Source organism: Meriones unguiculatus (genome assembly GCF_030254825.1).
Source record: "Meriones unguiculatus strain TT.TT164.6M chromosome X unlocalized genomic scaffold, Bangor_MerUng_6.1 ChrX_unordered_Scaffold_30, whole genome shotgun sequence".
NCBI lineage: Eukaryota > Metazoa > Chordata > Mammalia > Rodentia > Muridae > Meriones > Meriones unguiculatus.
Window position 1 is genome coordinate 11,150,803 of NW_026843706.1, and position 576,716 is coordinate 11,727,518.

Genomic DNA, 576,716 nt, shown 5'->3' on the forward strand with positions numbered 1-576,716 from the left:
AGGCTCCTCTCCTGTTTCCTCTCTTCTACACTTCAGGTGTATATCCTGTTTTCCCTTCTGAATGAGAATTAAACAGCTTTCCTAGGATCCTCCTTGTCATTTAGCTTCTTTCGATCTGTAATTTTAGTAGTTTACCCTATATAATAGGGCTACTATTCACTTATATGTGAGTATATACTCTGCTTCTGGGATACCTCACTCAGGATGATCTTTTCAAGTTCCACCCTTGTTTTTTAAAAGCTGAAAAGTATTCCATTGTGTAAATGTACCACGATTTCTGTATCCATTCCTTGGTTAAAGGACATCTACGTTGTTTCCAGATTCCAGCATTACAAATAAAGCTGCTATGAACATAGTTGAGCAAATATCCTTGTATGGCTGAGCATTTTTTTAAAAAACAATCTGTCAGTCTGTGTCTTTTGATTGGGAAGTTGAGTCTTATGATTGTTGAAACTGTTATTGAAAGGTGTATTTCCATTCTTGTCATTTTATTGGTATTGTATTGTATGGTGTTTTTTTAGTCTTCATTGCTTAATAAATAAATATATTAGCATATTCTATTATTTTTCTCTAACTTTTGAATGTATTCATCATTCCCTTGTACTTGAATTATTCCTTCTAGTATCCTTTGTTGACCTAGCCAAGTGTACACAAATTGCTTTAAGCTGCTTTTGTCATGGTAAAATATTTCTCCTTTTATTATGGTATATTTTCTGGTAAAAAAAATTTAAATTTAAAAGAGCGATGTGAAGATTCTTGCTATTTAACACAAATATATAATTATATATGCATATATTGTGTAATTTATTTATGCAAGCCTGCCAAAATAAAAATTCTCTTAAAACAAGGAACTTTATCTATTACATTCACTGTTGTAGCCCTAGAAACTAAAAATATAGATTTTTATATAAGAGGTGTTAAACAATCAAAACACATTTGTTGAATCCATAAAATTAATGTATCTAGTATAAAGATTTGATAAATCATAACAACATTGAGTGTCACAAAATTATACAATTGTTAACCAATATAATTTAAATAAATACATTTATCTATACCCTTCTATTAGTATGGTCAATTAATTGGGAATTTAGTTATTTTACTGCAGTTGCTTGCCTTTTATTGTTTTCTCTTTTAGCATGATGTTATGGTAATTTTCCATCGTCTTGTATGCTGAGTGGAACGTCCATAAAATGAACTTGTTAGAGAAAACTTAGCTTTAAAGGGCATCAAAATTGGCCTAGTGGTATATCTCATTGGTAAAATACTTGCCTTTTATGTATAGAGCCCTTCACTTGACCTAATGTATTATATACTCAAAGAGGAAAGAAACAAAAAGTAATAAAAAGGAAAAAGAAATGAAAGATTCTGAATAGATGGACCAGTGGATAAGAGCATCTTGTAGAGGAGCTACATAAAGACAGGTCACAAATGTCCGTAACCCCTACTCCAGGAGGATCAAATGTTTCTGGCCTCCACAGGTACATGCAATCACTTTTATGTAGGCACACACAGGTTTACCCACATACATATAGTTAAAAATGATAAAATTAAATTATTTAAAAATAAAATAACAGCCATACATGGTAGCACATGCTTTTAATCCCAGAACTTCAGATGCAGAAGCAGGTAGATCTCTGTAAATTCAAGGCTAGCCTGCTCTACACAGCAATGCCAGGACAGCCAGGGAGTGTTACACAGAAGAACTTTCTCTCAAAAAACTAACTAAATAAATAAATAACATGGGTCACAATCATTCCCACATCCATTTTGAATGAAGACAGAGTACAAATGAAGTATATGTGTTAAATTAAGTGTTAGATAACAATTTAAAGATAAAGATTCCCATGCTCAGTTTCAGTCAACATATATTTTGCCCTCATGTAAATGTTTTTATTTCCTCAAAAGAAGGATTGAGATGAAAACTGTTCCCAAGCCTTTCTAGATTTTCTAACCTCTTGTTGGCTGCTTCAACTCAGCTCTTTTGTCTTAACCTCTTCTCCAAGATGACTTACTCAAACTTGCTTCTCTTGACTTGTGACTGAATTGCTCTGCTTGGCCTCAAACTAACACTAGCAATTCTCTTCTAATATCTGGTTCATTCTCTTACTTGTTCTGTCTTCACCTGTTTCTAGTTTGTTTTCCCTGAAACCTGTGTATGTAAAACTGTCTTGGTAATCAACTCTAAATTTAAAAAAAAAAAACCCTCTCCCTCTCTCCCTACACTGTTCTTTCCAATATTTGTCTCCATTTCCTGTCCTATTCTCATGTGTGTTGGATGTATTCTATCTCTGACTCTTTCTATCAGATCTTAGACAGTCATTTAGATATGACTTTCAAATACGGCTTCTTCCTTCTATAAACTAACTTTGCCTTTATTCTTTGGGATTAAAGATGTATATTAAGGGCATATCTGTATTCCAGACAGACCCTACTCTAATCCAGAGTATGTCTACATTCCAGCTGGATCACATAGACCTAGAAGGTCTTTGGATGTGATCCCTTGTCAAAGCAGCCCTGTTGCTTGATTAAAAATCCTCTATACTTGTTTAAAATATTTGAACTTAAAATGGATTTTTTAAAAGCAACAACATAATTCCTGTGCTAATCGTTTCATATATGACATTAGGCTATGGATCTCCAATGTGTAAATCTACATAAAGTGTAAAGTTTTTATATTAATTACAGTTTATTCACTTTGTATCCCAGTTGTGGCCTTCTCCCTCAATTGCCTCCCAATCCCACCCTCCCTCCCTCATCTCCTCCTATGCCCTTCTCCATGTCCACTCCTAGGGGAGGTCCTCCTCCCCTTCCATCTGAACTTTGCTTTTCAGTTCTCATCAGGACAGGCTGCAATGTCTTCCTCTGTGGCCTGGTAAGGCTGCTCTCCCATCAGGGAGAAGTAATCAAAGAGCCAACCACTGAGTGCATGTCAGAGACATCCACGTTCCCCTTACTAGGGAACCCTGATGTCTCTGTTTCTCAGGTGAGAAGATAATCAACAGTGATACTGGAAGGTCCATCTTCAGGCCCGCTAATACCTGGAAAAATTCACAGGTTCCCACTCAACACTGCCATAGCCCTAACCCCCGCCCCACACCCACCCAAGACCAGTGGCTGGAGGCTTGGCCGTTGGATGCTCACTCTCACTGCCTGTGTAGTGATTACCTACCTGTACTGAGGGTGGGGCTCCAAACTCTGGCGCCCACTCTCACTGCCCTGTGGAAACCTTCCTGGTTGAAGTAGCTAGTGATACTCACTCTCAAAGTCCTGTGGAGGGGATACCTTCCAGTACTGTGGGGGAGGTGCAGCTCCATTCTGCCTGCTCCTCAGTTGCCTGATCACCCGGGTCATAATCAGCCAGCATAGCACAGAGAGTGAACACAGTGGAGCTGAGGTAAGTGCTGGATCCAAGTCCCATTGTTTGCCATCTTCAGGAAGTAGCTCTAGGCTCAGAGATCTTTCTGCCTGTGCACCAGCTGCCTAGCTCTCTGGGCCAGACACAGCAAACCAGCAGAGAAAACCCGGTGGAGCTGAGCTGGGCAAGGGACCCAAGTTTCATTGTCCTCCTCAAGCCCAGCACAGCCAATGAACCCTGAATTGCTGAGCCAGGCACTGAACCCAAATCCAATATTCTGCCATCTCAAGGAAGTCTGTGGGATATTGAAGCAACTGTAGGCTCAGAGATATTTCCCATGGACCCCAACTACCTGCATTACATAGGTTACTAACAGTGAGCCAGCAGAGTCAGTGAATCCAGCAAAGACTACTTCAGACTCCAGAGACAGGTGGAACCAGTCTGCAGTACAAACTCCAGGAACAGTCAGTCAAGGCTACAAACAACCAGATGGATAGAGGTCAGTGTAAGAATACAGGCAACATAAAAGAGGACATCATGGCTTCACCAGAATCTCCAAAAATCAGCAGATAGTCTAATGCAACTGAAACACAAGAAAATGATCTTAAACCTATAGTTATGTAATTATTCGAAGCACATAAAGAGGAAATGAACAAAAAAGTAGATTCCATAATAGACAAACAGGAATCCACATTCAAACAAGTAAAGGAAATGGTGCAAGACATAAAAACGGAGTTAGAATCAATAAAGAAAACACAAACACGGTGTGGGGGCAAGATGGCGGTGCTGGGAGGACTCTCATTCTGACCAGCAGCACAGCAGGATCGGCACAGTGACCAGCAATCAGAACTTTCAGGGATAAAACACAGGCGATTGTGTTGCCCAGGTGAGAGGATACCCCACAGTGGGGGATTCAATCAGCTTTTAACTCACCCCGCTAAACCACAGAAGAGAACGCAGTTCTGCCAGATGGCCAGCCCCAGCCCAGAGCCACACATCAGCATGCTCTGGTCACGGTCCCAGACTGAACCGTGCACACTGCACTATCAGACACTGGAATTTTCAGTCGAGAGATAACCCCACGGTGTAGGAAACGATTGGGACCGACCTTAGGTCACCCAGACATCCCCTGGAAAAGACTCGGGTTCCGTGGGCACCCTAGGAGCCAGCCCAGAGCCAGAGCCAGGGAACTCAGGCTCCAGCACAGAGCCCTGCCTGCGCGCCTGATTCGCTGCCTCAGATAGAACTGTGGGCCCCAGGGCACCAGAGACTGAGTCTCACTGTCAGGTGCAAACCCACAGGGAGGGAAATGGCTGGTCTGATCTCAGAGCACTCAGCCAACACCCCCACCCCGAAAAGGTCTCGGGAAAATTACCCAGTTTAGAGAGACGCCCAGGGTCCCAAAGCCAGAAAGGCAGACACAGGCAGTTTCTGCGCGCCAGCTAGCTGGCAGAAACAAAGTGGTGCATCCCAGGGCAAAAAAGAGACTGGGAGTCCCTGTCTCCAGAGAATCCACAAGGAAGGAAGGAAACTGTACTGACTTAAATCACCCAATCCTTCCCTGGAAAAAGCCTAGCAGACCTGCGGGGCCCAGCTGCCATCACTAAGCTGTGCTCCAGACACAGGCACAAACAATTGCTGCGTGCCAGATGTCCAACTGTGTCACAGCAGCTGATCATTAAATTTACAGCAAGAAACCCAGAAACAGGGCAGCTGACTTCAGGACTTCCCTGGGTGAGAGGAGAACCCTCTCGATTAACAAAGACCACAGTTACCACTCAGGTCTATATCCCTGAGGTGAGAAGCAGCAACTCCTGAAAAAACACCAGCCATTCACGGACTATACCCAAAAAGCTGAGCCCTCTGCCAAGGGGATTCTCTCCACCACAGGATCCCCAGGAACCACCAGAAACTAACCCCAAACACCTAAGATAGGTAGAGGCCAGCGTAAAAGCTCAAGTAACAAAAGACAGGGCAATATAAAATCTCCAGAACCCAGTTACCCAGGGGCAAGTAGCCCTGGACACCCCAGCATAACTAAAATCCAAGAAGATGACATAACAACTATGCTCATAAAGATGAAAACAGAGGAAACATATAAGATACGTAAAGACATAGAGGAAGATAAACTCAAACAGAATATTGCCATCCGTAAGGAAATAGAGGAAGTTGCAGCCAAACAGTTTGTGGCTTTAGAAAGGAAATGCTTAAAGCACTGAATTAAATAAGAAAAACAGAGGTTTGTTCAAACAAAAAGCTGAAAGAAGTGATGGAAAAACAGGAAAATACAGTCAGATAGGTGAAGGAAATCAACAAAATGACTCAAGATCTGAAGATAGAATTGGAAAAATTAAAGAAAACACAAATGGAAGAAATTGCAGAGAGAAAGAACTTAGGGAAGAAAACAGGATCTACAAAGGTTAGCATAACCAATAGACTACAAGAGATGGAAGAAAGAATCTCAGGTGTGGAAGAAACAATGGAAGAAATTGATGTATCTGTCAAAGAAAATGTTAAATCCAAAAAAATCTTGACACAGATCATCCAAGAAATCCAAGACAATATGAAAAGACAAAACCTAAGAATAATAGGTATAGAGGAAAAAGAAGACTCCCTTCTCCAAAGCCCAAAAAAATATTTTCAACAAAATCATTGAAGAAAATTTCCCCAAGTTAAAGGAGAGGCCAATAAGAATATATGAGGCCTACAGAAGCCCAAACATTTTTGACATGAAAAGAAAATCCTCCCACCACATAATAATCAAAACAGAAAGTATAGAGAACAAAGAAAAAATACTAAAAGCTGCAAGGGAAAAAGGCTAAGTAACACAAAATGGCAAACGCATTAGAATCACACCTGACTTTTCAAACGAGATTATGAAAGCCAGAAGGGACTGGATGGATATCATGCATACCATAAGAGAACACAGATGTCAGCCCAGGATACTATACCTTGCAAAACTGTCAGTCCTCATAGACGGAGAAAACAAGATATTCAATGAAAAAACAAATTTCAAAAATACCTACACACAAATCCAGTGTTACAGAACACACTGGAAGGAAAAATGCAACCGAAGAAATCTAGCTTCTTTCAAGAAAACATAGGAAATAATTAACCCTACTATAGTAAAACAAAAAGCAGCAAAGCACACAACCTTATGACCACAGCCAACAACAAAATCAAAGGATCTAACAGCCACTGGGTATTAATCTCTCTCAACATCAGTGGACTCAACTCTCCAGTAAAAAAAACAGATTTACAGAATGGAAACGTAAACAAAACCCAGCAATCTGTTGTATACAAGAAACACACCTAAGGCACAAAGAAAGACATTACCTGAGAGAAAAGGGTTGGAAGACGACCTTCCAAGCAAACAGACCCAAGAAGCAAGCAGGAGTAGCCATTCTAATATCTGACAAAATAGACTTTCAACCAAAATTAATAAAAAGAGATGGGAAAGGACACTTCATACTCATCAAGGGAAAATTCCACCAGGAAGACATCACAATCCTGAACATCTATGCCCCAAATACAAAGAGCACCCACATTTGTTAAAGAAACATTGATAAAATTTAAAGCGCATATAGATCCCCACACATTAATAGTGGGAGACTTCAACACCCCACTCTCAACAAAGGACAGGTCAACAAAACAGAAATTAAACAAAGAAACAATGTCTCTGATAGAGGTCATGAATCAAATGGACCTAACAGACATTTACAGAACTTTACACCCAAACACAAAAGAATTTACCTTCTTCTCAGCACCTCATGGAACCTTCTCCAAAATAGACCGTATAGTGGGTCACAAAGCAAGCCTCAACAGATACAAAAAGATTGAAATAATCCCTTGTATCTTGTCTGATCACCATGGAATAAAGCTGGACCTCAACAATAACAGAAATAGCAAAAAGACTACACACACATGGAAACTGAACAACTTGTTACTAAATGACAGCTGGATCAGGGAAGAAATAAAGAAAGAAATTAAAGTCTTTCTAGAAATCAATGAAAATGAAGACACAACATACCCAAACTTGTGGGACACAATGAAAGCAGTACTAAGAGGAAAGTTCACAGCACTAAGTGCCTTCAAGAAGAAATTTGAGACAGCTCATTCAAGCACCTTAATGGCTCACTTAAAAACCCTAGAAAAAGAAGAAGCAGACACACCAAGAAGGAGTAGACGGTTGGAAATAATCAAACTCAGGGCGGAAATCAATCAATTAGAAACAAATAAAACAATTCAAAGAATCAATGAAACCAAGAGCTGGTTCTTTGAGAAAATCAACAAGATCGACAAACCCTTAGCCAAGCTAACTAAAAGGCAGAGAGACACCACCCAAATCAAAAAAATCAGAAATGAAAAGGGGGACATAACTACAGACACTGAGGAAATCCAAACAATCTTTAGGACTTACTTCAAAAGTCTATATGCCAGAAAATTTGAAAATCTAAATGAAATGAACAATTTTCTTGATCGACTTGACTTACCAAAGCTGAATCGAGACCAGGTAAATCAATTAAATAGTCCTATCTCCCCCAAAGAAATAGAAGCAGTCATCAAAAGTCTCCCATCCAAAAACAGCCCAGGACCAGATGGCTTCAGCGCAAAATTCTACCAGACCTTCAAAGAAGAGCTAACACCAATTCTCTTCAAACTATTCCACAAAATAGAAACAGAAGGAACATTACCAAACTCATTCTATGAAGCCACAGTCACCTTGGTACCTAAACCTCACAAAGACTCAACAAAGAAAGAGAATTTCAGGCCAATCTCCCTTATGAACATTGATGCAAAAATACTTAATAAAATACTTGCAAACCGAATCCAAGAACACATCAAAGATATTATCCACTATGACCAAGTAGGCTTCATCCCAGGTATGCAGGGGTGGTTCAATATATGGAAATCCATCAATGTGATCCACCATATTAACAAACTGAAAGAAAAAAAAACACATGATAATCTCCCTAGATGCTGTAAAAGCATTTGACAAAATCCAACATCCATTCATGTTTAAAGTATTGGAGAGATCAGGGATACAAGGCACATATCCAAACATAGTAAAGGCGATATACAGCAAGACTATAGCCAACATCAAACTGAACGGAGAGAAACATAAAGGAATCCCACTGAAATCAGAGACAAGACAAGGCTGCCAACTCTCTCCATATCTCTTCAACATAGTGCTGGAAGTCCTTGCTAGAGCAATAAGACAGTTGAAGGAGATCAAGGGGATACAGATGGAAAAGGAAGAAGTCAAATTATCACTATTTGCAGATGGCATGATATTATATATATGAGTGACCCCAAAAACTCTACCAGGGAACTCCTACAGCTGATAAACACTTTCAGCAAAGTGGCCTGATACAAAATTAACTCAAAAAATCATTAGCACTCCTATACACAAAATACAAATGGGCTGAGAAAAAAATTAAGGAAACAACACCCTTCACAATAGCCACAAAGGACATAAATTACCTTGGTGTAACCCTAACCAAGCAAGTCAAAGACTTGTATGAAAAAAATTTCAAGTCTCTGAAGAAAGAATTAGTAGAAGATATGAGAAGATGGAAAGATCTCCCATGCTCAAGACTTGGCAAGATTAACATAGTAAAAATGGTCATCTTACCAAAAGCAATCTACAGATTCAATGCAATTCCCATCAAATTGCCAACACAATTCTTTACAGATCTGGAAAGAAATATTCTCGACTTCGTATGGAATAACAAGAAACCCAGAATTGCTGAAACAATCCTCTACAGTAAAAGATCTTCTGGAGGTATCTCCATCCCTGATATCAAGCTGTACTATAGAGCAACAGTAATAAAAACTGCATGGTACTGGCATAGAAACAGAATGGTGGATCAATGGAACCGAACAGAAGATCCAGAAATAAACCCACACACTTATGGACACCTGATCTTTGACAAAGTTGCCAAAACCAAACAATGGAAAAAAGATAGCACATTCAACAAATGGTGCTGGTCCAACTGGATGTCTACATGTAGAAAAATGAAAATAGAACCATATTTATCACCCTGCACAAAACTGAAGTCCAAGTGGATCAAAGACCTCAACATAAAACCAGACACATTAAATTGGCTAGAAAAAAAAGTGGAGAATACCCTAGAACTCATTGGTACAGGAGAAAAACTTCTTGAACAGAACACCAACAGTACAGGCTCTAAGAGCAACAATCAATAAATGAGACCTTATGAAACTGAAAAGCTTCTGTAAAGCAAAGGACACCATCATCAAAACAAAGCAACTGTCTACAGATTGGGAAAAAATCTTCACCAACACTTTATCTGAGAGAGGACTCATATCCAGTATATATAAAGAACTAATGAAGCTGAAAAGCAGCAAACCAAGTATTCCACTTAAAAAATAAGGAACAGAGCTAAACAGAGATCTCTCTGTAGAGGAATATAGAATGGCAGAGAAGCATTTAAAGAAATGCTCAACCTCATTAGCCATTAGGGAAATGCAAATCAAAACAACCCTGAGATTTCACCTTACGCCTATCAGAATGGCCAAGATCAAAAACTCAAGTGACAACACATGCTGGAGAGGTTGTGGAGGAAGGGGAACACTTCTCCACTGCTGGGGGCAATGTAAACTTGTACAACCACTCTGGAAATCAATCTGGCGCTTTCTCAGACAACTAGGAATAGCGATTCCTCAAGATCCAGCCATACCACTCCTAGGCATATATCCAAAAGAGGCTCAAGTACACAAAAAGGACATTTGCTCAACCATGTTTGTAGCAGCTTTATTTGTAATAGCCAGAAGCTGGAAACAGTCCAGATGCCCCGCAACTGAAGAATTGATGCAGAAATTGTGGTACATCTATACAATGGAGTATTACTCTGCAATGACAAATAAGGAAATCATGAAATAAAAAAAAAACTTACAGAGTCCCTAAATCAAATGGACCTAATAGACGTCTACAGATCTTTTCATCCAAACTCAAAAGAGTATACCTTCTTTTCAGCACCGCCTGGAACCTTCTCCAAAATAGACCATATAGTGGGTCATAAAGCAAGCCTCAACGGATACAAAAAGATTGAAATATTCCCTTGTATTCTATCTGACCACCATGGACTAAAGCTGGACCTCAACAACAACAAAAATAACAAAAAGCCGACATTCACATGGAAACTGAACAACTTGCTTCTCAGTAACAGCAGGGCTAAGGAAGAAATAAAGAAATTAAAAATTCAATTAAAATGAAGGCACAACATACCCAAATTTATGGGACACATTGAAAGCAGTGCTCAGGGGAAAATTTATAGCACTAAGTGCCTGCAAGAAGAAATTCATAACATCACATACAAACAACTTAATGGCCCAACTGAAAACCCTAGAAAAAAAAGAAGCAGATACACCCAAGAGGAGCAGACAGCTGGAAATAATCAAACTAAGGGCTGAAATCAATCAATTAGAAACAAATAAAACTATTCAAAGGATCAATGAAACAAAAAGCTGGTTCTTTGAGAAAATCAACAAGATCAACAAACCCTTAGCCAAACTAACTAAAAAGCAGAGAGAATCTATCCAAATCAGCAAAATCAGAAAGGAAAAGAGTGACATAACTACAGACATTGAGGAAATTCAAACAATCATTAGGTCATACTACAAAAGCCTATATGCCACAAAATTTGAAAACCTAAATGAAATGGACAATTTTTTTGATAGATTCCATCTTCCAACATTAAGTCAAGATCAGGTAGAAAGACTGAATAGCCCTATATCCCCCAAGGAAGTTGAAGCAGTCATTCACAATCTCCCCTCCAAAAAAAGCCCCGGGCCAGATGGTTTCAGCGCGGAATTCTACCAGACCTTCAAAGAAGTGCTAACACCAATTCTCCTCAAACTATTCCACAAAATAGAAACAGAAGGTACATTACCAAACTCATTCTATGAAGCGACAGTCACCCTGATACCTAAACCACACAAAGACCCAACAAAAAAAGAAAACTTCAGACCTATCTCTCTTATGAACATTGACGCAAAAATACTTAATAAAATACTTGCCAACCGAATCCAAGAACACATCAAAGATATCATCCACCATGACCAAATAGGCTTCATCCCAGGCATGCAAGGGTGGTTCAACATATGAAAATCCATCAATGTAATACACCACATAAACAAACTGAAGGAGGAAAACCACATGATCATCTCCTTAGATGCTGAAAAAGCATTTGACAAAGTCCAACACCCATTCATGTTTAAAATATTGGAGAGATCAGGGATACAAGGCACAGTATATATGAAGAACTAAAGAAGTTAAACAGCAAAAAATCAAGTAATCCAATTAAAAAATGGGGTACAGAGCTACTAGCCAGAAGCTGGAAACAACCCAGATGCCCCTCAGTGGAGAAATGGATGCACAAATTGTGATATATCTACACAATATTACTCAGCAATAAAAAACAAGGAAATCATGAAATTTTCAGATAAATGGTGGGATCTGGAAAAGATCATCCTGAGTGAGCTATCCCAGAAGCAGAAAGATTCACATGGTATATACTCACTCATATAGACATATAATATAGGATAAATCTACTAAAATCTGTACACCTAAAGAAACTAATCAAGAGGGAGGACTCTTGCTAAAATGCTCAATTCCTATCTAGAAAGGCAAAGAGGCTGGACATCAGAAGAAGGAGAAAAGATGGAACAAGTCAGGAGCCTGACACAGAGGACCTCTGAAAAGCTCTGCCCTGCAGACTATCAATGTAGATGTTGAGACTTATGGGCAACCTTTGGGCAGAGTGTGCAGAATCTTAGGAAAGAACTGGGAAACAGTAAGATCTGGAGAGGACAGGAACTCCACAGGGAGAGCAACAGAACCAAAAAATCTGAGCACAGGGGTCTTTCTTGAGACTGCTATTCCAACCAAGGACTATGCATGGAGATAACCTAAGACCCCTGCACAGATGTAGCCCATGGCAGTTCAGTATCCAAGTGGGTTCCATTGTAATAGGAACAGGGACTGTCTCTGACATGAACTGATTGGCCTGCTCTTTAATTTCCTCCCCCTGTGGGGGAAGCAGCATTACCAGGCCACAGAAGAAGACAATGCAGCCACTCCTGATGAGACCCAATTGACTAGGATCAGACTGAAGGAAAAGAAGTCCTCCCTTATCTGTGGACTTGGGGAGGGGCATGCATGCAGAGGGTGGAGGAAGGGAGGGATTGGGACGGGAGGAGGGAGAGAACCACAGGGGGGATACAAAGTGAATAAAGTGTAATTAATAAAGGTAAAAAAAGAAAAAAGTCTCCTATAAATAAATAAATAACCTAGGGCCAAATGGTTTCAGTACACAATTCTACCAGTCCTTCGAGGAAGACCTAATACCAATAATCTTTAAATTATTCCCAAAATAGAAACAGAAGGAATATTACCAACCTCATTCTATGGGGCCACAGTTATCTTGATACCTATACCACTCAAAGATCCAACAAAAAAAGAAAACTTCAGGCCAGTTTTGCTTATGGATATTGATGCAAAAATATGTAAAACAAATACTTGCAAACCAAATCCAAGAACACATCAAAGATATCACCCACCATGACCAAGTAGACTTCATCCCAGGCATGTAGGGGTGCTTCAATGAATGAAAATTCATCAATGTAATCCACCATATAAACAAACTGAAGGAAAAAAAATATGATCATTTCCTTAGATGCCAAAAAAAAAAACAAAAAAAAAAAAACATTTGACAAAATCCAACACCTGTTCATGTTTAAAGTTTTGGAGAAATCTGGGATATAATGCACATACATAAACATACTAAAGACAATATTCAGCAAGCCTATAGTCAACATCAAAACAAAAGGAAGGAAATTTAAATCTATCCTATTGAAATAATGTACAAGACAAAGCTACCCACTCTCTCTGTATCTCTTCAACATAATACTTGAAGTCCCAGCTAGAGTGATAAGACAACTAAAGGAGATCAAGGGGATACAAATCAGAAAGAAAGAAGTCAAAGTATCACTATTTGCAGATGATATGATAGCATACCTGAGTGACCCCAAAATTTTTACCAGGAAACTTCTTCAGCAGATAAAAACTTTCAGCAAAGTGGATGAATACAAAATTATATTTTGAAAAAACCTGAAGCCATCTTTTATACAAAAGACAAGTAGACTGAGAAAAAATTAGGGAAACTAAACCCTTCACAATAGCCACAAAGAACATAAAATACCTTGGTGTGACTCTAACCAAGCAAGTGAAAGGCCCATGTGAAAAAAAAAAAAAAAAAAAAAAAAAAAAAAAAAAAAAAAAAAAAAAAAAAAAAACTTCAAGTGTCTCAAGAAAGAAATTGAAGAAGATATCAGAAGTTGGAAAGATCTCCCACGCTCATAGGTCAGAAGGATTAACAGAGAAAATGGCCATCCTACCAAAAGCAATCTACAGATTCAATGCAATTCCCATCAAAACACAAACACAATTCCTTACAGACCTTGAAAGAACAATTCTCAATTTCATATTAAGATCAAAAATTGTACAACAACAGATCATCTGGAGGTATCTCCATCCTTGATCTCAAGCTATACTCTAGAGCAACAGTAATAAAAACAGCATGGGACTGGCATAGAAACAGAATGGTAGATTGATGGAATCTAATCAAAGATTCAGAAATAAACCCACACACCTACAAATACTTTATTCTTGAAAAAGAAACCAAAACCATACAATGGAAAAAAGATAGCATCTCCAACAAATGATCCTGATGAGACCTGATAGGATAGGATCAGATAGTAGGGAAGGAGGACCTCCCATATCAGTGGACCAAAGGAGAGCTATGGGGATGATCAGGAGAGAGAGAGGGTAGAACTGGGAGGATATGAGGGAGGGGACTACAGCTAGGATACAAAGTAAATGGATTATAATTAATAATAATAATAATTATTATTATTATTGTAATACAATAAATTATGGTTTTGCCTTATAAAAGATTTATTACATAGAGTACTTACAAACCTACTAACTGATTGTCTTACATTTGTCACCTTCAGACTAATTCATTTAATATTTATTTAATAACTTTGATCAATTTGAGAGCCAACTTCAACTTAATAATTGCATACCTATGAGCACTAGTGTGTCCTTCAGCTTCCTTATCTATAAAATGAGTATCTGCTTTATAGACTTGTGTACAAAGCAAATAAATAGACATAAAATCAGACTCTTCCCTTCCTTTCTTTCATATGTATATGTGTCTGTGACTATGTCTGTGTGTGTGTGGTAGGTATGTGTGTATATATGAGTATGTCCATGGTAAATATGTTGGTACATAAAGAGGCCCAAAGAGTATGTCATATGTCTTCTTCTGTCATGCCCTCCCTAATCTTTTGAGATAGTATCTCTCAGTACAGCTTGCCATTTTTTTTGCTTGAGCTTGGCTGGCCAGCATTTCACAGTGATTCTATATTCCCTCTCCCCCTGCAGATCTGGTATTTCAGTCACTTGCAATCATATTGGTGTTTTACACTGGTTTTGGCGGATCCAAACTAAGGTCTTCGTACTTGAGCATCAAGTGCTCTTACTCACTGAGCCATTTCCCCAGACCCCTTCTCTCTCTGTGTCTGGCTTTTGCTGAGAATGCTCTTAACCTCCCGAGTTTAAATGTCAAGTGAAGTAAGTTTTGACCTAGGCTTTCTGAACAATTGGACTAAAGGAATCAATTAATCCCAAAACAAAACAAAACCCACTGTACCTAGGTTTAGAATGGATACCAGTAAACAAAGAGTTCTGAACAGATGGTAGTTATCTTTATATTATCTTGCAATCAATAAATTTTATTTCAATTGTGTAATTTTATATTCAATTACCATCATTTATGAGCAAGAATTATGATTCAAGGAAACCACAGCCAAAGGGTTGATATAATCTGCCTTCAATTATACAGCCAAATGGATAGCTGGAAGTTTCAACAACCTGAATGACTGATGTCATTTGTTTTTTTTCTCCTGAATAGATTTGTAATACTCCAAGCTTTTTCTTATAGCCATCATGCACCATTCCTGCTGGTGAGAGCAATACCACTGGATGTGAATGCTATCAGCACCAAAGAGTGCTGATCTCAACTCTGGCTGATGCTCCTTCACACTACTCCAAGTTTGAGGTTTCAAGGTCCCTAGAGCTATTAACACTGTTTACAGTATATTTCCCACCACTAGTATTACAAAGTATCTGCTCAAAACAAAAAACAAAACAAAAAAAAAAAAAAACACCTTTAGGCAGGGTAAGTAATAACCCTTTTATTTCTCTAAAAATTTAAGAATGCACACACAGAGGAATATGAATGTACTGAGGTATTGACCTGCCAATCATCTTGGGGGATGCTGTGAGGATTGCTCTGGAATAACTTGAATGTGATACAAAAGTCTTCTGTTCCTGTGAAAGGCTTCCCTGGTAATTTAAACCATGTGATTTAATGATATATAAGTATTTTGTGCTTATAACTGCAGACAAACTTATGGATAAAATGTTATTAGTGTTTTCTACTTATTTTTAAATTTTACATTATTATTTATTTTGTGTGATGGATATGTACTTTCATCTTTAAAAAGAAAAAAATTTACATTTTTTGACATACATATAGAGGTCAAAGGACAGCTTATAGGAATTGGTTCTCACTTTGCATCATATGAATTTCAGGAATTTAACTCAGGTTATCAGTGTTTGTGGCAAATGTTTTACTCACTGAGCCATCTGGCCTGCACAAAGATATACATATTTTAAAGTGTTCATTTTATCACTTTAGTCTACTACAGACTACTAACTTGTAAATAATAAATATATAGATATGTATTTACATTGTATTTATATTGGGATGATATATATGTACTTGTAATGTGCATGTATATGTATTTTTGTATCCAAGTTTTGTTCACATGAATACTAGATTTTGAGATTCAAAATTTTATACATATTTTATTTAAACAGCAACATGTGATCAGATCTAATTTATTTCTTGACATATTGTCCTAATTTATTCTTTTCAGGTATCAAGGATTTCATATTGAGCATATAATATTTGGGAATTACTAAAATAGCTGAAACACGTTTGTTATTTCTCAGGGGAAAATTAATCTACAGTTACATGCTTAAGGAATTTATGGTGTTTCTTTGAATACAGCTTCTAATTGTCATACACATATTATTTCATGTAGTTATCATAGGCCAATACCATCATCTTTAGCTTTCACAGAATAAGGGTTCATCAGTGTGACTTACTCAAGGACATATTATTTTAAGTAAATAGTATAATATCATAGCCCTTTAACCATACAGCATCAGACAAAATAAAGAAAAGAAATAAAGTGGCAAAACTTAGATTCATTTTTGACAAATCTTTGAATGAAGGTTTGATTATATTTGTAAAAATTGTGGCTCTACTAATAAATTTTATGAATTTAATTATCTCTATTCCCTGAAAGCAAAAAGGATAATAATAATCACATTTGAAGTGGAAGAGTCATGGCTGACAGGACACATAAACTATTCAGAAAATAATTTAAGTGAAGTTGAAACCAGTCAGGGCACACAGCTATTATTCTATTCACTGTAGACTTCTTCAGTCATGATTAATTGTAGAGAAAAATGTTTAAAGAATATATCCTTTGAAAAAGTGACAGAGGTGAATGAACTCAGAAGAGAGCTTAAGATGATTCATATTATTGGAATATAAAATTCTTAAGATCCTTTAAAGACAGAATCTGATTCATTTCGAATAGGTCATGTGCTACTGAAGCTGCCTTTTACTTGCTTACTTCATGAATAGTGCAGGCTCATACTTCACACTTACTGTTTTGTTCACGTATTTTTGTAGTTCCAGAGGTAATTTCTTATCTGATTAAAATTATTCATACTGAATGTTTAGCTGCTTGGGTAAGCAAAAATTAGATTGTAAATTCAAAATTAGTGAAATGAAACACTCTCTTTTCCTCTTTACTATAGCTGTAGCCATGACTCATGTTTAGGGCTCAAATGATTCACATAAATGTTACTTACAAGAAATTTTGTTTAAAATTCAAATTGGATTTTATAATGTTATTAGAAACAGAGAAAAAGTAAAAACAGTTAATTTATACAGCTAATTTAGAGTCTTTCATATAAAATAAAATTTTTAAAAAAAAGACATCAAAGTAGAAGTGGTTAATTTGTCCAAAAGTGAATATACACATGATAGTCTTGGGGTATTTAATATAGAAGTCTAAATACCATCAGCATCTTAGAATCTGAAGTATCTAACAACATCAAATATGATTGTATTATTATTTTGCTACTAATAAAGTGTAGATAAGAAAATTCCAATGTGGCACACACATGCCTATATACACACAATAAATTAATATAATAAAAATGGGAGGAGGGGATCCAAGATGGTGGTGACCACTGTGCACCATATCTGAGAAGCAGATGATCTGAAACTCTGAAATTGGTACAGCTGAAACACCAAAGCACAATCTCAAATGAGTGGACCTCTCTCATCTTCCTGAAAAATACTCCAGACACCTGAAAAAGAGAGACCCAGTCTGAAGTACAGACTCCAGGAACAAACAGTGAAGGTTACAGGTAAGCAGATGGCCAGACAGCTTAAGATCACATCCAACAAACAACATGACATTATGGCTTCACCAGCAACCCCCAAAATTAATGGATACTCCAATTCTTCAGAAACTCAGGAAAATTATTTTAAAACTATGCTTATCCAGTTATTAGAGACAAATAAAGAGGAAACAAACAAAGCTCTCAAAGAAATACAGGCAAATACAGCCAAAAAAGTAGAGGCATAAGTAGAGGCACAAGTAGAGGCACAATTAGTGAAATATGGAAAGGAAAAGAACAGCAACAACAACAAAACGGCCATCATAGAAAAACAGGAACCTACATTCAAACAGATGAAGGAAATGGTGCAAAGCATGAAAACAGAATTAGAATAAACAAACAAAACACAAACAGAGAAAACCCTGGAGCTGGAGAACTTGGAGAAAAGATCAGGTAAGCACCAATGATAGACTATAAGAGATGGAAGAGATAATCTCAGGTGCTGAAGATACACTTGCAAAAATTGATACTTCTCTCAAAGAAAAAGTCAAATTGGAAAAGTTTCAAACACAAAATATCCAAGAAATCAAGAACGCCATGAAAAGATGAAATCTAAGAATAATAAGAAAAGATGAAAAAGAAGATTCCAAGCTCCAAGGTCCAGAAAATATTTTCAAGAAACTCATAGAAGAAAATTTTTCCAACTTAAAGAAAGAGATGTCCATAAACATACAAAAGGCCTGCAGAACACCAAATAGACTAGACCAGAAAAGAAACTCCTCACTTCACATCATAGTCAAAACACTAAATCTGCAGAACAAAGAAAAGATATTAAAAGCAGCATGGGAAAAAGGCCAAGTAACATATAAAGGTAGATCTATCAGAATCACACCAGACTTCTCAACAGAAACTATGAAAGCAAGAAGGGCCTGGGCAGATGTCGGAAGGGCCTGGGCAGATGTCATGCAACCTCAGATGCCAACCCAGACTACTCTACCCAACAAAGCTTATAATCAACATAGATGAAGGAAACAAAATATTCCATGACAAAACTGCATATGAGCAATATCTACACAGCAAACCAGCCCTACAAAAGATACTAGAAGGAAAACTCTAATCCAACAAAAACATCTACACCCAAGAAAACATAGGATACAGATAATTTCCCAACAAAAAGTAAAAAGAAAACAAGCAATGAATCACTGCAAGACCACCAACTCCACAATAGAAGGAACTAACATTCATTGTTCACTATTATGTATAAACATCAATGGACTCAACTCTCCAATAAAAATCACAGACTAACGGAATAGATGTGGAAACAGGATCCAACATTCTGCTGCATCCAATAAACACACCTCTGCAACAAAGATAAATACTACCTCAGAGTAAAGGGCTGGAAAAATTTTTTTTCAAGCAAATGGACCCAGAAAACAAGGTGGGGTAGCTATCCTAATATCTAATAAAATAGATTTTCTTTTTTTGTTTTTTTTTTGTTTTTTTTTTTTTCAATGCAGTTTATTCAGGAACATTGAACAATCCTCGGACCCCGGGGAAAGCCAGCCCACAGCTTAAATAGCCTCTGGGTAGCCAACCCAGGCGTGCCACGGGGGCAATGCAGATAGGTCCACATACATGGAAGCAAGCCAGATCCTCGGCCTTAGCCAAATGTGGAGTTGTTCGTGACAGAGAGCACTCACCATCGGGAAGGTGGAAGGCGGAAACCAGCTCCATCTTTAAGGCATAGCATTCCGCAGCTCTCTACAGTTCCCCCTTTTTGTTTTAGACACATTTCTAATATCAGAGATCAGACCTCTACTCTTGCCTGATGCATCTATAAAATAGATTTTCAACCAAAATTAATTCAAAAAAGATGAGGAGGGGCACTTCATTCTCATCAAAGGAAAAATCCACAGAAGGACATCACAATTCTGAACATCTATGCTCCAAATACAAGACCACCTACATTTGTAAATGAAACATTATTAAAGCTTAAATCACACATCAATCCCAACACCTTAAAAGTGGGAGACTTCAACACTCCACTATCACCAAGGGACAGATCATCTAGACAGAATCTAAATAGGGAGGAGACTACAGCTCGTATAAAAAGCGAACAAACTGTAATTAATATAAAAAATAAAAATTTAATTAAAAAAATTCAATGGTCACAAACAAAATGTTCAGAGTGAGAGAGCTGTTGATAGTAACTAGCATAAACAAACATTTCCTGCTTATTTTGGAAAAGGAAATCAAATAATAATGTTCAGGACAGAAGAATGGCTATATGAATTAATATTCAACATGTAAAAATGTCTTTAATAGTAAAGATAATGTATCTGCTTCAGTCCCCTGCTTGGTGGAGCCTTTCAGAGGACATCTGTGATAGGCTTCCTTCTTGTTTCCTCTCTTCAATCACTTCTGGTCCCTATCCTGTTTGCCTTCTGACTGAGAATTAAGCATCATCCATAGGGTCCTCCTTGTTGTTTAGCTTCTTTAGGTCTGTAGATTTTGGTATGTTTATCCTATAAATTATGCCTAATATACCTGGGTTTACCTCACTCAGGATGATCCTTTCGAGTTCTATCAATTTGCCTGTAAATTTCATGATGTCCTTGTTTTTAATTGCTAAGTAGTATTCCATTGTGTAAATTTACCACAATTTCTGTATCCATTTTTCAGTTGAGGAACATTTAGTTTGTTTCCAGATTCTGGCTTTTACGAATAAAGCTGCTATGAACATAGTTGAGAAATGTCCTTGTTGTATGGTGGAGCGTCTTTCAGGTGTATGCCCAGGAGTGGCATAGCTGGATCTTGAGATAGTGCTCCCCCCAATTTTCTGAGAAAACACCAGATTTCCAAAGTGGTTGTACAAGTTTGCACTCCCACCTCCAATGAAGGAAGTGCAATGCACTCCCACTTCCACATCCTCTCCAGCATGTGCTGTCACTTGAGTTTTTCATCTTAACCATTCTGATGGGTGTAAGGTCAAATCTCAGGGTCGTTTTAATTTGCATTTCCCTGATGACTAAGGATGTTGAGCATTTCCTAAAGTGTTTTGGGCAAAGCTCAGGGAGACTTATGGAAGAAGGGAGGAGTAGAAGAACCTGGAAGGGACAGAAGCTCCACAACGAGACCAACAGAACCAACAAATCTGGGCCCATAAAGCCAGTAGAGACTGATGAATCAACCAAGGACCATGCACAGAGAGAATCTACACCCCTTGCTCAAATGCATCCCATGGCAATTCAGTCTCCATGTGAGTGCCCTAACAAGGGGGGCAGGTCCTGTCTCTGACATGCACTCGGTTACCTGCTCTTTGATTACTTCCCCTTTGCTGGGTGACCTTGCAAGTCCACAGAGGAAGAGGATCCAGCAGTCTTGATGAGACTTGCTAGACTAGGGTCAGATAATAAGGGAGAGGGAATTTGGGAGAGGGAGAAAATCACAAGAGTAGGAGGTAGACATGGAAGGACTGAAAATGAGTATAATCAGGTGCATGATGTAAAATTCCCAGAGGAATCAAAATTTTAAAAAAATATGCTATGTTGAAAAAATATTTAATTATATCAACCTCTTCTTTCTTTTCTTCCTCCCACTGTTCACAAGTTCCTCAGTCCCAACCCTGGTCCCTCCCAAATTCATGGGACGACCTCCTCTTGGAAATGTTTGTTATATAGGCATATAAATAAATACATACATAAGTTTAATTCACTGAGAACACTCAGTGGTGCCTTTGTGCATATGTTTGTAGGTGTGACCATTGGATACTGGATAACGAATCAAGGTGTTCATCCCTGAGGAATAATAATTTTCCCTCTCTTGCCACTGTTAATTGCTTGTAGCTCTTCATTTAGGGGTATGTCATTGTGAGATTTGACCTACGTATGTTAAGCTGTCAACCATTGAATTTACAAAAGATGTTTTTACCATATTGCTCTATGATTACAGGATTTGGTTTAAGTTTGGGTGTTAAGTCACTGTTTATTATTTGTATTCTTTGAAGGTCTCATAGAAGCATATAATGAGCTTTACTCTTTTTACCCCTATTCTCTTCTTCATCTCCCCTTCTTTCACAGAAACCTTTCTTCTTCTTATCTTCTCCTTTCCCCCTCTGTTTCTTCCATTTTTGCAACCCTTCTTTCATGATGTTCCCTGAGCCTTGAAGGGAGTTATATAAATAACCCACTTAAGACTGCATAGTACATTATACATTATTCTAAGTATTTAGGTTAGTTATAAGTCTTTGCATTAAGCACTACATTTGGCAACACGAATCTTCTCTAATGAAGGCTGATAGCAGCAATAATCTATGGACATAAACACGAGCAGTTAGAAGGCAGTTTAACCACATAAACTTCTAACAAAATGTTAGTAGTGCACTTCTCTCTGAAGGTCCATGATCTCTACAACCATTGGATTTAGATGATCTTTTTAGCATCAAGTATGAGTTTCCTACTGTAGAGTGGGTTTTAAATTATATCAGTAAGTAGCTGATTACTCTTCATGACATCCATACCACTATTGCAGCCATGGGCAAGTCTGGCCAGACGAGTCATTACTGTTGATCAAAATGTTCATGCTGGATAAGGCAACTGATGTCTTTTTTTCCCCCATCAGCCTGTGTAGCACCTTTCAGCATTTTAAAACCTTGTTGACAGGGTCAGGGGTGGCACATACTTTTAAGCCCAGTACTTGGGAAGCAAAAGCAGGTAGATCTCTGTGAGCTTGAGGTTATATAGTGCATCTCATATATAGCCAAGGATATGTAGCTAAACCATGTCTCAAAAAATTTCCTGGCTGAGAGAAATCAGCTTTAGCTCTGTTCTTGCTTACAAATCACCAGTTTTCACTCTGTTGTCTTAGACTGTTTTCTTCTCCTATACCAGAATAGCACAGTCTGACTACTTTAAAAATAATACTTTATGTTGTGGCTGGTTTTTTGATCACTCCCCCCACCTTGGAAGTGCAGCCTTACCAGGCCACAGAGGAAGATGATGCAGCCAGCCTTGAGGAGACCTGAAAAGCTAGTGTCAGAAAGAAGGGGAGATGATTCTCCCTTATCAGGGGACTAGGGAAAGGGCATAGGGGGAGAAGATGGAGGGTGGGTGGGACTTGGAGGAGACAATGGGGATACAAAGTGAATAAATTGTAATTAATAAATATATAAATAAAATTAAATTCAAAAAGGATAATACTTTATTTGGCTAACAATTAGAGAAGCTGAGACGACAAATAACATGATACTAGAATCTGACAAAACTCTTTGTGCTGCCTCATGGCAGGGAAAGATCAAATACTTGCTGAAATTAAGAGAAATAAATTTAGCCAAACACAACCTTACTCAGGATCCCACTAACAGGATATAAGCATTATTCCATTAATGAGTACAGAACCTTTATGATTTACTGATTTGGATTATATATTTTTGGTTTTCAATTACTTCTATTTTTTTAAATTCTAATATAATTACATCATTTTTCACTTCTCTTTCTTCCATACAAACCCTCTAATGGACCATTCATTACACTATTTTCAATCTAGCTTCCGTGATTCCAGAAAACACAGTGCAAGCTGCTAAGGTATGTATTTTGGGGAGGGTGATTAAACAGTTATCTAATCATTTTATAAAGGTCACAGATATTAGTACCATCACAATTGGAGTTCGGTTTTCATATGAGTTTGGAAAGAGCTATTCAACCCATAACATGTACCAAACACTGATAATGGTATTAAAATATCAAACATTAAACAGTTTACTTTCATATCTTTTTATTTTAATTCACCCTATCAAAATAAACTTGAACACAGCACTTTTATTTTGTTAAAAATGTTAGAAGTCTACCATTAATGATTTAATATAGTCATATATTTATATATTATACATATAAACAGAACCAGTTTACTTATACAGATACATATGTATCTGTATAATTGATTAATTGATGTTCACTTACTTGGTCCTTTACTGAGTACTTGACAAAGATTCTAACTATAAAGAACATAGGTCATTACTTATACTGATATCTATCAAAAGCTTCTGACACAGCTAGGAAAGTAAAATTGCTAAAAATAAAAATAAAGTTATTGCCTCTCTCCCTCCTCAAATATTGTGTTCTTTAGTATGTTAAAAACAGTATCTACTTATATGTAACTGACAGTTTTAATGACAAGAGTTTTCTGTAGGCAAGAATGTGATGTTAGTATTATTCATGTGGCTTATTGAATTGGTTTCTTATGATTGATGATTTCTCATGAATATCTTATTTCAACATAGCAATAAGATACTAAATATTATTAAAATACAGAATGTAGAATATGTATCTCTTTAAATAGATGAAAATATAATAGTTTATATATACATATGTATAGTGTGTATGTTTTCAAAGTGCAAAATTTGAACCTACAAATGTAATGATTTCTTCAGTTTTATCAACTTAAAACAATCGAATTTTTACTTTTTTCTTAAAACAAGGTAGTATATTTCATAATGATAGAAGTCAAAGGAAATATTCATTTCTTTGTAAAATTCAAAGCTTGCAAATTTGGTTTTGCAGAGAGTATAACTAAAATGAAGCAAGATTTGGAAGTTTCTGGTGTGATTATGAAACTCATATGAGTTGAGAAAGCTCAGGAAAATGAGCAACTAGGTGCCAGATTCAAAAGATTAAAAAAAAAAGCAAATTAAAGGATTTACTCTATATTATGTACTCCAGTTCCCAATTGAAGTATAGTGTGCCAAATAACATGGGACCCTGCCTGGAGTTCAACCCTGTGCCTGAGGACTGCGTGCAGGTGAAAATCAATGTCCAACCAAATCAAAGGCTTAAAATAGAAGTTGGCAAGTGCAAAAGTAGCCTGGTATCCCCACGATATCATCAGCACCACAATTTCCTTCTAGCTTTGCCATCTTTAGACTAAGAGCCTTATTCTTATGATATACAAGAGACTGCCAGATCCTTTGTCCCTTCAAATATCAGGAAGAAAAAATAAAATGGGAAGGGTAAAACAGTATATCAAGTGTGAGTCAGTTCTCTTTAAAAAGCTTTCCTAGAAAGTCTATATCCATGTCAATAAAATGTTCATATTGTTCACTACAATCATGTTAGTATCCCTAAGGAGGATCTGTAATGTATTTTACATAACCTTTGGATAAAAAGCCTAAGTTTTATAATCTAAGCAAGTAATTGTGCTGGGCTTACAGAAAGTACCCAAATGAAATCAACAAAACCAAAATGGTACATTAGTTTTTGAATCTGTCTTAATTTAGTGATATTCACTGGATACAAGCTCTGAAAATCAAAGCACTGGTATTTTTCTACTCTTTAAACATCATTATTCTTAAAGTGAACACCATGTATAGCACAAAGTAAAATCCAATAGGAGCACAACTCAATTACATGTTTGCTCTCTGCTATTTCTCTCTCCCATTTTCATGTCTGTCTCTGCCCATGCCTTTCAACTTCTCTAAGATCCAAATAGTGATCAACTTGATAGGAATTTAGCACATGCAAGAGTTCAAAATATCACTGCCATGGTTCAGACATGTAACACCTAATGTTTACAACTTCATGAATATTTTTATATTATCCTTGTAATTGAATTAAAATTGGCTAGTGCTTTTGCAATGGACTGTGAATTCAATGGACTGTGAAGAGGTGTGGTTATTTATAGGACAAGGCAGTAAGCTGCCATGAGACTCTAAACATTCTCACTTTCTGTTATGACAACCCTGGACAGTAAGATGACAGCACTCTAGATGCTTGTGTTTTCTAAAAGAGCGCTATAATGATGAATCACATACTGCAGCTGGACGTTTTGTTTGAGTGACTGAAATTTTACTATAAAATTGTTGTCTATACATCTAAAAAGGAATTTAACAACATATTTACAAATGATTGAATTAAAATGTTTTGACTTTTTTAGAAACTTTAAAAATCAAGATATTTCACTGGAAATGCATCCATATTTTCATCTTTTTTGAAAAAAGGTAAGTCCTGGCAACACAGAACTGGTATTTTTACATGGTACTGAGTAGGTGGAAATAAGCAGCCAAAAGTCTCCATTAACCAAGATATCAGCTCCTACATTACCACTACTCTTAAGTCCCTGTGTTGAACCCCTCAAAAAGCTCTTTTCCAAGCAAAACAGATACCATCTTTATGCTAGATGAGTTTTGTATGCTTCATGATCCTGTCTCCTTCACTCATTTTTTTGTCTCCTGTATTCTCCACAAATAATATAATGGCTTAGCCTTATATTACTAGCTATTCAACCAAGCTAGTTCCTTAGGTCTTTTGCTTCATTTTTTTTTCTTATTTCTTAAATAGGAGCGATAACAGAACCCATTATATTGGGTTACCATGAGGACTAGAAGGGTCATTGTTTCATGTTTAACAATGAAAACAATGCCAAAAATGTAGAAAGAACTGTATGGCATTTGCAATCACCACTACTCAGTGGTAGGTTCTTCCCACAGGCTTAATCAAAACTCAGAAAACTGTATTTGAAGATACCTTCCTTAGTTCAATGGCAATGTCTCTGCATTGCCATAAGAATCTGTCTTTGCATCATTGTAAGAAATGTATATGTTTAATTAAATGCTGGCCAGGAGATACTATTTTCTGATTTAGCAATGGTTTGATACAGCAAATGTTTATGAAATGCTTTAAAAGTTTTTGGTTCCTCACACAAAGGCTCAAAGGCTCAAATAATTACTTTTAATTTCCCAAGCATACAAGCTTTTATCACTCTGTCTCTTTATCTCTGTTTCCTGTTTATGACATCCTCCATCCTTTTCCACCTAGAAATAACTGCTACTTATACTTTTCAAATTCAGTTAAGGCATTACCTCCTCCGAGAAGTCTTTTATAATAGACTGCTATCCACTATATTAATCTAAAAATAAGCCTAGCATTTAACTGAGTGAATGAGTTGTCACTGTCCTTCTAAGTCTCTATGTACCCCCTTGTCATTATATATATCCACTCTCTTGTCATATTATTTTCTTATCTCCTTCCTTCATCAGCCATATTGATTCTTTCATATTAAGAGCTATAACTTTCCTCTTTATCCGGGGAAATAGTGTCATAGAGCAAGGTAGAAGTTCAAGAAACATTTGCGAATAAATAAACAAGCATAAACATATCTACAAGCACAGCATCCTTTCATCATTTGGAATGTGTGCTGTAGAACAAACCAAAGAAGATAAAAATATGATCAATAAGCTAAAGAATAAGTGATCTAATTAAAACAACAGAACACAAATGCATAAAAATGTGAGAAAGGCAGTGTATCAGCAATTGTTGTAATAAACTATGCCATAAACAACTTCATAATCTTAATGATCTGAAATAACAAATTGTTTTCCACTCTGAGTTTTTTTTTCTCTTACTCAACTTTGGGCTTGGTTCCAGGCTGCAAGCTGGCTTCATGTTTCGTTTCCTAGCAGTTTGCTAAGACAAATTTCTCATGGTTTATCACTGCAACAAAATAGGCAAGCCAACCATGAATTCACATTTAGCTTTCTGCTCACTTTCCACTGGTTAAGGCAAGCCAATTGTGATAAAGAACTACAACAAAGGAAAAGAAGCATGGTACCCCACTGTGGGAAGTGGATATGTGTTAATGCTTAGTACAGCTGATTTAAAAAAAAGTGCTAGGTGACACTACTAAGTTCCTTGAACAGAACAAAAACTTCAATGAATAAGAGTAGTTTGAGAAAAGTTTTCAAATAAAACAGCTTTCTAGCCATTCCATAGAAAATAAAAGATGCAGTTTGGCTTAAAGGAAAAAGCAGTAGCACTCTACAGAGGAGAAACTAAAATAGGTGGTGACATGCTAGGATGCAGAATGCAGTCTACAATATGCTTAAGAAGAGATGAATGTGGCTAAAAAAGGTCAGAAGTTAGCTCTTTGTCTTTCAACATTTGTTTATCTATTGAAGTACTTGAAGCAATTGGGTAGCATGACTCTTGACTCAACTCTTTTTCTCATTTTCCTACACAGCTTCTCTGACCCTAAATAACAATTGTGATTTTCATTTGTAAGCATAAGAGTCTAGCTCTGAACAGCTTAAACATAACATAGTGACAAGAAAAGTTGCTAAAATAGGGCAAAGAAATGGAAAGTATCCGGGACCCATGGATGGAGTCACATCTCTTATTGTAGATTTAACAAGAGAATCTGGGTTATCTAACAAAAATGGAATTCAGAGCTCATTCAGTTCCAAGACCAGTGGTGCAACTCAATGGTGAGGCAATGAATGACATAGTGTTCCATGCCTCTGGCTCTAAGTTCAATCCCAAGACAGAGAGAGATAAAGCCATGCCATCAGTACCAATGTGCTGGATCATATGCATTACTTCCTCTGTGTTCTCTCAAAGGTGATGCAACAGTTGCTGCAGCTTCAACTGTTGTTTAACTGTAAAACATAGTGTAAGCAGTGTCTGCTCTCTATGAATCTGCTTTGGATCTATCTAAATATTGAGATGTGAGAACCTAACTGTTTGATCTTAAATCACTATCCATATCCTGGCTGCTGAGGCTGGTAGGAAAATATGTATAAGCAACTGTTGTTGTGTTTAATGATTAGTTACACTAAGAAATAGTCTCCATTTCCACTAATAAGGCTAAATAGGATCCAAGAATTGACAATAGATCAGAAGCTGGCAATTAAAACACAACCAGTGTCTTTATTATATGTCACTAGTGATAGGCATTAAGAGTTGAAAGATATGATAAACATAATGAAATCTATACACCTAAAAAAGATAATCAATTGAGCGGACATGGGGTGAGATGATCAATCCTCATTTAGAAAGACAGATGGGATGTGCATTGAACGTATGACAGGAGTCTACTGAGTGAATCTGAAAGATTCTAACTAGCAGTGTTTTCAAAGCAAAGACTCATGACCAAACCTTTGGCAGAGTACAGGGAATCATAAGAAAGAAGGGGAGTTAGTCTGATGGGGAAAGGATAGGAGCTCCACAAGGACCAAATATATCTGGGCACAGGGTCTTTTCTGAGACTGACATTCAACCAAGGACCATGTATGGTCCTAGAAAATAGAACCTCCACTCAGATGTAGCCTGTGGTAGCTCAGTAACCAATTGGTTTCCCAAAGTGAGGGGAACAGGGACTATTTCTAACAGGAACTCAATGACTGGCTCTTTGGTCTCCCCACCCCTGAAGGGAGGAGCAGTCCTGTTAGGCCACAGAGGAGGGCTTTGCAGCCAGTCCTGAAGATACCTGATAAAACAGGATCAGATGAATGGGGAGGAGGTCCCTCCTATCAGTGGACTTGGAAAGGGGCACGGTGGAGATGAGGGAGGGAGGGAGGGACTGGGAGGGAATGAGGGATCGGGACACGGCTGGGATACAGAGTTAATAAAATGTAACTGATAAAAAAAAATAAGAGTTGAAAGAGTTCCTTTCTGGTCTCTCAGCTCCATACTTACATATAAAGATGTGATCTCTCAGCTTCCTGCTCTTGTACCATGCCTGCTACTTGATGCCATGCTTTCTTACCTTGCATGATTCTCAACCTTCTGGAACCATAAGCCCAAATAAACATTTTCTTCCATAAGTTGCATTCGCCATCCAGTTTTAATCACAGTAAAAGAAAAGGAGCTAATACAGTACATGTGTGAAATAATGGGTTTCTTTATGACATTTTCTTTCTTTTTTTTTTTTTCTTTATGACATTTTCATACATGTGTCATAGGACTTTGCTCATATTTGTCCTTCAGCATGCCTATCTCACCCCACAATAGGTCTTCTGCTATTCCTGGAAAGTATTCTTTCAATGTTATTTTTTTATTATCTAACTAATAAAAAGAAGGACTGAGCACTGGAGAAAAAGTTACAAGAAAGGTATGTCATTCTAATATATTTTTTTATGCAGGAAGAAATAAATGCCTAAAGTAAGTGTTGAAATGAGAGAGGAAAAACAGACACCGAGCACTGTCTACTCTCTGTCAGGGGCACCTACTATGTACATATCTTCCCAAGACCTGGCCTTTAGTGATATTTCATCTACACCTTAAATTAAGTTGGCTGTGATAAGAATTTTACTAACGCTATGAATCTTGACTCTCTCCTGGTCCAGAGAAACAGCTGTTAAATATTTTATTCATTTATCACTAATTGAAGGAAAAAGAAATACTCTCTATATTCCTTTCATTCTTTCAAATTAATATATAGCAATTAAAATGTTACTGCATATATGTCATCTACATTTTCCATGACTCTTTCCTTTGTGGATTCTCAAATCAGAACAATGTAACTATGAGGAAATGGCATAATGTATGAAAGAATAGAGAAATTAATATGCATATATTTTAGCTTAATTTTTTAAGGTATAGCATATGTTAAAATATCAATCAAATGGCAATTTAACAAAGTATAATTTAGTCTTAGGAGATGAGAAAATTATAAAGGAGATAAACAAATAAACAACTAAGAGAATATTCCCCACTCCATCAACTTTCAGCCTCCCATCCCATTCCACCTGACAACTTCCCCTTGTTAATGCATATATTCTCACCTCAGAAGACTGAAAAAATACTGAGGGCAAAGAACAACAGTGGCAGTGTACCTTCAAATGAACACTGGCATGGCACAATGGAAAACACTCCCTTCAAGTAGAAAACAATGTATGCATCTCCTTTGAAACTGTATGATTATATTACACCTTCATTAACCTCCTTGTTCAAATGTTAATGAAATGCTTTCCAGTATGGTTTCATTGTCAGGATCCACTCAATAAAAGTTTTACTGTTAAATGGTTGCTCAGTATCAGCTGTGTTATTCTCCCATGGTTGTGTGGACTCTGCTGCAATGTGTCCATCAAAGGGAACAATGCAGTTAGGTCTCCAGAGGTCCAGAGGACTGCTTTGGCCAGTGTTAAGTGGCAGAATGATGGCGTTTTCCTTTGTAAGATGAAGGACATTTGCACTTAAAGGTCTTTAAGAACAGAAATACTGAGAGCAATGTCTTTAAAACCTTAAAATTAAATCCATGCTTTTTCTTTATTATAAAGCATCTGGTTTCTGTAGAATGAATCTTGTTGATGCCAGTTTCAAGGTTACTGGTCTTTCTGCTTTTAAACCAAGGTTGAATGAGAGGCTGCTCAGAGTCCTTGAGATTGTCATTGACAAGGAAAATAGAAGCTTTATAGCTGTAGCACTAATTAATCACTTTAAGAAAAAAAGAAATAAGAAAATATATGTAATTATGCATAAACAGATGTATACACATTCAGTTAACCCTGTTGACAGCTAACTGAAAATTTACTTTGTGATCTTTTACTTACATATATAGTCAAACACAAGACATGTTTAAATATATGTTCTGGGGATTATAGGAACTTAGAGTAGAAACATAATTTCTTTTATAACATTGTTCTAAAATACTGTTGTGGTCATGGTTGTTCTTCGAGAAATCTGAGGTGTAGCTTAGTGGTAGAGAACTTGCTTCACATGTGTAAAACATTGGGTTCATTCTTTAATACAACAAAAATAATTTCAATTTATCTTGTCAATGTGTTCTTAAAATCATTTTGCCAGGGTGTTTCACTGGACCACTACATCTAATATGAAAGTTAAGAAACATAAATGCTACATTGGCTAAATGATTATTCAGGGTCTGAGCAGTCTGCCCAGTATGACTCATGGCTAATGCCCTGGTGGTAGCTCCAACAGCCGTCAATGAGATGGTAGTAACAATGGTGGCTGTAGTTCCAAGATCCCTTTTCTGTCTGAAGAGAGTCATAGCGTGAGGGGCATCAATGGGCATAGGCACCCAGTGAGGCATGCGAGTAACCAGGGCATACCTAACTTTACTAGCATTGGGGTTTAAAAAAAAGCGAGTATCATTACCACAATTACTTGGCTCTATCTGGCTAATAATGGATAAAAATGGGGGATATAGACAAACAGGTGTGGGCTTATAGGAAATATTATGAGAAGCCTTAACCCCTCGTTGGAACATCCTGCGTCAGTTCTAGAACTAGCAGTGGTGGTGTCCGAGGTCTGAGTAGGTTCAGGAGACCATTGCCCCCAGGGGCGAGACGTGCTCCATGCCAATTGACTAACTCCATGTTTTCCTCCAATTTTGAAAGTCATTTAAGGTTCTTAAATTATTTTTTTCCCTTTTTTTCTTAAATTTTTCATCAATTACACTTTATTCATTCTGCATCCCCCTATAAGCCCCTCCCTCCTCCCATCCCAATCCCACCCTCCCTCCTCCCTCTGCTTGCATGCCACTCCCCAAGTCCACTAATAGGGGAGGTTCTCCTCTCCTTTCTGATCTTAGTCTGTCAGTTCACATCAAAAGTGGCTGTATTGTCCTGTACTGTGGCCTGGTAAGGCTGCACCCCCCCCCCCCCCAGAGGGAGGTGATCAAAGAGCAGGCCAATCAGATTATGTCAGAGGCAGTCCCTCTTCACATTACTATGTAACCCAATTGAACTCTGAACTGCCCTGGGCTACATCTGTGCAGGGGTTCTAGGTTATCTCCATGAATAGTCCTTGGTTGGAGCAGCCATGAATCATCTGAAGGAATGGGCGGGCATGGGAGTGTTAGCAGGCCTTCTGGTGTTGGTCTCCTTGGTTTGCCTGTGGTATATATGCAAGATTAGAGTCTCACAACAGTGTGATGCAGCCATGATCATTCAGGCCTTTACAGCCATTGAAGCAAGTCATTCTCCCCAAGCATGGTTGGATACCATAAAAAGCTAAAATAATACGCTCAGGATGCGAGGCTAAGCACTGCACTCAGGGTCAGCCGCTTTGGACCCAGAGAAGAGCATGTCTGATTGCATGCGGGTTGATGCCCCAGGTCCCGCCTCTGAGAAAAAGGTATCGGACGGGTCGGATGCTCTTTGGGTGGATGACACCTAAATGAACATCTGTACAAAGTCCCAATTTATTTCTAATATCAGAGATCAGACCTCTACTCTTGCCTGATGCGTCTAAAACAAAAAGGGGGAACTGTAGAGAGCTGCAGAATGCTATGCCTTAAAGATGGAGCTGGTTTCCGCCTTCCACCTTCCCGATGGTGAGTGCTCTCTGTCAGGAACAACTCCACATTTGGCTAAGGCCGAGGATCTGGCTTGCTTCCATGTATGTGGACCTATCTGCATTGCCCCCGTGGCATGCCTGGGTTGGCTACCCAGAGGCTATTTAAGCTGTGGGCTGGCTTTCCCCGGGGTCCGAGGATTGTTCAATGTTCCTGAATAAACTGCATTGAAAAAAAAATAAAAAAAAATAAAAAAAAAAAACAACACAGAGATGTTCTTTCACACAGTGTGGAGAAATTTATCTCAACACTAGAGAGCATTTTCTTAATTAGTTATTGATATGGGATGTCCATTTCCATTGTGGGTTTCACCAAACTTAGGCTGGTGGCCCTGGGTTCTAAAAGAAAGCTGAGGAGCAAGCCATGATGAGCAAGCCAGTAAACAGAGTCCTTCGGGCCCTCTGCATCAGGCCTTGTCTCTAGGTTTCTGCCCAGTTTAAGTTCCTGCCTTGGCTTCACTCATTGGATTGTACCTAGGGATATGTATGACAAATAAAGCCTTTGCCTCAAGTTAAAAAAAAAAAAAAGAAAAAAAAAAAAAAAAGAAACATAAATGCTTTTTCACAACATGTTTATCTTTTATATATTTAATTTTTAAATTTACATGCCATATTTTTATTATAGCTGTCTCCCCTCCTCAGCTCCTTCTAGATCTTTTCCACATCCCTAACCTTCACATTCTTTCGCTCTCTTCTTCAAAAATATACATAAAACAAAAAGAAAAGAAGGGTCAAAACTAAAAGCACACCAAATATGAAGTCTGTTTTACATTGGTTAACTATTCATGGGCATGGGGCCTAACCTGGATCATAGTTGATATACCTAGTGACATGCCTTAGCAGTAAAATGACTTTCCTTTTCTCATACCAACTGTCATTATCTTCTTGAATAGGGGGTAGGACTTAGTATCCACTTCTCCAGATCTGTGCTAGGATTTTGTCTGACTTGACCTTGTGGAGGTCTTGTGCATGCTGTGCATCACCATTCAACCCTCATCAGAGAAGCTTGTTTTTACAGTAAATGGTAATCAACACAACTGGACAATGTGCCCACAACTATACAATGTGCCCACAACTGGACAATGAGCAGAATGACGAACTTTGGAGCACTCTGCCTTAAAAGGAATGTCTTTATCAAATTCTTCCTCTCACTGCTTAGGTATCTATGCAGAAGAGGATTCAGAACGACTCTAAGAGCGAGAAGTGATAAATAACTCCAAGAAAACACCACATCTACCTGATACAAAAGACTGATACACATATGAACATATTTACCTTGAAGTGCAAAGTATAGCTTCAGGATGACAAACATAGGAAACAACGCTCAAGTATTTAAATTAATATCTCGTGTATGAAAATGAAGTTGTTTCAAAGTCACAGGATACTCTGAGTTTTCTACAGCAAGCATTTCATGAGCACTTAATACCCACCTGTTGTGGAACAATTTTACTACAGACAATAATATAGGTTTAGATATTTTTAGAAGCAACCATAATGGTTCCGAGCTTATTTAAAATAATCTCACAATGAATTCTTTGGTTTAACATCTCATTTAAGTATTTCACAATCACCATTTTAGTTTAGGTTACTAACACGACACACAGTAGGTTTAATTAGCCTCCTTTCAGTCTATGAGATGCTCATTACATTTTTTGGTAAGTGGTCCAAGTGGTGATTTCAAACCCCAAATATTTTCCTGATTCATTACTGAAGCTGAGCAGTGATTTATAGCTGCCATGTGGTTTTTAGAGCTTTAAATAAAACTCACAGAAAAGCTGAGGGCCTTTGCATTTGTTCCAGCTCACCTTTCGACCCATCTCTCTCAGTTTTTATTCAGATGTTAAACCCTAGACAAAACAATTCTCCTTCCAAGGTTATTTGGTTTTCTCTAACAATTGCTCTGCCTGCTATTTGTAATTCCATTCATTTTCTTTAGCTTGGTTAATCCTTTCGTTTCATTCCTATATTGGTTTAGAAACTACCCCCTCTAGTAACCTTTCTAAATTCAAGTTCTGTGTTGCATAACCTTTCATTATTATCTTTTGCCAGAAAACCAATTATGCTCCCTTACTTTGATAGCCACAATTCCATGAGGGGAGGAACAATGGACATTTTGGTGATTTCATTAACTTTAGAACCTTACATGTGGGCCAGCAGGCAAGATGGCTCAGTATGTAAAGATGTTTGTTGACAAGATTAATGTCCTGAATTCAGTCACTTGGACCTACATGGTGGAAGGACAAAAAAGTTTTGAAACCAGTCATCTGACTTCTACATGTGTGCACCCATGTAGATACACACACACACACACACACAGAGAGAGAGAGAGAGAGAGAGAGAGAGAGAGAGTAAATTAAGTGATTAAGTGTAATAATAATAATAATATAAAGAACAATAATGATAAAAAGTAATAAAAAGAACAATAACAATTTCTGCATTGAGCTTGGGTTCCGTAAAATATTTGTGTAAAGAAAGATTTTATGTGTGTGTGTGTGTGTGTCTGTGTATGTGTGTGTATCACAATTGTGAGCTACTTCATCCAGCACTTTCTTTTTTTTTTTTTTTCAATGCAGTTTATTCAGGAACCTTGAATAATCATCTGACCCTGGGGAAAGCCAACCCACAGCTTAAATAGCCTCTGGGTAGCCAACCCCAGCATGCCACATGGGCAATGCAGATAGGTCCACATACATGGAAGCAAGCCAGATCCTCAGCCTTAGCCAAATGTGGAATTGTTCGTGACAGAGAGCACTCACCATTGGGAAGGTGGAAGGCGGAAACCAGCTCCATCTTTAAGGCATAGCATTCTGCAGCTCTCTACAGTTCCCCATTTTTGTTTTAGAAGCATCAGGCAAGAGTAAAGGTCTGATCTCTGATATTAGAAATAAATTGGGACTTTTTACTGATGTTCATTTAGGTGTCATCCACCCAAAGAGCATCAGACCCGACTGATACCTTTTTCTCAGAGGCGGGACCTGGGGCATCAACCCGCATGCAATCAGACATGCTCTTCTCTGGGTCTAAAGCCACTGACCCTGAGTGCAGTGCTTAACCTCGCATCCTGAGCATAACATTTTAGCTTTTTATGGTAGCCAACCATGCTTGGGGAGACTGTCCTGCTTCAATGGCTGTAAAGGCCTGAATGATCATGGCTGCATTACGCTGTTGTGAGAATCTAATCTTGCATATATACCACAGGCAAACCAAGGAGACCAACACCAGAAGGCCTGCTAACGCTCCCATGCCCGCCCATTCCTTCAGATGATTCATGGCTGCAGCAATCCATGATGATAATCCTGTGGCTAGTCCTGCGTCCACTCTGGTAGAATTTACTGTGACAATAGCCACTGGGTGTCTACATGTAGAAAAATGAAAATAGATCCATACTTGTCACCCTGCACAAAACTGAAGTCCAAGTGGATCAAAGACCTCAATATAAAACCAGACACATTAAATCAGCACTTTCTTTTAGAAGTGGTGATTGTGGTAGTGGAAATACTGTGATCTGGTGTCAGAGGAGATTACTTAATGAGATCAGCAAGACTGGTGGTTGGTCATATATGGAAAACAAGGGTGAGGTATATGGTAGAATTATTTTCATGGTGACACTATTGTCATTTTGGTCCACATCATTCTTTATTTTGAGGGCTGGCCTGAGTGTTCAGGATGTTTAGCAGCACCCCTGGATTCCACTCACTAATTAACAGAAACTTTCTCCTCTTGATGACAACCAAAGCTGTCTGCAAACATTGTCAAGTGTCCTCTAAAAGAATATGATCATTCTTCTTTGAGAGCTACTGCTAATTCAAATAAGAGTGTTGTGCCTGATTCAAGAGACCCCAAAAGACCACTAGGAGTCGAGTCCATTGCAAATCACACAAGGGTCTTTATTCAAGCTTAAGCTTGGGCCACCAATCTTCCCTGATTTAGCAGGTTAGAAAGTGAGGTCCTGAGTCTCAGGAAGGAAGAGTTTTTAAAGTGAAAAACGGCAAGAGGGGAATTCCAAGCCTTGACATTACAGGGAATGGTAAGTTCTGGGTGGGGAATTCAGCAATCAAGATGACCTTTAGGCTAATTGTTCCAAGCCACCTGGCCAAACCAACAGATATCTAAGATATCTGTACGATAGCGTGTTGGTTTTGTGGAGGACCCATTAACACATTCTGTGTTCATTTATGACAACCTGACAAGCTGTGGCATGGAGGCCTCATTATAGTTATCGATTTACACATTCTATGGCATCTACAACAACCTGCAGGGTAGAGCGCCATGTGGCCCTTCTTGGAACCCAAAGGTGGGAGTCAAGTCACTCCAAGGTCAGTCAACTTAAGATAAAGTCTAAAAAACAAAATGGAGCCACCGCTGCTATCCTTAGTTCCTTCAAGAGCATTTTCTGCCTTTATTTCTGTACTAGAATCACCTGAGAAACATTTTGATGTTCTATATTCATCAACTGATCATGAGGTCAAAATCTCATAAAATAAAATCACATTTTTGTAAAATAATTTTATGCTGCACTTAAACTTGAGAGAACTCTGGATATAGATTGTATTTGGGGTGGTGTATGCTTTTAATCCAAGCATAGGCAAGTAGATCTCTGGGTTGTAGGCCAGACTGGTCTACAGAACAAGTTCCAGGACAGCCAGAGAAAACCTGTTTTGAAAAACAAAACAAACAAACAAAAAAAAAACCTTCAATAGACTAATATAGTTCCACAAATATCACAACTTTTGTATTATTTTAAACATTTTGAACTAAACTTTAAGCATTGTTTTATCTTATACTGAAAATAATGATAATGTTCTTTTATTACTTAGAACCATAACTATGAGCATTTGACAATGTTGATATATAATGTGTACAACTGTTGTTAGGGGTTGTTTTAATGTGTAGAGGCATGCATCTGTGTACCAAAAGACCTCAAACTATGATTTATTGCTTATTTGACATTTAGTTTTCAGATACTTGTGATAAGTTTAACAGATTGTGGCATTTAGGCTCATTTCATATTCACTTCTGCTTTATTTTGTATTTTTATTTTATTTTCTTAATATTTATTTCTTTATTATTCATTACACTTTATTCACTTTGCATCCCAGCTGTAGCCCCCGCCCTCATCCCCTCTCAATCTCACCCTCCTTCCCTCTCCTCCACCTATGCCCCTCCCCTAGTCCACTGTTAGGGGAGGTCCTCCTCCCCTTCCATCTGACCCTAGCTTATCAGGTCTCATCAGGACTGGCTGCATCATCTTCCTCTGTGGCCTAGCAAGGCTGTACCCCACAGAGGGATGTTATCAAAGAGCCTGCCACTGAGTTCATGACGAAGACAGCCCCAGCTCCCCTTACTAGGGTCTCTCTTAGAGACTGAGTAGCCTATGGGCTTCCTCTGAGCAGGGGTCTAGGTCCTCTCCATGCATGGTCCTTGATTACTTCATCAATTTCTGCAGCCCCATATGGGCCCAGATATTTTGACTCTGTTGGTGTCCTTGTGGAGCTCCTGTACCCTCCAGGTCTTTTATCTCCTCCTTCTTTCATAAGATTTCCTGCACTCTGCCCAAAGTTGGGCAATGAGTCTCATCATCTGTTTAGATACCCTCCTGAGTAGAGTCTTTCAGAGGACTTCTGTGAAAGGCTCCTGTTTTCTCCCACTTCTGATGTCTATCCTGTTTGCCCTTCTGAATGAGGATTAAGTATTTTCCCTAGGGTCCTCCTTGTTGTTTAAAACTATAGATTTTCATACATTTATCCCATATTATATGTCTAATATCCACTTATAAGTGAGGATATACCATGTGTGTCTTTCTGCTTCTGGGTTACCTCACTCAGGATGATCTCTTCTAGTTCCATTCCTGAAACTGAAAAGCTTCTCTAAAGCAGAGGACACTGTCATCAGAACAACACAACAGCCTACAGACTGGGAAAGAATCTTCGCCAACCCCTACATCTGACAGATGACTAATATCCACAATATAAAGAACTCAATAAGTTAAACACCAACAAACCAAGTAATCCAATTAAAATGGGGTACATCGCTAAGCAGAATTCTCAATAGAGGAACATCAAATGGCAGAGAAACACTTAAAGAAATGTTCAACATCCTTAGTTATCAGGGAAAGGTAAATCAAAATGACCCTGAGATTTCACCTCACATCCATCAGAATGGCTGAGATCAAAAACACTATGACAACACATGCTGGAGAGGATGTGGAAAAAGGGGAACTCTCCTCTATTGCTGGTGGAAATGTAAACTTATACAACCACTTTGGAAATCAATCTGGCTCTACCTCAAGATCTAGCTATAGTACTCCTAGGCATATATCCTAAATGTGCTCAACTATACAACAAGGACTTTTGCTCAACCATGTTCATAACAGCTTTATTTGTAATAGCCAGAATCTGGAAACAACCTAGATGCCCCTTAACCAAGGAATGGATACAGAAATTGTGGTACATTTACACAATGGAATGCTATTCAGCAATTAAAAACAAGGAAATCATGAAAAATTTTGGATTTTTGAGACAAGATTGTAGCCTAAAACTCACTGCCTCCTGAATGCTGGGATTAAAGATGTGTGCCACCTTGCCACCTTGCCAGGCTCATTTCATGTTATTTTCTGTCCTCTTTTTTTTTCTTGTTTTGTTTTTTAATATATCATCTCTCCCCTACTCCTCAGATAAGGGGAGCTCCCCCAAATCACACCAGCACATCAAATCGCATCAGGACTGAGTGTATCTTCTTCCCCTATGGCCTGGCGAGTCAGCCCTGCCAGGGGGAAATGATCAAATGTAAGCATCAGAGTCCATCTCAGAGAGAGCCCCTGCTCCTCTTACTAAGGAACCCACATGAAGATCAAGCTGCCCACAAGCTATGTATGGGGGCACAGGTCTCATTCATGCATGCTCCTTGATTGGTGCTCCAGTCTCTCTGCAAGCCGTCCTGGGCCCTGGTTAGTTTGCTCTGTTGGTCTTCTTGTGGAACTCCCATCCCCTCCAGGTCCTTCTACCCTTCTCCCCACACACACACTTTTCCATAAGACTTCCTATGCTGCGCTGGCTATTTGACTCTGAGTCTCAGCATCTGTTTCAATCAGAATCTGTTTTGATTAGCTGCTGGTGCCTCTCAGAGAACAGTTATGCTAGACTCTCATCTGCAAGCACAGCAAAGTATCATTAATAGTGTTAGAGACTGACCATTCAATGATGTGGGTTTATCTGTCCTCTTATATATATTTCTTCATCTCTTTTTGATGGCCTCACCCTACCTTCAGCAATCTTTTTATTCCTTCCTAGTCCATGCAACTTTGGGCTTTAATCAGCTATAGATTAAGAAACTTCCTAAGCCAGATAATATTAAATGAGAAAATGATAATAGGCATTTTTCAAAGAATTAAATTAGAATGATAAAGTAAATTATAAAAGTGAAAATGAGGTTAATAAAAATATAATAATAACTAGTACATGGAAAATTTCTCAATTCAACACATTCTAAAGGCCTAGGATAAGAGAAACATCAAACTCAGATATGAGGTGTAAGACTGTTAGAGATAATAAAACTCAGTATCTAGTCTTGTTTTTAGAAAGAGAAAAATTATCTAGAAATATTCAACTTTCTAAAATATTTTAAAGTATTTAAAACTTAAGAGAACTCAGCGACAGTCCTACTGAAGTCTGTACACCTAAAGAAGCTAATCAAGAAGGAGGACCCTGGCTAAGATTCTCAATCATCATTCAGAAAGGCAAACGAAAGGGACATCGGAAGGGGGAGAAAACAGGGAACAGGACAGGAGCCTGCCACATAGGGCCTCTGAAAGACTCTACCCTGCAGGGTATCAAAACATATTCTGAGACTCATAACAAAACTTTGGGCAATGTTCAGGGAATGATATGAAAGAAGGAGGAGACAGAAAGATCTGGAGGGAACAGGAGCTCCACAGGAAGAGCAGCAGAACCAAAAAATCTGGGCACAGGGTTTTTTTCCTAAGACTTGTAATTCAAACAAGGACCAAGCATGGAGATAACCTAGAACCCCTGCACAGAAGTAGCACAAGGCAGCTGAGTGTCCAAGAGGGTTCCCCAATAATAGGAACAGGGACCATCTCTGTCAAGAACTCTTGGGCTGGCTCTTTGATCACCTCCACCTGAGGGGGTGAGCAGCCTTACCAGCCCACAGAGGAAGACACTGAAGCCAGTCCTGATGAAACCTGATAGACTAGGGTCAGATGGAAGGGGAAGAGAACCTCCCCTATCATTGGATTGGGGCAGGGGCATAGGAGAAAAAGAAGAAGGGAAGGTTGGATTGGGAGAGGGTGGGGGAGGGAGCTACAGCCTGGAAACAAAGTGAATAAACTTTAATTAAAATTAAAAAAAAATTTAAAAACTTAAGAGAATATATAGTAAATTCTGGTTAGTTAAGACGTAAAGAGTAGCTTGGCATGGTGATACATACCTCTCATCCAAGCTGAGGCAAGGGAATCAAGACTTCAAGGACAACCTGGGCTACATAGAGACACCGTATCTCTTTTTCTAAGAGACAAAAGATACCTTCAAAAAGCACTGCTATTCAGCAGAAAAACAGCTGTTAGAATTTTGAGAAAAATGGAAGAATTACATGAGCTATAAATTCTAGAAAGAAGAAAGAGTAGTAGCAATAATTTTTTAATTATACTTTATTTACTTTGTATCCTCCCTCTAGTTCCCTCCCTCCTCCCCTCCCAATCCCTCCCTTCCTCCCCCTTTTCCACACACTCCCCTCCCAAGTCCACTGGTAGGGGAGGGTTTCTTTTTCTTCCCTCTGATCCTAGTCTGTTAGGTTTCATCAGGAGTGGCTGCATTGTCTTCCTCTGTGGCCTGGTAAGGCTGCTCCCCCCTGGGGGGGGGGGGCGGTGATCAAAGAGCAGGCCAATCAGTTCATATTGGAAGCAGTCCCTGTTCCCATTATTTTTCTTCTTAAAAATTAAGTGGCTGACTCTTTGATCACCTCCCCCTGAGGCAGGGGACCAGTAGCCTTACCAGGCCACAGTGGAAGACAATGTAGCCATTCCTGATGAGACCTGATAGGGTAGGGTAAGGTGGAAAGGGAAGAGGACCTCCCTTATCAGTGGACTGGGGAAGGGGCATGGGAGAAAAGGGAGGGAGGGTAGGATTGACAGGGAATGATGGAAGGGGTTACAGCTGGGATACAAAGTGAATAAATTGTAATAAATATTAAAATGAAAAAAAAAAACAAAAAACAAAAAAAATCAAGAATTTACTACTGCCACTTTATCTGTAGATGTAACAAATAACATTCTGCAAGTTTGTCAAAAATAGCAAAGTCAATGTGCTGTGCACAAAATCCAGAGAGATGTGGCTAGAGGAAAGAATCACAATAAGAGTATTCCAGTGAGGTAGTTGCTATGGGTTGGAGACCAGCTTTGTCAACATATTGAGTTCCAGGTCAACAGCTGTTACAGAGTGAGACCCTGTCTCAAAAAATAAATCCATTGGATGCACATGATACATTATACATGCAAGTAAATGCTCATACACATAAAATTAAAAAAGTAAATCTTTAAAAAATAGGCAATCCAAAATAAATAACAGAAAAATAAGAATATGCTGAAGTATGAACATGGGAGTGACTCAGAAGCCTACCACCATTGACTGAGGAACTATGGATGACTGAAGGCTTCTGGGAGAGAAAGAGACCGGTTTTTCTTTAAAGGTGTGGTCACTGGTCAGTCAACCCCTCCAACAGATAACTTCCTACCCATTCTTATATGGGTAGCACTAATTAGACTCTGGATTATTTGAAAAGGATGGATTATAGATGAATTTTAGAGGAGTCAGAAGGAATAGAGAGTATGATCAAAATATATGCAACCATACAATTCTCAATTAAATAGTAAAATATTATATTTTTAAAACATGCTAAAGTGGACCATCCAGTCACAGTGTATAGGGATATATGCAGACAATTCTATGGCCTTGACCAGCTGTTTGGGGTGGGTGGCAATGTTGAAAATGACCTCTTTCATGGGAGATTTAGTGAGTTCTGATTTCTACAGAACTGAAAAGTTCCTCTTTGGGTTGAAGCATAAAGGTGCCTATCCTCACCCCATCACCCTGATTCAGGGCATCTATTAGAGTCAACACATCACTCAGTTATCCATCTCCTATGGTTGTGCTAGTGCAAATATGTAATGTGTGGCACTACTGCATTCAGATCTTAAATTACCTAAGCCTGTTGAACTGGATCCAGAATAGTGACAAAAAGCAGTATGTGTCCTAAGAGTAACACCATTGAAAGACAAAACAGGCTGGGACATGAACCACAGCAGAAGTCAGCTATCTATTTAGCACTGACATGGCAGCCTTGTTCAAATCAACTGATGATGTTGACATGATCTGCTGAGCCTACCGATTGGGATCAGAAGGTTACAAGTGCCAGTTCTACTAGACCCTGTTCAGTGTGTGCTCTGCACCCAACTACTGTTAACAGCTATAGGAATGTGACAGTCAACTTTGAGCTAGACCAGCATCTCTAAAAAGGTTTTATATGTGCATAGGGTCACATGTATGCCTGCATTCTCTCTCTCTCTCTCTCTCTCTCTCTCTCTCTCTCTCTCATGTCTCTCTGCCTTAGAACTAAAATAGAACTATGATTATTATATATTGAACTTTAGATCACAGTGTATCAATACTAAATTCTTTACTGTGATAGTTAAGCTGTGATTACATAAGGAATTATCTTTGTCCTTAGGAAATACATATGGTAGTTTTGTGTGGCCAAAGGACACAGTCATAATAATTTTGTATCGAAGGATTCAGAGGCATTCATATAGAATTTTTTAAAAGTGTGTTTAAATGTATTTAGAAAATAATTAATGAATTATTATAATATATGCATATATATGAATTCTTGGTATTATTATCACATTTTTTAAGTGTTAAATGATATCAAAAAATAAAATTTAAATTTAAAGCTTGAAAAAAAAGGGTTTTATAACCTTTGAGTCCTTGCCCCAGGAGACACCCTGCAAAAACACCCTCCAAAAGTCTGTAACTCACTACTTTCTGTAACAATGCAACCCCATCTCCTCCAGCTTCTTCTCTCTCTCTCTTTCTGTCTCTGACTCTGTCTCTCTCTCTCTGCATTTTTACTCCATGTAGAGGCTATGTAGAGAGAGACTGTGTTGTTGAATATTAATATTTACTATTGCTTTATCTTTTAGTTAAGCAGCAGTTATTCCTAAACCAGCTGTGAACCCAAATCACCACACAGAGACTGGGATTTATTTAATTAAAGCACAATGCTGGGCAATAGTTGGTCCATCTTAAACCTCCACACCCGCATAGTTTCATACCATTCAGATTTTACCCATTATACTTGCTTTTAGTCACTTCTTAGGTCTGGTTCATCTCTCCTCGTGGTTTGGAGTCCTCTCTTGTCTATATCTGCTCTCCTCTCTTTCCACTCACTTTCTTCTCCTCCCCTCCAGATGAGCGTGTCCCACCCTATTCTCTCCATTTCTCAGAATTGTGGCAGGTTGTTTTATTGACAATACAGAGAGCAAATGGTGGCATGTTTACACAAAACTGAGACAGGTGATACTTAGAAAAAACATCACAATACAATATTCTGATTGAAACCAGATAGTGGGGTAGAGAAATCAGCATTTGAATCAACAAGGGTAAATTGTGTACCTTCAAGATGATCACTATACTAACAGGACTGCCACCAGGGTTACTACCTGCCTACCTACTTATTTGCTTACTTACTTACTCACAATGGATAGAGCCTTTGCTACAACCCTGTTCCTCCCCCCTTCCTTGTTAGATCCATGACATTTTTATCCTTTTTAATTTTTAGATAAAATTTTAAGGAAAAAAAATCTAATAAAATTTAAAATGGTCCAAAAGGGTGAAAAAATGAAATCTCTCTATTTAGTAATATCAATAAAGATTGACCATGATACATCTTTAACATGGAAAGCTGTAAATCTATAATTAGAGTTATTTAGACATTAGAAAGAGAAACACATGAATTATGGTGGCGATAGATTCCAAAGATATACTTTACAAACACAGAAAACCATATTTTGTTTAGTTTGTTACCATTTTTTCCTGCTTCCTTCAAATTTCCCATCAGAATAGTTCCTTAATACATATGAGTCTTCATCTCAAGGTCTATCACTGGGTGAGTCAACCTAAGAGAGACTCCAGCTGTGGCATGGTATGGAAAAAGGAAATCTCCACACTGTACCAATAAGGGCTGCTGAACAGGACCTGTTCATTTCCTCTATTAAATGAAACACTCTCCTGTGCAAAAAGAAAAATGATCAAAATTGTCTGTGGGATTATACTGCAACCAGCCATAATGGGAAACCCTGGGAATTAGGGTAAAAAGGTGAGGCAAAGGTTTTACTTATTTTAAAATATTTTTATTAATTATTTGATAATTTAATGCACTATGACTTCATTTTTATTTTTTGTATTTTTAATTAATTTTTTATTAATTACAGTTCATTCACTTTGTATCCCAGCTGTAGCCCCCTCCTTCATCCCCTCCCAATCCCACCCTCCCTCTCTCATGCACCTCCCCAAGTCCACTGATAGGGGAGGACCTCTTCCCCTTTCCTCTGACCCTAGCCTATCAGGTCTCATCAGGATTGACTGCATTGTCTTCCTTTGTGGCCTGAGAAGGCTGTTCCCTGATCAGGGGGAGGTGATCAAAGAGCCAGCCACTGAGTTCATGTCAAAGACAGCCCCTGTTCCCATTACTAGGGAACCCATTTGGACACTGAGCTGCCATGGGCTACATTTGTGCAGGGACTCTAGATTATCTCCATGCATGGTCCTTGGTTGGAATATCACTCTCAAAAAAGACACCTGGGTCCATATTTTTAGTTCTGTTGCTCTCCTTGTGGAGCTCCTGTCCCCTCCAGGTCTTTCTATCTTCCCCTTCTTTCCTAAGATTCCATGCACTCTGCCCAAAGTTTGAGTCTCAGCATCTGCTTTGATACCCTGCTAGGTAGAGTCTTTCAGAGGCCCTCTGTGGTAGGCTCCTATCTTGTTCCCTTTTTTTTTTTCCTTCTTCCAATGTCCATCCCATTTGCCTTTCTGAATGAGAATTGATCATCTTACCCAGGGTCCTCCTTCTTGATTAGCTTCTTTAGGCGTACAGATTTTAGTATTTTTATCCTATATTAAATGTCTAGTATCCACTTATAAGTGAGTATACACCGTGTGTGTCTTTCTGCTTCTGGGATACCTCACTCAGGATGATCTTTTCTCATTCCCACCATTTGCCTGCAAATTTCATGATTTCCTTGTTTTTAATTGCTGAGTAATAGTCCATTGTGTAAATGTACCACAATTTCTATATCCATTTCTCAACTGAGGGACATCTGGGTTGTTTCCTACTCCCACTCCTCTCCTTTTTTTTTTTCCTTTCAGATTCACTCCTACTTCTCTACCATCCCAAACTACATGTCTTTTTTTAAAAAGTTAACCCATCAACTCAAATTTGTGTTTTCCATGTACCTCTAGGAGCATTAAAATCCTAAGCGATCTATTGGGACTCATAGCTGTTCTGCATCAGAGTGATGGGTCAGGATAAGCACCTTCATGTTTCAACCTGAGAAGAAACTTTTAGAAGCTGTAAAACCAGAGTCCACTAAATCACTGATAAAAAAAAAATAATAATAATAAAGTAACTGTTCTCAAGGGCTTTGTCATCTACCTAAACAGCTGGTTGCAGTCAAAGAATTGTCTCTGTATGTCACCACATCCTATGACTAGATCCTCTGCCTCAGCACTTTTAATATAATATTTTTATTACTTCTTTAAGGATTTTATAATTATATACATTGTAGTTTGATCATCTTCATCTTCCATTTCTCCCCTTAACTACATCAAGATCTACTTCCCATCCCCCAACTTCATGTCCTCTGGGGTTTTTGTTTTTGTTCTGAAGCCTACCAAATCCAGTTAGTACTGACTATGTATGTATGTGTATGGGGCCATTCACTGTAAAGAATTTGGTTTGTCAAGAGACACACCTTTGGAGTTAATGAACCACCACCACCCAAGAAACCATCAGCTGTTCATAGCTACTCATTTAAGAGGAGGGGGTCAGGAAATCCTCATTTCATACTAGGGTGTTGACTGGTTTGGAATCATGTTAATCTTCTGCATGCAACCATAGCTGCTGTGTGTTCATAATTGCAGTGATCCTGTCATATTCAGAAGACATTGTTTCACTCAAGTCAACTCTAACATCTTGTTCTTTCTGCCCTCTCTTCCAAAATGATTCCTGAGCCTTGGGAAAGGGGGGTGTGTGATATAGATGTCCAATTTGTGGCTAACCATTCCACAGACAAGCATTTTATGAACTTTGAATAGTTAACCAGCATCTACAGAACATACACACACAGACACACTTATCTGGTGAGATCTGATTACCATACTAATCTAGAAGTAGTGAAATACAAATATTAGAGAACAGTTTGATGCTTTGTCTATTTGGTAAAATATTTGTCCTAGATTCACCTCTGGGGCCTGTGAGATATATACATACACACACACACACACACACACACACACACACACACACACACACACACACACATATATATATATGCACATATGTGTGATATACATATGCATATATATGTACATACATGCATATGCATTTGCATATGCATTTGCATATACCATATTGATTTGGAACCATGGAATGTGGGATTCTGGCCAGGCTCATAGTTGTCCTTTAGTTAGTTCTTTGACAACATGAGATGAATACAGCTCCTACCCACATCTTAGCACAGGAGCTGCATAAGGAAAGATAAAGTGCCTTTTTTGTCTAGATAGTCCTCAGCAAGTCATGAACCTAAGGACCCAACTGGCTACCTCTTAGGTCCCTCATCCAGGCCACTGTGGTGGCAATAAATAAATAAATAAGTAAATAAATAAATAAAGCCATTCCAGGGTAATGGTCTACCAGGGTCTAGGGTGAAAGAAAGGTGAGTTGTGGTGGGATGTACAGCCAGCCATTGTCAAGATGCTGTATCCTGCAGTGTCTGATCTGGTTCCAATGTGCAGGGTGGCTGAGGTGTATGGAAAAAGGAATAGCAGTCTGGGGAGGAAAGGATCCAGGACTGAGTCTAAGGTCTTGCCAGAGACACTGCCATGTCCAGATTGGAAGAAGAGAAAAATAGTAATGGCCACAGCCTAGTCTTCAGGGGGATGTTGGGATCAGTAGCTAGACAAAGACTGTTGGTTGTAATAAGTTGGATTCTACGGTCCTCAGGATGAGTGAAGTATGAGTTATCATTAAATATTGGTTGTATGGACAAAGACTCAGGTAACAAAAATGTTAGAATATGAAAATTCATCAAGTAGATGTCAGCCTGGCCTTAGAGAAAGCCACCTTGGATACTGTTTGGCAATACTAGTTAAGTTATACCTTCAAACACAGTAGTTCCATCTCACACATGGGAAAAACACACTAAGCAGTGCATTTTATAAATACCACACTCACAGCCTCTTTGAGCTTAATTGCACTATTGTTAAGCACTTTATTAAGTGCTGGGAATATAGCTTATTGGTAAAACATTGGTCTTTAATGTTTGTGATTAAATGGTTTGTGCACAAACCATAGGTTCAGCCTCACTACCTCACATATAAAGTATAGCAATGCCTTACAGAATGAAATGATAATTATGTAGCAGAGAGTAATGGTTGTCTACTGCTGTAATTCTAGCACTTGGGAGGTAGAAGCAGGAGAATAAAGAGTTCAAGGCCCTAGTTGGTTACATGCTGAGTTTGAGGTAATCTTGAACTGTATGAGACCATCCAAAAAAAGAATAGGTGAAGGAATGAGTAGCAACAAGTCACAGAGCATACATGAAGCATGATTCTATTTATAGTTCAAAAACAGCCAAAAGCATTGCACCAGGACACTTGAACAGCAAATTTATGAAGAGAAGCAGTTGTCCAAGGTGAACCTGGTCTGCATACCAAGTTCTAGGACAGGCAGGGCTACATACTGTTACTCTGTCTATAAAATAAAATAAAAAAATAAAATAAAATAAATCTTCAGCCAATCTTCAGGAAATATTGCATTCTTCCAGTTCCAAGGCATGTATTTTATAATGCTGGCTGCCTGGGTTTTAGTCTTACATGGAAGCACATTTTGTAGTACCCCTGCACTACCAGTGCCTACCAGCTGTGTTGCTAAGCTACACCATCTGGCCACAGAGGTCTTTTTTGCCTTCACTATGTGAACAGAGTTAATGATTGTCTAGTCACAGCAGCTGCTGAAAATTCAGGTGGTAAAATGTTGGCAGCAATCACCCAGTGATTATTACCTGCACTCTGGCCCTATGTCCCTGTTGTTCCATCTAGACAAAACATTCAGCCTGCATAATGCACATCTTTCTTCTAAAGAAGGAAGCTTCCTGGGGAATGGTTCTGATTTATCCTCCTGCAATCTTCCCATCTTCATAGACAGCCTTTATCCATCCATCAGCTACCCCAAACTCTGGAGTCATTGACTGCTTCTACATGTGCTGTCTCAATTTGGATCTGAAATGCCTTCCCAAAGCCCCTGAAGGCACAACTCCAATGCAGCAGTGATAGAGGTGGAGCCTTTAAAAAGTGATGGGATCAGGAAGGCTCTGGCTTTTCCCAGCAAGCTGTTCTTTTCGCTGACTGCTACAAAACAAGAATTTTTTTTTTCACCACATTCTTTCACCAAAAGGCAAATTACCTTGCCACAGGCCTTAAAGCAATTGGGCCAGGTGACTATTAGCAGAAACCTCTGAAACCATGAGCCAAGATAAATCTTATCCTCTTTGAGCACTATTATTTTGCCACAGTAACAGAAAACCTGTCAGAAAGCCCTACTGGCCACCTTCAAAGCACACCTGGAATTTGACCACCTCTCAACCAGAGCATGTGACTACTTCTCACATGGCTTCCCACCTCTAGCTTGTCACCTGCAGCAATAGAGGGGACAAATCTTGTCACTCCTCTTTGTCGCTCTCCCTGTCATATTTACAATCAAAGCCCTCACCTTTGAAATGCTTTTCAGATTCTCAGTTCTTTTTTTCTGCTCCAAGCTCACTGCTCTAAGCTTCCTCAAGGCCTCTGCACTTGTACACTTACCCCATTGACATACTCTCAATTCTCTTTATGCTTTCTGAAGGAGTCAGCTTATGGAATTTTACTTCTTTGCCTTATTTTTAGCATATAGTCTGGAGGTTAGCCTCACAGAGACCTGACAGAAACAGATGCTCTTACCTCTGTCTGTTCTTAAATAGGGATGTCATCTACAAGTAAACTTTTGAGCAAATTTTTACTGACTGATGTAGTTTTTACTTTAAGGAAGTTGCTTGTGGCTTTTTGCTTTAAAAATGTTATCCAAGTGTTGAATAAATGAGTCTTGAGTCTTGATCAGAATCCTGTCTTAACTCCATTCCTCACATCTCTGTCCCTATCATTCCCACTATCTCCTTCAGGTAACCTTGCCAAACTTGCCCCGCGGGTTGGGACAGCTTTCCTTGTGGTACTTAATATGATGCACACTTTCTTTTTTTCATTAATTTCTTTATTTATTCACTTCATGTCCTGATCACATCTCCCTCCTTCCTCTCCTCTCCTCACCCTCACATCTCTCTCTCTCTCTCTCTCTCTCTCTCTCTCTCTCTCTCTCTCTCTCTCTCTCAATCTCTCTCTCTCTCTCTCCCCTATCTCTTTCTCCTCATGGAAGGGAAGGTACCCCATGGGTACGAACCCACCCTGGACCATCAAGTCCCAGCAAGTCTAGGCACATCCTCTTCCACTGAGGCCTGACAAGGCAGCCCAGCTAGAGGAAAGGGAACCAAAGGCTGGCAACAGAGTCAGAGACAGCTATAGCTCCAATTGTTAGGGGACCCACATGAAGATCAAGCTGCACATCTGTTACCTATGTGTATGGCATCTAGCTCCTCCATGCATGTTCTTTGATTGGTGGTTCAGTCTCTGTGAGCCCCTATAGGCCCAGGTTGGTTTACTCTGTAGGTCTCCTTATGGTGTACTTGAACCCTCTGGCTCCCTCAAGTCTTCTCTCTACCCTTCCCCAAGACTCCCCAAGCTCAGCCTATTGCTTGGCTGCAGATTTCTGGATCTGTTTCCATCAGCAGCTGGATAAAGCCACTCAGAAGACAGATATGCTAGGTTCCTATTTGCAGTCATAAAAGAGTATCATTAATACTGTCAGAGGTTGGCTCTCTCCCATGGAATGGGACTTAAGTTAGGCTAATCATTGGTTGGCCAGTCCCTCAATCTCTGCTCCATCTTTATCCCTGCACATGTAGTCAGGACAAATTCTGGGTTGAAGGTTTTGTAGGGTGGGTTGGTATCCCCATTCTTCCACTGTAAGTTCTGCCTAGTCATAAGAAGTGTCCACTTCAGGCACCATATAAACCACCACTAGGAGTCTCAGCTATGATCAAACCCATAGACTCCCCAAACTCTCAGCTGTCCCAGGTCTATGGGTCTTCCCAGAAATATTATTTGTGGGTATTGTGAAGGGGTGTTGCTTCCTTAATTCCTTTCTCATCCTGTTTATCACTTCTATAAAGAATAATTACTGATTTTTTAGTTAATTTTGTATCCAGCCACTTTGCTGAAGGTGTATATCAGCTGAAGGAGTTCTCTGGTAGAACTTTTGGGGTCACTCATATATATTATCATATCATCTGCAAATAGTGACACTTTGACCTCTTCCTTTCTAATTTGTATCCCCTTGATCTCCTTTAGTTGTCTTACTGCACTAGCTAGAACTTCAAGTACTCTGTTGAAGAGATACAAAGAGAGTGATCAGCCTTGTCTAGTCCCTGACTTTAGTAGAATTGCTCTAAGTTTCTCCTATTTAATTTTATGCTGGCAATAGACTTACTGCATATTACCTTTACTTTTTTTGGTACGTGCCTTGATTTACTGATCTCTCCAAGACATTTAACATGAAGGGGTGTTGGATTTTTATCTAAGGTGTTTTCAGCATCTAATGAGATGATCATGTGGGGGTTTTTATCCTTCATTTTCTTTATATGGTGGATTAAATTGATGGATTTTCATATATTGAAACATCTCTGCATTCCTGAGATGAAGTCTACTTAATCATGGTGGATGATGTTTTTGATATGGTTTTGGATACAATTTTTTAGTATTTTATTGCATATATTTACATCAGCATTCATAAGAAAAATTGGTCTGAATTTCTCTTCCTTTGTTGGGTCTTTGTGTGGTTTAGGCATCAGGGTAACTGTTGTCACATAGAATGAGATTGGCAATGTTCTTTCTGTTTTTATTTTATAGAATAATTTGAGGAGTATTGGTATTAGCTCTTTTTTGAAAGCCAGGTAGAATTCTGTGCTAAAATCATCTGGGCCAGGGCTTTTTTTTGGGGGGGGGGGCTGAGCTTTTAATGACTGCTTCTATTTCCTTGGGGGGTTATATGTCTCTTTAAATTTTTTGCCTGATCTTGATTTAACTTTGGTAAGTGGTATCTATCAGGAAAACTGTTCATTTCATTTAGATTTTCCAGTGTTGTGGAAAACAGGTTTATGAAGTAAAATCTAATGATTGTTTGTATTTCCTCAGTGTCTGTTGTAAATCCTCCTTTTCATTTCTGATTTTTAAAATTTGGATAGTGTCTCTCTGACTTCTATTTAGTTTGGCTAAGTGTTTGTCTATCTTGTTGATTTTTCTCAAAGAACCAGCTCTTGATTTTGTTGATTCTTTGTATTGTTCTCTTTGTTTCTAATTTATTGATTTCAGCCCTGAGTTTGATTATTCCCTGTTGATTACTCCTCTTGGGTGTTTTTGCTTCTTTTTGTTCTAAAGATTTCAGGTGTGTTTTTAGGTTGCTAGTATGGGATCTCTCAAAGTTCTTTATGCAGGCACTTAGTGCTATGAACTTTTCTCTTAACACTGCTTTCATTGTATCCCATAAGTTTTGGTATGCTGTAACTTCATTTTCATTGAATTCTGGAAAGTCTTCAATTCCTTTATTTATTTCTTCCTTGACCCAGTAGTCATTGAGTACAGCTGTTCAGTTTCCACGAGTTTGTAAGCTTTTAGTTTTGTTGTTGTTGAAGCCCAGCTTTAATTTATGGTGGTTTGATAAGATACAAGGTGTTATTTCAGTTTTCTTGAATCTGTTAGGTTTCCTTTGTGACTGAGTATATAGTCAGTTTTATAGAATGTTTCATCAGGTGCTGAGGTGCATGAGGTGCTCTTTGGGTGAAAAGTTCTGTAGATATCTCCTAGGTTCTTTTGAGTTATAACACCTGTTAGCTCCATTATTTCTCTGTTTGGTTTCTGTTTGAATAACCTGTCTACTGGTGCAAGAAAGATATTGAAGTCTCCCACTATCAATGTGTGAGTGTCGATGTGTGATGTAAGCTTTAGTAATGTTTCTTTTAGAAATATTGATATTCTTGTATTTGGTGTGTAGATGTTCAAATTAAGATGTCATCTTGGATTTTTCCTTTGATGAGTATGAAGTGTCCTTCTCCATCTTTTTTGATGAAATTTGGTTGAAAGTCTATTTTGATAGATATTCGAATAGCTATTCTTGCTTGTTTCTTGGGTCCAGTTGCTTAAAAAATATTTTTCTAGCCCATTACTCTGAAGTAATGTGCATGTTTGTTACTGAGGTGTGTTTTCTGTGTGAAGCAAAATGATGGATCTTGTTTTCCATCTACTCCCTTAATCTGTGTCTTTTTATTGGGGAATTCAGTCTGTTAATGTTGATAGATATTAAACCAATAATTGTTGATTCCTGTAATTTTTATGTTGGTGGCAGTAGTGTATGTGTGCGTGTGTGTGAGTGTGTGTGTATACATGTGCTTGCATGTGCTTTCCTTCTTTTGGTTTTGCTGGTGTGGGTTTATTTATTTCTATCCTTTTCTTAAGTGTAGTTAGCCTCCTTGGGTTGGAGTTTCCTTATGTAGGGCTGGATTTGTGGATATATATTGTTTAAATTTGGCTTTGTCATGGAATATCTTATTTTTTCCATCTATGGTGATTGAATGTTTTGCTGGGTATAGTAGTCTTGGCTGACATCTGTCATCTCTTAGAGTCTGTAAGACATCTGCCTAGGCCCTTCTGGATTGTAGAGTCTCTGTTGAGAAGTCTGAAGTAATTCTAATAGGTCAGCCTTTATATGTTATTTGGCCTTTTTCCTTTTCAGCTCTTAATATTCTTTCTCTGTTCTGTAGATTTAGTGTTATGGTTATTATGTGACAAGAGGAATTTCTTTTTTGGTTTAATCTATTTGCTGTTCTGTAAGCTTCTTGTATATTTATAGGCATCTCTATGGCATTTCTTCTATGATTTTATTGAAATAGGCATTTCTTCTATGATTTTGTTGAAAATATTTTCTGAGCTTGGCACTGGCACATGCCTGTGATCCCAGCTCTCAGGGAGACAAAGTCAAACGGATCACTGTGAGTTTGGGGGAGTTTGGTCTACAAAGTGAGACCAAGACAGCCAAGGCTACACAGAGAAACCCTGTCTTGAAAAACCAAAATCCAAAAAACAAAAACCAAAATCATAATCATAATCATTCTGGGCCTTAAAGCTGAGAGTCTTCTACTATTCCTATTATTCTTAGGAGGCTTGGTCTTTTCATAGTGTCCCAGACTTCTTGGATGTTTCGTGTCAGAAACTTTTTTGTATTTAACATTTTCTTGGACTGATGTATTGATTTCTTCAATTGTATCTTCTATGCCTGAAAGTCTCTGGTCCATCTCTTGTATTGTGTTGGTGATGCTTGCATCTGTGTTTTCTCTTCTCTTCCCTAAGTTTTCCATCTCAGTTTGTGTTTTCTTTATTGCTTCTATTTCCATTTTCAGGTCTTGAACAGTTTTATTTGTTTTCTTCACCTGTTTCATTGTATTTTCCTGTATTTCTTTAAGGGATTTATTCATTTCCTCTTTAAAGACTTCTATTATCTTTATAAGATTGCATTTAGGGTCATCTTTTTGTGTTAGGACATCCAGGACTTGTAGTAGTAAGAGGTGGGCTCTGGTGATGCCATGTCTCCCTGGATGTTATTGATTGTGTTCTTACACTGGTCTTTAGCCATCTGGTTGTCCCTGGTGCCAGCTGGCCACTGGGGATACAGGCAGAGATACAGTCCAAAAAATTGAACACTGAGAAGTATGTGTGGTTTACCACTGTTGGATTTGTTTTGGTGGGAATTGGCAGGAAGGGATTAGTGGGGAAGGTTCTAATCTGGATGTTCCTGGTGCCAGCAGGATTCCTCAGAATGGCAGACACAGCCATGGGCTCAAAATGGAGTTCAGTGGACAGAAAACAGTTCATTGCTACTGGCTGTGCTTCAGGGGATTCTGATAAGCAGAGTATTGGTGGGGAGGAGTCTAACCTGGATGTTCCTGAGGCCCAGCAGGCCTCCTGTGAGACAATGGAGCTCAGGGGACAGAGCACAGCTCACTGCTGCCTGTCTGTGCCCCAGGGGGACACTTTCTTAGTTATTTGTTCACTGTTCACTTTTCCAATGAGACTGTGACTGGCATCTTGCTTCTTATACCAGGAATCTTAAGTATCCTATTGGTTGGTTGGTTGTTTTTTTTGTTTTGTTTTGATTTGTTTTCATAGAGCCACACTAAGTAGTAGATCTGGCCTTGAACTGTGATCCTCCTGCTTTAGCTTCCTAGTGCTGGGATTATAGTGAGATGCTTGAAGTCTTAATAATTAATGTTAATTATCCCTTCTCCAACTCCATCCTGTGAACTACTCTTGTTCTCCCAACTTAAGCCTCCTGCCCCTTTCCTCCGTTATTTTAAAAGTTCTATATTGTCTCGATGTTTTTCATGATAATCATGATTTCAAATATTGCAATTATGTTTTTAAAAACTTACAAACTTATTGCATGGCTTTGTCAGTGCATTTTATCTACATAGCAATCATTTAAAAGGGTTTGAATATAAAAACATGCAATATGTTTTCCGCAGAACTTTAACAAAAATCAATGTTCAGAGTTTCAACCTTTATTTATGTACTATTCGTTAAATTGATTATGCTGACCTTTACTCTACCTGCCTTTGCAAAATCTAACATTTGTTGTTTTATTTTTCAATTCTAAATATTCCTATAGTATATTTCCCCAGAGCATTAGAACCTCTGTGATGACCAAAATGGAATAATTGGATATATTAGTTTTGCTCTTGAGGAAATAAGTTTAGTGAGTATGTGACAAATCCATTATTGTGACAGATAACTTGCAGTTTTACATTCAACAAAATGGTTAAATATTGAATCCTCACTTTTTAATACCATCTCAATAAATAATTTATTCAAAAATATTAAAAACAAATCAGAAATCATAATTTAGTAGCGGTTACAATCAGTTGAATTTTTGGATGAGAATGTTGCTCGGTTGTGGAGTATTGCCTAGAATGCTCAAGGCCATTACTTGCATCCTCAGCATAAAAACAGATAAACTTTTAATTAATTATATTTTATATTTATTGTGTGCATTTGAGTATCTATGGGTACAAGAGTGACATGTTGTATATGTGGAGGCCAGAAGATAGTTTTTCAGACTGAGCTCTTTCTATCATGTTGGTTCTGAGGATTGAATTAATGTCATGAGGGTTTGCAATAGACATCTTTTATCTGCTGAGCCATCTTACTGACCCCATTCTTAACCAATTCTTTACTTCTAATGTTTAATATTTACTTATGTGATCTATCTTTATTTTTGTTATCCATGTCATAATAATAATTCTAAAGATACCCCAGTGGAGATATAAAAAATTATTTTCCTGATAAAAGTTCTTCTCTATGTAGCCCAGGATGTCATGGATCTCATTATATATACCAGTGTGGCCTCAAAATCCTGATACTGCTGCTTCAGCCTTCCAAATTTTAGAATTAAAGTTACATATCACTACATCTGACTTAGAAGAAAAATATTTAAACCTAAAGACAATGAAAAATGTTAAAACATTTTATTTTAATATACATGTTTTTTATATACATGTTTTATAGTAGAGAAAAATAGTGCAAAACCATACCACTGAATTTGAGCACGTCTGATAAATATGTGAGATAAGTCAATGCCTATGTTATTTTGATTGGCTGAAAAGTTCACAACTTGTACATATTTCAATGAATATGTATATGATAAATTTTATAATATTATATCAATTAAAGAAAAATAAGGATGTTTTAAAAATGTTTTTCGATGTGACTCAGGAGGGGGAAAGATGGCCCAGGTATTAAAGGCATCTGCCACAAAGCTTGAAGAAATGAGTTCAAACTCCTGGATACACACAGTGGAAGGAAAGAACCACCTCTTACAAGTTGTCCTCTTTTCTCAAGTTGTTCTTTACTCTCTTGCTCTCCATACCCTAACACAGACATACACAGAGAGAAGTACAGAGACAGAGATAGAGGGAGAGAGGGAGGGAGGGGAAGAGAAAGGGAGAGAGGGATTGAGGAAGAAAGGAAGGAAAAAAAGAAAGAAGGAAGGGGAAAGGGAGGAAGAAAATATATGAAAATACATTAAAGAATTACAGACATAGTAAACTGTCCCAATTAAAAAGTCATGCACTCAATTTTAAATCAACAGTGGCTGTCTATGAAACTGTCCATACACCACTGTGGTGGTCCATGCACTATTTTGTTTATAGTAACAATGGAACTGTTGTACCTCTACTAAATACCTAGTGATAGCCAGCATATTTTCATTACATTAAATGTGGTTCTGTGTTCAAAGAGAGCGGTGTTCTACATGGTGTGTGGGCCCTTTAGAGCTCCATCCACTACAAAATTGAAGCTTTAAGGCAAGATTCATCTAATTATTTTAGTCAGAATCAAGTAAGGAACAGTCTCTTCCAGGTTGGGGACTGTTTCAACTGACAGGTTGTGGTACCAAGGTGACCCTGCATAGTTAGGTTTGAAGTAGCAGATTGTAGCAGCAAAGGGGCAGGAAATAGCTGAACAGGTTAGGAAGAAACATTTTCATAGAACATTGTGCTCTGGAAACAAGCAAGGGAGTCTGCTTTGTCTGACCAATTACCCATGACCTTTACAATTTACTTCTTAGAATTCCACTGTCTTCCATTGTGTGCAATGAACCTACTATTGTGTTAACTTCTGAGAAGACTGTTACTAATACTTAATATAGTCCTGAAATTCAGCTTTATATTAAAATGCTTTCATATCTATTAAAAATACGTATATCAAGAAATCCAAATAGAAATTTCAATGTGAGTCAAGAAAAAAAAATACTCTGGTTCACTTGGTACACAACCAGACAAGGCAAAACATTAGGAAATTAAACATAAAAACTTATATATGCTAAATAGGTTTATTCACTCTTATAATCATTAATAGTGAATAAGGCTAATCACTTTGCATAAAATATATTCATTTCATAACAAGAAGCTGGAAACAGCATGGTTCCCTCAAATTTTAAACTAGCCAATGCTACATAGTAAGACCTTATCTTAAAGCAGCAATAAAAATTAAACTCCTTATAACAACCTGATGTGGTAGGTGCTATTTTATCACCACTTTGCTAATGAGGAAATAAAGCCAAAGCAGTTAAGTAACTTGCTCTGAATCACGCATGCAGCATTAGTCATCAGGACCTTAATTTCTTTCTATATGGTGGATGTGGAATTTGTTTTTTTAATTACTTTATTTTTATTAATTGCAGTTTATTCTCTTTGTATCCCAGCTGTAGCCCCCTCCTTCATTCCCTCCCAATCCTACCCTCCCTCCCTCATTTCCTCCCATGCCCCTCTCTAAGTCCAGTGATAGGGGAGGTCCTCCTTCCCTTCCATCTGACCCTAGCCTATCAGGTCTCATCAGGACTGGCTGCCATGTCCTCCTCCATGGCCTGGTAAGCCTTTTCCCCTTCAGGGGAAGGTGATCAAAAAGCCAGCCACTGAGTTCATGTCAGAGACAGTCCCTGTTTCCCTTCCTATGGAACCCAGTTGGACACTGAGCTGCCATGGGCTACATCTATCCAGGTATATTTGAATGAAGGTATTTGCCATGCTTTCAGTGGTCAAAAACAAAAAGTTTACATTACAAAATCTTTACTAGCACATCCAAGATAATTGGTTTTATAAATCTGGGCTTTAAATTTCATAATGTAGACTTATATTTTAGTATTCTTGTAGTGTTTGCACATGGAAAATGGTAAGCCGAACCTTGTGTTGTACAATGTTTACTTTCACACATGTATCAATAGCCTGGCTCTCAGGCTTTTTTATTGTGTGTGTTTTCATGTGTGTGCACATGTGCCACAGAGCACATGTGGAAGTTGTAGAACAACTATCTTAGTGCAGTCAGTTATCTCCCTTCAACATTATGTGCATTCTAAGAATCCAAAACTTAGGTGTCATCAGTTTGCGTAGCAAATGGTATACCACTACTCTGTCTTACTGGTCTTTTCTTTTCCTCATTTTTCCTTAAGTGTTAAGGTCTGTTGCTTGGTCCTATTATATCCTTGTTGTTATTATATAATTGGTTTTATTTAAACGTCTTCAAACAGATGTATTATTTTACTTTGTTCATATTTTCCTTGTTGTTCCTACTGGTCCTAATCTCCATTTCAACAAATAGCCCCCTTTCTGCTTTCACATCTAAGCATTTTCATAAAAAATGAAGTAATTGAACAGAGATGCCTCCACATTATCATTATAACTTTAAATTTTTAGGAATTTATTCTGAAAGGGTAAATGAGGACTGAGCCAAACTTATACCCTTGGGGCAGGAAATAAACACAAATCTTCTAAATTGTCATGAAAGAAGGACGCCAAGAATTAATTATGATAACATTAATGAGGTTTATCGAACATTTGTCCTAACAGCAGTAGAGAAAACATGCAGAGTTCATTCAAAACCCACATATTTTGTGGACTTGCTATTTTCAATATTTGTTCAGGCTAATGTTTCTCTCTTCTACACAGGGGTGTATACCTAAGCTCTCAGGACAATATACTGTACATTGGTGCACATTCAATGTGGCAGGGTGTGGGTGGCAGTGTAACTGATATCCCTTAAGAATGATTACTTCATGCTTCCCAATTCTGGTTTGTAGAGAACAAGGTAGATATAAAATTGGGGTGGTGATAAAAGACACTCAATCTCTAGCATCACTCCCTGATAATATATCTCACTTGCTCATGGTTTAGTCTCTAGGCTGGTTATGGTATGTGAAGTTCGTTAATCTGTTTGTCTGTTTGGTTTTGGTAGTCTGTGACAGGATTATTCACAGAATTGGAAGGACACACAAATGAAAACATTTATAGAACTTTTACAATACAGCAACAGCTTGGAATTAATTTCATTGTGATTTTCAAAACCATCAGACCTCAATGAATTAAAATTTTGAAGTGAAAAGGATCTTACTATTTCTTTGGAAACATCAGGGTCAATATTAAAAATAGGGAGTGTTGGTTCAACTTTTTTTATGACTTGCATAGAAAGAAAGTTGTCCATGGCAAAACACAAACTTACACCATAAACTGAAACCATTTTGTCTCCTAACTCCTTTCACCATTGAAGGCTTGTCTTGACTAAGGCACCCTATTAATTACAAGTCTATCTAATTGAAATATTGTCTACATCACTAACATCTAACATTTTTAAGATTCTAATTACCAGTTCTATTTCCTTGGGGAATATAGGACTATTTAATTGATTTACCTGGTCCTGATTCAGCTTTGGTAAGTTGAATCAATCAAGAAAATTGTCCATTTCATTTAGATCTTCAAATTTTGTGGCATATAGACTTTTGAGTAAGTAAGTCCTAATGATTGTTTGGATTTCCTCAGTGTTTGTAGTTATGTCCCCCTTTTCATTTCTGATTTTGTTGATTTGGATGGTGTCTTTCTGCCTTTTAGTTAGTTTGGCTAAGGGTTTGTCAATCTTGTTGATTTTTTCAAAGAACCAGCTCTTGGTTTCATTGATTCTTTGGATTGTTTTATTTGAATGTAAACTTGTACAACCACTCTGGAAATCAATCTGGCGCTTTCTCAAACAATTGGAATAACGCTTCCTCAAGATCCAGCCATACCACTTCTAGGCATATATCCAAAAGAAGCTCAAGTACACAATAAGGACGTTTGCTAAACCGTGTTTGTAGCAGTTTATCTGTAATAGCCAGAAGCCAGAAACAGCCCAGATGCTCCTCAAATGAAGAATGGATGCAGAAATTGTGGTACATCTATACAATGGAGTATTACTCTGCAATGAAAATTAAAGAAATCATGAAATTTGCAGGTAAATGGTGGGACCTGGAAAGGATCGTCCTGAGTAAGCTGTCCCAGAAGCAGAAAGACACACATGATATGTACTCACTCATATAGACATATAACATAGGATAAGCCTACTAAAATTTGTACATCTAAAGAAACTAATCAAGAGAGAGAACCCTGATTAAAATGCTCAATCCCCATCCCAAAAGGCAAAGAGAATGGACATCAGAAGAAGAAGAAAACAGGAAACAACCAAGAAACCAGCCACAGAGGGCCTCTGAAATGCTCTGCCCTGCAGACTATCAAAGCAGATGCTGAGACTTATGGCCAACTGTTAGGCTGAGTGCATGGAATCTTATGTAAGAAATGGGAAATAGTAAGATCTGGAGAGGATGGGAACCACACAAGGACAGCAACAGAACAAGAAAATTTGAACACAGGGAACTTCCCAGAGACTCATACTCCAACCAAGGACTATTCATGGAGATAACCTAGAACCCCTGCTCAGCTGTATCCCATGGCAGTTCAGTGTCCAAGTGGGTTACATAATAATGGGAAGAGGGACTGCCTCTGACATAATCTGATTGGCCTGCTCTTTGATCACCTCCCCCTGAGGGGGGAGCAGCCTTACCAGGCCACAGAAGATAACAATGCAGTCACTCCTGATGTGATCTGATAGACTAAGATCAGAAGGAAGGAGAGGAGGACCTCCCTTATCAGTGGACTTGGGGAGGGGCATTCGTGAAGAAGGGGGAGAGAAGGTGGGATTGGGAGGGGAGGAGGGAGGAGCTTATAAGGGGATACAAAGTGAATAAAGTGTAATTAATAAAATGAAATTAAATTAAAAATATTCTAATTACCATGTATCCAAATGTTTCAATGATCAATAATTTCTGTCTGAATAGTACTTGTTTTGCTTCATTTTGCTTTGTGAGGTGGTACAGATTAAAGCCAGGAACATCAGTCTGTGAGCATAGATGCTACTACAATTTGAATGTAAAATATTCCCACAGATTCATGTTTTTGAACAACTGGTTCTGTGATAGTAATATTGTTTTGTGGAGTTATGAGTCCTCAATAGAATTGGTGGGCCATTCGGGACAGGCATTTGAAAATAGAGCCCAGGTCTAGTTCCATTCTATCTCTACGTTTCATGACCCAGCAAGATGTGAGAAACATAAGCCACAAGGTCTGAATACTTCGGTGTAAGCCAACAGTTACCATATTTTTCCCACCATGATAAACTGTGCTCCATCAAACCATGAGCCAAAGTAAACTCCTCCTCTCTTAATTTTCTCAATAAGGTATTTTATCAAAGCAGTGAGAGAACTAGTTTGCACCACTAACTTATAATGCTTTTCTCTTTGTCATTTTTGGCATAATGAAAAAGTAAGAGGATGACAGAATTGGTTCCAAAGATGCCTGAGAACAGCTTTGAGTAACAGTTATAGTACCATTGGTGGTTTCCAGTGTTGGTAGCTAGAAATATGAGAATGGGAAAATTAAAAATCTTTGATCATTGAATTCACATACATTGCTACGGGCCATGATTTCTTACTGTCTAAATTACACTTGTTTTGTCTTGGGTAGCACTGGAGATTGAAGCTGGCACTTGTTTATCCTATGCACACACTCTACGACTAAAACCCTTTATCTAAGTAATACTTGAGTATCTGGTATTTTAGCTTGTCTCCATATAAAACTTGATTAGTACATCAAATTCAAATAGTTATTTACTGTGATGCATGGCTTTGTTATTTTTAAAAAATACTGCTATATCATTAGCTTTAAACATTTCCATTTTATCATCTAGTTAGCACCAAAAAAATGTAACACAGCATATTCGGTGCCATAGAGCAAAAGTGATTTCTCCCTGCTCACACATTTGCCATTTGACTGAACACTCAATCATCTGTAATAGGTTTTGACAGGTTTGGTTCCCAGCTGAAGATTTTGACCAAGGTAGTTATGTGCACTTTAATCTCCTAATACCAATCAGGTGTGACGAGGCATGCCTATATTCCCATCACTTGGGAGGTAGAGTCAAGACGGTTGTCAGAAGTTCATGTCCAGTCTAGAAAATATAGCAAATACAGGGTTCCATGGCAGGTTAATGTCTCCCAAAAGAAATTTTTAAAATGAAACAGAAACAAATGAAGGTAGAAAGATGTAGATGGTGCTTCCTAAAGTTTCAGCAGAAAACTGCCACTGGTGCTTCTGCCCACATTTTCAAGGCTAAAGCACACATCATGACCAAGTCTAATACATCTACTAGGAGTAACTTTAAAGTTTCAAATAAAAGGGAATGGATATGAGAAGTAAGAAAAAAAATTTTTAAATGTGTATCTATGAAGGAAATGAATATAAAACTTTTTCAGGAGGGCAAAGACTATGGCTGATAAGCTTTCTATTTAAGTTCTCCAAGCAAACAGACTCCCTAAACTTAGTGAAGTAAAGCAGTGATCACTCACTAGTTTATGATGACTGGTTTGAATTTTAGGCTTGGCTGAGCAGGTTTTTATGCTGGTATCATCAGAACCCATTCATGAGGTTGTAGTTAGCTGATAGACTTGCTAGAGATTGGATGAAGCAGCAGAGCCTCACTCAAATGCCTGACAGCTGATGCTAACTGCTGGCTGGACTACATATATGTGCATGTAGTCATTATTGTGGAATCTCATAGCACTAGCACTAGTTAAGGCACACCTCTGCCCTTTCCTGCACTTACAGATAACTATTCAGTAACAGATGCTGTAGTGTGGATCTAAAATAATACTCCAAAGCCAATATGTTAAATATTTAACCCTAAGCCTGCTCTATCTGAGACTGGTAGAAGCCTTAAAATGTGAAGCCAAGTGAAAGGAGTATAGGTAACTAGGACATGCCCTTAAAAGACACCATGAGCCTAGTTAATTTTCCTTCCTCCCTAGTCAGGAAGAAAGCTTGTTCCACTGCACATTTCTGCCTCATTATGGACCCAAAGAGATAGATTCAATTGATCATAGACTGAATCCTCTAAAATAAACTTTACTGTAGGGAGAAAAAGTAAACCTTTTCCCTTTTTAAGTTATTTATATTTTATGATAATTAAAAGATAATAATAGAAAGCCTTAAAGTAACAAACAGGTAAAATGGAATACTCAGCAAGGAGGGGGTAGCCCTCACATATATAATGTGCAATAAGGCTTATCTAGCATTTTGTATGTTATTTATCTGATTCAAGGTTATATCTGGTGCTTTGAATGTATGTGGAGGTGAAGACACAGATTTGGGGAGGGGAAGTTACTTAGACTACAAGAAGGTACTCTATTTTCACTAACACTTGAATTAATTAGAAAAAAAAATGTGAAGAGTACCAAACTAAATAGAAAACTAAACCAAGGTTATTTTTTATTAGAAAATGAATCACTGACAAGTATAGCTAGCGAGAGTCACAAACTGTTTTCAAATAAAGAAAATGAAACTAGAAATTTTTTATTTTAATTATTTTTCTGTACAAATGTTATTGTTCACACATTCATGAGCATATCCTATCATCCAAGGAAATGCATGATTTTTTGTCTTTTTTCAATACAGTGATTTTTATCCTTTTATTACTGATAGAAGCAAACATTTATTTTCAGTTTCTAAAACCATTATTATCTTTCCATCAGTTAATTCTATTTCTGTAGCTATGGTTTGTAAAATATAGCTTTTTATATCTTGAAGTACAAACAAAGCTGTCTCTCTTTTTTTCAACATTCCCTGTGATGTTAAAACAATAAATGAAACAAATAAATTCTGTTCACTGTCAAGATTTATCTGTTTCAAATTTTTCTAAAGCACATTATTAATGAAGCACTTAACATTAAATTTCCATTGTCCTGGTATAAAAACAACAAAAATTAACTAGACAAAGAGAAACAAGGGAAACACTTTTAGTAGAAGCCAGGAAGAGATTTATGTACTTTTAATGAAACTTTATAGGTTCTGAGTTCCATTATTAGAGATATAAAGAAAGTAAAATTGAGGAATATTTTTAATTGATTCCATAGAGTTTACAAAGCTATTGGGTAGATCAGGAGATGACTAAGAGTTAGAGTGAAAGAAAATTTTCTTATTAAATTTATAAGCTCAACCCTAGAGATCCAAATGAGTACAACAATTGAGATTTCACCTTACACCCATCAGAATGGCCAAGATGAATAACTCAAGTGACAACACATGCTGGAGAGGATGCGGAGAAAAGAACCCTCCTCCATTGCTGGTGGGAATGTAAACTTGTACAACCACTCTGGAAAGTAATCTGGTGCTTTCTCAGACAACTAGGAATAGTGCTTCCTCAAGATCCAGCTATACCACTGCTAGGCATATATCCAAAAGACACTCAAGTATAGAACAAGGACATCTGCTCAACCATGTTTTCAGCAGCTTTATTTGTAATAGCCAGAAGTTGGAAACAGCTCAGATGTCCCTCATTGAGGAATGTATACACAAATTGTGGTACTTTTACACAATGGAATACTACTCAGCAATTCAAAACAAGGAAATCATGAAATTTGCAGGCAAATGGTGGGGCCTAGAAACGATCATCTTGAGTGAGGTATCCCAAACGCAGAAAGACACACAGGGTATATACTCACTCATAAGTGGATACTAGACATATAATAAAGGATAAAATACTAAAATTTGTACACCTAAGGAAGCTAATCAAGAAGGAGAACTCTGGCTAAGATGCTCAATCCCCATTCAGAAAAGCAAAGAGGATGGACATCGGAGGAGAGAGAAAACAGGAAACAGGACAGGAACCTACCACAGAGGGCCTCTGAAAGGCACTACCCTGCAGGGTATCGAGGCAGATGTTGAGACTCATAGCCAAACTTTGGGCAGAGTACAGGGAATCTTATGAAAGAAGTGGGAAATAGTAAAATCTGGAGAGAACAGGAACTCCACAAAGAGAACAACAGAACCAAAGAATCTGAGCAAAGAGGTCTTTCCTGAGACTGATACTCCAACCAAGGACCATGCATAGAGATTACCTAAGATTCCTGCACAGATGTAGCCCATGGCAGTTCAGTATCCAAGTCGGTTCCATTGTAATAGGAACAGGAACTGTCCCTGACATAAACTGATTGGCCTGCTCTTTAATTTCCTCCCCCTGAGGGGGAAGCAGCATTACCAGGCCACAGAAGAAGACAATGCAGCCACTCCTGATGAGACCTGATAGACTAGGATCAAAAGAAAGGAGAGGAGGACCTCCCTTTTAGTGGACTGGGAGAGGGACACTGGTGGGGAAGAGGGAGGGGAGGATTGGGAGGGGAGGAGGGAAGGAGGTACAGGGGGGATACAAAGCGAATAGAATGTAATTAATAAAAATAAAAAATAGGAAAAAATAAAAATATAAAGACACCATCATGCTACTTCTTGGTATAATTGCAGAAGAAGAACAGGAGGAGGAGGAGGAAGAAGAAGCTAAGCTGGGGAAATAAGACTGTCAGACTGAAGTTCCCATTGGGTGATAACTGTTAGTAGAAGAGAAGAAGAAAAGTGTCAAGGCTATTCCAGTGGGAACTGAGTTTGTGCCAAAACCTACTTGAAGAGAAGAGGAAGCTGAATTTCAAGATGATAATCAAGGGTTTTCCATTCTATTTATAAGAGATACTAAGAGGGCCGTCTTTGTGAACAAGAAGCCCCAGAATAAATAGCAGGAATTTTTTGATATATGTAACATTAGAAACATTTTCAGTTTCTCAAAGATCAAATTTGATGTTGATAGCTTTGTTCATAGCTTGGGTTGTTATACAGATTATGCAACAAATTCACCTACTTGTGGAACACTTATATATAGCTGTAAGTCTTTAGAGGTAGAACGATCCAAGCATTACCAAATTTCCAAGCCTTAGAGCCAAGAGCTGTTACTGATTAAATAATTGGCTGTAGGTTAAAATAATATTTTCACATAAACACTGATTTTTCCACTTGATACACTATTAGCTTCTCTAAGCATCACAAAGTTAATATACATTACACACATATAGAGCTCCTTGAAATATGATCAACCACTTCAATTATCATTGACACATTCAAAAGACTTTTCTTTCCACATAGATTAAATATCTTTATTTTTAATTATTATTAAATTAAATTATTATTTTAAAAAGTTGCAAACAAATAAAAACACTACACACTAAAATTAACCAGACCTAGAACACATTAAAATTAACTAGACCTAGCATCTGTGCAAATCAATGGATTTCTAGTCAGTTATAATAGGAATTCTGAAGAAAAGCTGTGGAGCTTCCCATTACATTTTACACTTTCAGTATGAAATACATTTATGTACTTATCTGCTACCAATTGTTCTTGGTGGTAGAGAAGCAGATATGCTTATTGATAATGAATAATGATAGTTTTCTGAAACTGTAATTTTTTTTCTGATCACATATTGACATGATTAATGCTCTTGGCATCTTCCACCTGTCCCCAAGCTCTCACTTACCATCAGTAGACAGACTACTTTATACCTTACTTTCCTCTAATTCAGGAAGCACAAGCAATAGACAGGTTGGAGGAAGGTGGAGTTAGAGTATTATGTCCTCTCCGCACACATGGTCATCTGATTTGATATGATATCTTCCAACAAAAGCTACCACAGAGATGGCTTAAAGGTTAAGAAGCTTGCTGTTTTTTTTCAGGTGGCATGATTTTCTTTCCTACCACCTATGATGGGTAGCTTCAAGGGAACAGAAACCTCTTCTGGCCTCCAAGGGTACCCACACACAGGTCTACATGTACACACCCAGACATACACATAAAAACAAATAAAATTAATTTTAAAAAGCTAACACTTCTACCCTAATCCCACTGTCTTCTCTGATTCCAGATCCTACTATCAGATCCCCTTGTCACCACCTGAAGACCTAGAAATAGTAACAGCATTCAGTAATTATTACTGCTGACACATCACAGCCTGTTATGATTTTCCTACATCCTAATCACTTACTTGAAAATCTCAAATGTCCCAGTTTGGTAGTATTATCTTGGCATGAAATGATTCACACACACAGTACATTTTTCTAATATCCAAAAATCTGAGAACACACCAGTACTGTTCAGGTTGCTATAAAAAAATTACTATTGACTGGGTAACTAAGGAAGCATAGATTTATTGTGAATACTCCATAATACTCTGATGACTGAAATTAACATGCTAGCTGACCTAATATCTGGGGGAGTTTGGGTTCCTGATTTAAAAAAATAGCCATCCTCTTATCACATTCTTACATGTCAGACACCAATCCAATTCATAGGGGTTATCTTCTCAAGGACTAATCCAAATACCTCACCTCTTCATGACATCACTTTGGAGATTCAAACCCTAACATGAGTTTTAAAGGAACACAAGCATTCTATTCATTACACAGTACACAAAAGAAAAACTTTTAGGGTTTTTTTTTTGTTAGTTATCATAAAAATAAAAAGCTAATGTTTACTGAAAGCTTACTCTATACTAGAACTATTCAGAATATTTTAAATGTTTATTCCTATTAGCTGAAATTTAATCCGATGAAAATGAAGTAGTAATTATGCAGAACTGCAGAGAAAGGTTAAATGACTTGATCAAAGTCACATAGAAAATAAGTGGCAGGGCTGAGGATGTAAACCAAAGCAGTCTGACTTCTGAACCCCAATTGGTTGCACAGATTAATAGTGTCTTCATACACAAGAATAGTAAGAGAATATTTTATGAAAAAATTATGTAGTTAAAATGAAAATATTAAATGAAACTTCCAGAATACACAGAGTTGCTAAAAATAAAGAACTAAACATACTTGTTTTACTATGAACAGAAAAAAAAATTGTTATAGGAAATAATGATATGCATGGAAAGGCAGATCAAGAAATACCACTTTAGAAAAGGTAGATTCGAAAAGAAATTAGTTTTTTTTTTTTTTTGGGGGGGGGGAAGACAAGATTTCTCTGTGTAGGCTTTTCTAGACTCATAGAGATCTGCCTGCCTCTGCCTCCCAGAGTGCTGGGATTACAGGTGTGTGCCCCTATGCCCGGCTGAAATTAGCATTTATTAAATACTGGTTATGCTTTCTGTTCCCTCAGAACCAAGACCCCAGTCTCCTCCCTAGCATTACAACAGAACGTAGACTGTAGCCTCTCCTTACCACTCTGCGCATCTCCTGTGTATCCCACAGAACACCCCCTCCTATTCTTCCTCCTTGCACTCATCACTGTATCCCAGCCCCCAATTCCAGGAGGAACGTTATGTTGAACCACAGGCCTCATCTGCCAGAAAACTAGTATCTCTTTATTTCTTTCAATACAGCAGTTTCAACTCTTGCACTGCAACAGAACTCCAGTTGTAGCCTTCCCTTACTCCTTCCCACATCTCCTGTTGATCCCCCAAAGGAACCCCTCCTAATCTCCCTCTCCCAATTTATTGCTTTGTCCCAGACCATACTCCAGCAGGTAACTCCTGCTAATGCAAGGGCAACTCTACGAGGAGCAACAAGTAGGCTTGTTCAGTCAGACCCATACCTCTCCTAAAGCTTCAGAGATTCAGTTCTTCCCAGGTCTCATTCCCAACACAGTAGTTAGAAACCTGCGGTGGTCTCACTTTTCTTTCTGACCCCATCCCTAACAGTAAGAAAAACCTTTTCCAAATTTCCTTTCCCCAACTCACCCCAGTAACCCAGCTTCCAACACCAGCAGGTGTTCCCTATGAGCACACTTGCTGAACAGGCTGGAAAAATGGACATCATACTCTCTGAAACAGAAACCAAGCAACAAAACACCCACCCAACACAGACAAATTCAAAAATCGCTACCTAGATCTTTACTCATCCCAAACCCAGATACCTAGACACCAGCATAAAAATACAATAAAAAACAGCCAGAGTAATATGTCTCCACTAGAGTCTAGCTATCCTGAATATCCTGAATACCTCAGCAGGCCCTGAATATTTTAACACAGCAGGAGCACATGGAAAAGACCTTAATACCAGCTGTATGAAGATGAAAGGGGTTCTTAAGGAGTAAATGAATGAATCCTTTTAAAAAATGCAAGAAAATACAAACAATTGCAGAAAATTATTACCTTAAACAAATCCAAGAAGAAAAAAAAATGGGAAGAAACAAGTAAAACCGTTCAAGACAGAAGAATACAAATAGAATCAATAAAGAAAACTCAACCCGAGGAAATTCTGAAAATAAAAATATTAGGAATTTGAACAGGAACTACAGACACAAGCTTCTCCGGCAGAAAACAGGAGATGGAAAAGAGAATCTCAGGCACTGAAGGTACTATAGAAAAAATGATACACTAGTCAAAAAATGTCAAATCTAAAAAAAATTCATGACACGAAACATGCAGGAAGTCTTTGACACCATGAAAAAAAAAAAAAAAAAACCTAAGAATAATAGGTATAGAGGAAGCAGAAGAAACACAGTTCAAAAGCCCAGAAAATGTATTTAACAAAATCAGAAAAAAATCATCCTAACCTAAAAAAAGAAAATGCCTATAAAGATACAAAAAACAAACACAACACCAAATAGATTGGTCCAGAAAAGAAAGTCCCCTCACTGCATATTAATCAAAACACTGAACATATGAAACAAAGAAAAACTATTAAAAGCTATAAGGGAAAAAGAGCAAGTAAGATATAAATTTTCATGTATAAGAATTATACTTGACTTCTCAATGGAGACTCTAAAGGCCAGAAGAGCCTGGAAAAATGTACTGCAGACCATAAGAAACCACAGACTACTATACCCAGAAACATTTTCAGTCCCCATATATGTATAAAATACTATATTGGACTAAAAGAACAAATTAAAGCAATATTTATCTGTTAATACATCCTTACAGAGGGCGCTAGAAGGAAAACTCCAATCTAAATACATCAAAATACAGAGAATAAAAAAACAGTGCCCGAAAGCTCACCCTGATGGTATGGATAAGGGAGAGTCTGACCAGCTCAGCTACCACCAAAAACTAGATCCAGGCATCTGAATTGTCCCACTCCAAAATCCATATCATCTGTGAATGGTTGGGACATGTGAAAAAGGGTCAGTCCTGTTGTTCCAAAACTGCAGGATCTCCATGATACAGGGCAACAACATGATAAGTGGGACGAGTCCTAACGAAGATCCAACATTGATGATATCACAGAAGCCAGAGATCTCAAACCAGACCAATTACCCATTGCAATAAACATTTGCAAGTGTACACATGTGGACAGAGGGATCATACTGTGAACACACTGTGGGACACACTGTGATGATAATTTTATGTTTTGTTGTTGTTTACGTACATTTTCTTTATGGGGGATGTTGCAAGTGTGAAGGGTGGAAATCTGGGGGAGATGAGTGGCACTGAAGTGCATGATGTGAAACTCACAAAGATTCAAGAAAATGTTTTTATTTTAATTATTATTCTTTATTCCAGTTTATTCACTTTGTATGCCAGCTGTGGTCCCCTCCCTCATCTCCTCCCAATCCCACCCTCCTGCCAAATCCTGCCAAAAAAGAAAGAAAGAACGAAAGAAATGATAACCTGAATATTAAGTAGGAAACAATCTCAAGATCAATAAGAAGTCCTAAATTCTCAAATAACATAAAGTTATAAGTCATAGTACAAATAATGAGCACGTGATGATGACCACTACAAAAATATAAGCCAGATGTTGCCATATTTCTACTTGGTTGAGTAGCATTTTGCCACATCTTTAGTTACTCTAAAATGACTTTCTGTCTAAAGAATAAATCATGTAGGGTTCCTTCATTTGTTCAACAAATATTAGCTTTGATAATACAGCTTATAACTTCAATCACCAATTTTACACAGTCTTTATAAATTCCAATTTAAATTTACAAGTACCTGTTACATCTGGTAACTAAAAACCTCTGACTAAGAAACCTGTTACTGATGTGTTAAATTTCTTTAGCTCTTCTAAACTCTGTTTTTAATAGCAAGTTTGCTTTGGAATTCCATAACTCAGTGTGGTGATAGACCTGATATCTGGGGAAGTTCTTTCTAGCACTGGCTAAAATGAAACAGTAGGGTTTCTAGTCAGAAATTGCTATCAATTTCAAGATGGCTAGAGCAGAGCAATAAAGGAAGTCCTTTTAAACACAGGGTACCATGAAGCTACACAGGCTCTATATATGTGAAGCCAGTCCTGCTAGCCATTTCCTAGATATATTTCTCGAAATTATATCCTCAAACTACAGGTGGCCAAGAAAGGAGAGTCATGAGTTTGAGGTCAGCTTGAGCTACACAGTAAAATCATGTCGCAAAAACATATATTGTGCTGCAATTGGGGAGGGTATACATTTATAGACATTTTTCTGTCAGAAAGACATGACTCTCAAGACTTCATCTAAATATAAACATTTATCTAGGTTTCATCATTGGGTTATCTAATGTTTTCATTATGAAGATTTCTGAAAGAATGTGATTGAGCCTGAAGTACCATTGCTAAAAGCCTGGTCTATCAACTTTGTACTTACACAATGAAGAAGGGAACCTCATTAATAAAACACTTACTTTATTCCGAAACTGGGACAAGAGCTTCAGAAAATTATCTTATTTAATATAATGTATCTTATTTGGAAGCTCAGAGAAATAAAAATAATTTACTCTAAATCATGAAACTAGTAAAGCTTTGCTGAGCTTCAAAGACTATCATCCCATTTGACTCTTACTATAGTCTCTCTGAGACTCATAGAGCCTTTCTAATATTTACTAGTGAGTTTATTTAAGAGTGATTAAGAGAAAAAAAAGAGTGATTAAGAACACACAAAGATTCCATTCACTCTTTTGATAGTCTGCAGGGCAGAGGCTTTCAGAGGCCCTCTGTGGCAGGTTCCTAGGTTGTTTCCTGTTTTCTTCCTCTTCTGATGTCCATACTCTTTGCCTTTCAGAATGGGGATTGAGCATTTTAGTTGGGGTCCTCTCTTTTGCTTAGTTTGTTTAGATGTACCGATTTTAGTGGGTTTATCTTATGTTGTATGTTTATATGAGTGAATATATACCGTGTGTGTCTTTTTGCTTCTGGGACAACTCACTCAGGATGATCTTTTTCAGGTCCCACCATTTACCTGCAAATTTCATGATCTCCTTATTTTTCATTACTGAGTAATACTCCATTGTATAGATTTACCACGAGGAGAGCAACAGAACAAGAAAATTTGAACACAGGGAACTTCCCAGAGACTCATACTCCAACCAAGGACTATTCATGGAGATAACCTAGAACCAATGCACAGATATAGCCAATGGCAGTTCAGTGTCCAAGTGGGTTACATAGTAATGGGAAGAGGGACTGCCTCTGACATAATTTGATTGGTCTGCTCATTGATCACCCCCCCCAGGGGGGAGCAGCCTTACCAGGCCACAGAAGATGACAATGCAGCCACTTCTGATGAGAACTGATAGTCTAAGATCAGAAAGAAGGAGAGGAAGACCTCCCCTATCAGTGGACTTCGGGAGGGGCATGCATGCAGAAGGGGAGGAAGGGTGGGATCGAAAGGGGAGGACGGAGGGGCTTAAGGGGGGATACAAAATGAATAAAGTGTAATTAATAATAATAATAATAAAAAGAAAAAAAAAGAACACACAAAGACAATAAATATTTCCAAGGTCACAGGAAAGCACTTTCAATCTTGAAGTCAATATATTTTTTCTTTATTACTATTTCATAGAAGCAGTTATCATTAGGTAAATAGAACACATTTACATTTGTTTTTTAATCTATTAAAAATTCTAGAAATTGAATTTTTTAAAAATGCTTAGTTCACATGAATTCAGGGAAAAGGAAACTGAAGTGATCAGTAAAGATATTTTTTAAAATTGAATTTTTTAAAAATGCTTAGTTCACATGAATTCAGGGAAAAGGAAACTGAATTGATCAGTAAAGATATTTTTTAATTTTTTTTTAATTTTTCATCAATTACACATTATTCATTCTGCATCCCCCCATAAGCCCCTCCCTCCTCCCCTCCCTATCCCACCCTCCCTCCTCCCTCTGCATGCATGCCATTCCGCAAGTCCACTGATAGGGGAGGTTCTCCTCTCCTTTCTGATCTTAGTCTATCAGTTCACATCAAAAGTGGCTGCATTGTCCTCTACTATGGCCTGGTAAGGCTTCTCCCCCCCAGGGGGAGGTGATCAAAGAGCAGGCCAATCAGATTATGTCAGAGGCAGTCCCTCTTCACATTACTATGTAACCCAATTGGACTCTGAACTGCCCTGGGCTACATCTGTGCAGGGGTTCTGGGTTATCTCTATGAATAGTCCTCGGTGGGAGTATGAGTCTCTGGGAAGTTCCTTGTGTTCAAATTTTCTTGTTCTGTTGCTCTCCTTGTGGAGACCCTGACCTCTCCAGCTCTTACTATTTCCCACTTCTTACCTAAAATTCCATTCACTCTGCCCAACAGTTGCCCATCAGGGTCAGCATCTGCTTTGATAGTCTGTAGGGCAGAGGCTTTCAGAGGCCCTCTGTGGTAGGTTCCTAGGTTGTTTCCTGTTTTCTTCTTCTTCTGATGTCCATCCTCTTTGCCTTTCTGGATGGGGATTGGACATTTTAGTTAGGGTCCTCTCTCTTGCTTAGTTTCTTTAGATGCACAGGTTACAGTGGGTTTGTCCTATGTTGTACGTCTATATGAGTGAGTATATACCATGTGTGTCTTTTTGCTTCTGGGACAACTCACTCAGGATGATCCTTTCCAGATCCCACCATTTACCTGCAAATTTCATGATTTCCTTATTTTTCGTTGCTGAGTAATATTCCATTGTATAGATGTACCACAATTTCTGCGTCCATTCTTCAGTTGAGGGGCATCTGAGTTGTTTCCAGCTTCTGGCTATTACAAATAAAGCTGCTACAAACATGGTTGAGCAAATGTCCTTTTTGTGTACTTGAGCCTCTTTTGGATATATGCCCAGGAGTGGTATGGCTGGATCTTGAGGAAATGCTATTCCTAGTTGTCTGAGAAAGCACCAGATTGATTTCCAGAGTAGTTGTACAAGTTTACATTTCCACCAGCAGTGGAGGAGGGTTCCCCTTTCTCCACAACCTCTCCAGCATTTGTTGTCACTTGAGTTTTTGATCTTGGCAATTCTCATGGGCGTAAGGTGAAATCTCAGGGTTGTTTTGATTTGCATTTCCCTAATGGCTAGTGAGGTTGAGCATTTCTTTAAGTGCTTCTCTGCCATTCGGTATTCCTCTACAGAGAATTCTCTGTTTAGCTCTGTTCCCCATTTTTTAAGTGGATTACTTGGTTTGCTGCTTTTCAGCTTCTTTAGTTCTTTATATATACTGGATATTAGCCCTCTGTCAGATAAAGGGTTGGTGAAGATTCTTTCCCAATCTGTAGGCGGTCGCTTTGTTTTGATGATGGTGTCCTTTGCTTTATAGAAGCTTTTCAGTTTCATGAGGTCCCATTTATTGATTGTTGCTCTTAGAGCCTGTGCTGTTGGTGTTCTCTTCAGGAAGTTTTCTCCTGTACCAATGAGTTCTAGGGTATTTCCAACTTTTTTTTCAAGCCGATTTAATGTGTCTGGTTTTATGTTGAGGTCTTTGATCCACTTGGAAGTTTTGTGCAGGGTGATAAGTATGGATCTATTTTCATTTTTCTACATGTAGACATCCAGTTGGACCAGCACCATTTGTTGAAGATGCTATCTTTTTTTCCATTGAATGGTTTTGGCAGGTGTCCATTAAATGTGTGGGTTTATTTCTGGGTCCTCTCTTCGGTTCCATTGATCCACCATTCTGTTTCTATGCCAGTACCATGCAGTTTTTAAAACTGTTGCTCTATAGTACAACTTAAGATCAGGGATGGAGATACCTCCAGAAGATCTTTTATTGTAGAGGATTGTTTTAGCAATTCTGGGTTTCTTGTTATTCCATATGAAGTTGAGAATTTTTCTTTCCAGGTCTGTAAAGAATTGTGTTGGTAATTTGATGGACATTGCATTGAATCTGTAGATTGCTTTTGGTAAGATGGCCATTTTTACTATGTTAATCTTTCCAAGCCGAAGTCAAATTATCACTATTTGCAGATGATATGATAGTAAACGTGAGTGACCCCAAAAACTCTACCAGGGAACTCCTACAGCTGATAAACACCTTCAGCAAAGTGGCCGGATACAAAATTAACTCAAAAAAATCAGTAGCCCTCCTGTATACAAAAGACAAAAGGGCTGAGAAAGAAATTAGGGAAACAACACCCAGTAAAGATATTTTAATACTGACCCTCATTAAGCATTTTTATGCTGTTGGCTGTGTAATTTTTCATGTCTCTAATATCAATATCATCTAGAACAGGTGGTAAGTACTATTTCAGTTTAAATTAGCATACACAGAGTAGAAAAAGTGGCTGAATAACTAAGAATTACCTAAAAGTAGCATTTGGTACATTTTCAAAACTTTGCTACTCAGACAGAATGTGCAAACGTCCTCTCCTGCGGTTGGAACAGAGAGGATTATGGCTGGAGCACAGAGGATGAAGCCCTCCAGAGTTTCATGCTTCTCTCACCTTGACCAGGTATTGGGTACTACATTTAAGTTTTCTTTATCAAAAACATCTCAATTTAGCAGAAACGTGAGAGAATTTAATTTTCTGTAAAGGAAAAACTAGTAAAGACTTGTAACTGTTCAAACTCTGTGGTTTCTACCGCCACTACTCAATTAAAAACTCAAAAGTTCCCACTGAATTTCTCAGTTCTTAACTCTAAAGTATATTTGTGTTCACCAGTCCTTCTAGGTCTCTTTTCTCTTTTTGTTTTCACCAGAAGTCTTTTAAAAAATATCTAAGGTCTGCAGAGATGGCTCAGTGGTTAAGAGCACTGTCTGCTCTTCCAGAGACCTAACTGGGTTCAATTCCCAGAACCCACATGGCAGCTCACAACTGTCTCTAACTCTGATTCCAAGGGATCAGACACATTCACAATAATATATATATATATATATATATACAATAAAATTAAATGAATTATTAAAAAATATCCAATATTCTTGAGTATAGTCCGTTCTTTGCAAAGATCACAGGCTCCATTAAATGGTTAACAATATCAGTAACCCCTTAAAAGTTGCATAAATAAGTACTATTCCTACTAGAATGTATCTTGTTTACCAGGGTTCTTTTTTTATTTTTTTTTATTTTTTTTTAATATTAGTTACAGATTGTTAACTTTGTGTCCCAGCTGTATTCCGCTCCCTCATTCCCTCCCAGTCCCACCCTCCCTCCCTCATCTCCTCCCTGCCCCTTTCCAAGTCCACTGATTAGGGAGGACCTCCTCCCCTTTCATCTGAACCTGTTGTATCAGGTATCTTCAGGACTAGCTGCAAAGTCCTCCTCTGTGGCCTAGCAGGGCTGCTCCTCCCTCGGGAGGTGGGGAGAGGCCATTCAGTTAGTGTCAGAAATTGTCACTGTTCCCCTTACTAGGGTACCCACTTGGATACTGAGCTACCATGGGCTACATCCGAGCAGAGGTTCTAGGATATATCCATACATGGTCCTTGGTTGGAGATACAGTCTCATAAAAGACCCCTGTGCCCAAATATATTTGGTCCTTGTGGAGCTCCTGTCCTCTCCAGGTCATAATAACCACCCCTTCTTTCTTATGATTCCCTGCACTCTGCAGAAGGTTTGGTTATGAGTCTCAGCATCTGCTTTGATACACTGCTAGGTAGAGTCTTTCTGAGGCCCTCTGTGGTATGCTCCTGTCCTGTTACTTGTTTTCTCCTACATGCAATGTCCATCCCATTTGTCTTTCTAAGTGAAGATTGATCATCTTACCCTGGGTCCTCTTTCTTGTTTCTCTTCTTTAGGTGTATATGTTTATCCTATCTTATAGGTCTATATAAGTGAGTATATACCATGTGTGTCTTTCTACTTTTGAGATACCTCGCTCAAGATGATTGTTTCTAAGTCCCACCATTTCCATGCAAATTTCATGATTTCCTTGTTTTTACCAGGGTTCTTGAGAAAAACACAAGCTATAGGCAAGAACTGTTAATTGATAGAAGATCAATTCATTTCTGTTGCTGTTATAGAATACCCTAACAAAACCAGAGAAAAAGGTCTGATTCAGCTTACAAGTCCAGGCTCAAGTTTATCATTTTGAAGAAGTCAAACCAGGAACTTGAAGCAGATAGTTATAACCAGGCAACAGCAGAGACAATGAATGGATACATGCCCACTTGTGGTACAGGCCCCTCTCTACACTTGCACTGCTCAGGACTCAAACTTAGGTAAGATGATTTTTCACAATTGGCAGGTCTTCCCACCTCAATGAATATTATCAAGGCAATCCCTACAAACAAACCTGATATAAAACTGATATTGGGCTGGACAGATGGCTCAGAAGTTAAGAGTACTGGCTGCTCTCCCAGAGGTTCTGAGTTCAATTCCCAGCAACCACATGGGGGTTTACAACCATCTATAATGAGTTCTGGTGCTCTTGTCTGTAGCTCAGGTGTACATGCAGACAGAACATTGTACACGTAATATATAAATCTTAAAAAAAAGGACATTTGTTCAATCATGTTTGTAGCAACTTTATTAGTAATAGTCAGAACCTGGAAACAACTCAGATGTCCATCAGTGGTGGAATGGATACAGTGGATACAGAAATTGTGGTATTTTTACACAATGGAATACTACTCAGAAATCAAAAAGGAGGAAATCATGAAATTTGCAGGCAAATGGTGGGATCTAGAAAACATCATTCTGAGTGAAGTATCCCAGAAGGAGAAAGACAAACATGGTATATACTCGCTTATATAGACCTATAAGATATGATAAACATAATGAAATATACACACCTAAAGAAGATAATCAAGAAAGTGGGCACGGGCAAAGATGTTCAATCCTCATTTAGAAAGACAAATGGGATGTGCATTGAACATATGACAGGAGTCTACCGCAGAAGGCATCTGAAAGACTCTACCTAGCAGTGTTTCAAAGCAGACACTAAGACTTATAACCAAACCCTCGGCAGAGTGCAGGGAATCATATGAAAGAAGGGGACTTAGTATGATATGGAAAGGATAGGAGCTCTACAAGGACAAAATATATCCGGGCACAGGGTCTTTTCTGAGACTGACACTCAACCAAGGACCATCTATGGATATAACCTAGAACTTCTGCTCCGATGTGCCCCATGGTAGCTCAGTAACCAAGTAGTTTCCCAAAGTAAGGGGAACAAGGACTATTTCTAACAGGATCTCAAGGGCAGGCTGTTTAACCTCCCCACCCCCCAAGGGAAGAGCAGTCCTGCTAGGCCACAGAGGAGGACTTTGCAGCCAGTCCTGAAGATACCTGATAAAACAGGGTCAGATGAAAGGGGAGGAGGTGCTCCCCTATCAGTGGACTTGGAAAGGGGCAGGAAGGAGATGAGGGAGGAAAGGAGGGTTTGGGAGGGAATGAGGGAGCGGGATACAGAATTAATAAAATGTAACTAATAAAAAAAATAAAATAACATAAAAGAATTTTTTTCTCTGTCAAAAATTAAGTTTCCATAGGTGTGTGGGTTTATTTCTGGTTCTTTGATTTGATTCCAATGATCCACGAGTATGTTTCTATGCCAGGACCATTCAGTTTTTATTACTATTGCTCTATAGTACAGCTTGATATCAGGGATAGAGATACCTTTAGAAGATCTTCTATTGTACAGAATTGTTTTAGCTATTCTGAGTTTTTTTGGTTTTCCATATGAAACTGAAAATTGTTCTTTCAGTGTCTGTAAAGAATTGAGTTGGTATTTTGATGGGAATTGCATTGAATCTGTAGATTGCTTTTGGCAGAATGGCCATTTTCACTATGTTAATCCTACCAATCCATGAGCATGGGAGATCTTTCCATCTTCTGATATCTTCTTCAATGTCTTTCTTCAGAGACTTGAATTTTTGTTGTTGTTTGTTTTTTTTTTCCATACAAGTTTTTCACTTGATTGGTTAGAGTCACACCAATGTACTTTATGTTATTAGTGGCTATTGTGAAGGGTGTTGTTTCCCTAATTTCTTTCTTGGCCCGTTTGTGTTTTGTATATAGGTGGGCTTCAGATTTTTTTTTTTGAGTTGATTTTGTATCCAGCCACTTTGTTGAAGGTGTTTATCAGGTGAAAGAGTTCTCTGGTAGAATTTTTGGGGTCACTCATGTATACTATCATATCATCTCCAAATAGTCATACTTTGACTTCTTCCTTTCTGATTTGTATCCCTTGATCTCCTTTAGTTGTCTTATTGTTCTAGCTAGGACTTCAAGAACTATGTTGAGAAGATACAGAGAGAGTGGGCAGGCTAGCCTGGTCCCTGATATCAGTGAGATTGATTTAAGTTTCTCTCCATTGAGTTTGATGTTAGCTATAGGCTTGCCGTATCTTGTTTTTAATATGTTTAGGTACACGTCTTGTTTCCCTGATCTCTCCAAGACTTTAAACATGAACAAGTGTTGAATTTTGTCAAATACTTTTTTGGTATCTAAGGAGATGAACATGTGGACGTTTTTTTTTTTGTTTTGTTTTGTTTTGTTTTTCCTTTTAATTTGTTTATATGGTGGATCACATTGATGGATTTTTGCATATTGAACCACCCCTGCATGCTTATAATGAAGTCTACTTGATAGGAGCCAAAACCATACAGTGGAAAAAAAAAGATAGCATCTTCAACAAATGGTGCTGCTCTAATTGGATGTCTACAAGTAAAAAAATGTAAATAAATCCATACTTATCACCTCACACAAAACTAAAGTCCAAGTGGATCAAAACCTCAACATAAAACCAGACACATGAAGTCTGTTAAAAGAAAAAGTGGGGAAGAGCCTTGAACTCATTGGCACAGGAGACAACTTCCTGAACAGAACACCAACAGCACAGTCTCTAAGAGCAACAATCAGTAAATGGGACCTCATGAAACTGATAAGCTTCTGTAAAACAAAGGACACCATCATCAAAACAAAATGACTGCCTACAGATTGGGAAAGAATCTTCACCAACCCTTCATCTGACAGAGGGCTAATATCCAGTATATATAAAGAACTAAAGAAGCTGAAAAGCAACAAACCAAGTAATCCAAATAAAAAATGGGGAACAGAGCTAAACAGAAAATTCTCTGTAGAAGAATATCTAATGGCAGAGAAACAAAGAAATGCTCAACGTCAATTGCCATTAGGGAAATGCAAATAAAAACGACCGTGAGATTTCACCTTACATCCATCAGAATGGCCAAGATAAAAAACTCAAGTGACAACACATGCTGGAGAGGTTGTGGAGAAAGGGGAACCCTCCTCCACTGCTGGTAGGAATGTAAACTTGTACAACCACTCTGGAAATCAATCTGGCGCTTTCTCAGACAACTAGGAATAGCACTTCCTCAAGACCCAGCCACACCGCTCCTAGGCATATATCCAAAAGAGGCTCAAGTACACAAAAAGGACATTTGCTCAACCATGTTTATAGCAGTTTTATTTGTGATAGCCAGAAGCTGGAAACAACCCAGATGCCACTCAAATGAAGAATGGATGCAGAAATTGTGGTACATCTATACAATGGAGTATTACTCAGCAATGAAAAATAAGGAAATCATGAAATTTGCAGGTAAATGGTGGAACCTGGAAAGGATCATCCTGAGTGAGCTGTCCCAGAAACAGAAAGACACACACAGTATATACTCACTCATATAGACATATAACATAGGATAAACCTACTAAAATCTGTACATCTAAAGAAACTAATCAAGAGAGAGGACCCTGACTAAAATGCTCAATCCCCATCCCAAAAGGCAAAGAGGATGGACATCAGAAAAAGAAGAAAACAGGAAACAACCTAGAAACCTGCCACAGAGGGCCTCTGAAATGCTCTGCCCTGCAGACTATCAAAGCAGATGCTGAGACTTATGGCCAACTGTTGGGCAGAGTGCAGGGAATCTTATGTAAGAAGTGGGAAATAGTAAGATCTGGAGAGGACAGAAACTCTACAAGGAGAGCAACAGAACCAGAAAATTTGAACACAGGGGTCTTCCCAGAGACCCATACTCCAACCAAGTATCATGCATGGAGATAACCTAGAACCCCTGCACAGATGTAGCCCATGGCAATTTAGTGTCCAAGAGGGTTACATAGTAATGAAAAGAGGGACTGCCTCTGACATGAACTGATTGGCCTGCTCTTTGATCACCTCCTCCTGAGGGGGGAGCAGCTTTACCAGGCCACAGAAGATGACAATGCAGCCACTCCTGATATGATCTGATAGACTAAGATCAGAAGGAAGGATAAGGGGACCTCCCCTATCAGTGGACTTGGAGAGGGGCATTCGTGAAGAAGGGGGAGGGAAGGTGAGATTGGGTGGGGAGGAAGGAGGGGCTTATGGGAGGATACAAAATGAATAAAGTGTAATTAATAAAAGTTTAAAAGTAAATAGCAAATAAATAAATAAATAGCCCATGGACTTGGCAAAAAAAAAAAAAAAAAACAACAACACAACTCAAGGGATGACACATGCTTGAGAGGTTGTGGAGAAAAGGGAATCCTCCTATATTGCTAGTCGGAATGTAACGTTGTAGAACAACTTTGGAATTCAATCTGGTACTTCCTCAGAAAATTAGTATGAGTGCTACCTCAAGATCCAGCTATACCACTCCTGGGCATATATCCAAAAGACACTAAACCATATAACACAGACATTGCTCAACTATGTTCATGGCAGCATTAGCCATAATATCTAGAATCTGGAAACAACCTAGATGTCCTTCTACTGAGAAATGGATGCAAAAATTGTGGTACGTTTATACAATGGAATACTACTCTGCAATTAAAAACAAGGAAATCATGAAATTTGCAAGCAAATGGTGAGAACTAGAAAAGATCTCCCTGAGTGAGGTACCCCAGAAGCAGAAAGGCACATATGGTATATACATACTTATACGTGAATATTAACCATATAATATAGGATAAACATACTAAAATCTATAATCCTAAAGAAGCTAAACAACAAAGCGGACCCTATGGAAGAGGGTGAAACCTTGCTCAGGAGGGCAAACAGGATAGTCATTAGAAGTAGAAGAAGACAAGAAACAGGACAAGATCTTTCCACAGGGGACCTCTGAAAGACTTTACTATCAGGGTATGGAAGGAGATCCTAAGACTCCCAGCCAAACTTTGGGCAGAGTACAGGAAAACTTATGGAAGAAGAGGGAGATAGAAAGAACTGGAGAGGACAGCAACTGCACAAGGAGACCAACAGAGCCAAAAAAAAAAAAAAAAAAAAAAAAAAAAAAAAAAAAAAAAAAAACCTGGGCCCAGGCATATCTGCGGAGACTGATACTCCAAACAAGGACCATGCATGGAGAGGACCTAGAGCCCCTGCCCAGTTTCCAAGTGGGTTCCCTAGTAAGGAGAGCAGGGTTGTCTCTGACATGAACTCTGTTTTCAGGCTCTTTGATCAACTTTCTCTGGGGAGTGCAGCCTTGCCAGGCCACAGAGGAAGATGAATCAGCCAGCCCTGATGAAACCTAATGGGCTAGGGTCAGATAGAATGGGAGGAAGCCCTCCCCTATCAGTCAACTAGGGAAGGGGCATAGAGGGAGAAGAGGGAGGGTGGGTAGGACTGGGAAGATATAGAGGGGGCTACAGTCAGAATACAAAGTCAATCAACTGAAAGAAAGAACGAAAGAAACAAAGAAAGGAAGGAAGGAAGGAAGGAAGGAAGGAAGGAAGGAAGGAAGGAAGGAAAGGATTTTTTCTCAGATAGATAGATAGATAGAGTTATTAGAGATAGAGACAAAGATTTCATTACAGGGATTGATTCTCATAGCTGTGAAACTAAAAAAAAAAAAAAAGAAAAGAAAAGAAAAATCCAGTTTTCCAGTCTATAACCAAGAGAACGAGGTAAAATCCATGCTCACTTTAGTCTGAAGAATCTTTTGGATATTTTTTCATGTAGTTATACACTGATTTATACTTCACTGTTGATTGTTATTTCATTAAGTGATTGCACCACAGTTTCCAGCATAATAGAAACATTGTGAGTCCATTTGACAAAATGAGTTGAGCAGTTTACTTTAGAGATGAATGTTTTTTACTCTGTAAATTATACCTTAATACAAAAATTTTAAAGCATGTTTATATTTTTCTGTGAAAGGCTAGCCTCAAGCTACTCATGTAGTCCAGACTGTACTTGAACTCATGACCCTCCTTCTTAAATCTAAGATTTTAAGAATTCAGTACTAGGGCTGGAGAGATGGCTCCATGGTTATGAGCACTGTCTGCTCTTCCAAAGGTCCTGAGTTCAAGTCCCAGTAACCACCTATAATGAAATCTGGTGCCCTCTTCTAGTGTGCAGGCACACATACAGGAAGAGTACTGTATAATTAATTAATTAATTAATTAATTAATTAATTAAAAGAATTCACTACTAAGCCTGGTTCCAAGTTGTTGATGTTTGTTATTGATGTTGTTATTTTTGTTTGAGACATTATCTAGCCCTGGCTGTCCTGGAACTTGCTCTACAGTCCAGAATGGCCTCAAACTCAGATATCTACCTTCCTCTCAAGTTCTGGAATCAAAGGTGTGTGCTATCATACCTGACTTGAAAATATTTTTTAAAAATTTATTTTCCTGGGTTTTTAAAGCTCCAAAATAGGGCTCAGAATATACTTAGCTTTATGGTGCTTGTCTAGCAGGCAGAAGTCTCCAGGTGTGATCTCCAGAGCACCAAAACAAAATAAAAGTTCCGGAGCCATTATTAGGACACTGATGAAAAAGAAGATGCTAGGATGAGACTAAGATCGGAGGGTAAAAAAGAGAAGGATTAAGATTATAAAACCACCCTATGCTTCGTGTGCCACAGAAACTGAAGCCACACAGTCAGGAAATACTGTTTAAACATCACACTTCTCCCACTGCCAAGAACTCTTGGAAAATCATGAGGTTGCAACTCCAGTGTCCACTCTACACCTTGGCTTTTTGGATTCCTTCCAAGAGCAGTCAGTTATGCTCAAAGTGTAGTCTCAAGGTCGCAGCATCAGCATCATCTGGGAACTTGTGAGATGAGTAAGTTCCACACACACTTTCACAATACTCCCAGTTCTAAGAATAAGAACTCTCAGAGGTCAAATTCATAAATATGTGTCTTCACAGCCCAAGCAGTGGTTCTGACTTCCATTTATCACTCAGTTTGGTGCATGAGCTTCCTATATCATCTCCTTTCCTCACCGTAGAAGAACAAGAGTGGCCTCTTCAAAATTTAAGTTAAACCATTTCATTATCTTGCCTAAAACGTAAAAAGGCTTTCTACTTCATTTAGAAAATAAAATTATCTTCTTAAAAAATATATCAGGGGGTAAAGAAGGAGGGAGGGTCGAATTGGGAGAAGATGAGGGAAGGGGGACACAGCTGGAATACAAAGTGAATAAACTGTAATAAATGATAATAATAAAAAATGTTAAAGTCCAGGCAGACATGGTAGCACACACCTCAGGCAGGCAGATGGCTATGAGTTCAAGGCCAACCTGATCTACAAAGCAAGTCCAAGACAGCCAAGGCTACACAGAGAAACCCTGTCTTGAAAAACCAAATTTTAAAAGTTCCAGTATGAGTGCTAGAGTAATATCTGTCATATATGACTCCTAGTCAGTGAAAATAAGAACTAATGAAAAGCTAAGAGGACATGGCACAGGGTTGCTTTATGAACTTCCTTAAGGAGGAATCAATGTCTTGTCAACATGTGGCTGGAGAGATGGCTCCACAGGTAAAAGGAATAGCTGCTAACCCAGGTTTGATTCCCAGGACGCACACAACAGCCCACAACTGTCTATAACTCCAGTTTCAATGGACATGCCATCTTCTGGCCTCCGTGAAAACCATGCACAGGAAGTAAAACAATCATAAGCATGAAACAAAAATAAAGAAATTATTCAAAATGTCTCATCAACAACATAGACTCACATTTCAGTGGGCCCTCTAGCTAGAAAATAGAGAAATAAGCACAGTGCATTATTTAGTCGAGCATGTCCTAGAAAATAATGCTATGTTTGTAGTAACAAGAAAACAAAGAGGACAGATATTGGTTATTCACTGATTATGAACACAATTATTTGCTGAGCACCAAGGGATTCAGGGTCACTCACTGAACCTTAATTTGCCTGAATTATATATTAAATACTACTAAGTATAAATGTGAAGCTGTTCCTAAACAGAACTAATAAAAATATGTGAAGGACAAGTTACATGATAATGGGCAGGCATTCAAAAGACAAATTTGTGTGGAGTATATATCATTCTCATCCAACTGGAATAAATGAAGTTGCCTGTATCTCCAGAAGACTGCAAGTCTTTAAGTGGCCTGTTTATAATTGAGCAGTGTTTAATTCTGCTGACATCTTAAATTTACCATATGTGAATGTAAGAAGATAGGCCACTTCATTTAAGTGTACATTCTACTTATACACTTGATTTGATGACATTAGTGTACAGGTGTTTCTACTTCAATTAATTGCATATTAGTGAAATGCATAATTTAAACTCTGTGTAAAGTTGAAGTATTCAAATGATAGTCTCTTTAATATAATTATTCCACATAAGTTGGAGTGCTGACAAAATGTCCTTAATTTTTTTAATAATAGTTTCAAGTATGTTCAAGATTGGGTAACATAGAAAATGTCAACAACATATGACAAATATGAAATGAAAATAGTGAGATTAAAATTGCCATCTATTTTTTCTCCATAAACTCACAGTACTTTTCCTTATGAAACCTTCAGCATTCTTCAATTTTTCAGCCTGATTTGAAAAAAAGGGAAAGTACCTTAAGAAAAAGACATATGTGTGTATAGACATAGTCTTTTTGCTGAGCAGTAAATTAATGCTGCTTTACAAAAGTATATAAACTTATTTTATTGTAATAACAAAAAGATGAACATGATTAAATTCAACAGAAGTGCACAGTGTGTTCTACACACTGTATTGTAGTACTGAGTTAAGTAATCATTTTCTTATACATGACACTTTCTTGGAGTACAAACTGAAAGTTGAGGGTGTGACTCAGTGATATTGGGCCTACCTAGAATACAGGAGTGTGTGAGCTGAGTCCGCAGTACTGTGTTTTAAACCGTATATGGTCAGAGAAATTTTAGTGTACATCAGTCAATGCAGAGATTTATAGTTGGTCAAAATACTGAGAAAGAGTGACTGTTGAGTATTCAGCTCTTAATGTGACCTCTCTATATAGGCCCCTCCAAGATCCAGGGAATATGGCAAAAGAAGGTACAGAAAGAATGTGAGAGGCAGCCAGGAGCAGTGGTGCATGCCTGTAATCCCAGCACTCAGGGAGGCAGAGGCAGAAAGATCTCTGTTAGTTAAAGGCCAGCCTGGCCTACAAAGTGAGTCACGGAGAAGGAAGGAAAGAAAGAAGGAAGGAAGGAAGGAAGGAAGGAAGGAAGGAAGGAAGGAAGGAAGGAAGGAAGGAAAAAAGAAAGACAGGGACTATCTCTGACATGAACTCAATGGTGGGCTCTTTGACCTCCCCACCCCTCAAGGGAGGAGCAGTCCTGCTAGGCCACAGAGAATTTTGCATCCAGTCCTGAAGATACCTGATAAAACAGGGTGAGATGAAAGGGAGGAGGTGCTCCCCTATCCATGGACTTGGAAAGGGGCAGGGAGGAGATGAGGGAGGGAGGGTGAGATTGGGAGGGAATGAGGGAACAGGATACAGATGGGATACAGAGTTAATAAAATGTAACTAATAATAAAAATAAATAAAAAGAAAAAAAGAAGGAAGGAAGGAGAAAGAAAGAAAAAGAAAGGAAGGAAGAAAGAAAGAAAGAGAGAGAAAGAAGGAAGGAGAGAGAGAGAGAAAGAGAAAAAGAGACAGAAAGAAAGGAAGAAGAAGAAAGAAAGAAAGAAAGAAAGAAAGAAAGAAAGAAAGAAAGAAAGAAAGAAAGAAAGAAAGAGTTAGCCAAAGGATAAGAGCTGTGAAACGTCATCTTCTAGACATGGCATGACCATTGTAGTCATGAACTCACCGCAACTACAATTACCTGCACAAGAGCAAGATAGTCAACATTGCAGCACATATGGGAGAGGTGATAGCAATACCCCATCCTTAGATGAGGATGTATTGGTAAGTGACAGCTACTAGTGAAGGGTCATTTTGTCTTGAGGAATGTTGCTGCTGGCAGCTTGTGCATCTTCAGTGGCTGGCCCTACCCACTTGAGCATAATGGCAGCACTAATTGAACTCAGTGTGTTATACAAAAGAAGAAGGAGAAGGATGTTAAGCTGGGAGGGGATATGTTGGGGGTTCCAGGAGAAGTAAGGATGGAACGGATATGATAAATATATATTGTATAGATGTATGAAATTATCAGATAATAAATTTGAAATGTTCTTTAAACTTCCCTGAAACTTAAATGCAAGTGACTTTTCACAGACCAAAAATACGTCATTTTATTGTTGACACAACATTTTATTCATTGACACAACATCATGTTGTCAAATTAGCACTTGATATTCTATCATAACATTTCATGTTTTAACATATCAGAGTTATATTTACTGATCATGGCCTCTGAAATGAGGCATTTACTTTACCATTGCTGCAGTAAGTTAAAAAATATCTCTTCCATGCTTTACTTCCTGAAATCTGCAAAAATGGTATTTTATGTGGCAAAGGCACCACTGCAGATTTGATTGACATCAGGAACTTGAGCTAAGTAGAATAATTTTGGTTGTTCCAGTGAATCTCAATGAGATCGAAAAGGGTCCTTATAAGATAAAAATAGATGCAAAAATGGAACCAGAGAGCAAGCCAAGCAGTGTATGTCGGAGAACTGATTGGCCTGTTCTTTGATCACCTTCCCCTGAGGGGGGAGCAGCCTTATCAGGCCACAGAAGATGACAATGCAGCCACTCCTGATGTGATCTGATAGACTAAGATCAGAAGAAAAGAGAAGAGGACCTCCCCTATCAGTGGACTGGGAAAGGAACACGGGTGGGGGAGAGGGAGAGTGGGATTGGGAGGGGAGGAGGGAGGGAGGTACAGGGGAGATACAAAGTGAATGAATTGTAATTAATAAAAATAAAAATAATTAAATAAAAAAGATGATTCTCTGCTCTTGAGCAGAAGAAAAAAAAAAGGAACCAGAAAAAGTCAAGGTGCCTTGTTGTTTTTTTAAAGTATGGAAAACTCTATGAGCCAGAAAAGAAAATTTTAGCAACCTCTAGAAGCTGAAAAAGACAAGGAACAAATCCTCTCCTAAGGCATCCCAAAGGAAGAAGCTTGGGCAGCAATTTGAATCTAGCCTAGTGGAAGTTATTCTGATGTCTCACCTCCTGATCTGTAAGTGAACAAGTTTCTGTAATTTGAAGCCACATGTGCGTTAAGTACTCAGCTTTATTCATAATAACTAAAAACCGGAAACAACCTAGATGTCTCTCATCTGAGAAATGAATACGGGAATTGTGGTACATTTATACAATGGAATACTACTCAGCTATTGAAAACAAGAAAATCATGAAATTTGCAGGCAAATGGTGGGAACTAAAAAGATTGTCTTGATTGAGGTAACCCAAAAACAGAAAGACACACATGGTATATACTCACTCATAAGTGGATATTAGCCACATAATATAGGATAAACATTAAAATCTATACTCCTAAAAAAGCTAAACAACAAGGAAGACCCTAGGAAGATACTTAATCCTCATTCAGAAGGACAAACGCGACAGACATCTGAAGAGGGAGAAAACGGGGAACAGGACAGGAGCCTTCCAAAGAGGGCCTCTGAAAGACTCTACTGATCAGGGATTGAAACAGAGGCTGAGACTCAGAGCCAAACTTTGGGCAGACGGCAGGGAATCTTATGAAAGAAGGGGAAGATAGAAAGACCTGGGGGGACAGGAGCTCTAAATAAATAAATAAATAAATAAATAAATAAATAAACCAACAGAGTCATAAAAATTGAGTCCTGAGGGCCCTGAAGAGAATGATACCTCAACCAAGGACAATGCATGGAGAGGACCTAAAACCCCAACTCAGTCTCCAAGTGGGTTTCCTAGTAAGGGGAACAGAGACTGTCTCTGACATTAACTCAATGGCTGGCTCTTTGATCACCTCCCTCTGGGTGGGGGAGGGAGCGCACAGCCTTACCAGGCCACAGAGAAAGATTATGCAGCCAGCCTTGATGAGACTTCATAGGCTAGGGTAATATGGAAGAGGAGGAGGACCTCCCCTATCAGTGAACTAGGGAAGGAGATGAGAGAAGAAGCGTGGTACTGGCAGGAGAGGAGGGAAGGGCTATAGCCATGATACAAAGTGGATAAATTGTAATAAATAACAATAATAATAAATAAAGGAAAAAAACAAATTAGGCTGTTTTGTTTCTGTAAGAGTGGAGATTAGTGTGTGTGTATGAGTTCAACCTCGGCCTAAAGTTTTACTATTTCTTTTTTTATATTAATTTTTTTATTTTTAAATAATTTTATACATTCACTTGTATCCCAGCTGTAGCCCACTCCCTCTTTCCCTCCCAATTCTCCCCTCCCTCCCTCATCTCCTCCCTGCCCCCTTCCGAGTCCACTGAGAGGGGGTGTCCTCCTCTCCTTCCCTCTGGCCCTAGCTTATCAGGTATCTTCAGGGGGTTGCAATGTCCTTATCTGTGGCCTAGCAAAGCTGCTCCTCCCTCAGGGAGGAGGGGAAGCTCATGAGTTCACGTCAGAAACAATTCCTAGTTTTACTATTTCTATGGAGTTTCTTTGTAATAGAAATGCGATATGCTCTCCACCTAGTCTCTATAAACGCCTCTTTGCTAAATTATCAAGTAAAAGAAAATTTCCAGAAATTTGTTGTTTGATGTCGTATCGTATAAAGTTTTGCGATTTTTTTCAGTTTAAAATGGATTCAGAAATACTGAAAACATTTTAAATGAAATATGTAAATATGAGCTATTATAGTTAGTTCTCATTTGACCAATATGTATGGGGCTTGGGTGAGTCATTATTTCAAAATCCCTGCAAGGTTCTAGATTCCCTGAGAGATGATCAGATCTTTTATCATTTGAACTTTATTCTTGTGAAAGTGACCTTAGAAGCTCCCTTAGAACCTCCTTGTTACTTACGGTTTTGGAGTCTGTGAATTTTAGTATAGTTTATATAGTTTATTACTATATATAACTAGAAAAAAAAAGTTAGCAGTTTAAAGGGATGTTTGTCAATAAATTTTTGAAACATCAGCAAAGAACGTAATTTTTTTTATTTTTATGAATTAGACTTTATTCACTTTGTATCTCCCCATAAACCCCACCCTCATCCCCTCCTAATCCCACCTTTCCTCCCCCTTTTTCCCCCAAGCCCCTCCCCAAGTCCACTGATAGAGGAGGTCCCTCTCTCCTTCTTTCTGATCTTAGTCGATCAGATCTCATAAGGAGTTGCTGCATTGTCTTCCTCTGTGACCTGGTTGCTCCCCACTCAGAGGGAGGTGATCAAAGAGCAGGCCAATCAGTCCATGTCATCAGCGGTCCCTGTTCCCATTACTAGGGAACCCACTTGGACACTGAACTTCCATGGGCTACATCTGTGCAGGGGTTCTAGGTTATCTCCATGCATGGTACTTGGTTGGAGTATCAGTCTCTGGAAAGACACCTGTGTTCAAACCAGAGTATAGTTTTCTTCATAGAGGATTCTCTTCATTGCCATGTGACCTTTAGCTCTGATTATCATATTATCTTACATGTAATTCATCCATGCAAAGAACGTAATTTTAAGCTTTTGCAGGCAAGTATTTTGATATTAGTCTGGTGTACAGTGACATCTAGTGGCCAGAAAACATAATAAAAAAACTTGAAATTAGAAAATGCGAGCTAGGAAAAGCAAGTTGCATAGAAGAAAAATTAATAAATTTGTAAGTTTGGGGGTAAAATTATTTTTTCTCACTTTAGCTTTTAGCTGTGAGAAAAATAATCCTAGCTTCCATATTTTGACACATTCGTTATACCAGAGTTATTTTGAAAAAAGGAATGAAAGACTTTAAATTGAAATAAGTCCTCCTGGAAACAGAACAGAGCCCTGGAACTATTTCATTCCATCAACTGATTATTTAGAACGAAACAGTTTGTTTTAAATATGGAAATTATGAAAAGCTAATATCTTTTGTCTATTTTTCAAATAAAAATAAAGGTAGCATTCTCCCCTGTAGAACATACCCTTTGGGATTTCACCCACGCTCCCTCTGCTGACTGTAGGACTCTTGCTGCTTGAGTGGACAAGTACATATTGCCTTCCTTCCCTCTCCCTGAGGGCTATAATAATGACTCTTGCTTATGGAAGGCAGACTAGAAGTGTCTTGAAGTTAACAACTTCAAGAGACACTATCAACAAAGGAATGGAACATAGAGATAATCAGCTCCTTTTTCCTTCCGTGAGACAATTCTGTGAAGTTTTCTGCATGATAGCTCTGTCTAGGGCATCTCAAGGGAATGAGACTTCGGTTGCCTACAGTATCAACTTGCAAACCCCTGTGTTTTCATTTTCTATTCCTAATGCTTGCAAATGCCTTCTGGTGTCACATTCTATAAACTATGTACTTTCCAACAGCTCCACTCTAGAGAGGATTACCAGGGTCCACCGGATGACTTTTCATTATGCCATCTTTTTATCATTATCCTTCCAAAATTGCCTTCTCCCATCATACATTCAATATTATGACATATCTGGAAATCTTTTATATAAAACTTTTTTAAGGCACAATTATTCTGGGAAATCCCAGACAATTCCTAGAACTTGCCACCTCCTACCCCCTGTCCCAATTTACGTGGAATTCTCCCTCCTTTAAAGTTTATCCATACAGCAAGTTATCCAAAATCCCAGTAACATGTCTCTCTCTTAATAAACATCAACTTTGATTCACTAAAAAAGAATGTACACAAATCTTTGCTCAAGTCACCTTTCAGCACCATCTAAATGAAAATAAAAACAGTGCTATACCTATATATACCTATGCTGGACACATGCACATGTGTTCACGTAATTAGGGACGAAATTGAGGTCGAAACAGTTGTACCAATTTCATTAGCAATATATATCAAAATGAAAGATGCAAAAACAAATCTAGCATAGTTTGGATTTATGACAACTATAAAGTCTTTACAATTGCCTGCTTGCACTCCCTTGCAGGCTTTCTCTTTATGGAAATAGAAGTTCAGCAGAGAGAAATTGTTACAATAAGTAAAGAGAGCACTTCCTCTCCACGGACTCTATTCATTCTGCAGAATTTAACTAGGATTTAAATTTAAATTTCTGCAGAAAAACTTTAACTAGGATCTGAGAGTTGGTAGCTTCATTGGTTAGTAAATCATATGTGAACACTATATATCTAAAGGAGTAAAAACTAACCATAGACTTTACAGAATGTATTCACAAGTCAGTGCTTTTTTTATTTAATAAACTGGTTTTCTTCACTCTCAAGGGCACATGAGAGTCAGAAAGAACTGTGACTGTCTCAATATTTTATACAAAATATATCCCAGCTTAGGAAGTAATATACAAGAAGAGGAGGTACAGCCAGTAAGTGCTTTGACCATCAATCACATGGAAATTTCAACCTTTGGCCACAACTTTGTATCAAGAGTCTATTTATTCTGACCTGATGGCAAGGGAGGGGAACAGAAAGCTGCTTTCTATTGACATGTGGAAAATTACAAAATAAATCCCAGTTGTATTTACCCAAAAACTTGGTCACAAATAAGTCAGACATGCCAGCTACAGTATATGAATTGTAATTTATATTCCAAGGGATGGAGGTAAAGTAATGTTTTTATTTTTTTTTAAAGAAAAACAGTTCTAAGCCAATTACTTATATGCCCCAAGTAGTACAGCTATAACATTCAACAGACATTACGCTAAAGATGCAAGATGTGTGGGCCCCGAGTTACTTTTTAAGTCATCATGGACTCTAAAATAGAATCCTTATCTTGAAATTCATAAATGTCTGTTATATCATTAGGTTACTAGTCTCCAAAGTAGCAATGCATCTATAAGTATAGCAATAATATTAAACAGAATCCTGCCTAATACTGTAAATATTTCATTTAGTTCTATAGCATTATGATAGTTGTGATTATCTACATCATGCTTATATACATGATTATGTTTATATAAGCTAATGCTGAATCTTTTGGTAGGTTATATAAATCTATCTGACTGCAAACTGAAATTCTTACACATGGTATCAACAAACTATTTCTACCTAATAAATAAGTACAAAGTATCATTGATAAATAATCCTTAACCTATATTCCTCACATCTATCCAAAGCTGAAGAGGCTCAGCTGATCACACGTTACCTCAGTGTGTTAACACCAGCTTTTAGGTGAAATCCAGTTCTGCCCCACATTTCACAATATCCTCAGATCAGTAGACTAGTTGTGCCATGGCAATTTTAGATTAAAGCCTGAAGTACACAGTATAAGTGTAACATCATAATTCTGAAGCTTACATCTAACATAGTTGCTGTAGTTTACATCCTGTGGACCAAAGCAAGCCAGGGCTTTAGTAAGTTTAACAGTAAGGAAACACACTCCTGTTTTAACTGGCAAAATAAAGGGAAACAATGACTCAAACTGCATAGCTTTTTTGTTAGTGGAGTACAATGGTGTTATAATTTGTTGTATATAATGTGAGATGTATGGTTTTGCACTGAAAAAATAATAATGTATCATTCTGATATATTCATGAATATGGCAAAAAATTAAAAATAAACAAAATCTAGGGACTAAAGAGATGACTCGGGAGTTAAAAGCACTGACTGCTCTTCCAATAGGTCCACACTCAATTTCTAACATCCTCATAGCAGCTAACAACTGTCTGTAATTCCAGTCCCTGGAGATCAGACAGCCTCTTTTGGCCTCGTTGGGTACTACATGCACAAAGAACAGACATTTAGGAAAACACTCATACATATAAAAGTAAATAAAATCTCAAAAAACATTTAAAAATCAAATCCAATCTATGAAATAAGACAAGTGAGACATTTCAGCCCACTCCCATAACTGTGCACTCAGGAAACCAAGGCAGGGAGATCTCCGGTTTGAGGCCAGCCTGGGTCATATACAAAGTTCCAGGGAAACCTGGACTATGAAACAAAATATTGTCTAAAAATAAATAAATAAATATGAATTCAGGGTAGACAGCAGGTCAGAGGATGCTCTGTAGCTCAAGTGTCTACAAAGGTGCAGAAACCTTTGGAGACTTGAAACTAGATATCGGCATGATGAGAAAGGCCTTCTTGAAACAACATTTGAACAGGGGTGGGTAGCATAACAATCAAAGCAGCCATGAGACTTTGTCAAACTATCAGTCACTAGCTACTAAGATAGGTCAAATAAAATGTGGGGTTTGAGGACAGAAGAACATTTTCTTTCTGATGACCTCAGAACCTCAGGAGAGAGATACAAATGAAAGGTTTTTACTCCTGAAACAAAGGGTAAAGAAAAAGAAAGAAAAGACAATCACTTGTTCACATACATTCCCTGGGCTACACTGCAGTCATTGAGATGCCAAGACCCATTGTTTCTAAATAAGAAAAAGAGCTGGAGTTGTGGCAGAGGGAGACTTCCATTCTCCACTGAAATGGAACTCGAGTTTATCCTTCATGGAAGTCCTTCTACATTAGCTGACTTCCTGAAATTAAATGAATTTTTTGCCCTTTCTTGTACCTTAATAGAGAAAGGGGACTTTAATGAATAAATAAAATATGGAATTATGTTCATACGTTTCAAATAAAATAATGGAGAAGGACTCTAGAAAACTATGATAAGCCATGAGTATGAACATTGGTATGCCTTCTGTTAATTCTGCTATATTCATAGATAAGTGTCTTGTCCAGTTGTCATCAGGAAGACTTCTTCTGGCAACAGATGGCAATGGGAACAGAGACTCATAGCTAGACGTTATGCAGAGAGAGAGAGTCTAAATTGGAGATATCCATTGGGTCCTTCCTCTTGGAGACCAGGAAACCCTGTGGAAGAAGTGGAGGAAAGATTTTAGGAGTCAGAGGGGATGAAGGACATCAGAAGAACAGGGCCCACTGAATCAACTAAGCAAGGCTCATATGAGCTCACAGAGACTGATGTGGCAATCACGGGATCTGCATCAGGTCCTCTGCATATATGTTATGGCTATTAGCTTTGTGTTTTGTGGAACTCCTAACAATTTGGAGCAGGTGTATCTCTGATTCTTTTGTCTACTCTTGCGACTCTTTTCCTCCTATTAGGTTGACTTGTCCAGGCTCGATATGAGGGGATTTTGCTTTGCCTTATTGTATCTTATTTTGTCTTATTTGCTGTTCTCTTGGAGGCCTGCTGTTTTCTGAAGAGAAAACAGAGTGGGAATGGATCTTGGGGAGAGAGGAAAGTGGAGCTAGGGAGAGTTGGGGGAGGGGAAACTGTGGTCAGTACATATTGTGTAAGATAAGACTATTTTCAATTAAAAAAATCAGTGTATACATATATGTGTATGTATATATATATTGTTTTAAGTAACAGTACACATTTTTATCTACAGAAAGAGAGCTGATTCCAAAAACTCTCCAAAACTGAAATAAAAATGTGAGCCAATATGTCAAAACTTAGTGAACAGTTTTATGACCCATCAATTGTATCATTGCAAGTCAATGGAGAGGAGATTTTGATGAACATCAATTTAAAACATCAAGAAAAATAAATGATCCTTCATTTCTTTCGTTCTCTTTGTTCTCACCTTCAAGTTGTTAAGGTCTTTGGAAAGAATAAAAGATGACAGTTCAGTAGCTCACAAATCAGATTTAACTGTTCCCATGTCAGTTTGAGTTTAGAAAAGATTACTTTTATGTAACAGCCCTCTCAGATATAGTAGTGCAGTTGGGTACTATGTCACTTCCAGAAATGATTTATACTGCATCCATCTAAAATTTAAAATACTAGAGAACTGTGCTTTTTATCTGTCTCCATACTTTAAAACAAGAAGTCCCTAACTGTGTTTTAATATCAAAAAGAAAGAAAGGGGGTTATTTCCCTATTAGTGAACTATCTACTATTTTAAAGCAAATTCATGTTTATATTGAGGTTTAAAAGAAAGGTCAATATAATGATTGAATAAAGGTCACACAAATAACAATTCTCCATGTTTCTGGTCAAGTCAAGCCTAAACTTTGATCAGTTTTTATTTCATAAAAAGTCTAAATTGCATGTAAGTTCCCTGTGAGAAAGACAAGTCTGGATAATCATTTTTCCCAATAAACTCCCAATCTGTCGGGCATGCTAAGAGATCGCACATATTTACAATTTGCAGAATAAGATGATGATTGTCATATAAAGGTGTCACTGGTGTACTCAGAGAAAGAATATAACTTCAGAACTAATCAAATCTAAGAATATAATGATGTTCTAATTTGGATAAATCTGCCAGCAGTGATTATCAAGGAAACATAAACAGTTTTATATGTAAGAGACAAGAACAGAGTAGTAAACTTTTAGACAAACCAAGTGAGAAAATATGACAGTAACTCTTAGTGCCTGGAAAAGGAGTACAGATTTTGTAAGATAATTGGTGCAAACACAAACTGTAATATGATATCACATATCTTTAGAAGTGATGTGAATCAGGGATAACTTTAGAGAGGTCTCTTTCAGGTGAACACTAACAAAATGTCTGTTACAATAAACGGCTCTGTAATGAGATCTCAAGCCAAGGCGCGACAGTGCGAATGGCAAAAAGTGTCCAAAGTGAAAATATACAAAGAAGCGTTATCACACCAGCAAAAGTGTTGTGGAGAGAGAAATGTAGAGAGAGAAACAGGAATTATTTGGGAATCTTGTATGACTAGAAAAAAAAAACTGTGCTGCGGCATTAAAACATCATGGAAGCCAAAAAGAAGCATATGTGGGAGAGTGAGAGATGATCAGTCCAGATGGAAAATATGTTGAGGTTGAGACCGCTGCAGATCAGCTAAGAAGTTCTAGTTTGTTTAAGCTCCATGTTCCCTTTCAGTTTTGCGTTTCATATTATGTGTGATCAGAAAATATAGAGAGCAAAGCTTATTACAAGCTAGGTACCGTCAGGAAGTGAAAGAGGTTGAATATCTTATATTATTAGTAACTGTGGCCTTGAAAGGACAGTTCCTGGAGCAGATGTTTGATAAGATCATTTATTACCATACATCAAAGTCCTTGTTTCTCCCCTGCCCCCATCACATCTTTTTTCCTTGCCTGTTATGTAAAAATCACTCAGTTTTATTTGTTTCATTTGGCTTCTTGAGATGGGATCTCACTGTGCAGCCCAAGCCTCTTCTTCACAGATGCTGGGATTACAGACGTGTGCTGCTAAGCCCAGCTACACTTTTCATATGACACATTTTATCGTATACATTTAAAGTATAAGATATAATTTTCTAAGATTTATATAAAGAAAAAAAGTTACTCTAGTGAAACAAATTAATACCTATCACCTCTTGTAAGTACTCTTTTTCCCTCCTTATACAAGGGGAAGTATAACTAACTCATTTAGCAAAAATCTTGAATAAACCATTGCTACTAGTAGATATAGTCCTCATGATATATGCTAGATCTTACATACTTATTATTACATATATTTTGGTTCTTGTACTTCAAGATTATCAATTCTATTCTACTCTTCAACTTGACCATTAGCCATTGTAGATCAAACATACTCACAGAGTGGTATAACTGAATCAGTATTTTCCAATATACTTAAGTGAGCTTTAGAAAAGTTTATTTTAGCTGTAATTTTGAAAAAAAATGGTATAATCTTTTACCCAATTAGGCAAATCAAAATTTTCCTTTCATTAAATCTCTACAACAGAAAAAAAAAAAAAAAAATAAGGTTTTGGGAAGAAAAGAGGGACTGGCAAAGAAAGAAATAGGAAGAGCAGGAAGACTGGGGATAAGGAAAAGAAAATTAATGCATTGCAATGCAGTAGAATCACATAAACATGGTTTTATAAAATAATTCAAGTCAATACAAAGACTAAATAAAAATGCATCCCTCCTCAATATCCATTAATGTAACAAAGGAAACCACTCATTAATTCAGCATCACATACTTAGACCCTACTTAAATCAGACGTTTTAAAATGTAGAAATGAAAGGATAATGAATCCAAGATTTCCATATTGAGACCAGCTTGTATCAGATATTTGAACTCATCCAATGTACTTACATTTTAGCCTTAATTTTCTCAGGTATAAAGTACTTACAATAGGGCTGGAGAGATGACTCAGAGGTTAAGAGCACTGGCTGCTCTTCCAGAGGTCCTGAGTTCAATTCCCAGTAACCACATAGTGGCTCAAAACCATCTATAATGAGATCTGGTGCCCTCTTCTGGCCTGCAGGTGTACATGCAGATAGAACATTACATACTTAATAAATAAAATATTTTTAAAAATACTTACAATAACACTGTCTTATAATGTTATGCTGAATTAAAATAAAAGATTGCATGAATGTGGGGGTGAATGGGGGTGTTTGTTGCACTCACCATCCACTTTCACATAGTCCCACTAACTTCTAATTCACTTCTTTATAGAATTTCTGTTTGTTGGAATGAAATGAAATATTTGTTGGCACCTGGAAAACAATGGACTAACACTCAACAAACTTACAAAATAATAACAGGGTGTTTGAAAAAAAGTAGCTTTAGCTATGTACACAGCTACATCCTCACATTACTTTTAAGTAAGAATGAACTTATTTCAATGCTTTGTGGTCTTATTGAATTCTGTATATTCTACATGCTAAAATAAAACTTTACTGCATTCCCTGGAGTATTTTCAATCACTATAAAACAACATCTTATGGCTGCTTTTCTTTTTTTTTTTTTTTTTTTGACTGAAGCCATTTTTGACTTTGAGAGTCAGCTAAGAGAGAAATGCAGTGCTGATTAGCTTTCAGATCTCCACTAAGTTTTCAAGATAACTGAAGCCAACTTCACATCTTAGTTGCACAAACTCAGCCCTAATTTTAGTGTACCTGACCTTTAAATTTAGGTTAAAGTGGTACAAAACCTATGGATATCTGACATTTTGTAGTAATTAATTGCATAAAGCCTGGGTATTTATATATACAGAGAACATTAATTTCACAAGAACTGATATGGCTCACAAATATGTGTGCTAGTGTTTTAAATACTATTTTTAATACTAATAAATAAAGTGCATTAACATTGTAGTTTGTGTAGGCTTTATTTTCTGGTGGTGCTAAGGATCTAACCCAGAGCCATGAGTCTGCTGGCCTGGAATTCATAATTACACTCTGAAGTAGGTAATATGAATGCCTCAGATGATTAAGAAATAAGCTAAAGTGAAAAAAATGCTGAAAAATGCACTTGCTTTGTGTTTTCTTTTCATAGAGTTTCTCTTCCTTAGAGATAGCAAGGCTTTGTGAAGTTAATGGGCCAGGAAACTCACTGAGCTAGTGACATACAGGCAGATGAATTTCTAAAATAGGTATCCGGCCCAGGGGATCTCAACCTCTTGGTCATAACCCTTTGGGGGTTGCATATTAGATATCTTGCATATTGTATACTTACATTACAACTAATAATAGAAGCAAAATTACAGTCATGAAGTAGTTACTAAATAATTTTAGTTGGGGGTCACCATAACATGAAGAATGGTATTAAAGGGTCACAGTATTAGGAAGTTTGAGAACTACTGCTACTAGGCAATTGCTCTACTACTGAGCTAGACCTCCAGTACCAGTATAGAAAGTATTTGTGTTATAAACAACTAACAACCAACAAAAACACAGTGCAAGTAAAAACAAAAAGTATGTAGTGATGTACTTAAAAGGAATATGGATCAATCCAGGAATGTATAAATCTGGTAACTCAAACTATAAAAATGGGATTCATCTTTTTAAAAATCTCAGCTTCCTACCTTTGAGCCTTATTCTCAAGAATGAAGATATTTTCCAGTAGCTAAAGATATACACAGGCCCCGCTAGTCCAGAACAAAAGCTACCAATTTTCAACAATTACAGTAAAGATTTTAAGGCTGTCTCAAATTGGGTATTGGGTGTGCAGTATGGAATATTTTTGATAAGTCAGGGCATCTATAGTGATAGCACCCTGAACATGCCTGACTTTATTTGACAAGCCAGGCCTGAGATATGTGTATTGTACCAATGTGTGAAAATCGTGCAATATACATGGACTGGGAGTATAAAGGAAGGAATGGCTCACCTTAGAAAAATTAAAGTGATGGCACTTCATTAAAGGGAATGGGAATCAAGCAGAAAAAAATATGGTACCCATAAGAACATTGTGGAATATATACTGATCATATGCTATAGTGCATTTTCTTAACATGTGTGGCTCTTCAAATGATCTGTTTAACAAAGGTTCCCAAATTGGAAAATAATAATAATCACTGACCAATTCTGTTTTTCAAGTGCATTTAGTCCATCCTGTGGGTGTACCTCACTGGATAGAGAGCCTAATTAGGATACCAGAGGCTCTGGATTTGATCCCCAGCACTTCCAAAACTAGGATGGTAGCTCATAGACCTGTAATACAGTTCCAAACTCTTCAGAGGTGGAATAAAAAATATCAAGAGTTCAAGGTCATCCCCATACTTAACAAAATCCTGGCCTACATGAACTACAGTATGAAACCCTGTGTTCCAAACAGCAAAGTAAAATCTTTAAGACCTGGGATGTAGTTCAGTGTTAGTGTACTTGCTTCACATGCTTGCATCCCAAGTTTCAATTCCCACTACTCCCTCCTCCTCTCCAAAATTCAGAGTGGACTGATTTAGATCAAGTACCTGAACAAAGGCCTGAAGTTTCTGCCTTTCATTTAGTAGCTGTAGAGAACATTATGCAAGAGATAACTATTTTGGAAATTCATCTGCCTATGTGTCACTAGCTCAGTGAGTTTTCTGGCCCATTAAATAACTTCAAAAAGCTTTGCTATCTCTAGGGAAGAGAAAACTCTATGAAAAGAAAATGAAAAGCAAGTACATTTTTCAGCAAAAAAATTCCTTCAGTTAACTCATTTCTAAATCATCTGAGCTATCTATATTATACTTGAGAATGTGATTATGAATGACTCTTGTGCTATTTTTAAATTAGTTATTTATTCTACATATGAATGTCTTTTCTCTTAACATTTTCTTCCATCAAATACCTTAATATAAAGTAATATTATAAGGATGATTATTATAGTGCACTCTAATGAGCACAATTGTTGAAATATAAATATAAATTATGTACTCATGACTAGCAACAACCTCACCCTTTCCACTCCTATGCCCATTCTAGCTACCTGAATGCTCATCATTCTCTGGAAAAAAAAAAAAAGTCAACGGTGACATTAAAGACCACTTCCCAATGAAATGACAGGAGATCCAACCCTGTTTTTGCCTTCACAGACCACCCAAACACAGGTGCCACCTTATTCGCTATAGCCAGGAAATGGAAACACCTGACAAGTTTCTAGTACCTGGCATGATTTAATTATTGTTACCGCTCAACAGGAGTGAGTTAGGTCTTAAGTCTTAAGTCTTAAGTCTATTAGAGACAGCTGTTGGTTGCCACTTACATATGAATGGCACTTATTTCACCTTTATGCATATTTTTTGCTTTGCTGGTCAGTGTCGTGGTTCATAGATGTTGCAGCTGGGCAGAACTGTTTATTTGCTTGCATTATTTTCTGGAACCATGGAAGCTTGATCACAGAAAAAGGTTTTAAAGGCCAGATCTAGCTCAAATAGTCTGAGTTCTACACGTGTGATATCTTCAAGAATAAGATCCCACACTCAACATCTGAGTAGCAACCAAAGGCTACATGAATAGTTTATATTGATTTGGGAGTTACTTGGAATATTCTCATCAACCATTCACTCTCATCCTCAGTACTGTGAATCTACAGTGAGTTATAGGGAGCATTATCAGCCCAAGTGTTTTAATCTCCTTCTCTCTCTGTCTGTCTGTCTCTCTTTCTATATGTGTGTGTGCATGTGTACACTCACAAGCATGTGTCTCTAATTTTAGATATATATAAATAATATGAGCTCTCAAGACTTTATAAGACAATTTTGGTGGTCTCTGTCCTTCATCCCGCCTTCTTCCATATCAACCTCCTTCCATCCACTCAACTGGATCTCCCTCTCCATTATTCCATTTTCTGCTTCATATTCTGATAGTCCCCTCCTAAATCCTCCCACAGGGTCCCTTTATATTTGTGAGCTGATGTGTACTCACATGTGAGGACTTGGAGTTAGGGATCACAGATGAGAAAGAACAGCAGTATTTGTGTTGCTGAATCTGGGTTACCTCTTTTATAGGACCATCTACTCACCTTCAAATGTCATTTCACTTTCCCTTACAGCTAAATAGTATTCTATTGATCTATTGAACCCAATTCCAAAATCTATGAACCACTATTGTGGTCAGCATGACAAGATATGGATAAAGGTTCAACAAGTGGCACTCACATGTGAGTGGCAACTAACAACTGTCTAATGGATTTAAAGCCTATTCAACAGGAGAAAAAAATCATGCCTGGTATTGGAAATCAGCTTTCTATAGTTAATAACCTTAGAAAATAATCTACTACCATTACATTATCATTATCATTATTATTATATACTGTTATACATTATATGAGTGTTATATGAGTGTTTGGTCTCCAAGTATGTCTGTGAGCCACATGTGAACAGTGCTCAAAAAGGCTGAAAGAAGGTATTAGGTCCCTTGGAACTAGAACTACAAACTGTGTGAGCTCCCATGTGAGTGTTGATAATCAAATCATAGTCTTTTTTATTTACATATTTATTTATTTATTTATTTATTATTAATTACAGTTTATTCACTTTGTATCCCGCCATAAGCCCCTCTCTCCTCTCCTCCCTCTCCCACCCTCCTTTCCCCTTCTTCACACATGCCCCTCCCCAAGTCCACTGATAGGGGAGGGCATCCTCTCCTTCCTTCTGATCTTAGTCTATCAGATCACATCAGGAATGGCTGTATTGTCATCTTCTGTGGCCTGGTAAGGCTGCTCTCCCCTCAGGGGGAGGTGATCAAAGAACAGGCCAATCAGTTCATGTCAGAAGCAGTCCCTGTTCCCATTACTATGTGACCCACTTGGACAATAAACTGCCATGGGCTACATCTGTGCAGGGGTTCTAGGTTATCTCCATGAATGGTACTTGGTTGGAGTATGAGTCTCTGGGAAGACCCCTGTGTTCAAATTTTCTGGTTCTGTTGCTCTCCTTGTAGAGTTCCTGTCCTCTCCAGATCTTACTATTTCCCACTTCTTACATAAGATTCCCTGCACTTTGCCCAACAGTTGGCCATAAGTCTCAGTGTCTGCTTTGATAGTCTGCAGGGCAGAGCATTTCAGAGGCCCTCTGTGGCAGGATTCTAGGTTGTTTCCTGTTTTCTTCTTCTTCTGATGTCCATCCTCTTTTCCTTTCGGGATGGGGATTGAGCACTTTAGTCAGGGTCCTTTCTCTTGATTAGTTTCTTTAGTTGTACAGATTTTAGTAGGTTTATCTTGTTATATGTCTATATGAGTGAGTATATACTGTGTGTGTCTTTCGGGTTCTAGGACAGCTCACTCTGGATGAGCCTTTCCAGTTCCCACCATATACCTGCAAATTTCATGATTTCCTTATTTTTCATTGCAGAATAGTACTCCATTGTGTAGATGTACCACAATTTCTGCATCTATTCTTCAGTCGAGGGGCATCTGGGCTGTTTCCAGCTTCTGGCTATTACAAATAAAGCTGCTACAAACATGGTTGAGCAAATATCTTTATTGTGTACTTGATCCCCTTTTGGATATATGCGTAGGAGTGGTATAGCTGGATCTTGAGGAAGCGTTATTCCTAGTTGTCTGAGAAAGCACCAGATTGATTTCCAGAGTGGTTGTACAAGTTTACATTCCCACCAGCAGTGGAGGAGGGTTCCCCTTTCTCCACAACCTCTCCAGCATGTGTTGTCACTTGAGTTTTTCATCTTGGCCATTCTGATGGGTGTAAGGTGAAATCTCAGGGTCGTTTTGATTCGCATTTCCCTAATAGCTAATGATGTTGAGCATTTCGTTAAGTGTTTCTCTGCCATTCGATATTCCTCTACAGAGAGTTCTCTGTTCTGGAGGAACAGCCAGTGTTCCTAACTGGATGTCTGCATGTAGAAAAATGCTAATAGATCTGTGCAGGTTTAAATTTTTTCCAGACATACTTTAGGATCCTTAAACACCTTTACCTCCCTTCCACCCCACCCCACCCCCAACCTTAGGTAGGAGATTAGTAGGGAAAAGGGCTGTAGACCTCTTTTATCTATTTCCTGCTGATTAGGGTTGATGGGCCTTAAAGGGGATTACCAAACTCAGTCATCAGGATACCAGCAGTCCAGTCCAAAAGCCAACACCAAGCACCAACACGAAGTCAGTGAAAGCATCAAGACTCAGTTGGACTGCCCCAAGAATTTCTCTGGAATGTTTCTCTCTGCAAAGACAAGTGTCAAAGCACAAAGATCAGCATAGCTATGTCAATCCAAAAAGCCATGTCTCACTGTGCATAGACCTCTGTAAATACCTCCTCTCCTCAGAGTCCAACCATAGATGTTCTCAGCTGGCCAAAGTCATGCCTCTCACATGAGAGAGCTTACAGCAAAACATCACATGCCCTCACACAAGCCAACCTCTAGTAAAACATCACATGCCCAGCTGGCAGCAAAACATCACATGACAAAACTGAGTCTTCAAGGAAACCAAAAACTTCCACTTCAGACCTGTATTTATCACCTTGCAATAAACTCAGGTCCAACTGGATCAAAGACCTAGACAAAATCATAGACTCTAAATCTATTAGATGACAAAGTGGAGAAAAGTCTGGAACTCATTGCCATAGGAGACAACTTCCTAAACAAACACCAACAGCACAAGCTCTGAGATCAATAATTAAAAACTGGGATTTCATGAAACTGAAAAGTTTCTGTAAGTCAAAAGTCATTGTCAAATTGTCACAGAACAAAATGGCAGCCTACAGATTGGGAAAAATCTTCACTGACAGAGGGCTAATTTTCAAAATGTACAAAGAACTTAAGAAATTAAACTTCAACAATTCAAACAATCCAATTAAAAAATAGGGTACAGAGCTAAGCTGAGAATTCACAACAGAGGAATCTCAGATGGCTGAGAAACACTTAAAGAAATGCTCAATGTCCTTAGTCAACAGGGAAATGCAATCAAAATGACCCTAAGATTCCATCTTACACCAGTCAGAATGGCTAAAATAAAAAAAAAAAAAAAAACTCAAGTGACAGCACATGCTGCAAAGGATGTGGAGAAAGGGGAACACCATTGCTGGTGGAAGTGCAAACTTGTACAACCTCTCTGGAAATTAATCTGGCACTTTCTCAGAAAATTAGAGCTATTTCTACCTCAAAACCCAGCTATTTCATTCTTGGCCATATACCCAAAAGATGCTTCACCATACGAAGAGGACATTTGCTGAACTATGTTCATAGCAGCTCTATTCGTAATAGCCAGAAACCAGAAACAATGTAGATGCTCTCCAACTGAAGAATGGATTTAAAAAAATTGTGGTACATTTACAGCTATCAAAAACAAGTAAATCATGAAATTTCCAAACAAATGGAATGAACTAGAAAATAACTTCCTGAGTGAAGTAGCCCAGACCCCAAAAAACACACGTGGTATGTACACACTAATAAGTGGATATACCTATAGTACAAGATAACCATACTACAGTCCACAGATCCAAAGAAGCTAAGTAACAAGAAGGGTGTAAGGGAGGGTGCTGGAATGTCACTCAGAAGGGGAAATAGAATAAATAGGACAAGCGGATGAAGAGAGGGAAATGGAGGGGAGTGGGGAAGGAGATGGAATGGAGAAGGAAACAAGGGTGGGGATCAGATGTGGGGAGAACAGGGGTGAAAGGTGAGAGGTCAGGGAATAAGAAGGAAAACTGAGGTGGAGGGGGTATCTCTTTATCAAGCTGGAGGTCTGCAACAGGGTAGGCTCCTGGGAGGATATGGGTGTGACTCTAGCTGAGACCCCTAACAGGGGGGATATATGACTGAAGTGACCACCTCCTAGCCAGGCAGAAATACTGGAGGGAGGGGAACAACAACCCACTCACAAAATTTTTGTGTTCCAAAAATTACCCTGCCTACAAGAAGTGCAGAGATAAACAGGGAGCAGAGATTGAGGGAAAGTCCAACCAATGATTGGCCCAACCTGAGACCCACCCCACGGTAGAGGGCCAGCCTCCGACACTATTAATGATGCTCTGCTATGCTTGCAAACAGAAGCCTAGCATGACTGTCTTCTGGGAGGTTCCAGCCAGCAGTGGATGAGACAGATGTTGGGACTTGCAGTCAAGCATGGAACAGAGCTCCTGGAGTCTTATGGAAGTGTTGCAGGAAGAGATGGAAGGATCTGGAGGGGACAGGAACTCCAGAAGAAGACCAACAGAGACAACTATCCCAGACCAATAGGGGCTTACAGAGACTGTGATATCAACTAAGGAGCATGAATGGTCTAGACCTAGGCCCAACTGTACATATGTGGCTGATGGGCAGCTTGGTCTTCATGTGAAGAGCCTGGTGAGTGGAGGGGAAAGGGGTACTGTTTCTATGGACTCTATTCCCTGCTTTTGCATCACTTCATCTTGGCAGTGCTGCCTTGCCCTGGCATCAGTGGACTAGGATAAGTTCAGTCCTAGTGTGACTTGATGTGCTGGGGAGGGCTGATACAGTGGGAAGGGGTTACCCTTTTCTGAGGGGAAAGAGAGAGAAAAAGGAGGGTGAGGGGAAGACTGGGAGGAAGGAGGGGCAACATTGGGATGTAAAGTAAATAAACTTAATTTTTTTTAAAGTTACAAAAAATAAAAAATAAGTGCTGAAGTCAGCCAGCAAAGTCAAACAGTACCTGAGAAGGAAGTGAGGATTAAGAAAAAAGACAGAGAAAAGAGATAGATTTGGGAGGGCGGTCAGTGAATACTACAGCCCTGATTTTATTTTTCTGAGTCTCTTTATACACTACTCAGAGTATAAGAAATCAAGCCAAAAGTTATTCTCAAGACACAATGTTAACATAACACAGGAGATGCAATATTATCTTAAATACCCACCACCTCCCTACTCACTTCAAGGAACAGTCAACTTTTAGCCCTGAGGCTTTGATGCACTCTCTCCTACAGTCAGCAGACCTTGAATGGAAACTGTTAACTCTGAGGCTAGTTCTATCTCAAGACTCAGCTATAGCACTCTTGGGCATATACAGAAAAGATGCTCCACCATACAAGGACAGTTGCTCAACTATATCCATAGCAGCTTTATTCATAATAGCCAGAATCTGGAAACAACCTAGATGTCTCACAACTGAAGAATGGATAAAGAAAGTGTGGTACATTTACACAGTGGAATACTAATCAACTATTAAAAAAGAGGAAACCAGGAAATTTGCAGGCAAATGGGATGGAATTAGAAAAGATCATTCTGAGTGAAGTAATCCAGAACTAGAAAGACATACATGCTATATACTTACTTATAAGCAAATATTACCTATATAATACAGGATAACCATGCTAAAATCCACAGACCTAAAGAAGCTAAATAACGAAGAGGACCCTGAGGAAGATGCTTAATTCTCATTCAAAAGAGAAACAGGGTAGACACCAGAAGCGGTTGCAGAGAGGACATATAAGTGACATGTTTTTCTTCACTATAATACTACAGTAAAAATTAAATTTATTCCAACATGATAAACTCAATTGTCTTAATTTAAATAATAATCTGAATTTTACTGGAATAAGCTTTTATTTTGGTTTATCATGCATTTATGACACTTGGGAAAGAAGAAGGTTCATATTTGTTGATGGTCCCATCTCTAGTTACTCCATTGGCATCTGCTGCTAAAGAGTACTGGGAACCAAGCACAGTTTTTCTGCAAGAAAAGCAAGTGCATTTAACTGCTGGGCCATCTCTCCAGCCCACAATTTCCAGTTTTATGCCATACTGGAGATCAATTCAAACCTTTGTATATGCTAGATAAGCACTCTACCAGCTGAACCACATCCAGAGCCCTATTCCCGTGGAATCTTGATGTGTGTCCACTGATGTTTTTTTAGCTACATAATAACACCATCCTAGAATATCTAATGCTTTGAAAGGATCTAGTTCATTATGCTGCTGGACAAAGTTCCTTGTTCAAGTCAAACTCAAAAAAGTTGCAGCTTAGTTTGTTCATTTGTTTATTGTCATTTGGCCAGTAAACTGAGGAGTCACTAGCCTCAGCATTTATAAGTCTTAGGGATGACAGCAAGAAGGAGAATTACTAGCCCATGGAAACCTTGCTGTCTGGTTGGATGGCTGGAATTATCCTTGCAGAGAAAGCTGAGTTTCAAAAATATTTTCATGCCATTGTTTAGATTGTGTTAGCTGGCTAAAACAACATGCAATTGGCTGAAGAGTGTTCCGTCAAAGAACATAGAGGAAAAAATATTGTGTGGCCATTTTCATAGTCTACAATGGGCTATGATTACCACTCAGTTACAGAACCTTAGCCATTAAAACTGCTATCTTCCAATACCCAGTTTGGTTTTAGGCAGCGAGTAGGGCTTATATTACAAAAGCAATGATAGCTTTGAAATACTGCCTCCAGAACTACTTGACTTACTAGAAAATGTACTCTGCCAGTTTTATTTTCAAAATCTCTTGGAGATATGAATTCTTAGATACAGAAAACAGGATCCACTGAATAATTTAAGCACAAAATATGCATTAACATATCAGATATATGATTTTAAAGTAGAGGTAGTCATTTTGTGGTTAAAAGGTTAATCAATGGGTGTCTTTCTGCTTCTGGGATAGCTCACTCAGGATGATCCTTTCAAGGTCCCACCATTTACCTGCAAATTTCATGATTTCCTTGTTTTTATTGCTGAGTAATACTCCATTGTGTAGATGTACCACAATTTCTGTATTCATTCCTCAGTTGACGGGCATCTGGGTTGTTTCCAGCTTCTGGGTATTACAAATAAAGCTGCTACAAACATGGTTGAGCAGATGCCCATATTGTGTAATTGGGCCTCTTTTGGATATATGTCTAGGAGTGGTGGTATAGCTGGATCTTGAGAAAACGTTATTCCTAGTTGTCTGAGAAAGCACCAGATTGATTTCCAGAGTGGTTGTACAAATTTACATTCCCACCAGCAGTGGAGGAGGGTTCCCCTTTCTCCACAACCTCTCCAGCATGTGTTGTCACTTGAGTTTTTCATCTTGGCCATTCTGATGGGTGTAAGGTGAAATCTCAGGGTCGTTTTGATTTGCATTTCCCTAATAGCTAATGACGTTGAGCATTTCGTTAAGTGTTTCTCTGCCATTTGATATTCTTGTATTGCAAATAATTCTCTGTTTAGCTCTGTAGCATGGTATATCCTCACTCATATAGGCATATATGATAAACCTACTAAAATCTGTACACCTAAGGAAACTAATCAAGAGGGAGGACTCTTGCTAAAATGCTCAATCCCTATCCAGAAAGGCAAAGAGCATGGACATCAGGAGAAGGAGAAAACAGAGAACAAATCAGGAGCCTGCCACAGAGGGCCTCTGAAAGGCTCTGCCCTGCAGACTATCAAAGCAGATGCTGAGACTTATAGCCAAACCTTGGGCAGAGTTCAGGGAATCTTATGAAAGAAGTGGGAAATAGTAGGATCTGGAGAGGACAGGAATTCCACAAGGAGAGCAACAGAACCCAAAAATCTGAGCACAGGGGTCTTTCCTGAGAATCATACTCCAACCAAGGACTATGCATGGATTTAACCTAGGACCCCTGCACAGGTGTAGCCCATGGCAGTTCAGTCTCCTAGTGGGTTCCACAGTAATGGGAACAGGGACTGTCTCTGACATGAACTGATTGGCCTGCTCATTAATCACCTCCCCCTGAGGGGGGAGCAACATTACCAGGCCACAGTAGAAGACAATGCAGTCACTCCTGATGAGACCTAAGTGACTAGGATCAGAAGGAAGGAAAAGAAGACCTCCTCTATCAGTGGACTTGGGGAGGGGCATGCATGCAGAGGGTGGAGGAAGGGAGGGATTGGGACGGGAGGAGGGAGGGAACCACGGGGGGGATACAAAGTGAATAAAGTGTAATTAATAAAGAATTTTTAAAAAGTTTAATCAAAAGAGATGAGAGGGTGGAAATGAGGTAACTAAACTGTTGATGTATGAAAAAGATTCATGGAAATCCCCTACTTCTTGCTAAATAAAAGATTTGTTGCTGGGCAGTTGTGGTTCATGCCTTTAATCCCAGCACTTAGGAGACAGAGACTGGTGAATCTCTTTGAGTTTGAGGCCAGCCTGGCATACAGCTTGAGTTCCAAGACAGCCAAAACTACAGAGAGAAACCATTCTTCACCCCCTCCCCAAAAAAACTTTCTTTTTTAGGAGTTTGAATGGAGGTACCTTGAATGGGTGAATAATTCTGTCACAAATTGCATAAGATTATTAACCAAAAACTTAACTGCTAGATATGGAATCTCTTCAAATGAATTATTGGTCAGGAAGGTCCAACTGGAGCCTTCAAACAACATGGGATTTTGCTCTTGGTTGTTTTTCCATAACCAGATGGTAAGACTCTATTCTTAAAGACACCATATGCTTTTGTTGGAGCACATGAAAACATTAATCTGAAGATGAGTAAGAAACTTCTTTCCTTTTGGCTAGCTTTCATAGTGCCTGAAGGTTTTATGTGGTCCTCATGGATAGAAAAGACAACAGCAGTAATCACCCAGTGCTACAATGTGCTTGATAAAATGCCTGCAAGCTGAACACTAGTGTTAAGAAATGACATCAGGTATAGAATTCTGAAAGCAGAGCAACGTAGATGAGTAGTTTTTACATTTTCAACTTACATTTTAGAGAAAAGTAAGCTAGAAGGTGTTTACAATGGGTGCAAAGTTACCTAATTTGCAGTACAGTTGACACCCCCTATCTGTGGCTTTACTTTTCATGGTCTCAGCTACCCACAGGCAACTGAAATCTGAAACTATCAAATGAAAATTCCATTCATAAGCAGTTCATAAACTTTAAGTGACTTTTTACTGTTATCATTGTTTTTTTATTATTCATTGTTGTTAATCTCTTATTATACCCCACTTATAAGTGGCTTATAGATGGATCAGTGGTAAGGATGACTGTTGCATAAGCTTAGCAACCTGGGTTCGAGCTCAAAACTCAGACACAGAAACTACAAAGCTGTCCTCTTATGGGGCTCTGCTGGATAAGGTTGAAGTCAGTCATCTCCGGATAGCCAATTTGTTTGTTTGCTCTTGGTTTACAATGATAGACTCCTTTTTCTAGGGTGGGGTTCTATCCCCCTTTATCTGGGTAATTCCAAATCTTGTAAGGAGGTCATGTAGCCCGCAGGATAGATTATAGGCCAGAACCTTCCCTGAAAAGAAAACTTTTCTAAGAATTCCTAGGAACTCCCCACCCTGCTAAGGATTTTAGTTCAGCAGTGATCTTCGGTTTTACTTTGAGATCCTCTACCCCCTTCACATAGGATAATTAAGGCCTGTATTTTCCTTCTTGTGATAGGATCATTAAGTATTCCTGACCCCCTGACCCTATTGAATCAAACATATTCACCCTCGAAATCCTTCCCTCTGCCTAGGGTTTATATTGCCATTGATTTCACAAGAATAGAGATGCTGCTTTTGAAGAGTTTACATTAGCCTGGGTATAGTTCGCCTGAGTAGAGCCACCTTGACTGGAAGCTGAATTCAGGTACCAGGAAATATCACAGAATGTGCACTTGGCAGAGAACAAAGTTAACTCTCCTAGCAACAGCCTCCAGGAAATATAACAGAATAAATGCTTAATAGAAAATAGAGACAAACTCCCTGGCAATAATCAATGGGAATCAGTTGAGAATCCGGTGGGAAAATTCTCCCCAATGTTTCAGATATGGTTTAGAAGAATAGCCATTGTGATTATATGCCTTAGCCATTGTGATTGTGTGCCTCAGAAAAGGTCACTCTGCCCTGCTAAACGCCAAGGCTTCTGCCCCCCTGCTTGCTGCCATGGAAACCCCTAGCTCACAGACTTGCTTTTTAAAAATCCTGCTCACTCAGAGCTCAGAGTCCCACTTCTCTACTGTTGCATCATTGAGACTTGGGTCCCAAGTTCGATCGCTCTTGTAATAAAGCTCTCTTGCAGTTGCATTGAGTCATCTCCTGGTGGTCTCTGAGGGTCCTGTGAAACTGGCATTAAACTTTCTCACTTCAACACTGTCTGAGATTCATCATTAACTTCTGCTGGGTCTCACTGGGCCTGCTGTCTGACTCATTGTGCCTGGGCCTGGCTGTAAGCCAACCAGGCATGAGCCTTGGCCCATACCACATCTGAGCTTCCATTGCCACTGGCCATCTCATGCTAAAAGAGCCAAACTGTCACACTCTGTGGAAAACCTTTTCCACACCCCAGCTTAGCACACTCAGGCCTCACCCTAAGTTGCTCTAGCTGCCCCTGAGAAAAATGAGATCCCGTTCTCTTTCCGGAAGCCAAGTGCCAGGACCCAACCAGAATCCAGGCCCTTACCAAATGGAAAACTACATCCTCTGAACTGCACATGCATATCATAGCACATGCTCTCAGATATACATGCTGTGCTTATGTATAATGACTGATAAAACTTAAAAATTAAACTTTGTCATGGATGTATAGGGGGGAAAGTAGCATAAATAAGACCCCAAATGGTCTGTTTTCATCCATTCACTAATAATCCTAGACTGTTCCTCTGCAGATAAGAGAAAACTTCTGCTGTTTGTCCTGCTTTTAGTTGTGAGCACAGTTTTGTCAGAATTAGGTTTTCTCGGCAGCATGACCAAAGGTCTCAATATTCTACCATAATGCTAGGAAACATTATAGGAGAAGTGATCAAGGAGCAGGCAACCAAGTTCAGGTCAGAGACTTTCTCTTTTCCCCTTACTAGAGGACCCACATGGAGACTGAGCTATGGGCTCAGTCTATGGGCTACATCTGAGCAGGGGGTCTAAGTCTTCTGTATGTATGGTCTTTGGTTGATGCATCAGTCTCTGGAGTCCCACCTGGGCCCTGTTTTGTTTTTTTTGTTTTTGTGGGTTTTTGGTGTTTTGTTTTGTTTTTGTTTGTTTGATTGATTGATTTTTGTTTTGTTGGTCTCCTGTGTGGCTATTGTCCCCTCCGGGTCTTTGGCAGTCCTGATGGGACCTGATAGGCTAGGGTAAGACAGTAGGGGAGGAGGACATCCCCTATCAATGGACTAGGGGAGGGATAGGACAGGGATAGGAGAGGAATATGGAGGGAGGGTGGGACCTAGAAGAGATGAGGGAGGGGGCTACAACTGGGATACAAAGTGAATAAACTGTAAATAAAAATAATAATAGTAAAAAATTCTTAAATTATTTGAGTTTCAAAAACAAATTTAATATAACTGATTCTTTTCTAATTATTTTTTAATGTATAAGTGATATATATGTGTGTGTAATGCTCATGCCAAGGCATATGTGTGAAGGACAGAGAACAACTTTCTGGAGTTGGCCCTACCCTTCCACATTGTTTTAAGGCAGATTTCTCTTGCTCCTGCTGTGCTGAGTAGTTCTCAGTAGCTGGTCTGTTAGCTTCTAAGGTGGGTTTCTGTATTCTATTGTACAATAGGATTGTTGGTATTCCAGAAGTGGGCCACAATATCAATTCATATGTTGTGTTCTGGAAATACAACTCAGGACTTGCAGCCTGCATGCCAAGTGCTTTTAACCCAAAAAACCATCTCACTCGTCTTGTAGTTGGTTCTTTTGAATAATTCAAACACCAGGTTGAATATTTCAAACATCTTGTATAGTAGAGAAAACAATGAACAGATGCCTTGCTTAGGAGATTTGTGCTGAATCACAAAAATCTGGGCACAGAGGTCTTTCCTGAGACTGATACTCCAACCAAGGACTATGCATGGAGATAACCTAAGACCCCTGCCCAGATGTAGCCCATGGCAGTTCAGTATCCAAGTGGGTTCCATTGTAATAGGAACAGGCACTGTCTCTGACATGAACTGATTGGCCTGCTCTTTAATTACCTCCCCCTGAGGGGGAAGCAGCATTACCAGGCCATAGTAGAAGACAATGCAGCCACTCCTGATGAGACCTAAGTGACTAGGATCAGAAGGAAGGAAAAGAAGACCTCCTCTATCAGTGGACTTGGGGAGGGGCATGCATGCAGAGAGTAAAGAAATGGAGGGATTGGGGCTCGAGGAGGGGGGGAACCACAGGGGGGATACAAAGTGAATAAAGTGTAATTAATAAAGAATTTTAAAAAATTAAAAAAAGAGATTTGTGCCAACAAAAGAACTCAAGTTCCAGTTTTAGCATCAGTCAAGATACTGAACTTGAATAGGTGAATCTCTTATCCAAAATCAGTCTCTGAAAGATAATGTCAAGAAACGTTCAAGTGAGGGGAGGGGCAAGATGGCGGCGCCGTGAGGACTCTCATTCTGAGCAGCAGCACAGCAGGATCAGCACAGTGAACAGCAATCAGAACTCTCGGCCATAAAACACAGTCATTGTGTTTCCCAGGTGAGAGGATACCCCACGGTGGGGGATTCAATCAGCTTTTAACTCACCCGGCTAAACCGCGGAAGAGATCCCGGTTCCGCCAGACGCTTGGCTGCCGGCCGCCAGCCCCAGCCCCAGCCCAGAGCCACAAGCCAGTGTCTCTGGTCACGGTTCCAGACTGAACCTTGGGCACTACACTATCAGAGACTGGAATTTTCAGTCGAGAGATAACCCCAGGGTACAGGAAACGATTGGGACTGGCCTTAGGTCACCCAGACATCCCCTGGAAAAGACTCGGGCGGGTTCCACGGGCACCCCAGGAGCCAGCCCGGAGCCAGAGCCGGGGACCCAGGTTCCGGCACAGAGCCCTGCCTGCCTGCGCGCCTGATTCGCCGCCAGAGATAGAAACGGCGGGTCTGATCTCAGAGCACTCAGCTCACCCCCAACCTGAAAAGGTCCCCGGAAAATTACCCAGCTTAGGGAGCCACTCAGACTCCCAAAAGCCACAAAGGCAGACACAGGCAGTTTCTGCGCACCAGACAGCTGGCAGAGACTGAGCCACCATCACACAGCTGTGCTCCAGGCACAGGCAAATTTCTGTGGCCAGCCAGCTGGCGGACACTGAGCAGTGTGCACCAGGGCAAAAAAAAGACACTAGGAGTCCATGTCTCCAGAGAATCCACGGGGAAGGAAGGAAACTGAACTGATCTAAATCACCCAATCCTTCCCTAGAAAAAGTCTAGCAGTCTAGTGGGGCCGAGGCGCCAGCACTCAGCTGTGCTCCAGACACAAGCACAAACAGTTGAGGCGCGCCTGATGTCCAACTGGGTCACAGCAGCTGATCATTAAATTTGCAACAAGAAACCCAGAAACAGGGCAGCTGCCCTCAGGACTTCCCTGGGTGAGAGGAGAACCCTCTCGACTAACAAAGACCACAGTTACCACTCAGGTCTATATCCCTGAGGTGAGCAACTCCTGAAAAAACACCAGCCATCCAGGGACTATACCCAAAAAGCTGAGAAGACATCCTTCAGGAAAATCCAGCTTTCTGCAAAGGGGATTCTCTCCACCACAGGATCCCCAGGAACCACCAGAAAATAACCCCAAACTCCTAAGATAACACAATGGGTAGAGGCCAGCGTAAAAGCTCAAGCAACAAAAGACAGAGCAATATGGCATCTCCAGAACCCAGTTACCCAGGGGCAAGTAGCCCTGGACACCCCACCATAACTGAAATCCAAGAAGATGACCTAACAAGTATGCTCATGAAGATGATAACAGAGGAAACAAATAAGATTCGTAAAGACATAGAGGAAGATAAACTCAAACAGAATATTGCCATCCGTAAAGAAATAGAGGAAGCTGCAGCCAAACAGTTTATGGCCTTTAGAAAGGAAATGCTTAAAACACTGAATGAAATGAAAGAAACAGAGTTGAAGGAACTAAAAGAAAAACAGGAAAGTACAATCAGACAGGTGAAGGAAGTAAACAAAACAACTCAAGACCTGAAGATAGAATTGGAAAAATTAAAGAAAACACAAATGGAAGAAATAATGGAAAGGAAGAATCTAGGGAAGAAAACAGGAACTACAGAGGTAAGCATAACCAACAGACTACAAGAGATGGAAGAAAGAATCTCAGGTGTAGAAGATACAATGGAAGAAATCGATGTATCTGTCAAAGAAAATGTTAAATCTGAAAAATTCCTGACACAGACCATCCAAGAAATGCAAGACAATATGAAAAGACAAAACCTAAGAATAATAGGTATAGAGGAAAAAGAAGACTCCCTTCTCCAAGGCCCAGAAAATATTTTCAACAAAATCATTGAAGAAAATTTCCCCAAGCTAAAGGAGAGGCCAATTAGAATACATGAGGCCTACAGAACACCCAGCAAATTTGACCAGAAAAGAAAATCCTCCCGCCACATAATAATCAAAACAGTAAGTATACAGAACAAAGAAAAAATACTAAAAGCTGCAAGGGAAAAAGGCCAAGTAACATATAATGGCAAACCCATTAGAATCACACCTGACTTTTCAACAGAGACTATGAAAGCCAGAAGGGCCTGGACAGATATCATGCAGACCCTAAGAGAACACAGATGTCAGCCCAGGCTACTATACCCAGCAAAACTCTCAGTCCTCATAGATGGAGAAAACAAGATATTCAATGACAAAAACAAATTTCAACAATACCTACAAACAAATCCAGCATTACAGAAGACACTGGAAGGGAAAATACAACCCAAGAAAGCTAGCTACATTCAAGAAAACACAGGAAATAAATAACCTCACTTCAGTAAAACAAAAAGCAACCAAGCACACAACCTGATGACCACAGCCAACATCAAAATCAAGAGATCTAACAGCCACTGGTCATTAATCTCTCTCAACATCAATGGACTCAACTCTCCAATAAAAAGACACAGACTAACAGAATGGATACGTAAACAAAACCCAGCAATCTGTTGCATACAAGAAACACACCTAAGACACAAAGATAGACATTACCTGAGGGTAAAGGGTTGGAAGACGACTTTCCAAGCAAACGGACCCAAGAAGCAAGCAGGAGTAGCCATTCTAATATCTGATAAAATAGACTTTCAACCAAAATTAATCAAAAGAGATGGGGAAGGACACTTCATACTCATCAAGGGAAAATTCCACCAGGAAGACATCACAATCCTGAACATCTATGCCCCAAATACAAGGGCACCCACATTTGTGAAAGAAACATTGATAAAATTTAAAGCACATATAGATCCACACACATTAATAGTGGGAGACTTCAACACCCCACTCTCAACAAAGGACAGGTCAACCAAACAGAAATTAAACAAAGAAACAATGTCTCTGACAGAGGTCATGAATCAAATGGACCTAACAGACATTTACAGAACTTTACACCCAAACACAAAAGAATTTACCTTCTTCTCAGCACCTCATGGAACCTTCTCCAAAATAGACCACATAGTGGGTCACAAAGCAAGCCTCAACAAATACAAGAAGATTGAAATAATCCCATGTATCTTGTCTGATCACCATGGAATAAAGCTGGACCTCAACAATAACAGAAATAACAAAAAGCCTACACACACATGGAAACTGAACAACTTGTTACTAAATGACAGCTGGGTCAGGGAAGAAATAAAGAAAGAAATTAAAGTCTTTCTAGAAATCAATGAAAATGAAGACACAACATACCCGAACTTGTGGGACACAATGAAAGCAGTGCTAAGAGGAAAGTTCATAGCACTAAGTGCCTTCAAAAAGAAATTCGAGACAGCTCATTCAAGCACCCTAATGGCTCACTTAAAAACCCTAGAAAAAGAAGAAGCAGACACACCAAGAAGGAGTAGACGGCTGGAAATAATCAAACTCAGGGCTGAAATCAATCAATTGGAAACAAATAAAACAATTCAAAGAATCAATGAAACCAAGAGCTGGTTCTTTGAGAAAATCAACAAGATCGACAAACCCTTAGCCAGGCTAACTAAAAGGCAGAGAGACACCACCCAAATCAACAAAATCAGAAATGAAAAGGGGGATATAACTACAGACACTGAGGAAATCCAAACAATCATTAGGACTTACTTCAAAAGTCTATATGCCACAAAATTTGAAAATCTAAATGAAATGGACAATTTTCTTGATCGATTTGACTTACCAAAGCTGAACCAGGACCAGGTAAATCAACTAAATAGACCTATATCCCCCAAAGAAATAGAAGCGGTCATCAAAAGTCTCCCATCCAAAAAAAGCCCAGGACCAGATGGCTTCAGCGCAGAATTCTACCAGACCTTCAAAGAAGAGCTAACACCAATTCTCTTCAAACTATTCCACAAAATAGAAACAGAAGGAATATTACCAAATTCATTCTATGAAGCCACAGTCACCTTGGTACCTAAACCTCACAAAGACTCAACAAAGAAAGAGAATTTCCGGCCAATCTCCCTTATGAACATTGATGCAAAAATACTTAATAAAATACTTGCAAACCGAATCCAAGAACACATCAAAGATATTATCCACTATGACCAAGTAGGCTTCATCCCAGGTATGCAGGGGTGGTTCAATATACGGAAATCCATCAATGTGATCCACCATATTAACAAACTGAAAGAAAAAAACCACATGATAATCTCCCTAGATGCTGAAAAAGCCTTTGACAAAATCCAACATCCATTCATGTTCAAAGTATTGGAGAGATCAGGGATACAAGGCACATATCTAAACATAGTAAAGGCGATATACAGCAAGACTATAGCCAACATCAAACTGAATGGAGAGAAACTTAAAGCAATCCCACTGAAATCAGGGACAAGACAAGGCTGCCCACTCTCTCCATATCTCTTCAACATAGTGTTGGAAGTCCTTGCTAGAGCAATAAGACAGTTGAAGGATATCAAGGGGATACAAATTGGAAAGGAAGAAGTCAAATTATCACTATTTGCAGATGATATGATAGTATACGTGAGTGACCCCAAAAACTCTACCAGGGAACTCCTACAGCTGATAAACACCTTCAGCAAAGTGGCAGGATACAAAATTAACTCAAAAAAATCAGTAGCCCTCCTGTATACAAAAGACAAAAGGGCTGAGAAAGAAATTAAGGAAACAACACCCTTCACAATAGCCACAAATGACATAAGGTACCTCGGAGTAACCCTAACCAAGGAAGTCAAAGACTTGTATGAAAAAAATTTCAAATCTCTGAAGAAAGAATTAGAAGAAGATATGAGAAGATGGAAAGATCTCCCATGCTCATGGCTTGGTAGGTTTAACATAGTAAAAATGGCCATCTTACCAAAAGCAATCTACAGATTCAATGCAATGCCCATCAAATTACCAACACAATTCTTTACAGACCTGGAAAGGAAAATTCTCAACTTCATATGGAATAACAAGAAACCCAGAATTGCTAAAACAATCCTCTACAATAAAAGATCATCTGGAGGTATCTCCATCCCTGATCTTAAGTTGTACTATAGAGCAACAGTTTTAAAAACTGCATGGTACTGGCATAGAAACAGAATGGTGGATCAATGGAACCGAACAGAGGACCCAGAAATAAACCCACACACTTATGGACACCTGATCTTTGACAAAGACGCCAAAACCATACAATGGAAAAAAGATAGCATCTTCAACAAATGGTGCTGGTCTAACTGGATGTCTACATGTAGAAAAATGAAAATAGATCCATACTTGTCACCCTGCACAAAACTGAAGTCCAAGTGGATCAAAGACCTCAACATAAAACCAGACACATTAAATCGGCTTGAAAAAACAGTGGGAAATACCCTAGAACTCATCGGTACAGGGGGAAACTTCCTGAACAGAACACCAACAGCACAGGCTCTAAGAGCAACAACCAATAAATGGGACCTCATGAAACTGAAAAGCTTCTGTAAAGCAAAGGACACCGTCATCAAAACAAAGCGACCACCTACAGATTGGGAAAGAATCTTCACCAACCCTTTATCAGACAGAGGACTCATATCCAGTATATATAAAGAACTAAAGAAGCTGAAAAGCAGCAAACCAAGTAATCCACTTAAAAAATGGGGAACAGAGCTAAACAGAGAATTCTCTGTAGAGGAATACCGAATGGCAGAGAAGCACTTAAAGAAATGCTCAACCTCATTAGCCATTAGGGAAATGCAAATCAAAACAACCCTGAGATTTCACCTTACACCCATGAGAATGGCCAAGATCAAAAACTCAAGTGACAACACATGCTGGAGAGGTTGTGGAGAAAGGGGAACCCTTCTCCACTGCTGGTGGGAATGTAAACTTGTACAACCACTCTGGAAATCAATCTGGCGCTTTCTCAGACAACTAGGAATAGCGCTTCCTCAAGATCCAGCCATACCACTCCTGGGCATATATCCAAAAGAGGCTCAAGTACACAAAAAGGACATTTGCTCAACCATGTTTGTAGCAGCTTTATTTGTAATAGCCAGAAGCTGGAAACAACCCAGATGCCCCTCAACTGAAGAATGGATGCAGAAATTGTGGTACATCTACACAATGGAATATTACTCAGCAATGAAAAATAAGGAAATCATGAAATTTTCAGGTAAATGGCGGGATCTGGAAAGGATCATCCTGAGTGAGTTGTCTCAGAAGCAAAAAGACACACATGGTATATACTCACTTATATAGACATACAACATAGGACAAACCCACTAAAACCTGTGCATCTAAAGAAACTAAGCAAGAGAGAGGAACCTAACTAAAACGTCCAATCCCCATCCAGAAAGGCAAAGAGGATGGACATCAGAAGAAGAAGAAAACAGGAAACAACCTAGGAACCTACCACAGAGGGCCTCTGAAAGCCTCTGCCCTTCAGACTATCAAAGCAGATGCTGAGCCTGATGGGCAACTGTTGGGCAGAGTGAACGGAATTTTAGGTAAGAACTGGGAAATAGTAAGAGCTGGAGAGGACAGGGTCTCCACAAGGAGAGCAACAGAACAAGAAAATTTGAACATAGGGAACTTCCCAGAGACTCATACTCCAACCAAGGACTATCCATGGAGATAACCTAGAACCCCTGCACAGATGTAGCCCAGGGCAGTTCAGAGTCCAATTGGGTTACATAGTAATGTGAAGAGGGACTGCCTCTGACATAATCTGATTGGCCTGCTCTTTGATCACCTCCCTCTGGGGGGGGGAGCAGCCTTACCAGGCCACAGTAGAGGACAATACAGCCACTTTTGATGTGAACTGACAGACTAAGATCAGAAAGGAGAGGAGAACCTCCCCTATTAGTGGACTTGGGGAGTGGCATGCAAGCAGAGGGAGGAGGGAGGGTGGGATTGGGATGGGAGGAGGGAGGGGCTTATGGGGGGATGCAGAATGAATAAAGTGTAATTGATGAAAAATTTAAGATAAAAGGGAAAAAAATAATTTAAGAACTTTAAATGACTTTCAAAATTGGAGGAAAACATGGAGTTAGTCAATTGGCATGGAGCACGTCTCGCCCTTGGGGGCAATGGTCTCCTGAACCTACTCAGACCTCGGACACCACCACTGCTAGTTCTAGAACTGACGCAGGATGTTCCAACGAGGGGTTAAGGCTTCTCATAATATTTCCTATAAGCCCACACCTGGCTGTCTATATCCCCCATTTTTATTCATTATTAGCCAGATAGAGCCAAGTAATTGTGGTAATGATACTTGCTTTTTTTTAAGCCTCAATGCTAGTAAAGTTAGGTATGCCCTGGTTACTCGCATGCCTCACTGGGTGCCTATGCCCATTGATGCCCCTCACGCTATGACTCTCTTGAGACAGAAAAGGGATCTTGGAACTACAGCCACCATTGTTACTACCATCTCATTGACGGCTGTTGGAGCTACCACCAGGGCATTAGCCATGAGTCATACTGGGCAGACTGCTCAGACCCTGAATAATCATTTAGCCAATGTAGCTCATGCCTTAGTTGTACATAAAGGAATTAATGCTCAACTAAAAGGAAGCTTGAAGGTGTTCAATCAGAGGATTGACCTCTTGCAGGAGCAAATTGATACCCTATGGCAAATCGCTCAACCTGGCTGTCAATGAAAGTATGCTGGACTTTGTGTCACTAGCATACAACATGAGAATTTTTCCTGCGCTGCAAATCTGTCTAAACAATTGTCGAGCTATATTTTAGGTAATTGGACTGGAGAATTCGATACTACGATGGAGCAGCTGAGAGTGGCCATTGTCACAGTAAATTCTACCGGAGTGGACGCAGGACTAGCCACAGGATTATCAACATGGATTGCTGCAGCCATGAACCATCTGAAGGAATGGGCGGGCATGGGAGTGTTAGCAGGCCTTCTGGTGTTGGTCTCCTTGGTTTGCCTGTGGTATATATGCAAGATTAGTGTCTCACAACAGTGTGATGCAGCCATGATCATTCAGGCCTTTACAGCCATTGAAGCAGGACATTCTCCCCAAGCATGGTTGGATACCATAAAAAGCTAAAATGATACGCTCAGGATGCGAGGCTAAGCACTGCACTCAGGGTCAGCCGCTTTGGACCCAGAGAAGAGCATGTCTGATTGCATGCGGGTTGATGCCCCAGGTCCTGCCTCTGAGAAAAAGGTATCGGACGGGTCCGATGCTCTTTGGGTGGATGACACCTAAATGAACATTTGTACAAAGTCCCAATTTATTTCTAATATCAGAGATCAGACCTCTACTCTTGCCTGATGCGTCTAAAACAAAAAGGGGGAACTGTAGAGAGCTGCGGAATGCTATGCCTTAAAGATGGAGCTGGTTTCTGCCTTCCACCTTCCCGATGGTGAGTGCTCTCTGTCACGAACAACTCCACATTTGGCTAAGGCCGAGGATCTGGCTTGCTTCCATGTATGTGGACCTATCTGCATTGCCCCCGTGGCACGCCTGGGTTGGCTACCCAGAGGCTATTTAAGCTGTGGGCTGGCTTTCCCCGGGGTCCGAGGATTGTTCAATGTTCCTGAATAAACTGCATTGAAAAAAAAAAAAAAAAGAAAGAAACGTTCAAGTGAAACACAGCCCTGTATTCAGTTTACCCCCATCTAACTGACCAATACAGATGTAGCCACTGCCATTTCCCATGCCCTTCAGCCTTATCAGTTAGGAGTACAGGAGTCCTCTCTTCACTGGCACGTAAAGTGCATTTTTTCCTGCTCTCTTCATTCTACAAGTGCTGTTCCTGATCTACTCACTCATTATACAATATTTCAACAGACATCCTTTTTGAAAGTCTGCATTTAAGAACACTGAAGTCAATGAAGTGCGGTGGTACACACCTGTAATCCCAGCACTCAGGGAGGCAGAGGCAGATCTCTGTGAGTTCTAAGGCCAGCCTGGTCTACAAGGACAGTCAAGGCTACACAGACAAGCTCTGTCTAAAAAAAAAAAAAAACACTGAAACACTGAGCCAGACCCGGTGGCATGGGATTAAAATCTGAGCTACTCAAGAGACTGAGGCAAGAACACATGTTCAAGGCTAGCCTGAACAATGTAGTAAATTCCTGTCTCCAATTAAATGAAAAAGAAGGCTGGACTGTAGCATGATGGAGGTGCAGGCCCTGAATTCAATTTCCAATACCACCATCACTGAAAGGAAACAAAACTTTTTTAATGTTCTCAATTGATACATGACATACATGACATTAACTGACCCAATGACTAGTAAACATGCATTAGATGGCAGGATTATTTTTATGGCTCTAAGAACACAAGAATATAATTGTAGAAAAAATAAGATTCCTGCTATCTAATAATCTTACAATCATCAATCTCTTCCTTGTCTGACTCCAAACTACATCTTTCACTTTCCCCTCAAATAACCATTATTTTGGTATTTAATCCCTTAGATTAATTTTTCTGTTTTAAAATGTGCTACAAATGTATTCTGCAGTATGAAATTATTTTTTGGCATGGTTTTTATTCAACACCATATTGGCAATAAATATTCAAATTGTTATGCATGGTAGTAGTTTGTATATTTTGGCTGCTATGTAATATTCCAATAAACATAATTTATCTATAAAAAAATAAAAAAATTATGAGACAACCGTGGGAGTTTCAGGACCTGATCTGGGTACTTTAGGAAGTAGAATCAGAACAGTCATAAATAGGGCCTAAGACCGGACTGACTAATTTCTAGCAGTCATTTACAAACCCCAACCTGTACTCAGCCTCAAAAGACACTCATGAAGTAGGGTTTATTGAAATTCTCTCATGGAAGAGAGGGGGAGTCTTCAAGACATTCTTTTGAAATCCTTTCAAATCCCAGGATTATATAAGATGCAAACAATTGGCTGGGGTAGGAGTTTGCAGTGATTCAGATGTCTATGAGTCAGACTTCATTTTAATTTTATTTATTTATTTAATTTATTCACTCTACATCCCCACTGCAGCCCCCTCCCTCATCTCCTCCCAGCCCCACCAACCCTTCCTTTTCTCCCCCTATGACCTTTCCCTAGTCCCCTGATAGGGGAGGACCTCCTCATTTTCTATCTGACCCTAGTCTATCAGGTCTCATCAATGCTGGCTCCATCATCTTCCCCTGTGGGCTGGCAGCCACAGGGGGAGGTGATCAAAGAGCCAGCCACTGAGTTCATATCAGAGACAGCCCCTGTACCCCTTACTAGGGAACCCATGTAGAAATTGAGCAGCCTATGGGCTACATCTGTGCAGGGGGCCTAGGTTATTTCTGTGCATCTTCCGTAGAGTCCTCCTTGTTGTTTAGCTACTTTAGGACTATATATTTTAGTATGTTTATCCTATATTGTTTGACTAATATCCACTTATAAGTGAGTATATACTATGTGTGTCTTTCTGCTTCTGGATGATCTTTTTTAATTAATTTATTTTTTTATGAATTAAAGTTTATTCACTTTATAACCCAGCTGTGGAACCTTCCCTCATCCCCTCCCAATTCTATCCTCCCTTGCTCTTCTCCTCCCTTGTCCCTCCCCCAGTCCACTGATAGGGGCGGTCCTCCTTCACTTCCCTCTGACCCTAGTCTATCAGGTCTCACCAGGACTGGCTGCATTGTCTTCCTCTGTAGCCTGATAAGGCTGCTCCCCCCTCAGGGGGATCAAAGAGCCAGTCACTGAGTTAATGTCAGGGACAACCCCTGTTCCCCTTACTAGGGAACCCTCTTGGACATTGACCTGCATTGGCTACATCTGTGCAGGGGTTCTAGGTCATCTCCATACATGGTCCTCAGGATGATCTTTTCTAGTTCCCACCCTTCCCCTGCAAATTTCATGATTTCTTTATTTTTAATTGCTGAGTAGTATTCCATTGTGTAAATGTACCACACTTTCTGTATCCATTCTTCTGTTGAAGAACATCTAGGTTGTTTCCAGATTCTGGCTATTACAAATAAAGCTGCTATGAACATATTTGAGCAAATGTCCTTATTGAATGGTGGGGCATCTTTTGGGTATATGCCTGGTAGTGGCATAGCTGGATCTTAAGGAAGCACTATTCCTGATTTTCTAAGAAAGCATCAGATTGATTTCCAAAGTGGTTGTACCAGTTTACATTCTCACCAGCAATGGAGGAGGGTTCCCCTTTCTCCACAACCTCTCCAGCATGCATCATCCCTTGAGTTTTTGATCTTAGCCATTCTGATGGGTGTAAGTCGAAATCTCAGGGTCATTTTGATTTGCATTTCCCTAATAACTAAGGATGTTGACCATTTCTTTAAGTGTTTCTCTGCCATTTGATATTCCTTTGTTGAGAATTCTCCGTTTAGCTCTGTTCCCTATTTTTTAAGATGAATTGGTTTGTTGTTGTTTAACTTCTTCAGTTTTTACATATTCTGAATATTAGACCTCTGTCAGATGTAGGTTTGGTGAAGATCTTTTCCCAGTCTGTAGGCTGTTGTTCTGTTCTGATGACAGTGTCCATTCAGGAACCACAAAGGTAAACATCACCAACAGAATACGAGATATAGAAGAGAGAATCTCAAGTGCTAAAGATATAATTGCAGAAATTGATATATCTCTCAAAGAAAAAATAAAATCGAAAAAGTTACAAACATAAAACATCCAAGAAATCAAGGACACCATAAAAAGACGAAACCTAAGAATAACAGGAATAGACGAAAAAAAAAAAAAAAAAAAAAAGAAGATTCCAGGCCCCAAGGCCCAGAAAATATATTTTAGAAGGTCATAGAAGAAAATTTCCCCAACCTTATGAAAGCGATGCCCATAAACATACAAGAGGCTTACAGAACACCAAATAGGTTAGACCACATAATAATCAAAACACTAAATCTACAGAACAAAGAAAAAAATATTAAAAGTGGCAAGGGAAAAAGGCCAAGTAACATATAAAAGTAGACCTATCAGAATCACACCAGACTTCTCAACAGAGACTATAAAAGCCAGAAGTTCCTGGGCAGATACCATGTAGCTGCTTACAGATCAGAGATTCCAACCCAGACTACTATATCCAGCAAAACTTTCAATCAACATAGATGGAGAAAACAAAATATTCCATGACATAACTAAATTTAAACAATATATACATAGCAATCCAGCCCTACAGAAGATATTAGAAGGAAAACTTTAACCCAATGAGTCAGACTTTTTTTTTCTGCAGAACATACATTTATTGAGTTTGAAAAACAAAATGGTCACAGTGTGTACATCCAAATAAATGGTGAATTAGATTACATTTAATTAAAACTTTCCCCTCCTTTTTTGGCTTTTATTTTACTTTGATATATTATTTCCACTTTTTAAAAGTTTATTTATAATTTTATAAATTACAGCTTATTCACTTTGTATCCAAGCTGTGGCCCCCTCCCTCATCTCCTCCCAATTCCACCCTCCCTCCCTCATCTCCTCCCTTGCTCCTTCCCAAGTCTGCTGATAGGGGAGGTCCTCCTCCAGTTCCCTCTGACCCTAGGCTATCAGGTCTCATCAGGACTGGCTGCATTGTTTTCCTCTGTGGCCTGGTAAGGCTACTTGTCCCTCGGGGGTGGGGGGGAGGTGCAAAGAGCCAGCCACTGAGTTCATGTCAGAGACAGCCCCTGTTCTCCTTACTAGCAAGTGCATTTGGAGACTGAGCTGCCATGGGCTACATATGTGCAGGGGTTCTAGGTTATCTCCATGAATGGTCCTTGGTTGGAGTATCAGTTTCAGAAAAGACCCGTGGACCCAGATTTTTTGGTTATTTTGTTCTCCTTGTGGAGCTCCAGACCTTTCCAGTTCTTTCTGTCTCCCACTTCTTTCATATGATTCCCTACACTCTGCCCAAAGTTTGGCTATGAGTCTCAGCATCCGTTTTAATAACCTGCCTTCGAAAGGCTTGTACTTAGCCAAACTTTGGGCAAAGCGCATGGAATTTTATAAAAAATACTGGGCCTTGGGGGCTCTGCAGAAACTGATAACCCAACCAAGGAACATGCATGGAGAGGATCTAAAACCCTTACTCAGATATAGCCCATAAACTCTGTCTCCAAGTGGGTTCCCTACTAAGGGGAGCTGGGGCTGTCTCTGACATGAACTCAATGGCAGGCTCTCTGATCACCTCCCCTGATGGATGCAGCCTTGCCAGGCCACAGAGGAAGACAATGCAGACAGTCTTGATGAGACCTGATAGCCTAGGGTCAGATGGAAGAGGAGGAGGACCTCCTCTATCAGTGGATTAGGGGAGGGGCATAGAGGGAAAAGAGGAAGGGAGGGTGGGATTGGGAGGAGATGAGGGAGGGGGCCACAGCTGGGATACAAAGTGAATAAATTGTAATACAAAATAAATGAAAAGAAAAAAAAAGGGTACAAAAGTGCAAAGGCTGCTCCTTCAGGAAGAGTTGTTCCTTTTGATGCCACTCAGGCTGTGCCAAAAGTACCATGAGCTTCATCTGGCATGTTCTGCTGCTGCACCTTATTTGAGGTTCCTTGCACCTACATGCAAATAAATCAACAATCCTAGAGTTCGGTCATGAATTGTTTGTGGGTTTCTTTTTCTATGAAACATGTTACTGCACTCCAAAGAAAAAAGAGAAGGAAAGAAAATGAAAAGGGGAGATGAGGGAAGGGAAAGATATGTTAGTGGAATGGAGAAGAAGGAAAGAGAAGATATGGGAAGAAAAGGAAGAGGAAACTGAAGGAAAGGGGGAAAAAAACAACAAAAAAATCGCATGTATGAAGGAAGAAAAAGAGATGCAAGAGGGTTATAGAATGAGAGTAAAGAAATTTTATTTCTATTGCCTCTTCTCTTTAGCCCCCATCATTAGACTATCTCTTCATTGATCCTAGTCAATCAATGCCACTAGTTTCAAAGTTGAACATTTCTGTCATTGAGTTATTTCTTCCTTGGACAGGACAGGAAATTGGGACTATGACTTCTACAACTCCAACTTCACTACATACTTGGGTATAATTAATAATACCTTCCCTTCTTTATTCCCTTCTTCTTGGTTTCTTTCTTTCCTTTGAGAAACTAAATTTCTTAATCTGAACTGTTGTTTTCCCATAGTGACATAAAAATCTCTCCAAAGTCGTTCTAGACTTCAAGTCTTCCTGGGGCGGCTTCTTCTTCTTCTTCTTCTTCTTCTTCTTCTTCTTCTTCTTCTTCTTCTTCTTCTTCTTCTTCTTCTTCTTCTTCTTCTTCTTCTTCTTCTTCTTCGCAGTTATAGAACCTCACATAATTCCAAAGAATGATAGCAGAAAAGTCATCTGTATGTATGCCATTCAAGTCATATACTTTGGGTCAGCAGTTGACACTAGCTATCCAAAGTCACTGCCAAAAGATTTATTTATTAAATACCTGCTACCTCTAGATTACAAGTCCAAGGTATGAGCACACAGAGTTTGACCCTAGCAACAGCAACACAGGGAGAACATCTTACAGAAAAAAAATAGCATTACTATTACTATGTTGATCATAAACTATGATCCACATACAGAAACTGGCTATATGCAGAAGATCTACATACACAAAATAATAAGTAGATATGGAAGTATGAAGGCTAGTTGTGGAAAAGTGGGTTAGCAAGAGTTGGAGGGATTGGTAGAGGGACACAGGAGTGACTATGATCATAGTACATTGAAAATGTATGTGAAATATCAAAAAATCAAAAGTTTAAAGAAAGTTAATTAAATGTTTGAATTTTAAAACATAATTCAAACAAGATAAAATAATAATACAAAGTTCCAATAATTCAAAACATTCTTCTGACTAGGATGTGCACAGAGCAAAAACAAACAAGCAAAAACAGTTTTTAACTTGTCCTGCAATGTGGACTGAAATATTCATACCCTACACCATGACTTTTGTTTTATGTTTCAAAAGAACTGGTTACTTTTATTCTTAAAAAATAAAAGGAAAACTTGCTGGCCTTGGTAGCACATGCTTATAATACCAACACTGGAAGACTGAGGCAAAAGAATCAAAAGTTCAAAGCCAGCATAGGCTACATAGTGAGTTTGATGCCAGCCCAGGCAACTTTGTGAGACCTTATGTCAAAAAAAACAAAACAAAAACCCTTAAAACAGGAACAAAGGATGGGATGTGCTCAATCTTCAGAGCCCCCCCCCAAAAAAAAAGAGGTTTTAAGACACAAAGAAAATGAAAACTAGACTATTAGAAACAAGTTTCATGCCAGGAGTGGTGGTGCACATCTTTAATCGCAGCACTGGGGAGGCAGAGGTAGGCAGATCTCTGTAAGTTTGAGGCCAGCCTGGTCTACAAAGAGAGTCCAGGACAGCCAGGGCTGTTACACAGAGAAAGCCTGTCACGAAACCGCCTCCTCCACCCATCCCCCTCCAAAAAAGAAAGAAACAAGTTTCACAGCTGCCTTGACTTTTTACATGTCCCTAATAACCAAATTAGTAAATCACAGATGAAACTTCTCTATAAACCTCAACTGAAATATTGCTAGGGATTCCACTTAATCTTCTTAACATTGGGTTATTCCTGGATAAACAGTGGACACACACACACAAAAAAAAAAAAAAAAACTGAAATAAACAATGTGTGTGGGACTACGTAGAGCCATTACTACACCAAATGAGCAATAGCCATGGATCATACCCACTCTGAGATTACAGCCAAATCATGATTATGGTGTTTAATCTTGGTTGTCAACTTGGCTAGCTCTAATATCAACTAGTAGGCAAGCCACTAGGCAGAGCTAAGAGGGATTTTCTCTATCAGTTCAGTTAAAACACAAAGACCCATCCTAAACGTGGTTGGTACCTTCTGCTGGCAACCTAAATAAAAAAAAAAAAAAAAAGAAAAAGAAAAAGAAAAAGCCTGTTTGCCTTCACATCATGCAAGGAAGTTCATCTAGGCTAGTAGCATTTTGCTATGGTTGCCATCATTTTTCAGTGACATGATAATTCAGTTTCTTTGGCCTTCCAATGTGGACTGAAGACAGTGGCTCCCTAGAAATAATCTAGGCCTTCAGTGCCAGACTAGAATTGCTGACTTAGCTACCCTTGTAGACTGAATAGTTACCAGGTCTTAAGCCTTTCCAGTAGATAGGGAAGCATTGTTCAACCACCTAGGGTTTATAGTGTAAGCCAATTTGGTGAATGCTCTTTTTAATATATATTCATTCTATAGGTACTGTTTTGCTAGAGAACCTAATACACTGACCAGAGCAGAACTGGACTAAAGTCCATGCTGAAGGAATTCCAACTTCTTCCACAATGCCCAGAATGTTTAGTTGGGAAAGTACCAGTCATAATCCTAAAATAATCAGGCTGGAGCAAAAGAGCAAGAAAATAAAATATATAATAGATGAGAGCTGCCAATATTGAATTCGAATAAATTGCAAAGAAGTTTTCAGAATCATTCGATTGACTCCAAAGAGTTGGTATACAGGTCTTACTACACTTCCCGTGCCTTTCTTTATGTTACTGGAAATTAACTTAGGTCCTTGCACATGCTAGGCAAGTAAGTGTGCTACCTCTGAACTACACTCCCAGCATTTTTTACTTTTTGTTTTTTCATGCATCTGTTCAGTCCCAGTTATAACCATCTGTTTGTAATCCTTCCTTCAGTAAATACTTCTTTGTTTGGAATAACACACTCTGCCTAGACTATATGTCTATAATCTATCTGCCAAGACCGTGCCTTGTCCTTTAAAAGTTATTTAAACTACCTCTCCTTGGTACCTTTGATTTTGACCCTGGGTTCCTCCACTTCCAGCACTCATTAACATACCTCCTTTCCAATAATAATCACACTTGCATTGATTTTATTGCTCACATTATTCTGTTTATAACACCTTGCAAATTCTTAATTAAATTCTTAATTGACTTTGCTCCCTGATCCCAAGTTACCTTCTAGGTGTCTCTTCAGTAATATGGTAAGTTTTCAGAGAAGAGGAACTGCTCCTCTATGTTGTAAACATGCATTGTATCTTTGTCATAAGCTAAATACACAGTGATTCAATAAAAAAAATACAGATACCAATATGCAGCATCAAATGAATGCTCAATGAAAACTAACAAATCAATTGGTTTTCTAACATTATTTCTCAATAAGCAAAAGAAAACAGCCACAGTGATATTTTAGTATACATTGTTTTAGGGTAGCATTTGCCTGCTGATAAGTGCATTTATTCATTAGTTTAATTTCTGGGGAAAACACAGTAGCTTTTTTTTTTTTTTTTTTGTCTAATCACAAGTATTTGATTTCATTGATTGTCTTGTACTTTGATCACCAGATGACGTATCTAATATCTTCCAAACATGCCTATCCATTGGTCAAATATTAAACACATGCTATATCCACGCAGGGTTTGGGATGTACAGAAACATGAATAGACTAAAGCCTACATTCTGTGGAGAAGAAGATATAAAATAAGTATATAAGGAAATGAATTAACATAACTGTTTTCAGATTAATGAGTTGGCTCATCTTAAGTATAAAACTTTAAAGAAACTTGCAGGAGAGAGCAGTCAGTGCTTGTGGTGCTGGCCTATAATCTGAGCTACTTGGGAAGCAAAGGAAAGAGAATCTTGAGTAAAAGCCTTAACTTCACTACAGAATTACTTCCATATCAGCCTGGGTAACTTGTCAGACTCCTTCTCAAAGGAGTAAAATAGGTAAAGACTAGAACTCAGTGGTAGAGTGCTCCCCTAGTGTATATAAAGTCCTACCTATGTTTCATACCCAAGAGCAAGGGCAGAAAAATAAAAACAGGAGAAAGCAAATGGTAGTTGTTAAAAACCAGGACTTCTATCTAGGCATAATAGTGTATAGCCATCCTATAATTTGAACTCAGAGACGACTGACGGCTTAGGAACATGAGTTCAAGACATTCCTGGGATCTATAACAAAAACAACAACAACAAAATAAAAATCTACAGAACTTTAAAATTAAATGGAGCTTAATTCAAATTCAGTTCTACTACCTAGTACATGCTTTTTAACAAATTATATAATTTCCCTTAGCCTAGTTGGCTCATCTTTAAGGAGATGAAAGGTCCCTCTATCCTTATGTTATTTTGAGAATCGCTTCATGAAAATGTTTATCATGGTATTGATACAGAGTAGGCAATTACAGCGTAGCAGATAGCATGGTTATGGTAATGGTAGTATACTGAAACTAGTGAATAATATTTCTAAATAATTGTGTCAAAATCAGGATTCCTTGCACAATAGTATGTGCTATGAAAAAAATACATACTTTCACTCTACACATAAAAACATAGAAAACCCTAAAAGAAAACTGGAAACAGGGGTGTACACCTTTAACCTTTAATCCCAGCATCAGGAAGCAAAGACAGGCAGATCTCTGTGAGTTCAAGGCCAGCCTGGTCTACAGACCGATTCCAGGACAGACAAGGTCACAGAGAGAAAACCTGTCTCAAAAGCACAAATTAAAAGAAAGAAAAAAAAAAAACCCTAAACGATTGTTCAACCTAAGCTCCTCCTTCTGAATGTGAAATTACTATCTTACTATCTCCACCACAAAGGCCACCATAGCTGCCTGGAGTCTGACTAATGTAGACTTCCAGTCTGAAAATTGCCCTCACTGAACCACTCAGCTCAAGGGACACACCTTGATGCAAGGTGCTTGTGTACAAAAGCTAGCTCTCTTGTTTCAGTTTGAAACTATTTTGAAGATTCTCTGTAATTCCTTATAGCAACCTCTGAATTTTTTTCCCTCCATCCCTCACAGAGGGAATCTGGTCTCCATAAACATGCTCCCTAAGGTCCAGAGAGCCTGCTTCTTGGCAAACATGAATCAAGTATGGGCGTAACACTGTCATTGAACAGGGTTAGCAAATATCTCTGTTAAGAGTCAGATAGTTAAAAAAAAAAAAAAAGAAGAAGAATACTAGGCTTTGTTGGTTCCATATGTTCTCTAGATGTCTGTTCAACTCTGCCACTATTGTGAAATAGTAGCAACAGACTATACTAAACAAATATATGTGTGTGTGTATAAACAAACAAAAAAACAAACAAATAAATAAATAAAATCTAGTAGGCAGCTTGGGATATATCTCAGTGTTATGGCACTTGCTTGTCATAAGTCAAGCCTTGAATTCCATCTGTCAATACACAAACAAGCAAACAATTAAAATTTAGTTTATATACACTGAATTTCAATTTTTAATTTCATCTAATTTTCATATACACTCTAAAATATTTTTTATTTAAGGTTTGGGGCTTTTTAAGGCATATTAAACATTAAAAATAATAAACATGCCAGGTGTAATGTGGTGGCACATACCCTTACCCAGCATGTGGGAAGCACAGGCAGGCAGATCTCTGTGTGTAAAGACCAGCCTGGTCTACATAGTGAGTTCTAAGACAGCTGGAACATAATACATAATTACACATAATAAACACAGAGTCTGACTCAAAAGAAAGAGAAGAAAAACAGAAAGAGAAAACCCATTCCTAGCTAACAAGAGTCCAAAACTGTCATAAAATCAGATTTGACCAATGGGCCATAGTTTTCCAACTCCTGAGCTGAATAAAAGATTAACGTAGTAATGCACATATGAAGCTACTGTTTTAGTAAACAAATATACAGAAACTGAAACTATAGGACCCTAAGTCTTGGATGGAGCATAAAGATGAACTTTTCTGTGGCTCCAGGTCATAAGTACATATGAAAAAAGAAAAATGAGGAGAAAAGTATTCATAATTCCTTTTGAACATTGCAGCACCATGAAAATCATATTCAGCAAAATAAAGAAAATGCTTTGATGTTCACAGTGGGGAAGGTTTCTGTTGATAAAATGCTATCTCTATTACTAAACAGAATTAAAGGATTTAAGTCATTGTCTTGTAGCTGTACCTTTTCATTCAAAAATAAAATTACCTCCAAATGTGATCGTACATGCTTATAATACCAGCACTTCTGAGATAGAAGCATAAGGACAAGAGATTCATGATTATTAGCTATGTGATGACCGCAAAGCTAGCATGAGCTAGCTGAAACTTGTTGCAAAATAATAAAAAAAATTAAACAATTGCATTTTGTTTGGTATACATTTAATATTTACAAATGAACACATCCAAATAACCTACTGATATAGAATAGAGAAAAAAGATACAAGCTTATATTTGAAAAAAATGTCAGTCCATCCAAATTTAACAACCTTCTTGTAGTCCATTTCTTTCCAGAAGAAACAACTTAGAGGAATTTATATGAATAGGAAACATGTTTAATTCCCAATCTTCAAATCGTTTGGGTTTTAGTTTGACCATAGTGTTTCCTTTTGTCCCAATATGGCTTATCTTTCAATTTCAGCACTCCTCTGATGAAATTACAGTACCTTCCTTCTCTCTGTAATCATTTTTATTTTTGCTCTGATTCTGCTGCACTTGAAACCATTCCTCATGGTTCCTCTTCCTGTATTCCCTCAGTAGGTATAGTAGTATGAGATTTATCAAACTCTCCTCCACTAGTCCTTAATTCCCTTCCACAATTCCCTCCTTCGTGTTCTCTGAATAAATGAATACAGTGCTCTTTTGGGATTGGTAGGAATGGGAAGAATTGAGAGGAATTTTCTTTATGGATTTATATTGCTATACTGAGAAATATGGAGACTAGGAGTGCTGATCTCAGATGATACCAACTGCAATAGGTGGCTAATCACTATGTCCTTGACTTTTGAAGTGTCCAGGTTCTTCTCTCTAGACACTTGAAGACTAATTTGGTCCACATTAGTCATGATGAGTTCTGATGCCAGAATCTGGGTTGGAGAACTGTCATGAAACACGGTGTCCATAATGTATTGCTTATATAACTCAACCACCTTCTGCTCTAGGTATTCATTGAGCACTGCATTGGAAATAGGCTTCTGCATTTGTAGGCTGTTTTTTTCTTTGATGCTGGTGATTTTCCAGTAGGATGAGTACTGCTGGATTGGTTTGAGGGGAAATTCAGTGGGGTGAGCGGAAATGGAATCCTCCATGGACAAAGGAATCTCAGATGACTTCAGCAAAGGACCATCTTCAAAGCTGCTCTCTGAGGGAAAATCTGCCATAACTGAGTTAATGGCCATCACCTGGCCCCCTGCAATATGTAAGTCATTGTAATTTTTGCAAATACTTTTGCAAGAAGGTGGAACCAAGTAGGTCTCCCTAATCACATCTCTGCATATGTCAACTTCAGCCAAGGTTGGACTTTCAAACACAGGGTTGGGGTTTGCCTGTAGCACTGTTCTGCTCTGTCTTCTGCTGTGCTGACTCCCTCTTGCATGCACTGATGAAATAAACTTCCCAGAGGATTTGTAGCTCACATAAAGACTTTGAACTTTTGTTTCATCCACAGAGGAATATGAAAGAGCAGCAACAGAATTTGTTGCCTTGCCCTGCTCCCCAGTGACTGGTTCATTATAAGATGCACAATTCCACTGAATGTCATTCAAGTAGGCAAGTCCACTGAGATACCCTTCTGACAGCATTCTGAAAAGAGAATTCATGAGAAATAGTGGAAGAGAAAAAGACATGAACAAATTTAAATGGCAGTTGACAAATAAAAAATAAAGAATGATGAATTCATTTACTCATTCATTCATTCACTGACCAGGCCATCACTCACTGAGTGTATCTGATGTATGCCACTCCCATGGTATATGCTGGAGATACTAAGATGAAAGGATATAACCCATCCTCCTACAGAAGAAAATTAAGTATACACAAATAATCCCAATAATTTCATACTGGGGATTATAACGGTGGTAGGCACAAAGGTAGCATAAAGAAAAAAACCCTAATATAGCCCACGGTAAAAAGGGAGAACCCAGAGAATGTGGCTTAAGGCATGTAGCATTTCAGCTTAAAGGTAAAGGGTAAATAGGAGTTAGGGCTATAGACATAAAATCATAAGAAGACACTGAGTCATGGCCTATTAACCACATAATAAAACGCTGAGAAAAATAAATGGGAAAGGTACAACAGCCTGCAATCTGATCACAAAGGCCTCCAGAGTTGGACAAAAAGAGTTATGTTGAGCCTAGAAAGGAAGTAGAGAAATTGTCATCTGGAGAGCCACGTAGCTATATTGAAGAAATATGTGGCAAATTCTACTGAAACAAGAACTGTAATGTTGCTCATAAAAAAAAAAAAATGTTCCTGGAGGCTAAATAGCAATCAGGATATAGGAGGGATTCTAAAAGTATTTGGTAAGTTGATGAAATAATTGATAAGAATTCTGAAACTAATTCATGGCTGATATATTATGAAAGATCAACGTATTCCCGTACCTTTTAAGGTTCTGTTGGATTTTTCTTTTTATCCCTCTTGCTTAGCAGAATATATCCTAGAAATGTCTACACTCAACTGACAAGTTTACCTCTACCCTAGTTATTCAAATTCTTTCCTGACAGTAGGCCTTTTCACACCTGCCCTCCCCCCTTCACTTCAATAGCAGTTGTCATTGAAGTCAGGGGTGGACAGAACAAGCCAGAAACCAGCAGCTGCTGTTTTCTAAAAAAGGAACACACTGGCATTCCTGGAATTTGAGCAACAGGCAACAGTGTGGCAATATGGGTGTCTTTGATCCCAAGGGCTGGGCTGCTAAAACAGACCTATCAATTTGACACTGAAATTGAAAAATCAGAAAGAAAGATAATTTTTTAAAGTATATTCGTTATTCTTTTCAGTTTCAGCTCCTCTTTTACTTTCAAGCAGTTTTCCAAGTGAATAAAATGTTCCTTTTAAAAATTGTACAATAATAATGTTATAAATGTCTATATTTTTTAAATTATTATCAAAGGATATTCATCAAATTCATCAATTGTTTAAATGTAGGCAAAGTTAATATGCAACATAAAGATACAAAGTTAAGTTTTCAACTAATCTGTAAATAATAATGCTTGTATTCTTCGTATAATAAAAAATAAAATAAAATGCTCACCTTAAAAAATACTTTCAAAGTACAGTTCTAACTTCAATAAAATTAGTATCCACATGAGAAGACAGTTTTTAATACATGAGAAGGTAACTATCCAAGCAACAAAGATGACAATAAAGGCCCTAATAGTGATAAAGTTTATTTCTCCATCCTAACCCCACCAGGCATGCCATTCTTCTTATAGGTCCAGAATATCATTGTGAGCCAAGGCAAAACTTCACTGTTGACTTTTGAATTTCTACATAAACTTTAGAGAAACTTGATAAAGACTGGCCTGGACAACATAGGGAGATTATAAAAAAATAAAAATATAAGTTAACAGTGAGACTCTGTCTCAAAAGAAATAAGCAAAGTAAAAGTCAAGCATGGTGGTCTACATCTGTAATCCCAGCAATTGGGAAGCTAAGGCAAGAGGATCTGGAACCTAAGCTCAACCAAGTCTCACAGCAATCAAAAAGGAAAGAGGGGAGCTGGGCACCACGGCATGTGCCTATGATTCCAGCACTGAGAGAGGCAGAAGCAGACAGATCTCTGTAAGTTCAAGGCCAGTCTGGCCCAGGACAACGAAAGCTACACAGAGAAACCCTGTCTCAAAACAAAAACAAAAAAAGAGACAAGTGAGCATAATAATAACTAAAAAATTATTTTTGAGATACTGTAACATGAGCTTTTAAACTTTATAATCTAAAATCAGAACCATTAAGAGCTTAGGGCAATCTGACAGAGGACTAATATCCAGAATATATAAAGAACTTAAGAAGTTAAACAACAAATCAAGTAACCCAATTAAAAAATGGCGTACAGAGCCAAACAGAATTCTCAATAGAAGAACAACGAATAGCAGAGAAACACTTAAAGAAATGTTCAACATCCTTAGTCATCAGGGAAATGCAAATCAAAACCACACTGAGATTTCACCTTACACCCATCATAAAGGCTAAGATCAAAACTCAAGTGACAACAGATGCTGGAGAGGGTGTAGAGAAAGAGGAACCCTACTCCATTGCTGGTGGGAATGTAAACTTGTACAACCACTTTGGAAATCAATCTGGTGCTTTCTCAGACAATCAGGAATAGTGCTACCTCAAGACCCAGCTATACCACTTCCAGGCATATATCCAAAAGATGCTCAAGTATATAACAAGGACATTTGCTCAACCATGTTCATGGAAGCTTTATTCTTAACCTCTAAGCCATTTCTCCAGCCCCGGAAGCTTTATTCTTAATAGCCAGAATCTGGAAACAACCCAGATGTCCCTCAAGGGAGGAATGGATATAGAATTTGTGGTACGTTTATACAATGTAATTCTATTCGGCAATTAAAAACAAGGAAATCATGAAATTTGCAAGCAAATGGTAGGATCTAGAAAAGATCATTCTGAGTGAAGTATCTCAAAAGAAGAAAGACATACATGGTATATACTCACCTATAAGTGGATATTAGACATATAATATAAGATAAACATACTAAAATCTGTACACCTAAGGAAGCTAATCAAGAAGGAGGACCCTGGGTTAAGATGATCAATCCTCACTCAGAAAGACAAATGAGACAGAAGAGGGAGAAAACAGGGAATAGGACAGCAGCCTATCACAGAGGGCCTCTGAAAGACTCCACCCAGCAGAGTATCAAAACATATCCTGAGATTCATAGCCAAACTTTAGGCAGAGTACAGAGAATCTTATGAAAGAAGGGGGAGATAGAAAAACCTGGAGGGAACAGGAGTTCCACAAGGAGAGCAACAGAGCCAAAAAATCTGGGCCCAAGGGTCTTTTCTGAGACTGATTCTCCAAACAAGGACCATGCATGGAGATAACTCCTGCACAGAAATAGCCCATGGCAGTTCAATGTCCAAGAGGGTTTCCTAATAATAGGAACAGGGACCGTCTCTGACATGTACTCATGGGCTGGCTCTTTGATCATCTCCACCTGAGGGGGAGCAGTCTTACCAGTCCACAGAGGAAGACAAAGAAGCCAGTCCTAACCTGATAGACTAGGGTCCAATGGAAGGGGAGGAGGACCTCCCCTAATCATTGGACTGTGGGAGGGGCATAGGAGAAGAAGAGGGAGGGAGAGTGGGATTGGGAGGGGACAGGAAAGGGGCTACAGCTGGGATACAATGTGAATAAACTGTAATCAATAAAAATAAAATAAAATTTTTAAAAAAAGCTTAGGGCATAATATTTATAGGTCAACAATATTAATTCAGTACCAAACTGCCTTGTCCAGCAAGGAGCCAGGGAAAAACCTTACTGGAGTGCCTAAGGAATAGAGAGAAGACAAACACAGAGACACACAATAGAAAAGTTGGGATCAAGTGGACTGGGCTGTTTCATGGAGAAACAATAGCACTTCCGGGGCTCAATGTATTTATTATTGTGCTAGCTGGTCTTACGTCAACTTGACACACAAACTACAGTTATCTGAATGGAAAGAACCTCAATTGAAAAATGTCTCCATAAGATCTACTGTAATTAATTACTTTTTAATTAATGATTAATATGATATTGTCGAGCCTATTGTGGGTGGGCCTATCCCTGGGCTGGTGGTCCTAGGTTCTATAAGTTAGCAGGTTAAGCAAGCCATGAGAAGCAAGCCAATAAGCACCACTCCTCCATGGCCTCTGCATCACCTTCTGCCTCCAGGATTCTTCCATGTTTGAGTTCCTATCTTCAATTTCTTTTGGTGATAAACAGCAATGTAGATGTGCAAACTGAATAAACCCTTTAGTCCCCAACTTGCTTTCCGGTCATGGTTTTTGGTCACAGCAATAGAAACCCTAACTAAGACAAATATATAGAGTTGAACAGAGAGTTGGCATTATTACATACAGCTGAACAAGGGGGGTGAGTCATTCCATACAGATAAAGAAGAAGGTGGTATTTATAGCTGGACCAAAGAGACAAATTTAGCTAATCTCAGTAGGAGGAATTTGTACAAAAGAAATGCCTTTAGGCTATAAATACCTAAAGAAAGAAAGCTATGATAGACATTGTCTGCACACACTATCAATACCCACAATTGGATGCCCAAGGAAGGCTTTGCCATTTCCTTCTGAATCTATGGCTATGGTCCTTGACATGGCTGTGCCCATGTCAACAACACAGATTCTCTCAGGACTTCACTCACTCAGGACTTCCTCTGTTCCCTACACCCTAGCTCCCAAGGAGAAAGTGAGGAAACAGGAACTCTCAGGAAATTCTCTCATGCCTAGCAAGATGCAAATGAGACAGGTATGTGATTCACATAGACAAACACACCTGAGGCTGCCTTATCAAGTCCCCTTATAAACTGAAAAGATTAAAAGCCCACCTAAATATCTGAAGCATGACTATAATTGGTATAGAAAAATTGCAGACATAACTTACAAAGAGCATGAATCAGGGGTAAGGTGAGAAGTTGCTGTGGCTATAAGTGGAATTACACTGTGAAATCAAAGATATTCTCCTCATATACCTATTCCTAACTGATCCTCTAGTTGTATATATGAGCATTTGGAACTTAGAGGCAACCCCTGGGAAGAGGGAGCCACTGAGGTAGACCTGATAGGAGAAGGAGAAGGAATAAAAGAGGCATACTGCACGGATGCTAGAGGCTGATGCAACTGTAAACCTTTATTACAATAGAACATCATGTGACTATTCCAACAATAGAAAAAAAAACAAGGAAATAAACACCTGTTTACGTCAAAACACCAGTTACAATAAACATAGTCTACCAAGATGACCAATAATTAACTGGTTTTTATTATTATTATCATCATCATCACCATCATCATCATCAATATATCATATTATCATTGTTACAGATGATGATACCTCCAAAGGCTGGGTAGAAAAACTAGTTTGACCTGATGACACAAGGACTTGTGTCTGGATCCTAGCACCCACATAATAATGCTGTGAGATGAAGACAAACTGGGCTACATGATTAGTTCCAGGACAACCTGGGTTACAGAATGAGATTATGACTCTAGAATAAAACTAACTAAATAAAAAATTCCAGTGATTCCTCCAGCTTGAGAAGCTTGTACTCACTCCTTAAGTATATGAGTTTTCAATTCCTTATCTTGTCCTGTCTCTGAACTCTCTCTTTGATGGTGATAAAGACCTGAAAAGACAGGTAAAGATCTCAGTTTGTTCCCTTTGAAACATCCCTAGTCTTCAACATCTGCAACATTGTGAAGTGATTAAAGGAACCTTGACTGACAAAGAGTACTTCCTACATATTAGGAAACTATGAGCCCAAATTTGGGAGAAAGTAGAAAGTACTGCTATCCAAGTAAGATAGCAGAACAGGTGTGTGAATGTGTGTGTGTGTGTGTCTACCTCCCAAATCGTTGCCAGTAACCCTACAGGGGATTGATATCCAGTATACCTAACAAATTCAAAACAAAGCAAACATAAGAATAACTAATAATCATTAATAAATGTGCAAGTGAAAGGAGCAGAGAGTTACCAAAAGAAGGACAAGTTTAGCCATCATGGACATGCAAATTAAAACTGCTTTGAGATCCCATAACACCCTAAAGCAGAATGGCTATTATGAAATTAACAAACAACAAATACTATCAAGGATTTGGGAAAACTCTTAGACACTGCTGATACGTACCTGTGAAGGTCAATATTGATGGTCAATTTCACAGTATCTTGAATTACTTAGAAGACAAACTTCTGAGCATGTGTGTTTGTTTAAATTAAGTTTGTTTCTGGGAACACCTTTGGGGGATTATTTAGATTAGGGTAACTGAGATAGGAAGACCCATATTAACTGTGTCACCTTGCATGGGCTGGAATTCTACAGTAAATACAAAAGGAAAGAAAAAGCTAGGCACTAAATATCCATAATTCTCTGTATCCTAACTGCAGACAAAATGAGACCAGCTGCTGCCTGCTGCTCTCCTCCTACAACTGCCATGACTTCCCTACCATGATGTACTAAAACCTTGATCTGTGAGCCAAAATACTGGGTACTGGGGCACAGAGCTCTACCCTCAAACCTACAGAAGCCTGGGACCCACAGGATCTGCCTCCAGATACTACTACAAAGCACAACCTGTCGCCCTTGCTAAACTGACCAAATCTTGGGGCTGCCTGGTTCTTCACGAGGTCTGCATCCCGGAAACACAGTATAAGAGCAGCAACAGCTCACTAAATTCAGAGCAAGAAACCCAGTGGCAGGGCAGCTGTCTCCAGGACTTCTCATGAGAGGAGAGTCCCTGGACTCCAAAACAAGCCCAGTTACCCCACAGGACCATACACCTAAGGAGAGTTGTGGCAATTCCCTGAGAAGCACCGGCCATATGGTGACCATATCAAAAAAGCTGAAGAAGCCTCCTTCAGGAGCAACCATCTTCTTGCAAAGGTGATTTCCCCCACCCCGGGATTCCAGCAGGGACCAGAAACTAACAGCCAACACATGAGACAGAAAGGTGAGTAGAGACCAGCATAAAAGCACAATAAACAAAAGCCAAAGCAATAAGACATCTCCAGAATCCAGTTATCCAGGGGCAAGTAGTCCTGGATACCCTAACATAAGTGAAATTCAAGAAAATGACCTTAAATACATGCTTACAAAGAGGATAATGGAAGAAACGAATAAAATGCTTAAGGAAATAGAGGAAGATAAAGTCAAACAGATTATGGTCATCCGTAAAGAAATACAGAAATAAAAAGCCAAACAGTTTGTGGCCATTAGAGAGGAAATGATTAAATCACTGAAAGAAATAAAAGAAATAGAGGAAAGTTCAAAGAAACAGGTGAAGGGATTGAAGGAAAAGCAGGAAAATACAACCAGACAAGTGACGGAAATCAACAAAATGGTTTAAGATCTGAAGATAGAAATGGAAAAATTAAAGAAAACACAAACAAAGGAAATCATGGAGATGGAGAACATTGGGAAGAAAACAGGAGCTACAGAGGTAAGCATAACCAACAGACTATAAGAGGTGGAAGAAAGAATCTCAGGTGTTGAAGAGACGGTGGAAAAAATCGATGTATCCATCAAAGAAAATGTTAAATCTAAAAAAGTTCTGACACAAATGATCCCAGAAATCCAAGGCAACATGAAAAGACAAAACCTAAGAATAATAGGAATAGAGGAAAAAGATTTCTGTCTCCAAGGCCCAGAAAATAGTTTCAGCAAAATCACAGAATATTTCAAAGAGAGGCCTATAAGCATACAAGAGGCTTACAGAACACCTAATAAATTAGACCAGAAAAGAAATTCCTCCCTCCACAAAATAATCAAAATAGTAAGTATACAGAACAAAGAAAAAATACTAAAAGCTGCAAGGGAAAAAAGCCAAGTAACATATAATGGCAAACCCATTAGAATCACACCTGACTTCTCAACAGAGACTATGAAAGCCAGAAGGGCTTGGATGAATGTCATGCAGACCCTAAGAGAACACAGATGTCTGCCAGGTTACTATACCAGACAAAACTCTCAATCATCATAGATGGAGAAAACAAGATATTCCACTACAAAAACAAATTTAAACAGTATCTACCCACAAATCCAGCCTTACAGAAGATACTAGAAGAGAAAACACAACCCAAGAAAGCTAACTACATCCAGGAAAACACAGGAAATAAATAATCTCACTACAGCAAAAGTAAAAGTACTCAAACACACTATCACAACCAACATCAAATAAAAGGATCTAACAGACACTGGTCATTAATCTCTCTCAGCATCAATGGACTCAACTCTCCAATAAAAAGACACAGACTAACAGAATGGATGTATAAACAAGGCCCAACATTCTGTTGCATACAAGAAACATACCTAAGTCACAAAGATAGACATTACCTGAGGGTAAAAGGTTGGAAAACGGTTTTCCAAGCAAATGGACCCAAGAAGCAAGAAGGAATATCCATTCTAGTATCTAATAAAATAGACTTTCAACCAAAATTAATCAAAAGAGATGGGGAAGGTCACTTTATACTCATGAAAGGAAAATTCCATCATGAAGACATCACAATTCTGAACATCTATGCCCCAAATACAAAGCCACCCATATTTGTAAAAGAAACATTAATAGTAAAACATTTATGAAAAACACTGATGATCTCCATGTCTTCACAATAATGGAGGAAGGCCTAGAATTTTGTTATTTGTCAGTGTCATGATTTTGGTAAGTAAGGTCTCTATCAGTTTAACTGAGCATGGTACAATCCCAGCATTTGGGAGGCTGAGGCAAGAAAATCATAGAATTTAAAACCAGCCTCTACTATGGGCTAAGGCTGTCAACAACAAAAACAAAAACCCTGCCATTCTTGTATATGAAGTGCAGATTAGTAAAGTGACAAAACAGAATATTCATCCTAGTGTCTAAGGATAGATTTACCCCTGACCAAAGGGAGTAAATCCATTAAGATAGACAAGGCTGAATGTATTCCACTTAAACTCAGGTAATGTTAAGCTAAGCACTTTTAATTTAAAAAAATCATAAATCTAAAATTCTCCAATGATTGGATGTTTTTGAATGCCAACGTGACACCATAAATGAACAAATAATTTCATGAGATAATCTAAGTTCAGGACCAAAAAAGAATATTGCATAAAGTTGCCTTCAGTGGGGACTCATCTTTCTCAGCGCAGACCTAACTGCCTGGGGTCTACAGCCGCTGAGGTGGAGCTCCAAGCCCTTTAGCAGAAGGCAAACCAACCCTACAGAAGATACTAGAAGGAAAACTCCAATCCAACGAAAACAAATTCACCCAAGAAAACAGTGCATACAGATAACATCCCAACAAAAATGAAAAGAAAACAAGCAATGAAACAGGGTTAGATCATCGACTCCATTACAAAAGGAACTAACATGCATTGGTCACTATTATCTATCAATATCAATGGACTCAACTCACCAATAAAAAGACACAGGCTAACAGAATGGTTACGGAAACAGGATCCAACATTCTGTTGCATCCAAGAAACACACCTATGCAACAAAGATAAACACTACCTCAGAGTAAAGGGCTGGAAAACTGTTTTTCAAGCAAATGGTTCCAGAAAACAAGCTGGAGTAGCCATCCTAATATCTAATAAAATAGACTTTCAACCCAAGTTAATCAAAAAAGATAAGGAGGGCCACTATATTCTCATCAAAGGAAAAATCCACCAAGAGGACATCACAATCTTGAATATCTATGCCCCAAATACAAGAGCACCGACATTCGTAAATGAAACATTATTAAAGCTTAAATCATACATTGATCCTAATACCTTAATAGTGGGAGACTTCAACACTCCACTCTCAACAAGGGACAGATCAACTAGACAGACACCAAATAGGGAAATAAAAGCATTCACAGAATCCCTAAATCAAGTGGACCTAATAGACATCTACAGATCGTTTCACCCAAACTCAAAAGAGTACACCTTCTTTTCAGCACTGCATGGAACCTTCTCCAAAATAGACCATATAGTGGGTCACAAAGCAAGCCTCAACAGATACAAAAGGATTGAAATAATCCCTTATATACTATCTGACCACCATGGACTAAAGCTAGACATCAACAACAACAGAAACAACAAAAAGCCGACACACACATGGAAACTGAACAACTTACTACTCAATGACAGCTGGGTTAAGGAAGAAATAAAGAAAGAAATTAAAGACTTCCTAGAATTCAATGAAAATGAAGGCACAACATACCCAAATTTATGGGACACGTTGAAAGCAGTGCTCAGAGGAAAATTTATAGCACTAAATGCCTGCAAGAAGAAAGTCGTAACATCACATACAAACAACTTAATGGCCCAACTGAAAAACCTAGAAAAAAAAGAAGCAGATACACCCAAGAGGAGCAGACGGCTGGAAATAATCAAACTAAGGGCTGAAATCAATCGATTAGAAACAAATAAAACTATCCAAAGAATCAATGAAACAAAAAGCTGGTTCTTTGAGAAAATCAACAAGATAGACAAATCCTTAGCCAAACTAACTAAAAAGCAGAGAGAAACTTATCCAAATCAGCAAAGTCAGAAATGAAAATGGGGACATAACCACAGACACTGAGGAAATCCAAACAATTATTAGGTCATACTACAAAAGCCTATATGCCACAAAATTTGAAAATCTAAATGAAATGGATAATTTTCTTGAAAGATTCCATCTACCAAAACTAAGTCAAGATCAGGTAGAAATACTGAATAGCCCTATAACTCCCAAGGAAATTGAAGCAGTCATTAACAGTCTCCCCTCCAAAAAAGCCCTGGACCAGATGGCTTCAGCGCAGAATTCTACAAGACCTTCAAAGAAGTGCTAACTCCAATTCTCCTCAAGCTATTCCACAAAATAGAAATAGAAGGAACACTACCAAACTCATTCTATGAAGCCACAGTCACCTTGATACCTAAACCACACAAAGATCCAACAAAAAAAAGAGAACTTCAGGCCTATCTCTCTTATGAACATTGATGCAAAAATACTCAATAAAATACTTCCAAACTGAACCCAAGAACATATCAAAGATATCATCCACCATGACCAAGTAGGCTTCATCCCAGTCATGCAAGGGTGGTTCAACATACGGAAATCCATCGATGTAATCCACCACATAAACAAACTGAAGGAGAAAAACCACATGATCATCTCCTTAGATGCCGAAAAAGCATTTGACAAAATCCATCACCCATTCATGTTTAAAGTCTTGGAGAGAGCAGGGATACAAGGCACATACCTAAAGATAGTAAAGGCAATATACAGCAAGCCTATGGCTAACATCAAACTCAATGAAGAGAAACTTAAATCAATCCCACTGAAATCAGGGACAAGACAAGGCTGCCCACTCTCTCCATACCTCTTCAACATAGTACTTGAAGTCCTAGCCAGAGCAATAAGACAACTAAAGGAGATCAAGGGGATACAAATTGGAAAGGAAGAGGTCAAAGTGTCACTATTTGCAGATGATATGATAGTATACATGAGCGACCCCAAAAATTCAACCAAAGAACTCCTTCAGCTGATAAACACCTTCAGCAAATTGGCAGGATACAAAATCAACTCAAAAAAATCAGAAGCCCTCCTGTATACCAGAGACAAAAAGGCTGAGAAAGAAATTAGGGAAACAAAACCCTTCACAATAGCCACTAATAACATAAAGTACCTTGGTGTGACTCTAACCAAGCAAGTGAAAGACCTGTTTGAGAAAAACTTCAAGTCTCTGAAGAAAGAAATCGAAGAAGATATCAGAAGATGGAAAGATCTCCCGTGCTCATGGATTGGTAGGATTAACATTGTGAAAATGGCCATCCTGCCAAAAGCAATCTACAGATTCAATGCAATTCCCATCAAAATACCAACTCAATTCTTTACAGACCTTGAAAAAAAGATTCTCAGCTTCATATGAAGAAACAAAAAACCCAGAATCTCCAAAACGATCCTGTACGACAACAGATCATCTGGAGGTATCTCCATCCCTGATCTCAAGCTGTACTACAGGGCAACAGTAATAAAAACTGCATGGTATTGGCATAGAAACAGAAAGGAGGATCAATGGAACCGCATAGAAGACCCAGAAATAAACCCACACACCTATGAATACTCAATATTTGACAAAGAAGCCAAATCCATTCAATGGAAAAAAGACAGCATCTTCAACAAATGGTGCTGGACCAACTCGATGTCTACATGCAGAAAAATGAAAATAGATCCATATTTATCACCCTGCACAAAACTAAAGTCAAAGTGGATCAAGGACCTCAACATAAAACCAGATACTCTAAATCAATTGGAAAAAAAAGTGGGGAACAGCCTAGAACTCATTGGCACAGGAGACAACTTCCTGAACAGAACACCAACAGCACAGGCTCTAAGAGCAACAATCAATAAATGGGACCTCATAAAACTGAAAAGCTTCTGTAAAGCAAAGGACACCGTCATCAAAACAAAACGACTGCCTACAGATTGGGAAAGAATCTTCACTAACCCTTTATCTGACAGAGGACTAATATCCAGTATATACAAAGAACTAAAGAAGCTGAAAAGCAGCAAACCAAGTAATCCAGTTAAAAAAATGGGGAACAGAGTTAAACAGAGAATTATTCACAATACAGGAATATCGAATGGCAGAGAAACACTTAAAGAAATGCTCATCCTAATTAGCCATCAGGAAAATGCAAATCAAAACGACCCTGAGATATCACCTTACACCCATCAGAATGGCCAAGATGAAAAATTCAAGTGACAACACATGCTGGAGAGGTTGTGGAGAAAGGGGAACCCTCCTCCACTGCTGGTGGGAATGTAAACTGGTACAACCACTCTGGAAAGCTATCTGGCGCTTTCTAAGAAAATTAGGAATAGTGCTTCCTCAAGACCCAGCTATACCACTGCTAGGTATATACCCAAAGTTTGCTCAAGTACACAAAAGGGATACTTGCTTAACCATGTTTATAGCAGCTTTATTTGTAATAGCCAGAACCTGGAAACAACCTAGATGTCCATCAACAGAAGAATGGGTACAGAAATTGTGGTATTTCTACACAATGGAATAAAAAAGGAGGAAATCATGAAATTTGCAGGCAAATGGTGGGATCTAGAAAAGATCATTCTGAGTGAAATATCCCAGAAGGAGAAAGACAAACACGGTATATATTCACTTATATAGACCTATAAGATATAATAAACATAATGAAATCTGTACACCTAAAAAAGATAATCAATTGAGCGGACATGGGGTAAGATGATCAATCCTCGTTTAGAAAGACAGATGGGATGTGCATTTAACGTATGACAGGAGTCTACTGAGGGCATCTGAAAGACTCTAAGTAGCAGTGTTTTCAAAGCAAAGACTCATGACCAAACCTTTGGCAGAGTATAGGGAATCATAAGAAAGAAGGGGAGTTAGTCTGATATGGAAAGGATAGGAGCTTCACAAGGACCAATATATCTGGGCACAGGGTCTTTTCTGAGACTGACATTCAACCAAGGACCATATATGGATATAACCTAGAACCTCCACTCAGATGTAGCCTGTGGTAGCTCAGTAACCAATTGGTTTCCCAAAGTGAGGGGAATAAGGACTACTTCTAACAGGAAATCAATGACTGGTTCTTTGGCCTCCCCACCCCCCAAGGGAGGAGCAGTCCTGTTAGGCCACAGAGGAGGGCTTTGCAGCCAGTCCTGAAGATACCTGATAAAACAAGATCAGATGAATGGGGAGAAGGTCCCCCCCACATCAGTGGACTTGGAAAGGGGCACGGTGGAGTTGAGGGAGGGAGGGAGGGACTGGGAGGGAATGAGGGATCGGGACACTGCTGGGATACAGAGTTAATAAAATGTAACTGATAAGAAAAAAATAAAATTCAAAAAAAAGTTGCCTTCAGTGTTAGTGTGTATGTACAAAGGCATATATAATACACAAAATTTTTTATTTCCCAAAATATATAATTGTATATATGCAAATATTTCAAAATCTTTAACAAAAAACACTGATCCCAAGCATTTAAAATTTAGGACTCCCAACCTGACATGCAGAAAAAATTATTCAGAGTGTGGTGAAATCTGTGACATTCATCAGTAAAGTGCAAGATGAGCATCAGCAAGATGAGAAATTGTGCTTAAAGCTGCAAACTAGTAGTGCTCAATTCATTCTCCACCTTAACAGGAGCTAAACGTGAGATTGCAGATAGGTGAGACAAGGAATAAATACAAGTGACCAAGAACCAAGCATGGTAAAGCACTCTCATAATTCCTAGCATTTGGAAAGTAAAGGTAGGTGGACCAAGAACTAAAGGCCAATTTTGGTTATATAGCAAATGTGGAGCCAGCCTGGACTACATGATTCTGCCTTAAAACCAAAACCAAAACCAAATAAAATGAATAAAACCTCTCAGGTGTGGAAATGAAGATGAAAGAAGAGCTCAGAATAACTTTGGAACCAGGTTTGATGTCTCAGTCTTATAATCACAGAGCAGGAGGAAGATTGAAGCAAGGGCATTACTGTGGGTTTGAGGCCTGCTTGGTTACATAGTAAAAACTAGCCTTAATAACATAAATAACACCTCTATGGCACTAGCATTTTCTGAAATGTAGAGGAGGGAGGACACACAGGTTTAGCTACACTCCTCTTGAGCCTATAAGAGATGGGATATCTGAGTACAAATATCTGTGGATAGGGAATGCCCCATGGGATTAAGTATGTCTGTAAGCCTAGCACTTGAGAGATAAAGACAGGAGGAGGCCAGGTTGGTTCATATGCCATGATGCAGGCCAGCCTTGGCTTCATTGAGAGACTATGTCTGAAAAGACAGAGCAAGAGACAGAAACAGAAAGAGGGAACTTGAGTCCACCAGAGAACAAGTAACTTAGAGTTAATAATAAAATCAAATTCCAAGTATAGGGGGCCTGAGAAACTTTCTAGTATTTATAATAATGCCCTAAAATGCACACAACATTACCTTGTCACATATCTTTGTAAAGACCGCAGAAGTACCGTTTTAGTTTCAGATATTAAATTAAGCAACTTTGGAACAATGTATCCAAAATCACCAGGCACTCAGATACTATAGGTCAGAAAACAATTTTACACAGAATCTGATGTTTCTGAAAACTGACAGCAGAGGGCAGTAGAAAGCATGACACAGAGTTTTCTGAAAGAGTTAAGCTGTGCAGCCAAACACTGCACAAAAATTACAAACAAAAAATATACAAATATAATTTATTTGAGCTGCACTTTACAGCCCAAGCCTATACCAGTCCTTTGGAAAGTAACACAGGAATATAGCTGTGAATTTGTGGCCAATTTGGGCTACATAGCATGATCCTGTCCAAAAAGGGAATGCTGACAGGGGGTGGGGGAGACAGTTCATTGGGGAATGTAAAGCATTTGCTGCCAGACCTGATGACCTCTGTTTCATTTCCAGAACCCACTTGATAGAAGGTGAGACCCAAATTTGTCAAGTTATCCTCTGAGCTCCACACAGGTGCCATGATATGCACATACATAAATAACTAAATGCAACTTAGGGTTTTGTTTTGGTTGGTTGTTTGGTTGGTTTTGGTTTGGTTTGATTTGGGTTGGCTTGGGTTGAGTTGGGTTTGGTTTTTTATTTTTCAGGACAGAGTTTCTCTGTGTAGCCTTGGCTGCTGTTCTGGACTCACTTTGTAGACCAGGCTGGCCTTGAACTCACAGAGATCGACCTGCCTCTGCCTCCCTGAGTTCTGGAATCACAGGCACCCCCCAGTTCTCATAGCCATTAACTTAGTTTAATTTTTTTTAATCTAGTTGTAACCACAATTTAATGCACTACTAGAATGAATACAGCGTTATGTATAGAATTCTAAAAATCACAAAACAGACAGAGGAAAGTTTCCTGGGACTATTTTAATTTATTTCTAGCATTTTTCTTAATAATTTTATTGCCTATGAAATTTTTAAAAAGCTATCACTATATCTCAAAGGCATGCTTAATTTTATTTGAAGCACTGAACCTAATGTATTAATTTGTTTATATACCTTTATTGCTTGAAATTTCATTTCTCATTTTAGAGAATCCCTCCCTTTCCCCTCTCTCTGTCCCTCTCTTCCTCTCCCTCTTTTTCCCCTCTCCCTCTCCCTCCTTCCTCTCTTTCTCTGTGTCTGTCTGTCTGTATGTTTAGAGTCTATGAACAGTTAACTGTGAAAAAAAAAAGATGCCCAAGGAATCTGCTGATTAGATGTTCTAGACCAATTTAACCTACATTAATCATTATCAGAAAATGGCATACCAAAATTAAACCTGGTGTGCAAATTCACAAGCTAGAAGTATGGGATAAAGTGCAGTACTTTTTTCAATCATTTACTTGGATTTCTGAGAAAACATCAATATAAATTCTTCTTTCTAGATCAGTGTGTGTGTGTGTGTGTGTGTGTAATGTTGTTATAATTTGTGTATATAGACATACATTTGACTTATATCCTAACAACGTAAAGACAAAATAAAAAAGAAAACCTAGTGATTGTACATGTCTAATCCCAGCACTAAGGAACCAGAGGCAGGAGGATCACAAGTTTAAGGCCATATTTTTACAAATTCTAAGGCAGCTAGGGTTGCATAACTAGAAACTTTCTAAACTTCAAAAGTAAAACAGAGCAAAGAGAACTAAAAAGAAAGGACTTTGTAAAGGGGATATCTAAAAATGCCTGTTAAGGATAGTAAATATTTAAGGTATTATAGGTCATAAAGTATGTTGCAACTCTGCCAGCATGGAAGAAAAATAGACACAGAAAACATGCAAACAAATTGTTATGGCTGTGTTCCAATTAAATTATTTATTAAAACAGAATCCTGGGCTGTGTCTTGCTTAACCTTGACCTTAATCAAGCCTCCTCCTATAGACCTATAGAGTGTAGTAGCTTATTCCCAACATTTGAAACGATGAAGCAGGAGGATTGATTACTTCAAGGTCAGTCTAGGCTAGGCTATGGTGAGTTTCAGAGTGCTTCAGAGTAAGACCTTGTCTTAAAAATACAAAGCAAGAAAGAAACCAAAAGGGTATGTCTTTATGGGACATACTCTAACCCTATGCACTGGGAGTTTGGGGCTGGTAATCATGAGTTCAGAACCAGCATGAACGATATAGAGAGACATGGTCTCAAAAAAGAAAAAGAATAAAGAAAGAAAAAAAAAAAAGAAAGAAAAGAACAAAGGAGAAGGAGGCAGCGGAAGAAGATGAAACAAAAGAAAGAAAGAAAGAAAGAAAGAAAGAAAGAAAGAAAGAAGGAAGGAAGGAAGGAAGGAAGGAAGGAAGGAAGGAAGGAAGGAGAGAGAGAGAGAAAGAGAGATAGAAAGAGAGAAAGAGAGAAAAAAAGAAAGAAAGAAAGAAAGAAAGAAAGAAAGAAAGAAAGAAAGAAAAAGAAGAGAAAAGAAAGAAAAGAAGGGGAAAAGAAAAATGCAGATAGAGTAAATTGGATTGGATAGGACATCATGGTAGCAACTTTGCTTTGGCTGTGTTCTATATATTACTCCTAAACTTCCAAGAGTATAAAATATTAAATATTATAGCTGCCAAATGAGAAAACTAACAAGGTGAGAGATATGAATATTGAAATGCCCTATTAGGGAAAAAGGATGGTGGTCAGCAGGAATGGTGGGGAAATCCATGAGCGTTATGTGGAGGATATCATCAAAATTTATAATATACATATATGACACATATATAGAGAGAGATTATATAGTTAGTATAGTATACATTAATAAAAATTTATAAAAAGAAAACTGACCTTCCTAATATCATACAGCTACTGCTGTCTACTGAAAGCAAGGTTGAAGTCCAAGTTCATAAACTTCAAAGTCTGTGTTTAGAACATATTGTTCTTCTACATAGATGAAAGCAGTTTATATCACACAGTAATGATACCAAGCACTTTTGTTCTTCCAAGAAACTGGCATCATCCCTGACTTTAGTTAATAACAACAGCACTTGCCAAGTAATAGAAGGAAGACGCAGTAAATTTTGTATGTCAATGTTCATTGATAAACAATTTTCCTACATCTTTGAATCTAACTATTTTCCTTAACTAGTCTTATTACTGTAGCCTAGTGTTACATCAGTCTTGATTGTACAACTACCTTCCACAAGGTAATGCAATTTTACCAGTGAACTGTTTACACATCAACCAAACAGGTACATACATCAGGCCCTTGTGCCTACTTAACTTCATCTCTGCCTGCTCCGCACAGGACTCAAGACCCTAGCTATGCTGAGCCTATCCCAGTTCCACCCATTCCAATTACCATCCTGGGGATATTTGATTCTTCTGTTCTGAGAGCTTAGGCTCTATAGTTATCCCTGGCCCATCTCCCATAATCATTGGGTCTCACCTCAAACATTTCCGAGACTCTATCTTCCTAAATTAGAAAGGAATTCTAGGCTCATCTTTTCCTTATTGCAAGATATTTACACGGACATGGAATGTTAATAAAACCCAAGCAATACCATAATTACTGAAGTTAATAATTGAAAGTTTGTAACAAAGGAGTAATAGCTATAGCAAAAAGAGGGACTGTCAATTAGTGTGGAAGGGAGAAATTTGGGATGGTAGAGAGTTAGAACATATCTCGCAGAATATTTTCAGTAAAGATAAACTAGAACACCTGAAGAGGCTGGAGTGATATGGTACAAAGGACAACTCCAGTGGCCAAAGACAAATGAAGGCTTCATTACCACTAAATATTGTGTTGTATAATCTAGTGGAAAAAATGTCGGCTGTTATTTCTGGGTTTTTTTTTTGTTGTTTTTTTGTTTTTTGTTTTTTTAAGATTTATGCCGTGCCTTAAAGATGGAGCTGGTTTCCGCCTTCCACCTTCCCGATGGTGAGTGCTCTCTGTCACAAACAACTCCATATTTGGCTAAGGCTGAGGATCTGGCTTGCTTCCATGTATGTGGACCTATCTGCATTTGCCCATGTGGCACGGTGGGGTTGGCTACCCAGAGGCTATTTAAGCTGTGGGCTGGCTGGCCCCAGGGTCAGAAGATTGTTCAAGGTTCCTGAATAAACTGCATTGAAAAAAAAATATTTATTTATTATGTTTACAGTGTTCTGCATGCATGCATGCCTGCAGGCCAGAGAAGGGTACCAGATATCATTATCGATGGTTATGAGCCACCATGTGCTTGCTGAGAATTGAACTGAGGACTGATGGAAGAGAAGCCAGTGCTCTTAACCTCTGAGCCATCTTCTCTAGCCCTGGGCCAATAAAAATCTGTCACAGGTGGGTGTCACGGCATATACCTGCAATCTCAGCACTCAGTAGTCAGAGTTAGGAGAATCGAGAGTCAGTCTTGATTACATAGCTTTCCTTGATCTTGAGATTTTCTTGATCTTCAGGAAAGCATGGACGAAAAGAGCCTATCTCAAAATAACAAAAAGAAATAGTAGCCTTTAGACAGTGGTGACAATTATTTCATTCATATTAACACCTATAAGCATCTTTCACTATAGTATATCCTTTATTATAATGCACAATGATTTTTTCTTTTGTCATTATGTGCAACATTTTATGTGTCTGTGTATGTTGGGGGCAGATTTTAAACAGCAGACTTACTAAAATGAAGCTATTATTAAATTTATTTTGGGGTATTGAGGATTCAGGGTCTCATGTTTCCCAGGTTAACATGAAGTTCACTAAATAGACAAGAACTTCTGTTCTTCTGGCTTCTACTTCACAAATGCTAGGATAAGAGACATCTGCTATATAATATTTTATGCATGCAAGGCAAGTACTCCATCTATTGACTCACACTCCAACCTGACTAAATTTCCTTTAAATTAGCTTGAACCAATTTATTCTCTTGCTAACAATGTTTAAGATTATTTCTACTGACATTCTCAAACACTTTACCTTTTTTTCTTAAGTTTTCCATTAGAGGATCTAATTCATACTTATGTCACATTTGAGAGTGAAGCAAACTGCCATAAGATTCTAGCCAGCAGTCAGGAGTGATAACACACAACTGTAATCTTAACCCTGGGGAAGCTGAGGCAGAAGGATCAAAAGTTCGAAACCAACCTTAACCATATAGTGAACTTGAGGCCACCTTGACTTCATGAGACCCTGTTCCAAAAGCCCAAAAATATAAAAATATAAAAAACAACTATTTAGACAATGTCTGTTCTTTCTGGACATGGTGGCACACATCTATAATCCTAGCACTGGAGAGGTGAGGCAAGGAGCATTGCTTCAGATTCTAGGCCAGTCTAAGCCAGTCTAGTCCACATAGCAAGTACCAGGCCAGACAGGGCTATAGAAGTAGGCTCTCTCAAAAACAAAACAAGCAAACAAAAAACTCTGTTCTTTAGAGCTAGAAAGAATTGATGGCTTCATCATAGATTTTAGATTATATCCTGAATAGTTCTTACTCCTCCATTTTCTTTTGTATGATTAACGTCTGTGCAGATACATGCATATGTGAAGGTGCTCATGCCTGCAAAGGGTAGAGACAAAGTTTGCATGCCATTCCTAGAGCACTGGACACATTATTTTGTGGGACAATTGCACCCACTGGCCTGTAGTTCAACAAGTATCTTAGGCTGGCAATCTACAAAGCCCTAGGCTCACTGCTTCCCCTGCTCTGGGATTACAAGGGTACATTACCATACCCTATTTCTTATATGAATTCTGAAAACCAAGTTCAAATGAACCACAAGCCATTTACCTACTGAATTATATTTCCAGCTCCATTTTTTAAAGTCAGCATATAAAGTAATGGGTTTCCTTATCATGTGTTCATACATATATGCCATTATACTTTGTTCTTATTAACCTCCATCCCCTATTGTCTTCTCCTACCCTTTTTTCCTGGTGCTGATCCTGTTCCTCACCTGTCTCTCCACAAACACTTCCCTCTTAAGTTGTCTTTTTCCCTTCTTATGACTTCTTTCTTGATTTAACATACACATACACACACGGCACATATATACAAACACACACCCCTAAACGTATGAGAGAAATTACTACAAACATTCTGATTTCAATCTTCTTTACAGCGGAATGAAATTCCATTGTGTATATCTTTAGCATTTTCTTTATATAAGTGTTGGTTTATAGAGATCTAGGCTGGTTTCATTTCTCCACGATCATAAATAGTAGAACAAAAAACATGAATGTGTAAATATGTCTGTGGTGTGCTGCCATAGAGGAGTGGTAGAGTTGAATCATATATTCTACTTTTGATTGTTTTGTTTAAGACAAAGTTATCCTCCTGATTCGGCCTCCCACATTCTGGGATTACAAGTATGATCCACACACTTGACTGCTATTTTTAGTTATTTGAAATAACTTCATACTGACTTCCATAATGGCTACAATGGTTTACAATCCTACCAGAAACACAGAAGGCTCATCTTTCCTGTCATCCTTACCAGCATTTGTTCTTTTTCTGTTTGTTTGTTTTTTGATGTTAGCCTTTCTGACAGGAGTTAGATGGGTTCTCAATTCAGTCTTAATTTGCATTTCCCTGACTTACTCATATTTCAATTCCTGTTACAAAACTAAATTTGTGACTAACTATTCTTCTGCAACATATTTCCTAAGGCTGGGTTGGATGTTGGTTGCAATGGCTTGTGACTGTACATACAGCACTCCAGATGCTGAAGCTACAGGACTGCTGAAACTTCAAGCCAGCCTGTACTACATAACAAAACTGTCTGTCAAAAATAAAACAACAGTCTCTGACAGGAACTCATGGTCCAGCTCTTTGATCACCTCCCCCTAACGGGGGTGTAGCCTTACCAGGCCACAGAGGAAGACAATGCAACCAGTCCTGATGAGACCTGATAGACTAGGATCAGATGGAAGGGGAGGAGGACCTCCCCTATCAGTGGACTGGAGGAGGGGCATGGGAGGAAATAAGAGAGGGAAGGTGAGGTTGGGAGGGGATGGGGGAGTGGGCTACAGGTGGGATACAAAGTGAATAAACTGTAATTAATAAAAATAAAATATAAAAAAAACAGATCAGTAAATAATTTGGGGTTTGGCTCTGCTTGGATTATTATGTCCAAAGATAATAACTATACCCAAAAGCTTTACCTGATTATGAAATCATTCATTTCAGAATGTGTAAACTTTGGTTCAAAAGTACTAGTAAATATATTTTTCATAATTTTGATGTTTCTTTATATTCTTCCTTACTATCCCATACATTGGAAAAAGAACAAAACTTAAGACTTTTTAAAAATCCTTTAAATGTATTTTTATATAAAAATTTTTAAAAATAAGGGACAACTTTCCTAGTTTATAAATTCATGTTTCTTTTCTTGATACAAGGTCTCATTATGTACAGGATACACAACCTGAGCCCATGGGGGCTCACAAAAACTGAACCACCAACCAAAGAGTATGCATGGGCTGAACCTAGAACCCCTACACATATGTAGCACATGTGCATCTTGGTCAGCATGTGGGTCTCCTAACAATGGGAGTAGGAGCTGTCTCCAACTCTATTACCTGCCTTTGGATTCCTTTCCCTTAGCTGGGCTCCCTTGTCTGGCCTCAGTAGGAGTGGATGTGCTTGGTCCTGCTGTGACTTGAAATGCGAGGGCGGGTTGGTGCCCATAGTGGGCTCTCCCTTTCTTCTCGGAGAAGGGAGGGAGGAATGAGAGGAAGGAGACATGAGGGAGGATTGAGAGGAGAGGAGAGAGGGGCTGTTGTCAGGCTGTAAAGTGAATACATAAATTAATTAATAAAAAATGAGCAAAATCAATTCTTATAGGAAACTGGAAATAATATCTATAAGATGAACAAGAAGGAATATGAATATAATCCCAAGGGCCCAAGAGCCATTGTTAATAATTGAACTTGTTTTCCTGTAACATTTTTTATATAAATGTTTCAAGAAGTGAGCACACCATTTGTGTGTGTGTGTGTATGCATGTGTGCATATTCATATGTGATGCATGTGCACATATGTGAAGGCTCATACTGTGAAGGCCAGAGTTTGAAATCAGGTGTCTTCTATTGCACTCCATCTTGTTCTTTTGTCACGGGGCTCTTGTTTATCCAGCTACATTAGTTAGCCAGAGAACCCCAGAGATCCACCTGTCTCTGTGCTCTCCGTACTGGAGTCGCAATAGATGCATGTGGCTGTGCCTGGCTTTTTAAAAATTATTATTTTTTTTGTCCATTGTATTTTACGCATAGGTGTTTTGCCTGTATATATGTATGTGCCCATGAGTGTATTAGTGCCCACAGAGGTCAAAAGAAGACATCAGATCCTGTAGAACTGGAATTATGGTTGTAAACCACAATGTGGGTGTTAGGAATCAAACCCAGGTGTTCTGAAAGTGCAATGAGTGCTCTTAACTCCTGGGCTATCTCTCCAGCCCTGTGCCTGGCTCTTCAGTGGGTGTTGGACTCCAAACTCAGGTACATAGAGAGGCTGGCCCAGTAGGTTCTTTACTCACAGAACTAAGCCCATCCACCCCCAGATGGAAGAAGAATTTTATGTTCAGACTTCTTACTGTTATGTCACAGATGTTTCCCACTGTCAAAAAGGACTTGCTTGTTATTGCTTTAATGTGAGGCTGTAATTTTCAATGATTTATGTCACTACAAAGCTTCAGTGAATTTTCTTTGTTCTCTTAATAGCCAGTGGATATTGAGTTTTGGGGTGAATATTTGCAACATCTGATACTGAGTTTCTGATTCAGTAAGTCTGGGCTAGAACCAAGAAATATGATTGTATGACAATTTCAGGTTATGTTGATTCTGCTGATCCAAAATGATAATTAAATTATCATTTAATTTAATTGCCAAATCGTAAAAACAAAATGATTAAATGATAATCACTAGCATACCTCAAGCTGTCCTTTAACTCACATCAGTTATCCTAACTCAGCTTCCCTCATTGTTCTGGCATTAGAGGCATGAGCCACTGCTATTGGGGATTGGTTTGCTGCTATCCTAATGTTAATTGTTTCCCCCCTGTGGTCTACTTGTTGTTTTTTACAAGCAGACATTTACTTACCCCAAATAACTTGTAACCTTGCCTCTCTGTTTCTCCAATAAAAATGCACACCAGGACAAGGTGGATGATGTAGATGTGGCCTAGGTTCGAGGGCTAGAAGACAGAGAGGATCTTAAGAAGAAGAGAGAGAGAGGAAGAGGAGGAAGAAGGAAGACACAATGTGCTAGCATGGAACCATGTGGGCTGGGAGAAAAGGACTCCAAGAATGGTGTGGAAAGAATTGGCCCAGCTCTTTGATCACATCCCCTTAACGGGGGAGCAGCCTTGCCAGGCCACAGAGGAGGACAATGTAGCCAGTCCTGATGAGACCTGATAGACTAGGATCAGAAGGAAGATGAGGAGGACCTCCCCTATCAGTGGACTGTGGGAGGGGAATAGGAGGAAATGAGAGAGGAAGGGTGGGATTGAGAGGGTATGAGGGAGAGGGGCTACAGCTGGGATACAAAATGAATAAACTGTAATTAATATAAAAAATAAAAATTTAATTAAAAAAGAATTGGCCCAGATGAAGAACATTAGCAAATATTTGAGATTTCTGATGGGAGGTAACCCAATTAGGAATTATTAAAGAAGATGGAATAGCATGGGGCTGGGAGATATGAGGTATAGGTGGAATTACCTGCCCAAGCCAAGATGATATAAAGCAATCTAAACTCTAGCAGGTGTCTGTCTTTATTGATTATGATAGCAGGTTAGATAAGACTACCATAATAATTATAGGGCTAATAATATTCATTAGAACATACATTTAAAATTACCACAACACACTGCCCTTGGATTTTAGTGTCATAATTGTAACATCATTATATAAAAGGATGTTCAAATGCTTAGAAAATATAAACTCAAGAATTTAGAGATGGCTAAAAAAACAAATAACATCCTATTGTAAGAATGCAAATGAGTGATTTAGTTTCTTTAAAAGACTGGTCGTCTTCATTCTAAACATTTCTTGGACCCAGATATTAAGTCCAAAATGTATATCCACACATAGGAGAAAAACCTCCTCCAGGGATAGTATCAATATATGCAGTGACATATGCACGCTATGAAGTAAGTCTCCAGCTAGGGAAACGTGCACAACAGAGCAAACGTGGCTGACTTATAGTTTCTTCAAGGCAAGAGAAGGTGTAGTTAAATATTTGTCGATCTGGTACTTTGGGGGAAAAAACAAAGGATTTTTTAAAGAACTAAATTTGGATAAGAAAACTTTTTCATCAAGATAATAAAACTGAAATTTTCTCTCAAAAAAAAATTAGGGATGGGATGTTCAATGAAGCCAATAATATACTCTCAAAAATTTCAGAAAAAGAAGAAAGACAGAGAAAAATAGGAAATAAGCATGGCAAAACAATACACTAAATCAATGTACTTGATGGAGATATGGATGCTCATTTTATTGTATCAAGACATTAGAAAGAGATATTTTTTTATTTATTTATTTATTTATTTATTTATTTATTTATTTATTTATTAGTTTTTCAAGACAAGGTTTCTCTGTGTATCCTTGGCTATCCTGGACTCACTTTGTAGACCAGCCTGGCCTCCAACTCACAGAGGTCCACCTGCCTCTGCCTCTCCAAGTGCTGGGATTAAGGGAGTGGGAGCTTGAAAAGTTGTTGCAGTTCTGACAAGTATTAGAAATCTGTTAAACATTCATGTCACAATAGATTTTTTTCATTTTTTAATTTAATTTATGTGCATTGATGTTTGCCTGCATCTATGTCTGCATGAGGGTGTCAAACCACTTGAAGCTGGATTATAGACAGTTGTGAGCTGCCATGTGGGTTCTGGGAATTGATCCAATGTCCTCTGAAAGAGCAGCCAGTGCTCTTAGCTGGTGAGTCATTTCTCCAGCCCCATTTTTTTCATTTTTTAAAAGCAACATATCTATCTGAGTGTGGTGGTGTATGCCTATCTTCCCTGCACTTGAAAGGTACAGGCAGGAATATCAGGAATTCAAGACCAGTCTCAGTCATTTAGGGGTTTCGGGGCCAGTATATACTAAATGAGGCTCTATCACATAAAAACAAACAAACAAAAAAAGTTCTACTGTGATATGGATGTTAAACGCAGTTTTCAAATACTCTTTATAGCTATAAAAAGCTTCTCAATGCAGAAACAATTGTGTTAAGCAGGCTCATGCAAGAAATGCTATGAGTATCAATATGAATAGTCCAAACAACCCAAGTCTATATTGAAGCACAGACATATGCACACAAAGGAAAGATATTTCAGCTTAAAAAAAAAAAAAAGCAATATACATGGATCCATTCATTCTCTGCCTTTAATACCAACAAGAAGGCTTTCCTCACATCATCCAAACTTTTCAACAGTTTGAAAAGCCATGTCACTATAAACCATATTTACTTTTAATATGTCCTGCCACATTGCACAGCACTATCGCAAGCTTGCTGAACTGAATCATTGAGACTGAAATTCAATGAGAATATACTCTATACTCTAACTTTTTCTTGTCTCTAAGAGTCATCAGCACAACTGAAGTCAAGATCAATGGTATCCCTGCTTATTCTACTTACATTGTTAGGGCTTATTGTTAAAATGTAGAAACTAAACAATGTAGCACTAGCAGAATAGGACTGAAGAAATTATAATGCAGCATTTGAAGGAGGAACACAGTACTGCTGGCTTGTGGTCTCAGTACTGAGGAAGCTGAAGCTGAGAGTTCCTGCAAGTTCATAGAAACCCTGACCTACACAAATAGACTGTCTCAACACATACAACCGGGCATGAGGAGGGAGGTACACATGTGAATTTTGGTCACAATCAGGCTTATTATTACATATGTATAATCCTAGCATTTTGGCAACTAAAACATGAAGCTCAAAAGTCACAGTCCAGTCTTTGTGACCAAGGAAGAATCCATCTAAAAAAATTAAAAGAAGCAGTTCACAGAGCCACAGCCACAAAGTTTGGCTAAGTTGCCCACTTTTCTGAATTACTCAGAAAAGCATGCTGTTTCCTTCTTTTCTATCTCTGGTCTACGTATGCTTCTGAACATGCTTAAATCAAAGGGCATGATTTTCTCTTCCTCCTTTTCATCTTCCTCCTTTGCTTAGCTGCCTAGATTTACAGCTTGCCTGCACTGAGGTTTTTATTTTAAACACTAATAAAACTGTCTTTGAATTTCCAAATTTTAAAAAATTAATTGACTAAAATAAAATTTAAATGAGTTTGACCAGTCAAATATTTCAGATTAAAGCAGAACAGATTATGCTATACCTATAATTCCAACACATAAGAGACTGAGGTAGATACAATGGATAAAAGAAAGCATCTTCAACAAATGGTGCTGGTCTAACATATAGAAAAATGCATCTAGAACCATATTTATCACCCTGTACAAAAATAAAGTCCAATTGGATCAAAGACTTCAACATAATACCAGACACACTAAATCTGTTAGAAGAAAAATTGTGGAAGAGCCTTGAACTCATGGGCACAGGAGACAACTTCCTGAACAAGACAGCAACAGCACAGGCTCTAAGATCAACAATTAATAAGTGGGACCTCATGAAACTAAAAAGCTTCTGTAAAGCAAAGGACACTGTCATCAGAACAAATAACAGCCTACAGACTGGGAAAGGATCTGACCAACCCTATATTCTGACAGAGAGCTAATATCTAGAATATATAAAGAACTCATGATGTTAAACACCAACAAATGAAGTAATACAATTTAAAAAATGGGTTACAGAGCTAAATAGAGAATTCTCAGTAGAGGAATATCGAATGGCAGAGAAACACTTAAAGAAATGTTCAACATCCTTAGTCATCAGGGAAATGCAAATCAAACGACCCTGAGGTATCATCTTACACCCATCAGAATGGCTAAGATCAACAACTCAAATGATATTGGCTGCTCATTTTCCAAGTGGGTTCCCTAATAAGGGGTACAGGGGCTGTCTCTAACATAAACTCAGTGGCCTGCTCTTTGGTCACTACCCCCTGGAGAGTACAGCCTTGTCAGGCCACAAAGGAAAATGATGCGGCCATCCTTGATGAGAACTGATAGGCTAGAGTCAGATGGACTGGGGAAAGGGCAGGAAGAGAACAGGGAGGGAAGGTGGGACTGGGAGAAGGCTGCATCGAGGATACAAAGTGAATAAATTGTAATGAATAAATAAATAAGAAAATAAATTTAAATAAAAGAAAAGGAAAAAAAAACCTCCAGTGACAACACATGCTGGAGAGGATGTGGAGAAAGGAGAACCTTCCTCCATTACTGGTGGGAATTTAAACTTGTACAACTACATTGGAAATAAATCTGGCACTTTCTTAGAAAACTAGGAATAGCCCTACCTCAAGACCCAGCTATACCACTCCTGAGCATTTACCCAAAAGATGCTCAAGTATACAACAAGGACAATTGCTCAACTCAACCATTTTTGTAGCAGCTTTATTTGTAATAGCCAGAATCTGGAAACAACCCAGATGTCCCTCAATGGAGGAATGGATACATAAATTGTGGTACATTTTCACAATGGAATACTACTCAGCAACTAGAAACAAGGAAATCATGAAATTACCAGGCAAATGGCGGGAACTAGAAAAGATGATCCTGGGTGAGTTATCCCAGAAGCAGAAAGATACACATGGCATATACTCACTTATAAATGGATATTAGACATATAATTTAGGATAAACATATTAAAGTCTGTACATCTAAAGAAGCTAAGTAAGAAGGAGGACTCTGGGTAAGATGGTCAATCCTCATTCAGAAAGGCAAACAGGATGGATATCAGAAGACGGAAAAAAACAGGGAATAAGACAGGAGCCTGCCACAGAGGGCCTCTGAAAGGTTCTACCCAGCAGGGTATTGAAGCAGATGCTGAGACTCATAGCCAAACTTTGGGTAAAGTGTATAGATTCTTATGAAAGAAGGGGGAGAGAGAAAGACATGGAGGGAACAGGAGTTCCACAAGGAGAGCAACAGAAACAAACAAACAAAAAAAAAAAATCTGGGCCCAGGGGTCTTTTCTGAGACTGGTCCAACCAAGGACCATGCATGGAGATAACCTAGAACCCCTGCACAGATGTAGCCCATGGCAGCTCAGTGTCCAAGTGAGTTTCCTAGTAATGGGAACAGGGACTGTCTCCGACATGAACTCAGGCTGGCTCTTTGATCATTTCTCCCAGAGTGGGTAGGCAGCTTTACCAGGCCACAGAGGAAGACAATGCAGCCAGTCCTTCGTAGACTTGGTAGACTAGGGTCAGATGAAAGGGGAGGAGGACCTTTCCTATCAGTGGATTGGGGATGGGGATGGGAGGTGAAGAGGGAGGACAAGTAGGATAGGGATGGGGTGAGGGAGGGGCTACAACTGGGATACAAAGTGAATAAATTGTAATAGATACATAAATAAATAAATAAAAAGGAAAAAAATTCAAGCCAGAGAGAGACTGAGGTAGGAGGGTTTGCACAAATTCAATGTTAGTCTGGTTTAAATGGTGAGTTCTAGGTCAGCCAGAGTTAAATAATGAAACTCTATCTCTAAAACAAAGAAACATAAATTGCAAGTTATTTTGAGGAACTAAGTACATGAATCAAACCTTTTGGTATGTTATGCACACAGTATAATTTACAAATAAAAACTCTTGCTACTATGCTATTAACAAATCTCCAAGCCTCATTGCAGACAAGTACCTTAAAATCTTGTTACTTAGCAGGTTTGGTGCATCATACCTGAAATCTCAGCAGGAAGGAAGCTGACACAAATTGCTGTTCATTCAAAGCCAGTCTGGGCTACAGAGTGAGAACTTATATCAAAGAAAATAAATAAATAAACAGATAGATAGATAACTAAATAAGAACATATTAAAGCTGGGCCAGAAACCTATAATGACAACTATTCAGGATGTTAAAAATTCAAGTTCTGTCTGATATATCAAGCCAGATTTTTAATGAGACCTGTTCTCAAAGAAAAAAATTTAAATGTAACTCAATAGTAGAGTATTTTCCTAGCATGTACAAGGTCCAGAGTGCAAAGCCAGCACGAAAAAACAAGCAACAACAACACTAAAACAAACTCGAACGCTAACTTAGAAATATCCAAAATGTCCAAAATTGCCTAAGAATGTCAGGGAAGGAAGTGTTTGGCTTACTTTTTATTACTTAAATGCCCAGCTTCACTGAATATTTGATCAAGTTCCTAGTCATTCCAGCAGGCTACAAAGCTTTTCCGATGCCATTAAAGTAGGTTTGAGTTCTAATGATAACAGGTTAAGAGAACATAGGAAAAGAAAGGAGAATAATTGATAAGAGAATCAAACGACCCATTGCTTCCCTTACCTTCACCAAATAGTCTGCTCCTGGGATCCTGTGGCAACACAGTGACTGACCTAATAGAGATGAGCTAGCCAGTCACGGATCTTTCCAAAAGATTCTCAAACTTCTCACTGACAAGACCACCAAGACACTAAGCTGCTCCCTTCTTTGTATAGCTGATCCAACGGAAAAAAAAAGAGTTGTTTCGCTTAAGTCTAGGTTGTTCTAAAGAAGTAGTGGGAAGTCCCAGGAAATGGGCTGGAGGTAACTGACAAAGCCACACTGGACCACAGAATGGTGTTTCTTCCTCTTTTTTGAAAAATGAAACCTATCTGTGAAACTGTCTCTTGTTTTAAAAAGTCGATGTTTGCACTTTATAGTAATGAAACATCTGCTAACCCTCCTCCAAATGAAAGCAACACACACACATGACTTCTAAAATTTCTGTTTCTTGACTAATTATTAGTAATCTATGATTTTAAGAAGTATAATTTTAGCTAGGCTTAGTGTCACAAGCCTGTAATCTCAGCACTCTGGGAGGCAGAGGCAGGTGGATCTCTGTGAGTTCAAGACCAGCTTGGTCTACAGAGCAAGTCCAGGACAGCCAAGTCTACACAGGGAAACCCTGTCTAGAGAAAAAAAAGTATTATTTCTCATTGTTTATAATGTTAGCTGGACATAGTAGCTTATATCTTTTTTATAAATTTTATTTTTTAATATTAGTTACAGTTTATTAAATTTGTATCCCAGCTGTATCCCGCTCCCTCATTCCCTCCCATTCTCATCCTCCCTCTTTCATCTTCTCCCTACCCCTTTCCAAGTCCACTGATAGGGGAGGACCTCTTCCCCTTTCATCTGACTCTAGCTTATCTTTAATCCAAGTCCATAATGGGGCTGAGGCAAAGGGTTGCCAAGAGTTTGAAACTAGCCTGCCTAAAAAGGAAAAGGGTTGAATCCAACTCCAGGACTCCAGAGGCAAAGGCAGAGGCAGGAAGATTGTCCCAAGTTCAAAGCCAACCTGGTCTACATATGAAGTTCCAGGCCAACCAGGGCTTCACAATAAGACCTTACTTCAAATAATAATAATACTTTAATAATTTAAAGAACATAGCTGTTGCTCAGTGGTATAGTGCTTGCTTAGTATAAAGAGGATTCAGTTGGCATTCCCATTCCCATAGAAAAAGTTGAATCTAACATGTCAGCCATGTTGCTTCACAATTGTAATCTTCACACCTGCGTGGCTGAGACTGAAGGATCAACTTGAGTTCAAGGCCAGCCTGGGCAACATACTAAGTTCTATACCAATCTATATTACAGAGTGAGGTCCTGTCTAATTTTTTTTTTAATTTTTAAATGAAAGTTTGTCTCTCCAACTAGCTAATATCAAAACTGTGATAATATACTGTTATGGATAATCTTATACACATTTGATATATTTTGGGGATAAATTCACTGCATGTATCAAAAATTTAGAAGTTCATAAATAAATTTATTGTATTTTATAGTTCAAATATGCCATAAACTATGTCTTCTTTGGCACACTTTGCAAATGGGTAAGTTTTTTTTTGGGCCAGAAACTGAAACAATGGTTTTCAAAGTTCTTTGTCTGGTTTACCCAAAGTGACAAAGAATAACCCTCCCTACATGATAGTCATTCTCTCCTCTCTTCCTTCCTAACTCTTATCAGGCTGGTTTCCAAACCCTTCTTTTTGAATGTTTCCACTTAGTGAGGTTGTGTGCTTTCTTGCTTTATGACTTACTCCCAAAGGCCCATTTTAAAAAGTATACTAACAATTTACTTTCTGTTAGAGTACTTTATGATTTCCAGCACGATTTCATGAACTATTATTCTGATTCAGCTGAAAAACACTTTCTTACATATGAGCCATAATAATTTGACCTGGCCTACTCAAAATCCCAAGGACAAAATCAGCTTCAATGTAATCATAAAATCAGGCCTATGGATAGCTCCATGCCTTGGTAACACGTCAAGAATTTAACTGTGATCAAAAGGTTCATAGCACCTTCAGAGTCAAACACAGTTTAATCTTACCATGTAGCTAGCCTACAGTGGCTCTCATCTAACTTCAAGAACTCTCCCTGGTGGGGTCCACAAGAGCTGAATTGGCAATGCCACAGAATAACCAATGAAAAGATAATTCTATTTGAACAAGTTGCCCCTTATGCAATATCTATATTTTTGTATGTTTCAGAAGGGGGAGGTGTCTGTGTGCGTTTGTGTGTGGGTCTGTGTGTGATGTTCATGCATATGTATGTAAGTGTGCCAGAGGAGGATGTCATTTGTCCTGTTCTATCTTTCCCTGACCTATTCCCTTGAGGAAGGAAGGACCTCTCACTGGACTTGGAGGTAGGCTGGCAGTCAGAAAGCCATAACCATCTTCCTATTACCACCCTTAAAGCAGCAGAGTTAGCACTGCTATGCAGGAAGTCCATGTCCATGTTTTACAGTAAGTATTCTTACTCACTAAAGATTTACCCAAATTCTGTTTTCTTGATTTTGGGTTTTTTGTTTGTTTGTTTGGCTTGGTTTGGTTTGTTGTTGTCGTCATTTTGTTTTGTTTTGTTGAGACAGGGTTTCTCTGTGTAGTCTTGTTTGTTCTGGACTCGCATTTTAGATCAGGATGGCCTCAAACTCACAGAGATCCACCTGCCTCTGCCTCCCCAAGTGGTGAGCTCTGGGTGCTAGGTATACAGGCATGTGCACCTGGCTTGTTTTCTTTTTCAGAAAGACTTTCATTCTATAGAATGAATTGACATAAAATTCACTATGTAGCCTGAGCTAATGCATGACAATCTTCTTGTCTCTGCCTTCTGGAGCTGGGGTAACAGGCATGTGTCCAGAAAAATGAATTGCTTTACTCAAACACAAAATACAAAACCCAATATAATGATTCACATGATAATCTTACCATCTAGAAACCTGAGGCAGAAAGATTACCATGAGTTTGAGGCCCCCTGGCCTATATAGCAAGATTCTGTCAAAAAAAAAAAAAAAAAAAAAAAACTAAACAAGATTAGAGTAATGGCTCATGCCTGTAATAACAGCATGCAGAATGCTGAGCCAGAATACAATTTAGCTTGAATCTCTGTCAAAATTAAAGTGATGGAGGTGTACCTCAGTAGTACCATGTTTGCCTAGTATTTGTGAGGTTTTAAGTTTCATCCTCATATTACAAATAAAAAAGACTTTAGATGGTTGGAGTTTGGCGGAATCTTTTCATGAACTGGTCAACTGTGCATGTACATGTGTGAATAGATACACGTATATTTAATATATACTTAGGGAAATGCAATAATCAGTTTTTCAAATAACATATGACAGAAGGATCTACTATTGAGAAATTAAAGTTCTTATGTAAAGGGACTTGGAGACAAGCAGAAGATGGCCACAGTGAATAACTAACAGAAGTAAAGTGTGGATGGTATAATAACAAAGTAACTGGTAGGGCATTTTTCATCCCAGGGGTAACTGAATGATAGAAATAATATCCATTCCGAGAAACAGAAATCAAGACTCTTACCTGCCATTCAGAAGACTGACACAAAATCAGAAGATTTCAACTATAAAGGATGAAATTCTATTTCATTATAGTCAGCAAAGAGGTAGCAATTTGAAGTCAATTTCATACACTTAACTGGTTATAAAGGAATTGGTAACCTTACTGGACAGACTGCCCATATTTTGATCAAAAATCCTTTTCTCTGGAAAGGATAATTTTTATAGAACATATCAGGGACAAAATTAAAAGGAATTTTAATTAAAATTCCAAATGGGTTGTTGTGTTTTCTATTTGTTTGTTTTTTTTTTTTTTTTTTTTTTTTTAGTTTCTTTCTAGCCTTCATTGGTCTGGAACTCACTCTGTAGCCCAGGCTCACAGCAAAGTAACTGCTACTGCAGTGACTTTTCTTTATGTAGTTCCTCATAATCATCTTGTCCAATGACCTATAATCATTCACATTTCAAGAGTATTTCACACTGTTCATGTAATTCCTTCTCTTTTAAAATGGTTTTTGAAGAGCACTGAAATGGCTCAGCAGGTGAACGCTCTTGCCATCAAACCTGACAACCTAGGTTCTACCTCAGGGGTCCACATGCTATAAGCAAAGAACCAACTCCCACCACCTGCCATCTGACCTCCATAGGTGCATGTGTACACACAAAAGTAAAAATGTATCTTTAGTAAATTTGCAGGCAATTGGATGGAACTAGAAAAGATAATCCTAAGTGAAGTAACTCAGATCCTAAAAGACACATATTATATATACTCACTTATAAGCAGATATTAGACTATACAGGATAATCATACCATCATCCACAGACCCTAAGAAGCTATGTCACAAGGAAAGCCCAAGGAAGGGTACCATAATGTCACTCAGAAGGGGAAATAGAATAGACAGCTGAAGTGATGAAGAGAGAGAATTGGACAGGAGATGGAACTGGGAGGGAAATGAGGGTGGGGATGAGATGTTGGAAAAGGGGGGATGATGAGAGGGCTAGGAAAAAAAGGGAAACTGAGGGGAGGATATCTCTTTGTCAAGCTGGAGGCTTGCAACAGGGTAGGCTCCTGGAGGACATGGGTGTGACTCTAGTTGAGACTACTAATGCGGAGGGGGGGGTCATGAGGACTAAAGTCCCCACCTCCTAGCCAGGTAGAACTAATGGAAGGAGGGGAACAACCCACCAACAAAACCTGTGGTTCAAAAATTACCCTGCCTACAAGAAGTGCCAGGGATAATGAGGGAGCAAAGATTGAGGGAAAGTCCAACCAATAATTAGTTCAACCTGATACCCAGCCCACGGCAGAGAGCCAGCCCCTGACACTAATAATGATACTCTGCTATGCTTGTAGACAGGAACTTAACTTGACTGTAGTCTGGGAAGCTCCAGCCAGCAGCAGATTGAGACAGATGCTGGAACTTACAGCCAAGCATGGGGCAGAGCTCCAGGTGTTCTGTGGAAGTGCTGGGGGAAAGATGGAAGGACTTGATAGGGACAGGAACCTCACAAGAAGACCAACAGAAACAACTAACCCAGTCTCATGGGTGCTTTCAGAGACTGAGACATCAACTAAGGAGCATGCATGATCTGGAAGTAGGCCCCCTGCACATATGTGGCCAATGGGTGGCATGGTCTTCATGTGGAGCACCTGGGGGGAGGGCAACATGTACTCTAATCCTTGTTTTTGGATAATTTCCACCTGGCAGGACTACCTTGCCTGGCCTCAGGGAATGAGGATATGCTCTGTCTTCATGTAACTTGATATGCTGGGGAGGGGTGAAATGGGTGGAGGATGGCTCTCCTTTTCTGGAGGGAAAGGGAGAGGGGAAGGAGGAAGGGGAGACCTGGGAGGAGAGGAGGGTGGGAGCACCCTTGGGATGTAAAATAAATTTTAAAAAAAGTAGCCTCTTTCCACCATATTTCTGCGCCATCACCATGGTATACATGAATGTCCTGACCGATGCTCTCAAGAGCATTGACAATGCTGAGATGAGATGCAAATGCCAGATCCTCATCAACCATTCCCCAAAGTTTTCATTCGGTTCCTAACTGTGGAGATGAAGCATGGTTATACTGGTGAATTTGAGATCATTGATGATAACAGAGCTGGGAAAATCATTGTGAACCTCACAGACAGTTTGAATAAATATGGAGTGATCATTCCTAGATTTGATGTACAACTCAGAGACCTAGAGAAATGGCAGAACAATCTGCTCCCAGCTGGTCAATTTGGCTTCATTGCACTGACAACCTCAGCTGGCATCATGGATCATGAAGAAGAAAGATGAAAGCATAGAGGAGAGAAAATCCTGGAATTCTTTTCCTAGAGATGTAAAACATAAATAAAAAGCCTCTGTGGACTGTGAAAAATGTAACAAAATAGTTTTTGTTTGTTTGTTTGTTTTTACTCTATGTGCTGTATTGTTGTTGGAACGGGAAGTGGCTCCCACAGACTCTAGTATTTGAACACTTGGTGGCCCTGTTTGAGAATGTTGAGGAAGTACAACTTTGGAGGCAGCAGTACATCATTAGAGATGGACTTTCAAAGTGCCTCTTACCCCTCACTTTTTTTCTCCTTGCCCAACTCTCTTGTTTGAGACATGCCTTACATAGCCGAGGGTGGCTTTGAACTCACTAAGGGGTTAGTCAAAGCTCAAGGCTGACCTGAAACTCCTGATCCTCTCCAGTTTTACCCCCAAGTACTGGGATTACAGACATGATTTTTTGTTTTATTTTGTTTTTGAGGACAGAGTGTCATATAATGCAAGATGCCTTCAAACTCTTACAGAGCTGAAGCTGGTCTCAAACTGATAGCCCTGCTTCAGCAGCTCTAGTACTTGGATTACAGGTGCATGCTATAAGGCTGGGCACTCCTTTAACATCAGAAATGCCACCACAGATTGACTTTGCCATTTCTAACAACCTCATTAACTTGTGGTGTGTGGATGATTCAATAGTGATGTATCTCTAACCAGAGGTTTGTTGATGTGACCCTTTTTTAGGAAGATCTCTGCACTATCACCTAGTTGACTTTGTGTCGCTGCACATTCATAGTTATTTTCCTACCTCCCACTTCTCTTTTCTAATCTCTTTCCTTGGTTTACTTATAATGATCTCTTCTTACAACTGAGATTCCTTGTCTTTCTTTACTTCAGCATCTCATTTTGGCCAACTCATTACTTGACACATTTTCCATTTTATTCTCTGGATGACTTGGGTTATCTATAGCTTCTATCTTGGTGTCTTCTTTTGTGATTATTAAAATTTCATTTATGAACACTTGCCTAACTCACAAAAACAGTGCCAAACATTTATCTTCAGGTCACATGTCACAACCTCATGTTTACAACATTACCCAAGTCAGTACTTTGAAATAAAATTCTCCTTTAATTCATCTTATTCTTGATCTCTACAATTAACCACCAATGCCTTCCAAGTTCATACAATAAACCAGAACCATTTATAACTGAATTAGATTTGTGCTTCTAAAAAAAGTAAACCAGAAAAAATAAAAATAATCAGTTCCCATATGGTAGAACATGATATAAAAATAATCCTTTTTACAATAATGCGTAATCTAACATTATAAGAAAATACAATCTCATTTCCCACATTCAGTTTCAACATTTATCTTAGTAAATTTATAATTACTATTTTTGAGTCATAATTACCATACTCTATATAACATTTTGGTGTACTTCCACTGCAGAAGATTCATCTTAATGGAAATCTACAAAAGTAATGTGAACTATTAAAATTTAGGCACAGGTTACATGTGTCATATAATAAAATTAATTTAGCACTTAAAATTATTAGTTATACTCCCACAGGTCCAGTTGGTACCAAAGAACTCCATAAGGAAAGCTGTAGGACAGGACTGGTTATCTGGAGGTTGGGGTAACAGATTATAATTACTTTATTAAGCACAGCATTCTGAATTCCAATGCAGCTGTAATAGCTTCTTGTATACTAGAGGTTTTGTTATTTAGGATATAACTGATTATAATATACTGTTTGTTCTTGGGATAATTCCCATTTGCCTCTCATAGAGATTTCATTTCAGCACCAAATTAGCAAATGATTACTGCATTTGTAAAGTTTGTGAAGTGTTTCAAAATTATTCCAGTTTTAAAATACTTGTAAACGAAATATTATATAAATTTAAATAGAAAACTGAATTTAATGATATATATATAGTTATATTAATTATATCCATGTACAGTATTCAGCATATCTCATCTTTATCAGACACTACCCATTATTTGGAATCAATTAGAGGTAGTAAAGTAAGTATCTGAATATTTAAGGAATGACATGAATGCATAGTCATATTCATTGGTTTGTGGTTTCTGGATTTCTTTCTTTTTTTATTTTTTTATTTTATTTTTTATTTTTTTTGAGACAGGGTTTTCTGTGTAGCCTTGGCTGTCCTTGTAAGCCAGGCTGGACTCAAACTCCCAGAGATCCACCTCTCTTTGCCTTCCCCAGTGCTGGGATTACAGGTGTGCACCTCAGCGCCCTGCTCTAGATTTTCTCAAACTGTCTTTAATTTTTGTGTATTGCTGTGGCAACATGTGTGGAGGTCAGAGGTTAACATTTGGGGGTCATTTCTTGCCTTCTACCTTGTTGAGGTAAGGCCTCTCTTCTTGTTTCTGTTGCTGAGCTGACTGAATAGCTACAAGCTAGTCTGTCCATGAGCTTCCCATCAATTCCCTGATCCCTGATCTCACTGTAGCCATGCTGGGATTAGACGTGGGATACCAAATCTAGTTTTGTACATAAAGTTTAGGTATAAAATGGGTCATTAAAGTACACAGGTAGTACTTTGACCTTCATCTCCCTGGCCACTGGGCTTCTACTTTTTTTCCTTCATTTATTTATTTATTTATTTATTTATTTATTTATTTATTCACTTTATAGCTTGATCCCAGACCTCTCCCATTCTCCGAGTAGTCCGACTCTCATGCTTCCTCCCACCATTCCCCTCCCTCCTTCTTCCCAGTGATGGGTAGGCCCTTATGGGGTACCAACCCACCCTGGCATCTCAAGTCAGAGAAGGACTAAGCCCATCTTCTTTCACTGAGGCCAGAAAAGGTAGCCCAGCTAGGGGAAAGGGATCCAAAGTCAGGCAACAGAGTCAGAGGCAGCCCCTACTCCCATTGTTAGGGGACCCACGTTTTGACCAGGCTGCACTTCTGCTACATATGTGTAGGGGGTCTAGGTCCAGCCCATGCATGCCCTTTGGTTGGTGATTCAGTCTCTTTGAGTCCCCATGGACCCAGGTTAGTTGACTGTGTAGGGCTCGACCCCTCTAGCTCCCTCAATTCTTCCTCCCACTCTTCCACAAAACACCTCAAGGTCTGTCTATTGTTTGGCTGTGGGTCTCTGTAACTGTTTCCATCAGCTGCTGGATGAGGCTGACAGTTATGCTAGACTCCTGTCTGCAAGCATAGCAGAGTATCATTAATAGTATCAGGAAGTGGTTTTCTCCCATGGGGTGGGTCTCAAATTGGGGCCAGTCACTGTTTTGCCATTTCCTCAGTCTCTAATCCATCTTCCTCCCAACATTTCGTTTAGGCAGGACAAACATTTTTATGGGTGGGTTGGCTTCCCCCTCCCTCCATTAGAAGTCCGACCTGGCTGCAGGAGGTGGCAACTTCAGAGTTCATATCCTGCCCTGGTAGGAATCTCAGCCAGGGTCACCCCATAGACTCCTGGGGGTACCTCCTGTCCCAGAGATGCTACCCCACCAATTTCTGTTCTCTCTTCCAGTCTTTTCTTCCCTTCCCCAACCCTCTACCATCCTAATACCTGAACCCCACACAGCTCCATCTTGCCATCCACTTCAGATGTCTATTTTATTTCCTCTTCTGCATGAGCTTCAAGCATCCTCCCTTGGGCCCCCTTGGCTTTTTTGAGTCTGTGGATTGTATCATGGTTGTCCTGTACATTATGGCTAATATCCACTTATAAGTGAGTAAATACCATGCATGTCTTTCTGAATCTGGGTTACTTCACTTTCTACATTCTTGTTGTTTTTTTTTTGTTTTGTTTTTTGTTTTTTTTTTTTCTTTCTTGGTGTAATCTGCCTTAATCAACAAATATTCCTACATCAAAACGTAAATCTCTATCATCAATTCTAAATTAAAGTTCAGTTTGATACCAAGCGTGCCTCTAATCCCAGTACTTAGGTACGCAGAAAAAGGTGCAGCTCTGTGCATTTGAGGCCAGCCTGGTCTACAAAGTGAGTCCAGGAAAGCCAAGGCTATGCAAAGAAACCTTGTCTAAAAAAATAGAAAAAAGAAAGAAAGAAGTAAGGAAAGAAAAGAAAAAAGTTTAGTCTGATAATGCATAACAAAATGTGTGTGTAAGTGTATCTGTGTGTGTGTGTGTGTGTGTGTGTGTGTGTGTGTGTTTGAGGAATAAGTACATGGGATGGCACATGTGTAGATGTAAAAAAAAAATCTTCTAGGAATTAGTTCTCTCTTTCCACCTTATGAATCCCCAGAGTTTCTAAAGGCCACCAGAAACATCTTGAGGCCTGTAAAAGAGAAACTGGAACTTCAAGCAAATAGAATTTTTCACAGTGCAATGGAGAAATGAAAGTAATGTGATCAGGCTGTGTTTGTTTCTTTAAAATGTTTGTTACTTCTTTATAGAACAAAATTTTAGCTTCACAGTATTTCTGTAGTTAAATAATGGCATGCATACAGTGTATTATGATTGCATTCATGCTCCATTACCTTCTCTTTTTTTCATTACTGTTGTTACTCCTTCTTCTTCCCAGATGAGTATGTGAAAGCTGTATGCAGTGTGTTGCAGCTGTTATATGTACGTTATGTTCCCCAAACAGGGTTCCATAGCACTTCTCCCATTCTCTGGCTCTTGGAGTCTTTTTGCCTCCTTTTCTGCAATGTTCCTTTGGCGTTGGAGGAAGTATTATAGATGTCCCATTTAGTACTAGGCACTCAACAGTCATTTCGTCTCTGCATTTGACCTAATACTTGTATTATAAGTGTAGCCCATCATGATTAATCTACCTGCAACATCTGTCACTCCATTTATCTCTAGGGTGAATTTGGCTAATCTAGCTGACAAAACACATTTTCTTTTCTTTGCTAAACACTCCAAAGCTGTATGCTGTGTTTAAAAGGACAACAACTATTCGTCCATGAAATTTATGAGTAGATTCACTCCCATTAGAACCAAAGTATAAAATCCCTCAAGATTTTTCTTTTTGTATCTAACATGAGGCTCTATTTGTAGCAAATATTTTATTTGTAGAATATTGTCCTGCTTAGAGTTGAGAAGGAAAGGGTTTATTTGGCTTACACTTCCAGACCATAGTTCATCATTGGAGGAAAGTCAGGACGGGAACTCAGTCAGGGCAGGAACCTGGGGTCAGGAGTTGATGCAGAGGCCATGGAGGGTGCTACGTACTAGCTTGCTCCTCATTGCTTGCTCAGCCTGCTTTCTTATAGAACTCAGGACCACCAGCCCAGAGATAGCACAATCCATAACCATCTGGAAACTCCCCTATTGCAAACTAATTAAGAAAATGCCTTTCAGACTTGCCTACAGCCCCACATTATATGGAGGCATTTTTTTCAATTGAGGCTCCCTTCTATCTGATGACTCTAGCTTGTATCAAGTCGACACACACAAACAGCCAATACAGATGTCTAGTACATGTATAATTTAGACTAAAATGTTTTATTTATGTAATGCAACTATAAAAATATACCTTATATTTATTATTTTTATGGTGCAAAGATAGAACCCAGGCCTCATGTATGCTAAGCAAGTGCATTATTATTGTTTTACATTTTAGGCCATTATGTTTATTTTAAAAAATAAAGGTTGATCACCTCCACCTGAGGAGGGAGCAGCCTTACCAGTCCACAGAGGAAGACAATGCAGCCACTCCTGATGAGACCTGATAGACTAGGGTCAGATGGAAGGGGAGGAGGACCTCCGATTTCATTGGACTGGGGGAGGGGCACAGGAGAAAAAGAGGGAGGGAGGGTGGGATTGGAGAAGAAGAGGGAGAGAGGGTGGGATTGGGATTGATGGGGGAGGGGACTACAGCTGGGCTATAAAGTGAATAAACTGTAATTAATAAAAATAAATAAAATAAAATAAAATAAAATAAAGTAGGGTTTGGCTTTCAGAGAGAATTCTAGTCCTGTAATTTCAACAATTGTTTCAATATTGCTTGTATCCCATTAATCATCTCTATTTTATTTGGGGTTCCTTAAAGCCTCTTCCAACCGAGCAACAACCTTAGGTAGGAGAGACAAGGCTAGTGGGTGGTGGGTGCAGACCCTTTTATTTCTCCCAGCTGTTTAGGGTTGATGGGTTCTTTTGGGTTTATACTAATCTTCATCAATAGCAAATGGCAGTAGGCAGTCTCCTCTAAGCTGCTGCTTTGAAATGTTTCTTTCTGTCTGCCTCCTCCAAGCTGTCATACCAATCAACTCTGGACTCTAAACTGCCACATCTTCTCTTTCTGGGCTCTCATATCTATATCCCTCAGAGTCCTAGGCCACGCTTCTTGCCCTGCAGCAGGAGGCAGGCCATTTCTGGCTGGCAAAGACCATGCCTTGCAGGAGACCATCATTTGCTGTGGACAACCTAAAGCCCAAACTAAACTCCCACATGTGGGATTAAAACAAAAATATATTTATATAACATAACTGAGTTTTTAAAGAAACCAAAACTTCCATTACAGGAATATCACAAATTAAAGACTTTCTGTGCTAACCTAGTAAATTTGAAGCCAGATTGAATAAACTATTGAAACTTTATTTCAAAAATAAAAATAAAAACACAGAAGAGCTGGGCATATAGGTCAGCTAAAGGGTGTTCATCTCTAACACATGACGCCACAGTTTCAGCCCCTAGGACCATAAAAAGAAAGGATGTATATTAGTACTTTTCCATTATCACAACTACCAAGGAAACTTAATAGAAGGATGGTTTGAAAGGGCATATAGTTCTAGAAGAACGAGTCCATCACTGTCCATGTGGGGAACCAAGGTAGCAGACAGGTATTACATCTGGAGCAGCAAGCTAAGAGCTCACATTTAGAACCACAAACAAGAGGCAAAGAGCACACCTGGGCCACTCAAAACCTCAAAGCCTGGCCCAGTGGCACACTTCCTCCAGCAAGGACACACCTCCTAAACCTACCCAAACAGAGCCATCAAACTGAAACACAGTATTTAAATGCACAAGACTGTGGGGAACATCTCATTCAAACCACCTCAGGAAACAAGGAAGAAGGGAGGGGGGGAGAGAGAGACTGAGGGAGGGAGTGACGGAGGGAAGGAAGGAAGGAAGGAAGGAAGGGAGGGAGGGAGGGAGGGAGGGAGGGAGGGAGGGAGGGAGGGAGGGAGGGAGGGAGGGAGGGAGGGAGGGAAAATATAATTTTTTTAATAATTTTGACAGTGCTGTAGATAGAACCCAAAGCTTCACACATGTGGCTCATCCCTGAAATACACACCCCACATTAGATTCTATTCTAGTTCTTTTAATTTTTTTTATTAATTACACTTTATTCGCTTTGTATCCCCCCATAAGCCCCTCATCCTGCCTCCCAATCCCACCCTCTCCCCCCTTCCTCACACTTGCCCCTCCCCAAGTCCACTGATAGGGGAAGTCTTCCTCTCCTTCCTTCTGATCTTAGTCTATCAGATCTCATCAGGAGTGGCTGCATTGTCATCTTCTGTGGCCTGGTAAGGCTGCTCCCCCCTCAGGGGGAGGTGATCAAAGAGCAGGCCAATCAGATTATGTCAGAGGCAGTCCCTCTTCCCATTACTATGTAACACTAAACTGCCATGGTCTACATCTGTGCAGGGGTTCTAGGTTATCTCCATGCATGGTACTTGGTTGGAGTATGAGTCTCGGGGAAGAACCCAGTGTTCAAATTTTCTGATTCTGTTGCTCTCCTTATGGAGCTCCTGTCCTCTCCAGATCTTACTTTTTCCCACTTCTTTTAATTTTTTTTAAAAGATAAGAGTCTCATACTGTAGCTCTGGCTGAACTCTCAAGTTCAAGTGTTGGAATAACAGGCACACCAATCTTAGGTTCTACCTCTTACTAGAATAAGTTCAATATTTTGATTCTTGGTTTATTTATTTGTTTGTTTGTTTATTTAAAATAGGGTCTCACTATGTAGCCTTAGCAAACCACAGATTTTCAAACATCTCCTCCCTTTCCCTCTCAAATTCTATGATTAAAGACATGTGTGATGTGTCTATTGGGTTTTTAATTTCTTGAAACAGAATCTTACGTAGTTCGACCCATCTGGCCTCAAAATAACTATATAAACAAAACTAGCCTTGAACTTCTGATTATTTTGCCTCCATAGCTATGTATCATAATATCCAGCTGATCACTAGAATATTCAGAAAATATTCATTATAAGCAAGATATTAGACATTTGCCAGCAAAAATCTAATAAGGTTTAGGAAAAGGCTAAGTAGTTGAGTGTCTTCTATATAGCTTTAAATGGAAAAAGAATGAGCATGGTTAAGCAGACATAAAAGTTACAGTTTAATATTTAAACTGCATTCTTACTGTTTCACCATAAGAGAAAAGGTTGAATTTTTATCAACTAAGGCAATGATTTATTGGTATTGTCTTTTTGATTAGATGGCAACCTTCAATTAATTTTTTTTTTTTTTTTAGTTTTTAGAGACAGGGTTTCTTTGTGTAGCCTTGACTGTCTTGGTCTTGCTTTGCAGACCAAGCTGGCCCAAAACTCACAGAGATCCGCCTTCTTCTGCCTCCCTGAGTGCTGGACTTACAGGTATGTGTCGCTACACCCAGCTCATTTCTATTTTTATTGCTAGTTATGCCATTGTAAAATATATAGTAAATAACAAATTAATATCTTATAATTGCATAATTGATTGTAAACTATACTGTGACATTTTGAAAATGGATAATTCCATGTACTAATTACTTATTTCTTTTAGATTTTACATCTCAAGGTATCATTTGTGCTATAATTGTATTTAAATATTCATAATAAATACATGTAGATTATTTTAAAACATTAATTAAGAAATATAATGGCTATTTGTAATAGCCAGAACCTGGAAACAACCCAGATGTCCATCAACGGAGGAATGGATACAGAAACTGTGGTATTTTTACACAATGGAATACTACTCAGCAATCAAAAAGGAGGAAATCATGAAATTTGCAGGCAAATGGTGGGATCTAGAAAAGATCATTCTGAGTGAAGTATCCCAGAAGGAGAAAGACAAACATGGAATATACTCGCTTACATAGACCTAAAAGATAGGATAAACATAATGAAATCTATACACCTAAAGAAGATAATCAAGAAAACGGACACGGGGTATGATGATCTATCCTCATTTAGAAAGACAAATGGGATATGCATTGAACGTATGACAGGAGTCTACCGCAGAAAGCATCTGAAAGACTCTACCTAGCAGTGCTCCAAAATAGATACTAAGACTCACAACCAAACCTTCGGCAGAGTGCAGGGAATCATATGAAAGAAGGGGAGTTTGATGTGGAAAGGATAGGAGCTCCACAAGGACCAAACGTATCTGGGCACAGGGTCTTTTCTGAGATGGACACTCAACCAAAGTCCATGAGAGGATAAAACCTAGAACCTCTGCTCAGATGTGACCCGTGATAGCTCAGTAAGCAATTGATTTCCCAAAGTGAGGGGAACAAGGACTATTACTAACAGGAACTCAATGACTGGCTCTTTGACCTCCCCACCTCCCAAGGGAGGAGCAGTACTGTTAGGCCACAGAGGAGGACTTTGCAGCCAGTCTTGAAAATACCTGACAAAAGGGAGTCATATGAAAGGGGAGGAGGTCCTCCCCTACTAGTGGACTTGGAAAGGGGCAGGGAGGAGATGAGGGAGGGAGGGTGGGATTGGGGAGGGAATGAGGGATACAGCTGGGATACAGAATTAACAAAATGTAACTAATGAGAAAAATAAAATTATGGAAAAGAAAAAAAAAGAAATATAATGGCATGAGATCTCTCAGTCCTACACAAAGAACGACAGGCAATTAAAGAATGCTGGGAGTGGGAGAAATAGTCTTTCCCAAAGTAATAGAATACCAGCCGGTTTTCCAGTGCCAAATGGTCAACTCTTAAAACATACATACAAGTAACATTATACAGACTGAACAAGTTGTATTTATATATTTAGGAATATACATGTATATACATATACACATATGTATGTGAGAATAATTATTGAAAAATAGACCATGAATTTGAAAGAGAGCAAGGAGGGGTACGGGAGGTTTGGGGAGAAGGAAAGGGAAAGGGGAAATTATATAATTATAATCTCAAAAACTAAAGAAATGTTAAAAAAGAGAAAGAGGGAAAGTTGAATTTAAGAGTAGATTTCATTCAGGGAAGTTTTTTGTCTTCACTGTGATTTCCTACGACCTACATTCTAGTTTACATTGCAAGCCAATACATTTTTCTTTTTTAAATTTTAATTTTTATATTAATTACACTTTCTTCAGTTTGTATCACAGCTGTAGCCCCCTCCCTCATTCTCTCCCAATCCTACCCTCCCTCCCTCATCTCCTCCCATGACCCTCTCCAAGTCCACTGATAGGGGAGGTTCTCCTCCCCTTCCATCTGACCCTAGTCTATCAGATCTCTTCAGAACTGGATGCATTGTCTTCCTCTGTGGCCTAGTAAGGCTGCTCCCCCTTCGGGGAGAGGTAATCTAAGAGCCAGTCACTGAGTTCATGTCAGAGACAGTCCCTGTTCCCCTTACTAGGGTACTCACTTGGATACTGAGCTGCCATGGGCTACATCTGTGCAGGGGTTCTAGGTTATGGCCATGCATGGCCCTTGGTTGGAGTATCAGTCTCAGAAAAGACGTCTGGACCCAGATTTCTTGGTTCCGTTGCTCTCCTTGTGGAGCTCCTGTCCTCTCCAGGTCTTTCTATCTCCCCCTTCTTTCATAAGATTCTCTGCACTCTGCTCAAAGTGTGGCTATGAGCCTCAGCATCTGCTCCATCCCTGATCTCAAGCTGTACTACAGAGCAATAGTAATAAAAACTGCATGGTACTGCCATAGAAACAGAATGGTGGATTAATGGAATCGAATAGAAGCCTCAGAAATAAACCCACACACTTTTGGACAACTGATTTTTGACAAAGATCCTAAAACCATACAATGGAAAAAAGACAGCATCTTCAACAAATGGTGCTGCTCTAACTGGATGTGTACATGTAGAAAAATACAAATAGATCCATATTTCTCACCCTGCACAAAACTAAAGTCCAAGTGGATCAAAGACCTCAACATAAAACTAGACACACTAAACCTGATAGAAGAAAAAGCAGGCAAGAGCCTTAAGCCAATGCATTTGAATCCCTCTTTACATCTATTTGCTTTCTTACAATTCATAAGGAAATGATACTCTATCATTTAATCCCAAGTACAAGATGATAAAATAAAAAAAAACTTGTTCTTTCTGGTCCTCTGACATGGGTCTCTGTGATCACTTGAGCTAAGGCGTCAGCTGCAGAATTCACTCATCCAAGTCAAATTTACAAACGTCACTCAGAACTAGATGAAATTTGAGTAGGCTGAGAAGGTAAGCCACAGAAGAAAAACCCCATCAAAAGACTTCTGGATCTTTGATGCCTTGAGTTTTGTTTGTTATTTTATTTTATTTGTTATTTTATTCTGGTTTTGGAGATAAGGTCTTGCCTTGCAGCCCAAGCTGGCCTGGAAATCACAATAGTCTTCCTTCCTCAGTCTCCCAGATACTAGGATTGAGGGCATGATCTATGATACCTAGCTTGTTTCTTTAATTACTTTGAGGTAAGATCTCTGAAGCTCAGGCTAACTTACAGCTCAGAATGCTGCCCCGGCTTGCCTTCAATTCATGCTCTTCCTGCCTCAGCCTCCTGAGTGCTGAGATTACAGCTGCGCATTAAAGCATTTTGGTCCCTGACATTTAAAGTTATTTCTACAAGAAAATATTACTTTCAAAAGTAGTAACCCAAGAACTAAAGTGATTCTACTGAGACACTTGATTAGGTGCAAGAACACAGCCAACCATGACTTCCGTCACAGCTCCCAGAATCTGGAGACCAATTTTGGCAAAAGCCTTTCTTTTTCAGGCCTTTTCAAAGAAACCATATCCTGCATCATGGAACTGGCCAAACTCATCCAGATTACAGAGCCGTGAATCCATATGTGGCTTCAGAATCTGAGAGGACAAATATCAAAGAGAAGTCAGAGAAGTTCCAGTAAGAATACAATGTGGCCACAGGCCCCAATCCGAAGATAAGGACTGCTTGAGTTGTTAAGTCACAGCTCTTCAGACCAGCAAGACCTTTCAGGGGCCCTAGGAATGCTGAATAACTTCCCTGGGGAATTGGAGCATGCTTCTTGTCAAGCCATCCAGGGAAGGAATACTGGTGTCCTCGGTAGGTATACCCTCCCCTAACATGGAGGCTCCAGCAGTGAGCCAGGTGAGCCATTCTGGAGACCTCTGCTGCTCTTCTTCTTTGGGTACAGCTGTGTTTCCACCTCCTACTTCCCAATATTGTTTCTCACTGCTGGATGCCGGTCGTAATAGAACTGAAATTTGTCTAGAGATGTCAAAGATGCTGCTATCTGGAGGCTGGACTTTAAAGACACAAAGGCACTCCCTTTGAACTGACACATCCTCAGCTATAGCCAATGATTGGGCCTGCTGAGTGTCAGGAGCAATTTCATCACCCTTTTCTAGACAGGATCTGTATTGTAGACCCCAAAGCAATAGCCCTAAACTCCAAGCCACTGTGGAGTCTGCAACTCAGACTGTAACACAGGAAAACAAGTACTGGCCTAAGTAAGAGCCCATCACTGGTGGACAAATGGACTAACGAAGTACATATTTGTAGCACAGAGACTTTTGCTGAACTGAAAAGGAACATGAATATTACAGACTTTTTCACAGACATGATGTCCAGACATACTTTTCAGAGCAATGTGATTACATCAGTATGGAAATGCAAGGGAAATAAGACAAGCAGAGGAGCTTAGGTTTTCATTTGATGAAAAAAAATGTAAATAAAAGTCCCTCTTCTTAGAGGGATGAGCATGAAGAGCCACTCCATAGCTGAGGGGGCTACTGGAATCTGATTGCTACTGGGATAGGAAGAGTCAGTTTCAGTTTTCTTTAATGGTGTGACAGGTGGAATATCAACCACATTCCAAGATAGTCCCCTAGGCAGGAATATTAGCATTCTGCCAAAACAAACTTGACTTAACTCTATGGGGGGGAGGGAGACAGAGACAGAGATGGAGACAGAGACAGAGACACAGAGAGAGAACACATGGGTTGAGTGGGTAAGGAGGAGGTAGGGGGAAGAAAAGGGAGGAGTTGGGAGAGGGGATGAATATGTTCAAGTATATTATCTGAAATTATTAAAGAATTAACAAAAACATTATTGTTAAAATCTCTCTTCTGTATAAATATGGAACAGTGCAAAGACAATATTCTCCAAAGTGACTAGAAAGGAGGGGTTTAGGATCAAGATGAGAACTATTCTGCACAGTCAAAGACAATGGTTAATAAACTAGCTGTTTCATGCTCTATTTTGGGTTCTTGAGATTGACTCAAGGGTCTCATGTTATGTAAGGCACATAAATACTTCTATCACTTATCTGAATGCTCATTTTGCTTCCTATTTTCCTGAATGGATTCTCACTTATCTAAAAGGCAAAAAGCAAATAGCAGTCCAGAAAAACCTTTAAGATGTGTAATATTCCAGAGTCCTGTGGGTTGAGTTCAGTTCCTTATATTTGTTCTGGAGACTGCTACATTAAGTAACTGTCTCCATGATTCCTATGGTGATACCAGTTTAGAGAAAGTTACAAAAGAGAAATAATTTTGAAACCTAAATGGACATTACTATTACCTAGGGAAAGTTTACTTTTAAAATGTATTACCGTGCCAGGTATAGTGGTGCATGCCATTATTTCCAGAACTCAGAAGACAGAGGCAGGTGGATCTCTGTAAGTATGAGGCCAACCTGGTGTACAAAGTGAGGTCCAAACAGTCAAAGAGACCCAGTGAGATACTGTCTCAAATAAATTATTATTGTGTGCATGATTTGTATGTATGTGAGTGTGGGAATCCCTGTGCCATCATACACACATGGAGGTCAAAGAACAACTTTTGAAAATGGATCTTTCCCGTGACCATGGTTTCTAGGAAACAAAGTCAGGTCATCAGGCTTGGGCAGCAGGTACTCTTTCTTATTGAGCAAGTGGCTACCTGGGGCATTTTCAAGTGTACACACTGCATGGGGTTCAGGCTCCAAACTAAAAGGTTATTATTTAACTCATACAGAATGGGGCTGGGCATTGGTTAGTTAATTAGTTACTTAGTTTTCATTTGTTTTAAGGCTGGGTTTCACCACATAACCAAGATTGTCCTTAAATCAAAATCCTCCCAATTCACCTGAATTATACAACTACAGGCATGTGCCATCATGGACTGCTAGGCATTGATAGATTTTTTGTTACTACATTTGTTTTTTATCTATATATCTATGTATTTCTTTTGTACGTGTAAGTGACTGGGTATGCAGGTACTACAGTGTACATGTGTAAACAAAGGACGACTTACTGGAGTTGCTTCTTTCTTTCTACCAGGTAGGAGGTCCCAGGGATCAAACTCAGTTTGTCAGGCTTGTGGGCAAGTATTTTTACTTGCTGGGCCCACAACATTGATATTTTTAAACATCTTTGCAGATGAATCTAGGGCTGAGCTTTTCACTACTCTAAGCATTCAAAAACAATGATCTTTCTCCCTCTCCCTATCAGGTTTATTTGTTTGTGAGACAAGTTCTCACTCTTTAGCCTACACTGGCTACTAACTTATAACAATCCTCTTGCCTCAGCCTCCTACATACAGTAATTACACACATGATCTACCATACCAAGCAGAAACAGGGATTTCAAGTAGATCTTTGGATTTAGGAATCCTTTACTCCCTTAAACATTATGTAAAATACAAAACAAAAACAAAAACAAAAAAACTTTGCTTTAAGCAGGTCATACTGACATTTTTCTTTCTTTCTTTTCCCTTTTTCATTGAATACTATTTCATACAATATTTTAATAGATGTATTTATTATGTATACAATGTTTTACCTGCATATGTGCCAGGAGAGGGCACCAGATCTCATTGTAGATGGTTTTGAGCCACCATGTAGTTTCTGGGAATTGAACTCAGGACCTCTGGAAGAACAGACAGGGCTCATAACCTCTGAATCATCTCTCCAGCCCCTCATACAATATTTTCTAATCATGCCTTTCCTCGCCTCCAACTCTCCCCCAGATCCTACCTACCTACCTCACTATCCACCCAATTCCATGAACTTTCTTTTCCTCTCTTCATTCCTTTCCTTCTTTCCTTCCCTTCCCTTCCCTCCCTCCCTCCTTCCCTCCCTCCCTCCCTCCCATCTTTCTTTCTTTCTTTCTTTCCTTCTTTCTTTCTTTCTTTCTTTCTTTCTTTCTTTCTTTTCTTTTTTCTTTTGGTTTTTCAAGACATGCTTTCTCTGTTTTAGCCATAGCTGTCCTGGAACTCACTGAGTAGACCAGGCTAGCCTTAACTCACTGTGATCTGCCTGACTCTGCTTCCCAGATGCTGGGATCAAAGGCATGTACATACAAACAAACAAACAAACACATACACATACACACACACAAAAATCATACCTACAAAAAAATGTAAGCCAAGATATACTAGGAAAAGAGAATAAGTCAAAAATGTTCAAACAAAGCAATTTGAGACACAATTTTTACAAAAATACCATTGACTTAATTTTGTAGTGGTCATCTATTCCTGGACTTGGGGCTTACGCTGAAATGTGGTTAATATACCCAATGAGACTCTGTTGGAGAAGACTAAGTTTTTTTAAGCAGGTACCAATTGAAGATAGTTTCTTGGTTATGGGTGGGAGCTTGTGTTCACTCCCTCCTCAGTGTTGGGATCCCATCTGACTTGAACCTGTGTAGGCCCTACTATTCATGCCACCAATCTCTGTAAGTTCATATGTGCATCAGTCATGTGTATCTGGAATCATATGTATCTGTTTCCTTGGAGTCATACTGATATTTTTCATAAAATAAATTGCAACTAACCCAGATATGGAGGCGTATGTCTACATTCCCAACTATTTAAGAGGGCTAAGCAGAAGAACTGAAATCTAAAGCTAGTCTAAATAAGTAAGCACTACTGTATTTTTATTTTTATTATTAGTTCTTTGGGAGTTTCTTACAATGTGCTTTGATCATATTTGCAGTTCTCCATTAGGCAGGAACCCAGATTTCAGCGGGGGTCTGGAATTCAGCTTCCAGACAGAGAACGAGGTGGCCATGGGATAGGGGTTCAATCTCTCTCAGGAGCAGCGAGAGTGGCTAGAGCCTACATCCATGCGCTAGGGCAGGGTGTGGGAAGAGATTTTCCACAGAGTTACAGTTTAGCTCTTTTAGAAGGAAATTTCTTGTAGCAGTGAAAACTTGGGCATTCCAAAGCTTATGGTGATACCAAAGTGTTACAGCTCTTGGTAAGCTGCTGTGCTGACGGTGGCAGAGGTGCAGGGGAAAGCCTGGTTGGCTTGCAGCCCACCTGGCAAGGAAGGCCCAGGCCCAGTGGGCCTGAAGACAGGCTTGGTGAGATGGGGCCCAGTGGCAGCCGGTGGGGGGGGGGGGGAGGCTAAGTAATGAATCTCAGGCAGCCACGGTGGAAAACTGATGGTATAACACAACTAGTCAGCATGTTTATTTGAAATCCGGGATTTATAAGGCTTGGGCAGTGTAAGAGATTTCAAGTGTGAATGTGTTTGATTTGCCAGGGTCAGGGGGTAAGGGATACTTGAGTTGCATGTAGTGGTACAGTGCCCCATTTTCCATGCAGTAGCATAGTCCTATCACAAGAAGAACAAAGTAGTTAATTATCCTATGGGAAAATCTTCAGGAAAAGTAAAAGGTCATTTGGGAAGTCAAGGCGATAGGACATCTTATTAGCATAGGGTGTGTATCTCCAGGAATTCCTAGCTGAACTTGTTTTCTTATCAGGAAAGGGTTGGGCCTGTGATCTTTCTCTGAGAACTATGGGATGCTCCTTACAAGTCCTGGGGTATCCAGATGTGCGTATGTGTGTGTGTGTATGGGGGGGGGGCTTTAGAACCCCACTGAGAAAAGGGAGTCCACCATAATAGACCAAGCTCAATTTGGCTATCTGGGTATGTCAGACTTCAATCTTATCCAGCAGAGCTCCACATCTCCCCCTGTTTTATTTTACCTTCTCACTTCTTCCTATATCTATTCCCCTTTCCTTTCCTAACCAATTTAGTGTTTTTGTTAAACCTTTCAAGACCAATTTGTGTTGCCCAAAATATTCTTGGATGTGTGTTTTTCTACTGAAGCCTGGTTGACTTACCAATTACACGCAGAGGAAATTGACACAGTAGCTACCAATTGCCATTCACTCATGGCTAAGGGTGTTACTATATGCTTAACTTCCCTTTCTATACTGTGATTTGGTCTAGTTTGGCCTTGCACAGATTTTATTCACACTGTCACAACTCCTGTGAGTTCATTTGTGCAGCTGCTCTGATACATAGAGAAGATGTTTCTTTTTGGCATCCCACTGCTTCCATCTCTTCCATACTTCCCAACCCCACAGGCCAAGCATTCTTTAGCCCCTTATTTTCTGCACCTTCGCCTGTTGTAGTATAGTAAATTTAAAAAAAAATAAATAGAGCTAGTAGAACATTTGACTAGTATGTGCAATGTTATAGGTTCAATCACAATACTAGGGAAAAATAATTGAAAATATTTTAAAACATTAATTTATTAATTAAAGATCCATAATGGGAAAAACATTACACGATAATATAAATAGCTTACAATTGATGATAACTTTCTCCGCACCCCCCCACACACACACATAAAGAAGTTATCTGAATGTTGCTGGTACATGCGTCTAATCCCAGCACCCAGGACACTGAAGCAGGAAAATCTTGAGTTCAAGGTCAGTCTGAATTGCATAGTAAGTCCCTGTTTATAAAGAAATATAAGCATTGGTGAGAAGTGCAAGATCAGTCTGAATGGAGATAGCAAGTCTAGCAGCATCTCAGAAAACAGCCTTTACAACATGAAGGACCAACTGACTAAAGACCAGATTGTAAAATTAAAAGAAACCTTTTAATTATTTGGCAAGGATGTTTTTGGAATTATGAGAACAAAGGAAATAGAAAGTATGTGATGTCTCTGGGGGAGAATCCCACAGAGATAGAGTTACAAGACATGATTAAAAAGTAGGTGGTGAGGGACTGTCTCTGACACGAACTGATTGGCCTGCTCTTTAATTACCTGAGGGGTAAGCAGCATTACCAGGCCACAGAAGAAAACAATGCAGCCACTCCTGATGAGACCTAATTGACTAGGATCAGAAGGAAGGAAAAGAAGACCTCCCTTATCAGTGGATTTGGGGAGGGGCATGCATGAAGAGGGTGGAGGAAGGGAGGGATTGGGACAGGAGGAGGGAGGGAACCACAGGGGGGATACAAAGTGAATAAAGTGTAATTAATAAAGACTTAAAAAAATTAAAATGTAGGAGGTGATAGTAATGGTACAATAGACTTCCCTGACTTTCTGATAATGACGGCAATAAAAACTAAGACACAGAGAATAGAAAGAGAGTATAAAAGTATCCTGTGTGTTTGATAAATATGATGTCAAAGGCTGTAATAATGCACATAGCTTCAGCATGTGATTACAGACCTTGGAGAGAAGTTAACAGATGAAAGGGCTGAAAAGCATAGTGATGGTAGTGCTCAAGCATACTGTGAAGCCTTGCACAAATGATGACAGCAAAATGGACAAGTTACACAGAATATGTTAAATGTCATTTATTCATTCATTCATTCATGCATGCATGCATTCATTTATTTATTCTTTCATTTGTTTATTCTTTCATTTGTTTGTTTGTTTGTTTGTTTGTTTGGAAGTGGGATCTCTTTATGAAATCCTGGTTGTCCTGAAACTTATGTTATGCAGGGTGCATTAAATTTCATTTATTTATTTGTTTGTTTGTTTGTTTGTTTGTTTGGAAGCTGGGTCTCTTTATGAAAGCCTGACTGTTCTGGAGCTCACTATGTAGACAAAGCTGGCCTCAAACTCACTAAGAAACCCCTACGTTTGCTTCTTTGCCTCCTGAGTGCTTTGGACTCAATGTCTTTTCATAAATTTCTTTCTCTCCCTCTCTGTGGTGGGAAGAGAGAGAGAATAGCATGCATGTATGTATCATGGCTTATATGTTGAAATCAGAGAACAACCCCAAGTTTCCTTTCACTTTGAAACAAGGTATCTCATTTCCCACTGCAAAGAGTCTCATGTCTCCATTTCTCATCTCGTCATAGGAGCACTGGGATTACAGATGCATGCTGCCATGTATAGCTTTAAATGAATTCTATGGATCTGAACTCAGGTCTTCACACTCCCACAGCAAGTACTTTACCCAGTGGAGCCATTACCTCAGCCTAGAATTTACTAAATTTCTTATACCAGATTACTTGTCATTTTGAGAGGTTTTGTTTTGTTTTGTTTTGTTTTGCTTATAACTTATGAAATATCTCCACAACTATCAAAGAAGTACATATAAAGTAATGAGTATGTCAACCCTGTGTAGTTTCTTTACCTTATCTTATTGGTATTGTCATTATATTTTATTCTAGACAACACGCACCTTCCTCACTTGTACCATACCATTCTCAATAGGCTCTACTTTCATGTGACATGTGACCTTTCACACACACACACACACACACACACACACACACACCATGGAGTTTTACTCAACCATAAAAAAAAAAATGAAGTCATGAAACTTTCAAGAAAAAGGATAGCTCTGGAAAGGATAATATAATATAAAGTGAGGTGAGTTAGACTCAAAGGACAAAAATAATCTGCTTATAGTACAATTCACCCACATATATTCCAGATTGTCCATTTGTTTTACAATTAAAAGTGTTCAATTAAAGAAAAAGAAGAGTGACATTATTTTCTGACTTTAGCTTATAGTGAACATCTAAAGTCTGGCTTATATAAAGCATATAAATTGTATATTCAATTTGTATGTGTTGGGTAAGATTTTTATTTGGGGGAGTTATTACGTTTTATTTATTTTGCAAGTATATGGGGTGAAGAGTACAAACATGCACATGTGCAAAAGTCAGAGGACAACTTGCAGGAGTTGGTTCTCTCTTTTTTACAATGTGAACCCCAGGAACTGAACTGAAGTCTTCAGGAATGGCAGCAGGTACATTTACACCAAATAGCCATCTCACCAAGCCTGGGTTTTCTTTTCTTTTTAGTGCTGTATTGTTTTATTTTTGGTTGGTTGGTTGGCTTGGTGGCCTGATACTTACTGTGTTGTAGGCGCTTATTAAAATCTATTTTACTTGGGTTCTTATAGCTTCTGCCTTCCTTCTCTACCCCAATCCCTTCCAACACCAGATAGGAGAGAAAGGTTAGTGGGGAAATGGGGTGTACTTCTTTTAAGCTACTTCCTACTGGTTAGGTTCATCAGGTTTCTCGGGGGCAATCTTCATTTCAGGGTATCTCCCAACTTCTCATCAAACTGCAACAAACAGCAACCAGGAGAGCAGCGGGGAGCAGCAGCCTTCCTTTGAAACCTAAAACACTCTCTAAGCTCTGGCATTTATCCTGACCCCAAGAGTCCTCAGAATTAAACTATCTGCAGATGGCAAAGATCACAGCCCTCTCAGAGCCTATATGAAGCAAACAGTCTGCTACTGTGAACAATCTAAAACAGCCTCATATCCCACACCTGGGATTAAAGCAAAACATGTTTACATAACATAACTCAGATTTTAAAGAAACCAAAACTCCGACTACACCAAGTAGGAATGGATAGCCTAGAACTCAAAATACACTAGCTTTCAAATGCTTGGTTACCAGGCATATATCACCATGCCTTGCTGGATATAATGTTTTGGATGAAGTCTTCAATTTAAACTTTATTTTAAAAAAATCTAGGGACTGGAGAGATGGCTCAAAGTTTAAGGCTGTTTACTGCTCTTGGCAAAGACCCAGATTCAGTCCCTAGCACCCACACAGTGGCTCACACCTACCTATAGTTCTAGAAGATTTCCAATTCTAGTCTCTGAGGGCAGAAAGAGTGCATCCATACATGTATGCACACTCATACACACAAAATATTTAAAAAAATAAAATCAAGAGAGGTGGAGTCGTTCTTCTTGGAGGATATAGCTACTGGTAGATTGACCATGCCCTGTTGGATAACCCCACACTTGTGTGCATATGGAATGTACTAAGTAAACATAAGGAACTATTACAAACAAAAAGGGAGACATGAAGTTGCAAGAGATACAGAATGGGAACACTATGCAGATTTAGAAAGAGGTAATGATAAGTGGTCATTGTGGTGGTTTGAATAAGAATGGCCCCATAGGCTCATATATTTGAATGCTTAGCTATAAGGGAGTGGTACTGCTTGGGCAGAATTGGAAGATATGGCCCTATTGGAGTAGATGTGGCCTTGTTAGAGGAAGCATGTCACTACAGGTAAATGTTGACATTTCAGAAGCTCAAGCCAGGCCCAGTGCTACACCCACTGCAGTATCGCCAGTGTAGCATATCAATAGATTGTGCTACAGGGTGGGAGACATGCTTTCTTCAGAAATTCGCTCCCTGGAGGTCAATAGCAGGTCTCCCCGACCACCTAAGTTAAAAAGACACAGTCTATGGTCTCTACGCTTTTTTGGTCGCGGTTATGGGGGTGGATTAATGAGTTTTTTGATCTTTCTCTATGATTCCTGAAACAGCACAATTAACTATTCAAGGAAATATATTCTTGATAGATTACTAAAAGCTTTAACAAGAATAGGGCGGAAGAAAAGTAGTTTTAAGAGAAGTAATGAATTAGATTTAGTATTATGAGCATTATAAGAATAGTGAAAAAATAATGGGCCCCTTCTTAGGAAAAAATAGCATGAGAAGTACAGCTGGCTCGAGCTTGCCCCCCTTTAGTGTCTTGTTTCTAGGGAGGATCGTAAATCTTTAGCAAGACATATGGGAGGATGGTTAACAAAGGTGTATTTAGATTTTAATACAGAGAAAGATTTTGGCAGGCATTTGACTTAGCTCCTGACTTTTCTCTTCATTGGTTAGCAATAATGAAACTGCAGTTTGAGGTCTCTTTTCCTTTGTTTGCTTTGATCAAACAGTTCTCAGGCCAAGATTTCTTGTGGGCACTGCTTTATGTTTGACTACATTTTTGAGTTAAAATGTAAACTTTGTATTATTGGTAAAAATCTAAGTGTTCTGGGAAATATGCCAACTTTAAGGTGTTTCCTTATGTAATTACTATAAAATTATTAGCCTGACTTCAGTAATATCACAGCAGGGTCAAAGCCATCTTGGTGTTGTCTCTGACTGTCATTCGCCTGAAACTGTGCCTTCCTGACATCCAAACCTCTGATTTTGCCGCGGACGCAGGGAGCCTGACTGGGCTGGTCTGTGGCAGCCCGGTGCTGTTCTCTTCCTACTGCCTATCCAGATATAGAACTCCCAGCTACTTCTCCAGTACTATGTATGCCTCCATGCTCCCCACCATGAGGTAATGGATTAAACCTCTGAAACTGCAAGCAAGAGCCAATTAAATGCTTTTCTTTATAAGAGTTGCTGTAGTCATGGTGTATCTTTACAGCAATAGAACCCTGACTAGGAAAAATATGATCAAAATGTATACACTTTTCAAGGAATGAATGAAGTTATTACTTCTAAAAAGGTAAAGTGAAGAACTTGTGAGATAGTATATCAGGTCAAATACCTGCCACAAAAATCTGAAGAACTTAGTCTGTACTCCAGAACCCACATAGAGGTGACAAAAGAGAACTGATTACACAAGTCTGACCTTACATACACCCACATACATATCATACATATAAAAGTATATAATAATAAAATATAATAATATATAATAATAATAAAGGTATATAATAATAAAAACAATTTTAATTTTAATTTGAAAACTTGAATTTTTCTACTGACAATACTAAAAATTGTTATCCTAGAAGTGGCAGACATCTTTTATTCATTTAAAGAAAATATCTACCAAATTTCCATATTTGCAAAATTAAAATATGTCAATTGTTCTTTCGGGTAAAAGTACCATTTCATGAGAAAACTGTCAACTCAGTTACTTTAGGCATCTCATTTGCTTCCTTATGCAACATGAAGCATCACCAAGAATGCTTTTACAAATATATACAAGGGTCAGTATTTGATAAAATTAGCATCTGCTGTTTCATCAAGAACATTCTTAAATGTGAGAACTGATTCTCTTAGACCTTCACATGTGTGGTGATTTTAATGAAAATGGCCCCATAAGCTTTTGTGTTTGAATGTTTGGTCCCAAGTTAGTGGAACTGTTTGAAAAAGTTTAGGAGGTATGGTCTTGCTGTAATGTGTATGGCCCTGTTTGATGAGGTGTTTCATTGGGAGTACACTTTGAGGTCTCAAAAGCTAACACCAGGTCCATTGTCTCTTTCTTTGCCTACAGCCCATGGAACAATGTTTAAAACTCTCAAGGACTGCTCAAGCCCCATGCTTCCTATGATGATAAGGGCCTAACCTTCTAAAACTGTAATCAAGTCTTCTATTAAATGCTTTCTTCTAAGAGTTGCATTGGTCATAGTGTCTCTTCACTGTAACAGAACAGTAACTAAGGGAACATCCATGGCATGGCATCTGCATACACAGAAACACACACTAAATAACTGTTAAAAAAAAGCAACAAAGCTGGAGCCAGAGACATGCTTTAATGGGTAAAGGTGCTTACAGCCAAGCCAGGTAACCTAAGTTCTATCCCCAAGACCCACACTGAGGAAGAAGAGAAACAAATCCCAAAAGATGTCCTTTAACTTCTACATGCATACCACAGAATGCAGATCTCTGTGCATGCACATATGCATACTCATATACACATGCACACACACTTCCCAATACATTAATAATATAAGAAATGTAAGAAAAATAACGTGGTACCAAAAAAATTGTCAAGCACGACACATCCATGTAATGGCATATTTGGGAACTGGGCACAGGAGAAACAGGAGTTCAAAGTGTTGACTACCTAGTAAGTTGAAGGTTAGTCTGAGTTATATGAGATCCTGTCTCACACAAGAAAGCAGAAAACAGAAAGAGAAAAAAATTAAATTATTTAACCACAAATAAGGATCAAGTTTTAAAATCCAGATCCTTTGAATCTTAAGTTGTTTCTTGCCACACCCACTCCAGCGTCTGGTGTAGCATATTAATAGATAGCTCTACTCAGACTAAGAGATATGTGTCCTTCGGGATTATGCTTTCTGGAGGTCCCTGGCAGACACCCCCCTGCCTGGCAAAGAGACGTGTTCTGAGATTTCTACGCTTTTTCGGTTGCGGTTGTGGGGCTGGATTAATGAGTTTTTTGATCTTTCTCTGTGACTCCTGAAACAGCACAACTAACTCTATAAAGAAATTTATCATTAGTAAATTATTAAAGGCTTTAATAAGAATAAAATGTAAAAAGAATAAGCTTAAGAAAAGTAATAAATCAGATTCAGTATCAATAGGCATTATAAGAATAGCAAAAAAATAATAGGCTCCTTCTTAGGAAAAAATAGAATGAAAAGTACAGCTGGCTCGAGCTTGCCCCCCTTATTGTCTTGTTCCTAGGGAAGATCATAAATTTTTAGCAGGACATATGGGAGAATGGTTGAAAAGGGTGTGTTTAGACTTTGGCAGGCATCTGACTTAGCTCCTGACTTTCCTCTTCATTGGTTAGCAATAATGAAACTGCATTTGAGGTTTCTTTCCCTTTGTCTGCTTTGATCAAAAGTTTTTAGGCCAAGATTTCTTGTGGGCACTCCCCTATGTTAAAATGTAAACTTTGTATTCTTGGTAAAAGTCTAAATGTTCTGGGAAGTATGCCAACTTTAAGGTGCCTTTTTGTGAAATCATTATAAAAATATCAGCTTGACTTCAGTAAAATTGCAGCAGATTCCAAAGCCTCACTGGTCTATGTCTGTCAATTCATCGCCGAAACCGTGTCTTCCTGTCCAAAGCCTTGCTCTCCTGTGGACGCCGGGAGCCCGACTGGGCTGGTCCGTGGCAGTTTCTCTGCTACTATATCAGGTCATTTTTCTTCTCTTGAACCATCTGAGGTTTAATGTGATGTTTGAAATATGATGTCAAAACTGTCCCAGTAATCAAGAGGCTGAGACAGGAGTATTACTGCAAGTTTAAGGTCAATTTGGCCTACATACTGAATTCCGGGGCAGCCAGCACTACATAGTAAAGACTATATTTGAAAACAAAAAGGAAACTTCTAAGAATTAACTAATTTAACCCTAATAGCAGTAACCCATGGTATCTCTATTTAATGTCTGCCAATCTGTATCAAGCTCTGCTGCAAGCTCTTGATACAAGAGATAGAGCCAAGTATGCCATTGTTCTCTCCTCTCTATGAAGGATTGATATTTTCTAAAATTGTGGGGCAGAGGAAATTCTCCCCTTAAGTTGCTTCTGTGTAGCATTTTGTTACATAAATAAAAAAGTAACCAATAAAGCTGGCATGCTTGTGATTTATTTTTATTAATTTTTTTCTTAAAATTGTCTTTATTATTAAGGATTTCATACTGTACAAAGTCTCAACATGTAGCTAAGCTTCCCTCAAACTCATGATCTTCCTGTTTCACCTTCTCTAGTGCAGGGTTTACCGGGCACCACTACACCTGGATATGTAGTTACTTTAAAAAATATATATTATTCATGAATGTAGGATGGCAACATGTTGGAGGGTGTCTGGGGGAATGGGAGCAAGAGATTAGGGATGGATATGCTAAAACAGAGATTAACAACTTGTAGGACATGACCCCTTAGTGGGGGTCAAACATCAAATATCTTGCATATAAGTTATTTATATTACAATTCATAATAGTAGCAAAATTACAGTTGTGAAGTAGCAATGAAATAATTTTATATTTGAGGGTCACTGCATAAGGAACTATATTAAAGAGTCACAGCATTAGGGAGCTTGAGAACCACTGTGCTAAAGATAGATTGCATCCATGTAAGAAATTGTCAAATTTATTATGTATTATTCATTGAGATTATAGTATAATTACATCAATTGCCCCTTTTCTTTTCTCCCTCTAAATCTTCCCATATAAACCTCCTTATCTTTCACATCATTGCCTCTTTTTACATTAATTTTTGTTACATACATATCTGTGCATGTCTAAAACATGTATTTTTTAAAATATATAAATGCAACCTCAACAGTCTATATAATATTGCAAGTTTATTTGTTTGTAGGACTGTCCATTTGGTGTTGTCATAGATGTGCTCTTCTTTGGGGAAGACTATGTTTTCCACAGTCAGCATTCCTTCGTTGTCTGTAATTTTGGAGGGAGAGATGATACTAGGATGCTTTCCCCCATCCAAGACATGTTTGTTTATTTAAATAAAAAAAATGAGGCAGGATCTCACACTGTAGCTTGAGATAATCCTGGAACTCACTGTGTAGTCAGCTACAAACACCTACCTAACCTCCTGATCTTCCTACCTCAGCTTCCCAAGTGCTGGGATTATAACCATAAACGATCACACCAGTAGCTCTTTTACTTGAGTATAAATCAGGATGGTGTGGTGCACATATAATCCCAGCACTTGGGGAACTGATATAAGAAGATCAGCTTGAGTTCAAGGACATTCTGGACTACATAGCAAGCTGAGGCTAATACGGGCTACCTGGTAAAGTTCTGGCTCTAACAAAACAAAACAAAGCAATAGAGGACTGGTGGCAAATCCCCTGTGTGTCATGAACAGGGTTCTAGGTTCAATCCCCAGTCACAAGAAATTACACAATGGTGATATGTAGCTCAGAGGCACAGCAATTGCTTAGCACACACGAGGTCCTTGGTTCAATTTCCAATGCGAATTGTCAGAATGTAAAACTGAAACCCATAAAAAGATATTTGTTTCATTTCCTCAAGAGGCAAAAATAGAGAAGGGAAAAATTGTGGGAAAAGACTTAAATGTGTGAAATTTTAAGCAAGAAATTCATTCACAGTAAACAGTAAGAATAGAGTCCTATAAAGTGCATGGATGACTTTACATTTTCAGATTTCTGATATCACAATGTGGTGAACAAATCTGTACAAGGGAAAGGGAAAATGGTATCATGATGAGCATATGACACTCTTCAGAAAACACATCTGTTTCTGGAGAAGATCAGGGCACCGAAACAATCGCTATATAACAACTGAAACATTTTCTTTGTCATTTACCACAAGAATTTGATCCAAGCATGGTTATGCATAACTATAATCTCAGCACCTGGGAGGCTGAAACAGGATTATCAGTTCAAGGCCTGGCTGGGCTACATAGTGAGATCCTACAGAAAGAACCAGGGGAAAGAAAAAAGAAAGAAAGAGGTGAGGGGTGGGAAGAGAAAGTAAGGAAAGGGAGCAGAAAGGGAAAATTTTTATAAAAAAATAAAAATGCTAATATCTCCTGTCATTTATGTGTGCTGACAAAAGCCCCTCCCTCTGGGCCATGCCTGGGGCTGGGAGTTACCACCTTACTCTATATCAAACTGTGTACTCCAACTCTACTTTCTCACCACACCTCTAGTCTCACATCCTGATGCCTGGTTCCTTCCTGCCTTTAGAGTGAAGAATCTCTGCAAGAAAGGAAGAGGTGAGCCCTCACAGTGGCACATGCCTGTAATTCCAGCACTTGGGGAAGAAGAGGCAGGAGGATTTCCATGAGTTTGTGGCCAGCCTGGTCTACAAAGTGAGTCCAGGATGACCAAGGCTACAAAGAGAAACCCTGTCTTGCAAAGCCAAAAAGAAAAAAAAAAATAAAAGGAAGGAAGGAAAGGTCTTCGGGACCATAAACCTCCTCCCTTGATGGACAGCAGCACTTACCAACAAGTAAGTAGGGAAGAGAAAGTTTTGTTCTGCAACTAACGACTCCAAGCAGTTTAGCTTCTGCTTCTCTTTGTGTCTGTCTCTCCTCTTCCATTTGGCCCTTTACCCGTGATGTTTCAGTTCTGCTTATGTCCCCTGAAAGCCTCAGGAATACAAATGAAAAAGGAAGTGATAACTAACCTTTACCCAGGAACATTCCTTTCCTCGGGTCTATCAACTCCTTCACCCCTACCCTACCCTACTCCAAATTCAATACAGATCACTCTCTTTTCAGGCTTTCCCATTTCCCCATGAAGAGTATTTTTCCTGTTAATTGCCATTACACACTTTGACGTACATTTATGTGTGTGCGTGTATATATAATCTAAATATATAAATACTCCCTGTTCATTCTGTATGTTATTTGTATATATGTATGTGAATGCAAATGAGGGAAAGATCACTCTTAGATATGGTTGGGGAAAGGGGTTTTGTTGTAGATATGAGGGAAAGCACATCCAGAAACACCTGGAAAGCTCCAGGATGAACATGGCCAGCAGACTCTGGCCCAGGAGAGGAGAGAAGGTGAGAGGGTGGGAGGGAGGAGAGAGCAAAAAGTTGGTATCTGAAAGGCATTTGGAGGGGAAAACATGATCAAAATGTATTATGTGGGAAAAAAAAATTTAAAGGAGTATTTCTTAGCAGTAGAACTTCAATCAGTACCTAGATAAATTCTACTAGAAGCTTAGAACTAGAAGGATTGACTCTTTCAGTTAGACTCACGTCAAGGGCACAGAACCTCAGAAGACATTTCAACTAAATGTCTAGACCTAGGGATTCTCATCTGAAGTCTTGGCGTAACCTTTACCTCTATTCTGCTTGTGTTAATTTTTCGACTCTATTTGGAACACTAATTAAAAGTCTATTCATTCATTTGACTGAATGAATATTTTTGTAGATAGTTCCTTAACAACTGATTTAATTAATTATCAAAAAACAATGTCACAGCTTTTATAAAGTACATGCTTATAAATTCCTGCTAACCCAAAAATTAGAATTTGAGGAGTACAGGGAGAAAAATTATGAATTTAATAATAATTAATGGGGCAGAGAGATGGCTCAGTGAAGTAAGGGTACTTTCTACCAAGCTTGACAACCTAAATTTGATTTCCAGAATCCAAATGATGGACAGAGAGAACTAAGCTGTCTTCTGACTTCCACATTTGCACACTATGGTGATTCTTTCTCTCTCTCTCTCTCTCTCTCTCTCTCTCTCTCTCTCTCTCACACACACACACACACACACACAAATACATATACACACTACAGAAAAAAAAAGAAATAAAGAGGAACTCTTCAAGTAGAATTTTGTGAAAGAGGATTACAGGGAAAGAGAACAGCATGGGTAAAATTCAAAACATATGAATGTGGTTGTATATTGAGGGACTAGCCAATGACTCACTATAGGTAGCGTAGAAGATGGATAAGGTCAAGTTAATAAAGGAATACTGGGGAGGAGCCCATACTAAAATGGACCTGTGATTCCAGCGTTCACCTGAACTGCCATTCAGACTACTTTAACTTATGAGTAAAGTCAGATAAGTAAGGTCCTAATGAGTAATACCAAGTGGAATCAAAGTGCATGAGAATAGTTTCCAGTAATGAAGAAGGCAGCCTGACCTCTGACCCAGATATGGATTCCCTGTTTTTGGACCAGTGACTTACTTCTGTAGATATGGCCAGTAGGCAGAAGTTTACTTTATTTTAATTTTGTTTTATTTTTAGTCTGAGCTTACTTTAATATTACTTTCTTTTTATTCTGGCCTTGAACTTCAGATCCCTCCTGTCTTAGCCTCCTAAGTAATTTGGGACAATAGGCTTGCATCACCATCCTGGTGCTTAAAGAACTAATTGTACTTATTCATATTTCTTTTTTCCAAACAGAATTTGATGCTGCTCAGGCTGGTTTTGAATAGGCTATGTAACTAAGAATGAGATGGAATTCTTGATCTTCCTGCCTCTGTCTTCCATGTGCTGGGACGATAAACATGCACTTCCACATCCACCTAAAGAGCTGATTCTAAAAGAAAGAACTGGCACAGAGTCACACAAAGTCCTAGGTCAATGCCCAAAAGATAAACAACACTGAGTAAAAGAAGGTAGTCATTTTTCACACTTCTGCTGGTAAAAGCACCTGGCTTTAGCACATCAAGGACTCTTAAATAGTGGGGTGATAGTCATTGATCCTTGAGGATTTTCAACATTCAAACCTTGAGGTAGAGCCAGGTTGGGTGGTACACATGTCTGTCTAATCCTAGAAGTTAGAAGGTGGAATGGGCATTGGAGAGATGGTTCACTGGTTAAAAGCAATGAGGATGCAGATTCAATTCCCAGCACCCACATGGCAGCTCACAACTGTCTGTAACTCCAAGAGCTGACGCCCTCACACAGACATGCATTCAGGCTAAACACCAATGCATACACACACACAAAAGGTGTGTGGGACCAGGGAAACATGGGATGAGGCAGGGTGTGCATATTAAGATTGGGGTCACAGTGTTGTCCAAACCCCAGAAATCTCATCCTGAGATTGGCAGGAGTAGGACTGCCCCCTCCCACCTGGTATGTCCCAGCACACATAGCCCTACACCCCAAACTTTGCCCCACCCCAGCAGGTCAAGTAGCCTACTAGTTAGGTTAAACTTCCTCTTCCCTTATAAGGTCATATCTAGCAGCACTTGGAATTCTTCCTTACTCAAATGAGGCAACCCTAACACCCTGGCCCCAGCGACTAATATACAAGCCACTCCTCACCCACCTAAATGTCTAAGTAGCCTTTGTTCCACTCCCACCAACCCACCCACACACACACTAAATGAGCTGTTTTAATGAAGCCTGTCTCCCAAGAGTCTGTCTATTCACTCCTGGCCATTCCCACCCCTGCTTCTGCTCTCAGGATCCACCAGTGGTGGTTGCCAGCAAATTGTGCCATCATAAGGAGCAGGAAAGCAGAGCCTGAATGTCAGAGGTGAAGGCACGGAGGGGCAGGAGTTCAATGACAAACTTCATAATATATAGTGCTCATGACCATCCTGGGCTATATGAGACCCTATTCCAACTTCTTCCCCCAAAACAAAAGAATGAAAGGTAAGAGCACACTTGATAAAACAGAAATGGGTTGAGGGCATCACCGTCACTGTGCTACTGTGTGGGTGTCAAACTGAAACGGCTTTGTGGAAAATTAATTTCCATGAGAATACTGAAAAGAAAAACTGGATGACAGTCAGTGATGTTTGGAGACTCCAAAATGAGTTTCAAAAGCTGAATAATCTGAAGTGCAGTTTGGAGTGGAGAGGAATGTCACAGATCATTATTATGCAAAACAGCACATGGCCAGTACATTTGCAGAAAAGTAGCAGAGCAGAGACAAGCTATCTATTTTAGGTACACTGAGCTGTACCTGGACAGTGACCACCTGGACACTACCAGTAAGTGAAGATATCAAGGACCACTCAGCCTCCAGCAGACCCTGACCAGAGAGAAACTGCCAACTAGAATACAGAACCATGATAAATAATTACAATGTTCCTTGTGTTAAACCACTAGATGCAAAAATGGTTTGTCATACAATGAATCTATTAATAAAGCCCTTAGTAAGAATTGATTGGAAAAGTTATGGAAGTATGGATTGAAAGGACCATGCCTGACACCCCTCCCCTAAGGTCATCAGTCCCAGAAACCAGGACATAAAATTCCCTACCCAAGGACCAGCCTGAGAGGATAACCACAGAATGGGAAGGTATCTTATCTCAGGGTGGGGTATCTGTGCTGGGCAGCTCATAGACTGACCTAACATTCCTAAGGTCTATAGATAGCTCACTCAATGTTAGTTATGTTAGTTAGCAAATCACTTTGTAACAAGCTTGCCCTTGCTGAATATCATCCAAGCTGAGAATTCTGGGTTCTTGCTCAAACCCCAAATAAAAACTCTGTCATGTAGCTGCTCAGGGCTCGCCTCTCTGATCCACTATGTTGGTGATGATGGAAAGACCGAGCTTAAGCCCAAATAAAGTTCTTTGCTCTTGCTTATGTATTCCAGCTCCTGGTGGTCTTTGGTGACCTTAAGATCTGGGCACAACATTATGACATCTTGATCAAAGTTCCTGGTGTGCCCAACTGAGAGAAACAAACCCCAAAGTGCAAGGCTGCTTATGGAAAATATGATGGATTTGAATCATGTCAACTTAGGTACCTTGAAACTACATTTCCCGGAACTCTAGTCTCTGTAGAATTCCTGGTTTGCTGTATTCAGGAGACAGTTTGTATCTTGGCTCAGAGGACAGAAGAATAACAGCAGATGTTTTCTCCTTAGTTCAGATGCCTGGAGTGGGTCATAAGGTATTATTGAAGCTCAGGCATGTGCCACTTGTTTGTTGACCTACCTGATTGTACGTGTCATGAACAGGGCTGGAAGTTCTTCCAAATTCTGTCAGATATTCCTCCAGCTTCACTGACTCTTATGACAAGAGTAAGTCTGTTGTCATAAGAGTCAAGGACATTACCAAGGACAGATGTTAAAAACTTATGAGGAACCAGCAAGGTCTTCAGCACATCTTCTGCTATTGAAACAGAGGTTTCAGGTTATTCTAGTTTCTCCTTCCCAACAGTTATGTTTCTTTCCCAAATACTTCCTCTGAGACTTTAGATTCCAGAATCAATAGCCTTAGAGACAGCGGCCATATGCAGAGTTTTTAATTAGCTTTCACAAATGGATATGTCATAGTCCTGTAAGAAATGTATCGCATATAGTTTTACATGGTGGTACACATCTGTCATCCCAACACTCAGAAGGCAGAGATGGAAGATCACACATTTAAGGCCACCCTGGACTATATAGTGAATTCCAAAATGTACCTACATGCACTGAAAAACAGAAATGGCCCCAATCATATACTAGTTTATGTATGGATCTTTCTAATCTCTCTCTCTCTTTTTTTTTTTCATTCAGTTTTTTTAAGACAGGGTTTTTCTGTGTGTCATTGGTTGTCCTGGATCTCACTCTGTAGAACAGGCTGGCTTTAAATTCACAGAGATCCAGTTGTTTCTGCCTCCAAAGAGCTGGGATTAAAGGTGTGTGCCACCACTAGCAGGCTCATTCTAATCTCTTAGTGTGGTCAATGTAAAGGTAAATAAGTCATATGAAAGTAAATTTATAGTGGCTGGGTGCCCTGTACAATATAATGAGTATGGTAATATTAAAGTTATGTGTATGGTATACAATGAATATGGTTTAACGAACATTACCAGCTACGCTAGATCTTTACAAATAACTTATATCTTCAGTGTGATACTAACTGGGTAATTAATGTTAAAATGGAAGTATTCACCAAGGCACACTGCACAATTCAATGAACAATGTTCATATAACATTCTAAATAATGAACATTCTGAATTCCTCATATGGTCAATGTACAATGAACATAAACATACTTCATATATGTGTAAGTGAACTTCACAACACAAAGGCAGCATTATCATCACAGTCTGTAATCATAGAGTCCTTGGGACCCCACATTTGCTCATGAGGAAGTAAAAAACAACTTCAAAAAAACCAATTTCACTCAGGTGGAGGTACACACTGTTAATCTTAACACTTGGGGAAAGGAATAGTGGAAGATCAGAAATTTAAGCTCGTCCTCAGCTATGTATGGAATAGGAGAACAGCCTGGGCAACATAAGACCTTTTCCCAAAAAAAGGCAGGGAAAAAGCTGGTGATATGGTCCAGTGGGTAAGGTTACTTGCTGCCAAGTCTAACTACTTAAGTTCAATTTTCAGGACCTACATGGTGGAAAGATAACCAACTCCCACAAATTATTTTCTAAACTCCACACATGGGACATGCATGTGTATCCTGCTACAAAGAATAAGTAATCAGTAAATTAAAACATTTAAAAAAACTTATTTTTGAGACAGAGTTTCTCTGTGTGTAGACTTGACTGTGTTGGACTTGATTTGTAGACCAGGCTGGATTTGAACTCACAGAGATCTGCCTGCCTCCCATAAGTTGTCCTCTTACCTCTATACATGCATGCACATGCATATCATGCACACATATAAACAAATAAATGTAATTCAAGAATAGAAATATCCAAGCATAGTGGTGGACACCTTTAATTCCAGCACTTCGCAGGCAGAGGCAGAGGGATCTCTGTGAGTTCAAGGCCAGTTTGGTCTATATAGTGAGTTCCAAGCCTGCAGAGGATATACAGTAAGACCCTATCTGTAAACATAAACAAATAAAAATAGATTTATAACATGTGAAATTTCATGGTTTATTTCAGTAATGTTAAGAGAGAACATATCCTACTTAATGCCATGGCTCATCCTATAATTATATACACATTTTGAAAGTAAGAAGTGTGTGTGTGTGTGTGTGTGTGTGTGTGTGTGTGTGTGTGTAATTTTGGCTGAGATGGTGACACATACTTGTACTCTCAGAACCTGAAAGGTAAAGGCAGGGGATATTAGGAGTTGGAGGTCATTCTCAATGACATAGCAAGTTCATGACTAACCTGGTCTAACTGAGACTGTCTCAAAAACATAAAAAGTCAAAGAAAAGTAAAGGTAGCCCATGTGTGCAGTTAAGGTACTACACACTGAAGAAGTTCTCTTCCTGGAGCCAACAAGATGGCTCAGTGGGTAAAGGAGGTTTGTTATACAAGCAGGCTACATAAATTCAATCTCTGGAACCCAGGTAAAGTAGAAGGAGAGAACTGATTCCATACTGTTGTTCTCTGACTTACACAGTTGTGCCAGAAACATTTATGTCATGATAACAACCATAATAATAACAATATATGAAAAATGTAAAAGACATTTTCACTCTCACTGCAGTCAATGTTACCGATATTTTAAGAATATATGTGTGTAACAAATACAAACTAAAATTATATTTCATCTAAGTGACTCAATGTCACTATATACTCAATGAAGACAGTTCACTTCAAATTTTAAGCTATAAATCTTGCTCTTCCTATATTCAGTGCAGACAAGGGTGATGGCTACATGACAGTGTTATCATTTCATGTGCAAAGAGTACAGCCTGTAAAATATTTGTATCACCCCCCCAGAAAGATCTTTTTCTTGTCTCCATATGTTCATATGAAGATGATGCTCATATATAAGTAGACTTATTCTAAACATGGGTCGGTGCATTGTAACTTGATTATCATTTACTTAACAGTTAATATCCACTTATAAGTGAATATATAACACATTTGTCTTTCTGAATAGGGATTACCTCACTCAAGATGACTTTTTTCATTTGCCTGCAAATCTCATAATGTCATTTTTAACTACTAAGTAATACTCCATTGTAAAAATGTGCCTCGTTTTCTGTATCCATTCTTCGTTGAGGGACATACCAGCAGTTTCCAGTTTCTGCTTATTATGAATAAATCCACATAAAGATGGTTGAGTAAGTCTCTTTGTTTTATTTTCATTGATGTGTATAGGTGTTTCATTTGTGTATGTCTGTGCACCTTATGTGGGCTTGGTGCCCGAAGATGCCAAAGGAGCAAACTGAATCACCTGGAGATAGAGTTACCACCATATTGGTGCTGGGAATTGAACCTGGGTGTTGTGGAAGAGGGGTCAGTGCTTTTAATCTCCATGACATCTCTCTAGCTTCTACTTCTTTGTTTTTGAGGCAAAATCTTCCATTGTAGCCCAGACTGGTCGAGAGCTCCCATGTAGCCTAAGTTAACTTAAAAATTTGCTTTTACTGCAATTCTCCTGCCTCAGCCACCTGAAGATTGGGATTATAGGAGCCACCACAACTAGCTTTGTTCTTTCAATCTTTTTTCCTCAATTCTCCCTTCCCTCCTCCCTCCTCCCTCCTCTTTCTACTGTGTGTGCCAGTGAAGTGAACATGGCAGGAATGACAGAGTTCAGGTATAAAGGTCAGAGGACAACTTGCCAGAGTCAGTTCTCTCTTTACACCACGAAAGTATTGTCAGGTCCAAAAGAAACTTGGGACAAATGGCTAACTGTGGTACCTATTAGCATATCAAAGCACATGCTGGCCTTTATGCTCTCTCACCATCACAAATACTTGTTACAGAGTTCATAGTCCATGCTGGCTGGCATCCTGGTTCCTCTTGGTTCTTCTTACCCCTCCTCCTACCCTAAACTTCTCTAGCCCATAGGCTTCCCTTCCCTCAGCTTCTCATTTCTATATAACCTTGCCAGTTCAGCCATACACCCTCTTTGTTCTCTTGATTTCTTCTTGGTCCTCTCTGTCTTGGCCCACTCTCCTCCACGTTTTCTCTCTCTCTCTTTTCTCCCTCTTTTTTTCTCCCCCATTCTCTCATGGCCTGGTTCCATCTACTGGCCAGGAGTAATTTCTCTCCCTGCTCTGGACCCTTCTTCATGCCTCTGGCTATACTAGCCTTCATAGCTAAAATAAAGACCTTCCCTTCAACAGTACGATGGAGTAGTCATGTCCTCACTTTATATATATGGTGCTGAAACTCACACTTTATACAGGTTCCAGGGACTGAACTTCGATCATCAGGAGTGGAAACAGATGACATTACCCACTGAGGCATCGCTTTACTCAGTCTTTGTGTTTCTATCCAAATAAAAAAGCTGTCATTGTTGGCAAAGAGGATAGAATTAGAGTCTCCTCTGTGGGAGTGCAAGTCTTATGTTTCATCCTGTTGCCATCAGGTAGAAGTGTAGGCCAGTAACAGACTCTCTCAGTAAATATTGACTTCCTGCTTGATACACTTCTATTTTGTGCAATATATTTTTCACCATGTTTAAAGCTCAACTATATCAGAAACTGGAAGACAGTCTCCAAAATGTTAGGTTCTCACGGAAATGATTCAAGACAATGTGAATGTGGTATGAGGAAAAAAGTCCCAGTTGGAACAGAAGGGGAAATCGTGTGTGGCTTTGGGCATGTAAATACAAGGAAAGAAAGCTGAGAAACACATCATTATTGTGTCATTTTCAAGGCAATATAAAGAGCCTCTTTTATGTGTTAGGAGCTCCTTATGTAATGTGGGTGTGGGTGTTAGGTTGAGAGGACAATGAAACAAATAGGGAGCTTATTCATGACTTTCTCCTACCAGACTGGTAAGAACATTTTTTTTTTTTTTTGGTCATCCTCGCCTTTCTTAAGTTTCTCATTTTACATATCAATAGGAAATACAGGGAATAATGTAGTGTACTTGAAACCACTCTAAATAAAAAGCTCAGTATCCATGTGTACTTTTCATGTTGTTTAAATATGTGCTGCTGATGACATACCCTGAGAAGGTTATGTAATCTGGTTGTGAAATGTACAACAAAGAGTGGTAGTATCTTTACTGGCAGTTGTTATAAGATAAATATCCACTCCTTTGCCTTTGCCCAAAGTTGAATATCAACTTGCTCATTAACTTTGGAATTCAAATAAAAATGCACATTAACAGAAAGATGGGTGTTTTATGATAATAAAATCCAAAACAATACAACAACCCTAGTCCAACCTGAACAAAGCCGTATTTCCTGAGTTAACTGATATATATCTTTAGTATTAAATTTGTAAATTGTGTCATACTTTCTTCCCCCTTTTCTTTTATTTCAGTTTATTTTTCTTGTCTGTGTGTCCTTACAACTGGCAAAACTAGGTTTGCTTAATGTTTTTCCTGACTACTGATCAAAGCTAGTTAAAAGTCCTTCAGCAAGGAAGAACATATTGAGAAATCAAAAATCATTGCTCTGTTTATAGTTCCATTATAAGTGTTAAATATTTGTGTTAAGGAAAGGGCAGCTACTTGTGATCACCCTTTTGTGACGGTCATTCTGTAAAAGCACCTTCAAATTTATAAGGATATAAAGTACATTTTGTTTTTGTAGCAGAAATCAAAGTTCAGACAGTGCTTTAACTTGCACTGACTTAAGTTAATGAAGGACTAGGAACAAGAGATTGTCTTCCTTAACAGTTTTTTATTTTATTTGTCATTTTTGTCTTCCTTGGCCAGTGTTTTAAAGACATGTTTGCTGTTCTTTGGAAACTAGGAGGTCGCTATGGAAAACCAGGTAAGGGGTGAGGTAAGCAATTTCTTGGGTAGAGAAAATTAAGTAACTTAGGTCTGTAACTCAAACTCTGAACTCTGTAACTCTGAAACTCAAGTTCTGTATTGCTCACAGCTTGACTGAAAATTTAGGAGACAGAAATAAATTAAAAGAAAAATTTATTCAAGGCTGGTCTAGGGAACAAGATAGAGACTACTTTTGTGTCTCAAACCTCCATCTTGGCAGCTAGGAATGTGACTCAATGGCACAGTACTTGCCCAGTATGCTCACAAGCCCAGTTCTGTCCCTGACACTGCCAAAACAAAGTCTCCATGTGGGGCAGGAGTGATTATAATGAGACAGTGAGGAAAACTGTACCTTACCCAGGCTAGGTCTTTGTCATCAGAGCACTGATTCCCCCCCACCTTTTTTTTTACTCTGTCCCTCCTTTTTTTTCTTTTTTTTATTAATTACACTTTATTCACTTTGTATCCCCCCATAAATCCCTCCATCCTCCTCTCCTAATCCCACTTTCTGCCCCCATTCTTCATGCATGCCTCTCCCCAAGTCCACTGATAGGGGGGTCCCCCTCTCCTTCCTTCTGATCTTAGTCTATCAGATCTCATCAGGAGTGGCTGCATTGTCATCTTCTGTGGCCTGGTAAGTCTGCTCCGCCCTCAGGGGGAGGTAATCAAAGAGGAGGCCAATCAGTTTATGTCAGAGGCAGTCCCTGTTCCCATTACTATGGGACCAACTGGGACACTGAACTGCCATGGGCTACATCTATGCAGGGGTTCTAGGTAATCTCCATGCATAGTCCTTGGTTGTAGCCTTCTGCTCTTTTTTAATAATCTCTCTAATCCAAAGCCAGGGCTAGTTGAGGACTCTGGGGAATGGACAATAGCTTTGTACCACCTGGGGAAAAAAAAGGAATGCATATAAGACCCAGAGTGAATGTAAATTTATTCTTATCTGCAGGAAACTCATAACTAGCTCTAGTAGACAGAGGAAATCTAGCATTTAGCTACTGTGTATGCATACAAAGTTGCTTTCCTAGTGTGGGTCCAATACCCACACCGAAGCAAACAACAAAAACAAACAATTTTTCAACAAATGAGAATCAATTTTCCTTCCTCTCTCTCCCTACTTCCCTCCCCATCCTTCTCTTTCTCTCACTCTCTTTATTCTACTGGGCCTTGAGTCTACAGACTTGGAGAATAACCTTTAACTCCTGAACCTCCTGCCTCCATCTACTGAGCATTAGAATTACTTTGGTACTTCGACATTCTGAGAGAAGAACTTGGTTTCCAACTTTCACAGACACTCTTTGAATCTCCAGGCCCTGATCTATTGCTTGATCTGTCAAATAGCAAAAGACATTTTGACTGCTTGTCATGCCATGACTCTTGCCTCTGCAGCTCAAACCCGTCCCCTACATTGCTGCTGCCAAATCAGACCTGCCATAGGTAGAGAGTTGCCATAGGGAGAGACTGTGGTCTTGGACACATGAAAAGATTCTCTCTCTCTCTCTCTCTCTCTCTCTCTCTCTCTCTCTCTCTCTGAGATAGATTCGCATTAGGGAGTCCTGGCTAGGCTAGAACTCACTGTGTAGACCAGGTTGGCCTTGATTTTTTTTATATACTTTGAGTCAGCTTCTCAATTAGGTGGTATTAAAGGCCTGCATCACTAGAAATAGCAACTATTAGTGTTTTTATACATTGTAATTGCACATATTTATGGAGTCTAATATGATATTTTGATATACATGTGAATTATGTAATGATCAAATAGCATATCCAGCTGGGTATTGGAGCTCATATCTGTCACTCTAGCACTCAGGAGGCTGAAACTTTAGGATTAGTGTGAGTTTTAGGCCAGTCTGGGCTAAAGAATGAGATTCTGTCTTTAAAACCCAAACAAACAAGTGGATGAGGTTGCTTGGTGGGTAACTACACACGTCAGCAACTGTGAAGAACCTTGTTTCATCCCTAGGATCAACACGGTGTGGAGAATTGACTATTACAAGTTGACCTCTGATCTTCCCATGTGCACCATGGTGCTCATGAGTGCATGTTCAAGTGTGTGCATGCACACACACACACACACACACACACACACATACATGCACCCAACTAAACACAAAACAAATCCAAAAAGGAAAGGATAAAGCAATTATAGAATCAGGAATCTGATTGCTTCCTGGGCTCAACTTAGGCACAAAATGAATATACTAGGTTTTCCTTCAAACTGTACTAGGTTGAAGTACTGTAGGGATGAGACTATGACATCACATCTGACCTCTCCAGATAAATCACTCATATTCCATACTCTTGGGTTTGCACAGGAAGCCTCCCTAGTCACAGAAGCAGCTATTATGTTTACATTCTACTGTGGGCAGAGTAATGGTCTCTCCAAAATGTCCATATTCTAATCCCCAGAAACTATGAATACATATTCTTGCATGGCAACAGAAAATTGAAGTTTAAATTCCACAAAGGCTAAAAATCAGTTGACCTACATTGGGGAAATTATACTAGCTTACTTTTACCGGGTTCACTGCAATTATAAGTTTACTTAAAAATGCACAGGGGTGTCAGAATAATAAGAGGTGAGAAAGACCAGACTGTTGCTGCCTCAAGAAATGCAGATAACCACTGTAGCTGGAAAAGATAAGAAAACAACTCTGCCTGAGGATCTCTCAAAAGAATGGAATCTCACTAACACCTTGATTTTAGCCCAGTGAGAGTCATTTTTAACTGCTATCCTTAGAATTGTAAGATTATAAGTATGTATATTAAACAGCAAAGTTTATGTTGTTTTCACAGGAGCCACAAGAAACTAAACAAGTCCTATGTGACCAATTGGTGACATTCATATTTTTACTTCACTGAATTTTAATAAATTAATTGTTTTATAATATATGTGAAAAAAAGCTGGTTTTCTGTTCGTTATTACTAATTCTGTTTGCTGAAGTAATAATTATATTACTCATACTTTCCTTGGTCTTTTTAATGAAAAATTCCAATTTGCAACATATTTTTCACTTGAGATTTCATCGACATCTTTTAAGGTTACTTCACATGAATACAACTTACCTGCAAGTTGAAATATATGTCATGGTGGTACACATCTCCAATCCCAACACTCAGGAGACAGAGGCGAAAAGATTGTCACATATTTGAGGTCTGTTTAGGCAACATAGTAAGTCTGAGAACAGAGCCAGAGACATGTAGGCAGGCATTGTCTTAGAAAAAAAAAATAGACCATGTTGGCATATCCCTGTAATCCAGAAGACAGGAGAGTCAAGTGTTCAAGGCCAGTCTAGGTAACAAAATGAATTTGAAGACAGCTTAGAGTGCATGAGACCTCCCTTCCATCCAGGCAGATTGGCACATGCCTGTGATTCCAGCAGAGACAGAGGCAGGCAGATTTCTGTGAGTTCAAGGACATCCTGGTTTACAAAACAAGTCCAGGACAGCCAAGGCTACACAGAGAAACCCTGTCTCAAAAAACAAAGCAAAACAAAAGATGTTTAAAAAAGACCCTCCTTCCAAACAAGGAAGGCAGACATGGTATTATAAATTTATAATCCCAGCACCTGAGAGCTAAGGCAGAAGGATCATTGCAAGTTTAAGCCTGGGTTACACAGTAAATTCTAGACTCAACCACATACATGTGAGACAATGAAAAAATGAGAAAGAGAAAGAGAGAGAGAGAGATTAAGTTAATAGAATGTTTACATGGAATTTTGCTAAATTTACATAAATTTTGCTGAATCTGCCAGCACTACATAAAACAGGAGTAGTAGTGGAAGTCTGTAGTCCCAGCTACAACATGGTAGTGCACACATATCATCACAACACTTGAGAAGTAAACGCAGGAGAATCAAAAGTTAACCTTCATCCTTTGCTACAGAGCCCTTTAAAGATCAGCCTGTGCTATATAAGACACTGTCTCAAAAAAAAAAAAAAAGTCTCATCAGGACTATCTGGATCCTCTTTCTCTCTGGCTGATGAGAGACCTGATAGGCTAGGGTCAGATAAAAGGGGAGGAGGTCCTCCTCTATCAGTGGACTAGGAGAGGGGCAATGTAGGGGACAAGAGGGAGGGTGGGACTGGGAGGAGAAGAGGAAGGGAGCTACCGCCAGGATATAAAGTGAATAAATTGTAATAATAATAATAATAATATTGAAAAATAATAACCTTTAAAATAAAGAAGTAAAGACTTTTGGTGTTTGATTGGTTTTTTTTCCCCCAAGAGAGGTTCTTACATAGACCAGGCTGGGTATGTAGTATAGTACCGCTCTATGTAGTCAAGATCAACCTGAAACTACTGATTCTCCTGACTTCACCTTCTGAATTCTGGGGTCAGAGGTGAGCAAAACCAGGCCTGGTCTATGTGGTGCTTGGAACCAAACTCAGAGTTTTGTGCTCACTGCTTAAGCATTAAACCAGCTGAGCTACATCCCCAGCCCAAAATATTTATTTTTTTTATTAATTTTTTATTAATTACACTTTATTCATTTTGTATCCCCCCATAAGTCCCTCCGTCCTCCCCTCCCGATCCCACCCTCCCTCCCCTTTCTGCATGCATGTCACTCCCCAAGTCCACTGATAGGTGAGGTTCTCCTCTCCTTTCTGATCTTAGTCTATCAGTTCACATCAAAAGTGGCTGCATTGTCCTCTTCTGTGGCCTGGTAAGGCTGCTCCCCCAACAGGGGGAGGTGATCAAAGAGCAGGCCAATCAGATTATGTCAGAGGCAGTCCCTCTTCCCATTACTATGTAACCCACTTGGACACTGAACCGCCACGGGCTACATCTGTGCAGCCAGAAGAAGAAAACAGGAAACAAACTAGGAAACTACCACAGAGGGCCTCTGAAAGCCTCTGCCCTACAGACTATCAAAGCAGAGGCTGAGCCTGATGGGCAACTGTTGGGCAGAGTGAATGGAATTTTATGTAAGAAGTGGGAAATAGCAAGAGCTGGAGAGGACAGGGTCTCCACAAGGAGAGCAACAGAACAAGAAAATTTGAACACAGGGAACTTCCCAGAGACTCATACTCCAACCAAGGACTATTCATGGAGATAACAAAATATTTATTTTTAAGTCTTCTTGTTAATTCTTTGACAATTACATACTATGTATTTTGATCATATTCACATCCAGTTCCTCCCAGATCCACTTATTTCCCTAACCTCCCTCCTACCTTCATGTCTTTTTTTAAATTTGATTAACTCATCAACTCCCATTTGTGCTGTCCATGTGTGTGAGGTAATCCACTGGAATGTGGTTGACCTACTAGAAGCCACATCCTTAAACAAAACTGACTCTAATATATCTCACTTCATACTAAAATGTTGGCTGGCACAGTTTTGTGCAGGTCTTGTGATGGTCTTGTGCAGGCAACCACAGCTGTTTTAAGTACAAAAGTGCAGTGATGTGTCCTGTCTAGAAGACACAGTTTCCCTTCAGTTCTCTCTGACATCTAACTCTTATACTCTTTCCCCACCTTCTTCTGTGATAGTCCCTGAACTGTGGGGAGAAAGTGTGATACAGGTATTCCATTTGTGGTTGGACATTCCATAATCCTTTATTCTCTACACTGTGACCAATTAACTACCATCCACAAAGAAACTTCTCTGATGATGTCTGAGAGCTGCACTAATTAAATATAGCTATGATAATATCTCACCACAGTTCTATTTATGGAACTTATAATTCTAGACTTGTAGTCACAATACTCCAAGGCTGAGACAATAAAATCACGAATTTGAGGCCAGCTTGTTCATTTGCTTTTTAAAATTTTGTAGGACAATATTTCTCACTTATAGCCTTGACAGGCTATAAACATCTCATAATCCTTGTACTCAGCCTCACAAGTGCACCACCATGCCTGGTAAGGTATCCTTTTATCCCCTAAAAATATAACTTTGTAAAATATTTTTATCATAAAATGTTTACTATAGACACTCAAGATCTGTTAAACTCTGTATTGATAGATTCAGTATCCCCAGAACTGCCAGGCTGGTAGTGAAGATATATTGAATATACACATACACTTGTATAATATCTCCTTATCATATTGTTTCCACTCCAAGGTTATACATTTTTCTTATGTTGAGAGTTATAATTTGCACTGTTACAGTAGCTGAACACCTTTTATAAATTATGTGTCTGCCATTATATTCGTCCCAAAACAATACCTTTATTTTATTTGTGATAGGTTCTCACTATGTAGTACTAGCTAGCTTGGACTTGTAGCAGTCCTTCTGCCTCACCTTCTTGAGTGCTGGATTACACTTATGTACCACCACACCCAGCAATAATGTTTTTATTATCTTCTACATCTCTGGAGCATGGACCAAGCCCAGAATTTGTTTTATATAGCAAACTAACATTCTGTTATTAAAACATTTCCACTCATTATCTCATTAGAGATTTCCACCATTCCTGTGAGGTGAGTCAAGTTCCAAGGAGATGTCTTTAGGAATGCAGATGCATAATCAGGACTGGCGAGAAAGTTCAGTTGCTAAGAGTTCTCACTGCTTTTCCAGAGGACATGGGTTTTGTTCCCAGTACCTCCCCTTTTTTATTTTTAATTATATTTTATTTACTTTTTATCCCCCCTCTAGTTCCCTCCCTCCTCCCCTCCCAATCCCTCCCTTCCTTCCCCTTCTCAACACACTCCCCTCCCCAAGTCCACTGGTAGGGGAGGGTTTCTTTTTCTTCCTTCTGATCCTAGTCTGTTAGGTCTCATCAGGAGTGGCTGCATTGTCTTCCTCTGTGGCAGGTAAATGGTAGGAACTGGAAAGGATCATCCTGAGTGAGCTCTCCCAGGAGCACAAAGACACACATGGTATATACTCACTCATATAGACATATAACAGGATAAACCTACTAAAACCTGTACATCTAAAGATACTAATCAAGAGAGAGGACTCTGGCTAAAATGCTCAATCCCCACTCCAAAAGGCCAAGAGGATGGACACTAGAAGAAGAAGAAAACAGGAAACAAATTAGGACCCTCCCACAGAGGGCCTCTGAAAGGCTCTGCCCAGTACCCCTCTTATACAGATCCTGAACACCTGCAACTCCAACTCCGGGGAATCTGATACCCTCTTCTGGCCTCTTTGAACACACACACATACACACACACTCAGAGGGGTGTTAAAACATAAAATACAGACGTTAAGAAGTTAGCTCAAGATCACACAGTCAATTAGTACTAGAAATGAGCATAAAGCTCTGGCCTCAGCTTGACAATGCACACTCTACACTTGGAGTATAAAGGAGGAAAATAGACTCCTAGGCCATTCTGGGCTACCTAGTGAGAACTTGACTCAACAATCAAACAAATAAAAAAGCAAAATAAAAAAATAAGCTGATGAAGTAGGATCCCATAACCTGAGAGGTTGAGGCAGGAGGATGTGGAGTTCAAGGTTGTTCTTGGAGTTCAAGGTTGTTCTTGTTACCTATTGAGTTCAAGGTCAGCCTGGGCTTCACAAGACTGTCTAAAAAGTGTTTTTAAATAATAGACTATTAATCACTTCTCTGTCTTTTGCCTAGGATAAAGTATATAATATCTGTCTTTTAAGTTTATAATCTGGTATGTCCTGTGCCTAAGGACATTATATTAAATCCATTTTTGAAGCTTGGAGATGGAATAAGACTTGCATCAACCACTTGATGCAGTGATCTGATATTTCAGTATCTCTATGACTGGCATCTTCTCTAGTGGTGATGATTTAGGTGGTAAAATAGAAGTGTATAGGAGCTCCACAAGGACCAAATATATCTGGGCACAGGGTCTTTTCTGAGACTGACATTCAACCAAGGACCATGTATGAATATAACCTAGAACCTCCACTCAGATGTAGCCTGTGGTAGCTCAGTAACCAATTGGTTTCCCAAAGTGAGGGGAACAGGGACTATTTCTAACAGGAACTCGATGACTGGCTCTTTGGTCTCCCCACCCCCGAAGGGAGGAGCAGTCCTGTTAGGCCACAGAGGAGGGCTTTGCAGCCAGTCCTGAAGATACCTGATAAAACAGGATCAGATGAATGGGGAGGAGGTCCCCCCCATCAGTGGACTTGGAAAGGGGCACGGTGGAGATGAGGGAGGGAGGGAGGGAGGGACTGGGAGGGAATGAGGGATCGGGACACGGCTGGGATACAGAGTTAATAAAATGTAACTGATAAAAAAAAAAAAGACTCAATTAAAAAAAAAATAGAAGTGTGTCCCTTTTTTTGTTTTACATTTATTTATTGTCGTGTGTCTGTATTTGTGCCACAGTGTATATGGTAATCAGAGCACACTTGAAAGAGCTGATCATCTTCTACTGTGTGGGTTCTGGAGTTCAAGACCTGGCTTCAATCTCAAGTCTTCAGGTTTGCATTAACTACCTTTACTTGCTAAGCAATTTCACTGGCCCCTTTCTGTCAATGAAAAACAATTTTATTTAGTGATATAGGTTTCAGTTTGAAGACTTATTCTTTTCAGCACATAAGCAATCTTTAGATATTTGGAGCCAGTGAAATGGCTCAGTAAGTAAAGGAGCTTGTTGTATAAACCTGACAACCTGAGTTCAATACCCAGAACAAACACAAAAGTGGAAAAAGAGATCTGACTCTTTTGACCTCCATGTATGACCTCTGCCATAGCAACATGTCACACACACACACACACACACACACACACACACACACACACAAATGCATTAATAATAAATAAAATAAGATGTAAAGAGCTGGATGGAAGGTTGAGTGCACTTAACTATTCTGGTGAAGGCCCATATGGTAGCTCATAGCCATCTATGACATGAGTTACACATGATCTGCCACTCACTTCTTATTCTTTGACTCTGCGTATACACATGATCTGCCAGTCACTTCTGATTCTCTGGCACTGGATATGCACTGGGTACATATACATCCATACAGGAAAGACACAGAGAATAGAAATAAAACTTTGTTTGTATTTTTTATTTTTCTGAGACAGAGCCTCACCATGTAGACCAGACTAGCCTTGAATTCACAGAGATCCTTATTCTTCTGTCTCCTGAGAGTGGGATTAAAGGCATGTGGACTACACTCAGCAAAATAAATAAATCCTTTTTAAAAATCATAAAATAAATATATCAAATAAAAATTTAGAGGCAAACTGATAGTTAGCAAGTTTTAATCTGTGTCTTTTCAGGCTGTCAAATGTACTTAGTTTGCAAGGTTTCAAAAGACATATGTGTATAAAAATACCCAAATATTTCATTAGAATAGTCACCATCTCTCCCTCTCCTCTTTCAGAGAGGATAGTAACCATGTAGTGAAGGGTTTACCCTAACTCTGATGGATCCTCTAGCTTCTGTCTTCTGAGTGCTGGAATTACAGGCTACACATCCCCCCATCTCTACCTGTCCACTTCTATTCATCTTTATCTCTCTTTTTAAAAATAGATTTATTTATCTATTATTTATACAGGTTTTTACCTGCATGTGAGCCAGCAGGCCAGAAGAGGGCACCAGATCTCATTATAGATGGTTATGAGCCACCATGTGGTTGTTGGCAATTGAACTCAAGAACAGCCAGCACTCTTATCTTCTGAGCCATCTCTCCAGCCCCTTCTATCTCTATCTCCACCTCCCTCTATATCTCTATCCCTATCTCAGGTTTGAGCCCAGGCTCTCTCCTATGCTAAGCTAGCACTCTACCACTGTACTACATTCCCAGCCCCCAAATTGCTCTTAAACTTGTGTTTTTCATTAGCATGTTTGGGGGGGGGCACTTGTGCCACAGCACACATGGGAGTAGAGTTTTGTAGAGTGGATTCTCAGGCTGTCAGATGTATATAGCAAGTACCTTTACTTACAGTGAGCCATCTCACTAGTCCTTGTTTCTTTTTTGAGACAAAGTCTCACTCTGCGCTTCAGGCTAATCTTGAACTCCCTATGTAGCCAATATTGACCTTGAACTAGCAAACCTACTGAGTAGACTATATTATCTGTATTATCTATATTATCTGTATATCACCTGTATTATCGGGTCTGTATTTAATATCTTTATTTCTGTACTTATTTAGTTAGTTACTGTTTGAAATAGGTTCTCACTCTGCATCTAAGGTTGGCCTTGAACTCATAGCAATCTTGCTTTCCTCAGCCTCCCAAATGCCAGATTATAAGTGTGAGCCACCATGCCTAACTATTTATTGTCAGGTCTCAAACCCCTGAGAAACATCTAATTGGGGTGCCCATTAACATATCAAAGCAGACATTGGCTGCCAGGTTCTCCCTGAATCTTTAAGTGTCTACCTGCTACAGGGCCCTACTAGCTGGCATACCACACCCCCTACCGTAAATCGTCCAGCCAGGATCTGGTCCACCCTTCCCACAGATGTCTGTCCCTATAAAATACAACTATTTTGGTTACCTGATCTTTTTGTCTATTCTCTTGGCCCAGGCTGCTCCTCTTGGTCAGCAGCTGACCCCTCTTTTCTCATATAGCTCAGCTCAGACTGGTCATGTTCACCCTGGACTCCCTCAAACGTCCCTACCTCTGGCTATGGTCTCCATTTTATCTAACAATAAACCTTCTCTTCTACTATAACTAGGAGCAGGCATGTCCCTTCCTTTTTTTTCGTCATTCAGTTATAATGTAAAAGAGAAATGATGTGCTATATCCAAAGTCTTTTAACATATTCTATCATTCAAGACTGTTAATCAGAACAGTATACATTTAAAAATAACAGTATCATTCCTTGATACTTGCAATTTCTAATTCTTACTGAAGGTGGCAGTGCTATCTATGAAGAGCCAATTTGTTGGCGATAAACAATCTTATTTGTAACAGTTCTTAAAAATAAAAACATATTGCTGGATCTTGAGGAATCACTATTCCTATTTGTCTGAGAAAGCACTAGATTGATTTCCAAAGTGGTTGTCCAAGTTTGCATTCCCACCAGCAATGTAGGAGGGTTCCCTTTTCTCCACATCCTCTCCAGCATGTGTTGTCACTTGAGTTTTTGATCTTAGCCATTCTGATGGGTATAAGGTGAAATTTCAGGGTCGTTTTGATTTGCATCTCCCTGATGGCTGAGGATGTTGAGTATTTCTTTAAGTGTTTCTCTGCCATTCTACAATCCTCTACAGAGTGTTCTCTGTTTAACTCCGTGCCCCATTTTTTAATTGGATTACTTGATTTGTTGCATTTTAATTTCTTGAGTTCTTTATATATACTGGATATTAGCCCTCTGTCAGATAAAGGGTTGGTGAAGATCCTTTCCCAGTCTGTAGGCTGTTGCTTTGTTCTGACAACAGTGTCTTTTGCTTTACAGAAGCTTTTTCAGTTTCATGAGGTCCCATTTATTGATTGTTTCTCTCAGAGCCTGTGCTGTTGGTGTTCTGTTCAGGAAGTTGTCTCCTGTGCCAATGAGTTCTAGGCTGTTCCCCACTTTTTCTTCTAACTGATTTAGAGTATCTGGTTTTATGTTGAGGTCTTTGATACACTTGGACTTTAGTTTCAAGATCCAGCTATACCACTCCTAGGCATATATCCAAAAGATGCTCAAGTACACAACAAGGACATTTGCTCAACCATGTTTGTAGCAGCTTTATTTGTAATAGCCAGAACCTGAAAACAACCCAGATGTCCCTCAACGGAGGAATGGATACAGAAATTGTGGTACTTTTACACAATGGAATAGTACTCAGCAATTAAAAATGAGGAAATCATGAAATTTGCAGGCAAATGGTGGGACCTAGAATCGATCATCCTGAGTGAGGTATCCCAAAAGCAGAAAGACACACATGGTATATACTCACTTATATAGACCTATAAGATAGAATAAATATACTGAAATCTATACACCTAAAGAAGATAAAGAAGAAAGAGAACTTGGGGTAAGATGACCAATCCTCACTTAGAAAGACAAATGGGATGGACATCAGATGTAGGAGAAAACAAGTAACAGGACAGGAGCCTACTGCAGAGGGCCCCTGAAAGATTCTACCTAGCACTGTATAAAAGCAGATAATAAGACTCATAACCAAACCTTCAACAGAGTGCAGGGAATCGTATGAAAGAAGGGGGAGTTAGTAAGACCTGAAGAGTACAGGAGTGCCACAAGGACCAAATATATCAGGGCACAGGGGTCTTTCATGAGACTGTTTCTCCAACCAAGGACCATGTATGGATATACCCTAGAACCCCTGCTCGTATATAGCACATGGTAGCTCAGTGTCCAAATCTCTTCTCTAATAAAGGGAACAGGGACTATTCCTGACATGAACTCAACGATGAACTCTTCGACGCCTCCCCCGCCCCCAAGGGAGGAGCAGCATTGCTAGGCCACAGAAGAAGACATTGTAGCCAGGCCTGAAGAGCCTTGATAAGCTAGGGTCAGATGGAAGGGGAGGAGGTCCTCCCCTATTAGTGGACTTGGAAAGGGGCAGGGAGAAGATGAGGGAGGGAGGGTGGGATTGGGAGGGAAGGAGGGAGGGGGCTACGGCTGGGATACAAAGTAAATAACCTGTGATTAATATAAAAAATAAATAAATTAAATAAAAACATATTGCCTAGTATGGTGGCACATGCCTTTAATCACAGCACAATAAGGTCAAAGGTTGGCCTGGTCTACATAGAAAGTTTCAGAAGAGCCAGCGCTCTTCTCAGGATTGTGTCTCAATTATTATAGATATGATTAATAATATTATAATAATTAAATATTATTTAATATAATAGATTTTGAACATATTTATCTCCACTACCCTTTCTTATAACTCCCATGACTTTTTTTTCAGAGGGTCTCATTTGGTAGCCAAGGAATAACATGTTTTGTGTTAGAATATGATACTATCCTATTGTTTGGTGGTTGCTGTTTTAAAGGTACACCACTGGAGTGACACTGGCACATAAAATAGAATTTCGTTCAAATAGGCCAGTTTGGTAGTACACATTTTTCATGTCAACACACAGAGGTTTAAGCAGGTGGATTGTGCATTTGGGGCCACTCTGGGTTACATAATGATACTCTGTCCAGAACAAAACAAAACAAAACAAATCAAAACAGAAAATAACAAAAGTTTCAGTCAAGTGATTTGCATAATTCCTCTGCGATAGTCCTTTATGCTTACTTTCCATGTTATGACATTTTTGTTGGCTCCCACCACCACCTCCATGTTAGTTATTAAATAGGTTAGAAGTCATCCTGTTTCCTGCCTCTGCTTTTTATTACCTATGTGAATGGCAGAGCCAACCATTGAAAACAGATAAGAGGTCATGCAAAGAAATGAAGGCACTAGTCTACCTATTGAACATGGACTTTGAATAGCTGTTTTAAGCAGAATGTACTTTAAAGCAAAAAGTGTAAAGGTCTTACCACTTTGCCCCTGAAGTTCCCGACTTTTCTCTTGGAACCTCTGTTTGACCTTTTGCTCAATTATCCTCTATCAGAGAAAACCAGAGCTGAGAGGCCGAATGTAGAGGAAAGAGCACTTCTTTGGCAGCCGAAAACCTATTTTGGCATCTTTGTTCTGCCACTCTAAATTTAGTTTTCTCCAGAATAGTCATTTAAACCCTGAGAGGGACTTGGTTATCTCCTTTATAAATTGAGGTTAATAAGAGCTCATGAAAGGTTGTCAGAAAATACAACAAATATAAATGCATTTGTGTAATTTATGTGTTTAGGTTATTAATTTATCAAGATCTAAACCTGAATAGTTAATGTGTCCAGTCTTTTGGCATTTTTGTTTTGTTTTGAGACAGTGTTTCTCTGTTTATCCTTTGCTGTCATACACTCACTTTGTAGAGCAGGCTAGCCCTAAACTCACAGAGAGCTTCCTGCCTCTGCCTCCCTGAATGCTTGAAATAAAGATGTGCACCACCATGTCAGACTATTTTTTGGCAAAACAAACAAACAAAACAAAAAACAACAAAAACAGGAACTTTACATGAGCTGCCACTGGCTCTGCTGAAATGACTTCTGCCCTTTTCTCTCAGGATTCTGTGTTTGTTAAGACTGTTCAGAGGCCAGGCTTGGTGGCACAGGATCTGGAAGGTGGAGTTCAAGGTTACTTTCACCTACATAAGGAGTTTTTGACTAGTCAGGGCCACATGAGACTGGCTTAAAAAATAGTAATCACACACAGATATACACGCAAACAAAACACCAATGCTATAAAATAAAATAATTATTTTTAAAAATAGTAATCAGTAAAGACCGTCATGCCACCCATGCTTCATTATGTTTAGTTTTTCTTTTCTTTTATTTTGTGTGCATCAGGTATCAGATCCATTGGAATTGGGGGCATAGACAGTTGTGAGCTGCCCATGTGGGTGCTGGGAATTGAACCCAGGTGCTTTGGAAGAGCAGACAGTACTCTTAACCACTGAACCATCTCTCCAGCCCCCTGTTTAGTTTTTATTATATGTTGTAATTCTTATTTACCTAATACAAATACATCTGAAGCAACTATAGTCTTTCAAGAGAGGAAGCAGTAAGAACTTTCATCTTATTACGTCCAGGTAACACACAAGAGAGAAATAAAGTGGAGGAGAAAAGATGGATAAAACAATGCTGGTAATACTGCTGCGACTACTACTACTACTACTACCACTACTACTACTAATAATAATAATACTAATAATAGTAATAATAGAACCTGGGTGTGGTTGGTATTTTCCTGTAATCTCAGTACTTAGGAGGTATAGGCAGTAAAATCACTGCAAATTTCTTTCTGTACTAACACTGTAATCTGTACCTATAATCTCAATAGTTAAGGGCAGAGGAAAGAGGATCTCAAGATTAAGTACAGCCTCGGTCAACGTAACAAACATCAGGTGAGCCTGAGGAACTAATCAAAACCATGGCTGAGTGTGGTGGCATAAACCTGAAAGGTGTAGGCAGGAAGATGAGACGTCAAGGGCATCCTCAACTACTTTGTTTAGGCCAGCCAGTCTCATGATTTATACATGAGACTGTCACAAACAAACAAACAAACAATCTCAAAAAGGAGAGTGGAGGAGGGATGTGAATAAAAACAATTTGATAAGCAGAAATTAGAAAGACACCATCTTAGCAGAACATCAAGGCCAAGGCAATAACAGTGATGTATTACAACAGCTATAGTGTTGCATCCAACCACTCAATTATTTTTTTGTTGTTGTGTTAAGAAATCTACTTAACCACGTAATAGTCATATACTTACCACAACACAGAAAAGTTTAGGTCTTATGATAAGCATGAGTCCTTTGAGTACTTCTGGTATGACTTTTACATTTATAATTAAAAGTTTAAAGAGGAAACAGATAGCAACTAACTTGCATCAGGAGCCTGTTCAGAGTGAATTTCTGTGGTTTACTTTGTACCTCTTCCTCCCTCACCTCATCCTCTGTTACTTTGTACCCACTGGATCTCTGACTTCCTGACCCTGACTCTTTAAACAATTACAAGCAATCATATAAGCCAGAAATCACAGCAATCCAGAAGGCTGATGCAGCACAATAATATGCTTGAAGTCTGCTTCTGCTGTAGAGCAAATTCAATGCCATCATGGGCAACTCAGGAATACGCTATTTCAAAATAGAATTGAAAGAAAGAGGACTGGGAATATAGCTTTAGAAGACATATGGAACCGGGGTATAGTTCAGTTTGGCAGAGTGGTTGTCACTATACACCAAGTCCAGCACTATATAAATTAGTGGTGGTGGTGCAGAACTATAATCCCAGCACTAGAGATCCTCCGTAATTAGAGTTACAGATGGTTGTGAACCACCATGTTGTTGCTAGGAATTTGATCTGAGTCTTCTGCAGGAACAGCTGGTGCTCTTAACCACAAAGACATCTCTCCAGCCCTGTTAAATTTGACTTTTTAAAGACAGGATTTCATTCTGTAGGCCTTCCTGGAATGCACAACAAGCCTACTGCATTAGCCTCCTGCGTACAGATCTGAATCACCATTCCTGGCTCCCTTTATTCATTTAAATGTCAAGATTTTGAGTGTTAGCAACCTTAAAAGCCACTCTTACAAACAAGTCAGTTCTATCACCTGGATCTTTGTCTTCTATTTCTACCACTAGTCACCATGACTATCATTTGCATTGGTCCAATATAGATATGTAAGTCATCAAAGGTGAAAGGTGTGTCAGGTGGCATCCTCAGCTTCAGTTCTTCAGGCTCACCTATATGCAGACATGCCAAGTTCATATTATGTAGTGTTTACACTCCTGATCTTGACCTTGTGATTGGTTAATATAACTTGCTTTGGAGAATAAAATTCGAGTGGACATGTAAAGGTGAAAGTTTTGATCCTAGGATGGGGTAGCACATTTTTATTTGTCCCTCAGTACTTTTCTTAAGGTACTTGTAGAGGTTTGAATGATAATGTCTCCTATAGGAGATATCAAATATCTGATATTTGAACATTTGGTCCACAGTTGATGGCACCATGGGGGAGGTTTAGGAGTTGCAGCCTTACTAGAGAAAATATATCCCTGGAGTCACACTTGGAGATTAAAAGTCTTCTGCTGCCTTCAGTTCCCTCTCTCTGCTTTGTGCTGGTAGTTCAAGGTGTGAGCTGTCAACTTTGTACTACTACCACAATGTCTTGATACTCTGCCTCCCTACCAAAATAGACTCATCTCTTTGGATCATAATCCAAATAAACCTTTTCTTCCTTAAGTTGCCTTGGGTGTAGAGGAATTTTAATTCAGAACCTGGCTGCTCTGGCAAGAGATCATATCCAAAGACCTTCTACCTCTGTGTGAACCACCAGCTGGAATATAAATATACCTTTAATCCCAGGAGACAGAGGCAAGCGGATCTCTGAGTTCAAGGCCAACCTGGTATAGAGCAAGTAAAGAAATGCTTAGGTCCAGGCATGGTAGTGTTATGCTCAGTTCGTGAGACCCCCAAAGACTACTAGGAATGGACTCTGCTGCAAATACATGTGGCTGTATTGGATATGTGCTGGAGCCCAGGTCACAAAACTTCCTGTGGAAGCAGAATGCAGTCCCGTGGTCTAGGGGAACTAGATTTTTAAAGAGAAAAAAATGCAGAGAGTTACATGCCTTGGTGTTACATGATTGGGTAAGGGAAATTGACTTTTGAAATGATTGGTTTACTTCAGGTGCCAAGACCATAAACGTTCTGGCCTCGCCATCTGGACCAGTTTCCTAGCAACTGTATCTCTAGTGGGCAGGAAAAGAATGCAGTAAAGCTGGTTCTTTTCCCCAGGTGGCTGGACATGTCTCCCAATACCCACTAGTTTTTAGTTCTATGATCTCTCAGTAGTTCTTGCCTTTAATCGCAGCACTCAGGAGACAGAGGCATGCAGATCTCTTGAGTTCTAGTCAGTCTTCTGTTCAGACAGTTTGGTTGAGTCAGTGAGTTGAGAGGCAGAGCAGTAGAGTTGAGTTCGTGGCAGTTCATGGAATTCAGAGGCAGTTTTTACCAGGATGGTTTTACAGAGACAGGTTGAAGGGAGAGCAAGCTAGACACAGGTGAAGAAAAAACGAGCCAGAGAATGAGAAGGAGCCAGAAGATTACAACAGATTGCTTGAATTATTTTGAGGCCAACCAGAGCAGTACAGTGAAAAACTGTGAGAAGCCAATTTGAATCAAACATCTTGGAAAGGACTTTGAGCCAGAACAGCTGAGTTGAACCAGACAGCCAGAGTTCAGAAAGAACAAGAAAGGGTGACCTAATTCAGCAGTAAGTCTCAGAGACTGAACACATCATAGACCTAGATTAGATTGTATGGAGGCTAGAAGCTTAGGTTAGCAGACAGAAGAAGTAAGCCTCAGAGATGACAATTAAATCAAGTGAATAAAAGTTACTTTTGTACTTGGTTTCTATATTTTGTCACTGCAACAGAAAAGGAACTAGTACAGAAGTTGATACTAGAGAATGGGCAGCTGCTGTCAAGAATAGGACAAATTTTTACAGGAATATGGAAAGCTTTGGAAGTTTGTACTAGCAAAGTGGTTAAACGCCATGAGCAGAGAACTTAAAGAGCCTTTCTAGTCTGACCCTAGAAGACAGCAGGGCTGAGAAAACTATGGACTGTGGAGGCCCAGCTAAACAGGTTTCAGAGGGTGACAACATTAGGAACTGGGCCAGAGGCAGCTCTGTAATGTTTTGGCAAAGATCTGGTTGTATTGTGACCTTGCACTGAGAACTTGACTGAGGCCAAATTAAAAATTAATGGACTAGTTTCTTTGGTGGATGCAGTTTCAAGGCAGGTTTAATACTGAACTTATTGCATGGTTATTATTAATAACTTTTATGCAGGTTTACAATGAAAAAGAGCACACGATGCTAAAAGAAATACAAAGTGTACAGTTTGAAAGAAAAGAAGGAGCACTAGGAGGTTTAATGTCACAGCAAAGGCTTGTGCTCTAAGAGATAAATGGACTAGTGCCATTAAGGCAAAGATTCATGCTCAACACTGGAATAAAGGGAAGGGCAAAGCCCCTTAATTTTCTGAACTGTGGAAAAGAATATAAGTAGTTGGTCGTGGTAGGGCACGTCTTTAGTCCCAGCACTTCAGAGGCTGAGGTAGGAGGATCTTTGTGAGTCTGAGGCCAGCCTTGTCTACAGAGTAAGTTCCAGGACAGCTAAGGCTACAAACAGAGAAACACTGTCTTGAATATAATTCTGCTCCTGTAAAGCAACTGAATTAAAGATCTGCTGCTAATGTAACTCAAACAGAACGGCAGGGACCATCCCAAAATACCAGCCAAGCTTAACAGTTCCATCTATGTGGTTCTGGCTTTAGAAACATGAAGGAAGCAAGAGTGTAAGGGTTCTGGACAGTTCCTCCACTGTTTCAGAGAGTCACTGAGCCCAGAGATTGTGTGTGTGGCAGTGGATCCCATGCATGAAAGCCCTTTGAGGGAAGAAGGCTGTGAGAGACCATTGCATAAAGCTGTTGAAGTGAAATCTGAAACCCCAAGACGTTGGACATGTCAGAGTCATGTGATGTGTAGCAAAAAAGCTGCAAATGAGCAGTAGAGCCAGCTCACAAGAGATATGTATGTTATAAGCATTAAAGTTAGAGGGGTAGGTCTAACTAAAGTCCCAGACATAAGACATGGAATTAGGGGTTTTGATGTTTTCCTGCTGGGTTTCTGTCTTGCTTTTGTTCCAATATTTCCACATTATTACCTCATTTCTTCATTTTGGAAAGGTAATGTATATTCTGTCCTATTATATGCTGGAAGTACATAAGTTTATTTACTTATTTATTTTGATTTTTTTAGTGGTGCCTTGATTCTCAGAGGAGATTGTGAACTTTTAAATAGTGTTGAGACTGAAAGAGTATGGAAACTTTAGAAGTTGGACCAAATGAATTTTGTATTGTGGTGAGGCTTTAGGATTAAAAGCCACTTCCAGTTCACTTTCTCTGCTTTATGCTTGGGATTCACAATATGAACTCCCATCTTTCCTCTCCTGTCATCATGTCTGCCTCTTGTTAATAGGCCTCCCCACCATGATGGAAACTTTCTGGAAACTTATGCCAAATTAACTCCTCCTTAAGTTGCCTTAAGTTGCCTCTTATCACAGCAATAGAAAATTAACTGATAACAGTATCTCAGGATGGCATTGGACAAGTGATCCTCCTATTTCAGCTTCTTAACTGCTAGGATGACACATGAGTGCCACCACACCCAGTTCCATTTGTCCTTTTACCATCACCAGAAAAATATATACAAGATAAAAACTTCTCATTCAACCAAGGATGATGAGAACACACAGACCAGAGTCATTCAACCCAAGATACCATCTGCAGTGATTAAAAAGGTCATTGTAGCTTCTTGGGACAGAAAAAGGCACATGTAGCTGAACCCAACCTAGATCAAAAGATCTTCAGCCAATAAGCAAACACACAAACTTCTTTCCCATGTCATCTGTTCCATACCACTGCAGTTGGTCAGACAAGATAACCAGTTGATGCTAAGCAGTAGGCAAACATTTCCTCATGAGGGCCTGTATTGATGGATAGATTCTAATCACAAAGGGATGATGATGCCTTGTTGACTTTGAGACTAAGTAATTCTTTGGAGCCCTATGCAACCTGATTAATACTTGATAAAACCCATCTTCAGAGTGAAGAAGTAAAATAGAATACATGCTGAGTTTCAGGAGGGAGGAGAGGTAGGGATGGGTGGATAGATTCAGCTAAGTCTAGTGCTAGCACTAGCAAAGATGAAACTTGCTTAAGCTGCAGGTCTTATGTCGAAAATATTGTATGTTTTGTCTTCAAAACCTTCCCTCATATCAGCTGGCTGAGGTAGTCCCTGTAATCTAAGCTACTTGGGAGACCAAAGTAGGAGAATTGCCAATTCAAGATCTGCCTATACAAGAAACACTAATCAGGCAAAATGTAATACATAGATGAAGACATTCTTAAATTCCCATGTTTCATCAATACAATAATAAAAATTTAAAACATCAATTTTAGTTTTTGTACATTATTTTGAAATATTAGTTATCTGCTTCTGATTGAATCTGATTTCATGTTAGATGTGACATTCCATTCCTCAGTACATGCAAAACTTCTCTCCTAGGCCTTAATTTTACCTCTAGCACAAAAAAACAGTACAAAAGAAAATGGGATGGCAACACGGTTCAGTGGGTGAAGGTGCTTGCCATGCAAGCCTGACAACCTGAGTTTGATCCCCAGAACCTATGTAATGAAAGCAGAGAAGCAAATTCACAGACATCTCACATGTGTCATGACATACAAATCACACACACACACACACACACACACACACACCATGTACACACGTATCTCAATGACAGAACATTTGCTTAAGTAGGCAAAAGGCACTGGATGTGATCTCAACAATGACACAAAAGTTTACAGTATTTCCAACTCATTATATGCACTTGTGTAATCTGCATACAAGTAGACACCCAGATCTTTACTTTTAGCTGCCTTTAACTGATTCTTTTCCTTGCAACTGAAGTATTATGATATTTTTTCCATAATGAAAGAGAATGACGAACAACCGCATATATAATCAGTTTACCCTCAAGTGGTGAAAAACGGAACTCACTGTGTACCTGGGATGTGGAGTTGTTTTTCCACATTAACAAACCATCTTTAAGTTTAGGAATTCAGACAATTTCAGGGATTGCCTGGGATAAATAAGATGCCCATGATAACTCTCTGGTCTTTACTGGCCAGGCTGAGGCAGGGCATGAAGTTAGAGTGGGCTCACTCACATCTGTGATTGCCAAGCCAGTTATTCTGAATACCGATCCAGGCAATGAACTGTCTATGCTCTATGGGATCTGTCATTCTCTAACAGGCTGGCCTAGAACTTCAATAATTTTTTCATACACTTATATACACTATTTTTATCATATTCTGTTCCAACTACCCCCTTTCTCATTTCCTATTATTCTTCCAGAACCTCTTTTTTTTTTGTAGTTCTGTAAACCAAATTCAGAGCCTCACATATACTAAGTGCTAGACCACCGAGCCACATTCCCAGCAAGAAGCTCTTTGGAAATCTCTGTTCATGTCTTATTTACTATTGTCCCATTGGCCAAACTATGTCACCGGGATAAGTATAAAATTGATGTGAATGGGAACTAAGCAAAGGATCAGATTTATGGAATCCACTGCTGCTGGTATATAAAAGTCTACAATTGTCAGGAGGAAAGGAAATACTGATAAAAGAGGAAGGGCTTTTGAGCAAAGGCCAAAGACCAGTGGAGCAAGGTGTCTTTAAGAAAACCACCAGTTTGTGGTAAGTTTTGTTTTGGTTTTGATACTGGGGATTGAATCTAGGGGCTCATATATGCAAAGCAAGCACTATACAGCTGAACTACATATCAGGCCTAAAGCCTCACCTTCGTTTTCTCTGTCCCTTCATTTCCTCCCTCTTTCCTCTTTCTCTGAGGATTACCTAGAAGCCCAAATCCTCCTATATTTGCCTTTCAAGTTTTGGGATAATAAATAGGCACTACCAAGCTCACCTTTTTCTCTGTTTTTGGTTTTTTGAGACAGGGTTTCCCTGTGTAGCTTTGGCTGTCCTGAACTCTTTTTTGTAGACCAAGCTGGCCTCAAACTCAAAGAGATTCACCTCCCCTGCCTCCCTGAGTGCTGGGATTAAAGGTGAGCACCACCATGCCCAGCTCCAAGCTCAACTTTTTAAAAATTTCCTTTTTGAGACAGGGTCCTCCCTATAGACTCTAGGATGGCTTTAAAGTCAAAGTGATCCTTCCACCTCAGCTTCCCAAGTTCAGGGAATACAGTCATGAGCCACTACACTCAGCTACCTTCAGCTTTCTATGTTATACTATACATATTATATTATATTATATTATATATTATCTTTGGAAGGTATAATATTTGAGTCCCTAGAACTATGATTCTAAAGCCATGGAAACACTGGTCTAAGTAGTTAATCTAGAATCAGATGTATTAGTGATTGCCTGTAATCCCAGAACTCCAAGTATTGAGGTAGGAGAATTTCTGTTATTTTGAGACCTGCCTGGGCTACAGAGTGAAACCTTGTTTTAAAACAGCCAAAATAAATATATAATTATAAAATAACTGGGATGAGGCTGTAGTTTAAATGGTTAAATGTTTACTTAGTACGTGGGAGGCTCTAGCCTCCACTTCCTGAGTGCCCAGATGCTGGTGAACATACAGAAGGTACTGTGCATGGAAACAATCACTGCACCAGCTGAGCACATTCTAGACCTATTTTCTAAGATTTTTATTGTAGTTTTCTTTAGAGAGGGCTTTATGTAGATCAGACTGGCATCAATCTTGCTATGCATTCAAGGACAACATCAAACTAATTCTCCAGCCTCTACCGAGCTTGTGCTGGAATTACAAGCATGCACCAACACGCCAGGCTCTGTCTTCTTAAAAAAAATAACTTCATTAAAGCAGAAATAACAAGGAAATATGAGGAGAATGAAAATAAATTCCTGAGCATAATCCACAGCACAGATTTATATTAAAGAAATCTTTATTCATGTACATATGTATGTACATATGCATGTGCATGCAGGTAAAATCTGTAAGAGCATCAGATGTTCTAGAGCTGGATTTCCAGGAAGATGTGAACCACTCAATATGGCTGGGAACCAAACTTCTATCCTCTGAAATAGCAGGAAGAGCTCTTAACCACTGAAACATCTCTGTAGCCCTGTAGATCTTCATATAATTTTGTTTTGTTGTGTTTTACACAGGATGGTCTGGAATTCACAATGAAAACTGAGCTGCATTCAAACCCATGGCAGTCTTCCTGCATCAGCATCCTACCTGGTAGAATTACAGGTGGGAACCACTGTGCCCATCTTACAAAGTTTATTGTATTTGATAGTATTTGATAGAAGAAAAGGCTCACAAACAATTAGCATCACTGCAGAAGGGAAAACTATTCAGCACAGAATGTTTCACCAAAGCATTAAACAATAGGTACCAAGCTCTTATTTGAGATGGGCCTGTACCTTTATTACCACAGAGATGTAAACCTCAAGTTCAAAGTAGTCACTCTTTTTCCTGTGCCTAAGCAGACATATGATTCTAAGTATCCATTATCAGTGTGAGATTGATAGATTAGAGATTTCCAGGAGTTCAGAAATATGCACTCTTTACCCAATTGAATATGCTGATCAAACTGACACAGAGAGTGTCCACACATGGACACTTTCAAAGCAAGTCTTCAATAGGAAGTTGCCACATTACCTCATCCAGAATAAAAGAAGTCAGCAGATGAGACTCAAACTTAGAGTTTCTACATTGTGCACGTGCTCATTTATAGACAGAAGTTATTTTCCCTTTAACCAGGTTCCTCTTAAGATGTTGCTTAACTTCAAACCAATGATTGTGACATCACCTTCATTTCCCAGCAGCCAGATACAAACTGAATATGACAAAAATTTCCATTCGTGGGTTGTAGCTCCATTAATAAGCAATTAGGGGAAAGGCCATGAAGAGCAGAGAAGGGTGAAGTACATTTAAAAAGGAAAAGTGAAAAATGTACTTGAATTTGTCCTGAACAGCAAGGATGGATGGTACTTTTTATTATATTTGTTTGTTTGTTGTATATGTATGTGTGTATGCATGCAGGAGTGCTGCATGTGTCGTGGTGTGTCTGAAGATGTCAGAGGACATCTTTAAGCAGTTGTTTCTCTCCTTTCTTTGTGGGTCCCAGGGACTGAACTCAAATCATCAGGCTTCGTGGCAAGAACCTTTATTGACTGAGTCATTGGTCCAGCCCTATTTATTTAGAGATAGGGTCTCATTTAGCCCAGCGTAGTCTTGAACTCCCTATAGAGTGATGATCTCAAACTTTTGATCCTACTGCTTGCCTTCACTTCCCAGGAGTTGATGTTACACATATGCATTACTACACCTGTTTTATGTGGTTTGGGGTATAGAACCCAGTGTCTCAGGCATACTAGTCAATCACTCTACCAACTGAACTAGTTCCCCAACGTAGGGGATAACCCTGAAGTTTCTCTTTAAAAATGAGAAACAGTCTATTCTTCATTAATTAGTGCTTTTCTTTTGTGCTAATAACAAAAAGTATTTGAAGTGCCTCAGCTTTTAAAAAATATTAAATTAAGCCAGACAGTATTGGCTCATGACTCTAATCCCAGCACTTGGGAGGCAGGCAGATATCTATAAGTTCAAAGCCAGTCTGGTCTACAGAATGAATTCCAAAACAGCCAGAGCTATACAGAGAAACCCTGTCTTGAAAAAAAAAAAGTTAAATTAACAAGCATACTTAATTATAACTAAAATGTAATCTAATAACCTAACATATATTATAAGCATGAAATAAAGCTTGCAAACAATGTAGCCAACAGTGAGGGAAACAGCAGCTGGAAATAGAAGTGGTCTCAAGAGGAAGCAAAATGTGGTGATTTCCCAAACAAGGTAATGAATACTATGTAAGGAGCAACTGTTATGCCAAGATCATGAGACCCTCAGAGACCACCATGACACGATTTGATGCAAAAGCAAGAGAGCTTTATTACGAGAGTGATAGAACTTGGGACCTAAGTCTCACTGATGCAGCAATAGAGAAGTGGGAAACCCGAGTCCTGGGTGAACAGGGTTTTTAAAGGGAAAAGCAGAGGGTTTCCATGACAGCAAGCAGGGGGGTTGATGCCTTGGAGTTACAGAATTGGGTAAAAGCCATAGGGGCGAGATGACCCTCTGACTGTGGCATATAATCACAATTGCCATTCTTCTAAATTATATCTGGAATATTGGGGAGAATTTTCCCAACCTAATCTCATTGATTGTTTCCAGGGAAATTGTCTCTGTTTTCTACCAAGTATTTATTCTGTGATATTTCCTGAAGGCTGTTGCTAGGAGAGTTAATTTTGTTTTCCGCCAAGTGCACATTCTGTGATATTTCCTGGTGCCTGAGTTCAGCCCCCAGCCACGATGGCTTCTCATTTCAAAATGGAGTCACCCAAACTAACTGAAACTCTTCACAATTAGACAAAGGAAGATGAGACAGCAAAATCAACCAACACTATGCTGTCTTTTTTAAAAGTATGCTTTATTATATGAACATTATATGAAACATTTTAGAGTTCACAGTTGAAAGCACTAATATTTCACATATACCCTCCTCCAACCTTTGTAATATGCATGCTTCCTCCATTACCAGATTCCTACCTTAGAGTGGAATATTGATTAAAACTGGTTAACCTACACTGTTATATCACCATTCAAGAGCCATAGTTGCATTAGGGTCACTCTTTGGTTTAGCTTAGTTTTGTTTGTTTGTTTATTTTGAGAAAGAGTTTCCTATAGAAAAATTATCTGTGTATTCTTCAGGATGACCTTGAATTTCTGATCATTCCTTTCAAGTGGTGGGATTACAGGTATGTGCCACTATGCCAGGTACGTTAGCATCACTCTTGGTATTGTACACTGAATGGGTTTGGCAAATATATAATGAACTGTAGTCACAATTAAGTGTACATAAACAGTAGTTTCTTCTTTTTTGTTTTACTGTTTGTTTGTTTGTAGACAGAATTTATCTGTTTAACATAGCCCTGGCTGTCCTTGACTCTATTTGTAGACCAGGATGGCCTCAAACTCACAGAGATATGCCTTCGTCTTCCTCTCAAGTGCTTCAGATTAAAAGCATGGGCCACTAGGTCCAGCAAAGAGTAGTTTTAATACCCTAAAAATCTGTTCCTTGAAACCCCTTCCTTGAACACCTGGCAATAACAAATATTTTTAGAATTAAAATAAAATCTTTGGCAACTCAATACCTGATTCCTCCTCCTACTATCTCCATACCTAATTCCTTCTTCCACTTCTCACATTCATGTCTTTAAAAAGAAAAATAACAAGCATGGCATGGCAGTGCACACCTGTTATTCTATCACTTGGGGAGGCAGAGGCAGGTGGGTCTCTGTGAGTTTGAGGCCAGCTTGGTCTACAAAGTGACTCCAGGACTGCCAAGGCTGCACAGAGAAACCTTGTCTCAAAAACAAAACAAAACAAAAACAACTAACAAATAAACAAAAAGCCTAGTACATGGGTGTGGGGCTATTCCCCATAGATAACCTATGGGTATCCACACACCTGAGGGGGAAAAATGGCTTTTTTCCCCACATCAGCCATAGATCCTTGCTAAAGACAGAGCTTCAGGAGCCCCTTTCCCATTCATGCTAGAATATGGACTGACTTGATTTTGTGCAGGCAACCAGAGCTGCTGCTGTTGTGCCCAGTCCATGATACCCCAAAAAACCACCAACAATACCAGGAGTCAGAAATCATATGCAAAGAGCCTTTATTGTGGCTTAAGCTCATGCTCCCAGCATCAGTCAGAGGCTAGGAGCCCCAAAGCCAAGAAAAAAGCTAGGTTTTATAGGGTTTTTAGCAAGAGGAAAGGGCTTCCAGACTGGCAGTTGCATGATTGGGTGACTTTTAGTAAGAGCAGGCTTGTTACAGAGTGATTGGTCAGAGGCAAGCTGTGACCATCTGGACTATTTTGGTAACCATAATGACAGCATATTTTCTGATTGGCTGGTTTCAGGATTGGCACATTTTGTGGTCATTTTCAGAAATGTTGAAATGTTGTGGTTTTCTACAAGTATAAACATGTTTTTTTTCTGAAGCTGGGGCAAGTTTTAGGTTATGTATAAGATGGAGGCCAGTGACAAAAAATGGAGTCCGTTATGCTCAGGCTCTTCATTCTTCCCTCTTCTAGTAACTACTGGACCCAATCATGGGGCCGAGTAGGGCTCTATTTCTTCCTGATTTAGATTTAGTTTGATAGTTTGGTATGGAGCTGTAAATACCAACATGTGTACAGCACTAATGTGTTTTCTAATAAAAGTTATTCACCTATTAATTACACAAGGACCATGTGTGAATAAAAGCAGTAATATAAGCTGAGGCCCTACTAATGCTGAAATTTGGGTAGTCATCCAGGGGACCAACTGAACATTGACTCAAAACAAAACAACACTGATTTTGTTCTCTTTGAAGCTTTCTTTTTTATAAACTTTCTCTCACTAGGGCCATAGATTCTTCAACTACCCCTGAATGGTCAACATAAAAGCAGCATTCTTCTCCTAATGCTGCACATAAACCACATTGTTACATGAAAAGAAGATCTAGATCGGGACACGGCTGGGATACAGAGTTAATAAAATGTAACTGATAAAAAAAAATAAAAATAAATAAATAAATAAAAAGAAAGAAAAGAAGATCTAGTCCTCTCCTGTTTTGCAATACTACTTTCAATAGGAAGGTTAAAGAATCCTGCAAATGAGAAATGGATATTTCTATTCATTCTATGTCCAGATCTATAGCAGTCCTAAGAGCTTGACAGTTTTTGTCTTGTAACTCTAGCACTGATATTCCAGTACTGGCTCCTGTCAGGCCGGCCTCCTAATCCTAGCACTACTAACCATGTTATGGCTGTGATAAGGCTCTCTTTTAGCTCTCTAATTGATGGTTTCTAGCTTCTGATGAATTTCATTTCCAGGATGATAAATTAATTTAGGAATTAATTGGACTAAAATACAGAAATCTTTAGCTTGAGTGAGAACCAGTGTATGTACACCAGGGGACAATCCAGTGTCACAGGGCCACCATTTTCAGGGGGTATATAAGATAACCTTGTTCTATAGGAATCTTAGTAATGGTAACATTACATAAGTGCTGAAGATCAGAAGTCACCTGTCCTGTATACATAGACCTGTGCCCAGTATTGACTGAAGGATAACATGGAACCTCTTGGTTGCTGCCATCGGCAAGCAGTAACTTCAGTAGATAGGGAATAGTTTCCTTTAATAGCAATTCCTTCATAATAAGGGTGTTGAACGTCTAGACATAACCAATAGGAATCAGTGAGATCTAACTGCCTTAGTTCCAAAATTTTTATTGTTAGGGAGTAATGATTTTAATCAGATTGTGAACAATCCTCCAGGGTCCGGTCCTGGTTGTGGTTTTCCATATATGTGAATTCCTCAAGTTTTTCCTAATTCCCATCCTGTGGCTGTTTTTCCCGTAGGAGTGAAACTTATCCGTGTGGGATTGCATTTTGTTCCCGATCTCATTTGGCCACAATCAGGGTAGCCGTTTCTAGCTACAGCTACTAAATCGTCTTTTTTGGGAGCAGTCCACCAAATATTTCCAGTAGACTCACAGAACCAGGAGGCACAAAAATAAGGGTCCCCTTCCTTACAAGTTTTATCCAAGTTTTTTGTATACCCAGGGCAAACATAAAAGTGTTTTTGCACATGCAAAACATTCTCATCCCATGTGATTGGAATAAGGTCTTTTAGATCTTTTATCAGTTCAGGAAACCAAGTATTTTGAGGGTGGATTTGGGAAATCTGATATAGCATTTTTCCTATAATTGCATCTATAATCTGCCAGGTAAGGCTATAGGGAGTATGTGGAGTAATATCTCCTTCTACTTGGACAAATAAAAGAATTATTTTTACCCTAAGCACTTAAACCTAAGTGGATTGCCCTTGGTGGATATTGCCTGTCATTCTGACAAAAAGTCTTCTCAAACCACAAAAGAGTCAGCTGGTAGCACGTGGTTGTAATAGACCCAGGATCCATCAAACATGAGTTCAGTGGGCATCATCAGAATCAGGATATAAGATCCCTTCCATTGAGGTTCTCTTGTTGATGCCTTCGGATATAGACCCAATCGCCAGGCTGGTATTTGTGTGGGTTGGGTGGTGGGATGGTCTCATAGAGGGCCCTTAGTTTCGGCCACACATGCTAATGGACCCTTTGCAGGGCTTGGAGGGAATAAATGAGATTATCATCTTCAAACTCAGTTAACATCTCAGACTGCAGGTTGTAAATAATGGGGGCAGTACCCCAAAAATAATCTCAAAAGGAGTGAGTCCCATCTGATAAGGGTAATTGCACACCTGATAGAGTGCAAAGGGAAGGAAAGAGAGTCACCCAGTTATTACCAGTCTCTAAGGTCAACTTAATTAAGCTCTCTTTTAGAGTCTTATTTATTCTTTCTACCTGTCCTGAACTCTGGGGTCTATAAACACAATGCAAATTTCAATCAATCCTCAGACCTGTGGCTAAATACTGACTTACCTTAGACATAAATGCTGGTCCATTGTCTGATCCTATAATCTGTGGACAACCATACCTGGGAAGGATGTCTTCCAGCAGTTTCTTTGCCACCTCTTGAGCAGTTTCATGTTTTATAGGAAAGGATTAAGTCCATCGTGAAAAACTATCTACAAATACCAACAAATAGCGATATCCATACTTGGCAGGCTTTACCTCAGTGAAGTCTGTTTCCCAATAGACTGCAAGTTTCCTTCCTCAAAGCCTAGTTCCTGTGTTTTCTGCATTTGGCTCCAAACTGGTGAGCTGACAAGCCTTACGGTTGTTGACAATGTTTTCCATTTTTGAGTTGGCCTCCTTGATCTTTATATTTGCATGCCAAATCAAGTCGTGCATCCTCCTGATGCCTATATGTGAAGACCGATGTATCTTTACCAACATCCATTTTTCTTCTCTGGGAGGATTAGGTTTCCTTCTGCTGATCTCCACCATCCTCACAGGCATAGGATCATTGGCAGTCCCTTTATCCTTTATTTCTTCCTTAGTATACTTTGGGTTTTCTGGGAGGTTTGGGTCACCTGGATCGACCAGCATGGTAGTCAAGACTGGGTTAATTTGGAGAGTGACTTGTTTGGCTACTTGGTCCACCCGATTTGTTTCCTTGACAAATTGGACTGTCTCTTTTTTGGTGACCTGGCCAGTGAATAATTGCCAGTTTCTTTGGTAACCAGAGGGCTTTTAACAATGCTAGTATCTCTTCCTTTTTTTTTTTTTTTTTTTTTTTTTTTTTTTTTTTTTTTTTTTTTGACAGTCTTTCCCTCTGCTGTCAGTCAGCAAGCCCCATTCTGGTATATTGACCCGTGGTGGCAAAGGCATATTGGCTGTCTCTATACACAATAAGTTTCTGTCTTTTCCAATTACTAATGTTTCAGTCAAAGCAATGAATTCAGCTCTCTGGACTGAGGTGCCATTGGGTAATTGTTCTGCTCAAATTATCTCAGCCAATGACACCACAGCTTCCCCTGCATACTCTATCTCTCCTGGATAACGATATCTCTTCTGCATCCAACAGCGGGGTATCCTTCAGGTCTGGTCTGGTCCCATGAACATGGGCCAGGATTCCAGCACAGTCATGTAGGGGAGCATCCATGTCTGGTTCTGGCAGGAGCATGGCCGGATTCAGGGCAGTAGGTACCTCAAAGGTAATTCTGGAAGGATTGAGTAGTAACGCCTGATAGTGTGTCATGCGGGCATTGCTAAGCCATCAGTCAGGGGGTTGTTTCAGCACTCTCTTGATTGTGTATGGAGTAGTGATAGTCATATCTTGATCCAGAGTCAATTTGTCAGCGTCATTGACCAGAAGGACCACTGCAGCTATGATGCGGAGGTATGGGGTTGAGCCACTAGGTCCTGTTTCTTGGACAAGTAGGCTACAGGGCAGTGGCATGGGTCAAGTGGTTGGGTTAGAAGCCCTTTTGCCAAATCTTTATTTTCATCCATGGACAGGTGTAATGGCTTAGTTACATCACATAGTCCAAGGGCAGGGGCAGACAGCAGGGCCTGTTTCAACACCTCAAAAGACTGTTGATGAGCTGCAGTCCAGAGGAATCTTTCTGATCTCTCTTTGGTGGCCTCAAAGAGGGGCTTGGTGATTTCTGAAAAACCTGGTATCCATAATCTACAGAACCTGGCAGACCCTAAGAACTTCCTTACTTGACGGGGACTCTTTGGGGTTGGGATCCTGAGAACAGTCTCCTTGAAAGCATCAGGGAGCCAGCACTTACCTCCTTTGAGTATGTAGCCCAGGTACTGAACTTTTTACTTACATATCTGAGCCATTTTGGCAGAGGCTCAATAACCTAGATCTCCCAGTGCCTGCAGCAGATGTTCTGTGCTGATCATGCGGGCTTCCTGACTGTCCACTGCCAAAAGCTGATCATCTGAATACTGCAAGAGAGTGAGGTGAGGATGCCTGGCACGGTACTTACCCATGTCCTCATATAACGCCTCATCAAAGATGGTCAGCAAATTCTTGAGTCTTTGCGGGAGTCTAGTCCACATCAGTTGTCCAATAAGTCCTTTGTCCGGGTCATGTCAACCAAAGGCAAGATAATCTTGGCTCTTTGGGGCTAAGGGAAGGCTGTGTACCAGGTGTGTTTGGGAGGGAGTATACCCAACTAGGTATACTGGTTAGGCATCATTGTGGGATGGATGTCCATCACCTGTTTGTTCACCTCCCATAAGTCTTACACTGATATAGTCATTAGAATGGAGCTTCTTCACTGGTAGTAGGGGAGTGCTCCTCTGGCATGGCCTTAAGACCACCAAGTCTAGCAACCTTCAGATGTGGGGAGTGATGCCCAGCCTTGTTTCCAACAACATCAGGTACTGACAAACCCTGCCTGGAACATCTCCTGATTTGAGCTCCATAAAGACTGGGGGCCAGTGTTTGGCCATCTCCATACCCCCCACATTTCATCCCATGCAGAGGAAAATTTCTCCAGCCAAGACTCGATGGTCAAGTCCGAGGTCAGGGCAGGTTCATATAGATGGTATTCATCCACCAGTGCAGTAGTCAGAACCTGGATAGGATTCCCTGCCTTATCCAATACTCGGGTGTCCTCTAATGAGAAGTGTATCTGAGATCCCGATTTGGTCAGCAAGTCCTGCCCCAACAAAGGGTAGACATTCTGGTATAACCATGAAAGAATAGGATACCTGGCCCATTCCCAAGTCCACCATCCTTCCATGAGTATTGTTTCATTCTGGTGGTCTCTTGAACCCATGATATTTTGTCTGAAAGGGGGCCTTTAGTTAGAGGAGCACTGAGTGTTGGGCTCCTGTATCCACCAAGAAGTTAGTGGTTTTCCCTCCACTTTTAGGGTTACCCTAGGTTGGGGAGGGGGCCAAACCCCACTCCCCTAGTCACTATCTTTAGCTCTGAGGTTGAGGACCTTGGGGGGGGCTCTTCCTTTGGGGACACTCCTTTGCCCAGTGACCTTCTTCCTTGCAGTATGCACACTGTTTTTTTCCCAAACAGGGACACCCTTCTCTCTGAAGTTCCTTCTTACCTTTTCCTCCAGATGCCATCTGCTTCAAACACTTCCACCAGTGCTCAGGGTCCACAGTGGCCACCAACAGGATCTTTGCCAAATCTCTGTTCTTCCACTTCTCCACTTTGGTCTGTTTCTACTCTGCACTGTCCCTACTATTATACACTTTCTCCACAACAGTCACAAAATCTCTCAAACTCTTTTCTCCTAGTCGTACTACTCTTTGGAGATTTCTTTTAATGTCTGGGGCAGACTGGTTAATGAAGGCCATTGCAACAGCAACTACATTATCTTTGACTTTGGGGTCAAGTAGAGTATATACAGAAGGCCTCCATGATTTGCTCCAAGAATGCAGCCGGAGTCTTGTCCATTCCCTAACTGATATCATGTACCTTAGTCAAATTGGTCAGCCTGCCAGCAGCAGCCTTGAGACCTGCCAACAGAGCCTGGTGGTAGACTAGAAGCCTCGCCTTACCTCAGAGGTGTTATAATCCCATGTGCGTCTGGTCATGGAAAAACCAGCATCAACCATTAATAAGTGGTAGGGACTCCAGTGGTTCCAAACCAATTTCCTGGCTTCCATCTGGTTACCTCTCTTCTGTGGTGAACAACACCTGCAATAACTGCTGACAATCATCCCAAGTGGGCTGATGGGTAAATAGGACAGTTTCTAACAAGTTAATATGGTCTTTGGAGTTCTCAGAGAAAGGGGCATTCTGAGACCTCCTGTTATAAAGATCAGTAGTGATGAGGTTGATTGCCATATTCGTCAACTGGGCTAGCCGCCCTCAAGGGTATGATTGTGGAGTCTGGACCCTTTGGTGAAGTCCCCCTTATACTTCTCGTTCCCTGGGCTGGTCCTGTCCCTTCTGCCTGTGGCAGGAGGGCCGCCTCAGCCCTCTCTGGGAGTGGTAGTACGGTGAAATCAGCAGGCCCCTTTGAGGGTCCCTGGCGGTGTCGACTTCCACTGCACAAGGAGGGGCCACCTAAAGGCTTGCTTGGTCTGGGGTCTGCTCTGTTTCTTGCCTCCTCATTCTTGATTGGATCTGATGCACCCTGAGTTAGGGGTTGTTGGTCACCTTCTCCTGGGGCTGAGGTTGTGGGTTAGGGTTAGGAATTAAAAGGGTTGCTAGGGAGGGGGAAGATAAGGACTTCTTCTGTGTCCACCTGGAGGATTGGGTAAAGCAGCACCAAAGGTTTACTTTCATTTTGTCCTCTCCAGGTAGGACGTTCCTTATCTCATACCACAAGAACAATTTCCCAGTAGGACGTTCCTTCTCTCATACTGCAAGAGCAATCTCCTGGAGCTATTTCTGGGGGTGTAAAAAGCGTTTAATCCAAGGGAAGGGGCATCCTATCATGTCCTCCCAAACTACCATATAAGCAATCTGATCTGGGTGGCCTGTGTAAGGGTGGAAGATGATCTGTTTTAACTCCTCAGGCAGTGCCAAGGTTAAACATCCCCTCGGCTAGCAATCCCATGTTAAACATGGACCATTCAAAGCTGCAAAAATTGTGAGTTTTCCTTTCTTTATTTTCACACTCAGATTATGAGAGTGTTATGGCTTCTTTGAAATGGTCCGTCATAAGAGAAATGGGTGGAGTCATAGTCTATCCCATCACGTTAGTCTCTGTCTTGTTACGCAAGTATAGCAAAAAACAACCAGACATAAAATGCAATCACTTGCCCTCTTGGGATTCAGAGGAAATACCAAAAGTCAGACTCCAGCCTCTCATCAGATGGTAGGCATGACCTGCATCAACTTCCCACAGGCGGCAGGGGTATTCTGTCCCCTGCAATCAGATCAGGGTCTGGAAAGTCTTCCAAGATTCCGGACCAATCACCTGCCAATATCAGCTTAGGTCAATGCGGGCCACACCAGAAATGGGCCCTTCCTTAAGAACAAATGCCGAAGACAAGACAAACATTCACACAGACACTTACTGGCTAAGAAACAGGCTCAACAATTTGGGAGTCCTGGTGAGAGTCTTCGGGATCCTAGACATCTCAAGATGTGTTCCCCAGTCCATGAGACCCCAAAAGACCACCAACAATACCAGGAGTCAGAAATCATATGCAAAAGCAAAGAGCCTTTATTCTGGCTTAAGCTTATACTCCCAGCATGAGTCAGAGGCTAGGAGCCCCAAAGCCAAGAAAAAAAGCCAGGTTTTATAGGGTTTTTAGCAGGAGGAAAGGGCTTCCAGGCTTGGCAGTTACATGATTGGGTGACATTTAGCAAGAGCAGGTTTGTTACATAGTGATTGGTCAGAGGCAAGCTGTGACCATCTGGACTAACTATTCTGGTAACCTTAATAACAGCATATTTTCTGATTGGCTGGTTTCAGGATTGGCACATTTTGTGGTCATTCTCAGAAATGTTGTGGTTTTCTACAAGTATAAACATGTTTTTCTGAAGCTGGGGCAAGTTTTAGGTTATGTATAAGATGGAGGCCAGTGACAAAAAATGGAGTCTGTTCATGTTCAGGCTCATCACTGTGAGCTCAAAAGTATAATGGCCATGTCATGTCCAGAAAATAGCATTTCACAACCTTCACCATCCTCTGGCTGTTATTTATTTATTTTTTTCTATTTCTCCTTCAATGATATTCCCTGACTCTTGAGGAAAGGATTTGATACAGATGTCCTATGTAGGACAGAGCATTCAACACTCACTTATTCGCAGCAATCTGACTAGCTATGAGTATCTACATTAGTGACCTCTCTCTGCAAAAAACTTTTCTGACCAAGATTAAGAGGTGTCACTAATTTATGGGTTTAACCATGAATATTTAGAGGGCAGTTTAACAACCTGCTCATTTAGTAGGGTCCTCTCTAGTGCATAGGATCTCTTCCCTCATGGGACTTTGACCAGGTTTACAGTATGAGATATGAGTTCCTTCTGTGAAGTAGGTCTCCTATCCAATCAGGATAGCATGTGGCTACCCTCACAACAGTGCCAGTATTGCACAAGTAGGCACAATTTGCCTGGGAGGTCCACATTGTAGCATAGGGCCCACTTCTGCCTATGTTTATTGACTATTTTTATTCCCCAAGCAGCATGCATACCACTTCAGACACTAGGAAGGCCAGCCATGGGGAGGAACTTTCATCCAAAGTGTGTTGTGTCTTCAGAACAGAGTTTGACTATGTAGCTATGGTGGGAAAGCAAAAAATGGCAATAGCCTGTGTTTTGTGGAGAGCCTCTAGAACTCCTTGACCAATAACTTGTGGGAAAATGACCTTCACTGGCACTGAGGTCTCCAAGTAATAACCCATGTCTTCTGGGGAAATCATGTTTCATGCATGCTGGATATCTCCACTTAAACTATTTTATTTAAAAAACTATACATTTTAACTAAAGCAGTGTATTCCCACAATAAGGATTTTCACACATCCTTAGTTTTGGTTAACCAACTCCATCCTCTCTTTATCCCATTTCCCTGTAAACAAATCTTTTTCTTTATACTCTTTGTATACTCTTATCATTGCAAAAGGGTCTTTTATTCTCTTGATGCAGTTGTCATCTGTGAAGCTTACTGCCTCCACCTGCTAATATGGGCCTAGTCCTGGAAGCTTCTAAGCCTACTTAAAATCTAATCTAGGCCTTGAATGTTTTTAGCCTCTGAGACTTGATTCTGAATAAGCTCACCCTTTCTTGTTCTTACTGAGCTCATAGCTTGCTTGTTAAATGTAAATACACTTTCAGTTCACTTAGGTAAATACCATGCAGTGTAGTTTTCAACCATAAATTAAGAGTTTTTATAGTATTATAAAAATTTAAATTTAAATAAAAAAATTAAAAAACTAGCTGAACATTGTAGCTCATGCCTGTAATTTCAGTGTTCAGAAGATGGGGACTGCCATAAGTTTAAGGACTTCCTGGACAGTGGAGTAAAGCCTTGTCTCAAAAGCAAACAAAAAACAGAGATTGGGATTGCAGCTTAGTTGGTAAAATGCTTGCCTGCCATGTAGGAAGTCCTGGGTTTTATCATGGCACTTTGTAAACTAGATATGGTGGTACATTCAAACAATCCTAGCACTAGGGAAGTAGAGGCAGGATTATAAAGTCAGCATGGACTAGATAATGAGTTTCAAGCCAGCCTATAGATAGGGCTAGAAATCTTATCTCAAAACATCAATACCTTCTTCACCCCCAAAATAAAACCTGATGCCAGGCATGGTGGCACATGTTCATAATCCTAGCAGTTGGTCAGCTTTAGCTACATATGAGCCCTCTAAAAATAAAAGAGAAAGGAAGGGGGAGGGAAGAAAAAGGGAAGGGAGGGAGTATCGGACAGAAAAAGAAACAAAAAGAAAGTGTTTCTGAAATAATGTCACAATATTTTTTGGTGATGGCTCAATTACACACACACACACACACACACACACACATCCTTCACAAACAGATATGCCTGCCCCAAAGAAAAATATGGATTACTTTCCAAAAGAGGTGTTCCCACTAAAAACACGAAATCCAGACATGGATGCATATACCTTTAATCTAAACACTTAAGAGGCTAAGACAGAGAGCTACAATTCTGAAGTCAACCAAGATGACATAGCCAGACCTGTCTCAAAAGATCAATACACTCAAAAGACAACAAATGTACTTCAATTAAAATCATTGACATGAACTGCTTGGCATGCTCTTTGATTACCTCCTCCTGAGGGGGGAGTAGCCTTACCAGGACACAGAGGAAGACAAAGCAGGCAGTCCTGATGAGACCTGATAGACTAGGATCAGAAGGAAGGGGACAAAGACCTCCCCTTTCAGTGGACTGGGGGAGGGGCATGGGTAGAAAAGGGGGAGGTGGGAGGAAGCTAGAGGAAGGATACAAAGTGAATAAACTAATAAAAATTTAAATTAAAAAAATCATTGCTTCTATACTAAAATCTGTATACCTAAAATAGCTAAGCAAGAAGGAGGACCCTGGGTAATATGAACAATCCTCACTCAGAAAGGCAAACAGGATGGAAATCGGGAGATAGAGAAAACAGGGAACAGGACAGTAGCCTACCACAGAGGGCCTCTGAAAGACTCTACCCAGCAGGGTATTAAAGCAGATGCTGAGACTCATAGCCAAACTCTGGGCAGAGTGCAGGGAATCTTATGAAAGAAGGGGGAGATAGAAAGACCTGGAGGGAACAGGAGTTCCACAAGGAGAGCAACAGAGCCAAAAACCTGGGCACACGGGTCTTTCCTGAGACTGATACTCCAACCAAGGACCATGCATGGAGATAACCTAAAACCCCTACGCAGATGTAGCAGCTCAGTGTCCAAGAGGGTTCCCTAGTAATGGGAACAGTGATTGTCTGACAGAAACTCAGTGGCTGGCTCTTTGATCACCTCCCCCTGAGGGGAGAGCAACCTTACCAGGCCACAGAGGAAAACAATGCAGCCAGTCCTGATGAGACCTGATAGGCTACAGTCAGATGGAAGGGAGGAGGACCTCCTCTATTAGTTGCTTGGGGGAGTGGCATTGGAGAAGAAGAGGGAGAAAGGGTAGGATTGAGAGGGGATGAGGGAGGGGTCTACAGCTGGGATACAAAGTGAAGAAATTGTAATTAATAAAAAATAAGTTAATTTAAAAAATAAAAAATAAAAAAATGAAATCATTGTTTCTTAAGCCAGGTATTGGTGATGCGTGCCTTTAATCCTAGCAGAGACAGGTGGAGTTCTGTGAGTTGTAGCTCTGGGCTACAGAGCAAATTCAAGGACAGCCAAGGATATACAGAGAAATCCTGTCTTGAAAAATGCATAATAATAATAATAATAATAATAATAATAATAATAACAATTAAAACCTTTTATGTATTTGCTGGGAGGTGGTGGTCCATGCCTTTAATCCCAACAGAGTCAGACAGATATCTATAAGTTCCAGGCCAGCCTGGTCTACAGAGTAAGTTCCAGGACACCCAAGGCTGTACAGAGAAGCCCTGTCTTGAATGCCCACCCCACTATATGCCCTAATTTAGTGATAACTGAATTTTCAGCCTAACCAATTTTAATTAGGAATCCTAACAAATAAAATATGAATCTCCTTCCACTGAAACAGCACATTTATCACTAAATGAAATTTTATAATTGCATTGAGATTAGTGAATACTCTTGATTTGTTCAATTTATAATTTGGGCCTACTGCTTGACTTATACAGAAGGCTGAATATTCTGTACAAGAGTACTTCAAAAAAAAAAAAAAAAAGCACAGGGGGTGGCTGGAGTGATGGCTCAGTGGTTAAGAGTACCATCTGCTCTCCCAGAGGACCCAAGTTCAATTCTCAGCACCCACATGGCAGTTCACAACTATCTATACCTCCCAATTTTGAGGGATCTGACACCTTCACACTAATGCACATAAAACTAAATAAATTATTTTTTTAAAAAAAAGCACAGAAAACTGGGCATGGTGGTGCATACCTTCAATCCATGGACTTGGGAGGCAGAGGCAGGAGGATCTCTGTGGTTCCAGCATGGTCTGGAATTCTAGAACAGCCAGGACTACACAGACAAATCCTATCTCAGAAAACAAAAACAAAAAACAAACAAAAACAAAGAGTACTATAAAAGTCTCCAGAATTTTAAATCTAAGTGTAGAATGTGAACAAAATTGTGGTTAAATCAGCATTTTATTAGTATCTTTAATTTTAAATTTTCTGTATAAACTATCAATAGTCCAATAATCAGAAAACATACATCTTTGTCTCTCTTCTATTAGTCAGTAGAGACTTGGTTTGGAGCATAGTAAAGGAAAGACAAATCAAGCATGTACATAAGAATGAAAGTAGCTGTGGTGGAGCATGACTTTAATCCCAGCATTCAAGGTGACAGAGGCAGGCAGATCTCTGTGAGTTTAAGGCCAGCCTGGCCTCCAAATCCAGGACTGCCAAGGCTACACAGAGAAACCCTGTCACAAAAAAAAGAAAAAGAAAAAAGAAAGTGTGGGGGTAATGTAAGACTAGTGTTGGGATCCATAAGCAGGCAGCTGTACAGCCAGCCCATAAGGGACTTGACAAACAGGACATCAGGCATCTGTGAGGCCACCTACAAGACCACCTGCAACCACCTGCACATGCACTAGATCACCTTATAAGAGGACACACCTCTCCCCTCTCTCTCTCTCTATCTCTCTGTCTCTTTGTCTCTGTCTCTCTCTCCCACCTTGCCCAGAGACAGTCACTGTGACCCGCTCCCCCTTCCTCTGATAAAACCTCCCACATGGAAACAGTCACATGGCGTGATTTATGAACCTGCCATATTATTCCGCCACATAATCCTAACATTGGTACATTTCGCCAGGAATAGGCTTTTTCAGCGGCCACCCCGTGTGGTGGCTGCTCCCAGCATCAGTGCCACCACAGGAGCTGCTGGAAACCTATTTTATTTCAAATCTGCCTTCACCCCACTTTCTGACAACCAGATAGCTACCTCCTATATGAAACACTGGCTGGATTGGTGACTTCCCCTCATTAGTCAGCATAAACTTTGGAAGATTGATTGTTGCATGTCAGGCAACTTCCTTGTACCTTTTGAGACTGATGCACACCCAACCACGGCCTTCACTGGCTATGGCTGACCCTCTGTGCTGACCTCCATTCATGGCTTCTTTTTCCCTTGGGGGAGATTTTCCCTCTACCAGCACAGTTTCACTCCCTCCCCCTCTCACTCCTCTATGAAATCCTAGAGCTAGGTAATGGTGTCTTCTATGGACAACTGTGCCCTTGGTCTCTGGCCAACACTGACGAGCAATTGAAACAGATAGTACCACACTAGTCTACTGAGCCAAACCTTGCCTTTGTGGTACACCTCTGGAGGGTTACCCACCCAATGGGAACTGCTCATTCTTCTGTTCCTCCATCATCCTCATGGGATGTCTTCTGGAAAATTGTAAAACCCTTTGCATGGAGCCTGAGTTAAAGGCCTCTAAGCTCATATGTCTCTGTAATAAAACTTGGCCTACATATTCCTTAGATAATGGTTCAAATTGGCTGATTAATGGCACGTTAAATCCCAATATTTTTACAGGATCTTTTTAATTACTGTCAGTGATCTGGTAAATAGGAGATTTACATTCAAGCTTTATCTCTTCTCTGCTCTAAATCTTCTCTGTTTTTCTTGATCCCCCACCCAATTTCTTCTAGCTATAAAAATCTCAACCTCAAGAGTCCTCTATCTTTGACCCTGCTGATGAACCTCTGCCTCAACATCCTCAACCTCTGGCTTCTTCTCAACTCCAGCTTCTTTGCCTCTTCTGCTTCCTCTTTTTTATCTTTGGCTTCTCCAGAATCCTCACCCACTCCCCAGCAATAGGCTGTTCTAGTCGTCCTACTCTGGCACCCACTTTCATCCCACCAATCACTATTAGCCCCCTGCTACCCACTTCCGCACTGTAGCAAAGCCCCCTTCTTCTCCTTCCACTAACATAAACCAGCCTCAATTCTTCCATTGCCAGAAGTGGCTAGCATGGATGGCTTAGTTACAGTGCATGTTCCCTTCTCACTAACTGAACTCTCTCAAATAGAAAAGAGACTGGGATTCTATATCTCTAATCCTTCTACTTTCATTAAAGAATTTCAATATCTCACTCAACCTTATAGTCTTACCTGTCATCACATACATTTGATTCTTACCAACAACCTATTACCTCAGGAGCACAGAAATGCCTGCAGATGAGGTTCACCAAACAAATACAGCACTCCTGGCTGAGGCTGAGGCAGTGCCCAGCCAGGATCCACAATGGAATTATAATACCCCAGAAGGCATTTTAGCTAGAGATCAGTTCATGACCTGCCTCCTGGCTGGTCTCCACAAGGCTGCCCTCAAGCCAGTCAATTATGAGAAGCTCTGGGAGGTCATTCAGGTCAAGAATGAAAACCCATCTCAATTCCTGGAGTGCCTTACAAAGGCCCTCCTAATGACCTATTTTTTTTCTCCCCAGATTTACCTTGACATCAAGGATAAGCTTAAGTGCTTGGAGAGAGGACCTCTGACTCCACAGGCAGAACTCTTAGCTCTGGCCTTTAAGATGGAAGAGATGAGGAAGCCTGAAAGCAAAAATACCAAATGTTGGCCAAGGCCATCTGACTGGCCTCAGAGACTACCCAGGCTCCGTTGCCTCCTAAGGGACGAGGACCACAGGGCCCTTGTTTCAAATGTGGTCAAGAAGGTCACTGGGCTCAGTTTTGTCCTAACCCCTAAAAGCCACCAAGCCACCAAGGCCATGTCCAAAATGCCACCAAGAAGGTCTTTGGGGTGTTGACTGCCATTGTTTCTCCCATGATATGGGGGCATCACTCCCAGATTGCTCTCCAGCTGATATCGTACACCTGGCTATGATAACTGAAGATACCTGGTTTTCTTGACCCAACCACTGCCATCACTACCAGGGAGCCATGGGTAATTATCATGGTAACAGCCTGTCTCCTTCCTTCTGGACACCGGAGCCACTTACTTAGTTGTGAAGGAGTATTGGACACCAACCTCTCCTTCCAGCTCCACTATTGTCAGAGTAGGGGCACAGCTTTGCCAGCCTTGCTGGATTCTGCCACTCAATTGTATTTTCAGGAGTGTTCCCTTCACTCATTCCTTTTTAGTGATGCCAACCTGTTCAGTCCCCTTACTGGGAAGGGACTTTTTAGCCAAAGTGGAAGCCTCTATCTCCTTTACTCCACCCATTTTCCTGGCCCTAAGCTGACCAACATTCTCTCTTCTCCTTCTCCTAGCTACCTTGCCTACTAGTTGTGATACATCGCTTCCTTTACCAAACTCTCAAATGGACCCCTAAGTCTAGGATGTCCTAAACCCCTCTGTTGCTAGGCACCATTCCCCTGTGGTCATTCAGCTACAGGAACACACCCAGTATATCACCCAAGCTCAATAACCATTTCCCTCGAGAGTCTCAGGGGACTTAAGCCTATTATCTCTGACCTTCTAAGAGAAAAACTCCTTCACCCCACTTCCTCTCCTTTTAACACGCCTATACTTGCAGTTACAAAGCCCAATGGAATCTTTTGCCTGGTTCAAGACCTCCAGCTTCTCAACTCTGCAGTCGTCCCTCTCCACCCTGTTGTAGTTAACCCTTATACTCTCCTTTCCACTGTCCTCTCAGGGACCTCCCATTTCTCAGTTCTGGATCATAAGGATGCATTCTTCTCTATCCCCCTCAATGCTCAGTCATAAAATACCTTTGCCTTCACCTAGACAGACCCTGACACCCTGGTCTCTACTCAGCTTACCTGGACTGTTTTACCCCAGGGATTCCAGGACAGCCCACATCTTTTTAGCCAAGTCCTAGCCTCTGATCTACTCTCCTTATCTCTCCCTAAATTTAAACTTATATAGTATGTAGATGACATTCTCTTCTGCAGCCCATCCCTACAAGTTAGCCAAACTAACACCTCTGCTCTTCTAAATTTCCTATCCAGCAGTGGCTATTGGGTCTTACCCTCCAAGGTCCAATTGTCCACCTCTGAGGTCACTTCCCTGGGACTAATAATAACTACAACATAGAGGGGCATCACCTTAGATAGAAAAGACCTAATATGGTCTCTAGCAGTTCCCTCCACTAAAGAAGGAATTTTATCGTTTTTTGGGAATGGCTGGTTTCTTATGGTCCTGGTTCCTTTCCTTTTTCTTTCTTGCCTGCCCCTTATAGGAGGCAGCCTTAAGCCTCTTGCATGACCCCCTTTTTAAGCCAATTACCAAGCCCTTTAGGAGGCACCAGCAGGCTCTTCTTGAGGCCCCAGGCCTTCATCTCCCAGACATAACTGGTCCCTTCTCCCTCTATGTAACAGAAAAAGAGGGATAAACCCTTGGAGCCCTGAGTCACCAACTGGGACCCTCCTTTGCATCTGTAGCATATCTATAAAAAAAATTTAGACCTAACAACGCAGGGATGGGAGCCTTGCATTTGTGCCTTAGCAGCTATGGAACTCTTTATGCCAAAGTAAAAAATATAAAAAATAAAACTAACTTTTGGGTCACCTATTATTGTCTTCTCTTCTTACAATCTGTCTCACCTTTTAATGTATAACGGCTTACAGACTTCTCCCTCCAGGGTTCTTTCCCTCCTGTGGCAGCCTTTTTGGAGTTAATGGTATCTGAGCAGTGGAATTCGGCCTCTTGGCTATTTTCAAAAGTCCAGTCTCTCATAAACTGACCTTGGTGGTCCTACAGTGGACTGCTCTGACCCTGAGAAACTCTGTGCAACCATAGTAACCAGACAGCAGGCTCTGTGTAACCTTGAGTGAGCTCTCCTATGTTTTGACCAAGTAAAGCTCCTACGTGAGAAACTGCTTGTACTTTTTTGCCTACTTAAGTGTTAACCTGACGTCCATTAAATCGACACTTTGATCAGCAGGTAGACTTGGTGTCCTTCTCTGTGTCGCCCTGTCTCTCTCTCCAGCCCTCTCTCAGGTGGTATTCAGGTGTTGCTGCTGGTCAGTGACACCCTCCAGGTGGTGTTAATAGAAGATTCTACTCTTACTTTCCAACCATGCCCACCTCTTATTATTTCAAACCTTTTTCCTTGACCTAACTCTGACAACTCCCCATCTCATTCTTGCACTGAAACTTTAGAGGAACTATTGCCCCAACCCTCACACATACAGGAGGGCACATTGCCTCAGGCCAACTATACCTGGTATACAGGTGGCAGCTCCTTTGTAAACGAAGAAGCTCAAAAAGCAGGCTATGCTACAGTGTCTGATACTGAGGTGATTGAGGCATAAGCCCTCCCTGACCACACTACTAGTCAACAGGCCGAACTAATAGCTCTTACCCGCACCTTCCAATTTGCCCAGGGACAATCCCTTAACATCTACACAGATTCTAAATATGCCTTTCATATTCTTCTCTCCCATGCTGCCATATGGAGAGAGTGTGAGTTACTTACAGCAAAGGGAAGATATGTAACCAATACAGGCAAAATTATGGCCATGCTAGAAGCCTCCCACCTTCCCACCACCATGGAATAGTCCATTGCCAGTCCCACCGGACAGATGATTCCATCGTTTCCAAAGCAAATAACCAGGCTAACCAGGCAGCTAAGGCTGAGGCCCTTAAAGGCCTAAACCCATCTCACCTACCGCAGGACATCCTTACACTATAACCCATATCTCCCCCACCTTCTCCTGATACTCGTTAGATTCTGTCCTATCTACACCAGCTCTTTCATCCTAACAATCATGCCTTGTCTAACTTTGACAAGACCCACCTGCAGCCCACCTCTGGGGACTTTAGTTTCCTAAAGACTATTACTGTCTCTTGTAAAATTTGCCAGACTTCAGATCCTAACTCAGGATATCTATCGTAGCCCCCCTTTCCCTACCCACCAGGCTAGAGGCTCTCTTCCTAGGACTGACTGGCAACTTGATTTACCCACATGCCAGCAGTCAAACATGTCTGGTACCTCCAGGTCTTGGTGGATACATTCTTAGTATGGATGGAGGCTTTCCCCACTACTAACAGAAGAGCTCAGTTTCTGATCTTCTTCTTCGTGAGATTATCCTACGTTTTGTAATCGCTACCTCCCTCCAGTCAGACAATTGTCCTGAGTTCATTTCTCAGGTTTCCCAGACCTATCTAAAGCTTTTAATATTCCTTGGTATTTTCATATTCCATACCATTCTCAGTCTTCAGGAAAGTTAGAGCAAACTAACCAATCCTTTAAAAAAAACACCCTTGTTAAACTATCACAAGAGCTTCACCACAATTGGGTAAAACTCCTCCCCCTGGCCCTTTTCAGGCTATGAACTCTGCCCCAAAAAACCTCTGTCCATCTCACCCTTTAAGCTCATATATGGACAACTGGTTTTAACTCCTGGCCTTTCAGCTAAATCTTCGTCTCTCCCTGACCACCTACTTACTCTCTTACTCTGTCATCTCCATTCTCTTCTATGGAACTTTACTGACCACTGTTTACCATGGCCACACACTAACCCCTGTCCATCTCCTATTAATATTGGAGCCAGGTCCTTCTCCCCTCTCCAGACCAACACCCCTCATCTCTTTGTCCTAAATGGCAGGGCCCTTTTAAGGTGATTCTTGTGACCCCCACAGTTGCCAAGCTTGAGGGCTTCCCTCACTGGATTCATCTATTTCACCTCAAGCCTTTTAACCCCCCTCTTCAAGATAATGCCCCCTCCTATATATCAACTCCAACAGGACCTTGCTCCCTCAAACTCCAGAAGATTCCAGTTCCAGAGAAATGAGGCCTCGCTACAACAGCGGTGTTTGACCCTACTGGATTGGATATATATTTTTCTTCCTCTCCTTGTCAGTTTCTGCCCAAGGAAATCCCTACATATGGAGATTTGAGGTTCAAGAAACCATCATTGATAATAAACAATCTCTCCAAATAGGATTCGGAAATTGCCGATTTCCCAGAAATAGCCATTACCCCCACATATATCCCTCCTCTCTTATATGATAAAATTTTTGTTTGCTTCCGCTTTGACCAAACAAAAAATTATTGCAAGAAATGGCCGGATAGATATGGAGGCTGCCCATACTGGTCTTGCCAGATCCACGCCCCAGCACAAAAGAAGCTCCTTCACCTGTATAGAAAGACTCTTTACTTCTACATCCAAGACCCTTGGGATCCCAGATGGGAAACAGGCATAGTTGGAAAACTCTACTGCTACTACGCACCCAATTTACTGATAAGTACTATTCATATCCAGAAAAAACATATCCCAGTTACCGAATCCCTAGGGATGGGAGAATTAGAGAAGGTAATTAAATACTCCTCTAAGGTCACTGCATTTCTGACATCCCCCCTCCTAAATAATACAAAACTATCATTTATCTCCTACTTCAGACTCTGACCTCGGCCTACAAGCTCCTTAATGTGACCCAACGGGACTGTTTTAGAGCTTGCTGTCTGTGTGTCCCACCTGGAACCAACTCAGAACTACCGTTGACAGCTTCTCCGGTGACCCTTTCAAGTAACCTTATTTCACCATTCACTGCCCTGCCTCTGATGTTGTCACAACCCCCTGCCTTTTTCATACCACCCTCTTTGGCATGGCAAGCTGTTTCAAGACATCTGAGACACATTCTGTAGGAATGCTAAGTTTCTTAGACTATAATAAAACTATAATCCTTCATACCTTATCTCAACCTCAATGCCCTACTGCTAATAATACCTTGATTCTTTGTGGTACTCAGGTCTACCATCATCTACCTGCTGGCTGGTTAGGAGTTTTCACGCTGGTGCTCCTCTTTCCCGAGCTGAGGGTAATAAATGAAAAGGAGCCCCTACCAATCACAGTCAAGGACTCAATAGCTGCCCTGCAGGGTAAGAAAGCAATTCAAATCTTGCCCCTCTTGGCTGTTTCAGGAATCATGGGAACTGTCAGAACCAGGACAGCAGGACTAACCACTTCACTAATTTTGTATTATCAGCTTTCTTCCCAGTTCATCCAGGACCTTCAGCAAGTGGCTCAGACAATTTTAACCCTCCACGGACAGATTGACTTGCTGGCAGCAGTAGTACTTCAAAAACCTATGTGGATTGGATCTCCTCACAGCTAAAGAAGGTGGCCTTTGCATCTTCCTCCAAGAGGAATGCTGTTTTTATGTCAACCAGTTGGGTATTGTGAAAGACAAAATCCAACAACTCCAGACTGATCTAAAAAAGCAAAGGGAACAGCCCAAGGCCTCTAAATCTTGGGCCTTGAGAACCCCATATGGAAATGGATTCTGTCCTTCCTCACATCTCTTCTACTCATCTTTCTGCTTTTGTTTTTGCACCCTGCTTTATTAACTTATTCTCTACAGTCCTCCAAAAACAAACGCAAAAATTATCTAACCAAACCATTAATCAGTTACTCTTACAGGATTATCAACCTCTGCCCACAGAACTGGATGACAATGACCTTCCAAACAACCCTGATGGTGGGGAGCAGCTATACCCTGAGAATGACAATGCCCCTAATCAGCAGGAAGTAGCTTGAAGAGCAAAAGTAGTCCCTATGTCCTGTCCTCCCCAACAGCACCCCTTTCCTAGCTCCTCACTTTTTAATAAAACAAAGAGGGATTCATAAGCAGTCATCACTACAGCCAGCCCCCAAGGGACCTGACAAATGGGACATCAGGCATCTGTGAGGCCACCTGCTGACCACCTACAACCACCTGCACATGCAGTGGGTCACCTTATAAGAGGACTCTCCCCTCCTTCTCTCTCTTTATCTCCCTCTTCCACCTTGCCCAGAGACGGTCTCTGTGACCCCTCTCCCTTCCCCTGATAAAACCTCCTACATGGAACCAGTCACATGGCATGATTTATGAACCCGCCGTATAACTGCTCCGCACACCCTAACAACTAGTGACTTTCAAGTCAGCCTGGGTCAAAATGAGCATGAAAGTCTGCATAAAAACAGAAAAACTAGTTTTGAAGGAAGATTGCTGTCCCAGGCTGTGAATACCCAAAACATCCTGATGGTGTAGTGCTGCACTCCCAGCATACAGAAGCCTGGAGCAGTACAATACTGAGTAGAATCTGAATTATGAGCAAGACCCTATCTGAAAAAAAAAAAAAAACAAAACAACAAAGAAACAAATACACAGCCAGTCATGGCAGGACATACCTTTAATTCTAACACCTGGAGGCAGAAGCAGGTAGATCTTTGTGAAATCTAGGCCAACCAGGGCTACATAATGAGAGACCCTGTTTCCAAAACACACACACAACCATACAAAATAGCCAGTGATTATAACTTAAATACCACTTTGTCCTTAATAAATCTAACTACAATCTTGAGGATGTTACAGGAATCCTTCTTGTCCCAGAACCAATTTTCATTATCTTTAATTTTTATGATTGTGAACATTTTTAAAGTTTGATGAGCATATGTAAATTACTGTTTCTAGAATCCCTACCTTGGAGAAAAAGTGAACAAAATATATCTCCCCCTCATAAGGTCCCCTCTGAACTACCCAACCAATTGTTGCTATCCCCAAAGTAAGACTTGATTTCAGTTCACCCAAAGGAACCAATGACTTTCCTAGGCTTACCTACAGAGCATGGATGAAGAGTCAGGGGCTGAGGTGGAGTGTAGAAGATCCTGAAGCAGCTGTGTATACTAAGAGATCAGCACTCATTCAGCTTGGGCAATGGCTTCCCCATTGCAGTGTAAGTAGAGCCCTGCCCCTAGCCTCCTCTGGTCAATAAATAATACCTCCCTTAGACATGAAAGCCATGTGCAATTAGAGACAATTGCATGCAGATGATTGGAAGGAGTGGCTAGAATATCAAGCACAAGTCCAACGATCCATCCCTTCCTTTTCTGAGGGAATGTCAATCATCCTCAGATCTACTGTTGTTGGACTCTTGAAAGCTGGCTGATCTGATTAGCATGGTGGCAGTTTTGCTTGGAAGAGACAGCATGGGAACATTCTACTGCTTTCTCTGGCTCTTACTATCTTTTTGCTCTCCTCTTCCCCAATGTTCCCTGAGCCCTAGAGTGACAGGGTTGTAGGACTATTCCCCAACTGCAGCAAGGTACTAAACCCTCATGCCTTCTCATCAGTCTCTCTATCTCAAGAATGTGACAGGTGATAAGTCTTAGAAATATTTCTTTTACTATAAAACACAAGAGAAAAGGTAAGAAAAATAGGAAATGAAAACATATCTGAAGGACACTGATAGCAATAATAACCAAAGGTTATTGTGAAAATCTTTTCTCTGTAAAATACCCAGCAAGCCAGTATCAGTGGCACATGTCCAAGAAGTAACACATCCTGAGAGACCACCCGGGAATGAGAAAAACAACTGTGATTATTTGAACTGAAGCCAGGTGCAGATAGCTCTTGAAGGGCAGAGTGAACTGTTCTGAGAAAAAAATATCTACAACCAGCTGTAAACTATTGAGAGACCAAAAGATAAATTAGTAGCTATTATTAAGACCTGAAGTAGGTGGGTGGAGAAGTCCAGTAATGCCTTGAGGGGAAGGACTGCCTTACTGCATTCTTTCCCCACCCACTAGAGATACAGTTGCTAGGAAAATAGCCCATCCCCCTAGGGAGGGACACCAGGTCATTATGGTCCGGGAACCTTCCTATAGCCAATCGATTCAAAATGTAGCATTTTGACCAATAGATGCTTGCCAGGCAGGAATTGCCCCTGCCTTGGGCATGCTGGGAGAGACCAGAATCTATATATAACCCAACTAACCTGGGCACAGCACGCTCAGCTCCCACCACTTGGGCGGTGGGTGTTGTGTGCCCAAGCTGCAGCTTGTAATTTACAATAAAAAGACCCTCATTTGTTTTGCAACGGAGTCAATTCCTGTAGATCTTTTCATTTGGAGGTCCCACCGAGATTCCAGGGCCCCCCCAAGACCTCAGGACTGATCCAGAGGGTCTCTTACCAGCTGGTAAGTGTCATGTCTGTGTCACCATCTCTGTCTTTGTCGCTTTGTGCGGTGTGCAGTATTCCTGTTGGCGCCTATCTTCTGATTTCTGTTCTGCCTCGAGGCATCTGTATGAGTGACTAAATGTGATTTAGACAGACGTGTCAAACAATCACAGTCACTGAAGTTGAGGGAGACATCCTCCAACTTCATCAGTTTCTGGAGGTGGTCTAGAACCACCCACCACTCAGGCTTCTGTGGCAGAGGAGCCAGAGCGGGAATCTGAAGGTCTGTTTTTACAGTACCTTACCCAGGAAGGGACTTGGGTCCATCCTGGAGGAATTTCTGAAAGGCCTATGTTCGGCCTGCCCGAGAAGAGTCAGTTTTGGTCCCTGGAAATTTGGCCAGCTGGTGAGTGTTTTTTGTCTCAATGTCTCTGTGCAGTATTTGTGTCTACCTTCTGTTTTCTGTTCTGAAAGACCTCATGAAACTTGTTTAAAATGTGTGCCTATGTGTTTATAAAGTCTATGAACGCATATGTACAGGTTACCACGTGGTATATGAAGTGCCTCAGTGCCTCACCGCCATCTTGACTTTACCATGTGGGTTATAATGTGACCGCCATCTTGGTATGGGTAAAAAAAAAAAAAGGGAAACTTTAGATAATTTTCATTTCCTTCTAGGTTAAAAGGATGAGTTATTTTAAATTGGTATTGGTTTTAGAAATTAAATTGCTTGCACTGGTAAATTCTGGTTTTAAAATCTGGTTTTGACTTTTAAGATTATGGTTATGCCTTGTGACTTCTCTCCTACAAAAGGGGTACTTTGTTTTGATATTGCAAAAATGGGTTTTAAAAATTGTTTAAATGTTTAAGGCTATAAAATGTTTAAAGTTTATTAGGCATTTGGGTATGACAATGATCTTGGGCAGTCTAACAGAAAATTTGAAAGTTTCTCGATACTTTGGGGGAGAATAAAAATACTTTGGTATATTTACTAAGTAAAACTGAGCCATGTGGTTTGCACTAATTGAGAAAATTGCAGTTTTTAGAATGTATCTTGTGGAGAGCTGTTTGTTTGATAAGCTGCTTTGTTTATGGAAAAACATGTTTCTACCCTGTTCTTAACTTGAGACACAGAAAAGAGGAAGTTTCACTAAGTTCCTTGAAGCTTATTCTAAATTCCTTAGAGTTTATGTGACCTTGGACCATCTTGTCTGTTACAGGGAAGTAATTTTAGAGAAAGAGTTTAGCAGTTTCAGAACTTTTTGTATTAATGTAACTTGTTTTTGCTTTGGCTATACAAAGCAAATCGTAGATGCTGGGCTCCAACAGGATCATGTCAGAATGGAAAGTTCTATTTTGATGAGAGTTTTTATGTTGTCTGAAAGCAAGAGAGAGAGCAAAAAAAAGTAAGAATGTCTGGTTAAGCCAGAAAAAGAAAGCTAGGAATCTGAAGGTATATAGAACGTTGCAAAAGGTTAGTGAATGTATGCAACCAGAGAGTTAATATGATTTCAGAAAAAAAAAAAAGAAACTGTATTGTTATAATTCATTTAAAAGGCTGGTGATTCCTCATTGCAAAATGTTTTCATGTTATTCTTGCTGATCAATCAATGCATAGAGCACAAATAGTCTGATTTTCAGGTATAAAAACCCTGTGCTTTGCATGTTCAGGGTCGTCTCCTGTCTTTGGAGGGGCAACCCCACTGCAATTGGAATAAACCTCTTGCTTTTGCATCAAGTTGTGGTCTGTGAGTGTTCCTGGGAAGGGCACCATCCTGAGCTCCTGAGCTGTGAGACTCCAGGTCTTACAATCCCTAGCATTGGGATTCTCAATTAATGACCTTATGGCTTCTGAGAACATAATTTTCTACTCTCACAAGGTAATTTGTCCTTCCCCTAATATTTCAAAGTGCAGGTTGCTGTAAAATTTTCTTAATTATTTTAGTGGGTATCAACTTTGCCTCACCTAAATAAAGTGCCCAAGAATTTCACAAGTGCATCTAGCCCTTTGACCCACTGTGAACTCATTTCCCATCCTTGCTTCTTCAGATGCACTTTATATGCCTCTCAAAGGAGTTTCTGAATCTGCAAAACACCCATTATATACTTAGCAGAAGCATTATGCTAAGTATATAATGAAGTCTTTTTATGGAGGATAGAAAGAACAACACAAATTCCTAGGTCACCACACTACTGTTAATAGGTTTACCAAGGTAAGATTGGTGATATGCTTGTACTCTGAAAGTTTACTGTACTCCATTCCAAACAGGTATCAGCTGAGCTCAGAAGTCCACATGTAAGAGGAAGCTCAAAACAGCATATAAAGATACTGCAGGGACCAGGCCTGACCCCAACAATGTCATCAGTCCCAGGAATTAGGATGTAGGTCAGCAATTCTAGGAACAAGACCATAACATTCCCTACCCAAGGAATAGTCTGGAGGTAACAACAAGAATGGGAAGGTATCTTATCTCAGGGTGGGGCACCTGTGCTGGGCAGCCCACCACCTTGTAGTAAAACATTCAAGTCACAGAAAACACCTAACATTCCTGAGAGCTACAAATAGCTTGCTCAATGTTATGTTAATTAGCCAATCACTTTGTAACATGCTTGCCCTTGCTGAATGTCACGCAATCCTGTAACTGCTAAACTGGAAATTCCTGGTCCAAGCTCAAACCCCAATAAAAATCTTGCTGTGCAGCTGCTCCAGGCTATCCTCTCTGATCCACTGAATTGGTGACCATGGAGAGACCAGGCTTAAGCCCAAATAAAGCTCTTTGCTCTTGCATATGTGGTCTGGCTTCTAGTGGCCTTTGGGGACCCTAAGATCTGGGCATAACAATACCATCACTTGCATCATTTATTTCCTCAAAAGATCAATGCTGGGTATTGAAACATGGCTAGGAGGCTGTATCTCAGCTCTGCAAACTTTAGTCATTATCCTTGAGCTATCCTGCTTTCCTACTCTAAAGCACAACCATGAATCCTCCTTCCATGTGCTTCTCCCTGCCTCTGAAGAGCTTCGTGAGGCAAGCTTAAGCCACTTGGCCCTTTCCATGGCCAAAAAAGGGACCTCTATTCCCTGCTATACCTGCTTCCCAGATTGATTCCTTGGGTATAAGAAGCTTTGATTGGCACTGTAGCTACAGCTATAGCTATGGCCTCTCTGTCTCATATACCTGTACTGGGGGAGGCTCTGGTTGGGCAAATAATCTCCATATGTGGTATCTTAGTTAGGGCTTTATTAATGTACCCTAACAACACCACCAAAATCAACTTAGGTAGGGAAGGGTTTATTTCATCTTACAGCTTGTAAAGGAAATCAAGGCAGGAACTGAAGCAACAGCAATGAAGGAGTGCTGCTTACTGACTTGCATCTCATGGCTTACACAGCCTACATTCTTATAGCACCCAAAACCATCAGCCCAGCAGTGGTACTGAAAGGTTAATAAAAATTAGAATTAATTCCAGGGGCTAGGACAGAATCCCACATTCCTTTCAGAGCAGAAGGCTAGCCCAGGGTCTAGAGCAGAATCACCAGACCACATTCCTTTCAGAGTAGAGGGCCAGCAGCAATCCCCAACCCAGATAAACCTCAGGGTGTGACTGGAGTCACAGAGCCCTAAGAACCAGAGGTCAGATGTCCCCCAGGTAGCCAGGCCTGACCATTAGCAGTCTTGGTGCCTAAAAACAGACCAATCATTTCAAAGATCAGCTTCCCTAGAGACTACTGCGCTTGCGTTTTGTTCTTCTTACCCAATCCTGTAATGCCAAGGCTTGTACTACCCTACTGGCATTTTGTTCCTTTAAACTCCTTGATCACCCAGATCTGGGGGTCACTTGCCCATATGTCTTTGTAAAGGGTGGCCACCCGGCTCGAGCTTATAATAAAAAGACTGTTGTGTGTTTTACACCAGAGTCGATTCCTGTAGGTCTTTTGGGGGCTCACGAACTGGATTTTAACAGTACTACTGATTTTTAACTGGGCAATTCCACATCAATTTTAAGTCAAGAAAAAAACGAAGGCCTTTGCACAAGCTAATCTTGTGGGGGCATTTTCTCAACCGAGGTCCCCTTTTTTGAAATGATTCTAACTTGTGTCAAGTTGACCCCTTGTCAATGTGACACACAAACACAGGACTTTTAAATCATAAACTTTCCTGTCTTCTTGTTCCCAATGTCATTCATATAAATGTCACAATATAAAATATTCCAAAATTTAAAAGCCCCATAAAAAATCAAACACTAAAAGTTCAGTCTTTTTAATAGCCAAAGCCTTGGGGCTGAAGAGATTGTTCAGTGGTTAAGAGAACTTGCTGCTCTACCAGAAGTAGAAGGTTCGGTTCCCAGCATCCACATGGTGACTCATAACCATCTGTAATGAGAGTTGCATGGAATATAATGCTCTCTTTTGGCCTCTTCAGGCACCAGAAACACATATTATACATATATACATAAAGGCAAAACACCAATACAGATAAAACTGAGAGAACAACATAAACTCCATTTTAGGACCACACCTGAAAAATTAGGCCATAAGTCACCAATTCCAGGAATAAGACCATTAAATCTCCCCACCCAAGAAACAGCTTAGAGATAATCATAAGAATGGGAATGTATCTTATCTCAGGATGGAGCATCTGTGCTGGGCAGCCCCACCCCGACCTTGTAGTAAAACATCCATGATACAGAAAATACCTAACATATTTTAGCTCCCTCAATGTTAGTTATGTTAGTTAGCCAACCACTTTGTAACAAGCTTGCCCTTGCTGGATGTCACCCAATGATGTAACTGCTAAGCTGGAAACTTCCGGACATTGCTCAAACCCCAATAAAATCCCTGCTGTGCAGCTGCTCAGGGCTCTCCTCTCTGATGCACTGTGTTGGTGATAATGGAAAGATGGAGCTTAAGCCCAAATAAAGCTCTTGGCTCTTGCATAAGTGGTCTGGCTCCTGGTGATCTTTGGGGATCCTACGATCTGGGCATAACAAAATAAATTGAAAAAATTTTAAATAATATATCCAAAGTCTCTTTAAAATATGCAAAGTCTCTCTAAAACTCCAAAATCTCTCAGCTGCAGATTTCTGTAAAATCAAAATTAGCTACACATTTCGTTGCACCAGGAAGGAAAAACCAGAGTACAGTCACAATCTGAAGAAAACAACAACACCAAAAAAGTCTAGCAGTGTAAAAAGCTCAGTGTCAGACATCTGGGATTCACTTACCATATTCTGGGCTTGTCCAAAGAGCTTGGGCCACTTTTCGAGCTCCACCTTCAACAACAAACATCTCTTAGGTTCAGATCAGTCCACTCCACAACTGCTGCTGCCCTTGGTGGTCTTCCCAAGGTACTCGCATCTACAAAATATGAGGGTCTTTACTACAACAGGACTACATCTTCACCAATGTTCTCTCCTAGGCTCTCTTCAGGGTCTCTGACTCTACCAAATGGGCAAGCCTCAACTTCTCTCCATAGCCCCTTAAATCCTGGGGCTTCTACTTCAACTAATGTTGCTTCTTCCCTAATGGCCTCTCCTAGCCTCTTTTCAGGGACTCTTTCTCTACCAAACAGTGCAAAGCTTCAGCCTATCTCCATGACTCCTTCATGTCATCAACCTAGCTCCACTCTTACATATTACCAAGTTCAGCTGCCAGCATTAGGTACAACTTTAGCTGCCTCTGGACCATAGCTTCTATATGTTGACTCAGAAGAAATACATCCTAGAAGATTTTGCCATAGTGATAACCTGAGCTCTCTGGTTCTTGGTCACCCAAGCACTGTCACATATGAGTTCCACCTAGTAGAGTGGGCCTTAAGTCAAATCAGTTATTGATTGGTTATTCCTACAAGTTTTGTGCCACCATTTCCTTAGCATATCTCTCAGACAGTACCCATTGTAAATCAAAGGTTTTGTAGCTGGCTTGGTGTTTATATTCCTCTTTTTGTAGCATGCAGTGAAACTTGCTGTACCAAAGACCCTAGGACACATGGGTAAAGGCTCTATATGTATGGACACCAGCTTGATATCTCCATGTTCAATTAGTTGTGTAGTAAGTGTTGTCTTCATCAATGGGGCTTTGCTACCAGTTTGTGGAGACCAACCTATAGTCTTGGCAATAGTAAAGACTATTTAGGGATTTTGATGAGATTCACTTGGCCAACAACTCAATTAGATGTAATTCATTCAAGTTGACATTAAAGTAGTCAACACACCTAGTATACTCTTTTGTAGTACATAAATTGACAATACTCATTCTTTTATATGAATTTTTAAAAGATGTATTTAATGTATATGAGTGTTCTAGCTCATGTATACCTGCATGCCAAAAGTGGGCATCACATTACATTTTACATGGTTGTGAGCCACAATGTAGTTGTTGGGAATTGAACTCAGGCCCTCTGGAAAAACAGACAGTATTCTTAACTGCTGAGTGTTGGGATCAGTAAGCAGGCATCTCTACAGCCAGCCCCAAGGGACCTGACAAACCGCTTATCAGGCATTTGTGAAGCCACCTAGAAGACCACCTGCTGATCACCTGGAACTACCTGCACATGCCCAGGGTCACCTTATAAGAGAACTCCTGGAGCCCCTCCTCTCTTTCTCTCTTTCTCCTCCACCTCCTCTCTCTGCGACCCTCTTTCCCTTCCCCTAATAAACCTCTCATGTGGAACTGGTCTCATGGTGTGATTTGTGAACCCATCCTGTAACCTTCACAGGTACACATTCTTCTAACACTGAGTTATCTCTCGAGCCATTCAGTACTCATTTTTAAGGGATAACTATCTACCTCCAGGACAGGCTTAATATGCTTTACCTAAATTATTTCATCATTGCTGCCTTCTGTGAACTATTATTCAGGCTTCAAAAACTTTTCTGTTCATTGGCAAATTAATTTGGTTGTCAAGTTATTCCACGTTTGCCTTCAAATAACCCACACAGCCCCCTTTCTCTGCCTTATCTTTCTCTTATCTCCCCAGGTTGCTCTTCCACCTCATGGACATAATTTACATGCTGGTTAAGGTCACTTAAATACACCAAAGCCTGTCCTACTTTATAGCAGTCCCACCTCACCTGGAGGCTTAGCATTGCCACTAAAGTTCTGTGCCAGTCTTAAGGTTCCCTGACAAAATATAAATTCCTAAACTCTCTTGTGAACACAGTCCTATCTGACTCTGTGTGGTGGTTTGAATGAGCTAACACCCACCCCTCCATAGTCTTGAACATTTAAACATTTGGCCCTCAGTTCCTGTCAATATTGGGGAAACTTAAGGGGTATGGTCTTGTTGGAGAAGGTATGTCACTGGTGAAAATTTAAAGACCTTCCTGCTCCTAGAGTACCCTCTTTCTGTTTCATGCCTTCAGTTCAAGATGTAAGCTCTCACCTGCTGCTCCAGACACCATGGCTTCCCCCTTCTCCATTAGGACAGGCTCATCCCTCTGGATCTGTAAGTCCCCCAGAAAACTCTTTCTTTTTTAAGTTGCCTGGATCAAGCTGGGCATGGTGGCCTGTGACTGATCTCAGCACTCAGGGAAGCAGATGCAAGCAGATCTTTCTGAGTTCGAGGCCAGCCTGGTCTACCCAACAAGTCTAGGACAGCTAAAGCTACACAGAGAAACCTTGTCTCAAAAAACAAAAACAAAAACCAAAAATCCTTGCCTGATCATGGTGTTGTATCAAGTAACTGAAAACAACAAATAGGGCTGGAGAGATGGCTCAGAGGTTAAGAGCACTGGGTGCTCTTCTAAATGTCCTGAGTTCAATTCCTAGCAACCACATAGTGGCTCACAACCCTCTATAGTGAGATCTGGTGCTCTCTTTTGGCACACAGAAATACATGCAGACAGAACACTGTATACATAATAAATAAATCTTTAAAAAAAGCAACAAATACAGCCTGTATTTGTTATACACAATACACTGCTTTCGGCATACCTGGTTTCTACAGTAGTGCCCTGTCCATCCTCTTTTGTCATCCAGTGTGGTGAGCATTCTGGAATTTTGGTTGATTTAAAAAGACAAATATTATAAGAATGTGTTTTCCTTTTTATCCCAGGTGTGTGGATATGGGGCCCCTTTGGACTGTTTGCAACAGCTATGATTTGCCTTGTACTGTAGGAGAAGCATGTTTTTGCCAGCTGCAGATACATTGTACATCTGTATGACATTTGGGATTTGGGGGACCTTTCAGAGGGTATATAAGTGCTAGATCCCTGAGAGGTGGGGTCAAGGGTGGTTGTTAGTTGTTTAGGGAGATTGGTTACAGTTTGTTAGTAAATGTGGCCAAAGAAGAAACAAAGGTAAAGAAATTAGATTCAGGGATTTTTCTATTCCCTCTCTCCCCTCTATCCCTTCATCTCTCCTATCTATTGCTAGGGGGTAAAATTCAAGGGATAAAGGGTAGAAAAAAGAAGAACACACAAAATAGCCAAAACAGGCTACACTCCAGCCACTGATATCTATTGGAACCTCTATTGGTTATGACCAAGTACATCTAACAGCTTGTGTGAGCTATTCCATTAGGAACTGATTTCCTTTTTATTGTCTCATACTATGCAGCCTTTTGTTTCCAGGAGGGATGCATGGTTATATACTGCTTATTTTGTCAGTTTGTGGAGCACTCAGATTGTTCCTATTGTTCCCATATCCCATTGCCCCCTGGCCAGATGGGGAAAGGCTCCTTCACTGATCAAAGCTTTCCCCTAATTCCAAGAATTTCACTGCTGAGTAGTCTCTGATTACCATAGCCTCTCAAGCAGACCATTGTTAAGATCCCTATCAGCTCCTGTCTTGTTTCCCATCTTCTCTCACTTCTGATGGCTATACTGTTTGCCCTTCTGAACGGTGATTAAGGGTGATTAAGCATCTTCCCTAGGGTCCTCCTTGTTGTTTAGCTTCTTTGAGACTATAGATTTCAGTATGTTTATCCTATATTATATGGCTAAAATCCACTTATAAGTGAGTATATAACATGTGTGTTTTTCTGCTTCTGGGTTACCTCACTCAGGATGATCTTTTCTAGTTCCATCCACTTGCTTGCAAATTCCATTATTTCCTTGTTTTTAATTGCTGAGTAGTATTCCATCATGTAAATGTACCACAGTTTCTGTATCCATTCCTCGGTTGTGGGACATCTAGGTTGTTTCCAGATTCTGGCTATCACAAATAAATATGCTATGAATATAGTTGAGCATATTTTGGATATATGCCTAGGAGTGGTATAGCTTGATCTTGAGGTAGCATTATTACTAATCTTTTGAGAAAGCACCAGATTGATTTCCAAAGTGGTTGTAGAATCTACCCAGCAGGGTACTGAAGCAGATGCTGAGACTCATAGCTAAATTTTGGGCAGAATGCAGGGAGTCTTATGGAAGAAGGAGGAGCTAGAAAGACCTGGAGGGGACAGGAGAGCCACAAAGAGACCAACAGACCCCAAAATATCTAGGTACATGGTTCCCTGCAGAGACCAATGTGCCAACCAAGGACCATGCATGAAGAGGACCTAGACCCACTGCTCAGTCTCCATGTGGGTTCCCTTGAAAGGGGAGCAGGGGCTGTCACTGACATGAACTTGGTTGCTGGCTCTTTGATCACCTCCTCCTGGGTGGGGGTCAACCTTGGCAGGCCACAGAGGAAGATGATACAGCCATTCCTGATGAGACTTGATAATCTATTGTCAGATAGTAGGAGAGGATGAACTCCCCTATCAGTGGACTAGGGGAGGGAGCATATGGGGAGAAGAGGGAGGAAGGGTGGGACAGGAAGATGAGGGAAGGAGCTACAGCCAAGATACAAAGTAAATAAATTGTAATAAATAATAAATCAGTAAAAAATAAGTTCAAAAAATAAAATATCCCAGTCAGCATGCAGGATCATGGATTATTCTTCTCTCTGCATCAAAGGTTAGACCTGAGTGGTATCTTCTGTTACTTCTATTTTGCTCTCTTCCTCCTCAGGCCTTCCCTGGTGTTTGTTTTTATTTTAAAATGATGCCATGCACATAACAGATATTATATGAGATTTATTGGATGGAGTTAGAGAGATAGAGAAAAAAAGAGAGAGACATGGTGGGTAGTACCCAAGAAAGAAAGACAGAGAGAGCAAGAGAGGAGAGTAAAAGAGGAAGATAAGAGAGGGGAGCAAGACAGAGGCAAAGTGGTGGGTTGGTTCTTTTATAGCTTGTGCATGCACAGCTGAACCATGGTTGCTGCACAGCTGAACCACAGCTGCCACACAACTGGTGGGCAACACATGATGGCATCATAGGTTATGAGGCAACCCAGAAGCAGGCTGCCTATATGCTAACACTTGGGTTCCAGGCTTTGGAGGTCCCAGGAAAGGCTTTTTAGTATGGACCTGATTGGTGATCCTGCTACCTTTCCTACAACTGTGAAAAATGGCAAACCAACACCTCCAGCTCCCCTTCTCTTTTGTCAAATTCACCCACTACATTTGAAGCCAAGCAAATGACTTTCTCATTGCCTTTCCTTCCTTTCATTACCAAGCTCTTTCTGAGCAACCATCTTAGCCTCAGAAGTATTTCTTTTTACCCATAGTGTGGACAGGCAAGCACTGCAGCCTCTTGTCAATATTCTTTTTTTATATAATTTATTTAATTTTTATTTTATGTGCATTAGCGTGAGGGTGTCAGATGCTGTGGAACTGGCTTTACAGACAGTTGTGAGCTGCCATGTGGGTGCTGGGAATTGAACCTGGATCCTTTGGAAGAGCAGACAGTGCTCTTAACCACTGGGCCATCTCTCCAGCCCTTGTCAATATTCTTGTTCCTGGAATGCTACTTTCAAAGACTGTAATAGCTGTTGAAAATATTCAACATTTCTAACAATTTTCAGACTTATATAGCAGAACCCACCCATCAAACAAGCATGCCAGTCCATACCACTTAGAAGAGACTGCCACTACAGATACTCCACCTTCAGGTGACCCTGCCTTAGTTATGTATTTCACTATACTCTAAACTGCCTATATCACTGCTGCTCCCCACAAAAGGCACACCACTACATGTCATATAGGAGAGGAAATCCATGTCAAATTTCCCCTGGGGATGCTTCACCCTAAGTTTCAACTCCCTGTCTCATTTTCAATTGCAGAAGCAATGCTGTTGCTTTCTTAAACTCAGTTCTGGTTTTGTCATATCCTGCTGACTATGCCAAGTGTTTCGAGAATTCCTTCTCTTCAGAGATTTAAATAGCTACTGTGGTGGTTTGGATAGGCCTGGCCCCCATAGACTCATGTATTTGAATGCTTGGCCATTGGCAGTGGCACTATTAGGAGGTGTGCCCTTGTTGGAGTAGGTGTGACCTTGTTGGAGTGTGTCACTGTGGTGAAGGGCTTTGAGGTCATACATGCTCAAGCTATGCTCAATGTGATACACAGTCTTATTCTGTTGCCTTCAGATCAAGATGTAAAACTCTCAGCTCCATCTCCAACACCATGCCTGCCAGCATGCTGCCATGCTTCCTACCATAATCATAAGCTAGCCCCTAATTAAATATTTTTCTTTATAAGAGTTGCTGTGGCCATGGTGTCTGTTCAAAGGAATGGAAACCCTAACTAAGACAGCTACCAAAATACTATTCCACAAAGTTCACCCCGGGGAACCACTGAGTTTATTAGGCTTATTGACAAAGCATTGGTGAGGAGGTATGGGTCACAAAAGTTTCTGCAGTGGAAAATCAGCACCCAGCATGAACAATGGTTTCCCTTGCTTGCATAGATGGGAGTACCTTCTGTTAGCCTTCCTCCAGCCAATATACTTTAGTACTTCCCCTAGATCCTGAAGCCACTTGAAATTAAGACAAAATTGCATCCAAATTGTTGAGGAAGTAGCTGGAATCTCAAATGAAGTTCCAATAACCCACCACCATCCCCTCCTTCTATTGAAGAATGTCAACAGTCTATGGGCCTGCTCTTGATAGACTCTTGAAAACGTGTACAATTGATATGAAGGTGATGGCTGTTTTGTGCAGATAATAGTCCTAGACAATACTGCAAATAATAATACATTTTACTATGACATTTTCATATATGAACAAAATGTATTTTGACCATATTTAACCCCATTACCCTTTCTGTCCCCTTCCCACTACTAATGACCCCTTCCTCTTCCCAATTAGCCCCCATTCTATTTCCGTGTATTTGTGTGTGTACCAATGAGTTTCACTAGGGTTGTTTACAGGAGCAGGGGGAGGAGTTGAGTTAGAGGGTCATGTGCTTCTTACTAGTGGCTAAAGCACTGAAGATAATGTCTTTTCATCCCTCATTAACTATTATATACAGATATATCTTCAGGGGATAGTGGGGCCCACAAATCTCTCCTTAAAAACAACTTTCCAAACTGGAAATGCCCCAACAAGGACCAGTTACTAATATTTCAAACATTTTTGGTAGATGAGAATCTCTTTGTCTCTGTCTCTCTCTCCGTCTGAAACAGGGTCTCGTTATGTTGCTTTGGCTGGTCTGGGCCTCACTAAGCATGCTGAACTAGCTTGTCTAGAACTCACAGAGGTACATTTGCCTCTCCATTTTCAGTGCTAGGATTAAAGGTGTGCATCACCATGCCACACTAGAAAAGGGGGACATCTCTGCATGTTCATGTTAGTACTTTTTGGGTGATCTGCAACTTGGATATAAAAAAATGAAGTCTTAAACTGCACAGAGATGACTCTAAAATATACTAAATGTACTATTATCTATCATTACATAAGAAGTGAGTCCAAAATTACGTGGGTTCTGCTGCTTCGATAGCTCACCATTTCAGACCAATAGCTGTGTAATCATGAGGACTAGATTTCAGATCCCAGCACTCACATGACAAGTTAGATGTCTTACAAATCTCTGTAACTAGAGCCCCAAGGACTCTAATACTCTCCTTTGTCTTTAGCAAAGACATACACACTCTGCACATACCAGTGCATGTGTAATCACAGATACATGCACACATACGTAAAGTAAATCTTTACAACTACAAAGTAGCTCAAAATAACAACTACTTATTACCGTTTTTTGGTCCTTTAGACTAACTAGGCACAGTTGAATGAATTCTAATTTCTATGCAGAATTGACTAAGGTCATTCATTTAAGTAGATCACTCATCTAGTAGCTTCAACAGGTGGAAAGTTTCTGGGGCTAAAATATCCAAAATTAATTAATTGACATCTCTAAACATTGTGACTAGTACCTTTGGTACCTTGGGTCTCTATGTGACCTCACATTTGCTGCCAGTATTATCTTTCTCATAGTGTGGCATTTGAGTTCCTAGAATGACTGACTTCTACCTAAGAGATTTCCATATCTCTCTTTGTGTGTTGTGTTTGCTAATATTCCACCACTTGTACAAGTCATTGTCCAAGTACAAGGTCATGGGAGGGCTCAAAAAAAGTACATTATTGGTAGTAAACATGAGTCATAGGAGTCACTTATCTCGTAGCCTACTATTTGCGTATGTATGTGTGTGCATGAGACATTCATTCATTCATTCATTCATTCATCACCAATAAAAACCTCAGGCCCAAGGGATATAACAATGTTCAGGGCAAAATCCTTGGCATCATGGAACCTATCTGGTTACATTTTGGGGGATAGGATAAAATAGGACATAGCCCTTGGTTGCCTCTCAGGAGTTGAGGGTGGGTCCCCAAAGCTGCAGTCACCACACATTTAGGATATATGACTCAGAGGATACCAGATATATCTGATCTCAAAGCCTCTTTTCTGTGGTTAAGCTTTCATGGTTCCAAAAATTACTATGTGTGGTGTTTTAAATAAGAATGGCTCTCCTAGGCTTATATATTTGAATGTTTAGTCACCAGGAAGTAGAACTGTTTGAAAGAATTAGGAGGATTAGGAAATGTGGCCTTTTGGAGTAGGTGTGGCCTTGTTTGAGGAAGTGTGTCACTAAAGGTTGGGTTTTGAAGTATCAAAAGCCCATGCTAGGCTAACTCTCTCTCTCTCTCTCTCTCTCTCTCTCTCTCTCTCTCTCTCTCTCTGCCTACAGATCAAGTTATAAAGCTCTCAGCTACTTCCCAGCATGGCCATGCCTTCCTGCCTGCCAAGATGCTCCCCACTATGATGATAATGGGCTAAGCTTCTGAAACTATAAGCAAGCTTCCATTTAAATGCTTTCTTTTATGACAGTTCCCTTTGTTATGGTGTCTTCACAGCAATAGAACAGTGACTAAGGCAGAAGTTGGTACTGGGAGTGGGACATTCCTGTGACAGGTCTGACAATGCTGATTATTGGTAAAATATGGAAGACTGTGGACTAGAAAAGTGTTGTACGCTTTAAGTGGGATCTTAATGGGCCACCCTAAGAAGGACATGGGAGAAAGTACTAACAGTGAGTTGAACTATGGAGGCCCAGCTCAAGAAATTCCAGAGAGGAAGAATATTGGTAAGGAGCCTAGACACTAGACAGTTCTTGTGATATTTTGGCAAAGGTTGTGCCTGTTTTCTTTCCTTGATCTAAAAACTTGCCAGAAGTTAAAGAGTTTTGGATTAAGGGTATTGTCAGAGGAGATTTCAAGACAGCCTAGTACTGAATGTGCCTCATAGTTACTAGTGATCATTCTTATGCAGATCTACAATAATGAGGAGCAAGTAGGGCAAAGAGAAATAAAAAATGTACAGTTTGAGGAAAAAAATCACTAGGAAACGTAATGGAGCTATGTCCAATACTCAAGGAGATAAAAAGGTGTGTTTGTCTATCTGTCTGTCTTGTTTGTTTGTTTTTGAGACAGGGTTCCTCTGTGTAGCCTTGGCTGTCCTAGATGTGATTTTTGACCTCAAACTCATAGAGATCTGCCTGCCTCTGCCTCCCTGAGTGCTGGGATTATAGGCATGTACCACCAGGCCAGGCTGAGATTAAAAAAAAAAAAACAAAACTGATGCCAAATTGAATAAAAGGATTGGTGACCTCAGGGCAAGACTCCACACAGCTAAGCTTCCAACCTGTGGAAAAAGAATTAAAGAAAATCTTAAGCAGTGGAAGGGAACCATCAACAAGAGAAAGCTGCATGAAAACATAATTGAAGGAAGAAGCTAAGTTCCAGCCTCAACAAACAGCAGAGCATTATTAATCCCACGGATAAGTGTACCTATCCTTCTTCATTAATGAAGCTTCTATTTACAGCAAATGGAGACTATAAAAAAAAAACTGGACACAAAACAAAGATCAAGAGAGCATGGGGTAGTTCAGCCCCAATGGATACATAAACATCCCGGCTCCTACATCTGTAGGTCAAGGAACATCTTAGAAGAGTGGATGGAAAGATTATAAGAGGCAGAACACTCAGTAAGGCTGCTATAAAACAGCCTCTCCAAAAATACTGCTGCATTATCAAGACCATAGCAATGACAACATCAATGGACACGTTAATGTAAAAGAGGAAAAATTTCATGGGCTCCCACCTCTAGACAAAGGACTACAGGCAACTAATGGCTACTAGAAGAAAAATTTGCCTCTGCCAGGGATTAGTCTACTTATTGGTTGTCCAGTGCTGAAGGGTCAGCTTTGAAATCATATACACATAACCAACAAAAACAGTAGGTTATATACATGTGTATATATGTGTGTGTGTGTGTGTGTGTGTTTACATATTTGCATATGCACAAGTGCATATACACATATACATTAACAATAATAGTCAAAGGAAAAAAGTTACCAACTTGAGTTGGAGGGAATAGACATGGAAGGAGTTGGAAAGAGGGTTGTTAGGAGGGGCTGAAGGAAAGAAAGGGAGGAGAAAAGGGATGTAATTTAATTTCAATTAAAAACATTTTAAAGGGGGTACATCCACAAGGCCCGAGCTCCACTGTCTGACCACAGCTCTGTCCACCTTAACCCGGCCTGCTGCACCAGGAACACCCATGTTAGACCTCTCTTTACTTCAATACCCTGCCCATCAGGTCACCTGGGGTATGGCATCAGCCCCGAGCTACATGTTGTCCCCTTCATTGTCCAGCCACAGATCAGATCAGCTTTACCAGACTTGCAGCTCCAGGCCTGCTACACCAGGTACATCCAGGATAGACCCCTCCCCACAATGCCTTGCCCTCTAGGTTCCCTGTGACATAACCAGCAGCCCTGGGATAGACACTGTTGTTCCCTGAGCTCCACTGAAAGGCCTGGGCTCAGCCTAATTTTACCAGGCCTGCTAATGCAGGAGCATCCAGGTTAGACCCTTGTTTCCAATTCCTTGCCTATTGTGGCCCCCTAGTGCACTCCTAGCTGCCCTGAGCTGCACACTGTCCCCCGAGCTCCATTGTCCATCCCAAGGCTGCCTTCCAGAGGCATGCTGCACCAGGAATGTCCAATGACAAGGAGAGGACAGGATAAGAACACAATCAACAAGAACCAGGGCAATATTACAGCACCAGGGAACTGCCATCCTACTACAACAAGCCTTGGATATCCTAACACAACCAAAGCACAAGAAAATGACCTTAAATCCAGTCTTATAAAGATGACAAAGGCTTTTAAAGAGGAGATGAATAAATTCCTTTAAAAAACACAGGAAAATGGAATTAAACAGATGAAATGAATAAAACTGTTCAAGACCTGAAAATGGAAATAGAAGCAATAAAGAAAACACAAACTAAGGGAATCCTGGAGATGGAAAACCTAGGCAAGTGATCAGAAACAACAGATGCAAGCATCACCAACAGAATACAAGAGATGGCAGAATTTCAGGTGCAGAAGACATAATAATTGCAATAATCAATACATCTGTCAAAGAAAAATCTAAAAAAACCCTTGAAGCAAAACATCCAGGAAATCTGGGATACTATGAAAAGACCTAACCTAAGAATGATAGGAATAGAAGAAGGTGAAGTATCGTAGCTCCAAAGACCAGAAAATATTTTCAGTAAAATCATAGAAGAAAAATTCCCCAACCTAAAAAAAGAGATGCCTATAAACAAACAAGAAGTGTAAAGAATCCAATTAAACTGAACCAGAAAAGAAAATCCTTCCACCACATAATCTAAACACTAAATCTGCAGAACAAAGAAAGAATATTAAAAGTTGCAAGAGAAAAAGGCCAAGTAACTTAACAAAGGCAGACCTATCAGAATTATACCCGAATTCTCAACAGAGACTATAAAAGAGAAGGGCCTGAGCAGATGTTTCACAGTCGCTAAGAGAACACACAACCCAGCCCAGACTAGAAAAAATTTTAATCACCATAGATGGAGAAAACAAGATATATCAAGACAAAATCAAAATTTTCCATTAATATATTTATTCACTTTACATCCTGATCACAGGCCCCTTCCTCTTCTCCCAGTCACATCCCTGAAGTCTTTCTCCCCATCCTCCTTCCCCTTCTCTAAGGATAGGGGGAGGCCCCCCATGGGTACCAAATCACCCCAGCACATCAAGCCACACCCGGAATATGCATCCACTTCCACTGAGGCCAGACAAGGGAGCCCAGCTAAGAGAAAGGGATTTAAAAACAGGCAAAAAAGTCAGAGGCAGCCCCTACTTCCATTGTTAGGGGAACTACATGCTGACCAAGCTATACATCTGCTACATACGTGTAGGGGGTCTAGGTACAGCCCATGCATGCTCTTTTTTGATGGTTCAGTCTCTGTGAGCCCATGGGCCCAGGTTAGTTTTATCTGCAGGTCTTCTTGTGGTGTCCTTGACCCCTCTGGTTCCCTCAATCCTTCCTCCCACTCTTCCTTAAGACTCGCAGAGCTCAGCCAATTGTTTTACTTGGGGTCTCCATCTGTTTCCATCAGCTGCTGGATGAAGCCTCTCAGAAGACAGTTATACTAGGCTCCTGTCTGCAAATATAGCATTAATAGTGGGAGGTTGGCTCTCTCCCATGGGATAGATGTCAAATTGAGCCAATCAGTGGTTGGTCATTCCCTCAATATCCATTCTATCTTTATCCCTGAACATCTTATAGGCAGGATAAATTTTGGGTCAAAGGTTTTGTGGGTGGGTTGGTGACCCCCTCCCTCCACTGGGAATTCTGCCTGTCTATAGGAGGTGGCTAATTGAGACTCCATATCTCCTGCTGCTAGGAGTCTCAGCTAGGTTACCCCCATAGACTCCCAGGAGCCTCCCCTATCCCAGATCTCAGGCTCATCCTAGAGATGTCCCCCACACCCATTTTCATTCTCTCTCCCAGCCCTAACAAAACGGATACTGCATACAAGAAACACACTTCAGCAACAAAGATAGATATTACCTTAAAAAAAAAAGGGAAAAGAGGGATATAATCACAGACACTGAGGAAATCCAAAGAATCATTAGGTCTTACTTAAAAGACCTGTACTCCACAAAATTTGAAAATATAAATGAAATCGATGATTTTCTTGATAGATACAATTTACCAAAGTAAAATCAAGATCAGGTAAACAACCCAAACAGACCTATAACCCCTAAGGAAATGAAAGAAGTCATCAAAAGGCTACCAACAACAAGAACAACAATAATAAAAAGACTTGAGCTCAGAATTCTACCAGACTTTCAAAAAAGAGCCAATACCAATACCTCTGAAACTAATTCACAAAACAGAAACAGAAGGAACATTACCAAACATATTCTATAAGGACACAGTCACCCTGATAACTAAACCATACGAAGACTCAGCAAAGAATTACAGACCAATTTCCCTTATGAACACTGATGCAAAGATACTCAATAAAATACTCATAAACCAAAAAAAAAAAAAAAATACAGCTGGGATACAAAGTGAATAAACTGTAATTAATATAAAAAATAAAACTAAATTAAAAATAAACAAACCTCCATCTCTGAAGAAAGAAATTGAAGCTATCGGGAGATGGAAAGATCTCCCATGCTTGTGGACTGGTAGGATTAACACAGTAAAAATGGCCATCTTACCAAAATCAATCTACAGATTCAATGCAATGCCCATCAAATTACCAACACAATTCTCTACAGACCTTGAAAGAACAATTCTCAACTTCATATAGGAAAACAAAAGAAAAACCTAGAATATCTAAAACAATAGATGATCTGTACAATAGAAGATCTTCTGGATCTCTATCCCTGATCTCAAGCTGTACTATAGAGTAACAGTTATAAAAACTGGATGGTACTGGCATAGAAACAGAATGATGGATCAATGGAATTGAATCAAAGACCCAGAAATAAACCCACACACCTATGGATAATTGATTTTTGACAAAGAAGACAAAATCATACAATGGAAAAAAAGATAGCATCTTCAAAAAATAGTGCTGATATAACTGGATGTCTACATGTAGAAAAATGCAAATAGACCCATATTTATCACCCTGCACATAACTAAAGTCCAAGTGGATCAAATACCTCAACATAAAACCAGACACACTAAACCTGTTAGAAGAAAAAGTGAGGAAGAGCCTTGACCTCATTGGCACAGGAGACAACTTCCTTAATGAAACACCAATAGCTCAGGCTCTAAGATCAACAATTAATAAATGAGACTTATGAAACTGAAAAGCTTCTGTAAGGCATGGACACTGTCAACAGAACAAAACATCAGCCTGGAGATTGGGAAAAGATCTTCACCAACCCTACGTCTGACAGAGGACTAATACCCAGAATAAATAAAGGACTTAAGAAATATAAACAACTAAAAAACTAAAAAACAAAACAAAAACCCAGATAACCCAATTTAAAAAATGGTGTATAGAGCTAAACAGAGAATTCTCAACAGAGGATTATCAAATGTTTGAGAAATACTTAAAGAAATGCTTAATATCCTAAATCATCAGGGAAATGCAAATCAAAACACCTCTGAGAATCCATCTTGCAAGCATAAAAAAAAAATCAAGTGAGAGCATGTGCTGGTGAGGATGTGGAGAAAGGGGAACACTCCTCCATTGCTGGTGGGAGTGCAAACTTGTATAGCCACTTTGGAAATCAATCTGGTGCTTTCTCAGAAAATTGGGAACAGTGCCACTTGAAGACCCAGCTATAACACTCCTGGGTATATTTCTGAAAGATGCTCCACCATACAACAAGGACATTTTGTCAACTATGTACATAGAAGCTCTTTTCACAATAGCCAGAATCTGGAAACAACCTAGATGTCCTTCAACTGAGGAATGGATGCAGAAATTGTCTTACATTTACACAATGGGATACTACTTAGCTATTCAAAACAAGGAAATCATGAAATTTGCAGACATTTGAATGGAACTAGAAAAGATCATCCTGAGTGAGGTAACCCAGAACCAGAAAGACACACATGGTATATACTCACTTACAAGCAAAGATTAGCGATGTAATACAGAATAACCATACTCCAATCTACATACCTAAAAGAAGCTAAACAACAATGAGGACCCTAGAGAGGATGCTTAATTCTCATTCAGAAGGACAAATAGAATAGACACCAGAAGTGGTTAAGAGAGGGAACAGGTTGGAAGCCTACCATAGATATCCTTTGAAAGACTTCACCCAGCAGGAGATTGAAGCAGATGCTGGGACCCACAGCCTAACTTTGGGCAGAGGTCACGGAGTCTTATGGAAGAGTGAGGGGATAGAAGGACCTGGAGGTGATAGGAGCTCCACAAGGATACCAACAGAGCTAACAAATGTGGTCCCAGGGGCCCCTGAAGAGACTGATGCATCAACCAAAGACCATGCATGGAGAGGACCTAGACCCACTGCTCAGATGTAGCCAATAGGCAGCTCCATGTGGGTTACCTAGTAAGGGGTGCAGGGGCTGCCTCTGACATGGACGCTGTTTCCTGCTCTTTGATCACTTTCCCCTGGTGTGGTGGCTTTGCCAGGCCACGAAGGAAGAGGATGCAGCCAGTCTTGATGAGACTTGATAGGTTGGGATCAGATCATAGGAGAGGAGGTCTCCCCCTTTCTGAGGACTAGGGGTGGAAGTAGGGGAAGAGGGATGGAGGGTGGGATCAGGAGGAGATGAGGGAGGGTGACTAGAAACAGGATGTAAAGTGAATAAATAAATAAAAAATAACAGGGCACAGTGGTGCACACCTGTTATCCCAGCACTCTGGGATGCAGAGGGATGGTGATCTCTGAGTTAGAGGACAGCCTGGTCTACAAAGTGTGTCCAGGATAGCCAAGGCTACAGAGAGAAACCTTGTTTTGAAAAAAACGAAACAAATTATAAAAATAAATTTAGATAAAAATAGATGTATTAAAATTAAAAATAAACTTCTTCCAAACTGAATCTAAGAACACATCAAAAACATCATCCATCATGATCAAGTAGGCTTCATCCTAGAGATGCAAGGATGGTTAACCAAACAAAAATACATAATGTAACCCACCATATAAACAAACTGAAAGAAAAAAAAAGCACATGATCATTTCATTAGATGTTGAAATAGTCTGATAAAATCCAACACCCCTTCATATTAAAAGTCTTGGAGAGATCAGGAATACAATGTGTATCGCTAAACACAATAGAAGCAGTATATATCAAGACTATAGCCAATATCAAATTAAATGGAGAGGAAGTTAAAGTTATTCCACTAAAATCAGGGACAAGACAAGGCTACTCATTCTCTTCGTATCTATTCAATTAGTACTTCAAATTTTAACTAGAGTAATAAGACAACCAAAGTAGATCAAGGGGATACAAATTGGAAAGGAAGAAGTCAAAGTAACACTATTCAAAGATGATTTGATAGCATACATAAGTAACCCCAAAAATTCTACCAAAGAACTCCTAACGCTGATAAACACCTTCAGCAAAGTGGCTGGATACAAAGATAACTAAAAAAACAAATCAGTAGTCTTCCTTTATACAAATGATAAACAGGCTGAGAAAGAAATTAGGGAAACAACAGCCTTCACTATAGCCACAAATAATCTAAAAATACCTTAGTATAACAAACCAAGCAAGTGAAAGACCTGTATAATAAGAACTTCAAAATCTCTGAAGAAAGAAATTGAAGAACATATCAGAAGATGGAAAGATCTTCCTTACTCATAGGATGGCAGAATTAACATAGTAAAAATGGCAATGTTACCAAAACCAAGCTACAGATTCAATGCAATTCCCATCAAAATACTAATGCAATTCTTTACAGACCTTGAAAGAACAAAACTCAACTTCATATGGAAAAACAAAAAAGCCAGGCTAGCTAAAAAGGTCCTGTACAATAAAAGAACTTCTGGAGGTATCACCATCCCTGATTTGAAGCTGTACTTCAGAGCAAAAGTAATAAAAAAGGGTAACAGTGAAAGCATTGGCACAAGAGAAAACTTCCTGAACACAACACCAACAGCCCAGGCTCTAAGTTCAATAGTTAATAAATGGGACCTCATGGAACAAAAAGCTTCTATAAGGCAAAGGACAACTTCAATAGAACAAAACGTCAGCCTACAGAATGGAAAAAAATTTTCAAAAACCCTACATCCTACAGAAGGATAACATCCAAAATATAAAAAGAACTCAAGAAATTAGACACCAACAAACTAAATTATCCTGTTAAAAATGGGGTAGAGAGCTAATAGAGAATTCTTGATAGAAAAACGTCTAATAGCCAAGAAGCACTTAAAAAATGTTGAATGTCTTTTGTCATCATGAAAATTAAAATCAAAATGACCCTAAGATTCCATCTTACACCCATCAAAGTAGCTAAGATAAAAAATTCAAGGGACTCTCTAAGATCTAGGCCAGCCTGGTCTACAGAGTTATTTACAGGACAACTAGAGCTAAAACAGAGAAACCCTGTCTCAAAAAAACAAAAAGAAAACAAGAACAAATAAACAAAAACTTTCAAGAGACAGCTCACGTTTGGGAGGATGTGGAACAAGGGGAACAATTCTCCATTGCTGATAGGACCGCAACCTCTTTAAAAATTAATTTGGTGGTTTCTTGGAAAATTTGGAATAGTTCTACCTCAAGACCCAGCTATACCATTCCTGGGCCTATACCCAAATGATGCTCCACCATACAACAAAGACATTTGCTCAACTATGTTCATAACAGCTTTATTCATAATAGACAGAAACTGAAAACAACCTAGATGTCCAACAACTAAAGAAAAGATAGAAAAAAATGACACAATGGAATATTACTCAGCTATTAAAAACAAGGACATCATGTAATCTGCAGGTGAATGGATGGAACTAGAAAATATCCTGAGTGAGGTAACCCAGACCCAGAAAGACACACATGGTATGTACTCTCTCATAATTGGATATTAGCCATAAATTACAGGATAACCATGCTACAATCCATAGAGCCAAAGAAGTAAGTGAGAAAGAGGGCCCAAGGGAGGATGCTTGAATCTCACTGAGAAGAGGAAATAAAATAGTCATGGGGAGGGGTGGGATGGAAGCAGGGATCAAGGTGGGAGGAGGAACAGGAAGGATTAAGCATGGGTATTATAGAGAATAAGAGAACTAGAATCCCTAGGGTTGAGATAACTCTGAGTGGAGCTAAAAACCTCAAACAAAGGAAACTCATAGGAATCAATGAAGGTGAATCTAGCTAAGACTCCTAGCAATAAGGAATATGGAACCTGAAACAGCTATCATCTGTAACCAGGCAAGACCTCCAATGAAGAGACTGGGGACACCAACCTATCCACAAAAAGTTCTACCTATCATTTGTCCTTCTTACAAGATGTACAAGGATAAGGATGGAGCAGAAATTGAGGAAAGGGCCAATACAATGACTGGTCCAACTTGAGTCCCATTCCATGAGAGAAAGCCAACTCTTCACATTATTAATGATATTCTGCTATACTTGTAGACAGGGACCTAATATAACTGTTCCCTGAGAGGTTTCACCCAGCAGCTTATGGAAAGAGATATAGAGACCCACAGCCCAACACTAGGCAGAGCTCAGGAATCTTGTGTAAGAGAAGGAGGATGGACTGAAGGAGGTAGAGTGGTCAAGGACAATACAAGAAAACCTACAGAATCATCTAATCTGGGCCCAGAGAGATTCAAACACCAAGCAAGCAGCATGCTTGGGATGGTACTAGGCCCCCTACACATACGTAACAGAAGTACAGCTTGGTCTTCTCGTGGGAAGAGAGGTGGTGGTCTCTGACTCTTTTGCCTCCCTTTTCCCCTAGCTGGGCTGCATTGTCTGGCCTCAGAGGAGATGCACCTAGTCCTACTTAAACTTGATATGCTAAACTGGGGGCTGGGGGGGAGGTTGACATACATGGGAGGTCTCCTATCTCAGAGGAGTAAGAAGGGGAAGGTGAGGGTGAGGGGATGAGAAAGGGTGGGATTGGGAGGAGAAAAAGGAGGGGAATATATGATAGAGATGTAAATTAAATAAACAAAACAATAAAAATATAAGGTGAGTATAGTGGTGCATGCCTTTAATTCCAGCACTCCAGAGGCAGAGGTGGAGGCAGAGGCAGGCAGATCTCTTTCAGTCAGAGGCTAGCCTGGTCTACAGAGTTAAGCTCTAAGACATCCAGGACTACATAAAGAAAGCCTCTCTTGAAAAAGCAAAATTAAATTAAATTAAATTAAATCAAAATATATAAAAAAAAATCAGTTATCCTCAAAAAAGAGGATGGCATTCTTAAACATTTCTTCATACTGCTTTAAATTTCCCTTATAAATTTGAAAATCTAAAAGAAATGAAAAATTTTCTTGATAGATTCCATCTACGAAAATTAAGTCAAGTCCAGATAGAAAGATTGAATAGCCCTTATCCGCCAAGGAAATTGAAGCAGTCATCAATAGTCTCCCCTTCAAAAAGAGCCCTGCTCCAGATGGTTTCAGCGCAGAATTCTACCAGACCTTCAAAGAAGTACTAACACCAATTCTCTTCAAGCTATTCTACAAAAGAGAAACAGAAGGAATGTTAACAAACTCATTCTATGAAACCACAGTCACCTTGATACCTAAACCACACAAAGAACCAACAAAAAAAGAGAACTTCAGACCTATCTCTCTTATGAACATTGATGCAAAAATACTCAATAAAATACTTGCAAACCGAATCCGAGAACACATCACGATATCATCTGCTACGACCAAGTAGGCTTCATCCCAGGAATACAAGGGTGGTTCAATATACAGAAATCCATAAATGTAATCCACCATATAAACAAACTAAAGGAGAAAAACCATATGATCATCTCCTTAGACACCGAAAAGCATTTGACAACACCCATTCATGTTTAAAGTCTTGGAGAAATCAGGGATACAAGGCACATACCCAAACATGGTAAAGGCAATATACAGCAAGCCTAGAGCCAACATCAAACTCAATGGAGAGAAACTTAAATCAATCCCACTGAAATCAGGGACAAGGCAAGGCTGCCAACTCTCTCCATATCTCTTCAACATAGTACTTGAAGTCCTAGCTAGAGCAATAAGACAAGTAAAAGGGATTCAAGGGGACACAAATTGGAAAAGAAGAGGTCAAAGTTTCACTATTGGCATATGATATGATAGTATGCCTGAGTGACCCCAAAAATTCAACCAGAGAACTCCTTCAGCTGATAAACACCTTCAGCAAAGTGGCTGGATACAAAATTAACTCAAAAAATCAGAAGCCCTCCTGTATACCAAAGACAAATGGGCAGAGAAAGAAATCAGGGAAACAACACCCTTCACAATAGCCACTAATAACATAAAGTACCTTAGAGTGACTCTAACCAAGCAGGTGAAAGACCTGTTTGAAAACAAAAACAAAAAAAAAAAAAAACAAAAAAAAAAAAACAAAAAAAACTTCAAGTCTCTGAAGAAAGAAATTGAAGAAGAGATCAGAAGATGGAAAGACCTCCCGTGATCATAGATTGGTAGGATTAACATAGTGAAAACGGCCATTCTGCCAAAAGCAATCTACAGATTCAATGCAATTCCCATCAAAATACAAACACAATTCTTTACAGACCTTGAAAGAAAAATTCTCAAGTTCATATGGAGAAACAAAAAAACCCAGAATTTCCAAAACAATCCTGTACAACAACAGATCATCTGGATGTATCTCCATCCCTGATCTCAAGCTGTATTACAGAGCAACAGTAATAAAAACTGCATGGTATTGGCATAGAAAGAGAAAGGAGGATTGATGGAACTGAACAGAACACCCAGAAATAAATCCATACACCTATGAACACTTGATTTTTTTACAAAGAACCCAAAACCATTCAATGGAAAAAAAAAAAAAAGCATCTTCAACAAATGGTGCTGGTCCAACTGAATGTCTACATGCAGAAAAATGCAAATAGATCCATACTTATCACCCTATACTAAAGTCCAAGTGGATCAAAGACCTCAACATAAAACCAGACACACTGAATCATTTAGAAGAGAAAGTGGGGAAGAGCTTAGAACTCATTGCCACAGGAAGACAACTTCCTGAACAGAACACCAACAGCACAGGCTCTGAGATCATCAATCAATAAATGGGACCTCATGAAACTGAAAAGCTTCTGCAAAGCAAAGGATACTGTCATCAGAACAAAACGACAGCCTACAGTTGGGAAAGGATCTCCACCAACCCTATATCTGACAGAGGGCTAATATCCAGAATATATAAAAAACAAAAGAAGTTAAAAATCAATAAATCAAGTAATCCAATTTAAAAAATGGGGTATGGAGCTAAACAGAATTCTCTGGAGAAGAATACAGAATGGCAGAGAAACACTTAGAGAGATGTTCAACATCCTTAGCTATCAGAGAGATACAAATCAAAACAACCCTGAGATTTCACCTTACACCCATCAGAAAGGCTAAGATCAAAAACTCAAGTGACAATACATGCTGCAGAGGATGTGGAGAAAGGAGAACCCTCCTCCATTGCTGGTGGGAATGTAAACTGGTGCAACCACTTTGGAAGTCAATCTGGCACTTTCTCACACAATTAGGAATACTGCTTTCTCAACATCCAGCTATACCACTCCTAGACATATATCCAAAATATGCTGAAATATATAAAATAGACATTTGCTCAAGCATGTTCATAGTAGCTTCATTTGTAATAGAAAACACTTGGAAACAATCTAGATGTCTCTCGGTTGAGGAATAGATACAGAAACTGTGGTACATTTACACAATGAGATACTACTCAGCAATTAAAAACAAGGAAATCATGAAATTTGCAGGCAAACAGTGGGAACTAGAAAAAATTATCTTGAGTGAGGTATCCCAGGAGCAGAAAGACACACAAGGTATATACTCACTTATATGTGGGTACTAGACCTATAAGATAGGATAAGCATACTAAAATCTGTACACCTAAAGAAGATAAACAAGAAAGAGGACCCAGGGTAAGAGGATCATTCCTCACTTAGAAAGACAAACGGGATGGACATTGGATGTAGGAGTAAACAAGTAACAGGACAGGAGCCTACCACAGAGGGCCTCTGAAAGACTCTACCTAGCACTGTATAAAAGCAGATGATAAGACTCATAAACAAACCTTCGGCAGAGTAGAGTGCAGGGAATCATATGAAAGAAGGGGGAGTTAGTATGACCTGAGAGGACAGGAGCTCCACAAGGAGCATCAGGACACAGGGGACTTCTACGAGACTGTATCTCCAACCAAGGACCATGTATAGACATAACCCAGACCCCCTGCTCGGATATAACCTAGCCCATGGTAGCTCAGTATCCAAGTGGGTACCCTAGTAAGGGGAACAAGAACTATTTCTGACAGGAACTCAATGGCTGGCTCTTTGACACCCTCCCACCTTGAAGGAGGAGCAGCCTTACTAGGTCACAGAGAAGGATATTGCAGGCAGTTCTGAAGATATCTGATAAGCTAGGGTCAAATGGAAGGCAGGAGGATCTCTCCTATCAGTGGACTTAGAGAGGGGCAGGGAAGAGATGAGAGGAGGGTGGGATTTGGATGGAATGAGGGAGGGGGCTATGGCTGGGATACAAAGTAAATAACCTGTGATTTACAGAAAAAAATAAAAATAATAAAAATAATTCCTTCATATTGCTTTAGTCATTTTGAGATAGGGTAACATGTAGACAAGGTTGGTCTTCAGTGCAATATATAGGTGAGTGTAATTTTGACCTCCCAATCCTCCCATCTCCACCTCTTGTAGTGCAGGAAGTACAGTAATTGCCATCATAACAGGTTTCCTCCCTTCATCCTTTTTTTCTGTTTTGGAACAAGGCCTAGGTTAGTCTTAAATTCCCAGCCCCCTTACATCACTCTTCCAAGTGTTGGGAGTATAGGCATGTGCTAGTAGAATGATGGATTATCTGATACTTAACAGAAACCTAACATTTGAGACAAAGAAGCACTAACTCATAAAAAGGGCACACATATACATACATACATATATGTATATATATGTACATGCTTTGTAGACCAGGCTGGCCTCGAACTTACAGCAGTCCACCTGACTCTGTCTCCCACACTGCTGGGATTACAGGTGTGTGCCACTACACCTGGCCAAGGGCTTATATTTTAAAAATAATCGTTGTGTATGGTTGTTTTGCCTATGTATGTCTGGGTAACACATGTGTGCAGTGCCTATGTCATCCAGAGGGCCTCAGGATTCCTGGAACTGGATGTGGTTGCTGAGAATTAAAACTGGGTCCTCTGGAACAATATTCAGTGCTCTCAAACACAGAGCCATCTTAAATTTTAAAACTAGCACCGTAAATATTTTTTTATTAATTAATTTACTTAGTGAATGTATGCATATGATGGATGGCAAGATGCAAAAGGAGATCAGAGGACAACTTGGAGGAAATGTCTTTCTCCTTCCATGACTTGAGTACCTGGTATCAAAGTCAGGTAGCATATAACTTTACCCACTATGCCACCTCTCCAGTCCAGAAGACTTATTTTGGTTTTGTTTTCTAGACAGGGTTTCTTCCTGGAATTCACTCTGTAGATCAAGCTACCCTTGAATTTACAGAGATCCACCTGTCTCTGCCTCCCTAGTGCTGGGATTAAAGGTGTGCCACCATTGCAATCCAGAGCCCATCCTTCCCCCTCCCCCCCACACACACCCAGGCATGGTTTCTCTGTCCTGGACTTGCCTTGTAGACCAGGCTGGCCTGGTTAAAAAAAAGTCTGACTAATGAACTAATGAACTACATGAACTACAGAACCAGCTAAAGTCACCTGAGTTTTAAAATTTTATTATTATTGTTGTTGTTGTTATGGGTTCAGGAATAGCTACTCACTGACCACTCAGACACCAGACTGAGCTCAACAGATGTTTATTGAACACCAAACAGGAACTGACTGGCCAAGGCCATAATCTGGACTCTGGAGCCAGACTATGAGGTTGGTCTGCTTCTAAGGCAGGTTTTTTTATACAAAAACAATTGCAATCAGGTAGCAACCAGGTAACAAAAATGCAACCAGGTATCCAGGTATAGGAAGCAACATTACACCTTGACTGGCTAGACAAAGTATTTCTAGCTAACCTTTAATTTGATTGGTTCTACAGCTTGGGGGGTGCTGCATAGAGTGTCAAGGTAACAAAGTATACAAAGTTTGAGAAATGAAACCATAGAGACATACTTGGAGGCAAAATGGTTTCCATTATGGTACAGGCTACAGCAGGTATTAACAGAGGAGCCATAGTTTTGCTAAGAAATGAAGTAGGTCTCAACAGAGGGGCTATAGAATTTAAGCAGGTTACAACATTATTATTTTAGTTTTTCCAAACAGGGTTCCTCTGTATAGCGCTGGCTGTCCTGGAACTCATTCTGTAGACCAGGGAAACCTGGAATTCAGAGATCTGCCTGCCTCTGCCTCTCAAGCACCTGGAGTAAAGGCACATGCCACAGCCACTTGACAGCAATCTGAATTTATAGTAAGTCCTTTAGGCTCTTCTGGTACAAGAAAATTTTGAGAATCGCCGCCTACCTTAGTTTGAGTCAGGATAAATTTGAAGTAATAAACTTGATGCTACAAAAGAAACTTGCTTAGGAAATGTAAAAGTAACTTTTATTAGCCTGATATAATCAGAGGCTTACTGTATCCACCTGCTAACCTAGCCTTCTAGTCCTGGAAACTTCTAGCCTCCATACAATATAATCTAGATTTAGAATATTTTCAGCAAAGGCAGGCATACCTCTCTGAGTTTGAGGCCAGCCTTATCTACAAAAAGTGTCCAGGACAGCCAAGGTTATACAGAGAAACGGTGTCTAAAAGCAAGCAAACAAACAAACAAACAAACAAACAAAACAGGATGAAAGTTTTTCAGCTTCTGAGACTTACTGCTGAATAGACTCACTCTTTCTACTTCTTTTTGATCCCTGGCTGGCTAGTTCAACTCAGCTGTGGTGGCTCAAACTTCAAACACCTTTCCAAGTGGACTGATTCAAATTGGTTTCTCTCCATTTCTCACTGACTAGCTCTGCTTGCCTCAAACTAATTCAAGCAACCCCCTCTAATCTTCTGGCTCCTTCTCATTCTCTGGTTCATTCTGTCTTCACCTGTGTTTAGCTTGTTCCATCATCAACCTGTCTCTGTAAAGCCATCCTGGTAAAACTGCCTCTGAATCCCATGAACTGCCACGAACTCAACTCTACTGCACTGCCTCTCAACTCACTGACTCAACCAAACTGTCTGAACAGAAGAGTGACTAGAACTCAAGAGATCTGCATGTCTCTGTCTCCTGAGTGCTGCGATTAAAAGCATGTACCACCATACCTGGACCTAAGATTTTCTTTACCTATAATTTGCTCTATACCAGCCTGGCCTTGAACTCAGAGATCTACTTGCTGCTGTCTCCTGGGATTAAAGGCGTGTTTGTATTCCAGCTGGCTCACACAGACCAGAAGGTCTTTGGATGTGATCTCTTGCCAGAGCAGCCATGTTCTGAATTAAAATTCCTCTCCAAGGAAATGCTAAATTACACAGAGTAGAATTTAGTTAAAGGTGAACTGGCCCCAATATGACTGGGAGATAAGTAGTTAACTAACCAGGACTGTTAGAAATTGTAAGAAAGACAATTGAGGACCATAATAGAAGTTTAGGGTTGCTGAGAAAGTGTGTTGACTAACATTTGTTCCACCAAGATTGACCACCAATTAGTCTCTTTTCCCACAGCAAATGGACACAATCCTGATGTACAAACTGGCCATTAGGCCCATTCCCCCTATCAAAGAACATACCCTGAAGGGGCATTTCAATAGGGTAGTGCAGGGTTAAAAGCATCATTAAGTCCTCCTGGTCTGCCACTAAGTCCCCCTGTGCTCTAATAATTTTGCAGGTGGGCAAATGAACCTGGGTAATAAGTATTCTAAAAGAACAGCATTGGTGTGCTTAAAAATAATGCTGCTGGAGCTGGAGAGATGGTTCAGAAGTTAAGAACCCTGGCTGCTTTTCCAGAGGTCCTGAGTTTTTCATTTTTAAATGTTCTTAAAAATTGAACTCGGAGGTCCTGAGTTCAATTCCCAGCAATCACGTGGTGGCTCACAACCATCTATAATGAGATCTGGTGCCCTCTTCTAGCACACAGACACACATACCAGCAGAACACTATATATATAATAAATATAAATCGTTAAAAAAATAATTCTGGCAACATCTTTACTGTGTAAATTTCCCATCTACCCAAGTGTTCAGACTTGCAGTCTCCTAGCTCTGTTTAAATTGTTCAAAGGGTAACACCCTGAGGCTAGGACCTGAAGATTTTAGGATGACAGCATATGTGGAATGTGTAAGGCTTATAAGCTGGTAAAATTTCATTTGAAGATGGTTTCCTTTCATGCATTAGCCAGAACCAGTTGAACACTATTAGCAAACAGGTTTTTTTTTTTTTTCCCGTATTAATCTCCAAGTGTACAGGTATCTTTTATCACAAGTTAGTCTTTCTATTGTGGTGATGAAACACCTGACCCAAAAGCAACTTAGGGAGGAGAGGGTTTATGTGGCTTATACTTCCACATTACAGTCCATCATCAAAGGGAGTAGGTGCTGAAACCTGCAGGCAGGAGCTTATGTAGAGGACATGGAGGAGTGTTGCCTGCTGGCTTGCTCATCGTGGCTTGTTCAGTTTGTTTTCTTACAGCACCAGGACCATCAGCCTAGGTGTGGTCTCAAACACAGTGAATTGGACTCTTCCATATTGATTAAGAAAATGCCCCTTAGACTTGTCTATAGGCCAATTTTATGGAGATATTTTCTCAAATACAATTCCCTCTTCCAAGATATGTTGAGGTTTGTGTCACATTCACAAAAGACCCCCAAGACATTGTTATAGTCTCACCATGTTATGATTAAAACATTGCAAAGTGATGCACAATTTTTACTAGTTAAATACTTTTGTAAGGGATATTAAACCAACTCTCCCCACCCCACATGCTAGGAAAGCACTTTACTCCTGAGCTACATTCCCATCATGTTTTTTACATTTTATCTTGAAACACAGTGTCACTGCCCAGGCTGGCCTTGAACTCACTCTTTAGCTTAGGCAGGTATTAATCTTATGATTGTTTTTTCTGTAGTATTCCAAATAGCTGGAATTGCAGGCCTTCACCACATGGCTAAACTCACCTTTAGATCACAAACATGCATATGAACAGATTCTCTAAATTGCAAAGAGAAGAGGCTAAAAAGCAAGTATGTTTGAATTCCTTATCTGTTTCTACATCTGCTGCCACCTTACATGAACACTTCACAGATCTCTCAAGTCATTTCAATTACAAACATTTCTAACTCTGATTTTCCATGTTATGCTTTTATTGTCCATACTAATCAATATACATAATTAAAACACAGGAGGAATTAAGAAAATGTTAGCTTTTCAAATAGATCAGGCTGAAAATTAAGAACTTTTTTTTAAAGGATAGGGTCTCACACTGGCCTCTAATTCTTAACAATTTTCCTGTCTCAGCCTCTTGAGATCTGTCTGAGCATATAGGTGTAAACAACCACACCAAACTAATAACTGCTAGTTATTAGGCAAACATGAGAAGATCAAGAACATTCTCTAGGGAAAAATGGGTTTTCTGTTTATGCAAAGTCTGTGTAAGTTCACTAACAACAGGAAAAACCAAAGAAAAAATAAGTGAAACAACTGGATTCTCAGTTGCTCTACGAGTCAGAAATCATGACAGGAAGGACCAGATGGGGTGGCATATACCTGAAATCCCAACACTAAGGAAGTGGAAGTAGAAGGATCTACCTAATTCTCTGCAAAACATAAATAGACTTAGAGGCTGGGATGGGTTACCTGACACCCCAGGGAAAGGAAAGAGAAGGAGAGAGAAGGAGAAAGGAAAGGAAAATAATACCAGGGTATGGTTTATATGACTTAGACCCCTTAAACTATTTGCATTCAGAACTTCCGTCCTAGCCTTCACATCTGGATTTCTAGGGCAAAAGAAGGCTTGACAATAAGACTACATGAATTTGACTTTCCTGCCTAGCCATACTGCTTGTACAGTGCTTTCAGAGGCATTACATCATTAAGTCCCAGTAGCTCATTCACGTCACTATCAGTGACATTTTCCCTATTTTACAAGTGAGCAAAAAGAAGACATGAGTTATTTGAGGTCATGGACATTAAGTGTTGGATGGCAGAGCCAAGACGCTAAGGGTTTTTTCCCCTGCTTTGCCTTTACATCTGTGATAGTGGTCAGGGGATGATCAAGGAGGACCAGCATATACTGTCTTCTTTTCTATCCATTTTCCTTTCTAAGTCCCTCCATTCATTTAGGCCGTTGTGAAGAACACACAGTTTGATGTCAGGAGAATAAATTTCTAGTCTTGGATATGACACTGAAGGATATCTGATCTCAGCTGTCCTACTAGTATTACTTCAAACATTTTATACTGTCTCACTTGACAACATAAAAATGCAGTTACAGTACCTATTAATTGTTTTACATTCATACAGAAATTCTGGATCAGAGCTACAGCTTGAAGAGATAATAAACAATGGTCTTATATAGGTCCATCTGGTGTTAATTCTCCATGTAGCAAAGGATGACTTTGAATTCCAGATCATTCTGTCTCTATCTATCATGTCCAGACATTCCAGGCACATCCAACAGCCCAGATAAAAGAGAAAAAATAAATCTGTGAAAGGTTAAGAGTAAATATTTAGGGTATGGCTTAAGACAGGCTGAGACTCTCCCATTTAGGACTCTTTTCTGGTCTCTTAGAGAATATCTGAACTATGAGTGATTTTTTTGAAAAATCAAACATTTTGGATTTTTACTTTTCTTTTGGTGAAAGCAATGAAATCAGAGATACACACTGTTGTAAGAACCACGATAAAAATTAATTTAAGGCTTTTTCATGTACCTTTACTTCCATTTAGTCTGAAATGACTGAATTCTGACTCCTATTGTGCTGCTAAATTTGCTGTCCTGTTGGAATCTGAGCTACAACTGTGCTAAAGTTCAAATGTGGTCAGGACTTTTATTTATTTATTTATTATGCATACATTATTCAGTCTGCATGTACACCTGCACGTGAGAAGAGGGCACCAGATCTCATTATAGATGGTTGTGAGCCACCATGTGGTTGCTGGGAATTGAACTCAGGACCTCTGGAAGAGCAGACAGTGCTCTTAACCTCTGAGCCATCTCTCCAGCCCCAGAACTTTTTTTTTAATGGTCAAACATGGTAAGGTCAGTGGCTTTGTTTTTACTGAATTCTAGAACCAAGGAAATCCTTACCCATATAAATTATTCAATTAATGCCTATCACAATTTTGACAGAGAAGTTGGCCTAATTCCTTTATATATTTTCAATTCTGCCTGCCTCCCTCTTATTCTATTCCAGGAAATTAAAAAACAGTGACATCCTGCAAACTTATCAATTCTCAGCAAGTGTAGCATCTCTTTAACCAGTGCGCATCTGGAATGCCAGGATCTGCTGTCTGGACAGAGTAAAGGAAACTGTCCTTTAATAGTATAAGTGTGGTAAAACTATACAAACATACACAAAGTATATAAAAAATATGAACGAATGATGTGATACATAAAGTAAATTAGTGCAAATAGAAAGGATGCTGCAAAATAGTGTGGGATTTGGGAAAGGGAAGGAATGAGAACGGGAATAGTATCAATTTTGAAGATGATAGGTAGCATGGTGGCTTACAAAATCAATTTCTGTGATTTCTTTCTTTCAGTAAGGTAGCGAAGAGTGGCCTTGAACTCCTTTCTGATCCTTCTCCCAACACCCTTCCTACCAAGTGGATTATAAGCTTGCACTAAATCACCTAGCTAAATTTAGTGATTTTTTTTTTCAGTCAAGCTGTTAAAAAATGGTGTGCCATTAGAATGAAATACATAGAATGCATAGTATAGATAGAAATGCTTTTAGAAAATATTTTAAAATATGCATGACTCTATAGTGTATAATTATTATACATTAAAAAATGCAAGTGCAATGAGGAGAACACAAACACCAGTCTCAGGCTGTGGTGAAAACTATTTCTCACTGTGGATCCAGCCCGAAGTTTGAAAGCCGTTAGAATACAAAGGATCTAGGCAAGGTAAATTCAAGGTCAAGTGAGAATCCCATTTTGCTCCCAACCTACTCCATAGTGGTTAACAGAGAGAGGAAATGGCGCATGGGGAGGGCATACTCCAGTGAAGCCAAGCAAAAAGAACAAGGGCACATCAGGGCCTAGAGGTGTCTGGTACTTCCTTCGTGGCTGGTCAAATTGCAGCACTGGGAGACAATGATTTGAAATGTTTTCCTTAAATGATAAACCGAAATAACTTCCACACTCTTTGTCCCTGGCCTACGAAGGTGAGGGATTCACGTGGCTCCCGCGGCTGGTCGCACCCCGAATCGATCCCGGTAGAAGAGTTTGTTATTAACTAGGGCTCAGAGTGCGGGAAAGAAAGAACCGGGTCGTCCATCAGGAGACTCAGGTCACATTCTGCACGGCCTACCGGAGAGGGAACAGAAGGTTCTGCACTTCGGATTCCTTCCGCAGGCAAGAGCTTCAGAGCCTGGTGCAAACGGCAGGGCCCAGGGCGGGGGGTGGGCTCTTTTATGTTCCCGACCAATGGGCAGAGGCCGCTAAGCCTTAGTTTGGATAAAGGGGGACGCTTCTCCCGCCTCCAAACATGTGATACGCCTCTCCAACCACTGGCCCCGCCGTGCGCGGACTCCGCCCCCGTGACGTCTCATTGCTCTTGCATTGGCCCCCTGCTGGTTCTCTTTCTGTAGACGCTCAGCGGCCTCCCTGAAGACAATGTCCGCCCCTTTGCCATGCCCCCCAAGCCTCAAAGAGTGCTGGCCGGGGCGGGGCCTAAGGCGGAGAGGCGTGGCGACGCGGCCAGGCGCGGGTAAAGGGCCTGCCTAGGAGCCGCGGGAGCCTCCAGGAGAAGCGCGCTGCTTCGCTCTTGGCTATTACTCCTCCTCCCTCCGCAGCCCTCCACAATCACCCCGGAGACCGGCCGTGTTAAGCTCTCCAAACTAAAGCTGACTGATTTCCATGGCAGCCGCGAAGAAAGCAGTTCTGGGGCCATTGGTGGGAGCAGTGGACCAGGGTACCAGCTCGACACGGTTTTTGGTGAGCCCAGGGTGACATCTCCTCAGCTCCTGAACTGGGACACTAGCTGGAGGACGGAAAGGCGCGGTGTTGCGTCCTCAGTCCTCTCTTCTTTCTCTCCTTGGCCCTGGCTGCTGGGGCTAGAGGAGGGGAGGCCAAACAGGGGACCTACCATTCTGAGGTTGCCCTGTCCTGGCCTGGGGGCATCTTGGCTTTCCAAGACCAACCTCTCAACAGAGTTGAAGAGTCTTAACCTTGGTGGTGGACATAGGTCACATACCAATGGGGAGATTCTTTTCCCAAAGAGAGTGAGTACTCTTGGAGCATAAACGCAGAGCAACCCAGGTGCACTAGGGGACAGGTGGAAACACTGACACTGCTGCGGTCTTCCCCAGGAGATTTTGGCCTGCTAGGCACAGGAAGGACGTCCTTGGATGGAGGTAAAGCTGTGTCATGGCTGTGGTAACCCAACATAGCGTGCTTTCGAGCGGTAGAATGAATAAAGTATTAGAGTGATGCATTGTCATCCTCTTCCACAGAAATTGCAGAGGATAGACTACTGAGTGGGTGGCAGAACAAATTAGGAAACAGAAACATTGCAATTATTTTATGTAATCTGTAATTCATTCCAAGAGCTTATTAACTTTGCCTATTAACATCAGATATTGACCCTTCTGCTTGACTGTTTAATGTGACAGGGCAATTCTATTTAGTATGCATGACTAGAATTTTACCATAAAGACATGCTTTTAAAATAACTCTCTGCTGATTAGTTTTGCAATTAGACCGTTTAGCTTTCTTTTCTTTTTTCTTTTTTTTTTTTTTGTTTTGTTTTGTTTTGTTTTTTGAGATGGGGTCTGCCTATGTACCCCAGAAATGCCTGGAACTCATGCCTCCTGACTCAGCTTGGCAATCATTGGGATTATAGTTGTGCGCCACTACTCACTCACAGCTGGGAAACTTGCTTTTTAAATGATCTAGCATTCCGTTCAGTGAGATCATTTAGAAGTAATTTAAGTGAATAGAGTGCTCATAAAAGCCCATGCGTCAGTGACAATTGACTAACCTGGAAAGTTGATGTAAATATTTAGTGATGAATTAACTCCCTCTTTATTTCTTTATCAAACATAATTTTTTCTCAGTTATTTCCTTGTGCCTGTAGCATGGTAAGCAGGCACTCTACCAGTAAGCTACACTCCCAACTCTTCCTGTATTTTATACATATGTGTGTATGTATGTGTGCGGTGTGTGTGTGTGCCTGCACACATACACGTGTATTTTTTTTTCAACTAGCACTCGGCTAAAACCTGCATTGTGTTGTGATCGTGAGAAGTCTTTTTTTGTTTCTCAATGAAACTTTCAGTCCACTTTCAATTTAAATCTTACTTAGTGACAACCCTGGTTTTAGTTTCCCAACCATTGTTTCACATCTGCATTAAAAAAAAATTTTGGTCGCAAAAGGTAGGTTTCATTTTGCCTTATATTCATATAAATGTTTATAAAGTAATCCTTATTCACAAATAAGATAGTCTGCTTAACTGGATTTGATTAACATATGAACTACAAAATCATCATTTTCTGAGCTTATTAAAAACAAACCATTTATTGAAAATCTAGACTGTTTTTTTAATTTTTATTTTAATGTGTGTGTGGGTATTTTGTCTACATGTATGTCTATAATCCATTTGTGTGCCTAGTGCTCGAGGAGTCCAGAAGAGGGTGTCAGATCTCCTGGAACTTGAGTTAATAGACAATTGTGAGCAACCCTGTGTTGGCAATCAAATGAAGGTCCTTTGGAAGAGCAGCTGGTGCTCTCAGCTGCTAAGCCGTCTCTCCATGAGCTGATTATTTTAAGACAGTATCTTGCTATGTAGCTCAGGCTGTTCATAAATTCAGTATGTAGCACAGGGTGGTCTGAACCTTGTAGCAATTCTGCCTCAGCCTGTAAGTACTACAATTATGAGCACAAGTCACCACAATTAGCCAGGTTGGTTGAATTTTGAAGCCATGTTACAGAATCATCATATTAAGGCCTAGAGAGAAGGCTCAGTGGATGGATAAAGGTGCTTGCTGTCAATCTTAATGATCTGATCTAGATCTAATGTAGATCTAGACCTACAGAGTGAAATGGGAAATAACTCTCACAAGTTGTCCTCTAGCCTCTGCATGTGTGCTGTGGCATGCACACACACCATGCAAATAAATGTAATAAAAATAATTTAAAAAATTTGTCATGCTAATGGCTGTAGGGGTAATAGTGTATCCAGGCCAAGGAGAGGACAGCTGTCACTGCAAATGAGGAAGACAAGCTCATGATACTAGATCTTCCACTTACTTTAGTAAAAGCTGGTGCTTTAGAGTCTTTGGCAAACATTCCTGCTTTTTTCTTCTTCTCTCTCCCTCTCCCCCCTTGAGACATGGATGTCCTGGACTGGCTTTGTAGACCAGGCTAGCCTTGAACTCACAGAAATTTGCCTCTTCCACTTGAGTGCTGAGAATAAAGACATTCACCACCAAACCTGGCTTCTTAGTACTGGCGAAGCCAAACCAAGCATGCTAATTGTTTCCAAGTTTGTATAGCCTTTGCCCTATATGAGTGTGAGTAAAGTATTTGTTAACTTTAGAGGTTTCCTTAGGAACCAGCCTGAATAAGCTGGCCTTCATTTTGATCTTCATAGTGTTACCTATGTAGTCCAAGCACTGCAGGTCATTTCTGGTCCTTCATATTTTGTTACATAAAGTCATCTTTTTACGTTGATAGAGAATGAATTTATATCAAGTTCATAATGTTCTAATCATGTGTCAGTTTGTAACATGAACAACATTAAGTTTCAGAAGCTGGGTATGGAGGTATATGCTTGTAATCCTGGTAGGTAGAGGCAGAAGGATGAGAAGTTCAAATCATCTGCCATTAGGTCAACCTGGGCTATATGAGACCTATCTAAAACAACAACGAAACCAAAACCACTGCCAGGCATTCCTGTCACATACCTTTAAATCCAATATTTCTGAAGCAGAAGCAGAGTTCAAGGCTAGCATGGTCTATAGAGTGAATTCCAAGACAGACAGGACTACACAGAGAAACCCTGCCTCAGAAAACAAAACATAACAAAAACAAAAACAAACACCAACCAAAGAAGAAAAAGAACAAACAGAAATTATGTTACAAACTGGGAATGTTGCTCATTGGAATGTAGATCATTACCTAGACTATTTAAGGCCCTAGGTAGATACTAAAAACAAATTTGGTTGCATTTATCGGGCTCTATATGAGTGTGCTAATTATATTCAATTTCAAAAGATTCCTCCCTGCATGGAAAAAGATGTGTAAAAATTAAAAGTCAGATGTGGTGCCTTATGCTTTTTCATTATGTTTTTTTTAATTTTTTGTGTGTTTGTGTGTGTGTGTGTGTGTGTGTGTGTATGTGTGTGTGTGTGTTTCACATGTATGTGGGTCCATTTGGAGGACAATGAGTTCCTGGAGCTAGAGTCCCAGACATTTGTAAACTTCATGACACAGGAGATTGGGACTGAAGTTGGGTCTTATTAGAACCGTTAAGCCATCTCTCCGATCTGATGGTACACATTTGTAATCCCAGTGCTTAGAAAGCTGAGGCAGGAGATTGGTGAGAGTTCTCTGGGCTATTCCGTTCTAGGCTAACTTGAGCTACATAGTGAGACCATGTATCAGAAAACAAAAATAAATAAACAATAACTAAAAATAACTGTTAATGGAGAACACTGTCTATTCCTTAAGAAACAAGTATTAGAAAAATGTTTCAAAGGCCCAACTGGGAAAACTTGGGAATAGTTTAACAAGGTAGTGTTCCCTTTGGTTATAAACTGCTCCCTGGGGAATGAAGATAGGGGATCTGCTGAGTAAGTGCTTCAATCATAAGGTGATTCCCAGGAGATGTTTCTATGTTACTGCTCCATGTTGTAATGATGACTCAACAATAATTGCTTCCATTCTCAGGAAGGGGTACAGTGTGTAGGGATTGTTCTAGAAAGCTCACAAAGGTAAAGAGAATTACACAATCTAATTAGTTTTCATTTAATTTGCATATTTAAGTGATTAGAGACCAATAACCCTCGTAAGCTTTGTCCTTCTCTTATTAGGATAAAAAAATTATTAGTATTAAAAATATATTTTGGCTTTTTCATCCAAAGTGACTGCCTCTTTCCCTATGTCCCATATCTCTTTCTTATGGTTCTCTTCTACCTGTAAATAATAGTTCAGCAACTATCTTAGTAGTTTTCCTCAAACCTTAATAAGATCTTTCCCCTCTTCCTATAGCACTTATTTACTTTTTTTTTGTGGTGCTGAGGATCAAATGCAGGGCCTCACACATACTAAGCAAGTGCTCAGCCACTGAGTTCCCCACCCCAACCCTGTACCTCTTTCATACTACTATCGCTAGCCTTATCCCCATTACCTCTGTATTTAATTATACACCTGTTATATTTGGAAAAGGGGCCTCTATGCAAGCCCTGTTCATTCTTGTATTCCTTAAAAAGTTTTAATCATCAGTATAGCAAATAAATTTGTGTTTTGTTGACGGACAACAATCAATTTATTTTTTTAAACAGTTATTATTTATTGGGACTGCCGCAATGGTTCAGAGTTTAAGCGCAATGGCTGATCTTCCAAAGGTCCTGAGTTCAGTTTCCAACAACCACATATTGGCTGATAACTGTCTATAGTGAGACCTGGTACCCACTGCTAACATGTAGGAAGAACGCTTTATTTTACATAAAAAGTGTACTATCTGTAGGTCACTTGCATGCCAGAGGGCATCAGAGTCCAGTGTAGATGGTTGTGAGCCACCATGTAGTTGCTAGGAATTGAACTCAGAACCTCTGGAAGAGTGCTCTTAATCACAGAGCCATCTCTTTAGCCCAAGTCACCAGTTTATTAAATTGAGATATTTGTTATTCTTTGTTTTCTATGAAACAGGTTGGTTTTGAACTCACTGTGTAATAGGAATGACTTTGAATTCTTGATCCTTCTTTTTCTACTTCCCAAATACTTAATATTACAGGATATTATTACAGGTTATATTATAATAGCATGTCTGGCTATTACATAGATTTTAATTTTTCCTTAATAGATCAAAATGACTTTTAATTAAGGTTTTCTTTCATACTTGCCAAAAAATGTATAAACTTTCTCCTTTTTTTGAGACAAAGATCCTGTCTCACTATGTAGCCAAGACTGAATCCAAACTTGCAGCAATCCTCCTGCCTGTGCCTCTGGATGGCTGAGATTACAGATGAGCTACCACACCAAGCCAAAAAAAAAAAAAAAAAAAGTAAAGAAAAAAAAGAAAAAAAATACTCGAATTTGATCATTTTCTTTGATTTTAGTAGTAGACCTTCCACTTTATTTCTTTTATTTTATACATGTAAGGGTGTTTTGCTTGCATTCTTGTATGTTTACCACATGTGTATTGTGCCCAGAAAAGGCTGTTGGATCCCCTGGAACCAGAGTTTCAGATGACTATAACCTACCATATGGTTGCTAGGATTTGAGCTTGGATCCTCTGGAAGAGCAACAAGTGCTCTGAACCACTGAACCATCTCTGTAGACCCCAAACCTTTCATTTCAATCACATTTCTTTGTTTGTTTTTTTGAGACAGGGTTTCTCTCTGTAGTCTTGGCTGTCCTGCACTCACTTTGTAGACCAGGCTGGCCTCTAACTCATCCACCTGCGTCTGCCTTCCCAAGTGCTGGGATTATGGGCATGTGCCACCTTTCCTGGGCAATTTGTTTCTTTAAAAATGTTTTCTTGCATTTTTATCTATTTACTGTGTGTTTGTATGTGTGCACATGCACATATACTCAGTATAACACTTGTGTGGAAGTCAGAGGACAACTTGAGAGTCATTTTGTTGTTATTTAGGTTTTTCTTTTTATAGCTCTGGCTGTTGTAGAACTCTCTGTAGACCAGACTGGCCTTGAACTCAAAGATATATCTGCCTCTGTCTCCAGAGTGCTGAGACTAAAGGCAGATGCCACCACCAGGTTTGAGAGTCAATTATTTCCATTGTGTAGGTCTCGGGGGGGGGGTGAACTAAAATCATCAGGTTTGGTGGCACACAACTTTACTCATTTCCCCTACCCACATGTTTATGTCTTCATTAAGTTCTCAAAAAACTAAGTTTTGAGATCCTGTGCAAATGTTTTGTACTAGAGGAAAATTCCCAACTTGTCTGATAGGAAATTGAACCTGTGTTGGCACATGGTTACATAGGTTGCAGAGTAGGAACTTCTTGGAAAGAGAATTAGTGTAACAGGTTTTAAGGAGGGGCAATTTCTTTATGAGAAAGAAGTTTCAGCTTAAGCAGTCAACTTCCTTCTTTACTTTGCTAACTTAATTTTTTTTTTCCCCTTTAAGTTAAATGTTTACAAAAAAGTCTGGAGAGCATTGTGACTTGCAATATGTCAAGGACAGAGTTGAGAACTTTCCTAGCCTAATGTCATTTGATGAGATATAGATAGTATTCAGGGAATCACCTTCGTATGGGTGGTGAGATTGTGGTTGAGGATTTGAAGATTGGGCCCAAGGTCATAGAATACCTGGTGGAACAAGAATTCAAGTCCAAGTCTCTTATACTCTGGGGCAGATTTTACTAAGTACTGCCATGAGAATAGAGAAAGATTGAGGAAGGACTCCGCCAGTCAAATGTCACTTCTAATTATAGGATTATAGTCATATATGAATGACTTATCCACCAAAAAAAAATTCATTAATTGTTTTCACAAGATATGAATAAATACCACTTTGAGTAAGTACTGCAGGTTACTATCATTTTGTGAGTCAGGTTCAGTGGGCCCTGGGCAGGGCTCAGGTGTGTCACTGTGAATAATGATTGTGTAATCATTTTGTTCCAACTGCCAGTATATATGAGGAATGACAAGAATTGTAGTTCCGTGCTTACCTTGGCAAGAAACATTGCCTTGGTCCCAGTTTTCTCATTATGCTTAGAGATCTCAAAAAGCTTATGGATAGATTTCCCTCTTCCTTCCTTTCTCTCCTCTTCTCCTCTCCTCTCTTCTCTCTCCTCTCTCCTTTCTTCTCTCCTTTTCTTTCCTTTCTTTTGGTAGCAAATACCTGTGCATGATGAGTCTTGTCACTGTCCACTAGAATTTCATTGTTAGGAAATGGTGTGATAATTCATGTCTGTAATCTCTTCTTTTGATACCAGTGCCAAAGAACTGCAAATTGGAGGCCAATTTGGGCTATGCAGCAAGATCTTGTCTTTAAAAAAAAAAAAAAAGAAAGAAAAGGAATAAATAAAAGAAGTATTCTAATTTCCTTTTTTTCTTTTTCTTTCTTTCTTATTCAACACATTTTTTGTTTTTCTTTTTTTAAATGTTTTATTTATTTTATGTATATGAGTGCTCTATCTGAATGTACACCTGCATGCCGAAAAGGGGCATCAGATCACATTATAGATGGTTGTGAGTCATCATGTGAATGCTAGGAATTGAACTCAGGACATCTGGAAGAGCTGCCAGTGCTCTTAACTGCTAAGCCATCTCTCCAACCCTTATTTTTCTTTTTCTTAACTGGAGATTGGGCTGGCCTGGAGCTCACTATGTAGCCTAGGCTGGCCTCATACACATGATTATCTTCCTGTTTCACCTTCTTACATGCTGCAATTACAGGAATGAACCACCCTATCCAACTCTTAGGAGCTTTTGATTTTTGAACTTGAAGGAATAAGCTATATCTTGTTTCTTTCCTAAAGGCATGTAATAGTCACTTACAAGAGTAAGTGCATGAAAGGAACTTGGGACTGAGATGTGTTGACTGAATAAGAAACTCGGAAAATGTAAAATTTGGCCACTATCTATATTAGATCTCTGTATTTGTCCTGAAGTAAAAAATATTTTGTAGTACTAGAGACCAAGGACAGGGCCTTATAAATACTAGAAAGGACCACTGAGCTACATGTCTCACTTTACAAATTTGTTTTTGTTTCTGATGACCTTATGCAACCTGGGCTATCCTCAAATTCGGTATGTAGCCAAGGATGGCCCCTGATTCACCTGTCTCTGCTTCCCAAATGCTGGGATTGCAGATATGTGCCACCACCCCCAGCCTACAATTTCATTAACATTTTTATTACATATAGTGTGTCTGTGTGTGTGTATGTGCATGTACACACTTTTTGAAACTTGTACGTATGGGAGTTTGTTCTGTTATTCCATCGTGTGGGTCTTGAAGTGACCTCAGGTAGTCAGGCCTGGCAGCAAGCACCTTTGTACCTGAACACTGTACCAGCACACTTTCACTTTAAAAAATATATTTTTATTTTATTTTGCATGTATGAGTGTTTTGCCTGCATTATGTGTCTGTGTACTATATGGATGCCTGGTACCCACAGAGGCCAGAAGAGGTCATTGGATACCCTGGAACTAGAGTTGCAGATAGTTGTTGAATTGTGGTTGCTGGGACTTGAACCCTGCTCCTCTAGAAGAAAAAGTGGGCCCATTTATCCAGCCCTTGTTTTTTTTTAAAGATTTTATTTTACTTCTATGTGCATGTTTCTGTATATATGTCTGTGTGAGTCTTATAGAAGTCAGAAGAGGATATCACATCTCTTAGAGCTAAAGTTACCCAATATGAATACTGGGATTCCTAACTCTTGTTCTCATGATTGGGCACCATGTGCTCTTAGCTACTCTAGGCTACAATTTCATTCAAACTGTTTTAAAATTGCATTTTATTTGATGTGTGTGTGTGTGTGTGTGTGTGTGTGTGTGTGTGTGTGTGTGAAGGTCAGAGGATAACTTAGCAGAGTTGGTTCTTTCCTTCTAACATGTAGTCTCAGGAATTGGACTCAGGTCCTCTGGCTTGGTAGCAAATATCTGTACTTGATGAATCTTCTCACCAACCCCTACTATTTCATTGTTAGGACATGGTGTGATGGTACATGTTTATATTCTTCTTGTGATACCAAGGCAAGAGGATTGCAAATTAGAGGCCAATTTGGATGATGCAGCAAGATCTTGTCCAAAAAAAATTCTGTGTTATCTTCTGTGGCATTAGACCAATAACACTTTTCTGGTCCGTTTTGCAATGTAATACATTTGTGTCTAGTATTTTTACTTCTGGACATGCAAATTTGTAAAACGGTTTTCTTATTCTGTTTTTGTTTTTGATTTTTGACATAAGATTTAATGTGATGCAGACTGGCCTAGAACGGGCCATGTCGATGAGGATGACATTGAGCTGTTAGTCGTCCTGCCTCTTCTGCCACCACATCCAACCTACATTCCTGAATACTGTCTTAACACATAGTAAATTTTAATGTACCATAAAAGAGTAGGCTCTTGGAAGGATTGTATGGGCAAGAAGAAAATGAATATGCATGTTTATGATGACAGGGCTAACTAAATTAGTCATAGGATAACGGAAGCAAACCTACAGGACACTTAGGAAATTGAACATGTCATCTTTCTATGACTCTTTATAAGTCAGGGAATATATACATCAAAATGTTTCAGTGAATTATTGTAAAACTTATAAAATAATAATTTTCATTCTGCAGTTAATATTATTTCAGTGTCTTTAATTCCAGCAGAGGCAGAGGCAGAGGCAGAGGCAGACTGGTCTCTAAAGAGAGTCTAGGACAGCCAGGGCTACACAGAGAAACCCTGTCTTGAAAAACAAAAGAAAACAAAAATCTCTGAACTTGAATAGTAATTTAGTTATAGAGGTAGAAAAGAGATCTGGTGACTTTTTTAAGGGTTTTGTTTTTGTGTGGTTTTTTTTTTTTTTTTTTTTTTTTTTTGGAGACAGAGTCTCACACAGCCCAAATCTCTTCAGTTGCTACATAGTTAACACTGGCTTTGAAATCAAGATCTTCCTGCCTTTTACCTCCCAAATATTAGGATTACAAGTATGTGTCACATTGTGCAGCTCAGCTCTCCTTGTCATGATCTAATTCTGCTTCTAGCATTTCTAGGTAATGCAGTAATCAGAGTAACATCTAGGTAGAAGGAGAAATAACAGCTGTAGTATTGGAAACAACAACTAGATATATACTATACTGTATCTGCACTATACCAAATGCCTTTCTACATTAACTTTTATGTACACAGGGCTCATAGTTCAGGCTAGCCTTGAGCTTACTCTATAGCTGAAGATAACCTCAAAGTTCTGATCTTCCTGGCTTTGTTGCCTGTGTCTAGAGATTATAGGTACACACTACCATTACCGCTTTATTATGTGTGGGACATTGAACTCGGGGCTTTATGCATTCTTAGCAAACATTTTATTACTCATGCTGTATTTACACCCTTTATGTTAATTTTTTTCTTGCTCTCTTTCTATTTTTTACCTTTAAAAAAGTTTATGTGTTTGGATATATAGTCTGTATGTATGTATGCATACTTAGTACTCAGGGAGGCCAGAAGAAGGCCTCAGATCTCCCGGAATTAGAGAAGCTTGTGAACTCATGTGAGTGTTGGACACAAAATTCTGGTCCTGAGGAGATAGTTCAGTTCAAGCATGCAAACCTGAGTTTGATCCTCAGAACCTTTCTAAAATAGTCAGTATTCTTAATCACTAAGCCATTTCTCCAGACCCAGCCCCCTTATTGTTTTGATACTGGGAATCTAAATCAGGACTCAAGCAACTGTTTTACCACTGTATTATACCTATAGCCTCCCCAGAAGAAAATCGAATTGAGGCATAATGTCGAGAACTACATGATTTATCCGCTTGTTATTTTTGGGACACAATCTTATTTACCCCATATGGCCTCAAACACAATATGTAGCCAAGGATGGATGACCTTCAACTCCTGATCTTTCTGCCTCCACTTCCTAAATTCTGAGACTATAAATACAAGCCACCATATCGGACTTTCATTTATTTTCGGTATTTGTATATTTTATTTATTGAGACAGGTCTTATGGTCTCAGACAGGCCTGAAACTTACTATATAACACAGGCTGGACTCAAATTCACAAGAATCCTCCCCAGCCTCCCGATGTGGGATAATACATATGATCTTCCATACCTAGGTTTAGGTTTTTTTTATTCAGACTGTTTTGGTCTGTATAGCCAACCTTAGGTTTGGTCTAAAATTCTCATACTTGCTTTACTGGGATTATAAACATGCATTACCATGACCAGCTAGCCATTCAGTCTTTTCACAGATGGAAAATTTGTGAGGCTCAGAAAAAATGAAAATCAAACAGCTGATGTGGACAGGGCTTAACCTCTCCAAGCTTTGTATGCTCCAGGCCCTGTGCGTTTTTTGCCTCTGATTTATGCCAAACATGAAGTTTTTGTTCACTTCTTTGGCCCACATGAAATTCTAAGAATAGATATTTCTTTAAACCAATGGCCTGAATGAACAATAGGAACAACTGATTGCTAGGCATCCTTACTCTGAGCCAGAACAACACCTCAAATGAGCATTGTCTAAACTGAAATTTGGAATTTATCTATCTATCTATCTATTGAGGCAGAGTCTCACGGTCTTAGGCAGGCCTGGAACTCAGTATATCACATAGGCTGCACTCAGATTCACAAGAATCCTGCCCCAGCCTCCCAATAATTGCTGGGATTATAAATAGAGTCCTTCACTTCTGTATTTTTTCTGCCCTGCAACGACTGTATATGCCCTCCCCTTTTTCTTGTAAACACTGTCTACACATGCTAGCCAGCCACATGTCCTTTCCTTTTTGCAGCCTCTGTGCTTTGATTTCAAGTCTCTCAGCACCAACTGTTGCTGCTATCCTGATAGAATCCTCTTTATGTCATACTTGTTATTACTGTAGATATAATATAGTGGTTTCCCTGGGCCCAGCCTTCCCTCCCTCTATTCCTATCATAAACATAGAGCACATTGTGTACTCTCATCCACCTCTGCACCCTACACACAGGGACTTCATGCCCCATGTGCCATACTTATGTTCAACCACTTTAGAATTTACCTCTTCTGGGAGACCTTACATGACTCCCACGTGTCTGCATGAGATGTGTCTTTGTCTCTTAGCAGTTTTACTTGTATCACTACCATGGGATAGATGATTAAAAGTAGCAATAATGGTAGTATGATGTCAAAGTCGAAAAGCACTGTGTTTGCTCTGATTAAACACCTGTCCAAAGCAACTTGAGGAGGGAAGCGTTTATTCAGCTTATGCTTCCATATTGCTGTTGAAGGAAGTCAGGACAGGAACTCAAGCAGGGCAGGGACCTAACGGCAGGAACTGATGCAGAGGCCATGGAAGAATGCTACTTACCTGGCTTGCTCCTCAGGACTTAACTCAGCCTGCTTTTTTTATAGAACCCAGAACCACCAGCCCAGGGCTAGTGGCATCACACACAATGGGCTGGGCTATCCTACATCAGTCACTAAGAAAATCTCTACAGGCTTGCCTTCATCCCAGTCCTATGGAGGCATTTTATCAGCTGAGGCTCCCACTTCCCTGATGACTCTAGCTTGTGTCGAGTTGCCATAAAACTAGCCAGCACATACCGAATGGATATTGAGAAAGCTGATTCTTAGCAGTTTGTCAGCATTGTCTAATCTGGCTCTCTTTCCTGGTAAATATGAGCATAGTGTATTAGAGCCACAGGTTTCAATTGGTAATATCTTTGGTTTCATCTTAAAAACTCTGTTGTTAACTTCATTTTTTTTTGAGGAACTTGAAGCTGGAAGCTGAAGTCCACATGTGAACTGCAGGTAGGATCTAATCCACAGGCCCATCTGGAGGGTTTTTATTGTCTTTCCTTCCCATCTCTTGAAAAGTCCTGGAAAAGCAATAAGAACTGTCTAAAAATGCTGGGCCATACCGCAGGTTCTTTAGCATGTCCCATAACCTCAATATGCTTTGGTTTTGTTTGTTTTTCTGAGACAGGGTCTCCTGGAACCCAGGCTGACCTGAAATTCATGGTCCTGCTCTTCCTTTTCAGGTGCCTGTATTACAGGTGGCAGGGTTGACAAAGGCTTCTGAAATCACTTTGGCAAAAACAACCTGTAACAACCAAGTAGCATTCTTGCTACTAGTAATGTTATTTATTATTGCCTTCCACCATAAAATTCCTTAAGACTATGAACCTAGATATATATGAACAATGATTTACTGTAGACCTCCTAGCCTTATAAGACTATTCATCATTTTATTTTTTTCCTTATTCTTTACCTTCCTCCCTTCTCCCCAGCCATTCTCCCTACTATTATTTTTTAGAAAGATGCTCTTATTGAGCCATCTTCCCATCTAGAAAGACCCTCACACTATAGCCTAGACTGGCCTGGAACTTACCATGCAGCTGAGGCTAGCTTCAAAATTGTTAGTCCTCCTGTCTTAGCCTCTCCAGTCCTGGGATTCCAAGTATGAGTCACCATACCTCACTCCTGCCATTTTTTGTTTTTTACTTACTTTGAAACAAAATCTTACTAGGTATCTTTTACTGGCCTTGTAAATCTTGTAGGAGGTTGACCCCAAACTCAGAGGTCTGCCTGTCCCTATTTTTCAAATGAGTGCTGGAATGAAAGGCATGTATCACTGTTTTTGACAGGGGCTATTTCAGACAGAGGCTGTAGACCAGTCTGGCCTTGAACTCTTGATCTTCCTGTCAATAACACTTAAGTGTGAGCTGTAGGTTTATAGGTATATATACCACTACTTTTTTAGCTTCATGCAGTTCTGGGTATCAAACCCAAGGCTTATAGTACACGCTTGGTAAGCAGTCCCACCACCTAAACTACACTAGCACTCTACCATCTCATTTTATCCATCATTTCCTTTTCTTCCCCCTTTTGTATTTTTGAGATGTTTATTTATTTGCTAGTTCTCTAGATGACCTGTAATTCAGTATCTAGATAATCTAAGACCAAGCTAGCCTCAAACTTGTAGCAAGTATCCTGCCTCTGCCTCCCCATTTATTACATTACATATGTGAGCCTCCATACCTACCTCTGCTATTCTTATCTCATAATTTTTCTGCAAGTAAGTACTTATAGTAGAGTATATATTCAGATCTTCAATGAAGGCGCAATATACCATTCTGTGTCCTGGAGATATGTCAATAAACAAATCACAGCTAATTGAGCATATGGCCTAGGCATCTACACTAGTACTAAGTTGTAAATCATAAGATATGGCATGGGGTTCTGTCAGGTATTTTTTTTTTATGATGTTGAGTTAACCTTTGACTTGTAAGATATTTTATCTTCTCAAAGGATTTTCCTTCTTGCTGTATGTTTATCACTTCTCCAGAAAAAACTGGTATGTATTATGCCAAAGGAAGGAAGCAACTGGCTTCATTTTGCTGTTGTTTTTCTTAGTCTGCATTGGACAGGTAATTTTCTTTTGTTTTTTCACTATAAAAGCAATTTTTATTGAGTGAACTTGAGGAACAGATATAGAATTAATGCACAGCAGCATTTCTTATTTCAAAGGAAATCACATTTCTTAGGATAAATACATGAAAATAATTTTTTTTTGTAATAAAAACTCCAAGGTCATTCTGTCTGTCTCTCGGTCTCTCTCACACATACACACAGTCTTTGTAAAAAGAAGTTCATACAAATATATATGTCAGCACTCCGGGCTATGATGTTCCTTTGACACGTACACTGGATCCCTTTGATTTCACGGACTTGTGCCCCTAAATTGAGAAAAGCATATATGCAGCGATTGTGTTCATCTCAATAGAGCTATTGTTTAGATGGAAAAGCATCTCACTGTGGCCTGGGGAGTCAGGATTGATCTTGCATTTGTTCTTTGACCATTGGACATAAAGGAATATCAATTTGTTTTCTTCAGATTCTGGAATCATCTCAAGTTATGTTTTTTCCCAAAGAAATAGACATCAGCTAAAGTATGTAGCTATTGATGTTCCAAAGGTCAACACTTTTGATCCTTACATCCTTCATGAAGTTCTTCAGATTGAAAAAAAAATTAAAATTCTTTCTTCTTCTCTTATTTGAATAAAAAACAATTAATGTTCAACTTGTGGATATCTCGTATCTACCTCTCCATTCAACATATTGCAGTGTTATATCTCCTAGAACCATTGAAAAGTCACCTTGATGTCACTAGGAGAACACCCTCACGGTTACAGTCCGATTAGAAGAAATTGTTTTGACCTGAAGTCCCTTGAAATACATTTGGAGACAGACAAGACTTTCCTGGACGATTTTTGAAAATGGTTGTTATAATTCTTGCTTCGTTACAGTGCCTGTTTTATTGGCAAAGGTCAGCTTTCCAAATATGAAAAGCACCATATATAGACTTTTCTCATCAGTTCTTACTAATCTGTAACTTATATAACATATTCTAGTGAGCTTTCCTCTCTTCTTTCCCCTCTCTCCTTCATTTTCTAACCATTTGTCACTGTTGGGTACAAATTTCAAATCTTCCTTTCTCTCTATGGATCTACAAAAATCTATGCCCACATGTGGTTTTGCCTAGAGTAAATCCTTAGAGAGTTCCAGGCTTCTACAGACCTATCATCAACATAGTACAGCCTTGGCCCTAGAAAGAACTACTCTATGAACTAATTAGAAATTACTTTTATGCTATAATTACAGTAATTTGGAGAGTTGATGTTAGTTAAATTATGCATTCTTCTGAAACCATGCAATATTCTGCCTGCATTTGTGACTGCACACCAGAAGAGGGCACAAGATCACATTACAGATTTTTATGAGCTACCATATAGTTGCTGGGAATTGAACTCAGGACCTTTGGAAGAACAGCCAGTGCTTTACTGCTGAGCCATCTCTCCAGCCCCAGGTTTTAATGTTTTGTATCAAGGATCTGCAGTTGATGACACAGATGCCCCAAAGAGTGCCTAGGTAGAGGAGTCTTCCAGTTAACCATGTCTCTACTTGCTGATAGGGCTCTATTTCCCTGTTATAAGAGCTTGATGAAGGCACCACTGCATCTCCCTGCAAAGGAATTCACAGCACTCAATCCTGCCTGAGCATCTTTCTTATCCAAGATGAATGAGAATATAGCAACTTTCTTATTCTTAATTTTTCAAGAAAGTTCATGCTATTATTTGTATTAATTTTCATTGTGTAAAGAATCATCTTGGTTTATTTATAGATAAAGAGCTGCCTTTTTTTTTTTTTTTTGACTTAACCTTGCTATGTAGCTCAGTCTGGCTTCAAACTCATGGCAATCCTCCTGCCTAAGTCTGCAGAAAATGCTGAGGTTACAGGTGTATACCACCACACCTGGCAGAAATTTCCTCATTTAAAAAAATTTTTTCTGTATCTTTTTTCTCAAGAGAAATTCTCTTAAATGTAATTTCAGTATTTTTTCTTTAATACATTCAAGCATGGGGATAGGGAATTTTAGCTGTTTTTCACCCTCTTTGCCCTCTCTCATCTCTTCCTTCATTTTCTGCGGAAACTCTTCTGCCCATGAAGACCTGCTCTTACATTGCCTTTTATTTTATGTGTGACCTACTGACTTTAATTATAGGTGGTTTCATGAGCATGCATGCCAAAACTGTGTCAGGGGTGGTGATCCCCTCTGAGCCCCTCTCTGTCTGTGATGAAATGCTGACAGATGGAATCTGGTGTAGTTTTTTGTTTATTTGTTGTTTGTTTTGTGCAGGTAAGCATAGCTGTAGTGGGTTTATGAGGGCAACAACCATGTCTAGAAGACATCTTTTGTGCCATACCAATCATCTTCCAGCTCTTTCATTGTCTCATCTTCTCTTCTCTGAAGATTCCCCAATTCTTGGAGGGATGGAATAGATGTCCTATCATACATCATCACTTTTTTACTCTTAACACATTGACCACTAATGAGTCTCTGTATTAACTGCTTCCCCAACAGCTACCAGAAGCTTCTCTAATTAGGACTGAGGGCAGAACTAATCTCTGGGTATAGTATACGTGAATTTTTTGGAAGTCAGTTTAATAACATGTCCATTTAGCAAAGCAGTAATAGGTTCCCTTCTAAGCCTATAGCCTTCCCAGCCATAGGCCCCTGATCAGGTTTACAGTACCATCTCAGAAGATATTCTTTCATTTTTTTTAAAGAAGGATTTATTTTTATGTGTGTGTGTTTTGCCTGTGTGTACACTACATGCATGCCTGATGTCCATGGAGCCCAGAGGGTGCCAAATCTCCTAGAACTGAAGTAACAGAGGGTTGTGAACTGCCATATGGTTACTGAGAATGGAAACCAGGGACCACTGAGTCACCTCTCTAGCCCTCAGTTTTTGTTTTTGTTTTTGTGTTTTGGAGAAATTGTTTATACTTTTTATAGATAGGATGTCACATTGTAGCTCAGGCTAGCCTCAAACTCTGGTTTCTTTTCCCTTATCCTCCTGAGTGTGAGTTCCCATCAATCCTGGTTATGAGAAGTTATTTTTGATTTGACATTGCTATTTTGATATATTTTTATTTTATTTTATTATTATTTTTCTTTTTTCAAGATAATGTTTATTGTGTAGCTTTGGCTATCTTGAACTCGTTTTATAGATCAGGTTGACCTGAAACTTATAGCATCTGCCTACCTCTGCCTCCCTGAGTGCTGGGCTTAAATGTGTGTGCCACCATGCCTGACTACATTTTTATTGTTTGTATGTATGTGTTTGTTGTATCATCCTCCCCTCCTCTGTGTGTGTGTGTGTTTAGGAAGCACGTACCTTGAAAGTAGCCCATTAGTGTACCTACACACACCCACAGAAGCCAGACAAGAGCATCAGACCTTTTGGAGTTGGAGTTACAGGACGTTATAAGTCAACTGAAGTGGCTGCTGGGAATCGAACTTGAGTCCTCTGAGAGAAAAGCAAGTGGTCTTAACCACTGAATCATCTGTACAGCCACCCACATTGCAATGTTTTATGATTCTGTCTGAAGAATAAACCAAACATCATTTTTGGTCATTTGATATGATTCAATATTTTCTATATGCTAATAAGAATTTCATTGCTTAGTACCTTCAAACAGATGTGATATCAACCTGCATTTTCATACTGATGTGTTTTTCAGGTTTTCAATTCAAAGACAGCTGAACTTCTTAGTCATCATCAAGTAGAAATAAAACAGGAATTCCCAAGAGAAGGGTATGTTTCTTAATATTTAAAGACATGCCATATATTGATTTATCTCACCTCATGTATGTTTTGGATTGGTATAGTAGACTTAGCCAATAGCCTCTTGAGAAGACCTGAGAGGATGTGATTGGTCAAGAAATAAAGCTATAATTTAGTAACTTAGCCAAAATGTCTTAACCATGGGTAGCTTAGGAATTCAGTGATGGAAAGCAAAGTATAAGTAATATAAATAATATAACAAAACACTACTAACTATCAGAAATTCTGCACTAACTCTGAAGTCATTTATTTCTATGTCCCTGTAACAGTGGCAAAATTATTACTTTTTAGGGGTTTTGCTTTATTTTGTTTGGTTTTGGAACCAGGGTAGTTTCAGTCTACAGACCAGTCTGGCCTAGAACTTAAAATGGTCATGCTGCCTTAGCTTCCCAATTCCTGGGATCTGAAATGTGAGCCACCTGGTTAATGAATGTCCTTAGAAGGATAAATTATTATATTACTCTGTGAGGAATAAGAAAAATTTAAGAACATGTAAGGGAAATGGTTTCTTTTTATTCCTTTAGAATGTAAAATATAAATACGGTTTGCTTACCCTATTTTTTCACTTATGTACTAGGTACATCTAGTAAGTTAACTTATCTGTGGAAACATGTTAGATTTGTACTGAATTTTTGGAGACTAACACATTTATGTTTTTGATCCAAAGATGGGTAGAACAAGACCCGAAGGAAATCCTGCAGTCTGTTTATGAATGTATAGAGAAAACGTGTGAAAAACTTGGACAGCTCAATATTGATGTTTCCAACATTAAAGGTATTTCAATTATTTTCCTCATATAGTACATCTCGACCAGTCCCATTCATTAATTTATTCTTTCAGCTTATAATTGAGTCTTTATGCACTGCAAGCCTTTTTTGTTAGAACTTGTGGGCACAACAATAAACAAGATTTAGTCCCTATTCACACAGACATTTTATTCTGATGAACATGAGGAACAATAAAAGGAGACAGTACAAGTTCATTTCAGATACTAATAAATGCCATATTGAAAATTTAAAAACTGAGTGATATGATAGGGTGTTTACCTCAGATTACAAAGGTTTGCCTCAGATTAGGTGGCCATCGGAGCCTTCTCTTCTCTGACATTTTGCTTACATTTTTTTTTTTTTTTTTTTTTTTGCTGACATTTCAAGGGACTTGAGGGATCAGTCTTGTGACACTTTAGAGAAAAAAATATTTGAAGAAAAATAAACATCCCATGTATATGCCATGTTTGGTTGATATTCCTGGGAGGCATGCACTTTTCTGAAGAGAAAGGAGGAGGAGTGGATATGGGGGGATGGTAAGGAAGGGACTGGAAGGAGAGGAGAAACTGCAGTCAGGATGTAATATATGAGAGACAAAAATAATAATAAAAAAGTAAAATGAAAAAAATTAAATAAAAGTTAATGGATCTTCTATTTATATGTTAGAAATTAAAATTGGAGTTTAGTCGTTCTTTGTTTTCTTTTCCCTTTGAATTCATTTTTGGTTTTTCGAAATATGGTTTCCCTGTGTAACCATGGCTGGCCTGAACTTTGTAGACCAGGCTGACCTTGAACTCACAGAGATCCTCCTGCCTCTGCCTTCCAAGTGCTGGAAAAACAGGCATGTGCCACGGCACCCAATTTGAATTTTTTTTTTTTTAATGAGGGTTTACTAAATAGACCTTTCTGGCTTGAAATTTGCTGTGATTGTCTCCCCTGTTTCTTAAGTACTAGGATTATAGGCATGCATCACTCTTCCAAGTATTTTTTAAACTATTATGTATTTACTTATTTGCTTAGGTAGTTTGACTACCCATAGAAGGAACCACCATCCATTCTTTTGGTGTTTTGATTCATATCCTCTTGTCTCTCAGACTTGCCATGTTCCTAAGATATTTTTTTTCATAATGGAATTTTTCTTTATTTGATTGTTTTTGTTGTTATTATTGATTTGGTTTTTTTTAGACAAGGTCTGTCTTAGATAGGTTTCTAGTGCTGTGAAGAGACACCTTGACCATGGCAATTCCCACAAAGGAGAACATTTAATTTGTGCTGGCTTACAGTTCAAAGGTTTAGTCCATTATCATCATGGTAGGAAGCATGGCATGGCAGCACACAGCAGACATGGTGCTAGAGAAGGAGAGTTCTATTTCTACCTGTCTCTGCTGGGATTAAAGGCATGTGCCACAATACATGGCTTATTCTTACATCTAAATAGAAGTGCAATCACCAAATTTATGTGAGCTGTACATCAAAATGACTGTTATCCTTTTTTTATGATAGTGTTACCATCTGAAACAGAATAAACAATTAACAGGTGCTCAGTTGTCAAGAGTCATTGCCTCAGATGCATAAATAAACTACACAGCTTAAAGAGAGGTTTACTATAGAGTCCAGAGTAACTGACTCTGGCACTGACATTATTTTACCTTCCTGACAGATGAAGCGGGAGGCCCACTGGTGTACCAGTCTTTCTGGGTTTTGCAGTCTATGTAAAGATGACACTTGTCTTGCACTGGCAGTAACAGTCCTATAAGGCTTAAACATGTACCTGTCTTCTCCTCCCCTTCCTCCTACTTCTCCGCCTGTAGAGTTAGCTGTCCTGGACTTCTCTATATGTAGACCAGGCTAGCCTTGGACTCACAGAGATACACCTACCTCTTCCTCCCAAGTTCTGGGATTAAGACAATTATCTTTTTTGGCACACTCATTTATCCAATATAAAAGTCATACCAATTCAAAGTGATTCTTTGCAACCACAAGCCTACAGCCAAAGATGAGAAACTCTCATAATGTCTGCCATACCAGGCTAGCTACACTATGGCTTTCCCCTGATGATTTTCTGAATTGGCTGCAGAATGGGCAAGCTTTTGCTTTCCTATGTAGAATTCAAGGTAATAATACTTAAAAGCTGTAAAGGATCAGCAGTCACCTAGACCAACTTCCTTTAACTTCGGTGGGAGAAGGGAACAGTAGGACATGTAGCTGTTTATTAGCAGAAGTTGTTAAAGCACAACTCTTACAATTCTTGAACCAGTTTTTTTTTTTCTCTGAGCCACACTTATATAACCTCACAAAGCATTTACTTTATTTCCTATACAACTAGTAAATGTGCTTTGACAGCTGAGAGCAATATCATTTAGTTTTACTCATTATCAGAGTTCACCATATCTGGTCATGTACCTTTCACAAATTCCTGATTCACTCATTTTAGTTGACTTCATCTGTCAAAAAGTATTGACTTCAAAGTTGGATGTGGTCATGCATGCCTATACTCTCAGCACTTGGGAGGCTTAGGGAAGAGAATTGCTGATAAATTCGAGATCAAAGTGATCTACTGAATTGAGATCTTTTCTCAGACACCCTCACCATAAAAAATGTTTTTTGATTTAAGCTTCTGCCTTACTCTGTAGTAGCATATTTAAACCCAAAGCAGGCCAGCAGGCTGCTCTCTCAGTGTTAGGCAGTTATATTTGCCTTTAATACTACTTTAGGACTTACCACAAACACAGAATTAAAGTGCCAGATCTTCTTATTAAATGATGGACAAAAACTGTTTAAAAGATGAGAACATAGATTCTCAGGAGTTAAAATCTCAAGCAGTTATTTTGGTGATAAAGTAAAGGAGAACTCATAGTCCACTCCTTCACCCTAACTGACATACATCTTTCTGACACATCTTACATTTATGAACCTCATGGTGGTCTTCAGAGAGGCACCTTTTTCTGTAAAATAAATTTCTGCTAGTGTCTATCTTGTTTTTGATTTTTGTATATACATCTTAAATGTGAAACTACATGCAGTTTTTGACTACCTGAAAAGCTGAAAAGATTTTTGTTTGTTTGTTTTGTTTTGAGACAAGGACTAGCTATGTGCCAGGCTTTGAAATTACAAACTCCATCCATCTGCCTCAGCTGAGATTATAGGTATATGTCACCACGCGCAGCATGAAAAACTTAATGCGTCTTCCCACATAATGCTTGTAATAGCAGCATAGTGTTCTTTGAAACTTTCATTTTTCTCTGTGTATTTAAAGTTTTTATTCCAAAATGTGTTACAATGATATAAATAAAGCATTATTTACTTATTTCAGTGCTGGGAATTCTATACAGGGCCCTACACATAAGCACTGAGCTATATTCCCACCCATTTATTTTTGAAAGGGTTCACATCATTCACAATATGGCCTTTATAACAATTAGTAAGACTTTTAAGTATTTACAAATATTTTTCTAAGTATATTTTCTCAATTGTTATAACTTTTTGTTCACTTACGTGTTCTTGTTTGTTTTTTTGTCTTTGAGATAGGAGATAAGATGTGGTTGTGTAGTCCAGACTGGTTTGGAACTTACAATATACTAAGTCTAACCTCAAACCCATAGCCAAAGTCCTATCCAGCCTCCAAAATGTGCTGGGACTACAATCACGAAACATCATGCCAGGCTTTGGCAAATAGATTTTTTTTTCAATGCAGTTTATTCAGGAACCTTGAACAATCATCTGACCCTGGAGAAAGCCAGCCCACAGCTTAAATAGCCTCTGGGTAGCCAACCCCCGCGTGCCACGTGGGCAATGCAGATAGGTCCACATACATGGAAGCAAGCCAGATCCTCAGCCTTAGCCAAATGTGGAATTGTTCGTGACAGAGATCATTCACGATCGAGAAGGTGGAAGGCGGAAACCAGCTCCATCTTTAAGGCATAGCATTCTGCAGCTCTCTACAGTTCCCCCTTTTTGTTTTAGACGCATCAGGCAAGAGTAGAGGTCTGATCTCTGATATTAGAAATAAATTGGGACTTTGTACTGATGTTCATTTAGGTGTCATCCACCCAAAGAGCATCAGACCCGACCGATACCTTTTTCTCAGAGGCGGGACCTGGGGCATCAACCCGCATGCAATCAGACATGCTCTTCTCTGGGTCCAAAGCAGCTGACCCTGAGTGCAGTGCTTAGCCTCGCATCCTGAGCGTAACATTTTAGCTTTTTATGGTAGCCAACCATGCTTGGGGAGACTATTCTGCTTCAATGGCTGTAAAGGCCTGAATGGTCATGGCTGCATTACGCTGTTGTGAGACTCTGATCTTGCATATACACCACAGGCAAACCAAGGAGACCAACACCAGAAGGCCTGCTAACGCTCCCATGCCCGCCCATTCCTTCAGATGATTCATGGCTGCAGCAATCCATGATGATAATCCTGTGGCTAGTCCTGCGTCCACTCTGGTAGAATTTACTGTGACAATGGCCACTCTCAGCTGCTCCATCGTAGTATCGAATTCTCCAGTCCAATTACCTAAAATATAGCTCGACAATTGTTTAGACAGATTTGCAGCACAGGAAAAATTCTCATGTTATATGCTAGTGACTCAAAGTCCAGCATATTTTCATTGACAGCCAAGTTGAGCGGGCAAATAGATTTTAAATAGTTAAATTACGTTATGAACAGTCAATGACAATCAAGAACCCCTTAAAATATTAAGGTAAAGTCTGGACCTTCTCAATATAAGACCAATCCATTTGGTTTGTTTATGTGGGTGTTTATAACTCTAAATACCTTCCCATGAGGCCGAGAAATGTGTATCTTGTGCATGTAATATTCATATGCATGTGAATGGTGCAGGTGAACTATGGTTGAGAATTATAACCCTGAATGTGGTGTTCTACAAAAGAAAGAATTAAAAAATTGGGAGCAATTAATTTTTGACAGATAAGATGACTCAGTTAGTAAAGGCTCCTGCTGTCTAGCCTTACAATCTCAGCTCAAGATTTCTCCAAGTTGTTCTCTGACCTTCATGTCAAGCACCCACACCAATAAATAAATGTACTTTAGGTATGTGAATAAATGTAATTTAAAAACCAGGATTTGAGGTTCGAATACTAGGAAAGCTCAGTGGTATTGTATGAGATCTATGTGCAGGAATAAAGATATCTGTGGCTTGAAGAGAATCCAGCAAAGCAATTTCACAGGACTTTGACTGTCTGCAAGGAAAGCACTTTTACTTGGCATGAAGGAGTAGAATTAAGATAGAGGAGAAAGAGGGAGTGGCTGGAGAGGAATCCTGGACCAAGTATCAGATGGAAATAGCTCTAGATTAGTTTCTCAATGAGTCAGAAGGAGCCAATATAAAAGGCAGTGTGACAGACATGTGACTGGAGAATTGTGACTAAAAAGACCAGTCATCTGATTTACAGGGAAATTAACAAGGAGGAAATAGACACGTTGTAGCTGTGAATTCATTGTGGTTCCACACTGTGAAGTTTTCAATTTAAAATAAGTATCACTTTCAGAATACTTCACAGTAACCACCTGTTGCTAGGCTCTTGCTACTGTACCTCAGAGATTTCAAGGAGCTCCCTTATCCTGCTCAGTTCAGTCTCATTGTCTACAACTGTCACTGTACTCAATGGTGATAATGACAGCAGCCTGAGTGACATTTATTCAATATTTATTTCTCCCAGACATCTGCTTTAATATATAGTGACTTATCATTGTTAGGTTGGGACTTTTAGGTTGGGACTTGTCCTCACTTCACAAGAAATAAAACTAAGGAGACAAAACAAGGAGATTCAAGATTGGAATTTAAACCCCAGCTATTTGATTTTGGTGAGCCTAAGTGCTACAGAATATTTAGATTTCTTAAGATTTCTTTCTTTATTTATTTCTTTCTTTTAGGTCTGGGTGTGTATTGTGTGTCTTGGGGGTGAAGGTTGTCTCATGGCATGCGTGTGCAGGTCAGAGGACAACTTTGTGGATTCCAAGACTCAAGCTCAAGTCATTAGACTTGTGTGGCAAGCACATTCACCTGCTGTACCGTGTCACTGGCCTCTTTGTTTTGTTTGTAGAAAGAATGGCTTACATAACCCTTGAATTCTCTTTGTAGCCCAGACTGACTTGACACCTGGTCCCCTCTCACACAAAGCCTCCCAAACACTGGAATTGTAGGCGATTTTCTAAAAATGCACGAGTGCACATATGTACACATATAGGAAGGGGAATTTCACATAACAATTAATTAAAAATAATGAGTATATTGCTGTCAGCATAGAATAATAAATTGCCCATTGAAAGCTTGTGAAGTTCTTACATTCCTTGAGACAAGCTGGGAGCCTTTCTTCAGTAATGATATGGATCATCATTATGTGCCTGTAGTGAAGTACCACAAATATTCCAAATGGAAAGCTGGGTATGGGAACATTCATGGCATTCTGGAGGCAGAGGTAGCAAGTGTGGGGTTAGGCGGTCTCTGGTAATTTAAGGCCAGTCTGTCTACATAGGGAGTTCTAGGCTACATAGTGAGGCCCTGTTTTGGAAAACTGCAAGTTAAAAAAAAAATGGTTTAGTTGTTCCTATTCTCCCGAAGTAATATTCTACATGGTTAATTTCTCTTTCCTTCTGTTTAACTTCCTTGTTAAAGCCATTGGTGTCAGCAACCAGAGGGAAACCACAGTAGTCTGGGACAAGCTAACTGGAGAGCCTCTCTACAATGCCGTGGGTAAGCCATTCATGTGGAGGGGTCCAGCAAAGGGCCTCTTCATTTGCAAAGGTAGTCATATCAAAACATGTGACTGACAAGCCATATGTTCATGGTTCCTATAATCTGAGATGGGAAGCAGAGTGCTCTAGGAGATGAGCTGTTATTGCTAGAAATTTTCAGATCATATTTGTTTACCTTGAATTAATTATCTCTCCCTTGCTCTCTCCTTTTACTGATTCTTTGTATTATATAAATTGGTGGATATTGTCAGAACTATTTTATGACGTCCACTGTGTTTTTGACATCTAAAAGCGATCTCTCTCCCTCCTACCCAGAAAAATTGCAAGTACTCAAAATTATCCATAAATTGTTTGTATATTTGTACTTTCTATGGAAAAACTTGAACTTATTAAGATAAAATATCAGAATTTTCTCTGCTTCTGTTATGGATTTAACTGTTTCATCATCAGGACATACAAACGTCAAAATCTCAAGAATCTTACCTTTGGGTGTCATGTCTTAGATGTTAATGTCCCAAATAGATACTAGCATCATCCTTAGCATACCACACAGCAGTTGTAGAGCACTAAATGATACTGCTACGTCCTCAAAGGAAGATTGTGTTCTAACTCTATAATCAATCCTTAAAAGATTTCTGTTGCAAATAGCAAATCATGCTGGCTATGATGCCACATGTCCATAATTCTAGCACTGAGGCAGGAAGATTGCCTCAAGTTCAGAGCCAGGCTAGACTTAAAAAATTTGTACATTCTAGGTCACCTAGGGTTGTAAAGCAAAACCGTCTTTTTTTTTTTAAGATGTATTTATTTATTATGTATACAATGTTCTGTCTGCATGTACACTTGCACATCAGAATAGGGCACCAGATCTCAGTATGAATGGTTGGGAGCCACCATGTGGTTGCTGGGAATTGAACTCAGAATCTCTGGAAGAACAGCCAGTGCTCTTAAACTCTGACCCATTTCTCCAGCCCTCAGAACTCTGTTAAAAAAAAAAAAAAAAACTGAGAAAAGAAGAGATAATGTATGATTATCATAATAAGTTATAAATAAAGGAAACAGTAAATTTCCAAAAGAAGGAAAGGAATATGAAACAGGAAGGGGAAGCAATTAAAACAACATGTAAATCTAAGTATGTGTATCTAAGGACAGAATTTTTTCTGTGCAGTAAAAGGTATTAATAAAAGCTGCTAGTGGGTTACTGAGATAGTGCAGTGAAAATGAAGAGAAGGAAAGTTGCCAAGATGTCTCAGAGGATAGGTCTGACTGTATGTTTGTACACTGAGAAATTCATAAGCATGAAGGAGGTGACTATTCTTTGAGAAATACACACCTGTGCTCTAGATTGTGCCTTTTTTCCTTTTAGCACTATGCTTAACATCTTCATTGCAACATCTTTAACAAAACCCCAATACTGCTTCATAAAAGAGGTGAAGGAAAAGAAATTGAGCTTGTGAAAATTGAAGTTAAATAATATTAAGGGAGGAAAATAGCTTTTTGTTTTATATGAGATATTAAACTTTTGATTGAAATTAGATGTTTTGGATTTTTAATTACATTTAATTAATTAGGTTTGGAAGAAAGGCACACATTCTATGGCATACATGTGGAGGAAAGAAGACAACTGGCTAGAGTCAGTTTTCTACTTTTACCTTGTAGATCTCAACACAAGTTGTGAGGCCTGGCACCAAGCACTTTTATGTACTGAGCTGCTTCATTGGACCTTGTTTGTTTTTGAGCTAATGTTTAATTTTTGAGACAGGGTTTCTTTGTGTAGCCTTGGCTGTCCTGGCTCACTTTGTAGACCAGGCTGGCCTTGAATTCACAGGGATCCACCTGCCTCTGCTTCCCTGAATGCTGGGATTACAGGTGTGTGCCAATGCGCCTTGCTGAGCCAGTGTTTTATGTGTTTTCATGCTGGCCTTGAACCACAATGTGGCTAAGTGTAACTTTGAACTCCTGATCTTTCTCCCTCCACCTCCCACGTGCTTAGTTTACTAGTATGCACCACCACACTTGGCTTTAGATAGCTTTCTTTTTTTTTTTTTTTTTTTGTCAGGTTGATGAAAGTTATTTATTGTTTGCTGTGTCAAACATGGCATGCTATTTGTCACATTGTGGTCTGCATGTCTTTCTAGGCGCTTTTGACTTTGATCTAAGTCAAAGTACAATCAGTAGCACAGATGACAGCACAAAACCCCCCATAAAGCAGTGATGTGCATTGTCACTCAGAGACTCTAAACCAACAAGTACAGAGGTGCAGAGTAAAGAGCTACCTGACTTTAAAGAGGCTTGTGCGTTCTTGTGAGAGCAGACCTCTGTGCCTCTCTGCAGAGACAAAGGTGTGGAACAATTTATTGGTTAAAGATTGGGTTCACTGTGTGCAGTCAAAGGCGCCTCTGCAGACTTAAAGTTTCCAACACAGATGTGATCATCTCAACTTATTAAAGATGACCTCAGTATAGGAATGAATGTACAATTAAATCCCAAACCTTAGCTAGATGCCTTTGTATGTTTCATGTTCTTTAATCCCTGTTTATATATTGCAACAAACTGGGGAGGCCTGTCACTTACCTTTCAGTCATGGAAATTTATAATAGGAATTTGGGAGCTAGAAGAAGAAATGGGATGAGAACTAGAGGACAAAAAAAAAATTAGAGAAAAAAACCTGCTTAAACATTACAAAAATAGACTCTTCCTCCAACTTCATTTCATCTAGAAAAACATTGAATTATCATCCATCCATGTTGAGAGTTTTATAATGGTATTATATATTTAGCAGCTTTATTCAAAAGGAAGATCAGATGGGATTAGTGGAAACAGAATTAGATTGCCCCATGGATTTGTGGTCAAGCTTCTTTGGCTTGTTTATATCATGATATAATTGTATTTTAAATTTTCTCTATTTTAGTTCAGACATCTAGAGCCCAAAATACCATAGAGTCAATGGCTTATTCAACATATGTATGTTTACAGTAATTGTAGAGACTAAAAGTTTGAGACTGAGCTCAAGTGAGAATTGATTTGGTGTAGTGAGGGCCCACTGCCTGACTTGTTTTTTCATATGGTAGACAGCACAGTGCAGGAAAGCAAACTCTTTCCAGTCTTTTTATAAGTACTCTATCCCCATTTCTAAGACTCTGTGGTGGTGACCTAATCATTTCCCAAAGGTTTCCCATCCTAATTCCTTCATATTTGGGGTTAAGGGTTCACTATCAACTTTTCCTATGACATATTTAATTCAAAACCATCATAATGGTATATAATTCTTATCCAGGTACTTAGGCATGAGGGCAGGAAGATCAGGAGTTCAGATTTACCCTCAACTATATTGTGAATCTGAGGGCAGCCTGGGATACATAAGACTCTAAACCAAACAAAATAATGAAATCCATTCCTACCACTCATTTTCTTTTTCTCTTCTCTTATAAAGCTCTGTCACCCAGCCTATCTTTTTATTTTTCTGTTTATACTTAACTAAATTATAACTCATGAACAATATTTATTATGAACAATCAAATAAGAAGAACAGTTTGTACTTTTCTTAAAAAAAAAAAAAAAAAGAGCAATTCCCTGAGATGGCGCATTGTGCTTGCTGACAAGCCTGATGACCTGAGTTTGAGCCCTGGAATAGGTATGTGGAAGGAGAGAACCAAATTTGCAAGAGTCATATGATGGCTACACACATGCCAGGGCAAGTACACACACACATGCATGCATGCATACATGCACAGCACGCATGCTCACACACACACTGAATGAATAAATGTAATAAAAATAAAAAATATCCCTTTCATGTGGCCCTCCTTTTTACTATATGTACACAGTAAGTGGTGAGTAAATTTACCCCTAGTATACAATAGTCTTAGGATTCAGTGGTGACTGTGGCATAGATTTATTGAACAAATTACATCCTGACAGAGGTTATACTTACTTGCAATAAGGCTGTGTGCTTACTGGTAACTTTTCCAGTTGTAAACAGAGGTGAAAGCTCAGTAGGTCCCATAGGTTCATGTAGCCTACTTTTAGATGTCCCATGTAATTTTTTAATTAGTGTTTTAATTCTGAGATTAACACAGTAAACTGTAGTGCAGTACCTAAGGAGAAGTGTCACTTTGTTTCATTGCTTCCCAGACTCTCAGGTGTGTCAGGCTTTTATGTACTAACAGCTAAAGCTGATTTCATATCCTACATAGTGTATGCATTGGTGTACACACACACACACACATGTACACAGAAGGGCGGGAGGGTTAATTTTCCTGCCTTTCCACTCCCCATGTTTTTTGGCCCGGTCTGTTATTGAAAATATCAAACAAGAGACATACTCTCTTCTCCCTTGTATATGACCTTTTTTTTTTTAATTCTTTACTAGTTTATTGAATTAAAAAAATTGAGGATCCCACCTTTTTAAGAGCTTTTTAATATACAGTACAGCATCTAATTGACAGATGTGGAAATCAGCCAGACAAGACTTCCTCATACACTGCCATGACATGGATCTGATGCCCTCTCTTGAAAGAATCCTATAAAAAATTGCTCCCAAGCCCCTCTGAAATCGCAGTAGTGCAGCAAAAACCCAAGTAAACAGCTGCCTGCTGACCCAGTGCTCAAATATAGACTGAAAGCCAAAAGGCATTTTTTTTCTGTGTGCAACTTTTAAAAACAAATTATTAAGTTGAAATATCCGATCTGCACAGTGCTGTCCCTTCACAGAAGGCAAGAAGCTGCCAGAGCCTCATGTTGGAGGCCGGCGTCAGTGCTGAAGGCTGTGAAAGTGGGCCTCCCTCAGGGTCTGGTTGATGTGGAAGTAAGGTTCTTGGCATAGGGCAGACTGCTCAGGCACCGGCTGTGGGGTGCTGGGGCAGGATCCGGGGATGATTTGGCTCAGGCTGCTCTCTGGCCCACTGGCCCTGTCTGTATATGACCTTTTAACTAGCTTAATTAAGGGTTTAACTATTGGCATTTAAAAGTCTTGTATTATTGAATGGAAAGAAGTCAGCAGCATTTTGTAAAACTCTGATGGTCTTTGCTTATAGTGTGTTGGATAACATGGAAGCCACCCCTTCTTCTTACCACACTACAAACTGCTCAGGATGAACCATCTCTGAGGAGATTTACTATTTGTTTTGTGCTTAGCCAACTAGACATAGATGATCCCTAGTGACTTTTTTCCATTTTCATTTTGTTACTTAGATGTGTTTGCTTATTGTTGTGATGATTAGCTGAAATTGTGCAAATTTGTGTGATTTATTATTCAATATCCTCTAAAGATGACACTTCCATATGTACTGTGTGTATTTCTTAACTAACTGGCCCCTGGAGATTGAGGCAATTACATTTCTCTTCACTCTTAAAAACCTTATTTGGACAAACTAAATATACTACACAAATGTTAAATGTCACTTTACTCACACCATCCAAATTGTTGTAAACAATTTATTGGCTGGTCTGGACCATTAAAATTCCAATTTATGTAGTCTAGATAAATGTATTCCTTCTAGAAGGGGTCTATAGAATACCATATATGGTATTCTGTATTCCTGAGAATTTATCATCCTACTATGTATTAATTTATAACTTTGGGGATTAACAGTTCCCTATCCTATGTAGACAGTGCTGTCCCTGTATGTGGAAATGACTTTACTTTCACCTACTCAGTGAGGAAAGAACTTTCTAGGATTGGCTTTCCCAAAATAGCTCTTTCATGTCCTGCAGCATTTCGCTCGCTATGGCAGGGACTTTAGCATGTTTGTTGGTAGCATTCATTTCTAACATCCCCTGAAGATGTGCTCCTGTAACATATCAGGCATGGTTTCAGTTCAGTAGTTTTTTGAACTATGATTGTATATATGTTGCCAAGTAGGGAAGAATCTTTCTGAACAAGAAACATACTTACATGGTCTTCATCCTAATGGACATACTGGTGAATGAGATATTCAGACTGGACTTTCTTTGTTCCCCTTCTACTCCATGTCTCTTCAATTTCTTTTTCTACATTCACATGTGTAGAAAAACTCATTCTGATGAGCTTGCCCAAATGATCTACCATCTCAAAACAAGCATACAAAGATCTTGAACCTGGCTATCTCTAGCATGAATTGCCATTATTTCTCCTAATGCTCCAGCTGCTCCAGTTTCTCCTGGCTCTTCAGTTCCAGTTGCCGTTGTGCCCTCTGGCTCTTCAGTTCCAGCTGCTGGTACTTCCTCAGGTATTGGTGCTGTGGCTATTGCTCACTCCCAGCCTTCCAACTCAGACATGTTGGGGGAAATTGACTGCTACTGCCAGATCTGGATCTGTCACTTCTTTTGATCTCAGAAATTACCTACACAAGGGGCTTAGTCCTCCAGCTTTGGGATCTTCTCTTTGGCTTTTGTTCTCTTATTCTGCAAATCTAATTCTGCCATCTTAGCTTCTGTAATGAGTTTTTTATTGTTTTGTTCTTAATTCCATTAATTTCGAACATTTGTGAATTGCACTGGTAGTGTATCAACCACTGATATCTTTTTCTTTTTGCTTTTTGTACTAATTCATTCCATGTACTCCAATTGCCATGAACTCTTTGATTGTAAAAACAAACTAAACATCATGGCAGCCTTTTGCAGTCCTGGAGGAGTGGAAGGAAAAGGATTTTAGATGCTATCCATTCCAGCATACTTATTTTATATCTAAGGAATCCAAGACAAGAACGGTTAAAAAATTAAATAAGTCACAAGGTTTGTTGGTAGTGAAGCCAAACTTAGAATTTTGGTTTCATGATTTTACATTAAGTGTTTTGATTCTGTGTGGTGAGGACTTAGAGCTGTGGAGACCACTGTTGTCAAGCATAACTTCAAGTCTGTTTAACTAGTCTTTGTTGAAGAGCAATAAAGTCATAGAACCACTAAGATTCCTAGTTCTACCTTATTGGCACTGTTTGGTTTTGAATTAAGTAATTGGAGCACATTTATACTCTAAAGAGCATAACCTACAAAAGATATACTCACGTACTAGTATTATGTTGGGTAACTTGGAAAACTCATAGAAAAGTATATAGATTCAACCCTGGCCTAGACTTGAACCAGAATCCTGCAAGGTAGGTTATGGTTAGGTACGTTCAAAGTTTTCTAGGTGGTTCTATTATGCTTCCTAAGGAAGAACCACTAATTTAGTAGTGGTCGTTTTTTGGAAAGGAAGACATAAGACAAATGTGTGGGTTCTATCCATAGATATACTATCCAAGAATTGTTGAGTATGGGGTCTTTCATCTCCCCAGTAATTGTTGTGCCCATTAAGATGTGAATAAACAGGGACTGCTCAGTAGAAGACAGCACTTGCATAACATTTGAAAAGCTCACTCTTCCATCTCCACCCACTTTTCAGAGAGAGCGCAAAGAGGTGGGGAGGAAAGAGGGAAGTGAGAGAAAGAGGGAGCACACTAGTTGTAAGAGGCTTATATTATCAAGAAAGAGGCTAGAAAGCCAAGAGTCAATGAATTTCCAATCTATTTGTTTAGATCCCTCTCAATGAAGTATATTTTATATTATAATTCAACAAACTCATAAAACTAAAATGTTTCATGAATCTATTTTTATCCTACCTTGTACAATATTTGCTATCCTAATCTATCCTATGTAATTCTTTGAAGTAGTAATCAAAACTCAGTAAATTGAATTTTAAACTCATAATTGTAGTTCAAAACACCAAGAATTAAGATGTGCTTGTTAATCATACTCATCACAGATTTAAAACCTCTCTTTGAATCCTACTACTTTCCCCAATTATTCCTGTTAATCCAATAAACATCTGCTAAGGTTGCTTGTCTCTGAGGAAAGTATATCTTTGCCACCATCACACAATGCTGTGTATAAAAAGTAGCTGATTCTTGTTCCTCTGGTAAGGGAGATGTTGTCACCTCTGATACTGCTAATGGTTTATGTCCTGACATTGATAGAAAACTCAACTTCAACTAAGTCAAGTGGGAGAAAAAGCAATTTATTTTGCTAATGGATCTAGCCACCTATTGGTAGCTTAGTTTTGGTTTTGATTCATTCTGAATATAGAGTCACGTATCCTCCTCAAATCTATCTTTTCTGAAATGACTCTTGACATGACAGACTCAGCTCTCCCATCATGAGAATAGTAGTCTTAAATCACACAGTGCCAAATATACCTGAGATAAATGACAATTGCAGACTGAATGAAAAATTTCTCAGTTGGGTAATTTAGCCAAGGGAACTCTTGTGTAAGAACTTCGGGTTCATATCCAACCCTGCAACTTTAGGTAGGGCGAATTCTCAGATAAACCACATGACTAAGGATGATGGAACTCTAAATCCCAAAGGGAATTTGAGAAAATGCTTCTGTTGTCAAAATGAGTAGGTGCTGGGCACCGAGTGCAGATCTTACCTATAGGGCTATCGATTTTTGTGGCTTTTGCTGTCCTCCTATTTTCTTGTTTGTCATGTGGGTTATTTTCTTGCTATTTTTCTACCTGTGAAAACCAGTATTGTATCCTGAAGTCTCCAGTTAAAATCTCATGGGAACTGGTAATAATTAATTAGCACACAGCTATTGAAATAATCAGAAAGAAAAAAAATAAACAATCAGAAAGAATCTGTAGACATTTACTACAGGAAAAAACTGATTTTAATTGACAAGAACAGAATAATACAGTAAAGTGAATCAAGTCATGTATTTGTCAGCATTAAGAAAATGTAGTGAACAAGTTTGCATTACCTCTCCCAGAGTCTTTTAAATAGACTATGGGCCTAAGTTTTTGTTAGGAGGCATCTGAGCATAGTGTCCCAACAATACTATTACCACTAGTAGAGTAAAAGCTATATATAAAAATTAAATACAAAGTACCTGTCTCTTAAAAAAAAGATAGTGAATCTGGTTTTATTTGTTATTTATGCAATATATTGTGTAGTTTTTAGCACTTTTATTCCCCAACTTTTGCCACAAAGCAAAATGAGACTTTTTTTTTTTTTTTTTTTTGTATTTGGGAATCAGGAAGCAGATAACAAAAATTTAGTAAAGAGAATGGTATTCCATTAGAGTTTTCCCCATATAATCTGGTAAAGAAATAAATTGTAATCAAAGAAAATATTTTAGTGATTTCAGGTCTTGCATCCTTTGAAAGATTTTACTATAAATATGCATGAGACTGAATCTTGTATTGCTTCATTAATAAAATCAGGTTCTCTACTTAGTCTTTGTTACAGTCTTCCCCCGAGCTTTCTAAGATACATATTTTATCCTGAGCTGTATATTTTGCACTGCCAACTAGCCTGCCCAGGTTTTAAGTCTTCTGTCCATTCGTGTGTGTTGAGAAAATCCCTATTCCAAATATTCTTTCATAGTTTTTTCCTATAAAAATAATGCAAAATAAAAGTCCTAAGGTTTGTATTGTTTTTTATAATTTAGTCTAATTTTTTCATAATAGCTTTCAATTCTCTTTTGTAAAATATTTTCTTCTAACAGTATGTCCATTCATTTCTAATTTTCTAATTTCTGTCCTTTAAAAGCTATAGCATTTTAATTGCTTATGGAAACTAATCAGTCTATCTGTAACAGCGATCTCTATAGGTTACAGAGATTTCAGTAGGTTCTCATTTTTATGAAGGTCTTCATATATATTTTTATGTTTTGATCTGTAGTGTGGCTTGACCTAAGAACACAACCTACTGTTGAGAGCCTTAGTAAAAGAATTCCAGAAAATAATAACTTTGTCAAGGTAAGAAATCTCTTCGGAAGTACATTGTAAGAATGTTTGTTTAAAAACAGTTCACAGATTCCTGAGACAGACTATCTTGGTCTTAAAACCTATGGCAAAATGGTTATTTTATACAAGTTATAGAATATTTCCTTTGGATCACTAGGGCAAAATCATATCTTTTTTTTTTTTAAACAGGGTTTCTCAGTGTAGCCTTGGATGTCCTGGACTTGCTTTTTAGATCAAGCTGGCCTTGAACTCACAGAGATCTGCCTGCCTCTGTCTACCAGAGTACTGGGATTACAGGCCTGTGCCACCGCTCCTAGCTCCAAATCGATTCTTTAAAAAAAATTTTAAAAAAAGATTTTATTTATTTTATTATTCATACAGTATTCTGCCTGCAGGCCAGAAGAGGGCACCAGATGTCATTACAGATCGTTATAAGCCACCATTTGCTTGCTGGGAATTAAACTCAGGACTTTAGGAAGAACAGCCAGTGCTCTTAACCTCTGACTTATCAATTCTTAACCAAATCAATTCTTAACCTTTCTGTCTTTCTTGTCCTGTGATGCAGATAGAATTATAATACCCTAAGAGTACAGACTAGTAAAGAGTCTAATGTCCCAGTAACTCAAATCATATTCCCCAAGGGTGATTTCTTTTATTCACACATACTTTCAGAATCCACCAGCATAGTTTTCTTTTGCCTTCCAGAAGAAAGCTCTGGGTGATTTTGAGTTTTTAGGAATCCAGGAAGAAAGAAAAAGTAGACAGTATTCCAGGCCTTCACTAAAGACCAAAAAAATAATAATAACAATTAATTTTTTCGTAAGTTCAAGTTATTCTAGAACCCCCAAAGAAGTTCTGATATTTTTTGGTTTTGTTTTCTTCATTTTTGTTTTTGGTGAGGTGTGTCCCCTTTTTATTTGCCAATAGGACATATATTGGTTCTTGCATCTGAAATTAATGTTCAAACATTAATTAGCAAAATATCTTATGCCTGTTCCCTTCCCTATCTTATTAGTTTCGGTCTTGTCCTGCCGATTTATTTTCTATTCTTGTTTATTTTGTGACCCTACATAATCCTCCCTCCCTCCCACCAGCTTTGCTTTGCTTCAAGGGTTGCATTGTTTCCTCTGTACTGCCACTGCACGCAACTTTCACACTCTCCACATGTATCATTTTAGCTTTGCAGGATCTTCTTGAGGACACCCTGTGGGATGTCGCTCTCTGTAGGATGACCCTACAAGTCAAATAATTTTCAGATGTTAACATTTTTTATGTTATTTTCTTCCGTTATTTCTGAGCATTGATCCTCTCTGTCCTCCCAAACATGAAAAAAAAAATCTAGAAACCATAATTAAGATTTTTAACTTGCAGACTGAATTAAAATATTTGAAAAATATTATGGTTTCTGTTTATGTTTTAATGGGGTGTATGTGTATTTCTTATGTTTTTTTTTTCCTTTGCTTTTTCAAAACTATGTTTTGTTTGGGTTTTTGTTGTCTGTTTACTAAAGAAGATAGAAAGAAAAAGGTGTATTTGAATGGGTGGGGAAGATCTGGGAAGAATTGTGGGAAGGGAACTGTGGTCATTATATATTATATAAAATTTTATTTCAATAAAAATATTTGAAATCACTTTTGAAACAGGATCTTACTGTGTAGCCCTGGCTGACTTGTAGCTCACTGTATATAATAAGTTGGTCTCAAACTTGCAGCAATCCTTTTTTATGCTTTTTATTTTATGTGTCTTGCTATTTTACCTACATATATTATCTATGTACTGCATGAATGCCTGGTGCTGACAGAGGCCTGGAGAGATTATCATATTCCCTGAAACTGGAATTACAGACAACTATTTATCTCCATACGGATGCTGGGAACCAAACCTGTGCCCACTGGAAGAGCAGCCAGTGCCATTAACTGCTAAGCCATCTCTCTAGCTTTTCAATAGTTTTTGTGCTTCTGCCTCCTATATGTTGAGATTACAGGCATGTACCACTATATCACTTCAGCTGTGATTTGAGTTTTCTTATGAAGTATGCTTGTGAGATATGAAAATGGAATGGAATAGGAAGGAAAGAAAGATAGTTATAGTTATATCATTTTTATATTACTTTAATTACATCTTTAATTAATTTACTTGTACTTTATATAGAAATTTGATATTTAATATGCTAACAAGAATTAAACTTCACCCATTCTTAAGAAAGATAAATAAGCACACAAGTTTCATCTTTATCCTTTATCCTTTACCCAGTCCACATTTATTCCACTTGTTGTATTTGCTGACTTTAGTCAGCTGATTTCTTACATATAGCAATTCTATATTACTTTAATCTGGCATGTCATTGAGCTCTGGTTTTATTTATTTTCTACTAACTTTGTATTACTTTTTTATTTGAATATATATGGATGGATGGATGTTTATATGTATGTTTGCACACATAGAATATAGTATGTTATTAAACTATGTGTGCTTGAGAATAATTTTCTTGTTGTCATTAATTTATGACTATTAAATATCACAGTCTACCATGAAAAAAATAAAGTACAGAATTTTGGTTTAAGATCTATACATGAGCAATTTATTGCAAAATGACATTACATTGTCACTATCTAATTAGAAGATGGTGTGTCACTTACTTTTCTCTTTACCTTGCTTACGTGGCTGCTCTTTGAACTGCAAACATAATCACTGTGATCTTTGTTCATGAACATTCTTTCATGTACCATGGAAGAGATAGTACTTTTGTACTTTCATTTCAAAGCTTATAGCATTACCTTCAGAGCTACAAACTAGTTTATATTTGGATTTGTTGTTATTGTTTAGAGGTTTTGTTTTAAACTATGGTAAGTATAATTTACTGACTGAACTTCATAACTGTTTAAGTCCAAGACAGGCCTTCCACTTAGCACTTACTTCAGTGCAGTGAAACTTCGTTGGCTGCTTGACAACGTGAAAAAGGTTCAAAAGGCTGTTGAAGAAAATAGAGCTCTTTTTGGGACCATTGATTCATGGCTCATTTGGGTATGTTTAAATGTAATATATGCATAGAGAATGTTTTCAGGGATTGTTTTTCTTTTTACTGTCCTACCCACTATTTTCTTTATTAATTTCTTAATGTGTTTTTATTCTTTTACCAGTTCTGGTATGTTTATAATAAAATTTAGTCCATATCACTCATTATCGTGTTTCATCCCCTTTCCTTTTTCCACTGAATTCTTTTTTCCCAGCAAATCCCCTTCCTCAACCTACATTTTGGATTTCTTTTTAGCATCATTCTTGAGAAAAACTACTCAAGATGCAGCAGAATATCTCTGCCTCTATTTGAGGGATAATTTTATCTATTTCTCGTCTTTACTTTTCTTGTTTTATTTGAGTGACAGTGGAAGATAATTACCAAAATAATATTTCATAACTCTTATCTTTTAGGCAAGTAATTTTGGAAGTTATTCCCCATGCCTATCATTTCCTTCTATCCCACTCTTTCTTAGAAGAAATAACTATTTCACGTAGTAAAATGCCTATACTATTTTCTCCTTCACTGTCAACATTTTATAGCTTTCTCTTGTAAAATCATACCAGGATATGAAACTAAACCATAGCAGAAGTTTATATTAAAATATTTTGTCCAGAGCTGAACATAGGTCATTAGAAATCACCATGTTAGGTTCTTATATGACATGTTACTTTTCTCTCTTTGACTTTTTGGGATAGGGTCTCAGTATACAGACTTGACCAGCCTGCAATTCAGTTCATTATGTAGACCCTGTTGGACTTAAAACTGGTGCTAATCCTCTAACCTCAGTCTCCTGACTGAGTCTTGAGATGCAGACACGTGTCACTATATTCAGGCATTTCTAGTCTTTGTCTCTCTGTCTTACTCTGTCTCTGTCTCTCTGTCTCTCTCTCCCTCTTTCTAACAGGATTTTGCTGTGTAGCCCTGGCTGAGTTAGAACTTGCTGTGTAGAACATAGACACCTACCTGCCTCTGCCTCTCAAATGTCAGGATTACGTGTATATGCCACCACCCCTGGCTTGCAATGTAGCTCTTTAGATGTTAAAAATTATTTATTAGTGTGTATGGGCATTTTGCCTGCATGTATGTATGTGCATCATGTGCATGAAGTGTCCTCCAAGGATAGAGGAGAGTGTCATATTCCTTGGGACTAGAGGTGATGCAGTTGTGAGCTGATGTGCAAGTGTTGGTGGTTGAACCTGGGTCCTCTGGAAGGAAGACCCAATGCCCTTAATTGCTGAGCCATCTCTGTAGCCCAAATATTTACCTTTATAGTATATGTCCTTTTGTGGTTCACTTTCTCTTTCCCCTTTTATTCCTGTTATGTTTATTATGGACATATTTTTTTTCTGTTAATGTGCCCCCAAAACAGACAATACTATAGCCAACATAAGCAATACAGTAAGCCAACTGTAAGATCATAAACTTTTGTGCCATTCTTCCTTCAACTATACTCACACAATTCCAAACACATAATTCCGTTTGTAAATACACCAATGAGGAACTTTTTCAACATTTTGGGGAACTTCAAGCCAGTACTGTCTTTATTCTCATTTATGAAACCCATTCTGTAGAACTTCCAGAACACTTCCTGGAATATTTACCTTCTTCACCCTGCCAAGGAATGTATACTTTGTACTTTGTAGGAGCCAACTGTTTTCTCATATGTCAGTCACAGTTGCCTTAAAGCTGAAGGATATGGGACCCATGAGCTGTAGGAGACACTTTGGGGCTCCACCCAATGGCATGCTGTTTATCTACTTTTGTTCTGTTCTGGCTTCTCATTGTTTATACTTGAAGGAAGCCAGCATTGCTTCCCAATGTGTTATAGAGAATTTACAGTTGTGCTTTCAGGATGTATGCAAAAAGATATGTTATTAAAAAAGAAAACATGAGGGCTGGAGAGATGGCTCAGAGGTTAAGGGCACCAGTTCCTCTTCCAGAGGTCCTGAGTTCAAGCCCCAGAAACCACATGGTGGCTCACAGCCATCTATAGTGAGATCTGGTGCCCTCTGCTGGTGTGCAGGCAGAACACTGTATACACAATAAATAAAATAAATATTAAAAAAATAAAGGAAAACGTGAATACACAAAGTTTTCTATAAACCTTTCCACCTAGTGGAAACATTCCACCTAGTCAAATTTTATAAGGCTCTGAATTTTCCAAAGATAGAAGATTAAATACAAAACTAATTTCTGTTTAACCAGAAATTAGCTAGAATTGTATGAATACAGTGGCCACACGAGGCTATGAATACTTGAATGTTGTCAGTCTGAACTGTGATATAGTACAAATATAAAATACACACTGAATTTCATAGATTTATAATAAAGAAGGTAAAGTATATTAATGATTTTGTGTTCAAATGTTATTTTTGATATATTAGTTAAATAAGATAAAATATAGGAAATACAGTTATATTTTATATTTATATTTCTTGTGTGTTTTTAAAGTAGCTACTTTTTCATTACATTTGTGTGTGTGTGTGTGTCTGTGTGTGTCTGTGTCTGTGTCTGTGTGCGCGTGCATGTGTATATGTGTTTGTAGGAGTGAGTGCTTGTTAGGATGTATGTGGAGGTCTGAGGACAACTTGTGTGAGTCAGTTCTTTCTTTCCGCCATGTGGGTCCCAGGAATCAACTCAGGTCCATTAAGCTTGGCAGCAAGTGCCTTACCTGATGAGCCATATTGCAGGCCCTGCTACTAGACATTTTAAAATTCCATGTGTAGTTCACATTGTATTTCTACTGCTGAGACCTCAATTATTGAAATGTTGGATTCTTCCGCTTGTTTTGTGTGCCCTGCTGCTGATAATTACAATAAATAATTCTACAGATTAGTTCAGACTTAACCTGTCCCTTTTGTTCTATCTAGAGTTTGACAGGTGGAATCAATGGGGGTGTCCACTGTACAGATGTAACAAATGCAAGTAGGACGATGCTTTTTAACATTCATTCTTTGGAATGGGATAAAGAGCTCTGCGAGTAAGTTATATTTTGACCTAAATGTAGTTTCTCCTATATATTCTTTTATATACATTATTTGTTTGGAATCTGAATGTTACTGTTTGCAGATGGTAGTTGTATACCAATATTTATTGCTCATATTTCAACTACAATATGCTAGTTTGTGTTTGTATGAGGATACTTGTTTTGTTGTTTTAGGGGAATTTTGGCATAATTTTTCAATGTAGCCCAGAATAATCTTGACTTTGTGGTGATTCCCCTGCCTCAGTATCACTAGTTCTGGGATGAAATACCACAGCCAGCTTCTATTATATATGTGTGTTTTAACATTCTATATTATGTGTGGGTGTACATATTCACATTCAAAGACACTGGGCTAAGCTGTATTTAGACTAGAGGGCATTTATAAGTCAGCTTCTTCCTGACCTTTGGCTTCCATGAATCAAGCTCTGTTCATTAGATTTGGCGGTGCCTTTACCTTCTGAGCCATCTCATCAATGATGAGTATTACACATACAATAAAAAGGTCATGTTAATTATTGCTTTTTTAGAAAAGTTCTTTGTTTTCAGAGTGTGCTTTGAACTTTGTAATGATTTGGTTGTTTAAGGGTGGACTGTTAAATTCCCAAACATACATCTAGGGATCTTTTGACTAATAGTTTATCACTGTTGAGTTCTATGCTCAGGTGTACCACATGTTTATTCAAAACAGTATTATATACTCAAAGCTGTTATTTTTCAGATTTTTTGGAATTCCAATGGAAATTCTTCCCAGTGTCCGGAGTTCTTCTGAGATCTATGGCCTAATGGTAAAATAAATGAGCAGGTGGAAGAGATTTTATTAAAAAAGAAAAGACTTTTGCTATTTAGAATTCAACAGTCAATTTTGTTATGTTTTATAGCTTGGTGTTTGGGACTTTCTCTGTGAATGTCGATATTATGTAAAAAAAGAATTTAATGTTTTTAAATGGCTTTACTTTTTAAGTGACTAATATGTTCATCGCTATTGAATTCTATGCTCAGATGTATCTATTTTCTAATTATTTGTATTAAGATGTTTTACATGTTTATTCAAAACAATATTATATACCCAAAGCTAAAAACTACCTATTGATTTTATACTTACAAACTTTAATTGGCTTTTTATTGTTTTTCTCATTTGAATATTAATATTTTTAAGTTTTGTAGATAACCTAACTCTGAACAGTGGTGGAAATGTTTGAGCCAGTTTATTTTTCCACATTACTGTAGTAGCTGTGATGTCTGCTTTTAATTTAGAGCAGGTATTGTTCACATTTTAATAGTGTTCTTTTACCTAGTTAATCCCTTTTAATGGCTAAACCATTGTTATATATTCATTCTTTGTCAGTTTGGAACAATTTAACAAAGAAACTGAAAACAAAGAGTCTGTTTGTAAATGAGGTTGCTAATTAAGGTGATTTCCTTAATGGGCATTTTGCTGAAACCCAGAGGGAGAAAAGTAAGTGTGTTTAACATCATTGAAAATCTGTAGTCAGATATCAGGAATAGAAACATTTAGGAGGGTTTGAACTGCTATTTGAGCATACAAATTTGAAAAAAGTTTACAGAAGCTTTAAAAGTAACCATTTCATGAAAAATGTTAGGAACTCCACTCATAGAGTTGTTAAAAATAGAAATAAATGCCAAATGTTCTAGTTAGTGCTACAGCAAGAATTTAAGTGCTCTATGTAGAATAAGGATTTTAAAGGCAATATGAAATTATTTAAGGCAGGGATAGTCACTCCTTATCTATATTACTTCTGTAGTTTTCGTAGTGATCACAAACTCACTTGGTTCAGAGCAAAAGAAGGTATTTTTGAAATACCTTCAGAGAATGATTGAAAGAAAACATGTAATTGGCCTAGTTTTCTCTTGCATTTAAAATATTATGCTTCTGTCCCCCTCTCTTCCCCCTTGCTGACTATAGAAAATCTCTCATAGCTTGGTGAGTAGGCTACCCACTGATTATGCCACTTTTCATTTTGAAAAGATACAGTGCATTTCCATTTATTTTCAGTCAAGCATAAATCCATTCACTAAACAAACATATCTAGAATTTCCATGAGCTTCCAAAAAATTATAAGCTGTAGTCATATTTTAAGGATTTTTTAAATAAAAGAAGCAGAATCTTGGTATTCATTTATATTTTCCCCAAGATTAAAATAAATGTTTCTAAAATTCTGGGAGAGCTTTCCAGAGATTTGGATGCTTCCCATTGCAAAGTACAATTATGATATACTCTGGCCTTTTAAGAAATTAGGAAATTAGAAATGCTTTTTAAATATCCTGAATATATGTGTGTGTGTTATGTATTATAAAATATTTTGCCCAGTATTTCAGACCAGCTAGTTGGAAATGCACTGTCACTTTTTCTGCATGCTTCCTCAGAGGACCCTCCTGGAATCCTCCAGAAGCTTCTTCCAATAAAGAAAACAGAGTGCTTTACATGCCTGAACATTTCTTAGATTATGTTAAAAGTTTGATAATTTTGGAAGAATAAGCAGACATTTTATGATAAATATATCAAGATAGAAATCTCCTAATGATTACTTGTTAAGCCTTCTATCGAGTCTAGCTTTTATTAGTATCCAAAGAATATAAACAATAAATAAGACTATCAGGTCCTAGGCAGAGAGTGTGACTCAGTAGTGGAGGACTTGCTTGTTTCATTAGGCCCTGGATTTGATCCCTAGCACTAAAAATCCAACCTTGAAAAATAGCCAATCCTTTTTTTAAATTTTGTTTTGGAGACAAGGTTTCTCTGTGTAGCCTTGGTGGTTCTGGACTCACATTGTAGACCTCTAACTCAGAGATCCAGCTGCCTCTGCCTCCCTGAGTGCTGGGATTAATGGTGTGTTCCACTACACCAGGCTAAATAGCCAATCTAAACCAGAAAGCATAAAAGAAAGAAAGCAGGAAGAATCTAGAGGTCATTTTTCATTTTGCTAAGGGCATATGTATTACCTACTATGAAAGATACATGGAGAAGATACTATTGTTGCCTTCTTCGTGTCAACAGCTTGGACACTACAGGTCCCAGGGCCATTTGCTAACAAATGGTAGGCAAAGTAATCAACCTGAAGTTTTTCATTTAGTGTTCTTTCTGATATATCATCCTTACTTTAGGGATCACATTTATTTCTTTAATCCCTTAATATCGGTACAAATACCTCTGTAGAAATATTTTTTTCTTTCTGTGACTCCTGGGAACTAGACCCAGGGCCCATTATATGTTAGGAAATAGCTGTAGCAACGACATATATCCTCAGCATTGTAATATGTTTATTTCAAAAACTATTTTATAAAGTTTTGGCAGCCAGACACTAAAATCTCTCTTTGCTTCTTGCTGGCCAGAGTAATTGAAATAAAGAAAATTATTTATAAATTGTTACTTATCTAAATTTAACTGCCTTTGAACAAATATCTGAAATCCAAACACTCTTGCTTCTTAAAAGCAGTTTTGAGGAGAAAGAAGAGTTGATAAAATATAGCCTCTGGAAACTGTGTTCCATGCTAGCTAGTTAGTTTTTTAAAAATATATTGGTTGTCTCACAATAGCAGAAACAATATCAAAGCACTAACTTTGATCTGTGATCACATACCTACCCCAGTTGTCATTTTTTAAAATAAATAAGTTATATAGTTTGATTGCAGCAGCCTGTCTGTGGCCTAACACTAACTAACTGAGTAAAGAGCCTGTGTCTCCTGACTGCCAATCCAGTATTTTAGGTTCTTTTTTCAGTGCCCTGTCTCTTCTTGTCATTTTACAAATACTTGTAGTTGCTATCTCTGTCCCGCACATGTAGTTGAAACACTTCCTTTGTCTTGTCTGCTCATATCCTTTGGCATGTTGCTTTCTTGTTCATTCCTATTGCAGTTATGTTACTTGAAACAAATTTTTGTGACTGTGCCTAACCATTTTTTAAAAATTTTATCAGAAAGCTGGGGCCTTGGAAGGTGTGCCAATATCTGGGGTAAGTGCCAATATCTGGGGTAAGTATTTTCCTGTCACTCCCCTCACACACACACACCTACACACACACACCTACACACACACACACACAAACACTCACACACACACACACACACACACACACCCTATCCTACATTGTTGTAGTTTTCCTCATCTATCTTAATCCTTCTGCCTTTTCTTGAACTGGGAAGGATAAGTAAGAGCTGCAATGCTGGCTACTTGTTCTTCTGTGACACCGGCTGGGTCACTGAAAATCTTTTGAGGAATTTCTAAGTCTGGCATAGTGATGCAGTCCAAGCCCAAAGCATTGGAGTCCTAACTTAAATTTTAGCCTCAGCCATATAGTGAATTAGAGGCCAGCCTGGGTTACATGATATTGTTTCTCCAGAAAGGAAGAAAGAGATAAAGAGATGGGGGAGGGTTGAGAAAGAAAAGAGGGAGGAAGACAAGAAGAAAACTGAATTCTAACTCTCCTTTCTTATGTCTTATATCTTGATTAACAAATGGGGAAAATGCCATGGGAGGAAATATAATGCATAGATATTTCACTCCTTGATGAATTAAAATACACAAAAATAAACCTTTGGCGTTTTAGGAAATGAAATTAGTAATATTGTCTCAGTATTTTTATTGTCATTTATAATTTTAGTGTTTGGGGGACCAGTCTGCTGCTTTGGTGGGACAAATGTGCTTTCAGGATGGACAGGCCAAAAACACGTGAGTTTAAAACATTATTGTTTTGTTTACTTTTCTTTCCTGATACTTTAAAGGAAGAAAGGATTTTAGAGTTCAGCCAAAATGCAATACTTTAGTCACTTCAGTATGGATATACACATTGTTTTTGCAGTTTTTCCCCGGTTTCTTCCTTTTCTCTTTTCTCTCTCTGCCTTGACTCTTTTTTAAATATATTTTTTATTTATTACAATTTATTCACTTTGTATTCCAGCTATAGCCCCCACCCTCATCCTCTTCCAATCCTCCCCTCTCTCCCTCCCTACCACCCTATCTCCTCCCATTCCCCTTCCCCAATCCATTGATAGGAGAGGACCTCCTCCCCTTCCATCTGACTGTTAGCCTATCAGGTCTCATCAGGACTGTCTCTCATAGTCTTCCTCTGTGGCTGGTAAGGCTACCCCATTCAGGGGGATGTGCTCAAAGAGCCAGCCACTGAGTTCATGTCAGAGACAGCCCCTGTTCCCCTTACTACAGAGCCCATTTGGAGACTGAGATGCCACAGGCTACATCTGTGCAGGGGTTCTACATCGTCTACATAACTGGTACTTAGTTGGAATATCAGTCTCAGGAAAGACCCCTGTGCCCAGATTTTTTGGTTCTGTTGGTCTTCTTGTGGATCTCCATACCCTTCCAGGTCTTTCTATCTTCGCCTTCCTTCATAAGATTCCCTGTACTCTGCCCAAAGTTTGACTATAAGTCTCAGCATCTGCTGGACTTGAGACTTGCTGGATAGAGTCTTTCAGAGGCCCTCTGTGGTAGGCTCCTGTCTTGTTCCTTGTTTTCACTCTCTTTTGATATCTATCCCATTTGCATTTCTGAATGAGGATTAAGCATCTTACCCAGGGTCCTCCTTCTTGATTAGCTTCTTTAGCTGTACAGATTTTAGTATGATTATCCTATATTATATGTCTAATATCAACTTATGAGTGAGCATATACCATGTGTGTCTCTCTGCTTCTGGGATACCTCACTCAGGATGATCTTTTCTGGATTCTAACATTTGCCTGCAAATTTCATGATTTCCTTGTTTTTAATTGCCGAGTAGTATTTCACTGTGTAAATATACCACAATTTCTGTATCCATTCTTCAACTGAAAGACATCTAGGTTGTTTCCATGTTTTTCTATTACGAATAAAGCTGCTGTGAACATGGTTGAGCAAATGTCCTTGTTGTATATTTGAGCATATTCTGGATATATGTCTAGGAGTGGTATAGCTGGATCCTGAGGAAGCACTATTCCTAATTGTCTGAGAAAGCACCAGATTGATTTCCAAAGTAGTTGTACAAGTTTACATTCCCACCAGCAATGGAGGAGGGTTCCTCTTTCTCCACATCCTCTCCAGCATGTGTTGTCACTTGAGTTTTTGTTATTAGCCATCCTGATGGGTGTAAGGTGAAATCTCAGGGTCATTTTGATTTGCATTTCCCTGATGACTAAAGATATTGAGCATTTCTTTAAGTGTTTTTTTCTGCCATTCGATGTTCCTCTATTGAGAAATTTCTGTTTAGTTCTGTGCCCCATTTTTTAATTGGATTATTTGATTTGTTGCTGTTTAACTTCTTGAGTTCTTTATATATTCTGGATATTAGCCCTTTGTCAGATATAGGTTTGGTGAGGATCCTTTTCCAATCCAGAGGCTGTCTTTTGTTCTGATGACAGTGTCCTTTGCTTTACAAAAGATTTTCAGTTTCATGAGGTCCCATTTATTGATTGTTGCTCTTAGAGCCTGTGCTGTTGGTGTTCTACTCAGGAAGTTGTCTCCTGTGCCAATGAGCTCAAAGCTCCAATTTGTCTTCTAACAGGTTTAGTGTATCTGGTTTTATGTTGAGGTCTTTGATCCACTTGGACTTTATTTTCGTGCTGGATGATAAATATGGATCCATTTACATTTTCTTCATGTAGATATCCAGTTAGACCAGCACCATTTGTTGAAGATGCTATCTTTTCTTCATTGTATGGTTTTGGCATCTTTGTAAAAAATCAGGTGTACCTAAGTATGTGGGTTTATTTCTGGGTCTTCTATTTGATTCCATTGATCCACCAGCCTGTTTCTATGCCAGTACCATGCAGTTTTTATTACTGTTGCTCTATAGTACAGCTTGAGATCAGGGATGGAGATACCTCCAGAAGATCTTTTATTGTAGAGGATGGTTTTATTTATTCTGGGTTTCTTCTTATTCCATACGAAGTTGAGAATTTTTCTTTCAAAGTCTCTAAAGAATTGTTTTGGTAATTTGATGGGAATTGCATTGAATCTGTAGATTGCTCTTGGTAAGATGGCCATGTTAATCCTACCAAGCCATGAGCATGGGGGATCTTTCCATCTTCTGAATCTTCTTCTGTTTCTTTCTTTAGAGACTGGAAGTTTTTTCATTCAAGTCTTTGACTTGCTTGGTTAGATTTACACCAAGGTATTTTATGTCCATTGTTCTGCCTTGACTCTTATATAGCCCAGGTTGGCCTGAAGTTCCTGATCCTTCTGTCTCAAATTGTCAGATACTAGATTTTTACAGTCATCTGTCATGACACCCAGTTTTTGCCATGCTGGGAATTATACCCACGCTAGCATGTTAGACTTGCATCTGCCAAGTTAACCACATCCTCAGTTCTGGTTTTGTATTTTGTTTTTAATTTGATTTTGGTGTTTTTGAGATAGAGCCCAACTCTAACCCACTGAAACTGCCACTAGGTTGCTTAAGACTGAACAAAAAATTCATAGAAACCTTTCTGTCTCAGCTTCCCAAGTTTCTGGGGTTTGTTTTGTTGTTTACCCTGAGGCCACATTTAATGGATTGGGGTTGTGAAGAGGTGAGCAAAAGCTATAATACAAATTAAAATTTTCAGTGTATTATCTTGCTGAGGGTTTTCCCCTTAACCAATTTCAAAGTATATTTTTATAGGATATTTAATGCTGTTTTCTTGGTGATTTCCTCCTCATCTGAAGTAATTCCACTGATCAGGAACAGCAAGAAGAATTAATAATGCTTCTCTCCTATTATTCTCTCTTAATTTGTTTTATTATAAGAAAGTATCTATCCCATTTCATATATTCAATGGAAGAGTTATGTGTAATGGTCCATATACTTGAGATATTTTCACTCAGTGCACATAAATCCTATTATTTGTGAATCCTATTATTCCTATTTCATAAGTCAGGTAACTAAGATTTAGAGAGAATAATTAATTTACATAATGTCATGAATGTGGTAAGTCAGAGGCATAATATTTCTATATTAATTCATTGTATTCCTTAGTTGTGGCCCTAGACATCAATGTTTTATTGTCTTCCCTGTGTAGAAAACATTTCCATAAACTTAAAAGAAAACTGTATCCTTTTATCTTTCGTTTTATTTTTTAAGTTATTTTGGTTTCTTGTTTTTCTTACTTTTTATATAGTTATAGCTTTTTTAAAATTCTTTCAGCCAGGTGTGGTGGTGCATGCCTGTAATTCTGGGAGGCAGAGGCAGGAATATCTTTGTGAGTTCAAGGCCAGCCTGATCTACAAAGCAAGTCCAGGACAGCGAGGGCTCTATTACACAGAGAAACCCTGTCTTAAAATACCACAAAATTGTTTTTCTTTCACCTATAACTTCCCTACTGCAAGTTTCCCTTCCCCTAGGCACCCCTCCCCCCATATCAACCATTTCCACTCCACCCCATCCCTGCTCTGCCTTTCCTCAGAAAAGAGTAGGCCTCCTAGGGACATCAACCAAACATGGCATAAAAAGCTACAATAACAACAGGCACATACTATTACATCAAGGCTGGGCAAGGTAGCCAAATAGGGTCCCACAAACAGGCAAAAGACTCGAGCACAGCCCTTTCTTCCATTGTTAGGAGTCCCACAAGAACATGAAGCTACTAAGCCATAACATATGTCAGACCCTACAGCCTCCCTGATCTTTGCAAGCCCCCATGAGGCCCAGGCTGATGATTCTGTGGACCAGAAGACCGTATAGTCAATGTTTTTTTCTCATGAGAACATCCTAATACTGTCATCAAGGGTTTTTGTTAATTGGTTTGGATTTGTTGTCTGTTTTATTTTGTTTTGTTTTTTAAGGTTTTTGTTCCTGTTTTGTTTTGTTGTCTTTTGGAGACAGGGTCTTGCTGTGTAGCCCCTGTGCCTGGAGCTTACTGTGCATCTCAGCCTGGCCTGAATTTAAACTCATCATCCTTCTGCCTCAGTCTCCCAGGTGTTAAGTTTAGAGTCATGATATTTTATTTACTGGTTGGTTGGGTTGTATTTTCAGACAAGGTCTTATGTAACTCAGCCTGTCCTTGGACTTGCTATTTTAGGATAATAATTATGGGATTACAAACATGCACTACCATGATGACTTCTTTATTCTTTTTATCATTTATTTACTTTTATTTTTATGTATATGAGTGCTCCATTTGCATGTACACCTGCATGCCAGAAGAGGATATTAGAGGGTGTAGATGGTTGTGAGCCACCATGTGGTTGCAGAGAATTCAACTCAGAACCACTGGAAGAGCAGACAGGGCTCTTAACTTCTGAGCCATCTCTCTATCCTGACTTTTTTTATTTTTGACTTAGGTGAATAAGTTTTTTTTTTACAAATAATAAAATATCTAATAGTTCTAAAATATATGCTATTGTAATTCAGCAGGGCCAGCCACCCTCATGTGAAAGGATTACCTTATTGGAATGAAACTTTGTTTAGAAGAGGTTATATGAAAATTCATTGTAAGCTGTGGTGACCTCAGGTTATGAAGGAGCACTTGAGTCAACATAAGTGTGAAAACATTTTCTTTGAATCAGGGTTCCAGCAACAGAATCGGGAAAACTAGGCTGTCTTTTTCCCTTTTCCTCCTCTGCCAGGAACACTAATGCCAGTAAATCAGATGCTATCTCTATGTCCAATACCTAGCACAGTACGTAGTACATAATAGGGACCCAGTAAAATAGCTTTCATTTCCCCCTTTTGCTACTCTCTCTCTTTACCATTGGCAGCTAAGTCTATAAATTATTAATTAAAATCAGGTAGCAATTGTTTTAGTACCTACATAGTGACTGTAGGTTGTAGGAGGGAAACAGCAAATCATAGATTGTGATCTCACAATTCTTACCCCAAGGGGATATAACACAAATATCCAGTTAATGGTATACAAACTAGAGTTTACATGGCATAAGAAACATTCAAATAAAGTTATGGGCTTTCATAATGAGGCCAGGAAAAAAATCACAAATGATTATATAAATGGGTTCAGCATGTAGCTCATTGGTAGAGTAGTTGACTTGCTCCAGCACTATTAAAAATCCATTATGCTAGTAGTGAGACGTTTTACAGAATGGGCAGTACTGGAGAATGCAGGGGACACTTAACAAGGATACAGATAGTAAGATTTAGTATAGAAAATGGAGAGAACATTGGGGTAGGAAAATGGTAGAAAATAAGACAACATGAGCCCAGTGGTTCTGGCCTGTATCCCAGGCACTTGGGAGACAGTCTAGTCTAAATGATAAATGCCACATCAGCCTGAGGTACTCAGCATAAAAAAAAAAAAAGCTATGGGCGTGGGTGGTATTTAGAAGAACAATGTAGTGTAGATACATGTATGGGAGTAACTGTCATCCTGGCAGGAAGGAGGAAGAAACACAGGACTTAGTATAACCTTAAGGACTTAGTATAACCTTAAGGCATACATCCAGTGACATATCCTCCAGCTAGGCCCCACCTCCCATAGCATCCATAACCTTCCAGAATAGCACAAGATGTTCAAATCATGAGCCAGCGAGGGGTATTTCATTCACACCATAACAACCATACTGTAAAGCTGTAAATTACAAGTCAGGATGTTTTTTGTTTGTTTGTTTGTTTCTTTCTTTTTTTTTCTTTTTTCCTTGATAAAGAATTGGTAACCTCTGAACATTTACAAGATATGTTTAGGTGTGACTGGATTTGTCAGTTAATATAATGACAATCTTGGGTCACAGCTAGGAGAAGCTAGACCTGTAGTATAATAAGCCACTATATCCTAATACTGCAGAGTCAGAAAATGAGGACAGAAAGAGATATAGAGATACATAGGACACTGCAGAGAGGCAAGGGAGAACAATTAGAAGTGAGGTCTAGACCCAGGGACAGACAATTAGGATTATTCAAAGTAAGGAACGGGTCCAATAGAAGAATTTGTGTTTGGACCTTGTTTGTGGTACATGTAGTACTCACACAAGGAAATGTGAAATAAGTTAAGTATAAATTGTTTTATGTAAGTGTTTTGCCTACATGTATGTCTGTGCAATATTTGTGTGCCTAGAACACATGGAAGTCGACAAACAGCATCAGATAACCCGGAACTGGAGTTGAAGATGGTTGTGAGGTACTATGTGGATGCTGGGAATCGAACCTAAGGCCTCTGCAAGAGTAACAAGTTCTCTTACCTCTGTGCCACCTCTCCAGCCCTTGTTTGCATTTTAAAAGCATAAAATTGTCAGGTATATTGTAACATGCCTTTAATCCTAGCACTCTAGAGGCAGAGGCAGGCAGATCTAGCATTGAAGTAAGACTTGTGGGGCAGGAATTCCAAGCTTAGGCAGTGTCTTAGGGTTGCTATTGTTGTGAAGAGACACCAACACCATGGAAACTTTTTTTTTTTTGTTTCTCTGTGTAGCCTTGGCTGTCCAAGACTAACTTTTTATACTATGCTGGCACATAGTATATGCTGTTCACAGAGATCTGCCTCTGCCTCCCTAAATGCTGTGATTACGGATGTGCGCCACTGCACCTGACTCCATGGCAATTCTTAATAAGGAAAATATTTAATTGGGTCTGGCTTACAATTTCTGGGGTTTAGACTATTATATATTGTCATGATGGGAAACATGGCAACACATAGGCAGACGTGGTGCTGGAGAAGGAGCTGAGAGTTCTACATCTGTATTTGCAGGAAAAGAGAATGAGCCACTGGGCCTGTTTTGAGCTTCTGAAACTTCAAAGCCCACCCCCAGGTGACACACTTCCTCCAGAAGGCTACACCTCCCAATAGTGCCACTCCCTATGACCAAGCATTGGAACACATGAGTCTGTGGGTGCCGTTCCTATTCAAACCACCACAGGCAGAGTCAACTGTGTCTGTGGTTGTAGCAGTATTGTTATCCCTGCTCACTTTAAAACTGTTTCTCTATGACCTTTACTAGTTCAGTTGGGGTTATTAACTAATCTTCCATACACAAATCAAAAGTATGTATTATGTTAAAGAGTGAGACTTGTGGCACAGTCCAAAGCTTATAGTGATAAGACTGCCACAAAGTTCAGTTCATCCATATCAACCACATTGAGTTCTGATTTTATCTTACCACTGGAATACATTACCCTGTAGAGAGAATGAGATCAGTAACCCTTAAATAGCTTTTCCTTGTATGTCATTTTTTTGTCCTAGCTATTCTTTCTACTATTCCATGCTCAGCTTTTCATCCTTCCAGAACATTGTGGTGTTTCTCAGTCCATAGTTATTATTAGTGATAGAGCTAAGCCGGCCAACTATATTTTTGAAGAGCCATTAGTTGTGATGCTTCACCCTGTGGAAATCAGGGGTAACTTAAATGCAACTAGGTGTAGAATTTGATATAATTCAGTTGTATTTTATAAATACGCCATTAGCCTATGACTGACCAAATGCTAAATCCTTTATCTGCGTTTTTTCCATCGATTGCTACCAAAATATTTCCTTCTAGACTGATTTTTTTTAAAAAAAAGTACTCTTAAAGAGTATTTAGTGTACAATGTTTGTTAGTTTTCAATAGTTTTAAAAACCTTCATAAAATGACTTTTATTGTATTAAGTAAAATGTCAGTTTTGATTATTTAAAAAACTAAGATTTTGCTATTTGCTTTTAATAAAATTGTCATGCTATTCATTTTTCCACCTATAGGTATGGAACAGGGTGTTTCTTACTGTGTAACACAGGCCATAAGGTTGGTTTTTCTTTTGAGTTCAGATTGATGAAAGTCTTCTTTTCAGTCATATATATAATGCTTGAATATAATTCATTATTAATGTGATTTGGGAGCCTTCATCTTTTACTTAATCGTGGTTTAACTTGGTTCAATAGAAGTGATGAAAATCAAAAAAATTTGAGTGATTTTAGTAAGAGGCCTTCTATGCTTTTTTAATTTCATATGTGTTCATTTGCTTGTGTTAATGGAAATAGATGTAGTATCATCAGATTATTAGCAAAAATCTAATTTGAAACAAGGAATAATGTTTTAGCAGTCTGAGTGGGTTTTTATTAATCACTAAGACTTTTAATAATAATTATTTTATTGATTGAGTTATTATGAATAAACATGCTTTATTTTAACTTTAAAGAAATGTCCTCACATGGAATCCAGGTGTCCTAGTACACACCTTTAATCCCAGCACTTGGGAGGCAGAAGTGGGCAGATCTCTGTGAGTTCAAGACTTACCAGGACTACACAGTAAAACTTTGTCTTAAAAACTGAAAAGGCTTTATACTTGCCTTTAAATTTTTCTACCCTAAAATCTTTGTTTTTCTTTTCTACAGTGTGTATTTTCTGAACATGGCCTTTTGACCACTGTGGCTTATAAACTTGGCAGAGACAAACCTGTGTATTATGCATTGGAAGTAAGTTCTTTTCAGTCAGTATAGATGATATGACACAATTAATAAAGATTACCATGCATTCTGGGGGAAGAGGCATTATTTTGAGACAGGATATTGTCACGTATCCCTGGCAGGTGAAGAACTCTTTTTTGTCTCCTCAAATTGACCTTGAGCATATGGCAATTTTTCTTCTTCTGCAATTACTTGAGCAACACAGCTGAGGAAATTACAATGCTTTCTAACATCTTTAAGATGTTAATATTTTAATACCTAGGACTTAAATATTCTACTTTTTTGTCCTTTGATTGGGTAAAAAGAACCTTGGACTAAACTAGGCTCCCATGAGACAAGATTATACCATCTCAGTTGTTGGTACCAACTAAATTTGTCAACTTGGGGATATTATTTACTTGCTGTGCATCTAAAATTTTCTATCCTTTAAGTTTAATAATGGGATTAGCTGGCTCTAGTGCTTCTATCAGCTTAAAAATTTAGTAACTAAAATGACCCAGTATTTCATAGTGAATCATTGAGCACAGAAAGGCAGAGAAACTCTTCTTCACTTGTGTTTCTATTAGTATTGTGGACATGGGAAACAAAGATATGTGATTTGTCCCATTCATCCTGGGAAACATCTGTTTCAGATATCTTTGCACATTGTGATCGGTCTATGTTTGTAGGGCATGATAGGTTTGTACAAGAGACACTAAAGGAATTGATGTAAAGATCGGTGATAGAGTAATTTGCTTCAAGGTACCAGCTGACTCCTAGGTTCAGGCTCCAGCATCACAAATAAATAAATAAATAACCAAAGAACAAACATTGGTTTAGTGTCACAGAAGCATATTTTGCTTCGAAATATTTTGCTTGTAAAATCAGACACAGTCAGTTTTGGATCTTTTTTAATGTACTATTAGAGATTGGCTACAGGGTCTCATGTGCTCTAGGAAGTGTCTATCACTGGGCTACATTCCTAACTGTATATAATTAACTTTGGAAGAACTACCTGATGCCTTATTGGGACTCATTTCTTAGACCGCCCAATGATAGTTTAGTCAAGGGCTTAGACTTCTAGTCGTAATTAAAACATTTTCTCAGCTGCCAAGCTATAGCATGATGAGCTTCAGCTTTCTACCTCTTTCCATTAAACACTGCAATCTCTCTTCCCAAACTAGGCTTCCTTCTTCATAGCACTCATAGTTGAGCCCAGGGCCTTGAACCTGCTAGGCATGTGCCCTATGACTGAACTATATCCACAACAATGTCAACCCCTTTTCTTTACACACAAGCATCTGTATATTAAAGCTTTCTTAACACTTTAAAATGCCATGAGCCCCTTTTCTCCTTTATTCTCTGCTTTGGAGAACCTTTAGGATAGCTGCTAACATAAAAACAGGGTGGGAGAATATGTTTTGGGGGCTACCAGAATTGTAGCAGCAGCTGTGGTAGTATTAATATGCTTTGTTTGACCTTGGGTGAGAAAGAGAATTTCAGTAATTTTAAACCTAGAAAAGGCCTTCAAAAGGCAGGCGTCACATAGTCTCAGTATGAAATCTTTCTCATCTTTTCAATAATAGCCTCCCTCCCAACTTCCGTTTCAAGATAGAATTCCAAGCTTGTTTTACTTTGTTTGTCTGTTTGTTAATTTGAGACAGGGTAGTGTGTATCTGAAGCAGGCCTCAAATTTGCTATGTAGCTAAGGATGAGTAATTCCTGTTCCTCCTGTCTTTTCATCCTGAATGATGGGATTATAGAAATGTGCCACCACACCCAGTTTTAAACTGTTACTTAGTAACATCCATAGCAATGGGCCTAGGTATGTCATCTGTTATGTCTCTAAATGCTAGGTGGGAGCTTTCAGTTTGTCCTCATCCAGTTTAAACGGCCTGAATGCCCTGGTATCTATCACTCATATGCTTGGTAGTTTGATCTCCCATTCCAAATCACCAGTCTTCCTAGAGAGAAAAAGGATATCCTTTATGCAGTGTGTACTCAGCAGTATGTTTTATGCCTTTCTCACTGTAAGCATTCTTCTGTTCATCTGGCCTGAAAACTTATTTAATTTAGTCTAATAGCTTCTTTTTATTGTTGGTTCTTAGATCATGCTAAAATATCCTCTTTCTCAAACCAGGCCTGCTTCATTGTGGATTTGTACAAAATGTGCCAGTTATTCTAATCTAGGGCTACTCTGCCATTGTCTAAAGTACTTTTCATTTGCCATAATATGCATTCACATACCCCTCATAAAAACCAATTTTTAAAAACATTAGTAGGTAGGATTCCTACCCCCTTTCTATCTTAAACAGTTCACAAACATTTTTAAACATTTCAAGAGATCAAAACAAACTAAAAGAGAAGAATAATGCTAGATTCATAAAACTTTGTAAATTTGTTAACTGAAACTATAGCTGCCTCTCTTCACCCATTTTGTCCCCTGACCCCTTTTGTTGTTGTGTTGTTATTTTTGATGTGCCAGTACAGCCTAGAAAGCCCTCTTGTTTCTTAGATGTGAGCCTCTATGGCCAGTTCTTTGAGTTTTTCTTCATTCTCTTGCTGAATTGAGAGTAATACAGGTTCATTTTTTTCAGTTTAGTGATTTTTTCTTTTATCTTTTAAAAATATGATTTAACTTAATAGTTTTCTAAATATATATATAAGTGTTTAGTATTTTTAATCTCCCAACCATGATGGGGGCCTCAGATATTTTATTTCTATGTAGGCTCTACCAGCAATGTTAAATTTTGCTGTTGAAAGTTTTCATTTCTTCTTTTTTCCTTCAACATACAATAATTAGTACTTTCTTTGCAGTTGACAATAAATAATATCAACTGAGTCATTTCTGTATTTGGTATCACTGTTTTGAGGCTTCCTCTCTCTGTGCATCCCAACCTGGCCTTTAGTGTACTTGTCTCAGCCTGCTAAATACTGGCATTGTGTGTATTTGCCACCACACCCATCCTCAGTATCATTTCTTTGGTCTTGTGCCTTTTATGTCTCCAGTCTCATTTTTTGTTTTTTGTTCTCATATCTAGTTGATTTTCTTTCCTTTTTCCCTTACTTCACAATTTTGTGTTTGTTTGAGAAAGGGCCTCACTCTGTAGTCCCAGCTGGACTCAAACTTCCTACTTAAGCCTCCCAAATCCTTGGATTATAAGGTGTGCCACTATGTCTGGATTTGTTGTTGTTGATGTTTCTAATGGAAGTCATGCCCTAATTTATTTCTTCAAATATTTTTAGCACTAATTTTTAAGGTCTTTGTCATACTGAAATGAATTCTATTCCAGATGGTAAGTTTTGTGGGTGAATTTTTAATTATGGATTTCTTCATGAATTTAACATTTTTTTATTAGCAGTCTCATCTTCCATTAATTCATACCCTTAGTTAGATGCCTGGTGCTTATTTTTCCATACTCCTACACAAGCAGAACTCTCCTTAAGCCTCTGGCTTCAAGCATTGAGCCTGGTTGTAGTTCTTGTCTTGTACAAAGCATTTTGGACGTATTTCCTCTAGAAGAAACAGTTTCTGGCAAGCACCCTACTTCTTGACATAGACAGAGAAATAAATCAGAAGGCACCATGCTTGCAACTGCATTCTTACTATGCTGCACGTTTCCAGTCTTGTACACATGAATGTTACTCTGTACTTAAGTCATTGTGTGCTGCTTTGCATTTCTTTATTTTCTCTGTTATCCTCTGTGTTGAAAACAAAGAGCATTACATTGTCTTCATTGCCTAGAGAATCATTTTTCTGTTTCTCTCAGTCTACTGGCAGGTGATTGATTCTAGGCTTAATAGTTTTAAATCTGTGAGTTCTCATGTCATCTTGTATGAAAAGCAACCAGGGCCCATGGTCTTTATGTTATTCTGAAGCTGTATAGTCTCTGTACATGGCCATACCACCCTGAACATGCCCAATCTCGTCTGAAGCTGTAGTCTTATATCAAGCTATTTTAATTTGCCCTGCCATTTCTGTTTCTCTATAGTGGAAGAAAATAGAACAAAGTAGGGCAGTTATGTGGTCTGTCTGCCCTCTGTCATCTGTCAGTAGGACACTATCTTCCTGAAGCCAGGCTTTCCTTTTCCTTGTTCCGCTTCTTTTTCTAAGTATTGTTTCATAAAACAAGCCTCGTTTGGGGGGCCAGTAATATGATCATGAACTTGACCTAACTTAAGAGCTTGAGACTTACCTGTTCTGTATTTTATTAGGAAATAGACCTTTTTTCCCATTTATGTGGGGTTGGGGAGTCAGTGGATAGCTTGTGGGAGTACTTGCTGACCCTCATCATAGGATTTCAGAGGCCAGACTTCTATTCATTTTGTCCATCCTTTTATCCTCACTGTGTGTTAAAGAGTATAAACAATACTAAATTCTATGTTAAGCTGTATTTGTATCCTTTTAAATATAAGCATTAGAGACTTCTTTATATTCTTCCAATAGCTTCCTTAACTATCTCTTTGTCGACCTTAGCATTAATGTGATTTATGATTGCCGTGTTAATACTATTTTTAGAGATTTTCATCCTTGTGCAAGATTGTTCATTTTAGGGGGAAGCTTCTGAGTAGCCACTTCTTTGATATATAGCAATGTTGAATGACATAAAATAACATTCATTTATCACCTCTCAGTGCTGGGTACTCTATTTGACATCTCAATAGGTGTGGGCTAAGGCTATGGGCTTATCTGGCATTCCATCTGCTTTCAAGCTAATAAAGGCTTTTTGGCAGGATCTAGTTCCTCTCATACAAAGGGATTCAATTTCTTTCTAGCAGTCAGGTGGAGACACTCTCGGCTTCCAGAGGCCACATGTAGCTCCTTGCTTCTCAACGTGTCCCTCAGCTTCCTCAAAGATTAAGGGGGAAGGAGAGTGCCCAGCAAGACAAGAACAGTGCTCTTATGTCACATAATCACACTCATATCTTTGCATAATCCTGACACCTTTGATTAAAAGCAAGTCATTGGTTCTATTGTACCAAGGAATCATAAAGTAGCGTGAACGTTAGGAATTATGAAAGCTACAACAATTAAGAATATGAATGTATGCCATTAATGGACTTTTATAAAGTACATTCTTGTGGGGAAGAATGTAGCTCAATTGTAAAGGCGCTGTCTTTGCAAGCATGAGGACTGCAGTTTGATCCTCAGAATCCATGTGAAAAACAATTGAGCACTGTCATTTGTTTTTGGCCAAGACAAGTGGATTTGTAGGGCTCGCTGGCTAGCAATCCCAGCCTAATGTGAGCCCCAGACCTCAGTGACAGGGTCTTTCCACAAAAAAACATTGAGAATAGTTTTTGAAGAAAGAGCCTATTCCTACATTCACATGTGTGCGTACACACACAGACACACACACACACACACACACACACACACACACACACGCACGCACGCACACACTCACACACAGACACACACATACACACACACACACACACACACAGAGAGAGAGAGAGAGAGAGAGAGAGAGAGAGAGAGAGAGAAACATAGAGAAAGGGTACATGTTTAGTTTTTAAAAAATGCCTTCATCTTGTTTTGTAATCATTTTACTTAATTTCCAAAGGAGCTTGTCAGTGTTAAGGCAAATATATTATTTTGCTTATAAATGTTTTTGAGGGAATTATAAACAATTTTTTAGACAGGGTTTCTCTGTGTAGCCTTGGCAGTCCTGGACTCTTTGTAGACCAGGCTGGCCTTGAACTTACATCAGTTTGCCTGCTTCTGCCTCCCAGAGGGCCAGGATTAAAGGTGTGTGCCCCCATGGCCCCCTATCTCCTGTCTCTGAATTCAGAGGCCTACACACTTTTTTAAAGATTTATTTTAATGAATTTATTTATTTTTTATTCATGTCCATCTATGTTTGTCTGTGTGAGTGTCTGCAGATGCTCAAAGAGGCCAGAAGTGGGGTCAGATCACTTGGAGCTAGAGTTGCAGGTAGTTGTGAGCCACCTGATGTGGGTGCTTCATGGATCCTTGAAGAGGAGCAAGTGCTCTTAAGCCACCAACCATCTCTCTAACCCCTACATACTTTTCTTTTCCATTAAGAGGCTTATTTCATTTTTATTAAATTTCATTAATTCCTTAAAATTAAAATTCCTTAAACCACACTGTTTAAGGAATTTTAATTATATCCAGATACCAAACTTATACTCTTGCTTCAGATACCCATTTTAGCTACCTTTTACTGTTGTTTATTCACTGTATTTCTTTAATTAGAACAAAACTGTCCTTATCTCCTGCAAACCAAATCTTTACATACTGAGTGGCTGTGAGTGCGCATGTCACAGTGCAAGTGTGGAAATCAGAGGACAACTTTGAGGAGCCAGTTCTCTCCAGTCTGGTTTCTGGAGGTTGTCTCAGACTTGGTAGCCAGTGTGTTTACCTGCTGAGTAATATTGTGGACCCTGTGACTTTGCAGTTTTTAAAGCATTCGCTTGAATTGAGATTATGCTTTGTAGTTGTCACCTTGTAATCAAAACCTTGGTTTTGCCTCTACTAAAACCATGTTACTTTTTCCTTTAGTTCTTTTTGTTGTTTTCGTTTGTTTGTTTGTTTTTCAACAACATCTTATGTACCTCAAATTAGCTCCAAACACCCTATGGAGCTGAGGATGATTGTATAGCTTCCACTTTCCAAGTACTGGGATTATAGGCTTGTGCCACAGTCCTCATCTGCTTCCTTTTTATTATTTAATATGTTTATCTATCTGTCTATTTAAGAGATTCATGGGATGGCATATAGAGATCAGAGAAGAGTTTTGTTTTGTTTCTGTTTTTCTTTTTGAGACAGGGTTTCTCTGTGTAGCCCTGGCTGTCTTGGAACTCATTCTACAGACCAGGCTAGTCTTCTCTCCTGAGTGCTGTGATTAAAGGTGTGCACCACCACTGCCTGGCAGAGGACAGCTTTTAAAACTCCATTCCTCCTCCTGCCATGTGCTTAACAGGCTCAGTGGCAAGCTCCTTTACCTTCTGAGCCATCTCGTTGACTCCAGAAAGTGGTCCTCTGACTCCACACTTACACTGTAGCAGAGGTGTGTGAACACACACAATAATAATAACAGTGATTATTTTTATAATTTAAATATATATTAAATTTTAAACACAGTACAAAAAAGAACTCAATGATTTTAATATTGATTACATATTTAAAATTACATTAATATGTTACTATATAAGGAAAAACTGTGAGGGTTTTTTTGGTTTGTTTGGTTTTTGGTTTGTTGCTTTGGTTGGTTTTTTGAGACAGGGTTTCTCTGTATAGCTTTGGCTATTCATGGTTTGTAGACCAGGCTGGCCTCGAATTCATAGAGATCTACCTGCCTCTTCCTCCTTGAGTGCTGAGATTAAAGGTGTGCTCCACCACTGCCCAACCAACAACATGCTATTCTTTGTAGGGATATATATAGTGACTTATGCTAGAAACTGGTGTGGTATATCAATATATTCTCTGACTCACTTGCATTTGGCACCTGACAGTAAGAAGGGATAATTTAGTTGGTTGATTTGTTTTGTTTGTTTTACTTTTTAATTATTTTTATAGATATGAGTATTCTGCCTGATTTCATGTCTGCAGTGCCCAAGAAGGCCAGAAGAGGAAGTTGGGTTACCTGGGACTGGGGTTCAGATGGTTGTGGTTGTGAGCTGCCATCTGATCTGGTTGCTGGGACTTGAACCTGGGTTCTCTGGAATAACACCCTCCAGTACTTAGCCTCTGAGTCATTTCTCCAGCCCTTATTTTATTTGCTGTTGCATTTTTGTTGTTGTTGTTTTTGGTTTTGTTTTTAAATTTAAGGAAGGATTTCATGTAGCTTAAGCAGGCCTCTAACTCACTAAGTGACCCAGGATGGCCTTGCACTCCTGATCCTTCTCTCTCTATCTCCCAAGTGCTAGAATTACAGATGTGTGACATTATTGCCAGTAAGATAATTTTAAATTCATTTAATTTCCCTTGAGACAGGTTTCTACACTTAATATCATCTCACATTTGGTGTAGAATAGAAGTATTTTTATGAATGACATCTCAAAGCAATAAATTAGAATCGTAAATTGTTCTTTTGATACATATTCTGCCTTTATGATCTGTTTGTTTTTCTGTGTTTTTGTAGGATTTGGGATTGAACCCAGGACCTTAAACATGTCAGACAAGCTCTCTGCCAGAGAGCTAAACTACTACTAACCCTTGCTCTAGTATATTTTTAATTGCTTTATTGAGGAATTATAGTCCAGTTTATAGTTCATACAGTAAAACTTCTATTTAAACTTTTTTTATTTCTTCTTTGTGATGCTGTGAATGGAAACTAGGGCCTTGTGTATGGTAGGCAAATTACTCTACCAAGCAAACTACAATTCTAGCCCCAAATATACCTTTGTCATGTGTTCAAGTCTGTGGTTTTTAATACAGTCATAGATTTTTGCAAACAACAGTACAACTTCAGAATGTTTCATAAACCTAAAGAAAAAAACCCCATTACAGCTCTGTCCCATGCCATGACACCCTGACCCATTCAGACCTAAGCAGCTGTTAATCTTCTTCCTTTCTTTATGGATTTACTGGTCTTAGACATTCCATCTACATGTAATCATAGTATATGCTACTGAGAATTAAGGATTAATTAAGCTAGTGTTTATGTTTAGTAAGAACCTTGACATGTAGTCTCATAGTAAGAGTTATGGCAGTTTGTTTAGCTCAGTATTGTAATAGTAACCATCGTTCTGTAGGTTAAAAATGCAGCTCAGAAAGCTTATATAATTTATCAGAGATCATATGGCAATTAAGTAATAAAACTGGGATTCATATGACTAAAATTTTATGTTTTAACCCTTATTTCTTCCTCCCAATCCCCTGGAGATTGACTGGGTATAGGTAGGATAGCAGGGACCTAATCCACTGCCTTATCCATGTGACATATGGTTGATTTCAAAGAATAATCACTTGTGTCTTTGCTAGGTTTTTGTTTGATTTTTTAAATAAAACATTTAAATATTTAGTGTGGTTCATTGCATTATCTTTGTGGATGATGTAATATTTTTAAATAGATAACACTATGCCTAAGTAGCTTACCAAATTATACAGAGATCAAACTGCTCAAAAGATGGATGTCCACCTACTAAGATAGGTTTAAGGGAGTGCTGCAGAGTTTGCTTTTTCCTTTACCGTATGGTCTACATAAAATTGTTTGTTAGAAGTCATGGTTTTTCATATTTGTAGAGATCCCCAAATTGAATGTTTTCCACGTATTAGTATCATACACGGGCAATACACGTTCTAGTGGCAACATATCTTTGATTTCTTTTCCCCTGTAGGGTTCTGTAGCTATAGCTGGTGCTGTAATCCGCTGGCTAAGAGACAACCTTGGAATTATCCAGTCCTCTGAGGAAATTGGTGAGTATGTTTCAGTAAAGAGTTAAAATGTCTAAAGAAAGCCAGGCAGTATGATGCAGGCCTTTGATCCCAATACTCAGAAGGCAGAAGTTTGATCTCTGAATTCCAGGTCAGCCTAGTCTACATTGCAAGTTCCAGGCTAGCCACAGTTACATAGTGAGTCTCAGTTTCAAGAGGAAAATCTCTAAAGAATAAAAAGTTAATATTTTGTCCCTGCAATCTATATTTACTTTGCCACCAACTTGAACTATGAATGATGTACACCTGTCATGTAAATTTGATTTTTCCAGAAAGACTTTTATGAAGATCTCATAATTTGTAGTATTAATAAACTGGTAAAATGAGGGCATAAAAATTACCCATGTGTAAAATTAAACACCAGTAAGTGCCTGGAATCTGCAGGTAAAGTAGTGTAATTAACATTTATCTGATAAAAAAGAGCTTTAACGTCTGAATTACAATGAGCATTAAAACTCTAGTATCTATAAATTAAGTATTAATATGGCTGTATTCAGTCTGTGGGTAATTGGTCTGAACTCAGGTATTAACATTTTCCTCTACTTTGTTTAACTTTGCCTAAAGCTAAGACTATCAGAAATGCATTTCTGGTTAGGCAGGGGAGAGGCCACCTCGTTTCCTAATCAAGAAATATAAAAATTACAGGAATAGGGCTGGGAAGATTGTTCAGCAGGTTAAATGTTTGCAACGCAAACACAAGGATCTGAGTTTTATCCCCAGAATGTACATTCAAACAAACAAACAACAACAAAACCCAAATGTAGTGGCTTCAATGTATAACCCCAAGGCTGGGAAGTTGCAGACAAGTCGATCCTTGGGGCTGGCTAGCTCATTAGGTTAGTCCTTATGCATGTTCTATGCCAGTGAGGGACATTGTCTTCATGAACAAGATAAATATCTCCAGAGGAACAACCCCCAGGGCTAACCTCTGGCCCTTACATGCATGCACACCCTCACCATGTACACACATACAACACACATGGAAATGAACTAAAATATATAAAGGAAGTGAATCCAGGTCCTTGATTTCTAGAGCTCAGTTTAATTTATGGGGCCGTTCAGTGTAGGGGAAATGTTCTTGTTGCTTTTAGCATTCTACTCTAATTAGTAATATTTTGCTACAAATGAACCAGAAGTGAAAAATCCTGATCTAAATTTTAAAGTATATTTAACAAAGCAAAATATTGGTTTGATTTTTTTCTTTCTCTTTTTTAATACTAGAAAAACTTGCTAAAGAAGTAGGTACTTCTTATGGCTGCTACTTTGTTCCAGCATTTTCAGGGTTATATGCACCTTATTGGGAGCCCAGCGCAAGAGGGTATGTATTCTATAGTTACAAGTAATTTACTACATATTTTTAAACAACCAGAAAAGAGGATATTGAATGTTCCGATTTCGAAAATAAAATAAATGCATGAGGTGACAGACATGCCTCACTGCACATTATATACATATCTCTAACATCACGCAGCACTTCATTAGTATATATAAACATTAAGCATTAATTGAAAATTAAATGATGATAAAAGACATAACAGTAGAAGGGAGGCTAATTGGGAAAAGAAGGGATTATCAGGAGTGAGAATAATGGACTGAATATGTTCAAAGCATTATGTAGACATAAAATGTCATAATGAATAGCATTAGATTTAACTAATATATGCAAATAAAAATTAAGAACAGTAATGGAAGGGGAATAGCACTGACAATATTGTTTATGTTGGGGGGATCCTGTGAATTTACTAAATTAGTTAATATTTTTTCTGTCTTTTATCTGCACATTGTAGACCAACACTGTCATATAAATGAATATGATTTGGTTTTCTGTTAATCATCTGTTCTGTTAGACCACAAATACTATAGATATAATGATATGAACTATAAGGACATTCTGCACTATTCAATGAATATATCCAGTTTTCTTTTCTGCCTACATTTTTGTCTGTTGAATTCACTGTTTATATATTTGGGACATACGATCAGTGGTTTAATCTTTGGACTGGGGTGTGGCTTAGTGGAAGAACACTCATTTAAGTAAGCGTCTCTATGCCTATAGATTATTGAAGCTCCCAGTCTTTATCAGAGAAAAGGCCCACAGTTAGCCAAACTGCAGAAAGGAAGTGTCAGTAAAGTGGTCAGTTATAAATGGGATATATACACTACCTTCTTAAAGAGTGAGTATAAGAGAGAGGACAAAAAACTGTAAGAGCCAGGGATTGGCAGGGGAAAAAAAAAATCAATGACCTATTTATACCATTCTAGTCTGAAAATCTTTGTGTGTATTTTTAGGATCATCTGTGGACTTACTCAGTTCACCAATAAATGTCATATCGCTTTTGCTGCATTAGAAGCTGTTTGTTTCCAAACTCGAGAGGTAATGAATATAGGTCCATTTTTCTTGTGTTTGATCTGTTTTTTATTACTCTTAAATTAAATATTAACTATATGTTTATGCCTAAAATTTATCAAATATCTAAGATGTTCCCAATTGAAAAATGTAGTCTGCATAAACATTATTGTAAATGTAAGTGTGCCATCTCTCTTCTGCCAACTATCATTATCTTGTAAGTGCCTTTATCACCAACCACTGGACAATTTATGCGGGAGAGAATACTCGGTAGTAGAGTAATACATAGAGTAGTAAATATTAGGCAGAGGAAAGACCACAAATGTTAGGCATCAGGACAGGAAATGAAGATGCAAAATAGAATTTTGTAACTTCCAGAAAAGATTGATTACAACCAGATCAAGGAGGGCTTACAAGAACAGAATAAAATGTCTCAATGTCATTCTTCAGGGTTTGAGAAATACTTTCAGTTTTGTGTGTGAAGGGTTGCCATTTTTAGACATGTTGCTGTGAAGTAGTTTCATAATGCTAATTGCATTGGTTTCTTTAAGATTTTGGATGCCATGAACCGCGACTGTGGAATCCCCCTCAGTCATTTGCAGGTAGATGGAGGAATGACAAGCAATAAAATTCTTATGCAGCTCCAAGCAGACATTCTGTATATTCCAGTAGGTTAGTAACCGTTTACTCCTTTAAACCCAGAAGTAATACTGCTGGCTTGGGAAAAACTGACGTTCAGGCATACATAACTACAAAATTGTTGACTTAGTTCTTTCTTCTCAGTGAAACCCTCCATGCCTGAAACAACTGCTCTAGGAGCTGCCATGGCAGCTGGGGCAGCAGAGGGGGTTGGTGTTTGGAGTCTCGAACCTGAGGATTTGTCAGCTGTCACAATGGAACGGTTTGAACCTCAGATCAACGCTGAAGGTATAGTTAAAGAAAAAAAATTTAAACAATGAAAATGAGTAACCAAACTTTGGGCAGAGTGCAGAGAATCTTATGAAAGAAAGGGGAGATAGAAAGACATGAAGGAGACAGGAGCTCCACAAGAAAGTAACAGAACCAAAAAATCTGGGCACAGGGTTTTTTTCTGAGATTGATACTCCAAAGACCATGCATGAAGATAACCTAGAACCCCTGCTCAAATGGAGCCCATGGCAGCTCAGTATCCAAGTAACACACTAGTAAAAGGAACAGGGACTGTCTCTGACATGAATCCAGTGGCTAATTCTTTGACCACCCCCCTCAAGGGAAAGCAGCCTTATCAGGACACAGAGAAAGACAATGCAGCCAGTCCCAGTTTCAATGAAACCTGATAGGGTATGGTCAGAGGGAAGTGGAGGAGGACCTCCCCTATCAGTGGACTTGGAGAGGGGGATGGGAGGAGATGAGGGAGAGAAGGTGGGATTGGGAGGGAATGATGGAAGCAGCTACAGCTAGGATACAAAGTGAATAAATTGTAATTAATATAAAAAAGAATAAGTAAAAATAATTTAAATTTTTAAATGATTTGTTATGTTTTAGAGCAAAATAATTTGGCTGCTAAACATATTGGTTTTTGCTCAGCAAGAATGAATGAGGGAAATGGGTCCCATCTATACTGTTCAGGAGAATAACACTGCCACTTTTTCAATTACAGCTTGTCAGCCTAGGGAGTTTGTTTGTTTGTTTGTTTGTTTGTTTGTTTGTTTGTTTGTAAAAGTAACTTTTATTTGTCTGATATAGTTGTTATCTCTGAGGCTTACTGCCTCTGTCCACTAACCTGGGCCTAGTCCTGGAAGCTTTTAGCCTCCGTACAATCTAGAATATTTTCACTCTTTCTTCTTTCTGAACTCTGGCTGGCTGGTTCAACTCAGCTGTTCTGGCTCAAACTCCTCTCCAAGCTGACTGATTCAATCTGGCTTCTCTCAGTTCCTCACTGAATAGTTCTACTTGGCCTGAAACTAACTCTAGCAATCTGTTTTAATTTGGCTCCTTCTCATTCTCTGGCTCTTTCTGTCTTTACCTGTGTCTAGCTTCTTCTCTTTTCAACCTGTCTCTGTAAACTGTCCTGATAAAACTGCTTCTGAACTGCCATGACTTCAACTTGACTGCACTGTCTCTCTACTCAATGGCTCAACCGAACTGACTGAACAGAACTGACTAGAATTCAGATCTGCATGCCTCTGTCTCCTGAGTGCTGGGATTAAAGGCTTGTACCACCATACCTGGATCTAAGCTTTTCTTTACTTGCTCTATACCAGGCTGGCCCCGAACTCAGAGATCTGTTTGCTTCTGTCTCCTGGGATTAAAGGTGTGTCTGTATTCCAGCTGGATCACAGGGACCTAAAACATCTTTGGATGTGATCTCTTGCCAGGGCAGCCAGCCTACATTTCTTTGTTTTAAATGAAAAAGAGAAGCCAGACAGTGTGTCCACTCACCTTTAATTCCAGTACTCAGGAAACAGAGGCAGGCAGATTTTTGTGTGTGTGTGAGTTTGAGGCCAGATTTGTCTACACAGCAAGTTCTAGGCAAGTCAGGCATACACAATGAAACACTGTCTCAGAAAAAAAAAAGCATAAAGTGAGAATGGGGATATACTCACTTAAGTAGTCCGATGCAGTATTCTGCATCTATTCTGGGGCAGCATCATTGCTCATTTTTATGTACTTTTTAAAATTTTTTTCACCTTTAAAATCCCCACCGTAAGATGTTGGTGAAGAGGCAGTTATGATTTGAATCTTGTGAGCAATCATTATTTGCTGATTCCTTCAACTGGACCAAAATGAATTCTGTTTTTTTCCACAGGATACTTTACCTCTCTCCCTATGTCACTCCCAGCACTCACCAAAAGAGAAAACAAATCAAACAGGATTTTCCTTTGGAATCAACCTGTTTCCTAAGCAGATAGCCTGTCCTCCAATCTCCCCTAGGCATTAAACTTTCCCCCAACTTCCAAGTATCTCATCCACTCACCACCAATCACCATCAGACATGTACTCCCAAATCTATGTTCCAGTAAACCCTCACTTTGATTTAATGTGTGCAGCCATATGTTAGGAATGCGGAGTGAGCAGTCATAAGTATTGTGCTTTGGCCACCTCAACAAATTACATCTCATGCTTATGTTTTTCCTAATTTTAATTCTAGAAAGTGAAATCCGTTACTCCACATGGAAGAAAGCTGTGATGAAGTCAATTGGTTGGGTTACAACTCAGTCTCCAGATAGTGGTAAATTGTTTTTATTAACTATTATTGAGACATTTTATTTTATAATGGACATTTTTCCTTAGAGTATTATGTTATTTAAGTATATGGCTGTTTATATACTAAGTCAGGCTGCACTGAAGAAAAGAATTATTCTATATCTAAAGTTTGTCACATTTTGAAAACTCTTCTAACCACAAAGTGTAAATTACAGGTTAATAAGTATGCATTCACTTTAGCCTGCCATATCATTCCTTGTTGATTTATTTCTGGCATGTCAATGAATAACTGAATTTTCAAAAAGTAAAATTATTATTTTCTGGTTCCTTAATGAAAAAAATCAACTAGACTCTTATTTTCCCTCTCCCTGATCATGTCTACCTTTTGGGAGGCTTTCTTTATCAGTGGAAGCAATTAAGAGGTATATTACCTTCCAAATTTTATTCCAGACATTTACAGAAAGTATTCAGGCTAGTAAACCGTGATGCAATGTTAATAAAACCAGAGAGGAGGAAGTAAATTAGATAGATAGATAGATAGATAGATAGATAGATAGATAGATAGATAGATATTAAGTTGGAAGTTTTAAAACTGAGAAATGCTGTTAGCATAAAATAAGAGCAATTTTATTTTTAAGTCACTTAGACAGGAAAGTATTCATGTTTAGTAATTTAAACAACTGCAGGCTGCATTTGATAACACAGTATTATAGTCCTTATCAGAACTCAATATGGAGTAGAATGAATGGCACATTTTATTGAGGAAGAGTTTATAAATGAAGTATTATCTGACTTTCAAGCCTACAGTGAGTATAGAGCCACTGTTAATGCATGTGGCTTTAGGGGACATTTCTACTTCACTGCAATCCATATTTTTAACTAGGAACACCCTGGGTGTACCTAATTAAAATTGTACCTTTTTTCCTCTCAAGAAAATTTAATATATTTTTGGTTTTGAGACTGAGCTTCTTATTTTTTCTTTATAAAAAATATTTGTTGAATTTCATGCATACCCTAGGCACCATCTTTTTCTTAGATCGTGGATTAATTTATTTTTGGTATGACTGCAATGTTGAGACCCTTGGCAATAACACTTCTCACTCATAAATACTACTCTTCTAGTACACTCTTGAGCAGAACAAATGTGGACTCTGATTTCTTTGCTTATTCCCCTAAATCATTGCAATGTGAAGTTGGGTATATAATTCCTTTGACTAACTGATTTTTTTTTGTTGTTGTTGTTAATGCTACAATCCTGGCTTCTGTCCTCCCACACACATTACTCTTTATTATCCCTTAAAGGTATAATGTTAACGTCAAAATTTCCACAAAAGCAGTTGAGTATTTTCCGTTTTTGTTCCTTATTTTCAATGAATTTATAATACTTGAAAAATGGTAAAAGAAAGCAAAAATTAAATTTCTTTCATTAATTTTTCTTTTCTTGTTTGTACATGGTCTCACCTAGCCCAAGCTGGCCATGAACTTACCTTGTAGAAGCTTGAACTTCTGAACTTGTTGCCCCCACCTCTGCTGGGATTACAGATAAATGCCATTATGCCCAACTTTAAATTTTTATGTCTTTTTATTTTCTGCTACCAATATCAATGGTAAAGGTAACTTCATTTGTTGATAATTTAATTTTTTTCAAATCCTAAAAATTGACCATAGAGTCATACATATTAGACAAGTGCCATATCCCAGTTCTGCCTTATTTCTTCTTATTTATTTTTTGTTTTTATTAAAAGTTAGCTTGCAGGATAATGAGTTTCATTAAGTCCCACCATCTTTTTGCTTTTTATCTTGAGGTAGGGCTTCATTCAGTTGCTCAGGATGCCCTTGAACTCACTCTGTAGTCCAGCCAGTCCATGAACTTACTGATTATCCTGACCCATACTCCCAGGTAGCCAGTATTAAGGTCTACACTGACAAATCCATCTCCTAATTTTATTCTTGTTAAAGTTAAACCATTTTAATAGCTGTATAAAAACACTGAAATGTGTAGTGACCAGGGGAATATCTATGCTGTACAATTAACTCAGAATAATATTTAAGTTTTGCTAAATATACTCTTTTAAAAATTATAAACTATTATATAGTGACAGTTTATATTCTATGTAGGCATCTAATAATAGCAATTTAGATAGAGCCTTAACCTAAGAAAACCAAAAAGACATTAGAATTATTGACCTGAAACTTATTCTCTTTAATTTAATTAATGGAAAAAAATGTTATATCACTTAATTTCCAAAGGACCTTGGCAGTGTTGAAGCAAACATTTTGTTTATAAATATATCTGAGTACATTGGGAACATTTTTAACTATAGTAAATTTGATTAACTATAAAGCTAATATGTGAAATATATAAACACATGTATTAATATGTCATAGGTGATATTAAGAGATAATGTTTTTATTTTTACATTTTAAAATACTAATAATAATGAGATATATACCAGGCTGGCCTTGAACTCACAGAGAGCTGCCTGCCTCTTTCACCAGGTTCTGGAATTAAAAGTATACAGCACCACAACCAGCAATTATTTCTGTCTTTGAGACAGTATCTTACTGTATAGCCCAGGGTAGCCTGAGACTCATGTATGATCCTCCTGCCTTAGCTTCCAGACTTCTGATATTATAGATGTGAGCCACCATGACCAGCCCGGGAGTTTGATGCTTTTTAAAGCATCATGACTTGGCTTTGTATTTACAACATACCAAACACTTTAAAAATAGTTCAAATTGTTTTAAATGTATTGCACATGTATACAATAACTTTATAAAATTCATTATATATAAGTATATGAATACCTATATAACATACATGTGTGACCATCTCACTAGAAAAGAAATAGCTTTATTAAATGGGTACCACCTAAATTGATAGGAGTTCCACAGATATTCCTTTTGTTATTATTTTTACTTTTGTTCTTCTTTTTGAAACAGGGTTTCATATAGTTCAGGTTGGCCTCAAATCCACTGTGTAATAAAGGATGACCATGAAGTTCTAGAAATTCTGCCTCTATCTCTACCACCTGGTTTTTGTGGTGCTGGAGGATTGAACTTTTGAGCTTTGTGCATGCTAGAGAAGCTTTTTACACACATAGTCACAATCCTTACATCTTTTCACACCAGAACTCACTGTAAGGACATCAGAAAAATCAGTACTAAGTTACAACTGATGGCTTTCTTTAAAAGAACTAGACATTTTCTTTTCTAAAATCAAACAAAGACATGGTTTCTACAAACACAGAAATAAAATTTGTTTTGCACTTAAAAAAGTAACAGTGACAGAACAGGGGAAATGGTTTATTGAACTTCTTATTGAAAATTCAGTTTCTAAGGGGGAAAGCGATACATGGTGAGAGGAAGAAAATCCTCCTCCAAAATAGAAACAACTATCTGTAGACTACATAGCATAAAATATGCCCAGAAGAATCCTTATCTGGAGTATTTGAATGATGCCCTGTAAAATGGCTGTACTTTCATAATACTTGGGCATTACTTTCATTACTTTATATTCTAGGGTCTAGAAGTATAGCTAGAAAGCTCTAAGTTTAATATTTAACAACCCAATATGTGCTAAATAATTTAGGTACATTTTGTGTAGAGGAGTGTGAATGTGCATGCACATGTATGTGTATAGGTCAAAGATAACAATTTTTTTTCTCTCACCACCTTTACATGGGTTTTGGGAATGCGACTCTGGTTGCCAGATTTGCACAGAAAGCACATCTACCCATGAGCCATTTTCCTAGCCAATGGGTACATAATCTTTAAATTTAAAGGAAGGCTATATGTAATGCATATACTTAGAAACAAAGGATTCTGGTAATTAATAAGGATTCCAGTAATTAATAAAATTTAGTCTTGTTATACCTTTTAGTTTCAGCAGTGCTTGATATTTATTTCATTATACCCCAAAGTTTATTTTGACACAGAAGACCAAATCAGTGCTTAAAACAAAAAAGTCCTGAATGAGGAAAAGGGATATATAGGGAGAAGGGACTAGTAATAGGGATAGGAGGAATATCAGAGAGGTTATAGTGATTAAAATACACTTCATGTATTTATAGACTTGTCACAGAACAAATTCAGGAAAAAATACATGTTTTAAATGCATCTAAAGTAGATTAATAAAAGCTTTTTAATATATTCTTGGGTGAATTGCATTGCTCATTTAATTATCATTGGGAGAAGAGTATAGAAAGCCCAAACCAATAGCCTCCCAAAAAGCTCTCCATAGGCTCTCTGGCTCTGCCAGTGGAAAGCTGATGTTGGGCTCTGTGTGTTACATTCTTGACTACTTGTGGCATGCTCTCTGTATTGTTTATTAACTTTCATTAGCCTTGATATTGATTATATTTTTGATTTGAAGTAATAACTCTTTGCTAGCTTTTATGAATATGCTATTTGTATAACTTGTTTTGCTATCATATGATTCTTAACATAAATATTGTAATTATGTGTTTCTCTTTGGGTTTGCTTGACTGGAATTCCCTTCTACTTGGATGACCACAGGTGACCCTAGTATCTTCTGTAGTCTGCCTTTGGGCTTTTTTATAGTGAGTAGCATGGTAATGTTAATCGGTGCAAGGTACATCTCAGGTTAGTTACTCTTTAAATTAGACAACTTGTATTAGTTAGTTTTAATGTGTTTATTTATAACTCAGTTTTTTATTCTTCCTATGTTTAAAAATGCAGAAAATCAATTGGAGGCCTAAATAGTTGTATCGATTTATCTTTGGGGACAGTTAGAATTAAGGATTATGTCATCAGATGATTTCTTTGAAGGTCTCCATGCTGTTGTCAGCAATAAGCAAAAGCAAAAAGTACAAATGTTAATTTTTAACTGAAAGGAATTTCAAAATGACTGATGAAAGTTACAGTGTAATTTTGACATTAACTATCTTGGTGTTAAATATGTGTAATTTTCTGAGACTTTCGAAAATGTTCCCAGTATGTCTTACTAGATCCATTCTTGCATGAGTTTTGGCTAGATCTTGTTAGCTTGTAAAACTCTAAAACTGGGAAAGATATGCAGTTACTTTATTTTTAGTAAAAAAGAACACATTTTGTGAAGTCTCTTAAATTATTAAATAAATTCAGGTTGAAATAAAATGTAAATATTCTTTGCACATTAGCTTCTACCAAATATTCAAATAAAAGTAATGGCTTAGCATGTTATGAAATGCATAGAATTGTCAGTACTAATTTGAACATAATTGCTAGTTTGTCAGCTACTTCTGATGATTCTTCAATTTTTCTTCAGATTTTTACCTTAAATGGTAAAATACTAATACTTGTTTCTTGTTCCATAGTTTCCATGAAAATGAAACATGCTTTTATTTTTCAAGCTTTATGTTTAGAGGAAAAGCTAGATTAATTCTTGTGTTTAGTATGGTGATGTACAACCTTAGTTTAAAATATAAAATTTAAACTTCATTCTTGTGAAGGAACATCTGTTTGTGGAAGGTTGACAAGCTTTTCTTTAAGTTGGCATCATCAGTGTAATGTCATATATAAATATGAAACTTTTATCATTAGAACATTAAATTATATTTTAAGTATCAAGAAACTGAGTTATTTACATAATAATTTATATTTAAATTGTCTTGCCTTTTCGTGTATTCTTCATATTCAAGCATACTCAGAATACATTTTTTTAATCAACTACTTCTGTACTAACAATACCTTATTTTGGTATTGTCACTAATACGCTTAAAGCTCTGTCTACAAAAACATAACAGAATTATCAGATATTTATTCTCTTTCTATTTCTGAGAAACATTTGCCAGAAAACACTAAACATTTCCATGAGAACTTAAATTTTAACTTTACAAAGATACTGTTTTAGAAAATATTCCATTACTTTTTCATTATCCTGAGTATTTTTGTATACGATGATGACCTAGAAAAGATAAGGAAAAAACTCATAGCTGAAAACTTTCATTGATTTTGTTGTTTTCTGTTTCTCTTTTGATACTATAATAGGATGAAAAATCCCATACTCTATGGAAACTGAGATCTAGTATGTCTCTATGCTAAATGATATATTAAATATCAAAAGTAGTAGACTTCAGGTCACCATCTTCAGGCTTTCTTTTTTGGTTACGCCTTCTGAGATTCAGTAATAGTAGCCATTGTTTGCCTTAATAAACAGTTATCAGTAGTGGTAATAGTTGCTAATTTTGGAGTTGGCCCAGTTACATTTGTTGCTCTTTAACTCTGAAGCATTATATAGAAATAATGGAATTTGTTATATCGAAATTATGGAATTTGTAGCTTAAATATTTGATAGTCTTTATTGTCTTAACTCTTGAAATGCACATACGTCTTACTGACTTTTATAATTTTTGTACCCCTTTAGGTATCCCATAAATATCACTTCATGGATTCCCAAGATGCAAACTTTTAAGGAAATCTGACAATTCTGTCTCATAATGTAATGATGCTAATCATAGACTCTGATTTTTTCATAAGCCACTTGCTGCATGATCCTCCAAGTAGACCTATGCCTTGAAATAAAGAAAATGCAGCAGAAAGAATGTTCCAGAAACATTTAGTGTAGTTGTTTAACATTGACAGTTAAGGTTGGGCCAGTTACCTTTGGGGTCTGACCCCTCCACTATTATGATGTCCTACACTATTCCTTCTAAGGTCAAGGATGAATTTGTATCCTGTCTATTGAAGTATGCCGTCCAGTATTTCCAGATGCTAATGGACCTGGATTTGATCCTCTGCACGACAAATGTCTGAGGAAGGAGTTGTTACTAACTTCTTCAAAATGAGTGGCCTTTTGCTTGTGTGCTTAAAACAGATCAGATGTCTACTTTTCTACATTTTGGAAGACCACAACATCACTGACTATTTCAATGGACACATCTGAGGAATTAATAGATAGTGATTTGCTTTTCTCATAACTTGGACTTTCTGAACAGTGTTTGCCAAAACTGAAAAATTTCAGGTATTTTACACTGTCTCACTAATTATCATGGCTTTCTGTCTGTACCTTAATAGAATAATTTTTCCTTTTTTTTTCATTTCTCCTTTTTATATTTTTTATTCTGTATGTATAACATACATGCCTATATATTTTATATACTGACAGTAGCCCATTTATAAATTAAGAGCACATTATATTCAGTAAATTATAACAGGGCTGGCCTTAAGTGGACTACTATGTATATAAATTTGGGGGGCAATCTGTATACATTTTTGGGCAACGGTTATGCATATTATTTACCAAAAGAAACTTTTCTTATACAGTCCAACATTCGAAATTTAGGTATATATTCACTATCAATCAAATAAAATATACTATATTGTGATTTCAACGGTATTTCTTATGCTCTGCCATTTAATTATCTCAGCTGGAAGAAAATCAACTGTGGCATGTAACAGTAAATACTGTTCTCAAACATGAGTACTAGCCCAAATAAAAATTTTTCTTTGAATTGATGTTTCCATATTTGAGATCCTATTGAAGAATTATCATAAATGCAAAAGCTAAGTAGAAAAATGTGTTAATAAAGCCAATAATCTCTTTCAAATGTTATTACATGTTAATAAGATATTCTTATTTTTCTGATATGGTAGAAAATTATCCCTACTTAATGTTATAACTGGCAAAAAAAATGTTATTGCAAATGCCTCACAGTGAAACTAATAATTTCTCAACTATTTAGAATTATTTGTTATAACTCATTAACCTAGCTTCCTGACATCAGTTTTTAAAAATATATTTGTTTTGTAGTAAAGAAATAAGAGAATAATACTTCCTAATTGTTTGTCTTATTATATCAGAATGGAAAATATTGATATATTAATAGAAAAACTTTCATTTGGAATTAATGGTAGATTATATTTCCTGTTCTGATTGTGCTGTTCCTAATTATTGAATGCTGGTTTTTACTGATCTGGCTGCTACTTAAGTGGCATAAATATAGAAGGTACTGTGAAATTATTATGGCAGTGGTAATTTTAAAGTTAGTTATATTTCTACAAAGGCAGGTTAAGTTCATTGTAAATAACTGTGTAAATCACTGTTCCAGTAATTTTAAGATAACATTAATTTTTCTACAAACTACAAGATTTATAAATGTTTGAAATTGCACCCATCGATAATTAATGGTGAATTTATTTAAAATAAGTTGACACCTTATTTCGTATTTGCATTTCTCATTTACAGATGAAAGTTCAGTTAACAGATGTTTCAGCAGACACAAATGCCACCTTTTAGCGCTTGTTTACATGCACTGAGGAGCTAAGTAACAGCAGAAGTAGTTTCTGGAATGATAAACACCTTAATCACTCTGTTAGAACAGACTAAACAGTTTCTACCTCAGCATTTCCAGAAAATACATTGTAAAGGCCAATGGCCATTATCAGTAAAATATCACCTGGCCGAGCCCTATTATATATCTGTAGGCTTCATACCTTATCTCAGCTTCTGTCTGCTTGGTTTAGCCAGTGAGGTCTGGACACCATTGTACGTTCATCCTGATGTCAATATCTTAATATTTTGTTTTCCCACTGATCGATAAAATAAATCATGCATTAATGCTTCTTCATTGGTATCCTTTATTTTTATTTATTTGTTTGTTTGTTAGTTTGTTTGTTTGTTTTGAGGCAGGGTCTTGATATATAGCCCTTCCTGTCCAGCAACTCACTATACCAACCTGGCCTTCAATTCCCAGAGATCTGCCTGCCTCTGTCTCTTCCAACTGTGGGATCAAAGGCATGTACCACCATGCCCAGAACTTCAAGTCTTTTAAAATTTTTCTTGTGGAATATTAAAATTAAGTAGCTTTAAATTTTTTTCTGTCTCTGTCTTTCTGTCTCTGCCCTGTGTGTGTGGTTGTTTGTGTTTGAGTTGTTGATCTCCTGCTTTAGCCTCCTGAGTGCACCACCACATCAGTCTTTATTAAACATTATTATACATTATTAAACATGATCTTATTGGTTTTTAACTCTTACATTATTCATTCACCAGTAAATTTTGTTAATGCAAAACCTTTTCTTAATTTATTTATTTTTATTTTATCTGCATTGATGTGTTTGCCTGCATGTATGTCTGTGTGAGGGTGTCAGATCTTGAAGTTACAGACAGTTGTGAACTACCATGTGGGTTCTGGGAATTGAACCTGGGTCCTCTGAAAGAACAGTGAATACTCTTAAGTGCTGAGCCATCTCTCTAACCAATGTAAAATATTTAAGTCACCAAAACACAAATGAAAAAGGAGGTTGGTTGAGTAAACTATAATAAAATCACAAATATGTGTTACCTTGGGAAGAAAATGAGGACACTGTCTAGAAACCAATGGAAACATTTCGAATGAGTAAAAAAGCAAGTTACAGACTCCTGGATACGTGTGCCACTCTTCTTTTTTTATAATTTTTATTAATTACACTTCATTCACTTTGTATCCCACTGTGAACACCTCCTTCCTCCCCTGCCAGTCCCATCCTCCCTCCCCAAGTCCACTGATAAGGGAGGTTTCCTCTGCTTCCTACTGATCCTAGTCTATCAGGTCTCATCAGGACTGACTGCATTGTCTTCTGTGGTCTGATAAGGCTGCTCCCGCCTCAGGATGAGGTGATCAAAGAGCAGGCCAATCAGTTCATGTCAGAGACAGTCCCTGTTCCCATTGCTATGGAACCTACTTGGACACTGAACTGTCATGGGCTATGTCTGTGCAGGGATTGAAGGTTATCTCCATGCATGGTACTTGGTTGGAGTTGATATCAGTCTCAGAAAAGAACCTTGGTTCTGTTGCTCTCCTTGTGGAGTTCCTGCCCTATCCAGGTTTTACTATTTCCCACTTCTTTTATAAGATTCCCTGCATTCTGCTCAAAGGTTGGCCATAAGTCTCAGCATCTGCTTTGATACCCTGCAGGGAAGAGCCTTTCAGAGGCCCTCTGTGGTAGGCTCCTGTCCTATTCCCCTTTTTCCTCTTCTTCTGATGTTCATTCTCTTAGCCTTTCTGAATGGGAATTGAGCATTTTAGCCAGAATCCACCTCCTTGATTAGTTTCTTAAGGTGTACAGATTTTAGTAGGTTTATCCTATATTATATGTCTAATATCCACTTATGAGTGAGTATATACCGTGTGTGTCTTTCTGCTTCTGGGATACCTCACTCGGGATGAGTTTTTCCAGTTCCCACCATTTACCTGCAAATTTCATGATTTCCTTGTTTTTTTGTTTTTTGTTTTTTTTTATTGCTGAGTAATATTCCATTGTGTAAATGTTACCATAATTTCTGTATCCATACCTCAGTGAGGGGCATGGAAATAAATCTGGCACTTTCACAGACAATTAAGAATAGCACTTCCTCCAGATCCAGCTATACTACTCCTAGGCATATATCCAAAAGATGCTCAAGTACACAATAAGGACATTTGCTCATCCATGTTTGTAGCAGCTTTATTTGTAATAGCCAGAACCTGGAAACAACCCAGATGCCACTCTTCTTTTAAATAAAAGGTAGCATTGTAACTTATGAACAGGTAAGGATTTCATTGAAGAAAGCATTTTATTATCTTTTTTTATTTTATTTTTAATTTTTTTTATCAGTTACATTTTATTAACTCTGTATCCCAGCCATGTCCCAATCCCTCATTCCCTCCCAGTCCCTCCCTCCCTCCCTCATCTCCACCGTGCCCCTTTCCAAGTCCACTGATAGGGGGGACCTCCTCCCCATTCATCTGATCCTGTTTTATCAGGTATCTTCAGGACTGGCCGCAAAGCCCTCCTCTGTGGCCTAACAGGACTGCTCCTCCCTTCGGGGGTGGGGAGACCAAAGAGCCAGTCATTGAGTTCCTGTTAGAAATAGTCCTTGTTCCCCTCACTTTGGGAAACCAATTGGTTACTGAGCTACCACAGGCTACATCTGAGTGGAGGTTCTAGGTTATATCCATACATGGTCCTTGGTTGAATGTCAGTCTCAGAAAAGACCCTGTGCCCAGATATATTTGGTCCTTGTGGAGCTCCTATCCTTTCCCCATCAGACTAACTCCCCTTCTTTCTTATGATTCCCTGTACTCTGCCAAAGGTTTGGTCATGAGTCTTTGCTTTGGAAATCATGAAATTTGCAGGCAAATGGTGGGATCTAGAAAAGATCATTCTGAGTGAAATATCCCAGAAGGAGAAAGACAAACATGGGATATACTCACTTATATAGACCTATAAGATAGGATAAACATAATGAAATCTATACACCTAAAAAAGATAATCAATTGAGCGGACATGGGGTAAGATGATCAATCCTCGTTTAGAAAGACAGATGGGATGTGCATTGAACGTATGACAGGAGTCTACTGAGCGCATTTTATTATCTTTTGTGTTACTTAAAATTGCAAACACTTAGCACTTTTTCTAAGTACATATTAATGTATATAGGTTGCTTGCGTTTATTTTTAATTAAATTTTTATTTTTTATATTATAGTTTATTTACTTTGTATCCCAGCTGTAGCCCTTTCCCTCATTCCCTCCCAATTCCATCCTCCCTCCCTCATCTCCTCCCTGCCCCTCTCTAAGTCCACTGATGGAGGAGGTCCTCCTCCCCTTCCATCTGATCCTAGTTTCTCAGGTCTCTTCAGGACTGGCCTAGCAAGGCTGCTCCTCCCTTGGAGGGGGGGGGTCGGAGGTCAAAGAGCCAACTACTGGGTTCATGTCAGAGACAGTCCCTGTTCTCCTAACTAGGAAACCCACTTGGATACTGAGCTGCCATGGGCTCCATCCGAGCAGGGATTCTATGTTCTATCCATGCATGGTCCTTAGATGGAGAATCAGTTTCAGAAAAGACCCCTGTACCCAGATATATTTGGTCCTTGTGGAGCTCCTGTCCTCCAAGCCATACTATCTCCCCTTCTTTCATATGATTCCCTGGACTCTGCTGAAGGTTTGCTTATGAGTCTCAGCATCTGCTTTGATATACTGCTAGGTAGAGTCTTTCAGAGGCCCTCTGTGGGAGGCTCCTGTCCTGTTTCTTGTTTTCTCCTACTTCCAATGTCCATCCCATTTTTCTTTCTAAGTGAAGATTAATCATCTTACCCCTGGTCCTCTTTATTGTTTATCTTCTTTAGGAGTACAGATTTTAGTATGTTTATCCTCTTATAGGTCTAGTATCCACTTATAAGTGAGTATATACCATGCGTGTCTTTCTGCTTCTGGGATGCTTTGGAGATCTGGCTGCGACATCTGTCACCCCATTGATCACCAGGGTTGTTTTGGCTGATCTGGTTGGCTAGGCTGGTGTCCCCTTCTCCCTCACTGCTCCTTGTGCATCTCTCTGGAAGCTGTGTGCTTGGTCGAAGAGGACGACTGTCTGAATAGAGGAGGACCAGTCTTCAGGTAGCTGCACTCCTCTGCTAGAGCCTCCAAACAAGCTTGTGTTTATTTTAAACTAATAACGACAGCCTATAATTACAGATTTATATCAGGAACTACAAATATTAACTAAAATTTTTGGTTATTCCTTCCAAAAATCTTAGATAATAGAAGTAAAAATTCTGCTTAACTGGAAGCTGGAGAGAGCTTAGTGGTTAAGAACATGTACTGCTCTTGCAGAGGGCCCAAGTTCACTTCCCAACAACCACATAGAGTGGTCCACAGTTGCTTGTAATTCTAGCTCCAGGAGATCTTATGTACTCTTATGGCCACCACAGACATCTGCACTCACATGCACCATCACACACAAACACATAATTGAAAATTTAAAAAAAATCCTGTTTTCTTCTTCTGATGTCCATCCTCTGCCTTTCGGGATGGGGATTGAGCATTTTAGTCAGGGTCCTCTCTCTTGATTATTTTCTTTAGATGTACAGATTTTAGTAGGTTTATCCTATATTACATGTCTATATGAGTGAGTATATACTGTGTGTGTGTTTCTGCTTCTGGGACAGCTCACTCAGGATGATCCTTTCCAGGTCCCACTATTTACCTACAAATTTCATGGTTTCCTTATTTTTCATTGCTGAGTAATATTCCATTGTGTAGATATACCACAATTTCTGCATCCATTCTTCAGTTGAGGGGCATCTGGGCTGTTTCCAGCTTCTGGCCATTACAAATAAAGCTGCTACAAACATGGTTGAAGAAAACAGGAAACAAACTAGGAACCTGCCACAGAGGGCCTCTGAAACGCTCTGCCCTGAAGACTATCAAAGCAGATGCTGAGACTTATGGCCAACTGTTGGGCAGTGTGCATGGAATTTTATGTAAGAAGTGGGAAATAGAAAGATCTGGAGAGGACAGGAACTCCACAAGAAGAGCAACAGAACCAGAAAATTTGAACACAGGTGTTTTCCCAGACACTCATACTCCAACCAAGTACCAGGCATGGAGATAACCTAGAACCCCTGCACAGATGTAGCCCATGGCAGTTTAGTGTCCAAGTGGGTTACATACTAATGGGAAGTGGGACTGCCTCTGACATAATCTGATTGGCCTGCTCTTTGAACACCTCCCCCTGAGAGGAGAGCAGCCTTATCAGGCCACAGAAGATGACAATGCAGCCAATCCTAATGACAACTGATAAACTAAGATCAGAAGGAAGGAGAGGAGGACTTCCCCTCTCAGTGGACTTGGGGAGGGGCATGCGTGAAGAAGGTGGAGGGAAGATGGGATTAAGAGGGGAGGAAGGAGGGGCTTATGGGGGGATACAAAGTGAATAAAGTGTAATTAATAAAAAAATGTTTTAGAAAAAGAAATAGCAAATGGTGGTAAGATGTGGAAAAACTGGAAGTCTTGAACACTGTTGGTGAGAACAACAACCACTGTGGAAATCAGGGTAGCAGTTTTTTTTCATAAAAGAATTCCCATGTGATCTAGTATATATACCTCTGTGCATACACTCAGAAAAACTGGAAGAAATTTCTTGAAAAAATATTTTATAGCCACTCACATAGCAGAATCATTCACAATAGCTGACACAGGAAATTAAACCAAGTTTACATTCACAAATGAATGGATAAGTAAAATGTGGAATGTACACACAACCTGCGATGAGTCAGCTTTTTAAAAAAAGAAGATTTTCACCTTCCTCTGAGGGGAGAGCAGCCTTACCAGGCCACAGAAGATGACAATGCAGCCACTCCTCTTGAGATCTGATAGACTAGGATCAGAAGGAAGAGAGGAAGACCTCCCCTATCAACTGACTTGGGGGGGGGGGGGTATTTGTGGAGAAGGGAGAGGAAAGGTGGGATTAGGAGAGGAGGAGAGAGGGGTTTATGGGGGGATACAAAGTGAATAAAGTGTAATTACTAAAAATTTAAAAAAAAATTAAAAAACCTTTTCACATTACTGAAAATATTAAGCTTCTGTGTTCACCAGCAGAAACAAAATCACTAAAGCATATCACATCCTGAGCATATCAATTACTGCAAAACCTATAATGTATAAAATTGTAAAAATCAGGTATTTATTGATAAAACATACCAAGCCAAATTTTAAATGTTACCCATATAACTCTAAACAACCCATTTTTCTTTTTGTTGTCGTTTATGTTTGGGATAGCATATAAAGGATAGGGTTTTATTGTTACATTTTGGTATATGTAACATTGTACTTTGCTGATATTTGCCCTTCTTGTCGTTCTCATCTGACTTATTACTTTCCTTACCCCAAATAAAAGGCCCCTTCTGCTTTCTGATTACAATTTGTTACTCTCTCATTCACCAGTCACACCTTTTTAAAGACTTCTCTGTCACCCCAAAGTTAATAAAAAGTAAATACTTTACAGTGCAAACACTGACAAGCATTAACAAAAATAGTGGGTTTTTTTCTTCTCATTTGGTTGGCCAAGAAGGGATTTTGAGAGAATTATCTTTTGTATATTTATAAATTTTAAAGAAATGTCTCTTGGTATTCTAAAGAGCTACAAGCAATACCTGACAACCTCAATACCTGACAACTGCTTTTAGGAGAAAAGCAGTCCTACAATGTAAGTACAGTTTTCTGGTATAAGTGAGCAAGGTCACTACAACAATAGCCTCTTGTAGAACAATGTCAGCTTCACAAATCAAGGGCAGCACAGTCTGAAGTTTAAGATAAAAAAAAACCATTCAGTATGTCATAGTATTTATTTGAGTTAACAATATTTAAGAATACTCTTTCCTTCTTGATCAAAGGAATATGCAATCACCATCAAACTGTTATTGTAACTCATTTTAAGCTGGAATGCAGTGATTAACTAGTTTACTGGGGCTTACAGTTTCAGAAATTGAGTTCATGAGTATCATTGCAGGTGGCAGGCAGGCAGGCATTACAACAGTAGCTGAGAGCTTGCATCTTTATACAAAAGTAGGAGACAGAAAGAGATGTTGAAATGGCCTATGGGGCCGTTTTCATTTAAACCACCACATTCCATTTCCTGCCTCCTTTAGGCTTGTAGCCATACCATAATGTACAATACATTTAGTCCAATTTCAAAAGTCTCCGTATTCTACCTTAGTCTCAACCATTTCAAAGTCTCTTCTGAAACTCAAAGCAATCTCTTAATTGTAAACCCTGTAAGTTACAATGCAAATTATATAATTCCAACATGTAACAGAACAGGATATACATTACTGTTTCAAAAAGGAGTAAAGGGGGCATAGTGAAGAAATGCTGAACCAAAGCACTGCCAACCCAAGACACACCCAGCAGGGTAAATGTCAAATCTTGTAGCTCCATGTGATAGTCAAAAGGCTTTTAGATAGCCCTACCCTTCCAGATTTGGTGACTGCCACATGCTTCTCTTTCTTGGGCTGTATCTAGTACCTATATGCATCTCCTGCTGGGAGATATCCCACAGCTCAGGTATCTCCAACATCTTGTGGTCTCTAAAAGCAATCCATGCTTCACTTTCACAGCTTCAAACAATGGCCCTCCTGGGCCTCAATGCAGGGACTCCCATGCCACAAGTCTAACCTCAGCAGCTTTCTTTCCATTTTATCTTTTCTTTATTATTATTTATTACAATTCAGTTTGTATCCCAGCTGTAGCTTCCTCCCTAACCCTGGTACAACCCTCCTTCTTTCCCCCCATGTCCCTCCCCTAGTCCACTAATAAGGGAGGTCCTCCTTCCCTACTATCTGACCCTAGCCTATCAGGTCTCATCAGGACTGGCTGGATCCTCTTTGTGGCCTACTGAGGCAGCTTAGACCACCTTGCCAGGGGGAAGTGATCAAAGAGCCAGCCACTGAGTCCCTGTCAGAGACAGTCCCTGCTCCTCTTACTAGGGAACCCACATGAAGATGAGCTGCCCATGGGCTACATCTGAGCAGGAGATCTAGGTCTTCTCCATGCATGGTCCTTAGTTGATTCATCAGACTCTGCAGGACCCCCCTGGGCCCAGATTTTTTGGCTCTGTTGATCTCCTCGTGGAGCTCCTGTCCCCTCCAGGTCTTTTTATCTTCCTCTTCTTCCATAAGATTCCCTCCAATCTGCCCAAAGTTTAAATATCAGTCTCAGCATGTGCTTAGATACCCTGAATCTTCATGACTCTAAAGTTGGAACCATGAAGGCAATGTTCACAAGTTCATCTGTTTATTTAGGTTATTTCTATTCCTCTCTTGTGATTACATTTGCAAAAACTTTGATTTGTTGATGCATTTTAGGACCAGAATATTCCTCAAGCAGGAGGCATAAAGCTAACTAGGAATGACAAAGGCCTTTGAACCCCTAAATCATACCATTGACACACCTAATTCTTTCCAAACAGTTCCACTGACTGGAGTCCAAGCATTTAAATATATGAGCCTATTGGGCCATTCTCATTGAAATCACCACAGTGATCTTTTGGTGGATGGGTGTTCAACATTTCAATTAAAAAGAGACTAAGAAGACTAAAGATGGAGATCAAGGACAGGACACGTGGATTGAATACATGAAGTCTTGTGTTCACCAAGCAACACAAAAATATGCAAATAAATTGAAACTGCTGAAAAAAATACAAATTCCCTTTTCCTTTTTTAAGAGGAAAAGTTTTTTTTTAGCTTGTAATTACAAGTTACATCATTTTGAAGAACTCAAGTAGTTAATTACATCCACAGTGAAGAGAAAAGAAAGAATAAAATACATTATTGCTTGCTTACTGCTCAGCTTGCTTTCTCATACAGTGAGGAGGTAGCCTATGAACTGTCTACAGTGATTTGGGTCCTCCCACATAAATTAACAAGGCAAACCTCTGTAGACATGCCCATAGGTTAACCTAATCTAAATAATTCCTAGATTCAAACTCTCTTCCCAGGTTAAAGCAAAGTGCTTTTTTTTTCTGATGATCTTTTGGCTGCAGAATAAAATGATAGTATGGCACCAGGAAACAACTTGAAAAGTGTATATGTGCCCTCTCAGGCGCAGGCACACATGCACACATGAACCATTTTAAATCTTAGTACTCATATTATCAATACTTTTTGTTGTACTAATTACAAAATTAAAAAAAATCTGAACTTCAATCCAGGAGTCATTGTACATGAATTTCTATAGAAACATTAATCATAATAGAAAGGAAATAACACAAATTATCTAATAATTGATGGATCGATAAGCAAAAGTTATATGTCTGTACAAGGGATTATTCATTAAAAATGTCAGATGGAAGGGGAAGAGGACCTCCCCTATCAGTGGAGAGTGACATGGGAGAGTGACATGGGAGGAGATGAGGGAGAGAGAGGTGGGATTGGGAAGGAATGGGAAAGGAGGCTACAGCTGGGATACAAAGTGAATAAACTGTAGTTAATATAAAATTAAAAATAATAAAAAATGTTAAAACATCTGAGTCTTAAAATACTATGCAAAGTGAAAGAAGATAGACAAAACTGCCATGTATAGTGTGACTCTATATGAAATGTCCAAAATGGCAAATGGGTAGAGACCGAAGGTAGTTTTTTGTTTAAATATCTGATTACTATATTTACATCATTTCTGTCTCTCCTTCTCCAACTCCCCCCACCATGTGCCCCAATTCCACTCACCCTCAAATTCATAACTTGCTAAAATCATTTAGTATTTATCATATGTGTGTGTGTGTTTAGAGATGACATCTTGATACTGAATAACTTATCAAGGGGCTTATTCTAGAAGAAAATGGATTCTCCTTCTCTTAGCTGCCATTGATTGCTGTACTTCTTTATCTAGGGGTAGGTCCCTATGGGATTTCAACTGTTCACATTGGTATATTGATTGGTACTATCATTATGCAGATGTTTAGGCTAGCGTATTTTTGAGATTGTGTGGGTGCAGCTTCCCTGTCATATATAAAAGACACTATCTAGCAGCAGCTTTCCAGGTCTTCTGTCTTTTACAGTTTTCTGCCTCCTGTTCTGAGATGTCTCTTGAGCTTTTAGTGTAGAGGTTGCAGTATAGATGTGGCAACTAGTGTTGGTCATTCCAAGGACTCTTATTCTTTGTGAATTTTTAAAGGATATATTTTATTTTTACTAATTACAGTTTATTCACTTTGTATCTCACCTGTAGCCCCCTCCCTTTTCCCCTGCCAATCCCATACTCCTTCCCTCTTCTCCACCCATGCCCCACCTCCAGTCCACTGATGGAGGGGTCCTCCTCCCCTTCCATCTGACTCTAGTCTATCAGGTCTCATCAGGACTTGCTGCATTGTCTTCTTCTGTGGACTGGTAAGGCTGCATCCCCCTCTGGGGTAGAGGTGATCAAAGAGCAGGCCACTGAGTTCATGTCAGAGACAGTCTCTGTTCCTATTACTAGGGAACCCACTTGGACACTGAGCTGCCATGGGCTACATCTGTGCAGGTTATCTCCATGAATGGTCCTTGGTTGGCATATCAGTCTCAGAAAACAGCCCTGTGTCCAGCTTTTTGGGTTTTGTTATTCTCCTTGTGGAGCTCCTGTCCCCTCCGTGTATTTCTATTTCTCCCTTCTTTCCTAAGATTCCCTGCACTCTGCCCAAAAATTGGTTATGAGTCTCAGCATCTGCTTTGATACCCTGAAGGCTAGAATATTTCAGAGGCCCTCTCTCGTAGGCTCCTGTCTTGTTCCCTGTTTTCTCCCTCTTCTGATGTCCATCCCCTTTGCCTTTCTGAATGAGGAGTGAGCGACTTACCCAGAGTCCTCCTTCTTCATTAGCCTCTTTAGGTGTAGAGATTTTAGTATGTTTTTTTTTTCTATATTATGTGGCAGGTCTAATGGATGTCTACATGTAGAAAATGCAAATAGATCCATACTTATCACCCTGCACAAAACTAAAGTCCAAGTGGATCAAAGACCTCAATATAAAACCTGTTAAGACACATTAAACCTGTTAGAAGAAAAAGTGTGGAAGACCCTTGAACTCATTGGCACAGGAGACAACTTCTTGAACAAAACACCAACAGCACAGGCTCTAAGATCAACAATCAATAAATGGGACCTCATGAAACTGAAAAGCTTCTGTAAAGCAAAGGACACTGTAGTCAGAACAAAACAACTGCCTACAGATTGAGAAAGGATCTTCACCAAATCTATAACTGACAGAGGGTTAATATCCAGAATATATAAAGAACTTATGAAGTTAAACAGCAACAACCCAAGTAATCCAATTACAAAATGGGCTACAGACCTAAACAGAGAATTCTCAATAGAGGAATATTGGATGGCAGAGAAACAGAATTCTCAACAGAAGAATATTGGATGGCAGAGAAACAGAATTCTCAATAGAGGAATATTGGATGGCAGAGAAACACTTAAAGGAATGCTAAACATCCTTAGTCATTAGGGAAATGCAAATCAAAACAACCCTGAGATTTCCCCCTACACCCATCAGAATGGCTAAGATAAAAAACTCAAGTGACAAGACATGCTGGAGAGGTTGTGGAGAAAGGGGAACCCTCCTCCACTGCTGGTGGGAATGTAAACTTGTACAACCACTCTGGAAATCAATCTGGTGCTTCCTCAGACAACTAGGACTAGTGCTTCCTCAAGATCCAGCTATACCACTCTTAGGCATATATCCAAAAGATGCTCAAGTATACAACAAGGACATTTGCTCAACCATGTTCATAGCAGCTTTATTTGTAAGAGCCAGAAGCTGGAAACAGCCCAGATGCCTTCAACTGAAGAATGGATGCAGAAATTGTGGCATATTTACACAATGGAATACTACTCAGGCAAATGGTGGGAACTAGAAAAGATCATCCTGAGTGAGGTATCCCAGAAGCAGAAAGACACACAGGGTATATGCTTATTCTTTGTGTTTTAACAGTTGTGGGTGTCCATAACAGTAACTATGCCATAAAAGGAGGTTCTTCTCATGAGAGTTGAGAACTACATTATCTGTGGGTAACAGAATAAGTATTTAGAATGCAGTTAGAAATTAAATTGTTTCAGAAAAATCGAGGTAGTAGTTTCTCTTCTAAGTTCTATGCCCTTCCTACCTATGAGTAGCTGGCTAGTTTTTATACTACCAGGCACAAATTTCTCCCTTTCAATCAGGGCTTACTTTCTTTTTAAAATTTATTTTACTTTATTCTCTCATATATTACAGATTGACTGCAGTTTCCCCTATCTCACTTCCCCCAATTTCTCCTTCACCTCCCCAGATCTTCCCCAGATCCACTCCTCCTCTACCTTCCTCAGAAAAGAGCAGGTCAGCCTCCCAAGACAGGCCTTAATTTCATTTAGAAAGATGTTAGTTACCTCCAAAATAATAATGCCACTATTGCACCATTGACAATAACTTTCCAGGCAATTATGTTGTGCTTCACAGACTTTAGAGCTTGTACTTTCATAATAGCTTCTTGGTACCACGATAACTAGTCCTCAGGAAGGAGGTTTCCAGGTCAGTTCCAAATAGATTCCTCCAAGTCATGTGTCCAAAGTGTATTGTTTCCTCAGCAAATGAGTCTTAATTTCAAGTAAGGCAACCAAAGGCAATGACAATCCCCATCTTACTTTGGTAGTCTCTTGGAAACCCCTGACTAATATTTTGAAAAGAGGTTTCCCATGACTGGCACTGGGGTTATTATTGGATATTCTATGGCTCTTAGAGGAAGTGTTTGTCACCCTGTGTGGCATAATTCCATTAAACACACATATACACATATATGCATGTATATATTATAGATATTTATGTTTTTAAGTAAGCTTATAAATAATGTGATTTCTTATACCTTTCTCAAACATCCTCAGTGTTATTTTTTTCTCCTTCTCCCTCTGTATTACCCTTTCCCAGTTCCTAGTTAAAGTTCCTCCCACTGCTTTCCTCTTTCCCACTTCATAGCATGTGTGTCCTCCAGCCCCTTCTCCAGATAGAGCTCCTTCTTCCCTGCCCACCCCCACAATGATCCCTTTCTACTTTCCTGGTTTCTACAGTTACTGCAGGTTCTCTACTCAAATATGAAGGTTTAGAGTAATGGTCCACAATAAGAAAGAGCCTGCAATGTTTGTCTTTCTGGAACTGGTTATCTCAGTATACTATCTACCCCAAGTAGAATGTGTAAGATCAAAAAATAACTGACAACAAATGCTGGCAAGAGAGTGGAATAAAAGGAACCCTCAGTCACTTTTGGTGGAATTTAAACTGGTGCAGCCATTCTGGAAATCAGTGTGGGACATTCTCAAAAGTACAAGCAAGCAACAAACAAACTTAAAAGTAAATCTACCATACGACCCAGTCGTACGACTTCTTGGCATACAACCAAAAGACTTGACATCCTACACCACAGGTACTTGGACAGCCATAGTCATCAGTTTCTGTTTACTATAGCTAGGAAATGGAAACAACCTCTGTCCTTTATCTGATGAATGAATAATGAAAATTTATATGTATATATATATATTTTTTATATAATAAAATATTAATGAATATATATATATAGTGGTATGTTAGTCATCTATAAAGAAAAATGAAATTTGTAAGTTAATGGGTAGAACTAGAAAGTAGTTTTATTGATGACCAGAACTGGAGGAGGGGAAATGGGAAAATGGTCTTAATAAGCACAGAGCTTTTATTCCAAGATGATGAAAGTATCCTGAAAGTAGATGTGATGATTGCACAACTTTATGATGATACTAAAAACCAGAGGCCTACTTAAAAGTGTGCATCTTATAGCTTATAAATTAAATTAATAAAATGTAATTAAAATTTTCAGAGGTTATAAATTAATGACCCAGATTCACCTCTGGGATTGTTTAACACAGAATTATTTCAAATTTGCATGTACATTAAAGAAACATAAATGCCTAGTCTCTGATGGCCTATGAGTTTGGGATCCCAGAAATAAAATTTATTATTCCTTGAAAAGTGAATGCTAATAAATGTTAGCTCTTTTTTTACTGTGCTGAACAACTTTTTGTGGGAGTAGGGGAGGTATTTGGCTTACATACAGTCCATCATTGAAGGAAGACAGGACAGGAATTTCAGCTGGCGCTGAAGCAGGAGCCCTGGAGGAACACTGATTACTGCTTTACTTCCCGTGGCTTGCTCAACTTGTTCTTTTTTTCTCTCTCCTTTCCTTCCTCCTTCCCTCCCTCCCTCTCTCTCTCTTTCTCTCTGTCACACATACACACACAGTGTGTGTTTTTCTTTCTGAAAATAATTTTAATTAAAATACAATTACATTATTTCCTGCCACACTCTCCTCCCTCCAAGCCCTCTCATATTTCCCTCACTCCTCAAATTCACAGTGTGTTAGCTTGCAATAAATTGAATGGCCTTAGGGTTGTACTATTTCTTTTTCTGCTCTCAGGTTTCTAGGTAAAGGAATAAGGAGCTTTATTTCTGAAATCGCTCTAGCAGATATAATTTTAGTCCCCCTAAGGGTAAGGGTTGGAGAGAGGAAGATGTAGTTTTTCCTACCAAGCTTTTGTAATCAGCTGACTGTGGTGTATCCAAATGCATTTCTCCACAAGGACCAAGTATATCTGGGCACAGGGGTCTTTTCTGAGACTGATACTCCAACCAAGGACCATGCATGGATATAACCTAGAACTCCTATTCAGATGGAGCCCATGGCAGCTCAGTATCCAAGTGGGTTCCCTAGTAAGGGGAACAGGGACTGTCTCTGATATGAACTCAGTGACTGGCTCTTTGACCTCCCCACTCCCGAGGAAGGAGCAGCCTTGCCAGACCACAGAGGAGGACAATGCAACCAGTCCTAAAGAAACCTGATAAGCTAAGGTCAGATGGAAGGGGAGCAGGACCTCCCCTATCAGTGGACTTAGAGAGGGGCAGGGAAGAGATGAGGGAGGGAGGGTGCGGTTGAGAGGGACTGAGGGAGCTGAGATACAAAGTAAATAAACTGTAATTAATATTAAAAATTAAAATTTAATAAAAAAAAAGAATTTGGGCATTTTAACTATGCAAGCTCAAACATTTTCCTGAAGTCAAAGGAAAAAATATCCAATTATTTCAACAAAGAATTTTGTTACTATAGTAAACTATTCTTAAAGCAAAATCATGTTTCACATAAATATCTTTTCAGAATAGTGAATAAGAGAAATTAAGATAGTGATGTTTTGGTGGTAACTAAAACCTTGACATGATGGTTCATGATGGTAATTTCAGTACATGGAAGGTTGATGGCAGAAAGATTGTGACAATTTTGAGGTCAGCTTAGGCTAAACACTGAATTCCAGGCCAGATTGGTCTACAGAGTAAGACTCTGTCTCAAAATATATCTGAATAATTAAATTTCAGTTAAAGTTTTTTTTTTTTTTTTTGAGACAGGATCTCTTTTTTTTTTTTTTTTTTTGTTATACCAGATTTTTTTTTATTTTTTTTTTATCAGTTACATTTTATTAACTCTGTATCCCAGCCGTGTCCCGATCCCTCATTCCCTCCCAGTCCCTCCCTCCCTCCCTCATCTCCATCGTGCCCCTTTCCAAGTCCACTGATAGGGGGGACCTCCTCCCCATTCACCTGATCCTGTTTTATCAGGTATCTTCAGGACTGGCTGCAAAGCCCTCCTCTGTGGCCTAACAGGACTGCTCCTCCCTTTGGGGGTGGGGAGACCAAAGAGCCAGTCATTGAGTTCCTGTTAGAAATAGTCCCTGTTCCCCTCACTTTGGGAAACCAATTGGTTACTGAGCTACCACAGGCTACATCTGAGTGGAGGTTCTAGGTTATATCCATACAGGGTCCTTGGTTGAATGTCAGTCTCAGAAAAGACCCTGTGCCCAGATATATTTGGTCCTTGTGGAGCTCCTATCCTTTCCCCATCAGACTAACTCCCCTTCTTTCTTATGATTCCCTGTACTCTGCCAAAGGTTTGGTCATGAGTCTTTGCTTTGAAAACACTGCTAGTTAGAGTCTTTCAGATTTGAGACAGGATCTCAATACCATAGCCAAGGCTGGTCTCCTGCCTCTTCAGCTTCTCGAATACTACAATGATAAGTGTATCCCAAATGCTGTGTCTCCCTTAGTGGAAGATTTTGATAAATAATGAATTTCATGTATTAGTTGTCCATTACCTTGAAGTAGAAGATTCCTTGCATCTGGAGGAATGGTCAGGAGTAGAAAGAAATGCTGAATTTGGGCATGATGTGCCTGTCAAACTCTTGAACTCACATCAGCTGTGATTTTCTGTACAAGATTGGCACAGTATTGGACTCATTAACACTCTGTCATGGAATGGAAGGAGAGGTACCCATGAGGTTCCACCATTCTCTGATGTTTTACACAAATGGTTGATAGGGAAAGAAGAGATATTTTCCTCAGTGGTGTAGCCACTTGGAAGGTGCACCTGTAAAAAACTCCCACTCATGCTGTTTCAAAGAATCCTAACATAACTCATTCAGTCTCTCTCTCTCTCTCTCTCTCTCTCTCTCTCTCTCTCATACACACACACACACACACACACACACACAAATAAGATGCAGAAGTAGAGAAGTAGAAGGGAGCAGTTGGAAAGAGGAAGAGGATTTACAGAAATAGGAAGGGGATAAGAATTAGAAAGACATGTCATAATCAAACCCATTATCATGTATAATTAATATATGCTAACAAAATCATTAAAAGAACTTAGTGTCTTGAGACAACAAGCATTTTATTGATCACAGGTTGCATGTCATCGATCTGGTCTGGTTGCAATACAGACACTTCTAGTGGCTTCATTTGAATCACTCCTGTGCCTGCAGTCAGATGGCCAGCTTGTTAGAGGCAAATTGGCCCTGGTTGCTCTCATACATTTGGCAAGGACCTGGAGTTCTGAGCCAGAGTGCCCTGATTTCTTCCACGTTAACTATCCAGCAAGATAGCTCAGACATCTTCTCATGGTAGGCTAGGTTCCAAGAGAGGGAATGAAAAATCGTAAGACCTCTTGAAGTCTTGGATTGGTACCTCCCACAACCAGATTTCTACTACTTTGTGTAGGCAAAAAGACGAGAAATTTTGATTGAGAGTAAGGGGAAATACACTGTAATATAAACAGCCATGTTGTAGGTGGCCATATTAATCTTTCAAACTAGGCAGATTATCCAGTCAAACTTCTCAGTAAAAATATTTTTAAAAGTTTTCTGCAGGATGATAGATATGGATCTGTTTGCATTCTTCTACATGCAGACATCCAATTAGACAAGCCTTTGACGAAGATACTTTTATATTTCCATTGTATAGTTTTGCTTCTTTGTCAAATATCAAGTGTTCACAAGTATGGATTTACTTCTGGTTCTTTGATTTGATTTCATTGAGCAACTTGTCTTTGTTTATGCCAGTACCATGTGTTTTTTATTACTATTACTCTTCAATACAGCTTGAAATCAGGGATGGTGATACCTCCAGAAGTTTTTTATTGTATAGGATTCTCTTAGCTATCCTGTTTTGTTTTGTTTTGTTTTTCATATAAAGCTGAGTATTATTTTGGTGGTTTCTCAGAAAATTGGGAATAGAACTACCTTAAGACTCATCAATACCACTCCTAGACATATACCCAAAAGAAGCTCCACCATACCACAAAGATACTTGTTCAACTATGTTCATAGCAGTTTTAATTGTAATAGCCAGAAACTGGAAGTGACCTAGATGTCCCTCATCCAAAGAATGGATAAGGAAAATGTGGTAGATTTACACAGTGGATTATTACTCAGCCTTTAAAACCAAGGAAATTATGCAATTTTCAAGCAAATGGCTAGAACTGGAAGAGAACATCCTGAGTGAGGTAACCTAGACCGAGAAAGACAAGCATCATATGTACTCACTTAGAAGGGGATTATTAGTCATAAAGTACAGGATAACTATGCTAGAAACCACAGAACCAAGTCAGTAAGTAACAAGGAGCACCCAAGAGAGAATGGTTGAATTTCACAGAGAAGGGGAAATAAAATGGTCATAAGTGGTGGAAGGAAGGAGGGATCTGGGTGCTAGAAAGGGTGGAGAAGGGAACTGGAGGGATAAGGTGGAGGGGAGATGGAGGGAGAGTACTGGAAAAGACAACTGGATTGGGGGAAACATCTCTGGGAAGAACTAGAAACCTAGGACAATGGAAACTCCCAGGAAACTATGAGGGTAACCCTAGCTAAGAATCCTAGCAATGAGGTATATGGAGCCTGAAGTAGCCATATTCTGTAACAAGGCAGGACTTGCAGTGGAGGGACTGGGACACCAATCCAGCCACAAAACCTTAGACTTACAATTTGTCCTGCCAAAAAGACGTGCAGGGGTAAAAGATGGAGCAAAACTTGAGACAAGGGCCAACTAACAACTTGAGATCCATGCCATGAGAAGCAACCAACTCCTGACACTATTAATAATATTCTGCTATACTTGCAGACAGGAACCTAGCATAACTATCATCAGAGAGGCCTCACCCAGTAACTGATGGAAAATGATGCAGAGATCTAGGGCCAAACATTAGGCAGAGCTTGGGAAATCCCATGGAAGAAGGAGGAAGAATTGAAGAAGCCAGAGGGGTCAAAGATACAAGAAAAACTTACAGAATCAACTAACCTGGGTCCATAGTGGCTCACAGAGGCTGAATCCCCAACCAGAGAGCATGTATGGGAGAAACCTAGGTCCTTTGCATATATGTAATAGTGGTGAAGCTGGGTTTTTATGTGGAACTCCTAAAGGTGGAGCAGAGGCTATCTCTGACTCTGTTGCCTGTCTTTGGCTCCCTTTCCCCTTACTGGGCTGCCTTGTCTAGCCTCAGTAGTTGAAGATGTGCCTAGTCCTACTGAAACTCAATATGCTAAGGCTGGTTGATATCCATGGGAAGCCTCCCCTTTTCTGAAAAGAGGAAGAACCTCCCCAGATGGAGAAGGAGGGACTTTGTGGAGAGGAGGGGGAAGTTGTAATCAGGATGTAAAGTAAATAATAGCTTAATTAATAAAAATGTAATACAAACAATATATAAAAACACAACTGAGCTATCCTAGGGGTGTACCTCCTGTTAGAGGACTTCCATAGCATGTGTAAGGCCATGGCTTCAATATCTAGCACTGCAAGAAAAATATTGAGGGCCTGAGAAGATGGTCACAAAGTCTCATGCAGTTTTCAATTTCAGTTGAGATTTTAGAGGCCTCAGGAATGACTCAACCACATAACACACTTGGAAATCAGATGCTGAAGTATATACACAAGAATGTTATAGGAGATTAGCAGAAATCTCTAAGAAGGTAAATATGTCAACACCTTCCTCTTTAACTCTGTAAACTGTAGAGTAGGGTGCTTTGGCTCTAACAAGGACTATAAGAAAAACATTGAAAAAGAAACAGTCTCTGAGAAGTTGCTGCCACATACCTAATTGTATCCTGGAAAGTCAACCTCAGTGTTCAAGGCCCAGCAAGGCCTGAACTTGGCTGATACCATCTGCAATGGAAGTACTTACAGGTGCCTGATTGAATCAAGTCACAGTGACTCTTTATCTTGGGCCTTTCATGGCTAACATAATAAATTGTCCAAAGGCAATAGTAGTGGCTAACAAAGTTGGTATTATGAAAAAGAACCCTAAGAAATAGCAGCAGAAAGAAAGTTGAATGGATTCTGAAGACATGGTTCAGTGGTTAAGAGCACATACAGCTCTTGCAGAGGATACAAATTAGATTCTACACAGTGGCTCACAACCATCTGCAACTCCAGTTCCAGGGGATCTGACACCCTCTTCTGATCTCCTCAGCCACCAGACACATGCATATGATGCACAACACATATATGTGGACAATACAACCTACCTGTAAAATTAAGTAAATAAATCCAGAAAAAAAGTTGATGCATAAAGATCACATCCAGGTCAACTTGGGATGTATATTGATCATCTGTCTAAGAAGCCCTGAAATCATATACAAACAAGCAACACTAAACAGACTCAACAGGTTGTACTTATGTATGTATACATACACACATATAATAATTAAGAGAAAGGAGGCCATGTATTAGAGATGGCATAAACGAGTGGGAGGTATTAAGAGTTGAAGGAAAGATCCATTAGAGGGGAAGAAGGAAGAAACGGCAAGGGGGAAATGACATAATTCTATTTTAATTAGAAAAAAGAACAATATTTAAGTTTAAAAGAAAACAAAAATAACTTATCTTCACTTGTAAACAGGGAGGGGGGCTGTTCTAGTGAATTGGAAATGAAGTTTTATTTATTTTTAGTTTTCTGTTTTTTTTTTGTTGTTGTTGTTTTTGCTTTTTTCCAAGAGGGGCTTTCTCTGTGTAGCCTTGGCTGTCCTGGAATCACTATGTAGACCAGGCTAACCTCGAACTCCCAGAGATTCCCCCTGCTTCTGCCTCCCCAAGTGCTGGGATGTGCCACCATGCCTGGCTATTTTCAGTTTTAATTTTGTTTTGCTTATTGAGATAGAGTCTTACTCAGTAGCCTAGACTGGATTTAAACTCACTATGTGGCCAAGACTGGCCTAGAATTCTCAGCAATCCTTTCTGCCTAAGCCTCCTGTGTGCTGGGATTTCAGGTGTGGTTCACCATACTTAGAAAAAAATATGACATTTTAAAATGCCACTTTAGGGCTACTGAAACCGATGCCCTTTGTTCAATTCCTGGAACCCACATAATGGTGGAAGAAGAGAACTGACCCTGAAAAGTTGTTCCCTGATCTCCTTATGTTTGCATGGCATTTTTGCTCTCTACCATATGTACAATAATAATAAATAAATAACTTTAAAACAAGATGCCATTTCATAACTGATAGCCTTCCTACTACTTACATAACGATTTTCCATTTCATGGTTGAGAATAAATCGCTTGACTTTTGGCTTGAAGGAAAGCTGGCTAGCTGGTTAGCCATTTTATCCCTCTGGAAGTTGTCCCTGGAGTCTTTTTTTTTTTTTTTTCTTTCCCATTATCCTTAAAAGTTGAGACAAAATGAGAAAAACTTAATGAAAATGATCCAAACTATGGGTACAATTCTGAATACAGTTACTGCATATAATGGTCAACCTATTACAAATTACAGTACTAGTTTTCTTCTAGTATGGCCACTGTGGTGTAAGTAGAGAATGCTGTTGAGGTTCATATGAAAGCTGACACAAACTATTACTAGTACTTTCTTAGTAGATTATGGACAAGTAGGCTTTTTATGTTTGATGCATATACACATACTGTTTGATTTTACGAGAAAAATCATAAAGACTTGTGATACTAGATTTTCCCGCCTGTCTTCCTTATAAGGATACAGCAAGATTTTCATTAGATGTGGAATGCTGGTGGCTTTCAAAGTAGTGCAAGTCAGGTTTCTGGTAAGAACACCACACAAATTATGTTCTTGTTCATGATCTCAGCTCATCACATCACGAGAGGCTCTCCTGAAAGGAGAGCTGATGAGAAGAATGTGTATTCTGTTACTGGTGGATGAAATCCTATCTTATACATATGTCATAGTTCATGAGAATAGCCTTATCATACCCAGAAGACAGTACTTCACAGCATGCCTCTCCAACCTCTGGCCCTTACATTCCTTTTTGTTGTTTTTGTTTTTTGTTTTTGAGGCAGAATTTCCCTGTGTAACAACTCTGACTGTCCTGGAACTCTCTTTGTAAGCCAGGCTGGCCTTGAACTCAAAGAGATACATCTACTTCTGCCTCCTGAGTGCCAGGTTAGGGTTTATAGTCAAGGTTAGGGTTAGGTTAAGAGGGGTAGGTTTAGCCACAACTCCCAGCTGGCTCTTAGGTTTGTTTCTGCCCTCTCTTCCATGTTGTTCCCTGAGCCTCGAGCAAGCAAGGAATGTATGTAAATGTCTCATATAGGGCTGTGGTTCTAGTTTTGACAAATTGATTCAGCTGAACATCTGTATCTTTGAATTGGGAAATGGATCTATTTACAATATTTATCTATTTAATCTATTTACAATAAAGATTATTATTATAATAACAAAAAAGAAAAATAATTGCAACATGATAAGAAACTGGATAAATTTAAAGCAAATTATGTTTCACAAGAATTCTGAAGAAAAGTATTTTTAAAACACAGAGGGAAACAATGGGTTGTGGAAAGCTACATTAATTAAAATATTGAACTGTCTTGCCTGGACTTAATAGATAATCATTCATTCTGTTTTTGTCCAGTTAACTTCCTTTTATCATTCCCTCTCATATAGAAAATAAAGAAAATAACAATCCTTACCTCATATGTTTGTTAGGATCAAACAAAACAATATATACAAGTTTCCCAGAGCAAGGTTGTCAAAGAGAAACTTTTGTTTTTCAATTATTTCGGTTAATTTTTTATGTTGTTTTTCTTTTTTATTAATTTTTATTTTTTATATTAATCACAGCTTATTTGCTACACTTTTTAATAAAAATTTATTACATCATGATTTTTTTCTGTTTGTTTCTTTGAAACAGGATCATATGAATCCCAAACTATTCTCCAGTTCACTGTGTAGTCAAGAATGACATTGAACTCCTGATCCTTCTGCATCCTCTCCCACATTCAGTGGTTACTGGTGTGCACCACAATACCAAGCGAAAGCAATAAAGTGTTGCAAAAAAATAAAAAGGGGGACTGGTGATGTGGGCCAGCAGGTAAGGGTACCTTCCAAGTAAACCTGGCAAGCTCAGTTCAATGCCTTCCAAGTTAGCCTGGCAAGCTCAGTTCAGTTCCCAGAATCCATAAAAAAGTGGAGAGAGAACCAAATGTACAAAGTTAGTTGTCCTCTGTGCTACACATACACACCGTGGGGTACACATGAACTCCCAAATTTCTCTTTCTCTCTCTCTCCCAATCTCTCTCTCTCTCTCTCTCTCTCTCTCTCTCTCTCTCTCTCTCTCTCTCTCACACACACACACACACACTCACACAGAACTAAACTATATTTTTTTCCAGGGAAAAGGGCTATTGTGCTTTTCCCTCCTCCTGTTTGCATTCTTTTGTTTTTACAACCTATGTCAAAGTAAGCAATGTCCCCAAAGGCCAGACAAGAAACACACAGAGAGAGAATAGGGAAAATAGAAAAGGAGAGTCAGAACATGGTAAAAATAAAAATAAAAAAAAAGACCAGATACCTTATTTGAAGAGGGATGAGGAAATACAACCTCTGTTGCAAGATTGTAATGATCAGAATATTATACACGTATCAGCCTCCTATCACTAATACTAAATGTGTAGGTAAGCTTATGAAGAGAAAAAAGACTACTGTGGCTCATTTTTGGAAGTTTTGGTTCAAAATTAGTTGGTCTAATTGTTTTTGGTCCTTGAGCTTTTGAGGGCACACTCACTGATTGGACAACTTCTCACTAATGTTCACCAACTGTCAGCAGTGTTATGCTGGAGATCAAGCCTTTAACAATAAAGATCTAAATTGTAACGACACATAAAGTAGAGACTGCATATTGGCTTTGGAATCTCTCTGGAGCTAAAAGGGGTTAACAAAGCCTAGAAAACATTAAATGTCTTTGGAAAGGAAGTGATAGCATTTCAGATAGATTCCTTACTTTGTCCCTTCCCCCCTTTTTAACTGCTTTTTACTCATTGATAATTTATGCATACATACATACATAACTGATCATGCTCACACCTAAGAGCCCTTCTCACTTCCCCACAGACACCCTCCAACATGTCTATTTTCTATCTTCTGGTCTTCCCCTTAACTTTTTTTGCACTACACTGAGTTCAATTGATGCTGCTTTCTGGAATGTTTACTAATCTTGTTGGCTTGATCTTGTGCAAGTCACCAAACCTGCAATGAATTCATGAGTTCATGTAACCAGGTGTGGTACTGAATGTATAATATGTTTGCCTCCATATCCCAAGTGCTAGGATTATAAGTGTGTGACACCATGACCAGTTTATATGGTACTAGAAATGAAGCACAAGGCTTCATGATTAGTAGAGAAGCAATTTACCAACTGAGTTACATCTCCACTCCATTCTTTTTTTGCTTGTGTGTTTGCTTATTTTTGAGACAATTTCTCTCCATGTATTCCTGAATGGCATGGAACTTATGTCAATCTTTCTGCTTCTGTTTTTAAAGTGTCAAGTGCTAGAATTGCAGTCATGAACCACCAAATTGGCATATTTCTTTTACTTTTTCATTAAAAATTGATTTCATGTAAAAATAATGGATTTTCTTATGACATTTTTATCATAAATAAACTCTATGTTCTGCTCTTATTTTCCTTCCCCACTCCCTCCCCTGTCCCAATCTCACCTGTGATCATCCCTTTCTAACCTCCAAATGGTAGGCCCCTATAGGAGGTTCCACATATGAAAAAATGTGATGTAAGTCTTTTTCAGTCTGGTCTGTTTTATTTATGATGATCTCCAGTCTCACCCATTTTCCTAGACATGACACAGTTTCCTTCTTTATGACCAAATAAAATTCCACCACATTTTCTCGAAAGGAGAAATATGAATGTTAAGCAAGTATGTTTAAAATGTTCAGCATCCTTAGATAGCATGGATATCAAAACTGCTTTGTGATTCTATATAACCCCAGGGAGAATGGCTATTATCAAGAAAACAATTGAGAATAAATGCTTGTGGGGAAACAGGAACCCTTGTACATTGCTGATGAAAATGTAAAACCTGCTGTAGCCACTGTAGAAATCCATGTCAGTATGGAGATTCTTCAGCATCACTTCTTCCCCAAAGAACTAAATCATATGATTCAGCTCTGCCACTCTTGGTTATATATTTAAAGGATGCTAATTCATCATTCCACAGAGATACCTTCGTATCCATGTATTCTGTTGCAATTTACAATAGCCAACATAAGGAACCATACAAGATTCCCACCAAAAGATGATATTGATATAGATGTGATACTCTAAAGCAAACTGCCTAAGAGTTTAAATGTAAAGTACTGAGCCAGTGATTTATAAACTGCTGTTCGGGAACTGACAAGAAATCTTAGTGGTTAAAAGTTCCAAGTTTGTTTCCACATGCTAGTCTATCACAGATGTTCTTTTTAGAAGTGTGGTCACTTACCTTTTTAATTCAAAGAAGTGGCTATCATTAATGTTTGCAGCTATAATTATTTCAAAGCTTTTATTTTCTACTTCAGACACTTCTGCCATTAATATTATTAATCCATGAAGCCTGCATGATTGTACTTAAGTAGGTAGCCCCCCTCCCTCATCTCTTTCGTGTCCCACCCTCTCTCCCTCTTCTCCCTCTATGCTCTTCCCCCAGTCTACTGATAGGGGAGGTCCTCCTCCACTTCTATCTGACCTTAGCCTATCAGTTCTCATCAGGACTGGCTGCATTGTCTTCCTCTGTGGCCTGGTAAGGCTGCACCCCCTTCCCCCAGCTGGAGAGATGGCTCAGCCATTAAAGGCTAGGCTCACAACCCATAAATATAAGAGTTGTACATCTTGATCTGAAGGCAGCCAGGAGGAGACTGGTTTTGAAGGTATGAAGGGGTCATGGAGAGCAGCTGAGGCTTGGCACTTTGAGAGGTCAACACTAACATTGATGAAGGCACAGCCTCGGTTTTAGTTGAAAGCTTAGGACTGAAGGGGTTAGGCAAAGTAGTTGAGGCTTAACACCATGAAGAGAGTCTATGAGAGGCTATTGGTAAAAGTGCAGACCAGTTGCAAGCTCCATCATTTTGGAGCTGCCAGTACCATGAGATGGCCACCAAGAACAGCAGCAGAAGAAGAAATGTTCCAGAAGCTGTGAAGGTGAAGTCTAGATTGGCCTGGAGACCATAAAAGGTTAGAAATGCCAGAGCCATGTGATACCTGCTGAGAAAAACTGCTAATAGGGAGTGGAAACAGCCTAAAAGAAAGAAGTTTGCTGCAGTCAAGAAGAATGAAAGGAGTTTGAGATCTAAGGAGTTTGAGATCTAAAGAGAGCTTTGTCATTAGGCATGGAGATGTACTGTTTGGAGTTTGTCCAGCTGGTTTTTAGTCTCCTGTTACTCCAGCATTTCCTAACCATGCTCCCATCCCTACATTTTAGAATGGAAGCATATATATCCTGGGTTATGATGTATCAGAATTGTGTGATCTGCTGTTTGATTTTGATTTTATAGGGAATTACAGTTAAAAGACTGCATGAATCTCAGAACAGACTTTGAACTTTTAAACATTGTTGAGACTTTGATAAACTATAGGGACTTTGGAAACTGAACTAAATGCATTTTGCATTGTGTTATGGCTACAAGCACATGGGGGCCAAGGTGTGGAATGTGGTGGTTTGAATAGGAATGGCCCTCATAGACTCCTGTGTCTGAATGCTTGGCCATAGGGAGTGGCATTATTAGGAGACACAATATTAGGCCTTGTTGGATGACGTGAGGCCTTGATGGAGGAAGTGTGTCACTTTGGAGGTGGTGCTTTGAGTTTTCATATATGCTCAAGCTCTGCCCACTGTGGAAGTAGTCTCCTCCTAGCTGCTGTCAAATCAAGATGTAAAACTCTCAGCTCCTCCAGCGCCATGTTTGCCTGGATGCTGCCATGCTTCTTGCCATGATGATAATAGACTAAACCTCTGAAACTTAAGCCAACTCCAATTAAATGTTTGTAACAGGATGGCCTGGTGTTATGTATTCTGTTGTTTTATTTTGCTCCTTAAGGTCTGCTTGCTGTCTTTTATGAGCAGACTCTCGTGTATCCCAAGATGAAATTTATAAACTTGCCTAAGAAATTATACCTAATTGGCTAAATAAAAGACCTATATCTGGGCAGGACAAAAGGAATGGTTGGAGCTAAGCTTCTTGGGCTTTGGGAAAAGGATTACATGAGAGAGAGACAGGTAGAGGGGAAGGATGGAGGAATTGCTGCAATGGGCCAGCATGAAAAGAACCACATGGCCAGATTGGCATTGGAGAGGAAAGCAACCCAGATGAGAATAGGCAAGTATTTATGGAATTATGCATAGGAAGTAGCACAGATAGAAATTATTAAAGCAATTGGCATGGTATGGAGGCTGAAAAGCACCTAGATAGCTTAGGGCTTAATATCTGCCCAGCCCCAGGTAAAATAGGGCTATTCTAAAAATCTGTCAGGCGTCAGTGTCTTTAGTGATTTCATAACAGCTTAGATAATACTGCTGTAATAATTATAGGCTATTTAATAACGAACATTTTTAGCTAATTTTAGATTTTCTAAAATATATTGGTGCCTAGCTAATTTCATATACCTACACCCTTATATTTTATCATAGTTTGGTGGGGGGAAATAAGCTCCCAGCTAAACAATCCAAGCTTAAAACCTAAAAACTCCCAGGTCAAAACTGTCTCCTATGTGTCTCTATAAGAGACATGACAATGGATGAAAGGCAGTCCTAGTTCAGGCAGATGGTAGACCAACAGGGTAGACTTAACAGAGCAGATCTGACTGACAAAGATGCAACCATCGTTGCCTCTAACTGATCCTGCCGCACCTGCCTGGGAGACACAAGCCACTTTCCAGACTTTAGTTATTGGAAATGCGTGGGAGGGGAGATTCCTTAAGAGTGGTAGTTTTTTTTTTCTCCCCCAAATGTTATGCGGTACCACATGTGCTAGCTTGGCACAGGTACTTCCAAAGACCAAGACATTCACAGAGCTCATGGGGCCATTGAAAACCAAGGCAGGTCAAAAAGTCACTGGCCTTTTAAAACAAGGGGGATGATAATGGTGGTGAAAAGATTAGCCTCTGCCCATCCCAGTTCAGGAGAGGTGGTGACTGCATATTGCAAATACAGGGAACCACTCCATACCTACCAAAACGAAAAATTATTCATATATAACAAAAATTAATTTATGTGCTAAGCAGCCTACTGGTCTGCTAAATATGGAGCTTCCATAGGAACTGAAAGATAATTTAATTAGTGCTAAAAAAGTAAATAAATAAATAGCTCAAATAATTAACTATTTAATGCTCAGGACAGCCTACAGTTCATAGAAACTGATAAGATCTCCCACCACAAGCTAGTTAATTAATGCCTTTAATCCTACCTACCTATGGTACTTGGTTGGAGTATGAGTATCTGGGAAAAAAGGCAGAGCCAGCACCATACAGAAAAACCCTGTCTCCATAAAAATAATAAATATATCTCAATAAAGGGGAATATTTAGACCCCTAAATTCTTTTCTTTTCATTTTTTAAAATTTTTATTAATTACATTTTATTCACTTTGTATCCCCCCGAAAACCCCTCCCTCCTCCCCTCCCAATCCTACCTACACTCCCCCTTCTTCACGCATGCCCCTCCCCAAGTCCACTGATAGGGGAGGTCCCCCTCTCTTTCCTTCTGATCTTAGTTTATCAGATCTCATCAGGAGTGGCTGCATTGTCATCTTCTGTGACCTGGTTAGGCTGCTCCCCTCTCAGGGGTTGGTGATCAAAGAGCAGGCCAGTCAGTTTATGTCAGAGGCAGTCCCTCTTCCCATTACTATGTGACCCACTTGGACAATAAACTGCCATGGGCTACATCTGTGCAGGGGTTCTAGGTTATCTCCATGAATGGTACTTGGTTGGAGTATGAGTATCTGGAAAGACACCTGTGTTCAAATTTTCTGGTTCTGTTACTCTCCTTGTGGAGTTCCTGTCCTCTCCAGATCTTACTATTTCCCACTCCTTTCATAAGATTCCATGCACTCTGCCCAACAGTTGGCCATAAGTCTCAGCGTCTGCTTTGGTAGTCTTCAGGGCAGAGCATTTCAGAGGCCCTCTGTGGCAGGTTCCTAACTTGTTTCCTGTTTTCTTCTTCTGATGTCCATCCTCATTGCCTTTCGGGATGGGGATTGAGCATTTTAGTCAGGGTCCTCCCTCTTGATTAGTTTCTTTAAGTGTACAGGTTTTAGTAGGTGTATCCTATATTATATGTCTATATGAGTGAGTATATACCATGTGTGTCTTTCTGCTTCTGGGACAGCTCACTCAGGATGATCCTTTCCAGTTCCCACCATTTACCTGCAAATTTCATAATTTCCTTGACCCCTACAATCTTTAATTAAATTCATACCTTGATCCTGATTTTTGGGAAACAAGGATAAAATAGAAAAGGTTCCCTATAATTTCAAGGCCAGCCTAATCTACAAAACTAATCCAAAGCAGCCTGGGCTACAAAGGAAAAATCTCAATGGAGTTAATGATATATCCCTTTAAAAGAATATATCTAAACTCCATACAACCATGTTCTAATTTATCAACATGAAAATGTTTCTGTATTCAATAATGATTTTATTAATCCTCTTTGGGGTAAATAAAATTATAGCATACCTGAAAAATTGGACTGCTAAATTAAATCATTCTATACTTAGGATAACTTCAAACTGGAAGACCAAAGTTACATTATTTTGAATAGTTTCTGTTAACAGAAAAAAAAAAAAAAGGCTTTGGACCAAAGGTATAAAGATTAGTTTTGACAGAAGAAGGATGCTTAAAGATTTTGGCCACACAGAAGAAGACAATGCAGCCAATCCTGATGAGACCTGATAGACTAGGGTCAGATGGAAGAAGAGGAGGACCTCCCCTATCAGTGGACTGGGAGAGGGGCATAGGAGAAGAAGAGGGAGGGAGGGGGGATTGGGAGGGGGTGAGGGAGGAGGCTACAGCTGGGATACAAAGTGAATAAACTGCCATTAATAAAAATAAAATAAAAATTTAGAAAAATATTTTGACCACACACAAGAGAAAAGAAAATCAAGAAGACCAAACAGGAAGTATAAGTTGCTGATCCCTCCACATAGGAACAACTGTAAGACTGACTGGGACATATAAATGTCTTCATCCAAAACTTCAACTTACGTAGCCAATAATACCTGGCTACAAAATCCTCAGGACTTACCATGCCATTATTTTAGATGGTGTAAATAATTTGATTTACAGTTTATTTTACAATTCAAACTGGCTTATAGAAAGGTGTCTTTTCTTCTGCTCATACAAAGAGGAAAAACAAATCCTTTATTGATCTGTGCATTCTACACATTTCATGCATTTATTATTTTAGAGCTATACAATACTTGTGAGAAATTATATGTTTTCAGAACAAAAGAACCAGACAGTGATGACACTAGATCAAACCTGACAAAATTCATCCTCCAGGATGCTGAGACACTGACACATTTAATCCGGCATCCTGCATGTTTCAACATCAACTGCTTCAATTACTGTTCCATCAAAACCTGCTTGCAGGACAGCTTCAAAGAAAGCTACTAATCCCAATTGATCCAGCTTTTCAAATTGCTCCTAACAGGGCTTCACTTAAGCCTAAAATTTCTCAACATTTAGAGACTGGACCACAAAAGATATGCTAGCTTGCTTAACCATTTTCCCCAATTTCTTTGGGCCCTCAAAAAAGTATCCTATGCCCCCAACTCAGCCGAACCCAACCCTGACCTATTTCCTTTAAGGTGGGGTGGCTAGATTTGGTTGTTCTAATGGGCTATGGATGTTTGTCATTTAAGGGAGTTGGTTACAAGTTATTGATGGTCGTATTCAGAGAGAAGACAAAGTATAAAAATTAGACACAGAGATTTCTCTCTTTTCCTTTCCTATTCATTCATTCTTTTTTTTTTTTTTTTTTTTTTTAGGTAAGGAGAAAGGGGTTAAAAGTAAGAAGAGGGAATATAGAAAATGTATAGAAATGACAAAAGGTAGATTATTGAATCTACTCAACTTAGAACTTTAATTGTTATCCTCAAATAAGGTTATTTTTAATTCATTGGTATAGAATCTTACATATTGATATAAAATAAGTTTATTTTTTATTCATTGGTATAGAATTCACGTTTAAGATTATCTTTGACACACACATGTTTTTATTCTGATATGAGGTATTGTATCCATACAACTCATTTATAAATACAAGGTTTACTTCCAGTACTTTTAAAACTGCTATTACAAGCTGTTTAGGATAATTAAATAATGCGAGTTAATTGTTAGTTGATCAACTCATAGTCATGTCAGATATGTGGGGCTCTGCTGAATAAGGTTGAAGTCAATCGTCTCTGAATAGCCATTTATTTGCGCTTGGTCTATGATGCAAAGTTGAAAAGGCTTGGAAAGGGCAGCAGGATCAAGAGGAATTGGGCAAGGAGTTAAATATAAAAAAGTTGAAAAGTACAATGTTTATAAGTTATAAAAAATAAGAGGTACACTGCAATATATCTATAATTTTCATAAATAAATAAAGTGTATAAAGGAACAGATATATACTTTCAACAAACCTCTCTAATGTATGGAACACATTGGGGAAAAAAGACCAAAGAAATAATTGGGCATTAAAACTTTTTTTTTTTTTGCTATATTTTCTTGTACTTTGACCATCGTTATAAGAATAATGCATTTTAGCCAACAGTACAATGAGATATACATGGAGCTGATCATTACATCATCAGAATTTTTAGGTAATCCACAGACATGTGGGAATAACCAATGTTTCTTTGTGAAAATTTGTATTTGTCAACATTTCAGCATTATATTACTGATACAATCATCAGATTGACCTTAAATTTAATAAAAACATTTTAAAAATAGAAACCTTGCAAAGTAAACATGCAGTGATTTATAAAGTAATTTGAATCAGATACAAGATGTCAACATAATGAAAGATAATTCATGTATTCCACATGTTAGAAGCACCAAAACCATAGTGACTGGAATTCTTGCCGAATAATCAATGCATTGCTAGGCATGGTGGTGCATGCCTTTAATCCCAGAAGTTGGGAGACAGAGGCTGATCTCTATGGGTCCCATGCCATCCTTATCTACAAAGTGAGTCCAGGACAGCCATGGCCACACACAGAGAAACACTGTCTTGAACCCCCCTCCCCACAAAAAGTCAATGCATCATGGGATGGGTGAAAATCAATCAATTCTGTGCATTAGTTTTCAACTTAGCTTTACATTAAGTCAAGAACATTGGGCCACTGGTAGTTGTGAAAACATATTGGCTCTACAAAATCTGAACAAATTGTTATGAGTATAACATTCATTCTCCCCTCAGGGTTTTTTTTTTTTTTCCCCAAGAAATGAAAGGAATTCTGTATTTTTTTTTTTTTTTTTTTTTTGCTTTGGGAGCTTTCAGAAGCTTTGGGCCCTTAGCACAGATGGGTGCCTGGTGGGTCCCTTATCTCTCCTATGCATAGATGGGTCCCTGGTGGCTCTGTGTAAGGGCAGGGTGAGGGTATAAAAGTGGGTGGGAGGGGGGAGAAGAGGGGTGCATGCAGCAGGCAGCAGGGGTGTGTGGAGTGTGTGGCTGCTACTCTGGGCATTCCTTGAGTCACGACCAGGGTGTGGTTTATGGAGAGGTACATGGATCCTTGGACATGGCCTCTTCGACATATGTGAGACCCCCCATGTCCTGATATTCCCTGGAGAAACCTGAACAAAGGACAGGAACTGTGCTGGGCCTGGTAATGCCTGCCTGCCATCCCGTCTACTGTGGAGGCCGAGGCAAGCAAGGCTCTAGCTCTAGGCCAGCCTGAGCTACAGTAGTGAGTTTGGGGCCAGGCTGAGCGACATAGGAAGTCCTGGTTTCAAAAGAAAAATCTGAAAAAAGACAGGGCGTTGCATGTGCAAGGCTGAGCCCAGTCTCCAGTATATAAACAAAACAAAACACCCAACATGCATGATTCCTACAAGTACCCCTCCTATCCCACGCACCTGGATCAGCTTGTGGCAACCTCTGTCTTCACTCTTTTGGGCAGCCTGTGGGGTACAGGGCTGTCAGGGTTCTCTTGTTTGGGGCTGTCTGGCTCGGGTTTATATAAAGCATGGGCTAACCAGTTGAGATGTGTGGGGATGCAGGCTCAGCCTTTGGTGCTGCTGGGCATGGCAAGGGCTGCAGGGCCTTGTCCAGCACCCAGGGTTTGTCCCAGGTTGGGGTCTCCAGCCCCTGGTGTTTTTCGTGAGCCTGCTCATCACCGAGTCCACATAGCCGTGGATGCACAGGTCAGCCTGGTGGTCGTGGTTTGTTGGCTGCAGGTTGACAATGACCAGATGGCTTAGCAGAGAGGGACAGGTTCCTGCTAGGGTGGATCTACAACTAAGTGCCAATGGTGACCTGAAAGGTCTGCGGTCTTGCAGGCATCGCCACGAGAGTGTCAGGTCCTGGTCCAGCAGTGTGTTCTCCCAGTTCAGAATGGTGTCCCTCAGCTCCCACCTACAGACCCGGAAGTCCCTTCACCTTGGCTACAGTGCAGAGATGTCCTGTGGCTCTGCACTGTCCCATGATGCCCACGACTGTGTCTCTCAAATATTGTGTCTTGCACTTCGGACATTCCTCTACAAACATGTTTCCATGGAGCTCAGCCAGCTTATCCATGGGGAAGCCAGAGTTCACATGTAGCCCATCCAGGTTCTGGTTGACCTGGAAGCTGAAGAAGCCCACGAGTTCCAGCTGTCTTTGAGGGCTTAGCGCTCTAGAAATGTGGTGTCATACTTGGGGGCCAGGCCACACTCTTGCATGGTCCACAAGTCCATGGGGTTCTCTCGGACAGCCCACACTTGCCTTTATCTACTTATGGTGACAGATCAGCTGCAAAGTTCACTAACAGTCTCAGGAGCTGCCACAAGGGGGACCTATCCCCTCAAGTTTTAAAGTCCCTTTTTTTTTGGAAAATTATTTCAGTAATCGTCTGGAATTCAGTCACTCTCTGTATGCATGATCTTGAGTGGTCCTCTTACACAAAGAATTTATTACACCTTGTTTTGTTCAACCAGAAAAAGTAAATGCGTGACTCTAAAAATTCCAACAGGAAACTCCTACAGCTGATAAACACTTTCAGCAAAGTGGCTGGATACATGATTAACTCACAAAAATCAATAGCCCTCCTATATACAAATGACAAGTGAAAAGAAATCAAAGAAACAACACCTTTCACTATAACCTCAGATAATATAAAATATCTTGTTGTAACTCTAACCAAGCAAGTGAAAGGCTTGTGTGCTAAAATCCAAGAAGATACCAGAAGATGGAAAGATCTCCCATGCTCATGGCTTGGTAGGATGAACATAGTGAAAATGGCCATCTTACCAAAAGCAATCTACAGATTCAACGCAATCCCCATCAAAATTCCAACATAATTCTTTAGAGAGCTTGAAAGGACTATTCTCAACGTTATATGGAAAAAAGAAAGCAGGATAGCTAAAACAGTCCTGAATAATAAAAGAACTCCTGGAGGTATTACCATCCCTGACTTCAAGTTGTACTACAAAACTGTAGTAATAAAAATTGCATGGTATTGGCATTAAAAACAAACAGGATAATCAATGGTATTGAACTGAAGACTCAGACATAAATCCACATACTTATGAACATCTGTTTTCAATAAAGAATCCAGAAATACACACTAGAAAAAAAGAAGCATCTTCAACAAATGGTGGTAGTCTAACTGGATGTCTACATGTAGAAGACATGTAATTACATCCATACTTATCACCTTGATCAAAACTCAAATCCAAGCAGATAAAAGATCTCAACATAAAACTGGAAACACTGAATCTGATAGAAGAGAAATCAAGGAAATAGCTTTGAATGGATTAGCACAAGGGACAGCTTTCTTAAAGAACACAAATAGCCCAGGGTCTAAGATCAACCATCAGTAAATTAATATAATCCTCATGAAACTGAAAAACTTATATAAGGCAAAGGACTCAATCAGAAAAAGAGGCCTACAGAACTGGAAAAGTTTTGTTTTGTTTTGTTTTACCAACTAACTCCTTACCTGCTAGAGGTCAAATATCCAAAATATATAATATATAGAACTCAAAAAACTGTTGTTGTTGTTTTTTTTTTTTTTAGAGCTGAGGACAGAACCCAGGGCCTTGTGCTTGCTAGGCAAGTGCTCTACCACTGAGCTAAATCCCCATCCAGTATATATAAAGAACTAAAGAAGTTAAACAGCAAAAAATCAAGTAATCCAATTAAAAAATGGGGTACAGAGCTAAACAGAGAATTCTCTGCAGAGGAATATTGAATGGCAGAGAAACACTTAAAGAAATGCTCAACCTCATTAGCCATCAGGGAAATGGAAATCAAAACAACCCTAAGATTTCACCTTACACCCATCAGAATGGCTAACATCAAAAACTCAAGAGACAACACATGCTGGAGAGGTTGTGGAGAAAGGGGAACCCTCCTCCACTGCTGGTGGGAATGTAAACTTGTACAACCACTCTGGAAAGCAATCTGGCACTTTCTCAGACAACTAGGAATAGCGCTTCCTCAAGATCCAGCTATACCACTCCTAGGCATATATCCAAAAGATTCTCAAGTACACAATATGGACATTTGCTCAACCATGTTTGTAGCAGCTTTATTTGTAATAGCCAGAAGCTGGAAACAGCCCAGATGCCCCTCAACTGAAGAATGGATGCACAAATTGTGGTACATCTGCACAATGGAATATTACTCAACAATAAAAAACAAAGAAATCATGAAATTTGCAGGTAAATGGTGGGATCTGGAAAAGATCATCTTGAGTGAGCTATCCCAGAAGCAGAAAGATGCACACGGTATATACTCACTCATATAGACATTTAATATAAGATAAACCTACTAAAATCTGTACACCTAAAGAAACTAATCAAGAGGGAAGACTCTTGCTAAAATGCTCAATTCCTACCCAGAAAGGCAAAGAGGCTGGACATCAGAAGAAGGAGAAAAGAGGGAACAAGTCAAGAGCCTGCCACAGAGGACCTCTGAAAAGCTCTGCCCTGCAGACTATCAATGTAGATACTGAGACTTATGGGCAACCTTTGGGCAGAGTGCAGGGAATCTTAGGAAAGAAGTGGGAAACAGTAAGACCTGGAGAGGACAGGAACTCCATAAGGAGAGCAACAGAACCAAAACATCTGAGCACAGGCATCTTTCCTGAGACTGCTATTCCAACCAAGGGCTATGCATGGAGATAACCTAAGACCCCTGCACAGACGTAGCCCATGGCAGTTCAGTATCCAAGTGGGTTCCATTGTGATAGGAACAGGGACTGTCTCTGACATGAACTGATTGGCCTGCTCATTAATTACCTCCTCCTGAGGGGGAAGCAGCATTACCAGGCCACAGAAGAGGACAAAGCAGCCACTCCTGATGAGACCTAATTAACTAGGATCAGAAGGAAGGAAAAGAAGACCTCCCCTATCAGTGGACTTGGGGAGGAGCATGCATGCAGAGGGTGGAGGAAGCAAGGGATTGGGACAGGGGGAGGAAGGGAACCATGAGGGGGGATACAAGGATACAAAGTGAGTAAAGTGTAATTAATAACGAAAAATAAAATAAAATAATAAAAAACCTAGATATCAAAAAAATAAGCTAGTTAAAATGGGATTCAGATCTAAACAGAGAACTTCTCAACAGAAAAATCTTAAATGGCTGAGAAGTGTTTAAAGAAATGTTCAACATCTTTAGCCATTAGGAAAATACAAATCAAAATTACTCTGTGATTCCATCTTACACCCATCAGAATGGCTAAGATAAAAAAGAAAAAAAAAACAACCTCAAGTGACAACACATGCTGGAGAGGATGTGGAGAAAGGGGAATCCTCCTCCATTGCTGGTGGGAGTGCAAACTTATACAACCACTGTGGAAATCCATCTGGTGCTTTCTCAGAAAACTAAGAATTGCTCTGCCTCAAGACCCAGATATACTACTCTTGGACATATACTCAAAGGACATTCCATTCTACTGTAAGGACACTTGTTCAACTATGTTCATACGGCTTTATTCATAATAGCAAGAAACAGGAAACAACTTAGATATCCTTCAACCAAAGAATGGATAAAGAAAATGTGGTACATCTACACAATGGAGTATTACTTAGCTGTTTAAAAAAAATCATGAGATTTGGAAGTAAATGGATGCAACTAGAAAAAAAAAATCCTGAGTGAGGTAACTGAGAACTAGAAAGACAAATATGGTATGTATTCACTAATAAGTGTATATTAGCTGTTAAGTAAATGATGATCAAGCTACAATCCACAGACCCAATGAGGTTAGTTAAAGAGGAAGACTCTAGGGAACATGCATGGGTCTCTCTGGGAAGGAGAAATAGATTTTTTCAAGTGGACTGGGGGTGGGGGGGGATGGAAGCAGGAAGAATCAGGTGGATGGAAGGAGAGAGTTTGGGTAGAGACTGTTGGAATGGGGGGGGTATTTGTAACCGTGGAACCTTTCTTGAATCTATGAGGGTGACTCTACTGATGCCTCTTAGTAATGGAGGCTACAGAGTCTAAACTGGCCATTTCTTGTGGCCATCTTTTATGGCCAGGTAAGGCTGTGGGACTGCATTGCATTTGGGTGAGCTGTTGGCAAAGGTGGGTTCCATGGAGATCCCTAAACAACTTGAGCTGATTCTAGGACAGGGTTGCTCTCCAAAAACTTACATCAGTGCCCAATTGCTGAGGACAACATCCACCAGTTTATTGTGTTATGCCAGGTTCACGGGACCCTCAGAGACCACAAGGAGATGACTCGATGCAACTGCAAGAGAGCTTTATTACGAGAGCGATCGAGCTTGGGACCCAAGTCTCACTGGCGCAGCAGTAGACAAGTGGGACCCCGAGCTCTGAGTGAACAGGATTTTTAAAGGGAAAGTTTGTGAGCCAGGGGTTTCCATGACAGAAAGCAGGGGGGTGGGGGTGGGGCACAAGCCTTGGCGTTACAGAATTGGGTGAAGTTTAGCAGGGCGGGGTGACCTTTTCTGAGGCACATAATCACAATGGCTAAGGCATATAATCACAATGGCTATTTTTCTAAACCATATCTGAAACACTGGGGAGAATTTTCCCACCGGATTCTCAACCAATTCCCATTGATTATTGCCAGGGAGTTTGTCTCTATTTTCTATGAAGCATTTATTCTGTTATATTTCTTGGAGGCTGTTGCTAGGAGAGTTAACTTTGTTTTCTGCCAGGTGTACATTCTGTGATATTTCCTGGTACCTGAATTCAGTTCTCAGTCAAGATCTTTATTTCAAAATGGAGTTATATTCAGGCTATCTTAAGCTCTTCAATTGAACATAGAGAAGTTGAGCTGGTGCCTGCCTGGAGTCTTCACCCATATATTCTAGTCTCTTTGGAGTGTTCAGGTACTCTCCAGGCTAGTTGGACACCAACACACCCACAAAACCCTTGACTTACAATCTGTCCTGCCTGCAAGATGTGCTGGAGCAATGTTGTCACAGAACCTGTGGGAGTGGCCAATCAATGTCTGGTTTAACTTGAGGATCATGCTACTAGAGGGAGCCCAAATCTCATACTGCCTGACTGACCAGGAACCAAAAATGGGATAGGCTAGAAACCTAAGCTAGAGACAAACAGAACTGGAAAAAAAAAAAAAAAAAAAAAAAAAAACAATGAAATTGTTTAATGATATTTTGCTATAGTCGTAATTTGCTGCTTTGTCCTGTAATCATCAGAGAGTCTTCCTATGGCAGCAGATGGAAGTGGGTGCAGAAACTCACAGCCACACATTAAGCAAAGAAAGAGCCTAAATTGGAGGTCTCTATTGGGACCCTCCCCTCGGAACTTGAGGAACCCCACAAAAAGGAGGTGGAATGATTGTTAGGAGACAAAGGAGATGGAAGACACGATGAAAACATGGCCCACTAAATCAACTAAGCAGGGCTCATGTGGGCTCACAGAGACTGAAGCTGCAATCATGAGGTTTGCATGTAACTGCACTAGGTCCTCTGCATGTATGTTATTGCTATTAGCTTGATGTTTTTGTGGGATTCCTAACAATGGGATCAGGTGTATCTGACTCTTTTGCCTTCTCTTGGCACTCCTTTCATCTTATTGTATTGCCTTGCTCCCTTTAATAGGAGGGCCTTGGCCTTGATTTATTGTATCTTGTTTTGTTGTGTTTCTTGTTGTCTCTTGGAAGCCTGCTCTTTTCTGGAGGGAAACAGGACAAGGGAAAGAATCAGAGGGAGAGAGAAGGTGAGAGAGTACTGGGAGGGGGAACTCTAGTCAGGATATATTGTATGAGAGAAAAATCTATTTTCAATATAAAAGAAATACAGTGAAGTTTATAAACTGTAAAGAATAAGAGAAAATGTTGAAAACACTGCAGACTATGAAGTCCTGGCTTGTGAAGTTTGTTATATACTTTTCAAAATGAAAGAATGAAAACTTAGTCACCAGGGCAGGAGTTAACAACTGAACTGTCACTCATACCTGCTGGAAGAAAAAAAAATTATTTATTTTCCCAATGAACTGACACTAGGTATATCAACCACTCCAGGGAAGGTCTCATGTTCAGGAGCAGTTAACCAACATATAATGGACTCCACAGTTTATTGACTCATTCATTTATTTGTGTGTGTGTGTGCGTGTGTGTGTGTGTGTGTGTGTGTGTGCATGCACACACACATGCGAGCAAGTGCACACAAGCTTTTATTTGGTTATATTTTGGTGGTGTTTTTTTGTTTTCTATTCAGATATTTTATTTTTCCTTGATTCTGTTGTTGTTTTAGGTTTTTGTTTGTTTTTCGAGAAAGAACTTAAAGTTACGCAAGTATCGAGGAAGAAAGGATCTGGAAGGACTTTGGGATGGAAAGAATATGATCAAAGTATATTTAAATTAAAATATTTTAATAAATATTTTAAAATAAAATATTTTCTATTGTGATGTCAGCATTAATGTGTAATCTTGGGGATGAACAAGAAAAGAAAGATTGTTGCTTAAGAGAGATTTGTTTCTGTGTCAAGTTGAGATGGGGTCAGTTGTGTTGGATAGTTTTATGTCACATTGACACTAGCTAACTAGCTAACTAACATGAGAACAGGGATCCTCAATTAAGAAAATACTTCCATACTATAGGCCTGTGGACAACCCTGTAGAGAATCTTTTTAACTAGTGATTGATGAGGGTGCAGCCCATTATGGATGGTGCTATTCCTGGGTTGGTGGTCCAGGATGCTGTAAGAAAGTAGACTGATTAGGCTATGAGAAGAAAGATAGTAAGTATGTTCTCTGCATCAACTCCTGCCTCCAGGTTCCATACCTTTTTGGATTAACTTCCTTCAATAATGAACAGTGATGTGGAAGATCAAGTCAAATAAACCCTTTTCTCCACAAGATGCTTTTGATCATGATGTTTCATCAGAGCAGTAGTATCCCGAAACAAGACACATGGGTTCCAGGAATTTAACTCAGGTCATTAGGTTTGCAGGACAATCATCTTTACTAACTAAGCCACCTTGCAAGTCATGTTTATTTCGGGGAAGTGCATTGTTATATTGCACAGGCTGAATTCAAACACCTGTACCTCAGTTTTCTAATTAGCTCGCACTACAAGTATGTATTCAGGTCTTTTCCCTCTTACAAATGTTTGTTGTTCAGCTTTATTATTTTACTTTGAGGGTAGATCTCACTATGTCTCACAGGTCCACTCAATCTCAATCTCACGATTATTACTTCCCTACCTCCAAATTGTGGGCCTGTGCTACATACTTGGTTCCATATGCATGACTTAAATCAATTCACAGGAGACATTAAAGATTACTACAGTGATGGTTCGATTTGGTCATTCTCTGAATTTGATCTTTGCACCCCATGTGCACTGAATCAGGGTTTGTAATTTAATTTGCCTTCAAAACATAAATATGTGACCCTTTTGGACAACAATTCAATTAAATGTAACCCCAAACAAGCACTGGAACCTTCATTTGGTGATAAGAGATGACCAATTGAGGTTCCATCTCTTCCATTTTCTGGGGATTTCATTTAGATTGCCTTCATACCTGTATATATTTTATCTAGATTTTATTGTCTTATGTTTCCATACTACTCCTCAACTCAAAAGGACCTAAAATTTAGCTATTTTTTTCCGTATTCTTTCACTAGACCCTTTTTCCCTCCCCATCTCCACTTGATCCTTCTATTCCAGTCCCCCTCATTCATCCATAAGTATTTGTTTCCCCTTTCTAATGATATATCTGTCATCCCCTCAGTCCCTTATTCTATACTTAACCTCTATGGTTCTACAGATTGTAGCTTTATAATCAATAACAGCTAATATTTATATATAAATAAATACATACATTTTTGTCTTTCTGAGTCTGGGTTACCTTATTCTGCATGATTTTTTTTTTCAAGTTTCATCCCTTTACTTGAGCATTTTAGGCTTTCATTCAGGCTGAGTAATGCCCAGTTGTGTAAATGTTCCCCATTTTCTTTATCCATTCTTCTGTTGAGGGGCATCTAGGTTGTTTCCAATTTCTGGCTATTTTTTTTTCAATGCAGTTTATTCAGGAACCTTGAACAATCATCTGACCCTGGGGAAAGCCAGCCCACAGCTTAAATAGCCTCTGGGCAGCCAACCCCAGCGTGCCACGTGGGCAATGCAGATAGGTCCACATACATGGAAGCAAGCCAGATCCTCAGCCTTAGCCAAATGTGGAATTGTTCCTGACAGAGAGCACTCACCATCGGGAAGGTGGAAGGCGGAAACCAGCTCCATCTTTAAGACACAGCATTCCGCAGCTCTCTACAGTTCCCCCTTTTTGTTTTAGACGCATCAGGCAAGAGTAGAGGTCTGATCTCTGATATTAGAAATAAATTGGGACTTTGTACTGATGTTCATTTAGGTGTCATCCACCCAAAGAGCATCAGACCTGTCTGATACCTTTTTCTCAGAGGTGGGACCTGGGGCATCAACCCGCATGCAATCAGACATACTCTTCTCTGGGTTGAAAGCGGCTGACCCTGAGTACAGTGCTTAGCCTCGCATCCTGAGCATAACATTTTAGCTTTTGATGGTAGCCAACCATGCTTGGGGAGACTGTCCTGCTTCAATGGCTGTAAAGGCCTGAATGGTCATGGCTGCATTACGCTGTTGTGAGACTCTAATCTTGCATATATACCACAGGCAAACCAAGCAGACCAACACCAGAAGGCCTGCTAACGCTCCCATGCCCGCCCATTCCTTCAGATGATTCATGGCTGCAGCAAACCATGGTGATAATCCTGTGGCTAGTCCTGCGTCCACTCTGGTAGAATTTACTGTGACAATGGCCACTCTCAGCTGCTCCATCGTAGTATCGAATTCTCCAGTCCAATTACCTAAAATATAGCTCGACAATTGTTTAGACAGATTTGCAGCACAGGAAAAATTCTCATGTTGTATGCTAGTGACACAAAGTCCAGCACACTTTCATTGACAGCCAAGTTGAGCGATTTGCCATAGGGTATCAATTTGCTCCTGCAGGAGGTCAATCCTCTGATTGAACACCATCAAGCTTCCTTTTAGTTGAGCATTAATTCCTTTTTGTACAACTAAGGCATGAGCTACATTGGCTAAATGATTATTCAGGGTCTGAGCAGTCTGCACAGTATGACTCATGGCTAATGCCACGGTGGTAGCTCCAACAGCTGCCAATGAGATGGCAGTAACAGTGGCGGCTGTAGTTCCAAGATCCCTTTTCTGTCTGAAGAGAGTCATAGCGTGAGGGGCATCAACGGGCACAGGCACCCAGCGAGGCATGCGAGTAACCAGGGCATACCTAAATTTACTAGCATTCCAGCATTGGGCAAAAAAGCACGTATCATTACCATAATTACTTGGCTCTATCTGGCTAATAATGAATAAAAATGGGGGATATAAACAAACAGATGTGGGCTTATAGGAAATATTATGAGAAGCCTTAACCCCCTCGTTGGAACATCCTGCATCAGTTCTAGAACTAGCAGTGGTGGTGTCCGAGGTCTGAGTAGGTTCAGGAGACCATTGCCCCGAGGGGCGAGACATGCTTAATGCCAATTGACTAACTCCATGTTTTCGTCCACTTTTGAAAGTCATTTAAGGTTCTTAAATTATTTTTTCCCTTTTTTTAAAAAATTTTTCATCAATTACACTTTATTCATTCTGCATCCCCCCATAAGCCCCTCCCTCCTCCCCTCCCAATCCCACCCTCCCTCCTCCCTCTGCTTGCATGTCACTCCCCAAGTCCACTGATAGGGGAGGTTCTCCTCTCCTTTCTGATCTTAGTCCATCAGTTCACATCAAAAGTGGCTGCATTGTCCTCTACTATGGCCTGGTAAGGCTGCTCCCCCCCAGGGGGAGGTGATCAAAGAGCAGGCCAATCAGATTATGTCAGAGGTAGTCCCTCTTCACATTACTATGTAACCCAATTGGACTCTAAACTGCCCTGGGCTAAATCTGTGCAGGGGTTCTGGGTTATCTCCATGAATAGTCCTTGGTTGGAGTATGAGTCTCTGGGAAGTTCCCTGTGTTCAAATTTTCTTGTTCTGTTGCTCTCCTTGTGGAGACCCTGTCCTCTCCAGCTCTTACTATTTCCCACTTCTTACATAAAATTCCATTCACTCTGCCCAACAGTTGCCCATCAGGCTCAGCATCTGCTTTGATAGTCTGAAGGGCAGAGGCTTTCAAAGGCTCTCTATGGTAGGTTCCTAGGTTGTTTCCTGTTTTCTTCTTCTTCTTCTGATGTCCATCCTCTTTGCCTTTCCGGATGGGGATTGGACATTTTTGTTAGAGTCCTCTCTCTTGCTTAGTTTCTTTAGATGCACAGGTTACAGTGTCCTATGTTGTATGTCTATATGAGTGAGTATATACCATGTGTGTCTTTTTGCTTCTGGTACAACTCACTCAGGATGATCCTTTCCAGATCCCACTATTTACCTGCAAATTTCATGATTTCCTTGTTTTTTATTGTTGAGTAATATTCCATTGTGTAGATATACCACAATTTGTGCATCCATTCCTCCACTGAGGGGCATCTGGGCTGTTTCCAGCTTCTGGCTATTACAAATAAGGCTGCTACAAACATGGTTGAGCAAATGTCCTTTTTGCGTACTTGAGAATCTTTTGGATATATGCCTAGGAGTGGTATAGCTGGATCTTGAGGAAGCGCTATTCCTAGTTGTCTGAGAAAGCGCCAGATTGCTTTCCAGAGTGGTTGTACAAGTTCACATTCCCACCAGCAGTGGAGGAGGGTTCCCCTTTCTCCACAACCTCTCCAGCATGTGTTGTCTCTTGAGTTTTTGATCTTGGCCATTCTCATGGGTGTAAGGTGAAATCTCAGGGTTGTTTTGATTTGCATTTCCCTAATGGCTAGTGAGGTTGAGCATTTCTTTAAGTGCTTCTCTGCCATTCGGTATTCGTCTACAGAGAATTCTCTGTTTAGCTCTGTTCCCCATTTTTTAAGTGGATTACTTGGTTTGCTGCTTTTCACCTTCTTTAGTTCTTTATATATACTGGATATGAGTCCTCTGTCAGATAAAGGGTTGGTGAAGATTCTTTCCCAATCTGTAGGCGGTCGCTTTGTTTTGATGACGGTGTCCTTTGCTTTACAGAAGCTTTTCAGTTTCATGAGGTCCCATTTATTGATTGTTGCTCTTAGAGCCTGTGCTGTTGGTGTTCTGTTCAGGAAGTTTTCTCCTGTACCAATGAATTCTAGGGTATTTCCCACTTTTTTTTTCAAGCCGATTTAATGTGTCTGGTTTTATGTTGAGGTCTTTGATCCACTTGGACTTCAGTTTTGTGCAAGGTGACAAATATGGATCTATTTTCATTTTTCTACATGTAGGCATCCAGTTAGACCAGCACCATTTGTTAAAGATACTATCTTTTTTCCATTGTATGGTTTTGGCGTCTTGGTCAAAGATCAGGTGTCCATAGTGTGTGGGTTTATTTCTGGGTCTTCTGTTCGGTTCCATTGATCCACCATTCTGTTTCTATGCCAGTACCATGCAGTTTTTACAACTTTTGCTCTATAGTACAACATAAGATCAGGGATGGAGATACCTCCGGAAGATCTTTTATTGTAGAGGATTGTTTTAGCAATTCTGGGTTTCTTGTTATTCCATATGAAGTTGAGAATTTTTCTTTCCAGGTCTGTAAAGAATTGTGTTGGTAATTTGATGGGCATTGCATTGAATCTGTAGATTGCTTTTGGTAAGATGGCCATTTTTACTATGTTAATCTTGCCAAGCCATGAGCATGGGAGATCTTTCCATCTTCTCATATCTTCTTCTAATTCTTTCTTCAGAGATTTGAAATTTTTTTCATGCAAGTCTTTGACTTCCTTGGTTAGGGTTACTCCGAGGTACCTTATGTCATTTGTGGCTATTGTGAAGGGTGTTGTTTCCTTAATTTCTTTCTCAGCCCTTTTGTCTTTTGTATACAGGAGGGCTACTGACTTTTTTGAGTTAATTTTGTATCCAGCCACTTTGCTGAAGGTGTTTATCAGCTGTAGGATTTCCCTGGTAGAGTTTTTGGGGTCACTCACATATACTATCATATTATCTGCAAATAGTGATAATTTGACTTCTTCCTTTCCAATTTGTATCCCCTTGATCTCCTTCAACTGTCTTATTGCTCTAGCAAGGACTTCCAGCACTATGTTGAAGAGATATGGGGAGAGTGGGCAGCCTTGTCTTGTCCCTGATTTCAGTGAGATTGCTTTAAGTTTCTCTCCATTCAGTTTGATGTTGGCTATAGGCTTGCTGTATATTTCCTTTACTATGTTTAGATATGTGCCTTGTATCCCTGATCTCTCCAATAATTTGAACATGAATGGATGTTGGATTTTGTCAAAGGCTTTTTCAGCATCTAGGGAGATTATTATGTGGTTTTTTTCTTTCAGTTTGTTAATATGGTGGATCACATTGATGGATTTCCATATACTGAACCACCCCTGCATTCCTGGAATGAAGCCTACTTGGTCGTATTGGATAATATCTTTGATGTGTTCTTGGATTCAGTTTGCAAGTATTTTATTAAGTATTTTTGCATCAATGTTCATAAGGGAGATTGGCCGGAAATTCTCTTTCTTTGTTGAGTCTTTGTGAGGTTTAGGTACCAAGGTGACTGTGGCTTCATAGAATGAATTTGGTAATATTCCTTCTGTTTCTATTTTGTGGAATAGTTTGAAGAGAATTGGTGTTAGCTCTTCTTTGAAGGTCTGGTAGAATTCTGCGCTGAAGCCATCTGGTCCTGGGCTTTTTTTGAATGGGAGACTTTTGATGACCGCTTCTATTTCTTTGGGGGATATAGGACTATTTAGTTGATTTACCTGGTCCTGATTCAGCTTTGGTAAGTCAAATCGATCAAGAAAATTGTCGAGTTCATTTAGATTTTCAAATTTTGTGGCATATAGGCTTTTGAAGTAAGTCCTAATGATTGTTTGGATTTCCTCAGTGTCTGTAGTTATATCCCCCTTTTCATTTCTGATTTTGTTGATTTGGATGGTGTCTCTCTGCCTTTTAGTTAGCCTGGCTAAGGGTTTGTCGATCTTGTTGATTTTCTCAAAGAACCAGCTTTTGGTTTCATTGATTCTTTGAATTGTTTTATTTGTTTCCAATTGATTGATTTCAGCCCTGAGTTTGATTATTTCCAGCCGTCTACTCCTTCTTGGTGTGTCTGCTTCTTCTTTTTCTAGGGTTTTTAAGTGAGCCATTAGGGTGCTTGAATGAGCTGTCTCAAATTTCTTCTTGAAGGCACTTAGTGCTATGAACTTTCCTCTTAGCACTGCTTTCATTGTGTCCCACAAGTTCGGGTATGTTGTGTCTTCATTTTCATTGATTTCTAGAAAGACTTTAATTTCTTTCTTTATTTCTTCCCTGACCCAGCTGTCATTTAGTAACAAGTTGTTCAGTTTCCATGTGTGTGTAGGCTTTTTGTTATTTCTGTTATTGTTGAGGTCCAGCTTTATTCCATGGTGATCAGACAAGATACATGGGATTATTTCAATCTTCTTGTATCTGTTGAGGCTTGCTTTGTGACCCACTATATGCTCTATTTTGGAGAAGGTTCCATGAGGTGCTGAGAAGAAGGTAAATTCTTTTGTGTTTGGGTGTAAAGTTCTGTAAATGTCTGTTAGGTCCATTTGATTCATGACCTCTGTCAGAGACATTGTTTCTTTGTTTAATTTCTGTTTTGTTGACCTGTCCTTTGTTGAGAGTGGGGTGTTGAAGTCTCCCACTATTAATATGTGGGGATCTATATGTGCTTTAAATTTTATCAATGTTTCATTCACAAATGTGGGTGCCCTTGTATTTGGGGCATAGATGTTCAGGATTGTGATGTCTTCCTGGTGGAATTTTCCCTTGATGAGTATGAAGTGTCCTTCCCCATCTCTTTTGATTAATTTTGGTTGAAAGTCTATTTTATCAGATATTAGAATGGCTACTCCTGCTTGCTTCTTGGGTCCGTTTGCTTGGAAAGTCGTCTTCCAACCCTTTACCCTCAGGTAATGTCTATCTTTGTGACTTAGATGTGTTTCTACTTTTTAAAGCATCCATTCTGTTAGTCTGTGTCTTTTTATTGGAGAGTTGAGTCCATTGATGTTGACAGAGATTAATGACCAGTGGCTGTTAGATCTCTTGATTTTGATGTTGGCTGTGGTCATCAGGTTGTGTGCTTGGTTGCTTTTTGTTTTACTGAAGTGAGGTTATTTATTTCCTGTGTTTTCTTGAATGTAGCTAGCTTTCTTGGGTTGTATTTTCCCTTCCAGTGTCTTCTGTAATGCTGGATTTATTTGTAGGTATTGTTGAAATTTGTTTTTGTCATTGAATATCTTGTTTTTTCCATCTATGAGGACTGAGAGTTTTGCGGGGTATAGTAGCCTGGGCTGATATCTGTGTTCTCTTAGGGTCTGCATGATATCAGTCCAGGCCCTTCTGGCTTTCATAGTCTCTGTTGAAAAGTCAGGTGTGATTCTAATGGGTTTGCCATTATATGTTACTTGGCCTTTTTCCCTTGCAGCTTTTAGTATTTTTTCTTTGTTCTGTATACTTACTCTTTTGATTATTATGTGGCAGGAGGATTTTCTTTTCTGGTCAAATTTGTTGGGTGTTCTGTAGGCCTCATTTATTCTAATTGGCCTCTCCTTTAGCTTGGGGAAATTTTCTTCAATTATTTTGTTGAAAATATTTTCTGGGCCTTGGAGAAGGGAGTCTTCTTTTTCCTCTATACCTATTATTCTTAGGTTTTGTCTTTTCATATTGTCTTGCATTTCTTGGACGGTCTGTGTCAGGAATTTTTCGGATTTAACATTTTCTTTGACAGATACATTGATTTCTTCCATTGTATCTTCTACATCTGAGATTCTTTTTTTTCTTTAAACTAACATTTATTCATATATATATATAAAATGAAATTAATAAGTAAAATAGAGGTATCAGAAAAATAAAACCTTATTGACGAATAACAAAATCATTATGAAATAAGCTTTTGATTGAAGAAGTTTTATTTTCTAAGTGTGAAAAGATGTTTTAGAATTGATTTTAATTTCTGTTGACATAAATTCTGAGATTCTTTCTTCCATCTCTTGTAGTCTGTTGGTTATGCTTACCTCTGTAGTTCCTGTTTTCTTCCCTAGATTCTTCCTTTCCGTTATTTCTTCCATTTGTGTTTTCTTTAATTTTTCCAATTCTATCTTCAGGTCTTGAGTTGTTTTGTTTACTTCTTTCACCTGTCTGATTGTACTTTCCTGTTTTTCTTTTAGTTCCTTCAACTCTGTTTCTTTTATTTCATTCAGTGTTTTAAGCATTTCCTTTCTAAAGGCTATAAACTGTTTGGCTGCAGCTTCCTCTATTTCTTTATGGATGGCAATATTCTGTTTGAGTTTATCTTCCTCTATGTCTTTACGAATCTTATTTGTTTCCTCTGTTATCCTCTTCATGAGCATACGTGTTAGGTCATCTTCTTGGATTTCAGTTATGGTGGGGTGTCCAGGGCTACTTGCCCCTGGGTAACTGGGTTCTGGAGATGCCATATTGCTCTGTCTTTTGTTGCTTGAGCTTTTACTCTGGCCTCTACCCATTGTGCTATCTTAGGTATTTGGGGTTATTTTCTTGTGGTTCCTGGGGATCCTGTGGTGGAGAGAATCCCCTTTGCAGAAAGCTGGTTTTTCCTGAAGGATGTCTTCTCAGCTTTTTGGGTATAGTCCCTGGATGGCTGGTGTTTTTTCAGGAGTTGCTCACCTCAGGGATATAGACCTGAGTGGTAACTGTGGTCTTTGTTAGTCGAGAGGGTTCTCCTCTCACCCAGGGAAGTCTTGAGGGCAGCTGCCCTGTTTCTGGGTTTCTTGTTGTAAATTAATGATCAGCTGCTGTGACCCAGTTGGACATCAGGCGCGCATCAACTGTTTGTGCCTGTGTCTGGAGCACAGCTGAGTGCTGGTGCCTCGGCCCCACGAGTCTGCTAGACTTTTTCTAGGGAAGGATTGGGTGATTTAGGTCAGTACAGTTTCCTTCCTTCCCTGTTGATTCTCTGGAGACACGAACTCCCAGTGTCTTTTTTTGCCCTGGTGCACACTGCTCAGTGTCTGCCAGCTGGCTGGCCGCAGAAACTGCCTGTGCCTGGAGCAGAGCTGTGTGATGGCGGCTCAGTCTCTGCCAGCTGTCTTGTGCGCAGAAACTGCCTGTGTCTGCCTTTGTAGCCTTTGGGAGCCTGGGTGCCTCCCTAAGCTGGGTAATTTTCCGGGGACCTTTTCAGGTTGGGGGTGTCGGCTGAGTGCTCTGAGATCAGACCAGCCGTTTCCCTCCCTGTGTGTTTGCACCGGACAGTGAAACTCATTCGCTGGTGCGCTGATGCCCTGGTGCCCACAGTTCTATCTCAGGCGGCGAGTCAGGCGTGCAGGCAGGCAGGGCTCAGTGCCGGAACCTGGGTCCCCGGCTCTGGCTCCGGGCTGGCTCCTGAGGTGCCCGTGGACCCCGAGTCTTTTCCAGGGGATGTCTGGGTGACCTAAGGCCGGTCCCAGTCGTTTCCTGTACCCTGGGGTTATCTCTCGACTGAAAATTCCAGTCTCTGATAGTGTGGTGTGCAAGGTTCAGTCTGGGACCGTGTGCAGAGACACTGGCTTGTGGCTCTGGGCTGGGGCTGGGGCTGGCGGCTGGCAGCCAAGTGTCTGGCGGAACCGGGATCTCTTCCTGGGTTTAGCCGGGTGAGTTAAAAGCTGATTGAATCCCCCACCGTGGGGTATCTTCTCACCTGGGAAACACAATGACTGTGTTTTATGGCCGCGAGTTCTGATTACTGGTCACTGTGCTGATCCTGCTGCTGCTGCTCAGAATGAGAGTCCTCCCGGCGCCGCCATCTTGCCCCTCAATTTCTGGCTATTTTGAATAGAGCAGCAATGAACATGTTGAGCAAATGTCTCTGGTAGGATGAAATGTCCTTTAGGTACATGCACAAGAATGGTATAGGTAGGTCTTAAGGTGTAACAATTCCCGTTTTTCTAAGGAATCAGCATCCTTATTTCAAAATGGTTGTACAAATTTGGACTCCCACCTGTTGGCTATCCACAGCAGGGAAAGCCTTCCCTGCCAGACTCCCTTTGCATACTTTTTAAACTTTGTACACTTGGCAGGAAAGGTGTCCCAGGCCCTGCTGAGGAGCTCCAGCAGCCAGGTTAAGCTGCTTCAAGTTTTGACTCTGGGCTTCCCTTACATCTTTCTCTGGGTAAAAAGAGAAGTGCTTCCCTTTTCAGCACTTCAGCTCCCTTGGGTGCCACCTTCTGTGGCCGCTGAAAGGAATGCTCAGATCTTCAGGATGTGCTGCTGACCTCCCTACACTTCCAGGCAGTAACACCTCAGGACTCCAGAACAGTTGAGGCTAAATCTCCACAGCCCTGGGACTTGAGATCAGACACCTGGAGAAACTGAGAAGCTGACACCACAGAGAAAGTATCATCATCTGAGGACTCAGTTATGGCTGCTGCTGACAGAGAACTCAGGGAGAGGAAGGCAAGTTTAATTGGTGCTAGTCTGTGAGCTCCTGCATCATCTGTGTGGTAACAATGTATAAACTAGCTGTTCTTCTGAAGCAGGGAGCTCTACATGGTATGACATTGGCAGCCATGAACCAGAAGTAGAAACCTGACCCCTTAGTATAAATTCATAATTAAGAAAAGTTGTTTAGTAGAGTTCAAGTCTATGTAAACGCCTTAGGGCATGAGTTAATAGTCCTCTCCCCAACACCTCTCTAATTGTCAAACTGGCCTCTAACTGTCTCCAGCCCCTCAGTGGGACTCCTTCTAGATTTAAGCTAATTTTATGTGAACCTGCTGAAGAAAAACCCACCAATCTCTGAGCTTCCCCCAAGCTCAGGACTTACTTGAAATTCTACCAATCCTCACTCTGGAAATCTGTGCTCTAGAAAGCTCCATCCCCTAAAAAATCCTATATAAAGGCTGTGTTTGTTCACTTTTCTGCTGTCTTCACCTGGGATTGGATTTGTCTCTCCAATAAATCTCTTTTAATAGATTTACTGCCTGCTGTTACTCTCATCAAAAGAAGAAACAAAGAAGAGGAGAAGAAAGAAGGAGGAGTGGGGCTCAGGCTCCAAAGCACCTCAGCTCATCAAATGTTGGGTTAACCTTCCTCTGGGAGCTGCAGTGTCTCTGCTGAGGAGGCCTCACTTTCTCTTCTACTAGGTTCAGTGTGTCTGGTTTTATATTGAACCATTTTATCCATTAGAGTTGAATTTTTTTGATGGCTGATAAGTAAGTATTTATTTATATTCATCTTTTCTGTTTTCTTCCAACAGGCAGCAAGGGAAATTATTTTTTATTACTTGGAGAACTTTTTAAGATAAAAAAGAAATGGGACAGATTAGTTTATAATTTATCAGTTGTGATTTTTTGTTTGTTTGTCTGGTTTGGTTCAAAGCAAACACATGAATGTTTTTCTCTTTCTCGACAATTCCTCAGTTACTGATCCTGATACTCCAAACAAAATTTAAATATTTCAGTCAGTTCTTATTTCAACGCATAAATTTTTTAAATAAGTTTTCGATGTATTGTTATAGTTAAATCCATTTGCTCTTGTCAGAAATGTTAACTTACTATGACACTATTAACAAGATTAGAATCTATTGGGGAAACATGATGGAGGAGTAATATTCCGAGACGCTAAAAACTGTTATTGCAATATACTTCTCTACCACTAACATATTTCAAAATCGGGATGATGGAAAGATATTAAATGCAAAATGTCCACGGAGAAAGCAATATAAAATCCAACCCATTTCTCAAGACAATCATTTGAATTCCTGTAAACAGAAAATAATTTCTCAATATCTTTTGTTTACATTTTTCCTTGACAGTTCCTAGGAAGGAAACATTAAAACACATTTACAGTATTAAGGATTAACTGGTAAATAGGTGCAAATAACTTAAAATGTAATTATTCATTTTTATTGGGGCTTCATGTTAATAGTATCTTATTTTACAGATAAAAGAAAAAAGAAGATCAGTGATAAAAATGACTTATGCCATGCCACATAATCAGCAGATTGCTGGGGCATATAGTTTTAATAAACATTCTCTCTCTATGTCTACACATGTATATACATATATGTTAATTATATGGCTTACTATGTTTAATAGAAAATTATTATTAAACAGAATAGAAGCAAAGGATTGTAAAGTGATTGACCACTTGGTGTTGTCCTTTATGCACTTTGAAGAAGACATATGGGATAGAAATGAGCCTTTACAGTTGAGGTACTTGATACATACTAGTGTAAAAGCCACTAGACACATGAGTGAGGCTATACCAGATAATTCAGTTTAAATAGCATGTCCAATAACTTCAGAAATTAGGTGAGCTAGCCTGGACCAGAACTGCTTACAATAAATCATAGTCAAGAGAAACAATATGTTCCTGATGTTCTAAGCCATTAAATTATGCAGCAATCAATTATTTTAAAACTATGCCATGCTCATGTGAAATTGTTCTTTCTTCTTCTGAACACTTGCTATCTCTTGTTAGATACCACAAAAGGCTACAGTTCCTGTTATTTTTAAACTGATAGGTGTGATATTCCTGACTCTAATAAGTAAGTGCAAATGACTATGCCATATGAATGTGTAATTTATATTCACTTACATATACTTAGTAAAAAGAAAAAAAATTGCACTATCAATTCCTTCAGACAGAAAGAATAAGGCAATGCCATTTGTAGATAAATAGATGCAACTGAAGATAATCATAGTAAGTTAATTAAGCCAGTCTCAGATGACTCAGAAGACATATTGTGCATTTCTTCTCATTTGTGGTTCCTATGTTTTATTATAGTTAGTCAAATCATTCATGAATATATAAGAAGAAAGTTAAAATTGGAAGAAAAGGAGGGATAGAAATATTATGAGGATATACTCAACATGTAATCTGTATCTATATGTAAACTTAAACAATAGTCAGCCCATGAAAGTGGTCATATTGCCAGACTTAGGCTGCAGTGCCATTGAGATGGCTTACCAGGTAAAGTTGCTGTGGTCAAGCCTGGCCACCTGAGTTCAATTTCACAGGACCCAGACAGTAGAAGTATAGAATTTACTCCTACAAGTTCTATCCTGACTTTCATACATGCACACACACACACACAGTAATACAAATACCCTTATGCACTGCATTCTCAAAGTTGATACATGGAAATAACAGGTACGTATCTCTAATTGGGAAAGTTGATGGATTTGAAGAAGGAAATAGAAGCTTAAAGGCTGTGACTGAATAGACTCAATGAAGTGTGACAAATTGAGAGAGGCATTTTATTTCACAAGAATAAAACTACGCCTGCTTCTTAGAAAAATAAAAATGGCTCAAAAGTAATCCAGCAGTGAAAGGAAGAAAAAATGACAGATAATTGTAGCCATTTAGGAAAGAAGTCAGATATGGCTACATTTATAGAAAGCATATACCTTAATCAAAGCCTGTTGCCAAAGTTGAGTTGTTGACAGTGACTGAATAAAGGTAGAGGATCAAAGTTAAGGAGGAAAAATGTGGAACTAATAATTTGAAAAATATATGGAATGTTGGAATAATGTTCTTGTGGAATGTATGCAATTTATCCTTGTTCATTCAAATGCTGATTTCTCTCTTCCACTATCTGGTTTCAATCAGGACATTGCACTGTGATGTTTATTCTAAGCATCACCTGTCTCAAGTTTGTGTAAACAAGACACCATTTGTACTTTGTGTTGTCAATAAAACAGCCAGCCACAATGCTGAGCAATAGAGAGAATAAGGTGGGACATCTTGGTCCAGAGTGGAGGAGAAGAAAGTGAGTGGGAGAAGGAAGAGAGCAGAGATCAGGAGAGGACTTGGAACCGTGAGGAAAGATAAACTGGACCTCAGATATGACTAAAAACAAGTATAATGTGGGAAATCTGAATGGTAGGAAACTATGGGGACTTGGAGGTTTAGGATAGAGTAATCATTGTGCTCTAGGTTAACTAAATACATCTTAGTCTCTGTGTGGTGATTTGGCTATACAGCTGGTTTAGGAATAACGCTGATTAACTAAAAGATAAACCAATAATAAATATTAATATTCATCAACAAATGGCTTACCAATGTGGGGCAGAATTTACAGTAATCTAGCAAGAACTTACATAGAAAGTAAAACTGTAGAGCAGTTTTGTTTTGTTTTAGTTCTGTTCCTTTAAAAAAAAAAAGCAACTGCAGTTACTAAACTAAGAGCTCACAGATTCCTGAGTAAACAGACTCCTTGCAGAGCAGCAAGGTCTTCAGAAGGCTGCAGAAAAACAAAACAAAACAAAAAAAAATGTTAACATACAAAACCCAGAGAGGCAATTTCTTTGGGTAGAGAAAAAAAAAATGGCTCTTTAACAAGGAAGCTTCTAAAAGCCAGACTTTGCTAGCCACAGCAGGAAGCAAAATCCCTTTAAGAAGGGGTTCTTACCAGTCTAAGGAGCAAACATTTGTGGACCCAATAACATTCCAGAGTGAGGAAAGGGTCAGGATCCAGTGAGGGAGGCAGAAAAAATACCTCTCCCTGGATGCAGGAGCCAGAGACAGACAGAGAAGCCTCAAGCATCTAAACTGGGAGAGTCTAGAAGGAAAGCTGGGTCTAAGAAAGTAAAGTCCTTAAAGAGAGGTTTTGAGATTAAAAAGACAATTTTTTTTATGTTGAAAATGGAGGAAGACACAATGACACAGTGCTTCTGGATACCATTTGAGTTTGTTTCTCTTTGCATCCAAATAATTTTTTCACTTAAGATTTCAGTTTTGTATATCCTCTTTGGGAAAGATCAAGATAAGACAGACTTGGAGAAAGAAGAGACTGAGAAAACAGATGCTAAATTAAAGGCCATAGAACAGAGGTTGGGTGAATCTTTGAATCAAAATAGAGAGTATTCAGAGCAATCCAGTCTAGTACTTTCACTAACACCAAAAGAGGTAGTTCCAAATGAGAAAAGTCCACAGAGGCTTGAAGATATTGCAAAATGGCAGCCCATTGAGATGTTGGAGAAAAAAAAATCTTCAATTATAGACCAACTTGGTCAGACTGGAAGTTGTATATGTATTCTTTTTTTTAATGATTTATTTATTTATTACTTATACAGTATTCTGCCTACATTTGCAGACCAGCAGAGAGCACCAGATCTCACTATAAATGGTTGATGAGCCACTATGTGGTTGCTGGGAATTGAACTCAGGGCCTCTGGAAGAGCAGACAGTGCTCTTAACTTCTGAGCCATCTCTCCAGCCCTGTATATGTATTCTTAAGGTTCAATTACTGGATGAAGGTCTATACACTAAAGTAGAAATGCAGATCCTGTTTAGTGTTGTCTTGGAACAAGGTCATACAATGGCTGGTGTACTTCACTTTACAAAATTTGGAGAACTGAAGTACAGGCACCATGTCATAGATTCATACTCATAATTCCAATGTCTTTTTGCCTTAAATTCTGGAAAGAATAGTCCTAAGGTAACATAGTTGTTAGAGATGATGAATGTTTTGGAGATGCTCTTGCAAATTGGGGCTAATGATGCTTCAGCATGTATATCCATTGGAATTCAATAATATTTTAGACATTATGACATGAAACCTGTTACAGACAAAACTTATAATCCTACAGGTCAAACAATTATGAAAATATCTAATAGTAATTTTAAAAAGATGGTCCTGGGCTGGAGAGATGGCTTAGAGGTTAAGAGCACTGGTTGCTCTTCCAGAGGTCAGGAGTTCAATTCCCAGCAACCACATGGTGGCTCACAACCATCTATAATGAGATCTGGTGCCTTCTTCTGATGTATAGGTATACATGCAGACAGAACATTATATAAATAATAAATAAATCTTTAAAAAAAAAAGATGGTCCTAAAACAGAAAGGAAATATAGTATCTCCTCAAAATAGATTAAATAATGATTTATCAATTTTAAAATGTTTAAATGAGATGAGTAGCAACCTGTTAAAACATAGTGGAATTTAGAAAGGACTGCTGAATTAGAGCAGTATGTAAAGGTCTTAACTCCAAAATGGAGAACAGAGAATGTGTTATGATGGGGAAGAGGTCAGAAATGACAGAGGAAGACCACCTGAAGATCTTGGCCACATACAAAAAGAGAGAAATCAAGAAGACTAAACAGAACAGGTAACATAAATTGTTGATCCCTTCACATGGGAGCAACTCTGAAACTGACTGAGACATAAAATATGTCTCCAGCCAGGACTTCAAGAATACATGGCCAATAAATCCTTGGCTACAATATCCTCAAAATTTATTATGTCATTCTTTTAATTGCCATAGATAAAATTGTTTACAGCTTAGTTTCTTCCTGCACAACTCAGACATTTATAATTTTAGGACTATATAATGCCTGTTTGCATTATATTATATGTTTGCAAATTATGTTTGCAGAACAAAAGGACTGGACATTGGAGACGCTGGATCAAACCTGACAGAATTCATCCTTCCAGCATGCTGACACATTGACACATCTGTTCCAGCATCTTGCATGTTCCAGGATTCTGTATGTTCCTGCCTCAACTGCTTCAATTGTTGTTTCTCATCAAAGTCTGCTTCCAAGAAAGCTTTGAAGAAAGCTACTCATCTCAATTGGTCCAGCATTTTAGACAGCTCCAAACAGGACTTCTATTAAGCCTAAAATTTCTCAACATTCAAAGACTGGACCACAATTGATAAAGCTTGCTTAATTAACCATTTTTCTCAATTTCCTTTGGGTCCCCTAAAAAGATTTCTGCATGTCCAAAAAGTCAGCTAGAAGAAATTCATGATAACGATGTCTAATTTCCTTTAAGGGAGGTTGGGTAGGTTTTTGATTTTCTGTGACTATGAATGTTTATTATCATTGGGAGATGGTTATAAATTATTAAGGGTCTTATTCAGAGAGAAAACAAGGTTAACCTCAGAGATTTCTCTTTGTTTTTCTTTTCTCTATCTTTCCTTCTTTGATAAGGAGAAAAGGTGTTGAAAAGAAAGAAAGGGGAATACAAGGATATCTTATAGAAATAATTAAAATAGGCAGATTATTGAATCTACTCAACTTAAGGTTTTATTTCTTATTCTCAAATAAGGGTATTTTTAACTCTGTTATAGGATTTTGTATATTGATGCAAAAATAACTCCATTTTGAATACATTGGTATATTTTAGTATATTGATACAAATTCAAGGTTGCTTCCAATACTTTTAAACTTCTATGACAAACTGTTTAGGGTATTATGTAATGCAAGTTAATTGCTGGTTAATCAACTCATTACATGTCAGACACTAGTCTAATTTATTTCAGGAGTATATAACCAAAGTTTAAAAGATAGATATGATTTTGTAGACAGTTAGATTACATAATGATAGGTTACCATCCAAAAGTTCAGAGACCTACAGAATATGGCATTTAAAATTTCTTGATTATTTTAAAGATTCTTTGCCAATGAGACAGGTCATCTTCTGGCCAGCACCCCACCTAACTCAAAGAAGTTTGTGAACATTGAAGAACCTCCTTATGGAGATGGCTTCAAATGTAGCAAATGAGCAAACAGGTAAAAAGAAAATACCCTCATTTCATGACAGACAGAATTCTGCCAAACATGGGGAAACTTAAATGCAAGACAAGTTGACTGCCAAACTCTGCCAACACAGGATAAGCAAGTTCTAAATGGTTCCTGCCTCACATTTGGGTCTGTCAAATATACTGAACCAGAAGGCTGAAGATGATGCTCCAACATTACAGAGAATTATGGGTGACTGTATAGGCAGCAAACTGTCTCTGTAAATTTTTTATTTTTTTGGAAGCTGCTAACATGCACTTTCTATTTACTTCAGTAATTAATTTTATTCCTTCTCAAGTCTCTGGTGGGGTTGAAGACAAAATAGTTATAGTTCCACAATTAATCTTAAGTTGTTTAGAATATATGAAAATGTTTTCATATAGGTAATACCAATAAGGATAAAAGTTAATTTAGGTATAAAACTCTAAACTTTTCAAGACAGAATAGATAAACAAATACTTTCTCCTAAGTTACCAAATGCTCATGAACTGGACATTGCACATGTAAATCTTATCTAATAGTTTTCATAATTTTATGAAATTATTATTGTATTGAAAGAAAAGGAGCCTTTTATTAGACTTAAAGGGGAAATGTTGGTATAATGTTCTTAGAATGTATACAATCTACCCTTGTTCATTTAAATGCTGATTTCTCTACCCCACTATCTGGTTTCAATATGGACATAGCATTGTGATTTAAACATCACCTGTCTCAAGTTTGTGTAAACAAGACACCATTTGTTCTCTGTAATTTTCAATTAAACATTGAGCCACAATGCTGAGCAATGGAGAGAATAGGGTGAGACATCCTGGTCCGGAGGGGAGGAGAAGGAAGTGAGTGGGAGGAGGAAGAGAGCAGAGATCAGAAGGAGAGGTCTTGGAACCATGAGGAGAGATTAAACTGGACCTCAGCTCTGACTAAAAGAAAGTGTAATGGGTAGAATCTGAATGGTAGGAAACTATGCGGGCTTGGAGGTTTAGGATAGAGTAATCATTGCCCAGCATTGTGCTCTAAGTTAACTAAACACATCCTAGTCTCTGTGTGGGATGATTTGGACATACAGCTGGTTTAGGAATAACCATTGATTAACTAAAAGATAAATCAATAATAAATATTAATATTCAACAACAATGGAAGGATAAATAACACAAGTGTTTTATGACTGCTCTTTGCCAAGCAATTTTCATTGTCTGACTGGTTTACTCTAATGTATTGTTTTCTTTTCAAGACAGGATATCATGTACCACAGACTGGCCTGGAGCTCACTATGTAACTAACAATGACCATGAATTTGTGATATTCCTGCTACCATCTCCAAGTGCCATTTCTTGATTTTCATTTCCCTAGGAGTGCCAGCTTTCTAAATAATGCAATCATGAGATTTTTATTAATTTTCTCCCATATCTCAGAATTACCCCTAGTTTTCTAAAATCCTTTCTGGCCTATTAGCTATATATAAAGTGTTCTTTTTTTTCTTTTTGTAAATACTTGTTATCAAGTATCTAAGTAATATAAAGGGGTATTTTTATTTCATACCAAAATGAAAGACTATAAGAACTTTCTGTTATAATGTTCTTTTTAAATGAATGTAATATATCCTTGTTCATTCAAATGCTGATTTCTCTACCCCACTATCTGGTTTCAATCAGGACATTGCATTGTGATGCATCACCTGTCTCAAAGTTTGTGTAAACATGCCACCATTTGTTCTCTATACTGTCAATTAAACAACCAGCCCCAGTATTGAGCAATGGAGAGAATAGGGGGGACTTCTTGGTCTGGAAGGGAGAGAGAGGAAGTAGGAGGGAGTAGGAGAGCAGCGAATGGGAGAACAGGACTTGGAACCATGAGGAGGGTCTTGGAACCAGGAGGAAAGATGAACTGGACCTAAGATATGCCTAAAAGCAAGCACAATGGATAAAATCTGAATGGTAGGAAACTATGCCGGCTTGGAGGTTAGGATGGAATAACTATTGCCCAGCATTGTGCTCTAGGTTAACTAGATACATCTTAGTCTCTGTGTGGTGATTTGGGTGTAAAGCTGGTTTAGGAATAACTGCTGTTTAACTAAAAGATAAATCAATAATAAATATTAATAACCCACAACAAGAACTGTATGAGAGAAGAAGAAAAATTTAAAAAGAACCAAACTATCCAATTTTGAGTAGGAAAAGAGAATCTAGTTCTTCTTTATCTAATACCAAATGGTCATATAATTCTGAATTGGGTAGTTGCATGACGTTGATTAGTTCATAGCTCCTAAATGTTTCTGGTATAATCTGAGGAAATATTTGCTTTGGATATTGTCATAACAAACTTTTCAAAGTCTCTGTTTAGCTTTTGAGATTATAATATGGCTACATTATTTCCCTCTTCCCTTCCCTCCTTCCAAACCCTCCCATTTACCATTCACCTATGCTCTCTTTTAAGTACATGGCTTCTTTTCTTTCATTGTCATTTTATATATGTATAAATACATACATAAATGCAATGTGCTCAGTCCATATATTGTTACTTGTGTGTTTTTTATTTTCAGGGCTGACAGTTTGATATTAGACAAAGAAGAACTGGATTTTTTGCCTATTTAGAATTGAATAGTTTGGTTCCTTTCAAAAAATTTTTATTATTCTCTCGTATATTACATCCTAACTGCAGTTTCTCCTCCTTCTCCTCTACCTCCCATCTTCCTTCTTTCCCAGATTCACCCTCTTCTGCCTCCTCTCAGAAAAGAACAGGCCTCCCAGAACAGTTTGGTTCTTCTTAAATGTTATCTGTAATATTGTGTTGACAAACATTTGAGAAAAAAATTATCCTTCAGTTTTGAGACATATCTTGACTCTCCTCTTGATAAAGACATCCATAGAAATACCATCTATGGATTAATGATAATGATATATACTGTATGACTGTATCATAGACTAGTTTGACAAATACTCCAGTAAGTATGTGCATTAAAATAACAGAGTTCAAGATTTTTTTTTTTTTTTTTGCAGTTGTGTCTGTATTGACTCATTGATCTTGAATGCATGATGATTAATTGTTTTGGCTGATTTAGTTTTGTGCTATTTGAATTTGGCAGCTAAGTAATAGCACCAAGCAAAAGGTATCTGTGGCTCCCTAAATGCTTTAGTCTAACAACTATGAATACAGTTGTATGCATTCAGAATGTCTAAAGTAATAAATGAACAGGAATTTGACATCTTCAACCTGTGTAAAGAGATAGGCAAGGCAAAATGCTGTATTTGGTTGTCAGCTAAGTCATCCAATGTAGTCTGCTACAATTCAATCCACTGGCTGTTTCTACACACACACACACACACACACACACACACACACACACATATATATATATATATATATGGCAATCTACATATTATGAAGGGTGTTGTTTCCTTAATTTCTTTCTCAGCCCGAAAACACATTCTTATAATATTTCTGTCTTTTTAAATCAACCATAATTTCAGAATGCTCACCACACTGGATGACAAAAGAGGATGGACAGGGCACTACTGTAGAAACCAGGTATGCTGAAAGCAGTATATTGTGTATAACAAATACAGGCTGTATTTGTTGCTTTTTTTTTAAAGATTTATTTATTATGTATACAGTGTTCTGTTTGCATGTACACCTGCATGGCAGAAGAGAGCACCAGATCTCACTATAGAGGGTTGTGAGCCACTATGTGGTTGCTAGGAATTGAACTCAGGACATTTAGAAGAGCACCCAGTGTCTTAACCTCTGAGCCATCTCTCCAGCCCTATTTGTTGTTTTCAGTTACTTGATACAACACCATGATCAGGCAAGGATTTTTGGTTTTTGGTTTTGTTTTTTGAGACAAGTTTTCTCTGTGTAGCTTTAGCTGTCCTAGACTTGCTGGGTAGACCAGGCTGGCCTCGAACTCAGAGATATCTGCTTGCATGTGCTTCCCTGAGTGCTGGGATCACAGTCACAGGCCACTATGCCCAGCTTGATCCAGGCAACTTATAAAAGAAAGAGTTTTTGGGGGGCTTACAGATCCAGAGGGATGAGCTTGTCGTAATGGAGAAGGGGGAAGGCATGGTGTCTGGAGCAGCAGGTGAGAGCTTACATCTTGAACTGAAGGCATGAAACAGAAAGAGGATACTCTAGGAGCAGGAAGGTCTTTAAATTTTCACCAGTGACGTACTTTTTCCAACAAGGCCATACCCCTTAAGTCTCTCCAACATTGCTAGGAACTGAGGGCCAAATGTTTAAATGTTCAAGACTATGGAGGGGTGGGTGTTAGCTCATTCAAATCACCACACAGAGTCAGATAGGACTGTATTCACAAGAGAGTTTAGGAATTTATATTTTGTCAGGGAACCTTAAGACTGGCACAGAACTTTAGTGGCAATGCTAAGCCTCCAGGTGAGGTGGGACTGCTATAAAGTAGGGCAGGCTTTGGTGAATTTAAGTGACCTTAACCAGCATGTAAATTATGTCCATGAGGTAGAAGAGCAACCTGGGGAGATAAGAGAAAGATAAGGCAGAGAAAGGGGGCTGTGTGGGTTATTTGAAGGCAAACATGGAATAACTTGATAGCCAAATTAATTTGCCAATGAACAGAAAAGTTTTTGAAGTCTGAATAATAGTTCACAGAAGGCAGCAATGATGAAATAATTTAGGTAAAGCATATTAAGCCTGTCCTGGAGGTAGATAAGTTATCCCTTAAAAATGAGTACTGAATGGCTCGAGAGATGACTCAGTGTTAGAAGAACGTGTACCTGTGAAGGTTACAGGACGGGTTCACAAATCACACCATGAGACCGGTTCCACATGAAAGGTTTATTAGGGGAAGGGAAAGGGGGTCGCAGAGAGAGGAGGTGGAGGAGAAAGAGAGAGAGAGAGGAGGGGCTCCAGGAGTTCTCTTATAAGGTGACCCAGGGCATGTGAAGGTAGTTCCAGGTGATCAGGAGGTGGTCTTCTTGGTGGCTTCACAAATGCCTGATAACCAGTTTATCAGGTCCCTTGGGGCTGGCAGTAGACATGCCTGCTTACTGATCCCAACCCTCAGCAGTTAACAATATTTTTTTTCCAGAGGGCCTGAGTTCAATTCCCAACAACTACATTTTGGCTCACAACCATGTAAAATGTAATGTGATGCCCACTTTTGGCATGCAGGTATACATGAGCTAGAGCACTCATATACATTAAATACATCTTTTAAAAATTCATATAAAAGAATGAGTATTGTCAATTCATTTACTACAAAAGAGTATACTAGGTGTGTTGACTAGTTTAATGTCAACTTGAATGAATTACATCTAATTGAGTTGTTGGCCAAATGAACCTCATCAAAATCCCTAAATAGTCTTTGCTATTGCAAGACTATAGGTTGGTCTCCACAAACCGATAGCAAAGCCCCAGTGATAAAGACAATACTTTCTACACAACTAATTGAACATGGAGATATCAAGCTGGTGTCCATACATATAGAACCTTCACCCATATGTTCTAGGGTCTTTGGTACAGCAAGGTTCGCTGCATGCTACAAAAAGAGGAATATAAACACCAAGCCAGCTACAAAACCTTTGATTTACAATGGGTACTGCCTGAGAGATATGCTAAGGAAATGGTGGCACAAAACTTGTAGGAGTAACCAATCAATAACTGATTTGACTGAAGGCCCACTCTACTGGGTGGAACTCATATTTGACAGTGCTTGAGTGACCAAGAACCAGAGAGCTCAGGGACCTAGGGTAAAACCAATTGATACTTGTCTGAAAAAAAACAAAAACAAAACAAAGCAAAAAATGTAATGATAAAATGACTCCTTATTATATTCTGCTTATAGATCAGTGCCTTGTTAATCTACTATCAGAAAAGCTCCCTCCTCTAGCAGATGGGAAAAAATATAGAGATCCACCGCCAGACATTATGCAAAAAATGAGAGAGTTTGGGACACAACCCTAACTGGAATGCCTCCATAATATCCCTCCCCTAAGAGAACAGGGAACGCTTTGGAAGAGAGACAAAAAGAGAATAAGAACCAGAGGGGAACCAGGCAGGATGATGCACTCCTTTAATCTCAGAATTCAGGGAGGCAGAAGCAAGTGGATGGATATGTGTGAGTTCCAGGCTAACTTGCAGAGTGAGTCCAGGACAGCCAAGGCTGCACAGAGAAACCCTGCTTTAAAAAACAAAAAAGAGCCAGAGGGAGAACCAGGCCCTCTAAATATATATGCATGCAAGATTGATTCAGCCTGCATAGGCCCTACACAGATCTACAGCACCTTCTCTGCATATATGTTATGGCTTCCAGTTGAGTGTTTTTATTGGATTCATAAGTGTGTGTTTATGAGTGGATCTCTGATTTTTGTGCCTTCTTTTGGGCTCTTTCCACTGTGTTGCTTTGTCTTTCCAACCATGTGATATTTTTGTTTTATTATATTGGATTTTGTTATATTTTTTAAATGAATGAATGAATGCATGAATGAATACCTAGCCATGAGGGTGAACATTAACAACTGACCTGTAATTTTTACTTATGGGAAGGGAAAAATCAGTTTTCTCTAGTGGATTTGACATAATAATTCCAGGGCAGGCCTCATGTTCAAGAGTAGTCAACAAACACATAATGGACTCCACAGTTTTTTGTATGTTGTCATTTGGTTACAGATTGGTGTTTTGCCTTGTTTTCTTCTCTTTTGGGGGTGTTGTTTTATTTTGTTTTCTTGGTTTGGGGGGGTTGTTCTCGAATTGGGTTTTATTTTGTTTTGAGAAAAGACTAATACTTAGGTATGTAGGGAGGCATAGAGGATTCGGAAAGATTGGGGGTAGGGGTAGAGTATGATCAAAATATATTTAAATTTAAATATTTAAATAAAAATTATAATAAAATAGAAAAAAATACAGTGCTTTATAAAAAGAATTGGTTCCATTCAGGCTGGGACTGAAGAATTGCCTCTGATTAGTCAAAGAACAGAACCAGTAAAGTGAAGCCTTTCCTTTGCTGGGGTAATTGCTGCTGGTTACCTGAGCTGGAGAAATTAGCAGTGATTAAGAGACCCGCATCACTGTGGCAAAATCTTCTAGGATGTATTTCTTCTGAGTCAACATACAGAAGCTATGGTCCAGAGGCAGCTAAAGTTGTACCTAATGCTGGCAGCTGAACTTGGTAATATGTAAGAGTGGAGCTAGGTTGATGACATGAAGGAGTCATGGAGATAGGCTGAAGCTTTGCACTGTTTGGTAGAGAAAGAGTCCCTGAAAAGAGGCTAGGAGAGGCCATTAGGGAAGAAGCAACGTTAGTTGAAGTAGAAGCCCCAGGATTTAAGGGGCTATGGAGAGAAGTTGAGGCTTGCCCATTTGGTAGAGTCAGAGACCCTGAAGAGAGCCTAGGAGAGAACATTGGTGAAGATGTAGTCCTGTTGTAGTAAAGACCCTCATATTTTGTAGATGCGAGTACCTTGGGAAGACCACCAAGGGCAGCAGCAGTTGTGGAGTGGACTGATCTGAACCTAAGAGATGTTTGTTGTTGAAGGTGGAGCTCGAAAAGTGGCCCAAGCTCTTTGGACAAGCCCAGAATATGGTAAGTGAATCCCAGATGTCTGACACTGAGCTTTTTACACTGCTAGACTTTTTTGGTGTTGTTGTTTTCTTCAGATTGTGACTGTACTCTGGTTTTTCCTTCCTGGTGCAACGAAATGTGTAGCTAATTTTGATTTTACAGAAATCTGCAGCTGAGAGATTTTGGAGTTTTAGAGAGACTTTGCATATTTTAAAGAGACTTTGGATATATTATTTAAAATTTTTTCAATTTATTTTGTTATGCCCAGATCGTAGGATCCCCAAAGATCACCAGGAGCCAGACCACTTATGCAAGAGCCAAGAGCTTTATTTGGGCTTAAGCTCCATCTCTCCATTATCACCAACACAGTGCATCAGAGAGGAGAGCCCTGAGCAGCTGCACAGCAGGGATTTTATTGGGGTTTGAGCAATGTCCGGAAGTTTCCAGCTTAGCAGTTACATCATTGGGTGACATCCAGCAAGGGCAAGCTTGTTACAAAGTGGTTGGCTAACTAACATAACTAACATTGAGGGCGCTAAAATATGTTAGGTATTTTCTGTATCATGGATGTTCTACTACAAGGTCGGGGTGGGGCTGCCCAGCACAGATGCTCCATCCTGAGATAAGATACATTCCCATTCTTATGATTATCTCTAAGCTGTTTCTTGGGTGGGGAGATTTTATGGTCTTGTTCCTGGAATTGGTGACCTATGGCCTAATTTTTCAGGTGTGGTCCTAAAATGGAGTTTATGTTGTTCTCTCAGTTTTATCTGTATTGGTGTTTTGCCTTTATGTATATATGTATAATATGTGTTCCTGGTGCCTGAAGAGGCCAAAAGAGAGCATTATATTCCATGCAACTCTCATTACAGATGGTTATGAGTCACCATGTGGATGCTGGGAACTGAACCTTCTACTTCTGGTAGAGCAGCAAGTTCTCTTAACCACTGAACAATCTCTTCAGCCCCAAGGCTTTGGCTATTAAAGGGACTGAACTTTTAGTGTTTGATTTTTGATTATGGGGCTTTTAAATTTTGGAATATTTTATATTGTGACATTTATATGAATGACATTGGGAACAAAAAGACAGGAAAGTTTATGATTTAAAAGTCCTGTGTTTGTGTGTCACATTGACAAGGGGTCAACTGTGCTGGCTAGTTTTATGTCAACTTGACACAAGTTAGAATCATTTCAAAAAAGGGGACCTCGATTTGGAAAATGCCCCCACAAGATTAGCTTCTGCAAAGGCCTTCGTTTATTTATTTTTTTGTTTTGTTTTGTTTGGTTTTGACTTAAAATTGATGTGGAATTGCCCAGTTAAAAACCGGTGGTACTGTTAAAACCCAGTTCGTGAGCCCCCAAAAGACCTACAGGAATCGACTCTGTTGCAAAACACACGAGGGTCTTTTTATTATAAACACGAGCCAGGTAGCCGCCCTTTATAAAGACATACGGGCAAATGATCTCTGGCTCTGGGTGATCAAGGAGTTTAAAGGAACAAAATGCCAGTGGGGTAGTACAAGCCTTGGCATTACAGGATTGGGTAAGAAGAACAAAACGCAAGCGCAGTAGTCTCTAGGGAAGCTGACCTTTAAAATGATCGGTCTGTTTTTAGGCACCAAGACTGCTAATGGTCAGGCCTGGCTACCTGGGGGACATCTGACCTCTGGTTCTTAGGGCTCTGTGACTCCAGTCACACCCTGAGGTTTATCTGGGTTGGGGACTGCTGTTGGCCCTCTACTCTGAAAGGAATGTGGTCTGGTGATTCTGCTCTAGACCCTGGGCTAGCCTTCTGCTCTGAAAGGAATGTGGGATTCTGTCCTAGCCCCTGGAATTAATTCTAATTTTTTTAACCTTTCAGTACCACTGCTGGGCTGATGGTTTTGGGTGCTATAAGAATGTAGGCTGTGCAAGCCATAAGATGCAAGTCAGTAAGCAGCACTCCTTCATTGCTGTTGCTTCAGCTCCTGCCTTGACTTCTGTTACAAGCTGTAAGATGAAATAAACCCTTCCCTACCTAAGTTGATTTTGGTGGTGTTGTTAGGGTACATTAATAAAGCCCTAACTAAGATACCACATATGGAGATTATTTGCCCAACCAGAGCCTCCCCCAGTACAGGTATATGAGACAGAGAGGCCATAACTATAGCTGTAGCTACAGTGCCAATCAAAGCTTCTTATACCCAAGGAATCAATCTGGGAAGCAGGTATAGCAGGAAAGAGAGGTCCCTTTTTTTTTGGCCATGGAAAGCGCCAAGTGGCTTAAGCTTGCCTCATGAAGCTCTTCAGAGGCAGGGAGAAGCACATGGAAGGAGGATTCATGGTTGTGCTTTAGAGTAGGAAAGCAGGATAGCTCAAGGATAATGACTAAAGTTTGCAGAGCTGAGATAGAGCCTCCTAGCCATGTTTCAATACCCAGCATTGATCTTTTGAGGAAATCACTGAAGCAAGTGATGGTATTGTTATGCCCAGATCTTAGGGTCCCCAGAGACCACTAGAAGCCAGACCACATATGCAAGAGCAAAGAGCTTTATTTGGGCTTAAGCTCGGTCTCTCCACTTTCACCAGTGCAGTGGATCAGAGACGATAGCCTGGAGCAGCTGCACAGCAAGATTTTTATTGGGGTTTGAGCTTGGACCAGGAATTTGCAGCTTAGCAGTTATAGGATTGGGTGACATTCAGCAAGGGCAAGCATGTTACAAAGTGATTGGCTAATTAACATAACATTGAGCAAGCCATCTGTAGCTCTCAGGAATCTTAGGTATTTTCTGTGCCCCATTTATCTCTAATTTTGTAATTCAGATCTTCTCTGTATGTATTTGGTTAATTTGACTAGGGCCTTATCAGTCTTTCCTTGCTTGTTTTTTTTTCTTTTTTTTAAATTTTAATTTTAATTTTTCCTTCACAATTTATTCATTATACATCCAAATTGAAGCCCTCTCCCTCAACTACCCCTAGTTGTACCCTCCCTCCTTCTTCTACCCATCATCCCTTTCTCCCAGTCCACTGAAAAGTGGCGTTCGCCACCATTGCTATCTGCCCATATCTCGTTAAGACTCATCAGGACTGCCTGGATCCTCTTCCTCTGTGGCCTGGCAAGACTGCTTCATCAGGGGCAAGTGATCAAAGAGCAGTCAACTGTCTTCATGGTAGAGGCAGCCCTTGCTCCCTTCACTCAGAGATCCACATGGAGACTGAGCTGCCAATCCGCCACATCTGAGCAGAGGATCTAGGTTTTTCTCCATACATGGTCCTCCATTGATGCATCAATTTCTGCAGGAACCCCTGGGGTCAGATCTTTAGCTTTGTTGGTCTCCTTGTGGGGCTCCTATCCCCTCCATGTCGCTCTATTCCCACCCCTCTCTTCTTCCATAGGACTCCCTGTGATCTGCCCAAATTTTGGCTGGAGTCTCAGTATCTGCTTCCATCCCCTGTTGGGGGGATCCTTTCAGAAGATCCTCTATAGTTGGGTCCCATCCTAGTTGGGTCCCATCCTCTTTCCTCTCTTCCACCACTTCTGGTATCTATCCTGATTGCCATTCTAGATGAGAATAAGCATCCTCCCTAGGGTCCTCCTTAGTGCCTATCAGAATGGCTAAGATCAAAATCTCAGCGACAATACATGCTGGAGAGGATGTGGAGAAAGGAGAACCCTCCTCCATTGCTCGTGTGAGTGCAAACTTGTACAAGCACTTTGGCAATCAATCTGGCCTTTTCTCAGGAAACTGAGTCAGCCATACCACTCCTGGACATATACCCCCAAAATGCCCCACAATTCAATAAGGACATTTGTTCAGCTATGTTCACAGCAGCTTTGTTTGTAACAGCCAGAATTTGGATACAACCTAGATGTCCCTCAACTGAGGAATTGATACAGAAATTGTGATACATCTACACAATGGAATACTACTCAGCTATTAAAAACAATGAAATTATGAAATTTTCAGGCAAATGGCTAGAACTAGACCATCCTGAGTGAGGTAACCCAGAAACAGAAAGACAAGTGTGGTACAGACTCACTTTATAAGTGGATATTAGCTGTATCATATAGGATAGCCATCTACAGACCTAAATAAGCTAAACACTAAGGAGGACCCTTGCTTGTTTTTACAAACAATCAAAATTTTGTCTTATTGATTCTTTGAGATGTCTTTTATTTTGTTTCTCTGTATAGCCTTGGCTCTCCTGGACCCTCTTTGTAGAACAGGCTGGCTGCCTCTGCCTCCCTGAGTGCTGAAATTACAGGTGTGCACCACTGCACCTGGCTGTAATTTATATAAATAGATTACTCCTTTTATTCTTAACTTTTGGGCTATTCTTTGTTTGAAATCTATTTTTTTGTCAGGTATTATAAAATTAACACCAGCTTTTTCCTAGCTTCCTTTTCTTGAAATATATTTTTATCCTCTTACCCTAAGGTTGCATCTGGATTTTGTGGTGAGATATAATGGATGAATTCTGGTTTTGTTTGTTTGTTTGTTTTGATCTTGTAGTCTGTATCTATTGATTGGGAAATGATTCCTTCAATAGTCAGAATCACTATTGAAAGGTATGAGTTCTTGTCATTTTATTGATTTGGTAATGTTTGATATCTTCCTATGTCTCATTTGCTTAATTATTGTTCTAGTGTACCTTATTCTTTCCTATACCTTATGCAAATGTTTGTATTTTCAGTCAACCTGGATTTTAGTATGTGAGGGCATCATGCCATTATTTTGTAATAATTTTTATTAAGAAAATATTTGATTAAGAAAATTATTGAATCCCCGTAAATGGTTTACTCAACTCCCTCTAATGCTAACATCTTCCAGAATCAACATGAATTTATCAAAACATAGAGATAACTTGTTGGTGCATCACTATTTTTAAGCTATAGATGGCATTTGAGATTCATTATGGCACTATTTTATTAGTTCTTTATTATTTAAGAAAATGTAGACATTTATTGGTATTTTTAGAGATAGCATGGAAGGGCTTCTAGTATCAAAAAAAACAAAGTTTGAAGAGTCCTATCTTTTAATTGCCCATCACAAAAATCCCATCACATATAGTAAACAGTCCACAGTTTTTCTCATCAAAAACATTTAAACACACTAGCTACAGGTAATCAATAGCTGCTGAGAGATGCTGGTAGAGGAAGAGTATATCTTCTCCAGGCACAATTTCCCTGATAAGTTATCCAGTGGTCATCCCTAAACACATATACAGTACATATATATTTTAAAGTTTTTACCAATTCTTGAGAATTTCATACTCTTTTGCAATTAAATATGATTATATCTATACCTCACTTTCCCTCTTCAGCTTCCTCCATATCCCCCTCAACATGTACCCCTTACAACTCCTTGTATTTAATTTTCTATAACCACTTAAACCAGTTAGTGTTGCCCATATAGGCACTGGTGTGGAGCTATCCACTGGAGAATGGGAATTCCATCAGTAACTATAATTATCAACTGCCAATAACTCTTTGGGGGAGGTAGGGAGGATGGAGGATGGATGCACCCCTCTTTCTTTCCATTCACCCCTCTCCTCCTCATCTTCCTCCTTCGTCTTCTTTTTTTTTTTTTTTTTTTTTTTTTTGAGAAAAGGTCTCCACATAAGTCCAAGCTTGACTGTGTCTCATAATGTAGTCCAGGATGACCTTTAACTCATGATATCCTTGCTTCAGTCTGTGGAGTATTGATTATTACAGGCTTGCATGACCTTGCCTGCCTGGCTAACATTCTTTTCTTTGCTATTCTTTATTCCCACCATCCCCACCATTCTCATGCATGATAGCTAAATATTCTACAATTTAGCATATATAATTCCTTCATTTGAAATTCAAAATGGGCAAAACTGGCTTGTAATAAATAAGTTAGTTTTTATGGAGAAATAACTTACACATCACAAAACTGAAGTCTCTGAAGTATTTTATAGTTTAATCTATTCAGTGGGTTCATGGATATATGGCTCTGTGAGATGTTCCAGCTGATATTTAGTATTAACATCATATTTTTGTATGTCATTAATAACAAATTAGGAAATATTTTACTGTTAGAGAAACTTTTTATTAATATGTTGTTTATTCTACATAATTTAATAGTTGTTTGCACATGGATATTATTTTCCCATACATCTTGAATATAATTGTGTGTGTACATGTATGTATATGTGTGTGTACCTGTACATGTAGAAGCAGAAGTCAGTATTTAGCATTTTCCTCAGTCACTCTCCACCTTACTTTCAGAGACAGGGTTTCTCACTGAATCTGGAGCCCACTGACTAAGCTTCTCTGATGCTAGTATAAGTGCACACAACTGTGTTAAATTTTTTAAATCATTTTTATGTTTAGTTTGTGTGTATATTAGTACTCCACATATGTGCAGCTTCTAAAAAGGACAGAAGAAGGTACCAGATTACCTGGAACTGGAGATATAGGTGGTTGTGATCCATCATGTGGGTGGATGCTAGAAGTCTAATAGGTATCTTAGTATCAGGCTGAACCAATTTTTTTTCCATTAGTTTGCCCAAGTTTTCTTTGCTTTATTTTCTTTTAAGAAGTATTTTTGTTTTAAGTTTTAGAAAGCCAATCACATAAATATTTTGTTTTGTGTTAAAGTACAACATAAATATTAAGTATACTCACATTATTTTGAAACCAACCTCCAGCACTTTTTCTTCTTGAAAAACAGAAACTGTATCTGTTCTGCTTCTTATAGGTTTGACTGGGCACTTTGTGGGATTTTTTTTTTTTTTTTGGTCTTTTTGTGACTAGCTTATGGTACTGAGCAACCCTCCTCAATGTTTGTTCACATTACAATATGTGAGAAACTCCCCCCTTTAAGGCTGAAACAGGACAGGAGCCTACCACAGAGGGCCTCTGAAAAACTCCACCTAGCAGTATATCAAAGCAGATGCTGAGACTCAGAACCAAACCTTGGGCAGAGTGCAAGGAATCATATGAAAGAAGGGAGAGTTATTATGACCTGGAGAGGACAGGAGCTCCACAAGTACCAAATATATCTGGGGACAGGGCTCTTTTCTGAGAATGATTTTTCCAACCAAGGACCATGCATTGATACAACCTTAGAACCCCTGCTCGGATGGAGCCCATGGTAGCTCAGTATCCAAGTGGGCTCCCTAGTAAGAGGAATAGAGACTGTTTCTGACATGAACTGAATGGTTGGCTCTTTGAACCCTGCCCCCCGCCCAAGGAAGAAGCAGCCTTGCTAGGCCCCAGAGGAGGACATTGCATCCATTCTTGAAGATACCTGATAAGCTAAGGTCAGAAGGAAGGGGAGCCTGACCATCCCAATCAGTGGACTTAGAGAGGGGCAGGGAGGAGATGAGGGAAGAAGGGTGGGATTGGGAAGGAATGTGGGAGGGGGCAACAGCTGGGATACAAAGTTAATAAATTGTAACTAATATAAAAAAATAAAAATTTAATTAAAACAATAAGTGAGTATATACCATGTGTGTCTTTCTGCTTCTGGGATATCTCACTCAGGATGATCTTTTCCAGATCCCACCATTTGCCTGCAAATTTCACGATTTCCTTGTTTTTAATTGCTGAGTAGTATTCCATTGTGTAAATGTACCACAATTTCCTGTATCCATTTCTCCATTGAAAAACATCTCGGTTGTTTCCAGGTTCTGGCTATTATGAATAAAGCTGCCACAAACATGGTTGAGCAACTGTCCTTGTTGTGTACTTGAGCATCTTTTGGATATATGCCTAGGAGTGGTATAGCTGGGTCTTGAGGTATCACTATTCCTAATTGTCTGAGCAAGCACCAGATTGATTTCCAAAGTGGTTGTACAAGTTTACATTCCCACCAGCAGTGGAGGAGGTTCCCCTTTCTCCACAACCTCTCCAGCATGTGTTGTCACTTGAGTTTTTGATGTTAGCCATTCTGATGGGTGTAAGGTGAAATCTCTGGGTCTTTTTGATTTGCATCTCTCTGATGGCTAAGGACATCGAGCATTTCTTTAAGTGTTTCTCTGCCATTCTATATTCCTCTACAGAGAATTCTCTGTTTAGCTCCGTACCTCATTTTTTAATTGGATTGCTTGATTTGTTGCTTTTTGTTTTGTTTTTTAATTTTATTTTTTTCTTATCAGTTACATTTTATTAACTCTGTATCCCAGCCGTGTCCCGATCCCTCATTCCCTCCCAGTCCCTCCCTCCCTCCCTCATCTCCACTGTGCCCCTTTCCAAGTCCACTGATGGGGGGGACCTCCTCCCCATTCATCTGATCCTGTTTTATCAGGTATCTTCAGGACTGGCTGCAAAGCCCTCCTCTGTGGCCTAACAGGACTGCTCCTCCCTTCGGGGGTGGGGAGGTCAAAGAGCCAGTCATTGAGTTCCTGTTAGAAATAGTCCTTGTTCCCCTCACTTTGGGAAACCAATTGGTTACTGAGCTACCACAGGCTACATCTGAGTGGAGGTTCTAGGTTATATCCATACATGGTCCTTGGTTGAATGTCAGTCTCAGAAAAGACCCTGTGCCCAGATATATTTGGTCCTTGTGGAGCTCCTATCCTTTCCCCATCAGACTAACTCCCCTTCTTTCTTATGATTCCCTGTACTCTGCCAAAGGTTTGGTCATGAGTCTTTGCTTTGAAAACACTGCTAGTTAGAGTCTTTCAGATGTGCTCAGTAGACTCCTGTCATACATTCAATGCACATCCCATCTGTCTTTCTAAACGAGGATTGATCATCTTACCCCATGTCCGCTCTCTTGATTATCTTTTTTAGGTGTATAGATTTCATTATGTTTATCATATCTTATAGGTCTATATAAGTGAGTATATCCCATGTTTGTCTTTCTCCTTCTGGGATATTTCACTCAGAATGATCTTTTCTAGATCCCACCATTTGCCTGCAAATTTCATTATTTCCTCCTTTTTGATTGCTGAGTAGTATTCCATTGTGTAAAAATACCACAATTTCTGTACGCATTCCTCTGTTGATGGACATCTGGGTTGTTTCCAGGTTCTGGCTATTACAAATAAAGCTGCTATAAACATGGTTGAGCAAGTATCCCTTTTGTGTACTTGAGTGAACTTTGGTTATATACCTAGCAGTGGTATAGCTGGGTCTTGCTTTTTAACTTCTTTAATTCTTTATATATTCTGGATACTAGCCCTCTGTCAGATATAGGGTTGATGAAGATCCTGAGAAGCAAGATTTTATTAAAAGTAAAAAACTTCAGCTTTGAAAAATTGCCAACCATCAGAGAATAGAAAATCCAATAGAGATGACTGGTCCAAAACAAGCAATCCAGTTTACAAAATAAACAAACTCCAACAATGAAGAAATACAGGAGGCAAACTGGTCATAGTGGTAGAGCAGAGGTCATGAGTTCAAGACCAGTATTTCAACATTTTCAAACAAGATGCAGAGAAGGCCAGCATGAAAGCATATGCCCAGTGTACTTCATTAGGAATTACTGATTAAGACAAGATACCAGCACAACAGTAATCCCTCATGACAAACGCTGCCAAGGACACAGAATGGCAGAATTATTCTTCCAGGGAAGTGGACAGTATGTGCTCTGCAAGGCTGGTTTAGTCTCTCAATGTGTGTCCTAGTGTGTATGTTTCAGAGCATAACCACAACCTCTTACTGGTTAGCTTTTGGTGTACATGGTTAGGGCCATGCCCCTGTGTACAATAAAACAGGGATGGAGTCTCTGATCACAGGTGAAGCTCTTGATCCCAGAGCTGTCTTTCTGCATGATGTTAGCAGTGCGGAAGAATGACTAACAACTGCAAAGATGTACAAAACAGTATGTGATATGGTCATCCAGCAAACACAGCACATTAACAACACCCACTGGTAAAATAGATGGCAAAATGCACAAGAGTGGCCCCGTGCCCTGTCTCTGAAGACTGGAAGCAGAGACCCCTGAGCAGAATGCTCTTCTGCTGAGTGCCCATGTCCTGATGCCTGGAGATGTCACTTCCTCTTTTCAGGGCCAACAGTGAGACAGCCTGGGAGATGAACACCTTCAGTTCATTGTAGGTGACATTGACAATGAGACCAAGAGCTAAAGCTTCTATTGCAAATAGATGCTTCTCTGAAGAGGGTTAAGGCATGTATTAGCCTACGGTCTAACTATAAGTTGTTAGAAGCCAGTTCAATACTATATTCACTGAGCAGAAGACTAGTAGTTCTACATAAATTCTGTATATATGTGTGTGTTTCAGTAACATAGGAGAGGCCATGAATTTGAAAGGGAATAAGGGAGTGTGGAAAGAGTTGGAGGGAAGAATTATGGGAAGGGTTGGAGGGACGAAAGAAAGTGATTTAATTATATTTTAATTAAAAGTGTGCACATTGCAGTTAGTCTCTCTGTCTCTGTTTTTGTCTCTTTCTCTCATTGAGTTTCCTTAAAAGAGCTATTTTGATATTGCAGATAATTGGTCATTTATATAATCAGCTTCCAGTGCCTTGTTTTATACATAATTTACACTTATTGGCATGCACTATCATCTACACTAAGAGCAAGTCAACATTTATTCCAGTCTTTGTAATAAGGCTTTGTTTGTATCTGTCCTTCCATTCCAATCCTTTGGCTTATTTTCTCTGAGTAGATAAACATTTCCTTGTGAGCACTAGATGGCACGCTAAGACCAAATTCACCTCATCTCAGTTGTCCCTGTGTTGCTGTTTCAGCACCAGAGGGTGTACCAAGTCTAGATTAGTTCAGAATAGGCAGTTAGTGTGTCATTAAACATGGTTTAGTATACCTAAATTGAATAGTTCATCTCTGTAGGTCTGCACCTCAGTCCAAGGCAGACCCTAATGCCTCATCCATAGTCACTGGCCTATGCTCAGGCCTCATCTTGGTGGTAACATTCCCAGGCTTCTGCATGGTACCAAAATAATCTGTGTAGTTCCAAATGATTGTCCAGGCAATTAGTGGCAGTGATGCATGGTAAATCAAGGGGCCATTCTATTATAATACATACTTTGCTTGGTGTACATACAGGTCACATGAGCTTAGACCCTTTGCTGGATCTCACTGCAGAAGACCCATCACTGAGCTCTAAAGCAAATTCCTGAGTCTACTCTTCTGCTTTATTTGACAGAAGATACTTTTCTTTCTTTTTCTTTCTTTCTTTTTCTTTCTTTCTTCTTTTCTTTCTCTTTCTTTTCTTTCTTTCTTTCTTTCTTTCTTTCTTTCTTTCTTTCTTTCTTTCTTCCTTTCTTTCTCTTTCTTTTCTTATTTGCAATTTGTTCACTTTGTATTCCAGTTGTAGTCCCCTCCATCATCTCCTCCCAGTCCCATCCTCCCTCCCTCTTCCTCCCCTATCTTCCCTAGTCTACTGAAGATTCTTATTCCCTAGTCTACTGCCTAAGCCTGAGCCTGAGGAGAGGGTTGATCATAGCAGACTCCTGACTATACAAGGAGAATCTGAAGGCTCTGGCCAAAGATCCCAGTGGGTGGTCTGGTGTAAAGTTCTACCACAGATGGGGTGGTATTGGTTTTCCTGTATAAAGTTTGGGTTAATCCCTGTCCCTTCCCCTCCAAAAAGGAGGCATCTTTGCTATTAAGCAGAGCTTGGGGTTGGGGTAGTGGTAACTGCTTTCTTCTTTCTTCACTGTGGCTTTTCTTACTATAGTACAGAAAAGGAAGTCCTACACATTTTCTTAGTTCTTGGGATGATACCTTGGTACATTCAGTTGTTCTTGTGAGTTTTTCTGTGGGAAGTCAGTTGCTGGAGCATCTTACTCTGTCTTCTTGTACCTGATCTAAGGTAGTTTTACTCCTTTTCCAATATTGGTACTTCTTATTTTTCGATTGTTTTAGCTGGCATTTCCTGTGCCATGTTGGATGGCAGTGGTGAAGGCAGCCATCTTTCTTCCTGATGTTAGGGAGTATAGAAAAAAAGAAAGCTCTGAACACTTGGTAGGAATGTAAGCAGAGTCATAATGGAAAACAACATGGCAGTTTCATAAAGAATTAAAAATATAACTACCATATCAGCATGTCATCTCACTATTAGGTAAATATCCAAAGAAAATAAATTTAGTTGAGAAATTGAGGCAGGAGGATTGTGAGTCTGAAGCCAGTCTGTCTACATAGCATGTGCCAAGCCAGCTCAGGTACTTGATTCACTCATGGAGAATTCTCCAGCCTGTGAAGATTCTTTTTCATTAATTAAGTTATTCACTTCACAGTCTGATCTCAGCACCCTATCCTCTCCTTCCAGTCCCACCTTCACACAATCCCATTATTCCTTCTTCCCTTTATTCTCAAAGAAGGGGAGTACCCCCTCCATGGTTATCAACCCACCCTGGCATATCAAGCCACAGCAAGACTAGGCATATTCTCTCTCACTGAAGCCAGATAAGGCAGTAGCTAGGGAAAAGGGGTCCAAGAGGAAGTCAACAGAGGCAGAGATAGCCCCTACTCCCGTTGTTAGGGGACCCACATGATGACCAAGCAGCACATCTGCTACATATATGTAGAAGGTCAAGTTCCAGCCCGTGCATGGTCCTCAGTTGGTGGTTCAGTCTCTGTGAGCCTCCATGGGACCAGGTTAGTTTACTATGTAGGTTTTCTTGTGGTGTCCTTGACTCCTCCCTCTGACACCCTCAATCATTCCTCCCACTCTTCACAGAACTCCCCGAGCTTTGCCTATTGTTTGGCTGTGGGTCTCTGCACCTGTTTCAATCAGCTGCTGGATGAAGCCTCTCAGAAGACAGTTAACTGTGCTAGGCTCCTGTCTTCAAGCATAGCAGAGTATCATTAATAGTGTCAGGGCTTGGTGCTCTCCCATGGACTGTCTCAAGTAGGACCAGTCATTGGTTGGTCATTCCCTCAATCTCTGTTCCATCTTTATCCCTACACTTGTAGGCAAGACAAATTTTGGGTCGAAGGTTTTATGGGTGGGTTGGTGCTCCCCTCCCTCCACTGGAAGTCCCACCTGGCTACAGGATGTGGTGACTTCAGGCTACCCCTGCTGGAAGTCTCAGCTAAGGTCACCACCATAAACTCCCTGAAGTCTTCTCTGTCCCAGAGATGCCCCTTCACCAATTTCTGTTCTTTCCCAGTCATACACCCCCTCTGCAACCTGATCCCCAGCCTTGTTCCCCTCTCTACTCCTCTCCCATCCAGTTCCATCCCTCCCTCCACCTCTGATGTCTATTTTATTTCCCTGTCTGAGTGAGATTCAAGCATCCCACCACCTTGGGACCTCCAACTTAGCTTCTTTGAGTCTGTGGATTGTGGCATAGTTATCCTGTACTTTATGGTTAATATCCACTTGTAAGTGAGTACATACCATGTGTGTCTTTCTGAGTCTGGATTACCTCACTCAGGATGATCTTTTCTAGTTCTATCCATTTATTGTGAAGATTCTTTACTCTGGTCACATTATATAGTTTTTGCTCAACATACAACTGAGCTGTGCTTTTCCCCATTGTCACTACACAACTTGCAAAGAGACATCTTGCACTAGGAATATATCTATCTCAAGAGAAATTACCTTGAATTCTGAGTTATTTATTTGTGCAACTTGGTCCGTTACCTATGTGGAGAGTTTATATGTATCTAGAAAGAATGCAACATTTGCAATCCCTGACTAACTCTATGACATGGTGTTCTTGTTATGTCTGACAGTAGAAGTTTCTCTTTGTACTTTGAGATGCTGTCTTTGTTAAAGTCTTTGTAGATTTCCCTGAATGTAATGAATGACATTTTGTTTTACTCTGAATTCTTAAGATTTTTAGTGGTGTTATCTTACTTACTTTTTATTTATTTTTATTAATTTTTACATTCATTGCCTTACACTCTGAAAAAATTGTGGCTTACATTATTCTGTTTAAGAAATTGAGGTGTTCTTGATTGCTTTTGGTAAACAATGGACATGTGAAAATAGTTGCTCCCTGCAAATATACATACAGCAACAATATATTGGTTCACACACACACACACACACACACGTATGTAATGACAATTAATGAAAATAAAAGAGGCCATGAATCTGGAGAACAAGGAGAATTATCTGGGGGAGTTTTGAGGCAGTAAACAGAAAGGGAAAATGATGGAAATATAATCTGAAAAAAATCCTTTAAGATAGTTGTTGTGAAATATAAGGGTCCATTACACAAAGATTAATAACCAACAGTGTTCATAATATTCATGATTTAGCCTATTTTTTAATTTTTTTGTTATTTTTGTTTCTTTGGTTGGTTTGGTTTTGGTTTTGGTTGTTTGAGAGTGTTTGTCTGTGTAGCATTGGCTGTCCTCGACTCACTTTGTAGACCAGGCTCAATCCACCTGCCTTTGTCTCCCTGAGTTCTGGGATTACAAGTATGCACTACCATGCCCGGCTGCATTAGATGTTATGAATGAAAGCACTAAAGGCATAAAACAGAATGCTACTTTAGAAACATTTTTATAAGTGAGAGCACTTGCAAAAATGATTCAAAGTACAGCTTAGTAAATAATGGATCAGTAACACAGGACTTTATTATCAAGTATTAACTGTAAATAACTGCATGTGCTATATTATAGTTTTTATAGGAGTAGTCCTACAGATTTGTTTACATTATCAACACATGTGAAAAAAATGTATTGTGCTATGATAATGAGTATCACATCATAAAGCAAAAGCAATTTTTAGCTGCTCCATTATATTATCAGAGCACTGTCATATATGTTTTTTTCATGACGGAGACTTTGTTCTTTGAGAGATAGCTGTATATTTGTGTTTCTCTATTGTATGTTGCTCTGTTCCTTCAGGTATTCGTTATTTTATTTCCTGCACATAGAATTCATAGCATGTATGTTTGTGTGTGTGTGTGTGTGTGTGTTGCATGTGGGTGCAAGTGAAGGACAGAGGTTGATGTCAAGATGCCTTATTTAATTGCTCTCCAGCTTATCTTTTGAGAGAGGGTTTCTTGCAGTACCTGGTAGCAATTTCAGTTAAGACTGTCTGGCTAGTAAGTCCCCTGGGATTTACCTGTTCCTGTCCCCTAGAAATGGGGTAATGGTTGCATGTTGCCATACCAGGCTTTTCACAAAGTTGCTGGACATCCAAACTAAGACTCCAGGTTACCCACTGAGAAATCTCCTCAGTCCTACAATTTTGTTTCTCTTATGTCATCTCTTTATCTCTTTATCCAGTTTATCTGGTTTTTACACTGGTTGGCTTCTTTTCTAACTGCATTGTAGAAGTTCTTAAAAAAAATCACTTTTATTGTTATTTTAATGCTACCTTTCCTGATGTGACTTTTCCTTTTAAAGAAATATAGTATTTATTCAAATTGTTTGAAATTAAGACCCTATTTTTAGAAAGTTTGTTCCTTATTCTTCCCCATTTGTTAACTAACAGTTTAGGAAGTGTTAGGAATGCAGTTCAGTGGCAGAGTGTTTGCCTAGCATGAAATATATTCTGGGTTCCATACCCAGGAGTGCATAAATGACATGGAATGAATTCCTATAATTTCAGCACGAGGGAATTTATATCAAGAGAATGAAATGTTCAAGGTCATCTTTGACTAAAAAATAAGTTCAATGGCAGTGTGTTCTACACTAGACACCATCTCATAAAAGGAAAATAATTAACACCATGTCAGTCATACTGGTCAAATTCTTTAATGTCTAACAAAAAATGAAAGTAGTTTTACCCTTCTATAGTTTTACTTTTCTTGGTTGGAAGTTATTTGATCATTAGAAAAATTGGGAAGTTCATTGTTTTGCTAAGTGCTAGTTTTTTTGTTTGTTTGCCTTTCAAAAAGCAGCAAAAGTGGGGAGTGTTTTTTCAATTTATTAGAGTTAAAGCAACACTCCTTGGAATGCTCACCTGGCTATTCAAGTTTTGTTCATGGTGAAAGCTTACAATGACCTGGTGCCTTATGCCCTTCAACAAGTTGGGAAAGTTTTCCTAAGTGCCTCTCTTTTTAAGTGAGTGCTGGTGCCAAATGAGCCAGAAAGCAAATGCTGCAATCTACTTTCTATTGCCCAGCTCTAAAATCATTTCATTGGCTTGCTGCTCAGGGTTGAGCTCTTCAAGAGTCCTGCTGTGGACTCTCCAGAACTGCTTTGCATAGACTTCGCTGATGGACTGAGCAGGGGTTTTACTGGCACTGGTATCTAATAGCATCAATGTATTCCCACCTGCTTCTTGCCATTTATGATCCTCTGAGGGCACTCATCCCTATTTCCAACCTTGAAAATATATTTATTAGTTACGACAGTGGAATTTTGGAAAAAGTGAAACCATGATCTTGAAACTAATCTTTTTGTCATGTGTGGCCATTTAATTCATTGTCAGATAGAATATAGGGCAATATATTATTTTCTCCTCTTCCTCAATACCTTGAAATATTTTATTTCCTGAATTATGCACCACACTACGGTACTATTACCATTGATTTAAACGAAAACAGAACTGGGGATTGGGATTTAGAAATGGCTGTAAATATTAGGTATGTTTTGCTTTCCAAGTTCAAGGCCATCCTTGAAAGCTTTGTCTTGCCTCAGCCTTCTGAGTTATGACATTGTAGGCATGATCCTCCATGATCATCTTATTATATGTGCTATTAATATCTTTTAGGCATGTATTACCACAACACACCTGCATACCAACATGCCTAGCCATTTGCGGTCATATTTGTTTCTTTGATGTAGGGTCTCTCACTCTATAGCAGGCTGTTAATAAACTTAAGATCCTCTCTGGAGATAACAAGTCTGAGCCACCATGCCCATTCATCAGTTCTTTTTCTTTTTTTTTCAATGCAGTTTATTCAGGAACCTTGAACAATCATCGGACCCTGGGGAAAGCCAGCCCACAGCTTAAATAGCCTCTGGGTAGCCAAACCCAGCGTGCCACGTGGGCAATGCAGATAGGTCCACATACATGGAAGCAAGCCAGATCCTCAGCCTTAGCCAAATGTGGAGTTGTTTGTGACAGAGAGCACTCACCATCGGGAAGGTGGAAGGCAAAAACCAGCTCCATCTTTAAGGCGCGGCATTCCACAGCTCTCTACAGTTCCCCCTTTTTGTTTTAGACGCATCAGGCAAGAGTAGAGGTCTGATCTCTGATATTAGAAATAAATTGGGACTTTGTACTGATGTTCATTTAGGTGTCATCCACCCAAAGAGCATCAGACCTGTCCGATACCTTTTTCTCAGAGACGGGACCTGGGGCATCAACCCGCATGCAATCAGACTTGCTCTTCTCTGGGTCGAAAGCGGCTGACCCTGAGTGCAGTGCTTAGCCTCGCATCCTGAGCATAACATTTTAGCTTTTGATGGTAGCCAACCATGCTTGGGGAGACTGTCCTGCTTCAATGGCTGTAAAGGCCTGAATGATGGCTACATTATGCTGTTGTAAGACTCTAATCTTGCATATACACCACAGGCAAACCAAGGAGAACAACACCAGAAGGCCTGCTAATGCTCCCATGCCCGCCCATTCCTTCAGATGATTCATGGCTGCAGCAATCCATGGTGATAATCCTGTGGCTAGTCCTGCGTCCACTCTGGTAGAATTTACTGTGATAATGGCCACTCTCAGCTGCTCCATCGTAGTATCGAATTCTCCAGTCCAATTACCGAAAATATAGCTAGACAATTGTTTAGACAGATTTGCAGCACAGGAAAAATTCTCATGTTGTATGCTAGTAACACAAAATCCAGCATACTTCCATTGACAGCCCGGTTGAGCCATTTGCCATAGGGTATCAATTTGCTCCTGCACGAGGTCAATCCTCTGACTGAACACCATCAAGCCTCCTTTTAGTTGAGCATTAATTCCTTTTTGTACATCTAAGGCATGAGTTACATTAGCTAAAAGATTATTCAGGGTCTGAGCAGTCTGCACAGTATGACTCATGGCTAATGCCACGGTGGTAGCTCCAACAGCCGCCAATGAGATGGCAGTAACAGTGGCGGCTGTAGTTCCAAGATCCGATCCCTTTTCTGTCTGAAGAGAGTCATAGCGTGAGGGGCATCAACGGGCACAGGCACCCAGCGAGGCATGCGAGTAACCAGGGCATACCTAAATTCACTAGCATTCCAGCATTGGGCAAAAAAGCAAGTATCATCACCATAATTACTTGGCTCTATCTGGCTAATAATGAATAAAAATGGGGGATATAAACAAACAGATGTGGGCTTATAGGAAATATTATGGGAAGCCTTAACCCCCTCGTTGGAACATCCTGCATCAGTTCTAGAACTAGCAGTGGTGGTGTCCGAGGTCTGAGTAGGTTCAGGAGACCATTGCCCCCAGGGGCGAGACATGTTCCATGTAAATTGACTAACTCCATGTTTTGCTCCACTTTTGAAAGTCATTGAAGGTTCTTAAATTATTCCCCCCCCCCTTTTTTTTTAATTTTTCCTCAATTACACTTTATTCATTCTGCATCCCCCTATAAGCCCCTCCCTCCTCCCCTCCCAACCCCACCCTCCCTCCTCCCTCTGCATGCATGCCACTCCCCAAGTCCACTGATAGGGGAGGTTCTCCTCTCCTTTCTGATCTTAGTCCATCAGTTCACATCAAAAGTGGCTGCATTGTACTCTACTATGGCCTGGTAAGGCTGCTCCCCCCCAGGGGGAGGTGATCAAAGAGCAGGCCAATCAGATTATGTCAGAGGCAGTCCCTCTTCACATTACTATGTAACCCAATTGGACTCTGAACTGCCCTGGGTTACATCTGTGCAGGGGTTCTGGGTTATCTCTATGAATAGTCCTTGGTTGGAGTATGAGTCTCTGGGAAGTTCCCTGTGTTCAAATTTTCTTGTTCTGTTGCTCTCCTTGTGGAGACCCTGTCCTCTCCAGCTCTTACTATTTCCCACTTCTTACATAAAATTCCATTCACTCTGCCCAACACTTGCCCATCAGGCTCAGCATCTGCTTTGATAGTCTGTAGGGCAGAGGCTTTCAGAGGCCCTCTGTGGTAGGTTCCTAGGTTGTTTCCTGTTTTCTTCTTCTTCTGATGTCCATCCTCTTTCCCTTTCCGGATGGGGATTGGACATTTTAGTTAGGGTCCTCTCTCTTGCTTAGTTTCTTTAGATGCACAGGTTACAGTGGGTTTGTCCTATGTTGTACGTCTATATGAGTGAGTATATACCATGTGTGTCTTTTTGCTTCTGGGACAACTCACTCAGGATGATCCTTTCCAGATTCCACCATTTACCTGCAAATTTCATGATTTCCTTATTTTTCATTGCTGAGTAATATTCCATTGTGTAGATGTACCACAATTTCTGCATCCATTCTTCAGTTGAAGGGCATCTGGGTTGTTTCCAGCTTCTGAAAAAATATGGAACGCTTCAGGAATTTGCATGTCATCCTTGCGCAGGGGCCATGCTAATCTTCTCTGTATCGTTCCATTTTTTTAGTATATGTGCTGCCGAAGCGAGCACTCTTTTTCTTTTTAATTTATTTATTTTTATTAATTAGAGTTTATTCACTTTGTATCCCCCCCATAAGGCCCTCCCTCCTCCCTGCCCGGTCCCATCCCCCCTTCTTCACGCATGCCCCTCCCCAAGTCTACTGATAGGGGAGGTCCTCCTCTCCTTCCCTCTGATCTTAGTCTATCAGATCACATCAGGAATGGTTGCATTTTCATCTTCTGTGGCCTGGTAAGGCTGCTCTCCCCTCAGGGGGAGGTGATTCATTCATCAGTTCTTATCTTAAAATATTTTCATTAATTCTTTGAGAATTTCATACAGTGTATTTTTTTTTGTTTGTTTGTTTTGGTCTGGTTCACAAGCTACTGGATTTGTTTTGTTTGTGTTTTTGAAAACTGTAACTGCAACAAGAGAATGGATATATTCTGACAGTCACATAATCGAATCATATATGGTAATTTGAAAAAGAAGAGTAACCAAAGTATATCCAGAAGGATAAATTTCTTATTAAAATGTTGATGGGAAAAATGGGTTGCATAACTGTATCATTGAGAATATCACTCTTATGTTAAAATATAGAAAACAATATGTAATATCATAGTTTTTTAAAGTGAAAGGAAATTCATCTAGGTGGTAAGAACCACATCCAGTGTAAAAGGCAATTTGTCATGAAGTTTATGAATCCTAAGCTCGGGCCCTTCACCTGATATATTTCAAAGACCTATAGTTGAAACATAATTTTAAAATTTTGTATTTTTTAATTAAATGACAAATTGTGTTGGATTCAAACCTATTAGTAGTTGAATGGTGTATGAGGAGGAAGAGGAGAGACAAGAGGAGGGGAAGAACAGACAAGAGATGGAGGACAGGGAGAAGAGAGAGAGGAAGAACCAGGAGGGAGAAGAAAACAAGGCACACATTAGTAGTTCTTTTATTTTCTATAGTTATATAGTCATGTGTGGTAGGGTAGAGGAGTGGGAAGAATATGAAACTGCTGTTCAGTATTTTGATCATATTCACTCCTCACTTTATGCCCCAATTCCTCCCTCATCCATCTCCCCACCACTATCAAACTTCATGTTCCTTTTCTACCTACTACCTTCCTGACCTTCCTGCCTACCTACCTACCTACCTACACACACACACACACACACACACACACACACACACACACACGCTCCTACCAAGTCCCATTTGTACTGTCCATATACATGTAGGTGTGCAGTTATCAGTGGAGGATAGTCAACTTAACCAGAGGCCACATACTTAAAAGAAAATTGACTCTCACTCACCTAGCAGCTGTTAATACTTCCTCAGCTAGGGTTGGAGGTTTGTAAGCTCCTCCTCCTTCCACGCTGGAATGTTGACTGGCTTTGATCTTGTGCAGGCAACCACAGTTGTTATGAGTTCACTGTCATGTTCAGAAGACAGTTTCTTCTGTCCAGCCACCAGTTCTTACCAAGGGATTAGAATGACCAGCAAATGACCTTGCAACCAGAAAGTGAATGCACCAAGGTCGAAAAGAACACACCGACATACAGAAGGTAGTAAGCAGCACTGCTCCCAATGCATAAAGCAAGTCTCCGAAGTGAATCTCCATCACTCCTCTTGCAGTATGGATTTGTCAAGTTTACCAACCAATACTCAAAAGGCAAGGAAAGAGAAACAACTGGAGTCCCCAAGACTCTGAAACATGCAAAACTTGGCTTTACTCACGGGCTGGGAATGTAGCTCAGCAATGGAACACCTGTTTACCATGCTCAAGTTTTGGGGTCGTAAACACATAATGGCTGTCCCGTCTCAGGCTCTCTAAATGCAGGCAAGATCCTCCACATCCAGTTTATTCAATACACTATCATCTTTGAAGAACCCACCACAAAACATTACCAGGACAATGCCACATGAACCAGCTGGTCTAGTGAAGTTTTCGGTGGGCAGTTCAGTTGGGAAACAAACACTGGCCATTACCCAACACCCACAAACATGGCCCCCACTATCTATCCCCTAGCCTTCTATATGGAATTAAAAAAACTTATTCATTTTACATTCTGGTCATATCCCCTTCCATCCCCCCTCTCCTATTCCTTACCAAATGGGAGGTGCCCCTACCAACTATCCCAGCTCATTAAATCACATGAGGATTGAATTCATCCTCTTCCTTTGTGGCCTGGTAAGGCAGTCCCATCAGGGGGAAGTGATAAAAAATCAGGCAACAGAGTCCAGGTGAGAGATAGCTGCCACTCCCCTCACTAATGGATGCATATGAAGCCTGAGCTGCCCATTGGCTGTGTATATGAAGAGGACCTAGGTCCAGTCCATGCATGATCCTTGGTTGGTATCCACAGGTCCAAGTGGGTTACATAGTAAAGGGAAGAGGGACTGCCTCTGACATAATCTGATTGGCCTGCTCTTTGATCACCTCCCCCTGAGGGGGGAGCAGCCTTACCAGGCCACAGAAGATGACAATGCAGCCACTCTTGAGGTGATCTGATAGACTAAGATCAGAAGGAAGGAGAAGAGGACCTCCCCTATCAGTGGACTTGGGGAGGGGCCTGCATGAGGAAGGGGAAGGGAGGGAGGGATCGGGAGGGGAGGAGGGAGGGGCTTATGGGGTAATACAAAATGAATAAAGTGTAATTAATAGTAAAAAAAAATAAAAAAAATAAAAGACAACTTGGGATGTCTAAATGAGAGGGAGAAAATTATTTTCATACTGTCATGGGGAGTGCATATCTCATTATAGCCCAGGATGTTTTGAACTCACAATTTATTTGCCTTAGTCTCTTTAGGGCTGATATACCATGTTCCCCCTATGCATTGCCTGTAACATAGTTGAACAAAATGGTTCGTGTCCTTATGAGCACATTTTGGTTAAAAAATGGCTTACAACAACAGTAAAGGAGAGGAAGAATATGCCAATTCATGTATATGGATAAAGATTTAAAAGCTATGTATTTCAAGTGTTCTATTTATATTTTAATTTAGGAAAGCTTAAAGGTCTTTTACCTTTGGGTGAATTCAACAGTGGGCATTCAATAAGCACAATGTGCTCAGATTGGTTTATTTACAAATAAACTGATAACACCAAGAATTCTTTCAAAATAACCCAAGGGTAAAAAGGCAAAGAATGCTCATATATAATTTTGGCAGGTGACCAGTAAGTGGGGTATCATTACAGAATTGTTCTGTTTATGTTTATAAAATTTTTATCAGACATTAGAAATTCCTATTTGTTTAAAGAAAAGGTTATAATCCCTCTGTGGTGATTTCTCTACTGTAGGTGGGAAAGCTCAGAAGACTCCAGGCAAATGTGTTAGGGCCTCTGTGATTGTTTTACCTTTCAAAATCTAGTTACACTTAAAAAAAAAAAGGCAAACCACTCGTTATTTTGTAAATAATGGTGAATGGAATGAATCATTGGATTTTCTATCATTTCCCAAGCTTTCTATAGAACCCATTTATCCATGTTTTGACCATACTTTCAAGTCAGGGTTAATGTGTACCCAATACAATACTAACTTCAAACCTAATGTTCTAATATGTTCTAAAATATGGGAAATGTGTCAAGTAGCTCTTGTGATGCAGAAACATGAGTGTTTAGAATCAGAACTAGTTTACAAAAAAGATGCAGAATATAGAGTATGTTTTTAGTTTATTAATTTATTTTGCAGGAAACTTTGACTTTCTGAATATGTACTGCTTGGAGGTACAGTGCATGCATAGCCTTTTAATATGCCTTTGTACAATTTCTCCTCAAAATAATGTCCTTCACAGCATACACAAAAATCTAAGAGATATGGTATATACAAGATTTAATTAATTTCTTGCAGCCTTAATGAAGAAACTGATCAATTCTTTTACAATTGAGAAAGAAACATGGACAATGGGTGTTGTTATAAATAACTCAGAACTGTTCAGTCTCAAAGCAACTTTTTATGGCTTTAGAAACTAAAATTGACTCATCATTCTGTTATCTTGGAATGCCCAAGCCATGCACAATTTTACATGTACTAAATATTTGGGGATGCAAAATAATACAGAAAAAAATCTGGTGACTCTGAAACATCATCAGAATTAACTTTCACAACAGGGAAATACTGTCAATTCTTTCAAAAGAAGATACAGTAGTGGTGCAACACAGACAGTGCCCAATTCTAAGTTTTTAAAGTAACATTTCAATTGTCATTTCCCTTTCTCTACAGATATACAGACACATACTGCAACACAGAGTCATTCAAGGTCTAACAGTGGTACATTATTAAAATAATTCAATTTGTAATCTTGAAAGGACATCTTCACATTCCAGGATACATCACTGATATTTCTAAAAGACAGTTCTATGCCTCATATTCTTTCTCTTCATACTCTCAGAAATACATAAAACAATTACTTTTTAAAAGACTATATAAAATTGAGTTGCTACAGAGTTGGATATGAACCCCTAGATAACTGTGACAAATGACAAAATTTAAGGAAACATTGATTTCTTTTATATTTAGAAAGTACTAAAATTGAGACCAGCTCCTTAAAAATTAAACTGCATATCACACTTCCCATTTCTTCCTGGGAAATAAACAAATTAGCAATACTTTCCTCCACCATCATTAATCTTCTCTAAAAACTACATATTTGTACAATGTATTTCTTTTGTTTCTTTAATATTCCCTGCCTCTATCTTCTCTCAAACTACATCCGTATCAATCCAAAACATTTAAAAATGCTTAGAAGTTTGTGGCTCCTCTATTTCCACTTTAAACTTTAAGAACTCCAAAATTTAGTGGGGGGGGGTGTGTGTGTGTGGCGGTAATGTTCTTTTAACACATGGAAACATGCTTTCTAAAAATCCAGCTTACAGAAATAGTGAAATGTAAAATGTAGAGTCAGGTCTGTGTTACCAGATACATCAAACTAGTATTTTAAGAAAGGAAGCCTCTTACATGAAATAAGAGTGCACCAACTAATCCAAAGGGCATGGACACCTAAGCAGCAGGCATCACCCAAGTTCTACCCTACCATTATATGGCAACCACTTGCTTATGTACAATAATCTGACCAGGAGAACATTCTGGGAAAAATGAAAACACTTGGAAGGTTCAATGAATTCTTACTCGAACTGGTAATAGCTAAGGAACAGTCTATATATGGGACTTCAGTGTCAAGCTATTTTGTTTACTTTTAGGAATTGAGTACAGCCTATGTGGGCATATGAAACTTGTGAACTAAAACCTAACTGTACAAAACTTCCTTAAAGTTCCTCTGATGTCTCATACCTACCTTCCATACCAAGCCAATCAACCGTTGCCTCATTTTTTCTGGCAGGTGAAAGAAATGATTGACTATCACCAAAGGACTGAAACGGTAACAGCTTATTGACCTTGGTGTATATTCATGCAATAGTTTTAGTATCATCTACATGGTTTTAATAAAGCATCATACTTTTCACACATGCTACTTTTATTTTCAACTGACAAGTACCATATTGGTATTTCAGCATTTTACTACAAAAACTTGTATATCTTTTAGGTAGATATACCAAGTAAGGTGTATGTTCCCCCTGATTTGTTTTGTAACAGCAAGTGAAGTGCTTTATCACTAAGAGAGACAAGAATTCACACAAAGGCAAGGGCACCTTAAAGAACAGTAGGACTGCTAGACTGGTACTGGGGACTGACAAGAGACCCGTGTCACAAGCATTTCAACCTTTCTAAGTCCATAGTTTTGAGCCTGTCTGCTTTTCTACCATTATTATTTTCACAGTTTTGCCACAGTTGTGTGACAGATATTTACCAGTAATTACATAATCATGCTCTTCATGAGACAAATGGATGTATTTTGGGGCATTCACCACATATGGAGGCTATATGCAATGTGTAAGATTATGATTCTAATAGAAAACTACAATGAGTTATTCCTTTGGTTTCAAAATGCTATTGAGTGCAGCTTGTTTTTCCAGGTCTGCAGACATTACTGCTAAATGACAAGAGTGACAGTACAAAGTGCCTGTGTATATAGGAGGTGGGGACAAACCTGGTATTCCTAAGGTTATGACCTCAGGTAAAATCCTTCAGGACATAATAAACCTACCAACTTTATTGCTGTCTATGTTCACCTAAAATGGGGAGAAATTCCAAAATTCAATTCTAAGCCAAGAAGGAAATTTAAGGCAGAAACCTACTTGAATATACTATTATTATTTTTCTCATGATACATCACAGCAAGAGGCTTGATATATTATCTTTTTCAGTGTATTCACACTGCATTCTGTTTCTTAAGTAGTGCTTTAGTATTCCCTGAACTGTCAGATTTCAGTATGATCTGTCTGTTCAACTAAAAAAAAAAAAAATTCAACCCCCTATATACATCATTCTTTCGATGGTATTTTTTTTTCTTTCCCTACTTAAGAGCACCTTGTGTATGCTAGGCTACTGAACTTCCACTGAGCTGTATCCCCAGCCCAACCATATTTATTGAGTAGTCTTATCTTGCTCTTCCAAAGATGCAACTTCAATTTCCCTCTCATTGGCTGGTTAACACATGTGCAAATAAATAGCTCATATTGACTTTTTCAGCTAAATTAGAACTATGGTACAAAGTATCTTCTGTGCTGTAAACATCATGTATTCATCACAAACCAGAAGTGGGAGGCCCTATATACTGCAAGCATTTCTTAAGAACCACAGCTGAGCTTAGGATTTCCAATGGGATTTGGAATGGACTTGCATTTGGCATACATTCACTGTGCTACTGCAAAGCACGGATTTATGAGAATGTAATTTTGTAAAACCATACTTAATTACTTTTAAAATCAATAACCTAAGAAAGTATACAATAATCTATGTGGCATAAGTAGGTCTTAGTTACCAGTGTCAATGTAGCTTGATGAACCACTGTTCAAGCAAAAGAGATATTACTACCTCTGATTGTACTTTTCTCACAAAGGGCATGATATGCCTAATTCCTGACTACTACAAATCACATTTTAAAGTATCCTGTTTGCATATGAATGTGTTTGAAATTATCCCCGAAAAAAGCAGCAATTACAAATAAATTCATTATTTTGCAAAAGGAAAATAAAACATATCCTGGGTGCTTTTTCCTGTCCATCTCTTCACAGGAAGCAGCAGGAAGAGGCACAGGAAGCCTTGGTTTCCAGAGAGCTGTGACCATGTAAGTCTGCTCTGGAATTCACAGTTTGTCTGCATAAACTGTAACATGTCCTACCATAATTCAAATTTCACCTTTAAAAAGTAAGAACCATTCAGCAGTAACTTTAACAACTGGGATTCCACAGAAGAGCCCTTAAGTTCTTTGTGTACATTCTTTCAGGAATGAATCCTTTCCCAGTTTCAAGTATCCCCTTCTACCTCTCACTCTGTAATGAGTTAAGAAAGGAAAAGAGAAAGACCTCCCCATTTTCCCTTTTGTAAGCCCAGTGGCCAGAGTGCCATTCCTCCTCCTCCCCCAGGGCAATCAAGAAACGAAAAGGCTGGGCAGATGAACACAACCCCAAGGTTTCCTTTTCTTTCAGTGAGTGCTCAAAGTTTCACTTTCAACCTGGTACCAATTCTTCTGAACTCAAGTGTACCGCGGCATCTCACACTGTTCACAGCGATTCAGTGCAGGGTGGTTGAGAAAGGTACAGCTGTCACAATTCCACGGAGCTCCTTCATAATCCTCATCTCGGGGTTGTGTCCGAGGACTCTGTTTGCAGCCACTTAAATGTTCTGAGGAAAGAGGGGGTTCAAGACAAAGGACAGTAGATCAAGCTCTTTTCCCAAGCATCACCCAAAATGACCAAAACTGAAATGACAACTGCCACAAAAACAAAAAATAACTTCCTACCTTACCCACTGAGTAAGCTAATTAGTAACCACACTACTGGAAAATGTAACTGCACAGAAGCTAGATACATGTTCTACTTTGTCCTAAACACACTGACTTTTATGCTCTATGACGAGGATATGGAGAAGTTCAGAATAGATGGCCTTTCTAGTTCATTACCCATAAACAGTGGATAATTAAGCTGTATTCCAGCCAAATGAAAAAAAAGTATTTGATAGCATACTCAGCGTACTGTCTTCCCTATTACTTTCCTCTCTGCAAGTACTGTCCACGGAAGAGTAAATGACTGACAAAATGGAGAGCCTTTTCCAATCTGACATTTGCTTCCAGGAATACACAGGTATGTTTTGTATTAATGCTTCATCAATGGCAGATAAAATGGAAAAAAAAAGTTGTTTCAAGGATAGTAAAAAAGGAGCAAGACTACGGCTATTTATAAAGCCTTTATGATTCATTTTATATAAATGATTCTTTTGTTCTCAGGATTATTCCTCTTTAAAAAAAATGGTCATATAGTACTTTTTAAAAAATGCCTCCCTATATCTGGCAATATCAAGTACCAGAAACTTAGGGTTGATCTTTAGGATTTCACAAAAATTAAAACCTGTATTTCTGTTAAGTCTTAATTCTCTCTGGCCTTAGGCTCAAAAGGTTTGTGCTCCCAGAGTTCCTCTGATAATTTTTTCTATTAAGAAGGTCACAAGCAAAGCACACTATCAACAGAACAAAATGACAGTCTACACACTGGGAAAAGATCTTCACCAACCCTATATGTGACAGAGGGCTAAAATTCAGAATATAAAAAGAACTGAAAAAGTTAAAAAGCAACAAACCAAGTAATCCAATTAAAAAATGGAGTACAGAGCTAAACAGAGAATTCTCTATAGAGGACTATCAAATGGTAGAGAAACACTGAAAGAAATGCTCGACCTCCTTAGTCATCAGGGAGATCCAAATCAAAACAAGTCTGAGATTTCATCTTACACCCATCAGAATGGCTAAGATCAAAGAGTCAAGTGTCAGCACATGCTGAAGAGGATATGGTGTGGGAGTGTAAACTTGCACAACCACTTTGGAAATCAATCTAACCCTTTCTCAGATAGTTAGGAATAGTGCTTCCTCAAGTTGCAACTATGGGACGCAGGGGTGTGGTGGGTGGCTCCAAGACGGTGGCGACCAGTGTATACCATATCTGAGGGGCAGAGGATCTGAAACTCTGAAACTGGTAAGTGGACGGGCAGATGAAACCACAGTATAGACTTTGAGGCTTCCCAAGCTAGAGGAGACAACTTGTGAGCTGGGATAGATTGACTCCAGGCCTCCCAGGGACGTCTCTGGGTTCTAGGAGTGGTGAACTGTGGCCCTGCATTTTCGCTTGCCCAGGCTGCCAGTGCTTAGCCCCAGGTGAGGGGACTCTCTGCTCTAGTGGTCAAAAAGTGGACCCCTTCTGCTACCCTCCAGTGAGTGCTTAGCTCCAGGTATGGGGTCTCTCTGCTCTAGTAGCCAAACAGCATAACCTACCAACTACCCTGCAGGCCCAAATCTGTGAGTAGGGAACCGTAGGACCCCTGATTTCCAAATATGGCTCTTAGGGAGTGCATGCAGAGCCCCAAGACCTGGGATCCCTTTGCACCAGCAGTCAGACATCAAATCCCTACCACCCCATACTCCCACTGTGGACAACATCAGTATCCCTGGGACACTGTTCTCAACATTTAAGCCCTGTTCTATGGGTCTCCCAGTGTAGTCCAGGAAAACAATTCCTGGAACCAAGATGATGCAGCCCAATAGATCTGAGTGCCTGGAGAACAGTACAATAGGCCTTTGGGACACTGAGACATTCAGGGCTCCTGCGCATGTGCCAGCATACCCCACCTGCTTTCACGTTCCACCCTTCCAGGCACGTGGCCAAGTCCTTCAAGGAATGCTTCCATGCACACTCCCATGCTTTTGCACATGCGCCTACAACCTTCCTTCTTTAGCTACAACTGAAATACCAATAGCCACTCTCAAACCAGTGAACCTTTCTCATCTTCCTGAAGAATACTGCGGACTCCAGAAACAGGAGGACCGAGGTTGCAGTACAGCATCCAGAAACGAACAGCTAAGGCTATGGAAAATCATATGGCTAGAGGAAGGCATAAGAACACATCCAACCAAAATCAGGACGTCATGGCTTCACCAACAAGTCCAAATATCAACAGATATTTTAATTTATCGGAAACACAGGAAAATGATCTTAAATCTATGCTTATCCAGTTATTAGAGGCACATAAAGAGGAAATTAACTAATCTCTCAAAGAAACACAGGCAAATATAGTCAAACAAATAGAGGCATATACAGAGGCATGTAAAGAGGAAAGAAAAATCGAGGACATCATGGACAGACAGGAATCCAAATACAAACAAATGAAGGATATGGTGTAAGATATGAAAATGGAATTAGAATCAATAAAGAAAACACACACCGAGAAATTCCTGGAGATGGAAAACCTAACAAAGATATTGGGAACCACAGAGGTAAGCATCACCAACAGAAGACAAAATCTGGAGGAGAGAATCTCAGGCGCCAAAGATACAGTTGAATAAATCAGACCATCTCTCAAAAAATCAGAAAAGGTCTAGACACAAAACATCCAAGAAATCAAAGACACCATGAAAAGACAAAACCTAAGAATAGTAGGAATAGACAAAAAAGAAGATGTCATGCTCCAGGGTCCAGAAAATATTTTCAAGAAAATCATAGAAGAAAATTTTCCCAACTTAAAGAGATGCCCTTAAATATACAAGAGGCCTACAGAACACCAAATAGACAAGACCTGAAAAGAAACACATGTCACATAATAGCCAAAACAGTAAATCTACAGAACAAAGAAAAAATATTAAAAGGAACAAGGGGAAAAGGCCAAGTAACATATAAAAGTAGATCTATCAGAATCACACCAGACTTCTCAACAGAAACTATGAAAGCCAAAAGGTCTTGGGAAGATCTCACACAGACATTAAGAGACCACAGATGCCAACCCAAAGTTCTATACTCTGCAAAAAATTTTAAACAATATAGATGGAGAAAACAAAATATTCCATGACAAAACTAAACTTAATATCTACACAGCAACCCAGCCCAGCAGAAGATAGTAGAAGGAAAACTCCTATCCAATGAAATCAACTACACCCAAGAAAACAAAGGATATAGATAACTCCACAAAAATAACATAAGAGAAAACAAGCACACAAACACACTATCACCAACTCTACAATAAAAGGAACTAATATTTATTAATCATGATTATCTATCAACATCAATGGACGCAACTAAAAAAAAAAGGACACAGTCTAACAGAATGGTTGCAGAAACAGGATACAACATTCAGCTGTATCCAAGAAACACATCTCTGCAACAAAGATAGACACTACCTTAGGGTAAAGGACTGAAAAAAAGGTTTTCCAAGCAAACAACAAGAAAACAAGCTGGAGTAGCCATCATAATATCTAATAAAATAGACTTTCAAACAAAATTAATCAAAGAAGATGAAGAGAGACACTTCATTCTCATCAAAGGAATAATCTACCATGAGGACATCACAATCCTGAATATTATGCCCCAAATACAAGAGCACTTGCATTGTAAATGAAACGTTATTAAAGCTTAAATCACACATCAACCAAAAACCTTAATAGTAGGAAACTTTAACACTCCACTCTCACCAAGGGACAGATAATCAAGGCAGAAGCTAAATATGGAAATAATGACACATACAGAGGTCCTAAGTCAAATGGACCTAAGAGATGTCTACAGAACTTTTCACGCAAACTCAAGAGTATAACTTCTTCTCAGCAGCTCATGGAACCTTCTCCAAATTTGACCATGTAGTCAGGCACAAAACAAGCTTCAACATACACAAGAAGATTGAAATAAACCCTTGTATCCTATCAGACTACCATGGCCTAAAACTAGACCTCAACGATATCAGAAATTAAAAAAAAAAAAGCCTATAAATGAATGGAAACTAAAGAACTCTCTACTTAATGATAGCTGGGTCAGAGAAGAAATAAAAAAAATAAAAGGAATTAGAGACTTTCTAAAATTCAATGAAAATTAAGACACAACTTACTCAAACTTATGGGACACAAAGAAAGCAGTACTAAGAGGAAAGTTCATAGTATTAAGTGCCTTCAAAAAGAAGTTTGAGACATCTCATACAAGCAACTTAAAGGCACACCTGAAAGCCCTAGGAAAAAAAGACATGCCCAAGAAGAGTAGATGGTTGGAAATAATCAAACTCAGGGCTGAAATCAATAAATTAGAAATAAAGAAAACAATTCAAAGAATCAATGATAGCAAGAGCTGGTTCTTTGAGAAAATTAACAAGATAGACAAATCCTTAGTCAAACTACCTAGAAGGCAGAAACTATCCAAATCAGCAAAATCAGAAAGGAAAATGGGGAAATAATGATATCACTGAGGAAATTCAAAGAATCATTAGGTCTTACTTCAATGTAATCTACCATCAATGTAATCTACCATATAAACAAACTGAAGGAGAAAAACAAAACAACAACAACAACAAAAAACCCCACACATGATAATCTCCTCAGATGCCAAAAAAAGCATTTGACAAAATCCAACACCCATTCATGTTTAAAGTCTTGGAGAGATCAGGGATACAATACATATACCTAAACATAGTAAAGGCAATATACAGCAAGCCTATAGCCAACATCAAACTCAATGGAGAGAAACTTAAATCAATCCCACTAAAATCAGGGACAAGGCAAGGCTGCCCACTCTCTCCTTATCTCTTCAACATAGTTCTTAAAATCCAAGCTAGAGCAATAAGAAAACTAAAGGAGATCAAGGGGATACAAATCAGAAATGAAGAAGTCAAAGTATCACTATTTGCACATGATATGATGGTATACATAAGTGACCTCAAAAATTCTACCAGAGAACTCCAGCACTTTACCTTCAGCAAAATGGCTGGACACAAAATTTACTCAAAAAATCAGAAGCCCTCCTGTATACAAAGGACAAATGGGCTGAGAAAGAAATTAAGGAAACAACACCCCTCACAATAGCCACAAATAACATAAAGTACCTTGGTGTGACTCTACCAAGAAAGTGAAAGATGTATATGAAAACAACCTCAAGTCTGTGAAGAAAGAAACTGAAGACTATATCAGAAGATGGAAAGATATCTCATGTTCGTGGATCAGAAGGATTAACCATCCTTCCAAAAACAATCTACAGATTCAATGCAATTCCCATCAAAATACCAACACAATTGTTTACAGAACTTGAAAGAACAATTCTCAATTTCATGTGGAAAAACAAAAAAAAACTCAGAATTACTAAAACAGTCCTGTAGAATAACAGATTTTCAGGAGGTATCTCCATTCCTGATCTCACGCTATACATATAGAGGAACAGTAATAAAAACTGCATAGTACTGGCATAGAAACAGAATGGTGGATCAATGGAATCAAACTGAAAATCCAGAAATAAATCCAAACACCTGCGGATTCTTGATTTTTGACAAAGAAGCCAAAACTATACAGTGCAAAAGAGACAGCATTTTCAATAAATGGTGCTGGTCTAACTGGATATGTACATGTAGAAAAATGCAAATAGGCCCATATTTATCACCATGCACAAAATTAAAGAACCAGATACACTAATTTTGTTGAAAGAGCCTTGAACTTGTTGGCACAGGAGACAACTTCCTGAACAGAACACCAAAATCACAGGCTCTAAGATCAACAATTAATAAATGGGACCTCATGAAACTGAAAAGGTCTGTAAAGCAAAGGACACTGTTTTCGACACAAAATGTCAGCCTACAGATTGGGAAAAGATCTTCACCAACCTTACATCTGACAGAGGGCTAATATCCAGAAAATATGAAGAACTGAAGAAGTTAAAAAGCAACAAATCAAGTAATCGAAATAAAAAATAAGGTACAGATAGATGTAGCCTGTGGCAGCTCAGTCTCCAAATGGGCTCCTTAGTAAGAGGAAGAGGGGTTGTTTCAGGCATAAACTCAGTGGCTGGCTCTTTGATCACCTCTCCCTGAGGGGGGCAGCCTTAGCAGGCCACAGAGTAAGACTACGAAAGACAGTCCTGACGAGATCTGACAGGCTAGGGTCAGATGGAAGGGGAGGAGGTCCTCCCCTATCAGTGGACTGGGGAAGGGGCATGGGAGAAAATGAGAGAGGGAGGGGTGGCGGGATTGGGAGGGGATGAGGTTGGGGCTACAGCTGGGATACAAAGTGAATATGCTGTAATAAATGAAAATAATTATTAAAAAAAAACCTTAAAAGGGGGTACAAAGCTAAAGAGAGAATTCTCAACAGAGGAATATCGAATGGCAGAAAAATACTTAAAGAAATGCTCAATGTCCTTAGTCATCAGGGAAATGCAAATCAAAATGTCCCTAAGATTCCACCTCACACCCATCAGAATGACTAACATCAAAAACTCAAGGGATGACGCATGCTGGAGAAGATGTGGAGAAAGGGAAACCCTCCTCCATTGCTGGTGGGAATATAAATTTGTACAACCACTTTGGAAATAAATCTGGAGATTTCTCATAAAAATTAGGAAATGTTACCTCAATATCCAGCTATACCATCCTAGCCATATACTCAAAAGATGCCCCACCATCAATAAGGACATTTGCCCAACTATGTTCATAGAAGCTTTATTTGTAATAGCCAGAATATGGAAACAACCTAAACATTCCTCAGTGGAGGAATGGATACAGAAAGTTTGGTACATTTACACAGTGGAATACTACTCAGCAATTAAAATCAAGAAATCATGAAATTTCCAGATGGAACTAGAAAAGATCATCCTGAGTGAGGTAACCCAGAAGCAGAGAGATGCGCATGATATATACTCACTTATAAGTGGATATTAGACATATATTATAGGATAAACATGCTAAAATCTATAGTCCTAAAGAAGCTCAACAACAAGGAGGAACTTAGGGAGGATGTTTAATTCTCATTCAGAAGGGCAAAAAGAATAGACACCAGAAGCAGTTCAAGAGAGGGAACAGAATGGGAGCCAACCTCAGATATCCTCTGAAAGACTCCACCCAGCAGGGGATTGAAGCAGATGCAAAGACTCACTGCTAAACTCTGGACATAGCACAGGAAATCTTATGGAAAAAAGGAGTGATAGAAGGACCCAGAAGGACAGGAGCTCCAGAAGGAGACCAACAAACCAACAAAATCTGGGCCCAGGGGATCCTGCAGCGACTGATGCAGCAACCAAGGGCCATGCAGAAAGAGGACCTAGATGGCTAGCTCAGATGTAACCCCATAAGTAGCTCAGTGTCCAAGTGGGTTCCCTTGAATGGGGAACAGGGGCAGTCTTTGACATGAACTCAGTTGCCTAACCTTGGATCACTTCTCTCTGGGGGAATGACCTTACCAGGCCACAGAAGAAGAGGATCCAGGCAGGCCTGATGCGCCCTATATAGGCGATAGGCTAGAGTCAGGTAGTAGGGAATGAGGTCTCCCCTCTTTCAGTGTACTAGGGCAGTGGGAGAGGAGACAGGAGGGGAGTGAGGGTGAGACCAGGAGGAGATGAGGGAGGGGGCTACAGTCTGGATACAAAGTGAATAAATTATATTAAAAAAGTAAATCATTTCTTTTAAAAAGAAGGGTTACTGGATAGAAGGCTATAGAGCTGATAGATTTGCCCTAGAAGTTGAAGGCAATATAAGGAGGCTCAGAGTACCCATTTAGAGAACACTAAAAACCCTTCATATTAAGTGGCAATAAAATTAAAATTTGAGGTAACATTTAATATCCATTTAGAAAGGCCTGGAAATGAAGACTTCATGAGGCTTTGTCAGTTACTATGGACTAAGCTTACTTTTCATGGAAAATCAACTAGGTAATTTTTAGTTTATCACATTATCTATCTTTGTGACTCTATGAGATCAAATAAATGTGTTTAAACCTTGAATTCTGTCCTTTGAGAAGACTCTAAGCCTTGATCAGAATGGTGATCTTATGTTAGGTAAGTTCACTGGACTCTTCACAAACAGGAGCTGGACATGTTTCAGTTGACACCTTTAGCTGTTTCACTAGTTATAAACTACTTCTATAGATTTTTTCTTTATAGACAGGTTACACAATTCCCAATTTTACTCTTAGGACAGCTGACTTTTTATCCCATGAATAATATTACAGAGTAGAAAACTCTTAGTTGTTATATTCTTTTTATGCCAATTCCAAATGTAGTCTTGGAAAATAGTTTCTAGAACTATGTAAATAAATAAAAAGCCTCTTTGAAACTCATAAACCCAGTCTACTTGGTGACTCTCTAACCTGTTAAGTATCATGCTGACTTAATCTGAACCATGAATCACTACAAGGTAACTGACAGAAAAAAAAATTATTTGTGGTTCTAAAGAATCTATACAACTTTTTTTCAGAGTGAAGCACTATTTTAGAGTCTTTAATTTGATTTGCGTGAACAATCTTCTTTACAGTATATTAAAAAGTATTTTGGATCTGTTGCTCTCCTTATGAAGCTCCTGTCCTCTCCAGGTCTTACCATCTCCCCCTTCTTTCATAAGATTCCTTGCACTCCGCCCAAAGTTTGGCAATGAGTCTCAGCATCTGCTCTGATACCCTGCATAGTAGAGCCTTTTAGAGCCCTTTGTGGTAGGCTCCTGTCTTGTTCCCTGTTTTCTCCCTCTTCTGATGTCCATCCTCTTTGCCTTTCTGAATGGGGATTGAGCAACTTAGCCAGAGTCCTACTTGTTGATTAGTTTCTTTAGGTGTACAGATTTTAACCAAAAAATCTGGGCACAGGGGTCTTTTCTGAGACAGATACTCCAACCAAGGACCATTCGTGGAGATAACCTAGAACCCCTGCACAGATGTAACCCATGGCAGTTCAGGGTCCAAGTGGGTTCCCAAGCGGGAACAGGGACTGTCTCTGATATAAACTGATTGGCCTGCTCTTTGATCACCTGCTCCCCCTGATGAGATCTGATAGACTAGGATCAGAAGGAAGAGGAGGACCTTCCCTATCAGTCAGTGGATATGGGGAAGGACATGGGTGGAAAAGGGGGAAGGAGGGTGGGATTGGGAGGGGAGGAGGGAGGGAACTACAGGGGGGATATAACGTGAATAAACTGTAATTAATAAAAATAAAAAAGAAAAAACATATTTTGAAGACTACCTTGTAGAAAGTCTTTTTTCTTTATTATTATTATTATTATTATTATTATTATCATTTATTACAATTTATTCAATTTGTATCCCAGCTGTGGACCCCTCTGTCCCCTCTGTCATCTCTTCCCAATCTTTCCTATTCTCCCCCTATGCCCCTCCCCTAGTCCACGGATAGGGGAGGTCTTCCTCTCCCTCCAGCTGACCCTAGCTTATCAAGTCTCATCAGGACTGGCTGCACTATCTTCCTCTGTAGCCTGGCAAGGTTGCACCCCCCAGAGTGAAGTGATCAGAAAGCCTGTGACTGAGTTCATGCGAGAGACTAGGGACTCCACTTGGATACTGAGTCTGCGGGCTACATCTGAGCCAGGGTTTTAGGTTGTCTCCCATCCAAGGTCCTTGGTTGGGCTCTGAAGTCTCTGCAGGGCTTCCAAGGCCGGCTTTTTTTTTGTCTTTGTTGGTCTCCTTTTGAAGCTCCTGTCCCCTCCAGGTCTTTCTATCTCCTCCTTTCATAAAATTTCATGTTCTCTGCCCAAAGACTGGCTATGAATCTCAGCTTCTACACTGATACCTCGATCAGTAGAGTCTTTCAGAGGCCCTCTGTGGTAGGCTCCTATCCTGGTCCCTGTGTTCTCCTGCTTCCAATGTTTATCACATTTGTCCTTTGAATGAGGATAGAGCATCTTCCCTAGTGACTTCCTTGATGTTTAGCTTCTTTAGGAGTATCAATTTTAGTATATTTATCCTATATTATATGGATAATATCCACTGAACCCTCCTCCATTGCTGGTGGGAATGTAAACTTGTACAACCACTTTGGAAATCAATCTGGTACTTTTTCAGACAATTAGGAATTGTGCTTCCCCAAGTCCAGCTATACCACTCCTAGGCATATATCCAAAAGATGCTCAAGTATACAAGGACATTTGCTCAACCATGTTAGTAGCAGCTCTATTCGTAATAGCCAGAAGCTGGAAACAAACAATGGAGGAATGGATATAGAAATTGTTGTACGTTTACACAATGGAATAGTACTCACTTATTAAAAACAAGGAAATCATGAAATTTGCAGGCAAATGGTGAGAATAAGAAAAGATCATCTTGAGCGAGGTAACCCAAACCCAGAAAGACACACATGGTATATATTCACTCACAAGAAAGTATTTTTTAAAAAAGAGTATGTAGAAGTAAGAACTAAAGAGGACAATGGTGAGTGTGACCAATGGACATGTATAAAACCCACTATTTTGTACAACATACACTAAAAACTGTATAATGAAATGAAGTAGGTTTCTAATTATATAAATCTCTATTTTCATAAAACTAAAATGCCACACAAATACTTTAGTCAATATTGCTTGTATACAGAAGACAAATTGCTCAAAATCATGCAATTAAAAATAGTAAATAAAAAATAGTAAATAGAAAGGTTTTCAACAGTAAATGAAAAAATTACTTTCCTAACATATTCTAATGGCAAAAGAAAAAAATAAACAAGGTGCTTCCATGTATATTATTTCTTCTTACAATGTTATCTTTTCATTTGTAAATTAAAGATGACTTAGTGTATGTCATGTGGAATATATATATATTCCAATATAAACATATATTAATATTTTTAAAGACCGGCTTTCAATTGGATGGCAGCATATAAAGCTGAAGAAAAATTAGACATTTGTTTGCAAAGTTTATCAAGGAGTTGGGGGGGCCCAGATGGAGGCGCCAGGAGAACACTGCTTCTGAGGAGCGGGACAACATTTCCTGTACGGTGACCAAGAGACTGAACTCTGGGCCCTAAAACAACAGCGATCGTGTTTCCCAGGTGAGAGGAAACAGCCACGGTGTGGGAATCAGTCGGGACCACTTTCAGGCCACACAGCCAGAACCCAGAAGAGATCCCGGGTCAGGCAGGCACTAGGTCCCCAGACCAGAGCCACAAGCCTGCGTTTCCCGATCACCTTCACAGGCTGATTGATAGGCACAAAAAACACGAGAGACTGGGAGTCCTAGTCGCGAGAAAATCCCACAGGGAAGGAAGGAAACGGGACTGGCCACGCGTCACCCAGTTTTTCCCTGGAAAAGATCTCGCAGACCAGCGGGTACGAGCCACCATCACTGAACTGGGCTCCAGCAGCAAGCGCCAGCCAGCATGGAGAGGGGCTACGCGCCCAGCTCTCTAGCACAGATGGAGCTGTGCACCCTAGTGCAACAGAGACTGGGAGTCCCTGCTGGGAGAGGCCCCCACAGGGAGGGAAGGAAACAGTACTGACTTGGGCCACCCAGGCTTTGCCTGAGGAAAGTCTCTTGCAGACCAGCAGGTACGAGCCACCATCACTGAACCAGGCTCAAACTGCCAGCTCTGAAAGAGGCTGCGCTCCCAGCTCTCTGCCACAGACAAAGCTGCACGCCCCAGTGCAACAGAATCTGGGAATCCCTGTCGGGAGAGGGACCCACAGGAAATGAAGGAAACAGTGCTGACTTGGGCCACCCAGGCTTTGCCTGGGAAATGACTCCCAGACCTGTGGTTACGAGCCACCATCACTGATCTTGCCCCAAGCCGGAAGCACAGAGAGTTGTTGGGCACCCAGGTCCCGCAGACTAGCAGGCGGGCACCAGCTCAGAGACTTGCTTTGTACCACTTATTCCTCACAGACAGAACTGTGCGTTCCAGGACCCAGAGACATGGAGTCACTGTCTGGAGAAATCCTCACAGGGAAACAAGCAAAGGGGACGGACTTAGACAACCTAGTATATCCCCAGAAAAGGTCCTGCAGACTGGCCAAATCCAGGGACTTGTTGTGCACCAGATAGTCTGCTGTTACCAGGAGACCAGTACTCACCCGCCACAGATTACTACTTGGGTACTGGGGCACAGAGCCCCAACTTCAGACCTACCAAAGCCTGGGATCCCAGAGATCAACCCCCAGATACTGCTCCAAGGGGCAACCAGTTATCCCTAACAAACCCAACCAAACCATGGGACACACAGGTTATAGCAGCAGATCACTAAATTCACAGCAAGAAACAGGACAGCTATCTTCAGGACTTCTCCCAGTGAGAGGAGAGCCCTTTCGACTAACAAGGACCACAGTTACCATTCAAGTGTCTATGCCTGAGGTGAGCAGCGGCAACTCCTGAAAAATACCAGCCATCCAGTGACTATACCCAAAAAGCTGAGGAGGCTTCCTTCAGGAAAACCCATCTTCCTGCCAAAGAGATTCTCTCCACCACAGGATTCCAGGAACCACCAGCAACTAACTCCAAACACCTAAGATAACCCAATGGGTAGAGGTCAGTGTAAAAGTTCAACTAACAAAAGCCAGAGCAAAACAGCATCTCCAGAACCCAGTTATCCAGGGGCAAGTAGCCCTAGACACCCCAGCATAATTGAAATTCAAGAAGATGACCTAACATCTATGATCCTGAAGAGGATAACAGAGGAAACAAATAAAATGCATAAAGATAGAGGAAGATAAAAACAAACAGATTGTGGCCATCCGAAAAGAAATAGAAGAAGTTGCAGCCAAACAGTTTGTGGCCTTTAGAGAGGAAATGCTTAAATCACTGAATATAATAAAAGAAACAGAGGATTGTTCAAACAAACAGCTGAAGGAATTGATGGAAAAACAGGAAAATACAGTCAGACAGGTGAAGGAAATCAACAAAACGGCTCAAGATCTGAAGATAGAATTGGAAAAATTAAAGAAAACACAAATGGAGGAAATTGTGGAGAGAAAGAACTTAGGGAAAAAAACAGGAACTACAGGGGTAAGCATAACCAATAGACTACAAGAGATGGAAGAAAGAATCTCAGGTGTGGAAGATACAATGGAAGAAATAGATGTGTCTGTCAAAGAAAATGTTAAATCTAAAAAATTCCTGACACACACCATCCAAGAAATTTAATACAACATAAAAAGACAAAATTAAGAATAACAGGAGTAGAGGAAAAAGAAGACTCCCTGCTCCAAGAACCAGAAATAATTTTCAACAAAATCATTGAAGAAAATTTCCCCAACATAAAAGAGAGGCCAATAAGAATACAAGAGGCCTACAGAACACCCAATAAATTAGACCAGAAAAGAAAATCCTCCCGCCACATAATAATCAAAAGAGTAAGTATACAGAACAAAGAAAAAATACTAAAAGCTGTAAGAGAAAAGGCCAAGTAACATATAATGGCAAACCCATTAAAATCACACCTGACTTTTCAACAGAGACTATGAAAGCCAGAAGGGCCTGGACAGATATCATATAGACCCTAAGAGAACACAGATGTCAGCACAGGCTACTATACCCAGCAAAAGTCTCAGTCCTCATAGACGGAGAAAACAAGATATTCAATGACAAAAAAAAAATTTCAACAATACCTATATATAAATCCAACATTACAGAAGACACTAGAGGGGAAAATACAACCCAAGAAAACTAGCTACTTTCAAGAAAACACAGGAAAAAATTAATCTCACTACAATAAAACAACAAGCAACCAAGCACAAAACCTTATGACCACAGCCAACATCAAAATCAAAAGATCTAACAGCCACTGGTCATTAATGTCTCTCAACATCAATGGACTCAATTCTCCACTAAAAAGACACAGACTAATAGAATGGATGCTTAAACAAACCCCAGCAATCTGTTGCATACAAGAAACACACCTAAGTCACAAAGATAGACATTGCCTGAAGGTAAAGGGTTGGAAGACGGCTTTCCAAGCAAATGGACCCAAGAAACAAGCAGGAGTAGCTATTCTAATATCTGATAAAATAGACTTTCAACCAACATTAATAAAAAGAGATGGGGAAGGACACTTCATACTCATCAAGGGAAAATTCCACCAAGAAGACATCACAATCCTGAACATCTATGCCCCAAATACAAGGGCACCCACATTTGTAAAAGAAACATTGATAAAACTTAAACCACAAATAGACCCCCACACATTAATAGTGGGAGACTTCAACATCCCACTCTCAACAAAGGACAGGTCAACAAGACAGAAATTAAAGAAAAAACAATGTCTCTAACAGAGGTCATGAATCAAATGGACCTAACAGACATTTACAGAACTTTACACCCAAACACAAAAGAATTTACCTTCTTCTCAGCACCTCATGAAACCTTCTCCAAAATAGACCATATAGTTGGTCACAAAGCAAGCTTCAACAGATACAAGAAGATTGAAATAATCCCTCGTATCCTGTCTGATCACCATGGAATAAAGCTGGACCTCAACAGCAACAGAAGTAGCAAAAAGCTGACACACACATGGAAACTGAACAACTTGCTACTAAATGACAGCTGGGTTAGGGAAGAAATAAAGAAAGAAATTAAAGTCTCCCTAGAACTCAATGAAAATGAAGACACAACATACCAAAACTTGTGGGACACAATGAAAGCAGTACTAAGAGGAAAGTTCACAGCACTAACTGCCTTCAAGAAGAAATTTGAGACGGCTCATTCAAGCAACTTAATGGCTCACTTAAAAACCATAGAAAAAAGAAGTAGACACACCAGAAAGGAGTAGACGGTTGGAAATAATCAAACTCAGGGCTGAAATCAATCAATTAGAAACTAAAACAATTCAAAGAATCAATGAAACCAAAAGCTGGTTCTTTGAGAAAATCACCAAGATAGACAAACCCTTACCCAAGCTAACTAAAAGACAGAGAGACACCATCCAAATAAAAAAAAAAAAAAATCAAAAATGAAAAGGGGGACATAACTACAGACACTGAGGAAATCCAAAAACTCATTAGGACTTATTTCCAAAGTCTATATGCCACAAAATTTGAAAATCTAAATGAAATGGACAATTTTCTTGATCGATTCGACTTACCAAATCTGAATCAGGACGAGGGAAATCAAATAAATAGTCCTATATCCCGCAAGGAAATAGAGGCCGTCATTGAAAGTCTCCCATCCAAAAAAAAAAACCCAGGACCAGATGGTTTCAGTGCAGAATTCTACCAGACCTTCAAAGAAGAGCTAACTCCAGTTCTCTTGAAACTATTCCACAAAATAGAAACAGAAGAAACATTACCAAACTCATTCTATGAAGCCAAAGTCACCTTGGTACCTAAACCACACAAAGACCCAACAAAGAAAGAGAATTTCAGGCCAATCTCCATTATGAACATTGATGGAAATATACTCAACAAAATACTTCCAAACCGAATACAAGAACACATCAAAGATATCATCCACTATGACCAAGTAGGCTTCATCCCAGGTATGCAGGGATGGTTCAATATACGGAAATCCATCAATGTGATCCACCATATTAACAAACTGAAAGAAAAAAAAACATACAATAATCTCCCTAGATGCTGAAAAAGCATTTGACAAAATCCAACATCCATTCATGTTTAAAGTATTGGAGAGATCAGGTATACAAGGCACATATCTAAACATAGTAAAGGCAATATACAGCAAGCCTATAGCCAATATCAAACTGAATGGACAGAAACTTAATGCAATCCCACTGAAATCAGGGATAAGACAAGGCTGCCCACTCTGTCCATATCTCTTTAACATAGTTCTGGAAGTCCTTGCTAGAGCAACAAGACAGTTGAAGGAGATCAAGGTGATACTAATTGAAGAGGAAGAAGTCAAATTATCACTATTTGCAGATGACATTGTAGTATACGTGAGTGACCCCAAAAACTCTACCAGGGAACTCCTACAGCTGATAAACACCTTCAGCAAAGTGGCCAGATACAAAATTAACTCAAAAAAAAAAAATCAGTAGCCCTCCTGTATACAAAAGACAAAAGGGCTGAGAAAGAAATTAGGGAAACAACACCCTTTACAATAGCCACAAATGACATAAAGTACCTTGGACTAACCCTAACCAAGCAAGTCAAAGACTTGTATGAAAAAAATTTCAAGTCTCTGAAGAAAGAATTAGAAGAATCTACAGATTCAATGCAATTCCCATCAAATTAACAACACAATTCTTTACAGAACTGGAAAAATTCTCAACTTCATATGGAATAACAAGAAACCCAGAATTGCTAAAACAATCCTCTGCAATAAAAGATCTTCTGGAGGTATCTCCATCTCTCATCTCAAGCTGTACTCTAGAGCAACAGTTATAAAAACTGCATGGTACTGGCATAGAAACAGAATGGTGGATCAATGGAATTGAACAGACGACCCAGAAATAAACCCACACACTTATGGACACCTGATCTTTGACAAAGATGCCAAAAACATACAATGGAAAAAAGATAGCATCTTCAACAAATGGTGTTGGTCTAAGTGGATGTCTACATGTAGAAAACTGCAAATAGATCCATACTTCTCACCCTGCACAAAACTAAAGTCCAAGTGGATCAAAGATCTCAACATAAATCCAGACACATTAAATCGGTTAGAAGAAAAAGTGGGGAATACCCTAGAACTCATTGGTACAGGAGACAACTTCCTGACCAGAACACCAACAGCACAGGCTCTAAGAGCAACAATCAATAAATGGGACCTCATGAAACTGAAAAGCTTCTGTAAAGCAAAGGACAACGTCATCAAAACAAAGAGACTGCCTACAGATTGGGAAAGAATCTTCACCAACCCTTTATCTGACAGAAGACTAATATCCAGTATATATAAAGAACTAAAGAAGCTGAAAAACAGCAAACCAAGTAATCCAATTAAAAAATGGGGAACAGAGCTAAACAGAGAACTCTCTGTAGAGGAATATCAAATGGCAGAGAAACACTTAAAGAAATGCTCATCCTCATTAGCCATTAGGGAAATGCAAATCAAAACGACCCTGAGATTTCACCTCACACCCATCAGAATGGCCAAGATGAAAAACTCAAGTGATAACACATGCTGGAGAGGATGTGGAGAAAGGGGAGCCTCCTCCACTGCTGGTGGGAATGTACACTTGTACAACCACTCTGGCAATCAATCTGGCACTTTCTCAGACAACTAGGAATAGCGCTTCCTGACGATCCAGCCATACCCCTCCTAGGCATATATCCAAAAGAGGCTCAAGTACACAAAAAGGACATTTGCTCAACCATGTTTGTAGCAGCTTTAGTTGACATAGCCAGAAACTGGAAACAACCCAGATGCCCCTCAACTGAAGAATGGATACAGAAATTGTGGTACATCTACACAATGGAGTATTACTCAGCAATGAAAAATAAGGAAATCATGAAATTTGCAGGTAAATGGTGGGACCTGGAAAGGATCATCCTGAGTGAGCTGTTCCAGAAGCAGAAAGACACACATGGTATATACTCACTCATATAGACATATAACATAGGCTAAACCTACTAAAATCTGTACATCTAAAGAAAGTAAGCAAGAGAGAGGACCCTGACTAAAACACTCAATCCCCATCCTGAAAGGAAAAGAGGATGGACATCAGAAGAAGAAGAAAATAGGAAACAACCTAGGAACCTGCCACAGAGGGCTTCTGAAAGGCTCTGCCCTGCAGACTATCAAAGCAGATGCTGAGACTGGCAGTTTAGTGTCCAAGTGGGTTACATAGTAATGGGAAGAGGGGCTGCCTCTGACATAATCTGATTGGCCTGCTCTTTGATCACCTCCCCCTGAGGGGGGAGCAGCCTTATCAGGCCATAGAAGATGACAATGCAGCCTCTCCTGATGTGATCTGGTAGACTAAGATCAGATGGAAGAAGAAGAGGACCTCCCTTATCAGTGGACTTGGGGAGGGGCATGCGTGAAGAAGGGGGAGAGAGGGTGGGATTGGGAAGGGAGGAGGGAGGTGTTTACAGGGAGATACAAAGTGAATAAAGTGTAATTAATAAAATAAAAAAGTTGGAAACATTAAAAAAAAAGAAATTATTTCCTTAATGCTATTGACTCAGAAATGAAACACTTCGTATATGTACAGATTTTAACTTGTTGTAAATACATGAATACGACTTTAAGTTTTATTATGATCGCTTCTCTACATAGTAAATACAAAACAATTCATTAGAACTGACCTTTGCTTTTAGATACTTTTGTTTCACAGAGTCAAATTTTTTTTTTTTTTACATTGAGAAGTTAAAAACCAGTATCTCTAGTCTCTCTCCTCTAACTACCCCCGGACAAGTAAATTTAAAAGTGTTTAAAACATGAAAAAAAAAGAAAAGCTTATTAAATATAGAAATTAATCATACTGACTTAATTTGTACTATGAATCACTATTTGAAAAGTATTTTGCCTTGCTCTCTTTATACTATAACTAGAGAGCTGGCCTTTCCAATAAGCTGTGCATAGGTGGCTACTGAACATGTAAAATGTAGCTACTACAAATGAAGATTTCCATATAAAGCATGCAGAAATTAAGAAAAAAAAATGTTTTGAAACAATTTTAGCAAGTGCCAAGGATCTACTATAACATTTTGCATTATGCATTTGAACTGTAATTTTCAAAGATAGATCTAGTTCTAGTTATTGTAACTTGTATATGCCGACACACTCCAGAGACACAGGTACAAACCATCTGTAGCTGCTGCCTGGGACTCATGGACATCTGCTTGTACTTTGGACGTCACACTAATTCTTCGGGCTTTTCTCTCAATTGTACAGGGGTCTGAGGAGTCTGTATAAGAAAAACAAAGGTAGTGAGGGGACGAACTCATTCTTCAGCAAGAATGAAGCTCACAAGGACTGTCCTTGCTACCTATTCAGCTGAGGGAATTTTCCTTTCCTATAGCTTCATATGGCTTTTCATTTGTCTCTTAGATTAAATGTTAAACATATGAAATAGGGTAATGTTTTGTTTTTAAGTGAGCGGTACTGCAAGCCAATTTTCACTAATTTTAGAAATACTTTCAGAAAAATTATGCTGGGTATGGTGGTGCACATCTGTAAACCTAGCAGCTAGCATAACATATAGTTATGATAAAACCATCTTCAAAAGGAAAAAAGGTACTTGACAGAAAAAAAATCTGACTTCAAACTGAAAAGCTTTTCATAAATCCATGATTAAAGGTTTAAAATCACTTGGCAAATAATAGTATGATTTTATACTCTAACCAATAATACACATGATATATTTTAAGCTCATCTCAACTAAATTTTTAAAGTAGAAATTCATTCATAAGGATTGATAGGACTTTACATGTCAAGCATAAATTCCTTGGGACAGGAAAGATAGTAGGATCACACATATATCTACATAATCAATGTACCAATTGAGCATTTGATAAATATTTAAGAAATTACTTAAAATTGGACTTATTACAACTATGAAGTTTCCTTTGCAATAATAAATCAGTGATGGAACAGAGCACTTTACATGTATTATTTTCTTTTGTGGGAATGGGTATATAACATCTTTATGGGTAAGGTTTTAGAATCAGGCTTTGCTAACTTCATTAAAAAAGATGAAATACAACAATGAACTCTAAGATAAATTTAGCTTTGGATACAATGGAGCATAGGTTCATCAATTTTAACAGATACTTTTCTGGAAAATGTAGCTAACAAGGGGGTGGGTGTGATGCATTTGGAAGGTTAGCGAAACAAAAGGAAGCAGTTTTTCCTTTAAAAATTATTTAATATTGTTTTCTATCCGTTTTAAATGTTTGAAAGAATTTGTTCACCAACAAACTGTTGTTCTGAAATTATGTTTGTGGGACTTTATTTTTTACAATGTATTCAGTTTTACTTACTATGTACACAGCCATTAACATTTCCTCTTTCACCTATTTATTTTAAAAATTTGGCTTTTTATACATTTTTTTTCAAGAAATGTGGTTTTATACACTGCACAGTTTACTGGCTTGAAGATATTTATTACATTTCTTCATTACCATTTTTAATGGATAACTCATCTTTTATTTCCATTTGTAATAGCTTGCATTTTCTTCCTTTGTATATCAGTCTACCTTGAAATTCCCTGATTTTTGTCACTTTTTCTACTTTGTTATAAAATTCCACCATCAAAAGCAAACATCAAATTTCCTTCAATGTATTAAACAATTGATCACCAGAAAGAATCAGTTATGAGGATCTTCTTAGTATATCTGAAACCCCGAACTCATCTCTAGCACCTCATCCCTTGCTCAGGGAAAGTTATGGCTTTTTATGTAGCTCCTTGGAGATAACATGATTCAAGAAATTTCAAGGTTTTAAGTGTCATAGACAACTTGTATTTATGATCATTTCTGATGAATTTAGTCAATTATTTTAATGACAGCTCTTGAATCATTTAACTATAGTTCATCCACTAGGCTATCTGTAAGAGATATCACTTTAGAAGATACTGAGACAAAATCAAGTTTAAAGATGTATGTTTTATAAACCTAAAAGGCTAAATGATAATGATATATAACCCAGAGGCTCTGAGCTTCAAACTACATATAATGTTGCCACAGTGACAAATTTAGTACTTGGCAATCATCCACTAAAGTTCGTTTTGAGTCATTTTGGAAATTACTACACTATTTCAAATGTAGATCAGATGAAACATCCGTGGTAGTATTAAAACAATAAATGGTCCTAAGCTGCAATCCATAAATGAACTAGTATTTTTGCACTCTTTAATATTCAATATGCCTTTATAACCAAACTGTCTTGAATATGAAAGGATTAAAAGATGAACTTTAAACATTACTTGTATACTGAGTTTATAAAACAATATGGCCAGTAAGAATAAGGTAGAAAAATGAGCGATCAATATACCTTCAATATCTCACTGTGAGATCCTGAAAACAATTTATGACTTGCTTTGTTCTTGATGGGAAAACACCCAATTCTCTTTCAGTTTGGCTTACTCTCTGTTTATTAAGCAGCAAAATAGTTCTTATGTACAAATTCTACTGAGGATTTTTCAAGATCCGCATTATTCTAGAAGAATTTTCTTTCAGGAGTAGTTTGTTACTATGTTAAGAAATCACCATCCTGTCTTAGAACAATTCTAACATTAATTTAATGTTTTGTAAAAAAAAATTAAAGTTTGGGGACTATTTTATTGTGTCATTAATATGGATAACTTTTCTATGAGGAACACATTCTAATACATAGTTCAAATAGAAATTTCTTTAGAAATTTATTTAACTTCTATAGTATTCATGCTATGACCCCTACTCACCTTTTTTAGATGGCTTCGGTGGTACAACTGGTCCAGGTTCTATATGGTCATAAAAATTATTCATGGCTTTTGGATCAAAGTTTCCTACAAAAAAAGGAAGAAAACCATAGGAACTGAGTTGTTCTTTTGTTGTTTGACCTTTTTAAAAGAAAATACATTAATGAAATGTGGGAAGAGAAAATGTTTTTCAGGGTTTCAAATGTCATCATACTAGCCTATCCTCTTTTCTTCATGGTTGTGAGAAAAGATTTCAAGCAAACCAGTAAACCAGTGTGTATCTACAATGTATTACCTAATGACATATTTCTAATTGTAAGACTAGCACCCTTAAGCTGGATTCAGTACACAAAGAATAGTGGACCTGTTTGGTCTAAAGAAAAGCAATGCGAAAGAAGATTGTGACTCTTCTTTTCATGATTTATCATAAAACCATCTAAGGAAGAACCCAAATGCATATGCTAGAAAACCTGTGGGCTTATTAATGATGATACTGTGCAAAAGTTTACAGTAAAGAAGCCTGGAAAATTGCTGATATAAAATTTTCTCTGAATATGCTCACTTGCTGGCTTAATATCTCTTTATCAGTGAAATACCATACTGTGACTCTTTCAAGGTCAGAATGCATTAGGTGCCAGTTCTGATTCTCACCTTCACTCTGGTACTCGGCCTACTGTACCCAAATCCACCTGGACTTGGGATACAGAGGATGCTGTGCTGTCCTGTCTCCTTGTTTTCCACCCCTGCCCCTGTGAAAAATGTCCTGACTACAAATCAAATATTAAGCTGTTTTTCATCAAGTCATGCAATGATTTGTTTGCATCTACTTGAAAACGCAGCCCCCCCCCCGCTGCCAAAGAAAGTTTAGAAGAAGGTATGTCATATTTGGACCCCTTAAGCATCTTAAGTTACAAAAAGTCCCCATTTGATCAATAAATGCCAAACCACATCTCCTTCCTCAAAAAATTCTCAATCGGTCTATTAACCAAAGTTTCCTCCACTTGAATAGGTTACTTTAAGGAGAATTTAAAAAGAAATTCTTATAGCTCATGAAAACCACAATGCTATCTGACATATTAACTGTTGCACATGTATTTCTTCAATCACTTATGCTATAGTTGATGTTCTGATATGCAGTTTACAGAAAGCTTACTATAAACCTCATAATCAAAGGTTACTGATTTTCACTTTGCTTGAAAGAGCACATCAGTTTTTAAAAAAGTTGATATATTCACATAGTAGCAAGGCTTGATACACTCTACATATTATGCATAGTGATTCTTTCACTACTTAAAGCTAGTAGGCTACATGAATATCAAGGCTTTTGAAAATGACAAGCTGGCTTGATAGCTCAACTTTTATGTTTAGGTGGTTCTGTATTTTTAGTTTAGTTGTTTGACACTGTATTATACACAAATCTTAAAGTACTGTAGAAGCTCTCTTAGCTAAGAAGTTCTCATAGTTAAGAATATTAAACTTTGGGAGAAGGTGGATTCAGACAAACGATCATTAAGGAAAATTACAAATCATTTTAAATGTAACATATATACAGCAGAGTTTTTTTTCTATTTTTCTTATGCAAGTGTTGGAGATTGAAAACCCCAGGGATTGTATGTGTTATGCAAACATTCTATCACTGCACTGTACCCTCAATACAGCAGTATCAAGGACACTTCACATTGTCTTAAACAAACCATGTTCATGACAACCTAAAGTCAAGTGTAAGCAAACTTTCTGTCAAAGAGCAGATAGTAACTTCAATTTTGTAAAGTTGCAGTACAATCTGTTACAAGTATTCAATTCTATCCTTGAAACACAAAGAAGCCATTTGTTTACTAGGTGAACAAATGGGCATGTCTGTTTCACTAAAATTTTTATTTATAAAAACAGACAGGAAGAGTCCTAGTTTGCTAAGACTTGATTTATAATTTTGTGTTTTGGTTTCTTCAGAATGCAGCACATGATATACTAAGGACACTTTCTTACAAACTTCTCCCTTTTCTGCTTGTTTTCATTCAAATCTAACTCAGGGTTCCTATAATTTTATGCTCGACTCTGTATAAAAGCCAAAGTCTTTTTAAAAGAGAAGTATTCTCATGAATTCCTGTTAGTTATGAAACATTAATTTTAACTGCATATGCAAGCACATGTAATCAATGGAAGCTAAAGTATATGGGAAAGAAAGTCCTCTAATCTGATGAGCTGGCTAACTGAAAGATAAGAGAGCTTTTACTGTAACAGAGAATTTCTTTATAAAAAAAAAAAAAAAAAAGAACTCAGATAGTCTACTCTGGGCTCCCTTGTCACAGTATTTTGGAACACTACCATGTAATATAAACTATGTCTCAGAAATACTATTCATCAATTTATGAAATACTCACGTTAAAGTACTAAAGAGATAAATACAATGAAACACCATAAAACGATGAGAATAAATGATGAACCTGCCAAAGTAACATTTTTTGACACCCTGATCCGTGAAGTGTGGGATTCTCTTTAAAGCTATTCTTATATAGAATAAAACCTGTCCTTAAATCTATGTAACTAATATTATTGTCATCTAAGCAATTTAAAAAACCACACTATGACATATGGTTTACCAAATAATCAAGTCTATACCTCTAGATTGAAGGAGGTCAACTTCTTTCAGTGTACAGTCAACATTTATTTGGAGTTGTCTGTTCATGCTTCTCAATCTTGTCATTTCCTCAGTCTAGTAAGAAAGCACCAAAAATAGCAATTGTGGGGAAGTCATTATCAAGCCCAATATTTAAGAACTGTGTTTCACATTAATTGATCTGATTGGGTATTACCAAGAATAAAACCTTGTCTATAATAGAGCATGTCTATGTTATGTTTTTGATGAAAACGGTATACTGAGGACATCAACGTGGTCACACAGTAACAAAAACTGTGTATATTGGCCACATACAAACGGAACTATGTTCTACCATAAAAAGCTACAATCACTGTAATAATAGAGCACAGAAAATATTTTATGTTTTGTGGTATGGGAAAGTGCAATGAACAACCTTTTAAATTAGCAATGTTCATTAATTTAGTCTTGGCCAACCTGGTGAAAATTAGTTCTCACTTAGTTTCCAGTACCAGATTTACCAGAATTCTCTCATTACATGGATTTACTGATAGGATAACAGCATAGAGATGTTAAGTTTCCCAAAGGCATAAAGCTAGTAACTGGTAGAGCCAGAACTTATACAAAGCTTCTATAGAAGTTCATATAGAAATATTTATTTTTTTCTAGATCAAAAGAAACACTTTTCATATACAGAAATGCCAGGTACCAGTAGATGCCTCTGTTTCTTCTACTTTAGCCTGCTCAGCCCATTCCAACCCTTACAGTCTTTCAGTCACCGAGACAAACTTTTTCTTATGAGCATTCAATTCTCATATCATTCTTAATTTCTTTGCCGTTTTTGTGCTTGGACTCTAGTGGCATGGATGTAAAAGCTTTTCCACATAGTCTAGGTATTAGTTCAATTACAGGGAAATTTCAACTACATAAGGTAGAATGTTAAATTACCTACTAAGAGGGTGGGGGGAAGAAGGAGAGAAGGAGAGAAGAAAAGAGGGAGGGAAGGAGAGAAAGAAGGAGGGAGGAAGGGAGAGAGAGAGAGAGAGAGAGAGAGAGAGAGAGATAGAGAGAGAGAGAGAGAGAGAGATTGGGATTGATTCTGTTAAAAACGTATATTTTGCCAAAGACTAAACAGGTTAACAGTGAACTAAAAACAAGCAGAAAGGAAACTGTATGTGGTTGGGAGATTGCAATAGAATAAGTAGGAATGTCCAGAAACTAGCAGGGACAAAAAGTTCAACACAGTGATATAAAGAGGCTGAAGAGGAATTTCTAGATATTGTTTGTACATAGCCTGATTATTTAAGAGCATTTGATGGCTGTTAATTTTACATGTGTTTTGTGCCCACACATCTCATAAACTTATGAAAGACCATCATTATTTAATCTCAAGTATTTTGAAGAATAAATATCAAACTGAATTTTAACTAAAAAAGCAAGTCCTTCATATTTCCTGCTTCACAATTATGCCTGCCAGATATATTGGGCCAGAAAGCTGAAGATGCTCCAACATTATAGAGAGAAAATAAGTGACTGACAACACAGTAAACTATCTCTGTCATCCCTTAGTTTTGGCAGCTGTTCACCTGCCCTTCCTACTTACATAATATTTTTATTCTTTCTGAAGTCTCTGATGGGGTTGAAGACACAAGTGTTACAGTTTCAGTTAGGCTTAAGTTGTTTAGGATTTAAGAAATGTTTTAAGGTCTAGAAAGATGTTTTTAAAGTTGATACATACAAGATATGACAGAATGATTTAGATACAAAACTTTACACTCACCTAGATAGAATAGATAGTATTTTCTTCAAGGTTGCCAAATACAAATCAGCTAAACATTTTGAATGTAACTTTTACATATGGGTTTCCTAATTGTTCTTACTGTATGTAGTTTATTATAAATAAAGTCCATATGCAAAATTAGTTGATTAATTAATTTAGTTATTTGGATCAAAAATATCTAAGCCCTCAGAATGCTAGAGGATCAACAAGAATCACTTGGAAACATTTAGTATGAATTGTTCTTTCTTTATTCTTATGGGCAAATTGTGTGATGTTAATGTGTAAAATGCTTGCCAAGTGATGTAAAAATGTTGTAAGACAGATGCTTGAACATTAACCTAGATGAATTCATCCTCCTAGGAATACATAAGCGAACCCCTACTTTGTGAATTTAGTACCTTGGGGCTTATTCTTCCTATATGTTTTCCAATAGGAAGAGAGGAGTTTTAGCCATAATAGCCTCGAATAGTGATTCTTTATAACTAAGCATGGAAATATTAATAATGCACGTTATAGTCAAGACGTTCCTACACATCTGTTTTTAACCAGAACCATTTTCATCAATTCAAAGGCAGAAGAAATACTTAAATTCACTCAACTTATGGTTTACCTGTAAGACTCTCTTCTCATAACTTCTGATTAAATGGGGGGGGGGATGACTAGCTTTTTCTGAGAATGGTCATTTATCAAAAGTATACTGTGTTTGCATAGAAGATTTGGATTCACCATAATTTTTAATGGAGACTTACATGTAGGCCAACAGAATATTTGTAGATGACATTTCCAAATAATAGATTCCATGCTATTTTGAAAAAGCAGCAAAAGTTGCTTAAGACAACTGATTTGGAACTTTAAAAATTAGCCTCATAGACACCAATATTGAAGATCACTGATGGTTTTTAGTGCCTTGACCCCAATTATACATGTAGGACACAAAGCAATGTAGTAGGTCAAAAATTCAATTAGAAGAGGATAGATCTGGATAACTAACTAACTTGGAGGAAGGGACAGTTGACAGCTCTCGTCATATTAAAATCTTATTTATTTTTCAAGGTAAAAGTTAAAACTGTCTCCCCTATGAATATTATTTACAAAAGGCTAACATTTCTATCTCACATTCATACCTCTTTGAAAGATGACATATTATTAAACATTTCATAAAATGTAATAAGATAAAATAAATGACACTGTCAATACACTTTTGTTATCATTTGAAAAGCTATTTTACTGCTACTCAAAATTGTTGCAACTACACATACACCTGGTCAGAAACGCAAATTTTAGCCTCATTAACCAAGCATTTCTGTCCTATTTTTACAAAAAGACTTGACAAGAAAATTTTGAAACCTAAAAGTAGCAATACATGTATGTTAGCAAAAGTGTCAGTTCTCTGGTATTCCTATACACAACTGTGATGATCATAAAGACAGCCAGCCAATTGCTGAGTACTTAATGCCACCTATGGCACACTGCATACATTGTCTCCTTATGTGGACAATATAAATATGTGTAAAATATTTACAACAACTCCCTTTAATGAGAAGTCAATACTGACAGCAAGTGCCAGAGGTATTCAGATTACCAATCCCATATGGGTATTCCTTAAAATGAGACTCAATTAAACAAAAAAAAAAAAAAAAACAAAAACAAAACTGGAGATTCCAACTAAAGTATTTGTTTCTTGGTTTCTTTCCCACCTACTTAGGTGGAAATAAGTTACCTTATTGCCATCTTAAAAAAAAATGTTTTTATAAAATACTTCAGACTTGGGTATCTATTTCAAGCAAAGATTTTCAGCGTTTTTGTTACCAAGCTAGCTTATAAAGACTGTTGCTATTTGCTGGACATTGTACAAATTGCTTAACATCCCGTATATAATTCTAAAGAAAATCCTGTAACATAAGTATTCTACTACTACACACACATTAGAGATGAGAAAAAAGCAAAAGCATAGATGTTACTTGTCTGAGGATATGTGACTGACACAAACAGTGGAATAATATTCAAATTTACACTTGAAAACCTATTTGCTGTCTTAACCTTCATGTACATAGTAGCTACTCTTCAGCTATGTCCTACTGTTCTCCAACTTACTCTAAGAATGCAGTCTAAACATAAGGCATTGAAATGAACTGTGATTTCTTATTTGTTTGTTTGTTTATTAATTACAATTTATTCACTTTGTATCCTGGTTGTAGCATGCTCCCTAGTCTACTCCCAGTCCTATCCACCCTCCCTCTTCTCCCCCTATGCCTCTCCCCTAGTCAACTGATAGGGGATGTCCTCCTCCCCTTCTATCTGACCCTAGCCTATCAGGTCTCATCAGGACTGGCTACACTGTCTTCCTCGGTGGCCTAGCAAGGCTACACCCACCAGAGGGAGGTGATCAAAGAGCCAACCACTGAGTTCATGTCAGAGACAGCCCCTGCTCCCATTACTAGGGAAGCCACATGAAGATTGAGTGGTCTATGGGCTACATTTGAGCACTGGGTATAGGTCCTGTCTATGCATGGCCCTTGATTGGAGTATTGGTCTCTGCATGGTCCCCTGGGCCCAAATTTTTTTGGCTCTGTTGGTCTCCTCGTAGAGTTCCTATCCCTTCCAAGTCTTTCTATTTCCCTCTTCTTCCATAAGGTTTCCTGCACTCTGCCTGAAGTTTGGCTCTGAGTCTCAGTATCTCCTTCGATAGTCTTTCTTTCAGATGCCCCCTGTGGAAGGCTCCTGTCCTGTTCCTTGTCTTCTACCACTTCTGATATCTATTCTGTTTGCTCATGTGAGTGAGGTTACAACCTCTTCCCTAGGGTCCTCCTTGTTGTTTGGTTTCTTTAGGACTATAGAATTCAATATGTTTTTCTTATATTATATGACTAATATCCCCTTATAAGTGAGTATATACTATGTCTTTCTGAGTCTGGGTTACTTCACTCAGGATGATCTTGTCTAGTTCCCACTATTTGCCTGCAAATTTCATGATTTCCTTATTTTTAATTGCTGAGTTGTATTCCATTGTGTAAATGTACCACAATTTCTGTATCCAAGCTTCTGTAAAGCAAAGGACACTGTCATCAGAACAAAAGGACAGCCTACAGACTGGGAAAAGATCTTCACCAACCTTACATCTGACAGAGGGCTAATATCCAGAATATATAAAGAACTGAGGAAGTTAGACACCAACAAACCAAGTAATTCAATTTAAAAATGGGGTACAGAGCTAAACAGAGAATTCTCAACAGAGGAATATCAAATGGCAGAGAAACACTTTAGCAATGCTCAATGTCCTTAGTCATCAGGGAAATACAAATCAAAATGACCCTGAGATTCCACCTCATACCTATCAGAATGGCTCAAGGGATGACGCATTCTGGAGAGGTTGTGGAGAAAGAGAAACCCTCCTCCATTGCTGGTGGGAATGCAAATTTGTATAACCACTCTGGAAATCAATCTGGAGCTTTCTCAGAAAATTAGGAATAGTGCTACCTGAAGATCTAGCTACACCACTCCTGGATATATATGCAAAAGATGCTAAACCATACAACAAAGGCATTTGCTCAACTATGTTCATAGCAGTGTTATTTATAATAATCAGAATCGGGAAACAACCTAGATGTCACTGAAATGAACTGTAATTTCTATAGGTGAGGGATGGCTATACTTAGTTTATTAAACTATTTTGCTTATTTCATTTTTAACTTTTATATTATAAACCAGGGAAGGTCTACCACTGTTTTTTTTCTAAAAAAAAAAAAAAAAAAAAAAAAAAAAAAAGATTCATCAATGAAAACTCCAATATAAAATGTGGGTGCTTTTATTTGCAGCAGTAATTAATGTCATACCAGATAGTTTTCTACTTCCAATGAAAAACAAGGTTTTATTTAGCAGGAGTTATAATATATAATGTGTTTCAAAACAAAACTGACAGAACAAAAACAAGCAAGCAAGCAAACAAAAACCCGAAACTACTCTGCTAATTCCTAAGTGATTACAAGTTGCCCAAATACCTTTTGCTAGCTTCCCTGAACAGAGGAATCAATGAAGATTTTAAATAGTGAAAATCAGAAAGATATTTGATTTACATTAACATTACTCTTACATTTAGCTTTGAAAATTTTCCAGTGGTTTATGCAACTAAAGCTCCACCTTCTACCATTGCCTAAAATGAGGAATATAGTTAAATACGAGAAAAAGTCATTAACTTATTGAATATGCCTTTCTCAAGAATCTTCTTCCTTTTCAAAAAACCCAGTTGTTCCCTGTAACAACAGAATAAAGTTCAAGCACCTTGAAACAGTGTTCAAGATCTACACGCTAGTCTACCTTTATGCACATTAACCTCTGTAAAGTCATTAGAAATTTCAGGCCTAAGCAAGAAAACTTCAAAGTAAGACTGTTTTTACTTTAAACCCTAATTACCCTGTATTCTTTTCCTTCCAAAAATAACTTCCTCTTTTTTCTTTATCTACAATGCAGGGCAATCTCTCCAAAAAATATCTGCAGCCATCCTGAGGACAAAAAGCCTTACATTTACATTCCAGAGCCATATCACCCCAGGTTTAGAGAGGGGAAGAAAATGAAGTCCATTGAAGGCAGACAGGATTTACACAGTTGAAGCTTTGGAAGATCATTCCGGGATGATGTAAGAAAGTAGAGAAGTACACAGAGTAGACTCATAAACCAGTTAATATATGATTTCCTTCATTGCCTTGAGCAAATACAGCAATTACCACTGAAGTCTCCTTCTTTTCACTGCAACTAGGTACTAAGCTCCTATCACACAAACATACAGAATACATGGACAGTGAATAATGAAAAGATCAATTAAATCACAGAAAAGGTGACATGACATAGGAGATAGATTTTGTAATTTTCAAAGTCATATGACATTATTAGAATTCAACTACATTAACCAACAGGCTAGAAATAAACTCTTTAACAGGGTATTTTCCTTTAAGATCATTAATGGTCCATACTGAACATCTCAGTTTCTACAGTTATATACAATGAAACTACCACACCCTACCATCAATACTTTTTCAAAATTAGTTTTTAGCTTATCTATAATCACTTGAAACACTTAAGAAAATATACAGCTTATACTTGCAAGAATAATTTATGAAGCCTTCTGTTATCATATGTTCTTCTAATAAATGCTATACTCTATAACTGTCAGTCTTTGAAAATAATCATGAGCCTGTGTAGGTGCAAAGGTTTCAAAGCACTTAGTTAATCTGACAAGAAATGTTGGTGCCAAATCTCCTGCATTCATTTTTATTTTATTTTAGCTAGGAACAGAACTTAAAAGAAAAATTAGTGGTTTTGTCAGAGAATGTCCATATTTTCCTATCACTATACTGCAACAGATCAACAGATCACTTACCGTGGGGATTGCAGTGGTGCAACTGACCCTTCTGAGCCGTCTCTGCATCAGGTCATGTTCCATACTGTTTACTTCAGCCTTCAACCGCTCCAGCTCCTCTTTTTCAAGTTTCAATTGCTTTGCTAACCTCTCCATTCTTGCTCGCTGATGTAACAGCAAGGCTATAGCATTACAGATAAAGTCATTGCAGAAAATAACATCAAGCAAATAAATAACAGGAGAATTTCTACATGCACTGTTAGTGAACAGAAGACTCATCTGATCTGGGTTTCAGCATTTACTCTTAAGGTCTTAGTAACACGGTGCCACATCTATTTCTGCTTTAATTTAGCTCTAAACTGCCACCAAAATGGCATCACCTGTTCATACCTCTTATTCTGTCACACTTTGTTTTCCTGAGAGCCTCATTACCTATACTTGTATGTGTTAAAATACTTAAGGACCAGTGAGATGGCTCAGCAGGTAAACACACTTGCATGCAGGCCTGGCTTCCATCTCCAGATTCCACAAGGTGGCAGGAGAGAACTGACTCCTCCGAATGGTCCTCTGACCTCCACATGTGTCACAGCAGGCCCACATTTTCATGCACAAACACGCGCATGCACACACACAAACACAAGGCTTAACATCAGGCATTCTGAATCACAATTATTATCACTTTTCTTCTTAAGTATTGAAAGAATGCTAAACTCTCATATATTCCAGTACAATTTGAAAGAATCTGTATACACTTTTTAAACTTCATTTCATTGACAACACAAATTTTCTTCATTAATTCCACTTCTTATAGTATCACTAATAAGTAGCACTATGCTCTTCTAACCCTGTTTAGAAGACTCAAATTCTTTGAGCTGACAAATCATAGTCCAATGGTATGCATCTTTTTACAATACTCATTATATTTGTCTATATTTTTCTTCAATAAATGATGTCTTCCAATAAAGTATTTTTAGGTTATAATGATCACACTTGCAGTTTCATATTTTAAAACAATCAATAGATGACTGTGAAACTAATTTTACTCGTGGTAATGCTACCACTCAACATTTAATACATACTAAGCATTTAATTGAAAATAAATAGCAAACAGTATTTTATTTTCAATCAATGACCACACAGGACTATAAATACTAAATTGCATCAGTCTAAAATTTACCTTGTGTATAGGCATAGTCATCTGACCCAGAACTAGAACTCCTCTGATACTTGTGGTTCCCTTTTTCTCCCCCAGAGCCTGGTATCACTGAAATAGGCTGAATAGGTTCTGGTGCTGCAGAGCGTTCTTCTTGGTCCACTAAATTTAAAAGATTTTCAGTTGTTGCTCGGCCTACAGTAATTTTAAAGACTGTGGTTGGGTTTGGTATCACCCGAGGAGATGGTGATGGAACACATGAAGGTCCAGTTGGCTGTGTATATGTAATATATACAGGATTAACACTAAATGGAGGTTTGGGTTGATTAGATATCCCTCTTGACGGAGAACTTGAAGGTGGCGTGGTGGCGGTATACAGTGAGTGCTGGTTCCTTGGAGATGGTTGATTACTGATGGGTGAAGGACTCCTAGTTATTGCTGTCCCAGGTCGTTGAGAAGGTTCAACTGTGATTTCTATCTTCTTCATGGAACCTTTGGGTAAGCTAGATGCTGGGTAAGGGAGATAGGCTACTGAATGACTTCCCTGTTTCTGATAACTAGAAGGTCCTTGTTGATATAGGTGGGGTGGAGTAGTTGAAGGACTAGGTGGCATAAACACATGAGAGCTTGGGTGTCCCAGCTGGGATGGTTGTACTTGATGTTGTGGAGAGCTAAAGGGGGAAGGACACTGAGAAGGAGGCGGTGAATGGTAAGCGGACTGGGGAATCTGCTGTTGTTTAGGAGAATACTGAGAAGGTTGATAGTTCTGTTGATGTGGATAAACAGGTAAAGGACGTTGGCTGTAATGAGGCACTGGACCTTGTTGTGAGGACTGCCATGGAGCATTTTGAGGAGTCTGTCTTCCTGATGAACTCTGAGATGTCTGTCTAATATAAATAGAACCAGGAGATCCGTAGAGATTGCTTGGAATTTGTGGAAGAATCTGTAAAGCTCTTGGTACAGTCTGTCCAGAAGGGAGGTTTTGGGACACTGTAACAGTAATTGGATTTGTACTATACCGAGGTATGTGCATGTAAGATGGAGGTGGTGGTGGTGAAGGCCCTTGCATAGCAGATGGATTCATTCCTGTTTGCATGGAAGATGGCTGCTGAGGTGGCTGTGAAGGAGGAGTAGCTGTACTTCTGTTCTGTTCATTCATAAAAAATGGATTATAGTTTGGAGTAGCAGCCACGACAGCTGGAGCTGAGTGTGGTTCCTGAACTAAACATATCAACTGTTTGCCTGCTGTATGCTGAGGATCAATATGTCCATCACTTGAACTATGTACCAGTGTTCGACCACCATTGAGGTGAGCTCCATCTCCTGGGTGGTAGCTACTAGGAGAATGGATACCCAGATTAATATGCAAAAGGCGATTTCTGTTCATTCTATTGTCTTCTGGACTATGGTATTCCATATACAAGTATTTGCTGCTCTCCTGGGAAAGGGCTCGGCAACAGGCTTCTAGATTGTTGTTATTCTATGGGAGAAAATTGTACAAACAACATTGATAAAATTAACAAAGCTTACGACTAGAAGTCAGTAACATAAATACTGTCATAGAATAAGTCGAGAGGAGTATTTTAACCATAAAAACCGTCATGGTCATCTGTCCTATAGAAGGAATATTAAACAATTCAGAGTATAAAGATTTAGCTCACATTACTAATACTACCACTACTGCTACAAAAAAATAAAGCACCTACTAATGAACATTGTGACTCAACCCCAAGTTTTCTCATTCCAAATCCAGGACTCATTTTATACTGGTTGCAGCTCAACAACTTAAAATGTTGTGCTACTCTTGGAATCACCACAATTGTTGTAACATCCAGCATTAATGTTTAACCTGATAAAAACGAAAATAACCATCCTTTAGTTTACAAAAGCACCATAACCACAAAACAAAACAAAAAAATTAATACTCCTGAAGATTATAAGCATTAAAACGTCACAGTCTTTACTTTTGTTTTATCCAAATTTATCCTCATAAAACTTTACCCTGTATTAAATTGCTGTTCAGCTGGTACAAACTTGGAATAGCTTTTTAGTTATGTGCAGATAGTAACTGTCATTTAGACATTTAAGTGGATAGGAATCAACTACTTAGTTTATATTTAAAAATATTATAACTCAGGTTCCATTAAATACAGAACTTTCAACTATTTAGAGTAAAATACATTATTCACCAACTTTGAAATAATTAACAAATTTAATTAACATGACTTTCTCTGTAATTAAAACATAAATGTTATTATATATAAGTGCACAAATGTTATTATATATAAGTGCATTTTACAGAAAAATAAAAAGAAATACCTTACTTCTGCAGAGAATCAAATAAACATTAAGCCTACAGCAGGACTAGTATTCAGACAAATTTAGAGTTTATCTACAGGTCCACTCACATCGCCAGACACAAAAAAAGAAGGCTGGGAAGTAGCATGGCTTCATAAGAGGCACTGAACTAGCTAACCACACAAACAATTCACGGCTCGGGTCTAAAGTCTCAGTATTCTTTCTACACAGTAATTTCAAAGGAAAGAATGTGTGGCCAAAAGACATTACTAAGTTAAAACTTTAGGAAGTTAATTTAAAAAAAAAAAAAAAAAAAAAAAAAAAACAACAAAGCGATAGTCAAGCAAGCATCCACAAAATGAAATCTAAAAAATTTGAAGATTTTGCTTCATGGAAAGACAGGTAATTTTATTTTCCTTACACAAAATACTTCAAAAGTACTACAGAAAAAAAATACTAATTGAATATTAGGAAAAATTAAATTGCAAAATTAATTCTCATGTCCTACCTGAAATCATTCTGAGCAAGAATGAGAAGCTATTTATTAAAAGCAAATATGGAGTGACTGGCGAGATAGCCTAGCAGTTAAGAGCACTGGCTGCTCTTCCAGAGGACCCAAGTTCAATTCCCAGCACTCACATGGTGGATTTCAACCTTCTAACTCTAGTCCCAAGGATCTAATGCCCTCTTTTGGCCTCATAGGCACTAGGCATATACATGGTACAAACACACATGTATAAGCATAAGATAATTTAAAAATAAAAATAAAGCAAACCTGGAGCCAAAGACTTCAGGTTGACTGCCAACTAGAATGTGTCAGTGACAGATACTGGAAAAAAATAAATTATTTCAAAATTTTAACAAATGTATGAGATTAAGGAAGAACATACTTTAGTATTTAGCTTGTTGTGAACAGCCTTGAAACCTTATGCTTTACGTAGCAAATCTGGGAGCTTACTAGTAATCTTACAAAAAGGATACTAATTCAAACAATAAAAAGCTAGACTGTCAACATATTCACAAGCATACCCAAAGTAAATATATGAGTAAATATAAGGAAAAAATTTAAACACAAATAAAGACTATGGGAGTATTATTGTTATAGAACTACTGTAAGATGCTCAATCCTCTTTCAGAAAGGCAAACAAAATAGACACCTGAAGATGGAGAAAACAGGAAACAGGACAGGAGCCTACCACAGAGGTCCTCTAAAAGACTGTACCCAGCGGGGTATTGAAGCAGATGCTGAGACTCATAGCCAAAAATTGGGCAGAGTGCAGGAAATCTTATGAAAGAAAGGAGAGATAGAAAGACCTGGAGGGGACAGGAGTTCCACAAGGAGAGCAACAGAACCAAAAAAATCTTGGCCCAGGGGTCTTTTCTGAGACTGATATTCCAACCAAGGACCATTCATTGAGATAACTTAGAATGCCTGTAGAGATGTAGCCCATGGCAGCCCAGTCTCCAAGTGGGTTTCCTAGTAAGGGGAACAGGGGCTGTCTGTGACACGAACTCAGTGGCTGGCTCTTTGATCACCTCCTCTCTGAGGCAGGTGCAGCCTTACCAGGCCACAAAGGAAGACAATGCACAGTCCTGAGGAGACCTGATAAGCTACGGACAGATTGAAGAGGAGGAGGTCCTCCCCTATCAGTGGACTGGCGGAGGGCCATGAGAGGAAAAGGGGGAGGGCAGGCGGGATTGGGAGGGAATGAGGGAAGGGTCTATATAGCTGAGATAAAAAGTGAATAAATTGCAATAAATAAAAAAATTAAAAAAACAATACTACAGAGTAGACTCAAATGTCATACTGACTTGCTAAATTTTTTAAAAAGAAATGAATAAATGTGTCAAAGAGTAAACAGAATCTGAAGCTGTTCAGTTGTAGTCAAAGGTTATTGTTTGTTTATGCAGAACTAGAGACCGAACCTAGGATTTTACACCAGTTCTATCACTACACTATATCCCTAGCCCTGTTTATCATTTTTGGAACAGGGTCTCATTAAGTTCCCCTGAGTGTCTTCTAACTTGCAATCCTTTTATTTTATTCTCCCAAGTTTCTGGGATTCCATGCCTAGGCCACTGGCTCAGTAACAGGTAACAATACTTAAGAAGGCTATGTATGGAGAACTGCATTGCTCAGTGAGTAAGCACACTGGCTGTGTAAGCATAAAGACCTGAGTTGGGATTTCTGTACCCACTTAAAAAGTTGTGTATGGATATGTATGTGCCTGTAACCCCTGTGCCAAAAGAAGCAAAAAAGAGGAATGCTGAGGCATGCTGATCATCAGCTTAGTTTGGAGAGAACTTGAGTTAAAAAGAATGAACTGAAAAAAAAATGACAGAGTAGGTCAAATAATGTCCTTTTGTGGCCCTTGCACATACACCTACATACACAAAAAAAAATTTTGTTCCTAAAAGAACTAAGGAAACAAAGTATCATACTTCTAAAAAGTGTTGTAAATTATAGGAAGGTAGTCCAGAGGGGATTTAAGGTCTGTGTTTCAAAAGCAAACTACTAGGTACATGTATGTCACTGTATACACAAATGCTTTTTGGGTGGTGGAAATTCAGACAGTTTTGATACATAGCCCAAGCTAACTACGAATTTACAGCACTCCTTCCTCCTGATCACAGTCATGTGCCATCACTTAGAGCTTTAAAATAGGTACTTCCTAGAGACAGTAGGTGGTCAATGTTGATACTAACATTCTGTTAGTGTCAAAGAAAAAGTAAGGATATAGGACAGTGCTCACTGAGCTGAATTTTACATTCTCCTTTAGTTAAGTGGCCATGATAATGTAAATAATGAAAAGCTAAATAAGTTATAACCATGTTGGAGCTAGAAGGGACCCTAAGATAGGTAAAGAAAATCAAATCTGGAGAACAGTTTCACTAGAAGATTCAAGTCTGGCTTAGTTTTACTGCACTGGGAACTAGCTTTTTCTTAACCACAAACAAAAATGGACCTGAAGAGCTGAGGTTTTGACTGGGAAAACGTTAGCAAAACAACCTCCTACAAGAAAATAACCTCGGTCTCAAAGGCCAAGACCTAGTAAAGGATTTGTAAACAACAGAAATCCCTGGGTTGTCTGTTTTCTACTTGCAATTGACTTTCCTTATACATAGCTTTGGGTTAATTCTCAGCTTCTTGCACTGCAATAAGGGATTGCGAACATGCCTATCTGTGTATCATGTACTGTTTCTAATGTCAACCAAATAGGGATGTGTTACAATCTATAACACTGAGCTATAATGAAGGATCATACGAGACAACAAAGTGGTATTCTTCTTCTGTTGTCTCTTGAGTAAAAATACAGTCTGTCACTAAGAAATAAAAGATTTCAGGGTTGAGAACAAGACAAAGAAATGTTTCTGGACAAAAGTGGTCTTACATTTAAATTTAGTAAGGACTTACTAACTAAAAAAAAAAAAAAAATGAAGAAAGGGAGTTAAGGGGTTTTAAAGTAGACTTGAGGCATAGGTTACTTCCATAGAAGTTGACATAAGTTTGGGATTGAAAATAAAACTCTGGGAACTAGATGTACAGTTCTGAGAAAAAGAGCTTCCCCAGCATTTATGAAACCCAGGGCTTGATTTCTAGGAGTGAACCAAAGAAAAATATGAAGTCTAAAGATTCAAGAATCAATGGCAACACCTTTGAAAATTATTTATTCATTGGCAGAGGGAAGATTCCATGTGGAAGTCAGAGAAACATGTGGAAGTAGGTTTTATACATAAATATATATCACGTTGTTCTCAGGGAACAAACTCATGACATTAAGCTTGGCAACAAGTACCTTTTACCCACTGTTTCTTCTTGCTGGAGCATCTTTTTTTTATTACATGTGCTTATTCTTCCCAATACCAGAGGATTTTAAGTGGGTGAGACTGTATCCCTCATGGAATATTTAGCAATTTATAAAGTCATTTTCTATTGTCAAAATTATAAAGATGATACTGTTAGATGGGTAGAGCTCAGAGAAGATGATAAAGAGCATACCAATCACAAGGCAGACCCTGTCCCTGCAACACAGAATTATCTACCCCACAATATCAACAACACCAAGTTTGAGAACGCCTACAACATGCACTACCAAAACACAATACCAACTCTAACAAGGAAAACTGTAACATTATTGTTATATTACCATCATTGGTGGGAAATGTACCTGTAACATGCACTGAGATACCACACCCTCTGGAATTTCTGGAAAACGTTGTCGGAGATCATGGAGAACCTGAATATCAAGCTGTGGACTGCTTTGCGCCATGCCAGAGTAAATGTTGGTCAAGTGTCTCTTAGGAAATGGATATTAACAGGCCTTCCAAAAGTAATAATCTTCCAACACCTCTGTCATTTTCTACTAAAAGAAATAAAAGTTTGGTTGAGTCTAATTCCATATTTTACCTTATTCAGACACCATCAATTTATTAAAATAAAAATCTGAAATAATTATACCTAGGCCCAATGTTAGAAAATGGACAAATTTAATTTCTTTCTTTTGATGTAACATAGCCAATGAAATTAGTGTTAACAAAAAAAAAAACAACCAAAACAGAGAAACCAAAATCTTCAGTTTAATTTTAATGATGGAAAGCATAAAGCAACAGATTAAAAGCATACAGTAATATACTGCTATTATTATTGTTACTATTATTATTATCCAACAAGACTTTTTTAGCCTTGAGAAATTCTACTTCTGTACAATCATTCATGTTTTCTAAGGTCTATCACATCACTCCTCTAAGGCAGATACATCATTCTGATACCTGGAATAATGAATAAAGAAATAAGGACCTGACAATAATAGCACTGAGAAACTTTTAAAGTTTGATTTTTCTTCTCCCTATACTCTGAAAATAAAAGATTTGAATTTGAAATTCATGTCAAGGAAATCCTCTATCTAAATGAAAAAAAAAGTGGGAAAACAAATGAAAATGTATCAACTTTGCTTTCAAACTGATGCTGGAGACTCATTATTAGCCAGACCTGGCTGCCAAGGCATTACCATAGTTGTGATGCCAATGGAACAATTAGTAAACATGCAAGATGTGTGACTAGTGTCTAGATAATCAAATGGTCCCTCAGCTGTCCCTAGAACTACTCAGATTAAGTACCTAATAAATAAGACAATTACCAAAACAAATGTTTCATAAATCAAATGGTGGCATCACAGGTCAATAAACCAATGAGTTTCTTAATCTATAATTATCATTACCTAGTGCATACTGTAAATTTCATATTTTTGCTGTGTTCAGTGACTTGATGGCTAAGGAAAACATGAAAATAAACATCTGTATAGAAAATGTAGAAGCCAAAACTGTAAGACACACGTCTAAGCCACATATATATTCTATTTCTTTTTTATTAGAGATTTATTTTTGTGTGAATATTGTGCTTACATGTATGTATGTATGTATGTATATACACTACATGTGTGCCTACTACCTGCCAAAGATAGACGAACACAACAGATTCCCAAGAACTGAAGTTAGACGTGATTTTTATCTACTGTTCAGGTGCTGGGAACTGAATCTGGTCTTCTGCAAGAGCAATAGTTGCTCTTAACAGCTGAGCCACCTCTCTAGTCTTCTCTCTCTTTTCATATGTGTGTGCGTGTTTGTGTGTGTGTGCATACACACATGACCCAAGGTATGTGAAGAGGCTTCTGAAGGTAACTCTAAGGAAATGGTTCTCTTCTTTCACCATGTAGGTATTGGGGATCATATCCAATTCCTCAGGTTTTGTGGTCAACTAGATACTAAACCATCTAGCCAGCCCACAATCTTTTCTTTATTACAAACATGCTTCAAAATTTTGTATTTAATTACTTTTGCTGGTTTTATACTTTAGTGAATAATTAGAAATAAATTCCATAGGCTGTAGAGATGGCTCAGTAGGTAAGAGCACTTGCTATGCAAGCACGCGGACCTGATCTGAAGTACCGGTACCCACATAAAGAGCCGATGTGGGTGTGTATGTATCTATAACTCAAACCCCGGGAGACAGGATTTTCTGACCACAAAGATAGCTCTAGATTCAATGAGACAGCCTATCTCAAAGGAATAAGGTAGTCACTGATAGAGCAGGACATGGGACATTGTGCTTTGGTCTCCATTTGTATACCTACAAACATGCAAGCATATAAACCACATATTACACAAAATTAAGTAACAAATAATCTCAATTTTGTTGTTCATTATGGGAATCCCAGGGTCTTTTGTTTTGCATGTAAGAATTTGACTTTTACTAACCCTCCCATTCATTCTCTCTTCCTTCTTCCAAGTGAAGGCTATTGCCTAATACCATATACTCTGTACATAGAGTGACCTCAAAGACCTATACGTATACAATTCTAGCTAAGTACATGTAAAAGTGGTAAGAAAGCTTCTAGGAAGTGCTCTGTAGATGACATCTAAAAAACATTAGGGAAAATTACCATGTAAGAGAGGAATACAAATAACTTCTGACTTACAGATACACTGGCTTATAGCTATCCTGTACTCTATGCGACTCATTCCTTACCTACCTAATCTGGTTCATCTCACTGATCCAATGAAATATGATTTGCCACCAAGTTCATATTAAAAGGGCATCAGAGCACTAGACTGTTAAGCTCTACAGCTACTGGCCCAATTGATTATTTCTTTCTTTTTGCTATGAACCTTCTTTTATCAGATACAGTGACAGCATTCTAGCCTGTGGTTACTGTGACATCATTCTAGCCTATGGTATACTTTCTTCCCATCTCTCTTGTCCTTTTTAATGTTGTCGCCCCCTCCTCAACCATTACTGTTTTACATTGCCTACTCTTCTCTTTCTATAGCCTATACCCATAATCATATCCCTTAAGGTTTCAATAAAATATACAGATTAATAATTTCCAAATTTGTATTTTAAGCATTCAATATGCTCTCTGTGGTACTCTAGAAATATACAAGATACTGTGTAGTATGTAACACCATATGGATCTATCCAAAGGTATTATCGGTACACCCCAAAATGAACTCATCTCACTAGAACCCTTGCCCAAATGTTCAGTTTTATCAATGAATGCTATACTTATTCATTTAGTAATAAAACAAGAAACCAGACTATCATCAGTGACTTCTCCATCCTACAAAACCAACCAAATAGAATAGTCAAATGAACTAGGATTTGTACCCTGTTCTGATCTTTCTTAAGCTCCAGAAAAAAAAAATAACCATCATACCACAAATTTTTATCTTTAAGATAGAAGCAATACAATTACAGTGACATTTAAACTGCAAATGGTAATGATTCAAGCATTAATTCCTATTATCCAAGTCACATCAGAATATTGTAATAGAAACTTCCTACCACTCTTCCCATGTTCTTATCTTTCCTCCACACTACAGTCAGACTATTTTCTTTTTTAAATACAAATCTGATCATGTTACATTCTAAGCAAACTGGACCAGGAGTGATCATGTGCACAGATAGTCTGCACAGCATTATGTCAGGGCATTAGCTCATGACCACTGTGTATCTACAACAGATGCTATCTTTCCTATTATCCACTGCTTCTCCCAAATCTACTGCTCCTATCCACATCACTCACAGTGGCATCTTTTCTAAGGAGGCTCCCCATGACTTACCTCTACTCAGTCCTACTGTACCTATACTAGCTGGGAAAGGTGGGGGGTGGAGCTTCACTATGCTGCTACCGCAGGTAGTGCTTAATGCTACAGGAGCACCAAATAAAACAGACTGAAACCTTCTAGGTATCAGAAGATGTCTTATATAAATCTCTAACCCCTGTGGAATGCCCTGTTATGTCAGAAAATAGGGAAGTAATCAAAATCAAAAGATGATGAAAGCATTTGTGAGGATGAGAAGTGAGTTTCGAATCTGCAAAAATTTGAAAAATAAAATATTAGGACAGAAATAAATTATAAGCCTATAGAAATGAAGCACCTAGAATTCACACTGATGATAAAAAGTTAAATATACATACATATTAGAAGGGAGGTTCCCTACTCACAGTAGAATCCAAATAGTAAATATGCAGGCTAACAGAGCCAGGAAACTTGCATCTATCACAGAACTGACTCACGTAAGTATCATTAATGAATTCTACATTCAAAGAAAATTTGGGAGGAAAGTGGGAGATGATATATATATATATATATATATATATATATATATATATATATCTTCCTAGTATGTCCTTAAAGCTTATTGGTTGAATAGGGGAATACTATACACCAATAACTCTACTATAGTTGCATAAAAACATACGTAGGTTTAGAAATTGTACAGTGAAGCTTTTTGGCAATAAAGGGTATGCAACATACTACCAAACATACTACCAAATGTGTGTGTGTGTGTGTGTCTGTTGTTTCTATGTGAGTATAGCACCAATGAGACACCCAGTTTCAGGTATTAGAACATTTCAGGTTTCGGGTTTTTCCAACCAGGAATATTCAACCAAAACATAAACTCTGTGCAAAAAGTACAAAACGTAACAAAAAAAATTAAAATCCAGAAAAGATTTTGGTCCCCAGATTTGAGGTTAAATTTATTCAACCTGTACATCTTTTCAGTGTATACAACTGACTAGGTACAGAGCCTACCAGAGACTTAAGTGTTCAGAAGATTTTACGTGAAATTGAGAGAAATGGAACAAATTTAATAAGAATTATTTTAATCAAATTTGCCCGTATTTACAGAAATAGTAAAAACGTTCTTACCGTTGAGGGACTGCCATATTCAAAACAACTCATGACTGCTTAACTGAAGTTATACAAAAAAACTTCTGAGGGTTAAAATTTCATAGTAGCTAAAACAAAAAGTCATTTTTCCGACCCAACTTAGAAATTCTTACAATACAAAGCCAGCATAGGTATCTTATTACAAGAAAGAAGAAAAGACAATTACTGATTTCAAGAGCCATGGCTCAGGTTCCATCCACATAGTTCACAGCACTCTCTCAGCACAAACTTTCCATTCAATTTATCTCTATTACTAGCTCTCATTTACTAAATAACTATGCCTTCAAAGGTAACTATAATTAGCTATACTTTGCAAATGAGAAAATGAATTCGGAGACTGTACTTAGGGTACAGTCTCATAACTAAAATCCAAAATTTGCTTTCTCCAAAGTTTGGTTTTACACTGTTCCTGGTAGGTATCATTAACAATTCCTGTATACATACTCACAGATGACATCCTTTCTCTCACTGGCTGGAAAGAAAGAGAGTGAACTCTTACTGACTTATCAACCAAGCCAGAATTTCCGGATATATGGAAAGATGGAAGTCTGGGAGTAAAGGAAAGAATTCTAGTACAAACTAGTTAGCTTATTTTAAAGGTTATACAAAGTACAGACCTAGAGAAGATGCCTTTTGTAATGAGATTATTTACATATTCCTTATCTTTTGTTTTACTTTTTCACTCCTTATATTTTATTTTATTTTTAATTTTTCTATTGAAAATAGATTTTTTTGTGAGTGAGTACAGTGGCACACCTGTAATCCCAGCACTCTGGGAGGCAGAAATAGGTGAATCTCTGAGTTCAAGACCAGCCTCATCTACAAACTGAGTTTAGGACAGCCAAGGATACACACAGAAACCCTGTTTCAAAAGACCAAAACAAACAAACAAACAAACAAAAAAAACAAAGAAAATATTTTTTTCAAACACTATTTTCTGATCACAGTTTCCTTGTCTTTAACTCCTTCACACACCCAAATCTACAATTCTTTATCATTCTCATTAGAAAACCAATTGAAAAAAAGGCAGGAAAAAAAAGAGCCAAAGAAAAAGGACAAGAAACACATACAGATGCACATAAACTTGCAGTCCCAGGAGAACACACAATCAGAAACCATAATATAAATAAAAGACCTGTAAACTTAAAACAAAAATAAACAGACAAAGCAGTATGAGAAAACTGTGCTCTGCAGACCAGGTTGGCTTCAAACTCACAGAGATACACCTGTCTCTTCCTCTGCTAAGACTGAAGGAGTATACCACCACCCAAGATAAAATAACAGCAACAACAATAAAAAACAAAAACATGACAAGCATACTATTAAGTTTTGTTGGCCATCTATTGCTGCACATGGACCCTCTTCTTGAAGTGGTTTATATAACCAGTGAGACTATCCTGGAGAAAACTAATTTTTTCTTTGTCAGTGGCTGTCAACTGAAGATAGTTTCTGGGTAGAGATCAGGGCTTGTGTCCACTTCACCTCTCAATGCTGAGACCCCAGGCAATGTAGAACTATGCATGCTGCCACAGTCTCTATGAGTTCATACATGTATCAGTCCTGTTGTTTCTAGAAGGCCTTGTTTCCTTGGTGTCTTCCATCCACAATGGCTCTTATACCCTTTCTGCCTCAAGGGCCTCATGGACCCCTTCCACCTCCCCAAAACAACACAGGCTATTGCCAAGGCTATTGACTGCCCTACACAAAGTGATGGTAAGGCCCTATTGCTGGAGACAAACTTACATAACTCATTGAATACAAGAAGGAAGTTGAGCTGGTGCTACCTAGAACCTTCACACCTACTAACTAGTGTTCATGGTACAAGAATGTACTCTGCCTACTACCAGAAGAGAAAAGTAAACATTAAAACAGATACAAGCCCTCTGCTCTATAATTCTGAACTGTCTGAATAATACAACGGTACAATAGTAGAACAAAAGATACGGAAGTAACCAAACACTGTGTGGTTGGTTGTATTTAAGGCCTACTCCATGAGATAGAACCCATGCCTGACACTGCTCTGATGACCAAGGACCTGAGACTAGACAGCTCATACATAGGCTTAGGGAAAACCAAATACTACTGCTAAAGAAACATAAAATAAAATGAATCCTAACAAGGTTCTGCTATATTCATAGATCAGTGTCTTCTCAGCCATCATCTCATGTGTTCTTTTCTTTTTAAAATTTTTATTTCTTTTTTCAAGACAGGGTTTCTTGGCTGTACTGAACTCACTTTGTAGACCAGGCTGGCCTCAAACTCACAGAGATCCACCTGCTTCTCTCTACCTGAGTGCTGGGATTACAGGTGTATGCCATGTATTCTTGGCATACATGGCATACATTAAGAATATATGTATTCTTAACAATGCTTGTTCTGATGACTAAGGACACTCAGCATTTCTTTAAGTGTATCTCCGCCATTCCATCTTCCTCTATTAAGAATTCTCTGTTTAGCTCTGTACCCCATTTTAATTGGATTACTTGATTTGTTGTTTTTTAACTTCTTTAGTTCTTAATATATTCTGAATATTAACCCTTTGTCACACATAGGGTTGGTGAAGATCCATTCCCAATCCGTAGGCTATCGTTTCGTTCTAACAGTGTCCTTTAATTTACAGAAGCTTTTCAGTTTCATGAGGTCACATTTATTGACTGTTGATCTTAGCACCTGTGCTATTGGTGTTCTGTTCAGGAAGTTGTCTCCTGTGCCAATGAGTTCAACACTCTTCCCCATTTTTTCTTCTAACAGATTTCTTTATCAGAGAAATGCAAATCAAAATGACCCTGAGATTTCACCTTACACCCATGAGAATGGCTAAGATCAAAAACTCAAGTGAAAACACATGCTGGAAAGGGTGTGGAGAAAGGGGATCCCTCCTCCACTGCAGGTGGGAATGTTAACTTATATAACCACTTTGATTGTATAAGCACCAATCTGGTGCTTTCTCAGAAAATTAGGAATAGTGCTTCCTCAAGATCCAGCTATACCACTCCTAGGCATATATCCAAAAGATGCTCAAGTATACAACAAGGAAATTTGCTCAACCATGTTTGTAGCACCTTTATTTGTAATAACCAGAAGCTGGAAGCAACCCAGATGTCCCTCAGTTGAGGAATGGATACAGAAATTGTGGCATATTTACACAATGGAATACTGCTCAGCTATTAAAAACAATGAAATCATGAAATCTGCAGGCAAATGGTAGGAACTAGAAAAGATCATCCTGAGTGAGGTATCCCAGAAGCAGACAGACACAAAGGGTATATATTCACTCATAAGTGGATATTAGACATATAATATAGGATAAACATACGAAAATGTGTACACCTAAAGCAGATATACAAGAAACAGGACCCAGTCAATCCATGGGAAAGGTCCTGGGGACCAGTGGGTGCACAGACGCCATCCTAGCACAGGGCCTCTGTTGCTCTCAGTGTGGTGTCCTCAGCCGCCCGACCAGAGCAGGACACACAGCCTCTGGCCCAGAGCAAGGCTTTCAACCTCCAGCCCAGAGAGGAGCACACAACCTCTGGCCCAGAGCAGGGCCTTCAGCCTCCAGGCCAGAACGGGGCCTTCAGCTACCGGCCCAGAGGGGAGCACTCAGCTGCCAGCCTAGAGACCTGCTGCATGTTCAACTCACCATCCCAGACAGAACCGTGGGCGCCAGTGCATCAAAGACTGCGTTTCCCTGTTGGGAGAAAACCCCACAGCTAGGGAATCAGCAGGTTCTTCAAGAGGGCTGTGACTGGAAAAGAATGTAACAACAGCAACAACTTACTAAATGCAGAGCGAGAAACCCAGCAGCAGGGCAGCTGTCTCCAGGACTTCTACGGGTGAGAGGAAAGCCACCCCGCCTAAAAAAGACCACAGTTACCACTCAGGTCTATACGCCTGAGCAGGTGAGCCATGGCAATTCCTGAGAAACAGACCATTCAGTGATGATACGCAGAAAGCGGTAGAGACCTCCTTCAGGAAAAATCATCTTCCAGCCCAGGGGATTCCCCCCACCCCAGGATTCCAGGAAGCACCAGAAACTTAACATCCAACACCTAAAATAGCCCAATGGGTAGAGGTCAGTGTGAAAGCTCAACCAATAAAAGGCAGAGAATCAAGTTATCCAGGGGCAAGAAGCCCAGGATACTCCAGCATAATTGAAATTCAAGAAGATGACCTTATATCTATGCTGATTAAGAGGATAATAGAGGAAACAAATAAAATAAGTAAAGAATTAGAGAAGAAAAAGTCAAACAGATTATGGCCATCCATGAGATACATGGGAAAATGCAGCCAAACAGTCTGTGGCTTTTAGAGAGGAAATAATTAAATCACTGAAAGAAATAAAAGAAAAAGAGAAATGTTCAAACAAACAGTTCAAGAAACTAAAGGAAAAACAGGAAAATAGAATCAAACAGGTGAAGGAAATCAACAATACAACTCAAGATCTGAAGATAGAATTGGAAAAATTAAAGAAAACACAAACGGAAGAAAAAACGGAGAGGGAGAATTTAGGGAAGAAAACAAAAACTACAGAGGTAAATATAACCCATAGACTACAAGAGATGGAAGAAAGAATATCAGGTATGGAAGATACAATGTAGAAATCAATGCATCCGTCAAAGAAAATGTTAAATCCAAAAAATTCCTGACACAGACCATCCAAGAAATCCAAGAAAACATGAAAAGACAAAACCTAAGAATAACAGGAATCGAGGAAAAAGAAGATTCCCTCATTCAAGGTCCAGAAAATATTTTCAACAAAATCATAGAAGAAAATTTCCCCAACATAAAGGAGAGGCCTATAAGAATACAAGAGGCTTACAGAACACCTAATAAATTAGACCAGAAAAAAAATCCTCCTGCCACATAATAATCAAAAGACTAAGTATACAGAACAAAGAAAAAATACTAAAAGCTGCAAGGGAAAAAGGCCAAGTAACATATAATGGCAAACCCATTAGAATCACACCTGACTTTTCAACAGAGACTATGAAAGCCAAAAGGGCCTGGACTGATATCATGCAGACCCTAAGAGAACACAGATGTCAGCCCAGGCTACTATACCCCGCAAAACTCTCAGTCCTCATAGACGGAGAAAACAAGATATTCAATGACAAAAACAAATTTCAACAATACCTACACACAAATCCAGCATTACAGAAGACACTAGAAGGGAAAATACAACCCAAGAAAACTTGCTACATTCAAGAAAACACAGGAAATAATTTACCTCACTACAGCAAAACTACTTGTCCTTGCTTCACTTATTTGCATATCTTCTAGATTTGTGGTACCTAAAATGTGTTAGAAGATGAATCAGTTTATCGTGTCTAATGGTATATTATAATACTGATGCAGTAATGTGAGAAACAACATTATATCAAGACTGTTCCAGAACTGGGGAGCTATTCACCACACTGGCCCTTCCCATCAGAAACCTCAGGAGCAGCAAATGACCACTAAACAATACCCTGGCTGACTACCTTGACTGGTGAGGCAAGCATTTCCTAGCCTTGAAGGAAAATATGCTTTGTTGTGAGAGGACTTCTAAGATTTTTTTCTAAATGAATGAACCACTCATTTTCACTCATTCTTTTTCTGTGAGGCAGGTTTTTATGTGACTCAGGCTGGTCTTGAAGTATGTTGTTGTAAGCTTTGAACTCATGCTCCAGCCTCTACCTTCCATATCTTGGTATCACAAGTGTGTTACTATCTCCAGCTAAGATTCACTCATTTTTTGACTGTTGCAGCTAAGTAATAATAGTCAACAAAACTCAAGTATATATATACTAACATAATGCCTTGGAACTACCATTCATTTTTATGCCTAAGTGGACATTTTTATTTAAATAGTAGTTATTAGCTCTTATCTACATACCAAGCACCTGCGAAGTCCTTTACCTCATTTAATTCTCTCTCATGAGGGAGGTAATTATATTTACCCTTTATATGTGGGGAAAAATTGAGGTACACAGTGTTACACAAAGGATGTAAGTAGAAGTCTATGCTCTTAACTATTTGTTTCCTGTCCTGCTATCTGGTAAGATCCTGATAACTGCATAAAGGAATATTTCAAGCAAATCTTTCTTTGAAACATGAGTATCTGTACTAGACTGGACATTTCATATTAAATGGCAACCAGAAGTGTCTGATACTGGAGGAATTTTTAAAAAGCAGATCTTTCAAAAACATGGTTCCAATTTCAGGACTTTTGTACAAGTATGTAAAAAGAGATTTGAAAATGATCATTGTTGTTTCTCCTAAAAGGTTTGTCCAATAATTTCCAAGATAAGCATCCTATAAGATTTTCATTATAGTGAAAACTAAGTTCAAATGGTTACAGATTTGTGGCACATAGTCCACTCTCAATAAATGAAACCAGAATAGCATTTGCATTAAAATGATCAACAAAAACATTTTCAAGATAAATGTAACCCTAGAAACAAAATCATATTTGTGTTAAATTTAAGTCTAAAACATTCCCAAGTGATTATGTATTTGTTATCTGTAACCTATATGTTGAAATATTTACACATGTTTATCTGTGTGTGTGTATATGTGTGTATAAAATATAACCATTAAGTTCCAGCCAGAAGAATCAAAATATAAATTCTCAATCTGAATGTCATGACTCCTTTGGAGGTCTCACAACCCTTTCATAGAGGTTGCATAAGGCCACTGGAAAACACAGATATTTTCATAATGATTTATAACAATAGCAAAATTACAGTTAAGTGGAATGAAAATAATTTTACGTTGGAGTCACCACAACATGAGGAACTGTCTTAAAGGATCATAGCATTAGGAAGTTGAAAACCACTCATCTAGAAGAAATGACCACATCTAGCAACAAGCTAAGTTTGTAGTAGCACTCTTTAACAGAAGGAATCACAACCCTACAGAGGAATACATAATCCTAGAACTAGGTCAGGGATTCTACATGATAAGCTTGAAACATCTTACAGTGCCAGGAAATACAAAAGTATTCAACAAACAAAAGTCCCAAGATGATAGGATCCTGTCAAAATAACACAGGAAACAACTGAATGAACTCATAATGACCATAGCTAAAAGAACTAAAACATCAAAATAAAGTAATATTAGATTATGAACCAGAGTGTAAACTAAATACTGGTAAGTCCACACTGATAAATGGAAATGCTAAAATAATGGGGGTGGGGAGATACATCACCCATGACTAAGAATTCCAAATAGTTTATGCAGATCACTTATTTACCTTCCAATTAGTTGGAAAATAACTTCCCTTTCCTTAAGTGCGGTATATATACACTGCTTTCATTCCAAAGATCAAAACAGAACAAGATGAAGATAAAAGGTTAGCAATGTAGCAGAGAAACATGGCAAACATTTTCTCAGCCAGGTAAATCAAGGTCATTATTAGCTGTGATAATCCATATGGATAGTACAAACTCTGGATATGATTTGAAAACAACATCAAATAGTAATTTATCTCTAAAGCCTTCCTCTGAAATAATATATAATACCATTCTATAAGGGAAAGATCTGAGGAACACTCTACAAAGTACCTGATCAACATTCCTCTTAAAACTGTCATAGTATCAAAAAAAAAAAAAAAGTCTTGAAAAACTGTCACAGCCAAGAGGAACCCAGGGAGACATACAACCAAATGTTATATAGTTTCCTGTATGGAAGCTTAAAATAGAAAAAAATAACCTGGTTAAGAACTAAGAAAATATGAATAAAGTATAGACTACAGGTAATAATAATGGTTCATTAATTATAAAAAGGCACCAGGCTAATGTATGATGTTGGTAATATAAACTGAGTATAAAACGGAAACTCTGTACTAAATTCTCAATTCTTCTGTGAAATAAATCTGTTCTTAAATTTTAAAGTCTATTTAAAATTAGAGAAAAAATATACCTCAATATGTTCTATGAGTTCTGGAAGAGTCTTTTATTCACATCTCCAGCTCTGAAATGACCTTCTTTTCAGTAGTCAAGAAATCTGAGAAAATGTAAAGATAGTTACCCTTTTTGCTAATTCTAGTGACTTAAAAGAATGACAGACAAGATGCTAGACTACCTTTTAGGGCAGATGGCTCTTTGACAAGTATCATAACAAGCTGAATCATCTTTTTAGATAAAATTATTTTCTGTAGTAATTAAATACTACATTGACCCATAGAAGAAGTTGCATTTCAAAAGGACAAGAGAATGGTCTGCTGCTTATTTTCTTGAGGCTTTGTGGTACATGGATGTAAATTACCATCCTGAGCTCTCATTCTATTTAGACAAGAAAAGATTAAACCTGGACCAATGATAAACACATTTTAATTGCATGACTGAAATATTTAGGGAATGGTATTACATGTTTCTATACCACAAAGACTGATTTATATAGATAATAGTGACTTTATTCATTTATTTTGATAGTGAATACTTTCCGTAATTTAAAAATTATCTGCATTCTCAGTAAACCCAGTAATTCAAGGTTTATATCATCATGTTGGAGTATCAGGCTCTATCAGAGCTATCATACATACATGTTTCTAATTAATCTTCTGAGTATACTTTATTTCATAAACACAGAACTAAAATATCATAGCCCATTTATATTTTTAGAACTTTAGCATGTGTGTACATATATATATATATGTATATATATATAAAACTTCTCACTTTATATTGAATAAAAATGATCTTTAAGTATGAAGTACAAGTACTGATCACCCAACTTAACTGGTATTTCCACCATGTACAATAACCTCCAATATAATACAGCCCACATCATGTTACTCTACCATGAACTTCAAGAAAAACAGCTTCTCCCCTTTTAAATGCCTATGAAAAATACCAGCTGGGTGTGGTGGCACATGCCTGTAATCCCAGCATTTTCACAGGCAGAAGCAGGCAGGCCTCTTTGAGTTCAAGGCCAGCCTAATCTACAAAGCGAGTCCAGGATAGCCAAGAATACTCAGAGAAACCCTGTCTCAAAAAAACAAAAACAAAACCAAAACTAACTAACTAAATAAATAAATAATCAACCAACCAAGTAGTTGATACCACTTTCATAACTTTACATAATATGTTAATTTTTTATTCTTTCCTAGGTTTTATTAATATAAATTTTGAACAAAACAAACTCTTTGGCTACAACAGTTTATACATACTAAATACTCAGTAGGAACATCAAAATATAGGCTTTCAAAGTAGTTGGAAATTTAATATGCTCTGGTTAAGGTATCCTAATATTTTTGTTGGCTCAATTCCTAAATGACATTATTTCAAAAGAAAGATAAGACAACCTATTAGTGACACATTCTAGAGGCTGAAAAATATCAGTATTTTATTACTTGTATTTTTCAAATGCTAGGGTCATGACCTATTTCTATAGTAAGCAAATGTACTAGGCAATGGCTATTCTTAAGAAAAAAGCCAACAGAAAATAACAAAGTGTATATTTTGTTATACAAATATACCTGTTGCTATACTGCTATACCTGTTTACTTATTTTAATAACTAGAAGTTTTCTACTTGATTAAAAAACCTCTTTGGACAAGTGAGATTGACTCAGCGACCAATGGTGCCTGGCACTTAGCCTGATAACCTGCATTCATTCCCACATGTTAGAATAAGAAAGCAGACTCCTGCAAACTGTCCTCTTACCTCCACAGGCATGCTGTGGCACATATGTACACACATACACATAATTTAAAAACGTGATAAAAATGTCTATATGAAAACAGAATCAGCTTATGCTATTAATTTCTGTCTTTCAAATACAGCCTATGTGTTCCTATGGCTGTTTTATACATATATAAAGAGGCTCCTGTCTTTTAATACATGTATACATTTTTAAAATGAACTATTGGTATTCTTAATCCAGAAATTTAAGTTCTGTGGGAATCTTCTAGTGGATGGATTTGAAAAGTTAACAAAAACATCATTTATGTAAGTTGCAAATCTGATGTTCCCAAATAGTTGTTCATTCAAGAAAAACTGAAATTAAAAGTGCAAGAAGGCCCATATCCTCAAATTCAGAAAGATACACTGGAGCTTATAAACAATGTGGCATGACATGCTACAGTAGTCAGAAAAAGAAAGTTTTGCTTAGGGGAAGACAAAGAGAAGGAGAGCTGTAGAAAGCTTCATGTGAGAAATGGCAGTGAAGCTTCACTACAAAGAGAGGGGCCTGTTCTCATTTAAATAAAAACAACATAATTATAGAGCAGGAAAGCTCTAACACACCTCTATTAACAATTGTTCTGTCCTGCAAAAGACATTTGGCAGGCTAGTGAGGTGGCTTAGCAACTAAAACCTCTTGTCACACAGCCTGGAACCACAGAAGAAGAAAACTGATTCCTTGACTTCTTATGTGTTCCATGGCATGCAGATATTTTCATGTGTACAATGTAAATAAAATACTTTTATTATAAAGAGACATCTGATGTCTAGAGCTACTTTTAGTTGTCATAATGAGGAATGGACTGGAATCTGTCAGGCAGAGGCCAAGAGTGCTCCTAAACATCTCAGAGTGCACAGGAAGACTCCTGATAACAAAGGATTACCTACCTCAATATCATAATACTGAAGCAAGGAATCCCTGAGCCCAAGCCCAATGTAAACCCTTGGTTTACTAAAGATAACCGAAACAGAAGAGGAATTTAAAACCTGGCTAAAAAGCCAGTATATATTAAATAGGCTTCAGAGTCTCTTGTCTAGTGCTTAATTCACAACATCTACATCCTATTATAATCATATGATTTATTATATATAAATATTTTATTTATATATAATATACATTTATATATTTATGTGGTTTATATATAATTATAATAGGAAATATGTTGAAAAGAGCAGTGAAAAATTTCAAAGTACAAATACAAAGGTGATTCCATTACATAAACTATTGGTTCAGATCCATCAGACTCAAAGCCAGAATAATGTCTACAATACAACTAAAAATTGATAACCCTATTTGTTAATGATACTGGCATTACTGTTTGTTCAGTTTTCTTATGGAAAAAGGATATATGAGAATCAAGGCAACCTATATACCCATATACATCTAGTTATTGCTTGAGGTAGGTCTTGTATATTCCAATAGCTCCAACCATTGGCCAAATTAGCATCTAACATTAAATGAATTATCCAAAGAATTTTTACTGCTAACCAGGCAGTAGTAGCTGCTTAGGATGTTAGAAAGACATCCTAAGCAAATCTAAATCAATTACATGGGCATCTGTTCTTTTTTTAGCCTTGCTCTGCAGGTTGCTTCGTTTGGTTTGGTTTGAATATGGTGTTTCACCTTGTGCACTCAAAGTATATACCCAACTCAGCATCTCAAGTGCTGGAACTATAGGCATGCATCACCTAGCTTAGCTCTTAAATGCCTAACAGGAAAGGGTTATTTATCGGGAATGGTATAAATATGAGATATGTTAAGAGCAATAAAGAGCCTCTGTCCACTTAGGGAGGTAGAGGTCAGTGGATTGCTGAGAGTTTGAGGCCAGCCTGATCTACAAAGTAAGTCCAGGACAACCAAGGCTACACAGAAAAACCTTGTCTTGAAAAACAAAACAATACACCATCAACAAAGATATACAAACGTCTTACCTTCAATTTCCCAATTGACAAAACTTCAACTAAGACACCTTGTAAAGTTGATCACACTATAATTCAGGGTGAATAACTTGAAAAAAATCTTGGCCACACTGTCCTAAAAAAGTAAGAACGACCGAAGAGTTAATATTAAAACAGTGAAAGGCTTAAAAAGAGCATGACTTAATGATAGCCACGTACAATGAAATGAAAGATCATAAAAAGTAAATGGTCATTTGACAACACGAAACTTCATTGAATCAAGTTTATGTTTAATCAACATTGAGGAAAAACTTCCTTGGCTGCCTGAGATAGGCTGCTCCTATCAGTCACCTCTAGGGCCAAAGGCACAGGGCCAACTGGAAAGACACAGCTTTGCTGAGATTCTGGCTTCAAAGAAAGCTATCAAGAGGAGTAAGCCACCAGGGGGTCTCTGCAGCTTCCCAAGATAAAGTAGTCATTAAAATTTAATGCATTTGATTACAAAACTGTGCTGGGGCCCTTTAAAGGGCACTAGTCTTTAAAATTTCAATGACTCCATAGTGAGCCTGATTTAGTCTCCAGTAAATTACAGGACTTGGTACATTCCCACAGCTCAAGTGAGCTCTCTCTATACCCTAACGGCAAGACAGCTGCATGAAGTAAGTACAAGGTCTTTTCTTTCTCTTTTGCTTTTTCTGCCATTCAATCTCAATCAGGAAGGATAACTCACCCAAAACTAGGATACTAGATGCTTCTGTGTAACTCACAAAAATCACTAATCTATCATTTTGGGAGTGGCTTTTAACTTCCTGCAGAAGGAAGACAACTACTTTAACATAAGCTTTAATGAAACAATGCAAAGCATAAAAGATGAAAGCAGAGTCTTCAGTTACCCAAACTAGGATTTTTAACAATGATATCCAAAGTAGGATATTTTACAACCTATAACTAACTAAGAGATTTCAGGTTAAGCAAACAGCACAAGTAAAGGAGAATACAGATCTTCCATGGAGAAAAACTTTAGCGAATAATGACAGAAGTGACTAAATTATATATTATGTGCTCTTAGGTATGATGGTAATGATAGCAAGTGGTTTTGCCACACTTTTAAATATATAACCTGAACCTAGATAACAAGATAGATAATTTCCAGCTCATTTGAAATAGAGGCTAAAAGAACAAACCCTCACCAGAATGGCACTCTCTAAAAGTGAGAGCTGCTCTAGAGCACAAGAAAACTATGGAGAAACTTAACTGGGGAAACTTTCATATGGGCTAGGTGTTGCCTTTGCTGCTAGGGTATTATTAGGTGTGTTGTATGATAATGTTACTGCAGTCATGTAAGAAGCACATTAAGTTAGGAGTGTAATTATGTATTTAAGCTATAAGTTCTTGAAAAAAAGAAAAGTAATGGGGGGAAAAGCAAATATGGCAATATGTTGCCATGTACAGCAATTAGAAGTTTGCTGAGCTTTTTATTTGTATACATTTGGAAACGCTCATAAAGTTAAAAATGAAACCAACTAAGAATCATTATAGCTATTCAAGAAAAAAAAAGCAATACATTTGTGTAATACCTGAAAGATGATGATTTTGCCTGAGTGTGGTGGTCCACATTATAATCCAAGTATAAGTTTAAGACCAGCCTGGGCCACAAGAAATACTCTGACTCAATATAAGAAAAGAAAAATGTAGGAGGAAAACAGACAATTTTAATTATCTCATACAGAATATAGAAAAAAAAAAAACCTAAAACTAAAAAAAAAGCAAACCAGTATATTTAAATATTTATTAAAACTGCAGTAAGTCACTTGTCTCTTGGGAGTATTTAACAACTGTCCAATTGTACCCAAAACCCATTCAATTGGAATAAACTTTTGGTACTGTCAACCTAGCCGAACCTGTTTACGGGCCATAGAGGAGAACCTACCACTCCCAAGCTACTTATGTAATATAGTTTCCAAGTGTGTTCTAAGTACTTATTCTTAACCCTAGATGAGTACAGCTCTCAGTGAGGTCACATCAAAGCTGAGTTTGGTTTTTTTTGTTTGTTTGTTTGTTTTGTTTTGTTTTCAGTAGGCAGAGGCCATGACAGCAGTCTACAATGGACCAACCATAATGAAAAGATAATCTATCTACACTTACAGCTTAGAGAACACTGAAGAGGAGAGGGGGAGAAAAACTCTTAAGAGCCTGGGACCCAGGAAAACTCTGCTATAAGATAAGTATCTTTGGGACAGGATAGGAATTTGGCAATACCTACAACCTCCCAGCAATATGGTGGCCTGTAAAAAATCTGCAAAGTCTACACCAGTTGACATATAAACATGGATATTTCCTGAGGTCCCACCCCCATATGAATGAGACTTTTTCAGGAATGAGCCCCAAATTCTAATTGGTCAGCCCTAAGCAATGCACATTCAAGCACTTACAGATATTTGTGCACATGCATGTCTATAAATTACAACAATAATTATAAAAGAGGCCATGAATTTAATGGAGGAGTTGGAGGGGTGGGAATGATAAAAGTACAGTGTACTCACATATGAATTTCTCAAATAAACTTGCAGTAAGTGATGAGGCACTAAAGTACAGACTCCATACCCTGATTCTCTTGAGCTAGTGAAATGTAGCACACTTTTTATGCTACTTGAAAGAAGTTCATGGAAGGGAGAAATGGATTCAGTGAAGTAAGTTTGCTGAAGGAAAATAACCAAAGTAGACCACAGAAAACATTCATTATTAAAAGAAAAGGGGGGGCATGGAAAACTACCAAAGCAGTATATTCAAAAGGATTTGGTACAAGTCAGAGTTCTTTCAACACTTTTAAACATAAGTGATTTATGAGTGGAACATGGAAGAAAACAAATTAATGTGCATATCCCCAAAAAGAATACTTAAACAGGGATAAAGAAAAATTATGTCATGAAAGAACAGAAACACAATTGGAGGAGATGGCATACTCATATCTTAGAACTGCAGGAACCAAATGTCATGAAGTTGAATATACTACAAATAACAGGAGTAACAACAATAACTTTTCAAGACTGCCATAGAATAGGAGGTGAAAACAAAATGTGAGAGATACTTCAAAGTGCTAGCACCACCCATACATACAGAAGTGTTCACTACTCCTGGGACAGAGGTCTGAAACAGCTCAGATTTTGGCTTTGTTAACTCAGAAGGATAGAGCAAACAGGATTTTGGCTAAGATTCCAGTAAGAGTGGCTGAAAAAGCAAACAAAGAAAGATTACAGAAGATATTCATAAATGCAGTAAGTGGGAAGTCTGAGTTTAACCACAAAGGTGACAAATGTAATGGAAAGCAGAGAGACAGCTTCTTTAGAACTGGACACAGGAAAGGGGTGATGCGTGCAGAGATAAAAGGGAAGAATAACACAGCAAGCTTTCTAACACGGCACTAAAACTGGTAAATCTCACAGCCAGTAAAATAATACTCTAGGTGTAGACTAGCTTGAGGGTCAGTGACAACAGGATAGCAAAGAATCATCTCTTAACTGTAACTTAGGACATGAGTCACAGGGTCTTGATATCAGAATTTACAGGGCAAAAAAAAAAGCATAAAACAATAAAATTGTAAAGTCAGTGAGGCCATAAGAATTAAAATAAATGGAAAGAACCTTAAACCAATCCCACTGAAATCAGGGACAAGGCAAGGCTGACTACTCTCTCCATATCTCTTCAACATAGTTCTTGAACTTCTTGCTAGAGCAGTAAGACAAATAGAGGCAATCAAGGGGATTCAGTTTGGAAAGGAAGAAGTCAAAGTATCTCTATTTGCAGATGATATGATAGTACACATGAGTGACCCCAAATATTCTACCAGGGAACTACAACAGCTGATGAACACCTTCAGCAAAGAGGCTGGATACAAAATTAACTAAAAAAAAAATCAGTAGCCTTGCTGTATACAAAAGACAAATGGGCTGAGAAAGAAATCAGGCAAACAACTCCCTTAATAACCGCCACAAACGACATAAACTACCTTGGTGTAACTCTAAAAAAGCAAGTCAAAGACTTGTATGAAATAAACTTCTTGTCTCTCATGAAACTGAAAAGCTTCTGTAAAGCAAAGGACACCATCATAAAAACAAAACAACTGCCTACAGATTGGGAAAGAATCTTCACCAACCCTTTATCTGACAGAGGGCTAATATCCAGTATAAATAAAGAACTAAAGAAGCTGAAAAGCAGCAAACCAAGTAATCCAATTAAAAAATGGGGAACAGAGCTAAACAGAGAATTCTCTGTAGAGGAATATCGAATGGCAGAAAAACACTTAAAAAAATGGTCATCCTCATTAGCCATTAGGGAAATGCAAATCAAAATGACCCTGAGATTTCACCTTACACCCATCAGATGGCCAAGATGAAAAACTCAAGTGACAACACATGTTGAAGAAGTTGTGGAGAAAGGAGCATCTACTCCACTGCTGGTGGGAATGTAAACTTGTACAACCACTGTGGAAATCAAAATTAGCGCTTTCTCAGACAACTAGGAATAGCACTTCCTCAAGATCCAGCCATACAACTCCAAGGCATATATCCAAAAAAGGCTCAGGTACACAATAAGGACATTTGCTCAACCATGTTTGTAGCAGCCTTATTTGTAATAGCCAGAAGCTGGAAACAGCCCAGATGCTCCTCAACTGAAGAATGGATGCAGAAACCGTGCTACAACTACACAAGGGAGTATAACTCAGCCATGAAAAATAAGGAAATCATAAAATTTGGAGGTAAATGGTGGGACCTGGAAAGGGTCCTCCTGAGTGAGCTGTCCCAGAAGCAGAAAGACACACAGAATATATACTCACTCATATAGACATATAACATAGGATAAACCTACTAAAATCTGTACATCTAAAGAAACTAATCAAGAGAGAGGAACCTGAGTAAAACGCTCAATCCCTATTCCAAAAGGCAAAGAGGATGGACATCAGAAGAAGAAGAAAACAGGAAACATCCTAGGAACCTGCCACAGAGGGCCTCTGAAAGGCTCTGCCCTGCAGACTATCAAAACAGATGCTGAGACTTATGGCCAACTGTTGGGCAGAGTGCATGGAACCTTATGTAAGAAGTGGGAAATAGTAAGATCTGGAGGGGAAAGGAACCCCACAAGGAGAGCAACAGAACCAGAAAATTTGAACACAGGGGTCTTCCCAGAGACTCATACTCCAACCATGTACCAGGCATGGATATAACCTAGAACCCCTGCACAGATGTAGTCCATGGCAGTTTAGTATCAAAGTGTGTCACATTCTAATGGGAAGAGGGACTGCCTCTGACATAATCTGATTGGCCTGCTCTTTGATCACCTCCCCCTGAGCGGGGAGCAGCCTTACCAGGCCACAGAAGATGACAATGCAGCCACTCCTGATGAGATCTGATAGACTAAGATCAGAAGAAAGGAGAGGAAGACCTCCCCTATCAGTGGACTTGGGGAGGGGCATTCATGAAGAATGGGGAGGAAGGGTAGAACTGGGAAGGGAGGAGGAAGGGGCTTATGGGAGGATACAAAGTGAATAAAGTGTAATTAAAAAATAAAAATTAAAAAAAACAAAAAACTTCTGATCTCTGAAGAAAGAAAGAGAAGATATCAGAAGATGGAAAGATCTCCATGGCTTGGCACAATTAACATAGTGAAAATGGCCATCTTACCAAAAGCAATCTACAGATTCAATGCAATTCCCATCAAAATACCAGCACAATTCTTTACAGACCTTGAAAGAAGAATTCTAAACTTCATATGGAATAACGAGAAACCCAGAATCGCTACAAAAGTCCTCTACAGTGAAAGATCTTCTGGAGGTATCTCCATCCCTGATCTTAAGCAGTGCTACAGAACAAGAGTAATAAAAACTTCATGGTAATGGCATAGAAACAGGCTGGTGGATCAACAGAATTGAATAGAAGACCCAGAAATAAACCTACACACTTATGGACACCTGATTTTTTACAAAGATGCCAATACCATTCAGTGGAAAAAGACAGCATTTTCAACAAATGGTGCTGGACAAACCGGATGTCTACATGTAGAAAAATGCAAATAGATCCATACTTATCACCCCACACAAAACTAAAGTCCAAGTGGATCAAAGACCTCAACATAAAACCAGACACACTAAACCTGTTAGAAGACAAAGTAGGAAAGAGCCTTGAACTCACTGGCACAGGAGACAACTTCCTGAACAGAACACCAACACAACAGGCTCTAAGAGCAACAATCAATAAATGGGACCTCATGAAACTGAAAAACTTCTCTAGAGCAAAGGACACTGTCATCGGAACAAAACGACAGCCTACAGACTGGGAAAGGCTCTTCACCACCACTATATCTGACAGAGGGCTAATATCCAGAATATATAAAGAACTTAAGAAGTTGAATAGCAACAAATCAAGTAATCCAATTAAAAAAGGAGAAAAGAGGGAACAAGTCAGGAGCCTGACACAGAGGACCTCTGAAAAGCTCTGCCCTGCAAACTATCAATGTGGATGCTGAGACTTATGGGCAACCTTTGGGCAGAGTGCAGGGAATCTTAGGAAAGAAGTGGGAAACAGTAAGATCTGGAGAGGACAGGAACTCCATAAGGAGAGCAACAGAACCAAAAAATCTGAGCACAGGCATCTTTCCTGAGACTGCTATTCCAACCAAGGGCTATGCATGGAGATAACCTAAGACCCCTGCACAGACGTAGCCCATGGCAGTTCAGTATCCAAGTGGGTTCCATTGTAATAGGAACAAGGACTGTCTCTGACATGAACTGATTGGCCTGCTCTTTAATTACCTCCCCCTGAGGGGGAAGCAGCATTACCAGGCCACAGAAGAAGACAATGCAGCCACTCCTGATGAGACCTAATTGACTAGGGTCAGAAGCAAGGAAAAGAAGTCCTCCCCTATCAGTGGACTTGGGGAGGGGCATGCATGCAGGGTGGAGAAAGGGAGGGATTGGGATGGGAGGAGGGAGAGAACCACGGGGGATACAAAATGAATAAAGTATAATCAATAAAGGAAAAAAAATAATGAAACTAATCTTTATAAAAAGAAATGGTGTACAGAGCTAAACAGAATTCTCAATACAGAAATATCAAATGGCAGAGAAACAAAGAAATGTTCAACGTCCTTAGTCATCAGGGAAATGCAAATCAAAATGACCCTGAGATTTCACCTTACACCCATCAGAATGACTAAGTTTAAAAACTCAAGTGACAACACATGCTGGAGAGAATGTGGAGAAAGGAGAACACTCCTTCATTGCTGGTAGGAATGTAAATTTGTACAACCACTTTAGAAATCAATTTGGCATTTTCTTGGACAATTAGGAATAGTGCTACCTCAAGATCCAGCTATACCATTCCTAGGCATATATCCAATATATGCTCAAGTATACAACAAGGACTTTTGCTCAACCATGTTTATAGCAGCTTTATTTATAATAGCCAGAAATTGGAAACAACCCAGATGCCCCCTCAGTTGAGGAATGGATACAGAAATTGTGGTACATCTACACAATGGAATACTACTCAGCAATTAAAAACAATGAAATCTGCAGGCAAATGGTGGGAACTAGAAAAGATCATCCTGAGTGAGGTATCCCAGAAGCAGAAAGATGACTCACAGGGTATATACTCACTCATAAGTGGATATTAGACATAAATATAGGATAAACATATTAAAATCTGTACACCTAAAGAATCTAAACAAGGAAGGCCCTGGGTAAGATTCTCATTCAGAAAGGCAAATGGGATAGATATCAAAAGAGAGTGAAAACAAGGAACAAGACAGGAGCCTACCACAGAGGGCCTCTGAGAGACTCTACCCAGCAGGGTATTAAAGCAGATGCTGAGACTCATAGCCAAAGTTTGGGCACAGTGCAGGGAATCTTATGAAAGAAGGGGGAGATAGAAAGACCTGCATGGGTCTGGAGATCCACAGGGAGGACAACTGAACCAAAAAATCTGGACCATCTGGACCCACGGGTCTTTTCTGAGACTGATATTCCAACCAAGGACCATTCATGGATATAACCTAGAACTCCTGCACAAATGTAGCCTGTGGCAGCTCAGTGTCTAAATGGGTGCCCTTGTAAGGGGAACAGGGGCTGTCTGTGACATGAACTCAGTAGCTGGCTCTTTGATCACCTCCCCAAGGGGTGGCAGGCTTACCAGGCCACAGAAGAAGACTATGTCCTGAAAGACAGTCCTAATGAGATCTGATAGGCTAGTGTCAGATGAAAGGGGAGGAAGTCCTCCCCTATCAGTGGACTGGGGAAGTGGCATGGGAGGAGATGAGGGAGTGAGAGAGGGCGGGATTGGGAGGGGATGATGTAGGGTGCTATCGCTAGGATACAAAGTGAATAAATTTTAATAGATAAAAAAATATATTTAAAAAGTGGCCAGGATCATGTGCGCAAGAAAACACATGCAGCACACATGCAGGCATGGGCATGGGCGCGTGCACACACGCATACACACACACACACACACACACACACACACACACACACACACAATACAATTATAACCTAGAACCTCCATGTAGCCCATGGCAGTTTAGTGTCCAAGTGGGTTACATAGTAATGGGAAGAGGGACTGCCTCTAACATAATTGGCCTGCTCTTTGATCACCTCCCCCTGAGGGGGGAGCAGCCTTACCAGGCCACAGAAGATGATAATGCAGCCACTCCTGATGTGATCTGATAAACTAAGATCAGAAGGAAGGAGAGGAGGACCTCCCTTATCAGTGGACTTGGGGAGGGGCATGCGTGAAGAAGAGGGAGGGAGGGTAGGACTGGGAGGGGAGGAGGAAGGGGCTTATGGGGGGATACAAAGTGAATAAAGTGTAATTAATAAAATTAAATTTAATTTAAAAAACGAAACTGAAACACATTCATAAATAAAAGCAGAAAATATGGCCAGCCAATCCTAAATAAAAATAAGGTCAAACAAAAAGTACCCAAGAAGTGCTACATATGCAAAGGGTATGCAAGTATGAGTGACATCACAAAACAATTGTACCCACAGAGTTAAAAATGTGTATAAAATTACAAAACAACTGCAAAAATGTCAGGAGACAGATAAAGAACAGAATTAAAGGGCTGCCATGTACTTGCTCCAAACAGTAGGGAGGTAAAAGTGTCACCAGACACATGCTGGAAATGCTACAGTAATTTCAGAGATAATAAAGATGAATATGTGATATTTGAAAAAATGAAAGAGAAAACTAATATAAAAAGAATCAAAGGAGGAGAGAGAACTAGAGCTATAAGGACCAGGATTGTGATTACCTAGCCCTAGATCACTTGGCACTCATGTGCCAAGAATGACCTTGACCATGAGAGTCCTCCTGACTCCACTTCCCAACTGAGGGATACCAGGCAGGAAGTACCTTTCTCAGTTATGTACTGCTAGTGATTGAACAGAGGGCTCCATGCATAATAATTAAACACTCTACCAAACAAGTTCCCAGTCCCTACTAATACAGATTTTAAAATTGAACTTGTGACTGAAGTTTCCCATAAAGAAAACTCTGTATCTAATTGGTTTCACTACTGAATTCTAGCATGCACCAAATAAATAAATAAATAAATAAATAAGATAAAACGAGGTGTAAAACTCTTATGGAGAATGTTTAAAAAGAACACACCTTAAGTAATTATATAAAACTCAAAATCTGTCAAAAATAGTAGGAGAAAAACTTGTAATTCATGGCAATCTTGCTCATGAACAAAGATCTAAAATTCCTAAGTAATGTAAAAAAATGTTTTGTTGACCCAGCTGGGTTATAAACTTGATTTTACCAACTTGTAATCAATAATTTTGATTTGAGGGTCAAAATGATACGGTTATTTTGTCAGGAAGAGCACCTGATGAGATCCCATCACTCATAATATAAACATTTACCAATCTAAGAATAAACCAAAGCTTCTTTATTCTTATAAAGGCTAGGAAAAAAAAATTAAACAGCTGTATCTTAGTTACTGAAGAAATTGGAAATGTTTTTTCTTTGAGAAACAGAATGAAACTGGTACTCACTAATAACACAAAAATCATATAAAGCAATTTGAAAGGAAGAGATAAAATTTTCTTTATTTGCAGATGATTAACTACCTAGTAAAAGATTCCAAAGATTAAGTACTAAAGGTAATAAAAGTTTAACACAATGATTATAGGTAAGCATAAAATGGTTATATGTAGGCATAAAAATATAAACAAAATAAAATCTACAAGCACTTATGCTAACATGAAAATATCAAATATCTAAAAACAAAAGTTTCTAGAAAATGTTATAAATATCATAAAGAAAAAATAGAATAATGTTCTATGTTCATAAAGTTGAAAACAAAGATGTTATTCCTTCACAAAATGTTCTTTAGGGTCCACATAATCATAATCAAAGCATTAACAGACTGCATGCAAATGCATGTCCATGAAACATGACACTAAAATTCATATGAATGTGCAAAGAGCTGAGAACAATCAAGATGTTCTGAGGACAAGGTGGAAAACTTGTTCTACTGACTACTGAGACATAGTATGATGTTAAAATAAACAAGACAGTGTAGTGTCAGAACAGAGAACACAGAAACAGAACCATAACATATGCATATTTATTTTTTCTCAATAGTATGGAAAACCATGTGCTGGGACATCTTGCTATCCATATGGAGAAAAGGACAGAAAACAATCAACTTCAGGTAATCACCGGATCTTTGTGTGAACATCAGAACCACAAAGCTTCCAGATGAGAAAAAATATCTTTATAATCATAGAATAAGAAAGACTGGCTTAAACGGAAATCTCTGTGTACTTTAAACATAAAAAAAAAATACTAACATTAAAAATGAGAACTTTTATTTCTGAAAAGATTCGTGAAAAAATGGCATGGCATATTACAGAGTGACACAATGTATTTGTAACCAGCAAGGGCTCATTTCCAGCACATAATTGTAGTTCTTCATTTGTATTTCTTCAAATGAGTATGTGACAAGAGACAAGGTGTATATGACAGTTTCTGAAGAAATACTACCTGAGAGTTATGAAAGCACAAACCTCCAACTAGAACAGTTAGCTAAAATATCAATACTCTCCCTGAAATTTGCATGATAAAAAGTTTTTAAAGATTTTTTAAGTGTATTAAGCTTGGCATTGTAGTGCCTACCTACAATCCCAACACTGGGAGACAGAGGAAAGTGGATCTCTGTAAGTTCCAGGACAGCCAGAGCTGCATACTAAGACCCTGTTTCAAAAGTAAGAAAATGATTAAATGTCAGTATTTCAAGAAAACTCTGGTTTTTCCTATAATCTCAGCACTAAGGGAACCTTGTTTAAGAAATCTGCCTACTCCAAGACAACCAAGACTCTCTCAAACACTTGTACTTCAACAATATCCATCAGCAATACATAGTGATATATTCACACAAGGAAGTATACAGCAAAAAGACTTGTCTACAGTTACGCACTGATTCCTTTTTCATTCACTATAATACTGCAAAGAAATCAGACAGCAAGACTACAACCTGATTCCATTCATATAAAATACAAAAGCTGGCAAAATTGGTCTGTGGTGGTCAAAGTCAAGAAAACAGCAGGTGGTATGGCATGGTAGGCAAGTCTTCACAATTGTTTATGATACTCAGTTTTATTGATCTGGGGCTGATGGACAAATGTGTGCTTGACTTATGGAAATTCACTGAGTTGTTCACTATTGATAAGGTGTACTTTCTATTAAAGCTGGGTAAAATGTCTTTTAGTTGAAAGAATAGCGTTTTCAAAATTGTTTAAAGATTATGACAACAAAAAACTCTTTTAGTCCAGTGTTTCAGATCAAAACACAAAATTCAAATAACTATCATTTCAAGAGTAATATGCTAATAACCAAAAATAGTAGCTGGAAACTAGTTGAATAGAATAAATTGACTTCTGTCTAACTACAGTGACACGTGCTGGTTCATAAATATCTAGAACTATCTTGTAGCTTTCTGCTAAGAGTATTTTTTAAATCTTGGAAGTTGAAAGATTGCCAAAGCTAGTCAAATCCCTTAATTTTACAAATAAAGATACCAAGGTCCATTAAAGTTAGATGATTTGTCCCAAGTTAGTAAAAGATCTGAGTAAGTATAAAACAACTGAAATTACTGAACCACAATTTCCCCTTCCCAATTTGCTAAGCTCTAAGGGATTTCCACATAGTAAGAGAATTACTGGGAATGTCTCTCCATAATACCACATTCATTTGCAACATTTTCATCCAACCAAGCCAAAATTATTTTCTTTGCCATCCATGGGTAATAGCCAAGTTATTTCTGTGGCAGAGTAGATAAGACTCTGTAAAGTCTGTGATGTGCAGCCTACTAGATAACTTTCTCTTTACACCATAATGACTTTAACATCAAAATTAAAGCATTTTGAAAATTCAGAATAATGGAATGTCCATATATGGCATTCCTGACTAAAATGTTTAATAAAAAAATTCAATCATGGTCACAAATTGAAACCATGGGTTTTCTAAAAGCTCCTATAAACACTCAAATGTGTTACCTTGCTGACATTAAGTGATTATATTAGTTTGTTATTAAATCATAACTCATAAAAAGTTAAATTCTCCAGTTCTTCCAAGTTTACATCTATGTCCACAAATGAGCTTGCTTATGATTTTAAAGGACTGCCTTCTCACTCTGAAGCTAAAATGATCAAACATCAACAATACAAATAGCCCATTTAATCTTATAGAAATACTTTTAAAAGCACTTAGTCTCAACTACAAATCCAACGAGGTTCATTTCACTATCACAGCACTCTCACCTTTTATTTCAAACTATAAAGTTCAGTGCCAGGATGAATCTCTGGCTTTGCTAGCCATAGAGTAAAAAACCTGGCCTCTCAGGACCTGTATGAAACAGAAGAATAAATCACAAAATGGTTTTATGGTAATAGACTGGGTTTTTTCGTTTTGTTTTGTTTTGTTTTACTAACAAAATGGAGACATCAATGATACAAATGCAGAAAGTTTAAAATGGGGCCAGTGAAATGATTCAATGAGTAAAAGCACTTCCATCACACCTCACAATCTGAATTCAAACCCAAGGAAGTCACATATGGAAGGAGAATATGGAGTCTCACATGTTGTTCTGGAGTCCTACATTATATCCTGTGATCTCCACACAAATATTGTGGTGTGCACACACACAAAAGAGATAGATACATGTAAAATAATACCTATGTAATGAGTAAACGCAACATGACATCTTGGGACAGAAAAAGGGTAGTAATTGTTCCAAAGCAAAAATAAATGGATAAATAATAAATGGTTTTGCAAAAGGTACTAAAATCTGAGAAATTTATACCTCAATTGGACATAAGCAAGTTTCCACATTCACCTCAGGCCTCAACAGACGGTGAGGTAAAGCTATAAAACAGACTTTTTAAAGATTTTTAAATCATTTATTTGTATGTTTGTTTAGTGTGTGTGTGTGTGTGTGTGTGTGTGTGTGTATCTGCCACAGCATGCTTATGAAGGTCTAAAAACCACTTTGTATAGTTAGTTCTCTCCTTCCACCTTTACATGGGTCCAGAGGATCTAACTTAGATGGTTGGGCATGCACGGCAAGAGCTTTTGCGCACTGAGCTACCTTGTTGGTCTGGCACCCAGCTTTATGTAGGTTTGAAATTTGGAGTCAGGTCCTCTTCACACTGGCACAGCAAAGACTTTCCCTACTGAGCCATCTCTCTTTTGTTGTTGTTTTTAAATAGAATCTCCCTCTAGTACAGGCTGGCCTGGGACTCAGAGTTTCCTTTATTGTGTGTGCAGTAAGGAAGGTCATCCCTTTACCTGTGTACACTAAAACATTTAAAGATTTCTGTGAGATTCCTTGCTATTAGATAAGGAATGTAAAGGACATACTAAGTGCTACTTTGCTATAGAAAGGTGCTAGGGTGCATTTGAGGTGATCAGGTCCTTTATAAAGCAAGTCTCTAAGCCTTGCATGGCACACGCCTGTAATTCAAGCATTCAGGTAGACAGAGGCAAGTGGATCTCTGTGAGTTCAAGACCAGCCTGGTCTACAAAGCAAGTCCAGGACAGCCAAGGCGACACATAAAAACCCTGTCTCAAAGAAAATAATAATAATAAAACCAGCCAATGGCATGGGGTAGGGTGGCAATAAGGTGGAGATATAACAGCAAGCCCCCAGGAAAGAATCTTTAAATGCTAGTTATTTTCCTAACTTTATACAATCAAACTCAAAAGGCCAAAAAACAAACAAACAAACAAACAAACAAAAACTCATCTCAATTTGAATTGAAATAAAAGTGAAAAATCTAAATTCATTCTTCTGTGGAAAAAAGAAAAGAATCTTACTTTTAGGTGGGAAAAAAATAATCCTATTTAAGGTACACCAGAGTAGACAACTAAGTAGAGCAGGGTGTTCTAGACATTCTAAAACAGTAAAGTTTAACAAAGATGAGTACATAACATTTCTTACAAACCCACCTTCAAGCAAGACACGGCTGTGTGCATTTCATCCATTACCAACACATTTAATATTTCCACAACCCTTGTAAAGAGAGTGCTACTTTACTTATACTATATAGATGAGACATTCTGTCAGAAGTAGAACAGATTTGAAGGCAGGCTCCCTGGATGCAGTCTATGGTCACAGCCACTTTACTAGGCACTACAGTCTTTTGAGAACATAAGCCAGAAAAAAATGGATCTTGCCACTTCTTACCCTATCCTCAACCTCTACCAGAAAAGGAAGCTCTTCCTCAAGGAATGCTGTGTCTTGGCTTCTCATGCAGCGGGAGGATCCCACTGTCTTTTCTACAAGGCTACATCCATACTCTTTTAGTACCTGGTATTCTGCATGCATGTTTTTGCTAATATATTGTGATAGACAAAGTTAGCTTTTACAGTACTATCAATATTCAAATTCAGATATGCTGAACTGGACTGAGAAACAAAACACCATATACATTATTTTTATCCCTGTGGGAAAGTGGTGTAGATTTCAATTTAAAAAAAAAATGGCTTTATAGAAATGGAGACTCGTTTTCTACAGATTCTAGCTTTAAAGGTACCAATATCATTAAGTTTTAATGAAGAAACTGTAGTTACTCAATCCTATTTTGCTCATACATCAAAAAGGCACAGTTCTTTATACTTACCATAATAGAAATAGGACTACAGAAAAAAAATTAATATTCTATAAGTTTCCTGAACTATGACCAATTGTAGGTAGATCTGGCAGTTATTATACAGCTAGCCCAGGCTCCTCCACAAGCTTTGGCTTTAAATGTTACTATCAAGAAGTAAAGACATCTTTTACAACCACTCCTACCAAAACAGAAAGGCTATTATCTCAGAGGGAAGCTAAAAGTATTAACAACAATAACAATGTTACTTACAAAAACAATTCTTTTGTACATGTACCATGGCTAGTCATACTTTAAACATAATATATCCTCTGGTCCATTTAATCCTCATGAGGTAAATACCACATTATCCTCATTTCAAAACTGAGGAAACAGGTCAGAGATTAAGCAATTTGCCCCAAAATACAGAACTAGTCTGTGTCAAAAGATCTAGTTGTTTGAGAGTTTTGCCTGCAGAGGTTTTTTTGTTTCGTTTTGTTTTGTTTTACCATAATACTCTGTAATTAGAGAATTTGGTAAACTTAAAATGAACAGAAAGTGCAAACTGAAATTCAGTTTTCAAACAAAAATGACCTGGAACAACCTTTAAAGCCTTATCTTGCCTTTTATTGGGACTATTTTCTTCAAGCAAACTAACATTAAATATATTTATGGAGAACAAGTACAAAATAAAATTGGTTTTGCTTTTTACACTTTGAACTCTCTCACAGAATTGTTTGAATACCACAAAGAGTTACACCATATATCACTACAGACTCATAAACCTTTAAAGGTTTTAAAACACACTGTCCCCATTGATTAGAGTAAATAACAGCAAAATGGCTGGTGCCTTTGGAAAGTTTCAAACCATCAAAAAGAAATAGTGCAAACAAGATATTCCTTTCATGATAATCTGGAGCTCTGTTGTTCTACCACCACCATAATATCTGCTTTAACGACAAACATTCAACTGAGATGAAACAAACGTATACTATTTATTTCAAAATGTGTACCCCAATTCAGAAAACTTTCATTGATACCCTAAAAGACCCTATCAGGGGGCTAGAAAGACGGCTCAGTGGTTAAGAGCATAAGCTGCTCTTCCAGGGAGCCCAAGTTCAATTCCCTGTGCTACATGGCATCTGATAACCTTCTGTAACTTCAATCACAGAGGATCTAATGGCCTCTTTTGGTCAACATCAGCAGGTGATGCACAGACATACACACTGGCAAAACACCCATACATACAAATAAATATTTTTAAAGACTACAGACTTAAAAAAAAAAAAAAAAACCTTTATCAGTTTATTTCCTAGAAGATCCATCTCATCAGCGTAACCACACTAAACTTGGATAATCAAAGCTGGGCTACCTACTAGTCTCACGAAAAGCAGGTAACCTCCAACGATTCTGAAACACAAGGCAATTTTAACATATTAGTTTTTGAGTTTTTTCAAACAACGATTTTAATCATACTCACTTTCCCTCTACCAGCTCTTCCCAGACTCTCCGCCCTTCCCAAATTCATGTCCTTGAAAAAAAAATCCTATCAAAACCAATTTGTGCTGCTCAAATATTACTGGAGTGTGATCAGTTTACCAGGGTCTACTGTTAGAGAAAACTAACTTTACCTCCCCAAACAGCTAAGAACTGCCCAATTTCCCCTCTCAAAGCTGGGATTTGGTCTGTCTTGGGTTTGTACAAGTCTTCTGCATGCTGTCACCACTGTGAATTCATATGTACAGCTGTCTTGCTGTGTTTTTAAAACCATCTATTTGAACCTCAGACAAGGGCTTCCCAGGAGACAATGATCAATGTGCTACATTTGTAAACCAAACCATGAAAGTCTAAACATCCATAAGGTATAACAGAGGTACACAAAAAAACCAAGCTCTGTGGGCAATGGTTCTATGAGAAAACTCATTTAAGCATTCCACCTCAGTACTAAATAAAAAAACACTGCCCTATTAAGTCCTGGAAGTAAAACAAAATCTTCCCTCAATAAGAAAAGAGTCTGAGTTTTCTTAATATCTGATCAAAGCAGAGCAGTAGAAAGGGCATGGAAAAAGGATAAAAGTCAGGGGAGAGAACAGAGGTGAGGAAGTCAAAACCTAATTAGGAAAAGGACAGAAGTTCAGGTGACAGCTTAAAGGAGGGAGTGTAATGCCTGAGAGTGCAGTGGTTAGTGAAGAGGTTGAGGGAACAGTGCCCACTTAGGCAGCACACTGGCTTGTTCTACAATCTTAGCTTCTTGACTGTTAAGGATAAGGGAGATGAGAAACCATAGCAAGAGTCATTGCCTCCCTCAATCTGTTATTCTCATTCTCCTTTTAAAGACACAATCTGGTGGACTACAGGGTCTTAATTATATTCCTCTTGACCTGCTGGTGCAAAAGAATTCAGACCAGGAGGATGGTTAGCTTAAAAGCTTTGCAGCCCTCTTCACTTTTCATGCACCTTGCAAAAGATTGCAGAGTCAACTAAGAATTAAAGAAAAGATCCAGGGAAGGGAAGGGCAGGAACAGCATCATTAAAGGAAGGAAGCTGATAGACTTAAAGCAAGAGAAAAAGTGGGATTCTGGAGAGTTGGAGAATAAGCAAATACAATTCTCAATTAATTAAAATATAAAAATGCTCTTAAATATTTAGGATTCAGTTTGAAAGTTCCAAGTATTTCATTATATCTATTTCACTTTTAGACAAGCAAGTATTTATAGTTATGATATTAATATGTGGTTATTCCAAAGGTATGAAAATAAACATCTAGATACATACAGTTTCCTGGTGTACTTTTTAAATATAGTGATAATATAAATCATGTCAGAAAGGCTTTCTGTTTACTTGTAGGTAGGTTTTGTTATTTGTCAGTATTTTCCACTCTAATAGTCCAACTACCAGGAGTAATTACCTTCCCAAGTAAAGTATATTTAACTCTTTCTTGAGAGTACAACTATAATTAAAAACTTGCTCCTTCAGCCCAAAGATTGTCCATCGAGATAACAAGTTGTTATTTAAACCAGCCCCACACTCCACAGAACACATACCCAGTACATACACATACACTTAGTAACACAGAAATCCTTTTTCCATGTCTGTGACAGTGCTGTTCCACAAAGACTCCTAAAACAATTTACATCTTTAAAAATCCCAAACTGCATTAACATTTCCAGAATTTACAGCCAAAAATAATTAACTACATGGTTAGCTCTGACCAAATAACCTGCTGTAAGATACTTATAGGTGTCATTTTCCTCCTCACCCCACCCCCAACTTGTCTGGCTGTTCTTACAGTTTGAACTCTACCCAGATGTGGGGCCTCTCTTGAACAGAGATAAGAGCTAGGACAAGATGCACAACAGCACACCAGAGACTAACTGGAGAGACCAGTGGGAGCCAAGAGTGATGCCTTCACAGACCTAACAACTCTGCAAAATGTCCCCATGATTTCACCACAGCTCAGCCACTCACTGCTCTGGAATATCTAAAATCTGTCCACCCCTAAGCTCTTAAGAGATGATGTTACTTGTCTTAATATTGGCCTTACTTTTTTGCAAAACACAATTTAACTCTAAAACTATGGGACTAAATGAAAAGAAAAGCAAAATTGCACAGCAAGGACTGAACCAAGGTATAAGAAGGTAACTGTGTGTATGTTACCGCAAAACTCCTGTAAAGCAAACTGAGGTCCCTGTAAATAGTTGCCAGTTTCTTTTAGTAGTGCAATTTCAAATATAATCCATGATCAGAATAAATAACATTTACTCTTAAAGTATCTTGGCTTTGTTAAAACAGAAGGTGAAGTTATCCAAACCATGAATTTCAGGCATAGGTCACCACTAGCTATTTAGAATCTTCCCACATCAGCTCAAACTGCACCTGTCTAGAAAATGGACATATCTGAAAAGGAAAAAAAAAAAAAAAACAACTGAGATTATCTTTTGTTAAAGATACATGAAAACCTTCAACAGAATTGAATGGTTTCTTTACAATAAAAAATCCATTTTCAAAAAATCTTTATCAGTACATAAACACAGGCAGAATATGTAGAAATAACACATGCTCTAAATTCAGACACATATTAATGAATTCTAGCTCTGTAGTTTACCTACCACAGAACTTCAGCTATGAAAGCTGCGGAATAATACTTGAGGTGTATGCTATTATCTATGTACTAGGAATATTATCTTTAGCATAGAGAAACTATAAAGATTAAATTAAACTGCACACTACCCTCCAAACTCAGTGACTATATATACTCAATGTTAGTTCAGTTTGCACCAACACAAACTGTACAAGGTCGTCTACAATTAAAGAAAAGAATGTGTCAAATAACAGAAGAAAATTCAGGGTGATTGAACATTCAGTATGTCCTGTCCAATATAACCATAGTAATCATCTATTTAATATCTATCTTCACTAAACTTTCCTGTCATTAAACCAGTTCTAGGCCAAAGAAGAGGGGGACTTCTAAACTTATAAAACTTCATATAACACACTGATTTAAAATTATGTATGTGTAGAATTTAAGAAGTACTTGTATTCTTCCAGTGTTGAGGGGAAAAAAAAAGGTTACCATAGGAGAGGATGTACTTTGTAATTGAACATTATACAGATTAAGTTCCATTAAAAACAAAACAAAACAAAACAAAAAAAAACTTCTTGATCATGTTTTCTTTTGAAGCATATTCTTTTATAGTCCTACAAATCATTCATAAAGCAAAAAGGAAACTCTCCCCACTGCCCTCCTCCGCCCCATGAAAGAGTACTAAGCAAGCTCAGTTCATCAAGTTATTCTTTTATACTACTCATTCCTTTCCTTTTACAGATTCATAAGTAAATATGGTAAAAATTGAGAAATGTCACTGAAGAACACAACTGAGGATCCCTGCCTTGCACCACAGACTGGAAATTTTCTCAAAAAAAAAAAAAATCTAAATGTTATAGTTCAGTACAGACAATGCTTTCTATTTCAACGCCTCTCTAGTAGAAACTTGGGTCTTTACTGTGCAGTCTACCTTCTACTTCACCTTCTCTACATCTTACCACCGACCCATCCTACTTAATGCACTTTATAAACAGAAACAGGGTCCTAAACTAGAAAACTCCAACTAGGAACAACTCTAATCTGTTGTTGGTCCTCAGAGGGCTGTTTAATGTTATCTTTAAAAGCAAGCAATGTTTTAGCTTGACTCAACACATGCCAACAATTATTTGCAAACCTCTTCCACAACAACCATTACTATCACTACTAACCTTGTGCACATGTCCCGACACCATCAGAAGAACCAACCTTAGTTCTGTGAGCCCTAAATCCCAAATGCATTACAAGGACTTGAGACCTGTCCACAGAGGTGCACTCCGCATGATGTCCAGGAACCCAAGAGGAAGGGCATCAACCCCTTCACCCGAGCGCTGATAGAAATCAACTCCCGCCCCCGCAGCCACTCCCTCTCCCCTCGGCCTCGGGTGTTCGGGGCGTCCGGGCGGGCTCTGCCGCCACGACAGGCCCTGCGCTGAACTCCCGCAGCCCGGTCCTTAACCCTAGGCAGAGCCTAGTCCGGTAAACACCCGCAGTATCACACACGCCCAACGTCGTGGGCGCGGGGTCACCAGAACGACCCCAGGGCACCTCCAAAGTCCTGGCCCCCAGCAGGTGCTGGGCCTCCTCGCCTCCACTCACCAAGCCCTCGCAGCCGCTCCAAGCTCCGCCACTTGGCCCTCACTCCCTTGGCTGGCTGCCACGGGGGGTGGGGGGGTCCGAGCGGACACTGATTCCCCGACACCCCTCCGTTGCGCGGCGCGCCGAGGGCAGATCCGGTGTGAGCCACCGCTGCCGCCGCCCCCTTGCTCCCTCCTCCTTCGCTCCGTCCCTCCCACTGAGGCCCGCCTCGTATTTCCTGGATCCGGTCTCGGGGAGGAGGCTGGCCTAAGGGCCTTCGGGGCTTCCGTCGGGTGCCGTCGCTCGCCAGACACAAAGATGGCACCACTGGAGCCTGCCGTAGGCAATCTCGCGAGGCTTTCCCCACAGGAACCAGAGGGCGGGGTTCCCATAGGAAAGGTAATAGATGAGCCACAACAAACGCTCTCCTAGATCGGAAATAGGCCCTACGTGTGAAATTCACTGCATCTGCGCATGACCGTGGGTCTGATCCTTCTCAGAACTGCCCCTAAAGTGAGATTCCCTCCTCAGAGTTTTTACCTGTTTCCTCCTGAGGTGTGGGGCGGAGTAACTTGGAGTGAAACCGGTAAAGGGCTTGGCAGCATTAGGTGGCAAAAATAAGATGCGTCTTTTCTGGCTTGGCATCCCACATAAGCTCTCAAGGTGGAAAACACGCTTAGATGCTCCCAGAAGTCCTCCAGCCCTTTGCTCCTCCCTATCTCTGCTGTGCTTTCATTCTGTTGGTTCACATTACTTTATGCCTCACAGAAAACAACTGTTACCATGTTTTTCACACAAGTAACTCCTTTTTCTAGTTCCATTTTTTTTCTTGTCATTCATTTAGTCAAATTTTTTTCAGTTCCTGCACACCTAATTTGAGGAAACAGTGCTCTGACCACACACGTACACAAACACACAAATGGGTCTGAGATGGAGAACAGGAAAATTTTTGTGGTATAAATAAGCAGAGATAAGATTCAGTGAGAAATGTCATATCTCAAAGAAGAAAAAGAACTAGAAATAGAATGTCCATATGACCTAGATATATCATTCTTGAGTATATACCCAAGGACTCTAAGCAAACCCCAGACATACTTGCACATTCACATTTACTATAGCACTACTCGCAACAACCACGATACGGGAACCAGCCAAGATACTCATCAATAGATGAAAGGATAAAATGTGGCACGTAAAAACTTTGCAACTTTATTCTGCTATGAAGAAAAATTAATTATGTAATTTTCAGAAAAATGGATGAAACTGGAGATCATCATGTTAACTGAAACCAACAAAGCCAAAAAAGCTGAGCCCAGGCGTGACTACAGAGACAGAGACCCCCTGGTCAGATGTAGCCTTTAGACAGCTCGGTCTCCATGTGGGTCCCTAGTAAAGGTAGAAAAGACCATCTCTGACATGAACTCGGTTGTCTGCTCCTTTATCACTTCTCCCTGGTGGGGAGACCTAGCCAGTCTATAAAGGAAGAGGATCCAGACAGTCCTGATGGGATCTGATAGGCTAGAGTCAGGCAGTAGGGGAGGAGGACTTCCCCTATCAGTGGGCTAGGGGAGAGGGATAGGGGAGGAAGAGGGAGGGAGTGTGGGACTAGGAGGAGATGAAGGAGGAGGCTACAACTGGGATACAAATTGAATAAACTGCAAAAAAAAAAAAAACCAAAAAAACAAAAAAACGAAACTTAAAAAAAATAAGCAATTCCCAAAGAAAATAGTGTGTTTTTTCTCTTCTATGAAGAATCTAGCTTTTAAAAGGGTATATGTGTGCATACTGTATATATGACATGAAAAGTAGAATAGGAACTATGTAGGGTGAATGGAGGGTCTAGAGGGTCTAGTTCTAAAGGGAAGAGGAGGTGGAAGATAATTGCAAGGAAAGAGAAAGATGAATATTACATGTTCTCATATATAAATTTAAATATATATATACTTGTGTATATATAATACATATATGACATGACAATAGATGAGGGACTACTTGAGGTGAGAAAGGAGTCTAAAGGAATTATTAGGGAGAAGATAAGTGTAAGGAAAAATAAACTCAAATATTACATGTTCTACCTCATATACAGAACCTAGATATAAGTATATATGCATACATCTATATATGCCTGTGTGTGTATATATATATGTATTTATGTATATAAAATGACATTGAAGCAAAAGGAGAACTATTTGTTTAGAAGAAGACCAGCAGAAACAAAGAGAGGGAACAAAAGGTGATCAAGGCAGGTATCAACAACTTACAATGACATACATATAAAAAACATCATTAAAATCCCACTATTTATGCTCACCAAAAATAGGTAAAATTAAAAGAAAATATCTCATGAAGGAAATTCTTCAGGGTCATCCTGTAGAACTTAGTTCAGGGAACTAGTAAGTTCAAGAAACAAACCATCCTGGTTATTTTAACAAAAGCTTTATAAAAAGTTATTATTAGACAGCTAAAAAGTCAGTAGAATACTGTTCTACATAGATAGTATGATGCTTAATCTTCATTTCTGTCTTGAAAAGCCTTAAAATTACCTACCTAACAAATCTCTAAGTACATCTGTGAGTTAAACATTCCAGAGAGGTTTAACCAAAGAACCAGAGATACCCTGAATATAGATGACAGTTCTATGAACTGGGCTCCTGGACAGACAAAAAAGCAGAAAACAACTGGTCAAAAGGCAGAAATCAACTGACTGTGGTGTGCACATCCCTAATTAATATATTTCCAACACATCTCCTATACTTAAGGCTTGGGAAACGCTGATATCCAGAAAGAAGCGGTGAGAATATTGTAAGAGCCAGAGGATCGGTGCATCTTTTGGAAGATAATCTCCCCCACCCCACCCCCCAAAAAAAGGCACAAGGGTAGTGGTGGGGGAGGTGGTGGAGGAGGGGTCATTCTGGGAAGAATGTTGAGGAGGAGTAGGGGATGGTGAATATGATCAAGGAACATTGTGTGAAATTCTCAAAGAATTATTAAAATATATTATTAAAACATTTCAAGTAGAAAGCAAGCTAAGCACCAGCATTTACCTCTCTCTGCTTCTGGTCTGTGGATGTAATATAACTAGCTACCTCATACTCTTACTCACACGACTAGAAATGCTCTAGACACCATGCCTTCTTGGTGGTGCTGAACCATGCCCTGAAACTATGAGCTACAAACAAACCCTTCCTAATTTAATTAGCTTTTGTCAAGTTATTTTGTCAGTTACATGAAAGCTACCTAATGTGGGTAGAAATTGCAAGAAGTGGCTACAAAGTGTAGAGCGAATGGGAAGAAACAGAAAGGGGTATTGTCCAGTTTAGATATTAGAAGAGGGTTTAGGGAAGCAAATCTCAAACTTTTGAGGACAGGGCCTCTTTCCCTGATGTTGGGGTCTGAGGAAAACATCTGACACTGGGTTTGCATGTTCTGGGAAACTGCAAACTGGATCCAACTGCCTCTAGAGAACATCACACGCTCCTAAAAATCTTTCAATTTCCCTTCAATCTGATGAAAATGAGAGGTGGAGTATAGCTGTACTTGATCCTTATCTTCAAGAATCAAGATCCACTTGTTTTGGAAGCTATAAATATTCACATACTACATGTAGCAAAGAGCACCATGCTAAATACATTTGTGGAAAACCTGCTTCAAGATTTGAGTTTCATGATAAAAAGGGCAGCTCCAGCCAACTTACAAATCTGGGAGTGAGAAATAAATGTTTAGGATGGGATAGTACTAAGACTTCTGATTTTTACATTCAAAAGCTGTACTAACAGAGTAGCTCTGCTCCTATGTAAACTAAGGTGGGCCTCCTTCTGTCTTTTTCTACCATCCACAGAGTGTGTCCCAAAGTAGCTTAGCACTATATTACATTTTAGTCATTAGGAACTTAAAACTCCTTATTTGTGTTAAAAGCATGGCCCAGAAATTGTGAATATTATTTACAGTCACAACTCAGAATTTAATCATATTGCTACATCTACCTACAAGAGACAAGGCGAATAAACTCTACCAAGTAAACCTGTACTTTGCTAAAACTTCTATGATGTTGAAAAATGGATGTGTGGGGGTGTGGAATAGCTGGCAATTACCTAAAATAGTCATCCAAATCCCAGAATTTGATTTAAAGTTGTATCTTGGAACTAGAGAAATAGGTCAGTGGTTGCTCTTGCAGATGATCTAAGTTCAATTTCTAACATTATCACCAGGCATTACAGAATCACCTGTAAGTCTAGCTCCAGGAGATCTCATGTTCTCTTCTGGCCTCCATGGACACCCCCTCCACACACACACATAACATATTTGTATATGTAGGGGGTACACACACCATTATGCCAAACCAAACCAAACCAAACCAAAACAGTAAATATTGCCATCAATGAGAAGCTTGAAATCAAAACATGGAAACCCCTTATCTTTCTTTCTGTCCCTTGTGTTTCTACATCATTCCCTACCCCACTCCCAAGTCTTGATAATTTTAGCTGCTTTTTCAGGAGCAAAGAGGGTGAGAACGGAATTGGCCAAGTTATCACTTCACCGATGTTGTTTTAAGATTGCTTTCTCCTCTGGACACGGAAGATGCTTAAAACTTGTGCTTTCTTTCTGGTTTGCTTGTTTTTATCTCTTTGTAACCTTTCACTAGGAAGAGTCATTGCCACAGCCCAGGATACAAATGGTGCTTTTTTTTTTTCTCTGCCAGGCCTCTCACTGCTTCCTCTCCTACTTGGCTGTGTTTTGTGTGTAACTGTAATGCAAGTGCTGGTGCTTACACAGACCAGGACTCTTTTCACCACACACTTCATAGATATGAATTATTGGTATTCTAATTGTGACTCTGTCCCTATTTCGTGCAGAATAACCACAGCTTTTTACCGCCAGAAACCCCTTAGCCATTAATAGGTTCTAACGCAAGACAGAAGCAAAAGCCTCAAGTTTCTTTTTCCCTTCTGAAACACTCATCTGGTCCATAGGAAACTGATATATCCTTGTTATGCTGAACAACTAACAGGTTGCCCTGTTGTTGATCCATTAAGATTCCTACCTTCATGATTCTCATGACACAAGCAGCTGTGTCTATATTGATTTAGGCCTCCAAATTCCAAAGACATGTGGCAAGGTCTCCTTAAAACTCATCAGGTATGACCTACAGATATCTATAGTTCAGTAATGAAGCAGCTGGTGGGTGATACATCTTGAAGACAGCTCTAATTCAGCTCAGAGGCCAGCTTGTGTGGCTTTCTGTTCACCTCAAAGAAAGAAAATCTGTAACAGTCCTTCAAATGTGATAGTTAATAAATATTTCCCTTGTAGCCTTCTCTTATTTAGGCTGGAGGAAGTATCTGAGTGATAGTCGTACAACCGGTTTTGCTACCTCTCCCTAGGTCCTGTGAAAAAGAGCCTAGAGTCCCTTTTTAAAATAGGAAAGAATTTATGATATATTTTTTTTGTATCAGACACATCTTATTTTTAGGTATTGTTTGGCCACACCTGTTGTACTGAGAACCTATTCTCATGTAACAAATCACTTCAAAACTTAACACTTAAAAATAATCATTTGGTTTGCTGATTATGCAGCAACTTGAAGTAGATTCAGCAAAGGATTTCTCTTTCTGGACCCAGTTAGGATTTCATATGATGACAAGAATGAAGGCTATTCATGAGACTAACAATATTTGGTGTCCTTAAAAACTCCATGGGATATGATATAAAAGCTTAAAAATATAGCTGTGGCTTTTGAATGTGTCATTTAATTAAGCTGTCTGCTTCTTTTTTCTTTTTCTTAGCCAGACTAATTCATTTATTTTTTTAAAAAAACATTTATTTATTTATTTATTCATTCATTCATTCATTCATTCATTCATTTATTTATTTATTAAAATTTATTCACTTTGTATGCTCTCTGCAGCTTCCTCCCTCGTCTTCTCCCAGTCTCACTCACCCTCCCTCTTCTCCCACTATGCCATTTCCCTAGTAACCTGGATTGGGGAGGATCTCCTCCCCTTCCATCTGACCCTAGCCTATCAGGTCTTATCAGGACTGGCTGCATTGTCTTCCTTTGTGGCCTGGCAAGGCTGCTTCCTGCAAAAGGAGGTGATCAAAGAGCTATCCACTGAGTTCATGTCAGAGACAGCTCTGAACTCCTTAAAAGGACACCCACTTGGAAACTAAGCAGCCAATGGGATTCCTTTGGACAGGGGGTCTAGGTCCTCTCCATGCATGGTCCTTAGTTGGAGTATCAATCTCTGCAGGGCCCCCATGGGCCCAGGTTTTTTGGCTCTGTTGTTCTCCTTGTGGAGTTCCTGTCCCCTCCAGGTCTTTACTGATGAGTTATGTGGTAAGAGCTGTGGTTCTTGTCATATGCAACTTTGTAGTCTAATACATCCATTAGTTTTAGGCAATATTGTGCAGCTTATGTCAGTATGTGACCATATTGTAAACTTTTGAACTGTTATGCTGGTGGGGAAACTGTGGCTGTAGAAGGACAGCTCTTATTGACATTATGAATCAGTTCTGGAAAAATGAATTGCTGTCCAATAGACATATACACCCTATGGAAAGGTTCCAAAGTAATTACTCTGACAAACTGGGTGGCTTGTCTCCATGAGAATTGTGCTATGGCATAGATTCAGTAGTGGTCTGTGATGCTGGTTAAACAATTAATTGATCCTTGGTGAAAGTGTGTACTCTCTGGGTCTGCAAAATGTCTAGATCCCATTTAAAGTATCCACTGGCCATTTAATCTATGGTTATTTTGTAAAAGCCTAAAAGGAACTTTGTCAGTGGTGCCTGTCCTTGTCAGGCAGTTTGATGATAGCCAATTTGAATTTGTGAGGCCAGTTGTTACAATGTTTCCTCGGGGACTTTAGGGTTCATGGGACACTGCAATCCTCTGTAAGGAGAAAAGCCCCACAGGAAGTTGACCTTCGCTGTGTATCTCTTCCTTCTGAGAAGGACCAAATCTTTTGTCTGTATAGCTTTTTTTCTGTAAGCCAGCATAAGTTCTCAGGCTCTCAATTCAGATAGAACTCTTAATGTTAAAATATCCTATTTTATCATGTTAATTTTATACTATGAAAACACTTTGATAGATCTTTACTCTGTGATTTAGTAATGTTCAAAAAAAGAAAAGATGTCCGTCTCATTTGCCTTTCTGAATGAAGATTGAGCATCTTACCCACGGACCTCCTTCTTGATTAGCTTCTTTAGGTGTACAGATTTTAGTGTGATTATCCTATATTATATTCTAATATCCACTTATAAGTGAGTATATACCGTGTGTGTCTTTTTGCTTCTGGGATACCTCACTCAGGATGATCTTTTTGAGTTCTGACCATTTGCCTGCAAATTTCATGATTTCCTTGTTTTTAATTGCTGAGTAGTATTCCATTGTGTAAATGTACCACAATTTCTGTATCCATTCCTCAACTGAGGGACATCTGGGTTGTTTCCAGATTCTGGCTATTATGAATAAAGCTGCTACAAACATAGTTGAACAAATGTCCTTGCTGTATATTTGAGCATCTTTTGGATATATGTCTAGGAGTGGTATAGTTGGATCTTGAGGTAGCGCTATTACTAATTATCTGAGAAAGTGCCACATTGATTTCCAAAGTGGTTGTACAAGCTTACATTCCTACCAGCAATGGAGGAGGGTTCCTCTTTCTCCACACCCTCACCAGCATGTGTTGCCACTTGAGTTTTTGAACTTAGCCATTCTGATGGGTGTAAGGTGAAATCTCAGGGTAATTTTGATTTGCATTTCCCTGATGACTAAGGATGTTGAGCATTTCTTTAAGTGGTTTTCTGCCATTCAGTGTTCCTCTATTGAGAATTATGTTTAGCTCTGTACCCCATTTTTTAACTTGGTTACTTGATTTGTTGCTGTTCAATTTCTTAAGTTCTTCATATATTCTGGATATTAGCCCTCTGTCAGATATAGGGTTGGTGAAGATCCTTTACCAGTCTGTAGGCTTTCATAGTGTTCTGATGAGAGTATCCTTTGCTTTACAGAAGCTTTTCAGTTTCATGAGGTCCCATTTATTGATTATTGATCTTAGAGCCTGTGCTGTTGGTGTTCTGTTCAGGAAGTTGTCTCCTGTGCCAATGAGTTCAAGGCTCTTCCCCACTTTTTCTTCTAACAGGTTTAGTGTGACCGTTTTTATATTGAGGTCTTTGATCCACTTGGATTTAGTTTTGTGCAGGGTGATAAGAGGGAACAGGACAGGAGCATATCACAGAGGGCCTCTGAAAGACTCTACCCAGCAGAGTATCAAAACATATGCTGAGATTCATAGCCAAACACTGGGCAGAGTGCAGGGAATCTTATGAAAGAAGGGGAGATAGAAAGACCTGGAAGGAACAGGAACTCCACAAGTAGAGCAACAGAACCAAAAAATCTGGGTACAGGGGTCTTTTCTGAGACTGATACTCCAAACAAGGACCATGCATGGAGACAACTTCGAACCCCTGCACAGAAGTAGCCCATGGCAGTTCAGTGTCCAAGAGGGTTCCCCAATAAATAGGAACAGGGACCATCTCTGACATGAACTCATGGGCTGGCTCTTTGATCCTCCACCTGAGGAGGAAGCAGCCTTACCAGTCCACAGAGGAAGAAAAAGAAGCCAGTCTGATGAGACCTGATAGACTAGGGTAAGATAGAAGGGTAGAAGGGCCTCCCCTACCACTGTACTGGGGAAGGGGCATAGGAGAAGAAGAGGGAGGGAAGGTGGGATTGAGAGAGGATGGGGGAGGGGCCTACAGCTGGAATACAAAGTGAATAAAGTGTAATTAATAAAAATTAAATTAAAATTAAAAAAGAAAAGAGTCCCCCATAATACAAAATTCTGTACATACTCTCATTTCCTACCTAACCTTCACTTAACACCTCCTAGCAAAAAGTTATGGTACAGATCTGTAACCATAGAATTTGGCAGACAGATGCAGGAGAAAAATGAGATCAATGTAAGCCCATGTTACATAGCCAGAATTGATCTCAATAAAATAAAACCTAACTCTCCAAAACAAACAAACAAAAGAGGCAAGAAAGAAAGACTCACAATGTCATCTCAGCTTGATAGAGGAATTAAGTGCTGCCTATCCTAATACTTTTGATAAACTCAACTGACTGTGATCATGAGCACAGAGCTGCCTAAGACACTAAAAGAAGGATTATATTATTAGTAAATAGGTGAAGTGCATAGAGAGGAAAGAAACTAGTTTTGTATCACTCTACCCTTTTTAAATTGTGGGCACAGTAGGATACAAATATTATATCACGTCATTCTCTGACTTTGGATTTATATAGCTGTTGATAGGTAGTAGAGTAATGTTCCTCTTGATACATAAAGTCACTTTTACTTACAATGAGTTTTTGGAATAAGGCAAAAAGTTGAGGTTGAGTTGCAGGCATTACCTGATCTGGATTGGTAAAAGACACTGATCTCAGCAATTCCAGTTACAAAACAAGATAACACCTTTCACATCCCTTCCTTTCCACCCTAGTCTTTCACTCCTAGTCTATCTACATCCCCAGTCAATGGGTGAAGATCAATTCCCCACTGTCTCAACACTATTAAAGCCATCAATCATATCAGGAGAGAGAGCCTATCTCTGAGAAAAGTTTTATTATAGTTCAACTTCTTTTTCTCGTTTAAGTTGATTCAACTCCTTTTTATTTTTTGAAGTTAAAGTTTAACTAGCATTAGGAACAAAGCCATTGGATCAGCAGTTCTCTTCAACAGATCAGAGTAAATCCTAATTCCTTTTCCCAAACATGTATTTCAGATAGAACACATCTCAGTCCTGAATTCATTCACTGTGGTACTGTTTCTCTCCTTAATGTTAGATAAGCTCAACGGTACTCTAGCCTAATCTTTCATAGGCAAACAGTTTCCCACTTTCCTTAACTTCTAAGACAGAAGATTCACAAACTTGTTAATGCATTTTTTACTTTAATCGGACAGCAAGGTCGACTTGCTACAGAGTCAGTGGGTGAAAAATGGGATTAGGAAAAAAGTACTGGTTTTTGGCAAGGCACAAAACGCCTAATGATTAGGTAGGTGAATTAGAAAAGGTTCCCGTGGAGTAACTTACTACATCTCAGTGAATGATATGTGCAGTGTATACTGTCATGCTCCTCTGGGCAATACCACTGACCTTAAAACTGGTTCCTGAAAATTTACATCTCTGTCTCTAAGAAATGCTTTCACCTTCAAGGAACTGTATCACAATGATTATGATACAGTTCACCACTGTCACGGTGGGTGGCCCATAGCCAATGACTGCCTGATGTGGAGATAAAAATAATCCAAGAACTTAATGTGCCTTATGTGGGATAGCTCTGAAGTGGCATTCATCTTCAAGCTTCATGTAGTAGAGTCTATTGTCTTTGTATACAACCACATCATGGTTTAGTATTTTTCTTTGTCCAATCCTACCTTCTCTACCACTTTACAGTCATATTTCCCAAGGGAATGTCTCAATAAACCCTCTGCATTCATATATCTCAAAACCTACTCCCAGAGAATTCAATCTAAAGTATACTTAGAGTGAAAGCTATGATCTGAATATGCCCTATCCAACTCATGTGGAACTTTAATAATCATGTTAACAGTATTAAGAGATTGGATCTCTAAGCAATGAGACCATGGAAGCTCCATTTTCACGTCATTAATGTAGGAGTAGCTTATTTGAAAAGGGATAGCTGGAGATGGAGCATACTGCCACATGTCTTTAATCCTAGCACTTGGGAGGCAGAAGCAAGAAAGTCACCCCAAATTTGAGGGCAGCCTTATGTATATATTGAGTTCTCTGCAAGCCTGGACAGAATTCTGAGCCTCTGTCTCTAAAAGGGTGGAGCCCTACTTTCTCTTCCCTTTTACCCTGCCATCTTTCTTTACATGGTAAGACAGCAAGAAACCCTCACTAGATATTGCCTCCTTAATATTAGCATACCTAGTATCCAGAATGAAAAGAAATATTTTCCAATTGTTTTTAGATATTTCTATTACCTTTATTTGTTTATTAGTGCCCAACTTGCATGAATTGGTTCTCTCTTTCCACTGTGTATCTCTCAGGAATTAAACTTACCTCATCATGACCAGCAGCAAGTTCCTTTACCTTCAGAGCCACCCTCCCAGCCCTAAATTTCTATTATTTATAAACTAACCACTATCAAATATTTTGTTTCAGTAGTACAAAAATGGACAAAGCCTGAAGAAAGATATTTTGGTGTCTATACATAGCAGCCTTTCTAACAGTTGCCCCAGATTTGTATTAGTGAATTGGAGAAGACTGCTACGATCTTTAAGTATGTGTATCTGTGATGAAGTAGTTTCCAACTCAGTCTTGGTCAATCAGAGCTTCCCACTTTTTCAAGCCACTATAAGTGATTCAGGACTGAGCCCATGACTTAGACACAGATGTATATAAAGACTTGTTATTATTTTCCTGAAAGTTGTATTATTTATTTGTAATTGACTGCTACCATTTCAGTACTAAAATGGGAACATTGTCTAAAGAATAGTTCCAATGTAAAGTAAGTGAAATAAAGGTGCAGATCAAAGAACTGAAGCAGGTTTGGAGAATAATATTTGAATATTGAAGTGTGTGATGGAACACTTAAAACCAGCCTTATTCCCCTAACACTACGCAGTTACATGGACTAGTACAGTTTCCTTTTATGTAACAAGGGATAAACTTTTACCGCTTGTAAACAACAGAATCTAAACTTATATACCACTAATTAGTAAATGTAAAAATGAATGATTTGAACATTGAAGACCATGAATGTGGAGAAAGCATTACATTCAAAAACTTAAGAAGAAATCCATTTATTTATTTATTTATTTTGCCTAGAGCTTAGGGCTCAGCATATAATATAACAAGCATTCAAGATATAAATCTCAAAAAGCTTCCATTGGATTAAGTGTAATTCTATAAAAAGAAACAAAATTGGCAAACTTAAGATGACACAGTGAATTTGAACACAGGTAAGATTTAAACCTATCCCCTCAAATAGCACTCAAATCAATGAGTTAAGTATCAGTAGTGCTTTCCAAACATTGTAGATTCAAAACATTGTATTGTCTGTCTCTGTTTCTGGGTGTCTCTGGGTCTGTCTCTGTCTCTCTGTGTGTCTCGTTGTCTCTATATATGTGTGTGTGTGTGTGTGTGTGTGTGTGTGCACATGCTTATCTGTGTGAACATAGAAGCCATCTGTTGACTTTACTTATTGTCCCCTATCATGTTTCACTGTATTTGAAACAAGCCTTATCACTGAACATGAAGCTCAAAGGTCTAGCCAGTGACCCCCAGGATCTGATTGTTTCTGACCTAGCCCTACATGTTCAAGGGTTACAGATGCATACTGCTCTTGGGCCCAGCTTGTACATGAGTGATGGGGATCTAAACTTACAAAACAAGCACTTTTCCCAGTGAACTATATCTCCCCAGCCTCATATTCTTTATTTTTGGAAAGACTATGGCTAAACTCTTTAATAAATATAAAACTGGTTTGTTTCAGCTGCTTTCTTTTTTTTCTCTCTTTTTAAATGAATTTTATTTTTTTCACAATTTATTCAAATTTATTCGTTATATATCCCAATTGAAGCCCCTTCTCTCAACTTTCCCACTGTGTTCTACCCTCCCTCCATCTTCCCCTAGTCCACTGAAAGGGAGAGTTCTCCAACATTGCCATTTGCCCACAGCTTGTTAAGTCTCATCAGGACTGCCTGGATCCTCTTCCTCCATGGCCTGGAAAGGCCGCATCACTAGGTGACTAGTGATCAAAGAGCAATCAACCGACTTCATGATAGAGGTAACCTCTGCTCCCCTCACTCAGAGATCCACATGGAGACTGAGCTGTCAATAGGCCACATTTGAGCAGAAGGTCTAGGTCCTCTCCATGTATGGTCCTCCAGTTGGTGCATTAGTCTCTGCAGGACTCCCAGGGCTCATATCCTGTATCTTTGTTGGTCTTCTTGTGGGGTTCCTGTCCCCTTCATGTCTCTCTATACCCCTCTCTTCTTCCATGAGACTCCCTGTGGTCTGCCCAAAGTTTGGCCTTGACTCTCAGCATCTGCTTCAACCCCTGTTAGGTGGATCCTTTCAGAGGACCCTGTATAGTAGGCGCCCATCCTATTTCCTCTCCTCCATCACTTCTGTTGTCTATCCGGTTTGCCATACTGAAGAAGATTTAAACATCCTCCCTAGGGTCCTTTTTGTTGTTTAGCTTTTTTAGGTCTGTAGATGACTATCCTATATTATACAGCTAATATCCTTTAGCTGCTTTCTTTTTTAGATATCTTTAGGTTTTGTGGAGCACAGTTTCCTTTTCGTAGTAAACATGCAAAGGTACAAAAGGAGGCATTTGACAGATGAAAATTAAAGTTAAAAGAATTGCCCAAAGTAGTAGGTCCAGCATGAAAGGGAATTTGGCTCTTTCTTTCCCCAGTGTAATGAGCTCTCTGCCAGGAAAACCAGAAAGAGTGAGAATCATTTACTCATAAGCCTTAGGGATTCATTCATTGTTCAACAAACATTCATAGAGCTAAGCTCTGAGGATACAGAGACAAATAGCACAAAATCCCTGGTTTCAAGGTATTTCCAGTCTATTAGAAGAAAATGTCACATAAACAAATAAGCATCAAGAATGTTGAAAATGAAGCTGTAGTTCAAGCATTTGGTGATGTAGACGCTACAAGTCTAGAGGATGTGTTTGAGAGAGTGGGAGTAAGAAAAACTCATCAGATAGATGAGTTTTTTCCAAAAGAAAGATATATGTAAACTTCTGAGTTTTTCCAAAAGAAAGATATATGTAAACTTGTGACTAAAATGAGTAGTGAGGCAAGAGAATTGGGAGTTTGAGGACAGTTGGGCCATACACTGAGACCTTGTCTCAAAAGAAAATTAAAAGAAAAACTTGGAAAGCTAAGACAGGAAGACTTCAAGGTTTAGGCCAGCAAAAACACTTTCAAAAATATCAAACAAATAGGGGCAGAGGGCATATTTCTCCTTTATCCTGTCTAACACAGTACAATTACAGCTAAAGAAAAATAGGTAAAGCAATCCTTTCAATCCTGTAAGAGGGTTTGAGCAAACATAGTTTATGATATATAGCATATTCAGTTCTGATGTACACCTGTAATCTTGGGATGCAGAAACAGAGGTAAAGGCAGGAGAACTGGTGTGAATTTGATGCTAGCCTGATCTACAGGCAATTTCCAGGCCAACCAGGGATGCATAGTGAGAATCTGTTTCAAAAGAAATAAAACTGCATAATTGGTTAGAAAATTATGAATAAAACATTAATTTGTAATAAAATTATTTTGACAATTATTTAAAATACTTAATCAAATTACCTATAATTATACCACTATGACATATATGCTTTCTTTCTTTGTTCATGTCCTCAATCAAAATATAAATAAGGGGACTCGGTGACTGCGAGGTATTATGCCAAAAGCTAGGATTACTGCAGTGAAGTTACTCATGTCTTTGTGTAACTTTGTGACATACCACTGGCTATAATTTGGTCTGATGAGCAGCTATAATTGTAAAGTAGAATTGAAAATGAAGTTTATGCACCCCAAAATTCAGTGGTATGGAAGAAGCAATAATATATTTGGAAAGAACTATTGGCCTCTATTATTCTTCTGTTATGGCCATGCAAACAGCAGCATTTAAACCTACACCTAGAATATACTGACTCACCAAGGGATAGAAGTCCAAGTCACAATTCTTTTTAATACTTCTCAATATAGGACCTGTAGGTAAGGTAGGATTTCCTGTATGATGGTCACATGCGTTTCCTAGTAATACCAAACTATATTTTTAAAGAAGGCAGACACATGTCTGTGTCCTAACTACAATATAATGTTGGTGTAGAAATAAATTAAAAATGAAAAAAAAATGATGTTGAAAAGAAAGAAGAAGAATGATTCAGAAGTCATTGACTTATAATGATTATTAAGGGCTAATTGGCTTGGAAGTACAAAAGCCCTTTGTCTAGCATTGTATTAAGTCCCTTAGTTATATATCTCTCCTGACAACCCTTTGCCTTGTTTTTTGTCCTCCAGATAGTTCATTTCCATTGATTACCAAGGTCACATCTGCAGTGGGCTTTCCTTGGTGATTGCTCAGCTTTGACAAGTTATTTCCTGCTGAGCATCTGTAAGCGGCTAACACTATTTGGGGGGCTCAAACCATTATAAAAATTTGTAAGCCAAGCTTTTGGTGTCTTTGCCTTTTGGATCTATTCTCACATAATTGGATTCTAGTCTGTTTCCTACTTGTCAGTTACATATAGAAGTAATCCCAGCCCAAGATCTTTTCCAGGCAAATTTTCTTGCTATATCACCATCTCTGTGCTAACTCATTTTCTCCTTTTCAGCTTAATTTCTGCTTCCTGAAGGTCTTCCTTAATGAGTCTGGCTAAAGAGTTAAAATCTCTAATATGACCTTTTCTAACCCTTACTCTCATTTACTGGTCAAGAAGGAAAAGTGGCTTGAGGAGCCACCATTATCACTTGATAAGACCTCCCTTTTGTGCAGCCTTTATAAATTGATTCCTGTGGAGACATTGTCAGTGGTAGCAAGTAGTTGGCTTTTGCAATTACATGGGGCTCTGACATTGCAGGCCACAGACAAAGGGTGTATCCCTGACTGAGCTATATCCTCTTTTAGTTAGGATTGTCTGGCCAGAGTCCATCTTACTACAGGGTGTTGCCAAAGCTAGCAAGATACAGCATATATTACCCCAACATTTTAAATCTATTTTACTTCTTCCAGTGCTGTGGTTTTCAATGTTTGCAAGTTTTCTTTTAAGATATCGCTGGGTTTTTTTTTTTTTTAATGCTATGCAAAAGGAAATTTTCTAATTCCTTGGGACAAAAATAAAATCGATATTGGAAGAATATTATCAGTCACTGCCACAAATTATTTGATTCTTTATTCTACCCCATCCAGTGAGTCAGCAGGTTGCCCAAGGCATGGTGCCAGTGAGATGGAAAAATGGCTTCCTTACATTGCCATATTGTATGGTATGAAAGAACTCACTGTAAAAAGGAAACCCAGACAACCTCCCCTACAGAAAAAATATACCTAAATGTTTGCTAGTTTTTCCTGACTTGTATGAATGCCTAAAGATTATATTGGAACTAGCAATGGAAAAGAGTTTATGGGTCCTGTCAAAAGAAATGAAGAACTTGATTTTGAAAGTCAGAGAAAACATATGCTTATTTTAAAACGTACAAAATGATCAAACCAATGCACTATTTGTTGTCAGTGTGCTTGTCAGATTACTGAAGTTACTTCTGAAATAATTTTCTCTTTTCTCATATTTGCTGTATATTTGGGGCTTATAATGTTTCAAATACTGCATGGTATTTCTTCCACTATTATATTAGAATAAAATTCTTTAAAGAATATGAAAAATTCATGATTGTCATAGATATTATCTCCTCTCTTCTCAGCATGCTCCTCTGCTTTATTATATGTAATTTCTTTGATGTTAATTTTCTCTGATAAATGTACTCCAGATTAATTTCACTCAAGTGCTAAAGATATCTTCACTAGTTTATCCTGTAAAACACAAACTAAAGAGCAATTTGTATTTAATAACTGGAATAGTGACCATTCTAAGCAGATGTTCTAGAGCAAAAGCAATGGTTTTAAGACATATGTTATGAGAGATATGTACACTATTATGAAATATAGGGAGGGGTTGTTTGTTTTGCTCACTGTTATAGATCTGGCACCTAGAACACAGATGGTGGAGACTCAATAGATAGTTACTGAGGTAATACAATTTATTTTCTTTGGCACTCTTTGTGTTGTGTTTTGTTGTTTTGTAGGTTGATGGGTTTTCTTTTTTAAAACAAGTTCTCACTGTTTATCACAGGCTGACCTCAAAAGCACACCCTTGTTCCCTAGGATTATAGCCATGGGCCATAACCCCTGGGTTTTCTTTGTAATAATCTTTAAATACACTAGGAAACATTCAGCAAAAGAAGTTAGAAGGTTATTTTTTCAAGGTTAACAAGAAAGCACAATATGATTATATAATTTGAACTTTAAAGTCATGAAAGCCTTTACACTTTATTAAAAGGCACTTACCCCATTTTCTGTCTCCAATATATGATAGCAGAGGAAAAGAGTCAATGCATAAATTGTGAGAATACAGTTATGTGATAGGATGTCTCTGATAGAAGATAGCCAAGGAGATACTGATCCAAATGACTAGAGACGGTTTAGTTTTTAGACAGTTATGTTCTGGGGCTTAGTGCTCACTGTATGCAAGGATTTGTTTTTTATTACATGTGCCAGTAAGATTAAAAAGAAAAAAAAAAGTTGTAGTTAGGTTTTCTTGAATTGGCCTTGTTATTATTGGTACCAAAGTCCAGAATTTTCCACTAGTAGCAAATAATATTACAGATTTCTAAGGAAGTTATTCAGTAAAAGTAATTCCTTATGTATCAAATATTTGTATAACACTAGAGTTCATATTTTGAAACCACAACCTCCAATATGATGGTATTTGGTTAGGGTTTTGGATGAGATCATGAAAATGAGGCCATAATGGTGACAGTGTTAAGAGAAGAAGAAGGAAGATCACAGGAAAGAGGAAGAGAAGCAAGAAGAAAATGAAGGGGGAGCAGGAAGAGAAAAAGGAAAAGGAAAAGGGGGATGAGGAAATCATTCCTATATATCCACACACTGAGAAAAAAGCACATGTTAGAACATGATGAAAAGGTGGGTATCTAAGATCCATGGAGAATGTCCTGAATAGGAAGTAAACCAGCGGACACATTGATCTATGACATTCTAACCTGTGAAAAAACACTTCTGTTAAGTCTCTCAATATAAGGAATGTTTATGATACCACAAACTGATAAAGATGTACTCTAAACTGCTTTTACCTCCTCAAAGTAGACATCTCAAAACCAATAGATGTGGAGTAGGTCACTAGTGGATAGTAACCAATGAATACTATTTTTGCCTGACTGGTCTCAATACCCTTCTCTGTGTGTCCTTTCTCCTAAGCATGAAACGGGTTTCTGTTCAAGTCTCTAGCATTAAGTTACTTGGGCATAGGAGATTATATTCTACTCAAGAGGGGGTTAGCAAATAAAGGAATATGGTTAATTTTTCATTGTCAGAGAAAAAAGTCAAAAGTCAGAATCTGAGTAAGAATCTCTAAGAAGTGAACACAAAGAAAAATCCCCGTGTCATTCAGAGAGTCAATAACTTTCTAGCCTGTCATGGAAGCAAACTAGTGCCATTGATTTGGGATGTCTTTTCTGATATTGTGTTGTAAGTTATTTTCTTCCAGGCATGGCTTTAGGTTCATTACATAAATTGTAATTTGCCACATTTTCACTTTATGGTTCAAAATACTTTCAGGTTTATCCTTTGACTTCTTTGATCTATGTGTGCATTACTTGGAGTTGTGCTATTTGGCGACTTTTCAGAGATCATTTTTCTTATTGTTTTCTAACTCTGTTCCATTTTGGCCATAGAATATCATGCACAATGTACTCTTTTAAATATAGAGACTTACTTATGGCCCAGAATATGCTTGACCTTGGGAAATGTTCCATATGTTCTACATGCATTCTGTTCTTAGTTGATAACAATGCTTGATGAATACTAATTAAATCATGTTAGTAATGTTAAAATTTACTATATATTTTCTGGTTTTATGCTTATTTATTTTATTGATTACTGAAAAAGTGGTATTTAAGTTACTAATCAAACAATAGAATTATCTATTTTATTTTTTATTTTTTAATATTTCTTGGTTTTTTGAGACAGGATTTCTCTGTGTAGCCCTGGCTGTCCTGAACTCACTTTATAGACCAGGATGGCCTCGAACTCACAAAAATCTATCTGCCTCTGCCTCTCTGAGTCCTGGGATTACAGGCATGCACCACCACGCCCAGCTATTGGGTTTTATTTTTCCTTCACATAATTTGAAACTCTTTTAAATTAATAAATGTTTATGATGATTTTATACTCCTTATGAATTGATTCTTTTATCACTGTGAAATGACTATTTTTATCATTGATATATATCTAGCAATCCCTCAATTGAGATCTCCTTCTCAGGACACTATTAAAATAATAAAGTGTTTTTCAGAACAAAGTTATATCATTATATAAATATATACAAACACATACATAAATACATAAGCATATGTGATATATACATACACACATATATATGTATATATATATGGTATACTTAGCTTCATCTGTCAACATGACATAGCCTAGAGAAGGAAGTCTCAACTGAGGGATTGTCTAGATCAGCTTGCCTTATGGGAATGTCTGTGGTGGATTTTCTTGATAATTAATGGATGAAGTAGAGTCTAGCCCACTGTGGGCAGTGCCGTTCCCGGAGCACATGGCCCTGGGTATATATAAGAAAGTTAACTAAGTATAAGCCTGCCAGAAGCACAGCCTGCAAGCATTATTCCTACACTGTTTCTGCTTCAAGTTCTTACTTGAAGCCCTAAATTTTCTCAGGGATGATCTGTATATAACCTTTAAACTGATATATACCCTCTCCTTCCCGAAGTTGTTTTGATGGTGGTATTTGTCATGACAATAGAATGAAATTAAAACAAATAATTGCTCCAGTCTTATTTTGGTTAGTATTCATGCACTCTATGTTTCTTTATTCTTTTCCATTTAAAAGCTATAGCACAGCACAGTTCTTTTCTCATATAAAATGCAGGAGGTATTCTTAAATTTAAATTGTGTGATCTTACTTGTATATTTAAATTCAAGATAGTTTCTTTTTAGTGCAAACTTCAGTCTTTTGGTCTAATGTGGTAATCTCCATCTTTCATTGACTTAAACTTTTTTTTTAATTTTTTTATTGTTTTTACAGAAGAGAGTTTATTTGGGCTATGGAAAGTGGGCTTTTTGTGGTTTTCTCTTTTTAATTTTTTATTTAGCTTTTATTAATTACACTTTATTCATTTTGTATCCCCCCATAAGCCTCCCCTCCTCTCCTCTCGATCCCACCCTCCCTCCCCTTTCTGCATGCATGCCCCTCCCCAAGTCCACTGATAGGGGAGGTCCTCCTCTCCTTATTTCTGATCTTAGTCTATCAGTTCTCATCAGAAGTGGCTGCATTGTCATCTTCTGTGGCCTGGTAAGGTTGCTCCCCCCTCAGGGGGAGGTGATCAAAGAGCAGGCCAATCAAATTATGTCAGAGGCAGTTCCTGTTCCCATTACTATGTAACCCACTTGGGCACTGAATTGCCATGGGCTACATCTGTGCAGGGGTTCTAGGTTATCTCCATGAATAGTCCTTGGTTGGAGTATGAGTCTCTGGGAAGTTCCCTGTGTTCAAATTTTCTTGTTCTGTTGCTCTCCTTGTGGAGTTCCTGTCCTCTCCAGCTCTTATTATTTCCCACTTCTTACCTAAAATTCCGTTCACTCTGCCCGACAGTTGGCCATCAGGCTCAGCATCTGCTTTGATAGTCTGCAGGGCAGAGGCTTTCAGAGGCCCTCTGTGGCAGGTTCCTAGGTTGTTTCCTGTTTTCTTCTTCTTCTGATGTCCATCCTCATTGCCTTTCAGGATGGGGATTGAAGATTTTAGTAAGGCTCCTCTCTTTTGCTTAGTTGGTTTAGATGTACAGATTTTAGTGGGTTTGTCCTATGTTGTATGTCTATATGAGTGAAACATACTGTGTGTGTCTTTCTGCTTCTGGGACAGCTCACTCAGGATGATCCTTTCCAGGTCCTACCATTTACTTGCAAATTTCATGATTTCCTTATTTTTCATTTCTGAGTAATACTCCAATGTATAGATGTACCACAATTTCTGCATCCATTCTTCAGTTGAGGGGCATCTGGGATGTTTCCAGCTTCTGGCTATTACAAATAAAGCTGCTACAAACATGGTTGAGCAAATGTCCTTTTTGTGTACTTGAGCAACTTTTGGATATATGCCTAGGAGTGGTATGGCTGGATCTTGAGGAAGTGCTATTCCTAGTTGTCTGAGAAAGCACCAGATTGATTTCCAGAGTGGTTGTACAAGTTTATATTCCCACCAGCAGTGGAGAAGGGTTCCCCTTTCTCCACAACCTCTCCAGCATGTGTTGTCACTTGAGTTTTTGATTTTGGCCATTCTGATGGGTGTAAGTTGAAATCTCCATAAGTATGTGGGTTTATTTCAGGGTCTTCTATTCGATTCCATTGATACACCATTCTGTTTCTATGCCGGTACCATGCAGTTTTTAAAACTGTTGCTCTATAGTACAACTTAAGATCAGGGACAGAGATACCTCCAGAAGACCTTTTATTGTAGAGGATTGTTTTAGCAATTCTGAGTTTCTTGTTATTCCATATAAAGTTATTCCATATAAAGTCCATATAAAGAGAATTTTTCTTTCCAGGTCTGTAAAGAATTGTGTTGGTAATTTGATGGGAATTGCATTTATTCTGTAGATTGCTTTGGTAAGATGGACATTTTTACTATGTTAATCTTGCCAAGCCATGAGCATGGGAGATCTTTCCGTTTTCTGATATCCTCTTCTAATTCTTTCTTTAGAGATTTGAAATTTTTTTCATACAAGTTTTTTACTTCCTTGGTTAGGGTTACTCCAAGGTACTTTATGTCATTTGTGGCTATTGTAAAGGGTGTTGTTTCCCTAATTTCTTTCTCAGCCCTTTTGTCTTTTGTATACAGGAGGGCTACTGATTTTTTTGGACTTAATTTTGTATCCGGCCACTTTGCTGAAGGTGTTTATCAGCTGTAGGAGTTCCATGATAGAGTTTTTGGTGTCATTCACGTATACTATCATATCATCTGCAAATAGTGATAATTTGACTTCTTCCTTTCCAATTTGTATCCCCTTGATCTCCTTCAACTGTCTTATCGCTCTAGCAAGGACTTCCAGAACTATGTTGAAGAGATATGGACAGAGTGGGCAGCCTTGTCTTATCCCTGATTTCAGTAGGATTGCTTTAAGTTTCTCTCCATTCAGTTTGATGTTGGCTATAGGTTTGCTGTATATCACCTTTACTATGTTTAGATATGTGCCTTGTATCCCTGATCTCTCCAAGACTTTAAATATGAATGGATGTTGGATTTTGTCAAATGCTTTTTCAGCATCTAGGGAGATTATTACGTGTTTTTTTCTTTCAGTTTGTTAGTATGGTGGATCACACTGATGGATTTCCATATATTGAAACACCCTTGCATGCCTGTGATGAAGCCTACTTGGTCATGGTGGATGATATCTTTGATGTGTTCTTATAATCGGTTTGCGAGTATTTTGTTGAGTATTTTTGCATCAATGTTCATAAGGGAGATTGGCCTGAAATTCTTTTTTTGTTGGGTCTTTGTGAGGTTTAGGTACCAAGGTGACTGTGGCTTCATAGAATGAGTTTGCTAATTTTCCTTCTGTTTGTACTTTGTGGAATAGCTTGAAAAGAACTGGAGTTACCTCTTTTTTGAATGTCTGGTAGAATTCTGCGCTGAAACCATCAGGTCCTGGGCTTTTTTTTGGATGGGAGACTTTCAATGACTGCTTCTGTTTCCTTGGAGGATATAGGACTATTTAATTGATTTACCTGGTCCTGATTCAGCTTTGGTAAGTGGAATCGATCAAGAAAATGGTCCATTTCATTAGATTTTCAAATTTTGTTGCGTATTCACTTTTGAAGTAAGTCCTAATTATTGTTTGGATTTCCTCAGTGTCTGTAGTTATGTCCCACTTTTCATTTCTGATTTTGTTTATTTGGATGGTGTCTCTCTGCCTTTTAGTTAGCTTGGCTAAGGGTTTGTCTACCTTGTTGATCTTCTCAAAGAACCAGCTCTTGGTTTCATTGATTCTTTGAATTGTTTTATTTGTTTCTAATTGATTGATTTCAGCCCTGAGTTTGATTAGTTCTAGCCGTCTACTCCTTTTTGGTGTGTCTGCTTCTTCTTTTTGTAGGGTTTTTAAGTGAGCCATTAAGTTGCTTGAATGAGCTGTCTTGAATTTCTTCTTGAAGGCACTTTCTTCTTAGCACTGCTTTCATTGTGTTCCACAGGTTTAGGTATGTTGTGTCTTCATTTTCATTGAGTTCTAGGAAACTTTAATTCCTTTCTTTATTTCTTCCCTGACCCAGCTGTCATTTAGTAGCAAATTGTTCAGTTTCCATGTGTGTGTAGGATTTTTGCTATTTCTGTGGTTGTTGAGGTCCAGCTTTATTCCATGGTGATCAGACAGGATACAAGGGATTATTTCAATCTTCTTGTATCTGTTGAGGTTCGATTTGTGACCCACTATATGGTCTATTTTGGAGAAGATTTCATGAGGTGCTGAGAAGAAGGTAAATTCTTTTGTGTTTGGGTGTAAGGTTCTGTAAATGTCTGTTAGGCCCATTTGATTCATGACCTCTGTTAGAGATATTGTTTCTTTGTTTAATTTCTGTTTAGTTGACCTGTCCTTTGTTGAGAGTGGGGTGTTGAAGTCTCCCACTATTAGTGTGTGGGGATCTATGTGTGGTTTAAGTTTTATCAATGTTTCTTTCACAAATGTGGGTGCCCTTGTATTTGGGGCATAGATGTTCAGGATTGTGATGTCTTCTTGGTGGAATTTTCCCTTGATGAGTATGAAGTGTCCTTCCCCATCTCTTTTGATTAATTTTGGTTGAAAGACTATTTTATCAGATATTAGAATGGCTACTCCTGCTTGCTTCTTGCGTCCATTTGCTTGAAAAGCCATCTTCCATCCCTTTACCCTCAGGCAATGTCTATCTTTGTGACTTAGGTGTGTTTCTTGTATACAACAGATTGCTGGGTTTTGTTTACGCATCCATTCTGTTAGTGTGTGTCTTTTTATTGGAGAATTAAGTCCATTGATATTGAGAGAGATTAATGACCAGTGGCTGTTAGATCCTTTGAATTTGATGTTGGCTGTGGTCATACGGTTGTGTGCTTGGTTGCTTTTTGTTTTACTGTAGTGGGGTTATTTATTTTCTGTGTTTTCTTGAATGTAGCTAGCTTTCTTGGCTTGTATTTTCCCTTCCAGTGTCTTCTGTAATGCTGGATTTGTGTGTAGGTATTGTTGAAATTTGTTTTTGTCATTGAATATCTTGTTTTCTCCATCTATGAGGACTGAGAGTTTTGCAGGGTATAGTAGCCTGGGCTGACATCTGTGTTCTCTTAGGGTCTGCATGATATCAGTCCAGGCCCTTCTGGCTTTCGTAGTCTCTGTTGAAAAGTCAGGTGTAATTCTAATGGGTTTGCCATTATATGTTACTTGGCCTTTATCTCTTGCAGCTTTTAGTATTTTTTCTTTGTTCTGTATACTTACGGTTTTGATTATTATGTGGCGGGAGGATTTTCTTTTCTGGTCTAATTTATTGGGTGTTCTGTAGTCCTCTTGTATTCTTATTGGCCTCTCCTTTAAGTTGGGGAAATTTTCTTCAATGATTTTGTTGAAAATATTTTCTGGGCCTTGGTGCAGGGAATCTTCTTTTTCCTCTATTCCTATTATTCTTAGGTTTTGTCTTTTTATGTTGCTTGAATTTCTTGGACGGTCTGTGTCGGAAATTTTTAGATTTAACATTTTCTTTGACAGATACATCTATTTCTTCCATTGTATCTTCCACACCTGAGATTCTTTCTTCCATTTCTTGTAGCCTATTGGTTATGCTAACCTCTGTAGTTCCTGCTTTCTTCCCGAAGTTCTTTCTCTCCATAATTTCTTCCATTTGAGTTTTTTTTTTAACTTTTCCAATTCTATCTTTAGATCTTGACTCTTTTTGTTAATTTCCTTCATCTGTCTGGCTGTATTTTCCTGTTTTTCCATCAATTCCATCAGCTGTTTGTTTGAACAATCCTCTGTATTTCATTCAGTAATTTAAGCATTTCCTCTCTAAAGGCCACAAACTGTTTGGCTGCAGCTTCCTCTATTTCTTTTCGTATTTTCTTTGTTTCCTCTGTTATCTTCTTCATGAGCATAGATGTTAGGTCATCTTCTTGAATTTCAATTATGCTGGGGTGTCTAGGGCTATTTGCCCTTGGATAACTGGGTTCTGGAGATGCCATATTTCTCTGGCTTTTGTTGGTTGAACTTTTACGCTGTCCTCTACCCTTTGGGCTATCTTAGGTGTTTGAAGTTAGTTTCTGGTGGTTCCTGGAATCCTGTGGTGGAGAGAATCCTTTTGGCAGGAAGATGATTTTTCCTGAAGGAAACCTTCTCAGCTTTTTGGGTATAGTCACTAGATGGCCAGTGTTTTTCAGGAGTTGCTACAGCTCACCTCAAGCATAGAGACCTGGGTGGTAACTGTGGTCCTTATTAGTCGAGAGGGCTCTCCTCTCACTGGGAGAAGTCCTAGAGACAGCTGCCCTGCTCCTGGGTTTCTTGCTGTAAATTTAGTGATCAGCTGCTGTATCCTGTGTGTCCTGTGGTTTGGTCGGTTTTGTTAGGGATAACTGGTTGCCCCTTGGGGCAGTATCTGGGGATTGATCTCGGGGTTCCCGGTCTTTTGTAGGTCTGAGGTTGGGGCTCTGTGCCCCAAAACCCAAGGGGTAATCTGTGGCGTATGAGTACTGCTCTCCTGGTAACAGCAGGCTATCTGGGGCACAGCAGGTCCCTGGGTTGGGCCAGTCTGTGGGACCTTTTCCGGGGATATACTTGGTTGTCTAAGTCCGTCTCCTTTGCTTCATTCCTTGTTCCTTTTGAGGGTTTCTCCGGACAGTGACTCCACGACTCTGGTGTCCTGGGGCACACAGTTCTGTCTGTAAGGAGTAGTTGGTACAAAGCAGGTCTCTGGGCTGGCTGTGCACCCGCCTGCTAGTCTAAGGGAGCTGGGTTCCCAATATCTCTGTGCTCTCCACTTGGGCCTGGATCCGTGATTGCTGGGCATACTCGCCGGTCAGCGGTCTGCGGTTTGTGAGACTTTCCCCAGGCAAAGCCTAGGTGACCCAAGCAGCACAGTTTCCTTCCTTCCCTGTGGGGCCCTCTCTGGACAGGGATTCCCAGGCTCTGTCACACTGGGGCGGGCAACTCGCCTGTACCGGTGAGCTGGGTGCTCAGCTGCTCTCTGCGCGGCGGGAGCTCAGTTGTGATGGCAGCGGGTACCCACGGTCTGCCAGACTCCTTCCAGGGAAAGACTGGTGACCTGTGATCAGACTGGCAACTTTGCTTCCCCGTGGGGTTTTCTTGTGACTGGGACTCCCAATCTCTGGCACCCTTGTGCCCACCGATCAGCCTTGGAAAGTGATTGGGACACGCAGGCTCCAGCCCCGAGACCCAAAGCCCGCATTAGCTGGAATCTCTTCCGGATTCTGGCTGTGCAGCCCGAGAGTGGACCCGACCGATTCCCACGTCGTGTGAGCCTCCCCTCACCTAGGAAACACAATCGCTGTAGTTTTAGGGCCAAGAGTTCAGTCTCTCACGGAGAGTGCTGTCCCGCTTCTCAGACACAGTGCTCTCCCAGCGTTGCCATCTTGGCTCCCCCCCACCCCCACCCCGGGCCCGACTTAAACTTTTAAAGGTTTTTAAATCTCTGTATGGGGTATATGTATATGTGTGTGAATACATTTTATAAATAAAATACATTCAAAGTACAAAACAAAATGCTTTTATTTATGGGCAATCATAAAAAATCATAGATGTCATGATTTTAGGAAAATATGAACAAGTGGATGATCATTCTTTCAGCAAACTGAGCATAATGTGATAGGACCGGGACACCAAACAAACTCAAATTTGAGAGTAGCTTCTCTTGTGTCACATAGACAAACTGTTCCATGGGATGATGCTGAACTATGGTTTTTATAAAAAGATCCATTTAGAGAAAAGGATAAAACAGCCACATGTAAAAGAAGTTATGTGGGATCTATTCCCTATTAAACACATAGCCAAGCAAGCTGCATCAATATACATCATTGCCTGCAAGTTCAGAAACATTGGCTAGTGGCAGGTGGTGTGCATGTATAATGGGCAAAGTGCTGGAGGAGAGCAGACAAGATAGAAAAGATTCAGGGACCAATAGAGAAATCGGTTTTTTCTAGTCTATGATTGAATATTAAATTATGTCTGCTCAATATTTAGATCCAATATTTAGTTCTGAAGGCAAAAGTTTGAAAGAAATACCTCTGAAAGAGGTATTTTTATAATAAATAAATGCTTCCAACTGGTCAACATGCAGAGAGTAAGGGACTGTGGAGTGCTCAGCCCTAAATCGGCCATCTATATCTCACTTCACCCAATAATGCTCAGAGATCACCATGGAAGAAGGGTGAAATGATTTTAAGAGTCAAAGGTGGTGAATGACTTCACAGAAACTCTTTTCCAGACACAGAATGGCAAATTCACATATGAGCTCACAGTGATTGGAACAGCATGCACAAGACCTGTGCAAATTCAAATCAGACATAATCCCAGCATGGAGGGAGACTTGAAGCTCTACGCATACATGAGAAACTATTGGTATTTGATAACTGCTGGGAGAGGAGGAACAGTCAGCTTTCTTTAAGAGTGTGATCCCTGGTAGGCAGGCCACTCTCTAGGGCATTTCCCACACCCAGGAATATTTGGGCTCCACAAATTGAACTCCTTGGTCTTAAGAGAAGCAATCCAAAATTGAGTGGGTAGGGAAGTAGGGGTGGATCTGGGAAGATTTGAAGGGCAGTGAATATGATAAAAATACATTGTATGAAACTCTCAAAGAATTAATGAAATACTATTTTTTTTTCTATGTAGCTTTGGACTTTCTCTTTGAAATTCTAATCCCCCTGCCTTTACTCTCTAAGCACTGGGATTACAGTAGTGTGCTACCAATGACGTAGTACTCTGGATGGAGCCAGAGTTTTGTGACTGCTAGGCTGGCTGTCATTGTACCAACTGATCCTTATCACTACTTCTACATATTCTTTTTTCTCAAACACACACACACACACACACACACACACACACACACACACACAGAGAGAGAGAGAGAGAGAGAGAGAGAGAGAGAGAGAGACCAGGAGTCTAGAGAGATGGCTTAGGGACATGCTTGCTGCTCTTCTGGAGGTCTGGTGTTCGGTTCCCAGCACCCACAAGGGAGTTATAGGACCTTGAGAACCTCACAAGAACCTGTAATTCCAGCTCCAGGAGAGCCCTTCAAGGCATCTGCATACATATTCACATAAACACACAAATGAAAACTTTAATCAATATACTGGCTTTAGTGACATGCATAATTCACACAATGCGTGATTTACTCATTTATATTGTAATTATCTTTTTTTAATTTTATTTTTTCTTATCAGTTACATTTTATTAACTCTGTATCCCAGCTGTATCCTGCTCCCTCATTCCCTCCCAATCCCACCCTCCCTCCCTCATCTCCACCGTGCCCCTTTCCAAGTCCACTGATGGGGGGGGCACCTCCTCCTCATTCATCTGATCCTGTTTTATCAGGTATCTTCAGGATATATTGTAATTTTCAATAGTTTTTAATATGGTTCTGTATGGTTCTACAGAAGCTACACAGTTGGTCACGTTTTGAACATTTTCATCACTCCAAAAGAAAAAAAAACCACCCCCTAACATTTATTAGCAACTGATCAGAGGGATTTATTAGCTTCATCTTATCTTTCCGTACATTTGTCTGTTGTGACCCATAGCTGTCAGGAGCCACCTTCAGCCTTGAGTCTCATTTTCCACTTCCATAAACATGACCCCCACTGAACTATGCCCAGTGACTCATCCATTAGGACATATGAGTTCCAGCCACCTCTCCCAAAACCCACTTGACTATCCTGTCTGAATGACCACTCTATTGGATAGTGGTGACCAATGCCCAGAATATTCTCACAGTCTAGCAAGAGTGATTTGCAAGACCTTCTTAGTGGTCTGGAAAGAAGGAGATGACCATGTATGGGAGTGACTTTATTGTTAGGGGTCCAGGTGAGGACAGACTCAGACAGACTGTCATCTTTTACTGAGTTGAGTTTTGATAACTGACAAAGCACCTGTCAGGGGCAGACAAAGACATTCTGTAAATATCTGTGGATGACACAACTTTGGCTTTATTTCATGTATTCTTGGATGAAGCCAGCCTTGGTGAGAGGGCATTTCACATCAATGAATTTGCTTGAATTTTTTATAGAAAGAAAGAACCTTTGGTCTCACTGATATGGCACCATTATTTATTGATACCACACAGAATTTGAAGTCAATGAAGGCCAAAATGGGCTGTGGATAAACTTTATGAACTGTCAAGGTGGAGAGGATAACAAAGTCTAGATGATACAGAGGTGAGTCATCTACGGGCTGGAGCCCTGCTCCCACCCATCTTCCCAACATATAAATACTGCAGGTTGTGCTCACTGCAGCACAGTTGGGCAGAAGGGAAGATGTGCAAAGGGTAGCATGCACAGCTGGAAAAAGAATACAGAGAAGTAAATTGCTGACAGACAAGCAAAGATGGATCTTGTTTCAGCTCTCTCCCTTGAAACATGGGTCCTCCTGGCAATCATCCTGGTGTTTCTCTACCGATGAGTAACCTGCAAAGTTCCTTCCCCAGACCATGTCTTGAGATTAAGGTAATACTCAGACCTATGTTGTCTGGAAGGTCACAACTGGTTTCAAAAGCAGAGGCTGGAGAGACAATGGTTCAGTGATTAAAAGCACTGGCTGCTCTTCTAGAGGACACAGATTTGAATGCAAACATCAACATGTGGCTGGCTATCATCAGTAACTACAGTTCCAGGGGATCGGACACCTTCCACTGGCACTAGAATAAAATTTTAAAAAGTAATAGCAGAACTTGAAATGAACTCTTGTAAAAACATTTTAAAATTTCATGTTTTTATTCATTTTGGCTAGATGTAGCATATACTGCTCGTGTGTGTGTGTGTGTGTGTGTGTGTGTGTGTGTGTGTGTGTGTGTCAGAGGACAACTTTAAGGAGTCAGTTCCTTTCTTTTGCATGGTTCCTGGAGATCCAACTCAGATTATCAGTACTGGCAGCCAGTGTCTCTACCTGTGGAGTCATCCTGAAGAACCAAACTGAAATGACAGCTGAGCTCATTTTGCTTTTTAATTTTTTGGTGGTATGGGAGAATCAAGCCAGAGCCTATATGTACTTGGCAAGCCCTTTACTACTGAGCTATAGCCCCAGGGATACCAACTCTTATAGTTCATACTGATGTTATGCAGATTCGCTGGGTAGCTCTCTCCTCCACCCTTTTCAACTCTCTCTTGGTGAGGTTTACTAATAAGGTTTACACCTGTTATGGCCTGATAGACTTTTGTGTTAACCCTAGATCCACCAGAACTCAGTAGACACAGAAATGAACAGTGTGATGCCATGCACACAGGACCCCATCATTCCCTAAGCTCTCTGGGAACTGGAGGAACAGCCATGTTGTTGATTTGTTTTATTGTTTTGGTCATGGTCTTGTTTGCATCTCTCTTCTTTGTGTGTGTTCACAAGGCTCTTTGTTTTACCTTATATGTTTGGGGCATGTACACACAGAGTTTTTAAGAAACAGGGAGTTCCTTGGCCCAAATCTCTGCCCCCTTTTAGGCTGAATTACTACAAGTGAGTGTTGATTGAACTTTCCATGTGGCTTCTCCTAATGGCCAATAATGGCTCAATTCTAGTAAGTGCTCCTTGGGAGGAAACTCTGAGACTTCAGGCCATCATATTGTGTGTTCTCATGAATCTAGAGAATTTCCATGTGTCCCCCAGGGCTCTATGCCAAATTAAAACTTAATAATGTGTGTGTGTGTTCGTGTGTGTGATTTTTATACTGTGTGTACAGGCATCTTAGTCCTAGGGATGGAACTCAGGTTTCAGGTTTGGTGCCAAGTGGCTTCTCATTTGGAGCCATCTCACTGGCCCTATTGTCAGTTTATTGAGCCTCACATTCACAATAGGTGAAGTGTGTAGGCTTAGATTGTTCAACAAATCTACTTTATTTAGGGTTCTTCAATGGTTTTACCTCCCTTCTTCCCACTGACCAGAGGTATGGGATAAAAGAAGGTTATTAGGAAAAAGGATTGTAGACCTTTTTAGAAGTAATTGCTTTCGGTGAGTCCACTCTGTTGTCCAGATACTGCAGTTCAGTTCAAAGGCCAACACAAACCAACAACACGAATCAGCACAATTCAGAAGATTGGGACAAGTCAGTGAAAGCCACAAGACTCAGTTGGATTACCCTGAGAAGTTCTCTGGAATGTTTCTTTCCGCAAAGTCAAGTGTCGAAGCACTAAGATCAGAGCAGCAATGTCGATCCAAGCAAAACAAAGCAAAGCAAAGCAAAACAAAACAAAAATTGTCTTACTCTCTATGGGCTTCTATATATCTCTTCTCCTTAGAGTCCTACCACAGGTGTTTGCAGCTGTCCAAAGTCATAAAGTCATGCCTCTCACACAAGACAGCTCGCAGCAAGACATCATGTGCCCTCTCACAAGACAGATTCTTGCAAAACATCACGGGACACATTTGAGTCTTCAAAAAACCCAGAAACTTGTACATCAGAAGTGACCAGATCTCCAGCCCACTCAGTCTTGATCTTCAAGGCCTGATATTCTAATATTATGAGCTATCAAGGAAGAGTTTGTTTCTTACCCAGTGTAGACTCTGGGAAGGCATTGTTGTACTTACTTATAGAAATGTTGAAGGCCTTTCCAACTTCTAGGACATTGACCTGTATGCACTAGATTAAAATTCTCCTCTTTGTACCAAAGCTTATGATCAACACTTTTTTTCTGAATATTTCTGAAGCATCCACTTATCACAGATCCACATACATACTTTGGGGGGACTTTTCATATACTTGAGTTCTCTGTGTATTATTGAACCCCTGAAGTTATTTCTATGGTTTTAGCCCCAACATTGCTATTCATGGCATGTTTGGCTTCTTCTTTTTTTTATTATTTTTTATTTTTTATTTTTTTTTTATCAGTTACATTTTATTAACTCTGTATCCCAGCCGTGTCCCGATCCCTCATTCCCTCCCAGTCCCTCCCTCCCTCCCTCATCTCCACCGTGCCCCTTTCCAAGTCCACTGATGGGGGGACCTCCTCCCCATTCATCTGATCCTGTTTTATCAGGTATCTTCAGGACTGGCTGCAAAGCCCTCCTCTGTGGCCTAACAGGACTGCTCCTCCCTTCGGGGGTGGGGAGACCAAAGAGCCAGTCATTGAGTTCCTGTTAGAAATAGTCCCTGTTCCCCTCACTTTGGGAAACCAATTGGTTACTGAGCTACCACAGGCTACATCTGAGTGGAGGTTCTAGGTTATATCCATACATGGTCCTTGGTTGAATGTCAGTCTCAGAAATGACCCTGTGCCTACATATATTTGGTCCTTGTGGAGCTCCTATCCTTTCCCCAACAGACTAACTCCCCTTCTTTCTTATGATTCCCTGTACTCTGCCAAAGGTTTGGTCATGAGTCTTTGCTTTGAAAACACTGCTAGTTAGAGTCTTTCAGATGCGCTCAGTAGACTCCTGTCATACGTTCAATGCACATCCCATCTGTCTTTCTAAATGAGGATTGATCATCTTACTCCATGTCCGCTCAATTGATTATCTTTTTTAGGTGTATAGATTTCATTATGTTTATCCTATCTTATAGGTCTATATAAGTGAGTATATCCCATGTTTGTCTTTCTCCTTCTGGGATATTTCACTCAGAATGATCTTTTCTAGATCCCACCATTTGCCTGCAAATTTCATGATTTCCTCCTTTTTGATTGCTGAGTAGTATTCCATTGTATAAAAATACCACAATTTCTGTACCCATTCCACCGTTGATGGACATCTGGGTTGTTTCCAGGTTCTGGCTATTACAAATAGAGCTGCTATAAACATGGTTGAGCAAGTGTCCTTTTTGTGTACTTGAACAAACTTTGGGTATATACCTAGCAGTGGTATAGCTGGGTCTGGAGGAAGCACTATTCCTATTTGTCTTAGAAAGCGCCAGATAGCTTTCCAGAGTGGTTGTACCAGTTTACATTCCCACCAGCAGTGGAGGAGGGTTCCCCTTTCTCCACAACCTCTCCAGCATGTGTTATCGCTTGAGTTTTTCATCTTGGCCATTCTGATGGGTGTAAGGTGATATCTCAGGGTCGTTTTGATTTGCATTTCCCTGATGGCTAATGAGGATGAGCATTTCTTTAAGTGTTTTTCTGCCATTCGATATTCCTCTGTCGAGAATTCTCTGTTTAGCTCTGTTCCCCATTTTTTAATTGGATTACTTGGATTGCTGCTTTTCAGCTTCTTTAGTTCTTTGTATATACTGGATATTAGTCCTCTGTCAGATAAAGGGTTAGTGAAGATTCTTTCCCAATCTGTAGGCAGTCATTTTGTTTTGATGACGGTATCCTTTGCTTTACAGAAACTTTTCAGTTTCATGAGGTCCCATTTATTGATTGTTGCTCTTAGAGCCTGTGCTGT

General features: G+C 39.0%; 3 protein-coding genes, 2 non-coding genes and 2 pseudogenes across 24 annotated transcripts; 3 read left to right on the forward strand and 4 right to left on the reverse strand.

Annotated features, from left to right (window-relative positions):
* Positions 1 to 93,643: 93,643 nt before the first annotated feature.
* Positions 93,644 to 297,093, reverse strand: Tasl (TLR adaptor interacting with endolysosomal SLC15A4). 6 transcript variants are annotated; one of them, XR_009589120.1, is made up of 4 exons: positions 296,865 to 297,093; positions 266,302 to 266,434; positions 99,532 to 99,660; positions 93,644 to 96,297 (listed from the first exon to the last, which is right to left on the reverse strand). XR_009589120.1 is itself a non-coding variant. In XM_060376703.1 (4 exons), the coding sequence occupies exon 4, from the start codon at positions 137,287 to 137,289 to the stop codon at positions 136,393 to 136,395; it is 897 nt and encodes a 298-aa protein (XP_060232686.1). In that variant the 5' UTR covers position 137,290; positions 266,302 to 266,434; positions 269,012 to 269,069; positions 296,865 to 297,014; the 3' UTR covers positions 135,855 to 136,392. The 6 variants fall into 6 exon arrangements, 5 of the variants coding, with proteins under 5 accessions (XP_060232686.1, XP_060232685.1, XP_060232684.1 ...); XM_060376703.1 differs by lacking the exons at positions 93,644 to 96,297; positions 99,532 to 99,660 and adding exons at positions 135,855 to 137,290; positions 269,012 to 269,069 and having other exon boundaries at positions 296,865 to 297,014; XM_060376702.1 differs by lacking the exons at positions 93,644 to 96,297; positions 99,532 to 99,660; positions 266,302 to 266,434; positions 296,865 to 297,093 and adding exons at positions 135,855 to 137,290; positions 156,468 to 156,584; positions 159,682 to 159,889; positions 167,508 to 167,727.
* Positions 172,939 to 173,330, forward strand: LOC110543627 (small ribosomal subunit protein uS8-like; annotated as a pseudogene).
* On the forward strand, positions 218,655 to 218,842 carry LOC132651534 (U2 spliceosomal RNA). Its single transcript, XR_009589151.1, has one exon. It is a non-coding gene; the product is annotated as a U2 spliceosomal RNA (small nuclear RNA).
* Positions 297,094 to 297,097: 4 nt separating the features above from the next.
* Positions 297,098 to 375,541, forward strand: Gk (glycerol kinase). 9 transcript variants are annotated; one of them, XM_060376691.1, is made up of 22 exons: positions 297,152 to 297,490; positions 315,458 to 315,531; positions 316,229 to 316,335; positions 322,964 to 323,041; positions 329,169 to 329,252; positions 332,683 to 332,759; positions 335,634 to 335,771; positions 338,637 to 338,746; positions 339,471 to 339,537; positions 340,677 to 340,694; positions 342,688 to 342,723; positions 343,372 to 343,439; positions 351,356 to 351,398; positions 351,989 to 352,069; positions 361,346 to 361,424; positions 362,664 to 362,760; positions 363,732 to 363,816; positions 364,341 to 364,461; positions 364,573 to 364,716; positions 366,920 to 367,000; positions 371,494 to 371,580; positions 373,343 to 375,541. In XM_060376691.1, the coding sequence occupies exons 1-22, from the start codon at positions 297,413 to 297,415 to the stop codon at positions 373,351 to 373,353; spliced, it is 1,764 nt and encodes a 587-aa protein (XP_060232674.1). In that variant the 5' UTR covers positions 297,152 to 297,412; the 3' UTR covers positions 373,354 to 375,541. The 9 variants fall into 9 exon arrangements, with proteins under 9 accessions (XP_060232677.1, XP_060232680.1, XP_060232681.1 ...); XM_060376694.1 differs by lacking the exon at positions 329,169 to 329,252 and having other exon boundaries at positions 297,098 to 297,490; XM_060376693.1 differs by lacking the exon at positions 351,989 to 352,069 and having other exon boundaries at positions 297,151 to 297,490.
* A 32,366-nt stretch (positions 375,542 to 407,907) lies between these two features.
* Positions 407,908 to 408,709, reverse strand: LOC110544322 (NAD-dependent protein deacylase sirtuin-6-like; annotated as a pseudogene).
* Positions 408,710 to 459,821: 51,112 nt separating this feature from the next.
* On the reverse strand, positions 459,822 to 459,930 carry LOC132651537 (U6 spliceosomal RNA). The gene has a single exon (XR_009589154.1). It is a non-coding gene; the product is annotated as a U6 spliceosomal RNA (small nuclear RNA).
* Positions 459,931 to 463,553: 3,623 nt separating this feature from the next.
* Positions 463,554 to 543,561, reverse strand: Tab3 (TGF-beta activated kinase 1 (MAP3K7) binding protein 3). 7 transcript variants are annotated; one of them, XM_021627812.2, is made up of 10 exons: positions 543,328 to 543,561; positions 522,533 to 522,635; positions 518,838 to 518,921; positions 506,366 to 506,557; positions 499,923 to 501,378; positions 498,767 to 498,927; positions 491,636 to 491,729; positions 489,020 to 489,103; positions 486,422 to 486,523; positions 463,554 to 467,642 (listed from the first exon to the last, which is right to left on the reverse strand). In XM_021627812.2, the coding sequence occupies exons 4-10, from the start codon at positions 506,465 to 506,467 to the stop codon at positions 467,494 to 467,496; spliced, it is 2,148 nt and encodes a 715-aa protein (XP_021483487.1). In that variant the 5' UTR covers positions 506,468 to 506,557; positions 518,838 to 518,921; positions 522,533 to 522,635; positions 543,328 to 543,561; the 3' UTR covers positions 463,554 to 467,493. The 7 variants fall into 7 exon arrangements, with proteins under 7 accessions (XP_021483487.1, XP_021483486.1, XP_060232741.1 ...); XM_021627811.2 differs by having other exon boundaries at positions 506,366 to 506,560; XM_060376758.1 differs by lacking the exon at positions 518,838 to 518,921.
* Between the last annotated feature and the right edge of the window lie 33,155 nt (positions 543,562 to 576,716).

What these genes read in the sequence shown, in the direction of transcription:
- Tasl (XM_060376701.1), bottom strand. Translation starts at nt 137,289, where the DNA reads ATGCTGTCAGAAGGGTATCTCAGTGGACTTGCCTACTTGAATGACATT.
- Gk (XM_060376691.1), top strand. Translation starts at nt 297,413, where the DNA reads ATGGCAGCCGCGAAGAAAGCAGTTCTGGGGCCATTGGTGGGAGCAGTG. An exon ending in AGCTGCTGGTACTTCCTCAG is followed by an intron (nt 329,253 to 332,682) that starts GTATTGGTGCTG and finishes TTTGATCTGTAG; the next exon opens with TGTGGCTTGACCTAAGAACA. An exon ending in AAGGTGTGCCAATATCTGGG is followed by an intron (nt 342,724 to 343,371) that starts GTAAGTGCCAAT and finishes TTATAATTTTAG; the next exon opens with TGTTTGGGGGACCAGTCTGC.
- Tab3 (XM_060376757.1), bottom strand. Translation starts at nt 501,736, where the DNA reads ATGCTGGATGTTACAACAATTGTGGTGATTCCAAGAGTAGCACAACAT. An exon ending in TTGAGTCACAATGTTCATTA is followed by an intron (nt 501,379 to 501,604) that starts GTAGGTGCTTTA and finishes TTTCTCCCATAG; the next exon opens with AATAACAACAATCTAGAAGC. An exon ending in TGACCTCCTTCAATCTAGAG is followed by an intron (nt 489,104 to 491,635) that starts GTATAGACTTGA and finishes CTTTTTTTGTAG; the next exon opens with GAAACTTTGATCCAAAAGCC.